Consider the following 576716-nt stretch of genomic DNA (forward strand, 5'->3'; position numbering starts at 1 on the left):
ACCGCTGTGCCACCAGGGGAGGCCCTTGGGGTGTTTTAACAAATATTGATAATATATAATAAGGATGCCACTCTGAGCATAGATTCTCATAAGTCAATGACATTAAAAATATTTGCAGAATAATTTATATATAAAAAAAGATATGATTAATACAACAGAGTTAACCTTTGGGTTAACAGATTTAACCCTTGACCTAAAAGAAAGTTTGGAAAAGGGGGCAGAAAAGAAATGCACAAAAAGCCCTTGGCTTATACCCATAAACACAAATCTTTCAAATGTGCTGAACAAAAGTTCCTTCTTATACACTGCTTGTATCTTTGAAATGATTGTGCAGTATTGTTATTTGTGAAGTAGTTAATTTTTAAAAATCAGAGACGACTTCATATTTAATCATACAGTAATAGAATAAAGGAATTTTAGAACTGGATGGAACTTCAGATTCTCTACCCTCGTCTATGGGGTGCATTCTGAGAGGAGTCAAGACAGAAGGATAATACCTATTTTTAAAGTTTTGGGGGCACAATAGGTTTAGGGGAAAAATAAATCCACTGCATGCTTATGGTGATGTGAGTTGGCCTGAAGCTTAAGCAAGAGCACAATTGCTGACTTCAAAGCACAATTTTCTGTTTTTATTTGAAGATGATGATGTTCCTATGTTTTAAGACAGGTTCTCTTTAGGACAGAGTTTTGTAAAACTCCAAATTAATTTTTTTCTTTCTTCTTCCTTCTCTCTAGCCTCAAGATAATTCAAACTTTGGACTCCTGCTCTTCCATTTCCCCTCCGAATAAGAGAATCAAACAAATGAACCAAACCCAATCGAACAAAACAGCTGATTACAGTTAACAGAATTATTAGTATATTTCACATGAATTTTAATTCTGGTTTGTTCTGGTTTTAATGGTCAGGAAAAATGTTTAATATCACTGTGTCCTTTTGAGGTTAACTAATTTTAGTTCCATATATATGGAACAAGAATTATATATATGTACATATAAATATATCATTACTTTATACTATTCATTTCAGATTGGATTAGGTAGACATGGAGAAAAACAGAGGACTGTTTTACTGTGGTTATAATTCATGCTAAGCTTATGTGTGTATTATGTTGTGGCACAGACCAAATTTAGAAAGAATGATTTCTGAAAGGATTCTTACCATGAGTAAACTCTGAAAAAATTGCCTTGAATACTGTACTCCTTCTGGATAATCACACTTTTGTTCTATCTCGGTAAGACTGATTGTGGCTGTGTTCTAGGAGTGCACTGTAGAGCAGGATAATACTTTAAACAGAAGAACGCATGAGAATCCTGGCCTTATTGTATTTCGTTCTTTCTAATGCTATTGATAGGAAAGGAGAAGGGTGAATTGTTCCCCTCCCCAAATATTATGTGATTAAAATGGGAGAGCTTTGGCAATCAGAAACAGTGATTACTTTTTTTTTTTTTTTTCAGTTGGCTTAGTTTACTTTTACTTGGCTTAGTGTCTTTTTTGATAGAGTACTATAGGAAATGAAGACTCCTGTAATGATACAAAAAATGACAGTTCACTGCTGTTTCGTATCCCAGGCCAAGTGTCTCATAGGCTCTGGTGAGAGTCGAGTGTCTGGGCAGAAGGTCTCAGGTCATTACCATAAAAAGCACTTTGGCACCCTGTGTCATAGAACAAAGTGTCAGTCCAGTTCCCATCACTAGGTGCCTGTGGTGCCTTTCTTAAATAATCAGTCCCATTCAGACAGAGATTAGGTCCTTGATCGTCTTTCTATTTCACAAGCAGTAATTTTTTAAGGCTAAATGGCACTAGAGGCAGAATGTTTTTGAAGTAAGGTTTTGAAAAGAACTTAGTATATCCCAAAGCTGGCTTGATTCTCCTTTTTCTCAAAGGTCACATGCAAGTTCAGTTCTGACAGCGTTGACTAGTGCATCTGGGCAGAGGCAGGCCACATTCACTCCTGGGAGGGCCTGAGAGTTCTTGTGCAAGTGTGGGTCAATTTATCTTGTGTCCTGAATCCTGGAGTGGAGAATCAGACAAAACTTCGATTGCCCTACTTCGACCCTTCAACTTCATTGAGGGGTTGCCCTAAAATATTATTTTTCTTTTTTAGACTTTTCAAGAGGCTGAAAAGCCTGGTAAGTGAAGATGGCCAAGATAACATTGCAACAACAACAAAATGTGTTTTTTTTCGAAAGTGCATTTTTGGAGTTCCAATTAGAAAATGTGTTTCTCTGCCTTACTCTGCATATGCCCCAATGAATTTCAAGAGGTCAGAGCAGGCAGAGTACAGCTTTTGAGATGAGAAGAGCTTGCTCTTTAAGGAGCTATTTTTACCCACAAGTCAGAGAGTGTGTAGGCATCAAAATGCTGGCAGGTTTGTCTTACAGTAGGATCTAAATGTGAGGCTTTTAGTTTCCAGGTGAAGGTCTCAGTGGGGCTCTTCCTGCCTGCTCTAGGAAAGTGTGGTTCTGTTGATTATCAGTGCTGTGTTGGAGGAGGAAGTGACCAGCCTTTCCCAGAGGACCTCTTGTGTAGTGTTCATTGTGTCTGGGCCTCCATCCACTAGAACAGAGACCAGTTTGAGGTATCTGGTAGCCATGGTACAAGAAAGGGTCCAGGATATTCATTAAAAATCATTCATTAAAAATTTGATGTCGTCGACTCTAGTTCCTGAAACAAATTTCATCCCAACTCTTAAAGATTCATATCGAATTGTCATCCTTCCGGGGGCGTCATTCAGAGCCAGATTGTGGCAAAATGCAGGCGTGGAGAGGTAATGGGCGAAGTAGGGCATAGGAAAATGCTCTCAGCGCTCTGGGCCTGGACTGTCCAGGCGCCCTGAAGAGGTGCTGGCAGTCTCATCAGTACCAGAAGGGCCTGGTCAGGAATCTCAGCTGCTAAGGGTGACTTCACCTGAAGGGCTGTGCTTAGGAGAGGATGAAGGAGGGGAGGTTTGAAGACAAGATTTGGGAGGGAACCGGAGAGTGAGGTAGAGACACAGATAGTGATGGAGAGGGTGAGAGATCCTAAAAGAAAGAGATAGAAAAATGCCAAAGAACATTAATTGAGCACAAGAAAGACTGAGGAGGGAAATAAAGACACGGAGAGGTGAACTCAAGAAGGGAGAGACCGAGGAAGACAGAGACGGCGAAAGCCAGTGCAAAGAGGCCAGGCCTGGGAGACGCTGGTTGAACAGGGGTGTCAGGAGCGAGGGAGATGACAAAGACTTGAAGCTTCCCCCCCACCCGCTTCTCACCTCTACCACCCTCCCTCCTCCAGCGTCTTTACTCTCTCCGCCCAGCCCGCGGCCAGGAGCGGAGCGCGCAAGGTCGCCCAGTCCTCTCCGCGGTGCGCGCTGAATGGCTGGCGGCCCGCAGCGCCCCCGCCTCCGGCCCGGCAGCTACAGGTCGGCGGCCCCCAGCGTCGGCGCCCGAGGGCCGGGGAGTCCTGCACCCTCCCGCGCCCATCCTAGCCCTCCGCGCCGCCCCAGTGCGCTCCCCGCCACAGCCCGAGCGGTCGCAGTCCTCTTAGGGCCCCCTGGAGAGGGGGCGCTGTGGCCACCAGAGGCCCCGAAGGAGTCACTTCTCACTGCGGGCCCGGCCCGCGCAGAGCCCGGGCGCGGCATCTGTTTACTCGGGGTGATAATTAGTCTCCGAGGGCTCGCCCAGCCACGTGCTGATGTAACGGCCGGTGTCGGGAAGACAGGCGCGCTCAGCTGCTGACCCAAGGAGCCCACACCACGGCCTCCGCGCGGGGAGCCCCAGCGCGCTCCAAAGCGTCCCCTAGCGGCCGGGCAGGTGGAAGGACAGCGCCCCAGACGCCTCTCCGGAGTGACTTCCCCGATTCCCAGGGTGGCGCGGAGAGGTGCCGCTGCTCCGTGCGCCAGAACCGACCACGTTCTCGCCACCCCACCCCGCCCTCAGAAACTCGGAGTGCCTCCGCTGCCCCTTGGCTGTTTTTTTCTTCTGAACGATCAGTGTCTTAGCTCTCAAGTTCAAGTCTCTGGACTTGCCCCGTCTCCTCTCCTTAAGTCATTTCCACCCTCCACGGCAGCCTGGGGAAGCTGGTGGTCCTGGACTGCTCGTCCCAGGGCCGGCGCTGGCAGTCCCAGGCTGTCCGGCTGAGCAGCAGCCCGAAGCACTAGCCTCTCCTTCCCTCTCCTCCCTCCCTTTCTCGCTTCCTTTTTTCCCTCCTCTACTTCCCCCCTCCTTCTCTTGCCTCTTAAGTTTCCTGCACGGTGAATCTAACTGTACCAAGCCTAGGCTCCCGCGGAACCGATACTGGGCGCGACCCGGACACCGGGACACCGACTCTGCCGAGGCTGGACGAAGCAGCGGGACCGGTCCGCGCCGGAGCATGGAGACGAAGCGCCAGGGAGGGCATGTCCGGGGCGCCGGAGACACCAGGCCCGAGTAGCTCCTCCATGGAGCCTGCCCAGAGCGGTCCCTGCTCTCCGGATTTGCCCCTGCTCGTGTGCGGTACGTACCCTTGGCTTCCACAGTCCGGGAGGGGATACCTAGGAGGGACGTGGTAGGGCATTAGGCAGGGGAGGCGGGGAGGGCCGCTGTCTGGGGGACAGGCTGCGCCTGGCAGGTGACCCTCACAAACCCGGGCAGGCTTTCGCTCTAGAAGTTAGCGACTGGCGGTACCCCTAGCCTCGGAAAAAAGTAATGTCAGAGATGTGTGTGTATACGCGTTTCTCTCTTTGTGCGGGGCGGGTGGGGCGGGGGTTCGAACCGGTAAACTGAGCCCGGCTCTCCTATATGCAAATTGCATGCCTCCCTGCCCCCCACGTGTGGAGACACCCAGCACCTAACCCTGGTCAGCTCTACCTACCCCTTCCTCTTCCCGCGCCCCCCTTACTCAGACTCTTGCTCGCTCGCTCTCTTTCTTTCCCTCTCCATCTCTGCTGGTGTGTACGTGTGTGAGCATTGCCAGGGCTGGCGAAGAACCAGCAACCGCCTTTAGTTCGAGCCGCCCGGCCATCAAACACTAGGGCAGGTCTCGCTGCCAGAGACGCCTGGGCTCCGAACCAACCTGCACGCGGCTCGGTGGCCCCACCAGCTCCAGTCTCCGGCGCCCGGGAACTCGCGCCGGAGGAGCGCCGGGCGGGCGCGAGACGCCCCTCATCCTCCCTCCCGCTGTCCCTCCCGCCTGCCTGCGGACCGCGCGCTCGCTGGTTTCAGGCGCTGAGTTTACTCACTGCTTTTCCATTTTTCCTCTCCCCGCCTCGGGTGTTTTTGGTCCACCCCTCCCCATCGAGACCCCGCGTGGTCGCCAAGCCTAACCTTGCTCGGCTGGTCATGGGATGTCTAATTTCATTTGTATCTAGGCTGCTGAGAGCGCTTCTTGCTCTGTAAAGTGGATGTCAGGTGGATCTATGTTTTTGAAGGAACAAAGACTCAGAGAAGGCACCGCCGAGGAAGTTTGAGACGCGGGAGGATGCAGGCTGCGTGCTGGTACGTCCTTCTCCTCCTGCAGCCCACCGTCTACTTGGTAAGTCGCTGCGGGTCTGGCGCCCCCGCAATCCCACCCTGGTCAAGAGGCCGGGCAACCTGGGCAGGTGCGGGAGGGTGAAGCCGCGGGTTCAGCCAAAGCAGCCTTCCTGGCGACTGTGTTGGAATAACTTTGGCAAGCTGGTCTGCGGATCCCTACGGGATTTTACGGGGTTCCCACTCTCGTTTCCCTTTCCAGTCCCCCCCTCTCCTGCGCATGATTCTGAACTGCAGCGTCTACCTGGACACCCAGAAATCGAGGAGATAGGTTTTATAGGGGAGAGGGCAAAGAGAAGGCGTGGAAGAGGTGGAAGGAACTCTGTTAAGTTCATCAACAGAGTTTAAATGAAAGGAAACAGAGGTGGAGAGTGGTGCAGGAATCCGTCCAGGTGTGTGACTTTGGAAAGGAATCCATTCACCTAACCCCGGTTTAGAGATGTGGCACAAAAAGAAGCGCGGGTAACTTTGTTCGACTTGTAGGGTTCCGACAGGACAAGTTTAACTATCCAACAGGAGCACGGCAAGCGGTCAGAGAGAGTTAGGTCAAGATGCTCCTGCCAACACGTAGCGGCGCCTCCTCTCTCTCCAAAGCCCTCTGTTCCACTAAATGACCCAACCTGAGTTCCAGTGTCGAGTGTTTTATTAGGGAATGGCAGGGCAGACCTTGCCGTCAGGGGAGGAATACTAAGCAAAGCATCAGTCCCAGACCTCCCGGAGACGAGTTTTCGGGCGTATGGACTTTGCATCCCTCTGGAACTCGCCGAGGAGACAGCAGAGAACCGCGTCATTGTGGTGGCGGGTGGTTTGGGAGTTGAGGGCGACGCGCCGAACCAGACTGAGAGTGCGATTTCTCTGGTCTGGCTTCAGGGAGAGCCAGGGACACGCAACCTGCTGGCGAAGTTGTGCTCAGTTCACCGAACCCAGCAGCCCATTCCTGGGCAGCGGGAGCGCACTGAGGGCTCCCTGTGTTTTCTCAGAGGCGAGGAGCACTGGGGCGGTGATAGGGCTGGATAAACCAGACTGGGGGCGGGGGCAGCGGGCGGTGTCGTTCCTCATTCCCAAGGGCTTCAGCACCCACACGCCTGGGAGCAAAAGGGTTGCTAGCCCTGCAGTTGAAAGCATTTCCTAACCGTTGCCCTCATGCATGTGACTGCAGGCCTGCTAGCTATGTGATCCCTGTGTATGTTATCGAGTGTGTACCTATGTGTCTGTGAATATGTGTGTGAGGGTGTGTGTAGTTAACGGTTTCAGCTTCAAGAACCCTCAATGTTGCCTGTCATTGCACCTTCACCGCCTGACCATGGCAGTCGCGGACGCCAGAGGGCGCTGCGCGCCAGTGTCTTCACCCGCAGGACACCTTGGGGTAAACAGGTGAAAGCCAGGGCAGCCAATCCAAAAGAACAGCCTTTCTAACTGTCAGCGAAGTCTGTGCCTTCCCCGGTTGGAACGCAGACGGAATGCAAAAAGTGTCCTTCATTCCCCATTTCAATCATTCTTGCCCCCACCTGTGTCCAGTAAACCCGCTGACATTGAGAGCCCAGAAACGGAGGGCAGAAAGTTTGGCCAGGGATAAGAAATTGTTTGAGAGAAGAGCGGAGGGACTGCAAAGCGAAAGCTGCACGGGGGAAATTGTAACAATTCCCTTGACCAGGGAAATCTGCCTGCCCTTCTTCTTTGCATACCTTTACGCATGACCTGAACCTCAGACCGGTTCTAACGTCCTTGGACTGTGCGCGCACACGGCAAAGGCTCGCGGTTGTGGTGCAGTTTATTGCTTGAAGCAAGTATTTCAATAGTCTGGAAAATAATCTATCAAATGAAGAAGTGAAATCAATACGTTGTGTTAAATTTTAAATGTGTTTGTTGGCAGTTAAACCGTTTTCCACTCATTACAACAACAGTGCTGGATTTATTCTAATGCGCAGCGTTCTCAACAACAAGCGCATTAATTCTCCTTTAATTGTAAACTGGGAGCATTTGAAAACCATTCAGTGTGCAAATTATGCTGATTCAATTACCGTTTAGTTACAGACTTCATTACCTGAATGCCTTTTGGCAATACAGGGAAAGGAGACAATTTTTCCAATTTCACTCAAAACAATACGAAATGTGAACAATAAAATAGAGAAGGCGATTTAGAAGTCCATTCTTTCCTCTCCTCTCTAAAGTTGTTTTGTGTGTCGGGATGATTAGAAACCACACGCAGCAGAAAAACAAAAGGCTGGTGGCTGTGACCCAAGGCAGTATTTCCAGGGATTGTAATCCCACAGTTAATATGCCAGGAGAATCGTAGCTGTTTTTTGTGGAGGAGCAGAAAGCTGACTTTTACCATGGAAATGTATGTAAAAGGGTGAATTGGTCAGGACAGGTTGGTTTAAGGAAAGTAAATAAGCGGACAGCCTTGATGAAAACTGTAGGGCAATGAGGCAGACCAAGAGGTAGCCAAAGATTCTTTCTCCATCTATTTTATTAAACACTAGACACAGTAACTAAAATTGTCATTTATAGTTGCACCCCAGAACATCCCAGAACTTTGAAAGAAACTGCAATAGATGTTTTGCAGGTTGTCAGGAGGTGCTTCAAGTTACACTTCACGAAGGCAGGAGTGGCAAAATAATTATTTTGCCTTATTTTCCCCCCTTTAAAGGGACATATGTTAGGGAGGAATTTAATAGCTATTTTTGTCTTTATGAGTTCATATCACAAGTGTATGGTCACTCTATTTAAGCATTGCTTTTTAATTGATATCACAATGCACCTTTCCCTTTAAGCCCCTGGAAACCCAATTATGTTCCCTGAAGAGTAATTGCTGTACTATATCTAGGGAGCAAAATTTGTAAAGGCATCTCCTACACTAAAACCTTTAGGCTCTGCTTATAGAGAAATACCTTAAGTACTCCCAAATTTGGGGAGATATTTTTTTAATGACAAACAGCTCTCTATCCAGCACATCAGTGGGACATACTTAAATCAATTTCCTACTGTGGTTTTCCACATTGGGTCAATGTTCTTAAAGTGTGTTTCTTGGTCCACTGTTGATTCTTTGCATACCTGTTCTAGGTTGTGTATTTTGAATATTTTTGTGTTTAGTGAGAGATGGGTCTGCCCTATTTCAAACTAGGAGTTTATTTTAGTACTGCAATGGGAAGTTAATTAGAAATGTGTCTGTAAAGTTACATTCTGAAACATATTAGCTAGAAAAAAAATCACCACAGGGCTAATTCCAGTCATAAATGCAGAAAGGTAGGGAACCATTTTTTTTAATTAAATAAAGACAGTGGACTCTTCTGGTAATTGAATGTTGATTGTAAATTTCAAAGTTTGAATTCAACAGGAAAGTGACCTATGACTTCACAATACTTGTTAAAAATAAAAATAAAATAAAATCTTTATTCTCCTATCAGTTCTGGGCTAGTTCCAGGATATTTTCAGTATGGTATAATAGGGTAACAGGACTACAACACTTTAATTGAATTGAAGCACATGGATAAATGAGAAAAATTTTGATTTCTGGTTTGAAAGAAAGGTGGTCCTGATTGAGTTATTCTCGAGGGATCAAGCTGACTGATAGGTCAGGGCATAGCAGAGAGCATCTCCCAGCAGAAAGCAGAGATGTCCTGTTTGGTGGTTTACCTATAGGCAAGTTCAGAGACAAGAATTGAGTTGAATGAGCATTCCCTGGGCCCATAAACCAAAAAATTACTTAGAAATTGAGTTCAGAGAATCTGACAAGGGGTTGGATGATGTTATTGCGAACAATCACACATCCACAGTACTATCTTAATGAGAAGATGCTCCTTGCTCTCTGATTTAGGTTAATAGAATAATAACAGCTCTGCTATATATTAAAATTGCTGACAATCTAGTTGCTTTTTCACTAATATGGGTAGGAATTGAAAATTCCCTCTAAACATTGTGCTTAAAAATCATTTGAATCATCTATTTCCTTAAATTTAGGGTATCCAATTACTTTAGATATTAAGATATACAGAGATATATAACCTCTGCACTGGTAGAAACCAGACAGCCTAGGTGAATTCCATTCATTATGAAGTGGTTATTAAGAAATATGGAAGATGAAGGAAAGGCAGCAGGAGAGAGATCACCAATGTCTACCCTTTGGACTAGGTATATGTACCTCCCATCCTTTGAAAATTAAGCCAGCTGCCCACTAAAATTTTTCATCATTTTGAGCTTTTTCCTGAAAAGAATAGCACATTAACTCCCTACCAATGCCTCTTATGTGTTCTCCATTAAGGCCAATTCTTAGAGGCAGTGCTATAAGTTCCCCAACCCCACTGCATTTCCTCATGAGTCTTCTACCTCAGATCAGCCCTCATGATTTAGGAGTAAGCCTAAATTATTGGAGGGGCCTATGTTCCAGCAGCACAGGTATTCATCAGTCCCAAGTTTATCACAGGGCTCTGTGAAGCAGAGTAGTTGCCACGATTCTAGGTATTTTCCTGAAATGTTCAAGTGTTCATTGACCAAGAAAGCAGCTCCCCAGGTGTGTGAGAAGCACCTGGGTTGGATGATCCTTCTGATCCACTTTCTGGAGGATCATGGACTATGTAGTCTGAGGCCTTCCAGCAATAGCCTCTGGGAAACTGTCTTTAGCATTAGGAAAGAATTGCTCCAACTCTCTCAGCGATATTACCCCTGAAAACCATTAAGTTCGTGGCTCTTCTTTGTGCAAAGTTGATTTCTATTTGGCTTTGAATTGTTGACGGCTATTTCCTCCTTAATGAAAGTGTAGTCTGGTTGAAAAGTATATCAGGTGGCAGACAAATTGGTTGATTTTTTTTGCACTTGGTGCCCAATGTCCTACTTTTCTGTCTGAGGAAAGATTTTCTGCAGGATACAGAAATTGACAGCATTGTCCGAGTAATAACCACAGTCAACAATATTTTCAAAAGGGCATTTGAGTGATGAAAGCATTTGGATATTGCTTTTTCAAATAAGCAATTTTCTGTCTTGGGCTTCTTTGATTTTATAGAGGGTGGGGGAGCAGGGGCCCCATATTGGCAAAGGCATGCCTTCTCAGTTTAGTCTAGTACTGAAATACCCAGGTGCTTGTTAGTTTCACTTGGAATTCTGGTGTTTGAAGAGCATTCCTGAATTTGGTTGGCAGGGTGTTGATATTAAGGGTTTAAAGGGAAGCCAGGGATTGAACATTAACACACTTTCACTCCTTCACTCACAATGAAAGTCAATGTAAACTCTAAAAGTTTCTCTGCTCTCAAGTGGCAAGTTAGGAAGTGTGCATTCTTTCTGATGTGTTTTAAAAAAGAAAATGCCTAGTTTTGTTTCCATTCGAGAAAGTTCCCTAAAGGCAGCGGGGTCTTTTTGGGTTTCAGATCTCATTCTAAGTCCTTAACAGTCTTTGGCATTTTAATTAATAGAGGGAGACAGGCGAATCTCCAGGCCAGGCGCCCTCAGGTCAGAGGCTTGCTGGAGCAACCCGGTAGGAAGCCGTTCTGTTCTCTAGCCTTTCCCTGCAATCTCCTAACCACCATTAGTCTGGTCCAGCCGATTGTTTACAGAAGTTGCGATCTTGATTTATTCACTAGTGAAGCTCCCGACCAGCTCTTTTTCCTCCGTGTCAGCACTAACCCCTCCCGGAGCTTGGTAAACACGGAGTGCGCATTTTTCTGCTGCCGATTGGCATGTTGACGACTCCGCTTGAAGGAATGTGACAATAAAGTGGGAAACCAAAGCTTGGCAAGCACTTAATCAAGGATAAAAAGGTTCCGCTGTAAGGATGTCACTCAATTTATTGTGAAAGTCGAATGAATTACGTTTAATGAAAGTGCTCCCCAGATGAATATTACCAGCAATTTCCTGAGTTGGCTCTGTCAGCTCGAGATGAGGAAATGCCAACACAGATCAGAAAAGAGCGTCCATCTCAATTACTATGCAAGCTTTCCAGGAGCGGATTTTTATTGAGATGATATATATTGGCGGCTTTTTCTTGGCCCTCCGCGCGCCCAGGAGCATATTCGCGCATTTTCCAAGTTTGCTGTTTGCCCTCACGGGTTGCTTGGCTGTTGTTTAAACTTCTGATGAGCGCGCCGAGTTTCTGCTGCAGGCTGAGAACCTAATTACCTCCTCTGTAAACAGCTTTCCCAAGTATATTTTGTTTACTACGAAGGTGGGGCCCGGTAGGAGGGTGAATAAGGGTGGGGCGGAGAGAATTCCCTAGCTCGGGTACCCGCTATTATTGCAAGTTCCTTCGGTGTCTAGTCCGGGGCTCCAGCTGATGGAAAGCTAAATGACTCCCAGAGCCAGGGATTTGGGATACTGTGCACAGTGGGGTTTGGGGGGCAGTAGAGCGCAGCACGTGCCTGTCGTTCTTCCACTCCTACTTCTTTTAAATTAACGAGGGTATTTTACTTTTTCAAGCCAGAAATACGGTGGGGAGATGGTTACAAAGGCCGCAGCCCGAGCGCATCGTCTCATTTGCATGAAAATGGAGAACCGAGAGGCTTTTCTTGAACTGTTTCTTTCTCCTACAATAAGACAAATTTCTGCTTAGAAAAACCGAGTGTTTCCTTAGAAACTGGTTCCTGGGGGCTCGGTGCGTCCCTGCTGAACCTGACTCCCGCCGGGCCTCACCCATTACCCCCGCACCCTTGGAAAGGATCCGAGTCAGCATCCCCCAAGGGCATAATGGGAGGCTGGGCACCTTGCTTCACTAGTGGGAGGGGGCATCCTCCTGACATAGCCCACCCGAAGTCTCAGACCACCCCCTCCCTTCCCAACTATTGATTTTGAAGGCCATTTGAAGTCTTATACTCTTAGAAGCAAGAAAAGTCTTTCGGGGGAGGCTTCATTTTATTCCCTTGACTCTAAAACTCAGTCCTCTGACCAAAACCGCGGAGAGTTTGGGCCGGGAGTTTCTCAGCAGGACCTGCCTCACCACAGCTGAGCGCTTTATTATCTGCTTTAGAGCTTTATTATCCAGTGACCTCGAGTCACCCGAACTGGTTTATGAAAACACAGGTGCAGCTCTCTCACGTCTAGACTCCAAGGTTTCACACAGAAGCTTTGCTTCTGGGGGAACTTTTCGTCGACGACGCCGAGTTTCGGTGCTCCTGGAAGCAGCAATCAGGACTCCAGCTGTTCTCCGGAGGAGGCCGCGGACACTGAGACTGAAGGCAGCTGTAACCCGGGGCTGGGCCAGGCCGGATCCGCAGCGCAATGCTTCAGAACCACGGACAGCGCCACAGACTCCGCCCCTGCAGAGTCCGCAGTCCCGCGGTCCTACCTTGCTGCAGCGCGGCTTGAGTCCCTCTTGAAGTCCAGTTGGCGCTTTCCGCAGACACCTCATTATCTCCCAGTTGCGACAGTAACGGCCTGCCTCCTTCTCCTAGTCATTCGGGAGCTCAGAGCTCCGATCGCTGGGTTCCCAACGAGTCTCGCGGTCAGAACCTCTTTTGCACCCCGTCCCCCGCCCCCTCCGCGGCTGCCGTGTCACGTGATCACCGGAGTTAATTCCGAAGGGAGGCGATTGCTTCTTTCCCTTTCTCTGCTCCCGGCCCTATTACCTAGCACGGCTCGTTAAATTTACCCTTCCTCCCTAACAGAAACAAGGCTCATGTAATGCAGGGCTGCACGTGTCTAATACAATCTGAAAGATTTGACAGATAAGGAAACTGAGGCATGGCGAGGGGATACAACTTACTCGCGAAAGTAAAACCAAGTGGGGAAAACTAATTCCTGCCTCATCTCCCACCTGTGGGTAACATGGCAGGAGGCACCAAAGCGCCCTCCAGGTCAAGCGCCTTTGAAAAGCTGCGCGTGCGAGAGTGCGGAGACCTAATTATTATGAATTTTTAAAGGAGCAATAATTATTCACGGGAAGCAGGACAAACCAAGTCCCGTGTGAAAGAATCGATATATTTGCTATCGAAAGTGCCTGACTCGCTTTTAATGCAGACGAATGGGGATACAGTCTCATTATTTTCCATGCTTACGCTTCCCGGAGTGGGACCTGATGCAGCGTGGAATCTATCATCATTAGACTCAGGATGTGGTGGTAGTGGCGGCATTTCTCTTTATTTACTTAGCGAAACAAACAGCCCCTCCCCATACACGCAAATCCACAACCACTGTCCGCTCTCCTTTCCCCTCCTCCGACCCCTTCTTCGGGCTGCAGTTTCCCTCCCTCTACCGGCCCCTTAACTTCCCCAGCACTCTAGAGAGGTCACTGGGGTCAATTAAAGTGTGCGCGTTTCCTCTTTGGAGGCAGTCACACGGTTGATTTCGTACAGAAATAAGCTGGAGAGTACCCTGCGTTGGCGCTAGGGGTTCTCGGTGTCAAAGACAAAGATTGGCAGGCAAGTTCTGTCTGTTTCTCTCGCTTTAGCGTGAAAATCAATCGTTTTAGGACGACCCGATTCTGCAGATTCCTGCGGTATTGAAGGGGCCTGAGGTCTGGCAGGTAATGTTCCATCAACCCGTGTTGAAATTCAGCTGGGAAAAAGACATGAGGCAAGAAGAGAACGATTCTGGAGGTAGAGAGATGTTGAGCTTTGAATAGGAAGGGAAAGGAAGGTTTAGGTGCAATATCTCCAGGGTATCCTCAAAGGCCCACGTGAGACAGGCTCTATTCCCTCTGGTGGCCAGATGTTGGCCTTTTGCTTTTGTGCCAGCCCCTGCAGTTTTAGAGGACTGGGAATGGGTCCCTGTCCATCCGCTGAAGTCGCTGAACTGTTCAGGGTCTTGCCTGCATTATTGCTCTGTGTTTCTTTTCTCTGTGACAGTATGAAGTTCCCTGACTGCCCTGGCAGGCCACAACTCAGATCAAACTTGTATTCCTGTGTGGTTGTCTTCACGGTTCCCTGCAATGCCATAGTTCTTATGGTCAAATGAGGTGTACCTGTGTATTTCTGAGTACTTGGCCTTCATATGGCCCCTCCTTTTTTACACCAGATCAATAGCTGCAGAGAAACTAGGGTGTGGCACTTTATAAAACCTAATTCCTCTTCCTTAATTGCAGGAAATTGTAATTATAGCATTTATAATAACATTTATGAGAACAAAATTAAAATTGTGCACTTCCAGGTACTAAAGTAATAATAGTACTCTCTTTCATCGGATTTTCTTTTCCTCTGAATCCAGTCTTCCATGATGTGTTGTAATTACCCGGGTGTCTGTATCGTTGCTATCGGAGACAGCGGGCCTATACAATACCAGGACTGTGTGATCTACTGGCATCATTTCCTCCTACCGTCTTCATTTTGAGAGGATTTATAATTAAACTCTGTGAGATATATGTAACATACATCCAGTGGAGAACCTTTGTATTTATATTTTTGTAGCATGCTGAGAAAGGAAAATTAAGAAAGGAAAATATAAGGAAGCTTATATTGAATAAGCTTACTTTGATATCAACGGAAATGTCCTTTTAATTTACTCTTCTCAAGTCCAAAAGACTATCTCTGTGAAACCAGATCCCACAGTCATGCCCTTTTAAGGAGAAATCCCAATTAAGTGAAAAAGACATTTATTAGCTTATACTCACTTAATAGAACAGACGGCTATACTAGCTATTCACTGGAAATGTATACCAGGTTTAGCATGGTGAAATTGCAATGTGATGCAGGAAGTTGAGCAGAAAGATATAGCTGGAAACAGCTGCAAGGTCCTATATTTTTCTATCTCTCCTTTACCCTAACTCATCACAACCCACAAATTTTCATATATTGTAACAGGGCCTTCCAGAGTCAGTACACAGACATCATTCTGCAAATCGGCAGGAACTTCAATAATATTAAAAGTCACAGACTATTGGAAGGGGGTATAGATTTCCTTCTCTAAAACAGGTTTTTGAGGAACAATTATGATAGAAAGACTTGGAAAAATTTACTTAGAGTACTTTTATTTATAGAGTCTCCCTCCCCCGCCACAGCGGGGAGCAAGACTTTGTATGCATCTCTACATCTATTCTCATGTACTCCTTGAAGGATTCCATGGCAATTGTGGGGAATTCTTTTTTTCTTTTTATTGAGGTAACTTTGGTTACATCACTGTTTGTGGTTTAGAGGTAGAGGAGCTCCCCTTCTCACCGAAAGAGCGTGGCCCACTACTATTGTTTAATGTGCTCTCTCCTCTTTGTGGGAATTCCTTTGTTTTCATATGTTATTTGGCTTCAAATTCCAGGTTGGTTTAACAGTAACAATGCCTTGATAAGAATCTTATATCTCACACTGCATTGTTATCCTGTTTATGGGGTATTTTTTGCTTCAGTTTTCAGAATTTTGGTTAAAGAGTAGTTCTGGGCATAGCATGATGGTTGGAATTCTAATTGTGTATGTATACTGCAACTTCTCCAACTGAACTTTAGAAAATGATTCTTCTGGTAACCTTGTAGCTGAATGTTATTAGAGGGGCATGAGTATATAAAACAGCTTATATAAAATTAATGGACTGCTTTACATTCACAATCTCTTACTTGTGAAGACCTTGTAAAATATCGCATCTACTTAAAATAGGAAGAATATAAAGTTAGGTTTGCTATGCAATCAATAGTCATAAATGGCTTGGGGAAATGCTTGATTGTTTTTAGTGAGTTTGACAATGTAATGGAAATTTATTGTCTGTCTTTGGGAACTGAAGTGCTAATCATAAGGCTACCTTTCATGAATTTGAGCAGTTTTGAAGCTGGTTGTAAGATTCCAAGGCAATATCTAAGTATATAATCAAAATTTTAAAAAAGATGTAATTATTGACTTCCCAGAATACAAGGAGATCTACAGCTACTATGAATCACAGATGAGAAACACCTCTCCATCATTGTTTTATTATTTTATTTTAAATGGCTAATGATATATTTATTTGGGGTGTAAACTTTAGATATTTTATATCTATTTTTGAATAAGAAAATGGATAGAGATTTTTAATTTTACCATCAAACTTCTTTGGAGCGAGACTTTCTGAGTATAGTGAAATTGTTAAGATTATTTCCATAGGTTTGGACAAAATTTGGAAAAACTAGAGTTCTTTATTCTTTCATGCCTCCAAACATATGTTAAATGCTATATTTTTCTATGTTCTTTTTATGTTGTTTATGAATCTCTAAGACATGCCATAAGCCCCACTGTGAGGTTCTTTTTATTACAATGCATATTCATTGGGAGAAATAAAACAACTTTTTTCTCTTGCCTCATTGTATTGAGAATTATGCATGAATGAAGTCACAGTGAAATTTTCAAATTTTCTCTCCATCATCATTTCACTCCACTTTTCCCTAGAATATTCATACTCTTTTTATTTCCTCCTTGCATAAAGGACCACTGGACTATTGTGTTGCCATCTTCTCTAAGTAAGAAATAATGTCTTAATTTGCCAAGAAGCTTCTTTCTAGAAGCTGCTCAATACTGGAAGAAAAATTCTTAAGAGCATAGACTGGATTACATGAGAACTATTATGCTTTCTATTTGAGAAGTTTTTAATGAAAATGCTATAATTAATCACCAGCTTTATTCTAAAACCTATTTACAGAATGATGAGTTGTGATTTGTGCTTGGAGCAGTTGTGGTGTTGGTGAAAAGGCTGACTACATGATATCTGAAATTGAAAATATAAAATACTTTTACTCACACATCTTTTCCAGTTATTTGTGAATAGTTTCTTGCATCAGGGCACCATCATTTTTGTTTAAACAGAATTAAATGCAGAGAAAGATGCAAACCTCTGCCTATGGAAAGAAGTTATTCATGTGTGGTCAGTGTCATATTTCTCTGGGTTTGATGTGTGAAGCTTAATTGCTATTGATGTGGAGATTTTGCAGAACGTGGCAGAGTTTTTGCCTCTTTTATAAGAAATATGTAATTGAATGAAGAGTGCCTCACATTAGATTTTCAACCTTATTTCTTTTGGTTTAACTAGGCAGAATTATGAACAGCTGCACGGAAGAGGCAGTCACAATCTCTGGCACTAGCGCATATGAGTTGAGCTACCATTTTTGGATAAGCAGCTTTGTACTCAGGCTGAAATATTCTGGAGTGTGGGGGAATGAAGAGTGAATGATTTGGCCTAAGATGTTTAATCCTGCCTTGCATTCTTGACTAAAACCCTTCACAATTAGAATGGGTCTAATTAATATGCAGTCAGATGCATTTGCACATTTCTCAGATTAATGGATTCTCACCCCACCCCCCATTGCCCCAAGTTCTTTGAACAAATAGTGAAAACAAGGAGATACCTAAAGGCAAATCAGCTTGCTGAAAAATGGTTGATAGCCCCCAAAGAGCACTATTGCTAGCTAGGTGGAAACCATTGTGGCATTTGTGCAAGTGTCAACACTGAATTCAGTGTACAAATACAAGAGTTATTATGATAAGAAAGACTTCTTGGACCCAATGAACATCTAGTCACCAGAGAGAGAAAGGTCCATTTTCTTTCTAGTCATACCTGGGTCCACTCTCTCCCCCTCACTGTCCTCATTTCTCACTTCAATTCTAAAGCGAAGCAGCATTGAAAAAGACTTGCTAGGAAGAAAAAGTGGAAGAGAATGGTGAAATATTTTCTTAATTCTGTGACTTTAGGGAATTTTTTAACCTCTTAGATCACAATTTCCTTCTCTGTAAAATAAGACTAAAAATGGGCCTCCCTGGTGGTGCAGGCGGTTGAGCGCAGTCCTGTGAAGCTGTCCGCAGCCTCTGCAGCGCCAGTTCAATCCCCGCCGGCCTCAGAGCAACCCACATGGTGAGCAGACCTCTCCTGTCTCACCCGCTGTTCCCCTCAGCAGACTGTATTTCAGACAGTCTGCCTGTTCTGTTCCTTTCTCTGCCACTGGTGAGTTCTCTCACCCTCCCGCGCCTCTGGCCTGTACCCCAGTTCTTGTATAAATAAAATAAATCTTTAAAAAAAAAAGACTAAAAATATTTCCTATACCATAGAGTTATTATTGAGGATTAACTGAGTTAATGCATTACAAAGAGTGAAGAAAGATGCCTGGTACATAGAAATTTTGAACTTGTTAAGAAAAAGGTCTTGTTCCTCTTTGTTTATTTCTTTTTGTGAATCATCCTTGGTGTTTTTAGAGATGAGTTTTTGGATCAGGTTTCCATGCTTCCAGTGTAGCTCTTACTGGGATGAAACACAAGGTCTAATTCTACCCTAGGCCCATCCTAACTTTTGTTTCCCACTTACAGCTGCTTGATTGTTGTACACTTGTCCAGTGCTGCCCAGAAAGCCATGTGTATTTAATGTGGATAATAACCATAGTGACTAAAGCAGGAAAAAAAGGCCATTCTACAACAATTAGCCAAGGGTTTGTAGAAATGAAGAGACAAGACACCAACAGATCTAATAACCAGATCGCACAGTTGAGATGAGAAGTCATGTGATGTTTTAATTTTAGGTGGAAAACACTATGGACATTTATGAAAATCTGATATAAAATACTGATTAATTTGTGAACTTTTTTTTTTTTGTGGGACCCTCGCCGGCGGCCGGGGAACGAACCTGGGCTGCAGAAGCTGCTTTTCTCCATTGAAGTTTATTGTAGCTGAATCATGGATGTAGCAATACCTTACTCCCCAACTCCAATAATTTGGTGGGATAAGAGGCAAAATACCCTTTATATGCTGCTCAAGTTTTCTCGTGTAGATCAGTATATACCTCCATCCAAAGCATTGTCTTGAGTACCCAAGAAGAGTTCCTACACAGAAACATTTTATATCTTGGATTTGACATGAGAGTGGGGTTGGTGTAGGAATGACTGTAAAGAATAAAATGTTCTACCTTCCTTCTTTTACCTGAGTCAGGCACTGTGCCAGAGTTTTATATAGCATGGATTTCTTTGCACTTAGTTCTCTTAATAATCCCATGAGATGATAGGTACTATTTAACTCCAGAGATGTCCTGTTGATAGATCAGCATATCAGTCCCAGTCGTATCGTTAATAACACCCCATTTTATGAATGAGGAAATTGAGGCACAGGGCATTTGGTGCAAGGTGGCACAATTCTATCCCCATCTAATTCTTGAGCCAGTACTTTATTTTTTCTTCTTATTGAGGCTAAGTTAATTTCCAATACTATATACGTTTCAGGCATATAGTTTCTCACTGCAACAACTGTGTGTATCACACTACACCCACCACACAAGGCTGTTCCTTTCCTCTTCCTTCCTCTCTGTTAACCAGCATTTTGTTATCAAGAATCTAAGGTTTTATGACTTTGTTTTGTTTGTTTCATTGTTTTTTTTCTTTAGATTTTACAAATGAGTGAAAGCATATGCTATTTGTCTTTATACTTCTGACTTATTTCACTTAGTATAATTCCCTCAAAAATTCATTCATGTTGTCATAAATGATAAGGTTTCCTATTATTTAATGACTGAGCAGTATTCCAGTATCTATATAAGCTACATCTTAATTCATTCATCTGTCCTTGAGCCCTTAACTTTGGTTCCACATCTTGGCTATTGTAAATAGTACTGCAGCGAGCATAGGGTGCCTACACCTTTGCAAATTAGTGTTTTCATATTCTCCAGGTAAATACCTAGAAGTGGGACGACTGGATCATTTGATACTCATATTTAAAAAAATCTTAAGGAATCTCCATACTGTTTTCCAAAGTGGCTGCACCAATTTACATTCCCATCAATAGTGCATGAGGACTCTTTTTTTCCCCATATCTTCACCAACACATTATTTCTTGACTTTTTGATAATCGCCATTCTAATCTGTGTAACATGAAATCTCATTGTGGTTTTGATATGCATTTCCCTAATGATAAGTGGTGAACCTCCTTTTCATCTGTCTATTGACCCTTTTTGTGTCTTCCCTGGTGAACTGCCTATTTAGATCCTCCTCTACTCATATTTTAATTGGAGTGTATATGTATGTGTGTGTGTACATGGACATGAGCACATATAATGAAAGGGGAGAATAAATTCCATTTTAAACATTTGAAAGAAGAAACTATGTTGCTTTCCACTTTTAATGAATATTTCTTCTACCTGCCTTCTCTGGGTTGACCTTATTTGAATAACTGGAGTGCACATAAAATTGCTGTTGGTGCTACTATAATTCAGTAGTTTTGTTATATATAGTTTTTATTCTTGAGAGGCTTCCCAGCAAGTAGGGGATGCAAGGGTAACAAAAGCAGGATTGTCTGTGACTCTAGCTTCTGCTGATGGCATGTAGGGCATATTTCTTTAGGAAAGCTGCTTCTGCTGACCTCAGTGATATGACAAATGATCCCTGGGCCTCAGGGTAAGTTAATAAGTGAGATGGGGCATAAAACACGGCCCCCACAGTCATCTGTGATGGAATTTAAAGTGATCCATAACATCTGTATCTTGTCTAACAATTACACACCTGGCTTTTTAATTACCTGCCATGTAGGGGCAGGAGGAGGGGTGAAAGGAGAGAATTTATTTGTAAGGGGATTATTGCATGTAAGTGATATAAACTCTAATTTTTCCCATGGTATTTGTTCCCATGAATCCTGTTTCTGACAACTCACCAGAAAGGAGAGAAGCAAATCTGTTTTCTTTTAGAGAAAATCTTTGCACAGTGATACAAAGATATTTAAAAAGAATCTGTATAGCTTAATACCTTGTAGTCAAAATAGTCCCCCAAATTCAACTTAGTTGACAGTAATTTTCAATGTGGTCTGGATATATTATTTAAGAATAAAATTAAAAAAAAATGTTCACAAAATGTGTTATGGAATTATTCAACTTATGTTGGATTTAGGATTTTTTCTATTTTTGAAGAATAAAAGTATGCCCAATTTACTCCCGCCCAGAGTAGAAGCCCTCTGGCATGATGTGAAGGGGAAGTCTGGCTTCATTTCAGTCTTGTCCTACATTTGACCTTGGGAGAGCTTAGTTATGCCTTGGGGCAAAAAATTAAATGTTCCATTTTGCAGCAGTATCATCTTTCACCTTTATGTGGATTTAAAAATGTAAATAAAATTGCTTTCTGTAAATGGTATACATGAAGGTCATATTCATATTCTCTGCAAGAATTCAAAATGCCATTTGACCCATCATTGGCTCAATAGATAATAATGTATTCTATTAGTTTCTAGTAATCTACTTTTTAAGCATTTTATGACCCAATATTTTTATGCCTTGTTCCCAGTTTGTGAAATAAGAAATCAGAAATAAACCTTTTAGCACTTCATTGTAGATTTATTTATAGAAGTGTGCTTTCAACTTTGAACTTTTAAAAATGCCAAGTCTTCCAGAATACATTTCCTTACTTATGAAAGTGGTCTGACTGAAAACCTGTCATGAGAGCCAAGTGAGCTTTTAAAAAAAATTGAGGGCTCCATCTTAATTCCAATTATCATTCATGTTCCTTTTGCTTATTATTTTCCTTGTAGATGAAGCTATGTTTTGGGAACCCTGAAAGCAGAGTGGAATTAAACCGTCCAGTAATTGCTCCTCTCATGGAGAGAGAGGGTGTTTGAATTCTCTTCACTGAAATTTGGATAATAAAACCCTGCTAGACCCTTGTGTTTAATTGTCATGGTTTTGATGCTTGGTGACTTTTGGTTGCCCCTTCTGGAGGCACCTGCCAGTCGTTTCTGAAGTACAGATGGCTTTATTAGCAGCAGAACTTTCTTTTTCTTACTAACCTTGATATGAACAAATTATTTAGGGAAAATGAACAAACCAGTGTTTGCTGTATGTACCAGTGCTGCACTGTGATAATTAGAAAAGCCTTCTAACATTATGTAATATCTGTTGGATATTTTTCCCCTCATAGATTTTTCTACTAATTTTATTGAGAAGTAATTGACATAATCATTGTCTAAATTTAAGGTATACATGGTGATGATTTGTATATTTATATATTGGGAAATGTTCACCACAATAGGTTAACACATCCCTCACGTCATTTAATTCCCATTTTATGGTTGTTGTTGTTGTTTTAATTTTTATATATTTTTGCATAGAAGTACTGGGGTATAGGCCAGAAGTGAGTGTGGGGTGTGTGTGTGTGTGTGTGAGGATTTACCAGAGACAGAGTGGGGAGCAGAAAAGGAGGATTTTACGGAAATACACTGCTAAGGGGACCAATGGGCGAGACAAGAGAGGTTTGCTGTGCCATGTGGGTTAGCTCTCAGGCAGGGGATTGAACTCCGGCCATAGTGGTGATAATGCTGAGATTTAGCCCCGAGGCCACCAGAGAGGCCTCCCATTTTGTTGTTGTTGTAGTGGCAATATTAAAGTTCCACTCTCAAGGCAACTTTCAAGAATAAAATGCATTACTATAGTCACCAACTGGACATTAGATGACCAGAACTTACTCATTTTATAGCTAGAAGTTTGTACCCTTTAACAAACATCTCCCCATTTCTCCCACCCCTGGGAATTACCATTCTACTCTATGTTTCTATGATTCTGATACTTTTATTTTCCATATCTATGATCTTATTGAAATCTGCAGTGTCTTTTTCTGTCTGATTTATTTCACTTAGCACAAAACCTTTCAAGTCCCTTCACAGTTCTCATAAAAGTGGCAGGATCTTCTTTGTTTTTATGGCTGAATAATACTTCCACTGTGTGTGTGTGTCTGTGTGTGTGTGTGATTTTCTTTATTCAGTTATTTGATAATGGGTGCTTAGCAGCACTGTGAACACTGCTGCTCTGATCATGGGAGTGCACATATTTCTTCAGAATGTTGATTCCATCTCCTTCAGATACATACGCTGAGGTAGGATTGCTGGGTCACCTGGTTGTTCTTCTTTTAATTATTTGAGAAACCTTCATAATTGTACAATTTACATTCCAACCAATAGTGCACCAGGGCTCCCTTTTGCCCACATCTTTGCTTCACTTGTTATCTCTCTCTCTTTTTTTTTTTTTTTGAAAATAGTCATTCTGGCAGGTGTGTGGTGATAGCTCACTGTGATTTTGAATGCAGTTCCCTGATGATTAGTGATGTTTAACATCTTTTCATGTACTTATGGCCATTTGTAGGTCTTCTTTGTGAAAACATCTATTCGAGTTCTTTGCCATATTTTCAGTCAGACTGGGTATATTTATTTTTATTTTTTGCTATTGAGACAATGCATTTCTCATGTATTTGAATATTAACACCCATTTAACATAAATGGTTTGCAAATATTTTCTCCCATTTTATAGGTTGCCTTTTCATTTTGCTGATTGCTTATTTTGTTGTATAGAGCCTATTAATTCAATGTATTTTCACTTGTTGATTTTTGCTTTTGTTGCTTCTGTTTTTGGTGTAATATCCTAAGAATCATTGTCAAGATCAATGTCAAGGAGCAAAGAAAGAATTAATATAACACATTAGAAATTTCACCCCAGTCTTAAACTAAAATGGGCTAAATGATAGGAGGGAGCTTTTTCCCAAATATATTTTATTTCTTTCTAAAGAATTAAGAAGAGAGGGAAAGAAGAGGGAGAAGAAAAAAGAGAGTAAGAGAAAAAATTCAGTATTGGCATTTATTCTGTATTTAGAATCTAACATTGTAAAAATTCTACCCTCTCCAATGAACTGAACAGTTCATTGAACATCTTGCCTTTTAGTCACTCAACATTTGAATGATTTTAAATATTTTAATCATCAGAAAATAGACCAAAGGGGGAAAAAAAAACCCAACCAACCAACAAGCAAGAGCCATGTGCAACTTCCAAAATTTTTATGGAAATGCCTCATTGGTTTTTAAGATTGCTGTATATTCCAAGCAGGGCATATTACAGTAGGTTAAACTGTTTTTCTATATTTAGTAAATGGGCAAACATACTTTTAATTATGAACTGTAAAGAATAATTTGCCTAAAGAAAATTCAGTGCTTTTATTTATTTAACTTTACTAGCTGAGGAATTTTTGAATTATATAGATTATGATTTTTCTGAGGACTATCTCCTTATTGGCACTAATGAATTCCAGAAGCAAATGACTTTTCTAATATATACCTTATACATATGTTTTTAAAGAAAAAGTTACAAGAGTACCTTTGGGACCTGGCAGATTGCCAATGAACATGACTGAAATAATAGATGGTTTTCTATGTCTTAGGCTTTTAGAACTTAAAGGGAATGGTCAATTTTAACCACCACAGTTTGGGACAAAACACTTCACTGCATTGTACAGGATACTTCTCTTACTATACAATTCTTCATCTTTTCCAAGCCCTTAGTTTTTTTCATATTTGGTTTCCAGTGACTGAGGAGGTGGTAGAATTAGGCTCATCCACAGAGAAGGATGTATAAGGCTGTCTAATGTAGCTTGATCTCTAGACTGCCTTTCTGACCCATGCTGTATCTCTCTTCCTTCTATCAATGATACCCTCTTAATTAAGTTTGTGTACAAAAGAACTCTATAAAATGAGATATGTGGTTCTACAGCAACACTACTGGTTCATCATAAAAATAGACAGGGTGAGTCAACTTACTTAACATAGGGCTCCAAAACAGAATCCAGAGTTTACATCTCTGTTGCACAATATAATACTTTGTAAATCATAAATTTTGTGATTATGGAGAATTATCACAGCTAGACAGTCATCTGTTCTAGGAGTCACTGTATTATGTTTATAGAAGTTGTGTTTCAGAGGGCCTCCCTGGTGGCGCAGAGGTTGAGCTCTGGGTTGCGAAGCTGTCCGCAGCCTCTGCAGTGCCAGTTCGATCCTTGGCTGCTCCCCGGCCACTGGAGGAGGGTCCCACATGGTGTGCAGACCTCTTCTGCTGCCCGCTGCTCCCCTCAGCAGTGTGCTTCGGTCCTTCTGCCTGCTCTGTTTCCCGCTCTGGCTCTGGTGAATTCTCTCACCCTCCTGCGCTTCTGACTGTACCCAGTGCTTGTATAAATAAATAAATAAATCTTAAAAAAAAAAAAAAAGAAGCTGTGTTTCAGAGATAGGAATTGGAGATAGAAAGTGATTGTGTAGAGGCCCCCTGCCCCCACCTGCTTTGGTAAATACAGAAGACAAAGACAATTTTTAAAACTAGAGTCTACTATTCTAATTTGTGCCACCAATTTCATCATTTGAGTGGTGATACACTATAGAGTGAATTGTGGGCCAGAAGGACGGAATGTTTGTATCCTAAATTATCAGAGGTAACTTGGCAACAGTATGCATGCCATTACTTCCCATTAAGATGCTAAACGAATCAATGAATTATCTCATGAAATATATTGTTACATCTCCTATACGTAAATTTAACAAAAAGGGACTAACACTGTGTTTTCGGAACTGCAGTGTAGGGTTGAAAAGAAAATGTATTAGCTTAAATTAAAGATCAACTTCTGGTCACTTTGAAAGACTAATCCTGAGGCTTTTATCAGCTGGCGTAATATTTCATGCATGAAGAAAATTGATGTACTTTATATTATGTTTTGGTGAGTAATCTCTAGTCCTATTTCCCTTTGTGGCGCCATTGAAAAAGGAAATGAGTGGATCTTTTAATGGAAATCAGGGCTGTTATAGCTTCAGCAGAAGGGTGAAAGGTAGAGCTTTATTTCTAAGCCAGGGCATTTCAACGCACAATGAGAACAGACGTCCCTCTCTCTATATGCCATCTGCACAGCCTTGTGGCTTGGGCAGCCATTACTGTCCAGAGAGAATGGCACTTCCCAGGAAAGATCAAAATTTGAGCAATGTTCCAGCCTGGAATTTTAACATTCAAAACCCATTTGTGAGAAAAAGTTGGGAGGAAATTGTCTGATTCTTATCAGCATCCACTTTTTGTCACTTTTTCTAGAAGAGTTGGGCCATTATTCAATATCACATGCTGTTGGAAGCCAACAACCTATAAAATATAAAGTGACTTTTCCAATGCATATTGGTGTGCTTGTCATTCATTCAAATCAAATATGAGGTGCAGGGTTTTCTTTCCTTATGTCCTACTGGCTGTTTCTTTGCCAATAATTTATTTGCTGACCCACACAGAAAAGAACAATTTTTTGGAGTGGTACACACCATTCCTGTGAAATTATCAGGTGCTTTTCTACATGTGACCTCCAATCCAAAATGGACAGGGAGGGAGGTAGGTGTTGATAAGTCATTTTATAAGTGATGAAGCAGTGGCATGAGGCAGTTAAGTGTCGCAAGTGGGTCATAGGTGTTGGAATTAAAACTCCAGACCACTGATTTCCATCTTGCCAGTAAGAGAAATTAAGCATTTTGTATTATGTTGCCGTTCTTTTTTACATAAGGGCAAAAGGCTAATATATTGACCAATGTTTGTGAAGGAGATAAAGCGTTTTGCTATATTCTGGTAGTAGTGGATTAACTCCTGGGCCCTGACTAGGAACTAACGCATAATGAATAATTATGGTAATTGTTTATTATTACTTCTGGATTCCAAGCTTACTGTAGTTTGAACAATTTCATGAAATAATCTGCCTATCTCTTTAGAATTCACAGAGACTGTGGGACCTTGAGTCTGGTCCAAGTGGCTATGTGTGCTCAGCATGTGACAAAAATGATGAATGGAGGTGCAGGTTCAAGGAAACAGAGGTCTTATTGGAATGACATCTGCTTCTCTTCCAGGCCAGACATGACATACCAGGGATCAGTGAATCATGGTGGAAACGATTTTGACAGGCTTGAAAACATGACTTTTTTTCCTGTTCTGTTTGATTTTGAGCAGAAAACACAATCTAAAACAGAGATAGTTGATTTTTTAATTCCCTAATTCTGTACATCCAAATCCATAAAGTGATATTAAATTAACTATAAAATAAAACAAATTTTTGGTTGTAAGAGAGATAATTTAAGCCATGGTTACCCTTTTATTTCTATTCAGTTTTAAGGTCCAGCTAGGTGAAAGCAGTAGTTTGCTTTTGATTTGTATTTTCAATTTATTTCCTTTCTAGTGATTTGTAACTTTCCATTTGCCCCTGTCTCCCTGCCACTGTCTAGATAAACTCTCCAACTTTATAACCATATTAAATTGTCAAAAATGGTGGCACATTATCCTTGGTACTTCCAGAAACTCTACCTTACATCTAGAATAGATAATATCTTATTTCCATAAGCTCAAATAAATATTCATGCTCAACAGGTGGACTCTAAAAAATACTTTGTGAGAGCTGAGGTTTTTTACATTAAAAAGTGACTTTGAAGAGATATTTTCAGATTCTGTAGTTGTAGAAGAGGCATTACTTTTTCACTTTCCCACCTAATTTCTGGTGGCATTATGCATTTTGCTCTGCAACTATTTTGCATCAGATGTAATTAAATAAATTTCTGTCTCTGGTCTAAGTAGTTAAATTTTCTCGGGAAGTTTCAGAACCTAAGTGGGGGAAGAAACAATTCATGATGTAATGTGTGACTAGGATAAACTATCAGAATTGGTACCCTGAGGGAGGAAATGTTTGTCAAACCCTGTAGCTAAGAATCAAGGTATCTGTGATAAGTAGGCCTGGAGGCCCACATTCTTAACACTGTTGAGAAACCATGGGTCTAGTCACAATCCATATTTTTCATTGGTAGGATGCTTTACATTGACTTGATTATTGCTGAGTTTTTTGTTTTTTCTAAAAATAAGTCTAGGAAACTTGGAGGGCAGGTAAGCCAATTTCATGGGTCCATTAGGCCTCATAGCTACTGGCATTCTCCCCTCATTCATATTTGGATTTTCTTACTATTCTTGGGTGGAGGGCTAACTAAAGATCCAACGTAAAGTGTGTATCTCTATCTTCTGCATCTCACCCTTCTGATAAAGACGAGGTGCTGGCTATATTCTCCTGTGTATCTGTCTGTCTCTTTGAAGAATAAAGTAAGCACTTCTATCTTTGTTGCCATTGATGGAAATAATTAATAAAATGTTAATTATTGACTGCTAAGCACAAATAAATTCCCCAAACTAAGAAGATAATTTGAGTCTAAAGAACTGAGAAGGCATGTCCGTTGATCACACTTAAAGTTTATAAAAAGGGCAGCTTAGGTGGACAGGACTTTGATCCAGGCAGGATTCACATTCAACCTCTACCCAAACAGAGGTCTTCTTTTACCCTGCTTAGTACAACCTTTCTTGTATAAGACTTATGATGCCAGCTGTCTGGGGGAATATGTCACATTCATCTTTGTTCTAATAAGAGCAATACAGTTTATAGATCATAGTACAGGTTAATACACATGAAAGAAACAATCAGGAAATTGACTATCTTCCCAGAGAAGGGTAATTATTGGCCATGGGCCTGTGATGGCATTGATACAAGATATACAAGATGGAGTCACTTTGGTTTTCCTACACAGCTACAAAAATTTAGAAATAATTTATATCAATTCCCTTACTATAAGAATCATAGTCCAGAGCAGTTCACTTGCTTAAGGTCAAACAGCAAGTCAAATACCTGAGCCAGGTTCTTAGAACAGTTTTTAATGATGTCATACTAAATATTTTCATTTAGTTCTTTGAGACCTATTTTATTTAAAGTAATAGGTTTTTAAAAGTTATCAAAATAAGTGCTAGCCACAAAAATAATATAGTGGTTCTAATGAATTGAGGTCTAATGTTATGACACATATTATGCTCTTTTTCCTTCGTATATTGTAGGACAGTGTTGATGAGAAATGATGAACAAAAGTGTTTGAGGAGAAGTGGAGGGTCCTTTATTTTAAGGATTATTGGTTTAAGCAGTGGAGATAGAAATGAATGAGTAATTGAAGACCTGTACCCTAATTCCAATTCTCTGAGTTTTGCATGTCTTAGAATTTGGAGCTAAAACACAACTTAGAGTTAATTTACACTATCCCTCATCTTACTGCTAAGGAAATTGAGCTGAAGAATGATGTGACTAATTCAGGAACACATAGCTAGTCCCAAGACGGATCAACAATAGAATCCTGGACCCCTGACTTCAAATCCTTTAGTATTTCTCCTATACTAAAGTCTCTCCAAGTCATTAAGCTTCTCTAAGTCTCCCTCTCTCTTTTTTTTATCTGAAAGTGATGGTTGTGATGTTTGATTAGCTATTTAATAATGTTGAAAAGAGTAACTTGCAATAAATGAAAAGGAAGAGTGTTGGTAGGAGGGTTGGGGGAAGATAGAGAGAGAGAGAGAGAGAGAGAGAGAGAGAGAGAAATTGCCTGGAATGGAGAAAAGCATTATAAGTGAAACAGTGCAAATTTAGCTGATTGAAATATTTTTAATAGAAAAGACCTTTACACAAGTATTTGAGAAGATGCTTTATAGCATGAAAATGGAATTTTTTGGCAATGATAAGGAGCAAATGACACCCTTCTTTTCTTAAGCTAAACTTTTAAATTGATTATGATCTTGGGGGCATTCTTATCCATAAACTTATAATTATATAAAACAGCACCTTTAACATATGGTCGATTTTTGATGCTGATCTATTAATGATTTTCCTTTGACTTTTCATTTAAACAGAAGGAGTTAACTTAATGAACATCTTGAATTGTCTCTGTGGTCTAATAATTTAATGCTTATCTTAGAATTTTAGTATTTTGCAGGCAGAATGGTTAATGAGGACATAAAATTATTAATTTTTTACCTGAATTCTAGATGAAATGATATGAGAGAAGAATAATTAATTTTATCATGTGGCGTCTTTACTGCACTTTGTGAATTAAAGGCACATACCCTTCACAAGAATTCTTGGAGATGCGACAAACCGATTTATATTCCATTAACTTAACTCTATTTAGGCAGAATCATGGACTTCTGTAATAGAACACAAAATTAATTAAATTGCCCAATAGTATAATTACAGTTTCATCAACAGTGAAAACAACTTTGAGTGCCAGAGTTTTGAAATGTTAAGCTGCATTTTCAGTTTAATTTGGGAAAATGTGTAATTGTGCATTGCCCTGACATCTTCTTACTCTAGAAATATTAACATAAATGCATGTACTACTTTCCCCTACGATAACTTCAGCTTTAATTCCAGCTTATTAAACTTGTCCACTGTGAGTCCTCAAGGCTGAAAGAAACTGCGAGGTTAGATAAAAGCATCGAATCGGAATGGAAAGGATAAGGGAAATTTAAGGGGACGAGCAAGGATGGGAGTAGATATAAATCCCATTATGAAGTCTGTGTGTCTGTGAAGAAAATGACAGAAAGCAATATAGTGCGAGATAGGCAATAAATATTTGTTGCATGAATGAATTCATGAATGAATGATATAGGGCTGAAGACCCCTTGAAAATGAAAGTGGCCATGAGGTACATAAAATATGGATGTCTAGCCAAACTGAGCTATCCCATGATAACCCACAAAGTTTAATAAAAGAAGTAGCTTTTCCTAGGATTACAGTTCAGTGTGTGCTATTTCTTGTTTTCATATAAGATCTTCTGTTAGTTTTGTTCAGATGACTAAATAAAAATTTTCTTAGCATGTAGGAGGAACTTAATAAATATTAGATTTACAAATATGAGAATGAGACATAATTTTTAGCCCAGAATTTCTGAAGTTAAACATTTATTTTATCAAAAAAATTGCCATTTACCAATTTTGCATCTTTGTTCTTTCACATTCATTTTTCCTAATGCCCCAGACTTTCCAAAGAAAGATGAAGGTAAAGGAAGGTGAAGGTAAACAAGGGCTCTCTTTACATCATCCATCTAGTTGTTATTTTGGCCTCGAATCTATGAAGAATATTCAGCAGTGTACAAATTTAGGTGTTTGAGCCTTGGTAGTAAAATTGGCTCCTCTCTGCACAGCACTTTGCTTAGGGGTTTTCCTGAACAGCTTTGTTTCATTAGTTGTAATGGGATCAATGAGAAGGTTCTCCCTGTGAAGGCTAAATTCCAAACTTTGCATTGACCATTGGACAAGTTGCAGATAAGTGGTAGGTTAGAAAAGAAGTTCACCAGGGACTGAATGGTTTTTGCTTCTTCCAGTCAAGGTTTTTGTCTCTTGGCATAATAAAAAGTGGAAAGTAAAACAGCATGAGCCTTGGCAGACATACTTAAGTCAGAGTCTCAGCATTCCTGAGTATTGGCTGCCTATCTTTGGCAAAATTACTTAACAACAGTCAAGTCTCAGTAGCCTTATCTGTAAATAGGGAGATTATAGTAACCATCTCCCAGGACTTTGTGAAGAGTGAATGAAATGATATGTGAAGGTATATGGCACATAGTAGAGATTCATCACATATCCTACTGTTTCCCTTTCTTCTGGTCTTCTTTATCTAGACTTTCTCAATGTTAGCTATCAAAAATGACTACCTTCTACTGCTGGCAGAGCACTGGATTTACTAAATATGGGTAGCTGTTATGTCTTTAGTGGGTTAGAAAAACACTTGAAAACCTGAGGACTGCTTGGAAGTGCCCTGGGTTACAGAGCAGGAGAACAGTTGGAGAGGGGACCCCTGTCCCCCCTACATTTGCTGTCCAAATTTCAATTTTTCATTCTCCATCCTCTCAGATTACACAACCAAGAAGTTATGCGACTTGGCTCAGTCCCCTTCTCATTCCCCCACCTCTCTCTCTTTGTTTAAAACACCAGTGGAGCAAAAACTAACTTCAGCTACTATGGGGTTGTAAAGATGAGGGGGGAAAAGGAGAAAAGGTGGGCCTCCCCTGGTGGCGTAGCGGTTGAGCTGCCCTCAGCCTCTGCAGCACTGGTTCAATCCCCGTTCGCCAGCCAAGGTCCCACATGGCACTCAGACCTCTCCTGCTGCCCGCTTCTCACCTCAGCAGTGTACTTTGTCAGTCTGCCTGCTCTGCTCTCCGCTCTGACCCTGGTGAATTCTCTCACCGCCCTGCGCTTCTGACCGTACCCAGTGCTTGTATAAATAAATAAATAAATCTTTAAAAAAAAAAAGAGGGGGGAAGGCAGGTGAAAATAATTATAGAGTCTGTAAATCAAGTGAAGACTTTATAGAGACTCTGGAGATGGTGTCTTAATTTGAAATAAGCAGTATCATTGAGATCACTGAATTTTCTCCAACAATAGCAAGCTATATTGTTTGCTTACTTTAAGAATACACACACACACACACACACACACTCACACTTTCAGGTGCAAATATTCCAATACTACAGATTCTTAGAAGTGGAACTGTTGTGTCAAAAAGTATACAGTTTAAAATTATGGAGAGATATTTGCAAGCTGTCCTCCAAAAGTTTTTCCCCAAATTATATCTTCACCGAAATATATGACAGAGCTATTTCCCACATCTTCACCAATGTTCTTTGACCATTATTATTTTCATAGATGAAACAACTTTATTATCTTCACTTTTTAATTTTGAGTAAATTTGAGTATCTTTCATGACAAAGTTTGTTGTTGCCTTTTTTTTTCTGTAGACTGTTCATGTCCTCTTTTGGGTTAGCAATTTAAGTTTTCTAAATTTCTGTTTCTTCTTGTATATACTTAAGAGTTTTCAAAATTAACAGGCAACTATCAACCAAAGACACTCTGCAGGGGAGAAGGAGGGAGAAGGATCAAAACAGGGGAGGGAAGAGCATAAGGGACTAGGGTGACAATCTGTGGGTGAATTGGTGGTGGGAATTTTATGGGGACTACACCTGAAAAGAGAAAGCATGCATTGTACAAAAAGGAAGAATGAGGTAAAATATATAGAAAATATTTAAAAAATATACTTATGAATTTTGAGGACAAAATTAGAATATACAATACCTAGTAGAAAGTACTCGATTAATATTAACTGCGGTTGTTTAATTCTGTCTACCACTCCATATTAGCATGTGTCTAATGTCATTTAGACATTTCTCTTAGTCCCAGATTACTATTTCTATGCCTTTCTTTTTGTTAAAACAATATGTTCCCAGGAATTTTTCTTCTTTTCTCTTTAATCATTCTCTGTTCTCAATTGTAGTATCTCCTATGAATCACGTTCAGCAATCTCAGAACTCTTTATTCCTCCATATTCCTCCTCCACTATGTCTAATCAGCTGACAATTCTTATCAATCCCACCTCAATAAATCAGTAACCCCCACTTAACCTTAGGGATACATTCCTTGACCCCAGTGAATGTCTGAAGCCATAGATAGTACCAAATTTACATATGCTATGCTTTTTCCTATATAAACTTACCTATGATAGAGTTTAATTTATAACTAAGACATAGTAGGAATTAATGATAATAATAGTAAACTAGAACAATTATAAGAACATATTATAATAAAAAGTTATATAAATGCGGTCTCTCTCTGAACATATCTTATCTGAGGTAATATTTTTAGACCACAGTCCACTTCTGGTCACTGAAACTGCAGAACGCAAAACAGGACTAGAGGGAACTACTGTATATTGTTTTAATCTCCATTTTTAACCTACGGGGTGGTGGGTGATGAGAGGATTCACCAGAGAGAGCGGGAAATAGAACAGGCAGATTGACTGAAACACACTGCTGAGGGGAGCAGAGGGCCAGACAGGAGAGGTCTGCTCGCCATGTGGGTCTCTCTCTGGCCAGCCAGGGATCGAACTCGTGCTGCAGAGGCTGTGGATTGCTTCATAGTGCGGTGCTTAACCCCTTGCACTATCAGGGAGGCCAGGTAAGTTTTCTTTCTAAGAGCACATGAACTTTATGCCCCTTCTTCACATTATTTGATAGTCACCTGCTGCCCACAGGGTAAAGTACAAACTCAGTCCTACCTTCAAAGCACTGTGCAATTTCAGTCCTGTCTTTTCTCCCACTATTTTAGTTTTCTCTATGATCCTAAAAGATCTTTTTGAAATTTAAACATCTAATTGCTCTGTTCTTTATTCTCTAAACTTTGCCACTACACACATATTATTTGCTTGTTCAAGACTTACTCATCCCTAAGGGACAATTCAAATGCTAGTTCTTTAAGTGATAACCTCATGTGTTTGTGGCCATAACTAATCCACTATTTTTTATAATTATTTTAAAGATTTATTTATTTATGCATAGAAGATGATGCAGGCCAGAGTGTGTGTGTATTGGGGTTGGGGGAGAGTAGGGAGGATTCCCCAGAAACAGAGTGGGGAGCAGAACAGGCTGATTTACTGAAATACTCTGCTTGGGAGAAGCTGGCGAGACAGGAGAGGTCTGCTGTGCTATAAGTAAGTTTGCTCCCTGGTGGGGGATGGAGTCCTTGTCCCATTAAGGTGACCTGGGAAAGTTTTTGAGATTAAATTTCCTCATCTATTGAAATCCAGGATAACAATGAAATGACAGTTGTCAAAGAGTTTAGCAAAGTAAGAGCCACATCATAGAAAAGTACAATTTTCTTTTCTTATCCCTGAAGACTGTCATTGACAACTCACCTGGAAGTATCCTGAGATTTCATGTAATGACTGTACTACTCCCAGGGCTGGTACTGTTTGTTGCTAAGGATTCATATACCGAGGAACTCCTTAAAGTTAACCTAAGTAGTTTGGAGTTTAGACTTTTGATGTTTTTAGAGTAAGGAAAGGATATGACCAAACTGTACTTTGAGAAATTAATCTGGCAGTTGTGAGTAGGTCAGAAGGAGCCATGGAGATCACTGAAAAGGTGAAGATAGATACTAGGACTGGGGTGGAGAGAGAGGAAGCTCTAACTAGGAATGGTGGCACTTATGCAGAGAGGACAACAGGCAAAGAGATAGCACCCGAGGTCTTCCCAAAATGTAAAAAGCTTTCAGTTAAAAAAAAAAAAAAAAAAAAGGAGGTTTTGGTATAATGGAAAAAGCTTGAGTGAAATCCAATTAAAACACCCAAAGGATTATCATGACATTCTTAAAGAAACACTTGGCTTCCCTTTAGAATTGCTGATATAGCCCCCTTTCAGTGTGATCTATATAAAGAATTTAGAATAGTGGAATTTCCCTCCTGCTTCTCTGTGCTCAGGTGACATTGAGGGTTGTGCTGCTAGGAGGATTAATTACCACAAAGGGCCTTTCACCTCTGAAAGGCTTCCTTTTAGGTCATGGTCCTGCTCAGCCTGGGTCAAGCTGGGTAGGCTTGGACGTGGAATGCCTGCAGTGCCTCTGACAAGTAGATAGATGAGCTCTCATTTCCCATATTGTGCTATTAGACGCCGGAGCTAGTGTAGTGCAGTATACCAAGAAAGCACTGCAAAGCAGGGGGCATTGTCACAGTCCCTTTCCAGCTGTTGGCTGTTAGCAACGACATCCATTCTGCTGTTGACACCCAGCTCTCCCCAGCGGCACTTATGCTTAGGAATTATTTAAACCACTTAAAGACAGTAGAATATTTAAAAGTCAAAACGCCGGCTTTCTAATTATTCCCCAGACCTCACTTAGCAATAGCTGGCTTCGTGTCATACAATGTGACTCTCTTGGGGGTTTCAGCAGCCCCCTGAGCAGAAGTGACCGCTTTGGAACACATTAACAGAACAGGAGCCTGGTCTGCCCCCAGGCTTGAAGAGGGCCAGAAACACCACTCCCTCTGCATCTACCCCAGTCTCTAATGGAGTGGACAGGGCAATTTCAATGGGCTGCTTTTAGGAGTTTGGGTGAATCTTGAGGCTGTTCCTTAACTTGCTTCAATTCACTCGGGTCATTCCTAATGAAATGAGCTGTGAAAAACGGGAAGCAGTGAAAAGGGGATTTGGTACTGTTGACCTCTGTTGCCACTCCCTGACTTTCTGAGCACCTTGAAAAGTGATTACAAAATACAAAAGAATTAATGAGTTAAAGGAAATCAAGACCAGACTATAATATTGTCAGGAAGTTTGTTCAAAAGCCTTTTGCACTTGCTTTGTTAAATCTTGAAAATGGCATTAAGCAGCTAATGGGGCTGATATATTAAATACAACCTTAGTCTGTACACAAATGGACACTAGCTAATCAGTGATTTGGTACATCAATTGATATGGGAAAGATGAGCTCTTTTTATTAGGTCAGCAGAACCAGTGATGTATGGCGGTACTAAAACGAAGGAACAGATTAGGCTGCTCTTTGCAATTTTAATTATGAATTTTTATGAACAGAAAAATAAAATGTGGACATCATTGACTGGAAGAATAAAGGTGTCTGCAACGTTTGCTGGAGTTCTGATCTATTCATGTTCCATTTTTCTTTAGCCTACATCTAGATAAAGATTTGAAGGAACATTATAAATTCACGTATTCTTAGTTTTTAATATATTATTAAGAAAGATGAGGTGTGAAGAATCTTTTTTATCTGATTTCCTGTGATATTACTCATAGTGCCCATTTAAACCAAAAAATTAAAGACACAGAACTGTGGACCATGAGGGGGAAAAAACTTCAGAGGTACTGAATCTTTGCCCTTTGTTCTCTGGTCCTGATAATACACTTTTCTTTCCATTCGTTTCTCTTGGTTGTGGTGTATGACGCAGGGTAGAGCAGCAGCATTGAGCCCATGATCTGGAGTCACAGGACTGACGTACAGATGGACTTGCCACTTGCTAGTCACACCTTAATCTTTCTAGACTTAGTAGTTTCTACATCTATAAAGTGGAGATAATAGCCTTTCGAGGACTGTTTTGAGGATGAATAATATACAAAAGAGAAATATAAAAAGCTGAGCAGATTGCCTAACATTGGTGGTTAGTAAATTTTTTTTTTATTATTCGGAAAGTGTCCTGAAAATTCTTCTCTTGAAAGTCTGTGACTACTTTAGGCCTCATAGAATGGCCAGGTTTAACTCAAATCTGGTTTAAAAGGTCAGTATGTTTTATAGTGTATAAGTAGCTAATTACTGCTAGATGAGGAATCAGGAAGCATCAGGTGATGAGGCCTTTTCTAGAAACTCCCTAAGGGCATATCATGCTCATTTGCATATAGCTGGCAAATGATTTACAGAAATTTCCTATCTGTTCTGAGATATTTTCAACTTAGGCTTCTATTATGGCTCCCCTTAGGACACTAATTTCCTGAGTTTTCCTAATCTTCTTGCAGACCTTCTTATATCTTACACACTTTATGTTAATTTTCTAAGAGCAGAGGCCTGAGAGAGCAAATATATAAGCTAAGTTAAAGGCAGAGTGGGGGGGTGGCATAAACCTCTGCCCCAGCATATTTTTTTTTTTTTTAGCCTTTGTACAAATGTGTTGAAATTTCATTCTACCATCCTTAGATCTGGCTGGTGCATCTTGAAAGTTCTGTGGTATCAAGCTGTAATTAGTATCAGTGGGTTAATATGGTGATCAGTAACAAGATAGCAACCATTCTCAATTTAGAACCTTTTGATATAAAATGAATAATAATGTACAGACATTTTCTTGGAAGCAAGGAGTTACTTGGGTATTCTGCCTATTTTCTTCTAGAAATTTATTACCACGCACTCCTATTTATTTTGAGGCAATTCCAAGTTTTTCAGGCATCTCATGCTATCAGTGTTATTGATTGCACTCTGTGGGGATGTCTGTAATTTGTATGCAGTTAATTAATAAAGTTTATTGAGCATTTAGTTGTGAAATAAATTACACAAAAATAAAAAAGAAAAAAGAAATCATGATCTCTCCATACTCATTTAAATAAAGTAGAAAAGAATGAAGAAGGAAAGTGTTTTGTATCACGTTTTAATGTGCTTTCACCAAAATTTCTACAACAAACATCAGGGTATAGGATAATTGATAAACATAAATCCTTTCAGAATATACGACATAGCATACTGTGTGAAATGAAATCCAGAGATTGGCACGAACATTCAAAACAAAGGAAAGTCAGACAAATGTCTGAGCAGATAGCCAAATCAGAATGATCTGTTCTTAGAGTTTCTTCTAACATGGGTGTGCAGGTGAGTTCAGAGAAGCTGAAGAGGATTGAAAATCAAATCGGAAGGGAATGTGGTGATGGATCATGGGTGCAAGGGTGGTGGGAGAACTGCAGGGCCTACTCTGGAGGGGAGAAATCAAATATCCAAAAATTAACCAAGATGTAAGAAAATAAATAAGATACAATAAATAAAATCAGATTAGAAATTTCAAGCTTATTGGCATTTTGTATTTAAAGACATCTTTGAAAATACTGCCCATTAGATAAAAGTCACACTGACCACAAATTTCATTTATTTTCATCATTATTTTTCTATGAGATTTAGTTCACAAATGGAGAGTGTTTCCTTGGTTGTTGATTTTGAACTTGTGCTATGCAACCACGTCCTGTGTCCTGCTCATCTGTTTTTCACCATTCTTCTGTTAATCAGGGAATATGGCCTGGAATGCTCTTCCACACCTAAAGTTGTGTACTTTCCTGGAAGACTCTGATCTAACACTAGCCTTAGATAGAATGTTCAAAGTTCTGGGTTAAGTTTCTGTGTTGCTTGTAGTTGATTTGTTGAAGATACTTTCTCTTTATTTATTTACAATTTTTTTCTCTAAGAGTTATGATGTCATGATACTTTTAGTTCTTAGATTTGTACTATAGTTCTAATCGTCTTAGTGTAAAAGTTACCTGAGATAAGATTCTGGAAAGGTGGTTTAATCTAGAAAAATTAACTCATTTCCTTCTATTTATAGGAAAACACATAAGATAATCAGTTTTTGCATTTTAGATAGTTACATTTTATCTGTGGTTTTAACACTATTTTTCTAACAAGGTATTGCTATAATCTTGTTTTCAATTAAATGTTTATGTTGAAATTCTTATTTTTGACTCATAAGATCAAAGTTCACCTAAAAGAAAATATTAAAGTCACATGGGTCTTTAAGATATAGAAAATGGAAATATTAAAATGCAGAAAAATCATGCCAATTTCTTTAGACTTCTATATCCTACAAACAAAAAGGTGAACACAGTAATTTTTTTTTTTTAATTAAAGCACTAGTGTGGATATTTGGGATCCTGCAGTCTGAAATTTTAAGACTTGGACTTTTCTAGACTTGTAAAATGAATTTATCTAGACTTTGAAAATTTGGAGTGATCCATGGACTCTTTGTGATAGTAGTAAAATGAACATACATATGATTTTTATTTTGTTAACACATTTTTATTGAGTACTTATCAGATGCCAGAGACAGTGCTGGGTGATTTACCTCTAGCTTGGGAACTCTTGATTCTATGAGGACAATTGTCTTCATGCTTTTAGCTATTTCTTTTCTGAGTCCTGGTTTTCTCCAGGAGTGACTCCCTCCCCCATTACCTTTTATGACACTGCTGGTCTTTTTCTTTTCCAATATATGGTCTCAGGAAACAATCAGAGTCAGGCGATCAGATAACCTATATCTTACTTTGAGTAAGTTAGCTCTGAATAAGTTCACTATGATGGCTCCCAGGGATTTTTACACTTCTATCTAGTTGAGGTTTGAAATGCACACTATGTTGATGGTAAAATATACACATTGCTTCTATATGCTGATTATGGAAGTCTACCATATGTGTAGTATTTCCCTTAGCCTAGCTATTATTTCAGGCATTTTGTATACGTTATCTCCAATTCATGGCACTTTGTGAAAGGTGACTATCATTGCTTTTATTTTTCATGAGGAAGCTGAACTTCAGTGATGTTGGACTTGTTCAAGTCCATGTAGCCTACGATTGGGAGACCTGCGATGTGATCCAAGTTTTGAGTGCTTTCAAATCCATGCCCTTCTTAGTCTGCTATTTGCCTCTGATTATATCTTAATGTTGAAAATATTAGACTGTGGATTGTTTGTGAATTTCAGATGTTATAGGAATCCAGCTCAGGTATAGTCAAATTGGTTGAAAGTACTTTTGGGCAGAGTTTAGCTTAAAAATTTAGATCTGGGCCTCCCTGGTGGTGCAGCAGGTCGAGCGCAGCGCTGTGAAGCCGTCCGCAGCCTCTGCAGCATGGGTTTGATTCCTGGCCAGCCAGAGAGATACCCACATAGCCGGCAGACCTCACCTGCCTCGCTGGCTGCTCCCCTCAGCAGTGTCTTCGGTCCATCTGCCTGTTCTGCTCCCCGCTCTGTCTCTGGTGAATCCACCCTCACCCTCCCATGCCTCTGGCCTGTACCCAAGTTCTTGTATAAAAAAATAAAAAAAAAAGAATTTAAAGCTGACCCACGCTTAATAGGCCAGGTTTACCGAAAAGACTCTCTTTGGCATTTATGCTGTAGTTACATTGCCTGGTAGATAATGCACTGATCTAAGATGGATGAACTGTAGATTCCACCTCTTTTTTAATTTTAACATTTATCATTTTTAAAACTTTTTTGGACAATATTTGCTTCCCCCACCCCCTCAGATTGAGTCCCCATAGAATTTCCTTCCCCAAGGCACCCGTGCACCATCACCACAGTCCCCTGTGCTCCTCCCTGCCTCCCTCTGATACCTCTCCCACCTCCTCCCCTGCAGTATGTCTCTGGTTTATAATTGTCCATTTTTGCTTTGTTGTGTTTTGTACTGCTATTTTTTTTTTACACTGATGTCTTATTTGGTTCCCCTATATTCCTGCTATAAGTGAAACCATCCGATATTTTTCTTTTTCCTTCTGGCTTATTTCACTGAGCCTAATACCTTCTAGCTTCATCCATGTTGCTGTGAATGGCATGAGTTTATCTTTTTGATTGCTGAATAATATTCCATTGTGTATATATACCACATCTTCTTGATCCAGTCATCAATTTTTGGGCATTTGGGTTGTTTCCAGGTTTTACCTATTGTAAATAGTGCTGCAATAAACACAGATGTACAGGTGCTCTTTTGAATCACTGTTTTTGTGTCCTTTGGGTAGATCCCTAGTAGTGGAATTGCCGGATTGTATGGTAGCTCCATTTTTAGTAGACTGAGGAACCTCCAGACAGCTTTCCACAGTGGTTGGACCAGTTTGCACTCTCATCAACAATGTAGGAGAGTTTCTTTTTCACCGCATCCTCCTTAACATTTGTTGTTGGATTCCAACCTTTTGATGCATGTATGAGTAGTATTAGTAAACATCACCTAAGACTGAAGGGGATTTAAGGAGTTGACATTTTTGATGTGTGGTTAAAAGTAACTGACTAACATTCTTAATAAATACTGAACCTGGAAATAGTTTTCCTACAAAGGGAAATATGCCACTTTATTCAAAGTGTGACTGCTTCCAAAATTCTCAGATAATTCATTCTTTGTTTAAAGTTGAACCACTTTTGAATTTTAGACCATTTGAGGCCTTCAGCTTTGTGGGGAAAAATGCAAAGTAGGAACAAAGATAGACCTCAGGGAAGAAGACCTTTTGTCTGGCTGGGCCAGTCGGGAACAGGCTGACTTCTGCTGGAGGTTGAGGAGGGGGTCCTTTAAGATCCTTGCTGATGCATGTCAGCTTTTTTCTTACATGGATTTTTATAATGGCTTTTATCAAGTTCTTTCAAATGTCCTGTCAACCACTTACTATTAAATTTTTGTTACAAGATTCTACTTTTGTGCAATGTGTTCAGGGCTGACTGTGAACTGTTCTTCCCGAACAGCTATACCTATGGAACAATGAAAAACAAAACAAAACAAAACAAAAAACCCTTTGTAATAGCAAAAAAATGGCAGGATGACCTAGACATGAGAATGGGGTCTTATACAATTCTCTGGTTCAGAAAGATAAATGCAGGTAGGGCAAAGGCAGAAAGGGAGGACTGTTTGGAACTTCTTGGGTTTGCTCTTTGAATAATCAGGCAGTAGATGCAAAATGATGGCATTAGGGTTTCCAGTGGATTTGGATCTGAAAATTAGAGCTACTTCAGCAGGACTGGTTTTATACAAATTGGAGCTGAATGATTTATGTAGGACTACTAAGTTTAGTGTCTCAGCATTTAGAGAACAACAAATAGGACATGGCCATCTTTGAATTTCACTCTTGAAGTTGGAGGTCAGGTCATTGAAGCAGCGCTCTACAATACAGGTTGCATATATGGGAATTTATAAGTAGAATGAGCCCTAATTCTGAGAGGAAGGATTGGTAAGGAGTGAAAACTCTGGGTCACAGTAATATTCACACAAAAGATATTTCTCATGAAACTGACCTTTTATTTGGAAAAAGGATGAAAGGACAAAAGGCTGAGTAGGAGGAACATTAAAAGTCACAATACCCAGTTTTGCTGCTTAGGAGAGGAGCTGCTGAGCCAGCAATTGCTTTGGAAATGGATTGTAAATACAATAGAAGTTGATTTCTCCTAGGACTCATTTTTTCACTTAATACAGAATGAAGTTTCACTTAGCATGGGACTTTAGAAGGATGGATTTTTCTTTGGTCTTCAACTAGTTGGAGAAACTACATTTTAACATTTTCACTCTTGAACTCTCTATATTCCTTTGTCCCTTTGGAAACAGATCAAAAATTTTATGGAGTATCCTTTACTCATGAATCCAAGCAACATACTACTCATTATTAACAGATGTCATTATTCTCATTATTAGCATTTCTCATTATTAACACATCAGGGATGGTATTTTGTTAGGAGACAGAGAATAATATTTTCAATTCTTATTCAAAGTATAAAATATGATAAAATATCATGCAAAACTTAATCCCATGGTAAATGGTGTCTACTTTAATAGTAAATACTGTTATTTTTCCTGAGAGTGAGATTATGTGTGATTTTAATTCATATATATATATATATTTTGCTGCACTATACAGTGACCATAAAAATTAAAAATTTAAATACTATTATTTTATCATATTTACAATATAATGACAATAAGCCATTTGTTATATATTCCAAACTTGGTGACCTTACTGATTATTTCCTCTAATTACTATAGGTGACGTATCTTTATTTTGAGCTAAAAGAAAGAAAAATAAGTAAATCATGTATTTGTAGTCACTTTGGAATTGTACTAATTTGTAACAATTGTGCTTTGACTTGTAGAGAAGCTCTGCTTCTGTTTGACATTAATCATGTCATTTAAGAGCTGGGGGACTCATTTCTCATCTAAATAATAAGGGACTGCACTGAATGATCCCTAAGGTCCTTCCAAAATTCCGTGAGTTTGTGAGTGAAAATTTTTCAAAGTACTTTCATATTCATGATTTTATTTGATTCCCCAACCGCCTGGTGAGGGAGATGAGACTGTCACTATTTTACAAAAGAGGGAGTGAGCCACAGATGGGTAGGATTTGTCCAAAGTCACCCTGACTCAGTACCAGAGCCTGCGTGAGGCTGTTGCTGTCACTCTCTGGGTCTGTGCCACTGTGGCTGGACTACCTGGCTTGTGGCTACCTGTGCTCTGGGAGGTTCTGGCTTCTGGAGATACTGTGGATGCCTTTCTCCATGGTGGGCCTCAGTGCTTGGTTGGAAAGAGAGTCTGACTGGGATACCATATCCAAAGAGTGCCCCTTGGAGAGCAGAGCAGAGGAGAGGAGATAGAGGTCATTACCAGGCCAAGGCAGAGGGACTGTTGACTGCAAATCCTACTTCTCAGCATAATAAGGAGTAAAAGTAGATTGTGGAAGGAACCAGCTCACTAGCCACAACAGATTCCTATTTGCCTAATGGAGGCAGAAGTCTTGAATACAAGGATCTGGACTAGAAAAGGGACACTTATTTGGTTTTAGCACCTAGTCCTGGCTTTCCCATAGGCTTCTAGAAGTTTGGAAAAGTCATTACTGTTCTGGTGTTCCCAGTCTCCTCATAGTTCAAAAACAGAACCAATCTACTACCTCACTGAAGCTTCTCTTTGTGGATCTACGTGGATGACTCTTAATGTTATGTGTTGCTCTCTGATTCTTCTAGAATGGTCTGTAGCCAAATGCCTCTTTTTCAGTGATGGTGCTAAAATGTGATGTAACTGATGGTCCTTCTCACTCTTTCTTACTATTTTCATACCTGGAGTTTTCAGGGAGCACTTTTGGGTTAATACTTGGATGTAGCATTGTTAAGCGCCTAGAAATACAAATGTTTCAGCGGTGCAGCTGTTTCCAAGCAAGGCTTGAAAATCACTGACCGAAGCAGGCTGCATCATCTAAGTTAGTTGTTTCAATACATTATACCCAGACTGTGTTATCCATCATAAATGTACAAGAAAGCCTTTTTCCCACTGCTATTGATTTTCACATTGTGACTATTTGTCTGCACTCTTGACAGGATGACAACTGGCTGACAACGCTAAGTTTGCATGTCCTTTTTTACCCCCTACAGATTAAAATTGGCATGTGGGTGGGACAATTCAGATTAAAACCCATTTAAATAATTGCTCTCTTACTGAATTCCCCCCACCCCATATCACTTATTACTGTGCTGTGCTATTCGTTCCAACATCTTGTCACCCTCCAACAAACCTCAGTCCTATTTGTTCAATGTTCCTTCTCCTTATTGCTGTGTTTTCTATATAAACAAGCTTATATTGTCATTTGTTAGATTCTAATGTCATTCTGAAGCAGCAGACAGTAACTTGAAGTAGATATCAGCATGCTATGCTTTTATAGGAGAGAGGCAAGTTGCCAAACCACAGCAATGATATACCTTCCGATTAGTTAACTTCTTGTTCAATTTGACTAGTCTAGATGAATCTACCCCCAAAGAAAAGGTGTTTTTGGCTTGGGCAGTATGTTATTTCCCCTTCATAGGCTATTCAGATTTCATTTTCCACTCAAACTGCTGCAGGTATCCTGAGCTCCCTTCAAATTACTGAGGGCCTTGATGAATAGCTGGACTGGCCCATGAGTGGACAGCTCATTAGCCAGTCTGCGAGGGCCTGCTGTGACTATTCTGAAAAAGCAGGGTTTCTAGAAGCAACATGGATGGAGCCTCATGAATTTTAACTATAACCTTGTCAGAAGTCTGGATTTGATATTCTCTTTCATAGATTGTTTATTTTCCTAATTGTAATTGGCAACATGGGCAGACATGGTTGGAATTAAGAATCAGGTATGTAAAGACAATTTTAGGATTGATAGAATTGAGATGCAAACTTTGTGGTTTTTTCCGCCCTTCTCTTCATTTGTTACAATTTTGGTCACAAGTTTCCATCGATATGTGCTGGGGGAAAGAGTACAGAAAAAAGTAGTAGCAAAGCTTTCTTGCTTTTATTATCTATTATATTATTGTATATATTGTATAAAACTGGAAAATATAGAGATTAAAAAAAGAAAATCACACATAGTGGCATCACAAGAAACACACTCACGTCTGCTTTGTTGTAAGCCTCCTCTCTACTTGGTCTTGGTATTTCACTTCCATGACTCACACTCATCCAGGGTCACATGTCCAGAGCGTACTAACCTCTGTGTTTACTGTTTACAAAATGAGTAGGTACTCTGAAAAATATTTTGTGACCTGCTTTTATAATGAATCATTACCTTGTGAACATTTCCCTCCAATCATTACTTATATTAGAAATAAGACTTTAATGGTTGTATAGTAGCTCAGTCTGCCTCAACCCAATTTTAAAATCATTCACTTTTCTATTTTAATTTCATTCATCCATATCCACACCTTTTCCTTTTTCTTTTTAAAGATTTATTTATTTATTATTTATACAAGCACTGGATACAGTCAGAAGCGTGGGAGGGTGAGAGAATTCACCAGAGCCAGAGCGGGGAACAGAACAGGCAGACTGACGAAATACACTGCTGAGGGGAGCAGCAGGCATGGCAGAAGAGGTCTGCACGCCATGTGGGACCCTTGCCGGGGACTGAACCGGCGCTGCAGAGGCTGCAGGCAGCTTTGCAGCCCAGCACTCAACTGCTGCGCCACCAGGGGAGGTCCTCCTTTTTTCTGACCTCATTTTCATGCACCTCTTTCTATCCTTAGTATGTCATTAGTCACCTCCTTGGGCTTCTTCTTCCCACTCAACTGGAGTTGAATACCTTACAGAATTGTGGCCACAATTGTTCTTCCAGGGTGAGGAGAATAAATGCAACTGAGGCCTGAGTAAAAGGGAGCTGGTGTGTGGGCAGGGATGTCACCAGTGAAGTCCTGGTTCTGGATCTTGCTACTTGCAGGAGGCCATGCTGATCTGGAGGGTGGTGAGGCCTGCCTTTCCTGCTGCACTTGTTCTCTTTACTTTTTCTTCCACTTTTTGACATTCCTTTGGAGATCCCTGGTCTTTACTTGTTTAAATCTTGTGTAGACATTACTGATTCCTATACAGGCCTGTCCTCACAGGCCCTACTTAAGCTCTGCTGCTTGACCTCCTTTAGAGGACATCCCAGGGACCGTCTGCCTCCTCCAATGTTTCCTTTTAGATGAGCCTTTCTGCTCCATAAACAAACTATAAACTTACACCATTTAGTTTTGGTCTAGAAGTAATGGACCATTTAGGAATAATTGGGATTAGCTATATGAAGGCAAATTTGGATGTGAGTTGCCATTATGTCACAGTTAACACAACCATTGAAAGGAAAACATTTATAAGAAATATCAATAGTTGTACTGAAAAACCAACTAGGTTAGAAAAATAACCTTTTGTGAATCAGCTGGACTTGGCAGACTTCTCTGCTGCCCAGAGCATGGTGATCAGGACTCATTGTAGGAGAATGTTAGTCTTTTCAGTATTTCTTCTTTGTGGGAAACTTTTCTTTCCTCTTTCAGGATCTCTCTTTTTTTTTTTTTTTTTAAAGATTTATTTATTTATACAAGCACTGTGTACAGTCAGAAGTGCAGGAGGGTGAGAGAATTCACCAGAGCCAGAGCAGGGAGCAGAACAGGCAGAAGGACCGAAGTACACTGCTGAGGGGAGCAGTGGGCGGCAGGAGAGGTCTGTGCGCCATGTGGGGCCCTCGCCTGGTGGCCGGGGATCGAACCGGCGCTGCAGAGACTGCGAGCAGTTTTGCAACCCAGCGCTCAACTGCTGCGCCACCGGGGAGGCCCTCCTCTTTCAGGATCTTAATTGTAGTGTTTTATAATATTTTCATCCTTTTCTATCTCCACCCCTCTTTTATCCCATTAAAATAAGGAAGATCTGATATCACCTGTTTGATTGCTGATTAGGGACTGCTGAAAATTTCCTTGAGTTAAAACATAGTCATATTAAAATGTTATCTCAAGCAAGCATTTGGATTCTATGGCCATTATCTCTCATTGTTTTTATTCCATCTAATACCCAGGTCCCCCACCCAGCCCAGCTTCTCCAATTTCCACTCCATTTCCTTGCCAACGGGGACGGGGGTCGGTGGAGGGGGGGTACACACACACACACACACACACATAAATAAAAAACTTTGTTTTTAGGGCAATGGAAGTAAGGGTGAAATAAAATTTTCTATTGATCCTGAAAGTAATCTAAGTTCTTCTTTAACAGTTTTCTTAAAATTATGAGGGTTACAGTCTTTTTTCTGAATATGAAAATATTTATGAATTTTCCACTGAAAGATATTTGTATTCTCTTCTCCCATTATTTATGTTTTTAAAAGAAACTCATGAATCCCTGATTATAGTACCTGTCTTTAGCATAAACATTTTGAGAGGTATCAGTGAGTGTGAGAAATCCCTCTTTTTTCTCTAACAGTTAATAACCTTTATTTTTCAATATGAGATTTTTTTTAAAGATTTATTTATTTATGCATACAAGAGCTAGGGTACGGGCCAGATATGTGTGTGTGTGGGGTGGGTGAGAGGATTCACCAGAGACAGAGTGGGGAGCAGGACAGGCAGACTGACTGAAACACACTGCTGAGGGGAGCAGCGGGCGAGTCAGGAGAGGTCTGCTGCACCATGTGGGTTGCTCCCTGGCTGGCTGGGGATTGAACTCGCGCTGTAGAGGCTGTGGATTGCTTCATAGTGAGGTGCTTAACCCCTTGTGCCACAAGGGAGACCCTGATAATCTTCTTCTCTCAACATTTCACCTACATTTCTAATCCTCTTATATTATTTGAGATCTTGTTTTCTGACTTCCTGTGCCCAGCACAGATATGCCTTTTGGCTTTCCCTCAATAGAACTCTCTTTATCCTTTATCATTTCCTGTCTGAAATCAGACTAAATTCATTTTCTTCCCTTTCTAGCATTATTCAAACTTAGCTTGTTTTCTTTCCCCACATGACTCTCAGATTAATATTTTGTTATTTGATACATATGAGGTGTTATTTAAATTTATATTTTTTATACAAAATTTCCTCTGATCTGCCATTTTTGGATACAATTCTATGTATTAGTTGTTTTATTTTCTACCTTGGTTATGAGGTAAGTTGACACAGGCATGCTTTTGTTGATAAAGATAGTAAATCATTGCATTTAAAATCTAACACCAAAGTTGAATGGTTTGCCAGGATTTACTTCAGAATCAGACTATGTCTGTCCCTCTCCTTATATTCTTCCCAAATTTATTTCAAGTTGAATATTGGTTGGGAAATTGCACTTAAAAGATGTCTGAGTTCAAAAGTGGGTACATTTTGTGATTCATAGGGCCTGTCTGTACATTAAGTAGTTCCCCAAAATATCTTGTGTCTGCATAGCTGGGAGGGTGAACAGATGAAAAATTCTTTCTCTTTTTCTTCTCTTTTCTAAAATGGGGAAAACAGTCTAAGGCACAACACTAAAAAGGTACTTCCCTGATAGATGACCTCAGCCAGCAAACTTCCACAGTTCTCATAAGCAATGAGAGAGAGAGAAAGAGAGAGACAGAGAGGGAGAGAGAGAGACAGAGAGAAACTGGTTTTCTGAGAGAATGTTATATTTCTCCACTTTGTGTTCCCCTCTTCTTCTTGTTTTTTTTTTTTTTTATAATTATGTTGCCAGAGGGCAGGTGACTGATGGCTATAGGTTATCACTTTAGCTGAATGAACATATTTCCATGAGGGAGAATGATTGGGAAAACAGCAGTAATTTTCATTCCTTCCTAGCTCTTTGCCTAGAAGTACATATTAATGTACTATAGGACAGAGTGAACTATATAATTAAAAAAGGAATATGCAAATGTGTCTAATTTTATCACAAGTATTTAGTGAGCCTCTTCTATAATTCTAGGTTAATGGCATTTTAGTGCTCGAGCTAGACCAATGATTCTCAATAGGAATCACCTCCTGCTGCAGGGGTGATGGTGGGAGGATGACTGTATCAGAATCATGTGGAGAACTGTTTGATGTGCTACCTTAAGGAAACATGTTTTCTGAGCTGAAAAATCATCTCTGCCTTGTGAGTCGTTTGCCTATTGCTGTTATACCCCTCAGTAGGCTATAGTATAAAAGGTTGAGGATCACAGACCTAGATTGTCTTCAAGGACCTCATTATAATTACCTGTTTGATTTTCTGACTCCCCTATTAGGTTGTAAATATGTAATGGTCCGGGCCATGTCTGTCTCATTAATCATTTATCTTATTAATCTTTAATAATATTGTTAAGAATTCATCCCCATTGCCACATGTATAGTAGGTGCTCAATAGACATTTGTGGAATGAATAAATGAATGAATTCATGATGTTTTGGGTGATATTGCACATAGAGATTTCTCTGTAATTTAAATTAAATTGTTTAGTAGGGAATTGGTTTGAAAGGGAACTTGCAAAAATTTACTACTTCCCTCCCCTCCTCCAAAAAGCTACCTGAGAAACATAATTAAGACATGAAATAAAAAATAAAATGTGTTATTTAAAAATAAACTGAACAATAAGAAAATGATTCAATACATGGATCAATCAAATCAAAATAAGAAATGTTTAGAATTGAGTGGTTTTAGTTCAGGAAAGAATCAGAAATGAAAGGAAAACCAGATCAGAAATAAAGACTGAATTAGAATAAACACAAATATGAATCAACACAACATATACAGGCCAGAGGTGTGGGAGGGTGAGAAGATTCACCAGAGACACAGCAGGGAACAGAACAGGCAGATCTACTGAAATACACTGCTAAGGGGAGCAGCAGGCAAGTCAGGAGACAAACAAACCCTGGAAATCTGACTGCTGAACTGGAGGATATGTGGTGGAAGCAAAGGCGGGAGGTGGGATCCAATGGATTATGGTCGAGGATCATTGGGGATTTAGTGGTGGATATGGTATAACATACATTCGGAAAGGTGTGAACTTAAAATTCTAAACAAATACAGTCTTATGAATCAATGTCACATCAATAAAAACAATGACAAGAAAATTTTTGATTTTCTTTTATGGAAGGTCATTTAAATATTACAATTTCAGGGCCTCCCCTGGTGGCACAGGTGGTTGAGTGCTGCACTGTGAAGCTGTCCGCAGTCTCTGCAGCACCAGTTCGATACCCGGCCAGCCGGCAAGGGTCCCACATGGCGAGTCAGACCTCTCCTGTCGTGCCCACTGCTCCCCTCAGCAGTGTATTTCGTCAGTCTGCCTGTTTTGTTCTCTAGTGAATCCTCTCACCCTCCCACGCATCTGGCCTGTACCCTGGTTCTTGTATAAAATAAATAAATAAATCTTTTAAAAAATAAAATAAATATTACAATTTCAGAGAATTTCTGTTAAAAAAACCTCATTCCCACTTGAGAGTTGTAAGAAGCATGGACAATGAAGTAAAACAGGAAGAAGTTGTGCAAAATTGTGTTCAAATTAAAATCTTTTTAAATTCTTTAAGTAAAGAATAGTATTTTCTTTTGGGAAAGGGTGATATTTGAAATATGAATGGTACACATGGAGAGGTTGGCATAAGTGACTGGCTGATGTCTGTATCTTAACTTAGGTGGTGATTACAGAACACCTGCCTTATAAAAACTCATTAAATATAATGAGTTATATACCTTTTGTCTGATTTTTCCGTTTTATTTACAATTAGAAGTTTAAAACAGAAAAGGTCTTTAAGATTTTATGGCATTTTTATTTCCTTTCCCAAGTAATTTCTGTGGTTCTTCCTGTGCTTATATCTGTGATCTGAAATCTCGTTAATGACTAGAGTTCAAAGATACTTAAATTAGAAGTCAAATTCATCTTTATATGAGAGTATGCTCCAATACTTGGAGAATTGGCTTGGACAACAGGCATGCCTTCCTTTTGGAATCCAGAATTTTTTCAGCATTTTATTTGCCTCCAGGGAAAACAACATGACTTTATAGGCTTGTCATTAGTGAGAATTTCTAACACTTGGGTGTCAGGCAGCTGGCAATAAATCTCAGTGGATTAGACCACGGCCTTAAGTGGCTTACTCATGCCTTGGCATTCTCTGAATAGCTGCTAACAATGACTGCAAGCTGTACTTTCCAGAAACTAGGGTTGATCTTTATTTAATCTATCCATCCATTGTGTGAACTTTGCCACCTGGGAATTGTAGGAAGAAAAATGAGTCACGGAGACTTGTACATTGTAGAAGGCAAAGACTTCCTCTCCACCCCAACCCCCGGCAGTCCTAGAAATTAAATCTTTTTTTCCTTAGCTATTCACTAAGTGTTTGCAATCACAGCCCACACATTTAGTCGTTGTCAAGATGGATGTTTCTAAAGGAATTATTTTTTCATTTCATGGTGAGATTCTTTTTATCTTCCAGACACTTCAATTACTGACAGAAACTGGACATGAGAGTCTCAAGTAGTGAGGTTTCATTTGTACACTGGTGCTCAGGGATGAGGATCACACATGTGCTGCTTGGTATCCAATATCTGATGAGCCACAGCAGCCTCTTTCATGGATACTGATGGAGATTTCTGAAACTCCATTCAGGGTCTACCTTTTCAGTCAACATCTTTAAAAAAAAACAAAAAAACAAAACAAAACAAAAAAACCAAATACCCAGTAATGATTATAACAGTCATCTCTTTTTCCTTCTTTGCAGAATTCTTATAGACTAAATTACCTCATAAATAATGCCAGAGAGATCAGAAAGGGGTGAAGCTGAATTATTTGCATTAGGCCATGGAAAGGAATTTATTTGCAAAGGTGCAGTTTATCTAGTTGCAATGGTGATCATGGTACAGAGACATCTTGGAGAGAAAAAAATTAATAAAAACATTTCTTGATGTTTGGGAAAAAGTTCTTAATTTGAGGTCTTGAAGACTGGGGAATGAAATTAATGAGGTGAAGTCAAACAGTGGTTAGAGGTGAAATGGTGAGCTGATTTGCATTGATTTTGGGTTTGTTTGTCACTTTCCTGGGGAGGATGTAAGCATTCAGAATAAACAATGTAATTTATAAAGTTGGAAAAAGCTCCACTACTATCAAAATGCTTTATCTTGCTTTAAAAACAGATTTTCAAAATGAATCTTGATGACTTTAGTTTCAGGAGCTCCCTGGAGCTGACCAGGCTGACCAGGACCCAGTGGCTCCTATGGACTGCTTCCTTTTGGCTTGCACCTAAGCACATGGAGGGATTCCTGTTGACTTTTTATGGAGCTCCCTCTAAGACGGGCTTGGGAGGCCCTGAGCATCTGGCCAATGTAGCAGAATCCGTGGGCTGGGACTCTGCAGAAGCTTTGGCCCAACAGAGTGTAACTGCTGAACTTCAGCATTTTCACCAGTTTGCTTCACTTTAAAGAGCAGCCTCAGCTTGAACAGCTGGGGCTAAATTGCAGGGGAGAGTGTTTCCATGAGCTTCACTGGCTTTCCCAAATGAGTGTGTGAAATCTGGCCCCTGTCAGCAGTGCCCAAACACAGCCCTCTGATTGTGCCTCAGTGAAGTGAGGGTGGTTTCATTTCCCTTTTTAAAGTCCATTTCCCACACAATCAAACCTCCTCTAGTCAGGCCCACTTACTTCTGTTTTTAGCAGAGAGCTGTTTAGGCCAGGGAAATATCTGGAAGCACTTACTGTTCATATGACTTTGGGGCACTGTTAGGTTCCCTTCTGGGCTTCTCAAACCTAAACTGTCAAATAATGTGACTTAACAAGTGAAAGCTAGTCTGGCCTAGCTCAGTATCCAATATCCGATTCTTAGTATTTCAGTCATTCTCTCTCTTCTAGACTTTTGACATTTAAAATCGAGAAAGACAATGACTGGGCACTTAGACCTCCTCTTCGCCATTCCTTTGCCAAAGGCTGACATTGTTCATGATCACTGACTCCTTTCTGCTCAGTCTGTACTCAGCCTCAGAATACTAATTGATATGGCCAATCAGTGAGTTATCCTATGTGTTGAATATTTCCTGTCCTTGTTAAGGGGTGCCTGTGTGACAGTAGAGTGGCCCAAACACCACTGGTAACCTATATTGACCAGTATTGTAATGAATGGAATCGTGAGTAAATGGTTAGAGCTGAGTTCTTGTCTCAGCCCTGCCATTTACTGGATAAATACAAGTACATTTGATCTGTATGAAACTTGGTTTTCCTCACCTGAATAATTAGACTGCCAGGTCTAAATATCATCCAGATTGTTGAAAATATACAGGGATATACAATAATAAGACGGATGTTGTTGCCTTTGGGAACCACCCAGTGTAACAGATAAAAGCTTTTAGTAACTCAATATAGTGCAAATTTCTGCTTCCCTACTTCCTAGACTTATAGGAACTATCAGGTAGTAGGCAAATACCTGAAATTCCCAGTATTAATAGCCCCATGGAAGAAGCACTAGATTGAAATTCAGCATATCTAGGTTTTTGTTTATATCCTGTGAGTGCTTGCTTGTAACACCTTAGGTGTTTGGGCCCTGTATCCATATTTGTAAAACTAAAAGTTTAAATTAGATGAGTGTTAAGCATTATACTTTAGCACTTGAAACCACATTTTAAAATTTTATTTATTTTTTATTATTTTTTAAATATTGTATATATTTACATCATTTTTCATTTTTGCACAATGTATGCATTTTCATCTTGGTTATAGTCCCCATACAATTCCCACCCACCCCCCTTCTTTTGATCCTGTAGTGTGTCCCTGGTTTATAGTTGCTTGTTGATTTTTGATTTTTACTTTATTATAATTAGTCTTTTTCCTGGTCCCTTATTTAGGTTTTCTAAATTACTACTATGAGTGAGACCATCTGGTATTTTTCTTTTTCTTTCTGGCTTATTTCGCTGAGCCTGATCCCTTCCAGCACCATCTATGCTGCAAATTGCATGAGTTTGTTTTTTTGGTTGCTGAGTAATATTCCATTGGGTGTATGTACCACATCATCCGGTCATCTGTTTTTGGGCATTTGGGTTTTTTCCATAGTTTAGCTATTGTAAATAGTGCTGCTATAAACATAGAAGTGCAGGTGCCCTTTTGAATTAATGTTTCTGTGTCCTTTGGGTAAATACTTAGGATTGGAATTGCTGGGTCATATGGAAGCTCCATCTTTATTTAGCAGGTTGAGGAATCTCTACACAGCTTTCCATAGTGGTTGACCAGTTTGCACTCCCACCAGCAGCAGTGATAGTGAAGACAAAGATAAAGAGCTGGGACTACATCAAATTAAAGAGCTTCTGTACAACAAAAGAGACAGTAATCAAAACAAAGAGACACCCCACCGACTGGGAGAAAATTTTTGCACACAACACTAATGATAAAGGACTGATCACAAAAATCTACAAAGAGCTTATAAGACTCAGCAAAAACAAAGTAAATAATCCAGTCAAAAAATGGGCAGAAGAGCTAAAAAGAAACTTCTCCAAAGAGGAAATGCAAATGGCCAACAGGCATATGAAAAAAGGTTCAACATCACTTGTAATCAGGGAAATGCAAATCAAAACTACAATGAGATACTACCATCTTACACCAGTGAGAATGGCACATATTAAAAAAACTGGCAACAACAAATGTTGACGAGGGTGTGGAGAAAAAAGAACTCTCCTGCACTGTTGGTGGGAGTGAAACCACATTTTTAATGAAATGAAACATGATACCCTAATACATATACTCAGACATACACATATATGAAACTCTGATATATAAATGACATATATAAAAGAAGTTGTGCTAAGTTATATAGAAATGGGGGTCCAGAGGCCTGCCTATTTGACCTCTTCTGCAAGTGTCCTAGAGTCATCCTTGTGGCACCCAGGGGTCCCTTGCAACACAATCTGAAACCGCTATACCAGATGTTCTCAAAGATCCATTCAGTTTTTAACATTCTGTGATTCTAAAAGAGCAAAGAAGTTTAATTTCTCAGTTCCTTGGTCAATGTTCTTATTATACCATAGAGACTACTGGAAATTTACAGCTTTGTCCATGCAGGCACAGCTAGCAGGTTAAGACAAAATGACACATTCTTTCCTTTGTTATTTTTTAAGAGGTGGACTGTAGAGGACATCAGAAATATCTCTTACAGTCTATAGAGTCATCTTGTCTATAGAGCCATCTGTTTAATGAAGATTTGAATCTTCTATACTCTCTCCTCACAATACATTTAGGACTACTGACATTTGTTTAGTGTCAGTTATGTGCCAGGCATGATCCTGCCTGGGGGATTTTGTAGCGGGGTTGCAAATGTCGTTAACAGCCCGGCATCAAGCATCTCACATAATCACAGTAGCTTTCAAACCGTGCTTTGCAAATTACAACTGGAACTTTATTCCTTAGATCTTATATATCAGGATCTTATTAGTTTTTTTTTTTTTTTAATAGGGGCATGCTTATTTATTTATTTATTTGTTTGTTTGTTTGTTTGTTTTTGTTTATACATGCACTGGGTACAGTCAGAAGCACGGGAGGGTGAGAGAATTCACCAGAGCCAGAGCGGGGAGCAGAGCAGGCAGAAGGACCGAAGTACACTGCTGAGGGGAGCAGCGGGCGGCAGGAGAGGTCTGCGCGCCATGTGGGACCCTCCTCCAGTGGCCGGGGAGCAGCCGGGGGATCGAACCAGCGCCGCAGACGCTGTGGGCAGCTTCGCCAGCTTCGCAACCCAGCGCTCAACCGCTGCGCCACCGGGGAGGCCCAGGATCTTATTAGTTTTTAAGTATTTGTACAATGAAACAGTTTCCTTATTGTACCTGAAATATTTGGTCTTTATTTGATGTAGTTCATGTGGGTCCATAGATTAACCAGGGAGAGGCCAGTACTTGTGATTCAGGGCCCACTAAAGGCAGCTGTCAAGGCATAGGTTTGCCCTTGTGTGAATTCTACAAAGCACTTGGAATTTTTTTAAAACAAAAATTAAAAAAGACTGAAAATATAAAAATACATTTTTAGATTTTAAAAATTAAAGCAATAGTGGAATGAACACTTCCCTTTTAAAATTGTATACAGAGGCCTCCCTGCTGGCGCAAGGGGTTAAGCACCGCACTATGAAGCAATCAGTAGCCTCTGCAGCATGAGTCAGTCCATGGCTGGCCAGGGAGCAACCCACATGGCACAGCAGACCTCTCCTGACTCACTCGCTGCTCCCCTCAGCAGTGTACTTTGGTCAATCTGCCTGTTCTGTTCCCCGCTCTATCTCTGGTGAATCCTCTCACCTCCCCATATCTCTGGCCTGTACCCCAGCTCTTGTATGCATAAATAAATAAATCTTAAAAAAAAGACCTAAAAAAACCCCATATACAATTAATTACTTTAGGGCTATTTATCCTGAACTGGTTAAGTATCACATGACTGAGCTTTTTAAAAACTGATGAAAAAATTTTTTATATAAATTATCATTTTTGGGGGGAGTAGTGATAGGAAAATGGGCATATGTACTGGTGTTTAATTTTCTCTTTTACTTCAGCAAAAATGGTATTTCTTCATCCAGGAGACCAGTTATATTATTTAGTAACAGACTTTTTTTACCTTTCAGAGTATATCCCAAATATAATCAAATTCTAACAACAACTTTTAGCATCTATCATTCTATACTAAGTTATAGAGACCATCACCTAAACAACTTACAAGATATGTAAACTTCTGATCAAAGCAAAAAAAGACAAGATGAGGTAATCACAAGCATGAGGTGAACTTATTAGAACAACTGCTTCCCCCCACCAAAAAAAAGTAAAAAAAATGACAGTATGTTATCTATTCCTCTACAGTGTTCTGCAGAAAATTCTGACAGGAACTGTTGACTTCTTACTATGCTCCTTTGCTCCACAGAAGAATGGTACAAACCCTACTCTGTTTTTCTCCAAGTTCCATGAGATCCATTTTCTTTTGACGTTAGGTGGTTGGGGTTGGAATTGGGGTCGTTTTTTGTTTAAGTCAGAACAGGGCTCAAAAGACTTAAATTCACATTTGGAAAACTTTTTTTGGTGGTTTAAATATATTATAAAAAAAAAGGAAAACTTTTCTACTTCAGGCCAACTCATTTCAAGAGATACACCAGAGAGAGAATTTGAGAGGCGATAAGTTATTTTTCTAAGAGAGTATTTTGGACATTTTATAGTTTCTGACATAGTAAGAGCTCAGTAAATAACAGCTAACACTATTGATTCTGATGTGCAATTGTCCATCATCTCTATCTTTTAGCAGCCTGCTGAACTTTAATAACTCTTCTCAGTTCTGTACTAAGTTTTTGTAACCTAACAATATTGCTTCTAATGGAGGGTCTTTAGACTCAAACCTTTCAGAAGCATTTTATTGAGTTCCTCACATTTGCAAATCATAACATATGGAGTTCAGAAGGATGGGGCATAGATACAGAATTCCTGTTTACAGGGATTTCAAGTGATTGGCAGCTTCATTATCAGAGGCTGAAATGTGATGGTAAAATCACAGTGACATCTGCCTCTCCATGTGCTATGGTAGATTTGGCCTGTCTGCTTTTGGTATGCTCCCCAAGTCCCTTAGTGCTCCATATGGGACCTTCTGGAAGGTGGGTGGCCTTTCCAGAAGATAGCTCTTCTGTGTCTGAGTTTCAAAGGCATCTGAGTTTTTATGATATCAGTGGTCATCTGTTCTAGTTCCAGAAAATTCTGGTGCCGTATGCCAGAGCATTAAACCACTACCCCATAATGAATGAAGAGAAAGAAACTAAAACTCACTGATTGTGTATGCTATGCCAGTTACTATACTGGGGGTGTATTAGAGCCATTCTCACATTTAATGCCTATAATAACCCTGGAGATCTGGTGAGGGCAATGGTTGAGTGGGTGTTGCTGTTACTATATTTCAATGGCTTGATTCATTCAGGAGTCCTGGGTAATGCACAGTGAATATTCTTTTAGCTAACAGTGGCCCCACTGAAATAGTTGTCTGTCAAATATTGGGAGATCCCAATTTAGGAAGAAAAGGTCACAGTTTCTCTGCAAATTCCAGTCTGCAAATTTACCGAGATTGGCGGCTTATACGTTTTATCATGGCTTGTTGAAAGGACCTGCATCAAAATACCCTGGATTCTCTAGCTCTATACTCAGTCTCCAGTCAGCTCTGCTCTAGGGCCCAGGATCAGTTCAATGGTTGGATAAGGAGGATTTCTCTGCATCTCAGTTGCTTTGCTGGATCTTGTTCTACCTTGATATGGGGTTCCGAATATTTGGGACTTCTCATTGGTAAAGCCAGAGAAGCACCCTTAGGAAGGGTGTCTTCTGCATTACTTATTGACTTCATCTTGCTTTTTAGAACCTCTATCTCAAGGAAAGTTCTTTTGGGAATTTAAATTTCAAAAAAAAACCTTTCCTGACTGTTACTTAGAAAGAAATTAACCAAATTACTCTGGCAGTATTTCAGATAAAGGCTAAATGAAAAAATAAATCAAGAGAAACAAAAGAACCTACAAACCATATTCTAATTAGTACAGAAATTGCTGGACAAACTTTTCAATTCATTTATCCCAATATTTTAGCAAGAGGCTGGGTTTGGGAATGTAACTGTCCTCACACATATCTGAGCTGGTTTTCTAACATGTTTAACTCACTGAATCCAGGATGGCAACCAAAATTTCTATTCAGTGCTGCATAGAAAGGGCCTTACTTTTCATTCTCGCTCAGCTTATGTGAGGGAGGGAATGTGGAAGCGATGATTCATTTTGTGTGGTGTTACACTTACAAATGGGGAGATCTTTGCTTCCTGTGAGGCAGATCAATTCCAACATTTGTGAGAACACTTTGACTGCCACTGTTTACTCATATAAAAATCTGTGTTACAAAATGTGAGAATCACTGTTTTCTAGGTAAAATGTCAATAGTTTTATAATAGCAATAAATATTTAAGGGAGGAAGAAGGCACAGTGTTTAACTTATTCTAAAGCTTGACATCCCGAGCTGTATAATTTAATCACAACAGCCCCACCCTTCAGTTCTTCAATATTTTACCAAATACATTTCATGAATAAATATTAGCCAAGTACTTCTGGAGTTTGTGATTAAATATTAACAGGGTTATTTTTACAAAATGCACAGGAACATTTCGCAGGCTTTTGTCTATGAATGTAAATAGTCCTACAGACATTTTGACAGAAGCCTGTGGTTCCTTTTAGCGACACCTGCTTTAGGTATTATTTATTATGAGAACCAGTTTTCTTTTTCTTTATTTGCTTCTTCTCCACTATAGTCTGTGGTCTATTATCCTTTGCAAGTATGATTTTACCAAGGCAATGAATAATAAAAAAACCTATAATTTATCTTAATAAACTTGAATGGGAATCCACTTGCTTTGGACATTTCCAGCCAGGCATAATTTATTCCCAGCCTTGGCTGTGAAACAGTGTGGATCTTCTTAACTGAGTCCCTGACAGATGGTTTCAGTTTTCCGGGACTCCATTTCCAATCATTTTGCCCATATTGCAAAATTGGCCTTGAAAAAGGGTAAAGAGCTGTTATGCTGCATTAACATCCCTTCAGAATTGCTTGCTGTGAAGGGCATGAAGAAATGAAGGAAATCAAGAGAAGAATGCTTGAAAAATATGCTCCTTGAAGTTAGAAATGTAGCGACATATTGATAGTATCAGATTACATCACAATCTCCATTTAATTTTGATTGTAAATTCCCAGGACACATTAAATGCAATAATAAAAACACAAATACTCAGTTAATATGGCTCATAAGCCACTCTAATGGTATCCATAATGTAGAAAGTTAGAAAGGGCTTGAGTTTAGGCTGACTTCCCGTCATCTTAAATCCTGCTGATAGGTACCACTACCGACTATTAGAGGAACAGAGATCTTCATAGCGCCTTTCAAGTCTTGCTACGGGCTTATAATGAAAGCACTCAAATATCTACATTCATTTTCTAAGAAACATGAATTGATCACATTCAGCATGCCAAATTTTCATTTTCTTTTGCAGCTTCAGCTGACTGACTTCTTCATCTAAAGTGCTGTTCTTTTCTTTTTGTCGCCTTTTAGTTTATGATCAAAATCAATGAGGACTGAAGCTTTCCACAGCCATCTATAAAATGCAATTACTGTATACAACACACAGTAAAACTCCTGTGGTGTATATGTTGAGACATAATTTATGCCACTTACCTCCAGAGAGGTATCGATCTTTTTCTGTGAATGTTTTACAAAAGGGTCTCTTGAGTGCATGGGCAAGGAAATATGTGGCTATTGGGGCTGATCTATAATTTGATTAATAATGACCAATCTCTTGAACTTGACTTCTGTCTGTACTCTTACCGTGATCTGACCTTAGATTTTTTTTTTTCACCCCTCTTGGCCATTTTTGTAGAGGCATAGTTACCCTTGTGTTTTGATATGCTATTCTTGTTTCTTGCCTTTTCCATGATGGATTGCTCATCAAATTTGTCAGTGCTATTGGGGCAGGGTGGGGGTGAGGGGATCAACACTACATGCAGAGTCAGGAGACCTTAGTTTGTCTTCTCTCTCAGTCACTTAATAGTTGTATTTCTTGGACATTCTATTTACTGCCCTGAGTGTCAATTTTAACCTCTGTGAAATGGAACCAATAATCTGCATCAGGAGACATTGTTTCCTGAGGATTAAATGAAATAATTTACTTATCCACTATTTGCCAACCAGGCATTTTGACAGACATGAAGGGAACATGAGGGTGAATAAGACAGACTTGATTCCTGCCCTCATGGAGCTTGCACAAGCCATGGTGTTAAATTAAAGGGCATACACTTAAACATGTTATTCATATGGGAGGTGACTCTATCATCCTGATAGTTGTTGTTGTCATGCCTGAGAGTAAAAAGCAAAATAATGCTGATGCTATTCCTGACAGTCAGTCCCATTGGTGGAGGGAGCAGTTAGAGCTAATGACATGGAAATTGTTCTGAAAGTGCACAATGAGCTTTCTTAATGCTCCAAAGCTTAGCATTTACTCGTTTATCCCCTTAAATTTGGCTGGAAGCTCTATTTATTGATTATTTCCCTTGTAGCCAGAGTGTTCTAAGTAAAAGAGACAGGAAGAAAAAGAAGGAGAGGCCTTATTCTTTATACTCTTCTAAAAAGTAATCTATCTGAGTCAATGAACTTGGGAAGTTCATTTTCAAAGAATAAATGTTCCTGATTCATCCACAATCCCTCAGGATCTTATCTTGAGTCACCATGTGTGTATGAATAATCCGACATCAGCTCAATTGTCTTTGTAAAGCTGGGATAATTTGTGATTAAAGGTTTATAGGTCTTTGGACTGAAAGATTTTAGTCATCACCAGGGTTATATTATGGGTTTTTATGTCCTCCAAATTATGTGGGGACCATGGTTAGCTTACGTGGAGGGATATCCCTTCTGGGACTTCTGTACCAACCAAGGAAGGGTGTTTTAAATGATTTGCAACTTTAACCCTACAATGCTGGCTATTTTCATACTGCTGAACAAGAAGTAGGGTTCAAGCCCAGTACTTTGCTGATATGAAAAGTGACAGCAGGTAGGCATATGATAAATCAGACCACCTTGTGTTTTGACTTTGCTAACTATTATTCCCAGAACCTCACATTTTCCTGGAATATTTGTCTGTGCCATGTGAAGAAAGAACATTTTATCCTGACAGAATGAGGGAATAGCTCAGGCTACTTTACCTTGAGCAGAAACCTAGAGGGTAGTATAAACTTTATTGTTATATGACTGCAATATATTTTCCTACCTTGACCTGGAGTAAGCATCCACTTTTGGGATTAGAGAAAAATTAAATGTCTACTTTCAGCTCACTAAGGTCAGCAACATAATAAAATGCATATATATGATGTATATGATACATATAAATATCTTATATAATGCAGTCAGAAAGATTATGTGGTCAAGGAAAATTTCCAGTGAGGTCAATGTTCATTTTTTGGCTTAAGAACAAAAACCTGGAAGAAGTCACTTCTAGTTAGATGAGATACTCATGAGTGCCCAAGAGTGAACTCTCTCACTCTCTTTTAAATTGAGTGAAATTGGTACAAGTTTGAGGTACCAGGAATACCATAGAAGTACTACTGGATAAGATCCACAATGGACATCAATTTTCTATCTATCTAGAAAGAAAGAGAAAATGCTAATATTAGTGACCATGGGTCTCTCCAGTAGAGCCCCTTCAAGCAACACAGAGACCCTGTGGCAAGAACCCAAGAGAGTGGACCTTAAATTTCCAGGGACTGGGGAAGGAATAGATGGTAACTGGTAAGACTAGAGATATATCAGCGGACTTTTAATATTGAGATTCTCCAAATAATCTGCTAAAGCACCATTAGAAAGTCTGCATCAAGGGCCTCCCGGGTGGCGCAGCAGTTGAGCGTTGGGTTGCGAAGCTGTCCGCAGCCTCTGCAGCGCCAGTTCGATCCCCGGCCACTGGGTGAGCGTCCCACATGGCACGCAGACCTCTCCTGCAGCCCGCTGCTCCCCTCAGCAGTGTATTTCATCTGTGTGCCTGTTCTGTTCTTCACTCTGGCTCTGGTGAATTCTCTAACCCTCCTGCGCTTCTGACTGTACCCAGTGCTTGTATAAATAAATAAATCTTTATTTTATTTTTTTAAAAAGATTTATTATTTTTTATTTATTTATACAAGCACTGGGTACAGTTCAGAAGCGCGGGAGGGTGAGAGAATTCACCAGAGCCAGAGCGGGGAGCAGAGCAGGCAGAAGGGCCGAAGTACACTGCTGAGGGGAGCAGTGGGCGGCAGGAGAGGTCTGCGCGCCATGTGGGACCCTCCTCTGGTGACCGGGGAGCAGCTGGGGATCGAACCGGCGCTGCAGAGGCTGCGGGCAGCTTCGCAACCCGGCGCTCAACCGCTGCACCACCGGGGAGGCCCTAAATAAATCTTTAAAAAAAAAAAAGAAAGTCTGCATCTCTGCATCAAGCTGCTTGACTGAGTATGCGATGTCTGTTACAATTGTACCAGTTACCTCTCATTTCTCTTCACCCCCCACAAGTTCCCCTCCACCAATTGGTATGTCTAGAGGAGGGCAGATAGAGGGCTGGGAAATCCAGAAGCAAGCCATGCCCCCCTCGCCTTGTCTTCTGGCCTGAGAAAGCACGAAGAGAAAGAGGGGAGAAAGTTGAACATTAAGTGCAGAATTTTAATTAGTATCATAAACTCGACACTGTACTTTTGAATTGGCACTGTGTTTATAATATAAAGCAACTCTATTTGCAGTTTAAAAGATCTCATAAGTAATTAGAAAACCTTAGGATCAGCTCAGGTTTTCATTTGGGGTCAGTGGGAAACAAAAAGAGAATCGTGTCTTGAGTACCTGACAAATGGTTCTCAAAGTATGGTCCCCAGAACCTCCGCATTTGTGTTGCATGAGAACATCTTAGAAATGCATGGCCCTGTCCACACCCCCCCCCCGTCCCCTGCCGCCCCCTCCAAATGAGAAACACCGGCAAGTGGGACTGAGCCGTCCCAAGCCCTTCATGCTAAACTGTGAGAATACTTGTCTTAGAGTGACATCTGAGAATAATAGCACAAGAAAAAAGTAGTGCCCTCCTTAATGTGCACAGATAAATCTATTTAATGACCAGTGCTTTTCTTAATACATATAAAGGAGAGATGTAAATAACAAAAGATTCACCCTGTTTCTTCACAGCAGTAACATTACAGCTGACATTTCCTCTTCTGTATGAGAATCATTCCTGCTCTGCTTATTATGTAAGAATATTGTATCAAATGAGTTAATATATTTGAAAATGCTTTTTAAACTCTGAAGCACCCTATGTACATGAGTTATTATCAACACAAGTGCCTTATTTATATACACATCAACTTCGTTTTGAAAGTGACATCCTTGGGGTTGGCTGATCATTTAACTTTCATTAACATACCTGCCAATGAGTTTCTACCACTAACCAATCAGGTAGCAAGCAGATGAGATAAACCAGATGGGAAAAAACTGGTCAAATCATGGCTGGATGCCTTAATTTTAGTGAGAAAAAAATAAAATTGATGGATTTTGTCAAGATAGATATTGGATATTCAGGGTAAATTAATGACCACACATCTATCAATCCCCACTCCACCTAACCCCACACGTACATACACATACTCTCAAAAATAATAGCATAAGACATAGTCTTGTAGACATAGTCTTGTGTGAAGTAAAGAACATGTGCAAACAAAAAGAATTTAAGAAAGAGAAAAATCATTTTTGGAATTTCCTTTGTGGAAAGCCCTTTCCATATTGAAAATAGTCTTTCATTTTGCTTGCTCTTACGGGAACATTTTTTTTTTCCAGTTATTGGAGAAATTAAAACTCAATGGGATTTTGTCTTTATTGATATGGATAATTGTGTGTTATGAACTTCAGCACTGCTGGCAGTCAATGAATGCGCTATTTTGAAGCACTATTATGTGCAAAGTCCTGGGGGAGATGTCAAGTGTGATATTGCTCCAAGTTATTTTCAGTTTAGTTAGACAGAGGGACAAGATTTAGAACCAGGGAAAGGAATTATGATGTCAGTCAAGAATGGTGTGTACAACAGTATCTAGGTTAGGGTTGGGTAGATAATGCATGGGTGTGGGTGGTTTATTTTTTAAGAATTTTGGATTTTGGCTCTCATCAATTGGTATATATTTTGTTTAACATGAGAGTAAATGTTTGGCAGTTGACATTCTGGCAGCTTGGTCCTGGAAATAGTACAAAGTAAACAGATTCTACACACAGTGTAAACCTCTTAACAGGCAAGAGATGAAGCAGTAATGCTAATGGGAACCCCCACTCCAGGTGCCTGGGTGATGAATAATGGTGTTAGATGGGATGTATCTTTGAACTGTGCCAATGAAGAATTCTTTTTCAGTTCCTGCATCAAGCAGGAAGAGACCAATCTTAAGGAAGGGGCTTAAGAACCCTACATCACCACTACAAAGGGAACAAGTTGTTTGAGCATAAGAATGCTCATTCCAGCTGAGACAACTCAGAGAATGCTCAGGAGATGCCCCCCTCCAGCACCCTCCACACACACCAGGCTAGTCTTATATAGCTACTCCTGGGGTTCATAGCAAACAGCTAGTACTCCAGTACTGTACTTTCATCATGTGCCCAAGCAAAGACCAAAACTCAGTAATAAGGACCCTGATGCAAGCAACAGAGATCCCAGCTAAGCTATGCCAGCCCACAAAGGCATGTTTGCGTTTGAAGATTAGCAAAAATGAGATTTGAATTCAGCTTAGGTTGCTTGCAATGTGGTTAACTATTGAGCTACTGAAACAAGCAGTGTAAAGATAAGGGTTCATTGAGTGAGGTGTACAGCATCCTCCTAGTGCCTCTCAGGTTCTGTACAAAGATAGATGACTTCAAGTTCTGTATTCAATATTAAATGCATGGTGCAAAGTAGGATAGAGCAGCCAAAGCTGGACTCCCTATAACGCTGGATTGGGGCAAGATCCCTACAGCCCTCAAAGGTCTATTTTGGGGGTCTTTACTCTTCATTCCACCTTTGTGCATTTCTGAGGGTTGGCCTGTTCTGCTGGCATGGCCATGCCTTCCCATGTGACTGTAGACTTCACAGGAGATTCTGTCTGTTGCCACATTAGATAAAAGTGATCTCAACTTTCCTTATGAGGATGAATTACAGAAAAACAGAAAACTCTCCATATCTTTCAGTTTTATTTCCTATGAATTCAATGAACTATGAAATAACAGGACTAATGTTTTTATAACAGAAAATGGGTTGAAAAACTCTTTTATTGTCATTTTCAAATACTTGTGAGTTAAAATACCATACCCAGACATTGCTGTGTCTAAACTTGGACTCTCAGAAGTTTGGTGACTGTCAGGGCCAAGATGCTGGAATCCCAACGGGGTAACAAGGCAAAGCTTGTTTGGAGTCTGGGTACGCAGGAACTTACAAAGATGCAAGTGTAGGTCAAAGTTGTGATCGCTTTTGCATCCTAAACCTCAAAGTCTCCCTTCAGTAACATCAATTCCCATTTGTTTAGTAGTTCCTGATGGTAACATCATTGGATCAGGTATTTGAATTTTTTGATTTATGGTTTCTCTGGAAAGTAGATGACTCATTTATTTGTGGTAACAATTCCTGACTGGCAATTTTTAAAAGTTTGGTAAACTAGGAAGAGGCAGGGTATATACCACTAAGGAAAAAGACATTAGGAATGGACTGCTTGAGTTTAAATTGCAGCCTGTCATTTCCTACCTGTGTGATCTTGGGCAGGTTGCTAATCTCTGTTCAATTCTGCCACTGCAAGATTGCATTTTGATCATTTATAAAAGTGACTGAAATGTAAGTGGTTGCTATTACTGTTTCCAAACTCAAATGCCTCTTCTCTTGTGAAGAGCACAATATTGTCTAGATTGCTTAGGGTTTGTCTACTGCTGCAATATAGAATTTTTAAAAGGAACTTGTTTCTTAACCTGACTGGTAAAAATGCTGTCTGTAACCATTGGAACCAGCTGATACATTATTCATAATGCTGACAGAAAAATAAAATTCAATATATTTTACTTTCTTAACCTCACCTTTCACAGAATCATATAATTTAAATACACAAATTCTCCAATTGGACTACTTCATTTAGACATCAGATTAAAGGGTCAATGAGTAGGCTGCAATTTCCTAGCTTTGTAGTTACAGGGTCAGAATTTGAGTACAATTATTTTCTATACTCTCAACTCTAAGAAGTGTCCAAGAAAACACAACGTTCAAAGGTAATAATATAGGTGAGGTGTCTATAACTCTAATATTGCATGGTCTGGCCTGTGATCATGAAAAGTGTCTTATTACAATTCTTTAATGTGCTTATTTCTAAGTTGGAATCTTCAGCATATGTTTTTTGGTTTTGCTTTTTGAGCTTTGAAAAATCTGTTAGCTATCACAGACGTGATTTCTGTCATATAGTTCTCCTAAGCACTAAGGATGTGTCATTTCTAAATTCATAATATAATGTGGCTATCAGTTCTCACCACTGAATTGAAGTTGGTCTTTTTATGTTCACAGTGCAAAAAATTGAAAGCTGTAATTTATTATTGAGTAATGAAATGGCAACTAATAATTTCCTGAAAGCTTTTAGCAGTTGTGCTATATGAGACAAGACAATAAAACAATAACCCAGGGTGTCTGGAAGCAGTGAGTCTCATACCCAGCCAAACAATCCCTGGCACCCAGGATCTTTGAAAATTTGGATTCCTGAGTTCTCTTAAGCCCCTTGGTATCAATATATCTAGCATATGGAATTAGTCATTAAAAAGTCCATGATGATTGAGGTGGACCACTTAATTAAATGACATATTAAAACAGTCTTGAAACCCTGGAGTCATATGTCAACTATGAGAATCAAAGCACCTGGGCACTGGTAGCAGTTAGTGCACAGTCCAGCCCAATGCTACATATTACTGATAAGTAAAGTAAGATTGGGAATAGTTTAGCAATTTTAGACTCATAACAGTCTAGAGGAGGAAGAGCGCTCATAGATGATTTTATCTATGGAGATATTTTATTATAGAGAATTTTATCAGGGTACAACCAGGAGACAGGAGCCACACAGTAATTTAAATAGTGAAAGTAAAATATGAAGTACTTACTGTAACAAGCATTTGGAGTAATAAGGGATTTTCTAGTAGCAAATGAAGAGAGGAAATGAAGAGAGGAAATCCTAAACAATAGGATTAACAAATATTGTTCCCAGACTGAGATAGAGATTCCAAGGAAGAAATAATACTGCAAGTGGGTCCCCTTTAACCAGAACTAAGATCCAGATCGTATGAGAGAAGGTGCAGTCATGGCCCACCGGATGACAGAGGAGATGCCAAGGTGCCTTACTGGACATCTGTCTGGGGGTGCTGAGGAAGCCTTTTATATTACCTCCCAACTTGCTGCAAAACTGCACAAGGAAGTGCTGAGTGGAGGAAGATTGCTGGGTGCTGGGAACTGGAAAACCTGTCCCGGCAGGAGCCTGATGCTGGGGACACCATATCCAGCAGGAGACTGCTGGGTCAGACACACCAGCCTTTGAGAGCAGACCCTTCCTGCTTGGGTGTCTCTCTTGTGGTCACTCGTGACAGAGTTTGGCATCCTTTCAGTGGGCCAAGGAGAGTCATTTAAAGGCCCATCTCCACTTGTGCAGTGGCAAAGGTTAGCTTTGGATATCTGAGGAAAAAAAATTGGTAACTGGAACACCCTTCAACAGCTCCTTGAGAAAGGTACTGTTGTCACCATTTATCAGACAAGGAAACCAAGACACAGAAAGCAACTTATCTAAAGAAGGTCACATGGGTAGTAAATGGCAGAGGGATTTGAATGGTGATTTGGCTCTGACCCTGCTCTGACTTACTGCCCTCACAGTGTTGTGTCTGTTTCCTCACGGGCAATGCAGGTTCAGCATTACCCTATGGCTTCATGTGCAAGTCTCACTCTAGTCCAACCTGAAGATTGGTTCCTACATTTACAGACACTTTATAAACTTCTTGAACTTTATCGCACTATTTACTGTTTTTTCCTCCTTTTTTTCTTTTTTCCTTGCTGACTATTCTGCTTGGTCTTCACGTTTTTTTTTTTTTTTTTTTTTTTTTTTTTTTTTCCAATTTTTTTTTTTTTTTCTAAAATCATATACCCCAACCAAACTTTAAACCTATTCCCTTTTAATATTTTTTCTGTTAAGTATATGGGAGAAACTGTGAAGGAGTGGCCTATGGATTCTCTTTCACCTCTGTATTTACTCTCTGCATTCCACCTACCTGCACTAGTTCAGACCTGTAGTAGCTCTTACTGGACTAGGAACACAGACTATCCACTGGGCTGTTTGCTGCCGATCAGAGGCCCAGTTCATCTTGAACACATCACCAGGTTGGCCTTTGTGAAGAGCAGCCCCATCCTGGCACCACTCTCTTCTGTTAGCCAGTGACTCTTCGGGCACTGCTCTGTTAAGGCACGCCCCTGTGCTTCTACCTGCAGAACCCCATATGTTTTGATCCTGACCAAACAGTTTTCCAGCCCTAACTCTCCTCTCTTTACTGGCACCTCTTTTCCTAGCTAAAACGACTAGTGAGTGTTCTCCGACTTTCTTTCCTGTCCCCATCCTTTGTTCAGGTGTATGTTTTTCCTGAAAGCTTTTCTGCTCACCTGCATATTTTCAGTCCTACCTCATCTCAGAATCCCTTGATGCAGAAACATTTCTCTTTTCAAATAATCTTTCTCTCTTTTGAAGCTCTAGAATGCTATCTTTTTCTCATCATAGCTTTTCAGGACAGCAATCCACACAAATACACACATACTATACACACAAGTTTACTTCTCTATTATTAGGTTATTAGATCACAAGTTTCATATTAGCAAACTAGAAGACGCATTATAGTGTATACTTATTTGCTTTCCAAAACTGAATTTCCAAAAAAACTTTTTGTAAAACTTGTACCTTTTTGTGCCCATTAGATTTCTCATGTGACTAACTGGAGACTTCAATTTGCATTAAGGTGTTGTATACTGTGAACATTCAATAGCTTTCGGTTGAATGTGTAAGCCACAGGATGTTTTTTCCCAATTGTCAGAAATTTCATTGTTAGCTGGAAAAATAACTTTGAAGAGCAGGCAGGTGTCTTTATAGAAGGCCTCCACTAGCTGATGAACCATTTTCTTGAGAAACTCTTGCCATTTTAAAGCAGTTTCGTAGCATACCTAAGAACCTTTTTCTATAAAAATTAAAACTTTACATTTCTGGGAATTCATTCCTAACTTTTTTAATTCAGTATGTCTGGAAATGGGACACAGACATCTACATATTTATAGTGTCTGGTGTCATTCTGTTACGTGTGCTGTGAGGCCAACCCAGTATTACAAAAACAATAAATAAATTAGTTTCTAGAGAAAGTGGTCAAATTTTTCTCATTTTTAGAGGGGCTTTCTGGTTTGAGCTCCAAGTTTCCAGTGAGGAATTTGTGATAGTATAATTTGTGATAGTATGATTTGTAAAGTATAATTGACATGCCATGTAAAATTCACCTGCTTTCATGGACAGTCCAATATTTTTTAGTACATTTGCTGAGTTGTGCATCTTTTGTGATGACTGTTACCTCCTCTCCTTTGCCCAAACTGATTTTCACTTGTGAGCCAGTTGGTGATAAGCCAGTTGGTGACAGCATCTGACGTTTCTTATTTGGAAGGCAGCCAAGTGTTTTGTGAGGATCAAAGAGTCAAAATACTCGAATGTGAACTTTGACTTCATGCCCAGTGCCCTGACATCTTAGGCAAGGGGCATGCCCTTCCTGAGTCTTAATTGCTTCATTTATAAAATGGAGATAATATTAATACTCCCTCTGAGAGCTCTTGTGAAAATTAAATGTGGAAAGGTGTTTGGGTGAAATTTTGTAAGATTATTTAGCGAAGGTATATCTACTTTTGTCCTCAGTTGCTGGTGTAGGAAGTGGAGCTACATTAATGAGCAAGACAGACACCATTCCTGCTCTCCCTGAGCTGATAGTAGGGCAAAGGAGCATGGGGATATACAACTATGAGGATATACAACTAAGAAAGTTTACCTGGTTGGGGAGACTTAGAGAAATGCCAGGAAATTTTACTCAAAAGGGCAATGTTACAGATGGGAACTGAGAGATAAATTGGCATTAATTAGGCAAGGGGTTGGGGTGATCATCATGCAAGTAGGTGGGGAACAGCGTGACAGAGGGTATTTGGCACATTTGAAAAAATATAAAGGAACTCGGGGGCCTCCCTGGTGGTGCAGGGGGTTGAGCACAACACTATGAAGCTATCTGCAGCCTCTGTAGCATGAGTTCTATCCCCAGCTGGCCAGGGAGGTCACCCACATGGCATAGCAGACCTCTCCTGTCTTGCCCTTTGCTCCCCTCAGCAGTGTATTTCAGTCAGTCTGCCTGTTCTGTTCCCCACTCTGTCTCTGGTGAATTCTCTCACCCCTCACATCTCTGGCCTGCACCCCAGCTCTTGTATGCATAAATAAATAAATCTAAAAAAAAAAACACACAAGAGAGGTCTGCTGTATGCATAAATAAATATTTTTTTTAAAAGAAACTTGGGGGCTTCCCTGGTGGCGCAGCGGTTGAGCGCTGGGTTGTGAGGCTGCCCGCAGCCTCTGCAGTGCCGGTTCGATTCCCCGCTGCTCCCCGGCCACTGGAGGAGGGTCCCACATGGTGCACGGACCTCTCCTGCCACCCGCTGCTCCCCTCAGCAGTGTACTTCAGTCCTTCTGCCTGCTCTGCTCCCTGCTCTGGCTCTGGTGAATTCTCTCACCTTCCTGTGCTTCTGACTGTACCCAGTGCTTGTATAAATAAATAAAATAAATCTTAAAAAAAAAAACTTAAAAAAAAACCTTGAAAAAAAAAAAGAAACTTGGACAACAGGTGGGCAAAGCTCAAGGGAAATGGTGATGCTAAGGAGTAGGTACCACTGTACATGCTCTGCGGGCATGTGAAGGTTTAGGGACTGATCCTTAAAGGGTTTTCAGTTCAAGGGCAGGTGTGTGTGTGACATGACTGGATTTTTGCATCACCAGTTCCTACTCCGGGAAGATGAATGGGGAATGTGGGAGGGAGGGTGGAGGATGCCAAAAGACTAGTTGGGCAGCTATGACAACAGATGAGTGCTATGGGCTAAGGTGGGTGTGGTAGACCTAGAGAGAGATGGGTACATTCAAAATAGTTTGGGGGATGAAATTGATTGGATTTAGCTCTGTGTTATACAGGGGGGCTGTGGAGAAAGTGATATCTAGGTTAGATTTCTGACTTATGTATTTGAATCGATGGTGGGTCACCCACTAGGCTAGGAAGCACTGTACAAGGACACAGAGTTTGGAGGTGAAGGAGAGATGGTGTGTAAAGCACATGTACAGCACTTAGAACAAAGCCTGCTGCTCAGTGAGTGGCCACGATGGCGGTGGTGATTTTAAGTTGCCCTCAAGGCATCCTAATGAATATCTTGAGCTGTAATGAGCTATACAGATGTTGGTTATTTTTATTATCTTGGTCATAAAACTTGGCAAGCAATATATTAATTCACGGTTTAATTTCTTTAACACATACTTCAAAATCACTTAGAACATTCATTTTCCTTCAACGGTAGAAAAGTAGGATTTTGCTATATTAAATAGGAGCCCGTGTTTCATAATCATCCAAGTTTATTGATTGAAGCTGAAAGCTTCCACTAGATCATTCCTCAGAGCTCCTCTAGGGAGTTTTACATTAGAAAGATAGCAGCAGGCTTGTAAATTAGTACAGTTTACCAACCCACAAACATTTGTCACACTCTTCCCTTCTCACAAGAGAGCAGAAGGAAAATAAGCAGTCTTTCCTCACTGCCTCCTGCCTCATGATTTGTTTGGCATAAATTGCTACCTGCCTTGTGGCTGGGCAGTTAGCTAATTTAAAGGCTGAATGAGAAAGCTCTGAAAATAGCCAGTGTTCTATTGAAGTAGATGGCCAGTCAACAGAGAAAAGAGGAATAAGCTGATTAATGATGAAATCAGGAACACCCTTTGAACAGAATCCTTATGCTTTGCCAAGCTGATTTAAGTGGCTCTCATATTCCTGGTCACCTGGTGCCCATCCACTGTTTCTGACGTCAACCTTAGGATTCTCAGGGCTGCATATCATTATTAAATTATGGTTGATATTTTTTCATTGCAACAATAATCAAATAATCATGACACAGCTTTTATTTTTTCCATTATAAATTTACTTGTCTCTCTACCTGTTAAAGTCACAATTAGATGAGTATTTGCATAATTACTGGTGTATTTCAACCCAAATGAAAATCTAGATGTTTTTGGATAGTCCATTTAGAGAGATTGCAAAGGGCATGTGGATTTAGTGGTTCTTTGGTGTGTGACTTACGTTAACATTCTGATTGCTTCATTAATTGTGTGACTTCGGCCACTTGAGTTACCTCCCTTACTTGATTTTTGCTTTTTTCATACGTAAATTAGAAATGATAATATTAACTCCTTCACTGGATAATTGTCAGGATTAAATGAAGTAAATATCTATTTTAAACATCTGCAAAATACTTTGAACAGTGCTTATCACATGATGTGTTTTAGTCTGTTTGAACTGTTATTTTTAATTTTTTTATTTTTTAAGCTATTATTTTATTTATACATACAAGAATTGGGGTACAGGCCAGAGTTGTGGGGGTGAGAGGATTCACCAGAGACAGAGTGGGGAGCAGAACAGGCAGATCGACTGAAACACATTGCTTAGGGGAAGCAGCGGGCAAGGCAGGAGAAGTCTGCTTCGCCATGTGGTTGGCTCCCTGGCTGGGGATCGAACTCATGCTGCAGTGGCTGCAGTAAGCTTCATAGGTTGTGTCTTAACCCCTTGTGCCACCAGGGAGGCCCTGTTTGAACTGTTATAATGGAATACTATAGACTGGGGGGACTTATAAGCAATAGAAATTTATTCCTCGTGTTTCTGGAGACCTCGTCCAAGATCTAGGTGCTGGCTGAATTGGTCTAATGCAGACCCACTTCCTGGTTCAGGGATGGCTGACTTCTCGCTATGCCCCCATATGATGGCAAGGGTGAGGGAACTCTCTGAGATGCTTTTTATTAAGGCACTTATCCCATTTATGAGGGCTTCACCCTCATGACTTAATCACCCCCCAAAGGCCCCACATCCAAACACTATCACATTGGGGATTAGGTTTCAGCATATGATCTAAATGTAAATCCTGGAGAGTAAATCCTCCATCTGTTCCTCTTTTAACCCAGTGTCTTGCCACATGCCCTGCAGAGGGTCAAACAATGTACACTGCGTAAATGAATACAGAGTTTTGTGATTCGTAGGCTTTTCATTGACACTCAAAACTCCATGAAAGGAAGAAGTCAGGGACTTTTGAAAAGGGAGGAATCAATCCGAGGCTGTTAATAACAGTCTCATGATCATGTGGGGAGGTGGGGGACATTAGAGAAAATGGGTCTAGATCCAAGGCAAAAGAGAAAGCTGAATCTTGCAACACAATTTCTTGTAACACAGTCTCAACAAATGATACTTGTAAAAACAATTCTCTATTTATGGACATTTCCTCTATTTATTTATTTTTGGCTTTGTTTTATTTTTAAAAAGAGATTGGGACCAGATGGATTACAGAATCAAAATTACGCCAATGTATAAATTTTTATAGTTAAGTGGTGCATAAATAATTCTCCTTGTTCTTTGTATTTCTTTTCTTAGAATTAGCCATTTTGACTAATAGCAACTCTAAATTATTATAACACTTCATAGAAAAGAGTAATCTGGTTAAGTTAAGCAAAGCAGACTGTGTTGTGATTCATGTGGCATTTGCAGCCCGTATTTTAAGAGGATGTTTGTATTTAGAAGAGAAACTCCCAATGACCTTTTAAAATTTTCCAACTTGATGATTATTCTATTGAAAAAGAACACTGCTTATATCTGTCATTGTCAATAAATGGCCACATTTAGCTCCTGATTTTGCTAAAATAACATGCATCTGCTGCATGTTTACATGGCCAGCATAATCTAAATAGACGACTGTACTTTCTCCCTTGTGATAAACATTCATTTCTTACACTCTTTTAAAAATTGAGATATACAATACTGTATATGACTTAGGGGATTTATTTCCCATTTTACATGAGTAGATTAGCCCAAAGTGGGGATGGAAAACAATGGAACAAAAATTCTACCACTTTTCATAATTTTGATATTTTTATTAAATGATATTATCCATTAGTGCATGACTGCTGAGTCTACTGTTTACCAGACTGAGATGAACTGCAAAACCTACTCACATATATTATTTAAAAATTAAAATGTTGATTCCACAGGGTTATTGCAAAATTTAAGTCATGCTGATTTAATATTGTAAGATGGAATTAATTTGGAAGGCATTTTGTATAATTTGAGTAGCTTAATTCCACATTAATAAATATGTTGCAGTGGCTAGGATAAACACCTTGGTTTGCAGCATGTTCATTTTCCAAAGACAGTGCTAACTTATGCCATATCATAAAGAATAATGTCATCCAGTGTAGAGTCTTTTTTTTTTTTTTCCTTCTCTTTTTCTCTTTTCTGTCTCTGAGGACAAACATCTTTTACTTAGGGTCTATAGTAATCAGTGTTACCCTGAGAAACTGATGTTGAGTCTGATTCTCCTTGCCTAACATTGTCCCTCCCCCCCATTTTTCTGTATGTGGGGGTCTGCTGTGGGCAGAAGCTTGTGTTTTTTTTAATTCTTTTTTTAATAACATTTATTTATCGATGCATACAAGAACTGGGGTACAGGCCAGAGGTATAGGGGGGGTGAGAGGATTCACCAGACGCAGAGTGGGGAACTGAACAGGCAGATTGACTGAAATATACTGCTGAGGGGAGCAGCGGGCAAGTCAGGAGAGGTCTGCTGTGCATGTGGGTAGCTCCCTGGCCAGAGATCGAACTCGTGATGCAGTGGCTGCTGGTAGCTTCATAGGTTGCGTCTTAACCCCTTGCGCCACCAGCATGGCCCAAAAACTTGTGTTTTATCTGAGGGAGAGGAGAGTAGTAATAGGTGCCTGGGGAAACTGGCTATGACATACCTACTCATTGTGACCCGAATCCATGTTGCTAACTGTGAATTTCACCAAAGCAGTGAAATAGTTAATGTATGTTCCAAAAAAGTAAAACCAAAGAGGAGACTTCTCATCAATGCCTTTGTGTGGCAAGGAACAGGAAGTATGAAGGACGACATTTTATCATGTAGCTGAGAATTAGCAATGATTATTTCTTCTGAAAGCATCTGCTTAATGATAGCTCTTTTAAACTTCATCAGGAAAGACTTAGTGAGAAAGCTGTAGTTATAAATCTTGCACTGAAGGGTTCTATTTAGATGTTTCCACTTTCAAAGTCACTAGCTCTGAGCTCGTCTCAAACTTCAGAATGCTTACTACAGACCCTGACATGGTATGCCTGTGTGCCAGGAGCCACTTGGGCAGTGCTCCCTCATATGGATGAGGGTGTCATTTATTATAAGGGAGGCCACGTAGGGCCAAGTGGAGTTGAAATCCACATGTGACATAAGGGTACAATGGAGAGTCAAAAAAAGGATAAACTTGACATTTTGTCCCTTTCTCACTCTGAAATGATTATTTATAGGTCAGTCCTGAATGTAATCACAGTCTATTTATTAGCCTAATATTTATTAGACTACTAATTATTTATTAGCATATTTATTACTGTGCACCAATAATCAAATGAGGTATGTTCACCAACATTACATCTTATAATTTGTGTGACTACTCTGTGAAACTATTACTAATCTCATTACACAGATGACAATATTGAGGCTCAGACAGGTTGAGACATTTGCCTGTGCAATAGTATAAATTGGGACTTGAATCCAGGAGTATTACCCCCCATATCCTCTAGATGTATAATTCTAATATTAGCTTTATTAAAAATATAGGGTCACAAGTTAAGTTGTATTTGGAAAGTTTTCAAATTCTGATACTTGCAGAAATAATACATTTTGAATTTAGCTAAGATAAGAAGTAAGGGGGGGGGTGAAATTGTATGGGGAATATAACCAAAATGAAAATGCATAAATTGTACAAAGACGGAAAATGATGTAAGAATTATATAAAATAAAATATTAAAAAATAAATAAATAGACATGTGAAACAAACAAAAAAATGGAATGACTGCTTATGTTCAGTCTTCAAATTCTTTCAAGGGTGGGGCCTGAGATGCTGAAAATATTAAAAATCTGAATGCACCTGTCAATGCAAATAAATGCCACAAATGTCAAAAAAAAAAAGAAGTATGGAAGTAAAAACATGGAAAGCCTGCTCCTTTGGAGAACTAGTGTGAATATGTACTCATATAAATTATAGGGGTATGCATCTTACACCAGTGAGAATGGCACATATTAAAAAACTAGCAACAACAAATGTTGGCGAGGGTGTGGAGAAAAAGGAACTCTTCTGCACTGTTGGTGGGAGTGCAAACTGGTCCAACCACTATGGAGAGCTGTGTGGAGATTTCTGGACCTACTAAACATAGAGCTTCCATATGATCCAGCAATTCCACTCCTAGGTATTTACCCAAAGGACACAGAAACATCAATTCCAAAGAGCACCTGCACCCCTATGTTTATAGCAGCACTATTTACAATAGCTAAGCTTTGGAAACAGCCCAGATGCCCAAAAATAGATGACTGGATCAAGAAGATGTGGTACATATATACCATGGAATATTACTCAGCATTTAAAAAAGATAAACACATGCAATTTGCAGCAACATGGATGGCGCTGGAAGGGATCATGCTCAGCGAAATAAGCCAGAAAGAAAAAGAAAAATACCGGATGGTCTCACTCATAGCAGGAATCTAGAAAACTTAAATAAGGGACCAGGAAATTGAATAACTATAAGAAAGTAAAAATCAACAAAAATTATGAAACAGGGACACTTTTTGTGGGGTGGGGGGAGGGAGGGGAGGGATTGGGGTCACAATGGAGGGGTTGAAATTGTATGGGGAATATAAAAATAAAATTTATTATTAAAAAATAAAAATAAAAAAATAAATTATAGGGGTATGTAACATCAAAAGTCCTTATAGATGCATAACTTCACGTGCCTATGTGTTGATGTGTATGTCTACCATTGATATTTATTTTAAATATTCTGTTATAAGATCAAGGTGAGGGAATAGTATAAATGTAAGGATTTGTTAGCTGGGCCTTAGTCTCTCTCAATAAAGACTTGCCATTTGGCTCCAATATATTTAAGTTTGAACTTCTGAACCCTTTGACTAGAAGTTTCTATTTATTATGTCACGGGATCTTAGGAAAGAAATACCTGATATTTCTGGTCTGCTCTTTACTTTCTTGACGTTGGATCAATAAGTGAGGCTATAGTAGATATTTTCAACTTTGCACACACACAAATAAAGTAGAACAGAGGTGCTTGGTTTAAACTGGAATCCAAAAAAGAATCAGACTTGAATTACATTGAATTAATAACAATGTAATAATTTACAATTGAACTATATGAATAAATAATGCACGGTGTAAAACATTAAAGAATAATTGCAAGTCTTAGGGACAACATGCAAAATGGGGCATTTATGAATACTTGCTGTGTTACCAAGTTTTATATTGGAGAATTTCTGGGTTAGTTTCTGTAGAGGCCACAACTCCTGTATCAGAAGCAGCCAACTGTGATTTCACATTCCTTCCTAAGTGTGGAAATTGCTTTGTCCATGACTATTGTCTTTTCATTTCAGATTTCTGCTGCAAGTGGCCTTGGGTACAATGGTATCTGGCACCCTTTTCTCAGATGTGAGGCCATTGTGTACAGTGTAGACTGCTCACTCATTTAACTAGTGACCTTGAATTCTCTCCTTCACTCTATAAAACCTGCAGATGAACAGCCTAGTAGTAAAATATAAGAAGCTGTACATTGTACCCACCCAAAGGATTTGAGGAAGACCTTTCCACCTCCACTCTGACCCTCTGGTGCCAGAGAACTGGTTGACTATAAACCACTGGCACCAACATAATACAGTTACTAACAGTTATTTCTGTTATGGTGCTGCATTAGATTCTTAGCTTCAAATCCACACACAGCAGGTTTGTAGATCCTGCTGAAGATTCTGGCACAATTTCAGTCCTAGTGCAGGTAGTTTCAGTAAGACACAGGTCAGGGGACTGAATTGAAGGCATACCTCCCTTTATCAAGGTTGACTGAATGAAAGTAGCCACCAGGAGTTCTGATGGTCCAGGAAAGGGTGACCCTGCCCTAGCAGCTCTGGCTCTTGGAGCACAGCCAGGGCAGACAGTAGAGATGACTCTCAGTATAGTTTCAGATGCCAAAGCTCAAGATGCATAATCCAGAGTTTGACAGCTGCCAAACTAGCCCCCCGAGTGCCCAAATGAGTTGGCTCTTCTCAAGGAGATGACAGGAAGGAACCAGGGGGATTGCTGTGGCTTCCTTCCAAATACAGCATTAAAGAAAAGCCAAGAGAATGTTGCAATTTCCTCTATATTTAAAAAAAGCACAAGGAATCATCCAATAATCTTAACCCAGTGTATCATTGCAATACCTGCAAGTGATTGCAAGCTAAATCTGTACATTTTGGTGGTCCTTTCAACTCTTAAAGCATTCATTCCTTTAACCAGTTGACAACATTTATTAAATGCCCAGTATATGGCAACAGTGAGAATACAATATAGTAAATATAGTGACTGACCTTTAGGGTAATGGTTCTCAAACTTTTTGAATACATCCCGCTTAGAAGAGGTTGAACACACTGTCGCTAACCAACCCTCCCTCTCTGCCCCTGCCTGGGGAGAAAAAGTTCAGAGTGTGATTATGATGAATTTACTTGAAAACTCATGATGTACCTGGTTCCCATTTGAATCACAATGTCTAGCCTAGTAATGTCAAACTAAGTCTAAACTAATTTTGATGCAAATACATATTTCTTCAGAGTACAGCATTAACCAAGTAACCTGAAGTAAATTAATGATGATGAAGTTAAATTAACAGCAATTTCTTACTAATTGTAACAAATGCAAACTACATCCCATTGGTAGTACTGATAATGTGCTAGTAATAGAGCACTTTTTCCTCCAGATGGTTAGATGCAGCATTCATCTATTTGCTATGTGTCTAGAGAAGGTGTTTTGCCCTGCTGACCGGCATTGGCATGGCAGTCAGACTTCTTAGTAAAAAACGGAATTAGAATTCCAAGTACACACTCAGAGACACTAATTTTCTTTTATAAATACTGTGAAACTTCTGTCATTTTACTGGCAAGTAACCTTTAGGGTTAGATTTAAATGTAGGTGTATAGTATTTACCTTCATTATCCCTCAGATTTGGAAAAAGGTATTCCTTTTGGAAGGGTATGCACGGTCAATTTGAGAAGTGCTAATATTGAAATATCTATGTAGAAGGGGTTAGAGAAGAAGAGGAGGAAACTGCCCAATTGCTTATGTAAAGAGGAAAATTTCTTGGGATTAATGCTCTTTTTATTTTATATATTTATTTTATATACGTTTTACATCATTTTTCATTTTTGTACAATATGTGCATTTTCATCTTTGTTATAGTCCCCGTAAAATTCCCACCACCCTTGTTTTGCTCCTACTGTTCTACATAGGAATTTTACAGGTGAATGAGGCTACCAGAAGGGTGTTCCAGGGAAGGAAGCAGATTATACAGGAATATAGACAAATTGTTAAAAAAGTTACATATTGTTCACTATGTGAACAATAGTGTTCACATATATGTATATAATTGCAGAAATGTAAATGTGTTGTAGGTCTACTATCATACTCTGCTGGGAGTTTTACATAATTGATGCAAAATGAACTATCTGGTTCTAGGGGTTTAAGTAAGGGATTGCACATTTCAGGCAGCTACAGTCATTTCATTAGGATTTGGGAAAACAGGACATTTGGAGGTATGGTGAAGGAGCTGATAAAAAAGGTAGTGAAGACTCATTTGAACCCCTTGACTTTGCCTTGAGCTCACCACTAACGCTTGCACAGCAAACTACATATGTTTGTACATGATTTGTTAGACTTGCCTGTTACCGTGTACTTGTTTCCTAGGGTTACTACTTACTGGGTGGCTTAAACAACAGAAATGTGTTGGCTCATATTTCTGGAGGTTAGAAGTCTGAAATCAAGTTGTTGATAGGATTAGCCCCTTAGAGGGCCTAGGAGTGATAATGTGTTTCAAGCCTCTCTTTTCAAATTGCTCATAACTACTCCACCCACCCCCAACCCCACCACCGGACTTTTCACTTTGTTTTCCCTCTCTATGTATCTCTTTGTCCAAAGTTCCCTTTTTAGTAAAGACATCATCTATATTAGACTTGGGTTCACCTAATGACTTCATCTTAACTAAGTACATCTATAAAGATATTATTTCCAAATAGTCACTTTCTGAGCTACTGGGGTTTAGAACTACAACATAATTTGAGGGCACACCCTTCAACCTATAACCTTTCACTTCTTGCCTGTTCTGAATTCCTTTGGTTTCTCATATTTCCAGCCTGAATATTTACATATTGCTTCTCCCTTGTAGTTTCTCTTCCTCTCTAATCATTTATTAAGCCTTTAAAATCTCCCAACATTATAAGTTAATTGTTATTATTCTCATTTCTAAGAATGACTCAGAGTGGTTCTGTAACATCTCTAAAATGATGCAGTAAATAACACATTTGGGATTCAGTTTTAGACTTTTTTTAAACCTCCATAGACAAAATTTAGGTTTTTCCCAATGATTTGGTAAATGGTAAATGATTATAATGATTAAAAAGGAACAATATATGCCTTCATGTTAATAGATAGAAACTCACCTTCACCATATGCTTTGTGCTTCATGACTGTGGACTCTCGAAAGTTGAAAGGTTAGTGTGTCAAACAAATAGTTGTCTATCTCTTTGATGTTTTATACTGTTGGCTCTGATCCAAATGGACACTCCACAAGGAAGCATATCAAGGTTTCCTATTCCACAGTGTTCTCTTTCACCAAGCAAATGTTCATCTCTATCTCCTACCCCTCACCTTCCCTGCTACAAGTGATTCCATTGAGATAACACAGAATATATACTCTGAAGGAAATTTACTATCTTTTCCCAAATGTTTCATGGTCAGTTTAATTCATGAGGTCCATATGTCCTCTGTCCCACACAAGGCAGCTGCAACCTTAGTGTCTCTCCTCCCTATCCAAAAAACATTAGACTGAATGCAGAATTGCAGGAGGAGAGTGTGTATACTTACATGCCCACATGTGTGCGATCACGCAAGCGCACACACACACAAATAATGAAAGCAAGAATAAGAAAGTAAAAAAAAACATGGTTTATAGTTTACAAAATTCTTGCCAGCTATAATGACATTTTTCACTAGTTTCTAATCTAACTGGGATGAAAATGTTTCCCATGGGGACTGATTTTGAGTGAAGCAAAAAGCCTGCATTTCTGGGCAGATGTGTGTCTAGGTGGGAGGTGGGATAAATAAGAGAACAATTCTGCAGAACTCCCTCTAGTCCTCTAGTCCATGTGATTTTGCTTCTTCATCATCAATTAATATTTATCGAGTGATAGATCATGGGGCACGTGGCACTGTATGCTGTTCCAAAAGGTAATATTTTATTTCCTGCCATGGAATCCTGGAGAGTTGCTACATTTCACAGCTGAATGGTGAATACTTGAACAGCTGGTTAAAGGGACTCATTCTCATATTGTTTATAAAATTACTTTATAGTTCTTAGTTCAAGACAAATCTTTTATGAGCACGTATAATTTTTAGCTGATTATCACAGAGAGGAAGAGGAATGTATAGATTATGGTAAAAACTGGCTTTTTTATTGTGCTAAGAATATAGCGATAACACAACTCATGAACTCCATATTACTGTTTACCCCAAGGTGTTCTAATAAACTTTAGATAAGACCTAATACATATTTGGAATTGCTGCCGGGAAGTGTGTTTATTGTCGGTGTTACCATCTTCCCCATTCAACAGTTGGGAGAACTGAGGTGCTGAGCATTTTAATGATATCAATAAACTCACATATGGAACATGAATCTAAACATGTAGGCCCTCCAAGTCAGAGCAAATTGAATATATTATAAATGTCTCTTCCTTGTGGCCCAAGGGTTACTTGTGACTCTGCAGTCAGTCTGTTTCCTTCTAAATATTCTCCTCTTTGCTTCCCCACTCTCCACCAGCCACTAATGCATACATGCACACACACCTGGTCCTCTTGTCAAGCTAGACTATTTACAACCTTCCGTCTTAGCCATATATTTTCCTGCCACCAAATCTTTGCTTTTATTGCCTTCTCATCTGTAATACCATATGCTATTGTCCAAATTCTGCTTGCTTAAATATTGGGCGTCTTTTAAGGAGCTGCTTATATTCCATCACCTTTTTTTTTTTTTAAGGCATCACTTTTAGATACTCCTTCTTTCCTCTTATTAATAAAAGCTCTTTTCCCCCCTTCTTCTGCCATTACATATCAGATGGCTCATCTACTATAACTCTTTCCCCACACCCCTCATTTTTCATGCTCTGCCTACTTGAGATTTTCTTATAAGTTGTTGCATTCTCAGGTCATTGATTGGGTGTTCCCTTGAACCTTAAAGCATTTGGATAATGAATCAATATGCCAGTCAGTAAATCAATTTGTCTATCCAGAGCCATATTTTCAGTTGTCAACTCTGAGGTTAAAAAAAAAATAGAGATCAAAAAGCATTACAGGGAATCTCAAGGACTATTTTGTATTGTTTTTGATAATTATGAGATTATTTTGTATGAAGTATCTTTTGAAATTCTTCAGATACTATCTGCAACTCAAAAGCATCTTGCTCATGCTGATGTTGATCAGTAAGAGTAATTTTTTTCCTCAACGAAAGTATTTGCCCATTGTCAATTCCTGATGAGGTTGTGGCTTGATCCAACTTATTCCTGCTTTTATATACTTGTCCAGTGGTCAGGAGGAGGTAGATCTCTAGAGTCTTGAGTTCAGAATTTTAGAGAGGGAGAAAGAGAATGAGTCTCTTGCCAATTATTTCTACTCAAATGGTCTGTGAAGCTCTTTATCAAAAAAAATCATGAATAACTGCAGAGAGGTCCAATACCTAAGCTATAGAAGGACAGGCAGAAAAGAAGGCAGATATTTTTCTATCATGATCCCAGGCTTGCTTGCTTGTTTTTTGATCCTTTAGGGTTAAATCTGATATGCTTCATCATTTAATATCTGAGCAAACAAGGATAAATTAATAAATTATAAACAAAGATTGATGCATTTTATTCAATTCACAAATATTTACGGAGCACTGACTGTGTGTGTGATTGAAGGTGCTGAGAATGCAATAGTGCTGGCCCTCGTTGAGCTCACAGACCTTTGTATATAATAGCAGTTTAGCAATAAGCAGCAGTGCTGTGTAACCAGGTAGTTAAAGGGGAAGAATAGGGTGCCCTGTGGGCATGGAAATCTACCTCACCCAGAGTGAGGGTTCAGAGGAAAGATCATCTATGAATCAAGAGGTGAAGACAATGTAGGAGTTAATTGGTCAGGATGAGAAGAAGGTGGCAAGCAGAAGGAATGACATGCAGGAAAATCTGGGGTGGAAGAGAACCCGGCATGTGTGAAGGTCAATGTGATTGCAGTACAGAGGTCAAGGGTCATGATTCAGTGCTGCCCAGAAGTGAAATTGGTTTCTGTGGATGTCACCTCCTGATAGGGAAGAGCATAGTGGGGTCTGGAGTGGTCCTTACATAGCAGTTTTAACATGTGTTGCTTGAGATCTGACTCTGAATTTGAAGTAGATGCTAACACAAAGACTAAAGAGTTGCTGTGATTGTTTCTTTTCAAAAAGAACATATGGCAGCAGAATACTGAACCCTCCCAGAAGAGAGCTCTACTCACATTTGTGCTTGGGCTTCTGTTTATAAGAACAGTAGAGTGGGACTTGGGGAGGGGGTAGAGGAATAACATTTATTTTTCTTTTACCCTATTAGGGACATTGGTATGGAAGCAGTTTCTGGCAATTCTTTGAGATAATGTAAAATATACACTGGGGAGAGGCATGGGGAGATGATCCTTGACATCTCCGAAGATCTGTTAGGAACAAACAGAACTGCCTGGGAGTATGGTTTGGTAAACAAAACAGCATTGAAAATTGAAAGTTTCACATATGTTTGATGCCCCGAAGCAGTTTCTTTCCATCATTGTAATATTTGTCAAACATGCAGATAAAGGTAAATAAAAATAGTAGTGCTTGGATGCTAAGCTTTAATAGCTGTATTTGAGTTACTTTGTAAGCCTGAGGCTTGCCATCCTCTAGATTAGAACATAGCACTTTGTGCATAGTAGGTGTGTAAAAGCTATTCAAGTTGACATTTGAAAATATCCCTAAAGACTTCAGATCAATATGGAATTGCAGAAAAATCCCAGACTGATTTTTTTTTCCACCTTAAGAACATTTTTCCTTTAACTTCTTTTGAATTATCCCTGGTACTCAGCTGAGTACTGTATGTGAAACATTTGTTGATATGTTGAAGGAGTGTATTCCTAATTAAAAGTAGCACAATAATGTCTGCTTCATCAACAACATAGTTATTATGATGCCTCACTTTTTTCCAATGTGCTTAAATATGTGCCTGTCTTAGGTCACAAAAATTATTAAAAAGAGGAAAGAATGTTGTTAATAAAAACACCTTGTAAAATACACATTTATATTCTAGCTCCAAGTAGCTCTATTAAATACATGGATCTTGGAGTCATACAAGCTGATGCCTAAACCTGACAGCTTTTCACTAGGAGGAAGCTGGGGTAAGTTCTTTTTTTTTTATTAAATAATAAATTTTATTTTTATATTCCCCCATACAACTGCACATGCCCCATTCTGACCCCAATCCCTCCCCTCCCGGTCCCCACCCCCCAAAAAGTGTCTCTGGTTCATAGTTTTTTGTTGATTTTGATTTTCACTTTCTTATAGTTATTCATTTTCCTGATCCCTTATTTAAGTTTTCTAGATTCCTGCTATGAGTGAGACCATCCGGTATTTTTCTTTTTCTTTTTGGCTTATTTCGCTGAGCATGATCCCTTCCAGCGCCATCCATGTTGCTGCAAATTGCATGTGTTTATCTTTTTTGAATGCTGAGTAATATTCCATGGTATATATATGTACCACATCTTCTTGATCCAGTCATCTATTTTTGGGCATCTGGGCTGTTTCCAAAGCTTAGCTATTGTAAATAGTGCTGCTATAAACATAGGGGTGCAGGTGCTCTTTGGAATTGATGTTTCTGTGTCCTTTGGGTAAATCCCTAGGAGTGGAATTGCTGGATCATATGGAAGCTCTATGTTTAGTAGGTCCAGAAATCTCCACACAGCTCTCCATAGTGGTTGGACCAGTTTGCAAAGTTCTTAAATTCCTTGTCTTAGTCCCCAGGTTTTCCCATCTCCTTATAACACTTTCTTTCAAAATGGGGGAATACAATTTTCATAGGATTGTTTGGCAAAAGCAGATGTGATGTGTGTTTTTATGTAAAGCAGGGAAGGGCCTGCACAGAGGAGCTGTTAAATTGCTATGTCTTCTATTTACATTGCCCTTTCCTTTGCTCTGAAGATCCTAGTTTCTGAGCAGAATAGTATGCTCATTAGTATGATCTAATTTTTCTGAACTTTCTATTAATTTGCCAAGGATTTTCAGAGGTTTACTTTTTTATACGTTAAGGGCAACTCTATGGGGAATATAACCAAGATGAAAATGCACATATTGTGCAAAAATGAAAAATGATGTTAGAAATATATATATATATATATATATATAAAAGAAATTGTAAAAACTCTCTACACTCAAAAAACACACATTATAATTTAATGAAGAAACAATAAGGTTATTAATTGAACTTGCCCCTTCATATGTAGATAGTTCCTTAAAGTGCTGCATATCCTGTAATTCATTTGTTCAAATGCAAGATGGTTTCCTAGTGTTGTTGATTTAGTACCATTTCCTGCAACCTTTCTCAGTATTACAAATGCTATCTTGTTTTTAGCAATGAACACTTTTAAGCTGAAAATACATCTGAACTAGGGGATTCCAAGGAGAAAAAAGGAGTAGACTATACAAAGAAAGTTATAATACAGAACAAGCACATTCACTGATTTCTTTTTTTTTGCTAAGAAATTGAATTGTCAATAATCCTCTCTTGATAAATTGCAAAGCAGCGTTCCTTTTCTTGTGCTTTCGTCTCCTTTCTACGCCGTACCCCTCCATCTTTTACCTTTTCACATTTGTGCACATTACTTGAAAAGCCAGGTAAAGGCTGAAGGATGTTGCAGTAAGAAAGATAAAAAAGGAAGCAAAAGCTTATTGCTTTTCATTGTTTATTAATGTGAAACAATGTGAGCAATGTATATGCTGGCTTATAAATTAACATATAAAGTTGAAATAGATAAGTTGATCAGAAATTGTCATCTAAAAAAACCCCAATGCCACAATACCAAGTAGCAGTGGATAAATATGCTGTGTTGTTCAACTATCCTCCTGATGTTGCTTATTAATAATTAGATATGTAAAGATATGCATATTAATCTTTTTTACTTATAAAAGATGGGACTGTGGACCCCAAATTTGAAATCCAGACTGAAAAGCTGCTTGACCATGGTGTCATGAGACTCTGGAATAATCTTCCAATCTTTCATGCTGACCTGGATGAGGCACTCAGAAAATCCATTGCAGTGATCTGTCCTCTCCTGACAGCAGCTAGACAACCTAAAAGAAAGAGTTTTTTTTGCAAGTCACTGTCTGATTTTTCCAGGCAATTCTATAATTTCTTTTTAAGGAAAAAAAGCAGCATTTGTTTTCGTTCAAAGCATTTTTGTTCTATGATTGTGATGACATGGTTTTTGGACTGCTCCCTGCTGGAGGAGAAGCCAGACTGAAGGCAGCTTTCGCTCAGCTTTGGCAATTATAACAAAGTCATAAAACCCCAGGTAAATGGGAACTCTTTAAACATTTGCAGATATAAATCCGACACAGTAGGAAAGTGACCCAAAGGGAAGTGCTTATTGATCCATTTTCCCCCAAAGCTGTCAGTGACGAATGAACATCATCTAATTTAATAGGAACAGCTTCAAGCCTGCAACCTTGCAGGTACTCTCCCTGGCTTTTCTGGGTGACTGTTTGACTATGATCAAGAAACTTAACCTCTTCAGTTATCACTTTCTCCATCTGTTAATGGGGATAACATTGCCTCACACCTGAGTCTGTCTGTAAGGCAGCTGAGGGGCAGTGTGCTGTTGCCTGGTATTGCATCAAAACATATTTCTTATCAGGTTTTGTAACTTAATTTTCTCCTCAGTAGGGTCTTGTCCATCACTGTTGATTTCATTCTGTCCTAGAGTGCAAAGCAACGAAGGGGGAAGTTTCAAAGTTTTGGCATTCCCATGTGGTGGATTGAGACAACCACAAGAAATTCTGATATCCCTGCCACATTCATTGTCTTGTAAACTGTACTTTCTCTGCAGCTAGAATGTGGGGCAAGAGTTATGGAAGAGACATAACTTGATCAGATATAATGTTTTCCCTGTCATTCTTCAGATTAAATCCATCAATAAATACTTTCTAAGGCAATTTATATATATACACATATATACACACACGTATATACACACACACACACATATGACACACACACAGTTCCAAGAACTCTAGCAGAATCCCAAAGATGAATGCCTTGCATGTAAGGACAAGCCAACACACTGCCAAGCAACCAAAGGGAAGACATGATGTAAGCTCACTATAGTAGAGAATACTAGCGTTCACCCATATCCAGTTCTCTTCTTTTTTTTTTTTAAGATTTATTTATTTATGCATACATGAACAGGGGTGTATGCCAGAGGTGGGGGGATTCACCAGAAACAGAATGGGGAGCAGAAGAGGCAGATTGAGTGACATACACTGCTGAGCGGAGCAGTGGGCAAGACAGGAGAGGTCTGCTGCACCATGTGGGTTAGTCCACTGGCCAGGGATTGAAGTCGTGCTGCAGTGGCTGCACATAGCTTCAAAGTGCTGAGACTTAACCCCTTGGGCCACCAGGGAGGCTGCTGGTTCTCTTCTTTTGAAATATGGGAATTCTATACTCCCCAGACTCTGTATTGGTAGATAGCCTGTGTGACTAGCCAGTTATGGTTTAGTGGGTGTGATATGTGTCACTTCAGTGCTGGGGCATTGGAGAACCGAGAAAGCTATCTCTGTGCTTTCTCTTCACCTATTCCGACCTCTTTGAGGGTCACTTGCAGAGATGGCAACATTCCAAGATGGAGGAAGCTTGGATCTCTGAGTCTTGAATGGTGATGAGAACCTAACAATCCTCATTGGATTTTCTTGTGAGTGAAAAATAAATACTTTTTAAAATAAGCACACAGTTAAAAGATATAAGTTTTTTTTTTTTTTAAAGATTTATTTATTTATTTATACAAGCACTGAGTACAGTCAGAAGCGCGGGAGGGAGGCCCGTTTTTATATATATATATATATATATATATATATATATATACCTCACAGAATAGTTTTGCCTGTTGTTCCTAATGGAATGTTAAACAAATTTATAAGAATTACATGGTAATAAAAGACAATGATAGTAATTGGCACCAGGAGGTATAAGAATAATCATCAAATGAGAAAGCAGGTCAATGAGTTTCATTTGTGTGAGGAAGGATGAGCTCTGTATGCATGAAAGGAGATGGAAGATTTGGATGGCAGGGGGAGAGATGTTTTAAGAAGGTGAAAGTACCAAGTTGTGCATGAAGACTTCCATGGCTGCACGGGAGAACCTGGAGTAGAACATTGGTATTGCTGCCTTAGAAGTCACAGAAACAAGGGTCCTCCCTGGTGGCACAGGTGGTTGAGCACAGCTCTGTGAAGTTGTCTGCAGCCTCTGCAGTGTGGGTTCCATTCTCGGCCAGCCAGGAAGATACCCACATGGTGTGGCAGACCTCTCCTGCCTCGCCCGCTGCTCCCCTCAGCAGTGCTTTCGGTTCATCTGCCTGTTCTGCCCCTACTCTATCTCTTGTGAATTTTCTCACCCTCCCGTGCCTCTGACCTGTACCCCAGTTCTTGTATAAATAAATCTTTTTTTTAAAAAAGAAGAGTAACTCAATTTAAAAAAAAGAAGTAACAGAACCAAGAAGTGAAAGGAAGCAAATGGTCTTATTAAATATTAAAAGCTATAAGCCTCTATGCATAAGGATATTGTTCTTAATTAAGAGGCAGTGTTTCAAAATTCTGGGCTGCCAAGCATTACTAACATTGAGGGCAGAGAATGTCAGTTTATTCTTTGGAAGAGAACAAGACACATTATAATTGAACACAGACAATAAGGATCTGTGGGCAATAGGCCTTCTTGTGAAATCAGTGAACCCAGCTAGTGTCAAACTCTATCCCTTAGTCTCATCTTCTGCGGGCTAGTTTTCCAGAGGTGTGCAGTTTAGAGAGCACAAATATATTCTCATTGCATAGCATTTGGTCTGTAAATCAGTTGGTTCATACAATTGAATGCGATGACTAATTATGCCACAACATTGTTAAAAGTCCCATAGAAAATAGATCTAATTTGTTTTATGCAGTTATTATTATTTTATTGAGTATGCATTATTGATTTTATAGAGTAGATTCTTTGAGAGATATGTTCATGAATTTGTATCAATTCCAACACCATTCTTTTAGGGCACAGAAGATGCTGGAGAGGGACTTAAAATTCAGATCTGCATTTTCTGATGGTTAATTTTATTTCATTGTCATTTAGATTAATTTCCTCATAGGATACAGAAAACTAACTTTCCTATTTAAAGACTGAATTGTCAACTCAAGCCTGTATCTTCCATAAATGACTAAAGCTGGAGCTCTGCAAAGTCTGCTGGGGCTCTGTAGGGCTTCCCCTTGGAGAAAGTTATCATGTGACACAAAGCATGTACTTCAGAGGCAGATGGACCTGCGTTTCCACCTCAGCCCTGTCATATGTTAGCTGCATGACTTTGGGTGAACCGAGTAACCTCTGTGTGCTTGAGTTTCCTTATCTGTGAAATGGGAATGATGCAGGGACAGTAGTTACGAGACTTACAGGGATTATGTGTTTTATGTTTGAAGATAGCAGGTAGTAAGTGTGATGATTGTATGAATTTAATTAATTAATTATTTATTTTTTAAAGATATATTTATTTATTTATTTATTTATACAAGCACTGGATACAGTCAGAAGCGCGGGAAGTTGAGAGAATTCACCAGAGCCAGAGTGGGGAGCAGAGCAGGCAGAAGGATCGAAGTACACTGCTGAAGGGAGCAGCGGGTGGCAGGAGAGGTCTGCGCGCCATGTGGGACCCTCCTCTGGTGGCTGGGGAGCAGCCGGGGATAGATCCGGCGCCGCAGAGGCTGCAGGCAGCTTCCCAACCCAGCGCTCAACATCTGCGCCACCAGGGAGGCTCGTATCAATGAATTTAACTGACAATACTGGCAGGTGCTAAGCCAGGACTTCCTTGGGCTATATATTGTCGGATTCTGTGTCTAGCCTCAGCCTACATCTTCTAGAGTTAAGGCAGGGGTTACACATTGTGTAACTGACTGTTTCTGACTGTTACACATTGTGCCTTAAAACAGGCCCATCATAAATCCCAAATATTGGGAGAAAATATTTGTTTAGCCTCTACTGGTAGCTATACTTTGAAGCCAGGCTCTCAATCAAATTACCCTTTGGTTCTTAGAGTAGATTTTGAAATCTCAGAATCACATGAAAAGGGCTGAAACATTTGGTAAAGATGAATGTACATTTGCCCTTCAATGAGAATCTTGTACAATTTGCTCTATACTGGCATTTACAAAATTGTGTCCTAGGGAATACAAATCTCTGACATGGTCTTAACAGAAAAAAAAAAATAGGATTCTAAGAATTAAATGTGTTTGGGAAAACTTGGTTAAACAGATTTTTTTTAATTCATTATTTCTCAGTGCTTTTTTATTCTAATTTGTACCATGGATCTCTAAGAGACCTGGTATAGTAGCCATGCAATAAATATTTGTTCCATGAGTGAATAAATAACTGAATGGCTGAATTAAAAATGAGATTGCCTTTCTTGATCCTGTTTTGAAGCCTCATTAGCATCCCTTAGCCCTTACTTTTTATTCCTTCCTTTCCATGGACCTGGAATCAAATTTTCTCTCCTCCAGGGCTTATATATTTTTGTAGAGCACATGTACCTGTCTCAATTCTCAGGCTATGAGCGAAAACATCAGAATTTCTGATATGCTAAGACTTAGAAAAGTGATTTCTATGTTAGTGAGTCTTTATAGTAGTAATGTGGTGACCCCAATAATTCTCAGTCAGTATCCTCTTAAGGCCTAGCTCTTCCCCTGGGACACTAAGCTCCTATAAAAGGCAGCACTTGACTGCAGCAGTCAGTGTGTAAGGTCAGCTTCAGAGCCTCAGCATTTTGTCCTTCACTTCCTTACTGACACAGGGCTGACATTTGCCATTCGGAAATCTCAGGGTGACTTGTTGGCTTATTCCCTTACTGTTTGTCCAAATAAGGATCCTCTGAGAAACGGTGTGCTGTCATTGATTTAGAGAGATAATGCAAAAGTGTTTCAGCAGAGGTAAGGGACAGGGAAATGCACCATTCTGCCTAGAAAATGTGGGCTATCACAGCTCTGGTAATTCCAGTCAGTATCTCTGATAATAAAGAACCTCATCACAAATTCCCATACAGTGATTTTCTGAAAGAAAGTGCATAGAATTCTCCTGTTACCTGAAATTCAACTAAAGCAGATCTAACAACCCTCTCCTCTCTCTTTAGGAGCTGGAGAAGTAAGTTATTGGGTAGGAGAAGGTGAGGTCACTTTGGGTGGCAGCTCCTTTTTATGCAGAATCTGGTTTGGGTCATTATCACCAAAGACTATAATAGTTACCTGTCATCTCACATGCAGAACTGCAGGGATAGAAAAGGTGATCCATGCAAGATGACCGGGAAGTAGACAGGGTGGAGGGGCTTCAGTGAAACTCAGGTAGTCTTTAAGTCGCCTGAGAATGCAACTGGTATTCCTGCTACATCTTGTCCTTTTATTTTTTTTTTTTTTTTTTTTTTTTATAGAGGCATGTTTTATTTATTTATTTATTTGTTTGTTCATTTGTTTTGTTTATACATGCACTGGGTACAGTCAGAAGCGCGGGAGGGTGAGAGAATTCACCAGAGCCAGAGCGGGGAGCAGAACAGGCAGAAGGACCGAAGTACACTGCTGAGGGGAGCAGCGGGTGGCAGGAGAGGTCTGCGCACCATGTGGGACCCTCCTCCGGTGGCCGGGGAGCAGCCGGGAATCGAACCGGCGCCGCAGAGGCTGCGGGCAGCTTCGCAACCCAGCGCTCTACCGCTGCGCCACCGGGGAGGCCCACATCTTGTCCTTTTAGATAAAAGTCACAAGTCTCCTCCTTGATAAGTGACAGCACACATGGGTCTGGCAAACCAATAAAGACAAGACAGACTACACAACTATGTCTTTGGTTGAAATCACCACTTATTCATTTATAAGTCTGCCATGAATTAGTACAGGTAGTCCATAGTTTTGAATGAGACTTCTCTAAGAGCTCTTAAATTAACTTATTTTCTGGTTGAGTCTCTGGTAAGGGAAGAAATGATCTTGTTGAACTAGCTGATGTTTGATATATCCTCAAAATAGCTCATTCATCTAGGAACCAACCCCAAATTCTTTGACAGACACTTTCCCTCTTTAAAGTGCCCAGCTAGTGATTTGACATGACAAATAGATATACACAACTCAGTGTACTTTTTTTTTTTTAAAGATTTATTTATGCATACTAGAATAGGGTAAAGGCCAGAGGTGTGGGGGGTGAGAGGATTCACCAGAGAGAGTGGGGAACAGAACAGGCAGAAATACACTGAAATACACTGCTGAGCGGGCGAGTCCAGGGAGGTCTGCTGCGCCATGTGGGTAGCTCCCTGGCTAGCTGGGCATTGAACTCGTGCTGCAGTGGCTGCGGATAGCTTCATAGGTTGTGTCTTAACTCCTTGAGCCACCAGGGAGGCCCTCAGTGTACTTTTTAATATGAGTTAAGGAAACAAAGAACATGGGATATAGAAATTGGATGGATTTTGATCCAGTGTTAATGATATGTTAATTATCTGTTTTTAACATATTGAAAAAGCGTTTTCTGGGGAAGAGTCTTCCATCTGTAGACTATTTTCTTTTGCTTTATTATTCACATTGTAAGATGATTTTTTGACCCAACTCCAAAAGCACAGTAACCAAGGCTTTGAATGAGAGAGGAGCTGTGGTGTAAGGGAGCAGTGTCATTTACAGAAAGCTGAGGCTAGAGGAAGGAAAGAAAGAAAAGCTCAACTTGCAGAAGATTCTTCCTTCCTTCAAGAGTGAGTTTGGAGGCCTGTTTGGTGCCCCCCACTGGTGGTGCCAACACAGATTGTGCCCTTCTCCTCAGTGTAGGGCTGCCTGCTGTGATGACAGCTCGGCAGGGAGCTTCAGTCGGCGGGAGCACCCACGCAGCCTGGGGCTGCCGGCTGGACACATTTCAGGAGGAATTGGTGGGATCTAGGCGTGAATTTGGGTTGCAGAAATGCTTTTGTTTTTCCAACAGATTGCATCCACAAGTAAACAACATGAACAGACACACGATTCGTTTTAACATGAAATCTGCACAGATGAAGTATAAGGCATGGACCATATTGAATCCGCTTTGTTTTAAGACTCTTTGTCTGGAATGATGCCTCATTTGCATATGATAAATATGTTCTTTTTCACAGTGGTCTGTTCCCCTTCATTTTTCTTTCAAGGAATAGCTCTAGTTTTTGACTGAGAAGCATGAAATTTTTATTCTGTCCAAAAGCAGAAAAAGTGAAAGGAGAGAGTCAGGAAGATTGCACAGATTTAATATTTTAAGTTTTATCTTAATGTTGAGCTACTTATATTTCTTATGTTAGGTAGACCTTGATAAAAAAAAGTAGAATGTTATAAGACAGAAGGGACTGTATAAGCTTTCTACTGCTGCCATAAAATATTACTACAAATTTGGCACTTTGAAACAACACCTTATGTTTTCTGTAGGTCAGAAGTTCAGTAGGGCATGGCTGGATTCTTTGGTTAGTCTCACGAGGCTGAAATCAAGGTGTCTGCTAGAGCTGCTGTTCTCATTGAGATTCAGGGTCCTCTTCCAAGTTCACAAGTTATTGGCAGAATTTTTCTCCTAATAATTGCAAAGCCAACTCTTGAAAATCCATTCAATTTTTATATCCCATGCTCTTTGTTTCCCTAACTCACACTAAAAATTACACTGAGTTGTGTCTCTTTGTCATGTCAAGAGTTGTCAGGTCATGTCATGCCCCCCTTCATCACCAAGTCCAAAGTTGTCATTAAAAAATTCTTATTCTTTGATTCTCTCTGGCTTCCCTTTCTGTCACATCTCTTTGACTTCCTCTTCTGCCCTTAGCCAAGAGAAAAACTCTGCTTTTAAGGGCTCATGGGATTACATTAGGTTTATCCAAATAAGCTACATCTCCCTATTTTAAGGTCATTAATTAGTAACTGTAGTTACATATGCAAAGTCCCTTAGGTCACCTAAGGTAATATATTCATGGGTGTGGCATACAGGGGCCAACATTCTGTCTAACTCTAAAGAGGAAGTGGGAGATTCAAGATAGAAGATACAGCTTCAGGGAAGGTGTGGGCATATTTATGGAAAGGTAAAAGGAGATATAATTAGTACTTCTAGTATTTTTTTTATATTTATTCATTTATTTATGCAAGAACCGGGGTATAGGACAGATGTGTGGGAGGGTGAGAGGATTCACCAAAGACAGAGCGGGGAACAGAACAGGCAGATTGACAAAATACACTGCTGAGGGGAGCAGTGGGTGCGACAGGAGAGTTCTGCCGCGCCATGTGGGACCCTTGGCGGCCGGCTGGGATCGAACTGGCGCTGCAGAGACTGCGGACAGCTTCACAGCGTGGCGCTCAACCACCTGTGCCACCAGGGAAGGCCCAGTACTTCTAGTATTTTTTCAATCATTGTTATGGTTATATTTTAGGAAGAGTAATAGAAATGAGGAGACTATTTAGGAGTTGTGATGGGGTTCTACTCTTGCCAACCCCCATTGTTCATACTGAAGCAAAAGGCTTCACTGCTGTCGCAGCATAGAGATAAGTGGGGACTGAATGATCACAGGACCTGCATTTAAGACTTGGCTTTGCCATTATTAAACTTGTTACTCTGGTCAGGAGATTGGATTCAGGTAAGTCTGCATTTTCTCACATGTATAATAGTGATAATAATAATACCTAGCTTATAGGATGCTGTGAAGATAAATGAGCTAGGAGATATCCTGGCACATAACGATCAAGAAATGTTTGTAATTTTTATTATCTCTTTCTTTCCCCGTTTCAAAAAAAAATGACTCTAGTAATTCATAGCAAGCTGAGAGTGGTTTGAATTTAGTTTCTGTTTTCTCTACCCTCAGTTAGCTGTGTGATCTTCCTTTCTTTGTGTCACAGTTTTGTCGCATTTAAAGTAAAGATGGTAGTAATTATGCTAATCATGTCAAAAGTAAGTTGCTGATATTAAAGCACTTTGAAATAAACCACTGGTTATTTATGAAATGTTTATAACTACCTAGAGGAAAACAATCTTGATTTCTTTTAGCTCAGTCCTTATCAGAGTCACTCTACAACTACTGGAAGAAATCCAGAAAATTTTCTGTGGGTCCATCATTCAATAAGATGCGGAGGCAACTAATTGTGAAAAGTAGGTTAGAATGAACTTACCCCATTAAGTACGACCAGTAGCTGGTGAGGGAAGGGACATGAAATGTGTCAAAAGTCACACTTCCGGGGCCTCCCCGATGGCGCAGTGGTTGAACTCTGGGTTGCAAAGCTGCTCACAGCCTCTGCAGCGCTGGTTTGATCCCCGGCTGCTCCCCGGCCACCGGAGGAGGGTCCCACATGGCGCGCAGACCTCTCCTGCCGCCTGCTGCTCCCCTCAGCAGTGTACTTCGGTCCTTCTGCCTGCCTGCTCTGCTCCCTGCTCTGGCTCTGGTGAATTCTCTCACCCTCCTGCGCTTCTGACTGTACCCAGTGCTTGTATGTATAAATAAATAAATAAATAAATAAATAAATAAATAAATAAATAAAATAAATCTTAAAAAAAAAAGTCACACTTCCCAAATCTCTTCAACCTGTAGCAGATGCCCCAAATACTAATATTAAAATATTTTCTCCACACATTAAAATCTAAAAAACAAGAGGTAGAGTACAAAGAAGGTTAGACTCAGAGCAGGGACTTTGCATTTAGTTTAGTTCTAGGACTAACTAACTATAAGTCATGTGTCCTGTCTGGATCTTATTTGTGAATGATTGCAAATGGTCTCCAAGGTGCTTTCCTTCTTTCATATTCTGTGAACCAGATTTCAGAGACAGAGTAGATTTGTAAAAGTTTTGCTCTCAGTGTGTAAAGTTGGACAAACATTCTGATGAGCAGCAAAATGTTCTAGGTGTTACTCCGAGAGGGCAGGCTGGATAGAGGGTCTGTGGGAAAGGAGTTTTTTGCCTGTTTTGTCTCTTGTTACTATTGTAAACTGTATTTGTTGAATAATATATGAGCCATAATAGGCACACCAAAAAGATAATGGATTAATATTTTGGCGGGATGCTTCAGCTGGGACGATGATTTCTTCAATGATCAAATCCTTTCTACTTTAACTGCCATTACTTGAAGTCTGTATTACATTTAGTTTTAAAGCAAAAGCAATAATTTTTCTGGATGTATGAAAACAGGAATCATTGCCTGTGGATAAATCTGCTTGTCTATGATGATTTGTCTGCTTAGGGACGGACAGCCAGGATAATTGCTTCCTCAGAGGCGTGGCCCTCAGTGCAGATGGCTGTAGAGGTGTCTTAAGTTAGGATCAACACCAGTAATTCTGCTCTATGCCCCATGAAAAATTAATGGCCATAAAAGTCAAATTGGCTTCCTTACTAGCAAATGAACTTTACTACCTGCTTTAGCTTCCAGACTCTTAGTAACCAATATGTAAAAAATACCAACCAGGGAAAGATATTTTCCTACTTTATAGGCTTTTAAAAAACCATTTAATTCAATCTGGCACCCAGACTGAATGTAAAATAACTGGAAAGCAGTATTGATGGTACAACACATGATATAATTAAATGTATGTATCAATCCATCAAGTGGAGGACAAAAATCAGCCACATGCAAACAGACACCTTCAAGCAGGAAAAAAGGCATACATTTGCTGTGGTCCCATTCCTGTGACACTTTGTCCTGTTGGTCTCTTGGAGGAATATTTTCACCTGCTGCAAGATCATCCTTCACTGTTTTGTGAGCACATATGGCTCTGAATAAAATTTAAGGGTTTTTGAGCTGACATTGAGGTTTTGAAGTGTTCTTTCTGGAAAAGTGAGAGAAAGTAACTTTCCCTTGTAGATCGTTGTGTAACAAAGAATCATGATCTGGAGCCTAAAATCCACCCAAGGAACTTGTTACACTTGCAGATTCTCAGGCTCCGTTATAGAAATTCTGATTATACTGACCGTCATCTCAACACCATTCTTTGAAAAAATATTGTCTCTTATACCCTGAAGCCCTGGGTTAGCATCCAGGTTCCATCACTCACCAATTGTATGGCCTCGGGCTAGATAATGAATCTTTTTCTAAACCTCAAGTTTCTCATTTGTAATTCAAGTTTATGGGTGATAAAGTGTTCTGGATGTGTTCTCATTTAATCCTACTTTATAGGGTAGTGTAAGAGTAAATGAGGCAATGTATCTAAAACATTTAGCTCAGAGTCTGATAAATATTGTACTCCTACTAATGCCTGCAGTTACGATGTTGTGAGTGCTTACTGCCTGAGGGGCTCTGTTCTAAGGATTTTATATGTATTCTCTCTTAAATCTCACAAAGGTACTGCTATTATGGCTGCTTTATACAGCTGAAAAAAACCAAGGCACCGAGAATTGAAGTAACCTGTTTTAGGTCAAATAGCAGTGAGGTGGTAAAGCAAAACAAGAATCCAGTTTTGTGGGATAACAGGCCCTACATACATTATCTGCTGTTATTATTTATTTTCAGGTAGAGCCTGCTTGGTTTTTCTTTTTTTTTTATCTTCTAACTTCATATCTAATTGTCATCTGTCCTGCATTGAAATCATCTTCCTCGTTAATCTGTTGTTCTTTCAACATGTTTTAATGCCAGTACATTTATTGATCGCATATATATTCGAAAATAAGAACCTCCCTCATGATCCTTAAGTAGTGCAAATCATCTGCTCTACCAAGATCTGTAAAATCAACATTAGATGACAAATCAGAAATATTAGTGTGGGGTTTTTTGATTCAAAGTAGTATGTACTCTACTACTTACTAATACTTAGTAAGAAAATATTTAAAAACCAAATAGAAAAATTAGTAATGTTTATGGCTAGCTATGGCTAGGGGGTTGTAGTAATTTGTTTACTATAGACTTTTGGCCTGTTTTGAACTTTGTACCACAATAAATTCATACTACTTTTGTAATCATAAAAGTTCTTTCTTCACATAAAAAGCAAATTAATTGCAGGTACAATCTCACAGCATTAGTCTTGTATTTCTTCAGGCTGTTGCTTACTCATAGGCATGCATCCTGGTCACCTCCATAGGACACCAAAAGTAAAGCTGATCAATATTTTGGTGCCAACGGGAAAAAGGAGGGACTGATGAGAAAGAGAATATTTTAAAACTGCGAGCTCTGTTAGAAGTATGCCTCAGTTCACTGACCTTGAAAATTAACCTAGGGTAACCAGAGGACTAAGCCCCAGAATCAACAAACAAGCAAGAAAATTCATTTCCAATTTTGAGCAAACATTAACAACATATTGTGATTTCACAATGGCAAAACTTATTAATTTAATGAAAAACAACATCAGTCAAGTCATTGGAAACACACAAAAATCAATATGGGCGTTGTTTTATAGATCAAGCTATCACTTTATAGATTTGAATTTCTCTACTGTTCACATGTTTCAGTTACCATTCGACAGAGTTAGAGGTTACACTGGATTCTGAACAAATACTGGTGCCTCTAAGAGAATAATTATGAAAATACCACATGGTGAAAGGAGATGTGATGAAAAAGTCTCCATAAAAGGACCATGGAAACATTCCATTTTTTAATAAAGTGATTGCTAAGCTTTTTTTGATAACACAATGCAATCCATTTACTACTAGATTGGAAATCTTTGGGTATCAAGAAATTGTGGCCTGTATGGAGCAATCCACCACACTAATAGTAATCTCCCAGCCACATTGAGGCATTAAGCTACTTTATAATAAGAGTTGCTCTGTAGTTAATGGGAAAGGAGGCTCTGGAACTAAGGTGTTTCATAATCTTTCATATAAAAGCAGAATTTCTAAAATAGGTTATTGTAAGTTCTTGAGAATGTGGAGAAGAAAAGTTTATTATTTGTATAAGTGAAAAAAGAGATGCCACACAATAATGATATCTTACATTTATTAATTATAATACTTTCAAATATTTATTATGTTTCAGGGCTATTTTATCACTCTATTCCTGTCACAGCTAAGTAGAAGGTAGATATTTTCACCTCCGATTGCTAAAGAGACTAAAGTATGGTTAAGTCTTTTGCTCAAAGTTACTGGCAGAGTAAAAGCTCTAATACTAGTACTAAGTTGGGGTTTGCATAGAGTCTATATTTTGTCTTTCTTGAGGATTTCTTGTCATAGCACAAATATATCTGTATGAAAAGTAGAAGTAAACAAACAAAATGGAAAAGCCCAGTTTCCTTTGTCTACATAACATTTAATAATAGCTAACATGCCCAAATCAATGTATATGAACTACAACGTTCCAAAAAGTTTGAGTAAATGGCTATTTTCCTTTTTTTAAAATATTTATTTATTTGTGCATACAAAAACTGGGTTATAGGCCAGAGGTGTGGGGGGTAAGAGGATTCATCAGAGACAGAGTGCGGAACAGAACAGGCAGATCGACTGACATACACTGCTGAGAGGAGTAGCGGGCGAGTCAGGAGAGGTCTTCTGCGTCATGCGGGTCACCTCCTGGCCAGGGATCGAACTTGTGCTGCAGTGGTTGCAGATAGCTTCATAGTGCTGACACTTAACCCCTGGCACCACGAGGGAGGTCCCTATTTTGCTTCTCATCCAGATGTTTTGATATCACTTAGGTCCAGCAGAAGTTGAGATATGGATAGACATAGAGATGCATAGCAAATATTACCTGGATCACATTATACATATTCTGTTTGTTGTGATTCAGGTTTGAGCAGGGCTAGATGTTTGTCAAATTTTGATTTTACCAAAAAAGCAATCAGTAGAAATAATGAAGATAAATTTAGAGATACATAATCAAATCTCATGCTTCACTTGGGATTTTTGGAAAAAATTATTAAAATGATTTTCCAGTTTTAGCCCTTGATGATATGTTACTAATTATACTTGGCTATTAATAGAAACAGAAATTAAAATCAAGTAACTGGGATTCTTATCATATGTATCTGATGTGGATATGTGCTGACACTGTCTTGGTGACAGGGATTGATGGGGAGAAAGCACAGAAAAAGCAAAAATAAGAACAAGTGGAGACCCTGCTAACATGGGGTTTAGAGCATAGTGAGAGAGGAGAGAAAAAAAAAAAGCATTAATAAATATGTGTCACTTTAGGGCCTCTCTGATGGCGCAAGGGGTTAAGACCCAACCTATGAAGCTATCCACAGCCTCTGTAGCACGAGTTCGATCCCCGGCCAGGGAGCTACCCACATGGTGCAGCAGACCTCTCCTGACTCACTTGCTGCTCCCCTCAGCAGTGTATTTCAGTCATTCTGCCTATTCTGTTCCCCACTCTGTCTCTGGTGAATCCTCTCACCCCCCACACCTCTGGCCTGTACCCCAGTTCTTGTATGCTTAAATAAATAAATCTTTTTTAAAAAAAGAAAATTAAAAATTAAAAAAAATACATGTGTCATTTCAGATAGCAGTAAGTACTACAATGGGAAGGAAATATAAAGCAAGGTAAGAGGAAGCATGGCAAGTGACTGAAGTTCTCTTTTAGAGAGAGTGGTCAGGGCAGGCTCTGCTTCCTTTTTTTGGGACACGATAAAATTTTAATAATACATCTCAGTCCATTTCTGGCTATATAAAGAGTTTGAACTTTCAAAAAATGTTATGTATGAAAGGATGAAGGCAATATATGATGTAAGAGTAACGTGATGTTACTAGCCTGTCATGCTGCTTTCTTGGATGGAAGTTCTTTTGCTCCCACATCCCCACAATCTGTTTCTATATCTCTTTTTTGGACTAAAATTGCAAAGTATTATATTTTTTTAAGATTTATTTATTTATGCATACAAGAACTGGGGTACAGGTCAGAGGTGTAGGGGGTGAGAGGATTCACCAGAGAAAGAATGGGGAACAGAACAGGCAGATTGACTGAAATACACTGCTGAGGGGAGCAGCAGGAGAGACAGGAGAGGTGTGCTGCGCCATGTGGGTAGCTCCACGGCTGGGTATTAAGCTCATGCTGCAGAGACTGGACAGCTTCACAGCGCTGTGCTCAACCCCTTGCGCTACCAGGGAGGCCTGCAAAGTATTGTATTTGCTATAATATAAATTTTTCTTTTCTCCTTCTCCTCCTCCTCATCTTCATCTTCCTCTTCCTCTACTTTCATCTTTTTCATTGGAATTCCTTCTAAAACAATAATGCTTTTGTACTCATTTTTGTATTCCTGGTATTTCTGGAGTTTTGCAATTAGATGAATTGAGTTAACAGGTGGTGGCAGGGACTTCTGTGTTGCTCACTCTATCTCTATGTCTTGCCTCTTTACTTTTCCCATTTACTGTGTGTGCTAACTCTCTTCTTTCCTCAGTTTAAGGAAAAGCACTGAGCTAGGAATCATCACTTTTGGGTATTAGCCTCTACTAGTTGTACAATCTGGAAACTCCAATATGTATTTTTCTGAGTTTTAGTTTCTTCATCTGAAAAATGAGACAATTAGAGGTGATCTCTACAGGTTTTCCCACTTTCAAAATTTGAATTTGAATTTTTTTTCTCTGACATGCAAATCCAATATGTGCTTATAAGTTTTACTTCATGAGTGATTCAAATACATTTTTTAAATAAAGGAACAGTTTAGAAATAATCAAGTCAACTCACTGAAGTGAATGGTAAAGGAAGTAATACCCTGTGATATGCTTCCCTACTTATGAGACTAAAAATGACAATAATAGTAACAATAATAACAGCAATAGTAATAAGAATACCACCTCATGAATTCTTTTTTTTAAAAAAGATTTATTTATCTATGCATGCAAGAACTGGGGTATAGGACAGAGGTGTCGGGGTTGAGAGGATTCATCAGAGACACAATGTGGAACAGAACAGGCGGATTGGCTAAAATACACTGCTGAAGGGAGCAGTGGGCAAGTTAGTAGAGGTCTGCTGCACCATGTGGGTCACCTACCTGGCTGTCTGGGGGTCAAACTTGTGCTGCAGTTGCTGTGGATAGCTTCATAGTGCTGTGTCTTAACCCCTTGTGCCACCAGAGTGGGCCTACATCAAGAGATTCTTGTGGGATTAAAATTAGAACTTGCAAAAGTGCCTAGCTAGGAGCAATTGCTCAGTAAGTGTTGGTTCTTACCATGATTACTATGTGATTTGCCCCAGAATGTCTGACCATGGAGTGGCACAGCTGGGACTAAAATGCTTCCTCAAGGAACACAAGCCTTCCATTTCTCCCCCAGTAATCTGACATATCCACTTGGAGATAGTCACTGAAATGTTTATGAACATATGTTAGGGAGTAAGGTAAAAACTGGGTTTGAAGTTGGTTCTGGTTTTCTTGATCTGGGTGACAATTGGTAATTACCAAAGGTTTCTGAATCTCAGTGTCCTCATCTGCAAAATGGGGATAATAATAATGAGTACCAACCTTGAGAAGCCATAGTAAGGAGAAATAATGTCATGTATATCAAGTATATGTCAAAGTTCATGGCATGAATAAGTTCAATAAATAGTACATATCCTAATTATCTGCCCCACCGTCTAACACAAGTGATATAAATTCTCACATTGCTTCCTTACTGCCTATACAGAAATTAGTACTTGTATTCTTTTTTTTATTTTATATATTTTTTACATCAATTTTCATTTTTGTACATTGTATGCATTTTCATCTTGGTTATAGTCTCATAAAATTCCCACTACCCTTGTTTTGATCCTACTCCCTTCTCTCCCTCCTCCCACACCCTCCCCTCCCCGCTGCAGTGTGTCTTTGGTTTATAGTTGCCTGTTAATTTTGATTTTTACTTTATTATAATTAGTCTTTTTCCTGATCCCTTATTTGGGTTTATTACTTGTATTTTTGAAGGAATGTCTGGATGCAGCCAGAAAACGCAGATAAAGATATCAATTCAGACATTGCCCTGAGGAATATTTTCAGAGCAGTTCAGTTTGGATGTTGGAGGATGATAGCAATGCTGCAGCCTAGACAGCAGTGGTATAGTTTGTATAGGAGAGGGAGGGATAGTGGAAGGAAACCCCCAAGAAAGAAATGAAGCTGATTGATTATCCAATGTGCTTGAATACTCGGCAAATATTATTATTATTACTATTATTTTTACTATTTTTATGATTTATTTACTTATGCATACAAGAGCTAGGGTATAGGCCAGATGTGTGGGGAGGTGAGCGGATTCACCAGAGACAGAATGGGGAGCAGAACAGGCGTATCTTGAAATCCACTGCTGAGGGGCGCAGTGGGCGAGACAGGAGAGGTCTGCTATGCCATGTGGGTCACACTGAACTGCAGTGGTTGCTGAAGCTTCACAGTGCTGAGACTTAACCCCTTGTGTCACCAGGGAGGCCCCCTTGAAAAATATTATTAATGGTGAACAGATCTGTGGAAACATTTAGAAAATACTTGATAGTTCTTAAGAATCTAAGTAAATGAAGCAAGTATCTTTATAAGGAAGTATGGATGGAAAGGGAAATGTCATCATTGTACATTATTTGATTCAACAAAGAACAAATTTATAGTCAAAATTATGTAAACTCTAATTGTGTGACCAAAATAATAACTTCACTGTGCTGGGAGATGGGTGGGTGGAGGAATGGATGGAGGGTGGCGGTGAACAGCTAAATTCTCATTTAAAATGAAAAGGAGTCAAAGGATAATATCTAAACTTAATAAATACAAAAATAGCATTTTTGCTTAGAAATATGGCAGGAAGTATGAGGAAAAATAGCTAATGGAGATGAAAATGGTGATAGCTGAAGAATAGGACTGGGGAGTGAGGCGTGGTAGGTGAGAACAAACTTGTCTTTTCTTATATGCACTTTTATACTGTATGACTTTTGAAATGATGAATACTTTGATTTAAAAAAGAGAAAAGAGATGCTATACTTGTCTTTTTTTGGTATCTTAGTGAGAATAAATGTTATCTATAAAGTCTGTATAAAGATTTCCCTTTTAAAATGCTTATTAAGTTTCTCACAGTGATTGCAGAAGTACAGCTCCACATATTATATATAAGGTTGTCTATAAATGCAGAATTTGGCAATAGATTTAGGCAATAGGATCTTTCTGACATTTAGATACAAACTTAAGACATTGTTAGTGTTGAAAATAAAATTTTTATTGCTTATCTTACCAATAAACTTATATTATTAATATTATCAAATATATGTCATCAAACAAAAATGTAGGTTAAATTTTTTATATAATCAGATATCACCAAATACAAGGTAATAGTTCTTAGTCTTCTATCATACTTTTAAGTTAGAGAGGACAATGAGTCTTTTTCAGTGTTGATAATTCTTAGAACCCAATATTAAATATACTAATTACAAATATTTCCATTACTGACTTCGATGTATGACATTTATTTTGAATTTCTGCAAGACAATGAACCTTTATATTTTATTTTAGACAATGGTTTACTTTGCCAAAAAGATTATTTTGATAGTTTTATTTCGTGATTTCATTCTTTCACAAAAATGTAGTATGCCATCACTTATTAATCTTATAATTAGTAGCAGATCCTATAATCTTTTTAAAAAAAAAATATATCGTGAGCCTCCCCGTTGGTGCAGCGGGTTGAGCGCAGCGCTGTGAAGCTGTCTGCAGCCTCTGCACGAGGGTTCGATTCCCAGTCAGCCAGGGAGGAACCCACAGGGCAAGCAGTCCTCTCCAGTCTCTCCTGCTGCTCCCCTCAGCAGTGTCCTTGGTCCGTCTGCCTGTTCTACTTCCTGCTCTGTTTCTGTTGAATTATCTCGCCCTCCTGACTGTACCCCCCAGTTCTTGTATAAATTTAAAAAAATATTATTTTTATTTTTTAAGTCATTGTTCATTTCTAAACAATATTTGCTTCCCCCCACCCCCTCAGGTGTAGTCCCCATAGAGTTTCCTTCCCCAATGCACCCCGTGCACCATCACCTCAGTCCCCTGTGCTCCTCCCTCCCTCCCTCTGATCCCTCTCCCTCCTCCTCCCCTGCAATATGTCTCTGATTTATAATTGTCTGTTTTTGCTTTGTTGTGTTTTGTACTGTTATTATTATTTTTTTACACTGATGTCTTATTTGGTTCCCGCTACCAGATGACCTGGCACTTCCACTCCTAGGGATCTACCCAAAGGACACAAAAACATTGATTCAAAAGAATACCTGTATCCCTATATTTATTGCAGCACTATTTACAATAGGTAAAACCTGGAAACAACCCAAATGCCCAAAAATAGATGACTGGATCAAGAAGATGTGGTATACATACATAATGGAATACTATTCAGCAATCAAAAAAGATAAACTCATGCCATTCGCAGCAACGTGGATGAAGCTAGAAGGTATTAGGCACAGTGAAATAAGCCAGAAGGAAAAAGAAAAATATCAGATGGTTTCACTTATAGATCCTATAATCTTAAAGAAAATATACTAACAAATCTTACTTTAGGAAGGAAATGAATGATGTCATACTGCTATCATAGAATCATTTGGGAAGTAATTTAAGAAATTAATTTATTTCCTACTTTTTATATTCAAAATATACACCCAATACCTGGGGGACTTAGAGGGTGGTTCTTGTAAGAATCTGGAATAAGAGCTATTTGCCAAAAAAAAAGGCATTTGCAAATATTCCTTAGGTTGATTCTCCTAAGACCTTACTGATAACTATTTTATACACACAATCTTTTATTTCCATGATTATAGTAAATGCTGACATTCCATAAAAGGCGTAAAAATAGCATTTATTTCTCCAGCTTGTTGTCTTGAGAATTTCCAGACAACAAGGCAGGGAAGGGGACTCTATGTGGAACCTAGTAGACTCACTGAGTAAGGATATAGGGATGTCAAGTTGGCTAGAATTCACAAAACAGGATCCTTGAAAGGAGAGAGCTACATATAGGAAGAACTCTAAAGATCTGCAGAGGGATGTTCTAGATTCACTGATTAATACTTGCATGAGAGGAAATTACCTAGCCTACAGTAAGAGTCAGCTGAAACAGTAGAGAGAACAGTGGCTAGCACCTATTTCTTCTAGCCAGGCTGCAATACTTTGTGACTCCTGGGCCACAAGTTTCTTATCTCTGAGGTGGAGAATAATTAACCTGAGACTGAACCCTGACTCAGATCTGCCTAATAAATCACAAAACCATGGCCAGAATGGATCAAATTATTTCCAAGTGACTTAACTATATGGAAATACCCAATGCCATCAAAAAAGATTTACAGTGTCTGGCATCTAATTACATCTAATCTATTACAATCTGTAATAATGGGGAAAATTTCAAACAATTGAAACATACCCGCACATGACAGATGTTTGAATTACTAGATATGGATACAATGCTGTTATTGTAACTGTATTATGTATTTTCAAAAAGTTTAGACATGAAAAATATTTAAAAAGACGTAAATCAAACTCCAGAGATAAAATATACAATCTGAGATGAGTAATACACAGGAAAAGATTAATGCCAAATTAGATATGACTGAAAAAATGATTAATAAACTTGAATACATGACAAGTCTTCAAGTGATTTCACAACCACTACTAGTAATTGATAGAATAAGTAAAGAAAATCAGTAAACTATATAGAATATTTTAATAAAAAGTCAACAAATTCGTCAAATTAACAGGTACAGAAATCAACCCAATAATGGCAAAATACATTCTTCTTTTCATATCCATGTAGTATCCTTACAAATATAGACCATATTTTAGACCATAAAACAATATCAGTACATTTAAAAAGATTCAAGTTACACAAAAAGCTTATTTTTTGGCCACGATAGAAATAAAATTGGTAATCTGTAAAGTAGTCTATTTAACAAATTAACAAATGGTGTCATACAACTATTCAAGTAAAAATATACTTGAATTTTACTAAAAAAGAAAACTCAATTCTCATCTTCACAAGGAAAAATCAAGTTAGAATGTATAAAAATGTTCATTGTGAGGATGTAACTTTATGTTTGGGTTTACACTGGCAAAATAGTGTGGCTACTAGAGGGAAATAAGACATATTTAGCAAATATACATATGCTTTTGAGAAGTGATATTAATAAAGAGACTATTGCCTGGAAAATTTTATTTTCTTTAATTGTACATACAATCAATCAAAAGACGGGTAAAGCACAGTTCAGTCAGACAATGTTTAAATTGTATTTAAACATCTTTGAAATTTTTTTTTCCCATGATGATGGTTGTCCTTGTGGGTGGGTAGAATCTAGATTTTTTTTGGAGCAGTTCTTCTGACATACACATAAGCTCACTCACCTTACTATTTCTGCTCAACGCAAACATTGCTTTCGTGGGACCCTTCACTGACTTCCAATTACATCTTATCTACTTCCACATCTGTGCCTTTGCTCATGTTGAAACTCTACATTCAATATCTTTCTTGACTCATTCCATCTTACTTTCCAAATCCCACATAATTAAGTTTCCATCTTATATGCTATAGACTTTCCTTCCTACCTGCCAGTAATGTTCCTTTCTCTGAATTCCTATAAAATTTTACATACAATGAAGTAAAAGGAAGTATAATTCAGATTATTTTATTCATTTATTCAGTGGTTTTAAGATATTGAATACATAATCATTACTTGGTCATGTAACAATGCAAGGTTTGGGCCAAATCCTCAGAATCTCTATGTACTAAGACAGGGAAATCAGGAATTTGTATTTATCGAAGTTCCCAGGATTTCCCAATGTCATTGTCTGCATATTTCACTTTGGAGAAAAAAGTGTCTCTTTATTGGATTTTAATAATTCAATCTAGTTCACTCATACAGATGCACAGTGTTGAATTCTTGTATAACAGTAAGTACAATGCTAAGCATAAAACTAGTGATCCATAAATGCTCACCAATTTATTGAAGCAGTGTGGTTACACACTTAATGTAGGCACTCTTTCAGTTTGTTATTTTTAATGATTTTATATCTGATATCTTAATTAAGTTTTTTCCCCCTAAACTTGTAATTTTTCTTCCCATTTGAAGAATAGAATTTCAGAGCTGGGAGGGATTTCTAGAATAAACTTAACTTGGTTGTCTCATTTTTCTTTTTTTTTTTTTAAGATTTATTTATTTATGCATACAAGAACTGGGGTACAGGCCAGAGGTGTAGGGGGTGAGAGGATTCACCAAAGAAAGAATGGGGAACACAACAGGCAGATTGACTGAAATACACTGTTGAGGGGAGCAGCGGAGGAGTCAGGAGAGGTCTGCTGTGCCATGTGGATAGCTCCCTGGCCTGGGATCGAACTTGAGCTGCAGTGGCTGCAGATAGCTTCATAGGTTACGTCTTAACCCCTTGCACCTACAGGGAGGTCTGGTTGTGTCATTTTTCAATGGATCAATTGGTATGAGAGATTAAGTGACTTACCCAAATTCATGTAGTTAATTATTGGGAGAGCTACATCTATGAAAGCCATGTCTGCTGGCACTCAAGCCTAGTGCTTACTGCTGCATTTATAGTTTCTCACTTAGAAATTTTCCTGGTAAATCTAGGTAGTGACATAAATGATAGTGTTTACACATGCATTTCTTAATAGTTAAGTAACTAAAAAATTTTCATGTCATGCTAAAAATCTTGCAGCAGTTGTTGCTTTAGCTTATTTGATATGCATAATTTTGGATCAGATAATTCTGTTTTGTGCCTATCCTGTGCATTGTAGAAATTTTAGCAAGACCACTTGCATCTAATCACTGATCACTGCTTTCCCCCAGTTACACCAATAAAAAGTATCTGTAGGCTTTGCCTAATGTCCCATGGGAAACAAAGTCACTAACAATTCAAAACCTCAGTTTTATATAGACAAGGACATAGAACTAAGGTTTTTGTAAAAAATATTCACAAAGGATCTTTCAAAAGCCTTTCAAGATAGAGATTTGTGTATGGCAGGATGCTTTGCATTTGAAACAATCACTATCCAAAGACACCAGGCACACTTGTTGTAAACAAAGGATAGTGATGTTAAGAGTGCAATTTAATGTTATAAAGCATAATGTACTATCGCATATGATGGTGTGACTTAGATGGATTTTCTTATGGCTTTCTTTATTTATATGAATTTTTATTATGTGCCTTTTTATTTTATTCCTCAGTACTAGTGTCTATTATTTCTTTTAAGTAGAACATTATATTATAGTACAAAGAGTGATTTTCATCATCCATAAACCAACGTATATATATTCTAGACATGGAGCATTTATCTTGTGGATTTTTTAAAAGTCAAGAAAAATTATATATATATATACACTTTGGAAATGTAAATACATAGATTGCTTTGTTATATGCAATGTATCTTATCTTTTCAACCCCCTTTCTTGAATGCAAAAGCTTAGAGAAGCATATTTGATACTTCCATCAAGCTTGACCTTAATGATATAATTTCTTAATTGATACCTGCTTGTCTTCGCTACTATATTGAAGGAAACAAGATTTCTGTTTTCACAGGATAGTAAATATGAACTGAAATTTAAGAGTTGAACAGCATATTATCAAAAGGCTTTCAGAGAACTATCTCTTTTTGTAATTAAAGATGCAAAATAAGGGAAAATATATAAAGGAAAATTTTATTCCATAGAGTTACTTTGGAAATACAAGCAGCATGGGGGAAGATGAAGGTTAAGTTTGAGTCCTGCCTCTGTCAGAAGGACACTCTGTGATCTTGGGAATGTTTTTATTTATCGGTAATGCTAGCGTTGGGCTAGGTGATCTTGTATACGCCTATAATGCACATCTATAGCACAAATTCTAATTATTTACATTGCACTGAATAAAATACATTTTAGTAGAAATATTATAAATAGCAGTAGAAAAATGCTGCAAGTAATAATACAACCTTCATCAGGAGAAATTGTCCTCCTGTAGATGAACATGGGGTTTTACCTAGAGACATACACACATAGAGACCTCAATACACAATGGCTCTAATGAAAATAAAAAAACCACTAAGCTCCAAAAGATTTTCTTTTCTATGGCTAAAACACAATACTGTATTTGCTCTTAGCAATATTCTGTTCAATTAGGCCAATTAATGGTTTAATATTTAAAGGAAATAGTACTCAGCAATTATAACATTGATGATTTTCATAATTAAAATATAGAAATTATAAATATCAACTGCTTAGATTTTAGTTAGCTTATTAACATGTAGTACAGAATACATACCTATATTATTGATACCATTTTTCTTATTCAGTACATAGTGACTAAACACAATCAGCCCTTAATACAAGTATGTCAAGACCTCATATGTTAGGTCCTGGCCAAAGTCTGAGGCAGTCAATATCTGGGCTTACTTATGTGGATGAACCAAAAAAAGACACTTTTTTTGTAGGCTTAATCTAACCATAGATACTTAGACCAGCTGTTGTACTTTTGATTTCACCCTAAAGATTGGAACAGAAGGTCATAGATCTTTTGATGTAAGCTCATTAAAATATCAATGCTTATGCAAACTTGATAAGCTTTTTCATGGACCAATATCTAAAGCAGAAATTTCTTTCTCCTGTGTGTGTGTGTGTGTATATATATATATATATATATATATATATATATAAAATGACTGCATTTTGGATAATGCTTTAGATGTATAAGTGCCAAGAAGACATATACATTGCCCTTTGCGGGAAGGCTCAGACAAACATTCCTTGAAGTTGTTTTTTATTTTACTCTTTTTTACAAAATACAGTACATTAATGCAATATGTGATACCCCTACTCCTGCCAAAGGGCAATTGAGTTTGGGAAGTAAAATTGCAACCATGTAGAAAAGTAGATTCCATCATGTCATTTTTGAAACTGGATTGGAATGTTCTTCTATAGTGTCATCAGGCCTATGGTAACTGTGGCTATTCTAGCTGAACTTACTAGATTGACTTTGTTAGAAATTTGTCTTCTTGGATCAGTTTGATCTTTGGACATCCCCCCTTAGAGTCACCCAATTTCTTAAAATGCATATTTGCTGGTATCCAATTTTGGAAACATGTATGGTGTTGATAATATGTTGCTGAACTACTTTGTGAACCTTCCCCTTGATGGGACTCAGGCATTTGAAGGACTCTAAAGTTCAATCTTCATTAGTTTCTCAATAGACTCACTTCTCCCCATATACATAGTTCAGTGAGAGACAACTTACAGATGCACAAAATAGCTATATGTTAAATAAATAAATGAATAATGGATGAATAGGAAAGGTATGAATCTCATTTTCTCAGCTATTCAGATGAGGAATTTAGCAATATTTTTGACACTATATAACTCAGTAAAGTGAAATTCATTAAAAAAAACAAGTTTCCTATATATGGACAGAGCTATATGCCTCAAAGATCAATCTTCTATTATAGTCCATTGTTGTTGGAGTACCAAGTTTAACATTACTCTGGTTTCAGAGAGAAAGCTGTGAAGTGATAGTCTCTTCAAGAAAATTTCCACCTGACTTAGAAATGAAGGAGTAGAAAAAGAAATGATGAAGAATGTGCTGATTATCTATCATGTTTTTTTTTCTAGATATCAAAACTCTGTGACCTAGTTAATTTGTGACTTCTTAAGAAAGATATTAAGTTGTATTACTGTTGGGAGATGAGGAAGAAAAGGATATGCATGTATTTTGGTGCTTTCCCCAGTACAGTACATGATATATCTCCAACGCTGCCTTTAAAATAAGAAACACTTTCATATCAGTTCATGAGCATCAATATCTATAAGGTTGGGAACAGTGTTCTGGAGTTGGAATTCCTGAGTTGTCAATGGAGTTCTACTGATTGGTGACCTTTGATCTATCACTTAATCCTATGGTGTCATTACATTTTTATAATCTGTTAAATGGAACTACTTTGAGGATTAAATGGGTTAACATGATGATTTGTAAGTACACAGTAAATACTAATTACTGTCATTATATTATATTTGGTCCTTATATTTGATCTTGTCTTTGCTGCTAACTAGCTTCTTGATACTGGCAAGCACATCATGATTGTGGGACTCAGTTTCCTCATTAGTAAAAGGAGTAGTTAAATGATAATTAAGATTCACAAAATTTTATGGTAAGAGTAATCTTGGTTTACCATATATCACGCTTAAAAATATTTTGAAGTTGAAGCTGTTGTAAAACTCCTTTGTTTAATAGTTAAAAGATAACTATATTTTAACATCTTAAAAAAGTGAATGAAAAAAAATCAAACAAGTTAGCCTCCTCCTTTCTCTTTGGAAACAAGTGTATTGAAGAGTTAGTCTTGTTGCCTAATGAACCAAGAACCCAAACGTTGGATTTCATTACTGTTATGATTGCAGATCCCACCAGAGTCTCTTATCAAATGTAGCCTCATTAAGTGCACAAAGCAATGCACTTCTCCATTAAATTGTGCTGAGGCTAACTTGTGGCTGACATGAGTCGAGATGAAATGTAATTGCTTTACTCTGTTCCTATTGGATTGTAGTTGCATCTCAGACAGATATCAGCACATGCAAAACTACTTAGGGATCCTCATTTATCCAGGCTCTATTCTGTGTAAGTAATTGAATATTAAACCCATTCAATGAGGTCTGTCAATAGTAAAATCTAAATACAAAACAACTCCAGTGTGTCATCATGTTTTGAGTAAGTTAACTCTAAAACCAACCCAATAGATTGGGCATTTTTTTCTTCTTTTATTGAAGCTAGAACTGTTTATAAACCAACTGTGCAAGATGTATCCTACCCTTTTTGGCAACCAGGAATTTTGTTAACATATTTATAATCTTGGAGAAAGAGGAGACACATTATTTTTAAATCATAATTATTAATAGTTGTTCTATAACAGAAATGGTGTTAGGTGCTGTATATATGTGTTAAGTAATTAATTCATTTAGTCTGTTTTTTACAGAACAGGATTAAGAAGTTGCATAGAAAGACTATGTAATTTACCCAAGACATATAGCTAGGGAGTGATAGAACTGAATTCATATCCAGGAAGTCCATTTAGAGTCTGTGGTTATAACCACTAAACTACTATTAGTTCTCAAATTCCCCCTAAATTATATCAGTTTCCTTAAGGCAAAGACACTAGGCACTGAAGAGTGAGAATTGAAACCACAGAATGCAGGTTTCTATCTAGTGATCTTTATGTCTTATTTTGTTTCTTACCAAGGAAGAAGTGCTAGCAAATGCAATCAAATTATGAAATAGGAGAACTGTAGTAGGTGGTTACAAAACTTGCCTGAGGTGATCTGGAGATGTCAGTGAAAACAGGAATAGGTACTAGCTTCTGACTGACCGTGTCTTGGCTGGAACCACTAGAGTATGTGTCTTTTCCCTGACAGCCATCAATGGCCGCAGGGGATAGAAATAACTAGGAGGCAATTAGTGATTCCAGAGGGAAGTGACAGAACATGAAATGCTTGGAGGAAAAAAGAGGGTTGCAGGGATATAGCTTATGGTAATAACTTCCGGGCAACCTCAACTTAAAATAAATTAATTATATATTTTAAAATGGCATTCCAAAAGGATCTTACTATTCAACATTTGACTTCTAAGCATTTACCTTATAGACTTAGATCAAATTTTTCATCCCTATAGTCCTTTTCTCAGAGGTAAGGACACAGGGACAAACCTATAAACTCTTTCCTGGATGTATTATGTATTTCATTGATTTTGAAAGCATAGTATTAATTTATATCAGAAACAACATTTCTTGAATGGATATATGCAAAACAAAGCTAAAACTGACACAGAGAAGAAAATAAAAATCATTTATATCCCACCATTCAGATGCTATCAGCTAATATTTTGTCCTATGCATTTTTATAGTTACAACAAATTTGGGATCACCCAAATTGTGTCTACAACTTTGATTCTTATATTTCACTTAATATGAATATATCTCCAGGTCATTACACTTTTTTTTAGTTTTGAATATGAAAACACCATTCAATGCATGAATAATAACCCATTGTACATTGTACCATACCTTATTTGACATGATTCTATTGTTGGATGATGAGAATATTTACAGATGTGTACTAGTTTGAATGCTAAATATTTTTATACATGACTCTTTTCTGAATATTTTATAGGTTTTTGGATATTTTTACACAGGACAGGCATTCATTTTCAAAGATTGTACAGTTTGAAATAAAACTTTTAAGATGTTTTATAAAATTGTTATAAAGAAATATCTTAGATTATTTGTTCAGTTATATAAAAGGATGTCTTTTTCACCAAATCCTCATAAATAATAAGGGTTATCATAAAAAAAATTCTTAGTTAATTTAATAGGCCAACCATCATATCCTATTCAGTTCTCATTTCTCAAAATACTTGTCATCTTTGTTCCCTCTTTTGCTAATGAATTATCTACTTACATCCTTTTCCTAAGATATAAAAGATTAAATATGTGTTTGCCACTATATGTTGTGATCAAAACATTGGAAAATCTGAACAAACTTGTTGAAAGAAAAATATGTTTAAAAATTTTCCTTTACCAATGTTCATCACGAATGTTTTTATGAGAAATGTGCAATGATTTATAGTAAGAACAAATAATGTGTTTTAATATCATGTAAAAAAGGTGGTAAATAATACCTAGGAAAGAATTATAGGTGACAGTTTTGGAAAAAGGGAAAAATGTTCTGTGTTCATACAGACATTATCTGTCTATGTATTTCTGAAGCATTATTTACCACTTTCAGTGTATAATTCATTACTACTGCATAATTACAATGCATTAGAACAACTTGGAAGAGATAAAAATGAACAAGAAAATAGAATTGTGTAAATATTGTGAAATATATTTTTCTCTTGTCCAACTCCTTTGGGTTAAACAGTCTAATAGATTCTTTGACACTATTCACCAAATTAGCCTTCAATTTGTTCAAGTAAATCTCCGGTTTTCAAGTTATGCATTTTGTTTGAATATTTTTGTCCCTTAACCATCTGGTTTCTCTCTCTCTCTCTCTCTCTCTCTCTCAATGTGAATCTTCCCAACTCTGAGAATAATAATTCCATTTGGTTTAACTCCAGTGTTCTTCAGAAAAAAACATAAAGCACAAAGTGTAAGGAGAGTAATGATTTGTAGAAACCTGCAGGAGGTCTTAGTCCTTGGACCAGGAGTATTACTGCTAACAATTACACAAATAATGTTCCTATGCAATTATCCCAGCAATAACTGATAGCAAGCAAAAATTATAGAGGCCTGATGCGATTTATGCCCAGAGATTTCTGTGTAATACTTTGTTTGAATCAAAATGGCTATCTTTATTTTTTTCTTTTCTTTAAAGAAAAGAATAAGTCAACTCCTTAGGAGAATATAATTTTCTTTCATCTAGTTTTAAATGGTATTAGCACAGCATCAGATGTCAAGGTGAAAGATAAACATATCTGCTCCTGGGTGCATAAATGGTGAAACTACCAAGCAATGTGGGCACCATTTCCCTGACTTTTGCATTTTCAATAGCATTAACCTTGTGCAGGGTAGAGTTATGATTTCTTAAACTGTTTTCTCTCTACAATGTGCAATCAGTTCCATGATTTAAAAATATACTATGTGCTCTCTAGTTTTTCTGTTGGATATAAATGAATAGAAAAAAAGCTCAATTTGTTTTTGCTTTTTCTTGTTACGATTAATAGATTGTATTTATTGCCACAATTTCTTCAATGTCATCATTCATTTATTCTTAATTGAAAACTGCATTGTTTACTCTTCTCTTGGGAGATTATATTTCAGGACATAATCAATTTCTTTTAAGCAAATCAGATTGAAGGGAAAAATTTCTTTTTGAAGACCCAGATTTTTTTTAATTTAAATTTTATTTTTTATATTCCCCATACAATTACAACCCCCTTATTTTGACCCCAAGCCCTCCCTTCCCCGCCCCCCACCAGCCATAGAGTGTCTCTGGTTCATAGTTGTTTGTTGATTTTGATATTTTCTTTCTTATAGTTATTCTTTTTCCTGGTCCCTTATTTAAGTTTTCTAGATTCCTGCTATGAGTGAAACCATCCGGTATTTTTCTCTTTCTTTCTGGCTTATTTTGCTGAGCATGATCCCTTCCAGCGCCATCCATGTTGCTGCAAATCGCATTTGTTTATCTTTTTTGAATGCTGAGTAATATTCCATGGTGTATATGTACCACATCTTCTTGATCCAGTCATCTATTTTTGGGCATTTGGGTTGTTTCCAAAGCTTAGCTATTGTAAATAGTGCTGCTGTAAACATAGGGGTGCAGGTGCTCTTTGGAATTGATGTTTCTGTGTCCTTTGGGTAAATACCTAGGAGTGGAATTGCTGGATCATATGGAAGCTCTATGTTTAGTAGGTCCAGAAATCTCCACACAGCTCTCCATAGTGGCTGGACCAGTTTGCACTCCCACCAGCAGTGCAAGAGAGTTCCTTTTTCTCCACAACCTCGCCAACATTTGTTGTTGCTAGTTTTTTTAATATGTGCCATTCTCACTGGTGTGAGATGGTAACTCATCGTAGTTTTGATTTGCATTTCCCTAATTACAAGTGATGTTGAACATTTTTTCATATACCTGTTGGCCATTTGCATTTCCTCTTCAGAGAAGTTTCTTTTTCACTCTTCTGCCCATTTTTTGACTGGATTATTTTCTTTGTTGTTGTTGAGTCTCATCAGCTCTTTGCAGATTTTTGTGATCAGTCCTTTATCATTAGTGTTGTGTGCAAAAATGTTCTCCCAGTTGGTGGGATTTGTCTTTGTTTTGGTTATTGTCTCTTTTGCTGTGCAGAAGTTCTTTAATTTGATGTAGTCCCAGGTGTTTATCTTTGCCTTCACTATCACTGCTTTGGATGATGTGTCTGTAAAAATGTCTTTGATGTGCATATCATGTAGTGTCTCGCCTATATTTCCTTCTATGTATTTTATGGTTTCAGGTCTTATGTCTAGTTCTTTAATCCATTTTGAGTTGTTTTTTGTGCATGGTGTTAGGTAGTAGTCAAGCTTCATTCTTTTGCATGTAGCAACCCAGTTTTCCCAGCACCATTTATTGAACAGACTTTCTTTGCTCCAATGCATATTCTTTGCTCCTTTGTCAAAGATTAGTTGACCATAAATCCGTGGGTTTATTTCTGGATTTTCTATTCAATTCCATTGGTCTGTGTGTCTGTTCTTGTTCCAATACCATGCAGTTTTGAAGATTATGGCTTTGTAGTATAGTCTGAAGTCTGGGAGTGTGATGCCTCCAATCCCTTCTTTTTTTTTTTTTTCAGGAGAGTTTTGGCTATTTGGGGTTTTTGGTGATTCCATATGAATTTCATCAATAATTGTTCTATTTCTTTGAAGAATGACATTGAAATTTTGATTGGAATAGCATTGAATCTGTATATTGCTTTTGGTAGGATGGCCATTTTAATAATGTTTATTCTTCCAATCCATGAGCAGGGGATTGAAGACAAGATATTAATGGTCATGTATGAAGTATGTTGAAAAATAATAACCTATGGCTACATTTAAGAACGCTGGCAGCCATTTTAACAAAAACTAAATTTATCTGTAAAAGGGAAGGTTGGACACCTGTTCACCAAATCATCCTCAAACAATTCCTTTTATCAACTATCACCAGAGACAAAGAGAAAGTGAAAGACAATTTTGGTGAAGTTCTCTTTGGAAATTGTGCAAACTCTGGCTGAAAAAGAAAAAGATAGAACTGGACAAACAAATCTCTCTTTCTAGTCTGTTGCACTGTTATCTCCTCAGTGAGATTCAAAAAGACAACTTTCCAAAGGATTGGAAATTCGGTAGCCTTTTGTACATTGTTTCACAGGTTATTTTTTTTTTTTCCTTGCAGAAGTTGATGGCCATTTTTTGCCTGTAGTATCTCTTATAAAACAAATAACATAATAGATTGTCTATATTTAAATGCCAGAGAGACTCCACCCATGTTATGGCAGAAGAGACAGTTTAGTTCACTTTCTCCCCTAAAAATAACTAGAAAAAAGTATTTGCTAAAAGGTAGGCTAGAAGTTCTCCAAAAGGGTCCCAGGACTTTGCCACAAAGGGTTTTTACTAAGCACTGTCCACAATTTCCAAGCCATGGATAGGTGTCTGTCTGCAGATGAATGGATAAAGAGATTGTGTTAATATATACTCAATGGAATACTACACAGCTATTAAAAAGACAAAATAGTGTCTTTTGGGACAAAATGGGTGGATCTTGAGGTGATTATGTTAAATGAAATAAGTCAGAAAGTGAAAGACAGATATAAGATAAGTTTCATCCATCTGTGGAATATCAATAACAAAAAAATACCTTGGTAAATTCAGCAAAACCAAATCTTGGACTTAATGGAAAAAAAAATTACTGGTTATCAAAGGGAATGGGGATGAGAGGAAGGAAGAGGAGATGGGGGAGGGAAGTAGATAGGGGGTTTGGTGGAGGGTGAGTAGAATGTGTGCAAATATAGAGGAGTAAAAATATAACCTCCCAAGTAAAATAATAATAAAAAAATGCTATAGCACAACTTTCTTGGTAAATGGTTTTTGCTAAATAAATGCTATTGGATTAAGTAATATTTTGCATACTCTTGGCTTGAAGCCTGCACCAATTTCATGACTAGTTGGCTTCTTGGGATTATACCCACATTTTTGTCCTGATCCAGGATGGTTCTTAAAGGGTTAGGAGCTGCTCATTACTTCCAGTGCTAATTTAGCAGCTATGTAGCAATCCTGCTCCAGGCTGATCTATTCACCAGATAATCTCTTTGTCCTACAATCTTGCGTATAGTCTATCTTTTTTCTCTTCTTTTTTTTTTTTTTTAAATTATAGTTACCCTAGCAGGTGTGAATTTCACTGTGGGTTTGACTTGCATTCATTTCCCTAATGATGTTAAACATCTTTATATGAACTTAGTGCCTACTGGTAATCTTTTTTTGAGCAATGTCTATTTAAGTCTGTTGACATTTTTTAGATTGAGATGTTTGATTTCTTGTTGAGTTCTTTATATATTCTGGCTATTAAAATCTTATCAGATGTTACTTTTTTTTAAAAGATATAATTATTTATTTATACAAGCACTGGGTACTGTCAGAAGCGCAGGAGGGTGAGAGAATTCACCAGAGCCAGAGCGGGGAACAGAACAGTCAGACTAACGAAATACACTGATGAGGGGAGCAGCGGATGCGGCAGGAGAGGTCTGCTGTGCCATGTGGGACCCTCGCTCGGCGGCAGGGGATCGAACTGGCACTGCAGAGGCTGCGGGCAGCTTCACAGCCCAGCGCTCAACCGCTGCGCCACCGGGGGAGGACCTCAGATGTTATGTTTTGCAAATATTTTCACCTTTTATGTAGGTTGCCTTGTCACCTTCGTGATAGTACAAATAGTTTATTTTTACAGATTTAATAAATTCCAATGAACTATCAGGTAACATGTTAAAAGAAGGGATGTTCATTTTGAGTCATGATCATCTTGATCATTTGTTCTATTTAATAAGGGCTGCAAAGTCTATAGATCCTCCCCGGTTGAGAGGTATTACTACTTCTATCTCATCACCTACTTCTCAGATTAGTGTTAGGATTTCCTATGGCATCAAGAAAACTTTTCAGCTATATTTATTTCCAAGTACATTTCTTGGAAAGAATTCTGTAGCTTAGCTTTGGAATTCAGTATTGAATCTCTAGAGAGCCAAAAAGGTTATGTCAATATCCAGGGAGTGATTTTAATCCACAAAGCCTTAAGATATACATACTGGTTAGAATAGAAGCTAGATTTGTTAAGAGCTAAAATCTTTGTTCCAACATGATGTGGGACCCAGGGAACTTATAAAATGAGGGAAGAAAACAAAAATGTGGAAAAGGAATGTAAATATTTGCTTAAGTGTTAGCCTTCTGACATTTAAGAAGGTACTGAAGTTGTCTAAAATTAAATTAGAGCCGGGGCGGTGCTTCAGTCTAATGAGACAGAAGTCATCCAAACTTGTAGATGAGACCGATTATCAGTAGAGGAGGGATGTGTACTATATGGTGTGAGATCAGCTCACATTTATCAGGATGAGCCTATTGGTGCTTATTTGGATTTGAAGCCTAGGGTATTGGGCTTACTGGGGTCACACATGATCACACATGTGTTGGTTGTGTGTGTGGATAGGTAAATGAGCAACAGTCCTTGGCATCCTGAATTATAATATAGAAATGCATTTAAAATATAGGGAATCTTATGTTGGTGTATGCTATTTATATTCACTCCATACTTCCACATCCTTTCTCAGTTTGCAAAATTTGAGAAGAGGCACTAGAGATACCTGTTTTAGATATTAAAAAATAATTGCTTAGATTCTTTAGATTTTTCATTTTCTTTTCTCGAAAATCTATTTGCTTGAATGTGGTATCCTGTCACTAGAACAATAGGAGTTGTGACAGTATGTGAAGGAGAATTTCAGGATTTAAAAAAAGAGAAAAATGGCAAGACCTAGAATTTTCTAATAGCAGTTTAAAAATTTACTTGATCCCAGTAGAGTTCTAGAGGGGAATCTCAAACTGGTGGAAAATTTCCTGATTTACATTGGTTTTCAGTTTCATCTGGATGAGGACACGTCTAGATGGTATTTTCTGTCATAGTTTGACAGTTGGAAAGGATCGCACTTGGATGGCAGGATAGTAGGGTCCTACAGTTTGACTCCATTTTTGATAAAAGGTAGGTCCTTGATAACAAGCATTGAATGAAAGGACAGCCTGTAACCCAGATATGCTGGTGTCAAGAACCTGTGGTTTGAATGGTCAGAAGTGAACTCAGTCCACTGGCTGGGGAAAACTGACACACAGCTGATAGCCTGAAGTCCAGGGGGAGTTATTCTCTGCTCAGCACTTCATTGGCAGCTGAATTTGTGAATCAGCCAAGAGCAGCTTTTATTGATATGGTCACTTTGCTTTTAGTTCCCATTTTGAAGTGTGTCTCTTTGATGGATGTGTAAGGAATCTGCTTAGACACCTCTGACAGAAGACACCAGGCAGAAGATACGAGTAGATTTTGAGCAATCCTGATTCTACAAAAGAGATGACACAGACTGCTGAGTAAAACACAGCAAGCCAGTTTGTAAAGAGACCCAGCATTATGTGACAGAAGCACCTAAGTCACTGTTCAGCCTGCTTGTCTTTAAGGGCTGGAGAGAAGGCTTCTGTCTGAAAGGAGAAAAGAAAAACTTTCCCAAGGCCAAAGCACATCAGGTTGTAAAAGCTTTATATGGAGATTTGTTGAACCCTTGTCTCCATCACCCCACCCTCATTTCTTTGTTCTTGGTAAAGACCCTCAGCTAGAATTCATGCAGTCTTAAGAATTAGTCTACTGCTAACTCATTACTAGTTTTGTCATTTCTAATTTACAGAATATACTTTCTTTCTGCCATTTGTGTATGCACACGGTATTCTCGATCTCCTTAACAAATCTGGCTTAAATCTAACTTTTAAGGAAGCATTTCATAACTAATCCACTCCTGGCTATGTACTCCCTGCTTAGCCTTTCAAGTGTGTTTGTAACACATGGAGCTACTTTGGGCTGCTATAATTTGTAACACCCTGGGATTAGATAGTCATAAGTACAGATCTTGGCTACATCTGCATATGAGCAGTTTATTCTGCCCAACTATATTGTCTCTGCCCAAGGGCAGAAACATATTTCCTAATGCAATATACTCTTTCCTCCTATCTCCATTCAAAGCATTCCAGTGATTGGCAAATAACAGGCACTGATCATAGGATCCTGAAATAAGAAATATGTTTATGATTGGCCCACTTAGAGAAAGTGAGCACCAGTAAACTGGGGGGAAACAGTGATTATGTGAAACACTGTGCTCTGGATATCTACTGCTGTGTAACAAGTATCCCAGATGCAGTGACTTGATACAGCAGTAATCTGCCATGTAGGCAGACTTTCAAAGCAACTGCTTAATTCTCTTCCATGTGGCGTGAGATGGGCTCTGGAGCCTGGAGGATCTACTTTGTGGATTGAATGCTCACTCATCTGGCAGGCAACTTGACTGTGGTTGCTGGCTGGGAGTTCAGCTCGAAGTGTAGGCTGGGGACCCTGGTTTCTCTTCATGTGGGCACCTCCAGGAAGTTACTCATGCTTTCTCACAGCATGGTGGTTGAGTTCCAGGAGAGAGTGTTCCAAAAAGGCTGGAAGTGAAAGCTAACAGACCATCTAAGGACTACATGTAGAACTGGTATAGACTGTATCAGAAACAAAGTCTACCTCTTTGTAGGACAGTGGCATGGCTGTATTGTAGAGGACCACTTGAGATGGGAGATGTTAACCATATTATGAAAACATAGTCTGTCACATGCTGCTTTATTAATGAAACTATTTTAACGTCACACCAAATGAGAAATCCTTTGCCAGTGAGCTCTTTTCCATATTAATGATGTTAGTTAACATTTATATATTTTTTATTCTATGTAAGGCACTGACCTAAAAGATTGATACATGATTGCTCATTTGAGTCTCTCCACTTATGAGTTGAACATTTATAATTTTCCTCATTTTACAGATGAAGAAGCAAGATACAAAGAGGTAATGTAATTTGCTTAACATTAAAACTGTTGAAATGACAAAGGCAGAATGTGAATTGAAGCAGTCTCATCCCAGAACTGACATGTTTCTCTCTCCTGTTGGGTGACTATGTAGAGTAAGACATTGTAAAATAGCATAGGGCCATGAGAACTTGGATGCTCTTGGGTTACTTGAAGTTTCTTGGTGTATTGCACAACATTGGTCATGTGTGTGTATCCTTTGCTTATATCACAGTCCTAAGAAGGTATGCATTGTAAAACCTTAACAGTTAAAAAGAAAGCAATGTGATTAGTCCACTTTTCCCCAAGGCAGCACTACTCTCAAATATCTTACAAGGTCAGTTAATGCTCCTTTTAAAACTTTCAGAAAGAGGCACGCATGGTACACTGGGGTAATATCTGCTTGTGGCCTGTAGCTTGGTCAAAATCCCAGCCACTCTTTTTCAGTTCTCACAGTCTTGGATGAATTAGCGACCTCTCCCCCAAGGTCCCAGTTTCTTGGTTTGTAGGATAGGGCTAATGACCTTTAAGTTTGAAAGTACAAAATAATGCACTCTGTAATAGGTTTTCATCTGTTGTTATTTCCTTTTAAAGTGTTTGAGTATTGCACAGAACTTGTCCAGTGAAAACATTTCCTTTTCAAGTAGCTGCTACCTTCTAAAGGCAGGACAGAATCCCCAAAGAAATCCATATACCCAGTTGCTACATGTGACTGCAAACATGGCCTAGCTCATGTTTTTGGTATGCTGGGCTCCAGATTTTGCTCCTTCTGAAAAAGCATTCTGCAGATTTAGTACCAAGGGAAGGGATACAGAAAATCAATTCAGGCGTTTGCTTCTTCATTTTCTGATCAGTTCTTCCCAGTTTATCCTCAACTTCAAATGCACGTAATCTCTTCTCTGTAGACCAGTAACTTCACCCTTCACCCCATCCTATCATGGAAAGAGATGCTCCAAGGGCTTCACACAAATAAAAAGATTTGTTATTAAAATTTCTCTCCTGCTTTCTCTTATTGGATATTTTCTTAATAAAGTCTGGGAGAGATTATCGTTTGAAATTTACATCTGCACAGCACTTTAATATTAAATTCTTATAATCACTTAGTTTTTTGATTGGGTTCTTTAATTTTGTCTTACATGAAGCAGAATTTTATCTCAGTATTTTAAGAACAAATATTAACATGTCATTGTGGGAAGTAGGAGCTCTGATATGTACTGGAGGTAGAATTGGTAATTTTTCCAAGAGTGCTTTTCTCAAGACACTTGGATATCCTTTTAGATTTGAAGAGTTAGAGTATCTGAGGTTTAAGGTAGATGGTTAATGAAAGATTAAGGATGAAATAGGCTTTTAATTTTACCTTGTCTTTTAAATGTCTGGAGGCAGGGAAGCCAATAAAAGTTGGTTACTATTTGGAATTATATTTATTGACAATGCTTCCAGTTTGGTCTCTTTTAGTTCTTGGGCTCTTTGCTTTTTTTTTTTTTTTAATAAAGATTTATTTATTTATGCATACAAGAACTGGGGAACAGGCCGGGGGTGGGGGAAGGTGAGAGGATTCACCAGAGACAGAGTAGGGAGCAGAACAGGCAGATTGACTGAAATACACTGCTGAGGGGAGCAGCAGGCGAGACAGGAGAGGTCTGCTGCGCCATGTAGATCACCTCCCTGGCTGGGGATCGAATTTATGCTGCAGTGGCTGCCAGTAGCTTCATAGTGCTGTGTCTTAATCCCTTGCACTACCAGGGAGGCCCTTTCTTGAGACCTCGTCTTACAGGTAGCCTCACTCTTCTGAAACTTTGAAGATGGCTCCAATCTGAATTGAATTCTTACATCTCACTGGCCCATGTCACCTATGATCCCAACCTTTTCCTTTTATGTAACTGTGACCAATACTTAATAACTATTTCATTTTTTTGCAAATGGCTAACAGCTATATGAAAAAATGTTCAACACCCATTGTAATCAGGGAAATGCAAATCAAAACCACAATAAGATACTACCTTATATAAATGAGAATAGCACATATTAAAAAAAAAAAAACAGCAATAACAAATGTTGGTGAGGATGTGGAGAAAAAGGAACTCTCCTACACTGCTGGTGGGAATGCAAACTCGTTCAACCACTATGGAAAGCTGTGCAGAGTTTCCTCAAACTACTAAAAATGGAGCTACCATATGATGCAGCAATTGCACTCCTAGGGATCTACCCAAAAGACACAAAAACATTAATTCAAAAGGATACCTGCACCCCTATATTTATTGTAGCACTATTTATAATAGGTAAGCTATGGAAACAACCCCAGTGCCCAAAAATAGATGACTGGATCAAGAAGATGTGGTACATATACACAATGGAATATTACTCAGCAATCAAAAAAAGATAAACAATAAACCATGCTGTAGCAATTTGCAGCAATGTGGATGGAGCTAGAAGGGGTTATGCTCAGTGAAATAAGCCAGAAGGAAAAAGAAAAACATCCAAATGTAGGGGAAGAATGTAGGGGAACCAAATAAGTGATCAGGAAAAAAATAATTAAAATCAATTAAAAAATAAAATAAGCAGGCGACTATAAATCAGAGACACTTTGTAGGGGAAGGGGAAGGAGAGGGATCAAAACAGGGGAGGGAAAAGCACAAGGGACTATGGTGATGGTGCACAGGTGAATTGGTGGTGGGAATTCTATGGGGACTACACCTGAGAGGAGAAAGCAAACATTGTACAAAAAATGAACAATGGTGTAAAACATATATAAATAAATTAATTATATTAAAAACAAAACCAAACCCAAACCACAATAGGGCAGTTCCTGAACATTAGAAACTAATTTATAAACTATCCTTGCATACTTCTGTGAAAACTCTGAACAGAGATGTTCACATTGCACAGCAAACCTCTCCTGTCTCACCTGCTGCTCTCCTTAGCAGTATATTTCAGTATATCTGACTGTTCTGCTCCCCACTCTGTCTGGTGAATCCTCTCACCCCCTGCACCTCTGGCCTATACCCCAGTTCTTCTATGCAATAAATAAATGATGATTTCGAAAAACAAATAAATAAATAAAAAACATTATTGTCACTAGGGATAAACAGAAATTTAGTTTCTGGCTACCATAGGAAAGAGGGAAGGAGATTTCACTTTCTTCCTTTTGTAATTGCTTTAACTGTAATGCTTTGAGCATATTCCTTATGCAATAAAATAATTAATGCTGAAAAATAACTATTTCATTTCTCCTTGCTTCTTCACTACATTTCATCAGCCTTCAGCAAAATTCAAGTTATTTTATAGTTAGAATTGATTGTTTAAAAGTACCTGACTTTCATCTTACTTTTCCTTTTCATTGTTTTGGAGGTGACTGCCACCCTTTATATTGAGTCTCTATTTTGCTACAGTTTTTTTGTTGTTTGTTTTTGGAGGTACCGTCAACCACATGAAAAAAACTTTGGTATACTGAGAGCATCCTAATGTTGGGATCTAATTTTAGAACAATGTGAACATAAAAGCATTTCCTTTGATTCCAAAAGCGTGATTTCTTTCTTCTCTCACCTCTGTTGTGGCTTTGGAGATTTGTATCCTATTTCTCTTTGATTAATGAGCCATGCTTTTGTCTTATGTGTTTTCATTGACGTTCACAAGACAAAATTATTATTTGGATCCCCAATTTTAATGAAAATATAAATGCTTTTGGTTTCCATTTTCTTCCTAATTCCTTAAGAAATAGTGTTTTCTTTATGCTGAGAATGCTCATCGTTGTCTGAGTTCCCCAAAACTTTCAGCATTTAGGGCCTCCCCGGTGGCACAGCGGTTGAGCGCTGGGCTGTGAAGCTGCCCGCAGCCTCTGTAGCGCCGGTTCGATCACCGGCCACCGGGCGATAGTTCCACATGGCGCGCAGACCTCTCCTGCCGCCCGCTGCTCCCCTCAGCAGTGTATTTCGTCGGTCTGCCTGTTCTGTTCTCCACTCTGGCTCTGGTGAATTCTCTCACCCTCCCGCGCTTCTGACTGTACCCAGTGCTTGTATAAATAAATCTTTTAAAAAAAACAAAAAAAAACTTTCAGCATTTAAGCCTGAAGATGCATGCATTTTTTTCCTCATTTAGATGTGAATCATCCAATCATTATTGATAGAGAGCCTGGGCTGGGTCAAGTGTACCGCCTATCAATTTGGGGCTGTAGATTTTATCTAATATTCTTCCTTCAAGGAAACTCTGCAAAGACATAGACTTCAATTACAGGAGCTCAAACATTTCCAAGAATCCAGGATGAGTCATTGTGATGTCACCAGTTTGAAGTGGGCATATGGAGCCAGTTAACAAGCTAGCTAACTCTGATCCATTTGTAGTGGTTGATGATATCCTTGGTGTTGTGAAATCGCAACAAGGTTGGCATCAGGAGTGCCAGCACTTACGATTTACGTTTTTCGTGGAGGGAAAAATGTTAATGGGAAGCTATCTAGTTGCCATCTTTATCCTAGGCATTCATTATTTATTAAGAAAAATGGAGAAGGGCTCCTTTTTATTTCATTTAGAAGCCTTAGCTATCCCTTGAATGGTGAAGGTAACTCATTTCAGAGCATTTTAAACACCCACTTAACTTTAATATATAGTCATATCTTATAAGAAAATGGCAGCATATATAGAAGTTTAACATTATCAACAGATTAGAAGTTGTGAGGTTTGATTTCTTAGATCCAACCTTCTCATTTTATGAAACTAAAGATAGTCACAGACCCACTTTACTCCTTGGCAGTAGATATCTCAAAGACTGCTGACATTTGAAAACCAGAGAAGCTGAACACTGCCTCTCTAAAGAACACACTCTAATTCTAGAAGGAAGGTGATCTGATCTGCAGGATTGTATTTGATGTGATAAACTGCAAGGGAGGATCCTCTGTGGTCACAGAGATGTTTTCATTTCAGAAGCAGCCACTTATTTGAACCCATATTTCTGTTGCACCCTCCAATGGTAGCTTGTTGGCAAGTATTTATTACCCTTTCTCCTGTGTGTAAGTTAAATTCCTTTTCCAAGTCAATGGGGCCCTGAGGGAATGTCACAGAAAGGGAGAGAGGGAGAGGAGTCTGGGATGAGATGTCTGGTTCTATAACTTCCTTCCAGGCCATTAGTTGATCTATTAGATCAGCTTCTCTCAACCTTTTGTGTGTAACTTTGCTGGCAGAGTTGTTGAATTATGTGCAGCCATTTTCAGCAAGCTGCTTAGGTCAGGGGGCTTTTCCTTGGCATTTAGCTCCCACGTACTTAAACAAAACCTCAATTTGCTAAGGTTTTTAACACTAGAAGCTGGTTCTCCTTATCCGTGTTTATTATTTCTTCCATGCATTGTTATTCATAACACATCTGGCTGCAGGTTATGGCATTTTGCCTGTGTTTCACCATGCTAACCTCTGTTACCTCTCCCAGGGCTTAGGAAACAGTCCCTCTGGATTGAAATATTAATGATCATAAGTACAACAGCAACCCCTCTGCTTTGCAAGTAATGCAATTCTAAGCCGAGGGGCAACAGTACCAATTATAACTATGGGAATCTTATATACTCTCCCAGTGGGATACACAGATGCGCTCACAGGGACTCAGCTGGGTTCTGATACTTGTAACTTGATGCTTCCTTGTGCTTTGGTGCTTTGAGACTCCATAAGAGAAAAATGATTCTAGCAAGGAGATTTGGTTGGTGAGGGAGAACCACTCACAACTGCTGAGCTAGCTGCCTAAGAAATTGCCAGTAGGAACATGGGAGGGCCTCCTCACCTCGCCTTTTAACACTCAATTGTGGAGATGAGGGAAGCCTGTATAAGTCCCTCTCTCCCTCTCTCAATTTGTTCTCATTCCTCTGGGCTGATTTTGGTAATTAGCATGATGTACCAGGGAATGTAGTCATAGATTTTATTTTCTGTTCAACTGCCATCTGAGATTCAGGCCTTCTGTGCCTGGAGACATCGGCCCCAGGGTGAAAACAAATGAGCCAAGTTTATAAAATGGTTTGGGTCACATGGTGTAGGGAGCCTGTTGGCAGAAACAGATCCTTGGACTGAATCTTTTGAGGCTGACTTTTCTGCTAGACTACCCCCGAACTCCAGGCTGGCAGTCAAAAGCTTTAGACTATTAGAGGGCATAATCAGGTCTTGTAAAGGTCCATGAGTTCTCAACAGGAAGAGAGGAGGGGAAAAATGTAGAGCAGAGTGCCAGGCAAGGAAGAATTGAGGTCTTTACATAAAAAAAGAGTTGCACTCAAAATAAAACCACAGAAAATGCAAAACCAAAAATAATTGTCAAGAAACAGCAAAACAAAACAATATGTGATTAAGTGACCAAATGAGAGTGACAGATGACACTTAGCATATTGATACCTACAGTGTTGTAAGGGCTTGATATATTGACTTAGGATCTCTATTCCCCTTTGAGGAAGGGAATATTATTATACCCACTTTATTTTTTTTAAAGATTTATTTATGCATACAAGAGCTGGGGCACAGGCCAGAGATGCAGGGAGTGAGAGGATTCACCAGGAACAGAGCGGGGAGCAGACCAGGCAGACTGACTGAAATACACTGCTGCGGGGAGCAGCGGGTGAGACAGGAGAGGTCCACTTCACCATGTGGGTAGCTCCGTGGGTGGCTGGGGATTGAACTCGTGCTGCAGAGGCTGCAGATTGCTTTGTAGTGCGGTGCTTAATCCCTTATGCCACCAGGGAGGCCCTATTATACCCACTTTACAGATAAAGGACCAGAAGCACAGAAAAATTTAAATATCTTCCTCAAGTTCAACATTATTTTCTCAACCATTATACTTCAACTTTCTCCTAAGACTTACAAGAGCCTTTCTAAGAAAAGTTTAGAGCAATAGATGGAAAAGACTGGTCCTCAAAAACTGAGATAGGTAGATGAATCATGTTAACAAATCATCATGTAGCAAAAGGGATGCTGCACAAAAGGGGACCCTGTAAAATCATGGATTTTAGTACTTGGCTCATTTTCATAAAGTAATTCCTTTGCTTCCATAACTTTGGATTCCACTACTGAGGACGGTGGCATCTGAGGGTCCTTGGTGTTTCTTGATTAAAGAGTTTCATGAAGCGGGCTCAGGAAAATTGGATAGCCGGACTAAGCAGTAAAGCAGTAGGTTTTGAAGGTTTTTTCCTTTTGGGGTGGAGAGGGGTCCCTCTTAATTATGCATACCCTGAACCAATCACCAATTACTCCTCCTATTTCTGAACTTCCCCTCTCTCTGTCTTTTTGAGTGTGTGTGTGTGTGTGTGTGTGTGTGTGTGTGTGAGAGAGAGAGAGAGAGAGAGAGAGAGAGAGAGAGAGAGAGAAACTGTAGTTAAAAGACTTCCCAGGCCTCCCAGATCTGCCAGACCTTATTTCGTCCTTGAAACAAAGCTGTAGCCCCAGCTGGGCTGTGGGATTGCAGAAATGCAGCTGTGCTTCTCTGGGGCAATGTGTGAGAGCCTTTTTCTACCCTTAACACAACAATGAATACAGTAAAATCAGGTTTTCCTATTTTTTTTTCTCAGCCATCAGTTTCTGAAATGTGATTTTTATGGTTACTCTTTAATAATTGGGGTTTGGGGCTCTTGAGGAATGTTAAAGAAAATTTAAACCCAATTTAAAATATTATTGGAATAATATTAGGATAGTCATTTAATATAATTGGGAGTGCTCATGGTTTACAAACAGTATGTCTGGTACAAACACAATTTTATTTGAAAATCTATATGCGTATGTGCATATGCTGTAAAAGACTTTAAAGATACACCTCCAGTTTCTCTGGGTGAGAACTTGAAAGGCTTACATATATTTTTAACTCTTTTGAATTTGCTAGTTTTAAAAATGACATGAATTACCTCTTTAAGTAAAAAAGATCCTATTAAAAGTGAAAACACAGTTCCAGTATCATGTTTTAGAAATAGCTCCAGTAGATACTTAAGCAAGTTATGAACCCTAACCACTCAGCATACATCTCTTTTTTATTTGAATTAAATCTTTTGACTTTAAAAGCCAGATAGAACATTGACTTCCAAAATAAGACTAGTCAAGCTTCAGAAGGTCAAAATGTAAACAATTCTCTATCATACATTGCAAAGAAAACAGTAAGCTCCCATTCTAAACTCTCTGAAGTCATTGAGAATTTTTTTTTTTTTTGCTGCCTTTTTAGTGTACTTATGGGAAGGAAACCAATGTGTATTAAAAAGAGAAGAAACTAGGGGCCTCGCCTGTGGCGCAGCGGTTGAGCACTGGGTTGCAAAGCTGCCTGCAGCTCTGAAGCGCTGGTTCGATCCCCAGTGCCGGTTCGATCCCCGGCCGCCCACGAGGGTCCCACATGGCGCGCAGACCTCCTCTGCCGCCCACTGCTCCCCTCAGCAGTGTGTTTCATCAGTCTGCCTGTTCTGCTGTCCACTCTGGCTCTGGTGAATTCTCTCACCCTCCCCTGCTTCTGATTGTACCCCAGTGCTTGTATAAATAAATCTTAAAAAAAAAGAGAGAGAGAGAGAAGAAACTATATCTCCAGGTGAAAATCAGCTTTATTTTATGTAGTTCTATTTAGCTATTGGATCTGCCTTTTCTGAACTCTTGGAGAGTGCCCACTATCAGGAATTCACATACCTGTGCTCCTGGTTAGCTTCCAGAATGGACAATGGGATTGCAGTAGAGCATCTGAAAACCGAAAAGCCAAACTTATGAAGTGTAATTTGTTGCTGTTATCATTTTCATTGCTGGCATAAGAGGAGAAGGAAGCAAAATGGACTGAGATGAGACTCTAAGAAGCACTTTCTGATGACTAACAATAAGGCATGAGAACCATGGAGATGCTGGAAGAAGACTGGTAAAGGGAAGAGATTTCAAGAGATGTGACAGTGCCTTGGGGTGATTCTGGCTCAGGAGAGGGTTGCCCTCTTGGAAATTTCTGCCCTTCTGCATCTCTTTACCTGGAATTCAAAGTCACTGTGCTCTCCTAGCAACAAACAGACATTTCTTAGGGGTGCTGCTTATCCTGTCCTGATTAACTGGCCAGCCCAAAATATAAGCCCTGGAGAGGACTTAGTTAAAAAATGAGGGGCAACTGAAATTAAATCAGCAAAACAAACAGCTACAAAACAAATGAATAAGTGATGCTTCTTCTGTTGGGTAATGCCAGAACTGCTTACTGCCAGTCAGAATTTGTGCAACAGATAGGGGAAATGTCAATTTTGGTTTGATTGCATGGTATTGAGGCCCCTCCCCCGCCCCCTTATCTTCCCTATGGCATCCAGAGCATATAGATTTCTCCTTTACTTTGTTCCTAACAGTTTGAGCCTTGGACAAGACTATTAATAACATTTCCAAACACTTTCTCTGATGGGGTAGTCCTTCCTTGTTCATTGTCAGCTCTTCTTCCTAATCTCTTTTAGCAAAAACAGATTAATGCCAACTGCAAAAAATAATAAAAAATATTTAAACCAGTGTAGCAATAAATTAATTTTATGCCTATTTAAAATGGTCCTATTAATAAAAATAGAACTCCTCTGGTGCTTGAGAATGAATGTACAGAAGATGTGACTGACCTGGCTTTCTGCTCAGGATGTGACATTGCTCACAGCTCTCCCCAACTGCTGCCAGAGGCTGCGTCAGTCATTGGTTATGGGTGCTTAACAGCCATCTGGAAGGAAAGTTGGCATCACCTAGTTGAAGGCATAGCTGGAATTGAGGGATTGTAGCTTCCATCTCAGTTAGTAAACACTGTAGCTTCCCCGCTGGATTGAATGTTTACTCCAAATTCCTGATGGGAGGAGAAAAATCAAGAAGGAGGTGAAAGCATAAATACCATCTCAGTGCTTTGCTGAGAGGGAATTCATTAAAGAAGGATATTTTTCTTTTATTCCAGAACTCAATCCAGGTGAAGTGTTAGCTATTCTATTTCTTAATCTTATTAGGTAGAGCTAGTCCATTGATCCTCCTGCTGAGAAAGAGTGTGCAGCCTGTGCTCTTTAGAAACCAGGGGGAGGGCCTTCCCTGGTGGGCAGCAGTTAAGTGCTGGGCTGCAAAGCTGCCCACAGCCTCTGCAGCGCTGGTTCGATCCCTGGCCCCCAGCAAGGGTCCCACATGGCGTGACAGACCTCTCCTACTGCGCCCACTGCTCCCCTCAGCAGTGTGTTTCGTCAGTCTGCCTGTTCTGTTCCCTGCTCTGACTCTGGTGAATTCTCTCACCCTCCCATGCTTCTGACTGTACACAGTTCTTGTATAAATATATAAATAAATCTTTAAAGAAAAGAAAAAAAAAAGGAAAGAAACCAAGGGGAAATAAATGAGGGAGAGGAGGCATAGTATTATTTTGTTCTTTGTTTACTGGACTCTTCAGTTACCAGTACCAGAAGCCAGGGGAAGTCATTCTACTGAATCTTCTATTATTTGCTGCAATGTGTCCTCTCAGGAAGAGGACTTCAAGTGCCCCCTGAAACTTTGGATCAGAGGTAGCAAGCAGTAGAGATAAAATAGGAAACTTTTGTTCAGAACTCTTTCTAGTCTGCTCACCCCTGGCTTATAAAATGATACCTCAAAGCAGATGTAACCTAGTGTATTTTTTTTTTCATGATTATTCTTGTAGTTTTCAGGGTCATTCTCAGAAACCTGGAGAGTGAAGATGGATAGATTCCAGCCCACTGTCACCATGGGGGGGTTCCTTTCAAAACAAGCAAAATGTGCTTTTGCTGTCATCAGAGAGTTCATTTCTTCTCTCTCAAGAGTATTTCCCGGGAAAATGGCTAGAACGAATTTGTCTTATTCCCATCTTTTAAGCACGCATTTGACATAGGAACATGCCATTTTCAAGTCCAAAACACCGAGATGGGCATAAGCCATTCAAAAAAAAAAAAAATTGAAATTCAGAGATTTGTTGCTTAAATCTGATTAAAAATCTCTGGAAAAACGGGTGTGTTTAGGTTCTCCCACCACAGATTTTGCAAAAAAAAAAAGGCTGATGTTATCTCTGGGCTCACTGTTTCATTTACCAATGTTTTGGAAAAAACTACTTTACAGTAGGTTTAGATTTCTAAGGTTGTAGGTTAGTAAATTGTAGGGGCACAATTAAAGTAACAAAACTGTCCTTTTTGTTCAGTCTGCTCCTATTTCACTAGAGTGCACCCCCTTCTTGAATTAAGGACTAAGAGTTCCTTGTGTGTTTTCAAATGCCAACAATTTCCTTGGAATTTCCTCTGACTTTGATCAAGCCTAACTAGGTGGGGCAATGACAGATAAGGCCTCCACTGGCAAGAGAACTCAGTCTTTGGCTCCTCGTCCACTTTGGTTTCCAGGGAAACACAACATTGTTTTCTGAGTATCCCACAGACACCAACAAAAGAGCTTTCATCTCTCCAGTTCATTGGCATCATCTCTCCTCTTGATGAGTATATGGAACCCTTGGAAGTATTTTGATGTGACTGCACTGTGATTCCCTATCTTGTATCATGTACTATAAGATTGTTACTAAAACTTTCTTAACTAAAATTGTACAGATAGAGACCATTATTATCAGACTGTTTCAAGCAAAAGGGTATTTTTAAAGAGACACATGGCCTGGAATTTCTGTGGGAATATTGTGAGAAATCGGGGCCTCCCTGCTGGCTAGCTGACTCCTTTGTCTCTCTCACATAGAGACATCTCTGATGGAAGGTTTGCTTTTCTTTTTCTCCCAACTATACCTTTCTATGAACCAATTTTATTTATTTATAGTTTGGCACTGTTCCTTCATTGTTTTAACTTACTCCAAGTCTTATGGTTCCAACTAGAAATATGATTTTAGCTCTCTCAAATAACTATTCCAAGTCTTTTGGGTTTTCCAGAAACCATTTCCTGAGAAGCCCTGTTTGATTTTAACAAACAGGTCTTTCCGTAGGCCAATTGCTAGGTTTGAATTATTTGCCTTTGGTCTCTCACAGGGATCTTAAATTAAATACTGTGCTAGAGAATTGTGAGGGGGACATTTCTCTATGGAAAAGGCTGCAGGCAGGATCTTCAATGACTGACACTTGTGTGCTTGATAGGCCATTCTTATAATGGGGCTATTTCTACAGGATTACTATTAGTATACATGTAGTTAAATATAAAGGAGGCAGGGTTTTATTATAACAATTTCATTTTATTCTAGCTCAAGGAATTTTATTTGCATTATATCTTGGAAGACTCTTCAGGAAAAAAAGGTGAAATTATGAAACAAGATATTGAAATTTTGTGATTTGCAACATATTTTTTTCAAACTCTATTCTCTTTGTCTGGAACATTCAGTGGCACTGAACTGAAGACAATATGTTTTGTTTGAACGCTACATAAATGGTAGTTTTCATAATACATCTAAATATAGGCTCAATTTAAATAGAATGATCTTTTGGTGTTGCTGAGGCATGATTTCATTGGACTAATTTCAATTGTGTACATTTTTTAAATGTAGCACTTAACAAAATCATAGATAGTTTGAGCTGGGAGTGACTTTACAATATCTGGTCCAATATTTTCATGCTTATGGGAAAGATTTGTCCAAAAACAAGTAATTAGTATGGATTGGGAAATTAGGAACTAAGTTTACTGACTGGTAGGGTGAGATTTATCCAATACCACATTCTATTCCAAGGATGGAAATATATGACTTTAAAATTGATATTTACCACTAGACCTCTAAATGCAGGTGAATAGAAGACAGCAGATTATGTAGATATTTACTAGTAGAGAACTCTATTACCTGTAACTGGCTCTGATCCAAGATGCTAGACTTTAATTTCCTCAAATGCTTTTAGCATTTAAAATTTCTCTTGGATATTTCTCTTTGATACTGAATTTCCTTTTCCTATGAATAGGCAAACAAGAAATAATATTGTACTTTCATTAGCTGCATTTTCCTTTCCGATGCTATGAATTTCCTTATCTAATGCTCTATGCAAGTGTTTCAGATAATAAGTTTTTGCTCAGTGCCCAGAAAAACAGCTTATTATGTAGATCCATAAAAAAAGCTATATTTTGTAAGGTAGACTATGTTAATGCAAAGGGGAAGTTTTTAAAATTTTATTGAAGTTTTTTTCACAGTGTGGCACTTTTTTTTTTTTTTGGTGTAGATCTTTAAACTTGATGTTTTGGTCAAACAGTAGTCATCAAATACCTCTTCCATAATGCATAAAAGAAAGTTCACTTTTTTAGTAAAACTCTAGTTTTAGCAGTTTATGGAATCAGAGCCAAAATATTCTGTGAGGAATCAAATACCTTCTTGATACTGAAGGCCTATGTCAGCTATAGTTTGATGAAGAACTTTTTTATTTATCCTGATATGGATAATAATTTCTAAGATGAGAGAACTTTATCTTTTCCAAGCCAACACTGAATTCGAAGTTTGACATCTTTGTGTTCATACCACAACCCATTTGCTGAGCATCCTGCCAAGGGACTAGTAATAACAATTCCAATTTACAAATGCAAAAAAGATGATGGAATTACAAAAAAAAATTATAAAAATTCTTAAAATACTGGCCTTGAACATGGAAATCAAAACAATTTGGGTAAAGTTCAGTGGTACACAGAGTAATTAATGGATCCGGCTGACAATTCTTGAACTCAAATTTGGGGCCACTGGACAATATGCACATTGTAATTGGTGCCATAGGATATATATATATATATATAGTGTCATTTATGAAGGTTTCTGCCAAAAACAATTAAACCTGAATTTAATTAAGCCCCTAGACATAGCTACCAGTTTTTCAACAAATAAGTGACATGACAGAAACAAAAAAAAGGGAGGGGGAGTCATTATAGATGAAAAGAAAAAAAATACATAATAATCATGTAATAGGTAAACATTACTAGGATCTTAATTCAAATGCCTGATATCAATGAGATTACCTTAAAATCAAGGGAAATTGAAAATAGGCTGATACTGGATTATATTAAGGAATATTTAACTTTTTTAAGTGTGATAGTTGTGGCTATTTTAATATTGGAGAGGTATACTCATTAATTAACAGGTTATATGATATTAAATTTGGAACTTTAAAGTAATTTAGTGATAAATAAAATGTGGTAGAGTAAATAAATTAACAATGATGTTAATGTTGATAGTTTTTGAATCTGGTGATGGATCCATAGGAGATTATTATGCTCCTGTCTCCATTTTTGTGTGTTTCAATTTTTTGAGAAACTACCAGATATACCTAAAGAGAGCTTTATTGTCTTCCTAGAATGTGCAAGACTTTTAATACCAGAATTCTGATTTTACTTGATAAGAAAGAGATATTCTTCATATCCCCACTGTTTTGAACACTGAAGGCTGGCAACTTCTCTCTTAGGGATGACCTGGTTTAGGTACTAATTTTCTGTTACTGGTCATGTGTCCATGGGCACTAACCTCTATGAGTTATAGAGTTGGCATCTGTATTATGAAAATAATAGTAGCCATAATACTTAGTTGTAATGAGTTTTAAATATCACAATGTGTGTGATAAACTTGGTATGACTCCCTGTGTGTGTTCACTCCTCAATAAATGGAGTTACTATCTTTTCTTCATTGAAAAAATATCAGGTAAGTGTCAGTATGTATCAGACTTGTGTTAATTCCAGGGACTTTATGGAGGAACAGATGTGCAAACTGCCTGTAAATAGTTCTTGATTTATTGAAAAAAATTGAGTTATAGTTTGAGTTATAGTTCAATCTGTTCACTGAAATGAGATAAGATCATAAGGATAGTCTTGTATGATGGTCAAGGTGATAGACTCTGATGTATCAGACTGGACTTGAAACGTGACATTGGCAGGTGACACTGACTCTGACAAACAAGCTCTGCGATCCTGGCCAGATGTCACCATCTTCTATCTTAGTTCATAATCTGTAAAATGGGGAGATAAATGAGGTTATTATGGGGTTTACACATAAAAATCATACAACAATACTTAGTATGTATCCTATTGTCATCAGTGCATGTACAAAGTGCCATGTGAAGCTACTCAGTTGTGGCAGGTACAGGTAATCATATTGTTCTGGGGACTGGTGCTGAGAGAAAGATAGAAAGTTTCATAGAGAAAGTGTGACATTAGAGTTTCACCTGGAAGGAGCTACGGTAAAGAAGATCCTCAAAGGGCATTTTTGGCAAAAGGACCTGCAATATACAAAAAGTTGGAGGTGGGAGAAGAGAGTTCGAGGAGTAGGAAGCAGTGTCGTAGACTTGAGTTCAGAATGTAAGTCCATGTGACGGATATTGGTAGTTTATCGAAGGCAGCAGGAGTCAAAAGAAAATTATATCCAGATGAATTAACAGCAATGTGATGAAACCCTAGACCCTTGCTATTCAAAATGTAACTTCTGGACCAGCAGTATTAGTATCACTAAAGAAGTGGTTAGAAATAGTAACCCCACTTACAGTAACAAACTTGAAATTTAACAAGATCCACTAGTGAGCCTTGAGCACATTAAAATTTGAAAAACATTTGTCTGGAGACAACCCGCATGGGTTCTGGGTTAAAGTAGAGACAGTGAGGATGGGAAGGAGAGAATGAAGACTAATAACATATTTAAGAGATGAAGCAAAAGATCTGACTGATAAGGCATGGGGATCGAAAAGGTAGTGGGTGAGGAGAATGCATTGAGAAGAAACTGTGATTTTTCTTCTTAGGATTTCTTTGAGGAAGAAATGAAAGGAAGAAACTTTGAGGAAGAAACTTTGAGGGGAGCAAAGTGAGAAAAAATTCCTTTTTAAAAAAATATATTATTTATTTATTTATACAAGCACGGGGTGCAGTAAGAAGCGTGGGAGGGTGAGAGAATTCACCAGAGCCAGAGTGGGAGCAGAACAGGCAGACTGATGAAATACACTGCTGAGGGGAGCAGCAGGTGCAGCAGGAGAGGTCTGCACACCATGTGGGGCCCTCGCTGGCGGCCAGGGATCGAATTGGTGCTGCAGAGGCTGTGGGCAGCTTCGCAGCCCAGCGTTCAACCGCTGCACCACCAGGGAAGGCCTGAGAAAAAATTCCTTTTATGGAATGTTGATTTTAAGCAGTCTATCGGGTATAGAAAATTCATTAAAAAAGGACCAAGGAGAGGGGCGGAGCAACATGGCGGCGAGGAGACGCTGCGAGTAAGATCTCCCATTAAAAAAAAGTGAATAGGGAGGAAAAGCGGCAGGTCCCAGTGAGAACTGGGACACGGAAGATAAACGGGTGACGCCAGCGAACTGCCCGAAGAAGAAAGTGGCCATAAAAGAGGACTAGAAGGGAGGGAAGCACAGAACCCTGCTCCCCTCCCCCGCCCACAGAGGCGGCACTCTCCGACCCCGCAGAGAGGAGGAAACAACAAACCAAAACGGCCCACAAGAACAAACGAGGCAGCAAGCGGGACTGGGAGCGGAAAGGAACTATTGCAGCCACCACACCCCGTGCACGGGAGCTGAGGCGAACCCTGCAGGATCCGCCGCGGCGGTGAGCGAACGGCTCCGGGCGCCATTAGAGAAGAACAAAGACTCCAGGAGACGCGCACACAGCCCGGGCTGCCGGTAAGCTGGCGCGGAAACGCGGCGCGCTCGGGGAGCTTGAAAAGCAAGTGCAGACCTGGATCGCGGCTGCCCAGGTCCCCGCGCCTGCGACCTAGGCTTGCGGGGAGACGCACGGAGGTCCTCACTGAGGTGAAGGTCCCTCCCTGAGTGAGCAGGAACCAGGCGTCCAGGCACGGGAGCCGGTGCAAAAGGCGCCATTCCCGCGCCACTGAACTGGGCTACAGCCCGCGTCCTGGAACTGAGGGCTTTGAACTGAGACCCGGGGCACGAAAATTCGGGGCGTGGTTTCTCCACGACGGTGGGGCACAAGGCAGACACAGCACCCCAAAGCTGTTGAGGTGTACCCTACCATTCCCGCTCTGTTCTCTGTCCCACGGGGTGGGGGGAGGCGAAAAACAGCCCCCCAAGGCCAATAGGAGAGATCTCTGGCGCCACCTAGCGACCAGGAAAAAAAAAAGTCACTAACACCCTATAAAACAGGACATTCTTAAGACTGCTTGAAAAGGGCAGAAGGTTTCTGGAGGACCCAGTGGCCAGCCGGGAAGTTATTCCACGCCAGGCCCCTTCCGACCAGCAGTCTGAGCCCACAGAGGGAGCAGGCACCCACGTCCGGGGCAGACCGGGGGCGCAGAAGAGTGTGCCTGAAACCGGAGGCGCAGGGACTGCATCCCGCTTCGCCATTTGAGAACAGGGACATTTCTTCAGTAAAAACTGCCTAAAACCAGCAGAAAGCTCCCCCAGAAGACAGAGATGGCTCCTGGAAGAGCCAGAGGGGAGCGGAGAAGTTCACCCAAGATGTCAGTCAGTCCGAGCAACACAGTATCCCAACGCATACGACAAATTAGAAAACAGACAGTAGGGAGTAGAAGAACCACACGCAACCTAACAACTCCTCAGGAAAGAAGCACACCACAAAAAGAAAACCACTCCCCAGATTGCAACGACAGCAACTTGGAAGAACTTCTGAGCCTTCCAGAAAGAGAATTTAAAATTGCCATGATTAAAAAAGTGATAGATCAGAAGAAGGAAATTGAGTCCCTAAAGAGGGAAGTAAGAGAAATGCAGGAGATCAAAGAATTAATGGAGGAACTAAAGAACTCTGGGAAAAGCAATGAAAGCAAATAGATGAAATGGAAGAACGAATAAGTAATCTTGAAGACACAGAAATAAAAAGAACCAAAACAGAAAAGGAAAGAGAAGTACGAAGGAAAAAGAATGAAGAAAGACTTCGGGAACTATCTGACTCCATGAGGAAAGGAAATATAAGAGTTATAGGAATTCCAGAAGGAGAGGAGAGAGATGTAGGAACAGAGAAAATATTCATGGATATAATTGAAGAGAACTTCCCAAATGAGAAGAAGGAGCTGAAAATTGATATACAAGAAGCAAGAAGAACACCAAACTTCCACGACGAAAGGAAAAACACAGCAAGACACATAATAGTAAAGCTCCCAAGAATCCAGGACAAGAAAAAAATGAAGCTGAGCGAGAGGGAAGAAACAGATAACATTCAAAGAAAACCAATCAGGCTGACATCAGACTTCTCTGAAGAAACACTACGGGCAAGGAGAGAGTGGAGGGACATAGTCAACAGACTCCAAGAAAACAGATGCCAACCAAGAATACTCTATCCCGCAAAGCTCTCTTTCCTCCATGAAGAAAGAATATGGACCTTCCCAGACAAAGAGAAACTCCAGAATTTCATTGCGACTAAACCCCACTCCAAAAAATACTACAAGGAATCCTAAAGCCAGAACCTCAGAGGGACGAATAACAGCGAAAGAAGACCAAAAAAAAAAAACAAAGTTATTAAAAGAATAAATAAATAAAATCAAAGGAAAGACAAACATAATGGCAAATACAGATGCTAACATATCAATATTAACTCTAAATGTAAATGGACTAAACTCTTCAATAAAAAGACACAGAGTTGCAGCCTGGATTAAGAAACAAAACCCAACCTTTTGCTGTCTCCAGGAAACACATTTAGCTACAAAAGATAAAAATAGGCTCAAAGTCAAAGGATGGAAAACAATCCAAAAAACAATCCAAAAAAGAAAGCAGGAACAGCTATACTTATATCAGATAAAACAGACTTCAAACTCAAAAAAATAAAAAGAGACCCCAATGGTCACTACATTATGATTAAGGGGACAATACTTCAAGAAGAAATAACACTCATTAACATATACTCACCAAACGAAAGAGCACCAAAATATATCAGACAACTGTTGTCCTCTCTGAAAACAGACATCAGAGAAAACACATATGTAGTGGGAGACTTCACACACACACTATCAACAATGGATAGATCAACAGACAAAAAATAAGTAAAGAAACTAAAGCTCTAAATAAGGACCTAGAGCATTTGGGCTTAACAGACATCTATAGAACACTAACCCAAAAAAAACGGAGTACACATTTTTCTCAAGCGCACACGGATCATTCTCCAGGATCGATCACATACTGGGGCACAAGAAAAACATCAACAGATACACCAAGATTGAAATCATACCAACCATCTTTTCTGACCCAAAGGCATCAAACTAGAAATAAATCATAAAAAGAAGGCAAGGAACTATCCTACCTCATGGAGATTAAAAGCCACACTACTGGAAGACCACTGGACTAACGAGGAGATCAAAGAAGAAATTTAAAAATTCTTTGAATTGAATGACAAGGAGGACACCAATATCCTAAATGTATGGGATGCAGCAAAAGCAGTAATAAGAGGAAAATATATAGCAATAGAAGCTCACATCAAAAAACAAGAAAGAACTCAAAGAAACAACCTAATCTCGAAGCTCAAAGATCTAGAAAAAGAACAACAAAAAAACCCCAGAACCAGTAGAAGAAAAGAAATAATAAAAACCAAAGCAGAAATAAATAAATGAAATTGAAACTAAAAAAAACAATCCAAAAAGATCAATGAAACCAAGAGCTGGTTCTTTGAAAAAATAAATAAAATAGACAAACCCCTAGCCAGGCTCACAAAGGAAAAAAGGGAGAAGACAAAGAAAGCACAATACACATAATCTAATGAAAGAGGAGAAATCACAACGGACACAGCAGAAATCAAAAGAATAATCAGTAACTACTATGAACAGTTATATGGAAACAAGTTCAACAATCTAGAGGAGATGGACAAATTCCTACAACTCTACAATCACACAAAGCTAGATAAAGAAGAAATAGAACACCTAAACAGACCAATTACAAGCAGCAAAATTGAAATGGTAATTAAAAACCTCCCCAAAAACAAAAGCCCAGGACCTGATGGATTTACAAATGAATTCTACCAAACATTCAGAGACGAATTAGTGCCTATCCTTCACAAACTCTTCCAAAAAATTGAGAAGGAAGGGACAATACCAAACATGTTCTATGAAGCCAATATTACACTAATACCAAAACCGAATAAGGACAACACAAAAAAAGGAAAACTATAGGCCAATCTCCCTAATGAACACTGATGCAAAAATCCTCAATAAAATTTTAGCTATCAGAATCCAACAATGTATCCATAAGATAATTCACCACGACCAAGTTGGATTCATTCCAGGGGCACAAGGATGGTTAACATCCGAAAATCAATCAACGTTATCCAACACATCAACAAAAAGAAATATAAAAACCATATGATAATATCAATAGATGCTGAGAAAGCTTTCGACAAAGTGCAACACCCATTCATGATAAAAGCCCTTGAAATTATTGGGATACAAGGAACATACCTCAACATCATAAAGGCCATCTATGACAAGCCAACAGCCAGTATCATTCTCAATGGTGAAAAGCTGAAAGCAATTCCATTAAGATCTGGAACAAGACAAGGATGTCCACTCTCACCACTGCTTTTCAATATAATACTGGAAGTCCTAGCCAGAGCAATAAGACAAGAGAAAGACATCCAAGAATCCACATAGGAAAAGAAGAAGTCAAACTATCACTATTTGCAGATGATATGATAATATACATAGAGAACCCCAAAATCTCCACAGAAAAACTAATTCAACTCATCAATCAATTCAGTAAAGTGGCAGGATACAAAATCAACACGCAAAAGTCAGTAGCCTTCCTATACACAAACAATAAATCTGAAGAAGAAGAAATCAAAAAAACCACCCCTTTTATTATCGAAACAAAAAAATCAAATATTTGGGAATAAATCTAACAAAAGAGGTAAAGGACCTATACAAAGAAAACTATAAAACACTGTTAAAAGAAATAGAAGAAGACACAAAGAAATGGAAAGACATCCCCTGCTCATGGATTGGAAGAATAAACATTATTAAAATGGCCATCCTACCAAAGCAATATACAGATTCAATGCTATTCCAATGAAAATCTCAATGGCATTCTTCAAAGAAATAGAACAATTATTGATGAAATTCATATGGAATCACCACCAAAAACCCGAATAGCCAAAGCTCTACTGAAAAAAAAAAAAAGAAGGAAATGGAGGCATCACATTCCCAGACTTCAAACTATACTACAAAGCCATAATCATCAAAACTGCATGGTTATGGAACAAGAACAGACATACAGACCAATGGAATCGAATAGAAAATCCAGAAATAAACCCACAGATTTATGGTCAACTAATCTTTGACAAAGGAGCGAAGACTATGCATTGGAGCAAAGAAAGTTTGTTCAATAAATGGTGCTGGGAAAACTGGGTCGCTACATGCAAAAGAATGAAGCTTGACCACTACCTCACACCATACACAAAAATCAACTCAAAATGGATTAAAGAACTAGACATAAGACCTGAAACCATAAAATACATAGAAGGAAATATAGGCGAAACACTACGGGATTTGCACATCAAAGACATCTTTACAGACACATCACCCAAAGCAGTGATAGTGAAGAGAAAGATAAACAGCTGGGACTACATCAAATTAAAGAGCTTCTGCACAGCAAAAGAGACAATAACAAAAAAAGAGAAAACCCCACCAACTGGGAGAACATTTTTGCACCCAACACTAATGATAAAGGACTGATCACAAAAATCTGCAAAGAGCTGATGAGACTCAGCAACAACAAAGAAAATAATCCAGTCAAAAAATGGGCAGAAGAGCTAAAAAGAAACTTCTCTGAAGAGGAAATGCAAATGGCCAACAGACATATGAAAAAATGTTCAACATCACTTGTAATCAGGGAAATGCAAATCAAAACTACCATGAGATACCATCTCACACCAGTGAGAATGGCACATATTAAAAAAACTAGCAACAACAAATGTTGGCGAGGATGTGGAGAAAAAGGAACTCTTGTGCACTGTTGGTGGGAGTGCAAACTGGTCCAACCACTATGGAGAGCTGTGTGGAGATTTCTGGACCTACTAAACATAGAGCTTCCATATGATCCAGCAATTCCACTCCAGGTATTTACCCAAAGGACACAGAAACATCAATTCCAAAAGAGCACCTGCACTCCTATGTTTATAGCAGCACTGTTTACAATAGCTAAGCTTTGGAAACAACCCAAATGCCCAAAAATAGATGACTGGATCAAGAAGATGTGGTACATATATACCATGGAATATTACTCAGCATTCAAAAAGATAAACACATGCAATTTGCAGCAACACAGGATGCACTGGAAGGGATCATGCTCAGCGAAATAAGCCAAAAAGAAAAAGAAAAATACCGGATGGTCTCACTCATACTCTTAGCAGGAATCTAGAAAACTTAAATAAGGGACCAGGAAAATGAATATAAGAAAGTGAAAATCAAAATCAACAAAAAACTATGAACCAGAGACACTTTTTGGGGGGTGGGGGGCGGGAGGGGAAGGATTGGGGTCAGAATGGGGCGTTTGCAATTGTATGGGGGAATATAAAAATAAAATTTAATATTTAAAAAAAATATTAAAAATATAAATAAAAATATTTTTTAAAAAAAGGAAAAAAAAAAAAAAAAAGGACCAAGGAAAAAGGTGTCACATTATTAAGAAGAAAATCTAAAGATGGTGTTTATCTTACTGTCAGAAAAGAATCCTACAGTACAAGTGCTACATGTATACCCTCTGCTGTTCTGTAAAGGAACAAGGACAAATTAGAGTTGGTTTTCTTGTGGGCATGAAATACTTAAAGAAATTTTGAGCTTGGAAAGGCAAATATTTATTTCCTCTGTTAAGTATAAATGCACAAATATAAACTGTAATATAGAACAGAACTTGATAATTTGTATGCAATTCTCCTGTAAAGGCTTGGCAAGAATTCAGGCTCGAATTTGGAGAGGTTAGGGAGCCCTGCTGATTCCTTGGCATCAACATTGGCAGATTTTTTTTTAAAAAACTTGGTTTGGAAGGTTGTGGGAAGTTCAGATTATCTCAGTTCACTCTCTACTGAGTTTAAATGAAATGCTACTGAGGGGTAGGATTGAGAGATTATCTACCCAGATTATAGAATCTCTAAATATGCAATCACTCCTCCACCCAGAGCTGCCAAACTTCACAAGTAAAAATACAGGACAGCCAGTTAAATGTGACTTTCAGATAAAAAATGAACAAATTTTTAGTATAAAATATTATAGCAAATATTGTGAAGGCTATCTATATACTAAAAAAAAAAATCACTATCTGAAATTCAAATTAAGTGTCATGTAATTTATCTGGCATCTCCCTCCAATGCAATATACATATAATATAAATGTAAATATATGCACACACATATACACAAAAACACACAACTCAAGGAGTGTGTTTATATAATAACAAATTATAGCAAATGTATACCTACATGCACACACACACATATATATGTGTATATGTATACACACATACAATTGCACAGAATAGGCTTGTTGGGAGAATTATGTCATGATTTTTCTTCCTGTGCTTATGATAAAATTGCTGACTTATTTTTTAACCCCTGCAAACGTTTTAGCACCTTGTTCCATAATGTTAGCTTAGCATTTAGTGTGAAGAAAGTCTATAATTAGGGCATAAGTTTTCAAACAAATTGCAGATGTGGAGCTGCAAGGGTAGGATGCTTAGTTTGTAAAGGAGTCTCTGATGTTAAACAGATGTGTTTCTATTGAAAAGGCAAGGTTGAAAATAAAATTTTATTACAGGTGGCATATACTATATATACATGTACCTCTGCAGCTGGGTCTACTTTAAGAAATTATATGACATGGTTTATATTAGGTCTTTTTTTTTTTTCAGTTAAATTCAACAAATATATCAGGCATAAAGTGTAATTAAAAATAATTTGGGAGTACTATGGAAATATTTGGAAGTACTAAGGAATTAATTTCATCAAAGGGTATTTGACAAAGTTTCACAGAGAATGGCAAATAAGCATCTTCTTAAAATATGGGATTTAAAAAAAACCTTTTCAATGTGCTATTTTTTTCTGATTATTAAGGTAATACATGCAGGGATTTTATAAAGCAGAGGAGAGCTTATAAAACTAGCAGAAAATAATAACCCCAAATCCCAAGACTTAGAAATATTAATATTATGCTGATATATTTCTTTCACTATTTTTGTGGGTTTTTTTACATAGTTAGGATTGTATTATGTACATGACATTTTCTATCTTGCTGTTTAACTTAGCATGTCTTAAATGTTTTTCTTTCATTAAAAATTCTCCGTTAACATCATTTCAACAGCTAGCCAGTAATACATTTATGGATAAATAATGGTTTTTAATATAATCCTCTAAACTTTGGGTTCTTAGATAACTTCCAGATTTTCTTTTTTCTTTCTTGCATTTTTTTGGTGCTATTGTAATATATTCTTATTGTTCATTAAAAAAATCTATTGCTCTTATTATTTTTAAGATTCAGAAGTGAAATTATTTGATTAGGGTTATAAAATAGCATCAATATTTTTGATACACATATTATCAAACTGCCTTCTAAATAGTCTCACTTCATACCTGAGGGCTCTACAGAAGGGTAGTAGGGAGCACTGGGGGACAGAAGTGGGAAAATGACATATGTTGTCAGCAACAAGGAATAGTTGGATTTGTTTGGAGCATAAGGCAGGAATGATGGATAGGTAAAATCAGGCCAAAAGGCTAGTATAGAACCAGATTATGGAAGATCTCAAATGCCAAACTATTGCAAACAGCTGTCCTTCTGCAGGGAGTTGTGAGCCACAGAAGGTTTCTGAGTAGGAGAATGCCATGACTTTAGAACTTTCTTCCAGTTAATTATAGGTTATTAAATGTTTCTGAACTTTTGGATCATGCCCAAATAATATTTAAGGTCATCAGCTATCAAAATTTGAATGTCTAGAAATAAATTATGCCATTGGATCATCATGTTTAAAGATATCATTGACATTTACCTTATTGAACATAAATTGATTTTTACACACTTCTGTCAGGGACTGCATAAAGCACCTGGAAAGGTAGAAAGTACTAGGTCAACTCTATGTCATGGCAACCTTTTAATGTGTACTCCGGTGGTATATAGAACCACGGGTGTTATAAAGATTTATTGAGGATTTAAGATGTTTCTAGGACCTTCTTGTTTAATGATGTGCCCTGTAACCATTGCTGGCTCAGAGCAGGACTAGAAGAACAAAATAGCTATGAAAAAGTCGATTCAGTTACATATTGTCTCTTTGAAATCAGGATTCACCACACTCTTTCTCCAAGTGCTTTTGTTTCTCTGACACATTTGCAAAGAAAAGTTAAAGAAATGCATTACTCAAACATCCAGATTTATTTTACATCTTATAGGTAAAACTGGATGATTTTATTTTCTTCCATCACACAGATTCTTTCATGGAGCAGAGTCACATTAATATTACACAGTCTAGTCAATGGAGATTGCCTCTTTCTGAAGGAAAAAGATGGAGCCAGTTAACTTACTTCATCTGAGTGCACATGAGTCTTTCACAAAGAGACTAAATGCTGTCTGGCTCTGACAATCACATGATTCTTACCCTGGGTTGTTTTCCTGGTATCGTCCTGTCACGTACACTCTGGGCTGGGAGAAAGCAAGCTTCCAAATTTGGAATCTATTTAAACACTGAAAGTTCTGAGTTTCAAATTCAACTTGATCTTTTCAGCCTTTGGATTCTGTCTCCTGCTGTCATAACATCACTTCTCGATTCAAAGGGGAAAAAAAAAGAGATTCATAGCACCTCAAATAGAGCTTCTCTGCCATGGACATGCATCAAGTGTAAATGAATCAGAAAACTGCGCATTAACTTTTACTTGAAATAGATAAGACTTTAAAAAATAGGGATAAAATTGCACTGATGGTTTGAAATAGCTATTCAAGTATTTTATGGCACCAGCCACCAGACATGCTTGGCTAAGAGCAGGAGGCTCTTCTTCCACGTGGGACCTGTCACTGGAGACATCTTGTTAAATCTAAAATGTAAATAGCCTCACCCTCTTATACTACATTTGACTCTGATTTTAATGCTGTATCATTTAAGTGACAAAAAGTGCATTTCTGACTCGGCTTTCTAATTTTGTCATAAAACTTTGCCCAGAATGAGTTTTTGCTTAAAAGGCCAACCATTTAACACATTTTCTTTTGGCCAATTTAAAGCAAATAAATCAGGTCAGTTCTTTTTATGACACAAAAGGGAAAAATGATAAGTTTTCTTACTTCACACTTTTATTTTTAAATTTCTACAACTGAAATGTCTCTTCTTTCTTTCCTTTAAGTACAAGTTGACAGGTCATTAATCCATAATGTAGATTTTACCTCTGCATATTTTGGGAAGAAAATTCATTAAAATTCTTTTGTTTTATATGTGACTATCCTAATAGAAATTTGGAGTTCATGTTTAGAGCTTGTAAAAAATGAATAGAAAGCATAGAAATCTTTTTTGAAAAGAGTTGAAGTGCAAGAAATTACTTCTACCCATAGTTAATGTTGTCGCTCTTTTCTTGAATGTGTAGGGCTAACTTTCTGCAGGAAAAACACAAGTTCTGTAAGCTCCATATTTTCCATCTGAATATATTTAGCCACTCTCTTTATCTGGGTAGGTCATTTGCACTTAATTTTCTACAGTGCTTTCCTATATATTTTGAGAAGCACTGGATATTTTTTCCTTTAATTCTACCCAAAGGTGAGGCATTGGATAATCAATCTGCTTTTGTTTTTCAGGAAGCTGGCTCTTACCTGGGGAATGCTAGCCAGTAGTGGTTTCTATGTAGGCAGTTGAGAATGTTTCATTGATTCTGATGAATCTGTACTCTGTTGCCACATAATGTTTTCCCCTTATTTTCCTCTCTTCTGTTGAATGCTGGAAGGTCTTATAAATGGGGGGCCCAAAACCTGCCATAAACAAACTTACATTTGAAACCTTGAAAGATTTAAACATCCATAAAAGCATCCTAACTAAAATTGGAAATGGGGATATCCTCTTCCCCTTATTGTCCAAAAAAATTTCTCATTGTATTCTGGCCATGACTGTAATGCAAGAATTCATCAAGAGAGACAGTATGCTTTTGCTTCTTTTACTTATGTAAGTTCACCAAATTATTCTATAGCCAAAGCAACATTCTAGGGATACATTTTAAATCAGCATTTATTTAATCCACACATTCATAGCAAGCATCAGCTCCGTGTTGAGCTAAGGTTGGGCATAAGAAGCACAATAATGAGCTCATGGTCACTGTCTGTGCCCTTGGGTGTGGGAAATAAGGGAAAAACAAATCAACATTATACGATTTCTTCCACAGGGAGTAAAAACTCCAGTTGTGATAGAGCTACCAAGGAGATACATAGTGTAATAAAGTGTTTAATAAGAAGTAATTTCCATTGAGTCGCTCCTCGTGAGGAAGTGACTTCTAAGAAAGGATTTAATGATGGACATTCTAGACATGGTAGCCCACAGAAGAAAGTGGTTAAATATTATGTATTCTAAAACTGAAAGAAGGCCAGGTCACAGAATGTCAGGATGTGGTCTTGTCAGGTGAAGTGGGAGGGTTTTATTTGGACCAGATCATGCATAATTTGTAACTCATGTTAACAATTTTATCTTTACTCCATAGTCAAGATGTGAAAAAAAAAATATAGACAAGCTTTGAAAAGGGGAGACCGTTATAGATCTTTAAAAGATCAGTCTGGTCGTTAAAGGGGAGTACAGATTAATTAGAGTTATGTGTGTTGTGATGGTCTAGGGTCATACTAGCTGTGAGCATTGTGCATTGAGGGGGTGTTGATGGATAAGGGAGGTGAGGGGAGGGAGATATTTGGGAAAACTGCCAAGTTTGTGACTTTTTCCCTATGTGCATGGTGGTTGCTCTTCCTTGAAATACTGTCTTATTCTTGAGTTCATTAGCTCATAAACACCTATAGGGTCAGAGCTATGTTTCTGGAGTGAACTAATAAGCTTGAATATTAAAGTAATCAATTCTGGTCTGCAATGTTCCCTTCTTTCTTGGAATGGCCTTTGCTGTTTCATGGTCACAATTTATAAATATTTACTCATGTATTAAGAAGTTTCCTCAAAAAGAAGTGTCAAAGAAATGCAAATAATGTTATTATTAGAACTTTGAAATGATAATTATAGTAATAATTGTATTAGTCAAGAATTCTAGAAGCTCAAATTCCCCTCTGTATTGTTTAATATATTTGCATAGCATTCATGAGGATAAATAAATTATGAATTTCCAAAACAAAAATAATGCCAAAAAATGGACTTTGGCAGTTTCTAAACATGTCATCATTAATTATTTTTATGTAAAATCCATTAGGAAGGAAAATGTTTGGCTTCAGAAGCTTGAGAATTCCTCTAGAGGAACATTTTCTTTCCCATTATAACTAACTTCTCTTATCTACCTCTTTCCAAAACAAAGAGTTATAATCTTTACTGTGGTGACTGAGGAGTATGAGTGCATAGTCTCATTAATTGCTTCAGTATTCCTTCTGGTTTTTCCATTGCTAGCATCAGAAGGTATATAACATCCATTCCTTGGCCCACCCTTAGAGCTATCCATCCATTATTCCAGCTATAAAACCCTTTTAACATTTATTTTGAAGGATACTGAACATTTTTTCATATGCCTGTTGGCCAAGTGCATTTCCACTTTGGAGAGGTTTCTTTTTAGTTCTTCTGCCCATTTTTTGACTGGATTATTTACTTTGTTTTTGTTGAGTCCCATCAGCTCTTTGTAGATTTTTGTGATCAGTCCTTTATCATTAGTGTTGTGTGAAAAATTTTCTCCTAATAGGTAGAGTGGCTCTTTGTGTTGGTTACTGTCTCTTTTGCTGTACAGAAACTCTTTAATTTGATGTTCAACATCACTTGTAATCAGAGAAATGCAAATCAAAACTACCATGAGATACCATCTTACACCAGTGAGAAAGGCACATATTAAAAAAAACTAGCAACAACAATTGTTGGCGAGGATGTGGAGAAAAAGGAACTCTCCTACACTGCTGGTGGGAGTGCAAACTGGTCCAACCACTATGGAGAACTGTGTGGAGGTTCCTCAACCTGCTAAAAATGGAGCTTCTATATGATTCAGCAATTCCACTCCTAGGTATTTGCCCAAAGGACACAGAAACATTCATTCAAAAGGGCACGTGCACTCCTATGTTTATAGCAGCACTATTTACAATAGCTAAGCTTTGGAAACAATCCAAATGCCCAAAAATAGATGGCTAGATCAAGAAGATGTAGTACATATACACAATGGAATATTACTCAGCAATCAAAAAAGATAAAGTCATGCAATTTGCAGCAGCATGGATGGAGCTGGAATTGATCATGCTCAGCGAAATAAGCCAGAAAGAAAAAAAAAAATACCAGATGGTCTCACTCATAGTAGGAATTTAGAAAACCTAAATAAGGGACCAGGAAAAAGACTAATTATAATGAAGTAAAAATCAAAATCAACAAGCAACTATAAACCAGGGACACACTACAGGATCAAAAGAAGGGGGTGGGTGGGAATTGTATGGGGACTATAGCCAAAATGAAAATGCATACATTGTGCAAAAATGAAAAATGATGTAAAAATATATATAAAAGAAAAAAAATTTCAAAAATTAGGGACATACTGTGCATGACGCATGAACCCTCAAGTTTGGGGTAATTTGTTATATTGCAAAATATTCTAATTCTGTTCTTGACTAGCAGTGCCAGTTGTAACCCTGGTGCAACATAGAAGGAATATTTTATTTCCTTCTATAACGAGAGTGTAGTGTTTACATCTCAGATTTGTTCCTGTCAATAATAATGAAAACTCAGTCATAGCTTCAGAATATAGCAGTTTAGTTACAATTTGAGGTTATTTGGAATTGGGAACATTTATAGATAATAGTAGTGACTTTGATTTTTGTAACAATTTGTAATTTACTCTTGCAGTTTACAAAGGGCTTTCACATAATATAACCATAGTCTTCTGAAAGCAGAGCAAATTTTAGAGATAAGGACTTAGTTACTAAATCTACATTGAGTATCTACCACATGCCAGTCAGTCTGCTATGCGCTGGGGCATAACAGAGATCAAAGCAGACAAAATTTCTGTTTTCACTGATGAGGGCAGAAGCACTTAAATGGTTCTAAGAGCCCTGCTTGCAGTCAAGGTTCAAGTACAAATTGCTATGAAAGCATAAAATAGAGGGAAGCAAAAGTAATAGGAGGGTCAAGAAAGACTTCTGTGAAAATCTTATATTATAGTTGATACATGGAAGATTAAGAGCATTACCCAAGGGAAAAAATGTGACAGGTGAAGGTGAGGCCTACTAGTCTAAACACAAAGACCTAAGTCGGAGTGGGGGTGCATACTCTGCTCGATAATCTGAAACAAGCCAGGTATGGATGGAGCAGGAAAAGGAAAGGGCTGACTGATGTTAGATGATGCTAGCCAGAAAAGTGGGCGGGGGCATTCTTTGACTTAGACCAAGTACTAACACATGCTTTTTTTTTTTTTCCATAGTTAAGGGGACTTACTTGAAATGAAGCATGAGATTGTGTGTGGTTGAACTAGAATTTGAACCCATGTTTTCTGGCCTCCTCTGTCATTTTATACCACTTAGTACTTGTTTATTGCAGTATCCTTAGCAGATAGAAAGTAGGAAGCTAAATACCTACTTTAAAGGTGAAGATGGAAACTAAGATACAGGCGAAAGCAAGGTTAAAACTTAGGTAAAATTAGAACTCATCCATGATGAAGGCAGGAACATGGATACTTGTTTTACACTTATGGAATTCAGGTTTTATGATTCAAAATTCAGAATGTAATAAATTTTATCTACTTGATTTTTTTTGAGCCACAGGATTGCCAAAAGCATGTTTAGTATGTTGCAGATGACAGACAATGGAGTGCTTATCCAAAAACTTGAGGGCTTGTCCAACTATAGCCGGCTCTGTCAACCTGCCTGGGGGCTTCTAGGGATCAGATGGAAGGGAGTTTGACTTTTGTCAGCTTTGAATTCCCACGACTTCAGTATTCACATAGAATGGAATCAAAATCTTGACATCAAGAAATGACCTCTATATTTGACATCAGGAGCAGGGAATAGAAATATTTAGGAAGAGTCTATACCATTTTACACATTTTTTTTTTTTTTTTTTTTTTTTTATAGAGGCATGTTTTTCTTTATTTGTTTGTTTGCTTGTTTGTTTGTTTTGTTTATACATGCACTGGGTACAGTCAGAAGTGCGGGAGGGTGAGAGAATTCACCAGAGCCAGAGCGGGGAGCAGAGCAGGCAGAAGGACCGAAGTACACTGCTGAGGGGAGCAGCGGGCGGCAGGAGAGGTCTGCGCGCCATGTGGGACCCTCCTCCGGTGGCCGGGGAGCAGCCGGGGATCGAACCGGCGCTGCAGAGGCCGCGGGCAGCTTCGCAACCCAGCGCTCTACCGCTGCGCCACCGGGGAGGCCCATTTTACACATTTTTTGACCAACATCTGCAAAGGGTCAAGTGGGAGGTGCCAGTTAAGATTACAAACTTGCTAAGGCTGAGTCTCTGTGGCCAGCTTCACTGAGGAGTGTTGGGGTATAGAATATGAACTGGACTTACAACCTTCTACCTAAGAGAACAGAAAGAAGATTCCTGAACACTGTAGAAAATGGAAATCAGAATGAATATTAAATTTAGAGGTGATAGTCACAAGTTGCTATTAATAAGAATTAGTTTTCATTCTCTTTGATACCTTGAGCAATTGAAAGGGCAGAGAAAGAGGGTTTTAACAAGACTCTTGCATTTAACTAACGTCCATTGATGTATTCATGGAAGAAAAAAAACATTGGAAAACCAAGGATTCTTGAATTTCTAACCAGAGACTGATTCCCTAGGCAAGGAGAAGTGATTATTTTATGTAGAGATTAGGGGACTGAGAATAAGAGAGAGGCTGATCCTTGGAAAATTGCAAAGCTGCTGAAGAGGCAGCAGCTGAACATATTTTCCCTTTATTTTTGAATGTTGCGATGTCTGAAGAAAAAGATATCAGTCATAGTACTGACTGGCAGTGATCCAGCCAAACCTCTGGATAGCTTAGAATTCTAGTGATTGGCATTTGAGTGAAGTTCCCTGACATCCAAGCTGAATCTGCTCTATTCATGCAGGCTGACTTGTGTTGGTCATTTTTTTTTTTTTTCCTTCTTATGGGGAGGGAGAAAAGACTGTCTCTGACACTAGACCCCATTAGATTTCTCAACAAATTAAATTCCTTTCATACCACTTAGGACACTTCCTTCCTTCAAGCTTCAGTCTTTCGATGAGTAAAAAAAAAAACAAAACTACTTTATACTCTGACACTCGGTGGGAGGAATTTTTCTAATTTACTTAACTTTATAACTGGCGGTTTTGTTTGTTTAACCTAATCATCAATCTATCCATCCTTCTGGGATTTCTGAATGTGTAAATCCCTGAAATGCTATATCCCTGAATAGGAAAAGAAGTTGTGTTCCAGGGTCAAGTGGAAGTCTATAGCATTCACCTTCTACCTCTGCAATTTTAGATATTTTTGGTCTAAAATCTTAGACTGCTCGAGGTTTATTGAAATTTTCTCTCCCAAGAGGTTAACATGGAAGAAAACAAAGCAGATATTTTACATTTTTCTTTTTCTCATTTCCTTTTTCTTTCCCTTTAATGGAGATTTGTTAAAGACATATCTATCAGGCAATGCGGGCAGCAATGATAAACAAGATATGCTAGAATCTTCAAAGAGCTTACAGTCTAGAAAGATGCCTTTCCAACCCAGCCATAATAGGAATTTGTACAGAGCTAGAGGACCAAATAATGACACCCAAATTCCTTTAGGGGAAGGAAGGGAGGCGGTCAAAACAGATTCCCAGAAATACATCTTTAAACTAAGAAACAGTCAGTGAGTCAGGTGAAATGGAGCTAGGCAGAGTGTTCTTTTTTTTTTTTTAAAGATACATTTATTTATTTATACAAGCACTGGGTAAAGTCAGACGCATGGGAGGGTGAGAGAATTCAACAGAGAGAGAGCGGAGAACAGAACAGGCAGACTGATGAAATACACTGCTGAGGGGAGCAGCGGGCACGGCAGGAGAGGTCTGTGTGCCATGTGGGACCTTGCTGGCGGTCGGGGATCTAACTGGCGCTGTAGAGGCTGTGGGCAGCTTCACAGACCAGCGCTCAACCGCTGCGCCACCAGGGGAGGCCTCTAGGCAGAGTGTTCTAAGCAGCGAGAACAGCAAGTTGAAAGACACAGAATAGAGAGATGGTGGAATCATGATACATTTTAAGGTGTGAAGAAGTTCATGTAGATGACTTTGCTGGCAGTCATGTCAGAGGGTGTTACTGAGGTTGGAGATGGAGATGCTGAGAAAAGGCACTGGGGGAGCCAAGTGGAGCCAATCCACGAGAGGCATGAAAGTCCTGTTTAGGAATCTGTTCGAGTATAGGTGAGAGGCTCTTTTATAATGCTGTAGTAAAGACTTCCATAAAGACATCTATACTGTCTGCCACTATCTAGATCCCTAAAACCTCAAAGACTTCATAGAGGCAGTATGGAGATATGGTATTTACAGAGCCAGGCATGGTTATAGATTACATGAGCCAGTGGTTATAGATTCTGGAACCAGTGTTGTTGAGTTTGAATCCTTGTGGCCTTGGTCATGTTCCATGACCTTTCCCTGTCTTGGTTTATTTTCTATATGTAAAGCTTGGGCACAGCAGACCTCTCCTGTCACGCCTGCTGCTCCCCTCAGCAGTGTATTTTGTCAGTCTGCCTGTTCTGTTCCCCGCTCTGTCTCTGGTGAATCTTCTCACCCTCCCGCACATCTGGTCTGTACCCTGGTTCTTGTGTAAAATAAGTAAAATAAATCTTAAAAAAAAAATAAAAAGCTTGGAAACTAATAGTATAGACAGTGTGTGAATTTTCAATGAAGTAAAGTCAATATCCAATAGATTCTAATTATTCAATACATGTTTGCTATTGTTGTTTTTGTTATTGTTACCCCATTTTACAGATGTAGAGAGACTTGGTTACAAAGGCTCTGAGTTGTTCTGTGCAGTACTAAGAATTGGGGTTTACATTACAATAGTAAAGGATGCTCACTTACCTTTTCCAGAAAAGAATGCTCTCATTGAGTCAAGAAGTAAAAGAGCCTGTCCTGGGGGAACTAGAGCAACAAGGGACAGCACAGGGGTTCACAGACATTTGTCAGATGGTCAGGATTTGAGGACTTGAGACCTGACAAGGGAGAGGGGGTTAGATATTCAGGTCTCTTTCCTCTCTATCTCTTGTTGGAGAGAAAGTTATTCATTGAGGTTATATAGCCTGACCTGGAGCTCCTGTGCAGAGATGGGAAAATGTAATGAAATGATCAAGATTCCAGTTGCTGAATGGCCTACAGTCAAGATAGAGTTATCCTGTGTGGTCTTGGAATTTAACACATCAGAACCCCCCTATTCTCCCCAAAAACTATTAATAAAATAACTTTTCTTCTGCTGTTACACTGTATCATATCAGGCACTGTTCCATGTACTGTACACACATTAACTCAATGAAGAGTCATAAATCTGTGGGGTAAATACTAGGTAACATCTCTTTCTATGTAAACGAAATGACTAAAGGCTGCTCTACATAGTAAGAAATATTATTGCTTTGCCTTTTTTGGATGACTTTTCTTTATCAGAGATGTCAGCGTGGAGTCTGGAGAATAGGTCTATGTATTGTTTTTGTAAATTACCTTTCATTGGGAAATATAAAAATCTGTGGAAATTGCTCTAAAATCATTCCATTTCTGCAACATCCATGTCTTTCTTTAAGGTCAGGCTGCTGGTGGGGGCCCATCTTCCCTTGTGGTGTCTAAGTGAGCTCCTTGTTCTGCTTAGGGAGGGAGAGTTCCCTTGGCTTTCTGATTCTCCTACAGACATTCCCTCATTAGCCATCTTGAACCAGGATTTCACGTAAAACAGAAATTATTACAAAGTAATTCAGTTACTTCAAAACTTTATATGGTCATCCATGGGTAAATCATAACCAACATTACTAACGACACACTCATGTTTAGTAGAGAAAGCATTAGGGAGGCAAGAGACCATGTCCCAGTCTTGCTCTCTTACATCTAAGTGTCTTATTCTAAAAAACTTTAAATTTTAAATCAGTTGTGTGAATCTATTTGCATCCTTGCCCTCAATCTGGCAATTTGATGTGTTTTGGCTGCACTGTATGTATTCAAGAAGCCTCTTTTGTGTTTTAAAAATAAAAGGATGAGTATGCACCACATATGTTGGAGCATTTGCAATTAGCTGGTGTTACTCTCCTAAGTGATTGGGCAGGGAAGGCAGACTGCCAGGCTTGGCAATCTTTTCAGATTCTTTTTCATGCCAATTTGCAATTTGTGACAGTGCCAGGTTTTTATCTGGAGTGTTTTATTGAACTTTAGAAATGACTACTTCTTGATCTGACTAGGTGGATTCTTGAAATGGATTCTTCTTCAAATATTTCTCCATGGGATTATTTGGAATTAAAATTCAGAAAGCTCAGTATGAAATAGAAATTGTTCCTTTACCAGTAATTATGGAGGGATTTGAATAGAGTTTGCTCTAGAGGTGGAGAAACAGTGAAATAGAAAGTTTTAATGATCTGATCATAGATGCCCCAGACCTTAGTTGACTAAATAAGAATAGATCTGGTTGACTAGAATTAAATAAAAATTTCCATCTCCAAACTGAGGAATTTGAAACAATTAAAATTATAATCCCAAATCATTTTGTTTAGGAAATTGCACTAGAACCCTAGATGGTAAGATTGGAAGGGAAGAGGGAGACTATGGTATACATGGCTTTAAGAATTGATTTCTGACTTCAAAGGGTAGATAGTTTAGTTTGGAATTCAGGATTGATTCATAAAAGTAGACTGTCATATGCTCATATTGCTGGAATGCAAGTAAATACTATGGAGTCTGCAAAGAAATGTTCTTGAGTACTCAAACGGAGAAGGTTGTAAAGAAATAGAAGTTTTGGGCCTCCCCGGTGGCGCAGCGGTTGAGCGCTGGGTTGCGAAGCTGCGCGCGGCCTCTGCGGCGCCGGTTCGATCCCCGGCTGCTCCCCGGCCACCGGAGGAGGGTCCCACATGGCGCGCAGACCTCTCCTGCCGCCCGCTGCTCCCCTCAGCAGTGTACTTCGGTCCTTCTGCCTGCTCTGCTCCGCGCTCTGGCTCTGGTGAATTCTCTCGCCCTCCCGCGCTTCTGACTGTACCCAGTGCATGTATAAACAAACAAAACAAACAAAGAAACCAGCAAACAAATAAATAAAGCATGCCTCTATAAAAAAAAAAAAAAAAGAAATAGAAGTTTTGTTCATTCTTGAAGGTTTGATAAAATCAGAAAGATGGAGCGCATAACCAAAAATTCCAGGGTAAGAAAAAATGTTAAGATATACATTGAATACATAAACATTGAATGAAAAACTTACATTCTATAAAATAAGTTAGAGCTTTGTTTTAGAATAAAAGAAATGGTTTTCAAAACTTTTTAACTTCATGAATTCCTGTTGGAGCAGCACCAAGTTCTTCCCTGGGTTGATTTTTTTCTCCCTTGCTTTTATGTATTCACACAGAAGCCATGTTTGCTATATCTAGGGTAAGGATTTTCAATTAATTAGAGCTGAGAATTTTAATTCAGAAGATTATGAAGAAAAAAATGAAATACCATGTAATGATATAGCTCTGAGGAAAAAGTCTGCTGTTGAAACTAAGACTATATTCCCAGTTATTCTCTATGATTATGTAAAGATGGGTGGATAGATAATTGATTATCAGAAGTAATTTCATAAAATTGGGAACACACTATGTATAGTTTAAAGATTCTATTCTTTATTATTTTTGGTGACAGTTCATTCAAAATATGATTAAACATTTACATTTTAGAGAACTCAAAATGACATTTCATTGCCTACGCAAATCTCAAGCACCACACTTTTCATAAACTTTTATGTGTATGTAACACTTACTTGAACATAGTTCCTTTAGGCTCCTCCAGTTCAAAATTTCTGGGGTTGTGTATGCAATTTCAATTCTTATCTACAATGATGCTTCAAGACTGGATTCTTTTTTCATTTGGATCTAGGTATTTGTATTTTTTATTTAAATATTTTATTTTATATAATTCTTACATCTTTTGACAATGTATGCATTTTCATTTTGGTTATATTCCCCATACAATTGCACCTCCCCCCTTATTTTGACTCTAGTTCTTCCTTTCCCCGCCCTTCCTCCCCAACCCCCATAGTGTGTCTCTGGTTTATAGTTGCTTGTTGAATTTGATTTTTACTTTATATTGATTAGTCTTTTTCCTGGTCTCTTATTTAGGTTTTCTAAATTCCTGCTATGAGTGAGACCATCTGGTATTTTTTTTTCTTTCTGACTTATTTCGCTGAGCGTGATTCCTTCTAGCTCCATCCATGTTGCTGCAAACTGCATGTGTTTATCTTTTTTGATTGCTGAATAATATTCCATTGTGTATATGTACCACATCTTCTTGATCCAGTCATCTATTTTTGAGCATCTGGGTTGTTTCCAAAGCTTAGCTATTGTAAATAGTGCTGCTATAAACATAGGGGTGCAGGTGCTCTTTGGAATTACTGTTTCTGTGTTTGGGTAAATAACTAGGAGTGGAATTGCTGGATCATACGGAAGCTCTATGTTTAGTAGGTCCAGAAATCTCCACACAGCTCTCCATAGTGGTTGGACCAGTTTGCACTCCCACCAGCAGTGCAGGAGAGTTCCTTTTTCTCCACAACCTCGCCAACATTTGTTGTTGCTAGTTTTTTTAATATGTGCCATTCTCACTGGTGTAAGATGGTTTCTCATTGTAGTTTTGATTTGCATTTCCCTGATTACAAGTGATGTAGAATATTTTTTCATATGCCTATTGGCCATTTGCATTTCTTCTTCAGAGAAGTTTCTTTTTAGCTCTTCTGCCCATTTTTTGACTGGACTATTTTCTTTGTTTTTGTTGAGTCTCATTAGCTCTTTGTACATTTTTGTGATCAGTCCTTTATCGTTAGTGTTGTGTGCAAAAATGTTCTCCCAGTCGGTGGGGTTTCTCTTTGTTTTGGTTGTTGGATCTAGGTATTTGTAGGACTGATTCATGGTTGTTCACATGGATTTCTTTTCAGTGTAATCCTGGGTAAAATTGACTATTTCTAAAATTCCACGTTGTGCTTCTTCTCAGATTCGTTTTGTTTTCTTGGACTGCATTTTTATATTATGTGTGTATTTTTCCCAGGATGAGAACCTGGGAGACAAACTTTGGATCCTTGCTTTTTTTCCTTTTTATTAAGCAGTCTCCAGGGCATAACCTCAATTTTTAACAAGATTGTGTCACAGTGAGGTCATAAGGTAAACAGAAAAATGGGGAGGAGAGAAAGGCGATGGCAGTGGGGGGGAGGGGATAACAGCAGTTTACTGAGCACAAACCCAGCTTCCCTGAGTCTGTTGCCAGTACCCCATAGTGTCACTGACCATGATCTTATTTTTTCTTTTCTTTTTTTTATGATTTATTTTATTTATTTATATATACAAAAACTGGGGTGTTGGCCAGAGGGTTGTGGGGTGGTGATAGGATTCATCAGAGACAGAGTGGGGAGAAGGACAGGCAGACTGACTGAAATACACTGCTGAGGGGAACAGCGGGCGAGACAGGAGAGGTCTGCTGTACCATGTGGGCAGCTCCCTGCCCAGGGATAGAACTCGTACTGCAGAGGCTGCATATAGCTTCATAGTGCTGACTTAAACCCTTGAGCCACCAGGGAGGCTCCTTATTCTTTTTTCTTAAAGGCACCTTGTTTAACTCAAATTAGTCAGGGTAAAGAAAATGGAAACATTATTAACTTTGATATATCTTTATTAATAAAATACTTTTCCCCTTTTTATTTTGGTAAAATATACATAACAGAAAATGTATGATTTTAATTTTTCTATGTTGTAGATATATAATAAAAATTAGTGTGTTTCTAATTTCATAAATGCTAGAGAGAACATCACCGTCAGGGAAAGCTATAAAAAATTATCGAGACACAACTCCCTTGATGTTTTTTCCATTGAAAAAAACTTTTGGATATTTTTCTTTTTTTTTTAAGATTTATTTATTTATACAAGCACTGGGTACAGTCAGAAGCACGGGAGGGTGAGAGAATTCACCAGAGCCAGAGCAGGGAGCAGAACAGGCAGTAGGACCGAAGTACACTGCTGAGGGGAGCAGCGGGCGGCAGGAGAGGTCTGCGCGCCATGCAGGACCCTCGCCCAGCGGCTGGGGATCGAACCAGTGCTGCAGAGGCTGCGGGCAGCTTCGCAACCCAGCGCTCAACCACTGCACCACCGAGGCGGCCCTGTATTGTTGACTTTCTCAGATTCAAATGGTAGAAATGTAACTTGAACTAACCCAGAAAGGAGCAAATTGACTGGAACTGTGCAGGGGCATCTAATAGGAGGACAGGGGAAGTTGGGCTCTGGGGCAGGGGAAATAAGAACAGAATCTCTGCCCCTCTCTGCACAGCAGACAGTCCATCCAACCATGGCCCCTGTGGGTGTTCCAGGTTCCCAGACATGATATCCCATTGCCCACCCCAGAATGATTGGCCCTTCCTTCCACTCCAGTCTGAAAGATTTTAGGGCAAGTCCATTTGGTTTGGTTTGGGTCAGGTACCCCATCAATTTTGAGTGGAGTTGCCTGGAGTTGGAGTTCTGTATAGTTGGCGTGTTCTGAGGTGAAGGAGCTGGGCATCCACCTGTCCCTAATTAGTTTCAAATATCCTTTATAAATCTACACTCAGCTTAAAATATAAGGAGGCCAGGAGGGGCAGTTAAAATGCTATTACAAAGATCATGAAATTTCATAACATTTTAACATTTAGTTGTTTACATTTATAAAATTAAATATGATAAATGTAGAATTTATTTAGATGCATACTACCATTTTTCTTTCTATCCCTTTGCATATTCACATTATATAGAAATTCATGGGAAAACATCTAGAATGTTCAACTTTATAATTTAAGAATGAAACTGTTGTTATTGGTGCAGAAAAAAAGATTCAAAGAGGTTTCTGGTGGAATAAAGTTTGCCTGCTTTCACACCTGGATAACTGACCTTTAAAACATAAAACTTAACTTCTAAAATATTTTTCCTCAGCTCTGGGCCGTGGAAAGCAGACTATAGATGAATAATCTAAAAAGGAAACTAATCTTAAAGTATAAGTTGAAAACAGACACCTAAAATAGAATTTGGGAATCAGAGTATTAGAGGGGAAGCTGAACTATCTTTGTTTGGCAGCCTGGACACTTCTATTATATTAATCGATAGGGTGTGAGAGCAGTTTCTGGAAATTATGATTTTCTATAGGTCCAATATTGATTCCTCAAGTGTCAGTATCTAAAGGGGGAAAACTGGTAGACAAGCTGTTTCTAAGGGAGAGTCCCCCAGAGGGGAGACCAGGGTCAGTCCAAATTCAAAAAAGATGAAGAAGAGACTGGTTTTGGACATGGGACTCCAGGGACAGGTGGCAGTAGTGGGGGGGGGCACATAAGCTAGATAAGTCAGCAAGTCAGAGAAAGAAAAAAAGAATAACCTGAAAAGAATTTGTGAATAAGTATTAAATCTTGAATCAACTGAGGTTGGCTGGTGGATGTCAAAGAGTATGTTCATGGGATGGGCATACAGATGGGATGGCAGGGTTTGTCTTCTGGCTGCGCTATCCAAGAAGTGGTCACTGGCACAGGAGTCTATCAAACTTGGTTAAAATCAAATCAAATAAATCAAATCAAAATTCAGCCCTGTTTCACTAGCCAAATTTCAAGTGTTCAGTAGCCATATGGGGCTAGAGGCTATTATATTGAATAGCACATTTACAGAACATTTCCGTCATAGCAGAAAGTTCTGTTGAATAGCTCTAAGATATTGAAGTGAGACTAAAGTGCCAATGAATCTGAAGACTTGACCCAACACCGTGGCTTCTCTTTTCCTTTAGTGGTTATTGGAGAAAAGACACATTTAAGAAAGAATAGAATGTGTCCTGTAAACAGACATTTTAGTCAACTAAGAGAAAGTGGTGGTTAAAGACATGGATTCTAAACCCACCACTTACTAGATCTGTGGGAGTATATCACCCTCTTGCCAAGCCTGAGAGTCTTGACTATGCTGGGAAATCTGCCAGGAGCCTAACACTAATTGGACATTTTAGGGCAACTAAAATTTTGTATCTAGAATCATTACAGACAGATACCAGAGTGAGTTTAGGTATAAAAATCTGCATTCAGAATCCTCTGCTTCTTTGTTTCCAAAAAGTCATCACCTTTGTAGTCCACCAAGCAAAGACTTGTAATAGATATGGTTAGCAAATCTCTAGAGCCAGTCGCTCAGCTTCTGGTCAAGAATGCTGCTAAATAGTGTAAGAAAATTGACTAATCAAGTTATTTTTAGATGTTACCCCACTTCCCAAAGAGAGAACGTCCCATGTCTGGGACTTAGTGGTAAACTGACGCCTGTCAGGTAGAATTCTTCCCAAGTCTCCTTCTGTATACAGACAACTCTTGTCTGATTTTAAGATTTTAGAAGCTTAACATCCTGTGACTATAAGCCATAGATTTTCTTGCCAAAACTTGATTTGTTAATGTGCAAAAAGATGTTAAATGTGGAATCTATTTTTTACCAACTGGAAACATTAATTATTGTATTTATTTGTTTTGACCCCAATCTTTCCTACCCTCATCAGTGGTTCTTTCTAAGGATATAAACCTCTTTTCACAGCAGTTTACTCCAATTTTGTTGAATTGGTAAGAAATTTGGACTTATATATTTATTTATTTATCACTAGATTTTGTTCTTTTAAAAAAAAAAAAGGGTGTTGAGGAAGAAGTTCTTTTTCCTACTCCCTGAATGTTCCTATTTTTAACTCAACATTAAAAAAAAATTGCAGTAGCTCTTTGAAGCTATTAGGCTACTATTCAATTAGGTGTTGCTTCTATATACACAATGACACCCCAAGAGCTTTAAAGTGCTCATAAAGTTTCAGAAAACGTAATTAGTTACCAGGGAATAGTTCAGTTCAGAATAGCACCAGAAAAGCAGAAAGCAGGATACTGTTTTTCACACCGGTGGTTACTAAGTGAAGATGGTAAAAACAATGAAAGCGAATACTTATTGAGCTCTTACCATGAGCTAATCATTGTGTTTTATCTTATTTGACCTTTACAAGGATGATTTGAGGTGGTTAATAATATTATTCCCATTTTGCTGAGAAGGACTCTCAGGCTTGGTGAGAGAGTGATTTACCCCACAGAGCTAGTAAGTGGTGGATTTAGAATCCACTAGAATCCATGTCTTCAAACACCACTTTTTCTTAGTTGACTAAAATGACTGTTTACAGGACACATTCTATTCTTTCTTCAATGTGTCTTTTCTCAAGCTTGACTTTACTAGTGTTGTGGTTTGAAGTTCTAACCTGATTTAAGATCCAGATTAAATCTGATATCCTCCAAGAATACTTACAATGTATCTGCACACAAAATTAACATTTTTCCTCCCTTAATCCTTGAACACTTTGTGCTTCCATTAATACCTCTAGCAAATCTGCCTTGTGTTAGAGTGTTGTGTTTGTCCTGTGAGCCTCTGAAGAGTCAACTCCAGCTTTTTAAAGCTGTATTTCCCCTGGTGCCTAGAATAGTGTCTTGAATATGGTTAGTACTCAGAATACTATTATTGTTGATTATTTTCAATGTCTGCTAAAAATTGAATGGACATTGTGTTTCTCTGATTCTGGGCTGAAACAAATGATGGGAGGGCTGAGTGATCTTTTTTTTTTTTTTCTCTTTTTATAATTTTTCTGAATTGTATTTTCAAATTTATTTGGGGGTGGATAGTACTTGTGTGATTACAAAATAAATTACATGACAGTCCCTTTGGATGTTCTTCATTATGTTTGAGGACAAGTTGTCTTTAACGGTGACCTCCAGGATTACAAACACTTATTCAATAGATACTAATCATCACCTTTCAGTCTTCTAGTTGTTGGGCATGTAATGGAGACAGAGATAGATGGTACCAGTCTTCCCTTCTGGGTTTAGAGCCTGATGGGGATGACAGATAATCATGAGCAAGTTGCTACCAAAACATATAAATGTGCTATGAAGGAAACAATGGAGTGATGGAGGGAGTGATTTTTTTTTTAATTTATTCATTTACATAAGAGCTGGGGTACAGGCCAGATGCATGGGAGGGTGAGAGGATTTACCAGAGGCAGAGCGGGGAACAGAACACAGAAAAGGCAGACTGACAAAATACACTGCTGAGGGGAGCAGTGGGCGAGACAGGAGAGGTCTGCCATGCCATGTGGGACCCTTGCCCCACCGGCCTGGATCGAACCGGTGCTGCAGAGGCTGCGGACAGCCCCACAGTGCGGTGCTCAATCGCCTGTGCCACCAGGGGAGGCCCAATTTTTTTTTTTTTTTAAGATTTTTTTTGCATACAAGAGCTGGGGAATAGGCCAGAGATGCAAGGGGTGAGAGGATTTACCAGAAACAGAGTGGGGAACTGAACAGGCAGACTGACTGAAATACACTGCTGAGGGGAGCAGTGGGCGAGTCAGGAGAGGTCTGCATGCCATGTGAGTTTCTCTCTGGCCGGCGATGGAACTCGCGCTGCCGAGGCTGCGGATTGCTTCATAGTGCGGTGCTTAACCCGTTGTGCCACCAGGGAGGCCCGTGATTTTTAAGTGGAGACTTACTGGGTGGAAGAAGGTAGCCCAGAGAAGAACAGAGGGAAGAGTATACTTAGCAGAGCCTCACATCATGTGTGAGGCCCCTGAGGTGGAAAAAAGCTTAATGACTCAAGTCATCATCCATTCAAATGTCATGGAGTTCATTGGACCACATGGTGATTACTTTCTGGTGGTCATTTCTTTAACAGGGGCAGGTGCTGTCTAATGTATGATTATAGTTTAGACACACGCCCAGAAACTCCACGTGTTTACCTACCTTGAGGTGCTTTGAACACTGTCATTTGGGTTTTTAAACAGGCTTCATCAATGATTGATGTAGAGTTTGGCCACTGGTGGTGTATTTAACCTTCAGACTTTCTCTTCCCAGGAGAGAAGGAAAGACTCTAGTCACAGTCAACCAGACTCCATCCTTACATGTGGTCCAAAAGTCATTTTGTTAATATAATATTGTCAATATAAATTGTTGCTCTCATCACTTAAGAAATTCTAAGAGTTTTAAGGGCTGTTTGTGCCAGAAACAGGGAGGAATTTGGAAAATATATTTCTTATTATAATCACAATATCTTATCTGTTATCCTCATTGTCCCCCATTTAACTGATTAGGAAACTGACCTCAATCACAAGTAATTTATAGCTAGAATTGAAACTCAGCTTTGATAAATTTCAAGGTCTGTGTCATTAGCTCAAATGCCTCACAGCATTAACAGTTCTGTTGTTTCATGAAATATTTCTTTTTTTTTTTTATAGAGGCATGTTTTATTTATTTGTTTGTTTGTTTGTTTGTTTTGTTTATACATGCACTGGGTACAGTCAGAAGCGCGGGAGGGTGAGAGAATTCACCAGAGCCAGAGCGGGGAGCAGAGCAGGCAGAAGGACTGAAGTACACTGCTGAGGGGAGCAGCGGGCGGCAGGAGAGGTCTGCGCGCCATGTGGGACCCTCCTCCGGTGGCCGGGGAGCAGCCGGGGATCGAACCGGCGCCGCAGAGGCCGCGGGCAGCCTCGCAACCCAGCGCTCAACCTCTGCGCCACCGGGGAGGCCCTGTTTCATGAAATATTTCTTAATTGTTTATCTTGTATAATTCCTATTCCCAAACCAGATTGCATTTTTGTCAGAGGAAGACTTTTTCTTCTGTTTGTCTTATTTTCCCCCAGAGCAATGATGGGCTTGCAGAATGCATTCAGATATGGTTTAAGTGCTCTTCAAATGGCTTTTTTGAAAGTGACTCCAAACTGTAAGATCTGGGGAGATACCAAGCAATCGTATTGCTGTTGCTACATAATTTAGCCTCCTAAAATGTGGCCTTGAAGAATGATTGAAACTATAGGGGCAACTCTCAAGTCAAGTAAAATTAGTGTCATGTCAGTTTTCACATGAAAATTTCTTAAAATACAAAAAAAAATGATGTTTCTTCTTTTGCAGAATAAATTGCCCCCTAGTCCCCTAAACCATGGGGTGTCTTTTATTTCTTCGAAATTGTGTTTGTGTGGTCAATCAAAGCCGAATATAAGAATTTTTGAAAACTAAAAAATGAATAAATAAATGGCAAATGTTTCAAATGATTCATAATCATTTAAAAAATTGTGGAAAGAGTCTGTCTCACTTTCCTATTATCCATCAATCTCTTCATCTTCCCTTCTATTACTGGAAGGCTCATTCCCTGTCAGGGAAAAAAAAATTGATACTGGGCAAAACTGAAGATTCCCGGGGATCCTAAACTGTTAAAGAGGAAAACTCATGTTACACATTCTATTATTAATTTTTTTTTTACTTTTTACATCAGTGTTCATTTTTAAACAATATTTGCTTTCCTCCCACCTCAGGTGTAGTCCCCATAGAGTTTCCTTCACCAATGCACCCGTGCACCATCACCTCAGTCCCCTATGTTCCTCCCTCCCTCCCTCTGATCCCTCTCTCTCATCCTCCCCTGCAGGATGTCTCTGGTTTATAATCGTCTGCCTTTGTTTTGTTGTGTTTTGCATTGTTATAATTTTTTACACTGATGTCTTGTTTGGTTCCCCTATATTCCTGCTATAAGTGAAATCATCCAATATTTTTCTTTTTCTTCTGACTTATTTTGCTGAGCATAATTCCTTCTAGCTCCATACACATTGCTGAGAATGGCATGAGTTTATCTTTTTTGATTAGTGAATAATTTTCCATTGTGTATATGTACCACATCTTCTTGATCCAGTCATCTATTTTTGGCCATTTGGGGTGTTTCCAGGTTTTACCTATTTTAAATAGTGCTGCAATAAGCATAGGGGTACAGGTGTTCTTTGAATCAATGTTTTTGTGTCCTTTGGGTAGAGTCAAAGCACCATAATCAGACTCTAGTGCGTGCAAAGATTTTTAATTGGTGAGAAGTTAAAAAGGCATAAAAGAGAGAGAAGAGAAAAGATTTCAATTAACAGACTCTCAGTCAAACTCCACAATAATCCATCACCTTCTAAGCAAATGTCTAGCAGATCAGGCAGGGTCCAGAGCTGAACTGCCAGGAGAATGAATTCAAGGCACCTCCCAATAGGGAAATACAAACAATATATCCAGCAGGGCTCAGAGGGCTGGGAGAAAAGAAAAGGCTCAAAATGTACTATCCAGGTGGATAATCCACCTTGAGGACTAGATGACAGGTACCACTGTCTCTAAAATACCTAGCTGCCAAAGTGCTAAAGCCACCAAAACCAAGGAACAGGAGCCGTCTCCACAATGTCTCAAATTCCTCTCTGTTCCCCACTTCCTCCTCCTTCCTTCCCAGCAGTCCTCTCTTATTTTGGAACTCTGCTTCATGGCATGCTAGGAATTGTAATTCAAAGTGGCTGAGATGTCCATTGCATGGAAGTGGGGATGGGGAAAATGGCGCCTGTTCCAGTGTCGCATCTCTTGTTACCTTAGAATTAAAATTCAGGTAGATTTAAAATCCCTGGAGAATTAAAATCCCTGGAGATTCATGAGTTAAATTCTCAATGCTATCAAGTTATTGCCTGCCACTGTAGCATGAGTTCCATCCCCAGCCAGGGAGCTGAGCCACATGGTGCAGCAGACCTCTCCTGTTTTGCCAGCTGCTCCCCTCTGCAGCGTATTTCAGTAGATTAGCCTGTTCTGCTCCCTAGTCTGTCTCTGACGAATCCTCTCACCTACTGTACCTCTGGCCTACAACCCAGTTCTTGTATGCATAAATAAATAAAAATAAATCCTAAAAAAAATCCCAGAAAGTGAAATTCAGATATGAGGAAGTTTTACAAGGTTGTATTAACATCCAGAAAGTGACCTATTGTTTTAACAGCAAGAACGAGTTTTGTTATGACAGATCTTTTCTATAAATTGAAAGACCTAAAGTATATAGTACTGAGTTAATGGTAAAAAGTGTACTTAAAATAGATAAGATATATAATATGTCATTATATGCCAGAATACATGTTTTACTAACTTTTCAACTTATTATAAAATTTTAAGGTCAACTTAAAAAATTGTGAATGAGTATAATGCTTCAAAATTCTTCTGGAGATGACAGGAATAAAATTTGAAAGCAACCTATGTAGGGAATTTTTAAAAAATGGTTTATCTGACAGCTGGACTTCTTCAAGATCCCTACTAATTATCTGCCTGTAAAGGTTTATGTTTAAATGACAAATGTAAGCATAGAAGGATGGAGATGAAATGATGTGCATACAAGCTACAGTAGCTTTGAAATTAGTCACTTTTATTTTCTAGTATTTTCAGGAAGGGGAAGTGTTTTGCTATTTACTTTGGATAGAACAAGAAAAGTCTGTTTTGAAGTTTCATGTATTTCAGACATGCAGAAGTATGTGATTGCTGAAAATGGTAAACAGCTGGAGGAGGTAATGGCCTAGAACATCTGGAGAAGGGAGTTAATATTACCCTGTTTTGAACTTGGAAACAGAGAAAGCATATTTTCTTAACTACAGTGTACATCAGCAGAGATGCTAGTCAGTGTCCCTATAAAGCAGCCATTCAAGCTTAAAAATATATTCCTCTATGCTTGTTTGTGGGACAAGTCTTGAAAAAAAATAAGTGGTGCTAACTTCAGTAGCTACCCCCCCTAAAATGGTAGCGAGGGCTGAAAGGAAGAAAAGTGAGGTTTGGCGTCAGTGGATTCTTCTCGAGGGACAATCGGTGGCTGGTTATATATCTTTGGAAGTCAACTTTACTGTGGTTCAGTGAAGAAAGATTGCACTTAATAGAGCCCTGGTGTCCCCCAAAGGATCAGTGCTACTTACAATTGGCACTTTCAAATTTAAACAAATCATTGTCTTCTGGAGGCTCAACTTTTCCATTAGATTTTCACAGGGAATAAACTTCCTGCATTTTCCTCAGGCCGAGAAAATGTGTATTTCCATTAATTAGACAAGCAGGAAGCAAATAATTCGAAACAGCCAGCCTAAGTTGGTAAGACTCAAGAGTTCTTGAATCAAAAAGCTACCTTGGCTGACAAAAAATGTATCACTTCTACAGTGTTAAGTAGAAACCCAAGTTTGCTCAGGTGAATTATTTGGCCTTAATTTCTCATTGCAGCAGCATCACAATTTTTTTGAAAACACATTTTTTTTTGTCTTTATTTTGAAGATGAAGTTTTCTGTGGGATCAATAGAGTGTAACTAAATTATATATATATATATATATATATATATATATATATATATATATATATATATATATAAAACATTTGGCTTCAAGAATGTAGGCTTAGGAGCCTCCCTGGTAGCGCAAGGGGTTAAGCACAGCACTGTGAAGCTATCCGCAGCCAAGTTCGATCCCCTGCCAGGGAGCTACCCATATGGCACAGCAGACCACTCCTGACTCTCCTGCTGCTCCCCTCAGCAGCGTATTTCAGTCAGTCTGCCTGTTCTATTCCCCACTCTGTGTCTGGTGAATCTTTTCACCTCCCCCCACAACTCTGGCCTGTACCCCAGTTCTTGTATGCATAACTAAATAAATCTTTAAAAAAATAATGTAGGCTTATCATATTTTAAGCAACTGCTATATAAGAAATTATGAACTAGAGACAACAAATATGCATTTAAAGAAATCATGAAACAAATTTTAATACATTTAAAATGAGATTGTATTTACAAATAATTATTCTTGCTTAGGAAAAAATGAATGTTCAAATTATGTTTAACACACATTGAGAAGCTAAAAAGTGACCATCACATGAAAATTATTTTGTGAAATTATATTAAAATTCAAAATGTGTAAGAGCAATGTGTAAGAGCAAATTTAATAATTTAGTCTTTATTGTGTAAATCCATCAAACACTGAGAGCTTAAATTAGTAATAGGGAATTTGATATTGAGTTAATGTGCTCAGTATTTGTTTCAAAGGTGTTTGATAAAATTCAGTTTCTAATCTTGCAACTTCCAAAAATTTGTGACTAGTGGAAGTTCTTACTTCTACATATTCCAGAGAATTTTAGTTAAGTTTATTTTTTATTTGTACTCTGTGGGGGCTGTTTTCTATTGAGTTTTGAAGTCTCATTTCTAGTGAAAGAAGCATTTGCACAAAGGCCATCCTTCACTCACTATTAATGAGTTCTATGCTCTTTTAGGGCTCAAGTTTACAACTTGTTGCCCATTATATTTTTATTATGAGACAGAGAAATGATAGATTCATTGATTTTGAAGTTATTCAGATGAATTAATTTATAAATTAAAGCTGTATTGACACACACAAAACTTAAAAACAGTATAAAAAGTATAAAAAAAAGAGCTCATTGGCTCTTTCTCTCTTACCTGGGGAGGTTCTGTTCAGGACAGGCATGACAGTATCAGTACTGAAATAAAATTCTAGCAAAGATGAGTATACTTGAGAATCAAAGCTTGAAATGACACAGAATGACATTACTGTACGGAGTAAATGAAGACACTTAGGTATTAGTTTTGTGTCACCTACAAAATCTAGCATCAGTCACTGCCAGAGTGTTTCTATTCGAAGGAACTTTATTATTATCTTTTAGTCTGCTCCCATCATCCAGTTCCATCATCATGTTTAGGCCTTTCCCACTTGTCTACTGGAGATTAAATATGAATTCTATTGACTTTCAACCTGATAAATGACATTCATAAACATTTACTACATTTTACAAAAATTAGATTTTCTATCCTAACAATAGCGCCCTAATGGTACATGTTACCATGAGCCTCATTTTATATTTGAGGGCATGGAGTCACAGACAGGTTAGGTAACTTGCCCAAGATCACACAATAAGAAGTGGTGCTAGGATTTGAATCCAGAGAGCTCCAGAGCTCATGTTCTTCATTGCTGCTTTACTTCAGAAGAAGCACTGGGCTAGCTCATCATCTAGTGGGGCTGAATAGGAAACACATAGTTTTAATATGGAAGGATAAATGCAAAAAACTAGGTACAGGATACAGGAATACTACAAAGAAGTGACTATTTAGTTAATATTTTCTTATGGGGGAGTCCTTTGGAAGGAATTTATATAGTCAGTGATAGATAGACAAAGTATTTAGAATGAGTAGAAGATTCCCAGGGCCTCCCTGATGTCACAAGGGGTTAAGACTCAAGCTATGAGGCTTGTCGCAGCCACTGAAGCACGAGTTTGATCCCCAGCCAGGGAGCTACCCACATGGCGCAGCAGACCTCTCCTGTCTCACCCCACTGCTCCCCTCAGCAGTGTATTTTTGGCAGTCTGCCTATTCTGATCCCCACTGTGTCTCTGGTGAATCCTTTCACCCCCCACAACTCTAGCCTGTACCCTAGTTCTTGTATGTATAAATAAATAAATCTTTTTTTTTTTAAAAAGAGAAGATTTCCACATGGTCAAAGTGGGAGTGGCCATTTATATCTGAGGGCAGAATATTTACAAAGTGCAGGAGGCCTGGCATTTCATCATGACTTTGTGTAATTACAAGTAATTTGGCAATGATGAATGTTTAATATGAGGGTTAGGAAAGGGGGTAGAGTTTCTGGGAGATGAGACTAAAGAGATTGGCAACATCAGGAGAGGTGGGTCTCTTTAGTTGGGGTTAAAGGAGATTTAGCCATTAAAAGATCAGATTTGTTAATTAACTGCATTGCTTTAGTAGATGTATTTATTGTGGGCAGATGAGATGGGTAGGACACTGGTTGGTGGCCAGTGCAGGAATCTAAGTTCAATTCCAGCTCTGGGGTGAATAGGTGGACTAGGAGCATATGTGTTGGAGGACACAGGAGCAGCTTGGGGAGGACAGTGAGTTAGAATCAAGGTTGTACTATTACTGCATGAATCATCTGGAAATATTTTGTAGTTCCCTTTTGTCTAGGATTTCCTTTAATGGGCATATGAATGTGCAGGTGTTCTAAATATTGACCCTGGATGATCTGTTTTGTGGGGACAGATACTCAAGGGACCTGATGTGAAAAACCAAACAGCCACCTTCTATTTGCTTATCCAGACTTCAGAATTGTCTAAAGAAGAATTTAGACAAATGCCTCCAGTTCTGCTCACACAGTCAAAGCCAAGGTATGAGAGGAGGGGTAGGGAGGGGTGAGCAGCAGCTCTAACCTTTATGTTTGGCAACATGCCTTCCTACTCTGAAGACCAGTCATTCTTTAGCTGTTGTTAATGTTGATTATACAGAAAATTGCACAACACTTCACTTTGATTTGGCCAATTGAAATGCCCTTTTAGGAAACAAGTGGCATTACCAAATTGGTCAATTCCTGGATCAATGCAAATTCGAGTTCTTTTGCTGCAGACAGTGGTCCTATCATTTCATTGCAGTCAATTAGCAGAGGTGATATGAAAACCTCCAGCTCTGCTATAGAAAGCAAATAGACTTTGGATGATTATTATGCAGTTTTTCATGTGTTCCTTCCTTGATGGAGTTAAAGGCATTAGGATTTGAATCCTGCCCACGCTCACTGTATAGAGCATATGTCATTCTCTCCATCTTTATTGCTATTCATATTGAGGTCAATTATGAGCTGCTATTTAATGTCACCATGAAATTGTTCAATTATTTTCTCTCAGCATCTAAGCAGCTATACTCAAAGGGATTTAAGAAGAGTGTTATTCATATTAAGGAGTTCTTAGGAAGCCAGTAGCTCCTAAGAGGCTCTCCTTTTGTGTTTCACCCTTCATCAATTATTAGATACAATATGCCTGATAGGTTGTTAATAAATAACTTAGTATCCAATTTTCTCTTGGGTTACTATTGGAGAAAATAGCCATAATTCCTTTCCTTGGTGTGGAGTTCTAATAAAGGAGAAAAGCTGTTATCTTTCCCACTTTCCCTCTCTCCTTCATAACTAGGATCTTCTGGTGCCCAAAGGGCTTGTATTTATCCCTAACTGCAACACCATAAGGGTGAGTTTTCTTTTTCACTTCAATGTTGGAATGGAGAGTAGTGGGAGAGGTAAAACCAGTTTTTTTTTTTTTCTGTGAATCACAAGTATCTTTGTACAATGCCAATATTTACCTGTTTGCAGTGTACAAATAAAATGCCCTTGGATCTCTCTTACTTTTGTCATGGTTTGCAAGAAGATGCACATAGAAGTATTTCTGTGCCAAAACAAATACCAATGCTTACCTGGAAATACGTGATGTTCCAGTTACTCCTTTTTTCCCCTCTGTAGAGTGGCTTGGGTTTTCTGAAATTAATGTGAAGGCCCTTCATCAATTTATACCTTTGCTTGGCTTGGAATTTTGTTATCCCTAAAGCAATGCATAATCTAAAGTATTTCTTTGAGGCATTCCATTTTCATTATTTATTCATCCCAGGTATCGTGTGCAAGGTACTGTGCTCCATCTTTTTGGGTGAAAGCGAGTACCTGCATGAGTCAGCCAAGGGCTGGCCCTCTTTTAAGGAGTTTATGGCATCATGGAGGCAGTGCACCTGTAAACAGTTAACTATAATGACAGTAGTATACATTACCTATTTTAAGAGGTGCAAACAAAAGATTGTGGGAGGCAAAGAAGCAATTCTCATGACGACTTCATGGAAGACGAAACATTGATGACTTCCATGATGACTTCATGCAAGAAGAAACATTGAACTGAACCTTGGGAGAGTGGATTGCTAGAGGTAGCCATGGGGTTGAGCATTTAGACTGCTGGTCTCCCAGAGCAGACACAAATATCTTTACACTATGATATCATCTTCTTTTTTAAATTTTTATTTTATATATTTTTTACATCATTTTTCATTTTTGTGCAAGGTATGCATTTTCATCTTGGTTATAGTCCCCATAATGAATGAATCCAATTTTCATGAAGACTAAGCTCATCAAGATACACATTCCCTTAGGAAGGGATTTGTGGATATTGGAAAATACCCTCTACTATGCCACCTCCTCCCCTTCTCTGAAGGCTCCCTTCAGATATTTCTTGTACCTCCCTCCACATTTTTTTCATTTCTTAAGCCTTTCTTCTAAATTAGCCTATTGAGGTAAGCTCATAATTATCACATCATTATGGAGACTATGATGTCATCTTCTTAACCATTTCTCATTCCTGCTTTTGTTCTGGTATTCCTGGTTCTTCTCTTTCCTATTATTGTACCTGTATTCCAGTCTCATTCTGTTTTAAGTCTCATAAAAAAGAAAGACTAAGACTCCTGTCTTGATATAACATCCCATGAGCTTCTAGGTGCTATGTTTGTCTTTTTGTGTCTTTCTGGACTCTTAACTCAGGATACCTGTTTGATAAGCATAAATTTGTACTTATTTGTCTTTCTGTTTTTGATACATTTATTTCTCTCTCATCTGCCTGTCAAACACTGAGTTCAGTTGCTTTCATTTCTGCTGTTTACTGGTTTACTGGTTTACTCAGTACTGAAGGCTAGTGTGAAGTGGAGCAGGTAAACAGCACCACGCAGAGTGCTATTTAGACAGTCTTATTCATATCTAGTTGAGCCCATGCTGTCCTCATATAGTAGGATTTTTTTTTTTGAGGGAAGGGATTATTGTTAATTTATTAGTAAATAGAATGTTATTTTTTCACATTTATTTGTATCTTAGTCATATGATTATTATGAGGTTACCTCAATATGCTAATTTAGAAGAAAGAGTTTTAAGAAATGAAAAAAATGTGGGGAGAGGCACAAGAAATATCTGAAGGAAACCTTCAGAGGAGGAGAGGAGGTGGCATGGTGGAGGGTGCTTTCCAGTATCCACAAATCCCTTCTTTAGGGAATGTGTATCTTTATGAGCTTAGTCTTCATGAAAAATTTGATTCATTCATTCATTCATTCATTCAATAATTATTGCTGAAAGACTAGATGCAAGATGCTAGTTATATGCTTGATTTGGGGCCTCTGTCTATTCCCCCCCTCCCCGCCCCGTGTTGACTCTTTCAATGGATACTGGTAAATCACCCATGCCATTGATTGGGAGGAACTATGTAAAAAGCTAGTTTGGAAACCTGGAATCCATTCAGGGGATTTTGCTAGTCTCAGGTCATTTCCTTTTTATGCTTCAGCTCACTCAGTGCTTGACCCACTTGGCTTCTTGAGGTGTTGGCTCTCCTTTCTCATCTATTTAGAACTTGGTTACTGGGCTTCAGATTTCATTCTGTGCCATTCACGTAATAAGTAAGATGTCCTTTGTTCTGACCCAGACTCAGTTCACAGACCAGGCTGTCTGGACCTGCAGCCATTTCTAGTTCCTTTCTGCACAGGAGTGGGGATGATTAGACACAGATGTCCAGAGCAGAATTGTGGGTTATGTAGTATGAGCAGCCAGTTGTAAGTCCAGAAATTTAAGCCAGTTGCTTTTATTAAAACTTCTCTCTATTCAAGTAACAGTTTGGCTTAAGAAGAATATTTTAAAAATTTTCAATTTTGTTGCATAATATAAATGTATCACTTTGTTATCATCAGGAGACTCCATACAAATGCAGTATGTCCATTTTTAAAAGTATGTATATATAAGTCTATACATGCTATATATTTCTTCTTATTTGATGATCATGAGATTCTTTCCTGAACTTCTGTAATTAGTTAGCATTAGTATTTTTTTTTTTGAATCTTTCTTTAAAAATTAATCACACTTCAGGCCTCCCCTGGTGGCGCAGCGGTTGAGTGATGGCCTGCAAGGCTTCCTGCAGCCTCTGCAGCACCGGTTTGTTCCCCGGCCACCGGCGAGGGTCCCACCAAAAAAAAAAAAAAAAAAAGTAATCACACTTCCTTTTTTCAACCTATGAATTTTAATCTACATGCTGTTGGCTCTTAAGAGAACCAGACTAAGGAAATGAACAGGAAGAATTGTTTTTCTTCCAAAATAATTTCTTAATACCTTACATGAAAAGAAATATAGCAAAGCCAACAAAATGGTGTAGTTCGCGGCCTGAGGTTACTGATGTTCTCAGTGTGTTCCACTTGTTCTTCACGACAGTGCCACCCAGAAGTCCTTTCATGATTTTCTTTTTCCCTCCATCTGGAGAGCAAGTAATATTGTACCAGGAGAGACAGTGATGCTACTCTTTGTCTTCCCCAATCTAATGCCTTGGCTGCATTTTATTATAAATGGGTATTGAGCTTTTCAAAGGGACATCTCGTCACCTTGCAATATATTATGCAAGAACCTGATTCCCTAAAACACAGGAAATCAGTGGACCCTTGTGCTTATTTAGTGCCTTCCTGCACTGTGATGAGAAACTCCTTCACTTCCCAGATTTGTGATCCAACTGGTTCTTCTTCCTGTAACTCAAGGAGTCACAGTGCTATTCTAGGAGCAGACTGCAGGATCTTCGGGAAAGTGCCATCATTTGCTGGCTGTGGAAATATTTGGCTTTAAATCAATTTCAATAAAAGTCCTGACCAAACACCATTGACTGCATTTTGGCTTAATCAATACTGAAAGTTAAACACTTGTATGACTTTTTTTTTTGCCTTCAACTTCTTATCTTTATGTAATATTTATGATAAATAGTACAGTATAATTACTGTTTGATGGATACAGTATATCAGAAAAGTATATAACTTGATTTTTAAAGTGCAAATATCATTCACTCATCCATGTTCCTGGTAAAACTTTTAGAACATTTCATAGCAGAGAAATTACTTGTTATCATTCCAAATGACACTTTTGTGATTATTTTGGTGCTTATTCTTTTAGTTCTTTTTCTCTGTATTTAAAATAGCTTTGTGAATGGTTCACAAATGCTTACCAAAGTTTCTTTCTGAACCAGTTTTTTGATCACAATATTACTTAAGTCAGAAATCTTTACTTGCCTTCCCTTGCTTATAGAATAAATTCAGGTTCCTTGGGCTGACTTTTAAAAATGCCCCTTATGACTTTCTTCCTCTCTCCCTTAAACCTTTTGATCCATCATCAGATCTCTGTCATTTGAATAGCTGCTGCTTTAGTTACTTGGTTTCTTTGTCCCAAGTGCCCTTCCCCCATCATTATCCATCTCTCTAAGCCTTTTCAAATCCTTCTTTCAGACTGTCCTCAGCTAAAATTAATGCTTTGCTTCACTCTGTTGCACAACTCATTTCTCTCTATTAAGCATATTTCTCAGTCATACTTACCTTAGTTTTATGTTTGCATGCCTGCTTTTCCCACTAGATTTTAAGTCTGGAGGGAGGAATTATCATTCTCTTAATACTTTGTGATGGCTTGTTTAATGTTACTTTCTCCTACTCCTTTATAATCCAAATAAAGACAGGCACTATCTTCATATCTCTGATGACATATTCCTGTTGGTTGGGGATATAGTAGTACAGACTCAACAATATTTGAGTCCCAGGGCCTCCCTGGTTGTGCAGCGGGTTGAGCGCAGCAATTTGAAGCTGTCCACAGCCTCTGCAGCACGGGTTCGATTCCCGGTCCACTAGGGAGATACCCACATGGTGCGGCAGACCTCTCCTGCTTCACCCACTGCTCTCCTCAGCAGTGTTTTTGATTGTTCTGCCTGTTCTGCTCCTTGCTCTGTTTCTGGTGAATTCTCTCACCCTTCCTTGCCTCTGTCCTGTACCCCAGTTCTTTTTTTTTAAAGATTTATCTATTTATCTATTTATCTATTTATTTATTTGTTTGTTTGTTTATTTATACAAGCACTGGGTACAGTCAGAAGCACAGGAGGGTGAGAGAATTCACCAGAGCTAGAGCGGGGTACAGAACAGACAGATTGACCAAAGTACACTGCTGAGGGGATCAGCGGGTGGCAGGAGAGGTCTGCGCGCCATGTGGGACCCTCGCCAGTGGCCGGGGATCGAACCGGCGCTGCAGAGGCTGCAGGCAGCTTCGCAGCAGCCCAGCGCTCAACTGCTCTGCCACGGGGAGGCCCCCCCAGTTCTTGTATAAATAAATAAACCTTTAAAAAAAATTTGAGTCCCATATACCATGTCATCAGCAGCTCCTAGAATAGTACCTAGAACATGACAATGCCTAAAAGACACAAGTTGCAATCAATTATTTGTTATTGCCCACAAGTAAGGAACATGTGTGTTCCAACACTGAAGGGCTGTGAAATATCCAGATTCTTTGGAACATTTTCAAAAGTAAACTCATTACTTTCCAAGTTATTCAGGAATACAAAAACATTTGCCATAGAAATACAGTAAGTAAATATTATTCCAGGCAGCAGTGGATGTCTTAGTCACCTCAATAGCCACTATAAGCTTCTGAGACATTATTGCTCTATTTTTTTTTTTTTTTTTGTTCAGCTGGCTACGTCATCATTAAGGTTAGATCAATAATTGTGTCATCAGCCATATTCCAGACAGAACATCACCCATTTACTTAAGAAGCCCACTCAATTCTGACTTCATTATTTTGGGTTTTATTGGTCATCATTGTCATTTGCTTAGCTCTTCTACAATTCATTCCTCTCCCCTCCCAGATTTTACTTATTAAGGTTAGAATTATATTCCTCAGACTACTTTTGTAGAGAAAATGATTTTACTTTTTGGTTGCTCTCTAAGTGACATTGAAAGGTATACTTAATTTTCTCAATCTTTCTAGGATTCTAAAGAAAATAGTACCTTTTATTTTCTCTCCTGCTGTGCAGTCTCCTCAGTCCCTTTTTTTTTGGTTGGTTTTTCTTTTATTAAAAAATATATACCTGGTTATGCTTTACTGTATTCATTATTGTTCCCTCATTTACTTTCTTGCAAAATAATTGAGAAAAATTACTCTTCAATTCTTTTTTAAAAATCACAGTTCTCATTGGAATCTATTCTTTTGTATCTTGTAAAAGAAATGCCCCAAATCATTGTTTTCTTATGGGACAAATTCAGTGACAATAGAGTGTTAACTATGTTGTATTAACAACAGTGCAAATATTGACATAAAAATCAAGAGTGTAGGTAATTCTTACCCTTCTGAATACTGAGCTGATGGTAGTCTTCAATGTTGGTGGCATTTTTTGCGTCAGTAATGTGCTACTTGATTGATTCTCATTTTATTTAATAATTAATGATTTATTATAAAGCACCATGCATTTTATTTTATTTTTTCTCTTTCTATAATAAGCAGTCATTTATTCTTGTTGCTTGTTATCACTATTATTCTTTCATTTTTTTAAATTAATAAATTTATTTTTTACTGAGGTAATACTGGGGTACCCCCATGAGGTATTACCACTGTAGTGTACCCACCACCAACTCACCTTAAGGCACCATGCCTTTAAAAAAAGGCTGTTAACATTCTCTACAACCATTTTTAATGTAGCATGGTCCTTAAAATTCCAGTTATCTTTCATAAGTATTTCTGGAGTACTTACAATATACTCAAATTGACATGGATTCTGTCAGAGGGGTACAAATGGAGTATAAGATGTTGCAATTAGAGAAAACACTACATTTGTTATTTTCATTGTCCCTTTAGTTTCTCTGTTCCTGCTTTCTTACTGTATGATTTCCTTTATCCTTTCTATAGTAGATTGCTTTTCTCCCTCAGTTTTTGGTTAAAATTGACTGGCATAAAAGGAACTCTGAAACCAACAATATTAGAAATTAAATTTTTTAGTTCACATTTGATCTTCATGTTTATAATTTTTCTTTTGCATTTTGGAGTCTCCCAAATTTTATCACATAATATATACCCTAATTTTGATTTGGAATTTATATTGGATACTGTTCTAAAACAAAGTTTATAGTGAGTATGTCACAGTAGTATTTTATCAGATTAGTACTGAAAAATAGTGTAGTCAAACGTTAGTCTTTGAATTATGAATACAAATTCTTTACAAAGTTGTTTCTGGTTAAAAAGTTGACATTATGATTAATTGCAGCCTAAAGTAAACGTGACCTTACTTATTCATTTAATATAAGTGATATATAGGATTTTCTCAATAATTTATATCACATGGAAACCAAAACATGCCTGCCATTTTTTACTATTTTAGATTGATGCCTAAATGTCACATTACTATATATCACTGCTAATTCTTGGAACTTTGTACCATAAGCCATATTTGCTTTTAAGCCTTTCTACTTATACATTAAAATTTGAACTAACATCAAGTGAGTTCAATCAGATTCGTTTTTAATTACTATAGTCTAGTAGGACTGCTTAAGAAACACCTTATCTTTGGTGTCTGGGAAATGAAAGGTAATTTTAAAAAAGTGCAGTATCGTGGGGTAGCTTCTATGCAATTTTGGCTTACTGGAATGCCAGTTGGGGAATGGCAAAGGCTAATACTCAACAGATGGCAAAGTCCTACAACCTATAATAATGGTTGCAGTTATTTTCATTACTGTCATTTGATGACACACACAATAGTGTGAAAAGGCTTGAACTGGCTAATCACAGTAAATATACTCAAAGGGACCAGATGCATTTCAAACAATCAAAACGGTGATGGATATTCAGGCTGAGTGCCACTTCTGCACATATTCTAGGTGCATTTATTGCTAGGAATTAGAGGCAACATTAGTTGTCACAGAGAGGCGCTCCATTTCCCATTTTAGTAATAACAAGCAACAAAAATTGACATCTGTTGTAACACAGACAGATTATTTCACATCCTTTATGATTGTGTATCATTATCATGCATGTAAATTTAGTTCGCAGATGTTCAACGTCAGAGATCAAAATATCAATTTTGCGTACAAAGGAGTTGCAATGGATACTGAAAACCTAAGCACTTCTGAAAATAGATAAGTTAAATCTTTTAGCATGGGGACAATGAAAGTCAAATGAGATTAGGAAGAAAACATCAAAAGGCATCGTGAGGTGACATGGATAGTTTCAGAAGAGATTAATATTTTTATTTCCAGCTTTGTAAAAGCGCCCATTCTTGATTTTAATTTCCAGAGTCTGTGGTTTGAAATTTCTTTGTAATTTTCTTCAATACAATGAATAAAATACCAATATTTTTTTCCTTGAAAGACAGAATCTGTCATTCGAAAACATTAATTAGACTGGATGTGAATATTCATAATTTTTCCTGTGTATAATATGTAAAAATAGTTTTGATGATTGCCTGTGGGAGGTGGGTAATGATGACCTTCAATGATGCTATTAAATGTGGTACAAAAGAAATGTCTACCTTCTGAGGTGTTCAGTACTCAATTTAACATCATTGTTCAATGTCTATTTTGTTTTCTTAATTTCAGAAAGTGTGGCTAGAAGATGAGAAGGGAAGATTTATGATTTGTGATAACATAAAACACCTAAAAATACAATAGTAAATTTGTCTTATGGAAAACTACCCCCCAAACACACCTCCAAGCAACCCAAACCACAAATAACTTCAACCAAAGAAAAGGAACCCCAACTCCTTATTTTCAATTGTGTGTCTGCTTTAAAGACACTGTTAACAATGTGGATATATTTTGCATTTGCCTCTGGGGATTTAACACTCAATATTGAAACATTTCCCACTGTGATGTTTTTTAAAACTGTCTCTTTCCTCTGCTAAGCTAACAATGTAAAGGGGGCCAAGAAAACCATCTCGAGCAAGCACAGCATAAAATCCCTGCCAGGCACTGGAAACTCAGACTTGGTTTTTGACCTTCCTTTTGTAATGGGCAAAGGTATAGGACTGCTGTTCTCTCAGACTTTTTTTTTTTTTTTCAAAAAGTTGTTTAATGAGTTGGATTTGTTACACTGTAAATTTGAAATATTTACACAGGTCCTTAGTTGAAATCTAAGTATATTTTCTATTTAGATCAGTGATTGTGTATCAAACACTACATGTAAATCAAAAGTGATAATGATGACAATATTTCAAACCCCTAAGGGACATAGAATTGATCAGAAGCTGTGATTGAAAAAGGAAAGAATGTAGATTCCTCCAAATATTGAAAAAAATCTTTGTTTTCTTTTTCCTAGATATTTCTATATCTTGGGAAGTTGACCACTAAGTTTAATGATTATATATTTTCTGAGCTCAAAGCTATTTTTCATAAATTTGATAATTCAAGGACATATTTTATTGAGCAGTTTTACTTGGAACCTTGATTCTGGTTTATCCTCGAACCAGAAAGTTTAAGGAAATGGTAAATATTAATAATTTTTAATTCAAAGAAGTTTGAACCTCAGCAATATGAAATCACATTGGATTATTTTAAATTTAGCAACAAAAATTGCTCTATTCATAATTAATAGAGTACTTATATATATTATTGCTTAAATAGGTATTTAAATTTTACATGCTCTGGATAATTTTAGCTAAATGAGTTCAAAGCGCAATTTAATTAAGACCAATGAGATGCTGAGAGAATGCATTTTGCTTTAGACTTTGCCTGGATCCTGTTTCTCTATACAGTACTCATTTACCAGTAGCAAATAAAAAAGTCAATAAATCCCTGTTTCCATCAACTAGACTAATGAAGTTCATTAGTTGATCATGTTATCAGTATAATTACTACAGACTACATTTTGCCCTTGGTTATTAATTCAACAGTCTTCTGCAACTTATTCTTAGGAGAACTGCCTAAGAAGAGAAGAAATCAGTTTAGCTTTAGAAATAACCTTGGTTCTTCTCTTTCTCAACTCATTATTAAATCCTTGACTATACATAGAATATTCCATATACCCAGTTGTAATGATTTCAGCATTCCACTGGGGAATATTTGGCATGATTGGATTTTGTTGCTGTTATTGTGATAGCATTATGCTTTTCCATCCCTTTATGGGATTATGTTCACCAAAGTTTGAGTCCTGCACGGTGGGTACTGTGAATGTTATTTGGAAATAGGGTCTTTGCAGATTAAGACAAGACACAAGCCTTACCAGGGTAGTGCCCTTCTAAGAGAAGAAACAGGGAGAATGTCACATAATGACAGAAGCAGAAATCAGACTGTTGCTGCTTCAAGTGAAGAAGTGATAGTGATCACTAGTAGCTAGGAAGAAGGAAAGATTCTACCCTGAGTCTCAAAGGGAGCAAGGTCCTGCCAATTTGATTTCAGACTTCTATCTTCCATAATTGTGAGAGAGTTCTGTTGTTTAAAACCACCGAGTATGTTAACTTATTACAGTAGCCCAAGGAAACTAATACAGATTTCTTTCTTGAATTGTTAGCATGATGGAACAACTATGCAGCTAATGATAAAGATATGATCAGTTCTCAGGGGTAAATGTGAGGTTCAGATATCAAGGTGTTCCTGAGGGTTAACTCTCAAAATCAGATTTTTAACAAAGGGAAAGGAATGAAGTTGGTGGCAAGGAAGAAACAAGAAATGGGGAGAGAAAAGACAACCAAAATACAGAAATTGTAGACTGGGATTGTAACTCTGAAGTACTTTGAGATACTTTTAGAAGAACTTAGGGACAAAAACGTTTCTTGGTAAAAAGTACGTTGTCATTGGTAACTGTTTTTGGACAGTTATCTTTGAACTAATATTGCAAAGGAAAATCCTTACCCCCTGGGTAATCTTCCATTATATACCTGGATTTTAGTGGTTTCATGACTTTATGTGAGCAAAGAATGATCTCAACATGATACAATTTTAATATACATATATACGTTTTTGCCAAGCCCTTGAAGCTATTTTTCCCATTTATTTTATCATAACAGAGACTGTAGTTTTCTGATTCTGCATTTCTAAGGGAGAGCTATGTTTGTCTTTTACATTGTGCGAGGTGAAAGAAAAATGTTTTTGCAGTTACAATAAATGAGGATGATTTTTTGTCATTCAGTCTTTCAAATTGCTTGGTGAAGAGATTATTTCATTGTTAAAATTTACCTTTTTGATTTAGAAGTCCTACGTTGGACAAGGTTAGAGTTTTGAACTTTAATTTTGATTTATTTGCTTGCTAGAGTGATAGCTTTGAAGAATTTCATAATATTTTAAGTGGATAATTGCTAATAAACAACTGTTCTTTACATTCTTTCAAAGGCAGTTTGGTTGCAATTTCACATTTGACTATCAACATTAAGAAAGATGATTTCAGGTGAAGGGAAGTAGCAAATATTTTCCTTTGAACTTTCTGAAAAAAACACTGAGGGGTGTAGCAACCAAAGTATAACTTGACTTATATAGCTGCATATAATCTAAGCACTCTCCATAGGACAGCAAGAAGGTTGAATTAGCCAGGAATTAACATATCAATGCCATTTTATACAACTGCCAACATTCTCCCTGCTTGTTTTCATTTCGATACTATTGTCATATTTATTTCCAATTGTCATATTTATGATTATATTTATGTCATACTTCCAATTGTCATATTTTTGATTATAACATTCTTGACATATTAAGAGTAGAAAGCACTATAGGGCCTCCCTGGTCGCACAGGGGTTAAAGACAGCACTATCAAGCTATTGGCAGCCACTGCAGCACGAGTTTGATCCCCAGTCGGCCAGGGAGCAACACACATGGCACAGCAGACCTCTCCTGTCTCACCCACTGCTGCCCTCAACAGTGTATTTTGGTAGATCTGACTGTTCTGCTCCCCATTGTCTCTGGTGAACCCTCTCACCCACCCCCCACACCTCTGGCCTATACCCCAGTTCTTGTATGCATAAGTAAATAGATCTTAAAAAAAGGCACTATAGCTTAGTAATTTTTTTAAATTAATGATGTACCACACTTTTACATCCTTGTTTTTTTCCCCCAAAATACAGCTTTTCTCTTCTCAGGTGTGGTCACGATCGTCCATTATGCTCTCCATATGCTCACCATAGTCCATTATGCTCTCCTCTCCCCTAGCTTATGAATTTTTAATTAAATATCAGGCAACTATCTACATGATATAATTAGATGGAGTCTGTGAAGACCTTCTTATCTCAAATCTCTCTACCAGCTAAATATAGTTGCTTGTAGTTACACCCATTAAATCACTGTGGGTTAAATCACTGTGTCTTCAGGAAGTATCTTAGAATATAAATGTGCTACATGGGAAAGGCAATCATTTTATACAGATCTTCTGCCAGTGGTCAAATCTCTAAAAAAAGGGGTGTCAAATAAGAATCTTGAGAAAGGAAAGGGGCAGAATGGTTCGGACTGTGGATCACTGTCTGGTGAAGTAACCATGATAAAGGGTTCGAAGCCACCAGCATTTAGTGAGAGTCCTAAACGCTTGCTGTGAAAATGTGAAGGAAGTCACTAGAAAAGGGAAAGTAAAATTTAGAGTGTGTTCTTTGCAGTGAAACCTTGTGGCACATTAAACAAATGTGTTTTCAATAATTTCAAGTGATTTTTTGGTATGTTGTAAATTTTTTTTTTTTTGCCAAATTTGAATCAAGTTTGTGGTGAAGTGATGATTACAGCCTTAGTTTGCTGGTAGATAAAGCTAATGAATCACTCAGCATCTGCTCCTTAGTGGAATTTTGTTGTTTGTTATTAGTACTAAGTCTTCAGTAACATGCTTTTTCAGAGTAATCTCATCAATGAAACTTTAGGCAGTTATTTCAGAACAGACCAGGTACATTTATAAGATTATGAATTTCTTGAAGTTTTCAAGATAATAAAGAAGATCAAGAATTGACTCCCTGGAAATCTAAAATCAAGAGTGTTACAGAAAGTAACTGAAGTGTGTGAAGCTAATTTTATATGTATGTTCAGTGTTTGAGTTTCTTTTCTCTCTTTTTTTCTTCCTCTTTCCTTAATTTTGCTTTTCTTCCTCCCTCCTCCTTTACTTCTTTTCTATTTTCCTTTTCTGTCTTCTTTCCTTTTGAATCTTGATATAGTCAACCAGTGGGTTTGGAGGGACTTTTGGAGCTGACTAGATTTTAGATTTTTAAAATCTAATTTAAGATTTTTTTTGGGTCAACTTCTGCTCTTCTCATCTCTTGTTGCGAAGAGCAGAGTCAGTAAAGGCTTGTAGGAAAACTGAAGAGAAACCTGACTTGCACTGTAATTTTATAAGCATTCCAATGCTATCACATTAGATCTATAAAAGTATCGACTTGGCCAATTTTGCCAAGAGTGAATTAGCAGGCATTTATTTCCCTAAGGTTGTAAGGGAACCTAATCAGTTCTGAGGCCTTATAGTGTCTCTTGATTCCACTCATGTATAGTTCAAAGTGAATATTTAAAAGACTCTATATTCTGATTTTTTTATACTAAAGCACTACTTATTTTGTTAGCATTCTGTCTTCACACTATGTCTTATTCATTTTTCAAATCCTTTTTCCAGCCTCATGTCATTAACTTTGCTTTGTAGATAAAGAGACACAGAGGTCAATAATTTTGGCAAGTGTTTTGTCCACTCACTGCTATTGCTGATATTAGATAAAAGTATTGAAAAAAAAAAATGCAGCCTTTTTTCCTTGTTTACCTTACATAAAGCTAGGTCCCAATTATGTACTAGGGAGTTATATGCTGCAGCGAAACCGTATAAGCCAAGTAAACCATAATAGTGATAGTCAGCATGTTGCCAAATTACAGAGACATATATATTTTTACCTATAATATGTACATAGATGTCTAAATTTATATAATCATATGTACGTGCTACTACTTACTACCTTCTATGTCTTCCAGTGGTTAAGATGATCTTAGGTCTTCCTTATAATATAGGTTTCATAGGATTTCTCATCAATAACTCCATTGCTTTTAAGTAGCTAATATTAATTATTATAGTCATGTTTTAAGATATGTGCACATTTTTTGTCCTGCTAGATAAGTTCCATTTAAAATATTAGCAAACCCAGTAACTCAAAGCTTTCAAACAGTCTATTGTCCAGGGCTTTCATGGTGCTTTTCAACAAAGAGAATTTCTGTGCTCACTCAATTTGCAAACATCTGGAGGAAAATAATGTGATAATTAGGAGGCAACATGGGTTCATCAAAAACAAATCATGCCAAACTAACTTAATTTCTTTCTTTGATTCCTTAACAAGCTGAGTGGGAACACAGTGGGTATTTTTATTATAGAAAGACATTTGGTATAGCTTCTAAACATTCTTAGAAAACATAGGGAAAAAGAAGATTAGGTAAAATGATTGTTGAATGTAGGCTATCTTTGGAAAAAGAAATAAGTAGTGATTATTTATTATGGTTCAATATATAAATAGGAGAAATTTAGGATAAAATTTAAAAAATTATATCTTATTAAATATCTTAAGATTTTGAGCTTGGCTATATATATATATTATTTCTCATAGTTTTATTTAAAGCAACCTGAGTGAAGAGAATTCAATTCTTAAAATTAGCATTGGTTGTTTTCTTTTTAAAAAGAAAAAAAAAACAGTGACCAATTTTTTTCATTGTAAAATTGTGGCAATCATAATCATGCATAGACATATGTATACATATATATCACAGATGTGCGTTATAAAATCACATGTGTCTATATGCATATATCTTATGAATTTTGTATATGACTCATAATCCCAGTTTACATATGCAATTAATACAATTTTGAGAGTTCTTTAAACTGCCTATAATATGTATGTTTTTACAAAAGCAATCCTGCTTATATCTAAACCTATTTAAATAAAAGTATAAATACAATTAAATAAAAATGTATCCTACTTATTATTTAAAATTATTTGCTTTAACTTAGTAATAATATACTGTTGTGTATAGTTCCAAGTCAACAAATGTAAAGAATTACATTTCTAATGGCTGCATAGTATTCTATTACCTGCATGTACCAGAATTTATTGACTAATTTCCTATTTTTGATAGATTATATTTTTGCTATTGATACTATAAATCATATCAGGATAACTGTGTGTGTAGTTTGTCTTTCTGCATTATCTTAAGATAAATGCTTATGTATTATATTAGTGTAACACAAACATAATGTTTTAAGAATTTTATATATACTCCCTAATTGCCTTCCAAAAGTTTGAACCAGTTTATTTTCCTGCCAGCTGTTTGCCAGAGGAAGCTATATGTGTGTATTAATATCTATAGACAAATACATCTCCTTTACATGTGTATGTATATACACACAAATATGTATCTACACACATATACATTTTTTAAGAGAATAGGAAGATTCCTCCTTGGGAAAATTGAAATTCACTGAAAATATTTAAATAATGAAAGTTTCCATAAATATTTTAGAAACTCTATATTTCATTATGCAACTCCAATAAAAGAATTCTAAAATATAGGCTGAAAATGACTTTCTCTTATTTCTCTCTAAAGATTTGTCAAAAGGAGAGCTTCGTTTTTGTGGCAGTTATTGTTCTTATTGAACATCCTGAAATAAGAATTATTCCATGGCTCAAAGTGACATTAAATTATATTTTGGTTGATATATTAACTAAACTAAAGCCTTTTAAATGGTGTTTGAGATTAAAGATTCTGTTTTGTGTTTTAAGACTGCAGCAAATACAGTTTCTGAGATCCAACTGTTAGGCGGCTCTAATTTTCCATTCTTTTCTCTTCCTCCTTTTTACTTGTTGTGCCTCATTAAAATTTTAAATGAAACTGTATGATACTGATTGGAATTGTTTCTGTTGGAGGGAAATGTACAAACTAGATGTGCAGCAGAAATTCATCTGCATTTGAACCCCGCTATTTGTTTGACACAATGGATTTTCAGAAATGGGATCTCAGGAGCTAAATCTTTAATAAAAATGCTACCAACTGTGCCTGCAGGAGGCGGTGTACAAGGTGGCAAAACACATTAGAACCCTCAGCTCTGCACCATATAGGCTGTGTAACTTACCTAAGTATGTTTACTCATCTGAAAATGTAATAATACAATCTCCTTAAGACTGTGAGAGGATTCGAGATAATTTAAATCAAGTACTGAGACCTAGTAAACTCTCAAATAATGTTAGTTTTTGCTGTATCTCTTGGTGATACTTCCTTTGGCCAGTAGGACACAATCTTTCCTATATGTTTTGCAAAAACTCCTACTCTCTATGCTCCATATGATCACATCATTTTGGAGCAGGTGTAGCAGAATAGGTAAAATAACCCTTTTGTCAGTATGTATCAAGGTTCCAAGGCAGGCAGAAACATGCCAGCTAGGAGAAGCTGTGGGAAAGATGTTGCTACTGTTGAACAGAGTGAACAAGAAAGACTGTGGTGCCATGGAGGCTAAAAAGAAAAGGACTGGACCGTAAAGTCTTCTTTTTTTCTTTCTTTTTTTTTTTAAAGATTTATTTATGTTTGCATACAAGAGCTGGGGTACAGGCCAGAGTTGCGGAAGGGTGAGAGAATTCACCAGAGACAGAGTGGGGAACAGAACAGGCAGACTGACTGAAATACACTGCTGAGGGGAGCAGCAGGTGAGTCAGGAGAGGTCTGCTTCGCCATGTGGGTTGCTCCCTGGCCGGCCGGGGATCGAATTCATGCTGCAGAGGTTGTGGACTACTTCATAGTGCGGTGCTTAACCCCTTGTGCCACCAGGGAGGCCCCTGGACCATAAAGTCTTTATGACTTTTCCCTAAAAGCAAATGGAAACTATTAGTATTTTTAAGTAGGAGATGGGGTGGCCTGATCAAGTTTATGATAAAGTAGCAATACTAACTGAAATGGTGGATTGTGTTTGTATTTTACGATTGGGATGTGAACATTTCGAGATACATTTTTGATGTGGCATGGAGGTTAGGAATGACAACATTTGGTTTGATATTTTACTAAACAAACTGGTGTCGAGACACTGATTATGGTCACATAATGGATAGGTGTGATAGAATCAAACAAATTCTTACAGCAGACTTGATCAATCAAAACAGTCATTGAGGGACCTCCTGGTGGTGCAAGGGGTTAAGAAATGCACTGTGAAGCAATCTGCATCCTCCAGCATGAGTTCAATCCCCGACTGGCCAGGGAGCAACCTACATGGCACAGCAGAACACTTCTGTCTTGTCCGCTGCTCCCCTCAGCAGTGTATTTCAGTCAGTCTGCCTGTTCTGTTCCCCACTCTGTCTCTGGTGAATTCTCTCACCCCCCGCCACATCTCTGGCCTGTACCCCAGCTCTTGTATGCATAAATAAATCAATCTTAAAAAAAAAAACAGTCATTGAATCTATCTTTTGAGAATATGAACACTCTATTAACCAAGGTCGGATGGTGTTACTGACAGATTTGGATGTCCAGCTAATAAGTGGCTATGTAAAGGTAATTAAATATTTTATTAACTTCCTCTAAAAGAGTCCAAAGTACTTTCACATACATTTTCCTTCATACTCTTTATGTCCTTGTATTGACAGGAAGAGGACAAATTAGCAGCATTGTGTTGTGGAGCAAACTTTGAGGCACAGATATTCATGAGACATAAATTTCACTTGCAAAACTAGGAGAAGATCTGGAAACAAGTAGTCAGGATTTAACTCTTACTACCGGGTATTGTTTTTCCAAGAAGTGTAATCATTGCATCACTCTTACATTTGAGGGCCTCCTGAGATTATGTGAGATACTCATGCAAGATATTTGATCCAGCATTTTCATATGGTGCATCTGTATAGGAAAAACTTATTATTTCTATGTACTTTTTTTTGTTGTTTGTTTGTTTGAACGCACTATACAGCATTCCAGTGGTGCCTAAATATGTGGGCCTCAACTGAAGTGATCAGTTCCTTCTCCTTTTCCTCTGCATATTTCATAGCAGGAATCTGCTAGAAAAGGAATTAAAATCTTCACATTATTTATATGTGACTTTTTTTAAGCAGAAAATGTTTAGCAAGAACTAAAGTGGTGGGATTAGTGAATCCTGTGGCCTCAAGTGGATGATTGTTCCCCTGTGCAAAGGAAGTTGAGAACTTGAGCTTTATTTTAGGAATGTGTTCATGATATAGTTGTGAGGCAGCATGTGCGCATGATATAGTTGTGAGGTAGCATGCGTTTTTGAGGACATTAATTTCCCTTGGGAAGAAATCAGGCCCTCTGTCCAGTCCACAGTTAGTTCCTTATCTCCTTTTTCAGATTGACCTCTAATTCTCCCCACCTCTCTTTGCTTCTGTGTTCCTTTTAACATTTATTCCTGAGTAGGGAGTGAAGCTTATTATATGCCCGTTGCCCACATTTTACTATGGTTTTGGTTAATCCTTGATTATTTCCTTTACACTAGCTTAGACATGTGATGCTCAGTGTTTTTTAGATATCCTTAAAGTAATGGGATTGATAATTTCATATTTCATAAGTATATATATTCTGGCCAACCACATTTGCCATCATGTATCCATGGTGTTAGTTGTTTCTACATTGAGCAGTCTCATTCACCCCTGTGGATTCACTCTGCTATGAAGCAAAATTAGATAAAATATATATTCATAGAGTCAGTGTAAAGAAGAATTATAGAGCTCTTCTATCTCCCAAAGTATTTTTCAAATGGGAACCAAGTCCCAGCAAAAAGGCATAATGCCTCACATTTGTATAATACTCTGTAGTTTGCAAAATACACTGATATTTCCTTCCTTCCTTCCTCTCTTCCTTCCTTCCTCCCTCTCTTCCTTCTTTCTTTCCTTTTCTTTCTGTGATTCTGTTGGAGAGGCCAGGCAGGTATTATTATTGCTACTTTTCAATAAGAAAACTAAGACACCAAAAAATTGAGACTTGCTTCAACTACTTACAGGAAGGAATGGGGTGATTCTAGCTGCAAAAGCTAGGTCTTGATTAGGTGGCCTTTCCGGGGTAGCAGGCTGCCTGCTGGGAAAGCGTTTCCACCAGTGTGCTGTTGTGTTGAGCTACGACCTCAGAGCGCTTATGGAGACTGCCACAGACAATGACCTCTGACTATAAGCAAACTTCTCTCCTCAGTGTATTATAGGAAGGTGACTGTTTTTTTCCTGCATACCCAGACATGAAAGAACTTTGAAGAATAGTCTTAGCATATAATGAAAATGTCACTGAATGAGTTGATTGAAAGATTACCGGTTGCATAACAGTCTGTGCGTCCTGGAAACATTTTCCCAGTGTGGATTCACCCACTCTCTGAGACCCATAAAACTTCCCTTGCAAGGAATCACTTCTGACCCCCCTCACTCCGTGTGGTCTCTGGAAGCCAACTAACACCACTCTGAGCCAGGGTGGAGGTGTTGGCCTCAGCTGGTATGTGTGCAGTCTCCTTTTGGCCCAAAAGTAGTCATGGGATTCAACCAGAGTTAAGTGGATCTCATGACACTTTTGGGAAAGAGGATACTGCAACCCGTTTGGAGCTGAACAAGGAAGCCTGTAGGCTGGAGCTGCTGCTACTATCTTGACTTCTTTTGAAGCTAATACTGGAACTAGGAGAACTGAGACATAAACTGAGCCCTGCTGATGTTATCTGATGATAAGCTGAACAAAAAGCTCAAACCAATTCTGTACTTTTGCATTATATGAGCCTATACTTAAAATAATTGGAATAGGTTCTTATCATTTGAAGCCATGAGGATATCTATTTCTGGCCAAACAAAAAAAAAGTCCTCTGTACTTTTTCACAAACGGTTAATAATTTTGATTTGTTACTTTAAAGACCTTGTGGAGACAGGAGAGATTTAGAAATGAATGTTCCAATTTGATCTGATCTCTTCCAGCTTAAGTGTGTTTTTCTTCTGTCTTTGGAAAGATGATTCATCACCTGTGAATAGCTATCACTATATAAAGTTTCATATAATCTATGAGTTTCCAGAAGTGCTTTGGTCATGGTCAGTTACCTATATTAATTCAACGAATTATTATTATGACACTGTACTAGCAAGACATCATCCTTGCCTTCATAATTTGTAACTTGGTTGGTAAAAAGATACATTTAAATTGTAGAAAGGGAAGTAAATATGTCAATATATATAACAGCATATGATATGAGTGCTACTGGGGAAGTCAAATGAGGACAAGGCCATAACAAATTGAAAAATGACAATCTCCATGAAAAGTTATATCTTTAGGATTTGGGCAGGTGAAGAGGAAGAATTTGCTGCAGGAGTTCAAGCAGGCAAGGACTTGGAGACAGGAGAGAAGAATAATTGAAGAAAGCAGTGACTCAACAGGATGGGTTGCAGCAAAGGCAATGGGGGAGGGGAAATAGCTTGGACATGTCCATTTACTACTTTTGAGAGTAACTTTGGAGCAAAGCTCTTTGCTTAATGCTTGTAATGAGAAACAACGACACTATTAATCGTTAATGAACATTTACTATATAGAAGGTATTAGGTTAAACATTCACATGGGTTGTGTCACTTAATAACAGTACCTTTGAATTAGATACTATTGTTGTCTGTATATTCCAAAGAGTTGTACATGTTCACCCAGCCTCTAAGTGGTTAATGCAGAATCAACCAAAGTCAATCTGCCTCTGAAACCTACACAGTTGCTCTGGTCAGAAAATATATTCTCCTCTCCACAATGAACAGAGAGTAGTCACTTCGCACATGCAAATTCATAACAGTGCTCTGTATGAATATGTTTTTGGCAAGTTTAATATTTAGAGTTATTACTTGAATATTCTGAGAATGACTGGATTTCAAATTTAACATGAGGGTCATTGTTTTTTCTGGACTTCAAACAAGAGACTGAAATTTCATTGATTAGACTGAACTGACTTGTTGAGAACATTGCAACAGCTGGGGGTTGAATTAATGTACTAATATCATTATTGTTTCATACACACCTCCCCCAACAAAATGGGAAGGTATCATTATTCTCATTAGCAGATAATGAAACTAAGATGTTAAAGTATTTAAATCACTTAAGTAAAGACATATAATTAGGCTATGAATGGAGCTATACCCACACTAGAAATGGTCAAAGTAATCACTGTATATAGTGACAATTTGGCAGAGATTAAGCCTTTCTCAGCTGTTAGTTTGGATTTCTCCTTGTCTGGTTATTTTTCTCTCATCAATAAATCAAATAATAAATATTTATTGAAATCTAATTATTAGCTATAATTATGCATCAAAGTAAAAAGAGCTTTGCATAAACCCTACACTATTGGAACTTAAAATAGTGTTGAGGGACAAGGTGAAAAGTCATATAGAAGTACATAAAAAAGCTATGTAGTACAAGTGATGAAGCATCTATGAGAAAATTTCAACAACTGTATTGAGGTGATCCATAACTAATTGCAATGTGAATGGTATCATATGGCAACTAAGGACTATGATTCAGAAGAAAAAAGTAATGTAGGCGCTGAAGATATCTGGAGAAGATTCATGAAGTGTTTGAACATAGTCTTGAATATAGGAATTAACAAGATGAGAATGTCCTGAAATGAGGAAGAACAAAGGCAAAGAAGTAAGGAAGTGCATGATGAGTCCCAGAGAGAGAGATTTGTCTGAATGGGAGAATAGTTAGGGATAAAACCACAGAAGTGGGTCAGGGCCAGTTTAAGGAAGGCATAAAAGGAAAACTAAGGAAGCTGGATTCTATGATACAGGAGAAATGGCGATTGGGAGGGGGATGATACAAATGGGTGAGGAAGATTTTTAGGGGAGGATATTAGGGGAGGAATTAAAATAGGAAGAGAGAGGAGATAAAGGTTTATTTGACATATAAAGTATTAGGGAAATTAGCTAAAATAAACACTAATTAGAAAGTATTTGGGTTAGGTTAAGCCTCTACAATTATAGGAGAAAGGGGGAAAAGATAAATGGCATTTCAAGAAAACAAACAGACAAATTAAAGTTTTCTGACATTCTGTTAGGCAACAGCCATGAAAAATCAGCAGGAGGTTGGTAGGTAAAAGGGAGGTCAAAGCAAAATCATTAGCCACTGGGGGAACTAATGTGAATAGATAATAAATAACATTATTGGATTGTTGTTAATTTTTAGTTGTCATAATGATATTGTGGTAATGTAGGAGATGAGTGACATATGCTGAGGAGTCCTGTGATATATGCCCCTGACCTTCAAGTTGTTTGACAAAATATATGTATGTATATATCTGTCTCCAAATTATATCTGTATTTATACATACATCTTGTGTCCTCATCTTGTCTATGTCTATGTCTTTACTTATATCTATGTTTCACCTATACCCAGACCCATACTCATGCCAATCTCTATCCCTATAGCTCAATCCAGATATAAATATAGAAAATAAATGAAATAATTTTATAATTTACTGAGTTGCTTGTGGGTATTCAGATGAGCATTGCACTAGTCTTTCAGTTTTTCTGTATGTTGAAGATTTTTATAAAATGTCATTGAGTTAGAGTGAAGGGAAAGAAATAGGTCAGGCCTTGGAGCCTAAAGCAGAAGCAGTATGAGTTGAAAAGATGGAGCAGATGTGTTGGGATAATTGGCAGCACTGAGGATTTGTTTAACTCAAAACATCCGAGGATCCCTTAAACATGAGTCTTGGCATCAAGGTTTTGCTGACTGGATGTTGTCATATTTTGTATTGGGACAGGGATGTCTTCGGGGATATAGGCTGGGGAAAGAGTATCTATTCAGTTTCAGAAGAGCTTAGTTTCAAGTGAATCTGAAAACACTTGAACACTCAGTTGGAGGAATGTGGTCCCAGCTCTGAAGAGATCTGAGCTTGAGATGTCACTTTTCATTCAGTCATAGAGAGTGATAGCTGAAATCATGGAATAGGATGAAAGTGATGAATAAAGAAATATACAAAAGGAAAATCCAGAAAAACACAAAAATGTCTGTATTTAGGTGGTGGGAAGAAAAAGTGGTGCTGGGCCTCCCCTGGTGGCACAGATGGTTGAGCGCTGTGCTGTGAAGCTGTCCTCAGCCTCTGCAGCACCGGTTCGATCCCCAGCCACTGGCGAGGGTCCCACGTGGCATGGCAGACCTCTCCTGTCACGCCCACTGCTCCCCTCAGCAGTGTATTTCATCAGTCTGCCTGTTCTGTTCCCCGCTCTGTCTCTGGTGAATCCTCTCAACCTCCCGCGAATCTGGCCTGTACCCCAGTTCTTGTATCAATCAATAAATAAATCTTTAAATAAAAATAAAAATAAAAAAAAGAAAAGAAAAAGTGGTCCCCACAAAGCAGATAGAGCAGTCAATTTGGAAAGAAATAGGTCATAGCATGTGGAGAAATCAAGGGAGGACATAGTCCATTAGTAGAAACTTCATTCATTTTTTTTAACAAATGAATGGTGTGTTTTACAGGGGAATGAAGATCATCAAAATAAGATCCAGAGTAGTCAAGAAAATTAGGGAGCTTAAAAAAGGACATTCAGGGTTGGAGGTAAAGAGGTTGAAAACATTATTTTTTTTCATTTTATCAAGGTAAAGTTGTTTTACAGCACTCTATGTGATTCAGAGGTATAGAGGATCACACATTTCACAGGTTATTTTTAACTCAGCTTACAGGTTTATGAGGGAAAGTTGCAGTAGTCCATTGGGGAAGCACAAGAGCATCAGGAAGAGAAGAAATGAGTTGAAGTTTCCTCAGCTTAGAGATACAGAGGCCTGAATTTTAGAGTCTTAACTAAAAAGACTTCCCTGGACTTCAGTTTTATTTACCTAAAAATGCAGTTGAATTTGGTTTATCCAATATTTCTTCCAATACTCAATTTCTATTGACACTTCTATTAAAAAAATTAGATGACTCTGTCCTTGGATACTTATGTTGTTTCCATAACTTGGCTATTATAAATAGTGCTGAACTGAGCATAGCAGTGCATATATCCTTTAGTGCCTTTGAATTAAAAATATGTGGTATATATACACAATAGAATACTACTCAGAGCTAATAAATATAAATTCTTGCCATTTGTGATAACCTGGATGGAAGTGAAGGGTATAATGTTGAGCAAATTAAGTTAATAGGAGAAAGACAAATACTGGGTGTTTTCACTTCTATCTGAAATACAGAGAAATAAAACAAAAGATTAGATTAAACCAAACCAATTGTAAACTCTTGAAATCAGACTGTGAACTCAAGGCTACAAGAGGGGAAGGGGACACAGTGGGCTATGGTGGAGATGTGTGTGTGTGTGTTGGTGTTGGACATGCATCTGAGGAGATGTCATCCTATGCCTCTGAATCACATACAATGTTGTAAATCAATATTGCCTTAAAAAAAACAGTAAGGGCCTCCCCTGGTGGCGCAGCAGTTGAGTGCTGGGCTGCGAAGCTGCCTGCAGCCTCTGCATCGCTGGTTAGATCCACGGCCGCCAGCGAGTGTCCCACATGGCGAGAGGACCTCTCCTGCCGCCCGCTGCTCCCCTCAGCAGTGTATTTCGTCAGTCTGCCTGTTCTGTTCCCTGCTCTGGCTCTGGTGAATTCTCTCATCCTCTCGCGCTTCTAACTGCACCCAGTGCTTGTATAAATAAATAAATAAATCTTTAAAAATATATAAAATAAACAGTAAAATACATTTTAAATCAATGGCAACAAAACATTTAGATGACTCTTTTAAGTTCTATTATAGAGATATTTTGAGAATCCTGTGTGTTCACCATTGAGACCATATTAGAAATATTTCATTATCATTGTGCACTCTCATTGATTTATAATCACTTATCAGAATGATTTATTCCAAATATGTGAACACAGCATTTGGAAAATGCTGACTTAACCAAATTGTGACTTGGTTAAATAGCAAGATGATGCTTTAATTTTTAAATTTCTAATATTTGAAACAGTTTCAATAGCTAAGAAAAAGTCATAATAGGTTGTTATTCATTACTATTTCTAGTAAGATCTTAGGGGGGCAACCTACTCAAAATTCTGTACCTTTTCCCTACTCCATTATAAACTTTTCTACATCCTATTAAGTCCAAATATGCAGAAAAGAATTATGCAGACAATACCATTCTGCTTAAATGACAAACCTGGAATGATAAATGCCTTCCCTGGTCAATTAACCTCTGCCAGAGCTCTCAGTGACTAAAAGAAATGCTGTGGAACACAGTCTCAAGTAGACTATAAAATATCTGAATTACAGATTTTCTGAAGAGCATAATGTTGTATTAGAAATCTACCAGCTCCTTTTAATTCTACCATTCCCTATTTGTCAGGACATTTACAAGAGACCTGAGCAGAAACTGGCTCATCGCCCTTCTTTTTTTTAAACAAAGCTTTCAAATCTTTGTTATCACAAAAAAGAGATAAAAAGTCTGAAATTTTCCTAATGATTCTGGCATCATCTATTATCACAGATCAATGTCAGGCTAAAGATTTTTGGGAAAGATTTTGACAAAGTGCAATTGTAGATTAACACACAGCATTCCATTAGATAAATGACATAATGGGGGGTTTTAAACAATAAGGCAGAGACATGGTCTTTGATCTTGAGATGACTGATTTTCTCTATGACCTTCAATTAGTTGCCTAATCTTTTGGTCTGCCTAATCAGTTATCTTTTGTGTAATGTCTGAACAGTTGTTCTGCTTGTTGGTTTAAGAGTATAGGAAATGCAAGGTGCTGTTATTTCTCGTGTTTTGGTGGGATCCATTCCTTACATTTCTGTTGAGAGGTCTTTTTTCTCTTTAAGTACCAGATGTCTGTTGCTGGCAAACAAAGAATATGTTAAGCTGACAAGGAAAGGCAATCTGGAAAAGAGGGAGACTACTCCGATAAGGAAGTTGCTGGCATCCACATCATATTGGCTGTGGTACAGCATAGCTGGACATGCATAATGGGTTATACATCTTTAGGCCTTAGTCTCTATTGCAAACTATAACTTTGTTGAATTTCATGGACCATGAATTTGACATTTCAAAAGGATATAATCGTTGTCATGCAGTTTGCTTTCTTCTTAGCAACTTTTAATACCTCCACTATTTTGAATCCTAGGGCAAGTTAGGGAGAATTAGGCAGCCTCAAGGACAGTGCAGGTGAGGACCTCTGGAGAGTTAAGGAAGACTCCAGAGATAAGAGCAACAAGAGGAATGTAACTAATTCTGCTGGGAATAATAAACATCCCAGGACTAAGGTCACCGTTGTCACCAAATGCCGGCCTCAGTTTCCCTCAGCCAATAAAGGGAGGTGAAGTTTGGGGAAAAGGAGAGTGGTTTAAGTTATTGACTAATGAGGAGGGCAGCAGACTCATGTCTGAAAGACCACCGTCCTGCCCTTTGACAGAGTACAGGGATATTTATGCAAGGGAGAGATGGGAACCAGCCTGAGACTGGTGGGCACCAGCCTGTTTTTCTTCAATAGCTGATGTTTGACTTTCTCTTCCCTAAAATTCAGGGATGCTCATTTGGGAGACTGGGTCATAAAGGTAAATCTATCAAACAAGGGGGAAGATGCAACAAATGGTTCCCCATTTGTTGGGAACAAACCTGTTACATAAGGAATGTGAAGATAACCCCTCAACCCCCCAACCCCCCCAACCCCCCATTCCCCCCCCATCCCAGTAGCAGATTAAGTGAGACTGCTGAGAACTAACCAATCACAAAGAGACTGGTGGAGCTTTAGAATAATTAGGGAAAGCAGGGATATATTCCCTGAGACACGACTCCACTTTGGCTTCCTTGCCCCTCCCTGGCCTGGTTTCATGGCCTGGGAGTCCCACTTTATTTCTGTTCCTTTTCTCTGCGACAAACTTTTTCTTTCTCTAAACAAACCTGCCTCTTCTTGCTTGCTTGCCTGAGCTTCTGTGAAGTTCCTGCTGCGGCTTCATGAGACACCAACCCGCGGTGGTCTAGTGCCTGGGACTCAGCGCTGCCACTGCACCCCGGGATCCATTCCTGTCTGGGAGACTAGGCCTGAAAACCTACAATTCTGGTGTCAATTTCAGATCCTTTTTCCTACTGAGGATAAGTTGTCACCCTGCTTAGGCCCTTTGACTTCTCACTACACTGGAAAACCCCTACAAAGCATTTGAGTTTCAATCTATTTCTTTTAAGTGGTTCTTTATGATGACTGACAGAAACAGGCTTCATTAGCACATTTTGCCAGCACTTTGTGCTATTACATTCAAGTTTGAGGTTTTGGATTGTACAAAACCAAAATGTTCTTTATCTATTTTGCAAGTTCAAAATGTTGCATATGGTACTTCATGATTTGGTGAAAGACAATGTCTTCCATTTTCATACTGGCATCCTCCACTCAGATTTCATGCTTGAACAATTGTGAAATATTGTAGTAGATCCCTAGATGCAATGTAGTGTTTATCACCCCTAAGCCATTTGTGCTTCTGCCTATGTAGTTCCTGTTTGACCTATATACCCTTGTGCAGGCTGTCTCTTTTCCAGTTTCTCTTTCCCGACCTATTCAACTGGGCAAAGGATCTAATAGCACTTTCTCTTACTATCCTGTAATTCCTCTAAAGGTACACCACCCATTTTATTTATATTTCTGTTTATATATGCTATGCTCCTTAAACAATGATCTCCCTGAGAACAGGACTAGAGTTTTCTTAATCACTGTATTTTAATACCTGGCTCAGTGCGTGGTGTAAGGCAAATAATTAATACATGTTTGCTTGAATTGACCTACTTGGAAAGAGGAATAAAATTGCAGATTTATGTAAATTTCTATGTATGGTTGTTCTCTTAACAACTATTATTTGGGTAGCAAGGTACCCGTGTGTGACCTTGGGCAAGGTAACAAGGGAATGTCCACTGAATAAATGAAGCATTATATGAAACCATTTGTTAGTCTAGAAATAAAGACCACATGTAGGTAGACAAATTTGTAAGGGAGGAAAAATGAACCAAGGCAAGCTGGCAATGAAATAAACTTCTTAACTATGCAATGTACATTCTTCAGCTAATATCTCATAAAAAGTAAATGAAAGACTTCCAGGACTTCAGTCCTCCAAACTGCCATCCAGCAGGACCATCATTCTTGGCTCTTTGAGTAGGAGGATTGCAGGGAAGCATTGCCTGACACTAGTAGGCAGATTGCCAAGGGGCTGGGAGAGGTTACCCAAGCATTTTATTACTGACACTGAAGAAATGATTATAGATCTCGAAGCAGGAGAATCTACCATACCGTGGCAATGAGATTCATTGGTTTCCAGAGAGTTGCATTTTGACTTTTAAAAGGAGATTCTAAAAAATGATAGTCAAATGCACTTCAATGGATTAAAAAGAATAACCATTTTAAAAGCAGATGTGGAGAAGCTGCTATAGAGTGTATTCAAATCCATGCTTCTTAGGAACCAGATCAGATTTCACCCATAAAAGAAAGCTGGAGCTATAATAATAATAATAATAATAAAAGCTTCTTTGGTTTTCTAGAGCCCATAAGAGCATGTTAGAGAAAAAAAAAAAAACACTTTGAGATCTTTAGATGAAAGACATGGCATGGGTATAAAGTATTTTTATAAAAAAAAAAAAAGGACAAGGAAGAAGAGATGTATAGACTGGATAAGTTATCTTAGGTACATATAAGCATAATTGCTGAAGTCAAAATGAGAGAAAATTCTGACAACTAGAGTCATTAGGGTGTTCAGAAGTTATTATTAATATTTTTTATCATAATGGATACATTTTTCTGCAAAATCAAAGTAAAGGAAATGTAAGAGGAAAATAAATGGGTGACTTGAAAATGTTTCCTCAAAAGGTTTTCAGACTGAAGAAAGATGAAAAGGTGCAAATAAGAACATCAGTAATGTGTTATACTTAGATGTCATCTGTCTTCAGACAAAGTTTCAATGCAATTCTACACAAGTGCTTGGTTCTTAGTGATTCAAATCAGCAAGGCACTTTGCAGCACCTATTCATAGTTCCTTGATTACTTCAGGTCAGAAGAGTCAACATATTCAAAAGAGAACCCCTCCCCCCAAAACAAACAAACAAGTAAACTGCAAACCTAACAGCAAACAAGCTTTTAAAATCGGGAAAGTCAGTAGCAAGAATATGATTTCTGATGAGGGGACTGAAAAAAATTTACTAGTTAAACCAGAACTTTTATTTCCTCTGAATTAAATGAGGCCATTTTTTTTTTTTTGTGTGTATGTGTAAAGAAAGAGAACTACGGATGTGAAAGAAATTATTCTATTCATATACCGAAAACAATGCATAGATTATCTTCAGGAAGATTCAAGTATGCTCTTGAGTGGTATACAAGAAGATTGATGTATTTGAAAGAAAAGAAATGCAAATCAAAGTTTTCTGGGTAAACAAAGAACCTAAGTTTGGAACTAAAATGTGTAAATTTAGCAGAGATCTGATGCCTTGGCTTGAACAGACTGTGGTGCAGTTGTTATCTGCTGAGGTTATTTAGTGATGGCTGCATTTTCCCTTGGAGCCAGACCCCATATGGGTGGGATGACAAAAGCCTCATATATCTCACTATCATTAGGCTAATGAGATTGGTCAAGGCCACATGCATTCTAATTCTTGGCAAAATTTAAGATAAATCTAGTAAACCTTTCTAATAGCTTCGTGCTGTTTTGGAAAGTAAGAGTAAAAGAACCAAGGAATAAATATAAAACAAATCTTCACGTTTATGGGATCTATTTCAGAAGTAGTCTTGTGCTATCAAAATGATCCTGTGAAAGATTGCATTTATCTATTTTTTTTTAAGATTCATTTATTTATTTATACGAGCACTGAGTACAGTCAGAAGCGCGGGAGAGTGACAGAATTCACCAGAGCCAGAGCCAGGAGCAGAGCAGGCAGAAGGACCAAAGTACACTGCTGAGGGGAGCAGAGGGCGGCAGGAGAGGTCTGCGCGCCATGTGGGACCTCCTCTGGTGGCCGGGGAGCAGCCAGGGATAGAACCAGCGCTGCAGAGGCTGCAGGCAGCTTCGCAACCCAGCGTTCAACCACTGCACCACCAGGGAGGCCCCATTTATCTATGTTATAGAATTTTATGGTCCAGAAAAATGTTCACCAAATATTTAGGAAAATCCAATATAAAAACACAAAACATTATACAGCAGCCGTTTCTTGAGCATTCCTTAATACACACTTTACCAGTTTTTAAAATTAAGAGTTTTGGAAATTATGGTGCATGAATATTAAAAATAAGTTCACATGGTTCTACAGTTTATTCTGAACTCAGACAAAAGTTTGTAAATTATGGTCTATTAATAATTGCAAAAAACGTTGATTTGGTAGAAGTCTTTTTTTTTAAAGATTTATTTATTTATGCATACAGGAACTGGGGTACAGGCCAGAGGTGTGTGTGTGTGTGTTGGGGGGCGGAAATGAAAGACAGAGTAGGTACCACAACAGGCAGATTGAGTGAAATACACTGCTGAGGGGAGCAGCTGGCGAGTCAGGCGAGGTTTGCTGTGCCATGTGGGTAGCTCTCTGTCCAGGTATCGAACTTGCGCTGTAGTGGCTGCGCATAGCCTCATAGGTTGTCTTAATCCCTTGTACCATCAGGGTGGCCCAGTAGAAGCCTTTCTGATAGAAGGCACATAATGACTTATGGGCAATTGGGGGATATATAGTATCATTTAAAAATCTTTGGATAATTTTTCATAGCTAAATATAATGCAAACTCATTTTTAACTTTGGCATGTTAAATAACATTACAAGCTGTTATATGGATAATTCATTGAAATTACTGAAATTGTTCATTATATTGGTAGGTAATAATTACATAGTATTGTTTGTAAAGTTGAGGCTACTGGTGAAAAATGTTCAACTTACTGTTCAAAGCCTTAAGTTATGAGAGAGTGCAGAGCATCACCCAGTAATAAATGGAAGCAACATCTGTAGTAAATTACAAGTGAGTCATTTGAATGCCAAGTGTGGGACTCTGACATAATTGGAGCGACACAAAGTAAAGTGGGAAGTTTAGAAATTATCTTGCACATTTATCAATTTAGATAGACACCTTGCATAATTTAGACCCTAAACACTTCTCTCTGAGAAACAGATAATCTTGACCTGAATCTACTAAATAATAACTTTAAATTATTTAACTTTTCACCTGATTTTTTTGTACTGTTCTAAAAATCCAAGATGGGTGGATTGGTGAATATTTCTGTCCCCAACATTTCACCATTAGGTCACAGAGAAAAAAAGATCTGTTAACTTTGCCAGAAGACTCATATTATAAGGCTTACTGATGGTAGGGAGCAGCATCACATTGACATAATATTATTAGATTTTATTAGAGAATGACATTATAGAGCCTTGTTCTATGCTCATTAAGAGACTTCATATAGAAATTATTTCCTAAAAAATTTTCTAAAATTATAAGGATGAGTTAACTTCAATCCAATTGTGAGTGAACAACCAACTGAAGCATTAAAATTATACAGTGTGTTGTAATTACTATTCGTGAGACATAAAGTGGGGCATTCTTGCCTAGTAATGGATGTCTCTCCAAAGACAGTTTCTGCTGAGTGCTCCAAGATTGGCCAAAGGTAAACAACAAACAAATATTTTAAAGAAGTAATGCTGCATATCTATGGGGCCTTCCTTGGTGTTCTATTTCTTTCTAAATGTTTTCCTAATAGAACCAAGTTATAATTGTTGTCAGGGTATGAAGATGGAAATCATAATTCTAATTTTTTAAAAGATTTATTCTTATTTATTTAAGCATACAAAAACAGGGGTTTAGGCCAGAGTGGGTGAGAGGATTCACCAGATACAGAGTGGGAAGGTGAACAGGCAGATGCACTGAAATACACTACTGAGGGGCGCAGCCGGTGAGATGGGAGAGGTCTGCTGCACCATGTGGGTTAGCTCCCTGGCTGGGAATCGAACTCATGTCGCAGTGCCTGGTGATAGCTTGATAGTACTGATACTAACCCCTGTGCCACCAGGGAGACCCCATAAATCTAATTTTAATGTGTTTCTATGTTATTTCAAATGTATTTGATTGAAAAGGATATTGCACCTTTCATAATACAAATGTCCTCAGTGCCCTGGTCTGACAGAGTAAGTTGTTAATACTTGTGTAGGTTTTATAGTATTCTTTAATGCACCCTGAGATATCTACAATACATATTGATAAAGAGATACACATGTAAATTATGTCTGCCATTCAGGGAGCTTCCATCAGATAGCTGTGGCAATTTGAAAATTGGATTTCCTCTCCAGGGACTGGTAACTAGGGAGTAGGGATTTATTCATAATTGAAAATTTCTGTCTTCTAATTAATCTCTTTATTTAAAAATATATTAAATTAGGAAAATCTCTTTGGCTAAGCAAAGAATTTTAGCTTGAAATGAACTTTAATATGTAAAACATCTCATGACTTGCCCAATAATGTTTTCTGGCAGTGTTAGTTCTATGTTGATGTTGTTGATTCTGTTTAATTCTATCTATAATGCTGACTTTGGGTCTTTTTTCTGGAAGTCTTACTTCTGGCTAATGGAGGTTTGCTAAAGGTGAGTGGGATAGCAGCCATTTTATGTGTTAGTCTTTTGTTTTTCTCACTTAACACAACACTGATCTTTCTTTTTCTCCAGTTTTGGTGGCTTGAACTGGAATCTTTCAGTTCTTGATTCCTCATGATACTTTTGAACTAGAATATACTCTTTCAAAGATGGTAGCTGTGTGACTAGCCATCACTTTGTAAGTTAACACCATGTAATCTCAACTCAATCCTGAATTTCCTTTTACAATGAGAAGAATTTTTGTGGGGTAGAGTAGGAATTCTGAAGTAGGGTTCTGAAGTTTCTAAGAAATTGTCCATATTTTTTTAGACACAATCTATTTAGATGAACATTCTAAAAGATCAAATATTAGTGATGAAAAGAAAGCATACCAAATATATTTTGGGGAGATTATATACATTCTTTATTGCTCTGTGCAATATGGAATCATTTTGGCCATGGAAGTTTGGATATTTCTTTTTCAAAATGCAATGGAGGGCCTCCCCAGTGGCACAGCAGGTTGAGCGCCATGCTGTGAAGCTGTCTAAAGCCTCTGTCAGAGCAAGTTCGTTTCCTGGCCATCCAGGGAGATACTCACGTGGTGCCACAGACCTTTCCTGCCTCACCCGCTGCTCCCCTCAGCAGTGTCTTCAGTCCGTCTGCCTGTTCTGTTCCCCACTCTGTCTCTGGTGAATTCTCTCACCCTCCCGCGCCTCTGGCCTGTACCCCAGTTCTTGTCTAAATAAATAAATCTTAAAAAAAAAGCAAAACCTGCAATGGAGTCATGTATGTAGTATGTGAAAGACTAGTTAATATAATTTTGCAGACATGAATTCAGTGGTGAATTTATTGGCAAATTTATGCACTTCCACATACAACTGAACACTCCCCACAAACCTGGTTAATAATAAAGTTAATATAACCATAATATACTATTCAAATAAGAATAATAGCAAGTGAAAGCTGCAGCAGCTCAAGACATGCTTACTGATGAACTGACAACAAATCTTCCTTCCCTAAAATCATGAGAATGTGAAAGCGCACATACATTGATTTCCAGGGTTGTGTGACAACCAAATCTCTTAGAAAGTACTCAATTTCAGCATCAATAAGTTCTAATGACCCAATATTTGTTTATGAACCCCAAACATAAGCAGCTAATAAACCATCCAATAGGATATTTTGTAACCTTCAATAAGTTGTAAAAATAAATTTCTAGGGCCTTCCCAGTGGCGCAGCGGTTGAGCGCTGGGTTGCGAAGCTGCCCACAGCCTCTGCAGCACCGGTTCAATCCCCAGCCGCCGGCGAGGGTCCCACATGGCGCATAGACCTCTCCTGCCGCCCGCTGCTCCCCTCAGCAGTGTACTTCGGTCCTTCTGCCTGCTCTGCTCCCCGCTCTGGCTCTGGTGAATTCTCTCACCCTCCCGTGCTTCTGACTGTGCCCAGTGCTTGTATAAATAAATAAATTAAAAAAAAAAATAAAATAAATTTCTAACAAATGACCCATAATAACTGAGGAAAGGGCTTGTAATTTTTTTAAAAAGATTTTTATTTATGTATTTACACAAGAACCGGGGTACAGGCCAGATGCGCGGGAGGGTGAGAGGATTCACCAGAGGCAGAGCGGGGAGCAGAACAGGCAGACTGACAAATTACACTGCTGAGGGGAGCAGCGGGAGAGACAGAAAAGGACTGCGCACCATGTGGGATTCTTGCTGGCCGGCCAGGATCGAACCTGCACTGCAGAGGCTGTGGACAGCTTCACAGCACTGCACTCAACTGCCTGCGCCACCAGGGGAGGTCCTTGTAATTTTTGTACAGCTTATGACTCATCAAGTTGGCCCTGTGGGAACTGACAACAATGCACATATTTGACAATCACTATTTCAGTTGAACGCTTATTTTGGAGATGAACAAAAAATTGAGGCAAACAGGGAAATAGCTTGTCAAATCGTACTAAAGAACAATATTTTTGTTTTATTTTGTAAAGTGTTTCTTAAAAATCTAAATTTCTAGGCTATATTCTGGGTTGTTTCCTTATTTATTAAAATGTCTTTGCTTAAGAGTATCTGTAAATAGAGATTTCTTCCTCTTCATGGAACCATTTATTCCATGATAGGGTGATTCTGATTGCTTGAACATTGAGTTTGATGTAAGACTGAAATCCATATTATGGTAACTTCTGTTTATTTTTTCATATCCTGTGTAATGATAAGGCTTGTTTCATTTTGTTATCACACTTGTCTGAATGTTTCAGGCCCATGGTAAGGCTATCTTTGTATTAATTTACAAAGTAATAGAAATGATATTCTTTGGAGTGAAATCTTTCTTCTGCAGTTATCTGCATTAAAGAGATTGCCCAGGAGATTTCTTTCCAATGAAAGCCTGTCTCCACTTCACTATGTGATTTGCTTTGAGATGAAAATGGCTCAAAAAATGATAGGGTTTATATTTATTTGCTTACCTAATAGGAAAGCGAGTGGACACAATGAGTTCATCTCTCACCCAAATCTCTGATAATTTTTCCAAGGGCAAGAATTCTTCACCAGACAGTTTTGAAGTACTTCGATAGCTATTAATTTCTACATAACTTTCTAACATATATAGAAATGACTCTCTAGCTTCCTACAATCAACATATTACTGGTAGCACAAACAATACCTTGAGGATATAGGTATGTACAGTGTTGAGTATTTGTTGAAATAGTGATCTGTAATCATTTTTTGTCAAAAGCATTCTAAAAGTCTTATCTCTCCAAAGCAGTCAACCAATAGGCAGTTTTGTATGATGTGACCTGAAGTGTTGAATTAGACCTGCAAACAGAAAAAAATGCTATGTCACTGAGATAGAGGTAAACTTGGAGACCAAATGTTACATGTATTTTTTCAGAGGTTATGGGAATGACAGCTATTAGCAGGCTGAAGGTACAATTCTTTAAGAACTAATACACAGCAGTCTTTGCTGCCTTTTGCCCTAAAATCTCACATCACATTCTGTTTTGCTAGTCAGCTATTGAACTCAAAGTAATTTTAGAGGTTCTTCCAAGTTTCTTTTTTCTACCTTTTTCTTTTTGGTGTTATATGTACATTGAATCTTTTGGGCATCATTTGAATTTTTCTTTAAATTCTGCAAGATCATAGTAATTGGTTTCTAGGTTTTTCCCTTACTATCAAGACTAATGTTAAATCTTAGGGGAAATGCCATTGTCACAGGAAAAAGAAAATCAAGACATGTCAAGATAGATAATTTGGATAAAGAACCATTGCTCAATTATATACAGAATGTTGTTAAGAGACTGTGGCAACATCAAGTCAAAACACATTTGTAGTATTTAAACAAGTTAGAGAAAATATTAAAACAACAATAATATTCTGTGGAAAACATATTTCATCCTACTGAAATAGTAATTGCAAGTAATTGCCTTATGTCTTTAACCAATGGAAAGATAGAATGAATATTTTTCAATTAAAAAAAGAATAGTTCAGGGCCTTTACAGTGGCGCAGCGGGTTGAGCGCCGCGCTGTGAAGCTGCCCGCAGCCTCTGCAGTGCTGGTTCGATCCCAGCTGGCCGGCGAGGGTCCCACATGGCACGGCAAACCTCTCCTGTCTCACCCACTGTTCCCCTCACCAGTGTATTTCTGTCGTCTGCCTGTTCTGCTCCCCACTCTGCATCTGGTGACTCCCCTCACTCCTCTCCACCTCCCGCGCCTCTGGCCTGTACCCCAATTCTTGTATAAAAATTCATAAATCTTAAAAAAAAAGAAAAAAGAAAAGCTCAGGGGCCTCCCTGATGGCACAGGGGTTAGGACTCAACCTGTGAAGCTGTCCGCAGCCTCCGCATCCTCTGCAGCACAAGTTGAATTCCCCAGCTGGCCAGGGAGCAACCCACATGGCGCAGCAGACCTCTCCTGTCTCGCCCACTGCTTCTTTCAGCAGTGTATTTCAGTTAATTCGCCTGTTCTGCTCCCTACTCTGTCTCTGGTGAATCTTCTCACCCTCCCACCCCCAACACACACCTCTAACCTGTACCCCAGCTCTTGTATGCATAAATAAATAAATCTTAAAAAAAAAAGATAGTTCAACCCAGTTCAGAATATATACAATTGCAACTGACCATGTTCCCAATTGTAGTAGAATTTCTAAATGTGTATCAATTTTGCTTCCTTCTTATTAAAGAAAGGTGTTTCAGAGAGAAAAGAGAAGAGAGAATGAGAATTCATTACTGAAAGTAGTGTTTCTTTCTTATACACACTGAAGGTCACTTTCTCTACCCAAGGAGAAGGCTTTTCTTTCTCTCTTTTATTTGTTATTGAAGTTGGACTACAGCCTGCATAGACTTTCTTTTTCCTTTAAAGATATCGTTTTCTGCCTAATTGTGTCCAGCTTCATTTACACCCTGAAAAGGATTGTGTTTGAGTTTTCAGACTCAGGAGACTCTTTCTCTCAATAGCCAAACTCCAACCACAGCCCTTTGGGATATCTGAGTAAATGTAAGTGAAAGCTCCCTGTGTTTGCCTCTGTGTTCCCTTTAAACAAAAGTTTAACTCAGGACACTATGGGAATATTTAAAGGAATTTATCTGTAGAGCTGTCTTCCAGATAAGATCCAAAAAATACTTTTTGGCCTGAAAAAGTGATCATCAGTCAGCAGAATTTCCAATAGTGCTTCTGATCTTTTCAAGCTACCTTCTCTCCATATTAATAGGTAATGGAACTACATCTGCCTATAGCAGATAATGACATTCCTTTAAAATTTTCCATAAAATCTTAACAACAAAGGATTAAAAAGGAAAGGGCAAATCAAGAGCAACACATTGATTTCACTTCCAATGGAATGGCAATTGTAATCAATCATTGATTGTGGTGTTAAGTACAAGGTAAGGAGGACTATGAGAATGCATCTGCTTTTAGTGGGAAAGCACGTTGTGATTGATTTTTTTTAAAAAGATTTATTTATTTATTTATGCAAGCACTGGGTACAGTCAGAAGTGCGGGAGGGTGAGAGTATTCACCAGAGTCAGAGCGGGGAGCAGAACAGGCAGACTGATGAAGAACACTGCTGAGGGGAGCAGCGGGTGGGGCAGGAGAGGTCTGCGCACCATGTGGGACCCTCGCTGGTGGCCGGGGATCGAACTGGCACTGCAGAGGCTTTGGGCAGCTTCACAGCCCAGCACTCAACCGCTGCGCCACTGGGGAGGGCCCGCGATTGATTTTTAATGTCTGTCATGGGAACTAGAGCACAGGCCTCATATCTAAACATATGTTGATGTATTCCACCTTTACCTTAAATCCTCAACATCCAGTTTATATAGACCTACAACTAATGTGTCTCTGTCTCTCTGTCTATCTCTGTGCCTGTCTCTGTCTCTATCTCTGTCTCTCTCTATTTACATCGTATGCCTTCTCTTCCTGCTCTTAATTTGGGCTTAGTTTTGGCTTCTTAGGCACCACCATACATTCAATTCATCAGGCTCTAAGGCCATTGTACTCCTACAATAACTGAAGTATTAGAAACTGACTATAATTAAAGAGTCAAGAATAGGTCAGCTTCTAGAACTGCTGTGCACTTTGATTTTATGACCAGAACCCATGATTTTGTGTTGTAGTTCTAATTGAACAGCTTGGTTTCCAGTCCCCAGGAACCTGGTGTTTGGTAGGGACTCCAGTGGTTTTGTGTACTATTACTCCTTTCAGGAAGTAGAACCTTATAACAGACAAGAGACATAGAGTCATATTGCACACATGAACCAAGAACTGCTAAGATCTGTGTCTTTTGTGCATCTAGGATCCCTTAAAGCTACATTGCTCACAACTCATGTCCTTCATCTTGCCTACTACTGGGACTGACTCTGATGTCAGTGAGGTTGTACCAGCCCTAGTTAGCCTGTTTTCACCACAGACTGATCTGTCATAACAGCTTCTTTTGATTAGATGTTATGTCACTTTTAGACTTCTAGCTGCTCTAGCCTTGTTAATTTGTGGAGGGAACTCACAGTGTGTTGCATGTTCTTCACTTTCATTGAATTTGTTGGTAATATAGAGATTGGCATTTCCATTAGATGCGTGCATAAAACAGTAAAAAAATAAATTATCCAACTGGGTAAAATATTAACGGGAGTGCGTCTAGTGACACTATAAGACAAATCAAAGGAATTTATTTTAAGTGTAGCATTGGGTAAAAAAAATGCATTGAACAAATTCAGTCTGTGCATGGAATAGAAATGTAATTCTTGACTATCAAATTAAATAAGATAAACTTTTCCCCAAAATGAAAAGTCTGTTCAAGAAAATTGGAGAACAGAACATAAAATTGGATAAGGTGCAGGTGGCCATTACTTTGAAAAGAAAATACTCCAACTTGTAGTGACGGGGATGAAGACCTGGGAAAGAGAATGCTGATCTAGTGAAGCAGATGTCCCAAACAAACATGAGCTAAGAAAACAAAGCAGGTTTTTTTAATATGTGCCATTCTCACTGGTGTGAGATGGTATCTCATGGTAGTTTTGATTTGCATTTCCCTGATTACAAGTGATGTTGAACATTTTTTCATATGTCTGTTGGCCATTTGCATTTCCTCTTCAGAGAAGTTTCTTTTTAGCTCTTCTTGCAATTTGCAGCAACATGGATGGCACTGGAAGGGATCATGCTCAGCGAAATAAGCCAAAAAGAAAAAGAAAAATACCGGATGGTCTCACTCATAGCAGGAATCTAGAAAACTTAAATAAGGGACCAGGAAAATGAATATAAGAAAGTGAAAATCAAAATCAACAAAAAAACTATGAACCAGAGACACTTTTTGGGGGGTGGGGGGCGGGAGGGGAAGGATTGGGGTCAGAATGGGGCGTTTGCAATTGTATGGGGGAATATAAAAATAAAAGTTAATATTTAAAAAAAAAAAATAAATAAATAAAAAAAAAAAAAAAAAAAAAAAAAAGAAAACAAAGCAGGAAATCTGGGAGGAGAGCCAACATCTACAATTGACTAATAAAAGTGAACAAACACCTCAGCAACCATATCAGGCAGCTAGGAACCCGGACTGGCACTACTCAGCTCATTGTCTGGGACATATCAGAAAAAGCAGAGGGACCACCTGTCTGTAGTCATTCACATTCACTGTGGTCCAGCAATCACTGGATAGAATAAAAGTCCTCCTGGTGCCAGAAAATCTCTTGAGATTTACATCTTAGCGCCTTTGATGGTGCTATTCTTATTTAAGGATATAGAAAACCAAGGAATTATGTAAGATATTAGGTAGCTTTAATACATAGCAGAAATCTTTAAGAGAGTAGAGAGAATGAATAAATGCCTTATTTAGGCATCTGTTATTTTGTCATATTTTTCATAGTTACATTTTTAGATGGATGACACTTGGAGGATTTAAGAGAAAGAGAGAGGAGCAGAGTAAAAACTCCCTTGCTTGTCTGTATAGCTCTGCATGTTAATTCAGTGAATGATCCAAAAATGTTTCAATAGTGTGATTTTAACAATGAATCTTGTGGTTAATTTCATAGAACAAAATTTCACAATATGCCCAATCTTGACTGCATTATTCTTTACTTTTGGCAATTTATTTATTGCTTATGGCTTATAATCATCAACCATAACAGAGTTTGGATTCTTGGAGACAGTCGGATCTGGGTTTGAATTACCTATTTTGCAGATATGGGTTTGAATTACCTTGGATCAGTTACTTAACATCTTCCAACTTTATCTCTTCAATATATACCATATCTCTGCAATACATACCTCTTAGCATGGTTTCTGGCATGGAGCTGTAGTCAATAATTTATAGCTATTAACATTTATATTCTGTTAGTGCTAAATATATGTAAACATCAAATAATTCATAGACTAAAAATGAAAAAAAATGATGAAAATAATATTTTGAGAATTTGACTCTCTTAATATGCCATTATTAAATTTTAGACCTCTTTAAAACTGATTTAATTTGGAAAAAAGAATAGCCTGATAGGTGCATCTATGTGAGCCAAAGGAGATACAAGGAATTTTTTGGTGAATTAGACTTGTGTGTCATTAAATAGACTTTCCACCTTAAGCCTCAGACACTATGACAAAAAGCATGACAATTTATTTTATTTTTCCTCCAATTATGTTTTTTGAGGTAAATTTGTACTTATTTTATGGATAACAGGCTTACACTTCTGCAAATGTATGTCTTTAAACTATGTCCACTACCAAAACCCCAATAATCTTCTACCATGATGAGCACTTATTTTAGATACTGTTAAAGGTCCTCCAAAAGACTGGGCTAATTTTTATTATTGCAAGCTCTAAAAAAAAAAGAGATTCTTTCTCTCCATTCTCTAAAATTTTGTCAGTTAGGTGGTTAAAACATTACATCTTATCATTGTTTTATTGATATTTTCTTAATTATTAGTGAAGTTGAATATTGTTTTTATAGGTTATTGGCTCTTTGTCTACCTTTTGTGAATTGTTTTATTTATGCTTTGACCATTATTCTATTCAATTACTTGTGTTCTTATTGATTTATAGGAACTCTTTATATAGATATTGATTCACAATGTATATAATAAATCCTTATTCCCAATGTTATTTGCCTTTTAATTTTTGATGCTACATTTTAGTCCATAGAAATCATTATGTTTATGTAAGTGTAAATCATTTTCTTTAAGGTCTCTGGGTCTTATGTCTAACTTAGGAGGAGCTGCTCAACTTAAAATTTAAAGAAAAAGCTATATATATATTTTTAAATTTTATTTTTATATTCCCCATACAATTGCAACCCCCTTATTTTGACCCCAAACCCTCCTTTCCCCGCCCCTCCCCACAGTGTGTCTCTGGTTCATAGTTGTGTGTTGATTTTGATTTTTTCTTTCTTATAGTTATTCTTTTTCCTGGTCCCTTATTTAGGTTTTCTAGATTCCCACTATGAGTGAGACCATCCGGTATTTTTCTGAAAAAGCTATATTTTAAATGCCTTTGAAGTTTTTAAAAATGTTTATATGTTTATCTGAAATTGATTTTCTAATGTTTTAAGAAATAGAAATCTAAATTTAAAATTAAGCATAGTAATTTCTTTATAAGAATATGTGGTAGTCTTTGTTAGTTATTGTAAGTACGTATTTTTTCTCTTTTTTTGCTTTCTCCCATTGATTTAATTGTATATTTATGTGCCCTGGGCCAATATCATAATCTTTAAATAAATATGATTTTATAGTATACTTTAGTATATACCATGGCAAGTGTTTACTCTTTATTAGCACTCTTTTGAAAGGATAATCTCATTCTTACTCTTTTGGATTAAATTTAGAATCAGTTTATAAAATTTTATTTAAAAATCTAGTTAGGTTAGGTTGAACTTTTAATTAACAAAAAATTAAATTGTGAAACTTTGGCATTTGAATTGCATGGAAACTTCCATATAAGAACAGTCTCTTGGCATTTAAAACAGTATCCATAATTACATTTTCTAATTTTCTTTATATGGGTCTTCAACATTTTCAATTGTATCTAGCCCTAGGTATTTTAAATTTAAAAAAATTAAAATAATGGGTTCATTATTATTATATTTCTTCTTTATTATAAGCTATCATTATCAACAGCATGTGCTCAAGAAAGGCACTTTTAGGTTTGACATGCAGCAGTACACTGGAAGTCTTTGCTCTGGGGTGGAGAAGTTTGGTCTGTTTTACTTCTTGACCTCTTATACCACTTAGTTAACTCCTTGTCCTTTCTTAAAATTTATTTTTTTTCTTTGTCCTGGATATCTAGTCTAAGAGCCTTTTCTGGGAAGTTTCTCTTTGAAAAGTAATTCTTTTTTTTTTTTTTTCAATATATCCCCACATATTTATGTACTATTTATTTTATAACTGAAAGTTTATTCCTTTTGAGACGCTTCATACATTTAACACAACCCCCAATACCCTCTCATGGGAGCCACCAATCTGACTTTGTATCTATGAGCTTTTTATTTTTTAGATTCAACGTATAAGTAAGAACATGGAGTTTAATTCTTGAGGTCTCAGTCTGAGAAACAAATGCCCTTTTTTCCAGATGCTTTTTTATTTTTTCTTAGAGAAGGATGGTCAATATTGGCAGAACAGCTGCTGTTTGACTGATGGTATTTTAATTAATTGTTCTGACAATTGTCCAGCTCTTTGAATTTGCTGACTCTGAACTTGAAGTTTCTCTGGAGCTCCTTTGGGAGGAAAGGTCTCACTTTGGCATTGGCCTTCTCTCAGGCCATTTGGGTTGAATTTTTCTCTCTGGTTTCTTTCAGTTTGATCCATTTTTAGTCTTTCTTCTAAAATCCTTCTGTATTTCTGGTGTGTTCATGGAATCCTTTCTACTCAGTGACTATAACTATTATTGAATTCTTTCCTTAAGGATCTGTATTTTTTTTTCCTGCCATATTGGGATTTCAAGAACATTTGTGTTCAATCTGCTCTCTTCAATTGATCTTTGTAACTTGCATAAAGACTCAGATTTTAAAAATGAATGTTATTTAAGTTTTTTCAATATAAGAAATAATACAATTGCCTCCCAGAGCTTATGATGGCTATTAATCTTACTGTGTGTTACTACTCATACACCTCCCTCCTCTCCAAATGGTGACTTCAGTCTTAAATATTGTGCAAATCATTCCCTTCTTTTAGCAATGGTTTTACTCTGTATATTTATAACTCTAAAAACTGCCAAGTTTTGCATATTTTTGGGCTTTACATGAAAGGAAGATCTTCGATAGCTTATGATTTTACTTAACACACTGTGAGATTCATCCCAGTTGATAAATGCATTTCAAATTCATTTGATATTTTTGCAAATGTAGAGTATTCCACTGATTAAAATAGCACTCATTCTCTTGTTTGTGAACATCTGAGTAGTTTCTAAGACTTATATATTTTATTAGAAACAATATTGCTGTGATTTTCTTAATATTGCAAATGTACATGTAGGAAAATTCTCATAATGTCTTTGGATAGGATTAGAATGAGTGGATAATGAGATACACACCTTTAATTTGTTAGAAATTATTCCTCCCCAAGAGCTGTATACATTCCCACATGTTCTATGTAAGAGTTTGTAAGTTTCCACATTGTGTCCTCAGCAAAATTTTCAAGCTTTTATTTCTGCAAATATTGGTATATTAGGTTGTATTTTATTGTGTTTTTAATATTCAGTTTCTTGATTACTAGTGAGGTGGAACAACTTTTCATGTTTATGGATATTCAAATTCCTTATATGAAATACTTCATACAATTTGTGCATTTTATTGACTTTTGTCTTTTTAATTCTCTTGTAGGAATTAAATATCAATTTTCCTAATACATGTAATGAAGATCACATGGACAACTAATATAGTCCCTCTAGTTTTTGGTTACTTTTTAAATTCTTTAACCTTTTTCTTCATGGTTTGTGCTTTTCATATCTCCTATGGAAATCTTTCTCTATCTTGATATTCTCCTTTATTTATTTTGAAAAGATTCTATTTTTGTTTCTTATATTTAGTGCTTTCTCCAACTGGAATTGAGTTTGTAGTATATTGTGAGAAAGTGACACAATTTTATGGATTTCTTCCCTTATGGAATTCCATAATTTGATAAACAATTCCACCTGTTATATATCAAGTTTAAATATACTTGTGAGTCCAATTTTTTCTGTTTGTCTCTGTCAGATTTTTTTCTGATTCTATGAGTGTCCACAGGGAAAGTATGTCACCTTATTTGTATCTATTGTAGTATCATCTTTGAAAATCCTGTAGGTATTATGATTTTGATATGTATTAAATCAATTCATTTAGAAAAATTGACTTCTTTTAACTACAATCATCCTATACATGATTGTGATCACTTTCTCCATTTTGTATAATTTCTTCTCAAGCATATGTATTTACAATTACCTATATGGGGCCTCCCCGGTGGCGCAGAGGTTGAGCGCTGGGTTGCGAAGCTGACAGCAGCCTCTGCAGCGCCGTTTCCATCTCCGGCCGCGGGGCGAGGGTCCTACATTGCGCACAGACCTCTCTTGCCGCCCGCTGCTCCCCTCAGCAGTGTACTTCCCTCAGTCTGCCTATTCTGATCTTTGCTCTGCCTCTGGTGAATTCTCTCACCACCCCGTGCCTCTGACTGATCCCAATGCTTGTATAAATAAATAAATAAATAAATCTTAAAATAAAAATAAAATAAAATTACCTACATGTGGGTTGTGGTTGTTATCTTGTTATTGAGTTCTCTCAGTTTCATTATCTTCACAGTAAGCATGTGGTCTCCCTGAAGCTGTGGAAACCTGAGCTATGCCTTTTTGCTGTAAATTTACATAAATTTTTCATGTGATTGAGAAGAAAGTTTGTTCTCAGACTTCTTTCTATGTTAATTACATCAAGTATGTTAATTGCCTTGGAAACATCTGAACCCAACTCATTTCTTTCCTTTTTTCTCTTTTGCTTAATCTATTGATAATTGAGAAAGGACCCTATTTAAAAAGCCAATACGATAGTGGATTTATCAATTTCTTGTTAGATTTATATTAATTTTTGCTTTGTATATAATTGAAACTGTTGATAAATACAAACAAGTTTCAAATGACTACATTCTTAGACTAAAACATTATTATCATGAGAAAACTTTCAACACCATGCATCTCGCTTTAAAATCTGTTTTGTGTGCTGTATTTATACCCTTTTTTTTTTTTATGGGTACTACTTGATAAATATTTTATTCTCCTTTAAACCATTTTAGGTATCTCTTCAACCCAACACTGGATTAAATATTAAATTTCTCTCTGAATATCATTGTCTTTCTAACTGGACAATTTAATCTGTTTACATTCTTTGCGATTATCAACATATTGATATTTGAATTTAGTTTTTTTAAATCTATTTTGTGCTGTTTGTCAAGTGATTTTTACATCTGAAAAGTTATTTTCTTCCTTTTTTTTTAAGATTTATTTATTTATGCAAGAACCAGGGTACAGATCAGATGCGCAGGAGGGTGAGAGGATTCACCAGAGGCAGAGCGGGGAACAAAACAGGCCATTGACTGAAATACACTGAGGAGGGAAGCAGCGGGCGAGACAGGAGAGGTCTGTCACGCTGTGTGAGATTCTCGCAGGCCGGCAGGGATCGAACCCGCACTGCAGAGGCTGCAGACAACTTCACAGTGTGGGCTCAACCGCCTGCGCCACCAGGGAGGCCCCTGTTTTCCTCCTTTTTTAGTACTCATTATTTTTCTTGTTTTACTTTTCCCCCTTTATTTTAGAACTTACATTCACCTCACTTATTTCAACCAGAAAAAAACACATTCTTCCTTAGACCTGTGATGTGCCAATGTGCATGCACACACGCACACACATGCACACATACGCAGAAACATGTCCAGGAAAAGCATTTCCTTACCATCTCGCCAAGGAGGGTGTTTTTTTTTTTTTTTAAATATTTATTTATTTATTTATACAAGCACTGGGTACAGTCAGAAGCGTGGGAGGGTGAGAGAATTCACCAGAGACAGAGGGGGAGCAGAACAGGCAGACTGACGAAACACACTGCTGAGGAGAGCAGCAGGCACGGCAGGAGAGGTCTGCGCACCATGTGGGACCCTTGCCGGCGGCCAGGGATTGAACCAGTGCTGCAGAGGCTCCGGGCAGCTTCACAGCCCAGCACTTAACTGCTGCACCACCGTGGAGGCTCTGGAGGGTGTATTTTTTTTTCAGATTGATTCCACTGATGTATAGCTTTTTATGTGTCCACATTCAAAGTCTATTGCAAGTGAACCAAAGCCTTGTTTCTTTCCAGAATCTGGCTATTATTAGAAATAAATTTCTTGGATTAGCAGATACCTTTGTAATAGCCTAGGCTTAAATTATTGCTTAGAATTTTCTACTTTATACTTACTTTATTATTTTCTTATGAGTATTTCTTTTACTTCACAGAATTAGTTATATATAAAAAGATTATTTTTAATTTTATTTTTTTTAAATCCAATATTTTTGGTATTTGCTAGTAGGAAATTTTAGGGCCTATCTTATATTCACCCTGCCAGAAACATAAGCCCTAAATGCTGTTCTGTATACAGATAAACAGGAGGGATAGAGAAATTGACATATAATGAGTGATCTGGATATCGGAAAATAATACTTAGTGAAACCCATCCACTTAGGAGTCTTTCTTCATCACTCAGGTGTTGTGTGGCTAGCATTTGCGATAGCTATACAAATAGGATGCAGTGAAAATTTTTTTTTATTTTAAGTTCTTTTTATTTAAAGAAGAAAACAACACAGTTTTTGAGTAATATAGAAACGTTTTATCCATTGTCTTTTGTTCTTAATGTTTTATCTGCAAGATTTGAGATGAAAATTAATTGGAAAATCTGTCTGCTTTTATTTTCCTTTTCCTCAGGAAATTATTACCCCAAAATATGATAAATTAAGAGATTTCTTAATGAAATATTAAAGCTTAGTAGGTGATTTTTCATCTACCTAAAAAGGACAGATTCCATTAAGGGGGCCTCTATTACATGATTTCGATAAATTTAAAGGGTATCTTGTGATCTAAAATCAGCCTCTTTGTACCCTAATCAGGAAGATAGTAAGGCTGAGCTTTATTATTGTCTTGGTGGCTAATACAAGAGAATGGTTAATTCTGTGTGCCAGTATTGTCTTCTACCAATACCTGTCTAACATCATGACAGGAGGTGTGACAACATTGTTCGGTTCTTACAGTCTCGTCTTTTATGTTTAGCTGTCAAAATACTTGCCTGTCTATACATTGCAATACAGTTTTCTTTCTTTGCCATTTAATCAATATTGTACTTGACACATGGCAATATTCTCTTTCAACCTTAGTTCACTTTAACAGAATGCTTGCTGTTATTTATTAGTGCATAGAAAATGATTAAGAAAAGAAAAATGACAATGCTGTTGTGACAAAGGTGGAAGTTATTAAGATGGAACAAAGGCAATATTTAGTCATCAAACACTCATACTGATTATGAATTGAATTGCAAAGAAAATGAACAGAATTAAAATTCTTGGATAAAATGCTGGAAACATATCATTGAAGATTTATCCAAAAGATGAATTTGGGACATTGTAATTTTAAGTGTCAAAAAGAGTTCTTCTGTGCCTGTACCATTTCACCATTTGGATGACTCCCTTTAAAATGCTTAACCTTGGTCCATCAATTTAAGTTCATATTTTGTCTTTATCATATGTTACATATTTCAAAACAGCTATGTCAGGGTATCATCACATCATCAACTCTGATCATTATCAGCATGATAGAAGTATTTTTCAGTACATTTTCTGCAAATGGCTATATTGGATAACTCATTTAAAATATTCATCCCTCTTTTTTACATTGTTTACAAATTATTGTAACATAGTTTACATATATATATATATATATATATATAAAGTTTCTGTCCCTTGAATTTTTTTGTAATTTTTTTTTGCACACAAAATAATAGAATCATTTATACTTATACCCTTACTCTGTTCCCTACTGTTTTTCTCTCTTGTGTAAATCCAGAAAGGTTTTAAATTATTTCATATATTTTTTAAGCTTTTACCATTCTTTGAAAGAGCTCCAGAGAGTGAAAAAGTCCTTCAGACTCAGCCTATATTTTACCAAATATGGCTTCCATGTAAGCATACATTGGGCCAAGCTTCCTTTTAAAAACAACTTTAAGATTCCACAAACAATAAAATATTATTATAAACATAATAATAATATTATTATAAACATTAAACTTGAGAAAAAAGCTATAACAAAATTGCCTACAGACCTCACTACCTTGAAATAACCAATGCTACATTTTGATATGTGCTCCTCAAAGTATTTGTATTTATATGTGAATCTGGACATTATTTTATCTGACCTGTATGAATGAATACTAGACTTTGTTTTATAATGCTTTAGACTTGGTTTTATAATGCTTTCTTTTTTTAAATGATTTAGTATTGAAAACAACCTATATAAGGATATATTTCCAAAACAATACAATATTGTTAAAATTTATAGTTTTTTCTGTCCAAATTCAATTACATGCATTTACCAAGATTTATTCAACTATGCCTCAATTACTAGAAATTCAGGAGGTTTCCATACATTCTGCTCACCTACTATGATCCTGGTCCTATTCTAGGCACTGGGGTTTAGCAATTATCAAGACAGGGAAGTTGCTGCCCATATGGAACTTATTTTTGGCAAGTTGCATCCAATTATTATCTCTTTTGGGTGAGCTACTGTCCTTCATGATCATATAGGTACCTTTATTTGTAGGGTACAGATGATCCTTTCTATACAACTTAAAGACAGAAATGTCTTAGGGGTACTGCCCCATCTCTCTATCCATTAATTACTTGGTAATTTGTAGATTTCTGCCTTTTTGCTGAGATTCTGATGGTTCATAAAAATGATTGACTGTTCTTGTAGAAACCTAAACACATATGATTATTAGTATTTATTGACCCCAGAATCATCTTTTAATGATACTTATTAAAAATAAATGCTCTCATTGAACACATTTTAGTATATGTTAATCATGGTATAATTTTATCTGAATTTCTTGTAGATGATTTGCATCTTAGTAGTTGTTTTGGTGGTGGAATATTGAAAAGTCACTTTCTGTTCTAGTGTTGCTCTGTGTGGCATTGATTCCCATCCTCACATATACAATGAAGATTGGGTCTAGATGTTTTTATACTGCTTGTAAGTACTGGACAGGGAGGTATTGCACTTTCATAAAACAAGTCTTAAGACTTTGGCTTAATGATTTCAAATCACATCCATGAATCTCTCATCTTCTGGCCCTTATTCCCTTAAACTGTTAAATTCTCTTTTTCAATCATAGGAATGAGAAGATTGACAATTAAGTGCTGGGTATTCCAACAACCTATACTTAACTTTGACTTTTCTCAATTCTGGGGAATATTTGCCCTTCAAATGTAAGAGGGGAGCCCATCTTCCTCTTAAGGGAATTTTTTAAACTCTTTTACGTTGGCTCACAAGCTGATCAAAGAACTTTTCAGAAAAGTTTTCATTTTATCAGAAAGATGATGTACCATGACCCCAATGGGGTCACATACATTTTGTTATTCTTGTTTCTTATAATGAATTGGTTAATATTTATGTTTACACATACTTGTGCATAGCCATGATAGACTGTCATCATTAGAAAAATGTAGATTAAAAGTGGTACTATTAACATAATAGTTAAAATTGTTTGGATTCAATGTGTGGAATTTCAGAGATGAAGATTTAAATAGATTTTCATTGCACTTTTTTCCCTTGTCTCTTGATGTATAAATATATTTTTGGTGGATGGACAGCCAGTAGGATAGTAGAAATTAAAGATTTCTATGGCCTTTAACTCTTGTCAGATACTTCAAGTTGCTCTTGAATGTTTTCAATTTCACCTGGGTGAATTCGTAATTAGTTGTCAAGATTTTTTTTTCTTTTTGGCAAAAACAAACTCTTATATTCTATAAAGTAAGTCACTTACTTGAGGTTTTATAAGGTCAGGTCTCAACTAATATTTACATTTTTAATTGAAATTCAATAAGGAATTTTAGTTGGACTTGAAGACAAAGAGAATAGGGGAAGGCACTTACAATAGCTCATTTGTTTTCTTGAAAATAATCTTATATTTAAGACTACAAATGAATATGATTTCTTATTTTTCCTAACCTGAATTTATACTATTCAAACCACATTCCATTGAAGGAACTTATGATACAAATTCATTACCATATGGAGTTACAATGAGTCAGGTGCAAAGAAAAAATTAACCCCTTTGCAAATCAGTCTATCCTTAACCGTTGATAAAATAATTTGTTGGGCCATTTTTGAGTGACCCATAAAAAACTCCCATGATGCATATAGCAATAGTAGTTTCATCACCTCCAATGTTTTCATATCCACTTAAATCACCCCTTTCTTTAGCCAAGAACTTTATGTTTGGGAAACATGTTGTAGGTGTGATATGTCTGTCTGCCCCAAACTTTTCCAAGTGACACACATGGTAATTCTGTTCTGTCTCTTTGTGCTGTGTTAGTGTTGGGAACAGGAAAGAACAGGTTTGGGGCCATATCAGCCTGATGATTTTATAAGATTCTTCTTGAAGGAATAGAATAGGTGAGTCTAGTAATCCAAGGAGAACAAAATGAAAAGAGCTGTATGGAAGATCCAAGGGAAAAGAAACATAATTATCCAGATTGTTTATTGCACAGTGAGAACAACTGTGCTATTGAGAGAGATGAAACTCTACTGTGTCTTTTTTTCCTGGAAATCGACCAATTTCTGTGTACATGAAAAGAAGTAGAGAAGATGGTAGCATCCTATCTGTTATTATCAAAAAGGTTTTCTTCAAAAGATGCTGCCCTTCCGTGAAATAAATAACTATCCAGAGAAGAGTGCCATAGGCATTTCAAGAAAAGGTGTTCATATGGCAACTATGTAAAATCAGGTCTTTTGTTCACACTCTATCCTTTGCCTAGAATTCTCTATTCATGTTCTATACATGGAAAATGTGACTCACTCTTCCAGGATTCTTTCAGAAATTTGTTTAAGAAATTTTCCTGAATCTCCAACAAGTATCATCAGTTGCACCAATATACATACTAGGCATTTTAAATATTAATTTTAATTAATTATAACTTAATTATAATTTTAATATTATTTATAATTTAATTATAAACACAGTTGTGTTTTAGACTATTATATTTAGTTGTTCATGAGCCTTTCTCCTCTGTTACATTAAACTACATATGACTATGACTTCATTTATTTTGTCTCTCTAGGACATGAGGACTCAAATTAGATGTAAGGTCAAATTTTATTGAAAGAATAGTCTTCATCTAAATTATATGTATTATTGACTTTAGTTTAAGTTTACATTTTCGTGCTTATACAAGGTATATATGGACCGGAAATGTAACTGAGACTCTTCTAATTCACTAGACTCTTCTAATTCAAATATGAGTAATTGGGATGCTTAATAGTGTGTATCTAAATATTATTTATCTTTGTATTACAAAAATACACAGATACCTTATAAACCATAGAACTATTATTTAAAGTGAGGTCTATCTTACTCCCTTTCTCCCTATGTCCTGAGCTACTATACAGGTTGCTCAAAAATTTACATCCTCATTAATGGATGTTTAAAATTTTGGTCCTCCTTGGTTATGTATGGCAGAGTAAGTATTGAGTTTCCACAGTTGGTATTTTTTCGATTCAATAAATGTTTATTGAGTTTTTATGTACACGATGTTGTCCTAGCTACAATAGGATAGAAGGTCTTAGCTAATCAAGGGAAGGAATTGTGTTTCACTCATTTCTTATTCTTACAGTGTGTAACTAGCATGGCACTTTTCTTGTAACAGTATACAAACATTTAATATGCAATTTCAAATTAGAAGAGCAAAACAGTACCATAAATTCCATAAGGTAGTATAAATGCCAAAGAAATGCTGTAAGCAAAATGAGGTATGGATTCAGAAGTGACGAGAAATCATTGTAGATAGGAATAGTCCAAAGAGTAGGATTTGATAACTTTGTAGATTATTTGAAACTTCCTCACTTAGGTTGTATTCATAGTTGCTATCTGTTCTTCAGCAATGACCTGCAGGAACTTCCTTTCATGAAAAATATCTGTGCATTTGGAAACAGCAAGAAAGGCAGCGAATAGAGGCAGGAAGGAAGAATAGTGGGACAGGACCACTCCAAATCAGAGATGAGTTTGTGGCAGCTGAATGGGAAGGGGGACAGCAAGCAAAAGTATATGATTTAAGTATCATTTATGATCAGCAGTATAATAGCAAGAGACACCAAGGACAACTCCAATATCATCAGCTTCAAAAAGTTTTGTTTTGTTTTGTTTTGTTTTTTTAAGATTTATTTATTTATTTATTCATACAAGCACTGGGTATAGTCAGAATCTCAGGAGGGTGAGAGAATTCACCAGAGACAGAGTGGAGAGCAGAGCAGGCAGACTGATGAAATACACTGGTGAGGGGAGCAGCGGGAGCAGCAGGAGTGGTCTGCATGTCATGTGGGACACTCGCCGGTGGCCAGGGATCTAACTGGTGCTGCAGAGGCTGCAAGCAACTCTGCAGCCCAGCCCTCAACCTCTGTGCCACCAGGGGAGCCCCCCCCCAAAAAAATGATTTGTTTTCTAACATATCTTGTGATATTTGAATTTCAAAGCCATTACTTGTTGAATGCATGTAGAATGATTTGGATTCACAAACTTGTTAGTTTCATAAATTTCCAAAACCTAAAAAAAAAACCCAAAAAACAAAAGTTGAGCCTCTAGGCCTATATAAAATGTGAATGTTGATGAAGCAGTTGTTTCTTGAAGGGAGCTATGCTCACCAGTGTACCACCATGATAAAAGCAGTTGCTTTTTGAAGGAGAAAATATATTCAGTAAAATGCAACAATTCAAAATTGATTCACCCTACATACTTGTCTTCTACAAGTATTTGATGACTTTGGAGATGTAGTGTTTCTGGTAGACATATTTATGTATGCTTCCTATATAAATCTGGAATCAAAATAATCCCAATAATTATGTGGTCAAACATGATGTAAGTGCCTACATGATGGGTTCTTAGTGATTAGTTTTATTCACCTTTTGATCTTTGGTATTTATCATAGTGTCTAGTTTATAGTAACTACTCAATGAGCCTTTGATTATTGAACAAATTTCCATTTAATATATTAGCAATGTTAAGTATTTGATGGCTTCTTTCTTGAGTTTCATTTTGTTTATTCTGTCAGGACACATTGCAACCACAGCTGCAATGAAACTAATTTGATATAAAACACAAGGTGCTGAGACAACTTTGTTTTATCCTGATTGCTTCAAACAGTCATTCAAAGTCCGTGCTGGTCCCTACATCATCACTTATTAGTTAAAACAATATCCAGAGCTCACTAAGAATTCTATTATTTTATAATATTAAATATGGTTCTAATATCCAGGGTTCTCACATTCTGATAGAGAAAAAGGTCAAACAATTTAGGTCACATAGGAGAAAATAAAATAGAATAATATATCTATAATGCATGCAATAGTGTGAGATAGAAGAATTTGAATATATAAGAATTTTTAACACTTTTTAAAAAATATTTATTTATGCAAGTACTGGGGTACAGGCCAGAGGCGCAGGAGCGTGAGAGAATTCACCAGAGACGGGGTGGGGAGCAGAACAGGCAGACGACCAAAAACACTGCTGAGGGGAGCAGCGGGCGAGACTGGAGAGATCTGCCGCGCCATGTGGGTATCTCCCTGGTGGGCTGGGAATTGAACCCATGCTGCAGAGGCTGCAGACAGCTTCACAGGGCTGCACTCAACCTGCTGCACCACCGGGGAGGCCCTACATCAGATTCTTAATATTTAAATTCTGTGACTCAGAAGAATGGTAAAGAGAAAGTTGGCAGGAAAAAAATGTTTTTTGGCTGAAATAGAAAGTTTGAACTGGATAAACAGTTTGTTTCATGGTTAGGAGCCAAATGGCAGGTGGCTTTGTGTGACTAAGGAATTATACATATGTGATGGGTTGTAGGAAAACCCTGGAAATTTTGAAGGCTAACTAGCATAGTTAAAAAGGCTCTGTCGACATAGTAACATACAAGTCTAGAACTCTTTAAGGCTGACACTAATAGCTCATCATTCCAACATTAAAAGTTATACCTTGACAAGTATAGTATTGGTTATCAGTGATTTGTTTTGGTGATCTACTATAGTTAATAATACTGTCAAAGATACTTGAAAGTTGCTAAGAAATAAGATCTTAAAAGTTCTCATCACCAAAAAAAAATGTAACTGTGAGATAATGTAATGAGTGTGTTAACTAACTAAATGTGGCAATCACTTTGTAATATAGACATATATCAAGTGATTCTATTGTACCCTTTAAATTTATATAATCTTATGTCAATTATATCTCAATAAAGCTATAATATATATTTATATATGTAAAAGAAAGATTACCAGTGTTTCTAATGAAAACTAAAGCAGAAATAAAAAGGAACTTAAATAGATTTATTAATCCAGGAAACATTAGTATTTAGAAAAATTTGACTGCTCTCAGTACTAAAGGTTATTGTTTTTTATACCCTCTATTAAGAGCTATCAGAAGGAAATAGCCTTTAGGAAGAATATATTAATATAATTTAGTGACAAATATATTGATTTACTTATTCAATTATTGTTTATTGTGGAGTTGCCCGAGAACACACAGCAAGCAAGATGCTCAGCTGGAGGAAACTCCTCCAGGGCTAGGTACATGTGGGTGGCCGCAAAGACAAGCAATGCAGGGGCATTTCGTAGCCCAAAGAGAAGTGCAGGAAAGGATTGGTGTAGGGTTTTGGGGAACAAATGAGTGGCATCATCCTACTTGAAAAAAAAAAAACTCAATGTGACTCTCTTCATCTGGTAATATTACTTTAAATTGAATTAAATTGCTAATGATAATGATAAAAAACAGAACATGTATCCAGCATCTTACACACCAGCACTATGAAAATATTTTACGTGCCTTATCTCACTTTAATCCTCAAAACTACCCTACCAGATAGGCACTAATTTGTTTCATTGTTGTTGCTGTTTTTTAGTAAGGAAAGTGAGACTTAAAGGCTTGCGTAACGTTCTGGTGGTCATATAAGAAGGATGAGGGGCTCGCATTAAACTTCACTTTACCTTTCATTAACCCAAGTGACATTTCTGAATGGAATGTGTGCACACGGGCAGGCACAACTAAGGATCAACATGAGAAACAACCCCTCCTCTAGACAAGAAACCACACATTTTTAAATTTAACATGCTAACTTGTTGAACTTTTTAGATCAATAAGACTCAAATGCAAAGCTTACTCTTTGGCATATGAAGACAGGAAATGTAAATTTAATATGAATTGGGCAGCACTGAAGCTACTCACTGTAGCAGAAATCCTTTTCAATAATAATTGAAGGCTTCCTTGGCACAAGAATAATTGTAAAATATTTATATATGATTGAAGCCTCCATCTCAGACAAGAAAAGATTTATAACTCTTCCAATAATAGGTTTGGAAATAAGCAAACACATTTTTAATGCAGTTGAGGAACAAATTTAGGATTAGTTTTGAAGGTTAAACATTTGAATTTTACTTTTCCTATTTTGTTCCTGTATATGAAGAATTTCCAGCTAAAAAATGGTTAATGTTAGAAAATGAAGAGAAACACCAATTACATGAAATCAGAGAACATGATTTTATATATCATTCCCTTATTTAAAAAAAGTGACTAACACCATTATACATAACATAGCCTTCGATGGAATGATCTTTTCCTCAGGTAATCTCTTTTGATTAAGAAGCTGCTCAGTGGCATAGGAAAGGACAGCAGAGTGATTGCTTCGTCTCCAAATCATGTCTGAATAATAAGTAGTCAGAGCAAGAATAACTTGGAATATTGAGGTGTCTTCATTTTCTAACCTCAGAACATTTCATCACTTATTTTATCCTCAAAATATAGATTGGACACCTTTAGTCATCTTAAAGTTACAGTGTATGAAAGAATATTGATGGATAACAGATGGAACTGAGGATGCACTGTAACAAATCATCTTTTCATCCTGAGTAAAGCCAGTATCAAAGTGATCATCTCCTGTACCTACTGATTCTTAAATAACAACTTGGCTCATCAAAAGAATTCAATCTACCTGGATATAAAACTGCCTAGAACAATAATTAATATATGGGTGGGGGATTGGAAAGATCCTATAAGACAAAGAAAAAACAAAATGGGTATAATTTGGTCTCATTATACCCCAAATATGTAGTAATCACAAGACATAATCAGGTCCAGATCAAATTTTCAAATGTAAAGGTGTTGTTAAGAAATTTTCTTAATAATGAGAAGCTCTAGGTCCTCTATAATGTAAAATAATCCACTGGACTTGATTCCAAATAATGAACTACCAAGTGTGACTAATGCATAGATTAGATACAGATATTTATGTATACCAAATATAAAAATAATAATTTAATGATGTAAATTTAAAAAGCATGGTAATTAAATAAAAATATAAATGACATTTCCAGGTAAAGTCCAACCAAATACCTGTTCAGGGAGCTTGGACATGTCTTCATAAATGCCTTAAGCCGGGACTCATATTTCTGGTTTTAATGATTATTGCATATTTTGAGATAATGTATATGATTATATACTTCTATTATTCTTTATATTATATAACATTTATATGTGTGTGCATATGTGTGTGTTTGTACCTATATATAAAGGGGCCTTGCATAGTTTATATTTGTTTTCATTTTGATTCACCATTGCTGTATAAACTTGTAGCCGATACTAAAAGACATTGATAAGTTGTGGTTTCCATAAATAAGAAAGACAGAAAAGACAGTTGTTTGTCATTTAATTCAGTTTATAACATAACAGTTTCCCTCAAACTCTGGAAGTAACTAGTTTAAATACTAGGACTTATTCATGAGTTTATTTAACTAGAGTGAGAAAGTGTATTCTGACAACTGCAAACATAATTGGGATTCTATTTCTTAAGTGAAAACTATACAAATTAAACATTTTACCTACAAACATTTTACCTACTTGTAAATTTTTGTGGAGGAAAGGCTTTTATTTCGTTATCAACTCTGCATGATAGATCATTGTTACTGCATTGCCTTTTGCAAATGAGAAAATTGGGAGATGAAGTTATGTGCCTAATGTCAGACAGAAGTTAAGTGTGTTTCAGAGTTGGGACTTAAACCACAGTTATTTGACTTCAGATTCAATACTTTTTCCAATAAACCACAACTAATGTTTTAAATCTTTTCATTATTGTAGTGTTATCTGTATTCCATTATTGTGATGCTGGTGCAGCATTACTACCTACATATACATAAATATATGTAATTATTAAATATTTGGATGCAACTAAAAATGCTATATTTTTCCATTTTCGTTGGGATATAATTGACAAATAAATTAGCACATATTTAAAGTGTACAATGTAAGTGGTTTGAGATATATATGGTGAAGTGATTACACACAATCAAGCTAATTAACATATCCATCACCTCACATAGTAATTTTGTGTGTATATGTTTTAAGGGCAATTAAGACCTATTCTCTTAGCATATTTCAAGTACATAATACAAAATTCTTAAAGATTTATTTTTTATTTATTTATGCATAGAACTGGGTTTTAGGCCAGAAGTGCGGGGGGTGAGAAGATTCATTAGAGACAGAGTTGGAAGCCGAACAGGCAGATCTTGTGAAATACACTGCTGAGGGGAGCAGCGGGCAAGACAGGAGAGGTATGCTGCACCATGTGGCTTAGCAACCTGGCCAGGGATCAAACTCATGCTGCAGTGGCTGGCAGTAGCTTGATAGCACTGAGAATTTAACCCCTGCGCCACCAGGGAAGCCCATAATACAATATTCTTAACTGCAATCACCATGCTGTACATTAAATCATCAGAATTTATTAATCTTATAACTGAAAGTTTATACCCTTTGATCAATATTTCCACATTTTCCTTATACCCTAATGAGTGTAATTGCTCTCTGTTTCTGTGAATTTGGCATTTTTAGTTTCTACATATAAATGAAATCATACAATATTCGTCTTTCTTTGCCTGGATTATTTTACTTAGCATCATTGCTTTAGGCTTGATCCATGTTGTTGCAAGTGGCAGGATTTTCTTCTTTTTATGCCTGAATAATATTCCATTGTCTATTTCTATCACATTTTCTTTATCCATTTATCAGCAGATGGATACTTAAGTTGTTACCATATCTTGGATAGTATTCATAACATGAATAATGCTTCAATAAATTTGAGAGTACAGATATGTCTTTAAGACACTGATTCTATTTCCTTTAAATATATATCTGTCTGTGGGGTTGCTGGATCATAAGGTAATTTAATTTTTTTGAGGAACCTCCATGCAGGTTATGATTTTTTAACAATTGAAAGGATTTCTAAGTAAGATAAAAATAACTTTTTTTTTTTAACAATTGAAGGCATTTCTAGATAAGATCTGTTTTTACCATTATCAATATGTTCAGGTGTTATATAAGACATGCTAAAGAATGGAAGGTTTGGGAACAATAATCCATTCTGATATAGATGCAGTATTTTTGTGTATTGCAAGATAGAAGGGTGACAACAAGGCCAGAGAACATTAAGCTGAGGTATCACAGAAAGTTCTGGGCTACAACTGACTCTGGTGGAGGATTATAGTTTGGTATGGTGGTGGGTGTGGTTTGGTAACATACATTTGAAAGTGTGGTCCTATGCATTTTGAATCATATACAGTGTTTAAAGTCAATGTTACTTCAATAACAACAACAAAAAGTACTACCCTGGAAAAACAATGAATGTCCTAGGTTAGACTTTTGGGGTGTGGGTGTTATTTAATATATGTGGAGTCACTTTATATATGTGAGAATCAAATGTTACTTTTGGAAATGAGTTGTGATCAAGTTTCCTCATTGTGAGTGCTGGCAGATTCTGCCTCTTCACTTTGGTTGATATGATGCATCCAATTTTCCTTTTATAAATTTCTTTAGGAGGAACATGTACTTGACATTTCACCGCAAGTTCCATCACTCTCTCTACAACTAAAACTTTGTCTGATTCCCAAATTCATTACTTGTCTGGCCTCTATGTAGATAAATTATAAAGTTTTTCCTACTCAGAAACGCTGTGGCTTTTTAATCAATGATTTCTTGATTGTATGTATTACAAATAGTATTTAAGTTCTGCTTCAGTTCCAGACCATGCCCTTTGAAGTCTAAAAGATCTGTTATTGAAATTGTCCCAGGTTTCTCAATTGCAAAAATAAATAATTAAATAAATAAAGGTATCCCTCACAAAATTAACATTAACCTAATATTCTAATTTATGGAAATTCTTAAGCACATTAATTACTTAACTCATCAGGGAGCCAAAGTAACTTTCTCAGACCTAACTGAGCTGAAGAGAATCTAATCTTGTGATTCACAGAAATAATCAATTTTCCAATGTCTTGATTGGTGAAAAAAGCTACTTTCTCTTGTTATCCTGGTGATATCTAGTTATCTGCTTCTATTATCTCCTCATCCTAATTCTGATTTCCTTTTAAAGGGAGGTATCACTGTCTTTTACTGAGTTTGGGACACCCTGTATGATGCTTTAAGCTTCCAGCCCTAACACATTCTCTCTACCTTAGTTTTTGGTATGTTTACTGATTCGCTTTTTGTTTTTCAAGATGGTGAGTAGACAAAGTCAATTTAGGTATTTCACAGATATTTGCCATTTAGGTCTAGTAAGTGATGTACAATTTTTCGATTTCCTGATTATAATGGCAAGAATTGCTCTGTAGGAATATGCTAAATAAATAACATATATTACTTTTGTGTGTTGTGGAACTTAGTACTTTGATTTCTATGTAATAAAGAAAAAAATAAGAATGCTATTAAAGGAATTTACTCCTCCTGTGGAGAGACCATATGTTTGACTAAGGATTTTATCATATCATGCACCCTGCTGTCTTTGGCCATTGAAGCTCTCTTGGACAGATACGTGTCTAAGCATTCTCAAGGCACTTTTCTGATTGCCAATATAAAGTTTGGCTTCACGAACTATCATATATTTGCCAGAAAGAATGAAAATACTGATGCCTTTGCTCAGTTTCAATGAGAGAAACATTTCAGAGCACTGAAATGAGGTGCAGTGGAAGGTTGTATAATTACCTCCCATTAAGGCCTTTAAAAACAGAATGGCTATTTATATTTCTGGAGTTCTTAATGAGGCCCTTTTTCTACAGTGGAGAAGTGATTCCATGATGGTTTCTGAGGTCATTCCAGGTCTCCTTTTGAATAATTCTAATGTCTTAGATAAATTTGGTTCAGGAAAGCACTCTTGTTCAGAAGAATTGGATCTGGTACTGGCATTATCATAAAGTTATTGTGTAAATCTTAATTCATTTACTTTTTCTGAAGAGGGATTTTAAGGATACATGAAATAATAAATGTCAATATTCTATTGTTTCTTTAGAAAAACTTGATTTAGTCAACATTACCTTGTCCAATGGCTTTCTAATGCCACAGCTGTGAGGGTTGAGGCAGTCAACAAAGGAGGTTTGCATTTTGAAGAAATAAATAGGGAGGACCAAAGTCAAGAGGGAAATATTGTTTCATAGAGGAGACCTATGTGGTTTCAATTCATACCAACATCATTTGCTAACTGCTGTGGGTGACAAGTGGGGTCTGTTCTCCCTTTTCCAACTTTGAAGGGTTTGTCCCTTTCTTTTCCCTGGTCCATCTTGCCATCTCTTTTTACCTCATTTTTTCAGAGCAGCAAGATCTGTTTTCCCCCCGTGTGGTGTTAAGGGACGAGGTTGGGTAGCAGAGAGCAAAGCACATGGATTTTGTATCAGACAGACTGGGTTTGAACTTACTTTGTCACTTAGCTTCAGTATTGACTTAATCAAGTTATGTATCCTATTATGAAAACACTGAAATAATATCTACCTGTCCAAGCTGGTGCAAAATGAGATGATGATATCTGAAAAACATCTTTTACAGCTGCTGACACATAATAAATTGTCACTAATTATTAGAAATTATTGTTCTATTTTCACATGTCATATCAAAATACCATTGCCTGATTTAAATATAATTATCTTGAGACTGATGAAAGGAATACAAATAGTAGATAAAAGGAGTGTGTAATAAGTAAAAGCAAAAGGTACTTGAAAAGAGATAGCCCAAAAAATTTTTAAGTGAACATTATTAATATAGCATCAGTCGAGATATATGCTTTTAAATCAAAGAAAAACAGAATAGTATTAGGTTCTCAAGTATAATTTGAATTTGGATGTCTCTGGTAACCTTCCTAAATTAAAAGCCATCAAGGAGAAAAACATTTTGGATATATTCTTAAAAATGCAAGTGTGGATTAAGGCTGTGTGTTTGTGAACGCCAAGTCTGTTTTGTATGGGTATTTTCCAAGTTAAGAAGCTGGTAGTGTGGGTTCTGGAGCTGATTACTAGAGTTTGTGTTCCAGGTTCATCAGTTAGTAGCTCTATTACTTTGGACATATTACTAACTACTTTGTGCCCCATGCTTTCATGTTTAAATTTGGTATAATAATAGTTTTGTGCAATATAGTTCGTGCTTATGTGATAATTATCTGAGTTAGAAATGCAGAGATTACAATGGTGCTTGGCAAATAATAATGTTCTATATTTATTAGATGCTATTATTATCATTAGTAGTAGTAGCTACAGGGAGATAGTGCATCTTAGAAATAAATATGTTTGGTAATTTTCCTAGAATTATTTTTTGACTACCATTGATTAAGCATTGAGTATCTTATAAGACTCAAAGAGGATAAAATTTGAGGCTAAAATAAGAAGGTAAATATCAGTGTTTTATTAATTCTTTGATAGTTAAAAAGAACTTCAGTTCTGAAAACTATTGCATATTGAAAAGGTAAGGATCTATCATATATTTACAAATAACAGTCTTGTGCCTAAAATACAGTTTTTTTTTCAAGAGGTATAAATCTTTTGTGAAGACGTGATTTGCTCATATATTTTATTGTAAGATGTAACTCTAAATTCCTCGCAAATACACACACACACATTGCAATTTTTGCTTCAAATATGCATGACAAGTATTGATATTTTGATCAAATGAATGGGAAAAGTGGAGATCGGAAAGATTTTGTGGTTTGCCCAGGTCACACACTGAGTTAGGAGGGATTTCTTGACTATTGTGTCATTTTTGTCTCTCTGAAAATATATTCACTTTCTGAATGTATTACTATGATGCCACCCTGTGTGTCTTTGCTATATTTTGTTATAGACAGAAAATGCATCATATTTAAAAACACATTTCATTATTGTAATTCTATTTCTACTAAGAAACAAGGGTGCATTTAGATGGAGAGCCACTGAAGGTCTGAGGCTTCACAAGTAAGTCTCTGGAGGCAGAAAAGGAACTAAATTCACTCCAAAAGAATTAGGGCTCTGGGTGTTCATAAAAGCAGAATTGCCAGCAATGAGAAGCACGGGAGACAAACTGGAAAAATGTGACCATGGCGACAGAGAGGTGGGATTTAGCCACATTAATGAAGCAGGTTCTTGTCAATTTTGGGTGAATCATGCTGACAGCCAGCAGCCCGCACCAAAGAGTAAATCAAGCTCTCTTGAGGCCTATCACAGAAGGGATGCAACTAATGACATTCCATGCATCACTCTGATGAGGCATGAATGAACGCTCATCAGGAACAATTGACCTAGAAACTGAGGCCAGTATTTCAAGGGGTCTCTGTAGCCAAGCCCCTACCATGTAGGCAGCTCCAAATGAAAGATGTGATTTTTCTAAGCCAACTTAGTGACAGAGCATTCCTGACTTTTTCCTACTATTGCTGACGGGGCTTTTTGGATACAGTGTGAATGGGTTGAGTCCCAAAATAGAACAAAACAAAGGTAGGCTAAATCTTCCAAGTCTTGTGTGTAAGGGAGAGAATAGGAACTCTGGAGTAAAAGAGACCTACATCTAAATTCCATCTCTATATTTATATGGTATAAATTGGGTAAGGTCACTTACTGTTTTGGTATAAATTTTTTTTAAGATTTGTTTATTTGTGCATACAAGAACTGGGGTACAGGCCAGAGGTGCGGGGGTGTGAGAGGGTTCACCAGAGACAGAGTGGGGAGTAGAACAGGCAGATTGACTGAAATACACTGCTGAGGGGAGCAGCGGGTGAGACAGGAGAGTCTGCTGTGCCATGCGGGCAGCACCCTAGCCAGCCGGGCATCAAACTCGTGATACAGAGGCTGCGGATAGCTTCACAGGGCTGTGCTTAACCCCTTGCACCACCAGGGAGGCCCTGGTATAAATTTTTGCATCTTTAAAAATGTTTCAAGGAATATTTACTTCCAAAGTACCTTTCTAACATATATAAATCCTTGGCGCAAAACATGAAGCTAATAGGCATTTGTTCTATCACTGTCCTTCTATTTAGACACAAGAATTGATATTCAGTGTATTGCCTGCATTCTCATGATTATAATTCCTTGTACTCTTGCTCTTTTCTTAAACTTAACCATTTATTCATTCATTTACTCAATAAGCAGATATTGAACATTTATAATGTGCCAGCAATATTTATAGTGGACCAGGCACTGAGATTATAGAAATAGGGGACACAGTTGCTCACAGATCAACTGCAGAGTTAATGTATAATTTCAGTAAAACATGACCAGTATACGGAGTTAAGGGAGTACCTAGAATAGGTAGATGATGAGTCATCTCCAAGACCTTCTGAAGTAAGAGTCTATGTTATCTGGGTATGTGAAGGTGAGGGTAATGGTATATTCTCTGAACAGCGTTTCCTATATGAGGATATGAAGCCCAAGCATGGGTCTCTTTCAGGTATTTTAATGATCTTTTATAAGGTTTAAATGGCTACCAATAAATTAGTCAATTCAACCCTAGCCAAGCACACACATTTCCATTTAGTCTCCACTTTTGCCACTTATTACCACCCACCCTTGGCTTCATCGATATTTAATGTCCAAAAGAGTTTTGTTTGGTTTGGCCTTGTAGGCTAACCAATCTCCAGGGTAAAGCCCTGGAATCAGAAGTCACAGTCTTAGATTTTTTTTTTATTTTATTAAAAAAAAACAAAAAAACAAAAAAACAATGTAACTACTGTGGCCAGTGCCATAGAAAAATGTGTAATTTAAAAAAAGCAGGAACGTTTTATTGGGTATTAACATTTCAGTGCAGTTGCTTCCACACTTTACACATAGCATTGAAAAAGACTATTACAAATTTCATAACCAAAAAGGATTATAACTTCCTATTCTTAAAATGTGTGTTATCCTAAGCTTCTTTTGTGTGCCAGAACTATTGATAGCATATCTTATGAATCACATAAAGTGTTCTAAAACAATATTATCTCAATAAAAAATATGAGAACAAAAGATAGATTTCTGAACTCTGTATCTTAGTTGAGTCGTGTGAGCTACAGTAAGTAGCAATAAGCTCAAGTCATTGGCATAAAGCTGTACCTGACTGTCCCAAATCAGTCCTCAATTTACATCTTTATTTTACTTGGGAGGAAAAAAAATGTTCAAAAAGATCTTTAGGACAAAATTTCTACTTGTTTGTGTATTACTGGAAAACATTTCTACAAAATATTACTTTGACAATATCTAAGTATAGGGAAAGGTATGGTTATATAGAGAAAATTCTGAATATGTACATTTACATTACTAGAAAAGAAAAAAAGTGATGGCTGGGGACTAAAATTTCAAGGTGTTCTTACTTATTTATTCAGAGCTTGGCTGATTGTGTAGCTCCCAGTACGTCTGACATATATGTAAGAGTAACAATTAAAATAAATCTGATACTTCATGATATGGGACTTAAAGGTGAGGAGAGAATATAATGATGGAACCTGTAGCTTTTATATTGTGTTGTTTTGAATCTCATTATTGATGGAGAACAGGAAAAAGCCCACTAACATGATTAAAGTGGGAAAATGTTTTGAACCAAATATAAGTTTACTTGTCATTCTAAAGCATGGGTCAGTGAAGAAAAGCTAACACTATTATATACTTATGTTCTTGAATAAATATTGGGTATATATATTTTGTTTATTTCAAGAGTCTCATTTAACTTGTAGTCTTTGAAAGAGAGCATCAGATTGAAAGTAGCCATCTGTTATGTCCTCTCCGATAGATCAGTGTTTTCTTTACTACAGAACAGAAATTTACAGATTATTTCTTCCTAATTGGTGTTGACACTTAAGGAAAGTGAGGGAACTATTATGAAGGCATTTTTTAGAAGAAATTTCCCAGGCAACATTTAACCAGATTGAGAACGGCAGAATTGGGAATAAAACTAAAGCTGAACATTTCCTAAAGTTATATTCATATTAGAATTCTGACTATTTTAGAGAGTAAATGTATTAGTTGGATTACATTTAAGTAAAAAGCTATAATGCAAGGATGTTTAGAAGTATATTTAAGAAATGACGAACTAAAGAGAAAGTGCTACTTTGTTAATAGGATCAGTGGATATTAAATGAAATATTTGCTAAGACATTTATGGGAAAAGCAAGGGACAGATGCCAGAAACAGACATGAACTTCCCCAGAGGGGAGAAGAGGAGCTATGATAGCACAGAACCAGATGATCAAGGTATTAGGATGTGAAGTCTGACAAAAGCTCTGACCATATGGACCTCATAACATAATTGTCAAATGGAAAAAAAAGAAGAGATAAACCTTTCTCCCCATGCTTGGTTTCCAAAGAAACACGACTTCATGTTGAAAGAAAACACAAATGTATTTTATTTAGAACAAGAAAACCAAAGGTCAATTTAGTTTTGAAAACAATATAATTTTGTTGATAATAAAACTTACATGATTCCAGGCTGTAAATTAATTTGGGCTTATTTGAAACTTGTAGCATGAACTGGTAAACTATGTTCTCCATGCATCTTACTCTGTTATTGATGTGATTATTGTACAAAACATTTTCCCAAAGAATTAATGCATAACAGATAGATTATATTAGGTTACAAAATAATTCTTAACATCAGAAAATATAAACAGCTCGTTTTTTTGTAAGGTACTAATGAAAAATGAAGCATAATTAGAGAGAATGAATTGAAGTGTGATGGAGCTAGAGGAAACTTGTGAGAAAATTTCAACAGAACAAGAGGGACAAATTCACCCTTATTTATAATAATTCCAAAGAAGGTAATTTCCTAGGTTTCTTAGATTGCTAGCTCTATTGATTCTTTTGGCCAGTAGCTCAAGGGTCTATGAGACTCACTAATATGTGGGAGTGGAAGAAAGTTAGGCTGGCATTAGTCCAGATAACCCCCACCACTCAATAACCCCACCCCTGTGCACTTGGTCTAATTGCCAGTATATAGATATAAATTTTCCATGAGTAGAGAAATTTCCTTTTCCTGTATTGTGCTAAGGATTTCAAACTTTGTCTTTTGAAGCTCTGAGGTACCCTCCCCAATTCCAGAATATCTCCTGAGTCTGTAGGAGTTTCTCACAAATTGTCTCTGAATTTTCAGTGTGGTTTCTCTCCAGCCACATCCAACTTCTGTTGGCTGTTGTGAACTGAAACCTGCACTGGAGGTGGCTGCACCAATGAGCAGCACTGTTTTTGTTCTGGAATGAGGAAGCCTCCCCTGGACTCCCATCTTTTGTTGCTCTTGCCCCATTGTTCTGAACCAAATCACAGACTTTCACAGAACCCATGAAGCCTCATATAGGTAACGGGTCACTTTGTACTGGTTGCTGCTCCTGTCTTTCGCAACTCCTGCTCTCACCACAACCTCCAGGTTTAGATCAGTACGTGAATGGCTTTTGTACTGAGCAGTTCACATCATTTTCCCTTTTTGTTGTCATTTTGTTTATTTAGTGTGGATTCACAGCATAAGAACTCTGGTACTTTAAATGTAATTCGCTAAAAATTTATGGACTTTATGGACTAGATAAATAACTCCTCAATGTACTATATATATATATATATATATATATATATATATATATATATATTAAGATTTATTTATTTATGCATGCAAGAGCTGGGGTACAGGCCAGAGAAGCGGGGGGTGGTGAGAGGATTCACCAGAGACAGTGGGGAACAGAACAGGCAGGACTGAAATACACTGTTGAGGGGAGCAGCAGGTGAGATAGGAGAAGTCTGCCGTGCCATGTGGGTTGCTCCCTGGCTGGCCGGGGATAGAACTCGTGCTGCAGAGGCTGCGGATTGCTTCATAGTGCTTTGCTTAACCCCTTGCACCACCAAGGAGGCCCCTGTACTAGGTATTTTTTTTTCTGAAATAAAACCCACATTTTATCTGTCTGTTTATCTCACATATTGGCCAGAATTATCTTAATCACTTATGTGTTTAATTGAAAGAGAAAAAGTGAAAATTAAGAGCTACTCCAATCACAGAAGAATTGTTAGTAGTTAAAATCTTATTTTTTAAGTTTCTCTTAATTTCAATAATTTTTTTTTGTTTTTGTTTGTAGTGTTATTCGAAAAGCTTCTGCTAATAATGAATATTGCATCAAATGTGTCTGAATTGAATGAGGAATCATTTCCTGGTGGATATAATCACACAGGTCTACTTGTTACAATCTCTTCATTAAGATTTAAACTAAGTCAATCTTTAAAAATCAATTATTTTTTTCAGCCATGGGGTTGTATTCATTCCTAGACATGGGATTGTATTCATTCACAGTAACCATACTATCACCAGCATCAGAAACCTTTTATTCATTGTCATTTGTGGGCTTGTCTATATGAATAATGGTACAACGTAGATAAATGCATTACAAACACTTCATTTGCAAGTTACCCTGACAGACTCTGGGGATATGGAGATGCTCTCGTGGTAAGGATATGCTGGTGGTGAGGAGGGGAAAAAATAGAGTGCAGGAAGTGCGGAGTGTAGAAAATACATGAGCTGTGTGATGTTGGATGAATGGGCAGCCACAGCTAGTTATAATGATAGGAAGTCAGTTCTTCCAAGAATTATAAGCTTGTAGATTGCACTGAGCAAAACAAACCTCATGTCTTATATTATTTCTCCAAATGATTCAAAATTCTAGATAGTATACGCAGATGCTTACGTAAAACTCATTCGATGACTGGAACACATTTAAAAATAAATCAAAAGCAAAGACATGTCCCTGGTAAAATTAGGAAGATGGTGTAGGTATGTTTCAAAAAGTGAAGTACTTTGTCAAGAGACTTAGTAGTGATTGAGGAAAATCATAGAATTATCATGCAATAATCAAAGGGGGAATTTACATAATACAAGAGATCATTGTAAGAGTTATTGAAATGAAGGTAACACCTGGAGCTGACGAGTGTAATGAGATAGATTCAGTCAAAAATACCTGGTATCAGCATCTTTTATAAGCAAAGAAATGCTAAAACATTTCCCACATAACCCAAGAGGAAAATTTCTATTAGCAAAATTTAGATCTAGGATCATCATGATCTGAAGTTATCAGAAACCTTCCAAATACTTCAACTGGGGCAGCCTTAAGAGAATAGCAAGTAAAATCCCTTGGTTTATGGATGAGCAAACTGAGGTTCTGAGAGGTAATATGAGTTGCTGAAGTCACAGAGCTCTTTATTGTCGGAGCAAGTACTAATGTCCAGTAGAGTGCTCTTCTCATAGATTTTGCTGCCTCTGTACAGTCCTTTTATATTAGTAAAAGAAAAAATATTTTTCTGTACTCAGCACTTTTGACACCAAATGTGTGGCTGCATATTGCAAGTACTGATAGTAACTACCTAAATTCCACAGGTTAAGGACTCAGTTCTAGGAGGCTGACTCCTACTTCAGATGCCATTCATAAGCCCCAGACAATTCTGGTCAATAGGATATAAATCTGGAGTCCTCACAAACCCTCCTGAGTTTGGATACATTGTTAGAATGATTCACAGAACATAGGAAACCCAGCACCTCCATGTACTCACCAACCTGATAACTTTCTGAACCCCTTTATTAGGGTTTTTATGGAGGTTAAATGACATAGTCATGATTGACTGAATCATTGGCTGTTGGCGGCTGAATTTAATCTCCCATCCTTCTCCCCTCCTTGGCAGTTGGGGATGGGGCTGAAAGTTCCAACTCACTAATCACTAGCAAGTGGTTGCTACCTCTGGCAGCCAGCCTGCATCCTCCAGGAGTCACCTCCTCGACAGAAGCCCAGGTATGGTTGAAAAACATCTTGTTAGGAATAAGAAAAGACATCCTTATCACCTCTATCATTCCAGAAATTTCAAGGCCTAGAAATTCTATGCCAGGAGCCAGGGACAAAAATTAAATATTAATTTATTGTATTACATTGGGAGCTCAGCATCTGGAACAAGGGACAAAGATCCAATATATAGTTCTTATTACATCACATATTAGGTTGTTAGATAAATAGATATTTGTGGGAGAATTAAATGACCTTTACTAGTCATTTAGTTTTAAAGCTGTAATAGTAATAAAACCCAGCTCTTTTACATTTGAGAGCTTTCTACCATATCACACCACCTTTTGTGAATGAGTATTTATTTTATGAGCAAGGTGATACATGTATCATCATAATGCAGATATGCCAAATATCAACTGGAATTAATTTTTGTTTCATTCTGTGAAAGTTTAGTGATATTTGAGATAATTTTATCAGTAATGTGGATTTCTTTAACACCCAGGGACCAAGAGGCATTATACTTATTAAACTATATTTTTATGACATGACTTAATATATAATTTATTTATTTATTTTTAAAAATATTTATTTATTTATTTATACAAGCACTGGGTACAGTCAGAAGTGTGGGAGGGTGAGAGAATTCACCAGAGCCAGAGCGGGGAAGAGAACTGGCAGACTGACGAAGCACACTGCTAAGGGGAGCAGCGGGCGGCAGGAGAGGTCTGCACGCCTTAGTATATAATTTAATGAAACTTCTTAGAAGGGAAAAGTCCATTAGGTGGGATCGTGGCACTGTCCTCTCCTCCACTGGACCCACGGAATGTGTTTCTCCATGATTAGATAGTGAGATTACAGGACTTCTAAGAGAGATGTGACTTGTGAGGGGCAGTTACACTAGGTGAGGTGTTTCTTTAGCACTAACAGTCATTTCTAAGGATTTTGATTTCATTACGTATTTGGAACCACAGAATTTAATTACTATATTACATTAAGACGTTTGTTGTTATTGCACTCCTCGAGAAACATCTGCACCTGATCAGGCTAGCTTCTAGATGGTTTATATACATCATCAGTTTTGCCCTCCTAATCTATTTTTGCTCAGCCTTCCCCTACTACTGGGAGGCTGGAAGAGCTCCTTCAGCTCTCAACCTCATTGCAGTGAGGTTGGTAGAGATTGTGCCTCTTTTCTGAAAAATCTAAAAGTTGAGATTCAAAGCTAGGAGAGGCTGAGGGCAGTTATCAGGGGCAGAAAGAAGTGAGAAAGAGTAGGGGGCCTCACTGCTGGCCTAGGGATTAGTCTCAGCGCTATCACTGCTACGGCCAGGGAGCTACCCACATGGCACTGCAGACCTCTCCTGTCTCACCTGCTGCTCCTCTCAGCAGTGTATTTCAGTAGAACCTCCTGTTCTGCTCCCCACACTGTCTCTGGTGAATCTTCTCACCCCCCATACCTCTGGCCTGCACCCCAGTTCTTCTATGCAAAAATAAATACAATCTTTAAAAAAAAAAAAGAATGGGAAAGAGTAGATGGGAAGGCTGAGCAGCCAGCTGAAGAGTGGTCTGGATGAACCCAGGCATGGGGCAGTTGAGTACCTTCAGCTGTTCATGTGGGTGAGCCTGCTCAGTGAAAGGATCAGTAAAGTGAGCTGGTGATGAGGATGGGATGTGGTTGTTGCAGGTCCTGCTCAGATCAAAGACAAGGAGCTTAATCAAACACAGAAACATAAAAATCCTCTGGAATTCTTTGGGTGAGGATGGTAGAGTAAAATGCATAGCTTGTGCAACAACAGCAACATCTGAGTACATATGCCCAGGTAGGAAGAGAATTTGGATTTTATAAGGGGAGCAGGACTTTGTTATATTAATCCCCCAACTTAACTTCATAAGAAGCTCTTAGTGGTCAGATTTTGAGGGCAGGGTTAGGAGATGTATTCTGACTATTTACATCATGGTTGGGATCAGGAATCTGTTTAAAGAAGGCATCCTAAAAGATTCAAAAACATACCTGGATTAGGGATATATTCCACCAGAAATTCTTTTTAGGACTAGCAAAATGATTACATTTGATGTTTCATGAAATCTCTGGGTGCTTACAGAGGATACCTTCACTTTATCAAATTTCTTTGTTTCACTTAAAGGTCATAAGACTGAGAGATAAGACTTTTCTCTCTTGCTCATGCTGCCAGAAAAAAAAAAATGTCACTGGAAATAAGCATCAGTGTGATCAACATACAAACAAAATTGACCCTAGTGTCATGTCCCCAGTGGTCTATGAAAATGAGTACCGCTGACTAGACTCTGGGCATGAATAAATAGTATTGACCACTAGTCAGAAGAAATCATTGTAGCATTTTATAAGAGATGAGTGATGTCTCTTTAGAAATGTAGCACAAAATACACCATTTGAAAGAATGCACACACTATTAACCTTTTTATAGTTCAAGTCATTAAATTGTGATGTTGAATATTTTTAGACATCAGGAAGATGGATTTACCACCAGGCAGCTTGTTCGAGCAAAAAAAGAGTCCTTGATTTCAATTTAAGAAATCTGGGATCTCCCCCTCATGTAGCTACTGACCCAGTGTCCCAGAAGAAGGGTACACAGTAGCCCACATCACCGAAGTTTCCAGAGATCTAATATTCTATGATACTTGTCATTGTAATATAGGCTTCTCTGACAGAAGTGGGTCAGATGATAGCAGTACTATAGTGGTGGGCAGCAAAAAAAAAAAAAAAAAAAAGGAAAGAAAAGAAAAAACATCAATAAGGCTTAGATTCTTCTAGTAAGAGGCTGTAACTGACAAGATCATTTCTGGATTTGCCATTTATACTCTCTAAATCCTCAAAGCTCTTTAAAAATTTTTTTTTAAATGACAACCTGTTATTTTTCCTGACTCCTTGATCTATTTTCCTTTTATAGACTGTTCTGACTTGTCATTCATTCTTTTCTTCACACATATTAGGTTCAGGACAGCGATACCTACTATGAAAAATCTACTCCCCCAAATTTAAAGATTAATAGAGTTGATAAAATATGCAATACTCCCCAAAACAGAAGCAATATGTTAGAAAATGATTGTTACAGAATTCAGACTTGGAGAGCTTATTTCTGGTGTGATTCAGATTATACAGATGGCATGTGAGTTATATTCTAAAGTTCAGGTGGGATTTGGAAGTAGAAATTTGGTAAGGAGATATGAAAGAACTGCAGAGATATAAAAGAACTGCAGCTTATTTAGGGAACAGTGAATAATTTAGCTTGGGTACAGAACATGTCAACAAGATACCTAGGAAATCAGCTGAAAAGATGGTTGGATTAGCAGTGGTGAAGTGCCTGTAGTGAGGCTCACGGCTTTGACTTTTCAGGAAGTGATTTTCTATGGATCAGGTTATTTCTGGGCTTGTTAATTCCTTATTTCTGCCTTCAAGGCACCTTTGCCTTTAGCTGTGTTCCCTCACGATATTTCCTCACACCGGGGCTTATTTTCAGGAAGACATTTGACTTGTATCCTGGCTTTGAAACTTGGCCTTTGATATGTGATACTGAGCTGCTGAAGGCTATGTTTCGTCTTTCTACTTTCTTGACTGTTTCTTCTCAGGCCATACTCTGATTTTATTCATTCTTAATCTTATCCCTTCAGTATGTTTCAAGATAGTATGTATGTTGGAAAGACAGTCTGTTTCCTGAAATGAAAGAGAAAATCTAGGCTGCCTGGTATCAAGCACTAGAGATTCTCGTTGTTTAAAGCTTTGTTGCTATCTTAACAACAACCCAGGTGACACAACCAGATACTTCCAGATACTTCTGTGACTATGAGAAGAGAGGATATGTGTTTGAAGAAACTAAAGAATAAACCAGAAATAATTATTAATCATTTCCTAAAACAAACTTTGGTCACCATAAGAAGAAAATTTCAAATTATTTCGTGTAATTTCCACTGTGTTCCATGCTGTTTATCAGATTCCACTGGTAACCATTTTACCTTACATGTTTAAACTTATTACTTTTACTTTTTCAGTGACATTTTGAATCCTCCATGGGATATATTTGTGCTATTAATTGTTGAAATATCTTTCAACAAAAATAATATGTGGGTTTGATTTGAAGTGTGGCTAATCTAGAATGTGAGTTTTAAAAGATGTAAATTCACTATGTTGCTTTGTCTAATTTCACTAGGTATATTTGGGGCTAGTTGTGGGCAAAATTGAAAGTAGAGGAATTTTATCTTCTGGTTCCTTTGTTTTCTCTCCTTGCCCCTCCCTTCTGTTGCCAGTGGTTTAACTTCATTCTCAGGAGTACCTTCTGGCCTCTTCCTGTCAAAAGTCTGTCCTTCAGTAACATTCCCTTAAATGCACTCACACAAAGCTTTAGTAAACTGGTAACACTCAATGGGTCTTCTTTACCATATTTGCTGTTAGCAGCTTATAATACCCTAAGCCAAAAGTAGTTATTTTCTAATTGTGTATGTTTGAGGTAGAGAGGGATTTGGATTTCTAGCTTCTTAAAATAAATAATGGATTATTTACCCTCCCATCTCAAACAAAAAGAGACATTTTTGGATTAAGAATTTGATTAGATAATTTGAAGCTCTTTGTTAGGTATGACCTTAAGTTTAGCAAATGTGCCTGATATTTTATACCTACAATCTTCCTGTTTCTAGTTTGCATTTAGAATATGTTTTATCCCTCAAGAAGTACTTGGTGTTCTCTATTTAAATTTAATGAAAATGCTGTACTGCTGTCAACATTCAAAAAGCACAGTTATCATTTCACTGTGGTAATTCAAGAAAATTTATATTAGATTTGTATGCTTCAAAATCATAAGTCTGTTTAAGCTTAAGCAAATTACATGCAAATACAGAAAATATCAGGTGTGTTTGTTACACTTGGATATGACCTTTGGGAAAATAGTATTGGAAAGTGCTTGGTTATATTGCAGGACCAGTGGAGAGATCTGACAGATAGAAGGTTGCATGCACACAGAGAAACTATAGTTTCTTTATGCAATTGGTCATTTGAGAAATTATATTCCTTCTCTGAAGGGAATGGTGAAACCAATGAAGGTTAACCCAACGAATATACTAAAGACAAAGGGACAAGTGACATTATTTCACCTGATAATCTTACTAAATTGAGGAAGAGAAGTGAGTAATGCTAAAAATATTATGTCAGGAATACCACATGCAACTCAAAGTTAAATTCCTTGAAATTAGCTCAGTTTTATGATATATTTAACCTGATGCAATTCATACCATTATTGCACTTGTGGCTGTGAATGCTTCATTTTCTTATATAACTTAACATTATGGTAAACAAATGATTATTTTGCTGTGACAGACAGCAAAGAGGTGTGATCCTATACTTCTGAGTCACATACAGTGTTATAAATATATGTTACCTCTAAAAAAGGTTGTTTCAATTTAAAAAAAGAGCAAGAAAGAAGTTGCATTGTTTGGCCAAATGGGCTAAATCACTGTTAATATTATAGAGTTTAGGAGATGCTAAGAAATCTCACTCAATTTCAAAAACAGCTGTACTCTAAGTAAAAATTACAATATGTCAAAGTTATTTCTCATTCTATTACTTCTGTTTGTAGATTTCATATGATGTGATCCACTAGTGCTCAGGTTTGGAGGATACCATGGAAGTCAGCTATTGAGAGGTTGGGGCTGGTGCTGTAGTGTTGGGATCATAAGGTTAGATGAATTCTAGAGGACTTGGCACTGCCAGGGCAGTGAGCTAAGAGGGAAAACAAAACAAACAAACAAACAAAAAACCATGAAATAAAGGGACTCCAAGTACTAAAATGTGGAGACAGGGAATCTAAATCTCATCAAATCTTTCTTGATATTAAGGAAGACTCATTTGGAATCTAATGTTATTCATTTTTCCTCCACAATTGTTATTAACTTGCAAAAAATCAACATGAACACATTAATTTGTGAATATGTACTTCAACATTATTTAACCTCACTTTTCTGACCATAGAAACATGGTTCTTTCTTTTAAATTTATGTCTCTAGATGTTTCTTTCCCTCAAAATGCTTGGACACAGAATCTGAGATAATGGGTTTGAAAATTAGCATTGCTACTTAAGAGCAATGTGATCTTGGGCAAGTGAAATAAGTACACTGACCATTCTCATTTGTGAAATAGAGTCAATAATCTTGATATTTGATGGCATCTGTGTCATCTGATTGAGTGTTTGTATGTTAATGTTCAATATTAGCTAGTATCACTACTATTTTTTTTTTAAAGATTTATTTATTTATTTATACAAGCACTGGGTACAGTGAGAAGCGCAGGAGGGTGAGAGAATTCGCCAGAGCCAGAGCAGGGAGCAGAACGACCGAAGTACACTGGTGAGGGGAGCAGCGGGCGGCAGGAGAGGTCAGCGCGCCATGTGGGACCTTCGCCTGGTGATCGAACTGGCGCTGCAGAGGCTGCTGGCAGCTACGCAGCCTAGCGCTCAACCGCTGTGCCACCAGGGAGGCCCTAGTGTCAATACTATTGACACAGCTATTTTACCACTGACACATTCTGAAAATATTTCTTGCTGGAAATAAGGCTTTTGATCAGACTTAACACATATAAAAGAAATTTCATTTCTGTATATGTTTAAATCAAAGACACTGGGTTATGTCACCTTTCTTCTTCCACACCCGCCTCCCCCCCCCCCAAATGGAACAAATGTATGCCAAGCTAATTGGCATTAAATACCAAACGTGACAAGAGTTATGTTTAATTTTTTTTATGTCAAGAAGTTTAAAGATTCTGTAATACAAACATGTTTGTTCAAACATCTCATGAAATGAGCCTTATGGACATCTTGGATATGGACCCTTGTTTATTTTGGCAGAATTTTGTGTATAAAAGAATATCCTAAAAAGTTGAGCAGAATGCACTGATGGATACTCTGGGATCTGTTATTCTCAGTATTGTTATTATTCAGAAACTTGATAAATAGAAATAACACCTTTGAAAATAGTGTTTTTTTAAATAATACTAATATAATTCATGGAACTGATTCATTATACTTCATGTATTTCTTGTATATCTTGTGGCTAATGCTACTTTTTAAAATATTTTTTAAGATTTATTTATTTATACAAGAACTGGGGTACAAGTCAGAGGTGTGGGAGGGTGAGAGAATTTACCAGAGAGAGCGGGGAGCAGAACAGGCAGATGGACCAAAGACACTGCTGAGGGGAGCAGTGGGTGAGACAGTAGAGGACTGCCACACCATGTGGGTTTCTCCCTGGCGGGCTGGGAATCAAACCTGCGCTGCAGAGGCTGCAGACAGCTTCACAGTGCAGCACTCAACTCGCTGCACCACCAGGGAGGCCCCTAATGCTACTTTTTCAATAAGTGTATTGTAAGCTATTTAATGTTCTATAGTATGTATCTTGGGAAAAAAAAAGTTTATTTTTTTCTGATTACCGTTATATCTATCTTACATTGCTTCTTCTGTTCTTATTTTGCCTGTCCTCCTCATTTTAGTCCATACCAATATACAAATTTCTTAAATCCAAAATCTGTGTAACAGAAAGGAAATATAATTAAGGAAGCATTGAATCACAGCTCAATGATATGGGCATGGCAGGTGAAAGACATGGCAAAAAGTAAATGATGTTTGAATTTAGTGTGTTATGTTCAAGTTATCTTCTTTTGATTTTAAGACTTTGAGACTCATTAAGAGACCATAACGGTGGGCCTCCCTGGTGGCGCAGGCGGTTGAGTGCCACACTGTGAAGCTGTCCGCAGCCTCTGCAGCGCGGGTTCGATCCCGGCCGGCTGGCGAGAATCCCATATGGCGCGGCAGACCTCTCCTGTCTTGCCCGCTACTCCCCTCAGCAGTGTATTTCATCAGTCTGCCTGTTTTGTACCCCACTCTGTCTCTGGTGAATCGTCGCACCCTCCAGCACATCTGGCCTGTACCCGGTTCTTGTATAAAAATAAATAAATCTTAAAAAAAAAAGAGACCATCATGGTTATGATGAAGTAGCCCATGATAGAGCAGGGGAACAACGGGTCCTGTTCTTATCCCACTCACCAACTGATAGTTTTATTGAGAAACTTACTCTGAGATTGAAAATATATTTTCATTGTTAGGACACAGCTAACAATCAGAATTTTAATTTATGAGAATATAGTCAATAAATGTTACAGATCTGGGTTATTATTGTTTCAAGCACATCCTTCTTAAGATCTTTTTGGGAACAGATTATTGATTACCAGAGGGGAAAAGGGTTGGAGGTTGAGTGAAATATATAAAGGGGTAAATTGTGATGGATGGGAACTTGACTTTTGGCATTGATCATGGTGATACTGTATACAGCTGTTGACTTATAATGCTGTATACCGGAAACTTAGATAATGTTATAAACCAAAGCTACTTCACTAAAAATTAGTGAAAAATTAAAGTAAACAAAGATGATTTTTGTGCCACTGCATTGTCATATTTTGAAGTGATATCCATTGATGTTTAATGTTACTTTTGTTTTCTATGATACCTTGCTTTCCCAATTATTGCATTACCGAGTTTTACAGGTCACTGGCTCAAAAAATATTTGTTGAATGAATGTCTGTTAATATAGTGCTGAAACTTCAAAGTGTTCATGTGTCCTTCATTAGCTAATACAATAAGATAATCTATCAATTGACTAACTTGATATAGTGGGTAAATCATAGATTTCAGAATCGGAAGCATCCAGATTTGAATCTCCTGGGTTTCTGTGTAGGTGATGTGAAAAAAAATTCTCTCAGCCAGCTTCCCCAATGGAAATAAGAAAATATAGGGTATACTCAGTTGGAAAATTGAGGATAAATACAATTTTATAAAAGTATGGGTAAGGTTAAAGGATATCTACAGGATGATATGAAACATTTGGGGATAATAACATTGGGGAACCATTGCTATGCCTAGATCTGGAGGAGCAAGGGGAGTGAACAATTAGTATTGTGTTTGTAAGAGAGAGCCATCTGGAACTATGGCCAACATGTATAGGGATGCAGCTAGATCTTCACCAGGTCAAAGGTGAGACCAGGTAATAAATAACCTGATCTTATAATTCTCACACTCCTATTTTCTGCTAGTGCTTCTGACTGATCAAACACACCCAGAACCCAGTGATATAATGCCTTCAGATCAGTTTCAGAAGAAAAAAGTGGGGTGCATAAAGAAAATAATTTCTCTCTCTCTTTGTATGTGTGTGTGTGTGATTCATCGTAAGTAAAGTTCTTGCTACCAAAAAATCTGACAGCTGTACGATTTATTGTGTACATTGCAACATTTTTGAGAATTAAAGGGTATGCTATTACTAATATCTACACTGGAATAGCAGGTATAGCATAGAACTGTGCTAGGCAACTCAAGGCTTATTGTCACCTTACAAACATAACATAATAAGCCTAGGTAAATGTGAATTTTCATCCCTTCCTTTACCACTTTTCTCAGATTCTTTACTTCTATAATAGAATGATATATTTTTTTTTTTTTATTTTATTTTATAGAGGCATGTTTTATTTATTTATTTTGTTTGTTTGTTTGTTTTGTTTATACATGCACTGGGTACAGTCAGAAGCACGGGAGGGTGAGAGAATTCACCAGAGCCAGAGCGGGGAGCAGAGCAGGCAGAAGGACCGAAGTACACTGCTGAGGGGAGCAGCGGGTGGCAGGAGAGGTCTGCGCACCATGTGGGATCCTCCGCCGGTGGCCGGGGAGCAGCCGGGGATCGAACCGGCGCCGCAGAGGCCGCGGGCAGCTTCGCAACCCAGCGCTCAACCGCTGCGCCACCGGGGAGGCCCTAGAATGATATATTTTTAAAAGGAAGTTTGGATTATTTTAATAAGGCAGTCTAGACTTATCCCCCGTGGCATACGTTCCAAAGTTGGTAATTATTACCAAGTCCCTTGCTAAATCTGCCAGAAGAATGTCCAGGATTTAGGTTATTCTTTAAACCTAAGACCTGATTATCTTGTTTAGTACTCTCCTTCTGCTTAGAAACCTCACTTGAACACTGAAGATATTAGAGGCAACAGAGAATCTACTACTCTATTAATGGAATGTACCTGTTATGTACATGGAAATTTGGTTGACATATTATTTTTTCTTTTCTGGTTGTGTCTTTTTATCTTATTTATATCTTAAAACCAGTTACTGCATATGTGGATTACTTTGATTTGAAAGCAGCTGTGATTAATATTTTTAGTCTGGGTAAATATAGGTGATTGTCCAGGAGTGGTTTTTAATATATTTATATGTAACATTGAACAAAAAAAGGGAAAATACTAATAAATTCAAGGAATTATGGCGATCAGAAAACATTTTAGCATATTCTTAAAAAGTTCAAAGATAAACATAATTTTAGTTAAGCAAAGAAATTTCAAAATGATCAAATGTGACAGAGTGGATTTATAACAAATGTTTAATTATGAAATTGTGCATGGTTTAACCTCCTGCACATGTATTGCCTGCAATTTTTGGCCACATAATTGGGAAATAAATAACATTGGTTATTCCTGCTTATCAATACCTCAGCTTTTATATTTATATTCTGTCTGTTTATGACAACCCTATCAACATCAGTGACCTATTGCTTTCCTTTGAGGTTTCTGGAGATCACGGGTAGCCTGGGTTTGAATCCCTCTCCAGTGTTTTTGCTTCTGACCTGCAAATTTTCTTGAAACTTGCCCAGTATGAGTGAGTCTCTAAGTTCACAGGCTCTTGCTTTCCTTCTTTGCTGCTCATGCAAATTTGCATAAGGGCTCCTCAAGGAGCCACTTACTTCTTTCCTCCAGAGACTTCCTTTTAGTTAACATTTGAGAAAGTCACTTGAATATGACTCTAAGTGGTTGGGGTGACATATGGCTCACCCAGATCAAGTGTTTTTTAAACCTGTTGGAAGCTAAGGTATATTCTTTAAGGTATATTCTTCCAATGATTTTTTTTTCCTTTTTTGTTAATTAGCGAACATTTTATTGGTAAGTAACTATTCAACCTGTTCTATGCAGTCAATAAAGTTATAATCTCTAGAGTTAAAATGCCTGATCATCAAACATTATATGTAAAACTAGTTGGAGCAGATATAACAACATTGTAGAGGTCGGATTTTATATTTCTTAATTGATGTCATGCTTTTGGAAAGCTTCCTAAACCAATATTGGTCACAGTCCCAACTAAGGCTCAAGTCTTCCTTAAGGAACAGATTGCAGGTCTCACCAAATTTTTATAATATGCTTATGCAGTAGTACAGATTTGGTGACTTTTTTCTGAAGTTTTCAAGGAATTTACAAAATTTGACATTGGTGAACATTTATAAAAAGTCATTTGTAGTTATATAGAAAGATTTTTGCTATCAAATATAAGTTTTTTAATTGGAAAGTGGGAATTGAAAAATGTTATCCATCATAGTTATTATACAAAGGCAAAGCAAATATTCATCAACAAATTGGTTGACTATTTGTTCACCAAGTGCTTTCTAATTCCTATTATGCACCAGATGTTATCTTAGACATAAGGGTTACAATAATGACTAAGATGTAAATGTTCTCTAATCTGGTGGAGTTTACATTTTCAGTAGGATAGACGGGAAATAAACAACTACAAAGCAAAAGATAAACCATCAGAGACTAATAAGTGCTATGTGGAGATTATTATGTTATGGAATGATGGAGTACTTCCCCATTAGACTAAGGAAGGTCTTTTGGAGGAGGTAACTTTCCAGCTTAGGTTTGAGTGATAAAGGGTAACAGCCAAGCAACCATCTGGGGAAATGCAATTTCAATCAGCACAAATGGTGAGTGCACAGTCCCTGGGTCCAGAACCAGTCTGGTAAATTCCAGGTACTGGAAGCTCAAGGAGGCTGGAGTTGGCAAGGAGGAGAACACTTTAGGAAAGCTTAAAATATTTTGTTGGCATTATAAGCAGGATAAGTAGTTTAGATTTTATTTCTAAACAGTATACAGGTATAATTGAAGGGTATTACATAAAGAAGTGATCTGAACTAATGAACATATTTGAAAGAAACTCTGGCTATTGGGTGGATAACTAGCTATAAGGAAGTAAGAATGGAAACCTGGAGACCAGGTTGAAAAGCTTTGCACCAAACTGGTCCAACCACTATGGAGAGCTGTGTGGAATTTTTCTTGACCTATTAAACATAGAGCTTCCGTATGATACAGCAATTCCACTCCTAGGTATTTACCCAAATGACACAGAAACAGTAATTCCAAAGGGCACCTGCACCCCTATGTTTATAGCAGCACTATTTACAATTGCCAAGATATGGAAGCAACCAAATGCCCAAAAATAGATGACTGGATCAAGAAGATGTGGTACATATACACCATGGAATATTACTCAGCAATCAAAAAAGATAAACACATGCAGTTTGCAGCAACATGGATGGAGCTAGAAGGGATCATGCTCAGCGAAATAAGTCAGAAAGAAAAAGAAAAATACCGGATGGCCTCACTCATAGCAGGAATTTAGGAAACCTAAATAAGAGACAAGGAAAAAGACTAATCAATGCAAAGTAATAATCAAAATCAACAAGCAACTATAAACCAGAGACATACTACTACTGGGCGGGGGGGATTAGGGAGGGCCAGGGAGAGGAAGAACTAAAGTCAAAATAAGGGGGGGATGCAATTATATGAGGAATATAACCAAAATGAAAATGCATACATTGTACAAAGATGAAAAATGATGTAAGAATTATATAAAATAAAATATTAAAAAAAAAGCTTTGCACCTCCCTCCCTCTGGCCCCTCCCCCTCCTCCTCCCCTGCACAGGGGACTGAGGTGATGGTGCATGGGTGCATCAGTGAAGGGAATTCTATGGGGACTACACCAAGGGGGGGATGCAATATTGTTTAAAAATGAACAGTGATGTAAAAAATAAATAAAAATCTAATAATTCTGAAAAAAAAATAAGAAAAGCTTTGCACCATCAGTGAGAGATGGGAATGACTTCCATTAGAATGCTGGTAACAGATGGAGAGAAATAGGAAGAATGAGGAAAATTCTTCCTTACAGATTTGACTTTAGAATTTAGTCTTCATGAATATAATAGTCACTGACTAGCATCAGATGTTTGTTTCTTAAAATTAACAGAAGATTTTCTTCCAAGAACCCAAGAGGGAATTATATGTGTCTTTGCTATACTTCCTTTTCCATTATTAGTTTTTGTTTTGTTCTGTTTTGCCTCTGGAATAGTGCTACTTTACTTTTCTCATAATGCAGTGAGAAAATTCCCCCATAGTTATCTCTGAATCTGCTCAGATTAACAGTGTTTTGCAGTAATCGAAGTCCTGTGTGTGTATATAGTTTATAAATTTTCATGCTGTCAGAAAAGGATGATAATCTCTCATATCAAGTTAAAAGAAGGACAAGTATGACAGAAAGTGATGCTGTGGATAGTTGATTTGTAGGATGAAATGACCCAGTCTGAATGAATTCGATAAGAAAGTCTGAGCTTTGAACAAACCAACCTTGAACAAAACACAGCCTGTAAGTGATATGAGGGATAAATTACTGAGGCTCCTTACTAGTAAGCTAAGGTTTCAGACAGGTTCAGTCCTGACAACTCTATTAAATATTTAGAGGTGCCTTAAGGAAAAGAGGAAAAAAAAAAAGAGACCAGTGAGAGGAAACAGATAGAAAAGTTTATCGTGAAAATGGAGCTTAAGCAGAACAAAAGCTAGAAGTTCATTTCCCATCTCTTCAAGTCAGGTTTCTTCCGTACCAAAAGCAACCAGCCAAACAAAAGCTCAGTTTCTGAACAATGCTCAATATCATGGTAGAAAACAAACAAAACAAAAAACACCGACTTTAGAGCCAGACAGACCCTGAGTTAGAAATGATATTCTGTCTTCTAGGTGAATCCTTAAACAGTACACAGTCATTGGATGTAATCATAGTGCCATTGGTAAAAATTTAATGAATTGGCACAGTATTTGAAGTTCCATCTTTTTTTTAAAAGATTTATTTATACAAGAACTGGGGTACAGTCAGAGGCGCAAGAGGGTGAGAGAATTCACCAGAAACAGAGAAGGGAGCAGAACAGGCAGATGGACCGAAGACACTGCTGAGGGGAGCAGTGGGCGAGACAGGAGAGATCTGCCATGCCATGTGCAGACAGCTTTACAGCACAGTGCTTAACCCGCTGCACCACCAGGGAGGCCCTGAAGTTGTATCTTCTTACCTACGTGTCTCTGGCACTTTTTAAACTTTGGTTTCCTTATCTGTAAAACAGGACTGATATGTGTCACAGATGACTGTCCAATACCTTATCACTACTACGCATAGTAGTGTTGGTATTTTTATTGTTTAAAAGGTTAACCCAAAGAGGCAATCAATAAATATTATTTTCTTTCCTTCAACACTTCTATCACATTACTCCTCTTTTACAGAAAATCTCTCCCTGCCACCCAATGTTCAAGTTTTTGTCTTTCACTTTGCATAAATGTATATGTTTGTTTTAAACTATTTTTCTCCTAAGATAACTTTTTGATTTCTTCCTCTCTATTTGATTTAAATGTTAGTAGTTTTTCTTTTTACTGTCAAAAGTGTTCTGGTTTGTGAAACAAATTATATGGTTCCCCCACTTATGATTCCTGAATTATTACTCAGGTAATCATTTAACATGTGATTAGAAATGTATGTCTTTGGAAAATTTAGTGTTCTATGAAGAATGGTTCAAGTGAATATTGCATTTATTTAATTTTTTTGTTGAGGTAACACTGGTTTATAATACTGTTTATGATTTAGGGTGATAGTTCACAGCTTTCAGATGCATGTTATCATACCCCCCACCAAAGCACCCATAAACGTTCACCATCGAAAATTTAGCTGCTTCCCCCCATTGTTACCCTATCTGACCCTCCCCCTCTAGTAACCTCAGTTCTGCAGTAATATTTCTAGTGTTTGTTTTGGTTAATTTTATCTGTTCCTTTGTTTTTCTTTATTCTGCATATGAGTGAGGTTATTCTGACTTATGCCACTTAGTGTAATTCCCTGCAGTTCCATCCATATTGTCACAGACAGCAAGATTTCATCTCTTTTTATAGCTGCATAGTATTCTACTATCTCCCTACTATCACCATGGTCTCTTTGACTATCACTATTATCTTTCTAATGTAATCATCTTTCATTTCCATAGTTTGGCTTGTAAATAGTGCGGCAATGAATGAAATATTTCTGCATTCTTTGGATAAATACCAAAGAGTGAAATTGCTAAATCATGTGGTCTATTTTTAATATTTTGAGAAACTACCATATTATTTTTCATAAGGGATTGGCCAGTCTACATTCCCATCAACTGCATATGAGGGTTTTTTTTCTCCATATCCTCATCAACTCTTATTTCTGTATTTATTTCTGTATTTCTGTATTTATTTTTTTATATGGCAGTAATCCTGGAGGGAGATGGTATCTCATAGTGACTTTGATGTACATTTCCACTTGATAAGTGATGCTGAATATTTTTTCATGTGTTTCTTGGCCATCTGTCTATCTTCTTTGGAAAAGTGTCTAGGTTTTTAGTCCCTTTTTTTATTTTTTTAAAGTTTTTTTTATTTTTATTTCATTTATTTATACAAGCACTGGGTATAGTCAGAAACGCGAGAGGGTGAGAGAATTCACCAGAGCCAGAGCGGGAAACAGAACAAACAGACTGATGAAATACACTGCTGAGGGGAGCAGTGGGCGCGGCAGGAGAGTCTGTGTGCCATGGGACCCTTGCCTGCGGCCGGGGATCGAACCAGTGCTGCAGAGGCTGTGGGCAGCTTCACAGCCCAGCACTCAACCGCTGCGCCACCAGGAGAAGCCCGGTTTTTAGTCCTTTTTTTGATGGGGTTATTTGTTTATTTTTTGTTCAGTTGTATGAGTTCTTTGTAGATTTTGGATATTAGTGCCTTCTGGATGTATGATGTGCAAACATTTTCTCCCATTTGAGATGTTGTCTTTATTTTAATGATAGTCTCTTTGACAATGCAGAAGCTTTTTAGCTTGATGTAGTCCCATTTGTTTGTTTTTTACTTTTGTTTTCTTTGTCATTGAAATCAAGTCCCAAAGCATATCACTAAAGCCAGTGTTGTAAGATGTTTTGCCTGTGTTTTTTCCCTATGTGTTTTATGGCATCAGGTCTTATATCCAAGTCTTTTATCTATTTTTGTGTATGGTATGATAGAGTGTCTAGTTTCATTCTTCTGCATGTGGCTGACCAGTTTTCCCAGTACCATTTGTTGAAGAGACTTCCTATTCTCCACTGTGTAGTCTTGGTTCATTTGTTGTATATGAACTGTCTATATAAGTGTAAGTTTACTTTAGGGCTCTCAATTCTATTCTGTTGCTCTATCAAATTTTTATTTATAATCTTCTGAAATTTCTGAAAAAAGCAGTGTCTTATTCACCAAACACACTGTGTCATATACACAAAAGAGCAATTTTTGATTTATGGGACACTCATGATGACTAATCACTCTTGGCGACATTCTGGTATAAACCAGATGCACTTCTGTGCTCCCACTATTAGAAAACATCCGTGGCTCCCCTCTCTTCCAAACCTGGAAGGAGGACTATCTCTGATTCAGGTGGTGTCATGTGAATGTGGGGAACAGTTGAATTTTCCACTGCTTCTGTGTCATGTAAGCTTGTCAAAGGACCACAGCACCCTTTGGGAAAAAATGTGCTTTTTGTGTTTCAATAAAGACGCAGCAGGATGGTTCTTGGGAAACCACTGGCTGACATTTTCCTGAGATAGTGGTTTCATTTCTCAACTTGTCCATAGATTGGAGTATTATGCCAGATTGGAGGAACTATAGAACTTTCAAATCCTGAAGATTTATTTTCTACTTAATTTGGTTATAATAATATTTATCTATTTTCTTCAAAGGGTAATATATGATTCATGGTTCAATTGATTATTGTATATTCTACCAGGAAAGGAGAATAGGATTTCATAATGTTATATTAACAAATGTTAGGCAGTTTTAACATTCATCTCACTCCTCTACATATACACCCATTCCCTACAATATGCATCTAGAAATCATATGACGCAGTCACAAAAAATAGCCTTTGTCTACAGGTAGCTTACTACTGAGAGATATACATGGGAAAAATTGTAGAAAATGAGAATATAAATAAAATAGGTGCTAAAGTTAAAGATGGAAGGTTTAGAAGAATATTTGCATTTCTATTGATTACCCACCTAGAAAAATCTTGAATACATTATTTCTTTTAAGCTAAATATTAGATGATTAGAATTTTTAAAAGCACTGGGTATGATTTTGGATGTCTGGCAGAACTAGGGTTTAAACTTTTATTAAAACTTTCTTTTAGAAAAACCATGAAATATTCATTGCTAATTTTAAATGAAATTTCCTTTTATATTAAATCTGGAATTATAATATGATAATTTTAATTTTTGGAGCAGTGGGTACATTATCCTATAACAATAATAGCTGCAATTTAAGGACTTGATGGGTGCTAGGTCTGTGATGTATATTGTCTTATGTAAGTCCTCCCAATGTCTTTAAGAGGTGTTATCATCTGTATCATGGGAGGTGAAACTGAGGTTAGTAACTTGGTCAAAGTCACAGTAATTATTGACAGAGACAGTTTTCAATTATGTTATAGAATGTAGTTTGTTTACCAGGATTATTATCATCACTATGATGTCATCAGTATTTTGTGGATGTCACAATTTACTGCTGATCTAAATTCTTGTAGACCACTATTTTTTCATTAATTATTGGATTGTCATCATAGTACTTTACTGTAATGCTATTTCTATAACTCTTACCTCTTAGTTTCCCAAAGGATAAGTAGATAAAAGGCCACTTTGGCTTTCCTTGTTATGGAATTTTGGATATCTCTTGGTCTGGATTGTCTAGCTTCACTTCTAGTACCCAAATAGTTGGTGACACCATAAATGTTTATTGCCAGTAACAGGAACTAATAGCACTCAAAGCTTTCTGTAAAGAAAGATAAAAGCCCTTATTAGTGTTGAGATTTAAAACCTTGGAAATCACCCAACATTGCTGATCTCTCTTGTGATATTTTAAAATAAACATTTGACATCAGTCTTAACTATTTGCTCCAATTAATGTTCACAAACATTCATTTGTTTTTAATTTTTTTTGCAGGCATGTACTCCTTAAAACTTAGGAGAATAATGACATACGCAAAGTATTTGGAAGCATAGTCTAAAGCAACTGTTAAATTCAGGATAACATCAGGAAGTTTCACAGAAATTTTGTTCATATAAGTAGTATATAAGTTCATATAAGTCGTATATTCTAATTCATTGTATTATCCTATTTTGATATAAGTATATGTTTTACAAATAATTTTACATAACTATGTTTCAGGAAGATATGCCATTTTGTCCTGGGGTTTGAACATTTTGGCAGGTTAGTTCTTTTTTTCTGGTGATGCACATACTCTAGTTTGAAGATTATGACTCTAAAGAATGTTCTATATGAAGATCCTATTGGAAAACTAAGCCACCCTTTCATTTATTCATTCAACAAATATTTTTCAGTGTCCACTCTGAATATTGAATGAGTATTCTATTCAATATATAGACTTATAGATAATTTCATCAAGATTCTTGCTTTCATGGATCTTGCATTTAAGGTGAGGCACCAAGAACATGCAGCTAAGCCCCCCAAAGTCATGAATTAGTCACTTCTATGATGAAAGTAAAGGAGGATATTGTGAGAGGGAATACATGGGTAATTCTTCAGTCATGTTGATAAACTTCTCTCTGGGGATGTGACATTTTAAATTGACACTGAATGATAGAAGAAATCAGTTATCCACATAAATACATATAAATGTTGCAGTAATTTCCAGACATTCAGTTGTGGGATAGTGCAAATGCCCTAGAGTGGGAATAAATTTAACTTGTTCTTTTATCAAAAAGAAGGCAAGTTTCATAGACAGTTGAAGAAAGGTGAATGATGAGGCAACTGATAAAAGCAGGCAGTTTCATAGAATTAGACCTGGGAATCTCTTAGGTTAATGTGATTTGTCCACAAATACATAGCTAATAATCATGATTGCTAGTTCTGAACCCAGTGCAGACTGTCCACATTGATTGCATCATAATGTTTAACTTTCAGATGTAAATTTATTAGAATATCCTCTTTAAATCCTTGGCCTAAGGAAGGTATTTTAAAGCTGTGTCTCTACTGGGAATAAGATAAAGTTGATTGATTCAGCAATTTAATGATTAAAATAATAAAACTTAGAATAGATGCAATAACTGCTTGGTCCATTATATGAAGTGCCTATCCTGATTGTGATTCTTTTTTTAATTTTTATTTTATTTAGATCTAGTTTTAGAGATGTCTTGTAGAAAGGGCTAGCTTTTGTCATTGATTCTAATTCATACTTGAAAATATATTACTATTTCTTTTTAATTATCTGCCTTTTATCACAAGCTGCTTTCTTACTTGGCTAGGTAAATGCTACATGACTATAAAAAATAAAGAATATGTACATTTTTACTTGAAGATTTAAAAATGAATACTTGTTTTTAGAAAAGCTGGTCACTATTTAGCTCTGATTTTCCTTTTGTAAAATTCCACCTGGTAAAATGTTCTTTTTAGTATCAATGCTTTATCTCAGGAAGTACCAGTAACATTATTGTTCCCAAGAAGAATAACAGAGGGAATTAACTTGGCAACAATTCTCATGTAACAAAAGTAATCTTAAACAGAAATGACAGTTTTGTGAGCCACAGTGCTAGAGACTATTACCAAAGCATTTTAATTTTATTCATGTAAGAATTCGCAACATTTAAGAAAAATAGTTGCTAGGGAATATCTCAACAATACTTTGTTACTGTTTCAAAGGATTCTTGATAGAGTTTTGACAACCAGGAAATATAAGTTAAAATACTAAATGTGTCTTTTTCTGCTTGGGCCACTTTGCATGGAAATAGACAAAGTATTAAGATAGATTTCTAACATTTCACTTTTATTGTAATGCAATGAATAGCTGGGATCCACAACATCATAGGAGATTTCTTAATCTTCATGTTGCACCTTGCTCTTCATGGTGATTTGTGTCTGGCATTGTCTTATGGATAGAAGAGGAAGATCTACTCACTGTGTTGAAGATATAAAAGAAATTAATTACACTGCCCGTGGTTACTATCTGCACAGAATCAAATTACTTGGTTTAGAAGATATTTCATCTGTTAAAAATCCAGTGTGAACCAGGGATACTGCAACTCAACCAAATAAATGGTGAAGCCTCAAGATAAATTTACTTTTCATTACTCTGCCTATAAAAGGCAGGACAGCAGGTGTCCATAAAGCTCTCCAGTGAGGCTCTTGAGAAACTGTCATCCTTTCTTTTCCAAATTGAATTGTGAACTCTTCCTATTTAGGATAGCATATGAGTGGTTTGAATGTTATTGAACAAGCATAATGTTGTGGAGTAGTGTTACATGTTGCCTAAGGAGGAGGTTTCTATGACTTATAATTATCTTTTGCATCAGTGTTTGGCAGGTAACAAATGGAATTCCTTTCCTAAAATTAAATCCAGCATCATTTCTGTCTTTCAACTATAATGGATGAAACATTATTGGCTTCTTGGACAGTTCTTGTACTCTATCATCTTTCATTACTTTTATAAATTCTGTCATAAATGCTTTAGCTCTTTGGCCTTGGCTTCTAACTGCCTATTATGGAGATAAGTGTCTGGGTTTGATAATATAAAATCCTCAATTGTTGCTTTACCTGCAATTAAAAAGTACTTTAGAAGCAGCATTAGGGTACAATATCATCTTTCATTTCTCTACTGTGTTTGCGTTTTCACATAGTTTTGGTTCTTTATGACCATGAAAGAGCATTTGGGAGAGCTCCCTTTTCTAGCTTCAGCACTGAACACCTGTCTCCTGGACATGTTTACTTGGATTTTCCACAGCCCCTTATACATTGAGGATGCTGTTCCTGTGATGCTTTCTCTGTTGTAGAGGTTGCCAAATTATGTTCTTCAGTACAGATCTTGTCCATCACCTGTTTTTGCATGGTATGTGAGATGAGAATAGTGTTTATATCTTTATATCTTTTTATTTATTAAATATATTTACATTCTTATATCATTATTATTTTTTGTACAATATTTGATTTCTCCCCTCAGGGATAGTCCCAATAGATCTCCCACAACCAGAGCACCTGCGATCTATCACCACAGTCCTTGTGCTCTTCCCTCCCCTGTTTTGATCCCTCTCTACCCTTCCCCTGCTGTATGCCTCAGATCGATGGTGGGCTTGCTAGTTGTCTTTTTCCTGATCTTTTGTTCAATTTCTTTATATTCCTCATATAAGTGAAATCATCCAATATTCATCTTTTTACATTTTCCCTTCCAGCTCCTTCCATGTTGCCATAAATGGCATGGTCTTATCTTTTTTGATTGCTGAGCTGTATTCCATTATGGACATATGCCACATTTTCTTGATCCAGAATAGTGTTTATATCTTTATGCAGTCAAAAGAAAATGAAAGAAGTAAAATTTTGTGACCTGAAAATCAGAAGAAATATGTTTCAGTGTCCCTAAAAAGTGTTTTATTGAAATACAGACACAATTATTTGTTTATATACTGCTGATAAGTGCTTTCATGTTACAATAGCAGAACTGATGAAGGTACTCTGACTCTCAAACCTTTAAAATAACCTAAGCTCTCTAACCCTTTACAGAAAAGTTTGCTGACTCCTGTTCTGTTTCAAAAGGAGAGTTTACCACTCTTTCAATTCTTAATCTTCCAATATCAACTCCTCGGAATTATATTCTGAGCTTTGCTCTTATTCAAGTGTATATCCCATTGATGCACATAAGGACCATCTGCAGAGCAGACTCCTCTACCCTCACTTCTACAACCTTATCACCAGCTCCATACCATCTGTTGCCTGGACAACATAATTCTTTTCTGCCCCTGTTTTTGTCCAGTAAAATTAATATTCTATATATTAGTATCAATGCTATCATGGGAAGATTAATAAACTAGATCATCTCATTGCCTATTAAAGATGTGATTGGAATTCTGCTTCCCACATAATCAAATGTAAACTCCTTAGTGTTTTAACAAATCCCTTCATTCATTGGCCTTGATTTCTTCTCCAGTTTTAGCTCCTTTGACTGCCTGTCCTCTTAGCTCTTCACCCGTTGCATTTCTAATTCCCCAACACAGTACATCTTATTGTCTCCTTAATATGTTGGTGCCTTTCAGGACTCTGCCTTTGCCATGCAGCTGCCTTTTTCTTTACTGCCCTTTTACTACTTTATAAATAGCAAACTTGATTTAGGTTTTTGAGATTCAGCTTAAATGTCACATTGGAGAATCCTTTCCAAGAGCCTTCAGGTAAAGTTAATTGTTCTCCAACCGCCTCTGAGCACTTACTTGCCATGTCATCATCTGTGTAGAAATCAGAGCTCTTTCTCACTTTTGTGGCCTCAGAACCTAGTATTTGTCACAAAGAAGATATGTAAATGCTTGTTGTCTGAATGAATACATGCTTATATAATTTTAAGGAGATACTTCCGTTTGATTCCACAAAGCTGAACTTCTAAAATAATACCAATCAAGTCTGTTCATTCTGTCTGGACTGGAATGAAATGCTGTGGCTTTGTGAGTGATTACCCAAAAATCTTTGACAGACATCTCTAAATACTGTAGTCTTTCTTCATTACTTAATTTTGTGGTTCCCAAACTTGTGAAGATTTTCATGACTTCAATGTTAAAAACGCAGCTCTTTTTATTTAAAATTTTGTTTTTTGTTTTACGTTGACCTACTGTTTATTTAGATTAGTTCTACAGGCAATAGTTAAATGTCCAGTTTTAGTTTTCAAGAGGAGCCGATTATGTATAGAGAATATATGGCAATGTTCCAGTTATTCAAAACTGGCCGTTCATTTGGAGAATTAGCTAAGATCCTGATATCCTGTCATTTTCCCCCGGCGCTGTCCTTGGATTCACATTCTTGCCTTTTAGCATCTATAAGCCTCGACATGCACTTACTGAGCTATTTTGCTTGTGCCCTGCAAAGATTGGTTGGATGGGAAAGAATATAAAACCGTCTAAAAGAAGATTTTAAGATTATCTATGAGTTTCATTCATCTATTATTTTCTTGGCTCCATTTAGTATGGATAATAATAGTGAGGCAAGCTTATGATTATATAGTACTCTATACTTATTTAAAGTGCTTTCACCTACATTATGCCTCCTGCAAGGAAGGCATGGGTGGGATTGTTATAGCGATTTTTTTCCAAGTGAAAGTGATGTTCAGAAAGATGAAATTACCTGCTAGAATTCTTATAGCTCATTAGAGATGTGACTGAGACTAAAACCTAGTTCCTGACCTCATGTAATTTTTCTGTCATTTCGTTTTCTTCATATGAAACATATAGTAGTTATCAAACAATTTGCCTTTAGGCTCTAACACTCCCCTTGCACACTCTGATTTTGGGTATAGGGGCTAGGTCTCTGCAAAATTCTCATTTCCCATTTGTTTCCCGTTAAGTTTTTTCTAAAGGGGACACTGAATATTAGTGTGGGGAGAGAAGGAACATTTTCCTTCCATTTTTGCTTATTGTTCTTATCAGCATATTCCTAGCAACAGAAGTTGACTAAAAACTTCTATTCACATTCACAGAACCCTCCTCCTCATACCCCCTCAGAACCACCAGCATGAGCAGGGCCAGGCCTCTGCTCAGGGGTCAGAGCCCCAGTCCTTCTATTGGTTTCTGGATTTTGATAACCACGATCCCTCCCCTCTGTTTCTCTAAACACTTTAGGTGGTAGCTTCTTCCTATATTTATACCTATATTATTTCAGTGTTGCCTTTCTGTTTCTTTTTTAGTCCTCAATTTTCATGAAACCACTTCCCTATGCCATCTGCTGTCTATTGAAATATGTGGTTTGGTTTTAGTTTTCCAGTATATTTAGTATCAGGTGTTCTCCCTACCCACATGCTCAAAGATGGCATTTTAGCATTGGTTAGATTATATATTTTTCTAGTGCTGACTTCCTCACTTGTGGTATGTAATCACACACAGTTAAATTATCTGCAGTTGATAGAAATGATATATTCTACTGAAGCAGATATAGACAAATGGGTGATGAACTTGACTTATATGACATAGAGAATGGTTGCAAAACTATTGGGTGGGTGACTTTTTAAGATCGTACTAGGCTTTTAAATGAGAAAAAAAGAACAAAATCATAACTTTAAAACCATGTTTCATATCACTGCCAGAGAACTTCGATAGTAACCCTAAAAGATTCCCTTATTTCTTGTTGCTTCAGAGTCAAACGTAATAAAAACAGACACAGAGTTATGCTAGGTTCTCTATGCTTGATATTCTTATAATTTAATTTAGGGTACTTGCTATATAAGGAGATGTCTATTCTCCCCAAGAGTCATTCCAAAAACCTCATGTTGTCTCTATATCCTTAAATAGAATTAAATCTCAGAACACTCTAGGTAAACAAGCATAAAATCTGGCCCAGAATGAGAGAGCTTATATTCCAGAATAATTGCAAGATTATGCTCATTTATATTGAATAGTTTATAAGAGCTTTAAAACCAAAAGAAGAGGGCCTCCCCTGGTGGCTCAGGAGGTTGAGCACAGTCCTGTGAAGCTGTCTGCAGCCTCTGCAGCGCTGGTTTGATCCCAGCCAGCCGGCGAGGGTCCCACATATTATGGCAGACCTCTCCTGTCTTGCCCACTGCTCCCCTCAGCAGTGTACTTTGTCAATCTGCCTGTTCTGTTCCCCACTGTCTCCAGTGAATCCTCCCACACTCCCACGCATCTGGCCTGTACCCAGGTTCTTGTATAAATAAATAAATCTTTTTTTTTTAAATCTTTATAAATCTTTAAAAATCTTTATAAATAAATAATTTATACATGCACTGGGTACAGTCAGAAGCGCGGAGGGTGCAAGAATTCACCAGAGCCAGAGCAGGGAGCAGAACAGGCAGATGGACAAAGTACACTGGTGAGGGGAGCAGCAAGCGGCAGGAGAGGTCTGAGCACCATGTGGGACCCTCACCCAGCGGCCGGGGATCGAACCGGTGCTGCAGAGGCTGCAGGCGGCTTTTCAACGCAGCACTCAATCGCTGCGCCACCAGGGAGGCCCAATAAATAAATCTTAAAAAAAAAAAACAAAGACAAGCTGGACAAGATCAGACTTATTGATATGATAAAACTTGATAGAAATTTCTGATTTAATGTTTCAGTTTGTGCACTTGAAAGTGGTTCTACAGTTTTGCCTGGAGAGTGACTGAAACTTTAACTTTTAATGGTGACCTATATTCAATGAGATTGAAATTTCAAAACTACTGTCACATAATATTGAAGATAGAATTAAAAGCCTAAGGAAGGAGATGTTTTGCGGTAGATTATTCTGTGTGACCTTCACAATCAACTCTCCTCATCCATCATCACGACTATCAACCACCACTCTTGCGTGCTATATTCCCAGAGAAAGCCCAAAGGACATTGATTTAGGCATTGGGACTATATTAACAAGGAGAATACCCCTGAGATCACTGCCTTTATAGGCCAGAGATGATTATGGGAGATGCTAATTTTGAGATAGGCTCCCCAAAATTCACTGGGAATGTTGAATTCTAGAGGGTCAAAGTCCAAGTTGCAGTGACTATAAAGATGAGAGAATTAGTAGAAAGCTACAAGTATGGATAAATATTGAGTATTTTTTTTTGTATGTCTAGAATTTTCCATTGTAGATCTTTTAATAGCCTTACTAAAAGCTCCTGTGGACAACTTATTAAAATATCACTTAAACTGTAAGGACACAAAATTCTAGGTCTACTGCCCAGACACCTGACATGTCACCACTATGGAGGATCCTGGTCTATCAACAAGATTCCAGACTAAGCTAGGTTATAATCTGCAGGTTATATTCTCCTGAAGCATTGCAACAGGCATACATTAAATCTTCCATCAAGTTTTCCCCAAAGGAACCTGCAACCACTAACTAGGGCAACTTTGTGCCGGGGAGAGGGAAATATCCAGAATTTTTAACGATTACTAAACATCATAATTTTCTAACTTAATGCTAATTTATAGGAACCCAAAAATATATTGTAAACCATCAAAATGGGTGATTATGATGGAGATCAATAACATGTGGAAAAAGGTCAAGAAGTTAGGTACTTAGGATTCAATATTTTAGGATGCACTCATAGCTTTATGAAAGTGCTGACCTATATGAAGAAGTCTTAATCTTAAAGTAACTAATGGAGCTTGGGTAAAGTTATCCCCTCAGTGGATTCACAGAACCCTGTGGTTTTCACCCTGGTGTCTGTATATGTAATTGTAACACAGTTATATGGAAACCGTCATGTTCTATGCCTTGACCCCTGACTCATCAAATGAAGGTTATTCTGTCAGGAAGGGTACGTGTAAACTTCTGGAACTTCCCATCCCTGCCAGGATTGTTAAGGAGTACTGCAGCCCTAGGAAAAGTGCAGATTAGTGCCACTAACAAAAACTTGAAATATGCAGGGGGTGGTGATTTCGATTATATCCTCATTTAATTCCTGGTAGAAACCTGAAAAAGATGGATAATCTTCAAGAATTATTGTGGTTTATTTTAAATATAATCAAGCAGTGATTCCACTTGCAGCTGAGGTTCCAGATGTGGTTTCTTTAGTGAAGCAAATCATCAACACAGCCTCTTGAACCTCGTGCACAGTTATTGATTTGTAAAATGCTTTTGTTTCTATAAGAACTTGCAAAGATCACCGGCAGCTTTTACCTAACAGGCTCAACTGTGCCTCTTTACAGTCTTGCTTTATGATTGTGTCAATACTCCTACTCTCTTAGTTCCCAAAGATTATGGTCCTACAAATCTTGGTTACTTATTTGAATTTAGGAGACAGCATGTGCCATATTGGAGTGTGCTGTATTCCCATATTTATGGAGTAACTCAAAGCATAGCAAGAAAAGATTCTGCAGTAGTAATATCGCAGTGCAAACTGCTCTTTTACTTGAACTTGACTCATCAGGTTCAATAATATTTGATCTATCTGGAAACAGAGATGCTGTGCAACATCTGACAAAGACTCATAGCAGAATCATAGTTATGATCTCTGGGGTTTCGGGCAAAGCTATGTCTATGTCTGGAGATATGCTTTAGGGGAAAAAAAAATCTTGGTATGTTGGAATGTCCCATCATAGGTGATCAAACAACTGGAATTTAGCTATCATCCTGCACAGGGTATCTGGTTAAGCTTGCATAGCAGCAATTTATCACTAATAGAAAAACATGCTTGAGATGAGGCATTGAGATTAGAAGATCCAAAAGGCATAAACAAGTGCCTCAGACTTTTACTACAGACATTTTCATTATGTCTCTTACCTCAAAGCATAACTAACTTGTGATGGACTTTCTTATGACTAGTTGCATGCTAAAAAGTGCTCAACTTGTTTGAGATAAATAACTGATCCTCTTGAAATTGTCAGAGTGTGAAGATGTTTGCATTCCATGTGGATGATCCACAAAGGACATTTAACAGAGATTTGGCTCTGAAAAATCATGTGGACAACATGACCTACGCTGTGATAGCCAGATTGTGTCTTTCCTCAACCTTGCTTATTCCTGTTCAGAGGGTCCATGGGCAGAGAGTCCATGATTCTTGGGCTCAACAACATATATGTCCTTTTACCAAAACTAGCCTGACTACTGCCAATCCTGAGTGACTAACCTGAGAAAACCACAAAAATCAATTCTGTGTCTTTCATATGGCACCAGACCACTTGGGGAAGGGAACGTGTCACCTGGGGGTAAGTTGACTGCATTAGACAGATATATTATAATTATCTGGAACATAAGTCTTAATATATTTTAGTAAATATTGATTCTATTATGTTAACTCTTACTGTTTCAGATAGAAACCTGTATGTATCTTTGATTATCATCTCTCTGTTAATTTCTTGGTCTGTCTTGCTCTTCACTCCCCCTCCAACATTTCTTATATTTAAAAGGAACTTTGGCATTCTGAACATTATGTTTTTCTTCACCCTTTTGGTTCTGGAAGATTCAGCCTCTCTATTCTACTGAGCCAAAATATTTTCAATGTTCAAATATCACCTCTTTTAATTGTTGACAGCACTTTGCATATATTGTCTCATAGTACTTCTCAGGCTATAGCTTAAGGGCATAATATAAGTGCATGTCTTCCTCTACTAACTGTGTGTCCCTTGAGATGTTGGCAATGAAATCCATTAATGGATGCTGCCTTTCTGTTCCCAAGTCAATGACTATCTATCCCCAATATATATTCAGTGAGTGAAAGATATATTCCTCCTTCCACTTTTTCTATTTTTAAAACTATCTTGAATTACAATAATTTGGGGGTCTGTAAGTCAATTTGAAAATGATAGCAAAGTACTGTGACATTAAAGACAAACTGATCTTAGAGTTAAATACCTAACCCCCAGATCTTAAGCTGTGTGACTTTGAGAAAGTCATTTAACCTCCCTGATTCTCAATTCTGTCTTTTCTAAAAGGAGCTTTCTTTCACTTTGTAATTCTACTGTTTCAAGATTTACTACAAAAGGGAAATAAATTAAAATATAGAAACAATTAACTTTAAAAATTTTCCCTTTTTATTCTTTATTTTTATAGAGTTTAGAGTAATTGCTTCAATATTGCAGATAAAAGCCTTTTTTTTTCCTTCTGAAGATGATCAATGTTTGAAACCTTGCTTGAATAGAAAACATAAATCTTTAAATAATTTAATGCACATTCATATATATGAATATGCAAATTTTATATTGGATTAATTTGAAACTGAAAATATTTATAACTTGTTATTACAAAGGATTCATCCTACATTTTGAATCACATAGTGACAAAGAACCCAATCATAGTCCATAAAAAAATTTTAATTGTTTTTACAATCAGAAAAATCATCAGCTGTGAGGAAATTGAGGTCTATTAGTTCATTCATTTAGCTGACATGAAGGTAGAGATGTGTGCCCTTTGCTTGTGTGGTTGTTTTCAGTTTTGCCTTTGGGTCAAAGTAGATATCAAGAGATATGTGTGGCTAGAATGCATGTTTTCATACTCGCACCTCATAAAATTACTTTTACAAAATTTCCCTTACTGAACTGATATAATGTCATCAGCAACCGTGAGGAATGCTATAGGAAAATTAAGTTTATTACTGGTGCGTTGTCATCAAGAACATCTTTGCTGTTCTCTGCATACATCTCCTCAACGTAGTGTTCACAGACCATTGGAACTGGCATGACCCAAGAGTTTTTTTGAATTCAGAATCACAGGTTCCACTTCCAGACGTACTGAGTTGGAATCTGCCTTTTAATCAGCTCCTCAGTTTATCCTTATTCACACTGTAAATGTGAGATGCTCTGGACACCATCACTGAGTTAAAATGAGATTCCTCATAAAATTATTTTGTCATAAAATGTGTACACACCATCAAAAGTGGGGCCTCCCCTGTTGGTGCAGGCGGTTGAGCACATCGGTGTGAAGCTGTCTGCAGCCTCTGCAGCGCAGGCTCCATCCTGGCCAGCCAGGGAGATACCCAAATGGTGCAGCAGAACTCTGCTGTCTCGCCTGATGCTCCCCTCAGCAGTGTATTTCATGTTTCCTGCTCTGTCTCTGGTGAATCCTCTCACCCTCCCACACGTCTGATCTGTATCCTGGTTCTTGAATGTATGAATAAATAAAAAAATCTTAAAAAAAAAAATCTGTGCTTTTCTAAAACAAAGGTTTTTTGTTACAGCTTTTTAAAATCTTTTGCATATTGAATTTTGTGGTTGATCTTGGCTGTGTTACATGTATTGAGTAATCTATGGCAGGTCTTTTTGAAAGTACCTTTCTTCTCCTTTTGTTTATTCATTTGTATGTCATCTGCATTTTGCCATCGCCCCCTTATTGTCAATTAAAAAAAAAAAAAGATTAAAGGCCATTCTCACAGGGGTGAGGTGATATCTTCTTGTGTTTTTTTTTTTTTTATATTTCACCATCATTTTTCTTTTAAAGATTTATTTATTTATTTATACAAGCACTGGGTACAGTCAGAAGTGTGGGATGGTGAGAGAATTCACCAGAACCAGAGTGGGGAACAGAACAGGCAGAATGACGAAATACACTGCTGAGGGGAGAGCGAGCACAGCAGGAGAGGTCTGCGTGCCATGTGGGACACTCGCTGGTGGCCGGGGATCAAATCAGCGCTGCAGAGGCTGAGGGCAGCTTTGCAGCATAGCACTAAACTGCTTGCGCCAGGAGGGGAGGCCCTCTTCTTGTGGTTTTGCTATGCATTTCTCTTATAATAAGTGACGCTGAACAATTTTTCATGTGCCTGTAGATCATTTAAATGTTTTCATTAGAAAAGTATTTATTTAGATCCTTTGTTCACTTTTTGGTTATTTTGTATGTTGTAAAAAGACTTGCACACTCCTATGTTTATGGTAGCACTGTCCATAATTGCCAAGTTATGGAACCAACCTAAATGCCCAATGACAGATCATTAGATGAAGAAATTGTGGAATAACTGGTCAATGGAACACTACTCAGCTGTTAAGAAAGATGCAGTAGTGCCATTGGGGACAAAATGGATGGACCTTGAGGTGATTATGCTATTTGAAATAGTTGAAAGTGAAAGCCAGATATTGTATAGTTTCACTCCTCTGTGGAATAAAAATAACCAAAAAAACATGTTGACAAAGCACAACAAAAACGATGTTTGGAGTTTGTGAAAATTGTACTGGTTTCCAAAGAAACAGTGAGAAAGGGGAAGAAGACTGTGGAAGGAAGAGGAGAGGGCATTGGCAGTGAGGTTCAGTGGAGGGTGAGTGAAGCATGTAGGCATATGGAGGAATAAAAATATAATCCTGAAGGTGTACAGACATGAAAACAACAGACAAGTTAATAATAATAATAATAATAATAATAATAATAATAATAATAATAAAAACTCTTACTGGCTGCTTCAAATCCCTTGTGGAATGAAGTGAAATATCAACAAAATAAGCAAACAAAAAAACAAAAATAAATAGATTAAATACTTCCAGGATTTGTTATATGATCTGAGCATGGCAAACCTAGTCCCTCCCTCTTGCCATGTACCCTCAGAGCATCATAATTAATGTTCAGTGTGAAGATCCTGAGGTACTCTGGGGGTTGCAGTTATCAGAGAAGTATTAATTATACTCAGCACACTCTACTGTACTTACTGAGCCAGAAACATGAACTAATGTATTTTATAAAGATCTTAAACAAGAGGAGAAAACCCAAAAGATTTCTGACTAAATCAGAACATTCCCTTCAATTAAAACATCCTATATCATGAGAACACTGGTGAATATCAGTATTTAAGTCTTTTATAGGCAAATTATTTTACTACTCCATTTTTTTAAACTAGCTACAGTGATTTTCCTAGGAATTAAAAATCATTTACTTCAAACGTGTACTGATAAAACAGGTAGCAGGTATATTGGGAGCTAATGTCAGGCTATATATCTTTACCAGCAGGCAGCCACATACTTGAACTTACTGCCTCAGGAGGCCATTGAAGGAACTATGGTGGCTGAATAATTTTATGACCAGCAAAAAGGCTCACACGTTATACATGCTAAGAGCCAGGTAATCAAATCTTATGCTTCAGGGCATAAATTAATCACTACGGGGGTCAGAAAAGAATCTCCTCTGCCCTTTGAGCAGAATTGAATAATTAGGCAGTGACTGTATTGATATTTTTTTAATACCTTCTTAAGGATCAGCATTGGTTGTAAGAACAATCCTGAGACATCGTGGGGGTGTTTGAGCTCTTGATTAGAAGAGGGGGGATGCTGAAGTTGAGCAGTTTATTCTGGCAGACAGACGGGTTGGGCAGCTTCCTGATACCACACTGTTCAACCTGATTTTCATTAAAAGCTAGAAGTGCCTGCTGTTAAAATGTCTCCAGGCTGCTGGGGCAAATGGACCTGCTTGTCTATCTGGAAATCTTGTGGATTTTCATCTTTTAATCAAGTCTCCTTTCAAGGGGGGAGGCTGGTTTACTAATGTGTGAAGTTCATTTTCTTTCTTCTACAATTCACATTTTACATTTAAAAAGGCACATTTTCTTAGGACTGGGGAATTAAACCTTGAGTTCTTTTTAGTAAGATAGGCTCAAGGGGAAACCTGTTAGTCAAATGGCATTGAAGGCCAAGTGTGATCAACGCCAACACATAAATCTTTTCAGGTTGGCCTATGTGGTCATTGAAGGAAGCATGTCAAAGGTGGTTTTGCAATAATGCAAGCATCCCGCATTCCATAGAAAGCCAATTTTATTTCCTACATCCTTCTGCTATACCTCCATATTCAGCAATTTTAAATTTAGATAAAGTACAGTAAATTTCAAGTTATACCCCAGGAGTGTTCAAGTAAAAGGAAAACAAAGAAGAAATTCATTTTTAGATAATCATAAGAATAACCTAGATTCTCAGTACTCCTAGAGACAACAAAACTTGATTGACATAACTGTTTATCCCAGATGCTTGTATATTTTGTTTTCTTTACATTTTTTCTGTTTTCAGTTTGAAGTCAATCAAATATTATTGTGAGGCTAGTCCAACAGAAGGTTAGGCATATTTACTCATTGTGAAAATGGCAGGATTTTTCAACAAAACGGTAGGGTTTAATGTATCCTTCCTGTGATCTTAGTACTGAGGTAGCATAGAAGTTGAAATGAGGGCAGCAACTTTTTCCTTTAGAAGCTCATAATCTGGTTGGGTACACAGGATATACCCACCCACATATGGCAAAGTCATCTTACAAGCAGTGTCGGCCAGACCTATGCATACATGTTCAGAAGAAAGAAGATCAATATGGTCTGGTATGATTAATGGTAGGGGGAAAACTCATGAATCCTTTGGTAGGGGTATGGGGGTAAGGATATTGTGTATGGGTAGAAGTATATATAGTCGGGGGGGGGCAAGCAAATGGTGGGGATGCAAAATTGTTGAAGAATGAGCAAAAACTTGACTTCAAGGAAAAGTTGAGAATGAACTGGGAATGGGTAGAAGGTAGTATTAATGATAGGAAATGGTCTTACGTAGATGGCAGCCTGATCCTTGAGAAACCTGAATACCAAGCTGTATAATATCTTATGAAAAATTAGGAAGCCATTGTTTGTTTATTTATTAAGAAGTCAGTTAGCTTGTTGGAAATATACTGGAAGAATATCATTATAATATGAACAATGGAAGGGAGAAAAGAAAGGTTAAAGTCAGGGATACTGGTTTGAATGCCATCCAATTGTGACAAAATTAAGTTTAAATTATCAATCATTCACTTTCTCATTTCACAACCAGAAATTCCACTTGACTGCAGTTTTGTTGTTTTTTTTTTTCCCTCCCCCTTTTGGAAGCTTGAGGTTGTTTTTCATCCAAAGAGAAATAGAAGGTGGGATTTGATTTACTGTGACTAACATGATTTACTGGGACTAATGTAACTCAAGCCCTGGTATTGCTTATTGAGTACAGTATTCAAGTATTTCTATGTTTATATTGACAGTAAACATAATTAAATATGTGTCCCTTAAATCAGTGTTGAGTTCAGTATGCTTAATATCAAGATCAATTCTCACTCTTCTTCCTGTACCACCCCCAAGCCCTAGCAAAAGATCCAACATTTTTACAAGTCTGTTTTCCTGAATTAAGTATACATTAAATATCTACCTAGTAAATCTTTGTGTCATCAACTCTCATATTTTCACCAGATTTCATATTGCTATATTTTTGTGACACCCTAAGATAGCAAAATAAATCAAGTACTCAGACACATGAGCAGTTTAAACTCCTTATGAAAGCCAGTCAATGTTGGGAGAGTGCCCACAGAATGAAGAATTCTCCCCTCTGTACCTTGGAAAGATAGAAGGAATTAGATGACTAGCCTGCCCTTGGTAAGATTGCAAGAGGGTGGGGCCTCCCTGGTGGTGCAAGGGGTTAAGACTCAACCTATGGGACCTCCCCGGTGGCGCAGCGGTTGAGCGCTAGGTTGCAAAGCTGGCCGCAGCCTCTGAGTCGCTGGTTCAATCCCCGGCTGCTCCCCGGCCATGGAAGGAGGGTCCCACATGGCGCACAGACCTCTCCTGCTGCCCACAGCTCCCCTCAGCAGTGTGCTTCGGTCCTTCTGCCTGCTCTGCTCCCCGCTCTGGCTCTGGTGAACTCTCTCACCCTCCCATGCTTCTGACTGTACCCAGTACTTGTATAAATAAATAAATAAATCTTTAAAAAAAAATAAAAAGACTCAACCTATGAAACTATCCAAAGCCACTGCAGCACATGTTCGATCCCTGGCCAGGGAGCTGACCCACATGGAACTGCAGACCTCTCTTCTCTTGCCCACTGCTCCCTTCAGCAGTGTATTTCAGTCAATCTGCCTGTTCTGCTCCCCACTGTCTCTGGTGAATCTTCTCACCCCCTCCCCGTACCTCTGGCTTATACCCCAGTTCTTGTATGCATAAATAAATAAATCTTTAAAAAAAAGATTGTAATAGGATGAAGAAAGGAGAAAAAGTACAAATTAAAAATTAAAGAAAATGCTAAAATGGCCTTTAAACAGTTTCAGACCTGAGTTGAAAATTTTCTGTTTTAGACACTTCACAAACATTATCTCACTTACTTCCTCTCTCAGCCCTATGGATTATACTATTAACCTCTCTAATTTTGGTCACATCATTAGTCAATGGCAGAGTCAGAATTTGACTTCATGACTCTTTAACATTTGAGCCAGGTTTCCTTTCAGGTCACTATAATTAATTATGAAAAGGCATAAGTACCAAAGTTAGTGTTTTTTTTTTTTAATTCAAATAAAATGATAAGGGAAGGTTATACAGTTTTGAAACAGAAAGTAACACAGGTTAGGTCAGACTCTTCAGGAGAACATTCCAGGTCAGGAAAATGGCAAGTTTATAATGAAAATACAATAGACTACAGGCATAGGACGAGAATAGTCACTGGAGATGTGAATGAAAGGAGATGTACCCCCAAATTAGGCACATTATTAATACTTGAAATCCTGATTAGAAAAGTTAGTGCTGGACACTTGCAATGTGTTCGGCATGTGATGTTGAGAGGGTGGTGCTCTGTGGTGCTGAGCACTAGCAGGGGTTTCATGCCATGCAGTCAACAAGCAAAGGGCAGGCAACAGGAAGAGAGAAGGATCAGACATTTCTAGGTGTTAAAAAACAAAAAAAACCCTCACAGTATTCTTTAAAATTTTAATGTTAATAGTAGTAAAATAATAGTAAAGCCATGTGGACATAGGGTGGATTTCAGCTTCTTTTTTTCCATAACACCTATTCCTCCTCCCCCCCACCCAAAAAAAAAGAAAAAAAAAAAAAAAAAAAAAAAACACATCAGAAGCACTTTCATGTCATTTACCCTTCAAGATGTCCCTGAATAGCTTTTATTCAGAATTCTTTGTGTGAAGCTTTGTATGAAGTGCTAAGAAGTTAGGTGAGCCAACATACTTTTTCTAAATACTGGACTCTAGGATTATGATTAATGGATGCAGAAAAAAAACAAAAAACACCAGTATTATTTCACAACCTCATGCATAGGCCACTTTATTTTTTTTTTGAAGATTTTTTATACAAGCACTGGGTACAGTCAGAAGTGCGGGAGGGCGAGAGAACTCACCAGAGCCAGAGTGGGGAACAGAACAGGCAGACTGATGAAGTACATTGCTGAGGGGAGCAGTGGGAGGCAGGAGAGGTCTGCGCGCCATGTGGGACCCTTGCCCGGCAGCCACGGATCAAACCGGCGCTGCAGAGGCTGTGGGCAGTTTCCAGCCCAACGCTCAACCACTGTGCCACCGGGAAGGCCCGAGGCCACTTTAAAAATAACATTTGCTTAGAAAATTTATTATTAAATTTATAATTAAGTACAGCAGATTTTATCCAATTTATTGGATCAGATAATAATAACTCAAGAAGAATACCTGTATATCACAGAAGAGTAAATATCAAAAATTAAGGCTTTCTAAATGTATGAACAGTGTGTTTCTGTGTTTTCTCTTTTAGCCATTCTAAATTGCTCAGTTTGGGGAATTAAAGGGGTGTTATTGATATATATATATATTTGTGATTTAGGCTGATTTGGGTGACATGTATTGATGATAAAATAGTTGGCTATTCAGCTAGTATGCACTAATATAAACATAGCTAAATTCTGAATGTACTAATCAGTCAATAGCTACTGGCCTGAGCTATTGGAGTGGCCTCACTCCAGCCCACTTCAACCCCCACTCTGCTTCTATACTGGTCACTGGCCCGTCCCCCAGAACAAGTCCTCACCTTCCTAAGGATTAAAGAGGTTGACTAGCACAGCCGGAGGCTCCAGGACTCTGCCTCCAGCCCTAGCATAAGTCTTCCCCACATTTTGTACAGTTGTTAACCATTTTTTTTTTAAGATTTATTTATTTGGTAGAAGAACTGGAGTGTTGGCCAGAGGAACAGGGGTTAATATTCACCAGAAACAGAGTGGGAAGCAGAACAAGCAGATTTACTGAAATACACTGCTGAGGGGAGCAGTGGGCAAGACAGGAGAGGTCTGTTGTGTCATATGTGGGTTAGCTCCCTGGCCTGGGTCAAACTTAGACCTTAGTGGTGATTGGGTGATTGGCACAGAGTCTTAACCCCTCGGCCACCAGAGAGGCCCTGTTAACCATTTTGAATTGTATAAAACATGCCAAAGTTATTGGCTGAATGTGATTGAAAATGAATGAAGCGTTTTTTCTCTTATTCAAGTTGTCCTGATCCCACATCTTTCTCCTTCTCCTTTCCTTCCAAAAGGAGTATAAAAGCATGCCTTTGAGCATGATGTATCCTTTCTCATGAATTAAGGATGCCTTATCTTCTGGCCCTGATTTTTGGAAATAAATATCAAAAATCACAGAAGTAGTTGGTTAGTGGGTTATGAAAGAAACAAGTGGGCTAAAAAATGGAAGATTTATAAATAGTGCTGCTATGAATATAGTGCTGCTATGAATAGTGCTGCGATGAATGGAGGTTTCCTTTCTAATTAGTGCCTTTTGTATTTTGGAGGTAGATAGCTAGGAGTAGAATTGCTGGGTCATACAGCAGGTCTGTTTTTAGTCTTTAGAAAAATTGCCATGCAGCTTTCCATAGGAACTGGACCAGTCTACATTTCTACCAACAGTGTAAGAGGGTTCCTTTTTCTCTGTATATTTGCCAACACTTGTAGTCATACCTAATTGGGAGAGTTCTAATGTTACCACAGTTAAAATAAAAAGTTATTTTTTTTTAAAAGGAGGATTTAATTTTTTTTCCTACTTTATTTATTTATTTATTTATACAAGCACTGGGTACAGTCAGAAGTGTGGGAGGGTGAGAGAATTCACCAGAGCCAGAGCGGGGAGCAGAGCAGGCAGACTGACGAAATACACTGCTGAGGGGAGAAGCAGGCACGACAGGAGGGGTCTGCGCACCATGTGGGACCCTCGCCAGTGGCCGGGGATTGAACTGGCACTGCAGAGGCTGTGGGCAGCCTCACAACCCAGCGCTCAACCGCTGCGCCACCGGGGAGGCCCCTTTTTTCCTACTTTAGAGTAGTTCTTGGATTGATAAAAGCTTCTAACAAATTGTCCAGTATTCAGTGAGTCCAACTTTGCAAAAAAGATTTTAAGATTCAATTTAAATAGTGTGTAAACTTTCAAAAAATATCTTGGGTGTATCTGGTAAGATTTCTGAAGCTCCATTGTTGAATTAATCAACAATTTGAATTATTAGTTAATAATTACCCTCTAACTTCCCTTTCTGACTTTTGGATTATTCCCTTGAAGGTCCAGAATACAAAGGCCCTATGACTTGGGGGCCACAAGGTATTAGAGGGGAGTCTGTTTGAGTACCAATCATATTCCTAGCTAAGAGGTACTGGCGCCCTTCTTGTACATATGTAATAAACTTAGTTTTGCTCTCACTTGTGAATATGATTTAATAATACACACATCTTTAGTTATAGCATTCATGTCTTGTTTAAAATGGCTTTGAGAGTTGTGGATTCTAGGTTGTCCTAATAAATATTAATGCATAAAATTGAAAATTAGATCACATATGTATCCATGTGTTTGCATATACTTACACATACAAACCTATTAATTTTTCTGTCTACTCACTACACATATATGCTTATATGTTCATTTTGTATTGATAGCTCAAGGTTTAAAAAATCATAACTATTAGTAATGAATCGATGTTATTCCTAGCACAATATTTCTTTAGGTGCTGTAACATTCCTATGCTATGGCAATGTTCTTTTCTTGCATTTCTCCTTGATGTGCATCTGTCCTCTTTCAAAGTAGAGTATGCTGTTATTCTTAATGTGAAAAAGGGAACTTTTTGCACATATTATATGTAAAGTAGGCTTGAACTCAGCTTTTGATTAAAATGTTGTTGTATGGCCTTCTAGCTCAGCTTTAATTGCATTTAAAATTCCTTTCTGCACCTGTGCTGAAGACAGCAAACCAATATTAATAAAATAGGCTTAGAGCAGTGCAGCACCTGAGCAATAGATTCTTGACAAAAGTTATTTACCTAACTAGAGTTTCATTTCAAAGTTAACATGTCTCTGTACTGCTTGAATAAAGCACTCAGCTGAAAACTGTTAGACATTTTAACCCAATTTAATTTATTCCCTGAAAGTTTAATCCCCTGCTGAAAAGAGTAGTGGCAAATTTTCCAGAGTCACAATCCACCGAAGTGAAAAATGTTTAATGACATCATAGTACTGAGCTTCAAGAGTTTAGTTAAAAATCTTCTTCAAAATGTAAAACAGGGGGCAAGAGTTAATAGGATATTTTATATAGTTATATTTCAATCCTATTCCAAATCTTTCTAAAGTCACTGCATCTCTAACATTAAAGCTGTATGAAATGAGTTACTTAGAGATCTCCAGGGAGTGGGGAAAAAACACTTAAATTTTAAGCTATAAAAGCAAATCTCTTCTGAGCTTTGACATTTAAGTGGCTCATTCAGTCATTTTACATTTTATAAAATTCTCTGTGTAATCACATCAACCAAACAAAGCAAATATAAGGTCTGACCATCCACAGCATTCTACTGAACTGTAGAAGAAAGCAGCCCACAGCTGCTTTGGCACCCATGTAACAGTGCAGAAAGGTTGGCATCCATGTAACAGCAACCCAAACTTGGTTTCATACAGCAAATTGTACAACAGAAGTCCATTTATCTGTTTTTGAAATATTTTTGGTCTAATGACCAGAGAAGAGGATAAAAACAGGGGAGGAGAGAAAATAAAATTCAAATTGACTTTGTTTTTGGCACACTAGACAGCATTTTGGTCCTTTTTATAGTCTCCTAAAAATGTAATTATTCATCTGGCAGATACACCTCTATAGTGCAACTGGATAGTTCTTTTAAAATATGCAAATCACAGAATTCAGATTTAATAGGAGACAATGACCACTTTATAGCCTGTCAGGTCATGGCCTGTTTGGCCTAGTTACAGAGATATTGCTTCTTGGTTCAGTGCTCGGAGAGCTGATGATGGCTCCAGGCCCATGAAGGTGTCGTTGACTTAATAGAAAGTAAGGGTTTCTCTGGAACTCTAATAGGATGCTCTGTAAAGAATAGATCCAAAATGCCATGGCTTGGATAGTACAACCCTGATGGGGACACAGGGTGGTATTTTTCTCTCCTGTATTGTTAAAAAATAAGGAAAGAAAACAAATACAAAAATCTGTGGTTTGACAGACAATTATAAATCAGAGACATACTGCAGGGGAGGAGGAAGGAGAGGGATTAGAGGGAGGGAGGGAGGCGCACAGGGGACTGAGGTGATGGTGCACAGGTGCATTGGTGAAGGAAACTCTATGGGGACTACACCTGAGGGATTTGGGGGGACAAATATTGTTTAAAAATGAACAATGATGTAAAAAATAAAATGATAGTAAAAAAAAAATAAAAAGTCTATGGTTTGAATCAGATTTCATTGTAAAGTCACAATTTCACAGTGTAAAACTGGAATCATAAGTGAAAATCATATTATGTTTGCAGTATTACTACTTCAAAAAGATAAGAGTGCTCTGGTTGCCAGAATGACTTGGAAAGTCACTATTTAGGCAATTCCAATGGACAAGGGCTTCTGCCTTAAGAGCTGGGATGGAAGCCCATGGCCCAGCTCCAGAGTCCACACTCTTGCACTATGCCAAGCTAGCTAAAATATGCAATTTTTTTCTATCAAAAAAATTGCAATTCCATAATGAATTTAAATTATGCAAATAAGATTGTTTCAAATAAGTTAACTATGTGGCTCAATAAAATCATCTTGATGAGTAAAAATAAAACAGAGCAAGTATTGTTAGTATCTACCACATAGTGAGAAGAAGCATTCACATTCATTGTCTCTGATTCCCAAAGTAATGCTGGCATAAGCAGATTAATATCTTTAATTTAAGAAATGAAAATTGCAGTTTAAGAGTTTATGGCTTTGAAGTTAATTGTCATTTGGCCATGAAACACTTCTGGATCTATTGTTTGAGGGTCTATTTACCTAAACACATGATGTAGAATGAACAGTGAGATCTACTAGTAAGCTGTTTGGGGGATGAGGTGGGAATGATGCTTCTGGTTAAGCCTGAAATTGAAGTTATACATCCAGGGGTGAAAGATGAGGCTAGCTCTACTTGGTCCAGGTCAATTGGTTCATGCCAGTTCAAGGAACAGAATACCAAATATACTCTGGCTAAATAGCAGTAGATAGTACAAAAATCCTTCTTTTGTAAGGGTAGAACAGTCCTGGTAATGGCATCAGAAACTGAATATTACTTCCTGGGTGTGCATGATTCTAATAAATATGTCTCTGCTAGCGGGCTACAATTTCCTCTACTCTATCATTGGGCTTTTGGTATCTACATCCCAGGGAGGTTGTTGGAGGCTGATCCACTCACATAATGTGCAAATATATGATGGAATTAATAAATGCTATGCAAATATTACTGTAAAAAATTCTTCTGATTAAAGCAAAAGAACATCAGCCTCAGACTGCTAAGTTTAGTGAATCCAAGAAATAGATTTTTTAAAACATTAGTTTCATTTAAACAAAATGTGAAATGAAAGAGGAAAATGACAAAATTTAATGACTTTATTATCAAAAATAGCAAAACAATTATATATAATGTGAATTAATTACCTGTAAAATTATATTAAATGGTCTCAATGCCTCACGAGGCTATGCCTTAGCACAGCACAATGGATTATTCCCTCTGAAAGTGCTCAAAACATTGCTTCATATGCTTTCAAATCAAGGAATACTCTTTTCCCATGGTCAATATTTATCAATCCAGACTTTAGAGCTTTATAATAAAATGATTTTCAGTGTGCGTAAGACAAACCCAAATCAAAGAGTATTTTACAAATTAATTAACCTATAATCTTTACATTTTATAAAAATGTAAAGGACAAGAAACAGCAAGAAAAATGTCTGAAGGGTTTGACAACTGAATGCAATGCATTTGAACAAGAAATATTAGTTAAGTATAAAAGATACATTGTGACAATTGATTGTATTTGATATTGATTATAGGTTAAATTAGTGTGTCAAAGTTCTATTTCCTGATTTTAATCTCTGTCTTATGACTGCAGAGAATAGGAACTACTCCAAAACATCTTTAAGAGTAAATGGACATTTACTTTAACCTAGAAATTTTAGCTTACTCTGAAAATGGCTCAGAAAAAAAACAAAACAATTATCCACACACATATTCATCTCTATATCTACATATATACACAAACATATGTATACATGAGAGAGCAATAAAACATGTGATTTAATGGAATTAATTGCTGAATCTGAGTAAAGAGCATATGTAAGTTTTTGTAATAAGTTGGAAATTATATCAAAATTAAATATTAGAAAATTACAGACCAAATACTATTTTCTGTGCATATTTTATTTAACCTGAATCATTTCTGCATTCTGTCTAAAGAACCATGATTAGTTATCAAAAGAATTCACTTATAAATGCATTTCTTGATTGTTTAAAACTAACCTCCATTTTGAGAAAACATAAATACCACACCTTACTTTAATAATTTGTCAGATTTTTTTATTCATTTGTTTGTTTTTTAAAGATTTATTTATTTATTATTTATATAAGCACTGGGTACAGTCAGAATTGTGGGAGGGTGAGAGAATTCACCAGAGCCAGAACAGGGAACAGAACAGGCAGACTGACGAAATACACTGCTGAGGGGAGCAGCGGGCGTGGCAGGAGAGGTCTGCGCACCATGTGGGACCCTCACTGGTGGCTGGGGATTGAACTGGTGCTGCAGAGGCTGCGGGCAGCTTCGCAGCCCAATGCTCAACCGTGCGCCCCTGGGAGGTCCATTTGTCAGATGTTTTGACAAAAAAAACAAAAATATTTTGACAAAACAGCAAATCAATGATATATTTGGTATATGCTACTTTTCACTGCACATATTATTGATATGACCCTCAGCATGTATTACATGTTACTTTGACTTTCCTTTAAGACTACTTGTTGAGAATCATCGACTCATCACAGGAAAGGACTCCAAAATAATAGGACTTTAATCCATTAGAGAGTAAAAAGTACTAATGTAAATTATCTAGAGAGAAAAGATGGCTTTGAAAAGAGTAAGATTGCTTTCCTGAGATAATTTTTGAAAATTACAAAATTTATAGTTAATTGACAAATGATTCCCAGTAGATTTATAGAAGAGAAATTCTGACAAACTTTTGCTTTAATTTATGTAGGTTTTTTAAAAAGTGAATCTGAAAAGCAGGACTAACAAGATTTTGGAAATAAATATAAGCACTTTCTCCTTTAGAGACTGAAAGATAATTCCCTCTATGTTATAATTTGCTTAACTGAAAACTTGTGGCTATGGTTTCCTCATTTTATTCTTTCTTCCCTTGGAGAAGTCACTGTTCAGACTTAAGGCTTAGAAGGTTTGCGAATAGATAGGTTTGTGTACATAGTAAACCCAGGGATCCCAAGTTATCGCTATACACAAATTAGTGACTATATTAGTGTTCACAAACAATGCCAGACTTGGAAAGAATTTCTTCCTTCTACAAATCAAGATATTTCCATATTTGGAGGTTGACATGATGAATTCCAAATTTTTGGCTCATGTGAAGGAGATGTAAAATGCCATTTATCAATAAAAGGAAACTTTAAGACACTAGAAGCATGAATTGGATGCCAGGAAACCTTGACTATGGTTTTAACTCCATAACCCCGCTGGAAACTTCACACAAGTGGCTTCAGTTCTATAAGACACAGCTCCCTAAATTTAAAATAATTTCCAAGGCCAAAGCTTCAAATGTTTTGCAATTCTGACTCTCAGCAGTCATGGATTTTCCTGACACAGCCACAAAACAGAAGTGCCACAGTCATACTGTGTTTATTTACACTCTATCAACTGTAGAGTAAAGCCAAAAATGCCTTTGAGACTCAAATTTGTAATAACATTTTAATTTGTACTGTTAATGTACTCTTTTACAGCTCAAATTTGAGTCATTACAAACATATCCATAAAACAGAAAATTTTTTTGGATTACTTCGCACTTATAAAACTGTACTGCATTTCCCAAGCAAATGGATATTTATGCAATGATATCCACATGCTTAACTGCCTGTGTCAAAACAATTATTATTTGTCAATACAAATGTCCACTTGAATTGCACAAAGAAATTCACCCCTAAGTTTGACAGACTCTTGTCTGCTTTAGAATTCCTCTCACATTTCTTTTCATTTTTGTCTTATGGTCAAATTTCTGGAAATTCAAGAAAGAAAATCCAAAAGACGGCCATTTCTTGTCACCCAGGAGACCACACTCATTGTTCCATTAAGCTTTCCTAACTTCCTAAACCATTCCTTAACCATAGTCACAAGTTTTCAGTCAAGCATAGAGGGAATTATCTTTTTAGTTTCTAAAGGAGAAAGTGCTTTATATTTATTTCCAAAGGGTATGAAGTTGGAAGAAAGCACATGGAAAACTTTTCCAAATACAGTTATGTTTGTCTAGGCATTTTTGTTCTGATTTACTCTGCCCTTTTAGCTTAAATGAAACTACATTTATTTGGAGATTTTTTATTTAACATTCCTGATTGGCTCTAATGGTTGTGTAGCAGTCACTCACTTTTATTTTCCTAGGAAAGTGTTACCTTTTCTCTTGCATCACTTGCATGTTTACAGAAGTATACAAAGGCTCCATGAAGATTTACAATATACAAACATATTTATCTATGCCAGAAAATGAGTTGTTTATCTGCTTATGGGGCAACTCATCCGCAAAAGGATGGCGTTTCGAGTGGGCAGGCACACAGGCATGTATTCCTTCAGTGAATATTTGTGGAGCACCTACATGAAACTTGGCACTTTGTAGAGTGTAGTAAAAAGTAACCAGGAGATAGCATGGAGATACCAGTTCAAGAAGAGAGTTTATAGACAGGTAAGTGGATAGACAGAAAGATGGATAAAGACAGAATTTCTTTTATGAAGGGATATGTAGGGTGTTGTGAGCAGATAAACAATTCCTATGAAAATTATTTTTAAAATAGGCTGGAGAAAAGTTATCAGGAATTGGCTAAGCAAGTAGGAAGGAGTAAAGAATTCCAGGATGGAGAAGCAGCCCATGGAAAGCAAGAAAGAGAGAGAGAGCACACGAAAAATCTCAATGTGTTCATAACTCTGTGGCCGTAGGGAATTCTAGCTAAGGGCTGGAAATGTACAGACATGTTGTATTGATTGAGACTATCGTCCAAAAAATAGAAATACCTTATCTCTGAGCACTGTGTCAAGAATCAAGGCTCACAACAACCTTTTTAGTTAGTGATGACTTCTGTAGGAGTTCCTTGAGCAACAGCAGCTCCTTTCTGGTCTCTGCAGCTCACAGAAGAATTGACTCCCAGAGGCAGCATTTGTCAGCAGTTACCACAAAGTTCCCTGATCCATCTTTTTCAAAGACCCTGAGACCCTTACCTACCCGATTCTTCAGATTTGAGCACCAGGAAAAAAGACAGCTGTCAGCTGTCCTAGTTGCGCCCTCTAGTGGCAGCTGGAGTGTTACCCAGCTTTTTGGAAAAGGGTAATTAAACCACCTGAGAGTTTAGAAAGGAGTGGAGGGACATAGCAGAGGACACAATTCTACCCTGACAACCTGTCCTTCTTTCAGATCTCCTATGATACCTTCTACCTACAGTGTTCATGGCAGCACTGACTACTAAAGCTGCGAGGACGTCATTTTAAACTACATTAAAGGTCAAGGGGACCTCAGAGCTCTGACTACACATACATTTTCATCCAACCTGTCTATTGTTTGACAGTATCCTCAGTCAGTTCGGGGCTCTGTTTGTTCAATTTCCTTCATGACCCATCTCCTTCTAGACCGTAATCTTTGGTTGAACATCTTTCTTTGATTTAGTGAAACTGTTTACTTAATACTCTTGCTAGCAAAAAGAGCCAAGTTTCATTTTTTACTCCCCTTTCAGGATTCCAGTATATTTCTCTCTCAGCATCAATTTGGTGTGAGACTCCACATGTCATGCTTTAAGAAACTAGGGATCTGAGAAACAAATGATGCAAAACCAAAGTGAAATATAGTTCAGACTCATGGACAACAGTTGCATCTAGCATAAGATATCTGGGGGGTGGAGGTAGTGTGGATACCCAATGCTAGGAAAGTTGCAAGGAAGAAACAGAAGTTCAAAGGATGGATGCTAACATCTTTTTATGGGACAGGTATTAGGGGAGTAAAAAACCAGACTGATTTAAGAGCTTTCAGGAACACTGTTTCCTCATGGATAGACTGGTCTGGGAAGTTCCCTCAGCGCAAGAATATGTCTTCCCTGAGCTATGCTTCAGAGCTCTTGTGTCGTCTGGTGCTCTAGGTTGGATGTGCTTTTGTCACATCTTGCTCTGATGAAGACAAGATCCAAAATTATTTATTTATTTAATCTCAAGAGTGCTGACAAAACCAACTCCAGTATCACAAACCTTTTTAGGATAATATACACCAACATTTTAACAGATGTCACCTCTGGAGTGAGAGATGAGATCGCAAGAGAGAAGGGGTTGATGGTGCAGGCAAGCTTTTACTTTTTACTTCAGACATCCAATAATTGAATATTTTGATAAACATTTGAATTGCATGAATAAATTGGTTTTAAGAAATAAAGGGCATACTCTGTAACAATCAAGAAGTAATTCTTTTAGTTATTAGTAGTAACTTTGGATAAGGTCCTTTGAGCTTCCATATCCTATCCCCACCTGTAAGCTGAAAGTAATATTAACCTTCAAATTTTTTAGTGTATTGTTTGCATAAAATACAATGTTATATGAAAAAGGTTGATTACAATGTTTGGAATAAAGTGTGCCCTTAGATGATAGAAGATAATAGTATGCAACATATATTCAACATAGCAAATCATAAAACTGTCAAAATAAAGTTGTAATCATAGAGCAAGGCCATTTTGTTGATTAGTTATTCACTGATGAGAGCTATTGCTTAAGTAACATGTTGTTAAAATTTTTGTTTGGCTTAAGTATTCATACATTTGATGAAATAAATATAGGATTTTCAAAGTAATCTTGAGATAATTTATATTGAACAGTAATAGATCAACAGTAAAATGTGCAGGTTGTTGGAAATTAAAAGGCATCCTATTGCTCTTTTATAAAAGGAGGCATGCAAACATCTGGAGACACCTGTGGTTGGAGATAGTGAATGAGATAGTGAGATTTTTATATAAAATCTCATAAGGCCAGCAGCATAATTAAAATGGCAGCAAAGTTGAGAAATGATTTTATTTCCAAATTGGTGTCTTTCAATAATATTTTTAAAAGAAAATATATGGACATTATGATTAGATATTAGGGAAACCAAGGTGAAATATGACCTTAAGACTTACAAAGAAGCTAGACCAAAATGTCAAAATGTGACATCTATTTGTGCTTACACTGCTACCACCCAACAGAAGGTAGATTTTTCTCCCCAGTCCCAGTACATGGGTCTTTCCCTAGACTTTCTCCCTTCATATCAGACTCAGGAGAAAGCAAATGAACCACTCTTTACACTCACCCTTGAATGCTCTCAAAAGAAAATGATAGCTTAAAGAACATACATTAATCTTGTTAAGAAACATTACCATTCTGTTTCTAAAACAATGAGACAAACAAAGCATATATTTTGTGGAAATGGTTTCCCTGGGCCAATGAGCCTGGGTTTTTGGAATGTACATTGGTCATCCTTGACATGGAAAATTATATTCAGTTAGGATGCATGTGTGCTATTTTCATTGTTATATTATAGAAAAATATTATCATTTGTAGAAAAAATGTTTATGATGATTTGATTTTTGGAATTGAGTTAGTTAGAAGTTGTTGGGGTTTTCTTTTGTAGTCATCTGTATGCTGTTGTCCTCACCATTCCTGTTATCACTCAAAGGATCTTGATGTGACAAAAAACAAACCCTTGCTTTGTTTGGAAAACCCATGGCCGAGGGTGTTTTGGATATAAGGTTTTCTTTTTTAATGATGCTGTTTCAAAGTCTATTTTAATTTTGTGAGTATATTTATGTGCTTTGAAAATGAAAGGTTAAGATGTAAGACAGTGTAATGGAATGAAAGCCAATGATTCCTGACTGAAATCTGGGAGTAAATATAGGAAGTTAGTTGCATTATCTCTTCACCACTATTGAAAGTGGTTTTAACAAAATCACTAGTTTTGGGTTTCAAAAGTTAAGGTCTCCTTTGTTTTCTTTTTAAAGTTTTATTTCTTTATGCATACAAGAGCTGGGAAGTAGGCCAGAGGTATGGTGAGGTGGGAGGATTCACCAGAGACAGAGTGGGGAGCAGAACAGGCAGATCTACTGAAATACACTACTGATGAGAACAGCAGGCAAGACAGGAGAGGTCTGCTGCGCCATGTGGGTTTGCTCCCTGTCTGGGGATCGAACTTGAATTTGTGTTGCAGTGGCTGCAGATTGCTTCATAGTTGTGAGACTTAATCCCTTGCGCCACCAGGGAGACTCTGTCAAGGCTTTTTTTTTTTTTTTTTTTTTTTTTTTGATAGTTTAACTATTAAACTTCTACTTGGAGTTTGAATCTTTCCCATGTTGCCTTTCTGGCCCTCCTCCTTGATTTCCAATTTTCTTTCTAATAACCTCTTTTGTCTCTGCTCAGCCTGGATCTTCTTTTGCCTTTCCTCAAAGCATTTCTTAGGTAGTGTCCATAGTTTTTTCATCACCAGGCTCTAAATACATAATACTATCTACTCATACTACAAAATCAATATTACCATTCACTGCATTTCCCCAGGCATTCAGACTCAGGTTGTTAACTTGCTTTAGGTTAGCATCAGAAGAAGAAAAACCTTTAACCACCCATTTGATTTTCAGTTAACTTGTTACTTCTCTATTTCTTACAGATGCAAGCAAACTCACACGTTCTCTCAATTTTTTCTTACTACTGACTAGCCAATAAATCCTCAAGTTTAATTAATTCACTTAGCTATCTCTTATATTCATTTATTTCTCCCTCTTTTTCCCTGCCACTGCCTTGGTTCAGGCTCATTTACTTTCTCAAATGAAGTATTGCAATTATTTCTTTAACTCGTCATTCATTCTTCCTTCAAGGTCTCTCCCTAACAATCCACCCTTAAATTCTCAGTCAGTGATTCTTCAAAAGCTCACATCACCTCATTAAAAACAATACTGAACAAAATTTAGTGATTTCCTCATTACCTATAAGATTACGTTTTAGTGCCTTATCAGGACCTTTACAACCATCCCAACTTGACCACACCCTACTTTCTTCAAGTTCTACTGGTTTCTTACAAGTTTGTCCTCTGTTTCTCCATCCTGTCATTGCTCCCTGGGATTCAGCAGAAAGGAGCTATTTTCCATTCTGACATTTGAAATTTCCCTTCTCTGCACTTTTTCATGTATGTTCCTTATGCTTAGAAGAGCTCCTCTTGTTATTCTCTATCTGTTGAACTCCTAAACCTCTTTTATCTCCCAGATCTAAGGATCATCCCTGCTGTAATCTTTTAACATTGGCTGTAACTTCTATAACTGTAATCTTTTAACATTGGCTGTAACTTCTATAGTTATTGGCTATAACTTCTATGTTGTATACTGTGTTACTCACATCACACTATGTTGATCAGTTATTCACAGATGAGAGATATTGTTTAAGTATCAGGTGGTTTGAAGCTTTTGTAATGTTGCTTTAAGATTCTTCCACTAGACTGTGAACTTCTTGAGGGCAAGAACTGTACAGTGTTTATTTTTTTATCCCTACTATTTAACTCAGTAGCAGCAGAGTCTCACTATATAATAATTGAATTAATAATATAAAATAAGTTAGGGTTGTTTATACTGAATAGGTCTAGCAATTTTCCTAAGGGCCCGTTCTGATTTTTCGTGATACTGAAAAATCTCTGTCAGATATTGCATTGCTGTTCTCTTAATCTAAGTGGAAGGGGAAGGGAAGAAAAAAAGAAATATTCAAGAGAGTGTTGATGACAATTGCCACAGAAAACTGCCATGATTCTGTCCCTAACCTCAAATATTTCAGAGAGCTTTCTAGACTGTAAGCACTCAAAACTTGTCATGTCACACAATTGAAGGCAAATACCTTTAATGCATTTGGTAGCTGAACAGCTTAATAGCTAAAATTATGGTCATTCGTGGTTAAATTGAATTTTACCTGTCGATTGACTCAACCTGCTGATTTTTTAGTTTATCACGGCAGCACTTTCATAAGTGTATGCTTTCTTTTTAAATTGTTTGCTTTAGGTTTTGTTAAAGGGCTATTCTCTTATAAAATACTGCTGCTCTCAAATCCTACAGTAAATTCTTCATGTATGTAAACTATTACCCAGTGGGATTCAGAGGTAAAAATATGATAAGAGGTAACAGTAACATCAAACACTCATGACAGTACTTAGTGCTTTAAAAGGAATGTCTTCTTTAATTCTCACATCAGCCTTGTGAAGGAGATGGACTCCTATTCTCTGGAAAAGAATATTCTCTGGAGGAGAAAAACAGACATGAAAACAAGTAAAACAACTTGCCCACATCATACAGCTGTTAAAGCACTGCTTGGACTGGGATTCAATCTGATCCCAGCGTTCACACTCAGTCCTACAAGCTGTGGGAAGTATAATTAGGAACTAAATTTCTATCCTACCTGAATATCAGAGATTTGTTTGCCTGTTAGAATCTAGCATCCTTTTGAAGAGATTGGTTCTTCATCCTTGAAGTCTTATCTCCCACTTCCACATTTATTTTCTTTCACTCACATATGCCACTGGTAAATTTCACTCTAAGTGCCTTTTCACTTCCTTCTTTGGGACAATTCCATTACTGCTTCATGAGCCAGTGCACCATGGAGCCAACTTGTTACAGCCCCTCTGTTTGATCAACTGTCTCGATGCTGAGATACAAGTACCAAGTCTATACCCAATGCATGACAGTGTTTATTCTTATCGACAATTCAAAGAGTGGGGAATAATCTACATAATGCTAGGCAAAAACCAGAGAATTGGATATGCATTTATTCCTTTTATACTGAGGTATAAATGCATAGGTTGTGATAAGAACAATTTTTACATAATCACAAAAGTACCAGATTTGGATGTTTGACTTACAGATTTCATTGAAACAAAACAAACAAGGCACACACACACACACACACACAGAGACACACACACATAAGCCTGCCAAACCCAAAAGATCTGTACTACTCTTGGTAATTAATGCTTATTTGTAACTTTATTTTATAACTACTCTGTATTACGGAAAAGTAGTATACTCTGACATTCACTTCCTTCAGTGAATGAGTAGGGGACCTTTTGTGGTTTCCATTAGTTTTGTCTTTATCATGATAAAATATTAATTATGGAACTACCAAGGATTAGACGTTTCATATTAGAGTGGTCTTATGGAGGACTAGTGTCAATAACATGTAGATAGGATAAGTGGGTTGTTTCATGTTTTCCCCTTAAGAAGAGACATACAGGGCCTCCCCTGGTGGCGCAGGTGGTTGAGGGCCGCGCTGTGAAGCTGAAGCTGTCCACAGCCTCTGCAGCGCCGGTTTGATTCCCGGCTGGCTGCCTGGCGAGGGTCCCACATGACGCAGCAGACCTCTCCTGTCTCACCCGCTGCTCCCCTCAGCAGTGTATTTTGTCAGTCTGCCTGTTCTGTTTCCCAAACTGTCTCTGGTGAATCCTCTCACTCTCCCATGCATCTGGCCTGTACGCCGGTTCTTGTATAACTAAATAAATAAATCTTTAAAAAAAAAAGACATACATTACTTCCCATTATCCCCCTTCACAAAGAATATCTTCCTCTCCATTGTCTCTTTAAGGATAGGGGATGGGGCACCAAAGAGGTAGGAAGCCCAAGGGACCATGGACATTGTAATTTGTCTATTATTTCTGGGCCTTATCCCATCCCTAGGACTTGTTTCTTAATTGGTCAGTGTCTCTCTCTCATTTACTTCTGTGCACAATGGCCTCTGGATCATTCTATGAAGGCACCATTGTTGCCTGAGAGTCACAATGGAAGGAAAAGGACCAGGCTAGCAGCCTGAAATTGTTGACAGGGCTTTTCTGTTAACCTACCCAGGGCATCAGTCTTGCTCATGGATATAAAACCAGTATAGACCCTCATTTCTCTCAGGAGCAATGAGCGTGATTTGGGCTAAATGTGTGAGTTTTCTTAAGTTCAGCATTACTGGAAGAGCCCAACTTCCTTTGCAGTTTTTTTTTCCCAGTGGGAATAGTCCCATAGGACTCACATGGTTTAAGTTGAACTGGGCAGAGAAGAAACTACTTACTAGCTGATAGTGAAAAACTCACTGATCCTAAGGCATTGTGGAAAGGAAAGATTACAAAATCCAAGTGGCCTAGTTCTAGTTTCCATTACCAATGCCTCCTGCATTTATGTTTGTGGGAGAATGAACCCCATGCAAATTCCCAGTACTTGATTATGTGATCAGGGCTCAACGTCCATATATACCTTTTGATGGCCTCCTTTTTCTGTCTTCATATATCAGTTTGGAATTCATAATAATAGCTAAATTTATTTGAACTCTTCCCATGCGCCAACTGCTGTTATGAAGATTTTACATGTCTTAGGTCACTCAGTTCTCACAGCAAACTTATAGGGTTAGCATTACTTTCAGTTTACAGAGACAGAGAACTGAGGCAGACAGATGTTAAGTAGCCTGGTCCAGGGCATGCAGCTTGGTTGTCAGAGTTGACAGTAGTTCTTAAAGAAGTTACTGCTAAAATTTATGTACTTTCTCCCTAGAAATTGAGATAGTCCTCCTAGCACAAATAACAGAGTAGGAGATAATTCCCAAGCTAGGCTGTGTCATTGCAAGCTGCCTGCACTGCTAACTCTGTGGAGGGGTCTCTACAATGCAGCTCTTATTTCTAATGGCCCGGAATTAAAAGGTTCTTCAGGGGCCTCCCCAGTGGCTCAGCGGTTGAGTGCTGGGTTGCGAGGCTGCCCGCAGCCTCTGCAGCACTGGTTCGATCCCTGGCCGCCAGTGAGGGTCCCACGTGGCACACAGACCTCTCCTGCCGCCCACTACTCCCCTTACCAGTATACTTTGTCAGTCTGCCTGTTCTGCTACACGCTCTGGCTCTGGTGAATTCTCTCACCCTCCTGTACTTCTGACTGTACCTAGTGCTTGTCTAAATAAATAAATCTTTAAAAAAAATAAAGTTCTGCAGGAGTGACCTCTCATGTTGAGAATAGTTTTGAAGGAGAATAGAGGGTCCAATGAGGTTACTGAATGGTAGTAAGGCTCATTTCTAAGATAAGACTCAGAAATGGTTCTGGAGGGGTCTGGCAATAGAAATGTCTTGTGAAACATGGCTTTGTAGCAGGCAACTGGGAATTCCCTTCAGCAGCCTTAAAACAGTTAGTCTACATTTATTTTTATATTTTTAAAGATTTATTTATTTATGCATGCAAGAACTCGGGTACAGGCCAGAGATGCAGGGGTTGAGAGGATTCAGCAGAGACAGAGTGGGGAGCAGAACAGGCAGATTGACTGAAATACACTGCTGAGGGGAGCAGCGCGCATGTCAGAAGAGGTCTGCTAGCTCCCTGGCCAGTCAGGGATCAAACTCGTGCTGCAGTGGCTGCCAATAATTTCATAGGCTGCATCTTAAACCCTTGAGCCACCAGGGAGGCCCCAGTCTACATTTAAAAAGTTGGTCTGTATTAGCTGATTTGGTTCCTGTGTGGCTTTGAACCCTCTGAATCAAAATCAGATCACTGCTTTAACTTCAGACCATGAGACTGTTGTGGGTATGCATTTATTTCTTCTATATTTAGGCATAAATATAGGACTTGTGATAGGACAAAGCCTATGTAATTAGGCAAGTACAGATTCAGATGTTTCACCAATCAATTGGAAATCTAATTCTTCCCAAAGAGATAAGAATGGGTTCCTAGGAGAACAGTTTCTCCATCTTGAAGCAACCTCTGTCATTAACCATGCAGTTTTTGCTTCTCTAGATTGATAATTATTAATTATGAACTGATAATTATTAGATATTTTTATTTACATCCCTTTACTTAGACCACATTTTAAGCCTCTTAAGATTAAAAAAAAATTACATCTTAGCTGCCTCCCTGGTGGCCTAGGGATTAAGTCTCAGTCCTACTACCATGACTGCCCTCTACAGCTAAGCACCCTGAGTTCGATCCCCACCTAGGGGAGCTAACCCACATGGTGCAGCAGATATCCCCTGTTTCGCCTGCTGCTCCCCACTCTATTTCAATAGACCCTCCTGTTCTGCTCTCCACTCTGTCTGTGATGAATCCTCTTACCTCCTGCACCTCTGGCATACACCCCAGTTCTTCTATGTAGAAATAAATAAAAAAATTCCATCTTATGCAATATATTTTTTACATGCAATAAGTAATAATAAAAACAATACTTTGTTTTGACCAGTTGAGATATACTAGAGTCTCTTTGCAAAACTAACTTTTCTTATGACTGTGGCATGAGCTATCAAGAGTGTATAGGATGTCAAGAAACATACTTCAGATAATCATATAGTTTTAATTTGTTTCAAGTAGAAAAATAACAATGATTACAAATTTTATTTCAAATGTTCCCTATGCTTGGTACTAAAATAGCTACTTAGATTTGTGTTGGTATTCAGTCAGCCTTATGCATATTAGGTAGCTGTTTCCTCCTTAAAGTGATTTTTTATATAATTTTTCACTCTTTTGTATATGTATACCTCCTCTCTCTCATCATTATATAAAATTGAAAGTGGCATTTTGTCACATGTTAATTTAATTTGTCACATGTTCATTTATTTCTGAGCCTCTAAAAAAGGGCTTGGCTCTATGTGAGGGGTGTGCTCAGATACAGAGATGTAAACACCATTTTTTTGTTCCATTTTCAGGTCACATGTGCCAACTTAACAAATGGTGGAAAGTCAGAACTTCTAAAATCAGGAAGCAGCAAATCGACACTAAAGCACATATGGACAGAAAGCAGCAAAGACTTGTCTATCAGCCGACTCCTATCACAGACTTTTCGTGGCAAAGAAAACGATACAGATCTAGACCTGCGATATGACACCCCAGAACCTTATTCTGAGCAAGATCTCTGGGATTGGCTGAGGAACTCCACAGACCCTCAAGAGCCTCGGCCCAGGGCCAAGAGAAGGCCTATTGTTAAGACGGGCAAGTTTAAGAAAATGTTTGGATGGGGTGATTTTCATTCCAACATCAAAACAGTGAAGCTAAACCTATTGATAACTGGGAAAATTGTAGATCATGGCAATGGGACATTTAGTGTTTATTTCAGGCACAATTCCACTGGTCAAGGGAATGTATCGGTCAGCTTGGTGCCCCCTACGAAAATAGTGGAATTTGACTTGGCACAACAAACCGTGATTGATGCCAAAGATTCCAAGTCCTTTAACTGTCGCATTGAGTATGAAAAGGTTGACAAGGCTACCAAGAACACACTCTGCAACTATGACCCTTCAAAAACCTGTTACCAGGAGCAGACCCAAAGTCATGTGTCCTGGCTCTGCTCCAAGCCCTTTAAGGTGATCTGTATTTACATTTCCTTTTATAGTACAGATTATAAACTAGTACAGAAAGTGTGCCCCGACTACAACTACCATAGTGACACACCTTACTTCCCCTCCGGATGAGGATGAACATGGGGGTGAGACTGAAGCCTGAGGAATTAAAGGTCATATGATAGGGCTGTTACCTCAATGAAGAAGGTCACATCTGTTGCCTGGAATGTGTCTACACTGCTGCTCTTGTCAACTGGCTGCAAATACGCTAGTGGAAAACATTCTGATGTAATTTCTGCCCAGTCAGCTTCATCTCTCAGTATAGCTGCAAATCACCACATATTTTAAAGCTACACTTGAAGACATGCTCTCATACTTAGATGTACATGAACACACACACTCATACACATTTCAGCTTGCACCTGTCATGATTCCTGTCAGGAGGGCTTTCATTGTCTGACTCATAATGGTTCAGGATAAACTATCATCAAGAAAAGGATTAACTAAACAGAGAATGGTTTCTAACATTGATGCTATAGAAATCTCTTTTAAAGTCTTGAGTACATGCTAATTAATAATCCCCACTCATGCATTCCTACTGCTTGGAGTAGCTGTACTGGTAAATACTACTGTAGGAGTATATGCTTGTTAAAATGGAAAACAATGTGTCTTTAGAGCTCAGTATTCTTTATTTTACGAACACAACAAAGTGTAGTAACTTTTCCCCAGCATACAGTAGGCACATTCAAGGTGATACAAGATGGCTCTTTTTTTTTTTTTTTCTATGGAGGGAGCCTGTTCTTGGTAAAGATGAGCAAACATTTGGAATTTACATGTGGGCAGACACTGGATTACAGCTTTCATCACCAATCACTGGACTTTGGCAAAGTCAAGACCAGCTAAGGATGCTTAAAACAAGTTCTGATCATTATGTAAGAAGGGAATTGCCTGACAGACACCATGTAAGTGATAAGTGTCTGTCTTATCTTTACTACACATATTGTAACAAATTCAATATCCTAGTCTTCATTTGTATGAATGGTTTGTATTGTACATAGTTTAACCCGGTGTTATTTGAGCTGCTTATTAATATTAACTTGTACTTGTCTCTCTGCTTGTTATTGGTTAAAAAGAAAAAAAAAAAAGGATATGAGGAATCCATTTTATCAATGTAGCTGTGAACTCCATTAAAAGACAAACTTAATGTACAAAGCATTTATTCAGCTCAAGTATTGTTGAAAGCTATACATATACGGCATTACAGTCTGTCTGTATTTAGATATTTTATTTCTGGACAAAATGAAATGTACATAAAAATAAAATGCTTAAAGTTGAGTTTCAATATGTACTTGCGTAAGATGGTGATTTAAATGGTTCTGACATGAAGAATGTGCTGGAATACAGATATGGTTTTGAATCTCATGTCTCTAAATTTGTACAGAACTATCTAAATTGCTATTAGTTACCAGTCAAAACAACTTAAGAGTTTCAATCTCAAGCCTGGGAAACAGTTGTGGCATACAGCATTACACACATATTTGGTTTACTGTCATGCTACTTATTCAAGAATACCAAAAATCAATTGACACAAGAGATAATTGAGATATTCTAATTAGTTACAACTTGTTTTCACCCTTGCTATAGAATATTTAGCTGGAGAATTTAAGGGCAAGGTAATTTTTCTTTTCTAAAAAGAATGTCAAGATGTCTGAAGATTGGCTGACTTTCCCTGACTCTACTGTGATGACTCAACTCAACTGAGAAAGCTGCCATAGCAGCGGAGGCATCGGCGTTTGATTTACTTATACCAGATGGGATTAATTTGTCTTTACAGCGTTGTTTTGAACATTAAACTTTCCTTTAAAAAATTGCTGTGCAATCTTAGCAAAATAAGCAGAAAAAGGATAATGTAATGTGAACCATTTTTAAAGTCCTGAATTGGGAGCTGGGATATACAGTCTCAAAGGTCAACCAAAAAAGCCAAATTAAGAACATTAACCCATCCTCATCTTCCTCTCGTGTTGCATAGGGGTGAGTATGTTTTCATATAGGGAATAAAAAAACATACAACTGGCAAAACAAAACCAGTGTTCTAAAGTGAGAACTCAATAACTGATTTGACTAAATAATTTGACTACAAATTAAAGGCACATCATTCTGTTAAATATCTAGTTGTCAAAATTCTCCAATATATCTACACAGTCATTTATATCAATGTACTAGTTAATTGGCCATAGAGTTCAGAAACTAATGTTAGAGCAGACTCTCTCTGGTACAACAGACAGGAGCTTCATGAGTTCTAGTTGCAGAATGTATTTGCCACAGATAAATTTTGTTATTCTGGGGTTTATTTGTAAATGCAATTATTTAAATTAGTTTGCTATTAGTAAAAAGGGGATTAAGTTAGAAGAGGAATATCTTTTTTTAAGGATTTTATTGGTGAAACTGTGACTTTGATTATGTGTTCTAATGTCCTTTTATCACCCAAAATTCAAAATAAGAAATGAGATGAATATATACTTCAATCTCCACTCACCTATCAACTCTGCTATTCAATCTCCTCATGAAATGTTGCTTTTATATTTTTATAAACATGCAGAACATAGATAACTAGCATTTAATGAACTGAATTACTTCTCTGTAGTTTTCCATTAGAAGAAAATGACAGAGAAATGTAACAGACATCCAACAAGGATTTCAATTTTTAAAAATCCAAAATTTCAGGATTCTTTTCCTGGTCTGTGCACACTTATCCCTTTTGCCTACATCATCAAAACCTGCATCTGTAATATAGAAAAGTGAACAATATAGAACTTTGATTCAAAAGATAACTTATTTATATTCAATATATTCTTCCTGTATTAGACAATTAAGTGGGTGAAGGAAGCTTGTGAATATAAAGGTTCAAGGTTCAGAATAAAAACTATTAGATCTATTTGTTACTTCAACAAATTGGTTAAGTTCTAATCAGGCTACAAAAGCATTTATTATCTGGAAAAAATAAATTTGAAACTGCAGTAAGGCAATTACCTTCACTAGAATCTAAACAGTATTTCACACCTTTGCTAAGATACAGAAAAAACTTCAAAATGGAAATAGTAGCTGATGAAAATAGTAGTTTGTCATCACCTATTGTTCTTTTGAGAAGCATTTTAGTAAAAATTGAAATTATTATGAAGAAATGATTTTTGTAGTTTTGGTTTCATAGAAGAAAAAATATGCAATTGACTGGTTTATTTATCAGAACAATGGCTTTATAATCAAAACAATGGATTTATAATCAAAACAATGGATTGTCACAGTGTGTTTTCAATTGGGCATTTTGAGGTCCATGTCTCTTGTGAGAATTTCTCTGCATGAGTACCAGGGGGATAACTGTGAATAGTATGGTACTAAAATTATGGAAGTGAATATTCTGCAAGTAATTGAGATACTTGTTAAATTTAAGAATGTGGACTGGGAATCTTGAGATTCCGACATTTCAGCAATAAACTGTAAGCCATATTTTTGCACAGAATAGATTAAAAAATCATGAGAAGCCTGATAAAGTGTTTGTTTTTTACCTTTCCCCCACTGCTTTGCAGGTAAGAAGCAGCTTAAGCAATATAAACAACTTTTTGGAAAAGCAATTTGCATTCTTACCATCAACTTTGAATACCAAGTTTTAGCCTGAAGCAGATTGGAAGGACTGCCTTTAAAAACCTTTGAAAGACTTGCTTCATCTTCCAGCTTCAGATATTTATTGATCTATTCATTCAATTATCAATCTGTTTTAGATTTATTAATCTGTATGCTTTTATTTAAATAAAATACAAATCAGCAGATGTGTCAAAACTTAAAAAAAAAGAATATTAATTTGCATAAAATGATGACTATTTAGTTTGTAGGTGACAAAAATGGAATACCTTTATAGCCAGAATTTAATCCTGAAAAACTAATTGCAAGGTCAGGTTTTCTTCCATGTAATTGAAGAATGGTTTCAGGCATAGGGAACATAAAGAAAAGAACCTTTCTTGGTTTAAAATTGTAGTATATCCCTGAGTTTTATATGTAACAACAACCAGAAGATTTTTCAGTAGTAATTTAATAATTCTTATTTTTTTAACCAAGGCAGGAAAGGACAGAAATTTCATGAGTTTTAATTTGAGTTTGTTGATGTGAGCAAGGCCTAGAGAAGCAGCCTAAAATGAGAATACTGGTGCCCAGTAACTGCCAAGTGTCCCAAGTTTGATCAAAAACTCTTTAAAATTCATAATTCTGGGGCCTCCCTGGTGGTGCAAGGGGTTAAGCACCGCGCTGTGAAGCAGTCTGCAGCCTCTGCAGCACGAGTTCGATCCCTGGCTGGCCAGGGAGCAACCCACATGGCCAAAGCAGACCTCTCCTGTCTCACCCGCTGCTCCCCTCAGCAGTGTGTTTCAGTAGATCCCTGTTCTGTAGGTCCCTGTTCTGTTCCCCACTCTGTCTCTGGTGGATCCTCTCACCTCCCTATCCCCAAATCTCTGGCCTGTACCCCAGCTCTTACATGCATAAATAAATGAATCTTTAAAAAATGTTCATAATTCTGCATTTGCAAGCATATACCTCTTACATTGATGGATTGAAGGATGGCTGGCAAGGTCTAGAAGGGATGGGTGCTGAGGCTCAGACACTTTCTATTTGTAGCTGCAATGACTATTACCACTGAGGTACCATTGGAGGTGCCAGGCATTAATTTCCCCAAATTCTATCCATGAATTAGACATAGAGCACTCTGTTCGTGTTATCTTCACTTGCTAGGTCCTGGGTCCAGAGAAATAATGGCCAAAGTTTTTGATTTAAACACAAAAATAAACTTAGTCATTGAGTTTTCAATTTTTTGGTAGTTTATAAAACATTTCAATAAAAAAAACCATGGTCAATTGACTTATCCTGAACAGTCTAAAAAGATTTCACAGAATATTTTAAATTAAGCCCTAATTTTCACATAGGATTATATTGGTTTTAGGTTTATAATACATCGATTTAATATGTGTTTATATTATGAAATGATTACCACACTAGTCTAGTTAACATCAGTTACTTTACATGTTACTAGTTTTTTTTTCTTGTGATGAGAACTTTTATCATTTACTTAGCAGTTTCAAATGTGCAATGCAGTATTAACTATAATAACCATGCTGTGCATTACCTCCCAGGACTTGTTCATTTTATAACTGGAACTTTGCACCCTATGACCTCATCATCCATTTTGCCCTACCCCCTCCCCTCACCTACCAATCTATCCTTTTTCTGTGAACTTGGTTTACGTTTTCCTTAGGTTCCACATATAAGTGAGATGATGTGCTATTTCTCTTTCTGTGCTGACTTACTTCGCTTAGCACAATGCTCTCGAGTTCCATGCACATTTTCACAAATATTAAAGTCCTAGGGAGCCAGAAATGCTAACCCCTCTGGCAACCAGAGCCCATCAATCCAGGAACATCTCCACTTACTAACATCAGTCCATCAGACATAAAAGCTTAGGCACCGGACACATCTAGCAGCTACCTTCTGAGAGATACAACCTCTCTGGAGATGGCAGAAGGAGAGGATGGAGCTAGTGCCCACCATCTGAAGTTTCTGGAAAGATTTACAGCCCATGCTTGGATGTGGGTTTAATCAGAAGTCTATTCCTCAGGCTGCAGCTATGGTGTTAAGCTTAGAGGACCTTTTCACAGAAAGACTGTGGCCTGACAGTGGTAGTAACTCAGGAATGCTTTCTCCACTGGTAACAGTCCCACAGGACCCATGAGCTCAAACACTAATGGTCACCGGTGATACAGATGGAGAGGCCCCTGGCAGTAACTTCAAAAAATTAGGGTGCCCCTGGGTGTCATGGGTGTGAGTTCTGTGATTTTCAAAGCTAGATGTTTTGGAACTCATGTCTCAGCTGCTGGGTTTGAATGTTGGGATGTCCCATGCGGGACACAAACCCTTCTCTCCTCAGGGGATGCTCTGGATGTTGATTTCCTTCCTGGTCACCAGCCCCACAGTCACCACACCCGGGGTGCAGATTGTAGGGAGACTGTATCTTGGCCTTTCCTACCTGCTTCCATATGGGTTTTTTCTCATTTGCTCATGTGAAGTAGTGGCTCTGGTGATTTTCATGGATTTTTTTTTTTTTTCAGATCCATATATAGATGTGCGTGGTCATGGGGATAGGTGGAGTTTGGTATCTTCCTACAGTAAGGTCATCTGAACCAAAACTTCCTAACTAACTCTTTAAGTGGTCAACAGTTATTTTTCTCTGTTACTACTCCTTTTACCCCAAAAAGAAAGGGATGCAAATCCCTGATAATGGTTAATATTTATTGAACACTTCAGGATGGACCATTTACTGTGCAATGCAGTTTCCATTTGCTCCCCTGTTTAATCATCACAGCCTGAGGATGAAAATGCTTTATTACCCCCATCCCTGTTGCAATGAGGAGTCTGACACTTGGAGAAGAGAAATAACTTGAATAAATGCAGCAAAGTTCTTAAGTGATAGCCCTAGGAGTCAGATGCGTATCTATGACTCCAGAGTCTAAAACTGTTACTGATCTGTAGTATTCTTTTATTTTTCAAATTGCATTGAAAAACTTTTACACAAAATTAGCATACTTAATATATACATAGCAGAGTATCATTATATGGAAATGAGATGGATATATAATCCACTTGTTCTTCTTCAGCTGCTTGCTCTCTCTTATCTTCCAAACCCCTCCGGGGCCTGTGGCAAATTCAATCCTGATCCCTGCTCAGATAACCAGCTCTGCTGAGTTCACCCAGGACAATACACTGTTCCAGCAGCGGCAGGCAGCAAATGTTATTCTTCAGGTCACTTTTTGCGAAATTATTTTGATTTTAGGCCAGATGTGTTTTTGAGATTGATGAATATGAACGTTGTAGGTTGGGGATGACGACTAAAACGTGATCTTAAATTCCTCCGTCCTGCACTGGAATTTCATTTCAGGGAAAATCCTGTGTGTTTAGGTAAGTTCCAGCAACTTGGATTCAGTTTTTTTTCTCAAAGACAAGTCAAGTTGTTATAGAGCAGCCCGGGGCTGCTCTATAACAAAGTCATTTTAATATGATCCCAATTAATTCTTTTATGTCATTGTATAATGTGTCTGCCTGTCCTGCTATAGTCTTGGAATTGTTTTTATTTTATTTTTCACACAAAGGGAAAACAAATATCTATGATGGTATATTCTACATAAATTTAAGTGGGCAGATTCCTCTGGAAGTATTGCTCAATCTTCTTTCTCTCATGCTTCACTTTTCTTTTGCAAAGTCTTATTCTTAAAGCAAATAAACTTATAATTACTTTCTTGTTTTACGTTCTAAGGATTTTTAGAGACCCAGCCCTATGCACAAAAACTGGAATATTCTTTACTGTTTGCCTGTTGTGTCCTAACCCCTTGAATATAATAGTGATTAGACTTGTTCCTTTTTATCTTTTAACTCATGTTTTGCTCATGTTCAAAAATTAGCATTCTTTTTGTTTTTTTCCAAAAATAACATTCTTAAAGAGAAATCAGAGTGTGAAGGCACATTATACTCCACTGTTAACTAGAATCAGGCTCACGGTCTATCATGTTATAAATAATTCATGAGTTCTCCCATCTTTGTTAACTGAACCTGATCTCCACCTTTACCTTTTTACGGAGAGATTATGGAAAATTGAATTTGTCATTAAAAAAACACTTGCATTCAAGACTGAAATGTTTATAATTTCTTATTCTACATGTTGTAAGAAATGAAAGGATTAGTAGTATTCATTTTCTTTAGTTCAGAGGTTTTCTTTATAAATTTTTTGTTTTATTTACTTTTGCTTTTTGCTCAGGTATTTATCTGATACTACTCTTGTAGAACATTTTAAAGTACATGCTCCCAAGCCCTCCACATATACGTTTACTCTCTAACTATGTGGGCTCTCTCTGATGTAAGCAACCAGAACTTTCCATATTCAGGCCATAGCTGCTCCTGAAAATTCATTTTTGAAACTTTAGTAGAGCTAATGGTTTTGCCTAAAAAATGTTTGTCTTTTTTTTTTTTTGAGTTTGTTTTATATATATATATATATAGATATATATATATTATAAGAAGATCTTAGAGCATTAGGGTACTAATTCTATATCATATCTAACCTAGTTTGTTGGAAAAAATTAAGATCACACAGAGCCAGTCCTTCCTCACTCATTGCCCCACTCACAGTAGTTGTTCTTTATTCACAATATGAAGAAAAGGAATTGATAAGTAGAAGCAAGACTAAGAATGCTGGTGTGTCACTGGAGATTGCCTTGTGTTCTTGAGGTTTGGAAATCTGAGAACAGAGATATATGTGGGAACAAAATCTAGGATTCAGTGTAAAAATTGTCATGAGCACAGCAGAAAGTTTTCTATTGTATCCAAGAGTGGCATCAATTTGGTGACCTCAGTGTACCAATGAGGCTTGAGGTTAGGACAGGAATGCTGTTGTGGAGCAACCTACCAGATCTGACTTCAGAGCCCAGGTGGGTGTGTTGCTAGGGTGGCCATTGTGGGCAGATTATGAATGAGAATCGGATGTCATCTCCTGCCAATACCAAAGCATTATATATGCCCTGCGAAAGTTTTATGCAACCTTGGAAACAGGTTGGGAGAACACTAGATAGATTGAAATTGGCCTCAATTGGCTGAGATTTTAGTGTTCTCCATATGGTAGAATTTGAGCTTAGGGTAAAAATTAAGTTATAGAAAAATAAAATTACATTTATTCCACAATTGATTATGTGACTTGAAATTAACATCTGCTACTAGATAGTATTTCATTCATTCATTCATTTGAATTTGTTGATACCTCTTCTGTGAAAAGTGCAGTGCTAGCATACTGACTCTGAAACAGAGAAGTCAATATAGAGATACTTTTATTGAAGATAAAGTAATTTATTAAAATGCAGAGGGGATTTTGTGAACTTTATGATGTTTTCCATCTAATATAAATCCTTAATTTTATATTGGCTTAAATAACCTTTATAAATAATGGGTTTAGATTAAAGGGATAATTAGAGAGAGAGGAAAGAGCGAGATAGAGGGTAAATAATGTTTCAACTCACCTTTTCAGTAATTCTCTTTTCATCCCTTTTAAGTCACATCTTTGCAGTATGTGGGTAAATGTAGAACTTTGTGCCAAACACTGACACACTGACAGGAAACAGCATGTTAGGAAATCTTACAAGTTCTGCCAAAGGAAATACCTGGAGTGAGATTTGTACTCACCCCAACTTACCACGCTTCAAGTCAAACAATTTCCATTGCTCGCCAACTGTACTCTTCCTGCTCTTTTTGTGAACACCTACTTGTATATCTGTAAAATAGTGTTTATAGACTCGTGGTTTCTACAGGTATTCCTGGAATCTCAATATTTCCATGGAGGTGTCTCCTACACCCTTGGAATGGAATATGAAGAAGGCCACGGGGTGGGGGAAGCAGTGCTGAACAATTTAGGTAACTTTTCACCCATGTACTCACTCACCAATTTGACACATACATATGCATGTAGTGGTATAGGTCCTAAGGATACAGCAATGAACAATGTAGAAAAGTCCCTGCTCTCATGCAGTTTAGAAACTAGCAGGAGAAGCTAGCACTCACCAAATAAAAGCATTGCATGTCTGATGGTAGTAAGTGCTCTGAAGACAGATGAAGCAGAGACATTGTGTGCATTTTAAAAATATATTGGTGGTTTGGAATGGTGACGCTTATATAATGACATCAGAAGGATGTAAGGGAGCTAGCCATAAAGCTATCTAGATTAAAAAAAAATTCATGTTTTTAACATTTTATTTATATTTCCCTCATTTGTATTTTTGTTGCATTTATTTTGAATTTCTGTTATTAGGTACATATACATATAGGGTGCATGTCTTCCTGATAAATTATGACTTTTCATTATAAAATATCCTTCTTTATTACTGGTAATATTCCAGAATCTTAAGTATACTTTAAAATAGTAATAAAACCACTCTTTCATTGGATTAAGTGTTTTTCACAATGTACTTTATATGTCCTTTTATTAGTATTCTACTTATGCCTTTATCTTTACAGCCATATACTGGAGATAGTGCATCCTATATGTGTCACTCATATTCTTCTGTAAAAGACTTTCAAGGCCTTGCTTTTGTGAGTACTCTCAGTAGTTGGGCTATAGCTTTCAACTCCTTCATGAATTGTCTCTGCACCAGAAGTTTGCCTCATGATATCTCTTGAGAAATTATATTTCTGCCTTCTGTTGACATATTAAGGGAAGGTAGGCAAGTTTCAGTGTTTTGGTTCCTTATGGAATATAATACTAAGCTTCCTTTTGTAAGCAAATCAATGAAATGCAGTCTTTATATGACAGTCATGTTGCTTAGAGTTGGAAGTATCATGTCTGTTAATCTAAAAAGTCATATTTTCTGTAAAATATACCAATTCTTGTTTCTTCTTCTTTTTTTAAAGATTTATTTTATTTATACAAGAACCGAGGTACAGGCCAGATGTGTGGGAGGGTGAGAGGATTCACCAGAAACAGAGCGGGGAACAGAACAGGCAGACTGATGAAATACACTGCTGAGGGGAGCAGTGGGCGAGCCAGGAGAAGTCTGCTAGCCACGTGGGTTGCTCCGAGGCTGGTGGGGATCAAAAAGGCACTGCAGAAGCTGTGGTCAGCTTCACAGCGCTGTGCTCAACCACCTGCGCCACCAGGGAGGCCCTCTTATTTCTTCTTAAGGAATTGGTTTTAGATGAGCCAAAGTAGACTGACTGTGTGGCAAAATCTTCTGGTATATTCTCATCAACAGCCTTAAGAGATGCACATTTAATTTATTTTTTTATCTTCTGAAAGTGTTGTATAAAAATATTTATATAGTATAGATGAATTATTTCATTGGCAGTCAGTTTCCAATTTGATAGCTGAATGGAAAAGGTAGGAAGTGTTAATTGAAGGTATGTCAGGTCTTAATCACTATCCTAGGTGTTTTACATATGTTTATCTCATTTAATCTTAAAATAACACTATAAGATATATAGATGCAATTATTTGTGTTTTACGACGGTGAAACTGGAGTTTAGAGAGGTCAAACTTGACTGCAAACGGTGCTTGTTTCTCTCATGCTATTTCATTAAAAAAACTGTACATAATTAATCTCTGTTGGATGGATGGAACTGCAGGGGATGAGGCTAAGAGAAATAAGTCAGAAGGAGAAAAACCACAAGATTTCACTCATAGGTGGAACAACAAAGCAAAGGCACTGTTCAAAAGTAAACCAAAACAAAGTCTAGAAGTGACTGCAGAATTGAGGCCACAAGAGGAGAAGAGGAGTGGGAACAAAATTGTGATGGGGCTCAGGAGTATATGATAAAGGGAGATTGGTGCTCTGGGGTGGCTAAGGTGTGGTAATGTCCATCTGAGGAAGTGACTCCTCTGAATCACATACAGTGATGCAAACCAATGTTACTGAAAGCAAAGAAACAAACAAACAAACAAACAAATAAATAATCCATATGGATATAAACAGATGTTTAGGTACCAAATTCCTGAAAACCTAATATAAGTGTTGATATATCTCTGGTATGTATTTAATCTCATTAGTAAAGCTGTATAAAGAAATTTATAAATAGATAACCTCTGAATTTTTATTTAAATATGAAATTGCATTCAGATAATGTACATGAAATATTTAATTCTGGTGACCTAGATACATTATTGTTATATAGTAGTATTGAATTACTAGCATTTAAAGTTACATTGACTTTAAAAAATATATACCCTTTTCTAAATCAAGGGGCCATTACACAATACTTATACTAAATACCTAGTAACATTGTTAGAGATTTGATATAAATAGAGTTGTGACCTGATCATCTTTTTCTACCATGAGTATTTACTCTAGCATTAGGCTGTATATGAGAATAGGAGTGTGTACAAACCATGGTTTGCATTCATAGGGTACAATGTGAAAAATAACATAGCAAAATTTTATATTATGAAAATCAAAATATAAACTATTATTTTTAGTTTTTTTAATAAGTGAACAAAGTGCATGGAAAAACATTAAATAACACATGGATTTTCACATGAAAACAATTAGTTTATGATATGCCACAGATTTAACTGGTAAATCTAATGCATGATTATAATTTTGGCTTAATATTCTGTTTCCTAATCACTGCTTAACTTTATCCAGAATATATGCACCTCTTTCTTCTTTTCTTGCATATTAATGATTTCTCATTTTGCTAAAAGTATTTGAAGAAATTAAGTAATATTTCAAATCTTGGATTCTTTATTTCTTACATTTGTACTTAAAAGTTTTTAATTTGTTCTATTAAGACTCTTTTTTTTAGTGTATTTAAATTTTCACAAGTCTGAAGGGAAGGTACAGAGATTTCCCATACACCCTTTGTTTCACATGACAGCCTTCCCCATTTTCTGCATTCCTCATCGGAATGGTGCATTTGTTACACTGATGATCCTGCACTGACACATCAGAATCACCCATATTCCCTAGTTTGCATCGAGCTTCACTCTTGGTATTGTACATGGATTTGGACAAATATATAATGACATATATGCATTATTACAGTATCATGCACAAATTCTCATTACCATAAAAACCCTCTTTATTTTCCTATACATCACTTCATCCCCCTCAACACCAAACAACCACTAATATTTTTATACTATCATAGTCTTACCTTTTTACAAATTTAAAAAAAATTCCCTTAACAGGCAATTATTGAGCACTTACAATATTCCAGGTATCATAGCATGTTCTCAGAAAACCAAGATGAAGTTTTTAAAAAGCTGACACATTTAGATGGATGAAAAAAATTGATATTGCATGATAAATAATATAAGATATATGCTACAATGACAAATATAATATAATAATAACTTGATATAAGGTGCTTTGCTTTTGGTAATCCTGACGAGAATATAAAATACTTTGCTATAGAGAGCCTGGCAGGGTATTCTAGTTTATAGGCCCCCATTAGCAGACCCTACGACATAGGTTCAAATATAAATATTCATTTGTGAAGAAGAGAGTCTAGGAATGAAGGAGAGCCAATAAATGGTATTTTTAGGTAAACAGAAGTAACACATACATTTGGGACTGGAAACAACATTAAAATAAACTGAGCATTCTCTGACAGTCGTAACACTGACTGGAAACTTCAAAGCATCCAAACTTGGTACTAAGACAAAGAACAAAGAAACTGGGCTGGCAAACTGAATATATTCCTCTAGGGGAAATTTTTTTTTTTCGTGAGCTCTTTCCACATATATATGGAAAAAAATTTGTCCCCTATATAAGTATATATATATATATATATATATATATATATATATATATATGTATATATAAAAGTTTCCTAATCATTCCAAAGTACTTTGAAGGCTCAACCTGAAAATACCAAACTAGGGCCCCCTTGGTGGCTTAGGGGTTAAGTCTCAGTGTTAAAAACACTATTACCACTGAGGTCTGAGTTCAATCCCTGGCCAGGAAGCTAATCCACATATGGCTCAGTAGACCTCGCCTGTCTCACCCGCAGTTCTCTTCAGCAGTACATTTCAGTAGATCCTCCTTTTTTGCTCCCCACTCTGTCTCTGGTGAATCCTCTCACCCCTGTCCCCCAGACCTCTGGCCTACACCCCAGTTCTTCTATGCATGAATAAATAAATACATTTTTAAAAGAAAGAAAATAGCTAACTAGTGTGCAGTAGATCTTCTCTCCTCAGGTTGGCTTACATGTGGGCTTGTTGTGTACAGCAAGTGGGTAACTTTTATTCTTTTTTGCTAGGATGTGATGTGCATTTGTGAGACAGATTATTGATATTGTTCAGAAAGCTTCCCCAAACAGCAACAAACTTAAATGCTACACTCTTCACAATTTGAGAAATTAAAGGATACATTTGGAAGTAAAAGACCAACTTTTATTGATAGTGACTCTATATAAGACTCATTTATTGTAAGGACCAACGGGATGCAGAGTTAGGCTGCCTTAGCCAGTGCGCTTCTCCACGTAGACAGCCAGTCCAGGGAAGACTGAGCAAGGTAAAAAAATTGCTACTCGAAGGGTAAACTTATCCTGAAATAAGAAGAGTGGTGCTGAGTTAAACATGCCTCGTTATTCTTCTCACATTTACTTGTCATATACACCACTGTACTCCCCAGAGCCAAGAAAAGTGAAGAAGTAGGGATAGGCCAAGAGTAATTTTAGAACAGATGTTTATTATGGCAACTGAGATTTGCATTGGAGTGGTAGAAGGGGAGAGATGTTCCTACCATTACATTTTTGCTGTGTAAAAGATTAGAGAGGTTTAGAAAGATTAGAGAAGAGTTTGATCTATTATTGTTCCCATGAGGAGAAATATTTGGGGGTTGTTATAACAATGAGAAGAAATTCTTTACTTACACTGACTCATGGTGATGATGATCATATGGGGAAAATGGTCGAACTTTTCCTTAAACTGAAAATTTTCTATTTGCTTGAAATTTTGTGTCTACATTTTTGGGCATCACATTTGTTCTAATAAAAAGTTTAAAACATAATTTTAATAATAAAATTAAACATAAAAGTTTAAAACATAATTTTAATAATACATTTAACTGAAATTTAAATTTCAAATTAAGCCTATTTTAACAGTATTATGATACTTTTTATTTAGTATACTCTACAGCATATTTTAATTATATTTTTTGGCACATCTAGACAACAAAATGCTCGCAGTCAAAAAATAGCATGGCAGGGCCTCCCCAGTGGCACAGCAGTTGAGTTGAGAGCTGGGCTGCAAGGCTGCCCGCAGCCTCTACAGCACGGGTTCGATCCCCTGCCGGCGGGTGAGGGTCCCACATGGCGCGCAGACCTCTCCTGCCACCCGCTGCTCCCGTCAGCAGTGTACTTCAGTCCTTCTGCCTGCTCTGCTCTCTGGCTCTGGTGAATTCTCTCGCCCTCCTGTGCTTCTTACTGTACCCAGTGTTTGTATAAATTAAAAAAAAAAAAAAAAGCATGACAAAATTCGTTGGAGAAATACTGAGCTAAAAATTAAATTTTATATTTTTTTTACTATGACTATAGGAATTCTGAAAATATTTAAAATGTGTAATAATATAAACTGTAAATATAATATAATATAAACTATATTATAATATATAAACTTAAATGATGAATATAAACTGTAAATCTCTTAGAAATTTCAAGATTTACTTGACTTGCATTCTTTCTTTTACAGTCTAGACCACGAGGCCAATTCTTTTGGGATCATTTAAAAAAATTTTTTATCTTTGTTTCTTTGGGAAATAGTGATTTTCAATTTTCAAGCTCTTCCATTTATGTTATTGTATTTTGTTATCAAAGATGCCTTTCGCAATAGCTGTCTGATTGGCCCTAATACCAGAAAATGAGGGAGAAGTAAATTTTGTTAGGTTACATAACTGAATCAAGGCACAAGTGTGTAAAAAACTGGACTGTGAGCTTGAGGCTTCTGACTCCTCAGAAACTTTCCTGGCTTTCCATTGTGGTATTATTGCTTGTCAGTAACTATGCAAAGTCCATATATATGGGTCAGTACAGTCAAATGAAAAATGAAAGAAAAAAATTAAAAGCATCTAAATAATGATACTAACATGAGGAAATTTGCATAGTTTAAATTAAATATTTTTTTTATGTTTTCTCTTAATGGATTGCTGAGTCAGTTTAGAGTCATGTAGAAAGGATTGAATTATATTTTATGCCAAATGGGTTTCTTTGAGCCTATGCTCTTTTTTTTTTTTTTTTGACTTTGAGGTAAGATGCTGAAGTCGTATTGTTTTTTAGAAAAACTCTGATATGTGTATCAAAGAATGTTGCTCTCATAAATATTAGAAAATTTTCTCTTTTACTTGATATTTGGTGATATTTTCATTGATACATTTTTTCCCCCAGCAGATAAAGGCTACTATAGATGAGGGTCACCACTGAAGATTGTAAGTAAAATAAATATGAATCTGATACAGATTTTAGAAGAGATATTTCTTGTGAAACAGGAATAAGGTTTCTTGAATTCTCTAAAAGTGGTTTTAGAACTTCAGCGCTCAGGGCTTTCCTTGTGAGAGCTTCATCTTCTACTCATTTGCATGACATTTTATGGGTCAAACATCCCCTTTAGCTGAAGCTAGACTCGTAAAACTTTTAGCCTGGAGGAAAGATTTTTATTCTTAAACAAATTTTGTGGTATCAGCTAATAGTAAAGGATTCTACTATTTTGGCTCTTTTTTACTATTTTTTTTTTAAATGAGTGTTTTTTGCTCCAGGTTGCTATTTACTAGTAGCTGAAAATTATATGGAAATGCACGGGATTTAAGTCTTTCTCACATTATTTATGTGCAAGTAAATCCTGTAAACCATCACCCAAAGCATATTTATGGCTCCAAATATCTCTCTGTTTCCACTGCTCCTTAGCAAGCAGGAAACATCTCATTTTGGATTCAAGTCCTTGGAGAGGGAGAGAAAGTAGCTAATGTGAGTTTTTGAGGATATTTTCTTAGTGTTTGCTCCCTTACTGAAATATTTCTGAAATCAAAATGCAGACAATTGTGTCAGCACTCAATTCTCATTATTAGTTGGTTGAAGAGGACAGTCCCCACACTTAAAAATGTGTTGATTTGACCCCAGGAGAAGTAACTAGAAAGTTAGATTGGTTTTTGTTTGAGAAATGGAAGGTAGAATTGCAAAGTAGGGGGAGGGAGCTTGGGAAAGATGCTCTGTATGGATTTGCTTTTATGCTGTTTTGGTTTTACTTAGTGCTAATCATTTTACCTCTCTTGAGTCTCAGATTCCTAATCTGTGAAATAGATGTAATAATTCTTACCTCTGAGGGTTATAAGGCTTAAATAAGATAAAGCTTATAAAGTAATCTAGCCAGGTGCTTTACACATTGTGGACACTTCATGAATGCTACTGCTGTTATTGATTTTAGTACAGGATATCTTTTAACCTGAGACTTCAAATGAAATGTTAATAACAGCAAAAAATTGTTATGATTACCATGGAAGTGAGCAAATATGCTTCTGAAGGCCCTGGGGCCAAGGCTATTCATAAATGACTGTTCTCTTCTCTACCTATGTTATGTGCCCACAAATACACCTTTATTCTAAACCAGTAGTTCTCAATCACCTGCATACTAAATTTAAATACAGAGCTTTAAAAAAAATGCTGATATTCAGATCCCCACCTCACACCACTTAAATCATTATGTCATAGGTGAAAACCATGAATTAATCATTTTCAAAATTTCCACCAGTGAGGTGCATCTTGATGAGAACCTTTGTCCCATAGTCCATCTGTTTGAGCCTCCTGCATAATTTGCATAAACTATCTGCAAAACAAGAATCAACTTAGAGTAAAGAGATGAGTGACATCTTAGGATGCACTGCCTAAACTCTCTCTAAATCTTTAATTACCTAGATTATGGAAAAGATCAGAAACTTGTTAAAATCATGATTTAGAAAAATCTGCTCAATGGGTTGTTGGGAATTATAAATAAAACTATAGGTGGGGAATTTTGAATTGGAGCAAAACTGAAAATGGGTGTTATTGATTACTAATAAATCATCTGTTTTACCATTATTAGCCCAACTCTTAACTAAGTTTGACCGAAGAACTTTTCATAGGGAAGAATGAGCAGTTTTTAAATGACTGGCTGCTTTCTTTTATTATAAATCATCTACTTGGAGGCTGATTTGGGGCTTGGTCTACTTAGCCAGAGTGAGAACGGAAGGGTATGTTCTATTATCAGATCAATTTAGAATTGAGAGGTGTTCAAAGTGGATGATGCAGCCAAAGTTTATTTTGATCCTGAAACCCTGGATTTAATCAGTGTTTGTAGTCCTAGATCATATTAACATCTCCCCGTCAGCAGTCAGCCGTACAAATGCTCATTTAGGGCATTAATCTTGCTCCCTGAGTTGGAGTTGTAAATCTGAACTTTCATATGACTCTTGCAACAGTAATTTCAATGTCTGAAGAAGTGATTTTTGCCCTGGGTGACAGATAGCTGTTCTTTTGCATAAAACTGGTATATGCTTGATTGGCAGAACATGTTTTTCTTTGTAGCTACCTATATATTATAGTAAATCTACACAAAGGCACTTCTGGATAGTAAGAGTAGATGGTATGTATCTCTCTGCTCTTGTTAATGAATTTAATAGGTTATCATTCAGATATATCTCAAATAGACCAGGTACAAGTTTTGTCAGAGTAAGTGAACTTTCTTATCTGTAGATAATGGAAACAAAGGATGCATTTCTTCATAGAATGCCTGCTGGGTAAGGCCTGGAAAGGGAATAGAGGGTAAATATGGGTAAAAAGAGGAGTCCAGGGGAGTTCTTGGTGATTGCGTTGAAGGAATGTATTTAGGCTGTTACATCCTGAATGACCTCCACCCACTGATGTTTTCCGGACTCCACACCCATCTCCGTGCTAAAGAGGTCGTAGGCGCCGAGGACTACACCTCCCATCATGCCAGGAAGAAGCCATGGCTCTGACTGCCTGTAGAGGTTGCTGCTCCAAACTAAGGGTCGAGTTGCGCAGCCAGGTTTGGTGTGAAACTGAAGACGTGGGCTTGCAGGCTTTCCTGCTTCTTCTGCTTTCAGCTTGCACCGGGTTCTCAGGTTGGACTGCGTTACTGGTAGGATATATAGACCAATTATTCGTCTCTGTCTCCCTTCTCCTTTTTCTCATTCCCCTTGTAAACAAAACCACTGTTAACTTTGCAGGCCTGTTTTTGAGTCTTTCCCCAAATTCTTAAGTGCACTGGTGAGGACACACACCCTTTCCCCTTAGGTTCATCCCCTTTCCCCTTAGGTCTGTAACATTGTAATTGCCTTGTAACATTGGCTGTTGCTGGTGTTGGAAATTGCTTGTTGTGTGCTGGGCACCTAGAAGCACGCTCAGATGTAGTTCAAGCATCCTCTTATTTTGTGTGTCCTCAAAATGGCTGAACTCCTCCTGGAGGCAGAGATTCTGTTATAATAATGAGGTTGGTGTGCATTTTGGGTCACAAAGGAAAAAGCTATGCATGCTCTGGATATTTTATGGTCTGATTGTCGGTTTATACTGGGTAGGGATGGTTGGAACTGGTTATCAAAATTAACTGTTTTGGTTAGACATTTTGCCAAAGAGTAAATCCAATGGGATGATTTTATCAGAGATAGTGCCATCATTAAGAAAATCGTATGGGTACTTATATTGCCCTCAAAGAGTCAATTTAACATAAACTAGACACATAATACAACTTTCAGTAAATCAACCTAGCATCCTAACTACCCTGCTGTGAGTTGAAAATCGGTGGTCTTAATTCTTTGCTTCTCAGAATTCTGAGGTCCTAGAGTTATTTATCTTAGTATTTGTTTTCTGATCCTCCAAGGTGCTGGTTTGAGAACTTTCTAAAAGGCATATAGCTATAGTAAAATATGAACATCTTCCTTTTGCCTCTGTGAAGATTTTACATTGATCACAATAATAAGTGTGTGTGTGTGTGTGTGTGTATTGCTATTAATCATCTCTGAACTGGATAAAAAAGCCCCACAACTCTTTGCTTTGCCAAAATCCATCCAATAATTATTTTAATTTATAATATTTTGTCCAGTGAGAAATTAATATGCTAGCACCTATGTAACAGGGTGGTCCCCTGGAAAGGGGAGAATCCATACAGGTCTGGAAGGAAAATAACAAAATCAAAATCAAGATAAAAGAAAAGCTGCCATTGTTAACTTCCCCCTGGGTCTCTTACCCACATCTGTTTCAACCAGTCTAGGACCAAGAAGCAAGTACAGCTTCTTCACATGTCTCTCTGCTCCAGTGACTTCTCCAGGTCTTCTTCTTGCTCTCCATCCTTCTTCCTTCCTTCCCAAGTCTCCTCTCCAGTTTCTCTTCCTTCCTGCTCAGTTCCACCCCTTTCTTGGGTGAGGTAGAACCTCCTGTTTTCCTGGGGACCACCCTGTTACCCTAGCCGAAGGATGTGGCATCATCTGGATTTGCAGATAGATTGAGATGTGAATTACTATAAGGAGAATGATAAACATACAAATAAAAATTGTTCCCAAAATTATAAAACCGCTTCACTCCTGAATTGACAATCAGCCTTGAACTAAAACATCTGAATTACTTATTGTTTCCCTTATTCTTAATATTTGACTGAGTTCTTACATTTTTTGACATATGTTTAATTATTGTGTCCTTTGTTGTTTGTAAAGTCTTGCATAGCTAGACTGCATACTCCTAATGTCTTGTTATAACCTAGTAAAATCAACCATAATATTAAGAATATATCTCACGTGCTTAATGGATTTGGGTTGAATCAAATTATGTCTTCAAATTTGCTGTGATAAATAGTAGTCTCCTTGCTGTTAATTTATTTTAAAAGATATAGCATTATCCTATTAAAATATGTTTTCATATATAATTGTATCCTAGGGATGTTAAAAGTATTTCATACTTTTGAAGGCATAGTTATGTTGCTTATTAAAATGATCTGTATTAAGCAGCAACTTTTTTTCCATGAATTGTAAGATAGCTTAGTTTTTATCATATGAATTTTTTTGAGGAATTTTTTTTAAAAGATTTATTTATTTATTTATTTATTTATTTATACAAGCACTGGGCACAGTCAGAAGCACGGGAGGGTGAGAGAATTCACCAGAGCCAGAGCGGGGAGCAGAGCAGGCAGAAGGACCGAAGTACACTGCTGAGGGGAGCAGCGGGCGGCAGGAGAGGTCTATGCGCCATGTGGGACCCTCGCCGGCGGCTGGGGATTGAACCGGCGCTGCAGAGGCTGCGGGCAGCTTCACAACCCAGTGCTCAACTGCTGCACCACCGGGGAGGCCCTTTTTGAGGATATTTTTATGAAAAAAAAAAAATAGAAACACCTTGGAAGAAAGCCAGTGCACAGTATAAATTACTTATGCTATTTTTTCCAAAAAAAATATTTTATTTATTTATGTATATAAGAGCTGGGGTATAAGCCAGAGGTGTGGGGTGGGGGATGTTTAGAGGCTTCTCTAGAGTTAGAGTGGGCAGCAGAATAGGCAGATTGACTGAAATACACTGCTGAGGGGAGCAGTGGGCCAGAAAGGAGAGATCTGCTGTGCCTTGTGGGTAGCTCCCTAACTAGGGATTGAACTCAAGCTGTAGTGGCTGCAGATAGCTTCATAGGCCCAGACTTAACCCCTTGCACCACCAGGGAGTCCTCCTACTTATATTCTTAATGAATTTCAAAGCAAAACAAAAATGTGTGTATAAGGAAGCATCATTTGGTTTAGTTTTTTTTTTTTTAAGAATTAAAGAAATTATTCTTATTAGAAAGCCATTGCAAATTACTTCATGAACCATCAGTGAAAGTATTCAGAACCATATAAGTTTTTTTGTGTATTTTCTTATTTATTTATTTTTTAAATTTACTTATTTATTCATACAAGAACTGGGGTACAGGCCAGAGGTGTGGGGGTGAGAGGATTCACCAAAGACAGAGTGGGGAATAGAACAGATTGACTGAAATACACTGCTGTGTGGAGCAGTGGGAAAGACAGGAGAGGTCTGCTGTGCCATTTGGGTTAGCTCCCTGGTGGGGGATTGCATTCAGATGTAGTGGCTGGGATAGTTTGATAGTGCTGAGTTTTTAACCCTTGCAACACATGGAGGCCCACTCTGTGTAACTTTTTATAAGATAAAATAAACATGTCTAGAAAAGAAGATGGTGTTTCATCAACAAAAAGAATAATAGAAATCATGTGATCTCAATAAACTGGGAATGGAAGGAACATACCTCAACATCATAAAGGCCATTTGTGACAGAACCATAGCCTATATCATATTCAATGGAGAAAACTGAAAGCTTTTTTCTCTGATTAGGAACAAGCTAAGAATCTCTATTATCACCACTGCTATACAAGATAGAAAAGGAAGTCCTCATCAAAGGAACTAAGCAAGAAAAAGATAAAAGGAATTCAAATCGGAAAATAAGAAGTAAAACTATCATTATTTGCAGTTGATAAAACAATATACATAGAAAACCCTGTAGAGTCTACCAAAAATACCACTAGACGATAAGTAAATACAGAAAAGTTCAGGATACAAAATCAATTTACAAAATCTGTTGCAATTCTATGTGCAAAAAATGCATAGGAGTAAAGAGAAATTAAGAAAACAAACTCATTCACAATTGCAGTAAAAAGAAAAAAATCTTAGACTAAACTAAGCAAAGGATGGGAGGTACATATTCGTGGCGAACTACAAGATACTATTAAAATAAATAGAAGGGGAAACAAAGATAGAAATGTTTTCCATGTTCATGAACTGAAGGAATAAACATTGTTAAATGGATGTCCTAGCTAAAACAATTTACAGATATGACATAATCCCCATCAAAATCCCAATGGCATTTTTCACAGAACTAGAACAAACAATTCTAAAATTTGAATGGAACCACAAAAGGTCCCAAATAGCCTAAAGAAACCTGAGGGAAAAATAAAAAAGAAAATATGGTGGTGTCACTCTCCCTGACTACAAAGCAATAATTATCAAAACATTATAGCATTAGAACAAAAATATACATAGAGACCAATGGAACAGAACTGAGACCCCAGAAATAAATCCACATGTATATGGACAGTTAATTCTGGACAAGGGAGCCAAAAATATACATAGGAGAAAGGAAAGCTTTTTTAACAATTGATATTGGGAACACTATACAGTCATATGTTACAAAAGAAAAGAAAATAGACTACTATCTAAAACCATATACAAAAATTAATTCAGAATGGATTAAAGACCTAAAACCATAAAATACAAAATACATATAAGAAAACATAGGTGATACTTCTGGACATTTCCTCATGCATGTCTTTGGAGACTCAACTACCAATATCAAGGGAAATCAAAGTAAATATTAACAAATGGAACTATAGCAAGTTAAAAAGTTTTTGTACAACAGAAGGAACCACCACAAAAAAAATGGAAAGATAATATATTTTCACATCATATCTGACAAGGGATTATTATCCAAAATATAAGAAGAACAAATACAACTCAACAAAACAACAAGCAACCTAATCAAGAAATCCAAGTATCTGAACAGACACCTCTCTCTCTCTTTTTTTAAAAAGGTTTATTTATTTATTTATACAAGCACTGGATACAGTCAGAAGTGCGGGAGGGTGAAAGAATTCAACAGAGACAGAGGGGAGAGCAGAGCAGGCAGACTGACGAAGTGCATGCTGAGGGGAGCAGCAGGCAGCAGGAGAGGTCTGCGCGACATGCAGGACTCTCGCCCTGCAGCCAGGGATCGAACTGGCGCTGCAGAGGTTGTGCGCAGCTTTGCAGCCCAGCACTCAACCATTGCTCCACCAGGGAGGTCCTTACCAGACACATCTCTAAAGAAGACATACAGATGGCCTATAGGCCCATGGAAAAATGTTCAGTTTCACTTATTAGGGAGATACAGCTCAAGCCACAATAACCTATTACCTCACCTGTGAGAATGGCCTATATAGAAAAGTCTGAAAAAAGGTGTGTTGTTTAGGGTGTGGAGCAAAAGGAGCTCTTATTCACCATTAATGGGTCTGTAAATTGGTATAATCTCTATGGAAAATGATACAGAAATTCCTTATAAAAACTAAAAAGAGAAATATCACGATGCAGCAATATGACTCCACAAAAACTGACACACACTCTGAAAAATAAGATGGTTACCAGAGAGGAATGAGAAATGGAGGTGGAAGGAAAGGAAGATGGGGTTAATATGATAGTGTGAAGGGCACTAGAACTTTGCTGGTTGGTGTGGTGAGGAATAGACATATATATCAAAGTGTAAAAGTGTACTCCTAAATTTATATGTAAAAAGTGTACTCCTAAACTTATAAACCAATGGAAATCAATAAAATTTTGTTATAAAGCATGGTGTTGCAAATGTTTTTGGATGATTTGGGAACATTTAAATAGGACATTAAAAAATGTCCTTAAGTGTTCTATGACAATTTGACTATATCTCAGTTCTTCTGATTCTCCATACCCATCAATACCAAGGCAGAGAAAAATCCTTCTCCAAGGAAGACTCATTCTCTCTGCAGTCTGCCTCTGAATCTCATACAAGATTGTCTCAGCTAACCATTTATCTGAAGGTGGTATGGGAAGTGGTATGAGGAGGGTTTGGAATTTGACACCATAAAACATTAAGATATTAAGCCTGGAAGTGAGTTTGCTTGAAAAGTTTCATTTGAATTGGCACAGCCAACTTTGTTGAAAAAATGACTTCATTTTTCAGCAATTAACTCTCTACATAAGAAATGATTTGCAAAACAGTGAAGGATGAACTGAAAAGAGCATAGAGAAATCTGTTAAGAGAATGTCCAGTTGTACATTCCGTGTAATAGGGTAACAAAGGAAATTTAAAAGCTGAGATACATGATATTCAACTTTGTTTATTCTGCTATGATGTGAAATTCATCTATTGACTCTAATATCTAGTAAAAGTTCCTTGAAGATATAATTTCACATCAGTGAGGAATAGTTTGGGGAAGTGAAGGAATCAGAACACTTTCCAGTGTGGAGTGAAAGAAAAGGACAATTTGTATATGTGACAGCAAGATAAACAGAACTTAGTAAGAGGAAAGCAGTAATTGAAGCCAGTGACGACTGGGAGGGGGTGGTAAATCCCCAAGAATTCCAAGAGAGATTGAGGAACATACATCTTCACATTTGGTTGGAAAAATCCAATAGTTGTATTACAAAGGAAAAAGTGACATAAGTTGGTGTATGATTTAGAGTTAAAGGGCAGAGTTTATTATGTGAGCCTGGGAATTCAATAGTAATCCAACTAATGTTGAGTGAAGTCAGAAAAGCCAGTCCTCTTGCCTTAGACTTTTTCTATAATTTCAAATGAGAGAGTTCTAACATTACAGAGATAAGGGAATTTTTTTCTACAATTGATTCATTCACTCAACAATATTTTATACTATCTAGTAGGTGCCAAGCATTAAGGATGTAGCAATTATCCATACAATCATTCCATTCTTTTAAGTTTTATATCTAGTCTAATCTTAAAACCCCAAAGGTGGTGGGGCATGAGGGGAAAAACAAAACTCTGAATTACGGATAGCCAAGTTCATTGCATTTGAGTGCCCTTCCAGCCACACTGCAGAAGAGAGTAATTAGTTTGCAGTGATATTACAAGAATTTTGCCAAGTCTGGATATATGAGAACTTTAACTTTATGCAGCTTTGACTTAGGTTGGGTTCTTGTTACCAACTGGATGTTAGTTTAAAATCAGGAGTTCTAGAAGTTTAGGGCCAAAATAGAGGCCTATCAACTCTAATATCTTAACAATCTGCAGAGTGGCCAGCTTGAGAGTAATTATCTAGAAAAACTTATTCCATTCTGGCAGGGAAAATGGAAGCATAAGCAGGCAGTGAAAGTTCAGATCAGAATGGATGTCATGAAAATATGGTGTTTTCCTCCAGAAAAATTACTGATTTCATTTATTTGCAAGCTAAATGGTCAGACCATGTGGTTAGAGTTGCTTGACATTTCATTGGGAATCGATTTTCCCTGAATTACTGCTGTATTTTTTAATAGCAACTAAGTGAAACAAAACACAGAAACACAGTGGCAAAATCCAATGAAATATCATAAAGATTGTTTGTGTTTTTATTGCTATTTGGCCACAAATACTCGGTGAGGCTTTTATTAAGGAAATGTTGTAGAAGAGTGCTTTCTTGTGATCCTTCTTGAAAAAGGAGTCAATGATCTAATGAGGTTGGGAAACCATTCCCTTCAAGGAATTTCATGATGGGTTTAGTGTCTATAAACCATTTAACAATGAAGAGAACTTATGTTTCCATATTTAGAGTTTTCTGAAAAATTTTGACCATGAAATCTAACTTCTTTAATTTTGTATTTTAATATTTCCTTATTCTGACTAACATCATCATCCCATGAATATATTTGAAAATGCCAATCCAAAATGGTCTAAGTCTAGTGCTAAAAGGATAATTATGTTAAGGAAAGTATTTACTTGAAGTTCATGAATAGTTCATTGAAATATATTCTGTAGACATTGATAAACGTCAACAATATTTTTGAGGTCCTTGTGATTGTTTTTTACCTATTGAAAGCCAGAATGATTTGAAACTGGTAAGTAGGGTCCTAGACCATACATGGCTGATAGCAATTTGTTGCACAAATTTGCACTTTTAGATAATCGAATTTTTATCACTCATTTCAAGCTGATTACACTCTTTGAAGATGTTCTACTTTTTTCCGACTTTGCATCCCAGGCACACATTAGCTGGGCAATTACTTGTAGATTTTGTTTTCCGTTCTCTAGCTTTTAATGCCATTTGAAGATCCAAAAACTTTCAAGAAGCACCAAAGCAAGAAAGTACTACCCTGCTTGCTAAAAGAAAATAAAACCATTTTCAAGGTATATTTATTCCTCCAATTTCATGGATGCTAAAATCCATGAATGGGCTCCATCTCAGGGCCATCTTGAGTAGAATTCCACTCCTTTTCAGTAATGTTAGAGTTCTCCCCCTGGATGTCTTCTTCCTAGGAGAGCTTTTCTTATTAAAGATGAGCAGCAACATTTCCTAAGATTAACAAAATTATGTAATGACTTGAGTTTTAGACACCTGACAGGATCTGCTAATACAATAAAAACTGCCTCTCTCAAAGAGTAACAGCATCCTATGGGCAAAATAAAACCAGGCTGTGCCTTTTTATTTTTGCTATTAATGAAAATGTTATAATTATAAAGCTAATGAGTAGATTTCTTGCCCTGGATAGAACTGTTATCTTTCCTTATTAAAATATCATTAACATTGAAAAACTATTTATATTTCATTTGTGCAGAGAGACCAGTTGTTCTAGACTAAAGTTCAAATGAATGGCTGCATTGTGAAGGAAATTAATATCAATAATATACTTTGTTATCTTTAAAAGTAATCCAATAAAAGTCAGCTTCAAAGCAAGATCCAAATAGCTTTTAATCCTATTAAAGTCCAAAGTGAACTTACTTAGAAGTATCAGCTATGCAAACTAAATAGAAATTAATTAAATTAATATGCATCAAATTGACATATATTAATCTTATTTTAAGGGCTAAATATTATGATAGATGTTGAGAATATAGAAAACAAAGTCATAGTACCTTTCCTAAAGAGGATGTGGTCAAACAGAGGAGATAGCATAGTCAATAAGTAATTATGCCTAGTCCAATTTCAGAAAAGATGGATGGAATAAAATTTATGAGTAACTCAAGAGAAAGTATTTCTGAATTGAGTTTTTAAAGGTAACATAGTCAGGGATGGTGAGATGAAAGGGAGAGGATAGTTTAAGTAGAGTGTACATTATTTGCAATGGGTTGGGGTTCTGTCAATTAAGATGATTTAAACAAGGCCAGAGTGTAATAGAGTGAGGCTGGAGAAGTAGCAAGAGCTAGATTGCAAGGGATCTTTATGTCATGCTAAATAGTTGAGATTTTATCTTGTAGGTGAGAAGGCTTGTTGGTAAATGTTATTTAGGGATTTCATAGGTCAGGCCCTAACAGGAACATAGTTATGGTTAGAGGGGATAGCATTCAACACATCAGGTGATGGCGGTGGTGGTGATGGTGGTGGTGGTGTTGGTGGTGTGGGTGGGGTGTGTGTTTGTGTGTGTGTGACACCAAAAGAGAGAGAGAGAGAGAGAGAGAGAGAGAGAGAGAGAGAGAGAGAGAGAGAGAGAGAGGAGATTATAGAACTTAGGGTTGCAAGAATTTTGCAGATCTTGGCAGGGGCAGTGGTAGAGAGTGGATATTGGGGTGTGGTGGGCATACTGCAATGCAAGTAGATAATAGGTTGCATTCCTTTTAGTTATTAAGAATAATTTACCATTTGGGAGGGAAAAAAAAAGAATAATTCTCCATTTGGAGTCCAAAGTTTCTTCTGCTTATTCAAAGAATTAGTGGTGATACGCTTGTGGTAAGGCAAGAAGGTAGATGTCTCTGGGTGGTAAAGATATTTCTTTTCCTGTTCATGTAACTGTCCTCCTTGATTGACCTGTTTTAATTCCTCAAATCCTTTAATTCCTCAAATGCTTTATGTCTGTCACATTTTATTTCTTTCCATAATGCAATTTAAAATTTTCCCCAAGTGAAATGTTTAATTGATTATGAAATCAAAACTAAATTTATATTGTGCTAAGCTTTATTATCAAATTTATTAACTTATTAATCAAATGTTTAGACATTTCCTCCAATTCATCCCTCAGAGATATTAGATTCTTTCCTCTTAAAACCCTTTCTCAGTCCTACATATAGAATATATAGGATATATATATAGAATAAAATCATTAGTGACCCTTTAATTAATATATAATACAGTATCATTTCCTACCACGAGGCAGTAATTTATTTAAAGATATCATTAATACTGATACGTTTTCTTAGTATTCTTAGTTTTCTTAGTTTTCCAAGTTTTCCAAGTTTTCTTAGTATTCCAGTCATGACTTGTAAATACACAACAATCTTTAGAGATAAAGAACTCAACTTACTTAAAAAAGTAGAGAACTAAGGTGCAGGACTTGGTGAGAAAGGTTCAGGCGTCAGTCTCCCAACATTTATCAGCGTTATGGCAGATGCTGTTAGTTTGAAGAACTAGGAATTATAAAGTCAATTGTTACACTCTTTCCCCAGGCTGTATAGTGTCTTAGCCCTGCTCCTCTTCATGTACCTGCTTCAGTTTTCCTGTTTGTAAACACTAGTTCCATTTAGGTATGAAATGGAGGTCACAAACTGGACTGGTTTCAGAGTCTTCAGTCAAGATACCAATAAAAAAAAAAATAGCTAATGTGGCTGTGATACAATCTGAAGCCACAGGAAAGTGATAATTGGTTCACTTTGCGTCAACTTTTAATCCATTTCCATCATTTAAGGCCAGGGACTAGATCATGTGAACCAGTACCCACTCAGTGGGGGCGTAGAGTTCAGTGTCTAAGAAGAGAGAATGAGGAAGTTCTCCGAGGAAGGAATGTGGGGACAGGAAGAAGATAATTGGTACGTTTGAATCACCAGCTGAGCCTTATTCCTGAACCTTTTGCTATTCTCCAAACTTTTTTTCTTTTCAAATGATCTAACATATCCCAACTTAACCTGAGTTCTAACTCTCTAATTTAGATACTAATGAGCAGTGAAATGACCAAACCATGGACATGAATAAAGAAAAGGTAGAGAACAAAGGTCTAAGGGGAAACTCATGAGGAAAATAATGAACCCTTAAATAATCCAGCATTACCTGGCATATGTGTGACCTACTCTCTGTAGGGCAAGTAGACTCACTCTTCTCCCCAACTATTGGTGTGGTTACAGGGACCTGAATTTTCTCCTGTCAAAGTAGAACAAGCTGAATTAGCTCTGTGAATCTTTCCTAGAAACTGCTTGGTGCTTAACCTCTTCTCACCCTCTGCTAGCAATTCAGAAGTGGATATTCGTCTTGTTTCTATTTGTGCTGTTTTATTCTTCTCTGTTCACAAACTGCACATTTACTATATTACTTTGCTTCCTTAATAATGAGGATATAAATGTCCCACGAAGGCAATCATGTAAAATATAACGCTCCATGTTTTTGCATGGAGGGAAAGCTTTCTGGACTTTCTTTGGTATTTGTGTAAGGAAGAGGAGCTATAGATTCAAGAGTAAATTCTTTGCTCTGTGGGTGGTGCAAAATTGTAACTGGGGGTGAAATATAATTGTCTTCCTGTTCAAATCACTTCTAATTTTGGGTGAAGTAACAATAGATCTGGTAGTCAGAGACTACCATTTTGATGATGAAGTAGTGACTCAATAATGAAAATAATGCAAACTAGTTTTAAATAGATTTATATAATTCTGCTTGACATATGGTCTCATTTCAAGAGCTATTTCCTAAATGATGCTCCCTACAAGTTTACACTGGTAGAAAAATAAAATAATTTAATTTAAAAAAGACCATTCACTAAATTAAACCAATATTTTTTCAAACACTTGATGTTAGGAGTGCTACTGAGGCATGACTGATGCATTAGAAATACTGGAATGAGGCGATGTTATACATTAAACTAAAGAAGCTCCATAATCTTGAGGGTTTTATAATCTATATGGAAGGTAGGTCACTAACTTTCATTTGCCAATTTATTGACTTCCTCATTTCCGGTTATCTCCTTCCTTCTTGACCTCAACAACATACTTCTATAGTCAGATGTTGGCCTATAAGTTCTCTATTTCATAGCTGCTAATTCAAGAGTACTACTTTCTGACCCAAATCTCGTTTTCTTCAGCTTCCTTATTCAATTATTCTCATGCCTGTCCTTAGACCTTTTTTGCTCCTTCCTTCCATCCCTTCATTCTTCTCCCAGTTCATCAGCTTCCTCCTTTCTCCTCACTCCTACACCCACACCCATTTTAAATTCCAAGAGCTACCACATCAAAGAAATAAAATAAAATAAAAATCTATCACTAATGTCAAAGTCTCCTTCCCCATACCTTTTGACACACCTGTCACACCTGGTCCTGGAAGAACTCAGCTATCTCCTTTATTTGTACCTATGCTCAGCTAACACAAAGGTCAGAGAAAATATAATAAAACAGCCTCCTTTTATAAATTCATGACTTTCAACTTCAGATTGACTCTTAGTATTGTTCAGCAATGCTGGCTCATTTCTCTGGCCAACCCTGCCAACCTCCATATTGATATTTCAAAATTTCTTCACTCTTCTTAAATCTTTAATGTCCACTCCTAATTTCACTTCCTCTATGTCAGTCCCAATTTCACTCCCTCTGTGTCAATACAATATACTGTATTGCTTTTAATTTATGGATGCAAAAAAAAAAAAGAGATAGGAGCAGGCAAAAGAGAACTATTTCTCAAGTCTGTTGTCCTATCCATTGTCCTCTATTACAATCAAAGAGCTTACCCTCCAAGTCCTCCTGGCTAGGACTAAGGTAACTTCACATGACTTCTCAGAAAATATATTCACATTCTTATTTCTTTCTTTTACTTTTTTAAAATCCCCTCTAATGCCCCCCTCTCACTGGATTATTCTCTGTGGCAATTAAGTATGTTCAAATCACCACCTTTAAAACAGCAAACAATAAACAAAACAAACTTTTGCTGAATATCTGAAAGAAATGGTCCATATTCACTTCCCAATACTTAATGACTTTGAATAAATGAAGGAATTACTTGAAAATATTTGAATATTTAACAAAATATTTATTTTTGAGGATGATTATTACTGCATAAAAGCTTTAAAACCTCTGAATATTTATATAGGTCCTACTGTACTAAATGTTGGAGATATTAAATATGTAGCATAATCCTCTCTCTATTTTGATGGGCTTATAGTCTAATAGAGAAGATTGCTAAGTAAACACATAATAAAACATAATTTTACATATACTATAAAAGGCATATGTCTGGGATCATGGAAGCATATCTATGAGCAATTGAAAATTTTATTTGTTTTTAAAGATTTATTTATTTATTTATTTATACAAGCACTGGGTACAGTCAGAAAATGCAGGATGGTGATTGAATTCACCAGAGCCAGAGCAGGGAACAGAACAGGCAGACTGATGAAATACACTGCTGAGGGGAGCAGCGGGTGTGGCAGGAGAGGTCTGTCGCACCATGTGGGACCATCGCCGGTGGTGGGGCATCGAACTGGAGCTGCAGAGGCTGCAGGTAGCTTCACAGCCCAGCGCTCAACCACTGAGCCACCTGGGGAGGCCCAGCAATTGAAAATTTTAAATGGAAACAACATACTTTTCATGGCAGTAGGGTAAAATTAAGACAATTTTTAAAATGTAATATAGGCAAAAGTGCTAAGGAAACTCTAGTATAGTGTGTGTCCTTTCCATAAATTTTATATAAATTTCATTTTGTGCTGTCTTTTAGTTTGGGTCAAAAATTACACAGGGATTTTAATTGCAAGCAAAACTCTACTTTTATTTATTTATTTTTTTATCATTGGGCCGAAGTTCAGCCTAATTTGATGTACTTCTGATGTATTAATCCTTGGTCCTTGTGTAAATATCCTTAGTCATTAGATGTGTAAATATCTGCTCTCTGGGTGGATGCTTCTGAGTGCTTCTAGACTCTTATATGAGTGGCAAAAAAAAAAAAAATGTGTAGGATTTTGTCTTTATGGTTAAGAAGTGTAGCATAGGTAAGAAAGAAGGATTTTGGATGTTAAAAGGTATTCAGATATTAAAAACTCTACTTTTAAATCATCAATTGAGGGCCTTGCCTGGTGGCGCAGCAGTTGAGTGCTGGGCTGTGAAGTTGCCCGCAGCCTCTGCAGCGCCTGTTCAATCCCCGGCTGCTGGGCGAGGGTTCCACATGGCATGCAGACCTCTCCTGCCACCAGCTGCTCCCGTCAGCAGTGTATTTTGTCAGTCTGCCTGTTCTGTTCCTTGCTCTGGTTCTGGTGAATTCTCTCACCCTTCCGTACTTCTGACTGTACCCAGTGCTTGTATAAATAAATAAATCTTTAAAAAAAATCTTCGATTGATCATTACACCATTCTAATATTTTAATGAAGTATTTTTTTTTTTCAAGTTACTGATGTTACTTCCTTTTACAATGAGTTTCTGGTACCACCTCACATTCCATGCATCCCTTCTCAGTTCAGGTTTGTTGAGCATTTTGTAACACGACAAACTTCCCAGAAAAAATGATTAGTAACACAATACTGAAAAATAATTGACTTGAAGTCATTGGGAAATCTACCAGATCACTTAGGATTTATAATATCTGAGACTAAATACATAGTCAAAGTCAAATAAATATTGAATGATCAAAATAAAAATGATAATATCCTGTGGAGTTTACACATATACACTTACAGAGATGTGTTCATGTATTTGTCTATAAATTAATAACACTTAAACCTTAAACTTTCAATAATTGCATTAAGTATAAATGGATTAACTACAATAATGGATAAAATATCGTCAGGATAAATGAAAAGATTAAAAAGTTAATTAGATATTGCTTACAAAACAAGGAGCTGAATTTAAAAGTATGGAGAAGCTAAACTTTATATGTAAAAGATGCAAATTCAGAAAAGGGTATTAATAATTATATAATATCACAAAAAGATTTTATTTGATTTGATTTGAGATTTCATTTATTTATACATAGAAGAACTGGGGTGTCAGCCAGAGCTGTGGGGGGTGAGAGGATTCACCAGAGAGAGTGGGGAGCAGAACTGGTAGACCTACTGAAATACACCGCTAAGGGGAACAGTGGGTGAGACAGGAAAGGTCTGCTGAGCCATTTGGGTCAGTTCCCTAGCCCGCAGGGGATTGAACTCATGCTGGAGTGGCTGGTGATAGCTTGATAGTGCTGAGACTTTAACCCCTGTGCCACCAGGGAGGCCCCCACAAATAGATTTTAAAGTTAAAACACATTCTAGAGATATTTGGAAAATTTATTGTAAAAGAGACTTAATGAATTAAGAAGACATGATTCTATATCTGTGTGTATGTACAAAATATCATCAGCATATTAAGCAATAGCATGTAAGAGAGTTAAATCTTTATATTTGAATATATTTCTCAGTAAGTGATGCAATAAGCAGGAAAACAATAAATGTGTAAAGTATCTGAATATAATGAACAATTATTGTGTATATAAGTAAATGTGTGTATATGCATATGTTATATATCCCACAGGTGCAAAACAGACTTGGAAAATTTATCGAAAGTGGGTACATGCTGCAATATATAACAACCTTTAACAAATCTTTCAGAATAGTAGTGTGGGGGTTTGGTGGTGGGTGCTGTGTAGAAATAGCACCTGCAGGGGAGATCCTATACCTCTAAGTCATAAAAATTGTTGTAAATGCCACCCCAGTGAAATTTTAAAAAAGAATAATGAAATTAAAATTATTAGTTGTCGAATGACATAAATGCTATTGTGTCCATTGAAAAACATAAAAAGAAGAATTGTAAGACTTATTTCACACCATATAGAAAGTCAATTCCAAGATGACTGTAGGTTTAAATGTGTAACATCAAAAACAAACTTTTAAAAATAATTACAACAAAGTATCTTTATGGCCTTGGGTATGAAATGATTTCTTAAATAAAATATACACACACAACACAGAGAAACATTGAGGAAAATAAACATTGAGGAAAATAAAACTATACTACAATTTTAGAAAGCAAAGACATTTTTTCACCAGAAGTCAACTTTCAAGGTCATTACAATGTTATTTTTTTAAAAAGGAGCTCTAATACAGATATATATTTGTGTCCTATAATAGAATGAAAATAAAAAGATGGAAAAAGTAACAAAAAATTGCTCAAGATACTTGAACAGGTACGTAATTACAAAGGAGGTTATCGCAATAGCCAAAATAACATATGAATAGGGAGTAGACTTCTTTAGGTTGAATGTAATGTAATGAAATAAATGAGGTACAAGCACATATTTCCAGAATGACTATAATGACTGATATTACTTGGAACTTGCAAAGTTCCAGAGTAATTGAAACTCTCATGTATTGCTGATGGAAGTGAATATTAAAACAGCCACTTTAGTGAACTCTTTGATAGTAGTATCTGGTAAAACTGAAGCCATACTCTGTAAGTCAGTACTAACGTCTGTGTATGTACTACCAACAATGTGTACATGTGTTCATTCAAAAAATAAAATGTTTACAACATTAATAATAAAAAACCAAAACTGAATTGATCACAATGGTCACCAAAGGTAGAATGGATAGATTATGATATATTAAAATAGTAGAAAATGGTATAGTAATAAATATGAATGAATTATTTCTACATGTAATGCCAAGGACAAACCTCACAAACATAATGTTTAATGAAACAATGCTGATTGAAACATAAACAAACTATGCTATTCCATTTATAGAAATTTCAAATCCAGGTAGTATAAGTCACTTGTTAGTAGTTAGGACACTTGCTATTTTTTAAAAGATTTTATTTATGTATTTATTTATTTTTGTGTAGAAGAACTGGGGTGTAGGCCAGAGGTGCAGGGAGTGAGAGGATTCACCAAAGACAGAGTGGGGAGCAGAACAGGCAGATGTACTAAAACACACTGCAGATGGGAGCAGCAGGACAGACAGGACAGGTCTGCTGCACCGTGTAGGTTAGCTCCCTTGCAGGGGATGGAACTCAGGCTGTCACAGTGGGCCGTTTTGGTGGAGCCACTGAGCCTTAACTCCTAGGCCACCAGGGAGACCCAGGACACTTGTTATTGGTAAGAGGGGTGACATCTGACAAAGATGGACAGACACTAAGTGGTTTCTGAATTGGTAGTAGTGTTCTACTTATTGCTGGGTAGGGCAGGGCATATTCCCCTGGATGCATTCACGGAGTAGCACATTCTGATGTGTATGCTTTTCTATGTAAATGTTATACTGGAAAGTGAATCTTTAGAGTTACTGGGAATTAATGTGAAAAATACTAGAGTATTTAGAGTTACTGGGAATTAATGTGAAAAAAACCTTTTATTGTTCTTAGGGAACATCAAAAAGCAAGGTGGTGTAATTAAAGACCAGGAACTTTGGGATCAGGCAGTTTTTTTTTTTTTTTATTTTATTTTTATATTCCCCATACAATTGCAACCCCCTTATTCCTACCCCAATCCCTCCTTTCCCCATCCCCCACCCCCCATAGAGTGTCTCTGGTTCATAGTTGTTTGTTGATTTTGATTTTTACTTTCTTATAGTTATTCTTTTTCCTGGTCTCTTATTTAAGTTTTCTAGATTCCTGCTATGAGTGAGACCATCTGGTATTTTTCTTTTTCTTTCTGGCTTATTTCGCTGAGCATGATCCCTTCTAGTGCCATCCATGTTGCTGCAAATTGCATGTGTTTATCTTTTTTGAATGCTGAGTAATATTCCATGGTGTATATGTGCCACATCTTCTTGGGATCAGGCAGTTTTAAGTTTGAATCCTAAGTTACTGTTTCCTAACTTGATGGACTTCAATGCATTATTTAGTTTATTTAATTTTCAGTTTCCTTGTAATTGAGTCCCTAAAGAGGGAAGCCATTAAGGAAAACAACGCTTAGAAGAATGAAATTGAGTCCCTAAAAAGGGAAGTAAAAGAAATGCAGGAGATCACAGAATTAATGGAGGAACTAAAGAACTCTGAGAAAAGCAATGAAAGCAGAATAGATGAAATGGAAAAACGAATAAGTACTCTTGAAGACACAGAAATAAAAAGAACCAAAACAGAAAAGGAAAGAGAAGTACAAAGGAAAAAGACCGAAGAAAGACTTCGGGAACTATCTGACTCCGTGAAGAAAGGAAATATAAGAGTTATAGGGATCCCAGAAGGAGAGGAGAGAGATGTAGGAACAGAGAAAATATTCAAGGAAATAATTGAAGAGAACTTCCCAAACGAGAAGAAGGAGCTGAAAATTGATATATAAGAAGCAAGAACACCAAACTTCCATGATGAAAGGAAAAATACAGCAAGACACATAATAGTAAAGCTCCCAAGAATCCAAGACAAGGAAAAAATAGTGAAGCTGACAAGAGGGAAGAAACAGATAAAATTCAAAGGAAAACCAATCAGACTGACATCAGACTTCTCCGAAGAAACACTACGGGCAAGGAGAGAGTGGAGGGACATAGTCAACAGACTCCAAGAAAACAGATGCCAACCAAGAATACTCTATGCTGCAAAGCTCTCCTTCCTCTATGAAGAAAGAATAAGGACCTTCCCAGACAAACAGAAACTCTGGAATTTCATTACGACTAAACCCCCATTCCAAAAAATATTACAAGGAGTCCTAAAGCCAGAGTCTCAGAGGGACGAATAACAATGAAAGAAGGCCAAAAAATAAAAAGTTATTAAAAGAATAAATAAATAAAATCAAAGGAAAGACAAACACAATGGCAAATACAGATGCTAACATATCAATATTAAATCTAAATGTAAATGGACTAACTCTTCAATAAAAAGACACAGAGTCACAGGTTGGATCAAGAAACAAAACCCAACCTTTTGCTGTCTCCAGGAAATACATTTAGCTACAAAAGATAAAAATAGACTCAAAGTTAAAGGATGGAAAACAATCCTACAAGCAAATAGACCAAAAAAGAAAGCAGGAACAGCTATACTTATATCAGATAAAACAGATTTCAAACGCAAAAAGATAAAAAGAGACCCCAATGGTCACTACATTATGATCAAGGGGACAATACTTCAAGAAGAAATAACACTCATTAACATATACTCACCAATCGAAGGAGCACCAAAATATATCAGACAACTGTTGTCATCTCTGAAAACAGACATCAGGGAAAACACATATGTAGTGGGAGACTTCAACACACCACTATCAACAGTGGATAGATCAACAAGACAAAAAATAAGTAAAGAAACTAAAGCTCTAAATAAAGACCTAGAGCATTTGGGCTTAACAGACATCTATAGAACACTAAACTCCAAAAAAACGGAGTACACATTTTTCTCAAGCGCACATGGATCATTCTCCAGGATCGATTACATACTGGAGCACAAGACAAACATCAACAGATACACCAAGATTGAAATCATATCAACCATCTTTTCTGACCATGAAGGCATCAAACTAGAAATAAACCATAAAAAGAAGGCAAGGAACTTTCCTACCTCATGGAGATTAAAAACCACACTACTGGAAGACCACTGGACTAATGAGGAGATCAAAGAAGAAATTAAAAAATTCTTTGAATTGAAGGACAAGGAGGACACCAATATCCTAAATGTATGGGATGCAGCAAAAGCAGTAATAAGAGGAAAATATATAGCAATAGAGGCTCACATCAAGAAACAAGAAAGAACTCAAAGAAACAACCTAATCTCGAAGCTCAAAGATCTAGAAAATAACAACAAAAAAACCCCAAAACCAGAAGAAGAAATAATAAAAACCAAAGCAGAAATAAATCAAATTGAAACTAAAAAAACAATCCAAAAGATCAATGAAGCCAAGAGCTGGTTCTTTGAAAAAATCAATAAAATAGACAAACCCCTAGCCAGGCTCACAAAGGAAAAAAGGGAGAAAGCACAAATAAACAGGATCATAAATGAAAGAGGATAAATCACAATGGACACAGCAGAAATCAAAAGAATAATCAGTAACTACTATGAACAGTTATGTGGAAACAAGTTCAATAATCTAGAGGAGATAAGACAAATTCCTACAACTCTACAATCACCCAAAGCTAGATAAAGAAGAAATAGAATACCTAAACAGACCAGTTACAAGCAGCGAAATTGAAATGGTAATCAAAAACCTCCCCAAAAACAAAAGCCCAGGACCTGATGGATTTACAAAGGAATTCTACCAAACATTCAGAGATGAATTAGTGCCTATCCTTCACAAACTCTTCCAAAAAATTGAGAACAAAGGGACACTACCAAACACGTTCTATGAAGCCAGCATTACACTAATACCAAAACCAAACAAGGACAACACAAAAAAGGAAAACTACAGGCCAATCTCCCTAATGAACACTGATGCAAAAATCCTCAATAAAATTTTAGCTATCAGAATCCAACAATGTATCCATAAGATAATTCACCACGACCAAGTAGGATTCATTCCAGGGACACAAGGATGGTTCAACATCTGAAAATCAATCAACGTTATACACCACATCAACAAAAAGAAATATAAAAACCATATGATTATATCAATAGATGCTGAGAAAGCTTTCGACAAAGTGCAACACCCATTCATGATAAAAGCCCTTGAAATTCTTGGGATATAAGGAACATACCTCAACATCATAAAGGCCATCTATGACAAGCCAACAGCCAGTATCATCCTCAATGTTGAAAAGCTGAAAGCAATTCCATTAAGATCTGGAACAAGACAAGGATGTCCACTCTCACCACTGCTTTTCAATATAATACTGGAAGTCCTAGCCAGAGCAATAAGACAAGAGAAAGACATCCAAGGAATCCACATAGGAAAAGAAGAAGTCAAACTATCACTATTTGCAGATGATATGATAATATACATAGAGAACCCCAAAATCTCCACAGAAAAACTAATTCAACTCATCAATCAATTCAGTAAAGTGGCAGGATACAAAATCAACACACAAAAGTCAGTAGCCTCCCTATACACAAACAATAAATCTGAAGAAGAAATAAAAAAAAATCCCTTTTATTAACAAAACAAAATAAAATCAAATATTTGGGAATAAATCTAACAAAAGAGGTAAAGGACCTATACAAAGAAAACTATAAAACACTGTTAAAAGAAATAGAAGACACAAAGAAATGGAAAGACATTCCCTGCTCATGGATTGGAAGAATAAACATTATTAAAATGGCCATCCTACCAAAAGCAATCTACAGATTCAATGCTATTCCAATCAAAATTTCAATGTCATTCTTCAAAGAAATAGAACAATTATTGATGAAATTCATATGCAATCACCAAAAACCCCGAACAGCCAAAGCTCTCCTGAAAAAAAAAGAAGGGAATGGAGGCATCACACTCCCAGACTTCAAATTGTACTACAAAGGCATAATTATCAAAACTGCATGGTATTGGAACAAAAACAGACATACAGACCAATGGAATCGAAAAGAAAATCCAGAAATAAACCCACAGATTTATGGTCAACTAATCTTTGACAAAGGAGCAAAGACTATGCTTTGGAGCAAAGAAAGTTTGTTCAATCAATGGTGCTAGGAAAACTGGGTCGCTACATGCAAAAGAATGAAGCTTGACCACTACCTCACACCATACACAAAAATCAACTCAAAATAGATTAAAGAACTAGACATAAGACCTGAAACCATAAAATACATAGAAGGAAATATAGGCGAAACACTACGTGATATTCACATCAAAGACATCTTTACAGACACATCCCCCAAAGCAGTGATAGTGAAGGCAAAGATAAACAGCTGGGACTACATCAAATTAAAGAGCTTCTGCAAAACAAAAAGAGACAATAACAAAAACAAAGAGAAACCCCACTGACTGGGAGAACATTTTTGCACACAACACTAATGATAAAGGACTGATCACAAAAATCTGCAAAGAGCTGATGAGACTCAGCAACAACAAAGAAAATAATCCAGTCCAAAAATGGTCAGAAGAGCTAAAAAGAAACTTCTGTGAAGAGGAAATGCAAATGGCCAACAGGCATATGAAAAAATGTTCAACATCACTTGTAATCAGGGAAATGCAAATCAAAACTACCATGAGATACCATCTTACAACAGTGAGAATGGCATATATTAAAAAAACTAGCAACACCAAATGTTGGCGAGGGTGTGGAGAAAAAGGAACTCTCCTGTACTGTTGGTGGGAGTGCAAACTGGTCCAACCACTATGGAGAGCTGTGTGGAGATTTCTGGACCTACTAAACACAGAGCTTCCATATGATCCAGCAATTCCACTCCTAGGGATTTACCCAAAGGACACAGAAACATCAATTCCAAAGAACACCTGCACCCCTATGTTTATAGCAGCACCATTTACAATAGCTAAGCTTTGGAAACAACCCAAATGCCCAAAAATAGATGACTGGATCAAGAAGATGTGGTACATATACACCATGGAATATTACTCAGCATTCAAAAAAGATAAACACATGCAATTTGCAGCAACATGGATGGCGCTGGAAGGGATCATGCTCAGCGAAATAAGCCAGAAAGAAAAAGAAAAATACCGGATGGTCTCACTCATAGCAGGAATCTAGAAAACTTAAATAAGGGACCAGGAATAAGAATAACTGTAAGAAAGAAAATATCAAAATCAACAATTAACTATGAACAAGAGACTCTCTATGGGGGATGGGGGGCAGGGAAAGGAGGTCTTGGTGTAAAAATAAGGGGGTTGTAATTGTATGGGGAATATAAAAATAAAATTTAAATTAAAAAAATAATTTTCAGTTTCTTAAAAAAAATCATTAAGAAATATGTCAGCAGGCCAGAAATCTTTCTTTCTAACTAGCATTTTTTGGTGTTCAGCACTGTTTGAAGAATGAATCCACGATAACTTATCAATAGATGTAACTTTGTTGGTTACTATATATTTGCCTTACTCATATGGATAAACTCAATTTAGAATACTGAAGGTCCTTTTTAAATGCAAGCCATATTTGCTTTGCTTTCCAGTCCTTGCTCTTTCATGGGTAGTTCCTTGGTGGTTCAAAAGATAGCAGCAATAAGCTGTCTAATCATTTTCTTATATGTAAGCCTCAGCATAGCTCATCTGTTCCAAAAGCAAATATCTTCACAGTCTTCCCTGCTTTGCCTTTTAGGTGACTCTGAACATCTGGTTGCCAATTGCTACTGACAATAATTAGCTTTCAATTATCACCAGTTATATTTTCACTTGCTCAATTTGCAAATTTCTGAACTTTTTGGCTTGTCTATGAAGAAGCTCTGGTCTCTTCCGTCTTAGGTATACCTGATGTGAAAGTGGGAAATTGGTTCTCCCAATGGGTAATTCTCCCTTCATCTGCTATTCTGTCTATTTTGATCCATTTGGTGTTAGATGGGTATTTATTCCATGAAGAAATATTTGGAAGAACCCAGGTTCTTAGTCCCAGTGTCTTATGTTCACAGACCTGTTTTGCTTTCCTGGAAGTATTTCTATGACTTTTCTCTTTGCTCAAAAATAGCCAAATAATCCTTTATTTCTGTAAATTAACTTTTTTTAAATTTTTTTAAATTTATTTACTTATTTATTTATACAAGCACTGGGTACAGTCAGAAGCGCGGGAGGGTGAGAGAATTCACCAGAGCCAGAGCAGGGAGCAGAGCAGGCAGAGGGACCGAAGTACACTGCTGAGGGGAGCAGCGGGGGGCAGGAGAGGTCTGCACACCATGTGGGACCCTCCTCCTTTGGCCGGGGAGCAGCCGGGGATCGAACCAGCGCCGCAGAGGCCGCGGGCAGCTTCGCAACCTAGCGTTCAACTGCTGCGCCACCAGGGGAGGCCCTTAACTTTTTTTTAAAAAAAGATTCACTCATTTTTACATAAGAGCTGAGGTATAAGCCAGAGGCTTGGGAGGGTGAGAGGATTCACCAGAGACAGAATGGGGAGCAGACCAGGCAGACCAAGTGAAATACACCGCTGAGGGAGAGACAGGAGAGGTCTGCTGTGCCATGTGGGAATCTCCCTTGCTGGCCGGGAATTGAACCGGTGCCCAAAGGCTGCGTACAGCTTCATAGTGCTGCACTCAACCTGCTGAGCCACAGGAGAGGCCCACATTAACTTTCTTTTTAAATTTATTTTTTAAAATAATCAATTTATTTTAAATGGGGCCTTCTTTAAGAGATAACCAAATGACAGCCAGAAAGTAGAAGAATGTGTGAGCTTCTAAGGATGGGGGTGTCCCAAGTTCAATATTGAATTAAGATTCAATAAACCAGAAATGAGATAAGGCTAAAGGAGATAATGTGATAAAACTTGAATTTTATTAAAATATTGAATTTTATTAAAGGCCTATCAGTTAAACAATAGCATCATCAAGTGTATGACAGGTGGTCTTGAAATAAACATAAATTACTTCTCTAGATATACAAGGCAGTATCACAGTATAGAATAATAATAAGCCATGTACTCAGTGTACAAATGACATTGATTTAAGCATTAAACAATGTGAATATAGCTCTTATATGTAAAGAATTTAAACATAAGACATAACAGAACTGATTTACCTACATCATATAATTTCTTGAATTTCTATTTAAAAATTGTTACTTAACTTACAAAACAGTAACAAACCCATGACATTAAAAAAATAAAAAAAAATGTATAACACCTTTCTGTAACATTTTAAGTATTTATTTTGCACATTTTTCATCTTTGTCCACACATTTTCTGTCACTGTAAACATAGTTTATTATATTTTTAATTTAACAGTGTATATAATATTCATCTATAATTTTATTACATTAAAGAATGCATGTTACCAAAATTATATATTATAATCTGCACTTTGGGGCACACATCCTTCACTTTGGGGCATTTGTTTTACATGTATTCTTTAAATTATTTTAACTCTGCAACAGGCATTCTTTGGTTTTTATGACCTTTAAATATTTGTGGGAAAATATTTGTCAGAAGGTTTGAACCAATTCTTATGTGTCTTGATCTGTTGCCAAATTGCCTTCCCAAATATTATTGATCAACTCCAAATCTGCATTAACACAATGGTAATTTTTATAACTCATTTGCTTCTTTTGTCAGAAAGAATTTATTTTTTCCTTTTTAAAATAATAAAATAATTCATGCTTAATGAAGGAAATCTATACAATTAGTAAATTATATAGAAAAGCAAAAGCAGAATTACCATGAAAATTTATTCAGAAAATCCCTTAATATTTTGGAATATATTGTTTCAGATTTTATAAGTAAATATTTTAAAACTGCATTAAAGTTTTGTATATTAGCACAATGAACAACATCCACTTCATTGTCTAGTTTCCTAAGTTACATTTTGATTATTTTAGGCATAAAAATAATGCCCTGTATTTACTATGAATATATACAATGTAAGTCATATTTCTGTCTTATGAAAGATATTCAAATTCTTGAAAAATGTTAAAATTCATTGTTTTCTTAGCAGTAGGCAGGGTTGAAATATAATGTTATATTTTGACCTTTTAGGCAGGTTTAAAAACACATATCCAAGTTATTTCCTGTTATATTTTATAGAGACACCATGATGCTTTACAAAAATCAAACTTCATTTTCTTAGCCCAGAACATTTGTTCCTTTAACCTTGTTAAAACATTATCAATTTTTATAACAACTAAATGGCAGCATTGATTTGCAACTGAAATGTAAACAAGTTTTATTTCATTTAGCAAAATAATAAAATGTTTAGTAAAATCGTCTATTTAGATATCCTAAACCCAGTATCACGTGTTTCCAGAAAATCATCTATAGAGAACATATTTTAGTTCATTTCACACTATGTTAATTGTGTAACACACTGTAACCATTACTTTTTACTAACTACAATTACTCTTCTAATGAAAACTGATGAATTTAACAAGAAATTATTGGATCTGTTTGATCTAAGCATGAACAAGAGGTTGATGGGAAATGCTTCCTAATGAATATTTTATTTCCTTTACCAATCCTTCCTTCAATTTTATAATTGAATTACATGCCTTAATTTAGTTAAATAAAGAAATAATAACTTAAAACATTTAGTGTACAAAATACCATAATATTTAACATTAGCTGTGAAGAATCATTTCTCTATTTCAGACCAGAGAGATGTTGCCTTCCAGATGGCTTCTACCTTTTGCTCTTTATTCAAGCAGTATATGAAGGCAAATATTTGCGTGCTTTGTCTTTAATTTTTCTTTTATTTCCACACTTCTCTGCCTCTCACTATCTTGGACATACATTGATAGAATGGATATTCAAATCAAAAGCATAATAAGCTCTCACCTCACACATGTGAGAATGGTTATTATCATAAGGACTGGAAACACATGATGAGGGTGTGGAGAAAAAGGAGCCACTCTTTCCCTGTTAGTGGTAATGTAAATTGGTGCAACCCTATGGAAAATGCTATGTAGATTCCTTACAAAAGTGAAAATAGAAATACAATATGATCCTGTAATACCACCCTTACGTACCATTATTGATACTTGTTTTGTGTCACATCATGTGATTTATCCTTCAGAATGCCCTGTGAGTATTTGAAAGGAATGCAATTGTGGAGTTTTGGGTGGAAAGTTTGGTAAAAATCTAGTAAGTCTACCTCCTCTTATTTGTCACTTAACAACATTATTTCTTTGGTGAATTTCTGTTTAGATTATTTGTCCATTGCTGTAAGTTGTGTGTCAAAGTCCCATACCATTATTGTGTTGCTGTTAGTGTCTCCCTTTAGTTCTCTTAATACTTGCTTTATGTATTTTGGAGCTGCTTTATTGAGTGCATGTATACTGCTCAAGGAACTGAATGCACCAGTCCATAATGCTATGTTTTCATGTCATTTTAATCCATTTATCATTACATAATATCCATCCTTGTTTCTTGCTATCATTTTTTGATCAGATATCTTTTTTATCTACTATAAATGTAGCAGTTCCTGTCTCTTTAAATTTTCCTTTAACTTGGAGCACCATTTTGCACCCCTTAACCTTATGTCTGTGTCTTATAAGCTCAAATGAGTCTCTTGTAAGCACCATGAAGTTGGTTTGCTTTTATTTTTTAATACAATTTTATTTTATTTTTTAAAGATTTATTTATACAAGAACTGGGGTATAGTCAGAGGCATGGGATGGTGAGAGAATTCACTGGAGACAGAGCTGGGAGCAGAACAGGCAGACGGACCGAAGACACTGCCGAGGGGAGCAGCTGGTGAGGTAGGAGAGGTCTGCCGTGCCATGTGGGTTTCTCCCTGGCAGGCGGGAATCCAAATCGCACTGCAGAGTCTGCGGACAGATTCACAGCATGGCGCTCAACATGCTGTGCCACCGGGGAGGCCCTGGTTTTGCTTTTAAATCCATATTGTAACTGCCTTTTAATTAGTGATCAGCTTATTCACATTGAGAGTGATTATTGATATATAAGGGGTTGCTATTGCCACTTGAGCTTCAGTTTTCTGGTTCTATTTATACCTTGTTCATTTATTTTTTGTGGATTTTCTTCTCTTCAATTTAGGTAAGCTATTTTCAAGTAAACTCCTTCAGCTTTTCTTTGTTTGAGAAAATCTTTATTTCTCCCTCTTTTTTTTTTTTTTTTTTTTTTAAAGATTTATTTATGCAAGCACTGGGTACAGTCAGGAGCACGGGAGGGTGAGAGAACTCACCAGAGCCAGAGCGGGGAACAGAACAGACAGACTAGCGAAATATACTGCTGAGGGGAGCAGCGGGTGTGGCAGGAGAGGTCTGTGCGTCATGTGGGACCCTTGCCGGCGGCCAGGGCCTGAACCAGTACTGCAGAGGCCTCAGGCAGCCCCTTAGCCCAGTGCTCAACTGCTGCGCCACCAGGGGAGGCCCTATTTCTCCCTCTTATCTGAGAGTCTTGGATATAGTGTTGCTGATTGGCCTTTTACTATGTCATTCCGTTCTCTCCTTTCCAGTAGATTTTTGTGCTCAAAATTTGATGAAAACCCAATGTGAGTGCCTTTATAACTGCTTTCCCTCCTGTCCTACTTGCTCATCCCCCCACCCAATTATCTTTAATATTCTTTCTTTGTCTTGAAATCTCGATATTTTCGCTAATGTATCATGGGTGCAGATATCATAGAATTTTTTTTGAAGATTTATTTATTTATTTATGCAAGAACCAGGGTACAGGCCAGATGCACAGGAGGGTGAGAGGATTCACCAGAGCCAGAGTGGGAAACAGAACAGGCAGATTGATGAAATACACTGCTGAGGGGAGCAGCAGGCATGGCAGGAGAGGTCTGCTGCGCCATGTGGGACCCTCGCCGGCCAGCTGGGATCGAACCGGCGCTGCAGAGGCTGCAGGCAGCTTCACAGTGCTGCACTCAACCGCCTGCGCTACCAGGGGAGGCCCGATCTCATAGAATTTGATAACCAGGTGTTCTGTTCGCTTTATGGATTGGTGTATTGCTCAGTTTCCTATGTTATTTCATTCATTATCTTCTCTTTTCCCTCCCCTGTTCCCCTTCTAAGATACCCATTATTCTTATTTTGTCTTTCCTAATGGAGTGAGATAGTTCTTGAAGTGCTGCTTCATTTTGTTTTATTTTACTTTTGCATTTTATTTCTCTCTGTTCTTATATGTGAGTCCTTTGTGCATTTATGTTTTGCAATCACTGACTTGATCCTCCATAGCTTTCTATAGATCTCGTGCTAGATCTCATTCATTGAGTTCTTTATATCCTGCCTGTTATTTTCTTCTTTAATTCATTGATTTCACTTTCTGTAATTTTGTTTCTAAGCTCATTCATTTTCTGTGTTTTCGTTTTTTTTTAGCTTTTCTGAGTTCTTTCACTTTGTCTCACATTCTTCAATTTTCTTCTATCTTTTGAGTTCCTTTTTCATAGCAATTTTGAACCGTCTGTCTGGTAGTCAGATATAACCTATGTTTATGTGGTTGAATTCTGAAAAGTTGTTCCCTCCTTGTGATGTCATATTTCCTTGTGGTCTTGAGTTGCCATGTGTTGTGTATTTTTTGTATGCCTATTTACTACTTTAAATTTCTCTATTTAAAAAAAAAATACCTATAGCCATAACTTAGAGAGTTAAATTAATTTTACTTTTCCTGCAGATAGTGCTGTGGTTTGATTTGATTTGATTTTTTCGCCTTTGGTAACTTCTGTAGGTCCTGAGACTGTTTCTTCAGTTGTTGAATTAAGAGGGTGTGGGGAAGTGTTGATGTGTGTGTGGAAAAAATAGCGACTGTCATACTATGTCAATATAAATTGGTACAACTTCAATGGAAAGCAATTTGGTGATCTCTAATGAAAATTAGGGAGCAGATAATATGCAATCCAGTAATTCTACCTATAATCACACATTCTAGAGAAACTTAAAACATCTTGGCAAACACCAATACACAAATAGGTCTAATTGAAGGTCCACTCATATTTATCTGAGGTCAGACAAATCAACTCTGACTAGAAGAATTGATAAATATGGTTTCAAGTTATTAAAGTTTGGAGTAATTTGCTTCACATAAAAATGGTTTATATTAATATATGTCTGTTATTAATTCAATTATATTAATGTGGAATAATATAGAATAAATACAAATGCAGTGAAAATTAAAATAGAATCATCTTAACATTATGGTATAATAATATAAAATATTTTTCTCATATGGGGCAAAAATTTGTTTTGTTAATTTCTCTTTGGCTAGAGAAAATTAGAAAAATTAGTAAAAGAATGAAGTATATCGCTCTTCCTTTCCAAAAAGTAGTTTAGTCTTTTGTGTCCTAAATCTGGGCTCTCCTGCCTTACATGATCTGTGGGGAAACTCAGCATTTTGTAGTCACAAAGAGAATTTTTCTTTGTCTTCATCTATTGACAGGATAGTTCTTCAAGTTGAAGTGGTTCAAGTGCCCAGATCTAAAAGGAAAAGAAAATTGTGTCAGTTTAGGTTATCCCAGAAGCAGACACTGAGAAAAGGATTTGTGTGTCAGGTTCATTTGGGAAGTGTAGGAAAAAAACCAAGAGAAATGCAGCAGGGAAGGAAGAAGACAAATAAAATTTCATTAATCAGCCTCTTTCCATAGGGACAACTGGAGATTGTTCTTGTACAGAAACCAAGAAATGGTATAAACACTTGACTCAAAATTTTCTCACCCCCTTCTCTTTTCTCATCTGTTTTGTCATATCTGGGATGTGTAGACTGCTAGTTTTTTGGTGGCAGGAAGGTTTCACCTACTACTCAGGTTAAATACATATAACTACAATTTGAATTTATTGTGAAGGGATCCATGTACTGATAATATAATCATGTATTCAATTGACAATAAAAGAGGAAGGTAAGGAACCTCTTAGAGAGTTTGGAGATTGGCTAGAGTGGGCAGGACCCGGTCAGGAGATTTCCTGTGTCCATCTGTAGAAGACTTCAGGACTATGGGCATTGAGTGATTTCATAAGCATCTCAAATTGTCCCAAGTTTGGTCCCCATATTTGATCACATTTTACAGGTCTATCATGATGATCACCTATTAATTTGTTTTTAGGAGGGTCCTCTCAGCACAGCCAGATACTCATTTGTTCTTGACTTTTACAAGCCAGTTTGTCATTTTCTTCCTAAATAAGTAGGTTTTTAACTGATAACTAAAATTGCTTTATCTTAAGTGCCCCCACCTCTCTGAAAGGGCCATTTCAATGTCATATTACATATACATCAGTCAGGATCATTACAATATCAATATGTAAGAACATTCTCCCCAGAAGGAGAGGGAGCTGGAGTATTTTCACACCAACTCCCATGCATTGAGGCCTGTTCTGGTGAGAGGACTTGTTAATTTTCTGTGATGTCCAGAGAAAGACCTTTTCTAACTCTAAAAAAGAAAAGAAAAGAAATAAATCAAAAACCTATCCACAGGCACAGAGTAGTCAGCTCATCAGTGAACAATGAAAGGTCCACGAGATATAGGTGGGACATAATGGTGTCTGCTCTTGGAAGCTTCCCCATAATTGGGAAAAGAAGGCCAGGTGGTTTGCAAATTTCAGAGGCTAGCTTACTTGACTAGAGATTGGGAAGTAGGGACTAGATTGGCTTACGATGCCAAGTTTATTCTGAATCAAGACCTTGAAGGAGATGTAGACTAATGCTGGCTCAGCTTTGCTGGCTCCAGAGACTACCAGGTCTCCAGGATTTGCATGATGCAAAGCTTAGACCTTGGAAAAGCAAGATATCACAGAAGGATGCATGTGTCTGTTAACCTCCAAACCCGTGTGTATAAAGTTGGACATCCTCTCGTCAAATAGGATATAGTAAGGTTTTGCCTCATTGGTAATTGTGGCTTAGAACCATATATGGTTTTCTGTTTCTAAGTGATATGGAATAAATAAATACCTGCAATGCATAATATTTTATTATTATGCAATATCAATGTAGGCTAGTTTTTGTATTCCATTATAAGGATATATCATAATTTATTTAACCAAATTCCTATTATTGGACTTTAATGTATTATGAATAATTTGAGATGATTATCACTGAGTTTTATCTTTGTGAGGCTGTCTGGGAATTTCTTCAGGAAAAAAATCTCTGAATGTGGAATTCTGGATGAAAAGGTATGCATAGTTTGAGTAGCAGGCCTCAAAATTGTTCTTCAGAATGGACATATTGATTTGTAGGTAATTCAATAATGGATTTGGGTCTTGAATGAACATAGTTACATTTGAAAGTATTTATTTTTTAACTATATGCAGCTATTCCTAGATTCCCTATCTTGATCTGCTCTTATTTCACAAAATAGAAAGTCATGAGTTAGTAGCACAAATGATACCAAGTTATTCTTAATTAGACAAGTTGATATTCTTCCCACTTTTGAGATATTTCTGGAAAGTTAAAAAAATTCTCTTTGATATTTAAATTATTGAAACTCATTTGCTAAATTTGCCTTTTTTCTCTACTATTAAATTTATGTTTGATTTAATGTCATGCAGTTACTAGAATTCTATTATGTGACTCAATGTTCCCAGTTTTGTTCATTATCTTATTTATTTCGTTTGCATGATAGAGAACTGATAAACAAAATTCCATGTACATTGCAAATACCACTTGGTTGATTTATAACACTTGAAGTTCCTAATAAATAAAAGGAAAATAAGAGAGATTGTATCTCTGATGCGATTAGTGTCTCATCAGCAAGTAATATTAAAATTGCCTTTCAGAATATGATCAAGCATTTGTCCAGTTATCTTTAATTCATCTGCTATAAAAATAAGAGTGAAAATTGTAGATGAAATTGCAGTGCATTACAAATCAAAGGAGAGGATAAAATAAAGCAATGAAATAAGACAGCCTTTTTTTTTTTTTTTTTTTTTTTACCTGACCACCTATGGACAACTTAGTATTTTTTTTTTTTAATAATTTTTTTTTTTTAATGGAGGCATGTTATTTATTTATTTATTTGTTTGTTTGTTTATACATGCACTGGGTACAGTCAGAAGCACGGGAGGGTGAGAGAACTCACCAGAGCCAGAGCGGGGAGAAGAGCAGAGGCAGAAGGACCGAAGTACACTGCTGAGGGGAGCAGCGGGCGGCAGGAGAGGTCTGCGCCCCATGTGGGACCCTCCTCCAGTGGCCGGGGAGCAGCCGGGGATCAAACCGGCGCTGCAGAGGCCGCGGGCAGCTTCGCAACCCAGCGCTCAACCGCTGCGCCACCAGGGAGGCCCTTAGTATTTTTTAACATTGTTAGTGAGGGGAAAAAGCTCAAGAGCATAGGATTTAATTTTACTATAAATGACTTTTAAAGATAAATTCCAAAAGATATTTAAAAAAATATTATGAGTAGAATGGAATTTCTCTTATGTTTATTGAGAGGGGATTCTAAGATTTATTTGTGATTCTTAAAAGTTGGTGCTATTGTCCAGAAACTTAGTACGCAAATATTTGAATACTAACACAACATTTATGAACTTAAAATAGTCCAATACTTTTCAAAACTGGTTAATGATCAAAGCACCCTGTTTTTTTTTAAAGATTCATGTATTTATGCGTACAAGAACTGGGGTAAGGCCAGAAGTGTGGAGGGTGAGAGTATTCATCAGAGACAGAGTGGGGAACAGAACAGGCAGACTGACTGAAATACACTGCTGAGGGGAGCAGCAAGTGAGTCCTGAGAGGTCTGCTGCACCATGTAGGTAGCTCCCTGGCTGGGGATCGAACTCATGCTGCAGTGGCTGCGGATAGCTTCATAGGTTGTCTTAACCCCTTGTGCCACCAGGGAAGCCCAAAACCCCCTGGTTTTGATACAAAGAACTTAATAAGACTTGAGGTTCCATCCCACACCTTAATTAGAGTTCCCAGATGGTTATCTGTATGATAGGAAGCACTTCTGGTGGTCAGGCTGATATACAATTGCTGCTATATTTGAAGATAAGATTTTAGAAATGTTATACACTTAGTAAAATATAGTAAATACATTACCCCCTCTTTTATGTCACAATATTGTGCTAGACTTGAAGACTGATTTTTAGAAATACTATAAACATTTTTCCTTTTACTCTTTTAACTGTGTAGCACTGAGAGTTATTCTAGTCTAGTGAATTCCATTTGAAATGATCCTGATACTCTCAACTCATTCAACCTCAGAACTATATCACTCTATAGTGTATCTCATTTAGCTCACCAGAATCCCACCTCTTGGAACTAAAACATGCCTCCTCTTTGTTACATTCACAGAAATTTGGGGAGACACTTCTCTGATGTGCTTCTGTGTTTACATGTAGTGTTATTTATAAATCAACAGTTTACACAAAATGCTGGGAAATAAAATGCACCTGTGATGTGTGGGAGTAGGATGTGAGAGAAGTTCAATTGCTTTTTTATTCATAGATGTTTCTTCATCCAACCTGTTTCGCTGTGGGGAAAATTGGGTTGTAGGCTTGAAGTTTGGGGGTGAAAAAATTCACCAGAGACAGTGGAGAACAGAAACTATGGATTTATTGAGATATCCTACAGTGGAGGAGGGGTGAGAAGCGAGAGGTCTTCTGTCATGGAAGAGGGTCTTCAGCCTCCTTTTATACTCTGCGCATCAGTGATTGGCTGGGGTAGCTGGCTTTGGGCATGTGCTGACTCCTGATCCAGATTATTGTTTTAACAGTCTGGTTTTCATGGCAGCCCCATCCATTCCCCTTATTCATTCAAGCATCCTACATGTTCCTGTTGGACAAGGAGTTGGTGCTTAGTTTTTAATCTTAGTAAATGGTACCCTCACATGTTCTATTGTTCTCTCTCCAGACCAGATTTGCAAAATGAAGCCCCTAGGAAGACCTAGCAGATAGGATATATAAGCAAGTCAGGTGAAGACAATAGCAAAATAGTGTCGTTAGTTGTCTAAGTTGAATTATTTCTATGTCACTTTATTTGTAGTTATCTATCTAGTGGTAATCTTTACTTCTCAGAAAGTAAAGATTTCTTGAAAGCTCTGGTCCTCTTGGTGGAGTTTTATTTTTAAATTTTGATGGCGAGATGAGTACAACCAATATTTCATTTTTCTCTTAACTCTACTTTAAGAAAACCAGCTGTGCAGTTGTCATGATAAATGGCAGATGACACCAGCCTTCAGTATCTGGAGACAACAGGAGTAGTGAGGATGATGATGAATAGAAGAATTCATTTAGTATCTCAGGAGAACAGCCATTTCTTAGCTCAATGTAGCAGTGTAAGAATAAAGACTCAATGTTTCTTATCTGATATCTTTTTTTTCAAAAGGTCTCCATACTTTCAAGAAATGAAATTTAATATAAAATGAAAAACATGTAGTTAGTTTACATGGTTCAGGACAATCAAAACACATTTGTAGGACAATATATTGTCCATCTTGTACTTTCCAGTAACCACCATTCTAGACCTTTAATTATGTCAAACATAAAAATATCTTGAATCCTTGGCATTAATCCATAGTTTTGTCACGCAGAATTTTTCTGTTTAATTAAAATAAGATTTCATTTTGAATTCTGTGTATTCATTCACCCTAATATAGAATCACAGAACGTCAATTGAAATTGTCAGAAAATTTTTATCTTTCATTTTGCAGATGAAGTTGTGAGGCACATGCATTTACTAAGGTCATGAATTTAATAACTGGTAAGAGTCAGGATTTGAACCTAGAATTCCTAAGTATCACTCCAGTATTGGCTCTGCAATTCTGCTGTTGTGTCTTCAATTTGTTAGTTCCTTTATTATAAGGCCTGGGAATTAAGATTCAGTAAACATAATTTCTTTATGGAAACATTTCACTGCTATAGTCATAGGATGGGACACCCCCCTATTTTGGCATTTTAGAGTTTAGCAAAATTAAAAATGATCTCCTAAGTGTATTTTGTCTTATGACATTTCAACTTAAATTAGTAGCTGATGTACACTTGCCAAACTGTTGCCTTGTTGTTGTTACTAAATAGCTAGCTTTCTACTTAACTGATCATATTGACCAAATTTTTAAGCATTGGACATATAAAATCTGAGGAATTGGGAAGGCATACTGTGCTACCTTTATCATTTTAAATTTTTTCTGGAATATTCATGAAGGCTGAGCTTTCCTTGAATCTTGTTTAGTGTCTCCATTTTGTCTTTGTTCAGAACATACATAACTACAGTTAATGCCAGATCATCTTCCGATAAAATTCAGATCTTTAAACTGAACCATATTAAGAAATAGCGGGTGATAATGTAGCTATTTAGTTTTGCTTCAGAATCTACTATTTCTTGGTGCTGATGCAGTCCAAATCCCATTTGCAGTGTTTATTACCTCTCAGAATCTGTGAGCAAGCATCTTTCCTGGTCCTTTTACTTGTCTGTCTTGTCTATTGGCTATCCATTTTCCATTGTTGTCCCAGGTTGGCTGCCAATGGTACATTTCTCAGCCACTTAATAACTTTACTTAGACAGATTTATAAGAATCCAAGTGCTGTCAAGTCCGTGAGATGTATAGATTGAGGCTTTTTCCCTCTCCTCCACCCCTTCCAACTTTACAGTATGTCTGTCTCCTTAATAGCACTTTAGTCTTAATAGAGTGTGTCTCTCAGGATCTGGCATCAGCTGCATTGTTGGAGCATGGCTATGCTCATCTCTTCTGAGCTGGACTGCAGTTAAATAGGAGCAATTTATTTCTGCTGTTGTCAATATCACATTTCATGAACCTGAAACTCATTACATTTTTTTTTTTTCAAATTACCTTGCTTGGCTTTGTAAGGGCATTTTGTATTTGCCACAGATCATTCCTTCAGATTTGGAAAGAACTGAAACTTTTTGTTACATTTCGGATTGGTTTAACAGGGTACCTTTTAGGCTAAGGGTGGGCAGGAGAAGAAAAGCAGAACTTTTGACTCTAGCAACTGCTCTTGTCATGCTCAGTCACAAAACACAGTAGTTGTGGACCTTATAGCCCATGATGCAAAGGGAGGGCATAAAGATCTTTAAGAAACTTATAGCAATTCATCATAAAGGCTGGAGAAATTTTTTCAAAAAGAATTTAAGAAAACGTATCTGAGGAAATGCTATGAGTTTTATCAAGGATTATTTTAATACTGGACACAAAAATAGTTTTTTTAATGCACATTTTGTATTGCAGTTTCACCCTTTACCATTTTTATTTGTATGTCAACTGCAAACACACCTGCTTATGTATAGTTCATGGACTAGGAATTATTTTAAAGTTTTTGAATGCTTGAAAAAAATCTAAAGGTAATCTTTTATACCTTATGAAACTTGCATGGAATATAAATGTCAATATCTATATGTTTTACTTTTTTTACATCCAAAAGGGAAGATTTATTATAAAAATGGAGAGAAGAATTAATGACACTTGCAGAGGCACAAGCAGGCAGAAGCGTTGCTGCTCAGATTCTATAAATTTTTATTGGAGTCAGGCACAATTTGCTTATTTATTAGATATTAGATCAGTGGTTGTTTTTGTGACACACAACATCAGTGTTAAGTAGTTGCAGCAGAGACTGTTTAACCCTTGACTCCTAAAATATTCACACTCTGGTTGTTTACAGCCAGCACTGTTTTAAGGCACAGTGCTAGGCGACCCGGCATACTTTTTTTCTTTTATTCTCCCCATACTGCTGTTGAGAGGAAATTCTGATGAAAGGAGTTACAAAGTCAGGTCTGGCTCCCTGCCCAGATGGAGTTGTGTAAATGAAATGATTTAAGGATACAGCACAATTTCCTCTGCCCACCGATATCTCACTCAGTGTTCAGTGAGAAACAGCTCTTCTATTCTTGTCTGATCTGAGTCATTCCTTGAGTTTGACAACCAAAAGTTGGTGAGAATGGTCATTATTTATAGACGACTAAAGAAAAATATTTTAGAGTGGAAAGTTGTAGACAGACACTCAAGAGACTTGGGAGATCTAATTAGGATGCACCAATGAATGACTCAGCTACATGCATCTGAACAAGGTGTCTTAGTTTTCTGCATTTTATCATCTGGAAGGATGACGAAGACCATACCTTTTAAGATCTGTTTTAATTTGGGACTTCTTATTCTGTGTTAGAGGGAAGGCTAGCAAATTATCTGGGCTTCTCTCATTGCTATAGTTAGTTTACTACATAAATGAATTGGTACGATGAAAAGATAAAGCTGTTTTGTCTCTTACTGCATATTATTTACCACCCTATCGCCAGCGCCTTACACAAGGAGATACTTCATCATCAGCTTTGAATTAATGGATAAATGAATGCATGAACGAAATAACCTAATCATAACATGGTAACCTATCTGGCATCATGACCCTAAAACTTTAGAATTCTCTTTTTAATTGGATTCTATTTTTGTGATTTATCTTCATTTTGTTACCCACACTTGTGAACTGGCAATGAACCCTTTTGCTATCCTCACGATCTTGACTGAGATGCTCAGATGTCCTCATGGAGGATGAACAAAGCTCGCCAAAAACTAAAAAATAAAACAACCCCAGCAAATTCAGCTAATAGACCCTTGGCAGAACACTTCCTCCTTTGTGGGCTGAATCCTGCAAGTGGCAGTTAGAAACCTTCGGAGACTGAGAAGTAATTGTAGGACAGCAAGTCAACAAAGAATACATCTAAATTTTTGGATTAAGCCCAACAACTGGAGGTCTGTTGGCCATAGTCTTTCATACTTCTCCAGTTTGCTTAGAAATTTCATAACTTTCTCCATAACATTTTGTAAGGGCAGGAATGGGCACAGTGCAGGTTTTCTGATCCCATGCAGACCGGGTAAAGGAGGAGTCAGAGTCTTCAGTAGTTTTGCAGGTTTTTTATTGGGGTTCAGCAGGTACGTGGCAGGCAGGGGTGCTGGGGGGCCGGGAGGCTGGCAGTCCTCCCAGCCCCCAGCAAGTCTTCACTCTATCTGGGCTCTCTAGCGTTCGTTCTGCTGCTTTTCGGCTTCTCTTTCGGCTTCTGCTGCTGCTGCTCGCCTCCCCGTGACGCCGCCCTTAAAAGCACAGTCTTAGCTCAGCTGAATCCCATCTACCTATGCCCACACCCTATTCCAGGTGCCCGCCATCAGACATGCATTCAGGATAAGGATCCATCATCTATCCTGATGGTGGAAGGGCAGAAAAGCCTGATATTTTCTTTACCCTACACATTTCTATACCAGTTATCATTGAACAACATTTTCTCTTTCCACATTTAAAGGTTCTGCTTCTTTACCTACTTCAAGTGCCTATAACAAAGGTAGTGTAAAATAGCATGGTGATGACTTAATTTTGACATCACCATGTTGATATTGACATCATCTGACACCACTGTGAGGGATAAATAAGAAAACCTGACCAATGAACATGAGACTATATTAATGGCTAGTATTGAGAACTTTGTTATTCCACAAATACTTTTAGGTAATTTGTAAATTAATACATTTATTTTCAAAATAATCCTGTGATGTATAGATATGCTCACCTTTCTTGTTTTATAGATATTTTACAGATAAGAAAGCTGAGTGTTTTAGTCAGCTTGCCAAAGTGACACAGCCAAGTAAGTGATAGAGCCAGAATTCAATGCCAGGCATTTTAATGTCAAAGCTCACTTGTCACCTAAGTAATTTCTCTATAGACACATTTCTGAACTGCATTTGTCACACAAATGTTATTAATTTATTAAATTCAGTTTCCATAGCTGCATTTTCCCAAAATCTGTTCCCTGGATCAGAAGTTCCATGAAGTAGTAACTCATACATGGAACTCCTTCACTGAATACGTTTGGAAAGTGATGGGTTAAATAAGCAGATCAGTTTCTCTTATATGAGGATACAGCATTTCCCCCTCCTGATCACAGTTTGGGAAATACTGTCATAGAAATGTTAGTCTATAGACCTGTATCATTTAATTTGATAGCCACTAGCTAAAAGTGACTATTAAAATTAAATTAAATATTCAGTAACTCAGTTGCATTAGTTACATGTAAGTATTTAATAACCAAATATGGCTAATGGCTGCTACATTATACAGTGCAATGAAAGAACATTCTCATCCTCACAGATACTCCTTTTAGATAGTACTGCTTTGACTTTTGTGCCTACATTTCTGGCTAGATAGAAAAAATGTTTTGTTAAGTTACTAAACTGCAGAGGCAGATGCTTGTGGCGGTGTATTGAATACAGAAATAAAAACAATGTCCTTTGATTGACTTCATTATTTTTTCTATTGAAAATGAATCTTTTGATTATAATGTAATTGTAGTATTTATGAAATCATTAATTCCCTCCAACTATAGCAAAATTTAAAGGATTTGTTAAGATCTGCAGTACAAGATTTAAGTAAATATAAGTAGCAAAATAAAACAGAGGGATGCATTGAAGAAAGAATGGATTAATAATTAATCTTGAGAGCAAGAATCTGGATACAGGGATTCCCTTTCTGTGTGCTAGATACATAAATCAAATGGAACTGTAAGATGAGACTGGCATATTTGTGTCTCAAACTCGAAAAATATAATTGTGATACCTATCTTGATAAAGTTAATGATACACAATGGACCCACCAATCCAAGTGACATTAATGGGGGTGATAGGTAATCAGGGAGAACCAGGGTTACTTTTAATACATAGCCAGGAATTCAGAAAGCGATGATCATTAGTGATTAGGTAAGATAAATGCATGAAAAGAAAGGGAACATACATAGAACAGGGTTTGATTGGGCAGGGGGTGTGCATTGGGGTTGGGAATAATACAACAACGACTTCTTCCTAAATCAGTATTCTGATGCTGGCTGCTAATTTGTGACATCTGAACACTAACTTCTCTATATTAAAAGGAAATTAATATCCAAATAGTCATTAAAGTAAATAAGGAAAGGAATACTGTTCAAACTTACCGTGAGAAGTGATTTTGCAAAGAAATAAAACACTAATTAAATAAAAAAAAATAAATAAGGATACTACTTTAAGTTAGCAGAAAATGTATGTACTTAGATTACTTTACCTGGATAATTAGGAAGCAAGACTGGAGGTAACTGCTCTTTATTGAAAGAATTACAACTCAGAGATAAAGTAAGTTTCTGAAATTAATTATGTGGATACCTGGAAAAATTTATAAAAATTGGTGGTGTTAAATGTTTTTTGCATTAATAACTTTAAAATGATGTAAAAAATTTCAGCTATATAAGCAAAATTTGATCCACTTGAGAGCAGGAAATATTTTATGCATTTTTTTATTCATGTGAGAGAAAATTTTATTCTTTAGTGTATGCCCTTCTGAAGAAATACATTATTTTCTCCCCTAAAGTAAGTTAAAAGATATTTGACCTGCTGCCTGTGGCCAGGTTGGGGCTTAGTTGTGAGAGGAGGTGTGAAAACTTGGGTTCCACTGGCTAGGAATTAAGGCAGGGAGGGTGCTGGACCCACCCGCTCCTTAACACCACATGGTGAGGCCTGCTCAGCACCCTAAGATGATAAATCATTTTATCAACAATAAAGGGACCTCTTCAAAAACTAGTTCTGGTTGCTTCATACATGTATATTCTAAAGATAGCTATAGGAATGTGAACGTTCTTAACAAAATTCTTATACTGAGCACAATAATGTCAGGTGTAAAATCTAACAGTTTTAACAATTAAATTGTGGATTTAATTTTTAGCATCTATTTGGAATCAAATGCGTGAAATATTTTTGATATATCCCACAAATTCCAATTTTTAAGTGAAGGAGATTGAAATTGGGGTTGGATTTCTTTCTTTCTTTTTTAAAGATTTATTTATTTATGTGTACGAGAGCTGGGGTACAGGCCAGAGGTGCCGGGGGTGAGAGGATTCACCAGAGACAGAGTGGGGCAGAGTCAGGCAGATTGACTGAAATACACTGCTGAGGGGAGTAGCAGGCAAGTCAGGAGAGGACTGCCACACCATATGGGTTACTCCCTGGCCCGCCAGGGATGGAACTTGTGCTGCAGTGGTTGTAGATTGCTTCATAGGTTGTATCTTAACCCCTTGTGCCACCAGGGAGGCCCCCAGGGGTTAGATTTCTTTTTTTTTTCACATTTCATTTGCATTTTTTTCATTTTTTTATTTTAACATTTATCATTTTTTAAATTTTTGCTTCCCCCCACCCCCTCAGATTGAGTCCCCATAGAATTTCCTTCCCCAAGGCACACATGCACCAGCACCACAGTCCACTGTGCTCCTCTCTCCCTCCCTCTGATGCCCCTCCCTCTCCTCCCCTGCAGTATGTTTCTGGTTTATAATTGTATGTTTTTGCTTTGTTGTGTTTTGTACTGTTATTATTATTTTTTTATACTGATGTCTTACTTGGTTCCCCTATATTCCTGTTATAAGTGAAACCATCTGATATTTTCCTTTTTCCTTCTGGCTTATTTCGCTGATCATAATTCCTTCTAGCTCCATCCAAGTTGCTGTGAATGGCATGAGTTTATCTTTTTTGATGGCTGAATAATACTCCATTGTGTATATGTACCACATTTTCTTGATCCAGTCATCTATTTTTGGGCATTTGGGTTGTTTCCTGGTTTTACCTATTGTAAATAGTGCTCAATGTCCCTTATAATCAGGGAAATGCAAATCAAAACCACACTGAGATACCACTTACACCAGTAAGAATGGCACATATCAAAAAAACAAGCAACAACAAATGTTGGTGAGGATGTGGTGAAAAAGGAACTCTCCTACATTGCTGGTGGGAGTGCAAAATGGTCTAGCCATGGTGGAAAGCTGTCTGAAGTTTCCTCAGTCAACTAAAAATGGAGCTAACATACTATCTGACAATTCCATTACTAGGGATCTACCCAAAGGACACAAAAACAGTGATTCAAAAGAGCACCTGTACATCTATGTTTATTGCAGCACTATTTACAATAGGGGTTGGATTTCTTAAGCCAAGAATCCATGAGCCATTTTCATGCAATGATGTGTGTTGTGTAGTTGTGTGCATTTCTTAAACTCCAGAGTCTTCAGGGGGTCTTTTGTAAGCATGGAGATGCAGTATGGGGACTACTCTTATTTATATCAAAGTAAAATATATATATGACCTATAAAGGAAAATACATATTTGCTACAGTTATTAATATTTCTAACCCCCCTTCCCAAATTTGACTTTATATGGGTAAATAATATGCTTCTGCTCGTATTTCTTATCCATCAGTTTTAGATGTTAAATTGACTTCATATTAGAGAAGATAAAGATAACCCTTTTTTCCCCCTCCAGTTGTTTAAATCAATATTCAAAATTCACATTATTATCACTGTGTGAGTATTGTTTCCTGCTCAAATACATAGTATAGATTGCTGCATTTCTGGTTTTTGTTTAGTTTTTTTTTTTTTTTTGCTAATAAATAATTGTCCTTTTTTGCTTAAGTTTCTGTTATCATTTATTTAACCAAATTTTCCATCAAAATTATAAAATATGCAAATTCAAATATATTAATCTTCTCCCTCTTTTAAGTCCTTGCTCTGGAATTCCTCACTTTCTGCTTCAGTCTAGACTGGTTTTTCTCCATTTCTCTGGAAAAGCTATCATTTAGGAATTTCTCTACCCTGTTGTTCTAGCTGGGGCTCCTGCGTTTTATGTCTGTATTCACTGTTTTCCTCTTGGCTGCTATGTATGCTCACTGAGTATCAGCTACATATATTTCTGTCGTTTTCAGGGAATAAGGGTTTTTGTGTATCTAAGAGATCTTTATTACCCACTTAACAATTTTGACTGAGTGAACAATTCTAAATCAGCTATGATTTAATGGGTTGCTATTGAGAAAACAATACTATTTTACTTAAATCTGGCATATCATTTTCTTTCTTTGAAATCCTTTACACTTTTCTCTTTATCATACGTCTTCTGAAATTTTACAGTGATGGGGCCTGGAGTACCTTATTTTCATTTATTGTGCTAAATGCTAGCTAAGAATTCTTGAAAAATTTCCTTCACTTCTGGAAACTATTATTATTAAAAAAAAATTCTTAGTGATTTTCATCTGTTCTCCTGTTACTTTTCAATTTTCTGGAAGATTTTATCCATTTTATTTGCAGCAATTTTAATATTTTATATTTAAAATTTGTGAATACTACCAAAGAATTTTCCTTTTCTTTTTTCAGTCATATTCATTCATTCATTTATTTATTTTTAGTTGTATCAATTTATTGCGGTTACACTGGTTAACAACCCTGTATATCATTTAGGGGGGCAGGTTCACATCTCTTTGGATGTGTGTTACTACACCACCCCTACCATCAAGGCACTCACAGTCTTCCAGCAGAGTATACCTGGCACCCTCCAAACTGTGCTTTGCACTCCCTCGCTCCCCTTCTATAGCTTCAGTTCTGATACAACATGGATGGAACAAGAGGGCATTATACACAGAGAAATAAGTCTGAAGGAGAAAGCCATCATCAAATGATTTCACATGTGAAAAAACAAAGTAAAGGCTTTGGCTTAGATAACACTAAGCCAAAAGAGTTATTCAAAGTGATTGTACAAGTTCCCATTCGCATCAGCAGTGTATGAGTGTTTCAAGCACTCCACATCATTTCAAACAGGAAGTACTGGCAATTTTTTTAAATTGTGCTATCTTACAGTGTTCTGAAATTTTCATATCTCATTAAATACATCTTATTTTTACATTTGATTAACAAAATTGAGAACTTATACATATATTGATTGAACATTTGGATATCTTCTCTCTTGAAATAGTTACTAAATTTTTAACTCTTTCCAATTCTACTGCATTGCCTATTTTTATTGACAGTTAACACTTTGTATATTCTCAGTCTTTCACCCATTATATATGTTGTAATTATCTGCTCTCATTTTGATTTGCTTTTATTCTTAGTGAAGTATTTGTTTGACTAAATTATTTTAAGGCAGTTCAAATTATCATCTTTTTCTATAAATTTCAGGGCTACTTTGTATCTTTAAAAAAATTTTAACTACCCCAAATTCATGAAGACATTTCTTCTGTCATCTTCAAGGTTTCTTGTTTTATATTTCCTATATTGAGTAATAACAGTTCACCTGGAATTGACTTTTGTATAAGGTGTGAGTTAGCAGCCAAGTTTCATTTTCCTTATTTCATAAATAATTGTTGAATGACTAACCTACCTCATTTATTATAAAAATATCCATTCTGCACTGCAGTACAGTACCGGTTTTATAATCAATTATATGTGGGACTTTTCTAGACTCTCTTAATTCCTTTCTTCTTTCCTTACATAATTACATAATTACTTACATTAATTACAGTAGGAAATTTTGTCTACCTAAATTTTAAAACTTTTTTTTTTCTAAAATCCTGGGAATATGATTGTGATTATTTTGACTGCATACATTAATTTGAGGAGAATTAAAATATATAATTGCCCAATCCATAAATATCTATATTCTCCCATTAATTGAGAATTTCTTTTCCTAATGTTTTACAGTTTTACTCTGTTGAGATCTTGCCCATCATTTATGAGACTCTTTGCTTTGTTTTTAATGGTATGTTTATTAAAATTTCACTTTCTCAATGTTTCTTGCCAGTATTCAGAGATAGAATTGACTTTCAAATGTTGAGGTTCATCTTCTGCACTGTTGGTAGGAGTGCAAACTGGTCCAACCACTATGGAGAGCTGTGTGGAGATTTCTGGACCTACTAAACATAGAGCTTCCATATGATCCAGCAATTCCACTCCTAGGTATTTACCCAAAGGACACAGAAACATCAATTCCAAAGAACACCTGCACCCCTATGTTTATAGCAGCACTATTTACAATAGCTAAGCTTTGGAAACAACCCAAATGCCCAAGAATAGATGACTGGATCAAGAAGATGTGGTACATATACAACATGGAATATTACTCAACATTCAAAAAAGATAAACACATGCAATTTGCAGCAACATGGATGACGCTGGAAGGGATCATGCTCAGCGAAATAAGCCAAAAAGAAAAAGAAAAATACCGGATGGTCTCACTCATAGCAGGAATCTAGAAAACTTAAATAAGGGACCAGGAAAATGAATAACTATAAGAAAGTGAAAATCAGAATCAACAAAAAACTATGAAACAGAGACACTTTTGGGGGGGTGGGGGGCGGGAGGGGAGGGATTGGGATCAGAATGGGGGGGTTGCAATTGTATGGGGAATATAAAAATAAAATTTATTATTTAAAAAAAATATCTTGAGGAAAAATGAAAATGAGGACACAAGCTTCCAGTATCCCTGGGATGCAGAAAAAAAAAAAAAGTTGAGGTTCAATCAATGGTCTTTTGAAATTTACTTATTAAGGGTAGTAATTATCTAGAATTTGGAGGGGGTTGAAATATATTTTGTATTATTTGTGGATAGTAACTATTTTATTTCTTTCTTTACAATTCTTCAAAATTGTGCTTCTTAATTTTTGTCTTAATACACCATTTAGAACTTCCTGTGTAATAAAGAATAGAGCTAGTGATAGTGTGTATATTGTCTCATTTCTGATTTCAAAGAGGAAGTGTTTTATAATTCTCTAATAAGTGATGTTTACTGTAGGCTTAAATTTGGAATTAACACTATGGGATCTTTAGGTTACTATTTTTTTTTAATCACTGAATTACAACTGATGATTTACCTAGGATATTCTTCAAATAAGTGAATTGACCTGCTAGTTATTATGAGTAAGGCAGACATGATGATATCATGCAATAGAATGTCAATTTCATGTATTAAAGTCTAGTATAAAAGATCTTTTTACTTAGATATAACAAAATTACAACACTTATCTCCATCCTGAATTGTATACAATTGTTATCTTGCTTTGTAATTCAATATATAATTTAGACACAATAATACGTTATTGTTACTAAATACATAGTCAAGGCATTTTGATTTACCCATAGATTTTATCTTTGTTTTGTTTTTTATATTAGCATTTTGGGACTTATTTTACTTATTCATAAAAATATACTTAAACATTTTTACAATGATAATGATTATTTCAGTTTTTGCCTATATGAAAATAGTTTTATTTGTCTTCATTTTAAAAAGCTTATTATGGCCAACTATAGAGTTCTCATTAGGTTTTGCTCATTTGTTTTATATTTTTTGATTCCCAATACATTTTAATATCATTATGTTGTCATCTGAGTTCTATTGTTTCTATGTTGTCATCTTAGTTCTATTGTCTCTACTAAGAAATTGTCTTTACTGTATTTTTTTTTCCTTTGAAGACTTGCTTTCTTTTTCTCTGGTTCTCTTCATAGATTTTTTTTTCCCATATCTTTTGCTTCAGCAGTTTTACTGTGGCATGTTTAGATGTTTTAACTTTGTTTTAAAAAGCTAATTTGAACTTAAAACTTTTTTATTATTTAAATGTTTTGTTTTGCTCATATAAACATCATAGAAATTCTTGAATCTAATTGTTTTATATTAATATAAGCATTGGGGTAGTCTCTGCATTTGTCTCTTTAAATATTGCTTCTGTTTTTCTCTCTTTTCTTTCTGGTATTTCAGTCACACAGATGTTAGAACATTTTACTGAAGCCTATGTATCTTTTAAGGATTTTTATTTCTTTCTTTTCCATTCTTTTGTTAATCTGGGATAGATTTTTTTTTTCCAGAACTACTTTCCAACCTTCAAATTCTCTCCAAAGTTGTCATCAGTCTGATTTCTGATATGGTTTTTAATTCTAGAATTTCCATTTAATTCTTCTTTTTTTTTGAGATTTATTTATTCATACTTACAAGAACTGGGATACAGGTCAGACATGCGGGAGAATGAGAGGATTCATCAGAGACAGAGTGGGGAACAGAACAGGCAGATCGACTAAAGTACACTGCTGAGGGGAGCAGCGGTCAAGACAGGAGAGGTCTGCAGCGCCATGTGGGATTCTCGCCAGCTGGCTGGAATTGAACTGCATTGCAGAGGCTGCCTATAGCTTCACAGCGCTGCGCTTAACAGCCTACATCACCAGGGGAGGCCCTCCATTTGATTCTTTTACCTTTTATAATTTTCTCAAAATTATTTGTATTTTCTCCTAATTCTTTGAATATATGAATCATAGATTTATTTGAAATATGTATCATAAAAGTTTATTATTCCTTTGGTTTTCAGTCGATTATGATTATGCTATGTGCCTAATTATGTTTATATATGCATAGGCATATGTTACATCCCTATGAAAAGTCATAGAGCTATTTTGAAGATCTTCATAAGATTGTCTCATTTTGAGAGCATTTTCTTTTGTTTCTGGAAGACAGCCAGCCATGGACCATGTAATCACAGATTACATCAGTGCAATCATGGGTTGAGATCATTGGAAACTGGAGCTGAGTGTCTCATAGTGCCCCGAAAATTTTTGGTTCCCATTAATTTCACCCATCGTGGCCACAATTCAAAGTGTCGTCTACATATTAGTTCCTTCCTCTTTTGGCAGATGCTTACTCTCATTTTCCTTCCTATTCTTGTCAGTCTTTGACAACAGAGAATTCTCAGCATCTCATTTGCTGTTTTGACTTGGCAAATTCCTGAAAGTGAAAGAATTTCCAGGCTCAAAAATAAGGTTTCCCTTTCTCTCTTGCTTCTTTGTTGGGAATACAAATTTGTGCTATGTTGGAAGTCTTCTGATGAGTGAAATTAGAGTGAAATATAGAGTGAAAGTAAAAAAAAAAGTCCTTTTTTAAGTGTTCTAGTGAGGTAACTTGTCCAAAACAATCTAGTCTGCCTTGTCAAAAGTGGAGATCTCTTAACTATGTGTGTTTTGTATACTTAATATATTCCTTATACTTCCCCATTTTTTTTAGATTTTTTTAATTTTTAAGTTCAATTGCCTTTTTTTTTTCATTTAATATCTTCTCTACATTTGAAAATACATAAATTGCTTTTTTAATTCATTTTAGAGTTTTCTTCTCTCTTTGCATTGGTTCTGTTTCATGCTCATTTTGAGTACCCATATTTTTTCCCTTTTGATCTCTGTCTTTCATCCTTTTAAAAAAATGTATAGTGATTTATGATGATAACCCATACTGAAAAGTGATATACCATATTCTATTAATAACCCTTACTTACGGGATTGTGGTTTTAGAACAGCTTGCTTTATTAAAGCACTATCAGCTGTTCTATTGGAGGACTTCCGTGACCAGTGTATATAATGCTTTCCTTTGGGGTCTGGAGAAAATCCTCAGATATACAACCTTTTGTGAATCTGATGGGTTGTTCATATTTATGGAACCATGCATTGCCAATGTATCTTAGATTTTATCACTCAACTTACTGATTTTCACTTTATCTCCCCTTTTAATAAAATAGTTATTCCCTACACTACCCTATCTTCAGGTAGTCCTGGTATTCCCAGATCTTTAAATTCTCTAAGTTTCTCAAAAAAAGCCTCTATTTTACTGATGGTAAAGAGAGATATTAGCATGGCTTCTAACTAAGTGAGGAGGTGACAGGGGCCCATTAGGTCCTTATAAAAATTTTCAACCAGTCCTCTCATTTTCAATTATATGCTACACCAATCCACTGGGTTTTTAGTGTTCCAAACATGAATTAGCTGCTTTGTTCAGTGGTAGTATGGGGAAGACAGAGACAAATTACTGTGTTTAGTGCAACACATTTCTAGCCCAGTGCCTGCAATGGGCAGCAGGGTGATTTTGTTGATTAAATGACTCCTTGGAAAATTTGAAGGTATTTTTTCAAATTGTTTTTAAATATTTTAAATCAGAATAATTTTAAGAATTAAAAGTATGTATTTGAATAATATACATACTTGTATATCATTCTATAACAAATACTCTCAGGTTAATTTTTGGAGCTTTTTAAGTTAAAATTATTACACTGGATATTATATTACTTTTTGCTCCAGGCTAGCTCCAGATTCCTCTGTCTAAAACACTACCTAACCAGGGCCTCCCCTGTGGCGCAACGGTTGAGCGTTGGGTTACGAAGCTGCCCGCAGCCTCTGCAGCGCCAGTTCGATCCCCGGCTGCTCCCCGGCCACCGGAGGAAGGTCCCACATGGCGCGCAGACCTCTCCTGCCACCCGCTGCTCCCCTCAGCAGTGTACTTCGGTCCTTCTGCCTGCTCTGCTCCCTGCTCTGGCTCTGGTGAATTCTCTCACCCTCCCACTGCTTCTGACTATACCCAGTGCTTGTATAAATAAATCAATAAATCTTTAAAAAATAATAATAAAATAAAAAAAGCCATATGAGAAATAACATGTTTCAAAAAAATAAATAAATAAATAAAACACTACCTAACCAGTAATTTCCAAGCTGGACTTTGGGGAGGCATTGCACTGAGAAAGAAAGAACAGGGGCTCAGAAATCAGGTTGACTTGTATTCAAACTCTGCATCTCTCACTAGTTTTATGATCTTAGCCATTGTAGTTTAGCATTGAAATGGAATAATGATAACTATTTCAGAACAAGAAATAAAGTTTGAAAAATCAACCTAATACTTAAAGTTAGCAGCTATGATATTAATCCTGCTTTTCACTTTACTTCCCCTTTTGCCTCTTTGTTTACTGTTAATTTACTCTTTTGCTTTACAGGATCCTAAAATTTCATCAGTATTTCTTCACCTGTGGGTTGTTTTTCCTCTCACTTCATGTAAATGTGCCTGGTGAAATTCTGCTATTCTTTAAGGTCTCAACATAGATACCAATTTTCTCTGAGAGCCTTCCCTAAACTTCCCCATTAGGTTCAATGCCCCTTTTCTGCATGTTTTCACAGAAACTAATCAAGTACTTACTACACTGCAATAAAAAATTCTCAGTTTACCCACATACCTTTCTTACTACACTGTAAGGGGATAGAGACTGTATCCTTTTTATTGTTTATTATTTATCCCCTGTCTGCTGTAAAGAAGGTATTCTATGAAACTTATTGAGAAAACAACTGAATATTCATCCATAAACAGTACACAGCAGATAAATAGGATTTTATGCTTAATGGACATAGCATTCCAGAGATAGGAGAAAACATTACATAAGTAATTACATAAAGGCTCATTGAATTACAATTATTATTGGTGATACAAAGAAAATTAATATGAATAGAAACTTGTAAGGGGATCTTGGCCAAATTGTGATGGGAGAATTGCCATTTGTAAGGGTTAATCTTAACTTGTCATTGCGGTCATTGTACCCAAATATTTGATCAAATACTAATATAGATGTTGCTTTGAAAGTATTCTTTAGATGAGCATGACATTTAAATAAATAAACTCCACGAAGGAGGAGGTCTCATCCAACAAGTTGAAGGTTGCAAGAGAAAAAGACTGGACCTTAAAAAAGTGAATTTTGTCTCCAGATTGTCTTTGAATTCAGAACCACAATATCATCTTTTCCATGGTGCCAACCGCTGGCTTGCCTTGCAGATTTTGAACCTGACAGCCCCCAACTATTGTGGGGGACAATTCTTTATACTAAAACTTTCCTCTGTTTAGATATCTTTTTGGTTCTCTTTCTCTGGACAACACTGAGAAAGTGATATTTGGTTTGAGCTTTGAAAGAGGAGTTAACATGTATGTGAGAAAGGAGTAGGAACAACATGCCAGCAGGAAAAATAAACACACCCAAGAGCCTACAGGTGGGAACACATTGCCTCTTCAGAAATGAATGCAAAAAAGAGAAATGAATGCAAAGAGAACTAATAGGAGTGTCTCATCAGGTGTGTTAAGGAAGGCAGGCAAGTCAGACTGAATACAACATGGCCGCTTTATTTGAAGAAAATTCACAGAAGACCATGATTATTTACACTTGACTATAATCATTATACTACTTTACAAAATCACATCTATATAGCATAGTGATTAGCCGTAATTTAAATTGTACCCTTTTCTTCTCTCCATTAATGCTGTTTACTACCCAAGCTCAGGCACATTCAGGGAAAAGTAATGGGAACAAATCTCATGTGCTTCAAATAAATGTTTGAAAATGTGAGAAAAGATCAAATATCTGCTACATTGAATCAAAACATCAGTAAAACATTAGCAGAGCTTGAGTGAACCTGACTAAAGTTCACAAAACAATTCACTGGAGATAATGAGAAGGAAGTTCAAGTGTGAGGCAGGCAGAACAAAATTCAGATTATTTAATATTCCTTAGTTATTGTACTTAAAAAATGCAATTTGGCCTTCTGCTAAAATGTCAGTGCACATTTTTGTAAATTTCACTGCACATCTATTCATTGCATAGCTTCTTTAAGACCTTTTAATGCTTTTGTGCACGTTCCCAGGGTTGTCAAATATTTCCGAGACTGTACATTAGAAGTGCTAAAAATTGAGGAAACAGTGAAAGCTTAAAAGAAAAATATAAACAGCAGTGAATTTGAAATGATTTCATTATAGATACTTTATAATCAAATTTTAAAAATATGTATAGATTTTAAAGGAAGAGATATGATAAGACATGAAATGTCAGAGTTTTCCTCTTCCTTAGGTCAGTGTTTCATAATTAAAAAGTTGGTGGAGGGCCTCCCTGGTGGTGCAGCGGTTGAGCACTGGGTTGCGAAGCTGCCCGCAGCCTCTGCAGCGCCAGTTCAATCCCCAGATGCGGGGCGAGGGTCACACATGGTGTGCAGACCTCTCCTGCCGCCCGCTTCTCCCCTTACTCTGCCTGTTCTACTCTCCGCTCTGGCTCTGGTGAATTCTCTCACCTTCCCGTGCTTCTAACTGTACCCAGTGCTTGTGTAAATAAATAATTAAATCTTTAAAAAAAAAAAAAGTTGGTTGATAGGTGTAACATAACAACACATGAAATGTGAGACCTGTATGTCTGAAAAACAAGCTACCTTGTATACCAGTGTTACTTAAATTAAAAAAAAAATACATACAAAAATTAAAATGAAATTCCTTTTAATATTTTCATGTTTTAAAAGTTGCTGCCATGGTGGGAGAATAAAGATAGTCTCTTTAAGATATAAGCTGTATGTGTGATAACTGTAACTGTTTTCTAAGAGGTTAGTGAATAGCATATAGGAAGTACATTAATTTATGCATAGTTTGGAAGGATCTGAACAGGTTGAAGTAAAAGTAATGAGCACAGAGTGGTGATGACCAGAAATTGCCATTAATCAAGGAGTGAATGTCTAGTGAGCAGGTCTAACTGACCAAATCTGGTGGTAAATCAACTGAGTGCAATAAATGGTGTGTCAATTTTCAGTCCATTGTACATTGAGTCATGAGGTTAATTTAAAGATACTCATTCTTTTCCAAATTTGTTGACATTTAATTGGCAGATGACTTGATAGAGATGATTACCATAATAACGTTAGCTACAACATGGATTATCTCATAGTAATGTGTGTGTGTGTTGAAAATACTTAAAATCTACTTCTTTTTCAGTATATGTGCTGCCAAGTGAGCACAAAATCTACTTTTTTTTTAGTATTTTTAAGGCAACAATAAAATATTACAAAGTATAGCCACTATTATGTATACTAGCTTGCCCAAACATACTAATATTCTACTTGAAAGTTTGTATCCCTTGACTGTTATTTCCCCATTTTCCTTACCCTGGACTGGAAATCACCAGTCTATGAGTTTGGCTTTTATAGATTATACATATAAATTAAATCATTAAATTATTCAGTATTTGTCTTTCTCTCTCTGACATATTTCACTTACTGTTATGCCCGCAAATTTACATGTGTTGTTACAAATGAAGAATTTCCTTTTAAATATTGATCAATAGTCATTATATATATTCTTTTGCATGTTGTGGATATCTAATTTTCCCAACACCATTTATTGAAGAGACATTCCTGTGTTAGTGCCCGTTTCAAATATTAGATTATAATCTCTATCATAAAATTATATTATGAAATTATGATAGAGATTATACTACTTTGGGTACTATAAATAGCTTAATAATATTAATATTTCAGATCCACAAACTTGGTATATTTTCCTACTTATTTGTGTCTTCTTTGGTTTCCTCTATCATTGTTTCAGTGTACTAGTCTTTCACCTCCTCTGCTAATTGTTTTCCTAAGTATTTTATGGTTTTGATGTTATTGTAAATAGAACAGTTTTCTTTATTTTGTTTTCAGATAGTTGACTGTTAATATATAGAATGTAACTGATTTCTGTATGTTGATCTTGTTTCCTGAAACTACTGGATTTGGTCATTACTTCTAGCTATTTTTGGTCGTTGTTAGGATTTTCTGTATATAAGATCATGTCAGTAGCAAACAACAATACTTTTGTTTCTTCCTTTTTTATTTGAATACCTTTCATTTACTTTTCTTAATAATTCTGGTTAGGATTTTCTTAATTACTGCAGAACTATGCTGAATACAGTGACACAGTTCGTCTTGTTCTTGTTTAGTGTTTGTCTTAACTTTGAACAACAGACCACCTTCTGTCAGGAGAATGTAAAACTTCTTCAGATTTTATCTGTTCTATTCCTTACATCATCAATACCATAGTAACCATATATTTACTTTCAACTAAAATCAAGATTCATAAAAAAAAGAAAAAAAAATCAAGATTCGTAGCCTCTAGCCTGGTCATCCTATTATTTCACACTGTGTCTCCTATCTTTGAGGTGAGAACAAGGGACTAAGAGGCAATTTGAATAGGACTCATCAATATAAATCATTACCTCTTTTATTTACCTCCTTTTGCCAGCAGCTTGGGGAATTAGTGACATGAGCTTTAGTATTGGACTTTCTTGCTAGATGTGTTTGCCTTGCAACTGTATGAAAGTACTGAACATTTGTTTTCTTACTAAAATTCCTTTATTGAAAAATGAATAAATTGCAACTACTGATTAATTACATGAATGAAAGAAACAATTACGAAGAAACAATTTGGTTTTAAAAATTTAAGCTATTGGAGTAGGAGAAATTTTGGTTAAATCTCATGAAATAATGTTCAGATGCAATATCCAGGCAGAACAGGGCTAATTTTTCCCTCCCTGGTGGCACAAGGGATTAAGCACCCCACTATTAAGCAATCTGCAGCCTCTGCAGCATGAGTTTGATCCCTGGCCAGCCAGGGAGAAACCCACATGGCACAGCATACATGTCTCACCTGCTGCTTCCCTCAGCAGTGTATTTCAGTCAGTCTGCCTGTTCTGTTCCCCACTCTGTCTCTGATGGATCCTCTCACCTGCCACGTCTCTGGCCTGTACCCCAGCTCTTGTATGCATAAATAAATAAATCTTTAAAAAAAAAAGAACAGGGCAAATTTTTGTTTTTCTTGTGCAGTCAGTCATTGGTATTGTAAACAAGATGTTAAACTTACAGATCAGTGAATGAGAATTTAAAAATTATAGTAGTTCTTTGCCACATGAGGAAAGTTTTTAGAAATTTTTTTTGTTGTTTAAAAATCATGGTTACCTGAAAATGACAAAAATGAAAGAACTATCTATCCCTTAGTTTCAAGCAGTATTATCTCAGCAACAATAGTTCAATGACTTTGTTCTTCTATGTAATGACCTGAGCCAGGGGCAAGTGATTGATAATGTTTGATTCACATTCATCAGTACAATCTTATCATGAAATGATCTCTTCATTTTTTATGATAAATTACTTTGAATAAAATCATATTTAGGTAATATCCAATATTTACCAGCTTTATATAGGCATCTCTATATTGTAATCTAGTAGACTCATCTAGCTCCAAATTGTAGGAGACATTTATTTTTCTTTTTTCTCATAGCCCTTCATAGCATTTTTTTCCCCCTTCCCCCTCAGATAGTAATGGTTTGTGATTCTAGGGATAGTGATGTCATCATAACATGTCAATTATTTTTCCATGACCCAATCAAGCTCTAGAAAGCAGATGTGAAATAGAATTTTGCTGTAGTACATAATAATTTTATTAATTTAAACAAACATATTTATATGGCCATATTTATTATAATTAATGTCTACACAGTTGAAAGTGATTTTGAAATCCTATTTATATTATAGGCTTAGAGTACTGTAGTTTCTCTTAGCATTTAACTTTTAAATATAAATTTATGAACTAAAGCAAAATAAAACTTAGTTGAAGCTTTTCTATCTTAAATCTGAAATTCATGTTCTCTATATTAAGTTTCATAGGATTTGAAGCTGTGCTGTGTTGACATAAATTAATTGCACTTTTATTTTTTATTTTTTTCTATGTATTATTGGATTGTAATGTTGTATATGATTTAGATATATAGGCTCACACATGTGGTAACATATACCAACTTAATTTTAAATAAAATTTATGTTGTATTTATCCTAAATCATTTTAATAGATTTAATAGAATGCAATGTATAAAATAAGGCTTTTGGAGTCTCAGTTTTTTTGACAGTTTCTTAACAAAGTGATTTCTGAGTAGCTTTGTTAACAAGGTATAGTTTATCATATATTTAAGAGGTTAGTTGTTTTCAGGTTAGTTGGATATTTATTAATATTCAATAAATGAGTTTTATGAAGCCAGGCCTTTGTTTTGTTTTTGAACGCACAGAACTTTGAGCACCTTACCAAATCTAGAAGCACTCACCTAGTATAATAAACTTAGACACAGATTTTATTTATATCAATAAAGATTTACAATTATAGAGAATGTCACTTTGAAATACTCCATAAAGAGACTGTAAAATTCTTTTCTGCAAAAGAAATTAAAAACTAAAGAGAGAACCATATACAAAACTAAGAGGACATTAAAAAATTGAGATGATTCGGTCAAGCCCTTAGCCTTGGCTCGAGCACAGACTAGTATGTGGTCAAAAAAACATTATTGCTGCTTTGTAATGTGCTTTATAACTCTTTATACTTTACAACCTCTCAGCACCTCAAAGCTATGAGCTGTTTTACATGATTTACACACTACCCAATGGTCCAGGGTAGAAGTGGGGAGGGTGTCATTTACATACTTACTTTGGTACAAGCTTGTTTATTTTTTCTTTCTTTGGGTAATTTCTTTGTGGAGGGATGTCACCAAGCATGGAATGAGAAGAAGGAAAAGAATAAAAAGAAGAAGAAAACCAATGTAGACAAAGCAAATATTCATAAGCAAATTGAATTAATTAGGAAGAAAACAAACTTTATCCCTTGCTCTAGGGTTTATCATGAATTTGAGAGTATATAATCTCTGTAAGAACAATTTGGAAAATAAGAGAATGGTATTCTAGTTTGAATGTATAAAAAAGATTAAGTGTTCTGAACATAATAATAATAAACTCAGAAAAATAATGAAATTCACTCTAATGCTAATATGCAAGCACCAGGGGGGCTCTGGAAAAATATAACAATAAAATAAAGTTTCACATTAATTATGCCATTTGACAAGCTGAACATTGAGTTGCTTATGTCCAACAGCATTTATATAGGCAAGATCACAGACATAGTCTGAGATGTTAAAATTCTAGAAATGAGTCTTCCCAGGAAGATTTTTGCCAATTAGTTTGGGACTAAAGAATCCTGCCAGGCATGAGACTGCCCAGCAAGGTGGAGGATCAGAAATAGTAAAAAAAAAGAAATATTTTACAAGAGAGAGCTAAAAAATCAGCATCTCAGCTGGCAGCACAAAACTGCTTGAAAGCAACTTTGGGATTGGGGAACTTTCATAATAGATTGCATTATAATTTTAGAGGCCTGTTTGGGGAGATTTACTACGTTTCTGGCATGACAATGTTGTATAAAATTGTACGATGTGCTTATTCATTAAGATACCCTGCACCTAATGAAGAATTGTATCATGACTAAGCATAAGCTATAGAGAAATTGATGGGACTGTGATGGACCTATTTTGTCACTTTAAAATGAAGGAAATATTCCTGGATATTTAGACATCTATAGCAATTGATTAGATCAATGCTCATTTTCTCAGTGTTTATTTGGAGACTCATCACAATATGTGGGGAAAAATTCTACTTAGTAAAATCTAAATATATATTCTAATAATTGAACAACTCTATCACATGGAACAAACCAGGGTATGAACTTTTTTTCCCTTATGATCCTGAATTAGCTGTGTGACGTCTAAAGAAAAAGGGTACTATATTCTCTGTTCATTCACTTTTCATCCTTTTATTTCTAAACTCTTTAGGCATGATTTTATTCTGAAATATCAAAAACTCTCTGCTTGTGGGTAGAGAATGGCATTCTAACTTCTCTAAAAACCTGCAAGAGTTTGCTTGCCTTCGTTAGGCCTTTTATCCATTTCCAATTTGTGTGTAATGATACAATTAAATATTATTAAATGGCAGGAGGAGTGACCTAGTGACAAGGGTGGGAGAATTTAGTCATCATGAATTCACTCTGCAATCATAACTGAACTAAAAATATAGGATGCATTTCTTTTCTCAATGTTTTCTAATGGGGATGTTCTACTTCCTTGATTTAGGTAGTACCATAATCTTCAGTCTTCCTATTTCTTTTTGGGGTAAGATGCAGATAACATACTCAGTATAATCTAAAAATTATTCAGGATATTGCTAATATGCATATTACTTATTGGGTCATTAGAAAATTGCAGTGAGGTGGCCAGACGAACATTAATTAAGCAACAAAATCTCTTTTAGAAGGAAGTTTTTTTTTTTTGTATTTTTTTTTTTAAGATTTATTTATTTATGCAAGCACTGGGCACAGTCAGAAGTGCAGGAGGGTGAGAGAATTCACCAGAGCCAGAGCAGGGAACAGAACAGGAGACGGACGGAGTACACTGCTGAGGGGAGCAGCGGGTGCAGCAGGAGGGGTCTGCGCGCCATGTGGGACCCTCGCGGCGGCTGGGGATCGAACCGGCGCTGCAGAGGCTGCGGGCAGCTTCACAACCCAGCGTTCAACCGCTGCACCACCAGAGAGGCCCTAGAAAGAAGTTTTTCTTACTAAAGAGATGACATTTATGAAACTAAGCCCCAAAACATTTAAATATTTGGGCATGTATTTCACCATCAAGTATAATTCTAGCTCTAGTTTTTCCATAGATGCCTTTTATAAATAAATTGAAGAAACTTCATTGTAGTCCTGCTTCGCTAAGAGTTTCTGTCATGAGAGTTTTAAATATCATTAAACGTTAATTTTATTTCTTTTTTTCCCTATTAACGTGGTTATTTATATTGATTGATTTTCAAATTGTGTTTTAAACTTGCAATCTGGGGATAAGCCTACTGGATTGTGATATATTATCCATTTATATACACCCCTGTGTATATTTTGTTGAGGTCTTTTAAATTTATAGTTTTGAGGTATATTGATCTACATTTTTATGTAAAGTTTTGTCAAGTTTTGGTATCAGTTGCATTCTGATTTCAAATAATGATCTAGGAAGTGCTCCTTTATTAGCTTCTTAAAAAGTTTCTGAAAATTGGTATTCTTTTTTTAATGCTTAATAGAACTCATTAATAAAAACATGGGGGGGACTGGAGTTTTCTTTTTGGGAAATTTAAGATCTTTTCATTTTTAAATGGGTTTAGATCTATAGAAGAGCTGCAAGAGTATAACAGAAGGTTCCTGCATATCTTTCACCCAGCTTCCCCTAATGATAGCAGGGTAGCTTTATCAAATTGAAGAAATTAACATTGGTATAATACTTTAAATTACAAAGTTCATTAAGATTTCAAGAATTTTTAAAACGTTTTCTATTTTTTTATTGTTATTTTACATCTCTGCTAATATTTGGACAGACAGGATTCTGTCTCCCCCTCATGCAGTCACCATATGCTTCCTCCACCAAAGCACCTCTTGTCCTCCGCTGTAATCCTTAGTGTATCTCCACCCATCCCCTGTTTTCAGCCCTCTCTCTCCAAAAAAGGTTGACTTCAATGATCAGTTTTCAGGGTTTGGTTTTAAAGTTTGTCTTTGTCTGATCCTTCATTTGGTTTTTCTATATTTCACATATAAGTGGCACCATCCTGTATTTGTCTATCTCTTTCACCAGTTTTTTAGCAATGTCCTATTTCTTTTCATGACTTCAGTTCTGATGTCACACAGTTAAGCACCATAGCTCCTTAATCTCTTCCAACCTGTGACACAATCTCAGTCTTTCCTTATTTTTAATAACCTTGACCTTTTCAAACTTTGTAAGTCATGTACAGTCAGGTGTCCCTTAATTTGGGCTTTTCAGAAGTTTTCTAAGATTAGACTTGGGTTTTGAGTTTTGGGTAAGGTATTACAGAAGTGAATTACCCTTCTCATTTCATCTTACAGGAGATTCTTGTTATCAAAGTGCCTTATTAGTGATGATGTTAACCTTTATCAGTCAGTTAAGGTCACGTTTTCCAGATTCATTCACTGCAAACTTGCTAATTTCCCACTTTTTTGTGACATTCATATTTTCTACTTTTGTTGTGAATTACTTTTGGGAAATTGTATTTTACAAAGAATTTGTTGATTTTATGTTATCAAATTTATTGGCTTACATTTATTCGTAATAGCTTCTTATCCTTTTAATATTGGAGGCTCTATAGTAATATTCTAAATTTTTCTCCTTGTGTTGATAATTGCAATTATTAATTGATGCACTTCCCTCCCCCTCATTTAATTTTGCCTCATTTAGTTAGGCTTGTCATTTCTATTCCTTTTCAAGAAAATCAAATTTGGGCTTAGTAATTTTCTCTATGTCTCTTTCTATTTTATCAAGTCCTTGTCTTTTTATTATGTTTTTCAATTTACTTTGATTTAATTTGCTCTAATTCTCACATCTTGAGGTTGAAATGTAGATATTTCAGACATTTAATGCTATAAATTTCTATCTATATGGTGGTCTAGTTTTTGTATATTGTGCATTGTATTTTTTATTATTATTCAGTTTTTAAAAAGTAAGTTTTTCTTGAGATTTTTTCTTTGACCTTTAGTAATTTAGAATTATCTTTTTAAGTCTCTACATATTTAGAAACTTCTTAGCTACCAAATATCGATTCATTTCTTCTTCATTTCATTGTGATCAGAGAAAGGTTCTGTAAGGCATTAATTATTTGACCGATTTTTGAGACCTATTTTATGAATAAGCAGGTGGTCTATCTTTGTGACTGATAACATATGCATTGAAAAAAGTAACTTTATTGCAGTTGTGTTTTTTAGCAGTTGCTTGGTGGTGTGCATTTTAAGTGTTAATTTCGTTAATTTTTTTTTGAGGTGACAATAGTTTACAACACTGTGTATGAATTAGAGATGTAGGCTCACACCCTTCAGATGTATGTTATCACAACACAACCTCCACCAAGACATCCATATCCCTCTGTCATAGCTATTGTATTCTTTTTCCTCTTTATTAATTTTATGCTTTGTTATTAAATGTATATACATTTAGGACAGTTGTTCCTTTTAATATTATGTAATGTCCTTTATACTTTCTTAAGAATTTCTTTGTCTTGAAATCTACATTGTATAATACTCATTTAAGCATGACAGTTTTCTTACGGTTACTGTTTGTATGTTATAATCTTTCCCATATTGCTTTAAACCATTGTTCTCTTTATATTTAACATGATTTTTTTGTAGATAAGCACAAAGCTTTCTAATAAACTGACTTTCTAAGAAATTTGGAATCTAGACTCGAAGATAAAGAGCTTGCTGTAAACCCACATATGGGTTTTCATTGATCAATATGCAGAAACAAACATATATTCATGCTGCTAAGTAGTTTCCCTTGTTGCCATTAGTTGACAGGTGGGTAACACCTTGGAAAAAAATAAAGTAATTGATATGACAGAAAGCACTGTGGATGAAAAGACATATTTTAGAGGTATTTGCCTATGTTGGATTGAAGATCAGGGAATTGGAATACTTAACGTCTCAATCAAAGACATTAAAAATCAAAATGAAGAAAAACCTTGCTCTACTCTATAGCCAAAATTCAAAACTATTTTGGAGAGTGTGATCCATCTGTTTAAAAAGTGTGATCCATCTGTTATTTGAGTTGCTATTATTTTTAATAGGTTTATAGACACATTTGGATCACAGTTGGTTGAAATACCTTTAATATATGTGGATATTTTTTATTATAATTACTTAAATATGAATTTCAGAGAATTTTATATAAAGGAATACCAATTCAGGATCAACCTGGAATAAGAATCCCTCATTAAAATGTACAGTGTTTAGGTCTGTAATAAAGTGAATATAAAAGCGGTATTTGTAGACTCTTGGGAGATACATACATGTGAAATGAATAATTCTTTCAACTCAAATATTCAATTTTTTTCATAAAAATATATAAAAGAAGGAATCAGATCTCCACTTCTTGCAAATCCCATATGGTATTATAGCAATAGATAAGCAAACTTTGTGAAACTCAATTTTGCTCTTTTTAATACCTTTAGAAATCTTATTACAAAGTATAGCTATTTAATTCTTATATCTAGTTTTTATCATTTTGTCCAATGAACATGTGTTTAGGACAGTTGTTCCTTTTAATATTATATAATGTCCTTTATACTTTCTCCTTATTATTCTCCTTATTATTAAATAATTATTTAATAATTAAATATTTAAGAATTAAATAATTCTCCTTATTATTTCTGAAATGAGACTGTTTTACATTGGTATAACCCAACATAAATATGTAAAGATATAAATATTGGGCAGTTTTGGAAAAAGTATATAACCAGTTATTACTTGGTTAATTTTAAAGCAGGTATATTACTCACAAATTAGTGTTGTAAGATGGGCCCACTCCTTCCTTCCATTTAATTGCATACTGGATGACATTTCAGTTGAGTCCTATATTTATGTTCCCTTTTTATTTTAATTTTTTGCCGTATAATATTTTTAGTTTAATCAAAAGTCAACTTAGAAAGGCCATTCTGCCTAAGGGATATTTTTCCATTAAGTATTATGACATATTGGTGGCCTTGAGGGATTATTGGTTTTTGAAGAAATATTAACAGCTGGAAATTTGCATTTTAATACAGTTCTCCTCAGCTACTCAAGCAATTTTATTTTTAAGACCTGTGACAGTTTTCAAAGCTTTCATTCTAAAGCAATCTAGTCAAGTAGAGCAAACATAATTTTATTACAAATAACTAAGTTTCTAATAGTTTTCTTTACCTGAAAATTTTAGTTTGAGATGTCAAGGAAATCAACACCCAAATTTTATAGCTGCACTAAAACCAGACTTGATAATTGGAACAAGTGAGGAAGAGTTCTTTTTAAGTCTCTTCTTTCAAAATCTGAGGACTAAGAAAATAGCACATCTAATTAGGTTTCTCTGATTAGTAGTTAAAAATGAAGTTGATGCAAAACAATCTTTGATAACAATTGTTTCAGTCTATCTAGGTAGCTGTCTCTCGGGGAAATGATTGCTGGGATAGCAAAAGAAGATTCTGTGAAATGAGAACAGAATCCATCCCCCTTGATCCTGGTATTAAATACATACTCAGAATTGCTGTTGAAATTAATTGAGGATTTTGAGTTAGGATCAAGCGACTTATCTCTAAAATGGTGGCGGGGAATAGAATTGAATGGTAGCCTTCACAATTACAAATGGATTTTTCTTCTAAAAGTCACTAAGTGGCTAAATACCTTAGGATGGTATAGTAAGGAACACTGTATTACCTTTTCATTTCATTTCTGAAAAGGAAACTTGATAAATTCATGAAATCCAGACATTTGACATGACAGCCTGCATGAACAATTACTCATTTATTAATGACCAAATCAAATCACTATAGTGTATATATGTGTGTGTGTATACATATTGTGTGTATATATATATATGTGTGTGTGTGTATATATATATACATGTATATATGTATATATATGTGTACATACACATACATACATACATACACACAAAATCTAATGCCATCCTGGGGTGAGTAGAAATATAAAATATAAAGTAGAAAAATTAAGAAAAGAAAACTTGGATTTCTAGAAGGTGGATATGAGCAGTTTTTTCAATATTTTTACAATATTTAATATCGTTATCACTATTACACATGTTTTATGAGAATTCCTGCTTTGCAAATATTGTCACATAATCAATGAATTTCAATACTACTAACATTTTAAGTTCACCCATATTTCATAATTTTCTTTAATATCTAACTGTATATAAGACAAGAGATATATATTTATAAACACACTCACACACAGAGAGTATATATATGTATGTATAAGAGCCCTGGTTAAACTAAGAGGTTTTCTTCTTTGGATAACCTTGGTTTCTTGTAATCTTCATGCATTCTTTCTTTGCGTGTTTATTAAAACCATAAGTCAAATGAGTAAGAATAGTTTGTGATGTTTTTAGTGGTGCCTACAGTATTGCTTTTGCTAGGTGATATTTAAAAAGATATAACAAATTGGTAGAATCCTATTTAAAAACACAAAGTGGGGCTTCCCTGGTGGCACAAGGGGTTAGGGCACAACCTATGAGGCTGTCTGCAGCCAATGCAGCACGAGTTCAATCCCTGGCCAGGGAGCTACCCACATGGTGCAGCAGACCTCTCCTAACTTGCCCGCTGCTCCCCTCAGCAGTGTATTTCAGTCAGTCTGCCTGTTCTGTTCTCCACTCTGTCTCTGGTGAATCCTCTCACCACCCCAACACCTCTGGCCTATACCCCAGTATTTACCACAACACCTCTGGCCTATACCCCAGTTCTTATATGCATAAATAAATCTTTAAAAAATAAAAAAAAAAATAAAAACACAAAGTGATTGAAATAGATCACTATTTTCTGGATATAGAGAAAAATTATTTTTTCAGTATACCACAAGCCAGAGTGGTTTTGTGGGTTTTTAGGTCTAAATTATATTACTACCTGTCTCTATTACCTAAATTTTATTCTTTTAAGGGTCTGTCCAGTGATATTGGTTGATGATAGAGTTTTCATGAACAGTGTCAAATTCTAAAATGGAAATCAACCTATGACAAAAATTTATTTTGATGGGAAATTTACTTAGAATATTTGACTCATAGGAGACACATAATCTGTGGTGTTAAGTTTTGTAGCATGCCTTTGAGTAACTTAACAGGATTTTAGTGTTTTAGAAAAAGCATTTACTTTGGAATTACATCTAAAAAGTTTTATATCCTGTTTATATATTTATAGATAAATAATTTAATTTCTGAGCCTCAGTTAGCCTCAGCTCTAGAATGATTATTATTCCTGCTCTTCATTCCAGGGAATGAGCAAGATAGAGATTGAACTAGTTAAACAAAATGTAGTACTTTATCATTTTGTACATAAAAAGAAAAAATATGCTGAATAAATACTGGTTGCCCATCTCTATTTCTACAGGAAATATACCTTTATTTTTTCTATAGCTCCCCAAAGACAAAGTACATATACATAGTACTATTTAGCCATGAAAACACTAGGTAAAAGGTCTGATTCTCTATTAGGAGACAAGTACAGTTTGTTCTAAGGAAATTACAGGCGTATTAAAAAACAGAAGTCTATGAGTGCCTTGCACTTTTTTTAAAAGATTTATTTATTTATGCATACAAGAGCTGGGGTACAGGCCAGAGATGTGGGGAGTGAGAGGATTCACCAGAGACAGAGTGGGGAACAGAATAGGCAGACTGACTGAAATACACTGCTGAGGGGAGCAGTGGGTTAGACAAGAGAGGTCTGCTGCATGCACCATGTGGATTTCTCTCTGACTGGCTGGGGATCAAACTCGTGTTGCATAGGCTGCAGATTGCTTCATAGTGGGATGTTTACCCCTTTGTGCCACCAGGGAGGCCTATATGAGTGCCTTTTAATTTAAACTTCTGTAACTATTCTGGCATCCTCTGCCCTTAGTCAAAGACATGAGCATAAAAGTGACTCCTCAACCCCTGGTTTCTCACAAATTTTCTTTATTTTAGGGTTTTCTACATTTATTTTTACTTGCTTGGTCATGGCAAGAAAGGAACCCAGAAGTCTTATTAGTGCTGGTTCAGCATTTGGTAGGAAAGGAAGAAAGAACCAAATCATAGTGCTACTTGTATCAGGTGATTGCTAGATGCTGGTTATAAGGAAGTGACTGGATAAGACTAATACTTTAGAGCTTTGTATCTCAGTAGAGGGACATATTTTAAACACATAAACATGCAAATAGATATGCCACTGTTGAGAAAAGCTTCATATAGTTTGAGAGTAAGTCCTAGTCAGTTAAGAATTGAGAGATTCATATGAACTAGCCAGGTAAAATGGTTTCTTGGTTGGGGCTTTAAGCACATGGCATGACAGAACATAGCAGGTGGGAGGCAAGAGTTTGCATAAGGAATTCATGGTAGGGAAGATCTTGGCTTATTCAAGGATCACAATGATAGCCACTGTGGCTAAAACACAAAACATGCTTATAAGAATAGTGACTTGTTGTCTTTTTTGCTATTATACTGCCAATGGTTAGAACAGGCTACATAAATGACCTTGAGAAATATTTGTTGAATAAGTGAATTCATAGTTAGTGGTCTTTGAGGTATTTTAACAGACACTTGCTTAGGATTCATTTCTCCTTGCATTTATCAGTGCTTACACTTCTGAGTATTTGGGGAACTATCTGCCTTTGCATTAGCATTAGGACAAGCATATTTTTCCTGTGTATATGTCTAAAAGTTCCAACCTGAAGTATTTTATTTATTATTATTTTTTAAATATGTGTGGCTCTTCAAGGGCCTTTTTAAAAAGATTTATTTATACAAGAACTGGGGTACATGCCAGATGTGCGGGAGGGTGAGAGGATTCACCGGAGACAGAGTGGGGAACAGAACAGACAGACTGATGAAATACACTGCTGAGGGGAGCAGCGGGAGAGACAGGAGAGGTCTGCAGCACCATGTGGGCCCCTTGCCGGCCGGCTGGGATCGAACCGGCGCTGCAGAGGCTGCGGACAGCTTCACAGCGCTGTGCTCAACCGCCTGTGCCACCAGGTTAGGCCCCCAACCTGAAGTATTTTAAAGAGTCACTAATAGGTTATTTTTTTAAGTTTGTGTAAGTAAAATGACTGATGAGAAAGACAGAAATATGGCTTTTATCCATTGAGCAAGAAAAAGAATACTAGGTGAGAGTCAGGAGGAGTTGAGGTTAGCCTCTGCTTTGAAAGTAGTAGATCTAGGTGAAATACTTAACCCTTTCTGTGGGTCAACTTACTTGCCTACATACTAAGTCAAAAAACAAGAAGTAGTCAATAAAAGGTTGAATGAATCTAACTAAGACAGGTCAAAAACGTTCAGTTAGATAAGACACCTATATAAGGGTTATAAAGTCTATCCCAAGAAGCTTAAGGAAGGCTCATACGGTCATTTGAATCCTGGGGGAACCCATGTGTTTTCCATGTACATACCAAACTAGACATAAGAGTGACAAATGTTGCTGTCGATACATATATAATGTGACAACAGAGACAGGAGAGAAACAGTGTTTGCAAACAAATATAGGCCCTCAGAAAGAAAAATAGTCTGGGGATAGCTGAAATAGTGAGGGAAAGTGACCCATGTATTTGCATAGACTTCAAGAAGAGTCAGGTATAGCACCATAATAAAATATATAACGAGAGCACTAGCCATACAATAACAAATCAGCGTAAAAATAGAAAAGCTTTCTGTCTGCCAGGAGTTCACATTTTTGTGGATGAAAAAAATATTTAGAAATTTTCCTAGGAACTTGAGATATTTTTGTGTTCATGTGAACAAAGAGAATGGGGAAGAAAGTGTTTCATGTTAGAGAGCTCAGATAAGGCTTCTGGGGCAGGTGGCATTTGTGGCAGAATGGAAGTGTGTCCTCACCTGATAGGCTCTGAGAGATCATCTTTGCTATACCTAGAAACTCCTCAACTATGATTTGTTTATTCAGCTAAGTTACGTAAGTGTGGCCTAAAATGTCTTACTTTCATTTATCTGTTTGAACCATTATAATCTCTAAATTCCTATGGGACAGTAAAGCATTTGCGAAATATGCTTAGAATATTTGGACTAAAACTCACTTAAGAAAGGAAAATATGCCATAATAAAATTATTCTTTTATGTTTCTTCTATTCCTTTTATTTGCTTTTCAATGACCTCAGCCAAATTACTTTGTTGTTGAGAAAAGAGAACTTGCTGTCACTGTGAAGATCAAAGGAAATGCGCTCTTGCATACATTCTTGTTTTCTCTCTGAATTTTTAAGTTAAAAAACAAAATGAAATAAAGTTGGCATCAAAGTACTAGCTCTTTTGCAAATTGTTATAAATATATTAGACTGATTGAAGAAGCAATGTCATCTGTGTCAAAATCTTTTCTTTAAAGTGAGTCAAGAGGATTTTCCATAGTCAGATGTGACACCAGTTCATTATTTATTTAACAGCAGATCCACATTAGCAGATGAATGGAGGAGAATAGAGGGGCCTTGAGACATGGGACTGGACTTCCAGGAGAAGTAAAATAAAAAGAATCATGAAATTTATAATACACCTCTTATTCTGTACCTTATGAGCACAGAACACAGAGGTATTAACCAGTCTCATACTGGTCTTAGGTCCTGCTTTGTGAAAAGACAGAAAGTCCAAGTTTTGTTTTATGTATAACTATAGGATCAAGGTGCATTTGAGCTTATACGTTAAGAATAAATGCTTTCATGCATCTTATCTCTATTTTAATTCCCAACAGTCTCGTTAAATAGAGTTTAGATTCTCTTTCTAGATGAGGTCACTGAATCTTAGAGTTCAGTGGCTGTAGTTCATCCAGAGCCATGGGTGTTTGCCACTATTACTGTGAGGGAAGTGAACATTGTCTGTGTTCTTGTGGAGCTTATTTGAGTGTGTTCCTATGATGAAGGGAAAAATCAACAAATGAATAAACAAGGGAATTTCATATAGTGATAAATGTTATGACAGGGAGGGCCAAAGCCTAATTAAGTGGTCAGAGACTCCTCTCTTAGGAAGAGACATTGAACTTGGGACTGTATAATGGGAACCTGACAGCCATTTTCTGGGCATAAATGTTCCAGGTGGAAATTTAAAAGAAGAGATACTGCAGCATTATTTTATACAAGTAGCTCATGACATAGAGACAAGACTTTGAGGTCTCCTTAGCACATAGCTGCTTTTGAATGTTTGGTGTAGGCACTGCCTTTTAAAAATGTTTTTATACAGTTATCTTCTATATACCTGCTCTTTAGTATTCAATAACGTGTTTGGAACTCTGGTAATCATTCTAAGGGCAAGTTTAGGTCCAGGCGGTGCTTTCTTTCTTTAAAAAATTCTCATATTCTCTGGCAGCTATAATACACCATGAATATTAAATTAAAATCAATTGCACACTTACTTATCCTACTCTAGGGATAAAAAGCATAAGCTAACTCAGAATTAACTTCCACTTTAAAAACATGACTTCATTTCTAAAGCTTAGGGTACTTTCTGAGAAAGTTTGATATCCTCATGTCTCTTTATCAGAACTCTTTGGCTGCTGGTTTGGGTGGAAATGGGAAAAAGGAATAGTATTAAAATGTAGACCAGTCAGACATGGAAATAACTCAGCTTTTTTTCCTCTGGATATTTTAACACCTTCAAAGTGTGTAGTAGTTGATAGGAATCAGTCTCCAAGTATGTGTGTTCTCCTACTGCCACTGATTAAGCAACCATGTTTTAAACTAGGGAGAATCTTAATACTGGCCTAGTTAATGATCACTTCAGCAGTTTGCTGCTACAATGAGGGTGTGCTTCGGAAGTTCCAGAAGGGTTTTACACTTGACTAGGCAAGATCTCTGGGCTGTAGTGCAGAGGCGCAGGAGCTCAGTATTTTCCATGGAGTGGTCAGGTCTGCCCTCATTTGAGCACAGAGAAATAAATCCAAGATTATTTATGATTGTGATGAAGTGTTACTTACAATGTAATCTGTGATTGCATAGAAATGTAGGTGAAAAGGGAACTATAAACCAGGTCCTTTGAAGGTCAAAATGAAAAGAAAGTTCATTTTATCAAGAGCAAAAAAAGGGAGGGCAAAATAATTCACAAAGAAAACTGGTTGGATATATATGATTTTGTAAATCAGGATGGATATGTGAGATGTAGATAGATGGTAAGTGATCATTAGCAAATGGGTGGCTTTGAAGCCTGTGGGTGATTGGTATTATTTAGGAAGAAGATATGAAGTGAGAAGGAGTTATAGCGCCATGTGTTAACTACTTTCAATATTTAAAGATAAGATAAAAGGAAAGATCTAAGTAAAACATACATGAAAAAAGTCAGAGTTGTAAAAATAATCCTGGGATATTTTCATGCTATGGAATTCAAGGAGAATGTTTTAAGAAGTAAGAGGTCAGTTATGTTTCATCAATGATGAAATATAAGAATGAGAAGAGAAAAGCCTCTCTCAAAATAGAATCCATTAAGTTTAGTATTGTTGATCTTCCTTGAAACAGTTCGGGGGAATAAAGAGCTATAGTGGAATAGATGTAGGATTGAATGGGAGGTAAAAATCTGGGACACACTGTGCAATCAAGGAGCTTTTCCAGGGAGCTGGGATGTGAATCTGAAAGGGAAAATATTTCACAGTAGTTAGAGTCAACGCATGTTTTGTTTGGGAGATGGGAGAAAGTACCTATTTCAGAACGTTTTAACAGTCTTTTTTTTTTTGAAAAAAAAATTTTTTAAAGATTATTTATTTATTTATTTATACAACCACTAGGTACAGTCAGAAGCGCGGGAGGGTGAGAGAATTCACCAGAGTCAGAGTGGGGAGCAGAGCAGGCAGAAGTACCAAAGTACACTGCTGAGGGGAGCAGCGGGCGGCAGGAGAGGTCTGCGCGCCATGTGGGACCCTCTTCCGTTGGCCGGGGAGCAGCCAGGGATCGAACCGGCGCTGCAGAGGCTGTTGGCGGATTCGCAACCCAGCGCTCAACCACTGCGCCACTGGGGAGGCCCTGTTTTAACAGTCTTGTGTCAAATCCACAGAGAGTGAAAAAATACAGGAGGAGAAAAAGGTGAAAGGATTGATGTTTAATGTGAGGCAAACTAACTACTCCTAATTGGGTTGAAGGAAAATATGATAAAGATGCTAGAACACAAATGACAAGAATTTGAGACATTTCCCTTTTCTGAAATAGAGGAGGGGTAGAAAGCTTTTAAGCACCGGGAGCTATACGATACAGCATTTACAGCCATCAGATTTCTACTCTGTGGCATCTCCAACAACACCCATCTAAGTCTGAGTCACACTCCATTTATTGACTATATGTCCAGAATATAGTAATTTCAAGCAGGTCACAGTTAGGCTAGAACGGATATTCTTTCTTTCTGCTATCTAGGGAATGTGAAGGTTTTTAAGGCATTACAAATTGGGCCAAGTAAAAACATGTAACGAGAAAAAGACCCTACTAGATACTGAATATAATTTTTATCAACCATGTTTATTTTCAGTATAGGCATTAAGGAAATGCCTATATTTCCTTTTCTAAATGGGTATTAAGGAAATAACTAAAATTCATATATATGGTTAGAAGCATCTTACAACCCCTTTGCATTCTGGAGAAGGATGATGTCAATCAACGAAAATGACTTTGTTTTCCAAGTTATAGCAAAATGCATACTGCTTCACAGCTCTGAAAACTTGGTGTCTCTGCTAGATTTTTTAAAACATTACTTTCCTGGACAAATGATTTGAAAATACCCCTTGCAAAGATTTTTGCTCACATTTAGAATTTTCCTGTTGTAATACACATCCCTTTACAAAGGATATTTCAGTTAAGAAATGTTTAAACATCTAAGTACTAACAAGCATAGATGAATAATAGATGAAGGTGAATCATTTTGGTACATCAATATTGAGAATAATATTTTAAAACAACCTGATTCAAAGTTATTAAGAAACAATGATCAAATATCTGCTCGCACCCAAGTTACCCATAGACACATACCAGTGCCCTCTTTAAATGAGTGAACTGTCTAAAAAAGGCATTAGTAAGTATGGTTTTTATATGTAGATGCCAACCGTGTTGCTTGGCATTGGGTAAACATGCAGTTAATATTGACTTTTTGAACAAATGAGCTAATGAAAATAAAATGTAGCGCTTTTAGTAACTACCCTAGCTAAGTAATGCACATCACATCCCTGGAATGGATGCTCACTTAGTGAGATGTGTGCTCTGAAACATTTGTTTCATCCATGCTGAAGTCATCATTTGATCATGATTTTATTTATGCAACTTCTGTAGCATTTATTCTTGAATGTGTCTTGACAAAATAAAGTCACTTTGGTTACAACTTAAATCAAATCGATAAAAGGCTTCCAATACAGGCAAAGGAAAGTCTATAAGCGAAGTCTACCATTTTTCAACTTTTACTTCAAGTCAAGTATGAATGATGCATAACAGTTCCATATCTGTGACATTTTCATTATTAAGTTTATTTAATTATCAGTATTATGCCTGCTTCTATTAAGAAAACCATATTTTACATTAACTATTCCTTGTAAATGGAGTTATCAATGTCATTCAATCCACTTGAGCCTGAACATTGGTTCCATTTAGCTGATGGAATTTCCTATTGACAGGTTAAATGGAATACATTTTCCCAGGATTTTGGCAACTTTTTCAATTGAACTCTTTTGTGCTCATAATAGAGTATATACAAAATGCATTTCTTGTTGTTTCCCATTTATTTCTTTCAGGGCTGGAATGCTGATAAATTCAATGACAGTGCCCACTCCATACTTATTTTTTTTAAGATTAATTTATTTTGCTGATATTTGATTATAAATGCATGATAAAGAGTACAGTAATCACTGCTTGTAAATTAACAGCTAAATACATAGACTAACCACATTTATTATTTTCTGTTAATGTTGCTTGTTTCCAGTTTGGCAAAGTACATTAAAAACATATTATGATATTATGTGAATACTAAAATTAACATATTTTAATATATACACTTATTTTTGTCTTCCATCCTAGATTGAAATCCATTACTAAGACTGATGTTTTATTCCTCTTGTGCTTGAAATTGAATTCTTCATCAGAATAGATAGTAACTATTCATACGAGAAAAATTAGACTTCCTCCAAACAGAAGAGGATTTCCCCTCCTAGTCTAGTTGGTTTTCATGCTCAGATTGTATATTTTGCTTTGGCATTATTTCCAATTGTTTTTGATTTAAAAAATACATACCATGCCATTGAATTATTATAAGTAACATAACAAAATAAAGTCTTAAGATTTCCTTTCTTTGCTAATTGCATTCCAGGAAGCAAATTTTCATCCTCACTATCTTCTTTGGTAACCGATAAGCTGGCACAGATTTTTATTACCAAGGAGTGGTTTTCTTAATACTTCTTAGAACTCATATTCATTTTTGAATTACCAGGACAACATGTATTCTATATATTTTATCAGCCACAGTAAAACTTTTATTTCGATGTATCTTCAAGGGAGATACTGGTATGTCCTTCTCTTGTGTGTGAAAGATGTGACAGAATGAAAATCAGAAATCAACCCAGCTTTCTTATCTGAGATAGCACCCGAAAACAATATCAAAATCATATTAATACAATCACATTTTTTCCAAACAGCACATATTCCTTCTAGGAAAACTTCAAATAATATAGATTAGATTTTCTTCCTACTACCAGGATATTATCTATTTATTGGGGAAGAGAATGTAAGAATATGGTACATGTACTAGTACAAGCTATATTCACTCATATATTACATGAGAATACACATTAATAATAGAATAACTATTAGCATAATAATTAATCAGGACCATATTTGTATTTATGTTGTCATGAAAATATATCTGTATTCTAATTTAGTTCTTCCTGTTATATTAGTCTCATTACTAACTCTCAGAGAGTGATAATCAGCTTGAAATTTATGTGACTATATGAATAATAAAGTATTGCATTTGGAAGAAGGGTCTCATTCTGGTCAATAGCTTACGACATAACACTTCATCATAATAGGGTTGCATTTATATTATTAGAGAATTATGTATTACAGTATAATTATTGGTTAGAGAAAAAAAAGTGATGAACTGTGCTTATATATTTTCATGTATTTGCATTTATGTTTTTTTTGTTAACCAAGAAAATGACATGCAGATATAATCATATATAAAATAAATGTGTATACTCACACTGAGAAAGCAAAGGTGATCTTAAAACTAAGTCTATAGATTTATAGCAGCCTGTGCAAACTAAAGAATATCTCACAAGACAAATTTTGCAAAGGGAAATAAGGAGTAGAATGAGTACTTCCAGTGATTGGATGGAAAATGTAAGGGGCATATATGTAGGAGACAACTAGAAAGAATGGTTATTTATCTAATGTTCTATATAGCTCAGCATGCCTTTATGTTGAACTTCTTGGAAATATAGCAGTAACATGGATGGCCCATATTTTTATCTCATAAATATGCATTTAATAATTATATCCTCATAGTTTTCTAATTAAATTTCTTTTTCATAGTGACTAATCAGCAATTACAAATTTTGGCCTCTTGATAATGAATTCAGGAAACATCGCTGGTTTACTTCATAATATTAAAGGTAAAATTTTACTGGTTTGATCTTTTATCATGTATAGAAAAAAGAGAAACGAGTTCAGCATATCATCCAGCACATAAATGCTTGTTGAACTGAAATATTCAGCAGAAAAGCAAGGCTGATTTGATGGTGAATCTAAGCTCCCAGAAGGGATTAGAGTTCATCATTTTGAGGAAGATCCACTCTGTTAGAGCAAATGTGAAGATGGGTTTGCTTATTCAGCAGAGTATACAATGTTAACCAACTGTTTTTGCTTCAATACACATATTCTTATTGAAGCTTCAATTATTGCAGAGAGCTGTTTTTTGATTAATGTTGCTATTTTTATTTGATGGCTTTGCCTCAAGGTTCTAACTGTTTTGTGGGCATAATGCAACTTAAGCTTGTTAGATCGATCAATTCTTATAGCAGACAATCACAAACATTTATAAATATCTTCTAATCTCAATGTTACATAATATATTTCAGTGATTCTTTAGTTTAACTCATACTAACCAGCCACCCATGTATCTGAAGTAGTTAATTTTTTTTTAAGATTTATTTATTTATACAAGCACTGGGTGCAGTTAGAAGCGCGGGAGGATGAGAGAATTCACCAGAGCCAGAGCTGGTACAGAACAGGCAGACTGATGAAACACACTGCTGAGGGGAGCAGCGGGCGGCAAGAGAGGTCTGCGCACCATTTGGGACCCTCCTCCGGTGGCCAGGGAGCAGCCAGAGATCGAACTGGTGCTGCAGAGGCTGCGGGCAGCTTCGCAACACAGCGCTCAACTGCTGCGCCACTGGGGAGGCCCTGAAGTAGTTAATTTTTATAAAGATATTTGAATATAAAAATGATTGGGCAATATATAGCATGCTGAAAAAATTACATGGTTGATGACTGTGTATTATTGAATTCTATATGAAACCTTTCATGAATTTTAAGGAGATAGTGAATAGCTACATAGTGATCAAAAAGGTGATCATCTTGTGGTGCTATATATGATATATAATACATGATGTTGGAGTCCAAAGATAAATATAAACTCAATCAAAAACAGACAACTAAAGGTCATTTGAAACCTATATATATTTACACTATTAGTGTTTTTTTGAACCAGAAGGGGAACTAATGGTTGGAAAGATACATTTTGGTGTCCAAGCAACTAAGCAACTAAACTTTTCAGATGGGTGACTTCATTTGGCTCATGGCTGAGGAAGATGTCAGAGATCCAAAGGGGAGCTTTGAGTACTATTGATACTGGCTTATATAAATCACTATAAATACCTTGTGATTAATGCAAAAAATTGACTGATAAAAATAAGAAAGTAGCTGAATACAAATGATCAGCTATGCTTACCTAGAAGTTTTGTCAGTATATGCAGTACTTATTGTAGCATATTAATCAAGCAAGTCAGATTGCCAATAAATAAAGGATTACCATATTTCACAAAGGATATAAAAGATGGATCTAAGATTTTACATCATCCAGAGGGAAAAAGCAAGACAAAAGTATAATATGCTGTCTGGGTGCGGAACTTTTCTTGACTTGTGGAAATCAGTATCATTATTATTTTCTGTCAGTGTCCCATGGTTTAATTGGTAGTATTGTTAAATAGCAAAGAAAAAGATACTTTTGGAAGATCCACATGACTCGACAGAATAATAGTCCTGTTGATTCTAACTATTACTGGCTATTTCCACACACAATTGTTATTTTGAAAATATCTGAACTAAACAATGCAAAACTCTATAAGGGCTCGATTGATGGTTTGGATCAATCAAAGCTCTTTGATTCTTTGTCCATAACACACAAAATAACACTCTTCAGGGAAGAAGAAGTGGATATACAATGTAGCTAGAGTGGGAAGATGAGAATCTGGGCATGTCTTATTTCATAATTATCTTTTGTATGAAATGCAAGGAAGTAACTTAAAAAATTGATTCTTTTCATAATGTCTGATAATAGAAAATATAATAAAGTGGCAGACATACTAGTTTTCATAATTTGTACTCCATTCAAACTATGTTTCTTTCTTTCCTTAAGATAATTGACATATAGTAAAAGTGCAGTGTGATTCAAGGTGGGGAGACAGGCCACATTAAATGTAGTAAAGTTGTCACTTATTACTCATATTTGTATATATGAATACACACCTAAATTATGCATTTTTATTTTCACATTTGAGAACACATACAATATTCATACTTATATGGCCCCAAAGTTAATGATCTTTAAATGCTGACAATGTTTAATGTTTAAAAATTCACCAATCCTTTTGACATAACTTTGAGATTATCACTATTTTCAAAATGAAGTACTGCTTTAAGTAGGGAGTCATAATTTAGGAAGTCTGACAAGATGGCAGCAAAATGAAGATATAAGGCTGGCCTTTTTCGCATATCTATAACCAAATCACAACAAAAAATTGTCAACAAATTCTGTAACATAAATGGACCATTATTAAATACATCAGGAGAAATGGTGCAGCAGAAAGGTATAGGAAAAGCTATTACCAGACTATATTTAGAGCAACACTGGGACTGTGCAATCCACAAGAGGGAGGTGCCCTCTGCTATTGTTGACTCAGGAGCACTCACCCACATTAGACACTGATCTGGAGAAAAAAGGAGCATAGAGTTGGCATCAGAATAGAGGGTGCCCCACAGGAGAACTGTTGTCAAGAAGGTGAAATGTGATGAGTGCAGACTTGAGCTTAAGATTCTTAAACTAGAACTGTTGGAGATCAAACCAGTGGGGGAGACAGATAAGATCATAGCAGAGGGTATTATTTGTAGCCCCTTCTGACTGTAATATGGAAAACACTTCCTGTGTCCCAGTCCAGGGCAAAGAGGGAGACAACTGAGTGCTCCTACCAAACAGACCTTAACACATGTACATCAGGATTAGGTTCCATACTTGAAGAGGATAATTCTCAACTTATGACCCTGATTCAACTACACTCCTTAACTAATTCTACAACCATTGTTCAATCATATCTTAGAGATTGAGGCTGACATGAGGTTGTATGAGACATTTTGACCAAGGAGTTTTCTTAGTGGCCACCAGAATTTTCTCAGTGGATCCCCACTATACAACTTGATTATCTACAGCACTGTAGGAAGCATGAACCCCTGATGCAAACTGAAAGTGACATTTTAGGACTGTACTGCCCTATTTCCTTTCTATTACTCATTACAGGTGACACTATCGAGGTACAAAGACACTGTAAAATAACAGGTAGCTAAAATTCTGGAGTAAAAAACTAGTGTTATATTCAACTTCTTACAGAAAGAGTATAAAAGCAATCCATTAAGGAAGGGAAACTCCATATTATAGAACTGTGTTTACATATAAATATTTTGTATGTGTTTGTGTTACCATGCTCATTGTATCATTTATAGGAGGCAATTAAATACATTTATTATATGATATTCATAAGGAATATAAATATATTATTGCTTCATCTACTACACAACTCTTGAATTTTAAATTTATCTAATTATGTTCATTTTTATTTTAGAATAACTTTTTATAGGATAATTGAGATGCCACCGATCTTTTTTAAACAAAATTAGAGCTATTACTCCTTTTCCCTTTTGAGATCTTTTTTTCAGAAAAACAAAGTAATTCAAGTCATCCAACTGACCACAAAAAATAATTGTTGTATATACAAAAATTGTAGTTGATGATTATATTATTTCTTCCACTGTGAATTAGAAAAGTAAGATTGTAAACATCATTTAGCTCTCTTATTTTCTTCCTCCTGAGAGGACACCATGCTACAGGTGTGTCTATTCGCAAGCAATGCTGCAAAGACTCCATGGTACTGTTAAATTACTCTCTCAGTTTTTATTGAGTTGGTAGGACAGGAGCATTTCACACCTCATTGGAAAGCCAAGGAAACTCTTTCCAGATCATTATCACAAACTGAAGGATTGCTCATAGAATTGCTTGCTTACCATTAGTGTTATCTTCCTTGAGAGGGCTTCGCTGACTACCTTAATGTTAATCTCACCTAAGCATCCTTGAGTAATTGCCCCTCTGGGTTAGTGTGACTCTCTGTAGTTGTCTATTGACATTTCATAGTTTATACTAGTTATAGCACAATCCCGCATTTATTGATACATAAAATACTCTCACTGGCTATATATCAATGATATGATAGGTATGAATAAATTAACATATTATCATAACGGGGCCTCCCAGGTGGCGCAGCGGTTGAGTGCTGGGCTGCGAAGCTGCTCGCAGCCTCTGCAGTGCCTGTTCAATTCCCGGCCACTGGTGAGGGTACCAAATGGCATGATGGACCTCTCCTGCCATGCCCGCTGCTCCCCTCAGCAGTGTATTTTGTCGGTCTGCCTGTTCTGTTCCCCACTCTGGCTCTGGTGAATTCTCTCACCCTCCCGCGCTTCTGACTGTACCCAGTGCTTGTATAAATACATAAATAAATAAGTAAATCTTTAAAAAAAGAAAAGAAATTCATTTGCTTGACTGCATTTAAAAAAACATTATCATGGAAAAACAAATTTTGTTTCTATGTTTTAAAATATATTTCTAAAACACTTTTTATACTGTTTTACTTAAAATTCCCAGAAGTGTTTATAAAATTCTGCAAAAGTATTTATAAAGAGAAAAGGAGTTCATATCATTGGATATCAGGACTTTGAACAATTTAGTTGTATTAAGTATTTAGCTAGGATTGGCTAAACTGACAAACAACCTAAGCAGGACTTCTACAAAAGAGGGATTTGTGAAGCTCTTGGATTTTGTAAAGAGATATGTATTAAACCTCAATATTTCTATCCAATTAAAACAATAACTTATTTTGTTTTTACTAGAACTAGCGACTTTCTGTAACTATACACTGTGTGTACAAAAGAGGGTATTTACAAACTTTTATTTGCCTACTTCACTTTTACTTTGTAGTGTTGATCAAACTCTAATTCCAGTTCTAAGAAAACACATTAGGAAAGAAGTAGAGCTGGCAAGTGGGGGAATATGGACCTGGCATGTTTCTTGCACAACTGGCTTAGTGTATACATTTGCCTTCTCCTTTATGATTACATGCAGCTCAGCACTATAAAAAGAAAAGCAACCTACCGTTTAAAATGCATTTAGGGGGCTATGAAGGTCACAATTGAAGTATGAATTTATTTTAGTTGGCTTGAGTTTCAATTCTAAATGCTTCACTTTACTGTGTAAAATCTTTCTCTCTTGCTGTTTTGAAAATTGCACCTGTACAGAGAAAGGTCTCATTTAATTCAATATTACTTTCCTTTTATATATAGTCTGTTCTTTAAAATCATGTTCCAAAAGGCTGAGTTAAATAATACTGCTTCAAAATTAAAATTAAAAGTAAAGTCAGAGAGAGGAAAAGCGAGTGTCCACCAAGATGGTGAAATGCTAAAAATGGATAATTTTAACATCATTATTCACATAGACATGTCTTCTGGTAAAGCTTTCTTGTTTAGTCAGTACAGAAAGATCTATATCTAATGAAGTATTTGTACTACTTATAGAGCTTCTTTCCACTATAGTTTCCCCAAACTTTCAGTCTTCTTTAGAGTTGCCATATTTAGCAAATAAAAATACATAATGCCAAGTTTATTTGAATTTTAGATACACTGTGATGCTTTTTTTCTTTATTAATATGTACCATGCAGTATTTGAGATATAATTAAATTTAAAAATATGCTTATTTAACTTAACCTGATATCCCTGTATTCCATGACATCCTACTTTTTTTCACACTGAGATATTCAGCAATGTGGTAGTACTTCTGATGATAAAGGACTAGAAGAGAGACCAATGTGGAATTTTGGTTAAGACCCTGGCCTTAAATAGGATTCATGGACTCATTATGACTTGGCTAAAAGACGATGAGTAAATATATTAGGGCAATTACATTCTAGAACCTTCTTTAACAATTTTCTAGAGGGATATTTCAATGATGCCCAGTAAGATTATTATTGGCCCATGTGCATATTTACCATTAACTGTCTAGGGACTTCCAACATTCTAGGGACTTCCAAAAGCCTAACTCTGTTATACTGACCTGACTCATTGTACACTTTCTTTAATTTTGCAGATTACAAGCTCCTCTGTCAGCCACAAGGTCCAATTCCCAAAACCTTTACTCATCCCATAAAACTCCATATGTATTCTCTTTCATGAAACTCAATAGCATCATCAACATTGTTATTTTTTTTTCTATAAGTGTACTTCTTTTCAGACATTTTTAAAATAAAAGAATTCCCATGACCAATATATTACACTGGGATTTTTGAAAAATATTCTCTTTAGTGAAACATCATACTAAAATTGATGATAAGGTATCATATTTTTACAGGCTGATGATACTTTCTTCTTTCATATGGGGTGATTAATTTAATAGAGAATATACTTCCCTTAACAAGTAGGCTTATCATCCAAGACAGATTTATCCTTCCTATTAGGGGATTAATGGTACTCTGAATATATCAGGGACTCAAAATGCAGACTTTTCTCTAGAATACTTTATCTACTCTTGATAAACACTACTTAATTTTACTGTATTCCATACTTTTTTATTTACCTTATAACAGGGTTTAATCTCCAAATATATTACAAAATTTTATCTTGTGAATTTATTTACCATTGAGAAGGATCAAAACAATATATATGGTAATGACATTTGCAAAAACTGATATTTCCCCAAATCTTGTGTCAGTTCATAGATAGCTGTGCGGAAGAAAAACTCCAAATCCCACAGAATACAATTAAAGCAATCAGAAGCTTTACAATTAAGAATAAAGGAATGAATGCATGTGTAATCATCCTTAATATTGGTATGTGGCAAGCAAGCTTTTCAGGATTCACTAAAGAGTTTCACTGATACTCTGTAATAGGATGTGAATAATAGGATTAATACAGCTATGGGCAGTGTTAGGTCAGCTGGCAATAGATCAATCCAAAAAGTAGAGCATATTAAAAGGACTATAGATTAGCAATTAGATCACTTCACAAACAAGGAATAATTCCTTGAATATCTTTAAAGGTTAACTTATAAAGAAAGTCATTTTTTTTTCAGGTTATAATCCAGTAGTTGCTGAAGATGAGAGAAGATATTTAGGCTATGATCATAGCTGACATAATAAAAAAAAGTGATCCTTTTGGAGTCAGCATCTGGATTTCAAAGGGAAGAGATCTTAAAATAAGGTGAAGGAAACACTCGTGATATAATAATGGAGTATCTGGAAGGACAAAGGTACAGATGCTAACAATTCTGAGAGACAGGTCTTAATTTTTGAAGATCTTATATTTTCCATTGAGCTTCCAAGTATTTGTGAAGACCTATGTAGATATAAGTGAATTCTCAATTTCTGTGGATAAAATCTCTGCTGTGTATTATGACTGCCATGTTCTGTTGGAATTTTAGCTTGACACTTTAGATTTGTCAATAATCTATAACTCTGTGAGTTTCTGCCTGCTTTATTATTTTCTAAGCAGTGATATTATATGGCTTCTGTTTTTTTTTCCTGTGGGGGTGTTGGTACATTTATTAATAAAGTACTTTTGTCTGTTTTATATAGGAAGGTATCATGTAAAATTATCTCATAAATTTGAAAACCACTGGTGTGTTACAAAGAGTAGGGGTGATGGAATGAGAATGAAAATGAGTCAAATTCTGGACACTTCCTAACTATGCAATCCTGGTCATGTTATGTTCCCTCTAGGGACATATAAACGAAAGTAGGGTATAAAGAAAGTCTGGTATAAGAACCTGCATATTTAAAATTTGACTATTGATGATTTACAAGTTCACGACTAAGGATTTTGTCCCAAAAAAGGATAATAAGTAAACTGTTTCTGGGAAACTTTATTTAAAATACCCTCATATAATGATATAAAATATATACTACTATTTAGTAGTGTAGAATACATATCACTATTTAGTTGGTTTAACTATCTGTGTGAAAGCTGGGGAAATATGTTTCTGTATCACATTAAACATGATTGTGTGGAATGGGCATCAGCTTTCTGGCATGTTAACCCCTTTATTCTCACCTCCCTGACTAGATAATTTGGTGCAGTAAAGAGAAACGTTTAGTATTTAAGAGCCAAGTTTATATACTGCTGCTCTCTTCATGTTTAAGCTTCTCTGTGGCCTTCTGTGATCTACTCATCAAACTCACTGTAATTGAGCTGACAGATTTCCATTGACAGCTGACTTGAGTGGTCAGGTGCATAGTTCTCTTGTCTGGTTTACACATCTAATTGATAAAGGTATGCAACATATGGGTACGTCAGTCATGAAAACATAAAAGTTTATATTCATAGTGATCTATTTCAAGTGCATTCACCCATTACTAATATATTGAGTCAACCTTTGTCAAAATTGGCATTTTTGTCTTCATGTTCAGTGATGCCAATATAAACCTTATGTTAAGCAATTATTTGAGATTCTGAAATTATCTGAACATTATGTGCTCATTTTGAGAGAATGACTTCTGCAGAATCTTGATGAGGACCTTTGCTAAGAAAATGTTTGGCTTTCCAAAATGAAACATGAGTGACTGTGGGCTTCTTGAACTCAAAAGTTTCAGGACCCATTCCCATATGCATGATGTTAGATATCTGTCACCCAAGACTTTTCTGATACACTGATAGTACAAACATTAAATGGGGCTCCATCATTCTATAATGTCTAAAAATAATGAGTGACTGAATGAATGAACAAACATATAACATTCAAAATGGTTGGTTATTTTAAAGTTCGGTAACATGGAGATTGCATGGCTTACATACTTGTCATATTTGCAGACGTAAACTCATGTTTTGGAGTCCAGAAGACATTTAACACTCAGACAGTTGTGTGCCAGCATAACTGGGAGTAGGGGAAGAAGTTGCCAATGTGTGATTTCAGATAGAAAAACAAAATTGAAAGTCAGATGTTCCAATGGAAGACCTGGGTTTGCTATTAAGTTATTTTTTATCTGGACTTTTGAGTGTGTGTGTGTGTGTGTGTGTGTGTGTGTGTATAAGAATGTCAGGCAAGGTAATTTGCACTATACAAGCATTTACTCTACACTATAGGGCTTGTTATTAGTTATTTTTTATTTCTGAAAGTTCATGAAATATGAAAATAATGTTTTTTTTTTAATTCCTCGAAATTGTTTGGATGAGTTTCTAAGTCACTTAGAAATATATAATTTCTTGTTACTTTCAGGTGCACTTTTCTTTGACTAATTATCTTTGAAAATTTTACATGAATAACTTAGATTTCATAGAGATTATCAGAGTTAGAGTTACAATTAATATATCTTAATATACCTTGGTCATTTTAAAACAATTCACTTTATTGTTTTTTATTTCACAATTTATAATTTTAGAAATAAATTCTTAATTACCTGATTTCATTTTATCTTGTATTTATTGTTTTGTTTTTGAGATATTATGTGTATGATTGATTTTTAGAAAGAATGTAATTGAACTTTTTAGTCTAATACATTTAAAATGTAGAGTCTAAATTTCAATTATTTTATTTCTATGTGGTTCTGTATTATATTCTTTTTTTTTTAAAGAGGGAGAAACTACTTTTTTTTTTTTAAAAGATTTATTTATTTATTTATACAAGCACTGGGTACAGTCAGAGCGAGGGAGGGTGAGAGAATTCACCAGAGCCAGAGCCGGGAGCAGAGCAGGCAGAAAGACGGAAGTACACTGCTGAGGGGAGCAGCGGGTGGCAGGAGAGGTCTGCGCGCCATGTGGGACCCTCGCTGGTGGCTGGGGAGCAGCCGGGGATCGAACCGGCGCTGCAGAGGCTGCGGGCAGCTTCGCAACCCAGCACTCAACCACTGCGCCACCAGGGAGGCCCTCTGTATTATATTCTTGGTTCAACATTTAAATTATTTTTAACCAGGATAGTTTTTAAAAATATCAGTGATGGTTTTTGCTCATATTCTGAAATAATGTCTAGTTTTATTGTATTATGTGAGAGAATATAAACCACATAAATATATTAATTTAATTTTAAGGTTTTCTTTAACAGGATGATAAGTTAATGATAAAAGGTTGTTTTTGCTTCTCACATTTACCTTATCAGCATTAGTATCAGTTTAGAAGTGTTACAAATATAGCTTTTACTCTAAATCAGTGAGCAAATTACAAAAGGAATTTCAAGGAAGTCATTTAAAATTCACCAAAATTTCAGCTTATTTAATATGACTAGAATGGCATAAAATGTTTCCCAGAGGAGAAATTTCGTAATTAAATTGTACAGGGTGAATTGATTTAGTCAGCACCAGGGCAGGGAAATACAGACCTGACAATGAAAGAACAGGTGAAAAGCAGTCAGACTAGAGAAGGGTTAGTGTCTTTGTACTGGGTGACAGACTGAAAGGTGATGCTATTTATCCAGATGTAAATCAGGTAGATTGGGAGAAGATATTAAGTGTAGTATTGGCATGTGGCCACACAATCATACCATTATTTGCATTGTTCAAAACAATTTCCATGTAAGATCCCATTTGTCCTCACAACAAAATAGTGCAAGAAATTAGGCAGTATCTCCACCTTATAGCTGGGGAGAGTAATTAAATAAATTATTTGTTGAAGGTCATAGAGCACCTCAAGGGAGACTCAGGCATCAAATTCTGGTTTTTAATGCACAAATCCAAGTTTTTTTCTGTTCTACTAGAGATCTACATTGTAACTATTTAACATTTCCTTAGGAATATGACTATATACATAATGTTGAAATGACAGGCACTCATTCTATCCTTTAAGATAGATACTCATGTCTATCTGTCTGTCTGTGTATCCATCTATCAGAGAGAAAAGAGTTGACTCCTGACATAATGATGTTAATTATATTACTTCTTTTTATAGATTTCTAATGTATCAAAAATTTGTTTTAAACTCCAGGAAAGAATGCAAATAATATGAAAAAGAAGTAAAGTTTTTGCATCAGGACTCTAGTTCTGGAGCAAAATTATTTCTAAAGGCAAGATTTAGGGCCTCCCCGGTGGCACAGCGGTTGAGTGCTGGGCTACAAAGCTGCCTGCAGCTTCTGCAGCGCTGGTTCGATAACCCTGGCCACCAGGCGAGGGTCCCACGTGGCGCGCAGACCTCTACTGCGGCCCGTTGCTCCCCTCAGCAATGTACTTTGTCAGTCTGCCTGCTCTGCTCTCCCCTCTGGCTCTGGTGAATTCTCTCACCCTCCCACGCTTCTGACTGTACCCAGTGCTTGTATAATTAAATAAATAAATCTTTAAAAAAAAATAAGGCAAGATTTATCTTAACAGGTAAAGTGTAATCCTATCTCTTTAATTACAAATAGTGAAAATCCGTAGTCTCATAATTCCTTCCCAGCCATGAACTTCAAAGCCTTCCCAGAGTTATCCTGGAACAGGATTCTCATTTTCCATTTGAACTTTTTAATTGATCTTCTACACTACCTACTACTCATGCTTTGGAAGGTAAAGGAAATGTGAATCTGACTTTTAGCTGAATCAGACATAAACACAAAGTAGGTTCTAGAATGAAATCTGCCAGTCTATCCAGCTCCTTTTAATCTAATCGTAAAACACTTTCTGGGCTCTCCTTAATAATCAAGCAGATTGAATTAGTTAAAGTTAGTACTTTAGTAATGTGTTTATTTTTGGAAAAACAGTAACAATTTCATAAGGAACACAAGAAGATAGGTAGTAGATAGATGCACTCCATGCATTAACTCCACTGAAGCAGCCTCCATGTGATTTCAAGACAGTAAGAACTTTCTTAGAACCCAGTTCTTTGTTGTAGTTTGTGTTCACTTTCATGGGGAGCAGTGCATGGGAATTAAGTCTGCAAAGCAGGCAGAAAGTGGCACAGGGTAAATAAAATTGTGTAATAGTTGGGGGGAGGCAGAGAGTATTTTTTAAAAAATTGGCTAGAGTAGTATTTCTGGTCCTACATATTCTTCTAGAATGTTGTCAAAATGAGTCAATATTTTTTCCCTTTGAACCTGGGTGGGGCTTTGTGACTGACTTAATGAATAGAACGTGGTGGAATTGACACTGCCTGATTATTTTAAGGCTATGTCATAAAAAGGGGGACTGAGCTTTCACCTTTCCCTCCATCCCTTCCTCCTTCCTCTGGGGATCTCTAAGAATGTGTATAAGAGATCTCCAGCTGCCAAGCTGGAGTTAGAAGTCCAAGAGAGATAAGCAGAGATGCCTGAAGGCCCCCTGCTGTTAAAAGTCCCAGCTATTTGAGTGGACTTGTATCAGCTGCTGATATATGAGGAAGCAAGCACCCCTAGTGTTCAAACTTTCCCAGTTATCACAGTGTGGGACAGAGACAAGCTACCCCCACTAAACCTTGCCCAAATTGCAGATTTGTGAGGAAACTATTGCTGTTGTGCCACTAAATTTTGAAGCAGTTTGCTACATAGCATTTGACAAAAAAAAAAAAATGTTATGTACACTTGAAACTGTGTAGTATCAATAAATTTGATCCTTGATTATTTAGGAAATAGTATCAGTTTATGATTTAGGCAATTTTAGTGTTCATATTTCTTCTGCACATATCTTGACTATTGTATTAATGCCCTTCTGGGAATGTAAAAAATGAAAGTAATACTAAGTGTTATGGTTGTGCTCGGATTTTTTAAAAAGCAATAGCTGGGGCAAGAGGATGGGGAGAAAATTTTGCACTAATATGATGAAATAATTTATAGGCATAGTTTTATTTTCCATGGGGGTCAGTATTAACTTTAGACAGAAAAATGCGTGCTAAGTGACTCTGATAATGTGATTAACTACACATTATCTTCAAAATCTCTCCCCCTGTAAGATATATTTTTTAAGTCAGTGCCTACCCACTTGGACTACCATCTGTTATTTTTTTCTTTGTTAGGTTGTACCTCTAATTAGACTGAATAATTCTCCATGTTCCATGAAAGTCTTAAACAAGCCCATGTGAGGGAGGATCGATTAGTCAACAACGTACATAGAGTGAATTGGACTTTGGAGCACAGTTTGGGCACTGCTAGAGACCACTGAGCCACAGCAATGCTTTCAGATTTTCATGCTGATGGGACAGAGAGCCTATCCTTCACAGCCTCAGTGATGCTACCTCCTCCAAAGTCAGTGGTTTCTTCAGGGGTTGCATCGGCTGTCTTTGGAATCTGTTGGCTCTTTCCATGCCTTTGCTAATTGACAAGGATTGGGCTTCAGAACACAGGTGTACTCCTTTAAAAACAAAGTCTTCAGGCTTCCCTGGAGGCTCAAGGGGTTAGGCTTCAGCACTATGAAGCTATCCACAGCCACTGCAGCACAAGTTAGATCCTAGCCAGGGAGCTACCCACATGGCGCAGCAGACCCCTCCTGCCGCCCGCTGCTCCCCTCAGCAGTTTATTTCAGTCAATCTGCCTGTTCTGCTCCCCACTCTGTCTCTGGTGAATCCTCTCACCTCCTCCCACACCTCTGGTCTGTACCCCAATTCTTATATGCATAAATAAGTAAATCTTTAAAAAAAATAGAAACAAAGTCTTCATTTTATCCCTGCTAGGGCAATTACTCTCTAATTATCATTATCAAGTACTTTCACTGACTTCCAACCACATATTTCCCTATCAAGGCTATCTGTGTGGTTTTTCACTGTCACTCTGGCATACACGTAAGAATTCAAGACCCCTCTTATCTCCACTCCTCCCAACACACACATGGTACTTTTTACAAGGTTCTAACTCTTTGGCAGAAGCATAGATTACATTTATAAAAATGCTCAAGAGCACAAGGGATAGGGTGGCTTGAGAAGGAGGTAAACTTCAGCGTTCTCAAGTTGAGACTATATATAACCTTGAGAAGAAAACAAATGAGACCATGATACTATGTAATTATACACCTTACTGTTTTATTCCAGAGTCACTAAATCACTAAGAAATGCACTGTTTAGAGAAATTGTAATGTTGATATTTTATTTCTCAGGCCTACTTTATGCCAAGTTGCAAATTCTCTATAAAGAAAATGCAAATGGCTATTAATGTGTGAAAAAAAGCAGTCAATCTTACTGAAATAGAAATAAGAAATCAAAAACTGGCAAACAAGTGGAGAAAGGGTCATGTTAATGCATGTTGCTGGTAAACAAATAGTTGATACCACAGTCTTGAATGTTGTATTATTTTTCTATAACAACTATAACAATGTAGCTAAAACCTGGGTGACTCTGAACAGCATAAATTTGTCTTTCACAATTCTGAAGGCAAGAAGTCCAAAATCAAGGTGTTGGTAGGACCAAGCTCTTTCAGGAGGCAATAGAGAAGGCTGCATTGTAGGTCTTCTAGTTTTGTTTTTTTTTTAAGATTTATTTATTTATATAAGAACTGGGGTACAGGTCAGAAGCACAGGAGGTTGGGAGAATTCACCAGAGATAGAGTGGGGAGCAGAACAGGCAGACGGACGAAATACACTGCTGAGGGGAGCAGCGGGACAGACAGGAGAGGTCTGCGGTACCATGTGGGACTCTCCCCTGCCGGCCGGCCGGGTTCAAACTGGTGCAGCAGAGGCTGTGGACAGCTTCACAGCACGGCACTCAACTGCTTGCACCATCAGGGGAGGTCCTGTATGAGTACATTTTTATGACTGTGTGTACACACACACACATTTATAACATCATATTTGCAATATTTTTCAGGTTCTCTCATCAAAATATGGTGTCTGTTTCTCTTCCATTTTAATCTGGGCTGATTCTGTGATTAGCTTTAAACCAACAGCAAGTATAGGGTACAAAAGACTTTGTATCTTCTGTTTTTGCCCTCTTGTTGTCCTGAGACCACCACATGAAAAGTGGCCTTGAATTTTTTGAAAAGAGAGAATACATAGAAAGAGAGACTAGCTGAACTGCTAGCATCAATGCCCAGAAATGAAAATGAGGACATATGCAACCTTTAAATCTCTTTTGAGTTCCTGATGACAGCAGCCATTTGAGTGATCCAAAAGACATCAGCAGAAAAAGCACAAAGTTATACCATCAAGGTGATATAGCTCAGCACAAATTGCTAAAGCCCAAAATTTTTGAGCCAAAAAAGTTGTTATTTTAAGTTACTAATTGATGGATGTTAAATAATAGTTAATAATATTAGCCAATACACATAAAACATAAATGGGTATATATAAATGTATAAATGTGCGCACACACGTACACACATATATTTGAAAATCACACACATATATTTGTACATAAATAGAATATTTCTGGTTGGAAATGCAGGAAAAATTCATAATAGTGACCAGATTTTGGAAAGGAAAATAGGTATCTATAGGATGGAGGAGGAGTGAGACCTATGATATTATTTAATTTGTAATCTCCTTAATATCATTTGTGTCATTCACATATATTATCTAGTCATAAATAAAATAGTTAAAAGAGTACTTTATTGAGATATCATGCAATGTGATAATATTGGCTGTTTATTTGTACAATCTAGTCCATGCCACTCTCAAGAAAATTTCAGAAGGAACACTGCATAGTGAATACTGTAGAGTAACTTTGGAGTGGAAATTGTAGTGCTTGATTCTGATGTCTTTAATCCTAAAAATTTATAGAATCTTATCAGAAAGCCAGTCAGCAGTGAGGCTTGTTAATGAAGACCCAAGCAGTTTCCACAGAATACTCAGTGATATTTTGTGGATGTACTGATAATTAAAGTGGATGAAAAATGTTAAAACATCTTACACAGTTTTTCACCAATGTAGGAAAATCAAAGTGACTCCATCTTGTATTGAAACAATGTTAGGCCCAGTAAGTCCCTATCCTGTGAGGACAGTTTTCTCATTGATTCTTCCATGTGTCATCTGTAGTCATGATCTATATACAACCCTATTGATTTTAGTAGCACAAAGGCATGTCTGACATGTCCCTCAAGATACACAGCATCGTTAGTCTCACACAAGAAAGATCACACATACTAAGTGGGGTGTAAGAACCTCTGTAAAGGGAAAGATAAGGGTCTTGTTTTTACAGAAGTCCTGCCCAGGGACTTCAGTGTTGAGGATACCTTTATGAAAGTTTTCATGAATAATCTTTATGTGTGATTAATGGATGTGTCTGCTTTCTTACAAGGAACATTTCTTAATCAAGCATACTATTAAATGTATATAGTATCTGTCCCTATATTAGTCTCCATCACAGTTAACAGTAGGTAATTTAATCTTCATGGTGCTTTTTACAAATGCGTTTCTTTTTTTGTTTATTTATGCACATCTTCCATACACAAGTAAAATATCACTCAAATTTAAACAGAAAATAAAAACATTTTCAAATGAACAAAAACTAAGAGTATTTATCCTGAGATAATACTAAAAAATTGAAAATTATTAAAAAATATGTACTTAAAATAATTTGGGAGGGGCCTCCGGGCGGCACAAGGGGTTAAGATGCAACACTATGAAGCTATTCACAGCCACTGCAGCAAGAGTTCGATCCCCCCGTCAGGGAGCTACCCACATGGTAGACCTCTCCTGTCTAGCCTGCTGCTCCCCTCTGCCTGTTTTGCTCCCCATTCTGTCTCTGGTGACTACTCTCAGCCCCCACAATTCTGGCCTGCACCCCAGCTCTTGTATGCATACATAAATAAATCTTTAAAAAAATTGTCAGTTATACCTCAAAACTGAGATTTTTAAAACTGGAATGACCTCTGTATTTATGCATCAGTTTCTTTGAAAACACAGATGGAATGGATAATTTCCCCAGGAACGGGGGGAACAACCCAGCTCGATAAGTAATATAGATCCAAATAGAACTGTCAAAGGTATATAATTTAAAGTGGCATTGAACTATTTCTTATTCCAAAAGACTCCCAGATAGCACATGACACAATTTTTTCAAGAAAGATACATCACAGTGCTAAGTGCAGGTGCGAATGAGAGGGGGAATCCTCATAGTACATCTGCTAATACTGAAAATTAGTTCAACTCTATAAAGGGCACTTGAGGAACATTGGGTAGTTCCTGAAAATACACACATGCTGTAATTAGGAGTCCTTTTTCTAATTATAAGTCACCCGTTCAACTCAGAAGGAGGTCATTGGATGCAGGGCGGCATCTAAAAATGTGTGGAAATGCAACCTCTCGAGATCTACTCCTGACATAGGGCTTAACAATATCCCTTTGTTTCTATGGACATTAAAATTTAAGAAGCACTGCCCTAAAGAACCTGTCACATGCCTTTAAAGAAATATGTATGAAAAACGTTTACTTATTCCTGAGGAGAAATAGAAAATCAACATGTGTCAATTGCTGGAAAATGTGAAGATAATGAAATGTACTCATATAATGAAATATGTAACAATTATAATGCATGAGCCAGATCTACAATCTCAACACTATTTTTAAAAAATATATAATATTCAGTAAAAAATCAAGTTATGGGACAATAAATACCATATGACAATACTCATATGTTAAAAATAAAAGCATTATAGGACATAAAAGTAGAAATATATAGATAGAAAATATACACTCAAATATGTGTCTGAATTTGTGTCTAGGAATGTAGGAATAAAAGGAAAATGGAAACATGGAGAAATTTAGAAATGCAACTTATGGAGTGCCGCTTTTATTTCTTAAAAATAAGGAAATATTAAAATATGTGCATTCATGTCTTGTTTACTGGGAGAAGTATTAAAGTATTTTTATAGTGTATTTCCACTTTTTAAGATACATTTTAATTTAAAAGTGTAGAAAATTTGAACAAAGAATCTTAGACAATTGACAGAAAAAGAAAATGAAAACTGCTATGGGTATAAAATCTGCTCCTCCCTAATTAAAGAAATATCAAACCATGAAGTAGATTTTTTTCATTAAATATAGAATTGCCAATAAAAGAAAAAAATTGATAGTTTCAGTACTTTAATGTAGAAAGACTGTATGTAGTGTTGTAAATTTGTAAGTTTTAAGTTTGCTTTATATCTATCAATATTTCTTTTTTTTTTTTTTTTCATAGACTAATTGGGTATAGGCCAAGGCAGGGGTGAGAAGGGAGACAGAGGAGGGAGCAGAACAGGTGGGTTTACTGAAATACACTGCTGAGGGTAGCAATGGGTGAGATAGGAGAGGTCTGCTGATGGAACTCAGGCCTGAGAGGTGGTAACACTGAGAATTAACTACTAGGCCACCCGGCAGGCCCTCTCTATCATGATTTCTTCATGTGAGGTCCTCATTGACTCAGCAATTCTAATTCCACAAATTCATTGTTTAGAAACTAACACTTGCATGCAAAGATTTGTGTTCAGTACTATTATTTATAACATTTCTAATAGTAGGAAAAAATAAAAGGATAAAAATCTGGAGTAAAACATGTTGATGTATATCACAGATTAGTTAAAAATATGATAGATACATCAATTCTTAGGTGTTTAGGATGATCAAAGGTTATGGGAGCTTAAATTTTTACTTTATGAACTTCTGCTTTTTTCAACAAGAAACTTTTTTTTTGCTTTTGAATTCAGCAAAATTAATTTGTCAAAGTATTTATAGACCTTTTCATTTCTTCTTGAATAATATAAATAATATTTTCTTAACATACTTCTTTGAAGTCAGTGCATCACTCTCTCATTTCTTCTTAGTGTCTGTTATCACAGACAAATAACATTTAAAAGGATTTTTTTATTCATTAGACTGAGAGTGTACTTAAATAAAAATTCTACTATATCTATATGGTTCTCTCCACTCAAATTCAAATATATAAAATCATTGTGGATATTGCAAGTTCTTCACAGTATATAGTAAAGAAAATGAAAACATGACCAGGAGCAATTTCACGTAGGGCATGGACTTTGGTATTGTTTTATAAGAAAGTATAGTCATTATATTAAAGAATTAAATAGTTTATACATTTTCAATCATCATTAATAATTAAGTTTTGTGATTTATTTAACTTTTGAATTCTCATTAATAGTTAAGCATTATGATTTATTTAAATTGATAATATTTCATTAGTTTTAATAATTTAACATTAATCAAATTCAATTTAGATCATTAAATCCAGGGTTATTGGAGAAGGATCATGAAGTGTCAGGAAGATAAAGAATGAAAGAGTACAGTGGCATCTATACTATTATTTTCTACAATAAGAGTACTGACTATAGCATTATTTTATGTAAGTATAGTGGAAAATACCAATTTGTAGAAGGCAGAGGTCACGTTTGGTTGCTTATGTTTATCTGCAACTATACTAAAATTTTATGGTAGGACATGGTACATGCTTAATACATCAGTTTATTAATTTTAAATGATTTTGTTGATGACAACTAAATTTAGGTAAAGTATCATACATATATACACACAGATATAAATATAAAATTGTCTTTCAAAAAATGTTATGATATAATCTTGCTATTTATATATCTAAGCTATATGTTATCATTGACTTATTTTATGTTCCTTAAAGACTGCATAATTATAGTTGTATAGTCAGATTCTTTTCTTTTGCAAGGTAGAGAATGAAAAGAAACACTGTGGCATATTTCCCATCTTATTCTAGTTTCCTGACAAGTAAATAGAAAGTGTTATCAACTTCAGTTTCAGGTTCTTAGTTATGATGATTTCTCTTCCTATAATAAAATATCGTTTTCATGAGTTTATCTCTTTTATTCTGAAGTCACAGAACTTCCAGAGATGTCATTACCACACTAGAGAAGTGGCATTTTCTGTGCCAAGATGTCATTCCTAATAATACAGTGTCTGAGGAAGTGAAATTGGAAGACATAGGTAGCAGAGTGGTGAAGGACAGGTTTGCCTCATTCTGTAAATAACAGTGATTTGTGAGATTACTTCATTTACAAGGCTTCTCTCCTCCCCCTCATTAGGATATTCCACTATCCTGGGTGAGGCTGTGAAGGACCTTGATGGAACCTGGGAGTGATGAGGGTTCCTTGTTATTTCACATTTTTAAAATCTTCCATGAATGTACTCTAGCTCTCTCCATTGCAAGGCAGAGTTCGGGTTATGATGGAATTCTTACCTCTTTTTGCTGCTAAGTACAATTCTTCTCTGCGCCAACATTCAGCTTATTGTATAATTCAAGCTACAACTTTTTGAGGGGTAGGGTTAGAGAATGGTGGGCGAGTCAGGAAAGAGTTTAGTAATGTGCGCTCTGGTTGCTATAGCCAAGCTCTGTGGACAGTTTCCTTAACCACTGAACCAGAAAGAAATGAATGAGTTCATTTAAGTTTTCTCCAGGCAAAACTGTAAGGGATAGTGTCCTTGCTCCTCTGAATCACATTGTATAGAACCTGCCATGACACTACACCCGTGATTACATAACATTTTCTGAAGAGATGAAATTGTTTGTGAGAATATATTTTAAAAGCAAGAGTCCATTATAGACCGAAGAAAAGGGACCTAGTTAAATAAAAGCAACTTCTAGCAGGGCCCAGAATGTGTGATTTTGGGACATAAGGGTCGAGGGTAAAATAGGCCCACCACATAGTCATTTCTATGGTTCTGATTAGAAAAAAATTCAGCATGAAATACAGGCTCTTTGCCAAGGTACATGTGGCCAATAAAAGGTAGTTTTTATTTTTCTTTTATCTCTGACAATTGAGATATTTTCATCTTCTCCTTAGAAAATTAATGTCACTCAATAGCTTCTACATGCAATAATAATATTTCCTCCAAATTCTTTGTCCATGTTTTTTTTTTTTATTTGAACAGTTAAAGAAACCAGAGAGGTTAAATAACTTGCTTCTTAATTGACAGACTTAGGACTTGAATTCAGTTCTATTTAGAGTCAAAGTGATGCTTTTTGTTAACACTACTATACAGCCCTTCATCCTTTTGATATAAAACATCCTGTTGACAAAAACTCCAAACTAGATTAGATTAGACAACAAGGGTATTTTTCATACTTAAAAAAACTCAAAACTCTAATCCAATACAGGTTCCCCCCACTTTTTGAAAGTAGAATGTTCTTATTTGATTTTGCAGGTTATTTTTTGAGTCTGGGAACACATTATCATTAATTTATATGGAGTTCTTTGATTATTCCCCCAAATATCCTACCCAATTATACAAACCAGGAATATTCTACATTCACATAAAAACCTTATGAAATCAGTACTAAGGGCTTGCATCATCAGTATTTCACAAATGAAGAAAGTGGGACAATGAAAGAGTGATTTCCTTTTAAAGACCGAGCCAAGATTTGAATCTATACTTAATCATCATATAATTTTTTAGAGATTTATTTATTTATTTATACAAGCACTGGGTATAGTCAGAAGTGCGGGAGATAAGAGAATTTACCAGAGCAAGAGCGGGGAGCAGAACAGGCAGACTGACGAAATACACTGCTGAGGGGAGCAGCGGGTGCAGCAGGAGAGGTCTGTGCGTCATGGGGATCGAACTGGTTCTGCAGAGGCTGTGGGCAGCTCTGCAGCCCAGTACTCAACCGCTGCGCCACTAGGGGAGGCCCACCACCATATAATTTTATCGAAGGATGGGTTTTATTAAAAGGTTTAAAGATTGCTTGTCCAACTTGTAAAAACCAAAATGGTAAAATAAGACTGAAAGTAATTCTAAAGCCATTTCATAAGGAAATGGGACAAGAGGACTTGGTGTGGACATGATAAAGAGAAAATTTCATGTGGATATGTTTACTGTCTTCAGGTATTATGCAGGCTGTCAAAAAAGAGAGGGATTAACTTATCTTGAATAGCTACAAAGACTAGAATTAGAAGCATAAGGCACATATTTTCACCTAACTACAAAATAGCTATTTCTACCTGTCAGAACTGTCTAAAAATATTGTCAAAAAAAAAAAAAAGAAAAAAAAACAACTTTTGTGAGCGAGAATTATTTCCCATACCTGGAAGTTTCCCTACATGAGGTTGGTTGACATCTTCTGGCCAGAATTTTATTGGTGGGATTTAAATATCAGGAACTAGTTAAAACACACATGTTATAAGGGTCAAAACAGCCTATGAATTCTCAAAAAATTGTTCCTTGTGGTTGCTGAAACTGACGATTTACTGCCATCCGTGAATAGAAAACAAAGAACCAGAGTAGGGAGATAGAAATTAGAAAGGGAAATGAAGGTAGGTGGGTGATACCTTAAGTTGAGTAAAAAAGATAAACCATGTCATCTAGATCTGCGCCAAGTGAGTGCCCGCTGGGCAGAACAGCTAAGGCAGAGAAAGTGGAGCCACCAGCTAGCCTTTCTCTGACCTTTCAAATGTTCACACATTTAATGGTGGTTTAGGGTTGTTTTAGCTCAGTTGTTATTTTTTCCTCTGAGACAGCTTTTTCCTCTTTAGTTAGGAAGGCAGAGCTCTGACTGTTTTGGAGAAAAAGCTATTAAAAGGAAATTGTGGTATATAAAATGGAGACACTTTTTTGATCATATTTCAAAGGATTTGAAGGGAAAGACAAGAAAATCAATAAATGCATGGATTCCTTTACACTTAAAAAGACAATTCTTTCCTTTCTAAAGTCTGTTTCTGGGTGTTCCTGCTGTGAAATCAGTCCATAACACCCAGATTTAATGGAAATTTACTTGGTAAAAGGATAAAATAGTAAACAGAATAGCGAAGAATTTAGCTGTTTCCCTCCCTTCTCCCTTTCTACCTTTTGGCAAGTGATCATATCTGTAATGAACCCATATAATTTTCAACCTGATTATCTATCTATCTATCTATCTATCTATCTATCTATCTATCTATCTATCTATCTATCTATCCTGTGAGCAGAAGATTGGCATTCATTTGAATTCCAAAGTGTAGGATCAAGTCTATATTATTTATCACAATACCTATTAATATTCTGCAGATTCAGACTCTGAATAACACTGGAACTTTTTTTTTTTTATCATTGCTACACTGGCTACCAAAATCATAAAACAAAATGTTATGTGTGATACTTTAGCAAAGAGAACACAATAGCAATAACATATATGACAATTTGTGAGGAAGGACAGATCTCCATTTTATAATCTTGCTGGGTTATTCTAAGAAGCAATGCATCTTAAAAATAAAGAATCTTCTCTACTTGTGGGGATTGGATTTATCCAAACAATATCCTTTCCAAATCTCCATATCTTCAGCAAGTATAAAAATGAGAGCTCTGCTTGCTATCATCACTGTAACTATTGTAAATTTTGCCCTAGTTCATCTATGTCTTTTGATTCTTGCTGAGAATAGTAGTGTTTACTATTCTCTCTCTGTCTTCTTCCCCCTTCATCTCTCCTTCCTTTCTACCACTTTCTTTTCTCTCTATGGGGTTCATATCTAGTTTTAATTAAAATTTTTTGAGATATCATGGATTTACAGGCACATCTAAAACATAGAGTAAACCATTGAACCTTTTACTCAGTTTATTTCAATAGTAGCATTTTGCAAAACTGTAATACAATATCCAGGATAATAGCATTGATGGGGTCAAAATAGAAACATTTTCCTTATCACAACAATCACTCAGGTTGTCATTTTATAGACATACCCACTAGTCTATTGCCTTCATCCTTCTGTAAGTCCTGATAACCATTAATCAGTTCTCCATTTCTATAATTTTGTCTTTACAAGAATGTTACATAAATGAAATTAAGCAGTGCCTTAGTTTGTTTGTACTGCCATGCCAAAATACAATAGACTGGGTGGCTTAAACAGCAAAAATTTATTTTCTCACAGTTCCGCGGAGCCTGGAAAAGTTCAAAATCAAGGTGTTGACATTTGGTTCATGGTGAAACTCTGTGGAGATGGTTGCCTTCTGGCAGGGTTTTCACAATATGGAGACAAAGTGTAAGAAAAATCTCTGGCATCTCTTCTTGTAAGGAATTATTCCCATCATTAAATTACCACCTTTATAACCTCATCTAATCCTAATTAGTTCCCAAATACCTCATCTCCAAATATCATAACATTGTGGGATTAAGGTTTCAACGCAAGAGTTTTACAGGGACACCATCTTTCTTTCTGTAAAATGGATCCTTTGGAGATTGCTTTTTTCCCAGTCATCATAAATTTTTATCCTTCCAATTGTTTGTAGCAATAGTTTGTTACTTTTTATTGTTAAGTGATATATCATGGTCTGTTGAAGCATTCATCTGGCTATTGGCTATTACAAATAGACTTCTAGAAATGTGTCTGTGTGTGTGTGTGTGTGTGTTTCAATGTAACTATTTATCCTCTGGAATAAATGTCCGGGAGTGCAATTGCTGGGTCATATGGTAATTGCATGTTTTATTTTTAAAGAAACCATCAACCTATTTTGCAGAAATTCTCTACCTTTTTTGCACTTATGAGTGCCTTTCCCATTTTCTAATTGCATCTTTGTTATTGTTGAGTTGGCAGGGTTCTATATTCTATATTTTCATCCTTTGTCAGCTATGTGATTTGCAAATGTTTTCTTCCACTCTGTATCTTGTGTTTACATGGTTTTAACTGGGCCTTTAACAAAGCAGAAGTTGATAAAGTTATTGGTGTCTAACTTACCAGATTTTCATTATATGGATCATGTTTTGCATCAGAGATAAGAACTCTTGACCTAAATCTAAGTTCCTAAAATTTTTCTCTGTTTTTCTTTCTTAAAGTTTTAACTTTTTTATATTAGAATGTGATCTATTCTGAGTTATGTTAGCTCAAAACCTGCATTTTAGTTTTAGGTTTTTTTTTTTTTTTTTTTTTTTTTTTTTTTTTTTTTGCCTGTGGATATACAATTTCTTCATTACCATTTGTTGAAAAGCCTCAGCCCTTGATTTGCATGGGTTTTTAAAAGAGAATGAAACACAGAGATTAGCACCTCATTCCAAGCTAAAGATTTTATTCAAACTCTTCCCACACTTCACTTGCCATTATATGCTTTTGAAATCAGACAAAATGCAGGACACAAAATTAATGAAAGTTCTCTTATTTTTCCAATTTCTTGACTTCTCGCTTGTCTTATTAAGAAGGACATCAACAATTCTCCCCTTTAAACTTTCACGTATCTTTTACATTGTCAAAGAACCAGAATAATTTACACAGTTAACTGGGGTCATTTCCACTCTTCCAAGCCAATGGGTATGTGATTAGTTTATTACTATTGTTTAATCTTACTGAAAAACAAAAGTACATTTGGAGACCACATGACTGATGAAGACTGTGTCCTGTTGAAATGCCATTTCGAAGCTTTGGATCATTGCAAAGTCTGAAGTATTCTTTAAGGGAGCATGGCATTCCTTTTACAATGCCAACTAATGAACAAATCTCCTTGCCAAGGATAATTTCAATTACTGTACCAGATCCCTCGCCTTTGTACATGCTGATCGTATGAATACTAAATCAGGCCTTATCTGGGCATCTGCTACCTATTGTTTTCATAAACACTTTTTCTTGTATTCATTCAACCCACTCCTTCTGTAAGTTCACCCAAGGTGTTTATAAACTATCCTTGAATCTCTGAAAACACAAAGTCTTCAGAAACCTTTTCCTGCTCACTCTCAATCCATTTTTCTGAAGAAGGATACTCATACTGATACCAAGATAACTTATTTCTAATCAAAATGCAGTTCATGACCCTGTTCTCATCAAGAAAAATTATTTTGACATATTTTAAATGAATACTGTTAATCTCTAAGAAAGGTAGAAAAGAGATAAGTATACTTATTTGATTTTAAAATCAACTCTCACAGTATCTCTGAGCTAATATATATAATTAATAAATGTAAAAATTTTATTTTGCTAAAGCTTAATTTAAAGGAGAAAAGTGATTTCTAAAACAAAAGAATGCGTAATTAGGAAGGTAAAATGATTCTTGCAAGTTTGTTCCAAAAGTTCTGGTCCAAGAATACAATTTATCTTTTAATAGTCTCACAGAAAGGGACCTGAAAAATGTCAACTACATTCCCAGAGTTGTTATTCCAGTTGAAAGCTTTAAGGAGAATCATAAATTTATTATCTCTTAGATTCATGTTCAAAAATTTATTTGTAGAATAGTAAAAGAAAATATGTACCTGTGTATCACAAATTTACAATATATACAATCTTTTGTCCTTAAAGTGTGCCTTTATTTTCAAGGTCACTTGCTTTCCTTGTGAATTAGATTTGCTTCCTCTTAATCCTGAAATTAATGTCATTGTAGAAACTCAATAATCTTGAGAATGAAACAGGGGCAGAAAAGTTATAAAGGGATAACGTGCTACATTTTTTGTGGCAGGCATCTGAGGTGGCATTTAGTGGGACAAAAATGAATGCCTTTTGCTTCATTAGAATGGCAAGTTAGTGTCATAATAGTATTACCAACTCTATGAATTGTTCCTTTTTCAAAGTCACATCTTCAAAAAACAATCTCAAGGAAGGCTAAAGCAAAACTGTTTTTTTGGCAAAAAAATATATTAATATTCTAGTCTGAAATTCTGACTGTTATCTGTATAATTACTGGTTTGACTTAACATCAGTATACAGGGAATTCTTTAAAATAGTTTTTATGTTAAATTGTGACAGTTGCTTTGATTTTGACAGACATCCAGTGAAGTGTTTCCCATGCAATATGACAGTGCCAGCCATGACATTAATTGCATCTTTTGTTGGAAAATGTCACATGTAACATTTCAAACAGAATCCAAACACGAGGATGAGTATTCATTTATTTCACTTTGCAACAGAACTCTGAAATACTAGCCTTCATTTTGTCTTCCTTGGTTTTATAATTGACTATTTCAAACTGTATGCACTCATCACATTAGCCAGCACTATCAGTTAACTAGACAGTCTAATCAAGTATGTCTGTTACCAACATGTACAACATATTATACTCAATTCACTTACAAAGAAGGTGTAAATTGTGCAAAAGTTGCAGAGTTACAAATTTTATTTTACTTTAAGGGTAAAATTAATTTGAGTAACAAACGAGTCAGTATCTCTTTTCCTGGAAAGTCATAAAATGTGATCTATAACTTCTAGTGGAGACATTGATGTGAATGTGCCTAACTGTTAGGGGGAAAAGGATGTCCTAAAGCTAATTCCATACAGGCTTTGTGGACTCCACCCCCATCCCAGGCCAAAGCCAAAGACACTGGGAACTCCAAATCCCATCACCACCAAAGGGAAGGTGGCTGGGACCTGAGGGTGGGGTTAAGCAGCCAGGTTGATATAAAAGGCAGACACGTGGGCTTTGGGGGTTCCCCATTTTGGCTCCCCGCCAGCTCGCAGCATCCGGCCAGCTCTGAGAGTGACTTTGGGTTTCCAGGTAGGACACATTAATGACTTTATTTCCCTATTTTCTCCCTGAGTTGTACATTTTCCTTATTTCCTTTTCCCTTGTAAATAAACCTTTTATTAACCTTTTGTGTGTGCCTGTAGTGGAGTATTATTAATAAGTCCCTTTTTTAAGCGTGCGGGTGAGGCAGCCAGGAATCCCGTTCAATATCGGGGCTGCTTTATAACAGGTTGGCGCCCAACGTGCCTTGCAAGCTTCACTCATGGTTGACCAGCCCAAAGTAATTTCTCTTGCGTTGGTCACCATAAAACGCATCATAACAAGTGTAAGTCATTTCAACTGGAATTGGAGTTTCTTGGGTTCTCTGTTGCCTTTTTTTTTTTTTTTTTTGATAGGAATGTCTTTCTTAGCATGAGTATATTAGTGCTATGGCTAATGATTGCATTGTATGCATTCATGTATTTATTCATTCATAAGCTGGTCTAATAAGTATTACAAAATCTGTTTAGTGCCAGGCACAGTAGTGAGCAAAACATTGAGTTGCTGCTTTTGTGAGTATTGCATTATATCAAATATTACTTTCAGGTAATGCATATTATCATTCAGTGACTCATGTTTTCTTACACCTGTAATCAGCTTTACCATTTGAGATATAACCAATTGTCTATCATAGAAGATTCAAGTTATGCTTTGTAGCAAAATTTGTACCATAATTTTTATTATACTTTGTTTTTCCATGACTTCACAATTGTGCTTCTTACCTACTAATGTCTTGAAAGTTATTATTTTTTTAACCCATATCCAAGACCACAATACCAATCTCAGGACATTAAAATATCCCTGTCCATATTCTTATTGGTCATATTCATGGTAGCACAAAAAAATAAAATAATGGACATGACAATAATTTAGTCTGACCTTAGGTACCGCTTTCACTGAACTTGATCATTGTCTTTTGAGTTTGGTAATTATGATCAACTGCTATTTTATAATAGTTACTTCTACAACAATAATGTCAGTGCATTTAACAACTTTATATTCATATTGTTGTGATTTTTAAAAGTTTACAACCAGCAATAGATATCATCAGATATCCTTGGAAGCATTAGCCAAAATATTAAAGTTCAATCTCAATTATTGATGAGGCCATTTGAGAAAGAGGCATTTAGAAATGACTAAAGCATATTGATTATCAGATGTTATTAAGATATTGAAGGGACCAATGTCTTCAATATGTTATTTAAAATCTGAGGACTTTAATCAGTATTGATTCAGATGATGCATTATTCACTTGATTACATAAGATGTTACCACAGGCTTTTCAGTGAGAACTGGAGCATTTTTCAGCCCTGACCCATTACTTAAAAAGAAGTGATATTCAAGGTTCTCTCACAATCTCTCTCATATTTTATCTTTATACTTACCTTAACTGAATTATCTTTATACTTACTTTAACATGTACTCACCACCCCACCACAAAGTGCCTAGTCATTATCACTAACCAAATAATGCCTTCTACTCATTTTCTCCCTACTCCTTTCCCTCTGGTTACCCCATTCTGTTGTCACAGGCCAAAGGTTTTTTTTTTTTAATTTGTTTTCTTAAAGTTTTAAAATGAGTAAAATTAAATGGCATTTATATTTCTACTTATGACTAATTACACTTAGCATAATCCCCTCAAGTTCCATCTATGTTGTCACAGATGGCAAGACTTCACTGTTTTTTATGACTGAGTAGCATTCTTTATTCATTTATCATTAGGCACTTGGGTTATTTCCATACCTTGGTTTTTGTGGATAGTACTACAAAAAACATGTATTTTGGCTATCTGTATATTTTTTGGTGAAATGTCTATTTAGATCCTCTCTGCCCAATTTTTAAATTGGGTTTCATGTTTTTCCTTGTTGCTGAGTTGTGCAAGTTGTTGATATATTTTGAATGCTAATTCTTCTTCTGATATATTGTTTGCACATATATTTTCCCATTCAATATGTTGCCTTTTGGTTTTAATGATGGTTTCTTTCCTGTGCAGAAGCATTTAAAAAAAAAAATGTAATCCTGGGCCTCCCATGGTGGCTCAGCGGTTGAGCACTGGGCTGCGAGGCTACCCGCAGCCTCTGCAGCACCGGTTCGTTCCCCGGCCTCTGGCGAGGGTCCCACCAAAAAAAAAAAAGTAATCCTATTTGTTAATATTTTCTTTAGTTTCTTCCTGTTTTTTCACTGTCACAAAGACATCAATAAACTATGTCAAAGAGTTTCTACCTATGTTTCCTTCTATGTGTTTTATGATTTTTGATCTTATATTCATGTCTTTGATCCATTTAGTGCTGATTTTAGTATATTATATAAAGCTGTGGTCTAGTTTCATTCTGTTACATGTGGTTGTCCAGGTTTCCCAGCAGCATTTATTGAAGATGCTTTCCTTTCTTATATGTTCTTGGGTCCTTTGTCATTTCCCACTTTTAAAATTTTTTGAAATAGCTTCAGAAGTGTGGGTATTAGATTCAGTGGCACAATCATTTAGTGCATAGTACTTGTAACATCTTTGAATGTTTGGTAGAATTAATCAGTGAAGCCATCTGGTCCTGGGCTTTTGTTTTAGAGGATTTTTCATTGGTAGCTGTTTCAATATCTTTTTTTTTTTTTTTTTTTGGTCATAGGTCTGTTCAGTTTTCTGTTTTATCATGGAAGTTTGCATGATTCAAGGAATTTATCAATTTCCTATAGGTTGTTCAATTTGTTAGATGCAGATGTTAATAGTAATGATTCGTGATCTTTTATATATCTATGGTATCTGTTATAATGTATCCTCTTTCATTTCTGATTTTATTTAAGAGGTTTTTTTTTTTTTTTTGCTTAACATTAACTAAAAGTGTATTGATTTTGTTGTCTGAAAAAATAATTCTTTGCTTCATTGCTTTCTTTTTTCTCTATTTCTGTTCTGATTTTTATTTCCCTCTTTCTACTGATTTTGGGCTTTTTTGTTCTTCCATCCCCTAACGTAAGGGTTGTGTTTGATATGTTACTGACAAATTGCCTACCTTCACAGATTTTATTTGTGTCACTCTATGCCTTCTTATTATGTTCTGGAAACATTGTCTTTGCTAATCAAGAGAAGATGGTTAAAAAGAAATTTTTTTAAGGACTAACTGGGATGGCAGAGAAAATAATATGCCTTGCCAACTTAAAAAGGGGAAAGCAGAGAATTACATGGAGAATAATTGCTATAATTCACTTCACATTACCACTAATGAAGCAAACCAAAGCAGTCTTTATCACTAAGAATTTTCATTAGCATACTTCTATTGTATCATAGAATTCTGAAATGGCTGAGTGGTGATTTTGTGATTTTTGACATAATTCTTGATTTCGTATGGATGGATAGATGTAAATTATACAACTTCACTCATATGAACACAGTCAAGCTGAAGGCTGAATTATACTGGCTGTCTCTGTACTCAGAGTGAGTTCTTTATTTTTTTTTAATTTTTTTTTTTATAGAGGCATGCTTTTATTTGTTTGTTTGTTTGTTTGTTTTGCTTATTCATGCACTGGGTACAGTCAGAAGCGCTGGAGGGTGAGAGAATTCACCAGAGCCAGAGCAGGGAGCAGAGCAGGCAGAAGGACCGAAGCACACTGCTGAGGGGAGCAGCGGGCGGCAGGAGAGGTCTGCGCGCCATGTGGGACCCTCCTCCGGTGGCCGGGGAGCATCCGGGGATCGAACCGGCGCCGCAGAGGCTGCGGGCAGCTTCGCAACCCAGCGCTCAACTGCTGCGCCACCGGGGAGGCCCTCTTTATTTATTTATTTATTTATTTTAAAAAAAAAAAAAAAAAAAGTCTTTTCATAATTTTAGCAGATTTTAAAAGTCAACTTAACATTTTTATAGTCTTAGTTGATTTTAAAATTGTTAACCTACTCAAGTCATCGTCAGTGCTTTTTTCTTAATATTACTTTTGTTCTGTCTCATTATCATCAGGACACCAGTCTCATTGCATTATATTTACTGACACAATTCTTATTTTCATAATTTATCATCTACTGAAAGACTTCTTCATGTGCAAATAACTGTGTACTACTTGCAAGACCAGAAGATGAACAAACAAGTTTGAGTTACTGCAGTCTGGTTAGGAGACCCCAAGAACATCAGTTGCTGCTTTCTCTTGTATACTCATATTCTTCTCTTAACTCACTTTCGCTGTTTCCTTCTCCTCCCAAAACTGGAATATTCATATGAGGTCTTCCAATGAGCTGAAATACAGTAAAATCAGAGACAGTAGGTTCTGGAGATAGATTGAATTAGAGACTTGCAGAAAATATTTATGCAGGAAGTGTTGATTTCTAAGAAGTTTTTGCTGCATTTCTTCTTTGTGTGTGTGTGTTTTCTTAACTGTCAGCTGTTCCAAAATATCTGTGCCTTAAATAGATTTAGTAGATGGTTTATTATTTTTATGTGAGTCAGCATCAGACATTAAAGGCCTGGCAGCTCATATCCTAATATATTAATGAAGGTTATATAGAATAATCTCCATTTGTACACAGATTAATGAGTTGTCATATCATGATATAATATTATTTTAAAATGAATTTAAATATTAAAGAAACATCTCTTTGGATTATATCATTGACCAGAATTTACTAGATTTTGTAAGTAAATTGTCAAATGGCAGTTTGTATAATTTATGGGAAAATTGTCAACTTTATGTAAAAATTGAATTTGGAATTTGTCAATATGTAATTGTATTTCATTTCAAATAATATATTTAAGTACAGATTCATATTTGAAGACTTTTCTTCAGGAAATTATATAATCATTCCCTTAAATTATATAGGATCAGCTCCTCTAAATTTCAAAATACTCTACCTGTTCATTTTCATAATGAAAATACTGAAAATTTTATATGAAGCTGTCTATTTTTTCACTCGTGAGCTGTGTTTATGGATGGGCTAGGGACAAAGAATTAAATTTGCATGAAATCATCACATTTCCCTAGATGTCACTGTGAAATTGGTACTTTCCCCTGAAAATTTCCATGAAATTACAAAAATTATTGCATCTTTGTCTCTGGATATCTTTCTTAGAAATATAAAGGAGACTAAGTTTATACGCTTGTATCTCATTTCCTGGTATAGCTAATTATCCATGAAACTGCTAATTAAACATTAGGAGAAGAATATATATGCTTTATATAAGAAAATGCTATAAGGTGAGTATTATTAAATGTCTTACTTCAATGAACAAAGACCCCTAATGTCTGTCCATTTATAATGAATGACCGACTTTGGTATACGTAAATTTCCATTTTTGCTAGCTATACATTTAATGGTTATTGCTTGTCAGATAATTCATTTAATAATAAATGTTATCATCAAGTTTGACTAAATGGATGGATTAACCAAAATGAAGCATAATCTTATTTACTCTATAGGGAAATGCCTTTTCTTTTTTAAAAAAGGTTTATTCATTTATGCATACAAGAACTGGGTTAAGGCTGGAGGTGTGGAGGGTGAGAAGATTCACCAGAGACAGAGTGGGGAACAGAACAGGCAGACTGACTGAAACACACTGCTGAGGGGTGCAGTGGGCGAGACAGGAGAGGTCTGTTTTGCCATGTGGGTTGCTCCCTGGCTGGGGATCAAACTCGTGCTGCAGTGGCTGTGGCTAGCTTCATAGTGCTGTGCTTAACCCCTTGCGCCACCAGGGATGCTCTGGAAATGACCTTTTCAAGTATTATTTAAAATAAATACTAAAGGGCCTCCCCGGTGGCACAGCGGTTGAGCGCGGGGTTTCGAAGCTGCCCGCAGCCTCTGCAGCGCCGGTTTGAGCCCCACTTGCTCCCCGGCCACCGGAGGACGGTCCCACATGGCTCTCAGACCTCTCCTGCCACCCGCTGCTCCCCTCAGCAGTGTACTTCGGTCCTTCTGCCTGCTCTGCTCCCCACTCTGGCTCTGGTGAATTCTCTCACCCTCCCGCGCTTCTAACTGTACCCAGTGCTTTTATAAATAAATAAATAAAAAATAAAAAATAAAAATAAAAAAAGGGTTCACTTTAAAAAAAAATAAAATAAAATAGATACTAAGAGAACACGCGCGCACACACACACGCACGTACATACATGCATACCTCTTTCTGTTTTCACATTTATCCAACAATTTTCAAGTTGGTATAGGAGATCTTTAAGTATAATTTTGCTCTCTCTATATTGGAATTTTACATTTCCTTACTTTTAAACTATATTATTTGGACATGTTATATGTATTGCCCCTCTTCCAAAGATAATTATATTTTCTTGCTGCACGGACACCATCCTTAAAATATGAATGTTTTTTGATCAATGGAATGTGAGTAAAGGAAGTTCTTATATTTAAGTACATACTTTAAGAACAACTGTATGGTTCTGCCATAATGTCTGCCTTCTCCCCTAAAACTTGCAATTATCTAGATTGGGGCTGCTCCTTCCAGATTCCCTGAGTCTTGGAATAAAAGAAACTAAATTTTAGCTAAACCATAGTGACTATCCTTTATGAGAGAGAAGAGAATATCTCTTAAAGTAAATTCACTGAAAATGTGGATTTTTTATTGCAGGGATATATCAAATCTTTAGCTTTATACATGTTGTGAAAAATGAATGAAAGCCATGATAAATAATAACCTCCATTTACTAACGGGAGTAAAGAATTGTCCTGGTCTTTAATTATTTATTTAATTCCCCATTCTTGAACTATCAGAATTTCATTTAGCAGACTGAATTTTGAAAAAGACGTCCTTCTTTGAATAAAAGTAAGGAATTGATGCTGCTGATGTATAATTTATTTAATCAAGATATAAAATAACTTGATGACCTAATAGAATTGTGAATATTTATATGTAATAATTTTAAAGCAAAGCTTTCCAAATAACATTTTTTGGCAAAACTTAAGATCTGCATAATACAATTAAATTTCCTAATTTTAATTGTAAAAAAGACATTACCAGGTTCTTTAACTCAATTTTAATTTCTCTGATAATTACTAATATTTATCGGGCCTTATCAACCCCTCCATACCCTTCTTACTAACTTGCAACTAATGTATAGAATAACATTAACATTTAAAAATTTAAATTCAAGGAATAATCAAACACTAAAAAAAAAAACAAAAAACTTCAAATAGTATATTCTTTTGGGGAAGATAGAGAATGTCAGTGTTTTACTGCCAGGAGAAATATTTATGCAGATTTTGTGAATTTTTAAATCATTGAAATTTAGATTAAAACTCCCTATTTTAAAATAGCCTTTGAAACATGAAATAACCTTTTGTTTCCTGAAATGGAGATTTCTAATGAAACCAAGTTACGAATAGTCCTAGTAGCTAGAGCTTGATTTCTAACATCAGTTTTTAATTAATGGTACCAAGTCTCAGGAAAATGGCTGACTCTAGGAAGGGGTAAGACATATGCAGGATTCACCTCAAATATAGTTTTAATATTAGAAATTAAGGAAGTGCACTTCCCCTCAGAAAATAAAAGAAAAAAAAATCTGCAATAAGTTATGTGTCAAAAGGACATGAGAATAAACTGAAACAGCTGCCAATTGCCAAAACTGAAATAAGTCAATCAACAAAATAATGTAGTATTAATCTGTAACATAAGTAATAAAAACATCTAAGAGTACATATAAACATACATAAATGATTTAAAAATAAATAAGTGGGGGCCTTTCCTGGTGGTGCAGGTGGATGATCCCAGCCAGCTGGCGAGAATCCCACATGGCGCGGCAGACCTCTCCTGTCTCATCAGCTGCTCCCCTGAGCAGTGTATTTCGTCAGTCTGCCTGTTCTGTTCCCTGCTCTGGCTCTGGTGAATCCTCTCACCCTTCTACGCATCTGGCCTGTACCCCGGTTCTTGTATAAAAAATAAATAAATCTTTAAATAAATAAACAAATCTTTAAATAAATAAATAAGTGGGCGGGGGCATATCTCCAGTGCAGAAGAACAAGTAATTTATTTACTTACTTGATCTCTAGGAGGTGGAATGTGTATTGTAACCTCCTTCCAAAGGGTAAAGTTTAGAAAAGGGGAGGGAAAACAGCAATTTTATTGTGGGGAAACCTGACAACACTATCTCAGGTTAGACGGATCCAGGTTAATATCAGCAGTACAAAATCGGACTGATAGTATGAGCCCTTGATATGACCATGGGACTGAAACTGTACCTCTGTAATCTTGCCACACCCCCCCCACCCCAGTCAATTGACCCCAGTCTCATCATGAGAAAAAATATGCTAACTGATCAGGGCTACTCAAGACTATCAAGTTCACCAAAACACAATTTTAAAAAAATCTGTGAGACACTGTCATAACTAAGAAAATTCTAGGGGAATCTAACAAATGTAATGCAGTGTCCTGTATGGTATCCTGAAACAGGAAAATAGCATTAAGTAAAATTTGAGAAGATCTGAACACAGTATGGACATTAGTTAACTGTCATTTATTAATACTGGCTAATTAATTATACCACATTAATGTAAGAGACTAATAATAGCGGTAACTGGGTATGAGAAATTCAGAAACTCTACTAGCTAACCAATAATTTGATAAAGCTAAACTATTCCAAAATAACAGGAATTTAATAAATACCTAGTGGTTTGCTTATTCTTTTCAGAAATTCTGAAAAGATTGAGCTCTGTTGAGTTACTGCCCATGAGTGATAAAATTTGGACATTAAAAAATATTTTCTATATAAGATTATGGAGAGACTGGTGACTGTATTTGAATATAGACATTGAACATACCCTATCACCAAATATCCACAAGAATTCACATACAAATTAATAACTCTTTTTTCCATATATTTTTCAATATATTTAATGTATTTTCAATATAATGGATAACTCTTCTTTTTCCTATATTTTATTTTTCTTGTATGTGGAGGAAATTTGCCTTCAAAGGAAACTATTCAATGGGACCATTATAGCTAAAGTTATGCCTTGTCTTCTTCACTAATTCACGTGTCACCACAGTGTGACTTGCCTTATAGAGGTAGGAATTATCTTTTAATTTAATTGAAAAGACTTAAGTAGTTATACTCCCTTCTGAAGCAATTATATTGTGGGCTATAGGTAATATGTTTTTAGTACTTAAAAGGCACAATAAAAAATTCCATTAAAATAAATAAACCATGTAATATTGGTAACAGAATCTCTTGATACAGTGATATTAAGACAAGCCTTTAAATCAAATCCACCTCTTAATATAGTTGTAAAAAATTTAAGCCAAATCCTCACCTTGGGATAAACGATATGTTTTGAAAGTAACATCCCATCACTCTTCTGTATTCTACTTGTTAGACATGAGTTAATAAATCCAGCTTGTACCCATAGACAAGAACTACAAAGGGCATATAGGGACCATGAAGTGGGGATAATTGAGGGCCACTTTTGAAATCTGCCTACTGTGACCTTTTAGCAGGAAATCTCTCACTCTACCTTTTCCTTTATGTGCCACATGCATTTGGTCACTAAGCCTTTCCATGCATTTTCACTCTGTCACCATTCCCTTTTCAACATATTTTTTCATCGTTAAGATAAAAATTATTGGACCTTCCCGGTGGCGCAGTGGTTGAGCGATGGGCTGCGAAGCTGCCCACAGCCTCTGCAGTGCCAGTTCGATCCCTGGCTGCCTGCGAGGGTCCCACATGGCGTGCAGACCTCCCCTGCCGCACCCGCTGCTCCCCTCAGCAGTGTATTTCGTCAGTCTGCCTGTTCTGTTCCCCACTCTGGCTCTGGTGAATTCTCTCACCCTCCCATGCTTCTGACTGTACCCAGTGCTTGTATAAATAAATAAATCTTAAAAAAAAAAAAGATAAAAATCATCTTTCAGTAATGTTATCTTTTCTTACCTAAAAGTTTATCACCAAATAAAAAGATATAAGAGATCATCCACTGAAACTTGAGAGCTTAAGATAGCATCTATCTTTTTTGTTGTTTGTTTTCACAGGTACCAAGTAGGTCAATCGACTTTCCCAATGTTATATAATAATCTAGACGAGAAACTTAGTTCATGGTCCTGAAATCTTTCTGTCAATCTTACTGCTTCTCTAAAGCTAAGTGATGCTCATTTGTGATCTGTAAACTCATCAAATGAAGCTTAATCCAGTCAAAAAATGGGCAGAAGAGCTAAAAAGAAACTTCTGTGAAGAGGAAATGCAAATGGCCAACAGGCATATGAAAAAATGTTCAACATCACTTGTAATCAGGGAAATGCAAATCAAAACTACCATGAGATACCATCTTACAACAGTGAGAATGGCACATATTAAAAAAACTAGCAACAACAAATGTTGGCGAGGGTGTGGAGAAAAAGGAACTCTTCTGCACTGTTGGTGGGAGTGCAAACTGGTCCAACCACTATGGAGAGCTGTGTGGAGATTTCTGGACCTACTGAACGTAGAGCTTCCATATGATCCAGCAATTCCACTCCTAGGTATCTACCCAAAGGACACAGAAACATCAATTCCAAAGAACACCTGCACCCCTATGTTTATAGCAGCACTGTTTACAATAGCTAAGCTTTGGAAACAACCCAAATGCCCCAAAATAGATGACTGGATCAAGAAGATGTGGTACATATACACCATGGAATATTACTCAGCATTCAAAAAAGATAAACACATGCAATTTGCAGCAACATGGATGGTGCTGGAAGGGATCATGCTCAGCGAAATAAGCCAGAAAGAAAAAGAAAAATACCGGATTGTCTCACTCATAGCAGGAATCTGGAAAACTTAAATAAGGGACCAGGAAAAAGAATAACTATAAGAAAGTGAAAATCAAAATCAACAAAAAACTATGAACCAGAGACACTTTATGGGGGTAGGGGGCGGGAGGGGAGGGATTGGGGTCAAAATAAGGGGGTTGCAATTGTATGGGGCATATAAAAATAAAATTTAAAAAAATAAATAAATAAAAATAAAGTAAAATAAAAAAATAAAAATATTCTTATCTGTAAAAAAAAAATTCATAGTATTGTCTTTCTTTCTCCCTGAATGATAGTCATTTCTGTACAAATGCTAGTGAATATTTCACTTGAAGTCAATGTGGCAGGTATATAAACAGAGCCTTTTCCCCATAGGTAACAGAGAATATTTTCGTAGTGCAGAATTTTAAGAATGGCAAATTGACTATTTTTAGATCATTCATTATAGAAAAAATGTGCTAATTTACAGAGTTAAACTTACGGAATGTGAAACAAGTTAGCAATCCTTATGAGGGAGTGAAGTATTAAAGAAAAAGGCCAGTTTAAATTCAGAGTACATTTCCTTTTATCTCCTCCATATCATTTAGTTTAAATTGATTAATTTAAAATATTTCTTTCAGATGCACATTGCTATGAGCATTTCATGTGAGTATGTGTATTATATAAAGTTTATGAACATACACACATATACATAGATACATGGCATCTGGGAGAACATATAGAAAATAATTGAAGATAGTAGACTCATCCAATAACCCACTGCTAACTGATCCTGTTGCTCAAGTAAGAACAGATAACCTTTAGAGTTTGAAGTTTTAAGTTACATAATAAGATGATCCAAAGGATATTGAATTCTCCATTTACAAATAAAATAACAAACATCAGGTGCTCTGCTTGACTGGTGATAACAAAATGAATTCAGGGGCATAGTTGCCTTTGTGGTTATAGTTTGTTTGTTTGTTTATTTTAATTTTAACCAACAGAATTTAAATAAAATTAAATTTATTTAATTTTAACCAACTTTAGCACCAAGTTTTTTCTCTCGCATGGTATCCAAATATGGTTGATCACAAAGTCATTTTCCACAAAATAAAAAAAAATGAAAATAATATCATAATGGCTAATTATTATGCATTATGAGATCATTTTAAAACTGATCTTTGGGTGCTTCCAAAGAGATTAATGTTGGAACTACCATCTTTCATTGAATTTAGTTTGGGAAGATTGTTATGTGCTATCACTTAGCAGTTGACAGATAAAAGGAACCTAAGTGACTACACCATGGTTAGAGCGTGAATGCCATGAAATACAGCCCATTCTCCATTGTGTCAGCCATTGTTATGTAGAAGTAGAACTATTTGAACTACAAATATGAACTCAATTACTTAAATTATGATGAAAAATGTCACAGCTCATGTGAGGTAGTGGATGGTGATAATGAGCCAAGATTTGTAGCCCATCTGAGCTGGCTGCCTGATTTGTCCTGATGGACTTGCTCTTCCGTGCCTGGAGGCTTAGCATTAGTATTTGACAGCATCTCCATTAAACCGTACTTTGCAAAGATCTAGGACCTGGAAACCATTCACATCTCTTGTGTTTATGTGATGTGTGACTGTAGGAACTCCTACTATCTTGGGAAGTGCCAGGGACACCACGTAAAGCACATGCTCCTGAGAAAACAGCCAAACAAGAAAGCATGACCACCTCCACTCAAAAATAAGAATTTTTTTTTAATAAAAAAAAGTGTCATTATTAAACTCAGCATGGAAGACAATCTGAACCAGGATCTTCATCAATCAGATTAACTACTTTCCAAGATGAAAACAGACGAGGCACAGTGTGAGGCTGAGCAGATATTTATCAAAAGCCATATTAATAACCACTTTCAGCTTTTTCCTGACAGTTTCATCTGAGGTTCCATGTTTAACATTTGAGTATCATATGTTTTTGTCAGAATGAGGCTGCTAAGAGCATCAATTAATTAATTCTTTTGAAGTACGGTTCAGAAAGGTAATAAAGTAACTGTCCCTAAGGCCACAACATGTAATGGTAAGCAACATTCTGGAACAAGACAATTTGTTACTTCAGAGAGAAATTAAAAGCAAAATGTCTTCCTGTGCCCACTAAGGAATAAACTCAGATATAGTTTTGCAAACTGGCAACAAGGCGTACATGCATTTATATATGAATAGCCACAAATACATATTCAGTATGCATAATTGCCTACCTTGCTGAGACATTTCTCATTTACATGCTAGCATACGCGTAGCCCACGCATGCGTGCACGTGCTCACACACAAGAATAGCCTCTTTAATTTGCTTTATCTAAATGGGCTGTAAATAGGACAAAATTAAACTTGGAAAAATAATGAGGAGAGTTTTATATTATTAAGATTATCAACTGCACTTTAGTGTTTGAGAAAATTAATTTAGTGGTTTAAAAATATTCTCAGCTCAAGAAAATTAACACTTCAAGCAATGCAACTCAGAAGTGTAGAAGAAATTTGTACCTTGTCACAGCCAGATGTAGTCTACATACATTCAGGGACATATTCTGCCACCTCCACTTTATGCAGGGCACATCAAAGGCATGGCTAATGTACTTCTCATTTCAATGATGAAATATCAGCAATTGGCAATCAACCAAACCACAGTAATCTCAGAGAGACTTTGTATGTGTAAGGTGTCAAGCCAAAGTGGGAAATAAAAATAAGGCAGGTGTGTGCTGATGTGAGTTCATCTCACGTGGGATGTTTCTTCAGTCTGGAGGCATATTTCCTATGAATAATTTAGAATGAGCTCGCTCTGTTACTTGAAGCTTCACATTACCCCTGTCAGCTTACTGTGATCCAAATTTATGACAAAATCTGTCTCATAATTTCCTGGATGAGATGGTTTACTTTGTAAAATTAGCAAACATAGGAGCTAACAGGAGGTGGCATGAATTAGGGGAGTGGAAGGAGGTTGAGAATTAAGAGGTTAGTCAAGGTGCTATATGTAAGGTGATTCTCTTATAACCAATGAGTGACATATCTCAATCGTTACCTCACTCCTGCTCTACCAGCTTGCAAGGTAACTTCCTTGCTAATATTGTGTGGGTTCATATATTTTATTTCCTATTTTCTCCACGGTAATTTATTATTATTTTTTTCAATTGACTGGGTAAAAAATAAAGAACACACACACGTAGGCAACAGTAAGGATTAATCAATTTACATATAGTCTTCCCTTTAAAGGAGTATTAGTAGTTTTGTGATCTTATTATCCTTTTTTCTTGTCAGCTGGGATTTCAGAGGTCCTTGAACTACTTCTCTCTTTGCAAAATCTAGGCATCCCAGTTCTCCAGATACTTGCAAGTGGAATAATGATAATACTTTGCTATGGAACAAATGTTGAAGTTAAACATTAGCTGTAAGTCATAGGAGTTTGAGTCATTAACCATAACCTTTTCAAACCTCAATGTTCAGGTGCTTTTTGAATCATCCTTTTTAAATAGATATTTGTAAAGTTAAAATATTCTATTGCTTTGTGCTTTTAAACGTGCATTCACAAATAGCATCCAATTTCCTTCTCATAATAAACCCAGACAGCACATTTTTTAAATATATGAGGGAGGAGGTTATTACAGTGGAAGGTGAGCCTGGGGAGGAACTGGACTGTCTGTGCCATCTGCAAGTGACACAAGTGACCCTATTTTAATTATGTAGCCACCACACCTGTGATCACAATATGAGCTGAACGAACAAGTCATGGGAAAGATAGGTGAGGGCTGGGAAAGTAGGTGAGATTTTCCATCTTTTCTAGGAGTGGACTTTCCAAAACACAGGACATTTAAATAATAAAACTACCTCGTTGTAATTTAATGGGTGATTGACGCCAACAGATTCCTCCTTTCCCCACCTCCCTTCTCTCTTTGTGGTATGTTTATTAAATTACCATTTGGAGTTTCTGTTATAAATACTTGGCTTATGTTAACTTGAAATTGTTATGTCATTCTACTGCCTTGATTTGTGTTTGTTTTTTAGAGTTCCTTTAAAAACTGTCTTGTCATTTGCTTCATGTGTTTACTTCCTTGAAAATTATTTCTCTTTGAGTCCTATTTATTCTTATGGTTTATTCTATTTTTCTTTACTTCTTTTTTTAAGGTTTATTTATGCATACAAGAGCTGGGGTACATGCCAGAGGTGTGGGAGGTGAAAGGAGTCACCAGAGACAGAGTGGGGAACAGAACAGGCAGATTGACCAAAGTACACTGCTGAGGGGAGCAGCAGGTGAGTCAGAAGAGGTCTGCTGTGCCATGTGGATAGCCCCCTAGCCTACTGGGGGTTCGAACTTGTGCTGCAAAGGCTGTGGAAGCTTCATAGGATGTGTCTTAACCCCTTGTGCCACCAGGGAGGCCCTATTTTTCTTTACTACTTAAACATAAACACGGGGCCTCCCTAGAGGCGCAAGGGCTTAAGCTCAGCACAGTGAAGCTATCTGCAGCCACTGCAGCAGGAGTTCAGTCCCTACCAGGGAGCTACCTGCATGGTGCAACAGATCTCTCCTGTCTTGCCTGCTGCTCCCCTCAGATGTGTATTTCAGTCAGTCTGCCTGTTCTGCTCCCCACTTTGTCTCTGGTGAATCCTCTTACCTCCCACACCTCTGGTCTGTACCCCAGTTCCTGTATGCATAAATAAATCTTTAAAAAAACATAAACATGGCTTAAATTAATTACTTGATGTTATTAAAATAAGAACTGTTTATACTTATTGAACATTTACCATATACTAGGGATGATCCATTAATAATTATGAATTAGGTTCAATTTAGAACCACCTCTAAGCTGCTATTCTGGCATATTTGTTATTGTAAGTGTGAGATTATATGTTGTTTCTGATGCTCTCACCATTTGCACTTTTTTACTGTATTTTCTTTTCATGTGTGATGCCAATTGAGGTGTTATTTAACATTACTTTTAAAAGAACCCTGTAATTATGTCTATTATTACATATATCAAATTTTTGCCTTCAGAATCAGTATTAACTCAATATAATATGGCAGTCATTGTACTGATTTTACAAATATTTTCCTATATAGTTGTCTTTTATTTATTTATTAAAGATTTATTTTATTTATTTATACATTCAAGAGCTGGGGTGTAGACCAGAGGTATGGGGGATAAGAGGATTTACCAGAGACAGAGTGGGGAGCAGAGCAGTCAGATTTACTGAAGCACACTGCTGACAGGAGCAGCAGGTGAGATAGGAGTAATCTGTTATGCCATGTGTGTTAGCTCCCTGGCCAGGGATTGAACTCGTGCAACAGGGGCTGCAGATAACTTCATAGTGCTGAGACTTAACCCCTTGTGCCACCAGGGAGGCCCATATGTAGTTTTCTTAATAACACTGCTAAATTGCTTTGTGACCCCTATTCTGGGGTGGAATGAAGCAAAGTGGTGAGAAACTTAGATAATTTGTAGAAAGTCACATAGCTAGTAATAGATAGCTTCAAATATGTTTATATAAATTTCAAACCAATGTGCCTAACTACATTTTATGCTGTCTCCCTATCTATGCTGCAATTATTTCCACTAGGCTTTTACTTTTAACTTTGTTGACAGTTGCTTTTGCCATAAAATTTATTTAATGTTTATGTAGTCAGATTCATCTATATTTTCCTTTAGGGTGTGTGATTTTGCTGTTAAGCTTAGATAGTCTTGAACTGCTTCAATATTATATAAATATCACTTGCATGTTACCCTAGTTTAATTTTCTAAATTTAGAATCATTTTAATTACAGATACTTTCATAAAGCTTGTGAAAGATGAACCCTTCCACTCACAGAAAATTTGACCTACCAATTCAGTTTATGGAATCTCAGAAACCTGTGTATTGAGGTCAAAAGGGTCTTTTAGGTTTAGTTCTATTCAAGATATTCATTAATTTAAAAATATATTTAAAATGAGTATGATGAATCAACTTGTGTACCTCCTGTAATTTATATGTTGAAGTTCTAGCTACCAAGTATTTTATAATGTAACTGCTTTGGAGTTATGATCTTTTAAAGAAATGACTCAGATAGAATAGTTTTACATTTTTATTTTTTCAATTTATTTTTTATATATCTTATTTATTTATTTTTGCATAGGAAAACTGGGGTATAGACCAGAGGTGTGTGGGCAAGGGGATTTACCATAGACAGACTGGGGAGCAGAACAGGTGGATGTACTGAAATACAACTAAGGGGACTAGAGTGTAAGACAGGAGAGGTCTTCTGTGCCATGTGGTTTAGCTCTCTAGTGGGGGATCTAACTCAGGCCTAGAGGTGACAGTGCTGAGACTTAACCCCTAGACCACCAGGGAGGTCCCAGTTTTACCTTTTTAAAACTGAAGTTGCTACTTAAAAACATCTCTCTTACAAGGTATTCTTCCCTCACTTAATGACACAAAAGACCTTTTATTCCATCTTCTAGTCTCTTGCATGAGATCAAACAAGAGTTTGGGGCCTCTCTTGTGGTGCAGGGATTAAAGACAGTGCTATCAAGCTACTGCCAGCCACTGCAGGATGAGTTCGATCCCTGGCCGGCCAGGGAGTAACCACACGGTGCAGCAGACCTCTCCTGCCTTGCCAGCTGCTCCCCTTAGCAATGTATTTCAGTAGATCTGCCTCTTCTGCTCCCTACTTTCTCTGGTGAATTCTCTCACTCCCCTATACCTCTGACTTACACCCCAGTTCTTGTATGCATAAATAAGTCTTAAAAAAAAAACAAACAAGAGTTTTGAAAGACTGTGAAGAGAATGGTATTGGTTACAAGCAAAGGAGAAACAACACACAATTTGACTATGTGGGTGAGAATATGGAGAAACGGTATAAAATAAGTTTTGGATTATTAAGAATGAATTGTTCAGAAGACTTCAGCGGGTTGGTAGCTGTAAATAAAAATGTTAAGTTTAGGAAAATGGGACTAATTCTCATTTTTGTGTTTTTCCTCATTTTCTTAAAAACTGTAAATTCACAAAGTTTTCCATTTGAATGTTGATAATATTTCCTCAATTTCTTTCTTTCTTTATGCCCACTCATGTTGCCTTGCGACTATTATATAGAAACTTTTTCAACTTCATTTCTTCCTTCTTTAAAGCCCTCTCCAGACTTGGATGAATATATTTGCTTGTCACAAAATCTTGCTGTAAATTGTTTGTAGAAGAAAGTCTATGCTTTTTTAGCAATAACAGAAGCTTGCTTAATCTTTTTCCTTTGCAGATGTTAATTAGGCTCATATGATGTACCAGACTGTCCTAGGTTTGCAGGTATGAATTAGACAGTCTCTCCCCACAAGTCATCCATAGATAGTGGCAATATCAGAAATGTTAATGAAGCTACCATTGCAGTCCAATAACCTAAGGAACCTCACTTTCAGCCTCATGCAGCAGATATAGTTTATAGGCAGCCTTTGTACTTTCCAGAGCACAGGGCTCCTTATCTTTGCAAATGCTCTGCTTTGGCTGTAATGTCCTGTTTTCTTCTAATATAAAGTATCACAGTGTGCTGACAAATGTTTATCAAATAAATGTTATCAAAACTCGTAATAGACTTTCAACTGATTTCTTTTAAAGGCTGCATAGCCCAGCAGTCCAGTTTGTAAGTCCGACCCTGGCCGCCGGCAAGGGTCCCACATGGCGTGCAGACCTCTCCTGCCGCACCTGCTGCTCCCCTCAGCAGTGTACTTGGGTCCTTCTGCCTGCTCTGCTCCCCGCTCTGGCTCTGGTGAATTCTCTCACCCTCCTGTGCTTCTGACTGTACCCAATGCTTACATAAATAAATAGATAAATCTTTAAAGAAATAAAATAAAATATCTATGTCACAATACACTTTTATCGAGAAAAATGCTTGTAGATATAGATGCAGAATAGACAGAAACAATGAAATGTTAAATAAAGTCATATTTCCTAATTGTCATTCTGCCACAGTCTTTATTGAGATAAAGGTCAATATCACACAGTTGCTAGCTAATTACCCATGAGGTGAGCTGACCAGTCAGACACACCAGGGAGGTTGGCTATCTTCCATGAACCTTGTGAAATTCCTTTTTTAAATTTTTTTTTTTTAGCATAGAAGATCTGGGGTATAGACCAGAGATGTGGTAGTGGTGAGAGGATTCACCAGAGACAGAGTGGGAAGCAGAACAGGTGAATTTCCTGAAATACACTGCTGAGGGGAGCAATGGGCAAGACAGGAGAAGTCTGCTGTGCCATATGTGGGCCAGCTCCCTTGCCCGGGGTCAACCTCAGGCTGTAGGAGTGTTAGTGCTGAGACTTAACCCAGAAGTCACCAGGGAGGCCCCAACCTTGTTAAACTTCTATGAGGGAGAGTAGAGCAAACAAATGTGGAAAAAGTGCTAACGTAAGTAAATGGCCTTATTTATTTGATTTTCTTAGAATTTGAACTTTCTGAGTATTGGCTGGAAGAGATCATTCTTTGACTATTAAATGTCATTCCCTCCCTGGGAAATGCAAATCTGTAAAACTTCCAGTGATAACAGCACTATTTTTCCCACCATCTCTAAGGGTCCCCTTCAGAAAACTCACCCTTTGCCTCGACTAATCTGCATGCTATAAAATTCTAGATCTGCATTTTTCTGGAAAAGTTAATAAAGTTAGTCTTTCAGGATTCCTGGCCTTTGGCTAGAATATATTAATTAGGCATGACTTGTGTGAAAGCAGTAGGTCTTCAACTGGAAGGCAGGACTTTCATCAGTTTAAAGAATTAATGGAAACCACTGCTGAGCTTTGTAGAAGTGATAGATATGACTGCAGGTATTTCCTGAAGGAAGGTGCTGTTCATGTCTCATTCTCTGCCATGTGTTGGTCCAGAGTTAAAAACTAGTGGGCCAGGAGGTTATTTGGTAGTGGCAATATCTATCATACAGACTAAGAATCATTTTGTCATTTATGATTTCAGGTGTCTGCTTTTTTATTTTGAGCAACAACAGCAGAAACAGTAGTAATATATTTAATAACATTTTCTTAGGGCTGATTAAGTAAATAAAATTCTTAGAACAAATCTGTTAGAAGAATAATTACAAATTATCTCGGCGAGGGAAGTTTTTGGTTTTATGAATATAATAAAAGGGTCACAAGTAGGTTAAGATATGCTTAAGTAGGGAGGATGCTCCCAAAAAATGGGTGGAGCAGTTTTGACAGAGCTGGGGTGGTCAGATGATGTATCATTCTTATCTTTTGTTTCAAGGTGAAGGACATAACCCCAGAGTCTTGTGGCCTGAGGCAGGAGTGACACTGATTGATTATTGCAAGCTATACTGACATTGATACAATCTAAACAGGAGAACATATTTTTGCATTTTTCTAAACATGTAACATAATTAGATAATTTTATGTTTCTATTTGTTATAATTGTGCTGCATTCCATTAGGCCTCAGGGCATAGTAAAATTTGAAAATGCCAATAATTAAGTGTTTTAAAATCACTTAAAATCTGCAAAAACCAAAGTCACACTCTTGCTACTAATGCACTATCAACAATTTACATTTAGACTATTGAAGAAATATGTGAAACTGGTCAAGCTTATAGGAAAACATAATTTTGAAAACATTAGAAAGCACTGTACTGCTAATAACCTGATATACAAATTAGACAAGTGCAAGCTAAAGTAGGTTAGTCAATTCATAGTACCATAAATCATATCCAGGCCTATAAAAATTCAGCATTTGTCATCTGACTCAACTCTTTCCCCTAAGATAGAGGATTTGAGTTAGATCTTTAGCTCATCTGTGGTCCAGAATTCACTATGACAGTAAGACCCAGGGAAATCAAATAAAAAAATCTCTGTCTTGTGGCATATTTTAAAACTAATAGATATCTTCATACTTGATACATTTCATATCCATTAAAACATATTTAATATTTTGAGAATTTCCATTTCAGTAAGTATATGTGATATTCGTTTTTTTAATCTATACAATGTTTCATTGCATGGAGATATTATAGTTATTATTTATTCCCTGGTGCTGGAAACTTATATAAATGTTTGCTTTTATAAAGAATTATGGAACAAACATCTTGTTCATTAAATCTATGAACTTATGATGATTTGTTTAGGACAGGTTGCTAGAAATGGATTATTAAATTCAAAAATAACAATTTTTTTGTCACTGAACAATAACATACATTTTAAAATTGTATTTATATTGCTAGACAGGACAATATGAAATTGAGATGTCATTAAATGTTTTCTCAAATGTTCTCATGGAGCAAAAATACCTAAATCAGAAATGAATGTGGGGAGATTTTTTCCAGTGTTACAAAAATAAAAAGAACTATAAGAAAATTTTATGAATATTAGGTAAGCAAATTAGATTCCTTAGATGATATTGAGAAGATCTTTGGAAAACAAATAAAACTGACAAATTAAATCTAAACTAATTCAAGAGAAATAGAAAATCTCAACAAAACTATAACTAGAGTTTTAATTAGTAATAAAATGTGTCCTAAAAAAAGTCCAGGAGCAGATGGCTTCATTGGTGAATTCTTCCAAATATTTAAAAAATTAATATGAATCCTTCTAATTTTTTTCCAAAATAACAAAAACAGACAATAAATTAGGAATAAAAGAGAACTTTGGGAATTTCTTTGACATGATAACATTAATGGAAAGCCTACAGTTAACATTATATCTAATTTTGAAATACTAAAAAAATACCCTGATTAGGAAAAACCTATTTTTGTGTATAATGGAAAAGCTAATTTTCAAATTATATGGACTTGCGAGGAGCCCTAAAAAAAAAAACAATATTTAAAAAAAAATAGTTGGTAGACTCACACTTCCCAATTTCAAAGTTCACTGCAAAACTACAGTTACGAAAATATTATGACAAGTATTTACATCTATATATGTCCACATATTCATCTATATATTCATTATCTAGATCAATGGAACAGAACTGAGCGTAGAGAAATAAACCCATATATTTATGATGAATTGTTTTTTGACAAAGGTACTAAGTGTTGGAATGATGAAAAAAACAGTCTCATCAACAAATGATTCTGTTACTAGAATAAAGAATAAATTTGATCTCTACACTGTGTACAAAAATGAACTCAAAATGGATCAATGAATTACATTCTAAACTCTTAGAAGAATACACAGTCCTTGAATTTGAAAATGGGCTAAGATATGTGCTGTCCAGCATAATCAACGTAAGAAAAAAAATAGAAAAATTGGACTTCACTAAAATTGAAAGCTTTTGTGCATTAAAGGAGATTATTAGTAAAGTAAGAAGTCAACCTACAGAATGAAAGTATTTTCAAGTTATATATGCCTGTTAAAGGCTGATTATTCAATATCTATAATAGATGTATTGTAAAAATTGCTACAAATCCACAATAGTTTTAAAAATGAACAAAAGACTTGAATAGATATTTCTCCAAAGAAGATATGCAGATGGCTTAAAACACATGAAAAGATGCTCAACATCACTATCACTGGAGAAATGAAAATCAATATTTAGTATGATGACTATAATAAAAAATATGAAAAAAAAAATAAAAAAATAAAAAATATGGAATATAACATGTATTCATGAAAAGGTGAGGATATTGAAAATCTGTGGGAATGATTTTGCTTGTGGGAATGTAAAATGGTACAGTCATAATATAGGGCAGTTTGATGATTCCTGAAAACTAAATATAGAATTAACATATGTGCCAACAATTCCACACGTAAGTATATACTTAAAATAATTGGAAACCGAGACTCAAGAGATACCATGATTTACAATAGACAGAAGGTGAAAACAACCCACCAAGAGTCAATCAGCAGATTAATGGATAAATTAGAGTATAAGCATACAATGGAATATTATTCAGCCATAAAAAATAATGAAATTCTGATATATACAATACCACATATTGATCTTTAAGATATTATGGGAAATAAAACAAATGGAAAATAGACAAATGCTACATTAGTCTACTTAAATAAAATATAAAGAATAGGCAAATTTATAGAGACAAAAAGTAGAATAGAAATTACCAGTGGCTAGGTGGAGGAGAAGGATTGGAGAATTATTGCTTAATGGTTACAGACCCTCTGTTTGGGGTGAAGTAAAATTTTTAGAAATAGATATTGGTGACAATTACACAACACTGTGAACCTAATTATGACATTACATTGGATAAAATGGTTAAAATGGCACAATAAAAAATGGTAAAAATTTACCAGAATGTAAATTTTTTTAAAGATTTATTTATTTATTTATTGCATACAAGAGCTGGGGTACAGGCCAGAGATGTGGGGGGATGAGAGGATTCACCAGAGACAGAATGGGGAACAGAACAGGCAGACTGACTGAAATACACTGCTGATGGGAGCAGCGGGCGAGACAGGAGAGGTCTGCTGTGCCATGTGGGTTGCTCCCTGGCCGGCCAGGGATCAAATGCAGGCTGCAGAGGCTGCAGATTGCTTCATAGTGTGGTGCTTAACCCCATGTGCCACCAGGGAGGCCCCAAAATAGAAAAAAAAAATTAAAGTGCTTGTGGGTCTTCAGAAGACAACCTATAGTTACAGATACAACAATAGTTAACATTTATCTAAAATTTACTGTGTTCCAATTTTGTTCTGAGCACTTTGTGACAATTAATTCTATGTATGTTTACAATAAACTTATGAGGAAAGTACTTTTGATATATACATGTTATAAATGAGGAAAGTTAGACCCAAAGATGTTGATTGATTGTCCTGAGTCCACACAGTTATTTGTGGAAGATCCAAGATTAAAAATCAGGAAGTTTGGCTGCTAGTGACACACTTATCCACCACACTGTTTTCAGCCACCATATTCTCTAGTCAGAAATTTTCAGACTATATTTAGTGTAATATTTCTAATATTTTACACAGAAACACTCCCCTTATGTTATGTTTCATTGGATAGCATATGGGGTTAAAGAGTGTAATTCAAAGATTCATGCCATCTCAGATTTGTGAATGTGACCTTTGTAGAGAACAGGGATTTACAGATGTAATCAGGTTAAACTGAATCATGTGCTAGATTAGGATGGACATCAAATCCAGTGACTGGCATCCTTCTATAAAAAGGGGAGTTTGGCTAAAGACACGGAATTGAAGACCAAGTGACTACTGAGTCCAAGATTGTAATGATGAGCTGCAAGTGAAGCAGCAAAGAGGCATGAAAGGCTCCCACACACAGCCTGTAGAGGGACAAGGCTCTGGAGACAGTTCATTTTGGACTTCTAGTCTCCAGAAATGTGAGAAAATAATTTTTTCTTGTTTTATGCCATTCAAGTTCATGGTAATTTTTAACATCAGTCCAAGGAAATCAATAGAAATAGCATATATTATTATGTTTGTACATGTACTATTTCAGATATTTGGAAAATTATTTGCAGATGTTTCACTGAGCTTTAACCTCCTCTTCACTGATGTTTCATTGCTTGTGTCTATTTATAAGGAAAGAAAACCTGCTTGTAACTTTAAATGAACAGCTATATGTTATAAATGTAAAAATCTGGTGGTACTAATGTTGGCATTATATTTTAATGATAATAAGCTTTTGTTCTATAGCTTTGCCCTAGCAGGTGGTGGATGGCATAAAGAATAATCTGATAAAAAGAGTTCTATTATTAAAATTCATTTGAAGGAAAAGAAGGTCAGCCATGAAGAATTCATAATTACATATTGAAAACAATAAAAGTAAGCAACAAATTGCACAGTAATCTTTGTGAAGTATCTGTGTTGAATACATTTAATAACCATCAGTTCTCCTTTTCCCCAGTAGGGGTAAACTCAGGCTCAGTTTGCCTGAAATAAACTCTGAAAATACTATCACATTCAGCATTTATTTCAATTGCTAAAATTTATGATTAAAAAAGAATCAAGCCAAATATAGACACATAATTACAGAAAACCTGAGTAGATATTTGAAAATAAGTTATTTGTGTGAATGGAACTTAGACAAACATTAGGTACAAGTGTAATTTCATGGATCTGTTTTGTAGGCAAAAAGTATCTAAACATTTAAGTAAAACAAGCAATACCGGAGAGTATATATATATTTTTACTGACATTTAAAAACATGTTGTAAAAACACATACAGTATTTCTTCTTTGAAATTAGGTTTCTTTCTGGACAATGATATCTTAGATTAATTTTTAAATTTCATTTATGACTATTGTTCTTAAGATTTATCTTCCCTTGGGCCTCCCTGGTGGTGCAGGCATTTGAGCGCAGCACTGTGAACCTGTCCGCAGCCTCCACAGTGCTGGTTAGATCCCCGTCGGCTGTGGAGATACCCACATGGCGGGGCAGGACTCTCCCGTCTTGCACGCTGCTCCCCTCAGCAGTGTATTTTGATCAGTCTGCCTGTCCTGTTCCCTGCTCTGTCTCAGGTGAATCCTCTCACCCTCCCACACATCTGGCCTGTACCCCAGTTCTTGCATAAAAATAAATAAAATAAATGTTAAAAAAATTTATCTTTCCTATTAAATATGACAAACAAGTTGATTAGTCAGAAAATCTAATCAAGGCTGTTCATTCTATTTTAAGTGTTGGTTTTTACATTGGCTATTGAACTAATTTATTACCAAGAAATTATTAAAATTCAGTTTACCATCACTGTTACTTGAAGTGTTCAGTACAACATAACTTAAAATATGATTTTTCAAATATTTTAATCTTTATTGAAAATAGATTCAATCTTTACTAATTTTGAGTCTCTGTTGGGGCTGCAGAGAAGAATAGTAAACAAACATACTTGCCTAAATGAAGTTTAGCAGGATATATAAACATTGAGAAAATACTTATACATCATTTTATTATACAATAACAATTTTATTATATAAATAATTGAATGATGAAATAATTATTTAATTACAATTGTAATAAATGTAATGAAAAATAGTGTGAATAGTCAGATTCTCAATTGTTAAGTCATAGAAACCCAACTCAAATTATTTGAACAACAGCAGGAATTCATTGACATGTCTCCCTGAGGAGTCCAGGGATATTCTGTCTTCAGGGATAGAGGAATTTGGGTGTTCAAACAAAGTAAATTTCTTTCTATAATTTAACTTTGATTTCTTTTGTTTGTCTTATTCTGAGGCAGAATAGTGGCAGAATTAAGTTCACCACCAGCAGTTCTAGGCTTATATTCTACTTGTTTAATGACACAAACATAAAGAGAATGCTGCTTATCCAAACGTTGCAGCAAAAGCCTAAGGGTTGACTTTCCTTAGTATATTCTGTTCATCTGTGAGCTGATTGTAGTCAAGTTCATGGTCTAATTCCTGTTTACTCTGTTAGGTAAATTCATATCCATGCAGTGACTGGGATCAACTTGTTGTAGACTCAATGGACCAAAAGAAGAAAATAGTTCATTTTATAGAGAAAATTGAGATGTCACCAAAATCAACAAATAAGCAAAGAATGCAGGAGAAGGAATACTAAAAAGCAAAAAAGAAATAGGTCTGCATGACAGGTGAATTATCTTTTCACTGTCTTCCCGACATGTAGTTGCAATTCTTGGATCCAATATAAAATTTAGGAGTAAACTTATTGCATGATATTGCCTTTAGATTTTGTAAGGTAGAATAAGGCCATGAAATACCAAGAGCACATATTTTCTACATGGTTCCCAAGACTCTTTGGCAAAAGATTCTTTGGATTGAAGGAACCCTAATTTTAATTGGCAAGATAGGTTTAACTTCACTGTCGGAATATTGTTGAATATTAAATATGACTCTAAGTTGTATGTCGCTTAGGATTAAAAAAAGTGATGCCTTTGTACTGAATAGTCTAAAAACATGATTTGAACATATTTTTTATGTGCTGCCTATACAAAATACCAAAATATATACATCTCTTCCTCCTCTATTCCTAACTCATAGTGCTTAAGTCATGGATGCAACTTCATCATCTATTTTCATTAGATATATATACATATATCTTTTAAAAACTAAAATATTATTGCACTGCAGGTCATGGGCATGTAGACTGATAAGTTTTCAGAATGATGAATAAACATTGATGTATAAATTAATGGTAGATAATGGAGAACACAGTATACTAAGTAATGGTATAGGGAATTGATTCTCAGAAAAACAAAAGATTTTTTTTAAAGATTTATTTATTTTTATACAAGAACCAGGGTACAGACCAGATGCCTGGGAGGGTGAGAGCATTCACCAGAGACAGAGCGGGAAACAGAACAGGCAGACTGACCGAAATACACTGCTGAGGGGAGCAGCAAGTGAGACAGGAGAGTTCTGCTATGCCATGTGGGTTGCTCCGAGGCTGGTGGGGATTGAACTGGCACTGCAGAGGCTGCAGACAGCTTCACAGTGTGGCACTCAACCACTTGCACCACCAGGGAGGCCCAAAACAAAAGATTTTTTAACAAGAAATTAAGAAGCCATCTACAGTTATTGTCAGTAATGTGCAAACCAAAAGGAGATGGATGGATTGTGAGTTGGTGAGTGCTATAGAAATGGAAGCATGTGAAATTGAGTGAGAGTATAGGAAAGAAGAGTGTGAGATTAATGAAAGATATGTTTTAGCAGTAAAAATCAATAGAACTGATAAACCAGTTTGATAGAAGAAAATGTGATAAAACTTTTCAAATGAGTCTGAGGTTTTGACTGTAGTATCCAAGGAGGTGAGTAGGATCATCAATAAAAAGAAACATGGTCAACAATTGTCTAAGAATAAATCCTTGAAGGAAACTAAATATTGCAACCAATCAGAAGTCAGTAAAGTATGAGAAGCCAAGAAAGTTTATTATTTATAACAGAAGACACCAAGAAGGAAAACAAGAAATAATGTTTTATTTTTGGAAGCAGGCTATCACTAGCATTTTTGGAAGCAGGCCTTAGAGAAAACCTTTTTGTTATTGCAATGAGATGGAAGTCCTATATAAGAAGATGCAAAGGTGTTTTGCTCATATTTGTCATCAGTGTTCATTCATTCTTACCTACTTCAATCCTTGGCATTATGCTCAGTGCATCGCTCTTTTTACCACACTCCATATCCAATCCATACACTCTACTTATTTAACTTACCAAATGTCTCTCAAATCTATCTGCCTCTCTCCATTCCCATTCCCATAAAAGCTTTTCCAGTTTGGGTTTACCAGTGCCTCTTTCCTTAAGCACTGCAATAATATTATTCACTCCACTCTCTGCACAGCATCAAAAATGATTGTTTATAACACACATCTGATTTGGTAGTATGCAGTTGAATAGCCTTTATAGTCACTCTATTTCCCTTAAGATAACGACCAAACTCTACAATAAAACAATAGCATTTTTCCAGTCTCATTTAGCGTTATTCCCCAGACATTACAATCTAGTCAAACTGACTGTCTTTGAATGTTTCAAATATATTTCTCTGTGTTACCTGTTGGATTGAAATGTCTATGGCAAGAAGAGCCATCATTTGCACTGTTTCCTTATGTCTATGCTGACTCAGGGACCATAGTAAGGTAGTATGTTTTTATTTATTTTTTTAAGATTTATTTATTTATTTATTCATGCATACAAGAGTTGGGGTACAGGCCAGAGATGCAGGGAGGGGGTGAGAGGATTCATCAGAGGCTGAGTGGGGAGCGGAACAGACAGATTGACCAAAGTACGCTGCTGAGGGGAGCAGCGGGCGAGACAGGAAGTCTGCTACACCTTCTGGCAGACTGTGGGATTGAACTCATGCTGCAGAGGCTGCAGATTGCTTCATAATGTGGTGCTTAACCCCTTGCGCCACCAGGGAGGGCCCTGGTAGTATGTTTTTAATAAATCCTTGTGGCAAAAGTATACTTAACACGGTACAGTTCCTCTCACAATGGGGGTAGAACCCTGTATCATAGAACAATAGTTTTGAAAGGCATTCAAGCTTAGTAAGACCTGCTTTCAAAGTATCATTCATGAACAGGATGTCCTTTCAGGTAATAAAAGTTAACAGGAAAACTGCTGATGTTTAGCTATTAAAACATAGACCTGCCTGTTCAGAAGCATAATATGAATCTAGGTCTTATCTGAAGAGGTTTACTTCCCTCAATAAGTTTAAAAATCACTTAGTAGCTCATACTACCTCTTAACCTACAATGTTTATGTTTAAATTTCGCTGTTAGTTCTGTTTATAATTTATAAGGCAAACATTTGTCTCATCAACTTGCATGGAATTTGGTGCTATTGTGTACATAAATATACATTGTCATTGGAATAATTTAAAATGCTTGTTAAAATGCATTTCTGGAAACTTTAAGACATACAGATTTTAATTCAACATAATTTAACAAATGAACTACTAGTTATAATCCAGTAACAATATTCTCCTCAATAAGTTAATGTATATCCTTTTTTAATGTCTATTGCTATTTAAAGAACTCTTATTTAATATACATTGTTGATTTTTCAGCACTGAACTCAGGCCTAAACATAGCTTATCTGACACATGTACTATTTTCATAAGCCAAATAGCCTTCTTACATTTAGGAACACTAGACAATGTTTTGGAATCATTCTTGGGAATCAATTTTAAAATAAAATCACAAAAAAGGGGGAAATGTGCAAATAATTTGGTGTAAATGTATCACTAAATGGACATTTGCTTACAATGTGAGGGCTGACTAGCAAGGCAGTGTTTTCTGTTTCCCCCACAGCTCAGGTGAAAGTTGGGCTACTCTAGTTTTTCACCATTCAGGGCTTGTCCACAAACAACTATGAAAATACTAAATATTGATTTTTGGGAGCTACAAATAAATTTTGGCAAATAGGCAATTTTGCAAATATGGAATTCTTGAATAATGAGAAATGACTATGTCTGTGCAAGACAGAATTTCATTTTCTTTCAAGGAAGAGTATCTTTGACCAGTGTTGAGATGATTCTAACATCTCAGTTATAGGGAGACACTCTTATTGGGTACACTTTAAACTCCAATTTTTGTCTCACTGACTCAGTAATATTTCCAAAATGTCTTTTGAACTTCTTAGTAGCTGTCTTTTAAACACTTACCAGTGCATATGCATCTTTGAAATTTCCAAATGCCTTTAGAGGAAACTGTAAAATATTGGAATCTTTATTGTCTCCTTATCTTTTGCTCCTACCTTCCTTCTTGCTTTATTGGAGTTACAAATGCCAATATTTAACTTCCTAACTCAGGAGGACGTCTGTATCCTCCAAGCCACTGTGTTCTGTTTGAACTTTAAGCTCTGTAATGAAAATTAGGGGAGGGAAAGCCTTGAGGGACAAGCAGAGTTGTTTATAGGCTCTTTCAACTCATTTTTTTTTTCTTCTCAAATCCTGAGAGACTTCCAAAGGAATGGTTTTCTATTTTCAAAAGTGTATTTTTGCTATTAGTGTGAAGATTAGTTTGATGCTATCTTTTCCTTTTTCTTTGGCTCATAATGAAATCTGATATTTTATTATATAAACAGTAAAAATAATTTGGTTCACTTATCAAGTGGTTTAATGACTATTATTTAAACATGTATTGAACACCTACTGTATGTCAAACATTTGAGATATAGCATTGAATAAAATGCATGTAATTAAGTTTCTCAGGGAACTTAACTTTTAATGAAGAATATAGAAAAAAATAACATTGTGTTATATTGGGAGGTAAAAAATTCATTTGGCTGTGTAAATATATATGAGCAGGTCTTTTTTTTTTTAGATTTATTTATTTATTTATACAAGCACTGAGTGCAGTCAGAGGTGCAGGAGGGTGATAGAATTCACCAGAGACAGAGCCAGGAGCAGAACAGGCAGACTGACGAAATACACTGCTGAGGGGAGCAGCGGACATGGCAGGAGAGGTCTGCATGCCATGTGGGAATCACCCTGGTGGCTGGGTATCGAACTGGCGCTGCAGAGGCTGCAGGCAGCTTCACAGCCCAGTGCTCAAACGCTGGGCCACCAGGGGAGGCCCTATATGAACACGTCTTAATCAGGATCTATAAATTCATCGAAGAAATAACATTTAACTATGAAGATGAAATGAAATTGTAAGGTAGGAGAATTGGGGAGAAAAGAGAAAGGAAATCGTAACATGAAAAAATTGTTCATTAACTATCATAGAGAACAGAACTGGCCTTTAAAAGAACTAAAGAGATGATTGACAAAAGAATGATAATAGATGAGGTTAAAGAGGGAAAAAAAGCTAAGTAGTCTGTAAGTGCTGTTAAGAGAGCTGAAAATCTATCCAAATATCAAGCCAACTCACTTAGAAGTGTAAGCCTGAGCAATAATATATATCTTTTGCATTTTAAAATAATCATACTGCTTGCATTATTAAGAATATTTTAGAAGAGGTGATTAAAGATAGGAGACCACAGAAGTTTATAACAGTAACACAGATGCATGAGGAAAGTGGATTGAAATATCTATTTTACATAAAATATACAAAATACATATATATGAAGACTTATGTAACTTGATTTTTTTTACCATATATGATAGTAACCTATGTCCCCATATGTCAACTCAATGGAGTTTTTCACATGAGTTCTCATGATTCCATAACTTTGCCATAATTAATTTAGCCAATAACTTCTTAGTGACTGCTTGTGTTTTCTATTTAGAATAATTCTGATCTATACTCCTAAATAGCACTCTTGGAAGAAAATTGTTTTGCACAGTCATGCTTAATTCCAAATGTACATGTGTGGTAATCATGAGATATGTTGTATTTATTTGAAGATTTTGTTATGTTTTGTAAATTTGACAGTCAGAGGATCTTTACCAAGTTGTGTTTCCCAGAGATCTTTGAGAGTGTTGACATTATGGACATTATTGTCTGGGCAGTATGCTGTAGTCAAAAAGCCACAGTAGTGAAAAGCATTTCCTTCTGGAGGCAGTAAAGCTGCTTCAGAGGCAATTTGTACTGTCTGCTTTCCTTTTGAGTTACTGCATCTTTTTTTCTTTTTTTTCAGCTGGTGCATTTTGATAAAGACTTGCTGTTTTGGTTCTTACAATGCTAACGTGGCCTGTGACAAGATATTTTATTGCTTGCTTTGAATATTCTGATTCTTTATTCACCTAGCATTATTAACAGTATTTTAGTTTTCATGGGTTTAAGCAATCTTCATACCTTCTTGGCTAATCAAGGAAAATATCACTTTCCTATAATGACTTGGAGTCACATCTTGGCCTAGAAACAGCTTTTTATTCCAATAAAGTTCCTCTCAATAGTGAACTTATTATATTGGGACTATAATTCAGAATTAGCTTATGAATTTGTATTTACAAGCTCAATACCAAAAGATATAGTAGATAGTTGTAATTATAAAAAGTAACATCACTTTCTTAAATTGCTGGTAATAATGTAAAGCACTTATATGAAACATGTATAATATAAAGCTGGCAAACTGTTAGTATTAAACATTTGATTAAAAATACAATTTTCTTACTACATATATAAGGATTTGCAAATATTTAGCTTAATGATTCAACTTTTGTACCTATAGAGTTACCTATTTTTTAGATAATTTAAAATTTTGCTCTTAGAGAACTAGATGAGATAATAAATTCTACTCAATATTAAAAAGAGGTAATTTCTAGGGACTGTGTTCATTATTGGTATTTGGTGTGTGTGCTTGACATAAACTTGACAATTTATTATTTTTAAGTCAGTATTTCATAATACCCTTTTACTAAAGAAATGCATTGCCTCAATTAAAATAATTTATTAGTTTATGAAACACAAAGAGAATTTGTCAAAAAGTAATTAAGTTATAGTGAGAACGTATAATCATTCCTATTGGGAAGTCATCTACTGTTAGATAGTGAGCAGCTCTTGACCTTACAACTTCCTTTCCTTTCTTTTTTTTTAATTTAGATTTCACATTTTTAATGTTCTGTACGTTTTTATTCAGGAAGCACAATGAGCTTTTTTAAAGATTCAAACTACAAGCAAATTTGTTCATTACCTAGAAAAGTTTTGCCTACACTATAGCCTCAATAAAATAACTATATTACACCTGACTTAGCTTTATAGTACAGTATTTCCCCTCAAGATTTGAAGTATACTGTTCTGATTTTCCAAAAGGGTTAACATTAAGTTCTTTTTCAACTATGCTTGAGCAACATCTTGTAGTCACTAACAAGACTAAAGGCCAATGAGCCCAAGAAGGCAGGTATTCTTTTTGGATGCAGCATCTCTCACTGATTAAAGATATCTGCTTAGTATGCATTAACTTCCATGCAATACTTGCATCTCTCTGAGAATATCTCAACTTCCTTTTCTTTAACATGGATGGCCTCATAATCTGAAAGAATTGGCATGGAACACAGAACTCCATTTGAAACAGTATTAAGTATTAAAACTTATTGAAATATTTAATAAACCATGACTGGAAATTATGTCAGAATTAATTTGAACAAGGATGGCAAATAAGCTTACTAAAAACAAAGTTTAAGCATTGAAATTTTTTCACAAATCATGCCACTATGTCTTCAGTGCCTAGCACAATACTTTACCCATAGCATGTATTTAAAAATGATTATGATTAGATAGCTATCCCACATCTGCATTTAACTAATGATTTCTTTTTGACCATCATAATAATCGTCTTTCATTTTTCAGGAGGAAAATTGGTATTATTTACAAATTATAATTTATCAAATTCTCATTTAAGTAAAAATAAAAACTACTATATGAAATGTGGTTAGTAGAAGGAGTAGATAATGTATATTTTATGCTTATTACATACTGGGAATTGTTCTAAGTTTTTGAAATTGATCTTTGTGCCAACTCTAAGATACACTACTTATTTAGACTTATGAATTAATATTTTAACTATTTCACATACATACACATATATTATAATACATATTTTTATTATAGTGTCAAGATACTGATTATTTAAGTTATGACCTATATTTATCCTTTATGGAGTATTAATCTTGCAGTCACATGTATTTAAAATACATGTGACGCAGCGGTTGCACGCTGGGCTGTGAAGCTGCCTGCAGCCTTTGCAGTGCCAGTTCGATCCCCGGCCGCAGGCGAGGGTCCCACATGGCACGCAGACCTCTCCTGCCGCCCGCTGCTCCCCTCAGCAGTGTACTTCGGTCCTTCTGCCTGCTCTGTTCCCCGCTCTGGCTCTGGTGAATTCTCTCACCCTCCCGCGCTTCTGACTGTCCCCAGTGCTTGTATAAATAAATAAATCTTTTAAAAAAATAAAATAAAATGTGTTCACCAAAATCTCTATTTTTAGACCAATTTAATTTATTTTCTACTCTGTTTATCAGCAGATATAATTTTCGTATATGCTATATTCCTTGTCTAAGGTTGCTATAAATGCCTCTTTGTTACTATATTTTTTGAAAGACAAATTACCTACATGTAAATTTCTTTTTTTGAAGGTTGATTTTTTTGTATCCTTTCTCTCACAATTTTTATATATTAATCTAGTGTATTCTGAATTTAAGTGTCGTTATGGAAGAGGCTACATTAGGCATTTGTAAAGAAAATTTTATATTTGATTTATCATTTTCTTTTAAGTACTCAAGTTCAGTTCTTTAGTTTCATAAAATTTCAATTATATTTTAAAATTATTTTGTTCCATTTCTTTCATCTTTATATATTTCTCCTCAGAATCACCCATTACGTACTTGTCTTCCATTTAAAATATATTTTTTGTAATATTTTTATAAATGTATCCTGCAGGTTATATTGAGTTGGATAACTAAGGACAATTTGTAGATGAACTTCAATAAATGGTCTAATTCAGTGTTCCTACATAAATAGATATTATTGGTTGAGTCAACATCTATTACTTTTAAAGAATCAGGTATAGGTTCTTAATGGCATGAACCAAATTGAGAACATTTGTCTATTTCTTGTATTTTGCCTTGTTTCGTTGTTTGGTTCTTTTTTTAATAAAAACATATCAAATTAAAAAGAATAGTATCATAAGAATGGTGATAGAGGTCGGAGTTAGTCTATTTCAGCCATACTCAGTATGAATTGAGGGTTAGAAGAAAATCATAGAATATTCATCCATTTTTGTGACCTCTGCTTATTTTAGCACTATTTCTATGGGATAAATCTTTTCTCTTTATCTTCCATCTTGTGCTTCCAATGATATAAACAATGGATTATTTTATAGCAATTCAGTTAAGGGATATCTGTTTTCTCATCCTTCTGCCATAAATCTTTGCAATATCTTAATATTATCTGGTAATCTCTAGCAAATTCCAATTTTAGTAGTATTTCCATTCTCTATACAACTCAATTTCTAAGAGATTAAACTCTCCAGAGCCGCTCTGATTTCTGTTCTTAGAGCTGAAAGCTAAACTGTCTTCAGTACTGTGAACAATATAGTACTCTACAAATTGTTTCTTTTTTTTTTTTTGGTTGGTTTTATTGTTTGCACTCAAACAGCCATTTGTAATTAAAAGAATAAAATGAGGGCCTCCACTGGTGGCGCAGGAGATTGAGCACAGCATTGTGAAGTTGTCCACAGCCTCTGCAGCGCAGGTTCGATTCCGGCTGGCCAGTGAGGGTCCCACATGGCAGGGCAGACCTCTCCTGTCGCGCCCGCTGCTCCCCTCAGCAGTGTATTTTGTCAGTCTGCCTATTCTGTTCCCCGCTCTGTCTCTGGTGAATCTTCTTACCCTCTTGCGAATCTGGCCTGTACCCTGGTTCTTGTATAAATAAATAAATAAATAAATAAATAAATAAATAAATAAATAAATCTTTTTTTTTTTTTTAAAGAGAGAATAAAATGATTCTCTCTACCTTTCAAAAAATCCCTAATCTCTGATGCAAAAACCTGGATGTTTAAACAAAACACCCAAGTATTTTCTAATTAGCTGTGTTCAGAAGAGGAAAACCACTTAATAAGACTAAATCACATCAAGACACAGGACATGGTCACCTGAAAATATTCCTTTTATAGACTAAGTGGTACCCACCCAAGTTCATGTGCTGAAATTCCAATCCTCAGTACCACTGAACTTGGAGATAGGACCTTTAAAGAGGTAACTAGGTTGAATGGGAATATATGGATGGCCCTAATCCATGTGACTGTATTTGGAGAAAGGACATTCAAAAAGTGATTAAGATGAGACCAGTAGAGTATGGTCCTAAGCCAATATGGATGTAGTCCTTTGAAGAAGAGAGAGAACCAGAAACTGTGCATCCAGAGAAAAGGTCATGTGAGATCCTGGCCATCTGCAAGTTAAGGAAAGAGGTCTCACAAAGAAAAGTAATCTGCTAACACTTTGATCTTTGACTTCCTGCTTCCAAAACAGGGAGAAATAAAGTTTTGTTGTTTAGTCACTTCACCTGTGGTATTTTTTTTATGGCAACCCTAGCAAGTAAATATAATTCCCTAGTTTCCAACTTTTCCCTTTCATGATGGTATATTTTAATACCCTCTTTGTATGAACTAGATCATTGTTTTCTTCATGCGTAAACCAGAGTACAACTAACCCACTACTTATGATGTAATTTTCAAACTTCAGTGTCCAGTGCAACACAGGCATCCTGCTAATCAAGTTCATGCAGTAGCTTAACTATTGCTGTGTTCTTTAAGGGTCCAGTCCTTAGTTATATAGAATATGCTTTGATTACTTTGGTATGATAAAAATTCATGTGCACCCTGTTGAAATTTTCTCAGCAGCAGAGAACTAATATAGTAAAAGAAAAATATTTCACTGAATTAAATTCATGGTGTTTATACAGCCTGAGAACATACACTGAAATATTTCAATAATATATTAATCTGTTTTAGTGGGCTACATAGTTTCCTAGTATGAACTTTTGACTGAATCTTTCTTAAGTTTATGTTGACCAAAAATATCAGTTGAATACTGTGTCCTCCTAGTGCAATGAAATGAAAGACAGGTGTCTAATATTGAAAGATAACTGAATCCAGTCTTGGAGGATTTGCCTTCATATTTATCCACTCTATCAGATTTTGATTTGAGACTACTGTTGTCCACTGAAAATTTACAAGTACTTTGCACTTCTAAAATCTGTTTTCCATTGCTATAGCTCTTGGCTATTGCTCTAAGATGAAAAATCTATGGTCAAGATAAAAGTCTAGTAATCATTTACTGTTTGCAATTAAGGATTCAAATTAAGGAGTTGAATTCTTAGCATATGCTACACATAGAATTAAGGATTGGAAGCTTAACACTAATAGCTAAGTGACTGCATTCATTAGACTTAATTTCAAATATATTTTCATATATAGAGCCAAACATAATCAAAAGGTAATATCATCTTGATTGCCAGCTACCTTTTGTAGCAGTTCTCCCCATTACTGGGCTGGTCTATTCTTAAATATGTAAATTGACTTGGACTGAATGGAAGTAACTAAATACTATAGTTGTCACTGCTTTTAGAAAGATACACAGAATCTATGAGACAAGCATGTGAAAAGGATAAAGGAAGTCACAATGTGGAGTATCTTACTTTAACCAGACACTTTGTATAACATCACATTAATCCTTTCCAGGGACCCCTAAAACATATATTTCTATCTCCAATTTAGAAAAGAACCAGAGGCTTACATTAGTCTAAACTATTTATCAAATGGATATCTAGTGCAATCTCAAAATCAGTTCCTTTAAAACCATGTTAGATAAACTGAGTCATCTATCTGTCTCTTGTAAAAACTGTGCTTGCATTGTTCCTGGTGACATTTGAGGTCACTGTGAGCACTGAGATGTAACATTTTCAACTCCAAGTGGCCATACCAAAGTAGATATTTCTTATATAATGAAGCATTTGGCCAGAAAAACAGTGTCAGATGGACCATGAGTCAGCACAGTTTTTTCCCCACCACATAATCTGAATCTACTCAATTGTGTTCCTCTATTAAAATTCTTTGTGTCCTGACTGACTTTCTTCCCTCACTTCTAAGTAAAAACATTTGTGTTACGCAATGGTTTTACTTCTGAAGTAAAATCTGGCCTTAATACATTGGAGAAATGCTTATGTTATGGTTTGGGATTTTTAACACTATTTATTTAGAACCCTTTTGCTAGGCACTATGCTAAATTACTTCACACATGTTAGGGTGGAAAGGCAGAATAGCTTAAGCTGTTTATTTGAAACAAATCCTGTATGAGTGGATGATCATTAATATGTAAATTCACTGTATTATTGCCTTACTGGCACATTCCTTTCTTATTTGTCCCTTTCACAACTCAAAAGAGAATCATTCAAGACTGGGTTCCTTGTCATTCCTTTTTGACTAGACAAAAAAGCAAAGAAAGAAATGAAGGAAGGCATTTGCTGGTGCTAAGAAAACCTCCTTTAGGAAGCTGAAAGGGGCTGTAATTAGTTCTAAAATACCATCTTATATCCACTGTGCATATATTTTTCACACAAAAAAATGAACATTGGAGACCAAAGGGCCTGGAATGTAAAATGATACAGCTAAACTCCATTTAGAAAGAGTTGTAATGAAATTCCCAGTCACCGGATTGATTTGATCTTCTTACCTTGGGAAGAAATTGAACCTTGAAATATCAACGATATTTTCTAACTCCTCTCTGATTATTGTTATAAATCGACAGTGATTGATTTTGAATAATTATCCTGTTAAAATGAATTAGATTTAAAAATCATCTTTCTGATTTATATTGGCTTAAGTCCATTTTGGTAACTAGTCTGTTATTTAGAAAGAATGATGATATCACTATTACTAACACATTGGATTTCTTACACACTGTTTGATTTGAAAAAAATTTGTTAGAGATTAAATTTTTAGTAAAATCCTAATTATGGGTTAAATTCTTCTAGAAGGAAACAACATATATAATTACACTAGCCAGGAAGTCAGAAGAGGGGACCTGAAATACGTTCTTGGATTAGGCACCAGTTAGCTTTGTGAATCCAGATGACTTCTGTATGTCAGATTTTCTGCATCTGTAAAATGAAGGAGTTCAATGAGATGCTCTCCAATCTCTTCTAACTTTCTGTTTTTATACACTATGTAATTTCATATTTAAATTAATGGTCCATTTTTCAGTTGGAGCACTGAAATAGCGTTGGAGAGTGATTAAGAAAAAGTGTAAAGAAAGCTAGTTAATAGGGGAAATAATAGTTCTGTTATGTTTCATTGGTTATAGGAAGATGTTCTAAAGAGTAGTGCTTCTTAAACTTTAATTTGCATTTAAATCACCCAGGATCTTGTTAAAATGCAGACTAGAATTCAGTAGGTTTGAGGAGAGGCCTGAGAATATGCATGATCACCAGTGTATCCCCAAATGATGTCCTTGCAGCTGGTTCCAGAACATACTATGAATAGCACAGTTCCAATTGTAAAACTGAAATGTATATAAGAATCTAAGAAAAGGTTAGAGATTCAGATTCCAGGATTAACTTTAGAGATTCAGGGACTTTGAATTCTAACAAACATCCTGTATGATACTGATGCCCATGGCTCAGAAGCAAGCATTAAATATTTGAGAATTACTATCATAGAGTCTTGAAAGGGATTTATCGGCTGACTTGCCTCTATTTTGCCCAGGTTTCCCGTTCAAACCCAACCACTGATGAATTTAGTACTGTATTTTATAAAAAAAAAAAAGGCAAAACACCTTGTCAAACCAGTTCCAGGGTTCTTTTCATTTCATGAATCACTTATATCTAATTCAGATAGCAGTTGAGTTTGTAGAACTTTCTGTTTGTCTTTGTCATTTAAAGTCCAAGAATCTTTCCAACTGTTTAACAAGCATTTGTGAAGTTACTGGGGGAGAAATGCTGTAGTGGAATGATCATACTGTTAGGGGGAAAAGATGTCCTAAAGCTAATTCCATACAGGCTTTGTGGACTCCACCCCCACCCCAGGCCAAAGCCAAAGACACTGGGAACTCCAAATCCCATCACCACCAAAGGGAAGGTGGCTGGAACTTGAGGGTGGGGTTAAGCAACCAGGTTGGTATAAAGCCAGACACGTGGGCTTTGGAGGGGATTCCCCCATTTTGACTCTCTGCCAGCTCGCAGCATCCGGCCAGCTCAGATCCGGTAGGACGCATTAAAGACTTCATTTCCCTATTTTCTCCCTGAGTTGTACATTTTCCTTATTTCCTTTTCCCTTGTAAAGAAACCTTTTATTAACCTTTTGTGTATGCCTGTAGTGGAGTATTAATAAGTCCCTTGTAAGCGCGCGGGTGAGGACCCACAGCCAGGCAACCCGTTCAATATTGGGGCTGCCCTATAACAATACTAGAAGAATTGGAGTCCTGATTCTAGCCTGCCAGTTGTTCCTACCTTCATTACTTCATTTGTTTTTGTTTTTTGTTTTGTCCTTCTCTCATACTTGAATCGGGGAATTCTGGATATTAATAATTAAATTAGTTATTAAACTCTAGTTAAATTAGACATAATCATCAAGATTATGTGGGAATCAGTGACTATGGAAATAATTAGCATTTAAAAGGATAAGTGCTTTAGTGCACAGAATACTTTCAAATACTTTCAAAGAGTATACTTTCACAGAATACTTTTGGTCTTAAATATCTAACCTATTTCATTATAGGAATTTAGGAATTGGATTACACATTTAAGGAGACCAAAAGTCCCAGAGTGTTTTGTCTACAAGCTGGAAAAGGTAGAAAGTCTGTGGTTTAATTCAGTCCAAGTCGGAAAAACCTGAGAGCTGGCACACCAAATATGTATGTCCTAGTGTTGGGGACAGCAAAGAATTGAGAGTTCTGGGTGTCTTTTGAGAAAATAAGTTCATAAAGCACCAGAATAAGCCTGCAAAGTTTACCAGAGTGAACCTGCAGGGAGCTGGCCAGGGAGATGGTGTCTCAGCAGGACACAGCCCTAAGGCTCCAGGGAAACAGATTCTTCTGGTTTCTTCTTTCTGGATGGGAGGGGTCTCCTGGTTAATTATGCATACCTGTTCTCATCACTCCTCCCAATTCTCAGAATTTGAATTTCCCCTTCCTTTCTCTTTATGAGTTCCTGGGGAAACTGCCATGTTGGAGGTGGAGGCAGTTTGGAGTGGTCAAAACCATGAGATTTATTTGTAGTTAGATGTAGTTGAAAGTGGTGAAAAGGGTATCTGTAGCAGTCCATGACAGACCAGGGCTGTTAAGTATATGAAGATTTTCCCCAGACTTTCTGGACCAGCCAGCTTTCACCTGATGCTTAAGATGGGGTGTTGGAATATAATACTGGAAGTCCTAGCCAGAGCAATAAGACAAGAGAAAGACATACAAGGAATCCAAATAGGAAAAGAAGAAGTCAAACTATCACTATTTGCAGATGATATGATAATATACATAGAGAACCCCAAAAACTCCACAGAAAAACTAATTCAACTCATCAATCAGTTCAGTAAAGTGGCAGGATACAAAATCAACACACAAAAGTAAGTAGCCTTCCTATACACAAACAATAAATCTGAAGAAGAAGAAATCAAGAAAACCATCCCTTTTATTATTGAAACAAAAAAAAATCAAATACTTGGGAATAAACCTAACAAAAGAGGTAAAGGACCTATACAAAGAAAACTATAAAACACTGTTAAAAGAAATAGAAGAAGACACAAAGAAATGGAAAGACATCCCCTGCTCATGGATTGAAAGAATAAACATTATTAAAATAGCCATCCTACCAAAAGCAATCTACAGATTCAATGCTATTCCAATCAAAATTTCAATGTCATTCTTCAAAGAAATAGAACAATTATTGATGAAATTCATATGGAATCACAACAAACCCCGAAAGCCAAAGCTCTCCTGAAAAAAAAAAAAAAAGAAGGGAATGGAGGCATCACACTCCCAGACTTCAAACTATACTACAAAGCCATAATCATCAAAACTGCATGGTATTGGAACAAGAACAGACATACAGACCAATGGAATCGAATAGAAAATCCAGAAATAAACCCACAGATTTATGGTCAACTAATCTTTGACAAAAGAGCAAAGACTATGCATTGGAGCAAAGAAAGTTTGTTCAATAAATGGTGCTGGGAAAACTGGGTCACTACATGCAAAAGAATGAAGCTTGACCACTACCTCACACCATACACAAAAATCAACTCAAAATAGATTAAAGAACTAGACATAAGACCTGAAACCATAAAATATATAGAAGGAAATATAGGCAAAACACTACGTGATATGCACATCAAAGGCATCTTTACAGACACATCCCCCAAAGCAGTCATAGTGAAGGCAAAGATAAACAACTGGGACTACATCAAATTAAAGAGCTTCTGCACAGCAAAAGAGACAATAACAAAAACAAAGAGAAACCCCACCAACTGGGAGAACATTTTTGCACACAACACTAATGATAAAAGACTGATCACAAAAAATCTGCAAAGAGCTGATGAGACTCAACAACAACAAAGAAAATAATCCAGTCCAAAAATGGTCAGAAGAGCTAAAAAGAAACTTCTCTGAAGAGGAAATGCAAATGGCCAACAGGCATATGAAAAAATGTTCATCATCACTTGTAATCAGGGAAATGCAAATCAAAACTACCATGAGATACCATCTCACACCAGTTAGAATGGCACATATTAAAAAAACTAGCAACAACAAATGTTGGCGAGGGTGTGGAGAAAAAGGAACTCTCCTGCACTGTTGGTGGGAGTGCAAACTCGTTCAACCACTATGGAGAGCTTTGTGGAGATTTCTGGACCTACTAAACGTAGAACTTCCATATGATTCAGCAATTCCACTCCTAGGTATTTACTCAAAGGACACAGAAACATCAATTCCAAAGAGCACCTGCACCCCTATGTTTATAGCAGCACTATTTACAATAGCTAAGCTTTGGAAACAACCCAAATGCCCAAGAATAGATGACTGGATCAAGAAGATGTGGTACATATACAACATGGAATATTACTCAGCATTCAAAAAAGATAAACACATGTGATTTGCAGCAACATGGATGGCGCTGGAAGGGATCATGCTCAGCGAAATAAGCCAGAAAGAAAAAGAAAAATACCGGATGGTCTCACTCATAGCAGGAATCTAGAAAACTTAAATAAGGGACCAAGAAAATGAATAACTATAAAAAAATGAAAATCAAAATCAACAAAAAGCTATGAACCAGAGACACTCTATGGGGGGTAGAGGGTGGGAGGGGAGGGATTGGGGTCAAAATAAGGGAGTTTTGATTGTATGGGGAATATAAAAATAAAATTTATTAATAAAAAAAGGAAAAAAAAGAAAATTAAACCTGATAATCTTCAGAAAATTAAAAAAAAAAGATGGGGTGTTGGCACCTGCTGAAATTTGTAATGTAGGACCACAGCTTGTATTCCCCTGGGGAGTGTATGACATCACCTTTCTTTCTCCTCCATGTACACATTGTTCTCTCCCAATTTATCCTCACTCTACTCCTTCTCTTCTCTTGGTCTTAAAGTCCAAAAAGTTTATTTTGGTTTTGTTTAATCATCTTCGTTTGTTTGCTCTATCTACTATATGTGAGTGAAATCATGAAGTATTTGTCTTTTTCTCTCTGTCTTATTTCACTACACAAAATACCCTCTAAGTCAATCCATATTTTACCAATGGAAGAATATATATCTTATTTTTTATACATGAATAATATTCCATTGTGTATATTTACCACATATTCTTTTTTTTTTTTTTAATTTTTTTTTAATGCATTTTTTTTTTAAAGATTTATTTTATTTATTTATACAAGCACTGGGTACAGTCAGAAGCACGGGAGGGTGAGAGAATTCACCAGAGCCAGAGCGGGGAGCAGAGCAGGCAGAAGGACCGAAGTACACTGCTGAGGGGAGCAGCGGGCGGCAGAGGAGGTCTGCGCCATGTGGGACCCTCCTCCGGTGGCCGGGGAGCAGCCGGGGAGCAGCCAGGGAGCAGCCGGGGATCGAACCGGCGCCGCAGAGGCCGCGGGCAGCTTCGCAACCCAACGTTCAACCGCTGCGCCACCGGGGAGGCCTTACCACATATTCTTAATCCATTTCTGGGTCAATAGACACACAACTAGTATGCAGTTCTTAAATATTGTAAATAATCCTGTAATTAGAGTTTTTATATTTTTTCAGGTACATTGCCAGAAGTCAGATAACTGGATATGTAAATTCTATTTATAAATGTTTGATGATATTCTCTACTGCTAGTTCCAAATAAATTTCATGTTTTTTTAAATCTATTTCTGTGAAGAATGCAATTGAGATTTTGATATGCACTGCATTGAATCTGCACAATATTTTAGGTCATAAAACCAGTTTATGTTAATTCTTCTGATCCATAGGAACAGATTACCTCTCCATCTCTTTGTGTCTTATTTATCTTCCAGAAATTATTGTAGTTTTCTGTGTACAGGTCTTTCACTTCTTTGGTTGAATTTATTCCAAGACATTTAGTTCTGTTTGATGTGATTGTCAATGGAATTGTTTTCTGATTTCTCTTTCTGCTAATCTGTTATTTGCATATAGAAATACAACAGATTTTTGTGTATTAATTTTTTAGCCTGCCACTTTACTATATATATTGTTCTAGTAGTTTTTCAATGGAGTCTTTGGGATTTTCTATGTACAGCATGTCGTTGCTAATAGCAATAGTTTTACTGCTTCCTTCCCAATTTTAATACCTTTTCTATTTTTTTCTAGAAAGATTGTTCTCGCTAAGACTTCCAACATTATATTGAATAGTAGTTGGGAGAGAGGCTATCTTTGTCCTGTTCCTGATCTAAGAAGAAAAGCTTTCAGTTCTTTCTTACCCATTTTGTAAGGGTTTATATCATATATCATTCATTATATCAATGAATGTTGAATCTTTTCAAATGATTTTCTGCCTCCATTGAGATAGTTAAATAATTTTATTTTTCTCTTTTTGTTGATATGGTCTATCATGTTCATTGTTTTGCATATATTGAACCCTTCTAGCATCCCTGGAATAAATCTCTCCTGATCATATTGTATGTCTTGTGGATGTCTGTTTGCTAGTATTTTGTTGAGAAGTTTTGCATCTAAGTTCATCAGAGATATTGGTCTTTAGCTTTCATTTTTTGTGATGTCCTTGTCTAGTTTTGGAATCAGGGTAATGTCAGCTTCATAGAATATTTTTGGAAGATTTTCCTCCTTTTCAATATTGAAAAAGTGTTTCATAAGGTATAATTCATCTTTGAAAGTGTGGTAGAATGGTAGAACTCATTAGTGAATTCACCATCTGGCCTTTGGTTTTTGTTTTTTTGGCAGACTTTTTATTTCTGATTAAATTTTGTATTTCAGGATTTCTATTTCTTCATGATTCAGTCTTGGAATGTAAAAGTGACTATTTCCTGTAGGATATACAATATTTTGCTACATAATTTTTCACAACACTCTCTTAAAATACATTTTATATCTGAGCTATCAAGACCAATAATAGATGTTTACATAGCAGGCAATTTGACAAAGCAAACATAATTGCAAAAACTAGTAGACACACATTAAAGAAATGAGACTATTAAGAAGGAAGAGGTAGTGGAAAGGGTCAAAGATGATAAGATAAAAAGAAATAAAAGGTATATTTGTTGTGAAATCTTTTTCTTTTCTAATTTTATTTACATGTGTTTTCTTTCTCTTATTTTTGAGCCTGGCTACTTGTTTTATCGATGTTCTAAAAGAGTAATATTTTGATTTTTTGTTCTCTTGTATTCCCTTTGTGATCTCTATTTCATTAATTTATGTTCTAAATTTTATTTTTACTTTCACCTGTTGACTTTGGTTTTACTTTTTCTTCTTTTTTCTAGTGCCTTTAAGTGTAAGCTTACATTTCTTATTTCTTATGTTTCTTATTTCCTAGGCAAGCCTGTAATGCTGTAGACTTTCCCCTTAATACTGCTTTGCGGAGTCCCATGGGTTCTGATAAGTTATGTCATTATTTTTTTCATATCCAGGTTTTTTTTTTTATCTCTTATTTCTTCATTGATCCAATAGTTTTTCAGTATGATGTTGTTTATTCTCCACAAATCTGTGGTTGATTGATTTCTAGTTTCACACAATTAATGATCCTAAAAGAAACTTGATATGATTTCAATCTTCAAAAATATATTGAAACTTGTTTTGTGTTACAACATAGGGTCTATCCTTGAGAATGTTCTGTGAGCACTTAAAAAGAATATGCATTCTAGTATTTTGGGGGTGAGATGTTCTATAAGTATGTATTAAGTCCATCTTGTCCAATTTATCATTTAAGAACACTGTTTCCTTGGTTAATTTCTGTGTGGATGATTTCCCCATTGCTATAAGTGGAGTGTTAAAATTCACTAAATAATTATTATTATTTTTTATCATTGTCTCCATTTAGGTCTGTTGCTTTATATATTTTGGTGCTGCTATTTGGATGTACATATATTAAAAATTGCTAAATATTCTTGCTTTATTGATTCCTTTATCATTACATAATATTCATGTTTGTCTGTTACTATAGTTTTTGACTGAAAGTCTATTTTTGCTGGGAGTTTATAATGGCTCCTGCCTTTTAAAATTTTCTATTATCTTGGAGCACCTGTTTCTATTTCTTCACTTTAATCTATGTTTGCATGTATAGCTTAAGTAAATGACTTATAAGCCACATATAGGATTTTGCTTTGTAAACTATCCAGCCACTCTACATTTTGATTGATGGGTTCAAACCATTTACATTAAGGATTATTCTTGATATATGAGGGATTGCAACTGCCATTTTGTCTTTACTTTTCTGCTTCTATGATTTGTTTTCTTATTCAGCTATTTGTGAACTTCCTTTTTTGATTTAGATAAGATAAGAATGCTCTTTTCAATATTTCTTATAGGGGAGGTCTAATGTTGATACACTGCTTCAGTTTTTGTTTGTTTGGAAAGGCTTTTATTTTTCCATCATACCTGAAAGAAAGTATTGCAGGATATAGTATTCTTGCCTGGCAGGTTTTATCTTTGAGTGTTTTGAATAGATGATTTCATTCTCTCCTGGCCTATAGAATTTCTGCAGAACAATGTGATGAAACCTTGATGGAATACCTTTATAAACTTCCAGGATTTTTTCCCCTAGTCAACTTCAATATTCTCTTTTTTTTTTGTCTTGAACACTATATAATTAACTAGTTTATTAGTTTAATTTATTTGCATATGGATAACCAGGGTTTTTTGTTTGTTTACCTTCATGGACTCATATATTTAGTTCACAGATTTGGGAATTTCTGCTATTGTGTCCTTAATATTATGTCTATTACCTCTTTTCTATTATTTTAATAAGCTCTCTTTCTCCTTCTCACTCTCTTTCTCTCTTCTGGGATACCCAGTATCTTCATATTGCCTGTCCTATTGGAGTTGGACAGTGCATCATTTTTTGTTTACATTTTATTTCTCTATCTTCTTCCACCTGATTAATTTATACATTATTATCTTCATGCTCACTGATTTGATCTTCCATTTCATATAGTGTGTTTCTAGTTTTCTCTAATATACTTAATCTCATTTATTAAGTTCTTTATATCCTCACTCATTCTTATTTTCTTATTTAAAAGTTCCATTTCTATACTCTGATTATTATTTCTGAGTTCATTAATTTGTTTTTTGGTGTTTTATTGTATCTAAATTTTCTGATTTCTCTATGCCACTTTGACATGCTTTTATCATTTTTATTCTGTCTCGGAGTTCCTTTACTATAGAAATTTTGAACACTCCATCTTATGGAGGTATAATATCTCATGTCTTTGTGGTTTCATTCTGAAACAAATGTGGAGAGTTGTTTTCTCCTGTGATGTCATATTCCCTTGAAGTTTCAAGGTGTCATGTTTTCTATTATTTTGCTCATTTTGCTACTTTAAATGTCCCCCTTTTTATTATTTAATACTGATTCACCTGTCAGTGATTTAGAAATTCATATGATATTTGCTTTTTTGGCAGGTGACACTATAGCTTGATTTGATTATTTTTTGGCCTGAGTATATACTGAGACCTGTTTTTGTAGCTGTGTCAGTAGGCTATTGATGGGGGCGGGGGGAGTAAAGGTGTACAGCTGCTCTTATGAATGTACTGGCAGGGGAGGTTTTATATTTGTGGTTTCTTCCTAGAGTCCAAGATCCTTGAGATTCAGCAGTTTTTGTGCTGTCAGTGCAAAGTATGAATTAAGTACCCCTCCCAGGGTATAGTAAATGCCCAAGGCACGGGGGAGAGTGTATATAGTTTAGAGTGCCTTCTTTGCTATCTTCCTTACTGTTGTCACAGCCTGTATGAAGCACCACAGCTCCTCTGTATGGGCTTTCACCTGGATCAAGGACGTGTCCTGGCACATTTCTACTCTCCCCTCCCTAGGGCCCATGACTGGGATGGCAGTCTCTGGCCATATGTGTCTCCTCCCTCGATTGCAGTGACCAGCTAGATCACTCCCCACCCTGTGTCTAATAAATTGTTAATTTCTTTCATGTCCCCTCCAGTGCATTCTGTGTTGGGCAGGGGTGCTTCAGTATCAGCCTAAGACTTAGGACTCTCTTGGTTTAGTGTCTTTCTGGTTCGTAGTTCACTACTCTCTTGGAAATGAAGCAAAGTATCTCCTCTGTCACCACCTTGGTGCCAAACCTTTACTTTTCATTTTTTAATAATGGTACCATCACTTGCTCAAGTTAAGAATGATCCTTAATTCCTTTCGTTTCTTTGAGCTACATTTTCTCATTGAACATGATTAATAGGTCTACTTCTAAAATGCTTGTCTACTCAATCCAATCTTTTTTTGGTCTCTCCTGCCACTCCCCAGTGCCATTTTCCCCTAGGCTGTATTGCTACAATAGCCTTCTAATTAATCTGAATGTCTTCCTATTTCTTCCTTCTTATTCCTTCACAAAATATTTTTCAAAGATCATTCAATACATACATATCACTTCCGTGTTTAATACCTTTTGATGGTTTTCTGTTGTGCTAGAATAAAACTGAAACTTCTTATCCTGATCAACATGATACCATATGATTTGGCGCCAGTCTAAATTTCACCCTATCATACTCTTTATATATTTTGTCTCTACTTTAACCTCTATCTGGGTCACTTTTTCATGGTCCTTAGTATTTAATCTCAAGTGATATATCACTGACTCATAGAGGTTTTTCTTGACTATCCCATCTGAAATAGATTTTCCACTTTGAACTTCTGTTTTCTTTATCATAACATATGCTTATTACTCCTGTGATACCTACCAGAACCTTTTGGTATCTTGTTTGCCCATGTGTTTTATTGCTTGTTTTCTGTCTCACCAGTTTTGTTTTGTTTTGTTTTTTTTAAGATTTATTTATTTATCCAAGAACAGGGATACAGGCCAGATGTGTGGGAGGGTGAGAGGATTTATCAGAGATAGAGTGGGGAACAGAACAGGAAGTCTGATGAAGTACACTGCTGAGGGGAGCAGCGGGCAAGACAGGAGAGGTCTGCCACACCATGTGGGATTCTCTCAGGTCTGCTAGGATTGAACCCGTGCTACAGAGGCTGCAGACAGCTTCACAGTGTGGTGCTCAACCACCTGCGCCACCAGGGAGGCCCCTCACCAGTTTTTCATAGTTCATCACTGACACTCCAGTGCCTGTCACGTATCACATTTAATAAATAATACTTGATTCATTTCAAATAGCAGTTTCATTCCTTGTAGAAGCTTCAGTTTACTTTCATAATTTATAAATCTATTAGGTTCCACATGCAATTGATATTTAGGTTACAGGTGATAATTACCTTCTTAACACTTCTCTATTCCCCACTTTTAGCATGAAAGGATTGTGTTTTAGTCAATTTCTAGAGCCCTTGGTATATCAAACTTCTAAATCTTTATTTTTTTTTTGTCTTCCTTTCCCCTGAATAATTCCAGTGGATATTTATAGGGAACCCGTTTAACTGAATACCCCCAGCTGTTTCTCATTTTCACTCAAGTCCTTACCTCTGGGTAGATGCTTTTCCTATTTTAACCACCTCTGGACAACTTTAACATGGCACAAATCAAAATGCAAATTTATGAAGCAAAAGAGCTTTCTTTATTCTACTTCCACCATTTGCACAGACTGCCTACATAAATTTGTAGAAGGTAGTAAAGATAACACAAAAATGAGTTTGAGCCAGGTGGAAAGGACTTAATCCAAAAACTCTCATCTCAAGTGACTGAAATCACAGCATGAGTCAGTACATTTATTAAGATACTGAATAACCAGCTGAAAGAGATTGTAGTACTTTTATATCATCAGCCATGTCTTTGGCAAATAAACATGACCACAGCCAATCAGTTTCAATTTTAGAGTTGCCATTTCCAAACTTTCAGTGATGTTCAAAACAAATTCCAAAATCCTACAGAAAGACATAATTAGAAAACACATCATACCTCAAACTTCTGCAATAGAAATTGTTAAAATGAAATTGGAGATCTAGTAAAATTATGCATAACACATTTACTTGGTTATCATTTTGTACTGTAGGGTAAGGTAAAAAAATCAGGCTTTTCTGCCCTCCCACCATCGGGATGGATGACGGATCCTTGTGGTCCTGAATGCATGCCTGATAGCGGGCACCTGGAGTAGGGTATGGGCCTATGTAGATGGGATTCACCTGGGCTGAGACTGGGTTTTTAAGGGCAGCGTCACGGGGACGCCAGTAGAAGCCAAGAATGAACAGAAGCCGAGAGAAGAAAAGCAGAGAGAACGCCAGAGAGCCCAGATAGAGTGAAGACTTGCTGGGGGCTGGGAGGCCTGCCAGCCTCCCGGCCCCCCAGCACCCCTACCTGCCATGTACCAGGTAAATCCCGATAAAGCCTGCAAAAGCCACTGAGGGCTCCAGGACTCTGACTCCTCCCTTACCCGGTCTGCTGGATTGTAGAAAACCTGCTCAGTGTCATTCCTGCCACTAAAGTACCATGGAGAGAACCAGCAATGTTTCCTTTCAGATTCTGCCCTAAAATCCAAAGGACCAAATGGACAGACTCGGGACCCACTATTATTAGTCAATATGTGGGCCCATATTTCCCCACAGATAGACGGTATGTATGCTTTAACTATCTCATTTGCCATTTTTATCCACTGATAGACATTTAAATACCTGTGAATCTTTTACTAGCTAGAGATCTCCTGAGAATTACAATCAATTACATATCTATGTTTACATTGATATCCATTTCTATGTCATATATTTACTATGATGAATTTGCTCATCTATTTCTGGAGGCTGAAGGGTCCATTAACTTGTCTGTACTCTGGAGACTCAGGGAAACTAGTGGTGTAATTTAGTCCAAGTCTGAAGGTCTGAGCATCATGGGAGATGATGATGTAGAGCTCAGATTGAAGACTGTAGGAGATGAAATGAGAACTTCTATTCAAAATTGAGGCAGGAAGGAGATGAATTCTTTCTTTCTCCACCTTTTGTTTTAAGTAAGCCCTCAGTGAAATGGATGATACCCAGCCAAATCGGGGAGGGTAATGTTGCTTCACTGAGTCCATAGCTTCGAATGTCAATCACATGTGGAAATATCCTCACAGATACTGTCATAAATAATGTTTGCTATAAGCACCTATGTCCCATTCAAGTTGATATAAAAAATTAACCCTCATAGACATAATAGCAGGGAGAGGGTGGTAAACCAGACAGATAGGAGATATGGTAACTTTCTCGTTCAATTATGCTTTATAGAGGCTGATAAATACAGAAGGACAGAAATATCACAAAAAATACTAGCCACCAACGGGAAGTCTGAGATACCTACAATGGTATCTATCTTATTGGTGGATGGGAATTGATGATTACTTGGGGTAAAGAAAATGAGTTATATAAGGGAGTCAAAGTAATTTTGGGGGAAAAAAAGTCAACATGGCTTAAAATCAGTCCATAGGTGAAATGTAACTATGAAGACGCAAGAGAAAAGAATGAAGCCTTGATCATGTAGGGTTTGTCCATAGGAAAAGGACAAGTCACAGACAGTGTAATAAGGATTATAATATTTTAAATAGTATTTAGTAGTTTCCTCTGTATTTATATGTACATATATATTTTTCTCATTGAAAAAAATACAAATCTTGGTCCCAGGAAAGGGAAAAGCAAGTTGTAATTTCAAGAAATAAAAAATGAAAGTAGGTATTGTTATTGCCAGAAGAGAGCTGGCTAGGAAAACACAGAAAGTAGAGGATAAAACCTTCCTCAAACCTCCCCTTTTCTTCTGCTCAGTCAAAATAATTCCAGCAATAGAAACATCCAGATAAAGTTTTAGGAGTTTGCTTCTCACTTTTGTAACTGCATTTAGAAAAATATCAAAGTAACAAATGCAGAATTCCAAGGCAACATGTGACACCCCCCACCCCCCAAGTAGCATAACCAGTTGAGAAAGGTCAAAGGCTATTTCCCATGTTCTGCAGGATTTTAGATTTTTTTTTAAAGATTTTATATATTTTTGCATAGAATAACTAGGATGCAGGCCAGAGATGTGGGTGCAGGGGGGTGTTTGAGAGAATTCACTCTGTCTGAAAGAGTAGGGAGCAGAACAGGCATATCCAATGAAATACATTACTAAGGAGAGCAGCAGGCACAACAGGAGAGGTCTGTTGTGGCATGTGGGTTAGCCTCCTGGCTGGGATCAAACTCAGGCCACTGAGGTGGTCCTTTGTAGTGGTAGCACTGAGATTTAATCCTTAGGCCACCAGGGAGGACCTAAATTTTCTTTTAAGACTAGAGAAGGAGACAGCAGATAGCTGGAATGTGGTCTGGCTTGTCACCTCACACCAAAGTCTATCTAGTTGAGTAAAAAAGCTCTAAGAGAAGAAGAGAGAAGTAGAGCAGTCATGTCTCTGCAGTATCCACAATGTCCTGAGACTGCAGAGAGGGAGCCAGCTGGTTGTCTGAGCATGATTGGCTATACCATATGGCAGCATAGTAGCCTACTTTGCTAGACTAGGTGATGACAGAATTAGTCTGGAAAAATCAAGAAACAGGGCCTCCCCTGGTGGCGCAGGAGGTTGAGCGCCACACTGTGAAGCTGTCCGCAGCCTCTGCAGTGCCGGTTCGATCCTGGCCAGCTGTCATGGGTCCCACATGGTGCAGCAGACCTCTCCTTCTGCGCCTGCTACTCCCCTCAGCAGTGTATTTCATCAGTCTGCCTGTTCTGCTCCTCACTCTATCTCTGGTGAATCCTCTCACCCTCCCTTGCATCTGACCTGTACCTTGGTTCTTGTATAAACAAACAAACAAACAAACAAACAAATAAATCTTTTAAAAAAAATCAAGAAATAGCCCATAGGTGTCTCTTGTCATGGATATCAGCAACTGAGAGCCTTGGGAAAAAGATGTTACCTGGGAGCCTGGGATACTTCACAAGAACCTATTTATAAGGAAATTGAAGTCCAAATTTTGGGGCCCAGAGTGCAGCATGCCCAGAATATCTGGAGGGACTTTAGTGCACAAAAGAATTCATGTTGGAGTCAAAGTAGGTGGGATATAAGGAAAGCTTTACTAAAGGCGAGTGTTCACACTCAAGAGTATATGTGGGGCCTCCCTGGTGGTGCAAGGTGTTAAGACGCAACCTATGAAGCTATCCACAGCCTCTGCAGCATGTGTTCAATCCCCGGCCAGCCAGGGAGCTACCTACATGGCACAGCAGACCTCTCCTGTCTCACCCGCTGCTCTCCTCAGCAGTGTATTTCAATAGATCTGCCTGTTCTGTTCCCAACTCTGTCTCTGGTTAATCCTCTCACCACCCCATGCCTCTGGCCTGTACTTTAGCTCTTGTATGCATAAATAAATCTTTAAAAAAAGAGAACATGTGGGACAATTCAAGAGAGAATTGTGCGGTGACTTGCATTATATATAACTAACTATAGTCCTTTGAATAAATTTTACAATGAATGGTAAAGAAATCCGGTAATTCTTGGAGAAGAAAGTGGAGAAGACAATGTTGTTTTTGTTTGTTAAATCATTTATTTGGTTTAAGGAAGACTCCAGAGCATATTTTCTTATTTGGGTAAAGGAAGCAGAACATAGGGGGATTAGATAATACTCTGAGATATGCAGGAAAGACATCATAGCCTTTAATTTGCAAATAAGAAAACCTGTAGTTAGATATCTGACTTGACGAAGGTCACAGAAATGGATAATTTATAGGAACAAGAAAGAAGGCCTTTTTTTATTCAGAGTCCTTTATTCTTCAAATTAATGTCTTCGTATGCATCAGGATATTGCATGCAGACTGAGAGGTATCCTGAGCCTCCCAAACTTGCATGCTTTAATAAGAATCTGCTATTTGTTGCATAAAGACAAAGTGAATGCTTTTACTGTGAAAGAACTTTAATAGAATTTTGTGCATCAAGAAGGAAGAAGAGAAAGGATATAGTTTCCCAGTGAAACACCTAGTTAGCTATTCCCTCGTGGGTAAATGCCTAGCCAGACAGGCTTGACCCAAAGCAGGGATGCTGAGACTCTAAAAGAGTATCACAAGTCTAAGGCACCTTCTGGCAGAGAACCATAGGAAAGGGGAAGAAGGGGCCAGGCGAGTCTGGGACGAAAGGAGCAAAGTCAAAGTACAAAGCAAAGTAAAGGCTACCATTATCAGCCTTCCATAGGTCTCTCACCTACGGGTCTTTCACTCACAACTATTCCAAGTGTTTCTACATGTTTGATTCTACGTGTCTCATTCTGTATCCCTCAGATCTCTGATGCAAGTCGTGCTTCTTTCTCACACGTCTCTCCGCTCCATGTGCCCACTCTAGTCTTATTTTCCAACTATTCTCCCACGTGTCCTCTTCACTGCTCACTTCCACCCCATGTTAGGTGGGGCAGGGAGCATGGGGCATGGAGCCTCTCCTTTTTATGGCGATCCTCTGTAGCAAGAATACTTGTAGATGCTGTGACTATTAAATGACTTTGAATATCACATTGAACTTGCACTGAATTCAACCATTAGGCAATTTCGAGTCTCAATGATAAACACCTGAGGACTTTATAATCTTTCCCTATAATCATGACATAAGACAGTCATGATTCCTTTGGTGTTTTTGAATTTCTCAGTGTTGCTTACTCCCAGCACAGAGGGCTAGTGATTGTCCCTTTCCAGTTCAGAGGAAGAGGACTTCTAAATGTGCATTATAGGCATCCATTTTTAATAAAAATGGCTAATAATAGCCATTTTTTGAGATCTAGCCATGTGTCAGGCTCCCAAATATCTCCTTGAATCCTTGCAATTTTCTGAGGTAAGATATATTTTCTCTATATTAGTACTTGATATTCTAAGTACTCCTCATAAACTGTATGACTTTTAGTAAATTTAACCTCTCATGCCTGAATATCCTTACACGTGACATATGAGTGATAATGCAAGTCCTTGAGTGATAACAATAAAACTTATTTCTTTGGGTTGTTATAAGGAGCAAATGACTCCATATTTACAAAATATTTAGTGTCTCACAATGACCAATGTCTATTTAATTGTAAAAGAAAATAAATACATCTGATTTCAGAGCATATATTACTCCCACACTACAAACCCAAAATTACTCTTAAGTTCTGAACTCTCTGTTGGAACTGGTAATACTTTTTATCAGAGAAAAACTAGCAATTATAGTTCTTGTAATAATATATTTCCAATAAATTGTACTCATTGGAATTTTGTGGGCTGTCTAAGGATATAATGGTCGTACGTTAGAGTCTGGAATGTATTATAGAAGCAAAACAAGTATCAAAGAAACATATTTTGTGGAAGGGTTGAAGATTGCCTTTGATTAAGTGCTGAAAATGGAAAAATGACATTCAGTGATGGGGTGCTCCGTTTCTATTCACCTGGCTCAGTTTAATTGGAAATTAGTAGTTGGAAATATGCCTAGGAACCATAGCAGAACAGTACCTGAATTTCCAGGTGAGAGAGCAGAGGTGATTTTCTACCCCCTGTGGAATTTTGCCCTCTGGTCTTCACTAAATTGTAGGAACAGGAGGTGGTTTCTAAGTAATTAAATTCACTTGAATTTGTATTAAAATATCAAAGTTTTTTTTTTTTTTCTTTTTCCCTTTTGAACTGCTGACATCTGTTTTTCACAAAAACCAGAGATTCTACCACCTTGGCCAAGTTTTGTGTCTTTTGCTATTCATGTTTTCCTTGTCAGTTGCATTCTTACATGTGCAAATACACTGAAAAAAAAAGCATAATAAAACATAATTATGTTTTTATTACCATGTTGTTATATTCTATGTTTAAGAACTCTGCTGGGCTATAAGAGGTGATGAATTTATTCTGAATTACTCTGAAAGTAAAAGTCAACTTGAGAAATTACCTAGCCTTGAAAAATAGAATGGTTTTCTTGCATCTGAAATATATGTTTAGATTGATAATACTATGAAGGTCAAAAGAAGAGACTCATTAAGATAAGTACAAACTTAAATGAATCTCTTGGAAATATCTCAAATTTCCAACACATGTTCAATAATTCCTAATAAAAACCCTTACATGTCTGATTTGATAGTATAGAGATGAGAAAAACATACATCATTTTAATTGATATACTTAATAGAATAATTTCATTAAAATAAATTTCATGATATATAAACTTTATGCAGCATTACCCAAGTATAAGAAAACATTTATCAACTTTAAATGGATTAGTCATAATCATGAATTATTATCCAAAATATGTACATTTTAAAGTTCTGCACATATGTGTTCTCTCTAAACAAAATATAGTAAGTTCTTTTTTTTTTTTTTATGGAGGCATGTTTTATTTATTTGTTTGTTTGTTTTGTTTATACATGCACTGGGTACAGTCAGAAGCGCGGGAGGGTGAGAGAACTCACCAGAGCCAGAGCGGGGAGCAGAGCAGGCAGAAGGACCGAAGTACACTGCTGAGGGGAGCAGCGGGCAGCAGGAGAGGTCTGCGCGCCATGTGGGACCCTCTTCCGGTGGCCGGGGAGCAGCCAGGGATCGAACCAGTGCTGCAGAGGCTGCGGGCAGCTTTGCAACCCAGCGCTCAACCGCTGCACCACCGGGGGGCCCGAAACAAAATATAGTAAGTTCTTAACCATTTAATATATATTAGTATACTTTGGGTAAGTTAGGATGATATTTCTGTTTCTGTTTACAATTTACTTTCTACCCTATTCTGTTTCTAAGTATCTAACCTAATAGACCACAACAAAGTGTTTCCTTACCTTCTGGTGTCTAACTGAATTTGGTCAACAGACACCACCAAAAGGTGATCAGAGGGTGGGAGGAGAGTGATTTAGCAGTACCTTTCATCCTCAGTGTCTCTGTTGATTTGTGGTCAGCTGGCAGTGTCCCTCTAGAAAAGGCTATGACTTCAGTCAGGAGACCTTCTCCATTTAGCTGTCTTTTTTAGGTTCTGGTAATAGTTTGTTTTCCTTTACCCCTTTAGGCCAAGATTGCGCTACTTTTTCCTTGTTATCACTACCCTCAATGTATTATACTATATCTATTGTAAGTTGCTAAATCTTGGCCCACCCTTAAGAATTAACCTCTTTAGTAAAATCTCAAGTTATTCTAGTTGAGTGAGCCATCTGTTTTGTGACTGATCTGATAATGTCACTTCGTAGTGGTTTTTCCAGAGTATTAAATTTTGGGGTAATGATCTCCTCCATGCTCATGTTATCTCATGCCAGTTTTGTTGTAATAGCTTCTATTGATCTCCCATCTTCTAACCTTGTTCCACTAAAGTCTGTCTTTAACACGGCAACCAGAGTGAAGTTATATAAATATAAATAATTTCAGATCATTTCTCTGCTCAAATCTCGGGGGACTTCAAATTTAAAAGTCTCCATGGCCTTAAGAATCTAAAAATCTGCCCCAGTCTAAGGCTCCCTTATTTCCCTGTGCTCATCTCCTGTATAGTAAACTCTCATATCTTCTATAGCTGGAGATATTTTTCTGTTCTTGAGCATACCAGCTGGTTTTCCAAGTAATATTCTTCTTCATGGCTTCTCAACTCACCAATTTCAGGCCATTTTTCAATTTTAGCTTTTAAATTTGGATTTCTTCTGAACACCTTAGTTAAACGAAACCCCATCCCATTTTATACTTAAATTCACCATGCTTTAATTTTTTTCTCCAAAGTAATTATCACCAACTAACAATTACTGTATGCCATCATTCTCTAAAAGTTATTTTCATTGTATAAAAATTGGTTTATTTTTGTATTAATGTCTGTATCCTGAATGACTAGAATAATGCCTAGCATTTAGTAGATACTTTCTACACAGGGATTAAATGAATCAATGAATACAAGTTACTCACTGGTATTCATATCACAGTGTCTTTAATTTCAGTGTAGCACTGATATTACTATTTAACTCAATCACCTAAGAAGTTATTGAAAATAACAGTTCTATGCTGAACATTTCATTGTTCTCATATATTTGCATCTTTTTAGTATATACAAACAAACAAATTACAAATCTTAAATTATACTTAAATCAATGGTTGAGAACAAGTTAAGTGAATCAAAAAAGCTCATATTTTGAAATACCTCTACTAGCCACTTATAATGCATAATCTAAGACAAAATCACTTTAATTATTCCATGTTCCAGTCTCTTAAGCTGTTAAATTAGGGAGAACATTAGACAATTCCTAAGGTTCATTCTTCCTCTGAAATTCTGAGAGGTGGTTGACATATAAAACTTTTTTTTAAAGATTTATTATTTTTATATAAGAACTGGGGTACAGGCCAGATAAGTGGGAGGGTGAGAGGATTCACCAGAGACAGAGCGGGAAACAGAACAGGCAGACTGACAAAATACACTGCTGAGGGGAGCAGCAGGCAAGACAGGAGAGGTCTGCTGCACAATGTGGGATTCTCGCGGGCTGGCAGGGATTGAACCCGAGCTGCAGAGGCGGCGGACAGCTTCACAGTGCAGCGCTCAACCACCTGCGCCACCAGGGAGGCCCTAAAATAATTTTTGAATATGTTTTCATGTTTTAAAATGTCATTTAAGGGCCTCTCTGGTGGCACAGTGGTTGAGCGCTGGGTTGGGAAGCTGCCCGCAGCCTCTGCAGCGCCGGTTGGATCTCCGGCCACCAGGCGAAGGTCCCACATGGCCGCAGACCTCTCCTGCCGCCCGCTGCTCCCCTCAGCAGTGTATTTCATCAATCTGTCTGCTCTACTTCTGCTCTGGCTCTGGTTAATTCTCTCATCGTCCCGCGCCTCTGACTGTACCCAGTGCTTGTATAAATAAGTAAATAAATCTTAAAAAAAAAAAAAAATGTTTAAGAAAAAATACAAAAAATAAAATGTCATTTAAAATTGCAGTGTTATCTTATTTACAATAGCCAAGATAGGGAAACATAGCTCGGAATGCCCCCCAAACAGATGAATGGATCAAAAATGTTTTATGTATATAATGTTGTGTGCATATAATATATAATATGATACATGTTATATCTATATAATATATAATGTTGTAATGTATGTATAGTTGTTATACGCACACACATATCCACACACAATGGAATACTACTCAGAGATCAAAAAAGATAAACTCATGCCCTTTGTGGCAACATGGACAGGGCTGGAACGGAAGGGTTGATGCTAAGTGAAATAATTTCAGAAGGAAAAAGATAACTATTGGATGGTTTCACTTATATGTAGAATATAGAAAAAAACAAAGGGTCAGACAAAGACAGACCTTGAAAGCTCACCATAGTTATGAGATATCTGTGAGGGGAGGGGAGGGAAAGGTGAGAAAGGGGTGGGGAAAAGCGCACAAGGGAATATGGTGATGGGCTATGGGTTCTTGGTCGTGGTAGAACAACAGTGATCACACCTGAGGGGAGAAATCATGTATTACCCACGAGGTAAATAAACAAAATTATTGTACTATCAATGACAATTATCACTGGAAGTGACGCCTATAGGAAGCACGTAGAATCTATCATCTTTTAGCTCTTCATCTTTTTTGCTAACAATATGTCACTCTCTCTGGAGTGTAAGAATAGACAAAATAATCAGAAGACTAATGATCACAGAAAACCTATTGATTGGGTCCAGAGGTGTAATGTTGGGTTAACTGTTTCTCACAAATATATTGACTACATACTGAAATATGTATGAAATGTGTCATGACAGGTAGAATAAAAATTTTAGGTTACATTGCTATACATATTTTTGTATTTGAAGTTCTAGAAATTTATTGTGCACAATCTTGTAAACTTCCAAATTCAAGCAAAGACTTTAAATTATCTCAGATGAGTACTTCAAATTGAGGATTTATATTTAATTTTTGACATATTTTTCACCTTTAGGATTCAAACTTGACTCCTGAAAAATTCATGTAAAATTCATAGAAGTCTCCAGGTGGTTCTCTTTACCTATTTATGGATCTGGAAATAAGAAGCCACAAATTTCTATTTTTTTTCCTCAGTGCCTATATTGTGCCAGCACAGCAAAAATCAGATGCTATTTATCACTTTTGAATTTTCACCACCAGAAATGTCATTAATTTTAATGATAAAATCCTGTTATACCTAGTATGGAATTGACCTTTTGAGCTCTCAGACAAAATGTACCCTATAACTACAAAGCAGTGTTATTGTTATTTGCAAATGAAATAGAATTTCTTTTCCTTTCATAATAGCAGGACAGACACTCATTCACATCTCCTATAATTTCCTTGTGCAAAGTATTTAGTACAATATATTCATTTGGAAGATAAATATTTCTATCTATATGTACATTTTCTTTGAAATTACTAGAAAGTCAAAAATAAATATACACAATTATTTATATACTTCACTAGGTAGCTAGAAAGCATGCTTTTTTTTTATACATTTATTGTTTTTTCCTCCTCAATTGTTTTCAATAAAATACAAAGTATAATCATTAGTTATTAATATACCCAACCTCAAAGTATAATCATTAGTTATTAATATACTTTTACCCCCCTACAAAATTATTTTCTTATCCTGCATCGATTTATCTTGATTATGAAACTGAAGCAAATTTTCAACTGAGTAAAAGATTCAGTGTCTGCTTGTCAGACATTTGGACAGTGGAAAATTCTTTTGTTTGGAAAACAAAGAACTCACAATTTCTTGCCTCTTATAGCTTGATGATATTTGTTTCCATCATGCCGTTTTACTTATTGTACAATACAGAGGAGAATGCTTTCTACTGGTTTCAAACACAGTCTTATAACAGCCATCGTTCAAAGAAAAGGCTCTGTACATGCATCACAATTTCTTCTTTACTGCTGCCGTTTCGGATACACTTAGGTGATACATCTATCCTCATTAGGAACCACTCTTCCTTACGGACAGACTATTCCCAGCAATCAACCAAGCCGGTTCTTCTAGTGGATTTAAAATATCCTCAAAACATTCATTCTCACTGCTTTTTGTTCTGTGGTCCCCAATTAGTATCATTTTTTTTTAAAAGAAAAAATATCTCCTACATTTATTTGCCAATATAATATAATGGAGTTAATGGGTAGGAAGACACAAGTAATACAAAGGGAACATTAAGAGAGGTCATGACCAAGTACTGGATTTAAAAATGAGTGGAATCCCCAAAGAACCACTTTTAAAAAGCATATTGAATCGTTGCTAGAAGATGAAAACATTGTTATTTTAAAGTTCTAGTTACCTGTCACTTCAGACACACTCCTGAGTTTCATGAAGCTTATATATTCTGTGACTAATATTTCTATAATTTTACAAATGCTCTCTCAAGGAAAGTATATTCCAAGTTAAAAAAAATTACCTGATATGGAAAAGGGAACGATGTCACATGTATTTGAGAGATTGTGTGATATAGTGGTGTCGGTCAGTTAAATATTATTAAGTAAACCTTTATTTTACAGTTTGCAAAAAAGTAAGAGATTGAAGATATGATTGTATTTCTGTGTCTGTCACTTGCTGCATTTGTCACAGAGTGGATTCTACCATTCCTGTTTTTTACTTTTTCCATTTGGAGAGAAAGAAACCTGTCTTTTCTAGCCTTTAGGCTATTTGAGAATTTGTTGATTATATGTATGAAAGCACTTTCAAAGCTAAAATATTTAAAAATAAATGTTTAAATGTTATTTAAAACCTTCCCATATGCCACCACAGAATTAACCTCACTTATGAGATTGCATACATCTAATTGTCCTGGGTTCCCATTATTGCAACCATCTAGTAATAATTCCACTGGATTTAATTAAAATTAGATTTTTCTGTATATTTTGATAATTTATATTATAAATTTCTAAATCAAATTCCATCTCTAAATCTTGACCAACGTCACTTTTTCTCTTCCAAGTAGTTTACAGTCATTAGTTCTCTTGATCTATCATCTGAAACTGAGCTAATCAATGATAGCACCTTTTTTTGGACCATATCCTTACAAGAATATTTTTTCCTATTGCAAACCTTTAACAGCATTTCACTCTACGATATTATACCTAGGTCTGAATATGCTTTAGCACTTCTAGCTGTGTAACCATAGACATTAAGTTTCTCTAAATATTGACTTGCCTTCAAATGAGAATATTAAAATAACTCACCTGATGTAATTGTTTAGTAAATGGAAAAATGTTTAGTGCACGAGAAGATGTTTTGTCAAAGAGTGTTTGTTCCATGTTTGGGATTTCATCAAAGGCAGTTATCACCATAATGTAGCATACATTCTGCTTTCTCATGCAGCCATTTCTGACTTTGAAAAATCTATTCCAGATACTCTTTTCCATAACTCTGTGTTCCCTCCACAATTCCAGGCTCTTTCTTTCCTTTTATCTATTCATTTTTGCTTTTGTCAGCTTTTTTAGCCAGCTGTCTCATGACACTTTAAAATATTCTTAAATGGCAGCATCACCAACAAATAATAATAACAAAACTCTACATCAAGGCACATCCTATTCCATTATATCTTAACACAAATTTGTCTTAAAATGACACTTTCTGAAGCTTGTGATCCACCAGGGCTTAACTTCAATGCTCATTCCCATGCAACAATATTTTTTCTTTCTTTTTCATTCAAACTATCATTGGATAGGCCAGTTCCTTCCTTTAAATAACTTCAATTTTCATGATCATAAAATTTTGATCATATCACTTTTTGTTTACTGGACAACAGAATCAGCTTCTGCTACCACCACTGCTGTTACTTACCACTCAGTACCTTATTTCCTGTATCAAAAAAAAGGAAAGCACAGTAGATTATGGTAGACAACAATGGGTGCTTTGGTGGTGGGTGAACTATAGGAACTACACCTACAAGGAAAGATCCTGTATTCCAAAATACTAACAATGATGTAAACCAGTGCTACTTCAAATTTAAAAAATGGAAAAAAAAAAAAAAAAGGCTGGTAGTAATGGTATGTAAAAAATTTAAGTTTTTTTAAAGTTCATTTTACTTTTAGCTATTAGGTAAAAAATAATGTAATACAAATTCCTTGAAGAAAGGAACCCTATATTTGGTATTTCATGTATATTTTTATATTCTTCATAATATTTAACTCTAGTTTCCTGCCCATGTACATAGCATTTATCATTTGAACACAATGAGTGCCAGATAGCTAGCAAATTCTTGTGTGTTCCTAAATATATGGGTTTATATGTAGGTATATGTTTTTTTCAATTTCATACTTTTTAGTGCTTAAGAGAACTACTTAAAAGAACTCTGGAAGACAGATGTTATAATCTTTATTTCACAGATGAAGAGACTGTGGCTTTATTCAGCGAGTTTACCCCAGTGTTTACTGAGCCAAAAAGATGTTCATTGAGAATGCAAAAATCCCTTCATTTATGTTTAAATGTATTTTTTAAAAAATAGGTGAAACCCTATTATCTTATTGTATTGTGGCATAAAACTGTCATCAGATATAGAAGTTGTACAACATGACAACAAATGAATTAAAAATTTTAGTGAACCGGTTGGTTCCTCTGACCCATGAAACTCTTGAGTATTTTGGAAGTGTTTCTCTAGATTATGCATAAAATAAATTACTGAACTAAATAGTGTCATGATTTCATAGATATTTCTGAAGTATAATGTTTCTCAAGTACAAAATTATTGCATTCTTGTCTACCCCTTTCTGAAACAGGTTACTCACCTTAATCCTATAAATCTAATGCTCTGAAGTGAATTTACTTCAAATGAAAAACACTTTTCTTTAAACATCCATGTGTATCATTTTTGTTCTTTGTTGAGTCTGACTTTATTGCTCTAAGCAAATATTCCTTGATTTCACTTGTAAAATATTTCTGAAGAAACAAAGATGGCTTTGAACATATTTTCATTTCCCCCCTCTTACTGAGATTATGATGCCTTTGAACAGTCCTCAGATAAATTTCACCTTTCTTTTTTGTCTATTTCAAAGAAAGGGAGCCTTTGAAGGACATTTTTAAAAATATATCTAAAGCTTCTCTTACACACAAATGAAATTTCCATTTAATACTTTAGGTTTTCACAGAGGATAGGCTATGCCCACTGGAGACAGAGGAAAACAAACCTATTTGTAACTATTCCTGTTCTCCATGAAGATCCAAGCCCCATCACTTGCTACTCGTGCTAAGCTGCACACACAGGGACACAGCAGAGTCCAATTGAAGTCCACGTGGCATGGGCGTGAGGACTGAATGTGTATAAATCTGGTGCAATGGGACCTTCATTTTCGTGAGTCATGGGTTCATGAAGGAAGTACCATGGGGAAAGGACACAGAGACACAATAACCCAAAATTCTGCTTCCCTGCCTCCAGTGCCCATCAGAACATACAGAAAAAATTGCATCACTTATTTTTTTTGAAGATTTATTTTATTCATTTATGCATGCAAGACCTGGGGTGCAGGCCAGAGGTGGGGAGGGTGAGAAGATTCACCAGAGACAGTGGGGAGCAGAACTGGCAGATCTAGTGAAATGCACTGATGAGGGGATCAGTGGGTGAGACAGGCGAGGTCTGCTGCACCATGTGGGTAGCTTCCTGGCCTGGGATCGAACTCTGTGCTGCAGTGGCTGGTGATAGTTTGACAGTGCTGAGACTTGATCCCTTGTGCCACCAGGGAGGGCCCAAGAACTATTTTTTGCATGCAATAGTCATGTTAAAGTTACCGTATACTTTCTGGGACTAGCTTTCTGAAGAGTTCTTTAAGACATTGTTTTATTGAAGTGGTGTCCCGTGGTGTGAGTTTTCGCTCAGTGACATTTCTACATAAGATGCTTATGTTTCAGCAGAATATACAAACCATGTTTTGATTTAGAAAAAAAAAAATATGATGTGCTGTTGATTTTTATCTTAAAAAAGGAATTAGATTAGAATGTGCAAAGGAAAATACCTTATAAAGAAGATGCTTGGCATAGTTTCAGGAGACCTACTAATTAATTTTAAAATTTGGTGGAATAATGACAATAATTCACATAAATACTGGCTAGAGACAGGAGAAAAAAATGAGGACATTTTAAAATTATGTGCCAGGCAGTGATAGCTTTCTACTCCCATCCATTCTTCTTGCTACCTCTTATCAAATGAGTAATAAAAATAATCTAATTATATATCTTCTTGCCAGCAAAACTTTGTGTCTCTCTATTTATGGTGAAAAATTAATCCCAACATTTTCTTTAGATAATAAATAATTCTGGATCATGCATGACTGCTTAACCTTTTTAATAAATTTGGCTTATTTCCTTTTTTTTTTTTTTTTTTTTTTTTTGGGACCCTCGCTGGTGGCTGGGGATCTAACTGGCACTGCAGAAGCTGCGGGCAGCCTCGCAACCGAGCGCTCAACCACTGCGCCACCAGGGGAAGCCCAATAAATTTGGCTTATTTCAAAAAAATATTCTAGTATCAACAAATTTTGTTATTCTCCACTATGTTCCTTTCACTTCAGCTTTGCTTATGCCAGAAATGCAATACCTTAATGCATACTTCTGTTCAACATAAGGCCCCTTGCCCCATAGTCTCAAAACCCACTATCTTTTTCAAGTATATTTCAAACTCAAATCCAAGCATAAAGCCTTCCTGCTCAACTTGCCCAGTTCATTCTTCTTAATACTTGTTATGAACCACTTCTGGTACTTATCCAATACTACCTAATATGTTTCAATTTATATATTTATTCAATTATTACACTTTTAATTCTAGGGAAGGGACCACTGAAATTTTACATCTTTGAATTCCCCAATACTTCAGGGAACACTGAAATTTTAACATCTTTGAATTCTCCCATACTTCAGGTAATGCCCTCTAAAAAAAGATGTGGATGAAAGAGTAGAATTACTCTTGAATTGCTCTGAATAGCTTGATTTGACTAATTATAAATGAAAGACAATGTCACTATTTCATAGTTTATAATTTTACATACCATTTTTTTTTTTTTTGCTTCATCTGTGAAGACAAGTTTTAGAGAAACCTCAGTTCACCAAAAGGAGGAAAATCTCTCCTATCTCTCTCTTTTTTTAAATTTTATTTATTTATTTATTTATTTATTTATTTTTTAATAATAAATTTTATTTTTATATTCCCCCATACAATTGCAAACCCCCCATTCTGACCCCAATCCCTCCCCTCCCAGCCCCCACCCCCCAAAAAGTGTCTCTGGTTCATAGTTTTTTGTTGATTTTGATTTTCATTTTCTTATAGTTATTCATTTTCCTGGTCCCTTATTTAAGTTTTCTAGATTTCTGCTATGAGTGAGACCATCCGGTATTTTTCTTTTTCTTTCTGGCTTATTTCGCTGAGCATGATCCCTTCCAGCGCCATCCATGTTGCTGCAAATTGCATGTGTTTATCTTTTTTGAATGCTGAGTAATATTCCATGGTATATATGTACCACATCTTCTTGATCCAGTCATCTATTTTTGGACATTTGGGCTGTTTCCAAAGCTTAGCTATTGTAAATAGTGGTGCTATAAACATAGGGGTGCAGGTGTTCTTTGGAATTGATGTTTCTGTGTCCTTTGGGTAAATACCTAGGAGTGGAATTGCTGGATCATATGGAAGCTCTATGTTTAGTAGGTCCAGAAATCTCCACACAGCTCTCCATACCATTTTTTAAAGATTTATTTATGCATATAAGAACTGGGGTATAGGCCAGAGGTGCTGGGGGTGAGAAGATTCATCAGAGACAGTGGGGAACAGAATGGGCAGACTGACTGAAATACACTGTTGAGGGGAGCAGTGGGCAAGACAAGAGAGGTCTGCTGTGCCATGTGGGTAGCTCCCTGGCCATGTAGGGATCAAACTCATACTGCAGAAGCTGCAGACAGCTTCACAGTGCTGTACAAAACCCCTTGTACCACCAAGGAGGCCGTTTAATTTTACATATTATTAAACACATCTACTGTATATTAATTTTACTGAATTCCTGTCTCCCTTAGTCTGTATCTTCACTTACACTTCACACCACCTTTATCTATATTTTAATGATTCTTTGCCACCTCACTTCATTTCTCTAATAATAAATCTTGAATAGATTCCTGTGTTTTCAAGACAGTGTCCAGATACCTGAAATTACTCTTTTAGCAATATGATTATTCTCATATAGCTTTCTTTCTCCTCCTTCTTCTTGTCTAGTTGGCCTCTTCATCTATACAATGTGTTATTTTTATAATATATTTCCCATTAAAACAGAATAAGATAAAAATGTTCTTGAACCAAAGAACAGAAAATGTTCTTTAAAAAATACTAAATGCATTAGTATTACTTGAGCTCAGCTAATGTAATTAGAGAGAGAAAAAGGAGGCAGAAATTAAAGAACTTGGTGTAAAATAATCATTATCTGCAAATAATATTGCTATTTATCTCAAAAACCATAAAATAATCAACTAATTTTTTTATGAAAAACAGAGAGAATTAGGTAAGGTTGAAACAGTATATTATGAATTACCTTCATATAAATTGCTTTCATATTGAAACTAGAAACATTAAGATATAACAAAGAAGCATTTTTTTGCAGTAACAAAGAAAAAATGAAAATAAAAAGACTGATTCAGACCTAGGTGAAGCAAACTTTAAAATACTGTAAAATATCACAAAAGGATATTTTAACAAGTGGAAAGAGTACCATGTTCTTTTCAAAAAAGACAGGAAGCCATAAAGAACTCTATTCACCATAAAGTAAATCTATATATTTAATGTGATCCCAGTAAAAACACCAGTAGAATCAGCAGCTCCACTACAGGAATCTATCTGAAGAATATGAAAACCTAATTTAAAAATATATAGGCATTCACTGCAGCAATATTTCACAATAGCCAAGATATAGAAATAACCTATATACCCATTAACAGGTCAATGGATTCAGAAGATGTGGTATATATACACAATTTACTACTACTCAGCTATGACAAAAGATGAAATCTTGCCATTTGCAACAACATGGATGGATCTTGAAGGTATTATGCTAAGTGAAATAATTTCACTCATATACAGAATATTAAAAAAAAGTGAACAAAACTACAGATCCTTAGACTCTGACAACAGAATGGTAGTTACCTGTGGGAAAGTAGGGGTGGTGGTGGAACAGGGAGATGGGGTAGATTGGATAGTAGTGAATGGTAGACAGACATTTTGATGGTTGGTGTGATGTGGCACATACAGTTGACAAGATGTGAGGTTGTACTCCTAAAACCTTCAGTGTTGTAAATCAATGTTAGCTTAACAAGAATAAAGCTAAAATAAACCATAAGTAGGATGAATTTATGAAATTAAAAAGACTGATTTTAAAATGTATGTTGGAAAAGGAAATGCTTTTCCCCAGTTCACTCTTGTGCTATTGTTTATATTATAGTCTCATACAAGCAAAATTAATTTCTGTAGAACCCAGTACAGACTCCATCTCCTTTAGGAAATGTTATAGCCTCCACCTGTTATTCCCATCTTATAGAACACTGATCGATTCCAATGCTCTTTTTTGTACTCTATACTTTTGGTTATCATTAAACATCTTTTTGTGTAACTGTCTTTCAATTCCCTACCTAAATATTAAGTTGCAGTACATTGTTGTTTGTGTGTCTATGTATCTCAAAATGTCTATCTTGGCATCTGACAGTATTCACAATTTGGAGTGGGAACGTTTATCCTACTTAATATTTAGTTGTTTCTTGATTTTATTTATTTATTACAGAATTTTTAAATTTTTTTTACATCATTGTTCATTTTTAAACAATGTTTGCTTCCCCCCACCCCCTCAGCTGTAGTCCCCATAGAGTTTCCTTCACCAATGCACCCGTGCACCATCACCTCAGTCCCCTGTGCTCCTCCCTCCCCCCCTCTAATCCCACTCCCACCTCCTCCCCAACAGATGTCTCTGATTTATAATTGTCTGTTTTTGCTTTGTTGTGTTTTATACTGTTATTTTTTTATACTGATGTCTTATTTGGTTCCCTTATATTCCTGCTATAAGTGAAACCATCTGATATTTTTCTTTTTCCTTCTGGCTTATTTCACTGAGCATAATTCCTTCTAGCTCCATCCATGTTGCTGCGAATGGCATGATTTTATCTTTTTTTGATTGATGAATAATATTCCATTGTGTATACCACATCTTCTTGATCCAGTCATCTATTTTGGGGCATTTGGGTTGTTTCCAGGTTTTACCTATTGTAAATAGTGCTGCAATCAACATAGGGGTACATGTGGTCTTTTGAATCAATGTTTTTGTGTCCTTTGGGTTGATTTTATTTTTTTAAATGTCTTTATATACACAATGGAATATGACTCATCTATTTAAAAAAGGAACTCTTGTCATTCATGACAACATGGATGAAACTGGAGGGTATTATTCTAAGCAAAATAAGCCAGAAGGATGGTATCATTCATATGTGGAATATAAAAACATAAAACAAAAGTTCAGACAAAACAAGCTCTAGAAGCCTGACTATAAAATTGAGAATTCCAGAGGGGGTGAAGAGGTTAATAACACAGGGTAGAAAGGGCTAAATGGACTATGGTGGAGGATTATGGTTGCCTTGGTGGTGGGTGTGGTCTGGTATCATACTCAGAAGAGTTGTGAAGCTATATCCCTAAGTCCTATACAGTATTGCAAACCGATGTTGCCTCACTTAAAAAACAAGTGTTTCACACACACTGGAAGAGTTGATTCTAACCAAACTAAGTCTATATTGACTCGTGATCACTTTTTCCAGGTATTCTCAAATTCTGTGCTGGGTAAAATTAGTCTAGGAAGTTGAGCATATTGTATATAAGTCTATAGATCAAACAAGCTTGTGCATTCCATGGATTATTATTTCCATCATAATCAGATGCAAAATATAGATTCCTTGATAAATCAGTCTTAAGAGGCACCATTTTGCCTGTGCAGTCTAGAAGTGAAAAGATGAGGAGAGGAAATAGAAGCTGAATTGAGTAAGATATGTGAAATATAGCTGCTGGTAAGGGCAAACCCCCAAAAATAGAGATAAGGAGTCTGAGTTGCATTCTTCTAGAATTGGGGTTGAAGGCATCTCAGTCTCCCATTTAGATTATGAATCAATTGAGCACAGAAGCAAAGAGCAATTTGTTTGTTATGTCCTGTCTGGTTTAGTCTTGACGATTCCTATAAATACCTTTTCCTGTTGTCATTGTTATTTTTTACTTAATCTGGAGGATTTAAAACACTTTAGTCCTATGATCTAAATGTGATCTACTGAGGAAGAAGTATTAGTGAGTGGTGATTTTAGGGCCTGGTTTTTGTGAAATTAGCAGACTCTGATTTGAATTCTGCCTTTGCAACTAGCTGACTGTGTGACTGTGAGCAGTTTACTTAACCTCTCTCTGTCTCATTGTCCCATTTAATAAAAGAAAGGCATTATCTCACTGTGAGAATTAAAGGAACATAGAATCTATTTATGAAAATGCCAAACACCTTGCTTTACTCATCATATATTCAATAAATGTTAGTTTAAAAATATACCTATGTTTCTCCAAAGTTCAAAGAATTCTAGTTCTATTAAAATAACTAATTCCTGATGGAAAGTTGTAAAATTGGGTACCTAGTTTTTACTTCACCAAAAGCCTGTCCTTGCTGAGAGTATTAAGTGAAGCAGTAAATTTACTTGAAGGTAGAATAAATTTAATATCCCACTATGTAATTAGAATATTCACCACAATTGAAATTTGTGTTATTTCAACTTCTAAATTCAGAAGCAGATTGAAATGTTGTCATCGGATAATGACAAACAATTTTTCAGAGTGATACCTGAAACAAGATAAATACAAGATAACTATAAACAAGATAACCATAAAATTGTCCTTCCTTTCAAAAAGTGTATGATTCTTAGTAGGTTGCAAATCATTCTCTAGGCTTCTCAGTTACAGTCCAAATATTCTATGAATGTAGTTCCTGGGAGAAGTCAGGCATGTTTCTGAAACCCATGCTGTACATTTCACAAAAGGGAATAATCACTACTATCAGCCTGCTGAAGTATGGTAGGGATATATTGAGTATTTGTAAAAACCTTTAAAGATACAAAATGCTGTGTTATTCTTTGCTTGTTAAAGTAGTCACAAAATGTGGGGATTTTGCAAGAAAAGTAAGCTATTGAAATATAATTATATAATTTCAAGATATGGAATATTCACATTTTTATTATAGAATTCTTGATAAAAATAGTACCTATTTTAATTAGAAAATGGAGAAGAGGTTGAAATCAAGTGTGCATTGATATTAATGTTCATTATAGCAGAGGTGCATGTAATGAAATTTTTTGCAAATTGGGAATGAACAATCCATGTATATTTTAGCATCCTATTTATCATTGCAAAAGAATTTTGAGTTCTGGAAAAAAAAAAACTGGTTATTCTTTTCATTCAGTTCTAACTGGTGATATGCTATTTCTAACACTACTTTTTTTTTGTAACATCTTATCAATTATCACTAAATTAAAAATATTTAGCAGGTTTAATCATTTGCTTTCCCAGTCCGTACAGAACTTCTCAGAAACAAGTTCCATGAGGACAAAAGAAAGATTATTTGATGGGATGAGAGGTAAAAAAAGACAGAGTATTCCTATGGTAGCCAAAACCTAAACATAGATATGCCTGTGAATAGTTCCTCTCTTGTTTTATTAAGACAGTGAGTCCCTAATTAACCAAGCAAAAATCTGAGGGAGCAAGTATGTGTGTTGCACCCATACATGTGTTGATGTTAACATGCAACTTAGGGTTACCCAAGATCTCTAAACTTTTCAGGGATATATGCTCTACAAGGGTTTTGGCCATATGCTTGCACACAGGCATAGGAAGTTTGCCTTTGTGGACTCTTAGTGTGACACGTTTTAATAGAATTAGAGTGCATAGAGAAAGAGAAGAAAAGATTTCAAATAATAGTTTTCCAATAAAACTACAAAATTTCCCATTCATTCATTGGTAAATGCTTAGCTAAACAAGCTTGGCCCAAGTAGGACTACTGAGACTCAAAAACTTGCCACAAATCTAAGGTACTTCCTGGCAAAGAACCACAAGAAAAGGAGTAGGAAGGTCCCAGAGAGCTGGGACAGGAGGAGACTCTCAAAATCCAAATGTATCACGTGAAGATAACAGCTGGCATTGTCCCTGCCATGGACCAGGAGCAGCCTCCAAACATGTCTGTCACCCATGTTTCTCTTCCAAGTGTCTACATGTCTCTTCTCCACATGTCTCCTTTGTTCTGGCTACTTCCCGTAGTGCCAGGGTGAAAGTTGAAACTAGAAAATCAAGAGTGCAAGAGCAGTCATCTCTCTTGCTTGCCTTTGACTATGCAGATCTTTCTCTTCACCAACATTCTCCCTTTGCAAAGCAACAGAGGCAGCTCTCCTCCCAAGAATGCTTGTGACTACAGAAGCATCTTTTATCAAACCTGTCCCTTTCAAGGTCAGCTTTCTGCCCATTTATGTCTATGCAAGCATCTTTTACTTACCTTCCCTTTTTATAATAAACCTGCCCTTATATATATATATATATATATATATCCAAAATATATATATATCCAATATATGTATTTATATATATATACACATATATACATTATATACACACACACAGTGCAAAAGCACATGTATTCAGTTATAAATCAAGCATGGCTGCTTAAATCTGTCCCTAGTTCCCAGTGACCCCTTCCCACCCCACCCCATTCAGGAAGTCAGATTAGGGCATGCTGAGAGTTGTAATCCTTGGTGACTGACATATCTTCAGTGTGGAGATAAGTATGGAGTTTGCAATAACATCAGGGGGTGGAGTTCATATAGAAAATCATTCATGGCTCAAAGTTTGCTCCTCTTGTTCTTGCAGCACTGAGGCAAGCATTGTGAGTTAATCATGGAGAGTATTCTTGGTGCCATGGAAAACAAGCATTGCATAATTAAATATTTGGGTTTGAATAGTTGGTTTGACTTTATAGCTCAGATCCACCATTTCTGTAGTTTAGTGACCAAATGTATTTTGTGTGTAAAATAGATATAAATGGAATATATATTATATAGATTATTTGTTAGAAAGTCTTGTGTTAATATATGTTAAAATGCTACCCGGGGTGTCTAATAAACTCAGAGTAAAAGCTCAGTAAACATTAGCTATTATTATGTCTCTTTGTTAGCACACCATTTCTAGAGATAGTCCTGAAAATGAGATGATTAATTATATTTGGGCACCATAGAACAAAATTCACATTTGACATGCCCTTCCCATCCTCACTACACAATTCTCTAACCAGTTAAATCAGTGATTTTTTTTTAAGATTTATTTATTTATTTCTACAAGTACTGGGTACAGTCAGAAGCACGGGAGGGTGAGAGAATTCATCAGAGCCAGAGCGGAGAGCAGAACAGACAGACTGACAAAATAAACTGCTGAGGGGAGCAGCGGGCGGGGCAGGAGAGGTCTGCACACCATATGAGACCCTTGCCGGAGGTCAGGGATCGAACCAGCGCTGCAGAGGCTGTGGGCAGCTTCACAACCCAGCACTCAACCGCTGCACCACCAGGGAGGCCCTAAATCAGTGATTTTTAACTTTATTTCAAGCCTAAAACCAGTGGGATAGTGTACACCATTCAATAAGTGGACTCAAATAGCACTAGGGGAAGAATTCTAGGTGGTATGTAGGAGGAAGAGAAGTGGGCAATGGTGTCCTATGTAGTGAGAAGAACATTCTTAGGGTCTCTGATATACATTCATCCCTCTGGCAAAAATCTCTAACCACAATGCAAAATGAGGGCTTTGGGAGAGTAAGAAATAATTTCAAAACTAAACCCAAGATCAAGTTCTTAAAAAGTATTTTGATAATTCTTTTTCAACTTTGGACATTTTTCAATTATCATATCTCCTTATCGTTGTTTTACATGATAATATGTCAGAAAAGTCATGATGTATTTTTGCTTGGAAAACAGAAAAAGTACGTTATGACTTTTGCAACAACCCAATACATATGCAAAATAAAATATATCCTAGAATTATTGACTAGAATACATTTCTAGATTCAACATCCATTTTCAGGATCTTGAATTCCATAAGCCTAGGTTAAGAAAAGACTGGCCCTGGAGCCAGAAACCCTCTTCAAAACCAACTTTTGGCCCTTACTGATTTGGGTCCTTGAGCAGGAAATTACTTAATCTCTGGTGCCTAAGTTTGTTCATTGTGAAACAAAGGTAAAAATAGCTATATGTTCCTTCATAGAATTTTGTATGAATGAGAGTTATCTCTTTTTTTTTAGGATTTATTTTTATTTATTTATGAATACAAGAATTGGGGTTTAGGCCAGAGGTGCAGGAGAGGTGAGAGGATTCACCAGAGACAGAGTGGGGAGCAGAACAGGCAGATATACTGAAATAGACTGCTGAGGGGAGGAAGCAGTGGGTGAGACAGGGGAGGTCTGCTGTGCCATGTGGGTCAGTTCCCTGGTGGGGAATCGAACTCAGGCCTCAATGGCTGGTGATAGCTTGATAGAGCTGAGACTTAACCCCTGCATCACCAGGGAGGCCCTTGTATGGGATTTAAAAAAAAAAAAAGAAAGATAGGATGGTTTTAGGCTCACAATAACTGTTCAGAAAAGTAAGTTGTTGCTATTGTTATTATTATTATTGTTATATTGTCATCTGGTATATGTATACTCAATGATTAACAGCCAGTTAATTGAATAAAGACACTCTATACATTTAAGAGCTATCTCCATTTTTTATGTCACATATACTTGTGAAAGGGAAACTAGAATGAAAGTTTTGGTTGTGCTTAGTGGAGAAATCAGTGACTTCTTTAGCAGTCATATGTCACATTTCTTTAATTTCTTTAGGGTTTTACAGATTATGCATTTCTATGCATCATGCTTGGCAAAATTTATCAAAAGCATCACAGTTTTGGTGTCATTTATCCCTAATGACAATCAAGCAGCTCTGGTCATTTTCACTTAAAAAACAAAAATGAGGCTGAAAGTAGTTAAGCTATGCAATGTTACTCTACACTAATGTCAGCTAATATAAATCTAACGAAACAAGCAAAAAGAGTCATAAACCAGTTTGCTGCTCTTTTCTCCTCTCCCCCCTTCTCCTCAGCCTCCTACCCACAGTTTTCCCTTGTCCCCTCCCTGCTTCCCTCCCTCCTTTAACCCATCCTACCTCTTTTCCCATCTTTCTTTTATTCCTCCCTTCCAAAATATAGACAGAACCCAAGCACATGCCGTACAGCATGCCAGGGACCAGTCGTGGAGCCTTGAAATGCAGACGTGATCTGTTTTTTTGTAGATAACTTTCTGGTGTCAGAGCAAACAAGTAAGCAAGAGGCAAATACGGATTCATAGTGACTGTAGGTTTTGCTACTATAAAGATGTGATAAAAAAAGGAAATTGGGGAGTTGGGGCTGCTCTAGCCAGGATGGTCAAGAGACACTTTCTAGATCTGCTTGTTCTCCTTTACACTCTGCCTCTGGTGAATCCTGTCACCTTCCCGCACCTCTGGTCTGCACCCCAGCTCTTGTATGCATAAATTAACAAATCTTTTAAAAAATACAAAATAAATTAAAAAAAAAGATATACTTTTCTGAGGAAGCAGAACTCCTGAGAACTGAAATAAAGGAGAGCCCCTCAAGTGAGGAAGCTGCTGAGGCATGGACGTGTGTTATAGGCAAGGGAGCTTCCTTGTTTAGGTCTCCTGATGTCTTGAAGGTTGAAAATTAGAAATGAATCTATAACACAGACTCTCCAGTAAGCTGAGAAAATTTCAGGGTTATACTCATCAGTCTTACACAGAATGCCTGCTAAATACTTTGTCACGTAGTTCTAGAAGGGCTACCACAAGATAGCTATTCTGGAGACATTACCTGCTATGACCAATGGGGCTTACTCTCTATTAATTCACTCATCCTCAAATATACCGTCAAAGACTCTTTCTGTACTGATATATCCAAGGAATATTTCAAATGTTTCCTAATGTTTGTTATAGAAGATTTTTTTTTATTTTATTATTGTATCATTATTCTTTGCTTCTTTAATCACTATAGTTTTTTGTTGAACCATCATATAGATTCTAACTCATAATGTCAGCACTGAAATCTGGAATCTTCATTCTGGTTTTGTGTAAGAGAAAGAAATATTTCAAAACATAATGCTGATCTAGACAGAATTAAAAGAAATTTTATCCACAAAAGGATGTACTGTAAATAGAACAGTGTATGACCAGCCATCAGAGAAAAATCTCTGGCTTTATTCTCACCTCCCACTTCCAAGAGTGTAGTGAGCAGGTCATCTCAGTTTATATCTGCCAGGGACACTAATAATATGCTAAATGAAAACACCTTTAAAATATCTGTACCTGTTAATAAATCCTCAGACGTATAAATCGAGTGGAGGATATGCACACTGTCATTAGCTGACTGACCCTGATTATTTATTTTGCATCCTTAAGCCAAGTTCTTTAGCATCAGATGCTAAATGCCAAAAGATGCTAATATATTAGATATAAAGTTTCTTGCAGTATCATTGGCATTTCCCATGAGACACCATCATGTATGTAGCTTTGAATTCAGAGTGATGTAATAAAGTAGGATAAAATATGGCTGCAGAATACAGTGATGGCACCATGACAGGCCTCTTTAGCTTTTTTCATATTGAAAATTCAGCTGGACTATTAAAGTGTAATGGCATAGAACATCTTGTTAAAAAAAAGAAGTCACAACCCGGTATGGTATTCTAGTTTATGGATGATATTTATCGCTTTTGTATTCTTATTGTGTGCTTTCGAAGTCAATTGAAATGCAAGGTCTAATGAAACCTCCACCATAACACATTTATTCTTCCCTACCCCAAATGAGTCTACAAGATGTAAATGACTTACATATATCAACTGCTCAGCTTTTATTGTTTTGGGTTAATTTATTCACTGTAATATTCTTAATGAAAGTAATGACTCTTACACTAGTTTGTATATTCACATACTCTAGTTTTATTAAATCATGCTGAGAAAGTTCACAATGAAGGCCCTAAAATATAGTTTCCTGTTCAGTCAAATACGTAAATGTAATCTGGTTACCAGATAACAACATTGTATGTTTTGCTATTGCTTCTTGATTTTGGTTCATCAAAATTTTAAATGTAGGGCCTCCCCAGTGGCACAGTGGTTGAGCGCTGGGTTGTGAAGCTGCCCGCAGCCTCTGCAGCGCTGGTTCAATCCCTGGCTGCTCCCTGGCACCGGAGGAGGATCCCGCATGGTGCGCAGACCTCTCCTGCCGCCCGCTGCTCCCCTCAGCAGTGTACTTCAGTCCTTCTGCCTGCTCTGCTCCCTGCTCTGGCTCTGGTGAATTCTCTCACCCTCCCGCGCTTCTGACTGTACCCAGTGCTCGTATGAATGAATGAATAAATAAATAAATAAATAAATAAATATTAAAAAAAAATTAAATGTAGTACACTCTGGTATCTAATATAATAGTTATATTTCCCTATTGCATATTTAAAAATACTTATCAGAATTATCAACTTCTGCTTAGCATCCAAAGTTCAGTTTACCTTTTACTAATTATGAAATCATAAAACAGTCATTTGCAATTTCTATCTTCAGTGTTCATTTTTCTGTGAATATTAAACATTAGGAAAAACCAAGCAGTTTTATAAAATTATTGGAACTCTAGATTGGGTCACTACAGAAACTTTCAAGTGTAATTAATTTCAAAATATACACTGAAATGTTATCAGTAGAACATCAATAAAGGGAATTATTGGATGGCATAGTTTGGGCAAAGTGACCTAAAATATATTTCTTTTTTTTTTTTAAAGATTATTTATTTATTCAAGCACTGGGTACAGTCAGAAGCGTGGGAGGATGAGAGAATTCACCAGAGCCAGAGCAGGGAGCATACAACAGGCAGACTGACAAAATACACTGCTGAGGGGAGCAGTGGGAGAGGCAGGAGAGGTCTGTGCGCCATGCGGGACCCTCACCCGCAGTCGGGGATCGAACTGGCGCTGCATAGGCTGCGGGCAGCTTCACAGCCCAGAGCTCAACTGCTGTGCCACCGGAGAGGCCCTAAAATATATTACTTTATGTCTATTCCTTTCATATACCTGGTGCCTGGCACTGGTAAAACATTAGGAGGTGCTCCCAAGAGTTTGCTGAATGAGTAAATAGCCTATTAATACTTAACCTCTTACTGTCATTAATCTTAATCTGTTCAAAACCTGGGTCTGTTATTCCTACTTTCTTCTGTAATTATTTATTAAAAGATATTACTTTTATTGCATCAACTCATCTTAAATTTTCGAATAATCTTCAGATTGTTCTCACTATAAGACAAAGTTCTGTTAATTATGCTCATAAAGGCCATTTCCAAATTCCCTTCCTCACTTCTTGCTTCTTAGTTTTGCATGTTCTCTACAGCAAATAGTCTTTAAATTGTCCTGATTGATCCCTGAATAGTCTGTCTTCCTAAGCTTTAACTCTTTTAATTTCAGGCAGAAGGCTCCTTAAAAACCAAAGACTCCTTAAAAACCAAATTTGTAACCTAGCAAATAAATCTAAACTATAATGCTATCAGCGTTCCAGATATTTCCAGTTATTTCTCCACATTTATCTTATACTATAACTGGTTTTAAATTTCAGCATTCTCAGAATCCCTTGCCTTTGATCATTGTTCCCACTTAGTTTGCCTTCTTGACTCTTGAGGTCCACTCCTATAGCTAGGACTCTATTCAGCTTTTTTTGATAAATCTTTGAAAAATAGTTTATTGTCCCACAACACCCACCCCTCGCCCAGCAATGATCTGTCTTAAACACCTTTAGATCCATTCAAGCATTAATAGCAAACTGTAAATCATTTATGTACTTTTATATATTTGCCTTCTACATTAAAGCCTCTTGAAGATAAAATTCTTGTTTGTTTCTTCCTCATATTTCTTCACGATGCCTAGCACAAAGTTGTACAAATGTTTGGTTTAACAAATATTTCTTGAATTAAATGGATTCAGCCAGAAAATACTTTACACTTTTGAAAACTACAATTCTCCTTTCTCTGCAAAATAACCGCTAACACCTTTAATCTCTATTCAAAGCCTTGTTTTCTAACTCACAAGTTATTTTAATTGCTCTTTCTTGAAGCAGGAGAAAAAGGGAAGTGGAGAGATGAAGGAAAGAAACACATGATGTTGGTACTGTGCAGGCACGCAGTAAAATTAAATCTTGCATGTGATCTGAAGAAAAATAATCTGAGAGCTGCAGGTCTCAGAAGGCTTGTGCAAGCTTCCTGAAGTAGAGAGTGGTTTTATCCATATATAAAAAGCACTTATCACATGGTCAGCCTTTCCATTGTAAAGAAAATATGTTTTCTGAGTTTACAAAGGCACTTTCTTACTGGTACTGATTTTCCATCCATGTGGCTGCAATTTTAAGTTCATCTCTGAGTGACAGCTAATGTTGCATCAGTGAGAGCGAGTGAAAGATGCTTCCAAAGAAACAGCCAAGAAACCCTTCAAGGTATCAAAAAGCTTTTGGTGAATAATCTGTTTTTGATATAGAACCTTGTATGAAAAGAGCTTTTTAAAGATGTCATGAGTCTTCACCATCTTTTTCCCTCTCTATCCCCTATTCAACCTGGGGTATTTATAGCACAGTAATGGCTGCATTCTTCCTGCTCAGGGCAGAAGATATTCATTTCTTTATAAAATTAATCATTCATATCATACAAAGAATTTTCTTAAGTCAGCCTTCACATTTTTATCTTCTCCTTAGTTTGACAATGACATTTGTTTTTGTTTCTGTTTTCTAGATGGCAGTGTGAGAACTGATGGAAATTTTTTTTTGCAAACTCAATGCACCCAAGAGAGTCTGGGATGACTGCCAATTACAGAAATGCAGGTAGGAGGTTATCTTTAAGTATGAAGTTTTAGCTCTCGATTTTAGTGTCCTGAAGTGTTTAATTGTCCCCATGATAGAAAAACACTTCCTTATGTTCAACGGGATCCTCTTTGGAGTAGCAGTGTGAATCTATTTTTATCTGATACTCTATGGAATTGAACTCAGACTTTTTTTTTTTAATAACAGTTAATATTTATTTAATGTTTATATGTATAGTAAGTAGCTTACAGAAATATATATTGTTATTCTGACTTACACATGAAAACATTTAGATTAAGTAAGTTGTTTTAAGATACATGGGAAGAACTTTGGTTTGAATTAAGGTTTATTTGTTTATTTGATATCAAAACCCTTGCTTTTAGGTACTTTTTTGTGCTGACTCACAGTAAAAAAATTCAAGTATTTAAACCATGATGATGTAATCTACTTTCTTTTCCCATTCTTTACTTTTGCCTCTGGAAACATTAGCTGTTATTCGTTAATGGGATATGAAATTGATTTTTTCCAATACCATTTGTTAACTATTGGGTTTGTACTTGATAGTCACAGTTAACTGGACCTACAATCTACATTATAGCCATGCAAACTTCACCAGTACAAGGTTTTCATCTTGTTTTTCCCCAAGATTCCTTTCCAATTTGGATTTTATTTTCAAGACTTATTTTTCCCTTAGACTTCCACTTTCGATAACAGACCAGGATTATTCATTTTTAATGAAGTGCTCTGTGATGTGAAAACTAGGAAGGGTGGAGATTTTGCATGATGGCAAGTCTTGTTTCAAAATGCTTGAATTTGGCATTAACACATTTCCTTTTTCTAGGTTAGTTTTATTATCTGTTCACACTGCTATCTACTTACCTACAAGAGTGTTTTTATTTTATCTGGTTCCCACTCTATTACTTTTAGGGGAATCTCTCTGTAATTTTGGAGACATGAATGTAAGTCCATGTCAGGAATATAAGAAGCTACCGTATTCTTTATAAAATCAGAATTTATTTATGTGGTATATACTATATGCAATCAGTGGTGACTAAACATATGAACTTAGTTTGAATTTTACAACAGCAGATAGAAATTTGCTTGATTATTTTATTAAAGGTGAACATAATAAACTTTCCTAAAATATGTTACTTTGGCATGTGGATTGTTTTGAGATGAAGGCAGTCAAGATCCGACTGACTCAAGGAAAACATTTACCTCTGCTTTAAACTCCTAAAGAATTTTGATAGAGTCCTGTACTAGAAAAAGAGCTTTTGCTAGAAATACTTTATTTTTTTTCAATGTAAATGACCTAGCTATATGGCAGGACAAGCATCTAATTACCAAACACGTTCTTATCTCCTGTGAATTGCCCTTCTTCCCTTTGAAGCCACAGGCCCTATACTGTCCCTTACCTCGCGATGGCTTATAAGTTCAGTTGCCCAACTTGTCCTTGGGTTTCATATCTTTTGGTCTCAATTTATATGAAATTATTTTTTTTCCTTCTGTTAATCCTCTATGTCAATTGGATTACTAGACTGGCCAAGGAATCTAGAAGAGAACAAAGGACAGTTCTTCCCGCCCTACATATGAGTAGAATATAGAGAGAGCAATACAAGAGTTACAAAAATAGGTTGTGGAATTACAGAGAAATAAGAAATTAATTCTGCCCAAGAAATTGCTGGAAAATTCCTTCGACTAGGAGGCATAATATTATATAGTTTTTTTTTTCCTATTTTAATTCTCATGAAAATATACTAAATGTATAATTACCATAAATCTGTTTTTTAGAATATAGCAGGTAGCACTTTTAGAATATAGCAGAAGTTGTTAAAAGGCATCAAGGTAGAGAGTATATATGTAGAGAGTATATATCCTACACATCTTAAATACAAAATGTAACTTTACCTTGAAAAATTAAATACCTGGGCTTTGCTACTGACTTCTTTAACATTATGATAAATGAAAAAGCAGGGAAAATAAAATGGTAGAGAGAAAAGATTTAAAAATAGTGGGAAATGTCTTGGGTAATCAACCACAAATATAAAATTTAAGTTTATATTTGAATACTTCTCCTGGTTGATAATTCTTTCAAATATGTGTACCTCATCCTTCCCTTCAATAAGACAGAGTCAGGAAATTTTCTTTCCAAGTAGTTCTTGGTCATTTAACTCTTAATGTGCTCCATTCCAAAGGACAATGTAATCCTTATTCCAGGCAATATTAACTTGCTCTCAGGTGTCTAACAATTTTCTATGAACTACTTCTATCATTTCATAGTACTGTTTTGTGCAAATGATAGTTAGCTTATAAATGACAAGTAGTAACATTATATAGTGTTTTCAATGCTATTCAGATTATGAACAGCCAGAAATACCTTAGAGCTAGTTTGCTATTGAAATAGTAAAATAAATATTTTTTATTGAAATGTATTACATGTTTGGGGAATCATACAATGAAATAAAATAGAAAAGGAGTGCTTTCTCAGAGATAAATTTGACAGGGGAATCTCAGAGCTACTTCCTCCATAATCACAGTACAGGGAATGATAAACCCTGTGATGAAATTTCTGACAATGGTTTAAGATTAAATGACTATAATGAAGTATGGGGACTGAGCATTTTATCAATTATTGAAGGATACTTGATGTTGTTTGGGCTATCTAGATAGAATTCAGGCTCTTCAATTACAAATTGACTCAACCAAATCCCAAAACTCTGAAAATATAAAGGGGAGTTCCCTTTTCCTCTGCTGACCCAGCAAGTAAATGTACAAAGATGGAGCACACATTTACTGCAGCTAGTTTGGGGCAGGGGCAGTGGGGTGAGGACCATGGTTGTAGGCCTAGATTTCATTGTAGATGTGGGTAGGAAGCAAAAATAAAGAAAAGGAGGTCAAAGTATAAAAAGAATCCAACACATACTTTTGGATTTTTTTTTTTTTTTTTAGATTTATTTTATTTAAAGAGTCAGGGTACAGGCCTGATGTGCGGGAGGGTGAGAGGATTCACCAGAGACAGAGTGGGAAGCAGAACAGGCAGACGGACAAAGTACACTGCAGAGGGGAGCAGCGGGTGAGACAGGAGAGGTCTGCTCGCCATGTGGGTTGCTCCAAACTGGCACTGCAGAGGCTGTGGACAGCTTCGCAGCACTGCGCTCAACCGCCTGCACCACCAGGGAGGCCCTGGATTTCTTTTTAATAGAGAATGTTGTTTGTCCTGAAACAAGAAGGTGAATTCAAATTTATAAGATCCTTTTGCACAGGAAACAATGACAATATGTAGTTATTATTCAGACATTGTATATTTATTAAAACTATGATAAATAATGTTATTGCTGGGTTCTATATTGTTGTGGGTGAAGAGTAGTAAAAATGCAAGCTTGTTGACTATTTATTCTGTCTATAAACAGAGAATGAAGATAAATCCTAGTAGAGGCTAGAGAGTCATGACAAATACTAGGATTATTTTCAGTTTTGCGAAAAGTGAAAGTTTAGTATGTTTGGAAATACTTGTTGAAAGCTTCAAACAAAATGCAAACAGGAAATCTACCAAAATTCAACTAGGAAAATATTGACATTATTACCTCATGGAGACATAGGGTCATCACATCCTAAAAAAAAGGATTTTGAATTTTGGAGGGAGAGTACCAACCTCCAAAGACCTTTAAACTGTTTAATAATAATTAAAAAAAAAAGATTCAGTGATTTTAAACGAGCATTTAGTGGATTAATTGTTTTTAAATGTAAAAAAAGTCATATGTCCTTACTGGGCTAAAAACCATAAAACTTTGCTGCAGTGATCTTTGCAAAACTATTTCACATTTGATAGTACACATACCCAGTTGAGGTGGCATCATGGAATATTCAGACTTTATCATATCCCAGACAAGGAAAGGAAGACACCTGGAGGAAATTCATTTGTTTCTTTAAACTAACATCATTTGTTCCTTTCCATGCTAGTTTTAAACTATATTTTCAGCTTCATTACTTACTACAAACTGCCATGGAATTCATGTCTCAACTACACTGATTATTAACCATTCCATCAAAACATAAGCTCTTTCAGCCTTCATGCTATGCCTTTACTTTTTGCTCCTCTGTTTTTAAAATTCTTTCTCAGTATTTGTGCTAAGTATGGACTCTCACTGGTCCACTATTAATCCCGACACAGTTGCCATAACAACTATATCAAAGATGAGCACATGATTTAAGATGACCTACAATGAAGGAAGTTTTTTTTTTTGCTTAGAAAGCTGAGAAGTAGGTAAGCTTTATCCTCTGTTAGATAGGATAAATAATAAATGTTAGGTTATTGCAGATAGCTCCCTTGGAGTAATGAAGGCATTTCTAAAGTCAGTTTGAGGCTGTTTTTTTGTTATACGCAGTGAAATATTTTAAATAGTTATGATGAGGGAAGTATGAGCTGGAAATATAAAACTACAAATTGTGGAGATAGCAAAAAGATTAGGAGTTGCCAGAGGTTTATGGGAGTTACTAAATAGGTGGAATACTGAGGATGTTTAGGGCAGTGGAATGATTTTGTATTATTGTTATACTACAATGGTGAATAGATGTCATTTCACATTTGTCCAAATCCACAGGATATACAAAATCAAGAGTGAAATCTATTATGAATGATAGACTGTGGGTGATAATGGTATATTGATAGGAGAGGTTATATATATGTGGTGACAGAGCATATATGGGAATTTGTACTTTCAACTAGGTTTTGCTGTGAGTCTTAAACTGATCTAGAAACAATTTATTAATTCAAAAATTAGGCATCAACAACAAAAACAAATCGTATAAGCACACACACAATTGTATTGAATTTCATATGGAAGATTAAGAATACCAATCAATATTCTCAAAACAGTTTTGAATAGTTAATATTTAAAATATGTAATTGTACAAAGCTGAATATTTATTAGTTTTCATTTTGCAGGGGATTATATTTCTCAGCTATTTTGAGAGCACAGAATTATCAGTTTATTTGTGTGACAACTACTCTTGTCCAAAATCTTAAGAAAGTCCCTCCATTTTGAATAAGTGTCATGGTAAATGGAATCAACTATTGATAGTATGTGTGGTCAGGTAGGTGTAATTGTGATCCATCCTTATAAATATTATATGAGGCTCAGTGATTTCACAGGTGATATTTAATATAACATTCTATCTTTTGGGGTGACATAAAAGAACAGGATTATACTTTCTCTGATACTGTGGGAAATTAATAAATTAGGATGTAGTATAATGGAGAAAACTTAGATATAAATATTTCTAATACTTCTAAAATATTGAACTGTAAATACACTATAATATACAATATTATCATCTTCACCTTATATTTTGTGTAAGGACATAGCAACTGTTCAGGTCAATCCTATAAATTTATCAAGTTTCTGAGTGTCATTTATTTATTCTTATTCTTTCAGAAAACACAAAATAATTATAATAAAATCAAACACCAAGGGTTCCTAAAAATCATCTATTCACTCCTACTCCCAGGCTCCTCAAATCACTAAAAAATATTTGAGGACTCTGTTACCCATTTTAAAATTGCTCGTCATGTCATCTAGCACAATAACAGTAAATACTAATTATATAGCCTTCCTACAATTAACAAGATCAGAATTTAAGAAAAAAAAAAAGTTCCAAGCACCTTGGTGTTTTCCTGTTAAATGGGGGAAAAAAGGTTAAAATGAATTCAAATGAAGGAATTGGAAGGTGAAAATAAACAATTACTAACATTGGCTTTTTGCTTTTTCTTATTTTCTTTTCAGTTAATAAAGTCTATTTTGACTTCCTTTTGCCTTAGGAGTTAGAGGAGGATAATGAAAATATTTTACTACCTATTTTCAAATTATAAACTGTTGTTTCAAAAAAAAATCAAAACTCATGTATATTATTGCATTATTTTTCTCAGGAGACTACAGTCACCATAGTGATTGTAATTACACGGCTTCATTAACTTTATACATTCTACCTGTTTAGGGGGGGGTCACATTAAGAAAATTTGCATATGTGGGAAATGAATGTCATTTGCAGGGAACTAATGTCATTAAACATTTAGGCAGTCTCTATCAGGCAAAGGGGTTTCCACTGGGATATGCTTTTCAGCATGCCCTTGTAGTCATTGTGGGGGCGGGAATCTATTTCTAAACCAAAGTACAATCTCCCTCAGGAAAGAATATTGGGGAGCAACAGCTATTTTAACAAAGTGTACTGTGATTTCAAATTATTGACACGAAGATTATTAGAACAGACAAGCAAGGTTAATATAGTTCTGAAAAATGCAAGCTCTTTAAATGTTTTGGTTCTTTTGCATAGTTTTGTATATGAGCACATGTATGTATGTTTAAGTTGAAGATTGAGTGACCTGTATTTTAAAATGCATGTTGTTATAGATTGGTACTATTTTATTGACCCTTTGAATGTATTATCTATTTTTTAATTCTAATTTAATTTCACGTGAAGAAATAACAAACAATAGGAAGAGAAAGGAAAAACAATTGAAGGGATGTGAACCTTGTATATAACAAATTCAAACTTACATAACTCCTACTATGAATTTATTTAAGATATGGAGGAGAGGATAATACAAAATGAAGCATCTACCTTTTTTTTTTTTTTTTTGAGTAGATGTTCTTGACCCTTTGGTTCTGCCAAAGTTCTAGTAGTCTAGAGAAGAAATCTGCAAGATGGATGGGAGCAGGTGAGGAATGGTGTTCATGCCCTCTTAACGCATGTGGCAGCCTCCTTCAAACCAGCTCAGAAGCTCTTGTCTCTCGAGGATATGAGGATAAAAATAAACTACTAAAAACACTGCTATTTACAACAGTAAAAGGATCATTGGTCCTACAGGGAAATGGGGCAGTATTTGGCATATGGCAAGGCTGTAAGTAACTCCTAGAGAGTCATCTTCCAAATAAGATTCAAAACAACTCATGATTTTTTTAAAAGATTTATTTATTTATGACTACATGAGCTGGGGTACAGGCCAGAGGTGCAGGGGGTGAGAGGATTCACAGAGCGAGGAACAGAACAGGCAGATAGACTGAAATACATTGCTGAGGGGAGCAGTGGGCGAATCAGGAGAGGTCTGCTGTGCCATGTGGGTATCTCCTTGGCTGGGGATTGAACTCGTGCTGCAGTGGCTGAGGATAGCTTCATAGGTTGCGTCTTAAGCCCTTGCGCCACCAGGGAGGCCCAACTCATGATTTTTTTTAAGGCTGTTAAAATTCAGATTAGATAATAGGGAAATTACCCATTTTCTGATACACTCTAGGGGATTGCATTAAACATGTAAATTGCGGTGGGTTCTTTACAATGTGTGCCTTTTTGGGTTAATTAATTCTTCAAGAGAGGTGATATATGTCACTACTGAATGAAAAAAAAATCACTTTATACAATTCACAAAGACCTCTACAATAGGGTCGAAAGCAACTGAGTTAACAAGGGCATAGTTTGGAGGTAACTTAGAAAAATCATTTTTTTCCATCAAGTTATTCTTACCTCTTCTGAAATTTTCTGTATCTGTTAAAAAGTTTACAAAATTATTATTAAATATTTTAAAAGACTACATTGAGGAAATGAATTAAATTTTTCCTTTTCCATTCTCCAGACAATTTTGATCACCTTTTTTATGGTTTTTCTAGGATAAAGGTAATCACTTTTTGAATCAACACTGCAATAGTTTTGTTGTCATAACATCATCTAAATTAATATATGCTGCTTCTAAATGAAAAAGACCCCAAATCAATTAGTTTTGCTGACCTCAAACAAAAAGCAACCAGTTATTTCACCAATAAAATAAATTTATTTGGGAACGATAATAAAAAATGCAATTTGGGAGGTGCAGACTCATGGTGAGACTGTGTAATTCTCAGATTGCAAACCAGCGCTTTCTTAAATATAGCCTTTGAAGGGGGTCACTGCCTGGCAAAGAGGATCCTCCTTCTTCCTCTCAAGTGGGGAAACAATATCAATTTCCATTGGAGATGCAAGGCATGTTATATCCTGTAGTTTGCTGACTACACGTGTATGGAAACTTTCGTCTGTCTAGCCTCATAAATAGGGTCCTGTAAATTAATTTTCAGTCTTTTATTAAATGGATAATATAGCTGATATTAATTTTGGATACAGTAGTCACTGTCACTGTAAATATATTGGGAAGAAAACCCAGACTTTTCTAGATCTTTTTTCTAAAAATCATAATTTTTGTCAAGTCTGTCAATGATAACTCATTGTATACTTTGTAAACAAGGCAACTCTTTAAATATCAATATTTTATTTTTTACTGTCACTACTGAAAAATATTTATTAGTTTATTCAACAAATCTTTTTGAGCCATCTCTGTTTTTACTCCACTGCTTAAGCAAGATTGACTATATCATGGGTCATGCAGGAAAACAGATCTGGTGATCATTGTGTAATATATATGTATATGGTGAGGTTATTGCCACAGTCAAGGAAATTAACACGTACATCACCTTGCATTATTAACACTTTATTTTTTTTGTGTATGTGTGGAATGAACATTTAAGATGTATCTCTTAGCAAATTTCAAGGATAAATTACAATATTAACTATAGTCATATTGGAGTACAATATATCTGCAGAATTTATTCATCTGTACAAATTAACTGTGTACCTATTGACCAACATCTCTTGGTCATTCTTATTCCCCTTTCCTTAGTCCCTGGCAACTACTAAACTTCTCTCTGCTTCTATAAGTTTGACTTATGTTAGAGATCTCTTAAAAGTAGAATCATGCAACATTTGTCTTTCTATATCTGGCTTATTCTGTTAGTGTTCAGACTGAACAGTGCCCTGGTACCTCCAAACTTACGTGCTCTAAAAAGGTTCTGTCCTTATGGGTAAATGTCCAGCCAAACTAGGTTGGCCCAAAATGGGCTCACTGAAACTTGAAAACTTACCACAAGTCTAAGGTACCTTCTGGCAGGGAACCAAATGGAACTCAGTGGAGATACAGTGCTGAGAGTTTTAAATTTGTGAACTGGGAACATATCATTGCTATTTAAAAACCACCAAACTAAATATTAATTCTAATAGAGAGTTTGTAAATAGAGAAAAGAAGAGACCTGCTTACTAAATATGTAAAACACCTTGAGAATAAAGTGAGGAAAATCAGCCAACAAGGAGATGGCCAAAGGATAGTTAGGAGGTAAACCAACAACCAGGAAAATGTGGTCTTCCAAAAGATTAGAGAGGAAATGCATTTTTTTAAGGGGATGACCGACCATATACAAAGCTAATCTTTTTAAGTACATATTAAAGAGTGCCATTTTAATCTTGCAATATGAACGTCAATTGTGACCTTGTAATTTTGATCTGTTAAAAGTCATAAAACCCATAGTGTTGTGGGTGTGATTAAACAGGAAGTGAGTAAATGGAGACAGCAGCTGTACTATACCTTTTTGAGAATTTGACTGTTAATAGTAAAGAATTAGTCACAACCATTAGGCTACGCATGCAGCTCCTTTTAGATAAACTAGGAAACCCATTCTTGGTAGATAAATTATTAAAATGCCCTGTATGGTCAGATACAGCTACAGGCAGATGTATAAGACAGGGAAATACAGATTTCAGGCCCCGTGTCTCTCTTCAGTTGTGTAGCTTTAAGTAGTCCTATATTCTTAATTTTCCAAGGTTCAGCACAGTAAATTTATCTTGGGCATACTCAAGACAGGAGGCCGGGTTGCTTGTGTCTACCAGAAAGAAAAGATCAGGTTGTAATACAATCAGTTAGGAAATGTTTATTGAAAATTAAGAATCATGATTCAGTTGTACTACCAAGGGTTAAGGGGAAGGACAGTGAGAGGATGGTAGAACAGTTTCAGAACCCTGGTAATGTGCAGTGCATTAAAGCATGAACTCAGACACTGAGGGAAAAGTTAGGAAACTACTAAGAGCCTGACTATGGTCAAGATGGACTTAACTCTTGCTTGCAAATCCGTTGATCTGGGGTAGGATTCACAGCATTGCAGGGCCTAGGAGGTTGGTAGGAGCTAAGGGGAACATAATCTGACATGCCACTGTATGTGCATATCCTCTGCTATAGTGTCCTGTCGTTTTCTTCACCATATTGCTTAATTTAATGTACACAAAATAACCCTGCATTTTCATCTTACTTCAATATTTTTTTTCTTTTTCAGGAAAAGATAATTCCTACAATTGGGTATTATGTAATATTTAGGTATATTTAGTATTGTTTATTTCTACTTTTTTAGTACAGTGTTACCAAATTAACAAGTCTTTAGAAAGTACTCTAGGAGTCATGTTAACTCGTTCATATCAGGCAGATAAATTTAACTATTCTAAATTAAGAAATAAATGGTGTAAAAATGTAGCCACGTTATCTTTAAAAGAATTTAGCTCTTTGGAATATGCTTAACCTATAGGTGATTTAATTTTGAATATAGAATATGCATTTTGCAGAGACACTATAACCACTTTTGTAACTTTCCTGCAACACTTGGTCGCTGCCAATTTGATTGGTTCAAGATACTTTGTGGAATCTATACCTTTACATTTTATGATAAAGCTCCTGTCGATTGACTTGATGCATTGAAGAGAACTGCGTGGGCAATCTCCTTTTATTACTTTCAATAGTCTAAGACACAGCATAACTTAAAATCATTTTTTTTTTTTTTTAGAAATGCTACTCTAGAGGAAGATGCACTAATAGGACATGGTTAGATATATTTTCTCTCTCTTTGACAGACAAATGCAGCTCTTAAGGAAAATTAATTAATTTTATATGAATGTTGTCAATAATCAAATGATCCTATGTGATTTGTACTCCATATCGTTCCTTATAATAAGTGGTTCTCTTAGCACCTCGAACTGAGAGTGGTCGAACCCCAGGAACCTACACCCAGAGCCAGAATCTGTTCTGATGAATTTAGTTCCTATACAATACCTTCTCCTTATTAGCATTAATTATATGGCAAGGAAATTGGATGATTCATAAAAGCAGAAAGCATTTGGCTTGACCACATTATACAGCAGTGCAAATAAGAATTCTTAATGCTGTTTAACAAATGACTTTTTCACTCTTCATTAAAGCCCCTTGTTGCCATCCAATCTTGATTTTAGAAATTAAAGCTAACAACCAGATTGAGAGAATCAGGAAAATGACAGCATGGGGCAAAGTCTCAAAGCCACAACTAACAGCGTGAAGCAAAGTGAACCTCAAGCTATTGCTGCTCTCAGAGAAGGATGGGGAGGGGAGGGAAGCATTTGCAGGGAAACTCAATTATAGCAACCCTCAGCTATAGGAAAGTACTTGTGAATGTTGACACGAAAGCTTTTTTTCCGTAATGTTTTAATTAAATACCTAGAAGCCAACGCTCCTTCTCAGTTAGTGTCAGAACACTGCTTCTTGGTGGATAAATGTTTACAGCAAAATCTCAGTTGAGGGTTTCTACAAACATCACTCTAAGAACTGAGAAGGCTTTTGCTGAGGCATTTGAGATCAAGAAGGCAGTAGTGATTATTAACTAGCAGTACAATAGCAAGATGGTTTAATCCACCCAAATGTCAGTCATTGGTTTGCAAGTTGGCAATTCCACCGTCATCTTCAGACAAAAGGGCACTGGTTAGTCATCTGTTTAATTCTCTAGCTTCAGTGTGTCATTTGGATGTTGAAGGAAAATCCCTTGATTCAGTCTGCCATTTCTGACAGCCTCCCTCTAGACCCCATTAATAAGCCTTTTAGAGAACAGAATGCAAAGTAGGCAGCAGGCAGTCGACAATCAAAATGGAGATAGAATAGAGAGCAGAAACATCTTCCTTCTGTATAGATGGTGTTTAGGTGACCTTTATTGAAGAGAATTTTTTTTCATCTAAAAACTGTGTCTTTCAAGATATTAAAGCAACATTTGTAGTGTGGTAGATTTGGGAGGTCATTTGGAATTTGGGAGTTTATGGTTAGGATATAGAAAAACTCAAGTGATATTTACAAAATGTGCAAACAATGGCACAGACAGGAAGCCAGCCTGGCTTTGAGCATGCCTGGGGAATATCCTTCAGAAAACAAATATGCCACTCTTTAATGTTGGTTAGAATCTCATTATGAAATCGCAAGTGAAATGAGACACACTTTGCCTCTGAAACAGTGATTCCAGAAGCAAAGCAACTGTTCTCTAATAAAGCAGTCCTGTTAAGATTTGTAGGATTTTAATGTGCTTTGAAAGCACATCATTTGTTATAATGGATTCTTTCTATTGAAACCTATTTTCCATTTTAGATGCATTAATAATTTCTAGTTGACGTGTGTGTGTGTGTGTGTACACATTCTGAACAGGATTGCTTAATATGTCACATGCAGATTGATATATCAGGTCTCTAGAGAAGTTTCAGTCCAAATAACCTTTCACCAGGCATCACCTGGTCCAAGAGGACATTCCAAAATGCACGATTTCCAGAGACGTAAGTTCAACCAGGAATGGAGAACTTTAAAAGGAACAGAACAACTAAGAGATCTCCTTATCTAAGCTTCCCATTAAATATGCAAGGTATTTAGAGATAGAGGGATGATGGACCAAAATATGTGTTATGCTGATTGCAATGCAATACCAAGTGTTTTGTTGTAATCAAAGACTGAGAAGCAAGGCCACAAAAGAAGCAGAGAGATCATTTATTACCAAGGAGATCACTTTTATTTATAGAGTAGCACCAGGGAAGTCACTTATTTTTTATGCATCTAGTCCCTTAATAAAATACTAATAAAGCTTTTATGTACTTTTATATCTCAGTAAACCATTCAGGCATGCCTTTTAAAATATACAAAGGCAAAAAATAGCTGTTCTGCTAGGAATTTGTTTATATGCTGTCTTTTTATTAGATATACATTAACCTGAGTTTTCTTAAGTAAAATAGCAAGAGCATGTTTTCCAAGAGTACAGCAAAATGTACACACACACAATGGGTACTTCAATGTGTTATGGCATGTGTAAATTCTTAGGGGAGGTTATATAATTTATATAAAAATAAGAGATTAATTACATACACATGCACATACAGAAAAATCAATTTATTTTTAAAAGAAATAAATTAGAAGATTTATAGCTTTAGGCTCACCCAGGTTTCTATGGTTGCTTGGTTTCACACTACCTGTTTCCACTCTCATGAACCAATGGTAGTAATTAGTGTGTTTGTTTTGGGTGTTCTCTGAAAACTGTGTTTCTTGAAGCATCTGTTCATTCTAAAATGATGTTTAAGCTAATAAGACTGGGAACATCTACTCATGTTCTATCACATTGTCCTGGTAGAGTTTACCAAAGCATATTGCTAGTAACTCTAGTGATAATGTTTATTTTTACTTATTTTTTAAAAAATTTATTTATTTATATATACAAGAGCTGGGGTGCAGGCTAGAGGTGTGGGGGTGGGGGTGAGAGGATTCATCAGAGACAGTGAGGAGCAGACCAGGCAGATTGACTGAGATACACTCCTGTGGGGAGCAGTGGGGGAGACAGGAGAGGTCTGCTCTGCCATGTGGGTTTTCTCCCTGGCTGGGCTCAAACTCATGCTTCAGTGGCTACAGGCAGCTTCATATTGCTGACACGTAACCTCTTTCTCCACCAAGGAGGCCCATATTTTTCCTTATATTTTTTATTTACATTCGTGTCTTTAGGATTTGAAAAGTTCACTTCACTAGAAGAGGGTCCACAGGAAATGTTCAGAGGAGAGTTAGCTGCTATCTCAAATTTAATTGACTTCAAGAAAATTCTGCATTCTTTTTGCAATGTTATTCAGTGTTATCTCACTTGAATGAAAACTGATTTATTAATTTTAAGACTGTTATTAATTTTAAGAAATAAATGATAATTTGTATGACACTTAATAAAAAATTACTACATTTTCAGTGATATCCTTTGTAGAAAAAAAATTTAAAATCTAATTTCATTTTGCATTTGAACGTCTATATAAAAGGTGGAAAATCACATACCTCTTTGGAGTTAAATATTTATTCAAAGTAATACCTCAATGACCCCTTCTATGCGAGCCTGTTATTGTTATATATGGAGAATTTGGGAGTCTTAGAGCATTGATATTCGGATTGGGGTATTTCAACTTCACTTTTGGTAGAGGACCTGAGCGAAGATAGAACTGGAGGGTTCTTACACTTTATTAGACAAAAACTGCTTTTAGGGTAAATTGCTCTTTCCTGCTCATGTTTCTGATTTTATTTCTTGGTGCTTGCCACCATGAATTAATTCATAACCTCTGAGAATCAGGCACAACAGTGAGATTATCTGTGCAAGAGTGAAAAACAATTGTGAAGAAAAACTGGGCACAGAACCAGATGAGTCTAGGAGACCGTCAACCAGGATGCAAGCTAAACCCAGAGGAAGTAAGAGGAAAAGAAGGAATATCTGGAGTGGAAAAAAGGATTAGACTGTGGCACAAATCTAAGAAAGTTTTGGCAAAAGCAGTGGTGAGACCTCAAGCCAGATGAGTTCTTATTGGAGCTCACAGTCTCCAAATCTACATTACCCTAGTGTCTGGCCAGGAAAGCCAGCCATAGGAAAATGCAGCTGATCATGAACTGTATGAGCAATTTCCAAGCACAAAATCTGGAGTTGTGGGTCAATTACGCTTCCTACTATTTGTCATTAAAAACCATATTTTCATGGCAGTCATACTTTATAACAACAAAATGTTGTCGTCTTTTTTTAAAGATTTATATTTTTTTATTTATGCATACAAAAACCGGAGTGTAGGCCAGAGGTGTGGGGTGGGGGATTGAGAGGATTCACCAGAGACAGAGTGGGGAGCAGGACAGGTGGATCTATTGAAATACACTGCTGAGGGGAGCAGAGGCCGAGACAGGAGAGATCTACTGTGCCATATGGATTAACTCCCTGGCCTGGGATGGAACTCAGGCCACAGTGGCTAGATAGCTTAATAGGGTTAGACTTAACCCCTACACCACAAGGAAGACCCAAATGTCAACCCTTTTCTAAAATAATATCTGAACTGAGTGTTAATATGTTTATTCATTTTACTCTACTTTTTATATCTTGTTTCAAAGGTCCCTCACAATCTCAAAGAAAAAAAAATTCACTATTTTCTTTCTAATAGTTTTAATAGAACTTAATTTTGGTTTCCATATATTAAGCTTGGAAATATTGGCAAAAGGAGGGAAAACATAAAGACATAATTATACTTTATTTTCTTATGAAAGAGCAATTTCTTGATAGCATGTATTGAATAGACTCACCTTGCTCCTCTGATTTTAAGGGTTACCCATCATATATCAAAGTCTCATATATACTGTTTTTTAAAAAGATTTATTTATTTATGTATACCAGAACTGGAGTACAGGCCAGAAATGTGGGGGTGAGAGGATTCACCAGAGACAGAGTGGGGAGCAGAATGGGCAGATGTACTAAAACACACTGCTGAGGGGAGCAGCAGGCAAGACAGGAGAGGTCTGCTGCACCATGTGGGTAGCTCCCTGGCTGGGAATCGAACTTGTGCTGCAGTTCTTGCTGTTAGCTTCATTGGCTGCATCTTAAACCTTTGTGCCACCAGGATGCCCTATGCTGTTTTTGAATAATTTATTCCTTTAATCTTTTTGTCTCTCTGAAAATACCCTGGTGTCTTTTAATTACTATGACCTTAAAGTCATAGTAATAACTTTTTTTAAAAAATAAAAGAATCTTCTTTTTTTCTTCTTTTTTCAGTCATCTTCACTATTATTGCATCTTAATTATCTCATATGGGTTTTAGGGTCCCTATGTTGTTGGTTTTTTTTTCTTTCAAATCTTATTGGGAATTAGAGCAAAATTGCATTGTATCCTAGCTTATAGAAAATCTATGTATTTTCTTTTTTTAAAGATTTATTTATTTATACATACAAGAACTTGGGTACAGGCAGAGATGCAGGGGTGAGAGGATTCACCAGAGACAGAGTGGGGAACAGAACAAGCAGATTGACTGAAATACACTGCTGAGGGGAGCAGTAGACCTGATAGGAGAGGTCTGCTGTGCCATGTGGATAGCTCTCTGGCCAGCTGGGGATTGAACCCATGCTGCAGAGGTATCAGACAGCTTCATAGTGCTGTGCTTAACCCCTTGTGCCACCAGGGAGGCCTGAAAATCTACATATTTTCTAATGTAGAATCTTACAAAACACAAAGATGGTAAATTCTAATATTTTGAAGTTTTTTTTGTGCTTCAATAATGCTTCATAATTTTCTCTGTAACTGTCTTACATAATTGTATTAGATGTGTTTCTATAGAACTTATCAGTTTTTGTTATTTTTAAATTTGTTTTTGCTGGAGTGTGGAAATATTTGCATGCCAATCTCCTAAACCCAAAATTTATTAGACTCTCTTATTATTTCCAAAATACTTTCTATAGATGATCTTGAATGTTTTATGAGATAAAATATTCAAATGGTGGCAGTTTTACCCAATTATTTTCAATCTTTAATCATTGTATTACTTTTATCTGTATAGTTACACTGCTTAGGAATTATAAGATATTTTTTGATGTTAGTTTTTTTTTTTTTTCTTCTGAATTCACCTTTCTTGTTTCTAATGTTTTATCACTATGTTCAGTGTTTGTAGATACTCCTTTCCAGGTTAAGGAAGTTATTTCCTGCATCATTACTAGTTGATCATGAAACTAATTAACCCTCTTGGATCCCTAGTTTTTGGTGGGTAGAAGAAGGAGGTTCCAGAGAATCTGTTACACTCCCTATCTGGAGAGGGCTCTAGACTTTGCCTCCAGCCCTCTTTATTCCTAGAGGCTGTGAACACTGAAAAAAGACCCTTTGCTTAAGCAATATCCCAATTTTACTTTTCCATTGAACATTTCTCTGAGGTCCTCCTTTCTCTTAGTTTTCTATGATTTTTGACAGGCTCATTTATGCTTACAGCTTAAAATTATTTTTATTTTCATTTTTATCTAGAATAATATAGGTATAATAACCAATCCACCATACTGGTAAAAACAAAAATTATTTTTGAATAATTTTCCACTAATCCTAAAAGTTGTCATTAAAATGGCTGCTTGCACTGCATTTTGGGTGTATTTTCCTAGATTAGTTGGTGGGAACTTGCACAGGATTAGGTTGACATCCCCAAACAATAAAATGGGTGTTACCAATATACATATTGCATAATATCTAATTGTTTACTAACCTATTGAGATTTATCTAGAGAAATGGAGGGTCATTTTAGAATTTTCTAAAGGAAGATATTTTTAATTAATCATTTCATAGCATCATAGAAAACAAGGTTTTAAAGTAAAATTAATTCTGGTAGGTTTTACACAAGAGAACTTACCTTTAGTAAATGTATATTATGAAGACATTGCTAGGGGTAATATGTAAGAAAGAAAAGTGGTAATTAAAAATAATCACAACAAAATCTAGGAGCTGATATCAACTCCTAATATTAACCTATTCAAAGTCCTGCATTTGGTTTAAGTCTGCAGTATATTTTAATATGGCCTTATGTTTCCTTTTTGCTGACACTTTAAGAGATGACATCTGGCTAATAAAGCACTGCAGGAAAACAGAAAACCATTGGAGTGATTGTGAAACATGAAATGTCATTTAGTGTATAAGAATTGACAGTTCTTTCCTAATGAAATGTTCTTCATGACTAGTTTCTACTGGATAATTTATTGTATCCACTCAAAATAAACAGGGATTTTAAAATAAGATATGTTATCTTTAGTAAAACAGAAAAAGAAGGTCAAGACTAAGAAAATGAAATAAATAATCTTGATAATCTGCATAATTCAAGCTTTGGCTGATTTTGAGGGTCAGGCAAGGTGTGGTTTGGTAACATACATCTGAGAAGGTGTGATACTATACCTCTGAATTATATACATAGTTGTAAACCAATATTACCTCAATGAAAAAAAAAAGAATTTCTTTAAATTGAAAGTGAAGTATAATAGTTGAAACTTTGGAATATTGGGAACTAAAAAGATCACATGGCACAAAATATGGACAAATTCAATAAACTTTCCTTTTCCTCTTGAATTTTCTAAATTAAGAAGAAAACAGAAAACAAAAAGTAAAGTGGTAAACTTAAGCCCAAATGTCAATAGGTACATTAAAGTCAATAATCTTAAAGCACCAATCAAAAGGCAATTATTGCCAGAATAGATTAAAATACATGATCCAATTAAGTGATGTTTTCTAAAAACTCAATTCCAATATAACAGTTTAGGAAAGCTAGAAGTAATAATTTAATAATGTATAACATGTAAACATTAAAGGAAAAAATGAGTAGTTACATGAATATCCATTAATGTAGACTTCAAAATAAAGAAAATAACAGGAGATATAAAGTAAAATGACATAATAATTGGCGTTCAGTTCACCAGGAAGGAACAGCAGTCTTAATGTGTATGCATGAAACAGTATTGCTGCAAAATGTGTGAAGCAAAAACTGGTAAAACTGAAATAAGTAATATACATATTTTCCATAATAATTGCAGATTTCAACTTCCCACTCTAAACAATTGATAGAATTTAAGCAGAACATCAGCAAGAACTCAATACTGTCATCAAGCAACAAAACCTAATCAACATTTATAGCACATCCTATCCAGCAGCAGCAGGATACATATTCTTTTCAAAACAATCAAATGAGAAATCAATAGCAAGATTTAGGATATTAATTATCAGATACATAGATGTAAATTATTTTCTACCATTCTGCAGACACCTTTTCACTTCGTTCTTTGCTCTGCAGAACCTGTTTAGTTTGATATAGTGCTGTTTATTTTTTGCTTTTGTTATCTGGCTTTTGGTATCATCCAAGAAATCATTGCCAGACCAAGAATATTTCCCCTTACTTTTTCTTCTAGAAGTTTTATTATTTTAGGTCTTATGTTTATATTTTTTAATCCATTTTAAGTTGATTTTTTTGGATGATATTAGATAAGCCTTCAAATTCATTGAGTTTCACTCTTTTGCATGTGAAGATCTAGTTTTGCTAATAGCATGCTGTTTCTTTACTTGGATATTGTAAGTAATGCAGTTGTGAACATGGGCGTATATATATATATATCTTTTTGAACTAGAATTTTCATATTCTTTGGATTAATACCCAGAAGTGGAATTATGGGGCCATGGTGGTAGTTTTCTTTTTGCTATTTTTGGGGAATTTCCACACTGTTTTCCACAGTGGCCGCACCAATTTACCTTCCTAACAATGGTGCACAAGGGTACTTATTAAAAATAATGTGCCAAATTCTAGCCAGTAAAATAAGACAAGGAAAGGAAAATTGAGACATAAATATTAAAAATGTAGAAATCTTTTCTATTTGCATGGCACTCATTGTCTATGTACAGATTCTCCAAGTATTTTAGTCATAGATTTAATAACTGAGGTCAGTAAGATTATAGGTTACAAAATTAATATATAAAATTGAGCTTTTCCTTATATATAATAATAATGAAATCATAAATATGGGGACATTAGTTATAATTACAATATCAAAACCTTTACAATTGATCAGTATGTTGAAAACAGGTAAAAATCTGATATAACTTGTGGACTAGTAAGTTGAAAAACTGCAAAATGTTGATGAAAGAATAAAGATCTAAATAAACCTTTTATTTATTTATAAAACATTTATAAATAAATATTTATATTTTATTTATTTATAAAATAATGATTTAAATTGACTTCAAATTGATATAAATATTTTAACATAATTCCCATCAAAATCTCAGGAAAACATGTACTAGGCTTTGACACAATTATTCTAAAATTTTTATTTTTATTTTATTTATTTATTTATTTATTAAAGATTTATTTATTTATTTATGCAGGCACTGGGTACAGTCAGAAGCACAGGAGGGTGAGAGCATTCACCAGAGCCAGAGCGGGGAACAGAACAGGCAGACTGACGAAATACACTGCTGAGGGGAGCAGCGGGCATGACAGGAGAGGTCTGCACACCATGTGGGACCCTCGCCAGTGGCCGGGGATCGAACTGGCACTGCAGAGGCTGCAGGCATCTTCGCAGCTCAGTGCTCAGTGCTCAACCGCTGCGCCACGAGGGGAGGCCCTATTCTAAAATTTTTAGAGAAAAGCAAAGGAATAAAGTTAAGATATTTTGAAAATTAACAATTAAGTGGGTGAATTCAATTGGTATGATTTTAAGAATTATTAATAACTATACCGATCAAGATATATGCTATAGGTGGAGGAGTCGATACATTGATCAATAAAACAGAATGGAGAACTCAGAAATAGATTCATATAAATATGCCCAATTGATTTTTAACAAAGTTAAAAGCTTATTTACACAACCTGGTCTATTCACACCATTGAATTGTACTAAGTGAAAAAAAAAGAAGACAATATTGAGAAGTACAACTAGAATAAATCTTCAGAGAATTACACTGAATGAAGACTGTTAGTCCCCAAAGGGTCCATGCTGTATGATTCCATTCTTGAAATTATAAAATCATAAAAGCAGAGTGAAGATTAGTGATTGTCATCAGTTAAAGGAGGTGGGACAATGGGATATGGGTATTGTGATACTCATCATGAGGGAGCTGTTCTGGAATTTCACTGTATTAATGTCTACATCCTGGCTGTGCCCTGTGATTCACCAGTGGGAGCCACCAAAGATATGTAGGATCTTTGTGTATTATTCTTACAATATCCTGTGAGCCTACAACTAACTCTTAAAAGTTTAATTTTAAAAGTGGCTTAAATACTAAATACTAAATAGCTCACCTTCTATTGTTTGATTTTTTTTTTTTTAATTTACTTCAGTTCTATCTAGTTGCAGGTAGGGATGGGTGAGTTGTTCATACATTTTTACAGTAAAATCATCCAAATATTTAAAAAGATAAAATAATTCTTATTTTGTCTAATCCTAAGGAACCAAAAAGCCTACATATTACTTGGAAGAAAGTAAAAATCTATGAATCTTCAACAGCTTTGGACATGATTACTATGATTTAAAATTGTTTAAAACAAGTGATTCATGTAATAGAATTTAATTACTACTATTAATAAGATAGCTGTAGTGTGTAATTCTTTGAGTCAAATGCACATGCATTTTTTATTTGGTCCCTTTTTAACCTCAAACTTATTTATGGAGCAGGTTGTCCCATTTAATTGTAGGTTCTTTTTTGATTATTTTGACCTACCTACATACAGAGTTTAGACTTAGCATATTGTAGGTAATCCCCTGTCCCCTTCCTATTTTCTCAGCACAGTAAAGCTGTGTGGTTTCATTCCATTTGTGCTTAGCTCTTGGCTGATTCACAGCCATAGCCTCTTTTTCAAAGCCAACATGAATTATAGGTCCTTTGGCAACTACAATAGAGACTACACATGCTTTAGGGAATGTTTACCATAATACTAGCATTGTATTATAAGGAATTGTATTTAGACTTCTAAGGAAAACATTTGTAACATTATTTACAATAACTGCTTCTATGCCCTTGACATTATAAAACTGTTTCCTTCTACACAGACCTTTCCACTTCTCCTGGATGCATTTGGAGCACTGACAAACTATGCTAACTACCACTATCACATAATGTTTTGTGTCCAAAACATAAATCTCAGTTTTCAATAAGTGAACTATGTTTTGGATAAATAAATATATGAAAGGACAAGGCGATCAAATAAGTTATATTTAATATTGCTTAAAAATATGTCAGGGAACACATCATTGCTAAACAAAATAAACTGAATGTAAGTTGCTGCAGAAAATGTTGAGGTAACCATGAAGAAATTTTTCTTGACTTAAGGATTTGTAAAGAAACTGAAATCTCTACTAAAGATGATAAATTTCTTTAACTAAAATTTTAACATATTGATACAATAGCAGAAAATTCTAAATTTTAAAGCCATCTTGCCTTAGAATAGGGTTTCTCAATTTTGACACTACTGAGTGTTAGGGTCAGATAAATCTCAGTTGAGGTCAGAAGGCATCTTAATCAATGAATGACATTTTATAGCATCCCCGATTTCTACCATTTCTACCCAGTAGTTGTCCCAGTGATGACAACAAAATGTCTCCAGACATTACCAAATGTCTCCTGTGGGGAAAGGGACAAGATCCCAGTGAGGACTACTGCCTCGGATCATTGGCTTATCAAACATAAAAATGTAAAAGTCAGAGTCTAAGATTTGAAGTACCTCTTTTTACATCATCAGCAATGACTATTTTTTATTTTTAGATAGAAGAACTGGGGTGTAGGCCAGGGGTCTTGGGGATAAGAGGATTCCCCAGAGACAGAGTGTGGAGCAGAAAGGCAGATCTACTGAAATACACTGCTGAAGGGAGCAGCAGGTGAGACGGGAGAGGTCTGCTGTGCCATGTGGGTTAGCTCCTGGGCCAGGGATTGAACTTAGGCTGTAGGGGCGATAATGCTGATACTTAACGTCTAGAGGCTTAGAATCATATTGAATTATATCTGCATGTTCTGCTTCACATATTGCCTTTGCTAGGAATCTCAGAAACTTATAATATCTTTGGTATTAATCTCAAATTTCCAATGAGTTTCTCTCTCTCACGCTCATGCACACACACACACACACACACACACACACACGCCCCTTTCCTCTCTTTGAAAAGTTTAACATAAGGGTAGAGTTTATAGTGGGATTTTATAAAATCAAGAGGGAACTTGAAAAGGATGCCTTATTGCTTGCAGTTCTGCTCTTCCCCCTTTCAATTAAATACAACCAAGCATTTAAGCCTATCATTGTGATTGTGATGGCAATTCATGTGATTGTATTGGCAATTCGTTGGCATGATCAAGTGAGACTGCTGTCTTGGTCTATATTGTTAATATAGTTGTTTAACTTGCACCCGTCATATATTAGTGGTAATGACTGAGTAGGTGGCCTCAGAATGTGTGTTCCTTGGCCGAGTTAACTCTAGAACAGGGAGAGACTTAGACTTAAGATAAATATGAAGATTCTTGGTGCTTTTGTTTATGATTGCTTGGGGCTTTAATGTAATTTAGTGGTAAAAGATGCTTGATGTTATATATAGTTATTAGTTTGTAATTTACTTGAAAGTGTATTTCTTCTCTAATCAATATTGAGTGAAAGTGAATCCACTGATAATGTGAGCTCTGAGAACTCTGCATGTTCCAGATCCTAGTCGTTGACTCTAATGTGCATTGAAGTCTCCTAGGGAACTTTAAAAATAGCAAATAAATTAAAAAATAGGAAGGCCTATTTCCATTGATTTACTTGCTTCTAAATGGGATTTTAAGTGTCTCAAGGTAATTTAATGTGTAACCAGAGTTGAGAATATTTCACAAGGAGTGGTTCAGGAGCACCTCCATCATACAGACGCACAGTATAACTCCAAATCTTCTGAATCAGAAAGGGTGGGGCCACAGATTACTCCTATTTCCAATGAAGCTGGAGAGTCACTGCTTTAGCTAGACTTAGTTATATTTACCTTAAGTTAACTGATAATAGTGATATGGTTTTGTTTTTATTGCATCACATAGATGTTCAACTTCTGCCTTATTTATATTACATCTAGATTTACATAGATGAACCCACACAATGCCTACAACTTTGACCTGTATCTTATATAACTGGAAATCACTGCAGTCTGAGACCACAGGCATTTTTTTTTCCTGAGAGCTAAATACAGAAGTGAACTGTAAAGGCAAACCCAAGGGGAAAAAAAAAAAAAACAACAAAGTATGAGACAATATCAGTAAACTACACCATTTATTTTAGTTTAATGAACTGAACTTAATTGGACTGGCATTATTTACCCCATAGTCCAGTAGTAATTCATATTTCTGACTTGTGTCATCCGGCAGCTGAAATTTATGGGAATTTACATTTTGCATGAATTGGGCCAGTGGGAAATTGTATGTAATCAGGAAAGGCAAAGTCTAATCTGTCTGAAAGAATGAGAGTAGAGCCAGCACATATTTCTCTGGAAATATATCATCCTTAGGGCAGGGCTCATTAACTCATTGCCATCCTCCTGGCTACTGTTCTTTATCATGCATTCCTTTAATCTAGTAGTGTTTGTCTCTGAACTAGTAGTGTTTGTAAGTCAAATACATATTAAAAGCACTGGAGAAATGAAAGGGAAATGTGGACCCCTGAGATTCATCGCTGCAGATTCTGATTTAACTATTATTAGGGGCCTGAGCATCTCTGCCTTTTAAAAAGTTCCATAGGTGTTTTTTCTTGTGCCGACAAAACTGAGAATCATTGAGTGAAAGAAAAACTCTTGCATGATCGAGGAAATGCTTTTGTTTTGTAACAAAAGAACAACTGAACATATCTCATTTCAGTTATTATAGCAAAGTGCTTTAAATATACCCACCTATGAAGATGAGAAACAATGGATATATTTGGAATAGATATTTAGATATATATATTGCCCTTCCCTCACACTGAGACTTTCCTTTCTTGGTAAAATGTTAGACATACATAAAATCTCATTTGAAGTTCACAATTATTCTTTGTAGTGTTAAAAGTGAAAATATGCATTTTTAAAGTGTCAAATTAACTAATAAAAAAGCTAGAAACTGTAGTAAAGATATTTAAAAAAATATGAGGTGGTTTTTACCCTTGAGGAGAAACATCTATTTAAAAATTCCACATGGCAACATAAGATAGTATAATAGCAAATAATATTTATTCCATATAATAATATTTACAAATACTTTTATTATATAAAGTTCATATATATTAATATTATATTAATATGATTATAAAAATATTAAGCTCATAGTATTAGCTTTCCGAAGAGAAGACTTGGGACATGTTGAATGCATGTACAGAATGAAAACACTTTGTAGACTAGAATAGTCTATGGATGTTGAATAAGCATGTTCATTACAAAAGGAAGTCTTTGTATGACTATTACCAGGTTTGGAATGTTCTCCTTGTGCAGAAGACAGGGAGCAAGAAGTAGCAGCTGAAAGAGAAGCCATGTAAAAATAAGTGCAAAATATAGGAAATGTCAGGGACACTCTGGAAAATATGAACTAGAAATAATAGAGAATGTAACTTGGGATTTGTTTGAAACTTCTTGGAGTCAGGTTAGAGAAATCTTTACATATTAGCCAAAGAGATTGAAAATTACTTTTAATTAAAGGGAAAATTTTACAGCTGTTAGAAAGTCAAATATAGAAAGAAACAACTGAAGTCTCGTTTTGATCCTATTCCTTGTAGTCATCCATACTTCTTTTCACTGATGAACTAAACCATGAATTCTGGAAGCATAAACCCTCTAAAAATTATATCAAAACTGAATGTCTGGTTTATTGTCAATCTAAAGAAAATGTTATTATATTGTATATTTAAAGGTCATAAAATTCTGTTGATGACATTCGTGGTTTTGTGTTTTCAGATAAATGTGGGTATGGAAGCAATATGCAGGCAGATGTTTAATATAACATACCCTTCACATTTCAGGATAAACAACATATGGAACAAGTAGCCATTTTACTTGATGTGCTGAAGTTGAAAATGATATAAAACAGATCTGCTTTGATTTAGTTTATCTTTATCATTGCACAATGCCAACCAAGATGTTTCAACAGATAATGGTTAATATGGGGGCATATTGTCAATTTCTTTAACTTTAAAGCTGCTTTTTAACTATCCTACTTTGTTAAATGATATGACAATGAGAGATATATTCACAGCTAGTGGAACTAAAAAAAATTCTAATTGGTAAAGTGATATGTGGAACTTATATTATGAATAAAAAGAGGAACATATTCTAACCTGGGAAATGCAAGAATCAGAAAATATTGTAAGTAAGATTGATGTCTTTAATTGTGCAGATCTTGTCCAGCGAAGTAAATTGAGCTCAACTAATCCATTTTGTTCCTTTTTAGCATAGTTATGGAAAATCAGGCAATTAAAAGATGAAAGAGAGAAAACAACTGATGAATGCATTTTATGGTCACATACTTTATTATTAGATAGAATTTCTAGTGTCATTTTATTGCAAAAAAACAAGCATTTCATAGCATCTAAAGGAAATTTAACATTGAAGTTGCATGTTAAAAATAAAATATACTGTTTACCCTCAATTCACATTCACTAGATTTAGAACAAAAATGCTAAGTATATAAAGTAGACATTTGACAGAGACTTGATGGGTATCATGTATTGGAATATATTTATATTCAAATTCTGTTTTTCTTACCCATTCCACTTCTTTACCAAAAATAAAAAGATCATGAAAATAAAATTTAAAATTACTTAATCTGAGAGACTGATGGTACCAGAATCTAGCTAATAAAAATCTAGTTTCTAAAGTACTTCTGATAGATAGTCACCTAACCTCTCTTTTTTTTTTTAAGAATTATTTATTTATTTATACAAGCACTGGTACAGTCAGAAGCACGGGAGGGTGAGAGAATTCACCAGAGCCAGAGCCAGGAGCAGAACAGGCAGACTGATGAAATACACTGCTGAGGGGAGGAGCGGGCTTGGCGGGAGAGGTCTGCGCGCCATGTGAGACCCTGCCCTGCACTGCAGAGGCTGCGGGCAGCCTTGCAACCCAGCACTCAACCGCTGCGCCACCGGGGAGGCCCGCTTTTATAAACATCTGGGAACAGACTGCTGAATATCTCTCTAGACCACTTTTATTATTATTCAAAAATCCTAATTTAGCTGTTTCACAAATATGGCAGAAGAAAAATACATGTCCTTATGTGTTTTTCCAGCCAAATAGAAAACCAGATTTCTAAGTCAGGATAGGAAAGTTCCATTTCCCTCCTTTTTTTGTCCATTCCTTGTCTAGCTCCCTTGTGTAAAGTATAGCTGGTGTTCTGGACAACATTTTAGGGATCATATGCTTTCTTAAATTATCCAGGCAGAGGCTTTGCACACTCATGAACAATTTTTATCTTTCCCTCTAACTACTTAGAAGAATGAAAATTAGAGGTATTATCCAAAATTAAGATCTTTACTAGAAATAGCCTTTCTATGTGAGAACTCTATGCATAATCTTCCCAGAGGTAGCAACAGTTCTGTAGTCTGTCTGAATTCTACAAAATTCTGGGAATTTCTAAGTCAGTCAATATCAAGGACTAGCTTTTTACACATAGCCTATAGGGTAAGTAGCCTTCTGAGAGAAAAAGTAGGGGCTTCCTTGCCAAATAGTTGACAATTCAAATCTGCCTCTCACACTTTGGGATTTTTAGGAATGCACTTGTATTATATCCACTTTCAACACCAGTTTTCTTGTGGGGAATAGCAAATGCATTGTAAAGTGTAATGGTTCCATCCCTGATAGATTTTGTTGCTACATTTCTATACTTATGCTCAATCACAATTCAGGTATTCTGAATAGAATGACTCTACCATTATTTCAGAATTATCTATCCACAGTTTGTTTATATGTATATAAAACCTGCGTCTCCTAGGATATTTAGTTTAGAACAGGCTTCCCAGGTCATGCCACACTGGCATGTGGAATATTTTATGTTGTGGTCAACCAAAGCCCTGCACACTCATGAGCAACTTTTATCATTCCTTGAGCTACCTAGAAGAATGAAAATTAGAGGTATTACCCCAAATTAAGATCTTTACAAGAAATAACCTTTTTATAGGAGAAATCTATCTATATGGCAGGACAAACATCTAATTACAGAACATCTGGTCTTGGTCATATGAGTCACCCTCTCCTCACCATGTGAGTTTCCCTCCTTTCTCCTTGAAACTCTAGACCCCTCTCCCAAAGTTGCTTAGTTCAGAATATAAACCCCATATTTTGCCTCATAATCTTTGAAATCCCCACGCATATGTAATTAAATTTGTTTTTCTATGAATCTGCTTGATACTAATTTGATTGTTCACTTAACTTGAAAAGAACCTAAAGGAGTGGTGGGGGGAGCAGTGGGGTATGTGTGTAAGGGAGTGTTTCTCTCCTTCCTAACACATGCATCAATTTCCCATCACATTACTTGTTTCCTAAAATGTGCTTCATACTAGTTTTAGAAAACACAAATAAATGCCATAAAAATAAATGTTTGTGACAGACGTATTTTTCAGTTAATAAATTATTAATTTTTTGCAAGAGCTGTAACTGTAACAAAATCTATGTTTTTAGGTCTTTTGTAAAAAAATAATTTTATTAACATACTTAATTCAGAATATCTATACAGAGATATACAGATATAAAACAAAACAAAAACAAGAATAATCTAAACAATTTAGGGACAATCTTATAGTTTCCAAGAGGCAAGAGGATTAAGATGTGACTGCTCAATAGTCTCAAACTGACCAAACCTGCAGTATTTAAATTGTATTGTCATAAATAAATGATTTACATCCAACCAATTTATTATCCATTCTAGAAAAAGAATTAAATGTAGTTCTAAGGGCCTCCCCAGTGGCGCAGCAGTTGAGCGCTGGGCTGTGAAGCTGCCTGCAGCCTCTGCAGGGCTGGTTTGATCCCGACCACTGGCGAGGGTCCCACATGGCGCACAGACCTCTCCTGCCATGCCCGCTGCTCCCCTCAGCAGTGTACTTCATCAGTCTGCCTGTTTTGCTCCCCGCTCTGGGCTCTGGTGAATTCTCTTACCCTCCCGTGCTTCTGACTGTACCCAGTGCTTGTATAAATAAATAATCTTAAAAAAATGTTTAAAAAAAAACACACAAAAAAAATAAATATAGTTCTAAGATTAGTCCACTGATTTGGCGAGTGAAGTTTAGATGGCTATACAGATGTAAAAATAGTTGATTATGATTACAGTAACTTTGTAGTATAGTTTGAAGTCTGGGAGTGTGGTATTGGAACAAAAATAGACACACAAATGGAATTGAATTGTGAACCCAAGAAATAAATCCAATTATATATGATAGTTAATTCATGATAAAGGAATCAAGAGTATACAATGGAAAACTGAAAATCTTTTCAACATATGTTGATGGGAAAGCTGATCAGCCACATGCAAAAGAATGAAGTTAGACCACTATTATACATAAAGGCAAAAATTAATTCAAAATGTATTGAAGGATTTGATGTAAAACCTGAAACCATAAAATATGTAATGAACACTTGGAAGCAGAACAATCGAAGACATTGGCTTTTAGTAATATCTCTGGTGCCTCAACTACAATGGCAAGTAAAAAATAAACAAATGGGACTACTTCTGCTCATTGAAAAATAGTCTCATTAAAACTAAAAGATACCCTTGTGAATGGGAGAAAATATATGTAAATCACACATTCAGCAAGGAGTTAATATCCAAGGTCTACAAAGAACTCACACAACTCAATAAAAAGAAAGAAATAACACAAACAAAAAATGGACAGAAGATCAAAACAAGTATTTCTACAAAGAATTCATAGAAATGACCAACAGGTACATGGAAAAAAATGCTCATTGTCACTTATCAGGGAAGAGCAATTCAAGAACACATTGAAATACTACCTCATTCCTGTGAGAATGGCCCATCAAGAGGACCAGAAAAAATAAGTGTTCGCAAGGGTCTAGAGAAAAACCCTCATACACTGTTGGTGGGAAGGTAAGCCGGTCTAGTCCATATAGAAAACAGAATGGAGTTTTCTCAAAATATTACAAATAGATCTACCATATGTGATTCAACAATTCTATTACTAGGCATCTATCCAAAGAATACAAAAGAAATACTCTAAAGGGATATATGAATTGTGTTCATTGCAACACCATTTACAATAGACAAGGTCTGGAAACAACCAAAGTGACTAAATACAGATGAGAGATTAAAGAAGATGTAGTACATATACATAATGGAATACCACTCAGCTATTAAAAAAAAAAAAATGAGAGCCTCCCTAGTGGCACAAGGGGTTAAGCACAACACTGTGAAGCTATTCGCAGCCTCTGCAGCATGAGTTCGATCCCTGGCCAGGGAGCTACCCACATGGTGCAGCAGACCACTCCTGTGTGCCCCTCGACAGTGCTTTTCAGTCAATCTACGTATTCTGTTCCCCACTCTTTCTCTGGTGGATCCTCTCACCCCACGCACCTCTGGCCTGTATCCCAGTTGTTGTATGCATAAATTAAAAAAATCTTAAAAAAAAAAAAAAAAGGAAATCTTGTCATTTGCAACAACATGGAAAAACCTAGTCCTACCCAGGGATTTCACTAAGCAAAATAAGTCAAAAGGAGAAAAACTGGATGATTTTAATCATGTGAAATATAAATAAATAAAACAATGGAAAAATCAAGACAAAAGTAAACCAAAACAAACCCTAGAAATCTGACTGCAAAATTGAGGCTACCAGATGGCACAAGGGGTTAAGACTATCCACAGCCACTGCAGCATGAGTTCTATCCCTGGCCAGGGAGTTGACCCACATGTCACAGCAGACGTCTCCCGCCTTGCCTGCTGCTCCCCTCAGCAGTGTATGTCAGTCAATCTGCCTGTTCTGCTCCCTACTCTGTCTCTGGTGAATCCTCTCACCCCCGCACCTCTGGCCTGTACTCCAGTTTTTGTATGCATAAATAAATAAAATCTTTAAAAAAAATTGAGGCTACCAGAAGGGAAGGGATGGGTGGGACTAGCAAAGTGAGGAGGGATACAGTGGACCAAAGGACTATGGTGGAGGATTATGGTTGCTTTGGTGGTGGTGTAGTGTGGTAATAAACATCTAATAAGATGTGAATTTATACTCCTAAATTATATACAGTCTTGTAAACCAGTGTTACATCAATAAGAAGTATATCATTTAGAAAAATGAATACAAATATAAACACATAAATGATGATTAGTTGATTTTTAATGTTCCTGCATTTATTTTTATTGAAATATTCTGAATTATTTCTTCTCTCTTTCTCACGTTCTCTCTTAGCATAAATTTTAAATCCACTTTTTTCTGTACCCTCATTCCAGAATTATTTTCTTGATATAACTCTAACTAAAAAATGAAGTACAGAAATATATATTTCAGACATGGTCAGATTTTTTTTTTCATTAAAGTCTTATCAAATATATAACATAAATTTCAGTAAAATTCGGGGAACTGTTTTTGTAGCTATTTGGTATTTAAATTTTATGTTTACAGGTTTTAGATAAAGACTATGAAATTCATTTCTAAGAAAGATGTGACATTCAAGTATAATGAAATGTTATGTATCATACAGTTTCTGTTCTGTAGAGTCCTTTGAGTAACTACACATGAAATTTTAAAAAATAGAACATGGGATTATCAAAATAACTTTAAGAGATAAAATGCTAGAATCAGTAATATGCAAAGAATTATTTTTAGTCAACCTTTATTACCAGTCAAAATTGCTTTTGCATTATGGGTGAGTTTAATTAAGCAAGGTTCATATACATACATTATAAAATATTAGGACTTGAAACAGCCTCAGAAATTTCCTTGATAAGACAAAGTACCAATGTGTTTGGAGGCACTTATATAATAAAACTGTTCTGTGTTGCATGGTATCCATCCTGTAGTGGGTGCTTAATATATTTTGGCTTGAATTTTCAGCAAGAAATGACTTCTCTGATAATACAGGAAGCCAGTGTTATGTTCCATACCATGTTGAGCCTGTAGCTTCTAGGTCAATTTTATTCATGGCAGCATACTAGTTATATTTCATGGAAACTCTCAAAAGTTAGTCAGGGTTTAGGACACAATGGGAAAAATAATACAAACATAGGGAGATGTTCACAATTCACTCACTTTGATATTAATCACATATTACTGAAATATTGGTAGGTAGTTCAATTATACAAGTTTGCATATCCTCTGTTGTATGTTTGAAGACAAAACAGTAATACTAATGGATAAATTTAGATCAACATTAAGGCTCTTCGTTGCCCTAACTCAATGACTAACTATGTTACCTCAATAAAATTTCTGGATTTCTGCTTCTGCATCTGGTAATGTGGTATATTGGGATAATTAAAGTCTTTAACATAGAAAAACAGTAGTTTTTATTTCTAGCATTCCTATTTATTTAGTTACAAGATCTGTGCAGCTATTTCTGTGAAGTTTGTTTTCTTCACTTATAAAATTGAAATTGCAATAATAACTACTCTAGTGTATTTCTCACCCTTCATAAATCAACTAAATTGTCACTTCTCTGTGCATTGTTACTCAACTGCCACTCTGCCCACCACCCAGCTAAAAGTAAGGATCTGTTAATGCTTCTTAATAGGATTTACCCATTGGTTTATAATTATTTTTATTCCTTTTTTTATCTTCCTCTATATAGTGAAATGGGAAGAGGGGAAGATGATTTTGTTAGTGTTATAATAGTATATAACATATAATATATAGTATAAGCTCTATAAATGTTGACTGATGAATGAATGAATCCTCCTTGTATTCATTCAACACTGAATAAATATTTACTTCATATATATTTGCTTCCAAATATTTAGATTTTATTTTATATTCATGATGAAGTGAATCAATGACTGATTTTCACTAAGATAAACAAAATTGGCTTAGTAGAATATCTTCAATACAGCTTACTTCATTAGAATAAAAAATAAGTGATGCAAAAGATAGGGTTTTAGAAATGTTTTTGCTTTTTATATCACCTTATATTCTATAATTAATGCATTTGTTGTGATGGAGTGATAAATTTTCCCTATAATTGAATTTCTCATTTTGATAGGTCAATGTAATCATTTATATCCTAAAATAATATATAAATGATTTTTTCTACTTATGTTTTAAATATTGTATTTAATCAAGAGTTCTATAGTATGTACTAAATTCTAAGTTATCCTTTTTTTGCACAGAATTGAAGAATTTACTGCAGTCATCAAGGTGATTATAGCAACAAATAGTAGGAGAAATGTTTTAAATAAAATACATAAAAAATGATGATACCTATACTTAGAAACTTGTTTACACCTTTGTGCAGCTTGTCTTTTGCCTAATCATTATAAATTGAGAAGTTTTTATGTGGGAATAGAAAAAAAATCTCAAAACCTATTTTGAAATATTAAAAGTAGTCATGTCTGGTATGATATTGGGTGACTTTTTGTTATTTTTCTTTCTTTTTTTTTAAATTTATTTTATTTATACAAGAACCAGGATAAAGCCCAGATGCGCGGGAGGTTGTAAGGATTCACCAGAGACAGAGCGGGGAACAGAACAGGCAGAGTGACCGAAATACTCTTCTAAGGGGATCGGCAGGTGAGGCAGGAGAGGTCTGCTGCACCATGTGGGTTGCTCCGCAGCAGGTGGGGATCGAACCAGCACTGTAGAGGCTGTGGACAGCTTCACAGAGCTGGCTCAACCGCCTGCGCCACCAGGGAGGCCCTTGTTATTTTTCTTAAGCTCTTTATTTACTTCATGAATTATTTTTATGGTAAACATATATTACTTATCTAATAAGTGAAGCAACAGTTGTTTTTCTTTTATAAAAATAAAACATTATGGGTGGTACAAAAATTAAAATTAGAGACTGGTGAATCAGAATAGGGAATTCACAAATAGACTTATCTTTACATAATAAATTTTTGAATAATTGTTATGTAAAAGATGATTACCAAAATTTATTGAATATAAATTCAGTTATTAAATTTTTCATCAAAATTGTGTTCTCATGGTCCTTACCTTAGGCCTTGCAGTCTCTAAATAAACAGAATTTGTCACAATTCAGGACAGAATAAGGTGTGGGCAGGGCTTTCCCAACTTTTGACCAGATAACTTTATTGTTTTAGCTTGTTTGACTATGTAATTTCTTCTGCTCACAATCAGTACTCCCTCCACCATCTGCAAGCCATCCAGCTGATTTTAAATGTACTAAATGACTTCCTTCCCCTTAATTGCTGCCCAGTGTTCTTCCCTTTTAAATTGTAGATCAAGTCCACTTCCTTGATTTAATACCACTAATTTTCTAAACCTACCATTTAATTCTTGATTCATCACATCGAGTACACACTCAAATTTCTGTAGACATATTTATTTGGGTTTTATATTTATCAGTCTTAGACTCATTGAAGACACTGACCTTTGAGTCAGACCAAATCCTAAGTCCATCACCTGTCTGAAAAGTGAGCAGAAGTAGGTTATATAATTATGTAAACCTCAATGTCCTCAAAAAAAAAAAGAGAGTTCATTTAGAAATGGTTAAGTGCCTTGACTAAGCTATTGAGGCAATAGTTTGTTCATGCAGGATAACTATTGTTATTTTATGATTCTGGTATGAAACTTGTTTAAGGTCAGCTTTACTCCAATATATCTGCTAGATATTTCTTTTTCTTCTTTTTCTTTTTCTTTAATAACCAAATTAAATTTTATTCAAAACATCCCTGAGATTGTTCTTTTTTCATTAGACTAAAAATGTTTATATTTCCAGAGTCTCTTACCCTTTCCATATAGTCAGCTGAATACTTTTTAATTCCTACTTTCAGGATTTACATGTCAAATTTATGATCTTTGGACATCTTGCTTTGATTGTTGTTCCCCATCTTTGACTTCAAAGATTTTTCTTTTCAAATTAGATTTTATGGTAACTTCCATCCCAAAAATCTTGAATGCTGTCCTTAACCATATTTAGACTCTAACATCAAATTATCCATTCTTTTGCTCCAGTCCTGCTGCAAACTGAAATTCTGTTTTGTCCTCATTAAAATCCCAGACCTCCACCAGCTCTGAGACCTCCTCTTCCCTACAGTGTCATTGTGGGGGGAAAAATGGAAGTTTTCTAATGGGTTTTTCTCAAAGGGGTTGGTTGAGCAACAAATTGAAATTGGACAAATTCATAGCAGAAAAGAACACATTTAATCACATGTATCTGGAGAGATCACATATATGTGGGTTCTAAAGCCAATGAGGTAAAATGAGTGTATAGCTCTTGAGTTAAGGAATGGTATAGGGATCAGGGCTTCAAGGAGAAAGGGGGAGGACACATGTAGTGAGGTGAAGGTAATTCATATGACCAAAATCAGATGTTCTGTAGTTAGAAGTTTGCCCTGCCCTAACATTAGATTTTTCTGACAGAAAAATTATTTCTGGTAAAAATCCTAATAGGGGGTAATATCCCTAATTTTCATTCTTCTAGGTAGATAAGGGACTGATAAAATGAGCTCATGAGTCTGCCAGGCTTTGATTGACCTCAACTAAAAATAACCCATATGCCAGAGTGACAGCTTGTTCTGAACATCTTAGGGAGGCTAACCCATCAGTCTTTCTCATGTCTCTGCCTTAGATTATTTGGTACTGATTGCAAGACCACAAAACCTCAAGATAAAACATTGTCTTTTTCATGAACACTGATTAGGATATACTTTACCTTAATTGGTCTTTACTTTCTCTAAATATCTAGGTCTGAACTCCTAAACCCCAATTTCAGGACATCACTTCTTTGTGAGGAATCTCAGTCTCTTTCCCTGTCTGCTTCTCTTTACTCCAAGGCAAACCCCTCAACATAAAGAAGTATACTTTATACATTTGTTTCTACCCACTGCATCTGCCACACTTTCCAGTTTAGTCAATAGGTCTTCAGAATTTCCAGTTCATAATGTATGAGGAAGAAAACAATTTAGAGTACATCAAGCATTATTTTATGGCTGAAGAAACTAAGAGTTTATTTCACTATTTCAAAGAGTCATTTGGTAGCCTAGTTAATAGTAGAACTGCAGTCTTATTTTTAAGTGGTTAATAGCATGTATTTTAACTACATATTTTATATTCATTGTGGATGATTAATTAATATTTGTTGATTAATAATTTGTCAATATGTGGCCTCCCTGGTGGTGCAGGAGTTAAAGTCTCAGCACTATGAAGCTATCACCAGCCACTGCAGCACTAGTTCCATTCCCCAGCTGGGGAGCTAACCCACATGGCGCAGCAGACCTCTCCTGTCTCACCTGTTGCTTCCCTCAGCAGTGTATTTCAGTAGATCTGCCTGTTCTGCTCCCTACTTTGTCTCTGGCAAATCCTCTCACACCCCACACCTGGCCTACACCTCATTCCTTGTGTGCATAAACAAAGAAAAATAAATCTTTTAAAAAATAATTGGTCAATATATAAGTGAAGATTTTTATATTTTAGGACAAAGGAATTATTTCATATCTCTCAAATTATTAAACACACACATATACTTCACAATTTTTTCTGAGATATATTTATGATATTATAATTTATTTTATCTTGGTTCCTATATTTCACTAACATAACTATGTATACTCTCTCTTCAAGACCTTTGCTCATGCTAATATTCTACTTATAATGCTCTTCCTCAAAATTTCTCCCATTGTTGATATTCAGTTCTACCCTTTGATGCTGCTTTGATGATGCTTACTGTGACCCCCTCTATTTGAAAGTCCATCTCTTTCTTCCAACACTTAGTATACCTGTCCCTAGCCTTATTCTTCCACATAAAATTAATACCATTTGGCATGCTATCTATTTTGTAAATTTATCTGTTTGTTGCTCCTCCCATCTTGAATATAAATTCTGGAAGGTCAAAGATTCTCTGTTAAACTTGGTATAAAAGGAGTTTGCACATGTGTGTTGTAACCAAGACAGAGTTCTAGTCCGTATATGTCATTTACTTTTATGCCTTTAAGTGTCTTTTTGTTTCTTTAAATGAAAAAAAAAATATTTCTTATTTTAGAAACATTGTCTTCTGAAATTTAAGACATTTCCTTTGTCATGTGTGCTGGCCCATATATTAAGTGAAAGACCACCAAATATGACAATGTGAATACAGGTCTAGAGAAAGTGAACCCACTTAATTAAAAATTGAGCTTTCTGATTTTGTCTGGCTTGGTATGAAAGTTTGAGTTGAACTTGATTCATTAAAAAGGCATTTTCTTGAGAAACCTCTGGCAAATCATTTATGTGAAAACTCAAACTCAAGTTGGTATCAATGTCCTATGACTTACTGCAAAGTTAGTTGGAGGAAGACATAATGTTTTTATAGTGCATTTACATTCCAAGTCCCTGTAAGCAAATTAAATACACCAAATCGTTAATATTTTAATTTTAAAACATACTTTGGGAGAGAAGCAATGGTCATGTGATCGATTCCTTAACTATGCGTTTAATACCCCTGTCCTATGTAACACCATATGCTCAAATGCATTTCATGAACATTTGTAATTCTAGTAGGGACAAACATTTTGCATTCAGAAGACAACTAGAAGAATTTTAAAATTTCAAAGCATATGTTTTCTATTCTTTCCTAACTCCTATAGTGATACAACCTAAAAATGTCATATTTATGAACATGGTTGGCATTTGTATTTATGGAAGAATATGCCTCCTTGGCTGCACAAATAGTTGGCATGAAAATTGAAAATTTCATCTTTTTAAAATATGTGATGCTTCTTTCACCTTTCAGACTAATATCAAATTAAATTGCAATAATTAATTTAATGATTTCCCTTTAGAATAACACTGCAATTGGAAATATATATATATATATTCAAGTAAACATATGTGTACACACATATTCAAATTATTATTATTCAAAGGTAAGGAAAAGTAAAAAAGTGCAACCAGCCCATGCGTGGTTTCTTAAAAATTTTTGTCTAAGTATGTTGTATCTCTGCAGATATTTTTCCCAGTCTTTTGTTGATGCTTTGAGGGGGTTAAAGGACACACTAAAAATGTGCTTCCTTTCCCTGACTGTATATTCCTCAGCTAAAGAATACATAGACATTTATAAATTTGTTGGCTTGAATTTTTTCTTCCTAATCCATTCAACAAATATTTATTCAAATATTCTGAGCAAGACATTGGAGTAGGTTTCAGGAAAATGAAATAGAAAGTTACTGTTTTTTTTTGCTCTCAACATAATTAGGAAGATAGATAGAGAAACAAGCACAATGTTGCCATAAAGGTTCTAAAGGCACATTCAAGTGCTATAGACACAGAAATGAGGTGGTTGATTTTTCTTTTCTGAGATGGTCAAAAGAGGATTGCTCTGGCACGTAGCATTTCAATTGACCCAGAATCAAGAGTAAAAAGGTAACCTAATAAGTACAAAAAAGAAAGAATAGTCTAGAAAAACATATATAAAGGCAGGATTGTGCTATGGCAGGCAGAAAAAATCTGAAGTAGTTTCAAATGGTGGGAGCTCAGGCTGTGTGGGGTAGAGATAGGGCTTGTGCTTTAGGAGATGTGATTGTAAACTTGGCAGATCATTAAAGGCCTTTATCTCATGCTAATTAGTAGGAATGTTATTTGGTAAATGACACGGTTTTATTGCTTTATAGAAAACAGAATAAAGCAAAGTGATAAGTTTCTAGAGATAAGCAAAAATTATTCAGCATGTCTATAGTACTTTTGGAGCAAGCAGTATTAGATAGAAGCACCATAACTACTTACGCTCTACTTTGTCATGCCTATAACTAAGAAATAAATGAAAAATTCAATACTGAGTAATGCAAGGAAATTTAATTTTCAAGTTCTGGGATTATTTTGTTAACAATGTGTACTAAAGGAAATCAGGGGGGAAGTAATCTTGTAATCTGTTAACTGAAATTTAATCAACTTTGTTGATCAGATGTCTTATTTAAGATATTTAAATATTCTGTACATTTATAGGAATTATCACATGCATGAATTTTATTTTATAACATATTTAAAAGAAATTATTTCCCAAATCTTGTTTTAGTTGCAGAAGAAATGATTTCACTTGAGATGAGAAGGCAATCCTTAGTCTGATCCTGTTTCACTAAAGATTGTGGGGTTTTGAAAAGAAAGCTTGTATTGTTTACTTGTTAACTCTTTGAGATGCTATCCCCCCTAGTGGTTTGGATGATTATGAAATATATCAACTCCAAAAAATTCATTGAAAGACAAACTTTTGATCCACTTCAAGGCAGAAATCTTCCATTTTTCATGAATTCAGCTTCACCAAATTATTTGGTATAAACTATCCTAAAAGTACTTATATATTTTGATCTATCTAAATAGTTCAAATAAAGAGTATCTGTTCCTAAAAATATTATCTTATTACTGATTAGTACCTTGGCCTATTACTATTTCTTTATCTGTTTTCTTAGAACTATATTAGGTAGGCCTAACTTTACAAAGCAGACAGTTTAATTCTATAATTGGCTCACTTTTGACACGTATTTGAAGATATTTGGTGTGCTGTGAATTAAATGCTAAGATCTTGAATGACTTCTATTACTGTCCTTTAACCTCAGAAGTGAGTAAAAGTTATAGTTTTGTGATCATTACTAAGTTAAAATTCATGTAATTCATGTGCCATATAAGTCACCTAATTAAAGCATGCAATTCCATGGCTTTTAGTACACTCACAGAGATACGCACCATTGTTACTATCTAATTTTAGAACAATATCATCACTCCCACATTCATTAACACCACTTCTAATTCTCCTTCCTGCCCTGTTCCTGGCAGTTATTCATGTATTTTCATCCTTAACTATTTCCTGATTATGGATATTTTAAGTAAATGGAATCATACAATAGGTGATATTTTGTGGCAATTCTTTCAATTACTGTAATGTTTTCAAAAACCATCTATATTCTAGTATCCATTCATGTATTAGTGACATCTTCCTTCTGATGGTTGAATAATATTACATTGTATAGACAAAATACATTTTTCTTATTCATTCCTCATATGACAGGCAGATTGTTTCAAATTCTAGCATAAATAATGCTATTATGAAGACATTTATTTACATATTTTTGATTAAGCATATGTTTCCTTTTGTTTTTGGATATGTACCTAAGGAATTCAATTTCTGAATCCATGTTCAACATTTTTGAGAAACTACCGAACTGTTTTCAATGTGCTCACACCATTGTTCTGTAATCACATCAGCTATGTGTGAGAATTCTGATTTCTGTCTATCTTCAATACTTGCTATTCTCTTCATTTTCTATTATAGCCATCCTAATGAGTATTAATTATCTTGTGGTTTTGATTTGTATTTTCTTGATGACCAATAATATTAAGTACTTTTTCATTTACTTATTGATGATTTGTATATATTAATTAGTGACATGTTCATTCAGATCCTTTGCCTTTTAAAAATTGTTTTCTTGTCTTTTTTTGTCATTGAAGTATGTTACCTATATATAGTCTAGATATGACTTTTATCAAATATATGATTTGCACACAAATTATAAGAATTTTAACTCAATTATATATATATACGTTCTTTCATTATGTGGGTGTTAATTTCATCTTAATGATGATGTACTTTAAAGTGCAAGAGTTTTTAATTTAGGACATGTGCATTTTAATTGGTTTTTAAACCCTTGCCTAATCTATTGATATGCACACACTTTTGTTTCCTTCCAAAAGTTTTATAGTTTTAATTTTTTAACTCATTTGTCCATTTTAAGTTAATTATTGGTCTGTGATGTGAGATGAGTCTAACTTTTGTCTTTATATGTGGATTCTTTCACCATTCATTCAATCATCTCCATATCATTGTCTAAACAATTAACTATAGTGTGTGAAGGCTTCGTTATTTTTCTTTTGTTGTTTCTGGTTTTGGGATTAGCATAATTCTGACTTCTTAGTATGAGTTGAAAAGTGTTTTCTGTTATTTGGAAGTATTTTTGAAGGCTTTTTTCCCCATAAATATTGATTTGAATTAACAAGTAAATTCACCTGGGCTTTTCTGTAAAGAAAGTTTTTAACTTACTAATTCAATGACTCTATTTGTTTAAATCTAGTCAGATTTTTTCTTATGCCCTTTGAGTCATTTTCAGTAGGTTGAGTCTTTCTAGGAATTATAGATTATATAATCCCTAATTTGTTGGAAAGCAGTTATTCATAGTACTCACCTGTAATTCTTTGTATTTCCATCTTTCAGTTCTGGTTTGCATATGTTAAGCATACTGTCTGTAAAGGCAGGATTGTATACAGTGCAAGTTTTCTGATCCCATGCAAACCGGGTAAAGGAGGAGTCAGAGTCCTCAGTAGTTTTGCAGGTTTTTTATTTGGGGTTCACCAGGCATATGGCAGGCAGGGGTGCTGGCTGGGGGGCTGGGAGGCTGGCAGACCTCCCAGCCCCCAGCAAGTCTTCACTCTATCGGGGTTCTCTGGCGTTCTCTGCTTCTGCTTCGGCTTCTCCTTCAGATTCTGCTGCTGCTGGCGTCCCCCCGTGACGCCGCCCTTAAAAGCACAGTCTTAGCTCAGCTGAATCCCATCTACCTATGCCCACACCCTATTCCAGGTGCCCACCATCAGGCATGCATTCAGGACAAGGATCCATCATCTATCCTGATGGCGGAAGGGCAGAAAAGCCTGATATTTTCTTTACCCTACAGTCCACCCCCTCAGGGTTTTCTGCCATACAGTCTATACATATATATACAATTTTCTAAGCAAACAAACAATGCAGCCATGGCCCACAAAAGCAAATACATCAAATAGAACAAAATACAACAGAACACAAGTCCAGGCAGGGCACCAACCTAGTGCAAAAGACAATTATTGGTACCAGCAGATGAGCCACCAAATCTGCTGCCAAAGGCACTGCTCATATGAGGGAGGGGAATTACTCACGGCATCTACTATATCATACCAGGAGCCGTCAGGCTTCCTGGCCTTCTCTGGCTGTAGTCTCGGCTACAAGGCACATACAGCATCCACCCCCAGGATGCACTAGCTCTGGGATTGGCAATTTTATTCTGTTGGGGGTAATCGCCAACCCTCAGGGTTTCTGTCTGTAGTCGCTCCAACACTCGGCTTCACAGCAATGCGACTCACAGACCCCTGCACTCAGGCCAACCCACTGCACAATCACATGGGTCGGGGATCAAAACTCTACATTTGGCTTGGGCTCCACCCCAAGCCACGTTCCCCACCCGTCCCCCAAGGACAGGTTCCTCAGCTCCTCACCCTCACTCAAGAATGAGCAGGGCATCACCCACAGGTGATTTTACGAGACTCATAGTTCTTCAGCATACCCAGGCTGCTTAACAGCCGCTTAGGGCTTCTCAACTTATCAGTACCAGCTTTTGCCTTCTTAGTTGGCTTTTCTCCCCCACCTGGCTGCTGGGCATGCACAGGCTGCTTTTGGCCATCTAGGCCCACTGGCCACCCCCAGATTCCCATCTCCTGGGGTTTACAAACAAAACTGTTCCACCCCTAGGGTCCCAAAACATATCAACCTGCAAGGTCTTCCGCCTTCTGGCGGGATTGTCAGTCCTAGTCCATCAGTCCATCAGTTCAAGTCCATTGGCCTCTCCCTGCTTCAGCAACGGCCTGCTGCTTCAGGGGTCATTGGCTGGTCCTTTCCGGTGTCGTTGCCTGGTCCTATCCGGTGTCATTGGCTGGTTCTCTCGGGCGTCTCCTTCACGCCAGGTCTCGTCCTGTAGCTCGTGGACGTTGTCCACCTTCTGTGCCGCCATTGCACCTCCAGCGTCATCACAGGCAATCTGTTCTCCTTAGTCCCTCCAAGTCTTCAGAGGGCTCCAATACCCGTGTACATGGATCCTGCCGACTTACGCCAATTGTAAAGGCAGGACTGGATACAGTGCACGTTTTCTGATCCCATGCAGACCGGGTAAAGGAGGAGTCAGAGTCCTCAGTAGTTTTGCAGGTTTTTTATTTGGGGTTCACCAGGCATATGGCAGGCAGGGGTGCTGGCTGGGGGGCTGGGAGGCTGGCAGACCTCCCAGCCCCCAGCAAGTCTTCACTCTATCTGGGTTCTCTGGCGTTCTCTGCTTCTGCTTCGGCTTCTCCTTCAGATTCTGCTGCTGCTGGCTGGGGCTGCTACTGCTGCTTCTGGCGTCCCCCCGTGACGCCGCCCTTAAAAGCACAGTCTTAGCTCAGCTGAATCCCATCTACCTATGCCCACACCCTATTCCAGGTGCCCACCATCAGGCATGCATTCAGGACAAGGATCCATCATCTATCCTGATGGCGGAAGGGCAGAAAAGCCTGATATTTTCTTTACCCTACACTGTCTTTTTTTCCTCGACACTTACAAAGATTTGTCAATTTTATTGATCTTAAAGAGAAACAACTTTTGGTTTCATTCATTTTATCTAATGATTTTGTACACTATTTAAATTTATTTCCATTGCAATTTTTCTTATGTCTTCCCTTCTTTCTTGGGGTTTAGTTTGTTCTCTTTTTTCTAGTTTATTAAGGGAGAAAATTAGTCATTATTCCTTATTTTTTTATTGTGATGAAAACACAAAATATGAAATATTATTCTTAACAATTTTTTACAGGTACACATGGTATTCATCGCTTAAGCACAAGGTTGCACAGCAGATATCTAGAAATATTTCATCCTGCATAACTGAATCTCCATATTAATTAAACAACAAATCTTACTTTGCCCCTTCTTTTAGGTCCTGAACTATATGATTGTGTTTTCTGTTCCATATATTTGAATGAATTAGGTACAACATAAAAAGTAGAATTTGCAGCAATTATCCTTTTGTGAGAAGCTTTTATCAATTAGAATATTGCCCTCAAAGTTTATCAAAAAAATTTTTTTATGAACATGTGTTTGTACACAGTCCTGTGCTTTTATGTGTCCATCTGGATCTCCAGAAACATGTCAGTACTTTGCAAAACCCCCTCTGAAGGTTTCATTCTCTAGAATATCCTTTTAAATTTCTTGTCAACCTCGTTTTCCCAGCTGATTTCACTATCACAGGCATCTGTATTGTTAAACAATTGTCTCTGATTTATTTTCAACAATTACATTGATATGCCTTTTCTTACAGAGTGACTCTGAATCAAATCAGAAAAGACAAGCTTTTCCAGGAGGTGCCATATATGTCAAATAGTGAAAAATTTTCTGAGTTAGCAGTTTTTGGCGAGTTCCAAACACATTATGTCTCCTCTAGGCATGGGGAAATACTAGCTGCTAGATTGCTATTATTCACAGATGCTGTGGTTGCACTGCTATTGATTGTGAAAGTGACTGTGGAGTTCAGGAGAGAGTAATAGAAATAAGACAAGTGAAAATACCAAGCTTTGTTGTTTCTGAGGTGCAGTTTTTTTCCTTGCATCTATCTCACTGAATTATTTTAAGACTTCAGTTAGTTTCCAGAGTTTGAAAAAGTTTATGTAGACAATGGTTGCAGACATTTTTTTGTTGATTTTTATGGAGAAGCAGATTTTTGGAGGTGCTTACTCCAGCATTATGAAGGCATTTATCAAGTACTTTTTAAACTTTAACAAAATCCTCCAGCTAATATGTCGTTCAACTCAATTTTAGATATAAATGCTGTGATTTCTGTATGATAACTGACATATATGTTGTTTTCCTTTTAAGTCAAATTATTCCATACCATTATATCGATAATGATATATGTTGTAATAAAGTCAGACTAGACATAAATCATTGATGTTCTATGAATTCCATGTTAAAACTCAGAGATACCAACAATATTTCATTGGTTTGAATATTTCAGCTCTTCAACAATAAAGAAGGTTGCTAATGTTAAACAATTGTCTGTATCTTCTCTCAGAAAGGCACATTATTTTTTTTTTTCAAGTGCTCCAAATAGAAAACAATGCTCTTCAAAGAGGGCATTGTGAAAATAAAATAAGAGTCATATTTCCATGCTAGACTTAATAGCATCTGAGGAAAATGCATGTTTGTAAAAAGAAGGAATGGAAGAAGAACACATAATGAGAGTTGAGGACACTGAATACTCCATCAATCTTTGGGCTTGGTGCCAGAAAAAACAATTTCGTTATTTGTGGCAACTATGTACACCTGTATTGTTTCACTCTGTATCACTGCCCAGCCACCTTAGAAAAACTTTCAATATTTAACCAGAGAGACAATATCCAATTTATCCATTCTGTCTCCTAATTACTTTCACCCTTAATAAATGGTACAGAAAATGCCCTAAGGCTAAGAATTTGTAAGCTTTAAATGCTGTAGTAATTCTGCATAACCTAATGAACTGGGCAGTGACTGCATTAAGAAATAGGAAACAGATTAAGGCACAAATAGGAGGGGTTTATATCTATGTCTACTGCATAATTATCAAATATTCTACTCCAGAGAACTTCAAGAGACTTGTAGGAATTAAGAAACTGAAGTTTAGTTGCTTCAGGGTAGGTATAATATAATGGTTAAAGCTGAGGATGGAAAGAAAGTCTGAAACAAGGGACTTATCTCCCATATGACTATGGGCAAATCAGCGTTATATATATTTTTTAAAGATAAAGTGTGTACTTTTTTAAAAAAAAGATTTATTTATTTATACAAGCACTGGGGTATAGGCCAGAGGTGTGGGAGGGTGAGAGGATTCACCAGACACAGAGCAGGGAGCAGAACAGGAAGCAGGACCAAAGTACACTGCTGACTGGAGCAGTGGGCGACACAGGAGAGGTCTGCCTCACCATGTGGGAATCTCCCTGGCCAGTCAGGAATTGAGCCAGTGCTGCTGAGGCTGTGGACAGCTTCACAGTGCTGAGCTCAACCCGCCGCACCACCGGGGAGGTCCCAGAATTATCTTTTATCTTATGATGGCATTTAGAAGAATAAATTGCAAATTTATTTATTGCAATTGGCATGTGGAGTAAGTTTTGGCTTAATGTCAATGACTTTAATACTGTAACTGACCTGAAATGATGCTACATAGGCAAAAGAATAATAAAAGACTCTTTCAAAAATATTTACTAAATATCTGTCATGGGCAAGGTGAAGGAATGTGGCATAATTTCTATTTTGGAAGAGATTAGAATGTAATAGAATATATGAAGCATTGTCACTTCAATGAAGTCCTTTGTTTTGGGACACTGGACTGATACAATGTTTGCTTTAAAGATTTATTTTATTTATTTATGCATACAAGAGGATTTATTTTATGTATTTATGCATACAAGAGGTGGTGCGTAAGCCAGCGGTGGGGGAGAGGTGAGAGGATTTACCAGACATAGCGTGGGGAGCAGAACAAGGAGGATTGATGCAAATACACTGCTGAGAGGATCAGTGGGTGAGATAGAAGAGGCACCATGTGGGTCAGCTCCCTTGCCAGGGGTAGAACTGGTGCTGCAGTGGCTGCAGATAGCTTCATAGTGCTGAGACTTAACACCTTGCACCACCAGGGAGGCCCTGATACAATGTTTATGTGCACAACCCAATTACCTTCCTTCCTCCTTAAATGTTCCAACTAAGACTTGCTACCACTCCATTTGTTCTAGGGATGATCATAGGCATCACCATAAACTACTTTAAAATAAGGAAATGAGTATGTATATGTAGTTTTAAGCATCAACAAAAGTACAGAATAAAAAGACATAACTTTGGGTCTCCCTGGTGGCGTGGGCGGTTGAGCGCCGCACTGTGAAGCTGTCCGCAGCTTCTGCAGCATGGGTTCGATCCCCTTCGGACAGCAAGAATCCCACATGGTGCAGCAGACCTCTCCTGTCTCACCCGCTGCTCCCCTTAGCAGTGTATTTCGTCAGTCTGCCTGTTCTGTTCCCCGCTCTGTCTCTGGTGAATCTTCTCAGCCTCCTGCACATCTGGCCTGTATACCAGCTCCTATATAAATAAAATAAATCTTAAAAAAATTAAAAAACATAAAAAGACATAACTTTGATAAAACAATTTCACAAAAATTGTGAAAGATGTTAAATTGCATTTAGTTAAGAAGGGTGTGAATTTGAAAAACAGTCTAAAAAACATATAAACATGATTGTTTTAGTAATGGAAAGAAAAAATCATTTCATAAAGTTGAGTAAAGGAGAGACAACTTGAATAATAGGCAGATGAATAAAAGACAAGTAGGCTGTTAAGACTATTAAAAGTGTTGTGATGTGCCAGTCATAAAATAAGTCTTCAAGAAATGGTAGATATGTTTGTTAATATTGGCTGCTATGAGTTAAAATATAATAAATATTTTAAATTGCTATATAGTGAATAATTAAGTCAATAGATGGTGATCATTAAAAAACATTCTTGAATCTATTCTTATGTTAGCTTGAACTATTCAAACTATTTAAGAATTTAGTGTCACAATGTGAAAAAAGATATTGACTTTAGAAGGAGATGAGATGAACCCAGTATCAGGTCATGATGCAGTGTCTTACTAAATTCATTATACCTTTGGGTAAGTAATACAATCTTTCTGGGACTCAGATTTATCATTTATTAAATAAAGATCATTTAGAATTTCAGTTATTATAACACATGTGAAATCTCTTAGCAAATTTAGGGGCATATGGTGAGTAATTGATAAATATAGACAATTGATACTATGTCTCTTGCAAAACAGAGAGATCTTCACTGAATGTACTGTGAAACTGTTAAGATTATTGGAGAAGTTAAGATGGATAACTTAAATGTGTGCTTCAAGCTTTAAACTCTTATGACCCTTTAATGAAGCGTCTGGCATTGACATTGGAAAAAGATAGTAAGAATTGAAATTAGAATTAAAATTACTGATTCTGAATGCATGTTCTACTCAAGTCATATCTAAGTTGTACAGAAAGATATTGCTGATAGCAGATGTGATGTCTTTCAACAAAAATCTATTAGTAGCTTAATTATTAGCAAAGAGAAAGTCATTGTACTTGAAACGACATTTTTATTGAATCCAATCTCCTTTCCTCTTGTTTGGGCACAATTTTCTGAAATTCAACGTGAAAAATATCTCCAGCTTCATATTATTTTTTAAATGCCTATTTCCTTTTCTGGGAAGTGGGAATCACTAGATATATAATTATTTCCAAATATTTTTTTTAGTTAGCCATTTATTAATTTGAAAGAAAATATAATTGTTAAATTAAGGATTTAGCACAAGAAAACATGTTTAAGAACATGTTAAAAGCATGCATGCTTTGTTCCCAATTTCTTCCTGCATGATACACACTTACATGAGTGTTAAATTTATTGTTAAAATGTTATTGTTTCCAAAATTTGCAAGTCAAAAAGTTATGATAATCCTTAGATATTTAATGACCTCTAGGTCCTTTTGTTATTGAGTGTAATAAGACATCTTTATCCCCAGGATGATGTCTCATGTTAAATGGCTTTGAAGCATTATCAACTGTTTGGAGATTTTTTGAATTTTATCCAAAAAGTAAATTTAGGGCTTTCACCTAATAAAAATCAAATATGAAATCATACTTAATGTTCAGGGAAGGAGTTTTAAAATGCAAATACCTCACAGTAGTGGGCTATTCTAAAAATGCCCTGCTCTGCGTGTTTGAATCCTTCTGCAGAGGCAGCTTTTACTTTGAGGACTTTGATGCTTATCTTTCAACCACAGAAACTACAACCACTTGCTATTAGCGGCATCGAGGTTTCAGTTGTGAGTTAAGGATGGATGTCATTAAATAAGGAACCCAAATGGATTGAAAAAAATTGAAGGCTCATGATAAAATCACTGACATTCAGATGTTTGGTAAAGAAAGAGAACAAAAGAGAACAAAATGGCCAGAGGGAAACATGAAGAGATTTTTAATAAGCTAAAAGTGAACAGATGTAGTAAATGTTCATGAAAATCATACTGGAGCAGAATTGAAATGGGAAAGTAGATTTTATTTTTGTGGTATTGGGAATTGAAAGCTGATTTGAAATTAGGCATGAAGACTGAATGTTGGTTAAGGGAATAAAGAGATCCTGTTAAATAAATAATTAGTCCAAGAAATGTGGCTAAAAAATCTTGTAGAAGTAAGATAGAAAAATGATGCAGATTTAAAGAGGGCTTTGTTTTGTTTTGAAAATGGCTATGGTAAAAACACATTTAAATAAAGATGGAAAGTATTTCACTTATAGAGACAGTGGAGATTGGACAAAGAAAGTATGTAAATTGATGGAACTAGAGTCTTGAGAATGAGGGAAGAGAAAAACATTGGCTGCATAATACAGAGGTAGTTATTGAGAGTGGAAGGGATCTTCCATCCCTCTTACAAAGACAGGAGAATATGAGCGGTGCAGATGCAGGTGAACTTGAACATGGATGGCAGGAAACCAATTACATGGCATTGTTTTTTTTTCTGTGAGTTATGAAATGATGACAATGAGAATGAAGAGAGACTTTGAAGACAAGAGGAGCATAGCAAAGATATGGGAAGCTGATAGGACTCTGAGAGAGTCTGTTGTCTAGAAACACCTAGTAAGGTGGCCTGGCAGGTTTGTGGATTCATTTGTGCTGGGTGATAATAAATTTACAGTGTAAACAAATATGGCTCATTGTAATTTCTCAGTCAACAGTCAAATTGGGATTTCATAATGGATTTGTGGGGATGGACCTATAGGTATCAGAAAGACAAGGATGTCTGGAAAAGAGTGACAATGGTGATGAGCTATGGAATGTGTGATGAATAACGAAGATAATAAATCCATGAATAGGCTATATGATTCAATAACTGGGTGAGGAGTGATCAGTATAAATCCAAGGTCTTAATAAGTTTTGATAAGTTTGCTTGAGTGGAGTTAGGATGTGATAATTTTTGAATGAAGCAGAGTGCATGAGAATGGCATTGAAGATGAATAGGCAGAATTGTTGATAGTGAAGCCTTTAGAAAATTCAAGTTCCTGAGGATAATAAAGATATTATGGCAGATACTATAGAAAAGAAAATGAATAATGTGAAGATCAATACAGAATAACATTGGAAAAAGAGGAGAAGGTGATAAAATGGAATAGTATAGACCTTGAAGGAAATGTGGAGTTTTTTTCATCTCTTTATTTTATTTTTAATATGGGAAACAGTTTTCTCATAGGTGTCTTTGGGAGTGAGCAAAGCACTGACTTTACCAATTGATCATGAAGTGTATGAGATAAATGGGTGTATTTGAAACTTGAAAGACAGATTTATGAAGGGCATTGCTGATTCTAGGAGGATACTGAATTGAAGATGGTTATCAGTGTGGGGTAGATAAATGCAGAGTCACAGATATGCCTTAAATTCCCCATTAAACTCCTCTGTTACTATTGTAGCCATTAAGTATTTATCACTTATTGAGCACTTCTTGTGTGCCAGGCATGCAGATATTGTTTTATCCTCACAGCAGTATTTGTAAGTCATTATATACGTGTGTGTGTGTGTGTGTGTATAGAATAACTGGGGTGTAGACCAGAGGTGGAGGGGGTGAGAGTATTCACCAGAGACATAGTAGGGGGCAAAACAGGGAGATTTACTGAAATACACTGCTGAGAGGAGCAGTGGGTAAGACAGGAGAGTTCTGCTGTGCCATGTGAGTTCGCTCAGGCCGAAGCTGTGATAGTGCTGAGACTTAATCCCTAGGATACCAGAAAGACATGCAGGTCAATATTTTTATTTCACATTACAGAAAAGGAGAATTTAGTTTGTTTCCCCAGAGTTACCCAGCAAATATATGTTACTGTTAAGGTTCAAACTTCAGTATATTGAACAGAGTTCGATCTCAAGTCAGCTTACCTGGTCTGAGAGTTGATTTCCTTATCTGTAAACTTGAACAATGTTAACACTTGCCTGAGAAAGTGAGCTAAACATGCAAACAATTGAGGACTCTGAGAGGTGTACATTTAATGGTGGCAGCATTTTAGCAAAAGTAAACTGCCTCTATCCATTTCTTATTTGTGTTTGGCTATGTAGACATTAGCAAAGACTCTTATTTCAGAAGTATATAATACAATACACCACCTAGAGGAGATTATTTTGTAAAATAAAACATATATGTTAATGTAGACAGTATAATGTTTTGATACATGTATGCCCTAGGAATTACTACAATCAAGCTAGTTAACATACCCATCATCTCACATAGTTATCTTTGTATGTATGTGTGTGTGTGTGCGTGTGTGTGTGTGTGTGTGTGGTGAGAACACTTAAAATTTACTCTCTATTATTTGAAACAACATGAATGAACCTGGATAACATTATGCTAAGTATAAAAAATAGACATAGAAAAACAAATGCTGTATAATCTGGCTTATACGGATTCTAAAAAAGTCAATCTCATAAAAGCATGATGTAGAATGGCCATGGGGTGGGCAGGAGAGGAAATGGGAAGATGTTGGTCAATGGGTATACATTTCATTTATGCATATGTAAGTTTTGGAGATCTATCATACATAGTGGCACTCTAGTTACCAAAGCTGTATAGTATACTCGAGATTCCCTATTTCCTTCATTTTTTTAAAAGATTTATTTTATTTATGCACCTAAGAACTGGGGTTTAGGACAGAGATGTGGGTGTGTGAGATCTACTGAAATACATTGCTGAGGGGCGCAGCGGGTGAGACAGGAGAGGTCTGCTCTGCCATGTGAGTTAGCTTGCTGGCTGGGAATCAAACTAGTGCTGCAGTGGCTGCCTATAGCTTCATTATGCTGAAACTTAACTCCTTGTGCCACCAGGAAAGCCCCTTGAGATTCCTTATTTCTATTAACTGGGAAGGTGGTTTTAAAACAGCAGCTATGTCAAGAGAAAGTGAATATAACACTTTCCACACAAATTTCTTTGGAAACATTTCCTTTGAAAAAATTAAATACATAATTTGATCCTTTATGATGGAACACTCTCACACTGTTCAAAAATCTGAAATTTGAAGGTTCCTCATGAATGAAAATAACTTAGCCATCTGTGCAAAATAAAAAAAAAAAATGACCGGCATTAATGGCATCCTTGCTACATTTTTGTGAAGGTAGTAGGACAAGAGCAAAAATGGGTGGACCAGGCTGACAGTGATTAAGTAAAGTGCTGGCATAATAGAGTATGATGGAGTATGAGCACAGTGAAGCACTATGCCTGAATAGACTTTCATATTACTGGTGAGGACAAGGTACACTTTGACGTAGATGAGAGCTGACTGCCTTTGGGAGAAAAGGAACACGCCTCACATGACACTGTCACAGTAATTGTGCGCCAATAAATGGTTAGAAGAGACTAACACTGGAGGAGCCATTAACTAGGTTGTACTTAATAAAAATAAGTAATTCTGCATGGAGCAATCATTTTCTGTTAATATAGATCCCATTGCTTAAATTTATTTTTTTTTTCCCCTGGAGGCAATACAATTGTTTTGGAACCATGGAATTTTCTCCAAATTTCTGATGCTTTTAGGAGTCCAGGGGTACCAGTGAGCTGAGGTCATGTTGAGAGGTGTGCATGCCCTAGTTAATCTTACATGACACTTGTTATTTTATTACTGTTTCATAGACTTTGTTGTAGACTGGCAATATAGCCACTTTTGCTTCAAGTGTCAAATAATGCCCTGCCTTTTTACACGCAACAGGCTGCCTGTCATAAAGTCAGAGCTCTGAGTGTGTGGGAAACAGAAAAGTCTAGCAAAATTCCTGCAATCCCCAGATAATCGTTTAAAACTAACTGAGTACTTGAGAATTTGAGCCTAAGTAAGGTGGGCGGTACCAGAAAGTAGGTTGACCTCTTTTCTCTTGCCACCACGCACCCTCTTTTCTTCACCATTGAAGAGAAATTGAACAAGAGCAGACCAGATAGAGGAAAAGGTGGGTAGATGTAGGTGAAGCAGAGCTAGCCAAGGCCACTTCAGTTGTAACTTCTTATGTGCAGTGATAACCTAAGAAATTGTAAGCTATTTAGAACCAAGAAAATACTTTCTGTTCCTCCAATGATTATGCTTTTCAACTATCTAATATCAATTTCTCTATTTCATGATCAAATAGAAAAATATCCATCCCCTGAGTTCTTTTGATGTCTTTTTTTCCTCTGTCAAATTTTGGAAAAATTAAACTGAGAAAATTGCCTTCTTTTCTGGGTTAGATTTGACTAGGAAAGAGCTTGATTCCATCCTCCCTTACAGTCTAGGCACCAAGTTGTTGACAAAGAAAATCCCTTTGTGACCTCAGTTACAGTTACACTAATTGACACAATGTTTAAACAAAAGTTTAAGGCACATAGCCTGAAAACTATGCCTTATGAGAAAGGGGTAAGAAAATAGAAATTGGAACTGTCTTGGAATATCATTTGCTTATTCTACATACAAAGATTTAAAGTTACAAAAATAAAATTTATCTTCTTTTTTTTTGAAAGCAGCTGATCAGGATCTCTCTGAAGTTGATTTTTAACCATCTTTTCAAATATTTTACACTAAAAATTATGACATGCTGTAACTATAAAGCTCCACTTGTTAGATGATGTGATGACAGATATATATGGAAATTATTGTAAATATGAGACTAGAAGACACAATTTATAGAAAAAAAATCTCTCTCTTTTATGCACTGTGACCTTGTTTCCAAAAGCTACAAAGATGTCACTTATCTTAAAAAAACAATAGGCTAAAAAGAGACAAATATGTGAAAATTCCTCTAGAGAGAACCACACTTGTTTTGTCTCAGTTACAAGACTTAACTCAAATGCTTAATGACACTTTTTTTTATGAGACATTTATTACAAATGACCTCAGAAGTGAAGTCTCATGTAAAAAGATGACAGGAATTATCATGAAGGGAGATGTCAGTATTTATGGATTGCTTATGGAAAAAATATAAAATATCAGTGTGTTATGAAGTAATTGAGAGTGCTCAGGAAAACATAAAATCGTTGTTAGTAAGAAAGATTTATTTGGAGTTGTTTAAGGGTGTCTTTTAAAAATAAACATAAATCATAACAATGAGACAGTTGGTCAATGAAATCTAAATTTGCAGTTGTAGGTAAAGGAAATTACAAAGGAAAATCTAATTTCAGAAAAGCAGAATGCATGGTAGAGTATATGAGTGTGTTTGTGTGTGTGTATGTGTGTGTGTAATTACATGCAACTTTTTAATACATGAGGAGATATGGAATGATCAAAATGGGAACACTACTTGCTTTTATTATTTCACCCTGTCACTGTCCTTTATTAAAAGCTGGCATCTATTTGCTATTGGACCCATTGTGTTATTAATAAGGAAATCACTTAAAGTGAGAAATCATTAGAAATAGTGATCTTAATTTTTTGAGTTATATATTAAGAAACCAAAGCCAATACCCTTCTAAATTCCTATTTTTTATTGAAGCATTGATGATTTTAATTTATTTACTCTTTTCTGTAAACAACATTCATTATGATAATAGTTAATTTAAACAAGTCTACGCCAAACGTTTAAAAACACTTTATATGAATTTATTCATTTTGTTCTCTTTATATCCCTCTAATTTAGATGCTATTGTTATACCCATTTTATAGATGTACAATCTGATGCTTAGAGAGGCTATTTTTCTGAGACTTCATAGCCACTCAAGTATGTGAATCCAAAGCTCATGTTTTTCAATCATCATGAATATTTTCTCCTGAACAAAATGGACAATAAAAGTTCTTTTGCTGTTTGTTTCCATGTGTTAAGCAGACCTTTCCTTTCACTACTGTTAGGTCATGGTTGAAAACCAAGTCAACCTATCTATTCCAAAGGGAGGATTTACATTTGAGATGTTACTCTGTTTTCCATGAAGCTGCTTGTTTTCTTCTAAAAGCTTGTTTTCACACACAAAAAAAAGGAATAGGGGGCTTTCTCAATTACTGTCAACAAGCACTGTGCATGGGAAGAAATATTTATTCCTTCTTATGGAAATACAGTTAAGGTTTCCCCTATAAGATTAATTAGCTTATTATTTTTACTCTTATGCCTTCAGTTTTTCAAATCCTCTGAGAGTCATTGCTGGCTTTTGAGAACAGGTAACTCCCATGGATTTTGTTTGAGTGTGGGAGCTAATGTTCCAGAACATTTTGGTGTGTCCTTGTACTGTCTTTTACCTGCTATAGTGCAAGAACCATTGCCACAGAGAGACAAATAATTTTTTCCATGATGGCATTTTTCTTGGCAGCCACAATGAACACCCATCTCACATATGCTGATGGCTGTGTCAGTTTCTGCAATTTAGTCAGTGACCATTAGGAATCTTCAGTCATTTTTTCAGTCAACAGAAAACTCCTAGGGAGGCTGATTTGAACTGTGGAGTCATCCAACAGTTCATGATTTAGAGAAACATTTTATGTTTCTTATGAGAGATAGGTTAGAAACAAGTAAATCTGCTAAAATGTCATTGTACTTTAGTTTTCTACCCTTTATTATTGACCCTTACAACTCAATATAATTTAGAGGCTTGATAATAGTTCTCTCTACCTTGGGAAAAGAGGGAATTTAGAAATATTTTATCATATTCTATTTAAATTTAAATATAGTAAGTCAGTCACAGAGAATTACAACTTACCTATTCTCCTAACTGAAATTGTCACCTATAGTCAGGATTTTGAAGTTTCCATAGAGCCCTGCAATTTTTTCTTGCACAGTATATACTGCCAATATCTTAGTTCTAATTAATCTAGAAAATTTTAAATGCTTAAGGCTATAGATTTTACAAAATCAGAAAAAGCCTTATCCTATAGATATCTTTTGTATGAGCATACACATATAAGCACAGTCACACATGTATGTCCTTTTGTGTATAGGCATGTAATAGACATACATATATAAAAATATAAAGACACATTTGGTAGCACATGGAATTATATGTTCCTCCTCTTTATCTTGTTTCCCTCTCATTTAGAGATGAAAGTTCAATAATGCAGGGTCTTTAGAAAGTGATCAACTCAATTTTCATATTTGTTATTCCGTTTGGGGGGTTTTAAAATATACTGTTAGTCAATACAAAATATATGTGCATTGGAGTAACTTTGTAATTAAATAAATTGCGATGCATGTAATCTATACAATAAGTCATGTTTTCCAGTCTGTGGTACCTTTTCAATTCTCTGCATGATATTCCTGTCTAAAAGGCATTAATAGAGACATTCTGATCTTGAAAAGAAAAGTGAGGAAAATCAACATCTAAAACTCTGAAAAGTCCTGGGTAGTAAAAGGTCTTTGTTCTGCAGAGTGTTCTCCCACAGAGGAACAGAATTTTCTTTTAGCTTTTACATTTGACTCCCAGGCTCTGAAATATAATAATCAAAGCTCTTTCTTACCTTATGTTGAATCTCCTGCACATGAAATCTTTTTATTTAGCAAGAAATGGAATTCTTGCCCCAAATAATTTGATGAAAGCTTGAACATTTGCCAGTTAAAAATATCTTTTTTATTATGATGTTACAAGAAACTCCCGGTAGGCTACTGGGATAATTAGAGATGGCTGAAGGATATTTAATGAGTCTTCCAGGGTGCATTTGAGAATGTATCATACATTATCACGTGTTCCTGATAATTTTATCTCTCTCTCTCTCTCTCTCTCTCTCTCTCTCTCTAGATGTCAAGGTATCCTAGTGCTGGAATGCTTAAATTAGAGATCCAAAATAATATTGAAACCTAGAAAAGTCTAACTTTTATTCAGACTTTTGGTAGGGAAATGTGAGGCTTTATCTTCTATCTGTATCTCTGAGCTTTATATTCTTACTCATGGGCAAATTAGTATGAACCAATCAATTATTCATTCAGTGGAAGATGTGTTACCCTTTTGGTAATTGAAACTGCCATTGCATTGTGGCTAAATGAAAAGAAAAGGAACATAATTAATGCCCTTGGAAATTGTCCTGTATTTATTGTGTGCCTTGATGGGCTGCCCTAAATTCTGTGAGGTTGGGTGCAATAATGTCTAGCAATATCTCTCAGGCTAGATTCCGCTCATGTAGATCCCTGCACAACTAAGAGGAAACTGAGTAAGTGATACTGTCCAGCAAAAGCACTGACATGAAATCTGCGGAGTGAAGTCCATGGGAAGATGCTGAGTTAGGAGTAAGAACAATGGGAAAAATAAGGGAAAACATTGGTGTTGGATTCTACCCTATCACTGATAGTGAAAAGAGAAGGTAGATTTTGTTCCTTAATTCTTAAAAAGATAGTGAGGACAAAAACAAAAGCATTACAATCTAAAAAGTGGTCTGCTATGGAAACTGAGGTCTAGAGGTATTTGAACATTTGGATGGGATTTCAATCAAAAGATGATCAGAGCAGAGTAAGAAACATGGACTGGAAGTCAGGTGAAAATGAATACACAGAATTGTATTAATTCTCTATAACTCATGAAAGGGCCACTTGCTTAGAAACAGCAGCCTAGGTAAAGTGGCATCATCCATGTCCACTTGTTTTAATGCCATGGAAGTAAAAAGCAATCATGGATATCACACTGTTAAAATAGTAGCAGAGAGAGTATGATGTGCAAGGCTTAAAATATTTATTATTGGTTCTTCACAGAGGAGTTTACAGATGCCTGCCGTGGTAGTCAAGTTAAATACTCTGATATATCAGGCAAGTTACAAGCAATCCCCACACTGATTCCCACATTTTACATTTCTTGCACTTTCAACAGCTTTATAAAGGTATAATTTCCACAACATAAAATTGAGCCAATTCAAAGCATACAATTCAGTGTATTTTTGTGCATTTACACAATTATGCAAACCTCACCCCAATCTAGTTTTAGAACATTTCTGTCAGCCCCCACCCCATCCCAAATAAACCTTGCCTCCCCATTGACAGTCACTTCCAAATCTTCCTCAATCCTAGGCAACCATTGTCTTTTTCTAGAACTATTTTCCTGCAATTTGTGTGGTCTGAACAACTTTTGAAAGTCCAATTCATAAAAAGACAACCAAGACCTTCAGTGTTGACACCTGTTGCATATTTGGGGAGGATTTTCTGTGTAGTGCACATATTAGAGGATCAGATCACAAAGGAAACCCACAGTTTTTAAAATGTCAGGAAAAAACTTGCAATTTTCCTTGGTCTTTAAATTGCTAAAGTGGGTGTTTTATACTGGCTATAATAGTCAGCTCAAAAAGATGTTGGTATTTTGAATTAAAAACAATTTACAAGTTGATAAGTTATGTTTTCAATTTTATATTAAAATGTGATATTTCATTTATTGGAAAAATACTCTATTAATACTAAAAACTGTTATTCATAAAAATATTGGCTGAAACTGACAATTGACATAAAAAAAAATGAGTTCCTCTTCCTATGGCAGCTATCTCCTACATGTTAAATTTATTGTATATATACTGGGTTCTGTGTGATAAATGGTTGATTTCTGTGCCTGGTATTCATGGGTGTTTGGGCTCAGTCTCTGGTTGATTTTTCTTATTGAATTCCCCAAGTTCTACATAGAATGAAAAAAAAAAGTTTATATCGACAGCTCTGAATATCTCCTAAAGAGTAAGGGAATGCTGGAGCAGTGAGCAGAGTTGAAGGAGGAAAAAAAAAAAAATCATTAAAAGCAACTCAGTCAATTTGGTGGTCCTTTAAAAAGTATAAACACTTATATAAAAGGAAGTAACATATCCTAAAATGTTCCTGCTTTAGTGAAAATAATACAATAAAAACAAAAAGCAGCAGTCATGCAAGCTATGGAGTTTGCTAAAATGTGGCAACAGGTACAATGCCATAATTTGTAAATTGCTGAAATCAATCAAGGAAGTGAAATGTGAAGTCTGAATTTTTAATGAATTATGCTATTTACCTCTACACAAGTGGCATAATTAAGGTAAATTAAATAGAGGGAATGAACAACTGAACAGCTAAATCATGTATTACTCAGTGTTCAGTTTTCTTTACCATGATTCCAGAATTTTTTTTTAACTCTTGATTGATAGAAGTTGGATTCTCTATTTAATAGAGGCTGTGATTCATTTTAGCTAATAGATTATGATATTCTCTTATGGATGTAGATTTTCATGACAAAAGCAGAAATTATATACTTTTAAAATAAAAAAAAATATTAACACATGAAAATAATTGTATTTGTGGGTAGAATTCTTACTGTAGGCTGAAATCCTGAGAATAGAAAGAAATATTTTCTGAAATTTTATTCAGAACCCTTCACAACTGAAATTATTTTACTCAAGAATATAAAAAGTAGAGAAAGTAAAATATATCTCAAAATGTTTTGTACAAATAGCATTTTTTTAGCTTCAATATATAATTAAGAGATATTTGAAAGCCCACACACAAAGCCAAAATTGCACTAATAAGGAAGACATACACAAGTGGACATGTTTTAAGAACTATGTAATGATTTCCATTTCCCACTACTTTGAGAATTTTCTAATGAGCCATAAAACTAAATCATATAAAACAAAAATTAATGTAGAGTTGTAGGCCAAAGCAAGCAAACATTAATTTCAGGGGAAATACAAACAATAAAAAAAAACTAGTGCAATACTTAATTTCCTTTGTTTACAAATAAAAATTAAAAACAACACTTTAAAAATAGACGACTGAATAAATTCTGAAAAATCACTTAAAATCTAATACCAGTTGTTGGAGTAAATGTCATGAAATGGAAATTATCACACTGATTACACTTAACTAACTGGTTGAAGCTTTAAAAAATATATTGTTTTATTGAAGAAATATTGGTTTACAAAACTGCATGTGGTTTGGGGGTGAGTTTCTAATCTCTTCAGATGTATATTACCATGCCACACCCACCACCAATATACTCATAATCCTCCACTATAGCCCATCAGTCCCCTCCCACTTTGATCCCTACTCCCCACCCTCCCCTTTGGTAGCCTTGATTATGCAGTCAGATTTCAAGGGTTTGTTTGGTTTACTTTTGTCTTTTTCATTGCTTTGTTTATATTCCACATGTGACTGAAAACATCTGGTATTTGTCTTTTTTCTTCTGACTTATTTCCACCTATCGTAATCCCATCTAGTTCCATTCATGTCATTGCAATGGCAAGATTTCATTTTATTTTATAGTATTCCAATGTGTATAAATACCACATCTCAATCTTTCTTTGGGCACTTAGGTATTTTCCATAAGTTGGCTATTGTTAAAAGTGTTTCCATTAACATAGGAGTGCCTATATCTGATTCCATCCATCCATATGGACATAAAGATATTCACAGTAGTCTAATGATCCTCTGCATTTCTGAGATCTCTGTTGTTTCTGATTCACTTATAAGAAATTTCTCCCCATTTTTTTCTTAATGGGCATAGCTAGAGGTTTATCTACTTTATCTTTTCAAAGAATCAGCTTTTCATTTCATTCATCTCTTGTGATGTCTTTTATTTCTATTTCATTTATTTCTAATTTTTAATTTTTCCTTCCTTGTGCTGCTTTTGGCTTGTTCTTTTTCTAGTTCCTTAAGGTATAAGATTGGAACATTTACTTCAGCTCTGCCTTGTTTCTTCATATGTGCCTGTGTTATATATTCATCTCTCAATGCTGTTTTTGTTACATTCTGTAGCTGCATGTAACCCCTGTCTTCATTGTCATTTTTCTTCTGATATTTTTATTTTTGTTTTCTGTTAACCTTATAGTCATGTAGTAGCATGTGATTTAGTCTCCATATATTTTACATTTTTCTTACTTTTTCTTTGTGGCTTCTAGTTTGACACCATTGTGATCAGAAAAGATATTTGATGATTTCAGACTTCATATATTTATCGACACTTGTTTTATAGCCCAACATGTGGTGTATCCTTTTGGATGGTTCATGTATAATTGAGGAAACTTCAAACTCAGCTTCTTTGGGTGAAGTGCCTATTAAATGTCTATCAAGGACATGTGTTCTAATTCCTCATTTAAGATTATTATTTCTTTTTTGGTTTTCTTTTTGGTTACCTGTCTACTAATAAGAGAGTGTGGAAATTTCCTTCCACTGTTGTTTAGCTTTCAGTCTGTTTTAGGTTTAGTAATAGTTACTTTATATATTTTGATGCTCCTTCTTTTGTTGCATATGTTGATGAGCATTATGTCCTGATGAACTGATCCCTTAATAATTATATAATATCCATGCATCTCTTTTGTTAGAATTGTTTGCTTGTAGAATTGTTTCTTAATCTTTTACTCTAAGTTTAGGTTTATCTTCAAAACTCAAATGTGTCTCCTGGACACATAATACAACCAGAGTTTTTCACTAGACAAAGGGCTAGATAATTTATCCTTTTTCCTCTCTCCGTATATATGAATATATAAATTTTAGGCAATTTCAATTTAATTTAATATTTGCTCATTTTATGATTGTTGCTAACTTTTTATTCCCAGTTGAAGTTTAGGTACATTTTGTTTTAGCTGTTATGTCTATTTAAAATATTTTATCCTAGAGCATCCCTGGTGGCCTAGGAGTTAAGTCTCAGGAATACCACCGTGGAGGCTTGAGTTTGATCTCCTGTGAGGGAGTTAATTCACATATGGCACAGAAGGCCCTCCCTGGCTTGCCTGCTGCTCCCCTTAGCAGTGTATTTCAGTAAACCTGCCTTCTGCTCCCCACCTCTGTCTCTGGTAAATCCTCTCACCCCCCTCACCTCTGGCCTACACTCCAGTTCTTCTATGCAAAAATAAGTAAATAAATTCTTAAAAAAATAAAAATAAAATGTTATCTTATATCTCCTTAGATAGACACCCTTTATCTCTCGGTATTTAGTAGGTTTGCTTTTTAATTCTCTAATGAATTGAGGCATGACTTTGTGATTTGTCGTGGGCTTTTAAGTGCAAGTAGAGCAATAGTGTGATATATAATGCTAAAGGATACCAATTAATAAATAAGCTAGAAAAATAACAGGTAAAATTAACACACTAAAATGTATGCATTTGTAAAGACTCCAAAAATGTAGAGCAAGACTATTCTTGAAGTACTAATGAAATTGTCATGTAATCAATGTTCTGAATTTTTTTTTGTATTGAATCATTTATTTTTTCTGCATAATGATTATATAAATTTCCTGTCTTTGGGACTAAAGGTTTATAGTCCTATATTACAGAGGTTTTGTGCCTCCAAGAAGCTGAATATATGGCACATCACACTAATTCACTTTGTCATTTTGCTTCTCATGTGCTTTTCTTTTTCATCTCTACAAAATTCCCCAAACATGTTGATCCCCATGTTTCAGATGTCAGTCAATATGAAAAACAATCCCTGGAGGATATAGCTTTGAACTTACATAAAGGCTTTGTCTCATCAGGCTTAAGTTGTCCCTGCATCAATGACCTTAAAGGCTGTGACTCACTGTATGTTGCAAAGCTCTCCTCCTGCATGTCACTCCCAGGTAAAGGAAGCATCCTGTCAGTTCTGTGATAGAGTAATGCCTCCTATAACTCTTCTTGGGAATAATTTATCTTCTAGAGTCTTCTAAGCTTTTAACATTATTTACCTCAAAAACAATTTAAGTGTAGTTCTGAAGATCAGGACATGAGGTCATCACAGATAAAAAAAGAAAAAGCTGTATCATCACTGCTTTCAGTACCAATTATCTCTCTACAAAGAGAGGGTTTATTATTTAGGGCACCATAGATGCCCATAATACACATAGGCACCTGGTCACATATTTGCAGCTCTTAATTTAAAAAGATTTACTAATCAACGATTCTAGCTCTTAAGTATATGCTTTTTCCCCCAGGATAAAAGCCCTGTTCTCATGTCTTATTTTGCAAAAATCAATTATCTGTATGTGAAATGTACAACAACCAGTCAGCAGTATGATTTCAAAGTGTAAATTTTTAAGTTATCGCTTCCTTTCCATTGTGTTATTTGGGGTAACTCAACCCTCTCTGCTACAACCCTCACCACCATTTGCTACTACAATTTTTGAACTTCTCTTTACATTAGCAAACATGTTTACCACAGTTGTTTATAATACCACTCTTTACTAATTTTTGAGACTGTATGGCAGTAAATTATATTTGTCCCAAGAAACAGAATTTATGGAAGGGTAGTTTGATGATCTAGCAATACAGTGAGAACTATATTTCTGACATTACTTTGAATTTAAATGAGAATAATTAAGTAATGTCAATATTTATTAATAAGAAGCATTAATAGAGTAATTAGTAATAGAATACCAAGAAACTAATTAAGAAAGAAAGGTTAAGAATCATCCTTTTTGTTTGTTATTCTCTTATTCTTATTTCAAATATTTAAAATCCTAAAATCTTCAATGCCTTTTTCATTATAACACAGATGTGGCTGCCTATGCATTTCACAAGTATCATAGTCCTGGATTATATGTTTGACTTGATTAATTAGAAAGTATGGTGATCTTGTGTATTCATAGGTTTTCCATGTGGATGCTTTAAACACGAATGGATGACTCCAAGACAGTGCAATAACTAATACTGATACACTTAACATATAGTTGCTGAAAAGAGAATAAGTAAATGAATGAATAACTGGAGTTTATGTGAGGGCTGAGGGGAGTTCTAAAAAAATTTTTAGACAGGGCACTATCTATATCTCTATTTATCTATCTATCTATCTATCTATCTATCTATCTATCTATCTAGCAGAGTAGCACTCAACAAGCACCTCATTTCAATTTTGGCTAGCTCCCATGACATCCTTGATAACAGAAATTTTAAATTGTACCCATAACTGACAGATACAAAAACAACATTTTAGCTTCAAGGATCATGGACTTGGCTTTGTTTGACAATGTTAGAACAAAAACCAGATGCCTTCCTTCCTTTCTTCCTATCACCAGGGACTCAGACTCCTTTCAGCTCATTGTTCAACATTTTCCAGGGGGTTATCATGCTGCTCATTATACAGTATTATTGGTAAATGTAGCTGATTTTCACCTTCAAATTTCTGGCAGGTAGATAGAAAAAGGGCAGAGAGGAGCACATTTTATCATTTTTTTCAATTTAAGATTTGTTTATTTCTGCATACAAGAGCTGGGGTACAGGCCAGTGGTGTGGGGTGGGGTGGGGTGAGAGGATTCACCAGAGACAGAGTGGGGAACAGAACTGGCAAATTCATTGAAGTACACTGCTGAGGGGAGCAGGGGCGAGTCAGGAGAGGTCTGCTGCGCCATGTGGGTAGCTCCTTGGCTATCTGGGGGATTGAACTCATGCTGCAGAGGCTGTGGACAGCTTCATAGGTTGTGTCTTAAACCCTTGCAACACTAGGGAGGCCCTGCATTCTTTCCTTTAAATATCACACCTTCAAAGAATCATACGTCATTACAATTTCCATATAAATGACCAGATATCACCATGGGTAGCTGCAAGGGAGGCTGGAAATTATAGTCTTAGGATGAACAGCAATGCATAGATGGACAATTTCACCTCCTAAACATATCTAAAATTTTAAAACAACACAGAAATAAATTTCTTAATTTTTAAAATAATTTTAAAATAATTTTCTTAATTTACTTTTAGAAAAGATATGAAGTTATGGCAAGATGTGAACAAGTTTTTTAATTATTAGTGTGTAGCCAGGTTAAAAATTTAATTTGAATTGTATTTTATAGTTATAGGAGACACCTTACTGGATATACTCTTCTGATACCTTATTTCTATGCATTTTCTATACTGTAGAGATTATAATATTTTTAAAAAATAGAATTACTTTATTGCTAAAGTTGTTGATACAAGTTTGATTTCTCAATGTTAGATGTGTTTCCAAATCTAACTTGGAAAGGGGAGGTGTTGTAGATACATCTTTCTGAATTTTGTCAGATAGTTAATTTATCTCATTTATTTCTTCCACAGTGCTCATTAAACTTCTCTCCTTTTTTTCTAACTTCCTCCAATGTGCATGGATGCATGCATGTTGTACACACACACACACACACACACACACACACACACACACAGACATTAGGCTCTTGATGTGGTGCCCTGTTGATTCCGTGATAAAAGAATGAGGTCAACTGTCTATGAAATGGTTATTTAAACAAAAGAGACAACCAGACAGTCCTTAATCACACAGTCATTTATTCACCATCTTGTTCCAGGTACTTTTGAGTTGATGAGCAGTTTCAATGGGAGTTCTAATCTCTAGGTTGCCGTTTGAGAAAAGATTTTAAAAATTAAGTCTTGTGTTTGCCTTCCTCCCACTCTAACATTTTATTATTTGACTCTCTGAAATAAATTTATCTTTTTATAAACATAATTGCATACTGAAGTAATTTTTAAAAGCATACTTAAGGTTTAGAATAGAATACAGAAAAAATATTTCCTCTTCAAAGACGAAAAAGTGTCTAAATATTACTCTCTCAAAAATAGTTCATTAAGTAATCTCCACATTTTTACTTCAACTTACCTATTCCTTTTTTCATTTAGGAAGGGATTAGAAACACCTCTCCTCTCCTTCTCTCTCCACCCTCAACCCACACATTCTTTACTTCCTCATTTGCTGAATGCATATTATGAATCACACACTGTGCTAGGTACTTTAGACACAAAGAAACATAAGATTCCCACCATAAAGGAGCTCAAATTTAATGGGAATGCAGTTTTGTAAGTGGATTAATTTTAATATTACATGTTAGGAGTTAAATGGAGATACTAGTAAATCATATGAATGCCATAAAGGATTAAGGGTCCAACTCTCCCTGGGGAATCATAGGGAATCAAATATATATAGTTTTCACTTTTTAAAGTGTTTACTGAGAAAGGATAAAATGAGGATAGTAATAAAGTGAACAAAATTGCTGGTCTACTGGATGACATTAAAGTCAGGAAAGCAGAAGCCACAATAAGTATGAGATTAGACAGAGAGAGAGAGAGAGAGAGAGAGAGAGAGAGAGAGAGAGAGAGAGAGAGAGAATGAATATGAGATTTCAAATATATTAGAAGGGTTATAAGAATATGAAGGAAAAAGTATAATCACCAGTCTTTAAGATGGTGCCCATCTTAGTTTTTATGTCCTTAAGTGGTGTTTTCCACATTGAATCTTGATGATTGATCTGTGTGACCAACAAATAATTGCAAAAATGATGTTACTTTTGGGTTACAATATAAAAATCTCTCTCTCTCTCTCTCTCTCTCTCTCTCTCTCTCTCTCTCTCTCTCTCCCCCTCCCCCCACCGCCTTATTTGTTCTGGGCGAAGTCTGCTACAATGCTATGTTGCTACCCAGGCAGCCTTGTGGCTCATATGATAAGGAAATGACACATTCTTTCCAACAGTCAGAAAGAAACTGAGAGCCTTGAGAAGGGAATCATCATGGATGTGGGCTCAACCTCAGTGAAGTCTTCACCCTGCCCATCAACTTGACTATAGTCTCATGAGAGACAATGATGCAGAAATACTCCATAGCTAAATTACTTCCATATTTTTAGTTTCTTCAAAACTATGTGATATATTTTTTTTCTGGTTTTAATTTCTAAAAATAGTAAGTAAAGGAACTCTGCAAATGTGTTGTTAGTTCCATTTTATAGATGTAAATTATATGTCTCAGAGTATGAAGAACTTGTCCAAGTTTTCACAGGGAAAAGAAGCATCTTTCTATAACCCCTTTCTATGAATGAGTTCAAATAGTGAGCAGGCAGAGCATGAAGGGTAAAATTTATTATCTTTATTTATCATACAACTTTGTCTCAGACACATCTTGACCTCCAGAACCATATGGGGAGGAACTGGAATCAGAAGGCATCTCCTTTACCATGTCATCCATGAACTGTTTTCTATTACCTTGAACTCATTTATAGGGCGTTTTACAGACACAACATATTCCCTGGAAAAGGATATATTGCCATTCAGAGAAGAGCCTCCATCTAAGGAGTAGGCAATTTATTCTCCACTCCACCAGAAATAAACTATGTGACTATTAAAGCATGACGAAGAAATGAGAGAAAACAAGGAGGAGCTTTTCTTTGTCTTTTATAATAAAAGAGGGAAAATACGGTATCTTGAACATCTTTTTACCAGTTGAAAATAGCCTGTTTGCAATCTAGTTGGTTCTTTCAATAAAATTCAGGCTGGTTACTCTTCTCTTTACAGAGGAAATTGTAAAATAGAGGAAATTGTCCATACGTGCCCTATAGCTATTAGTAGAATGAACAGGCAGGGTAAAACTCACAGTGGAATTGTGCTAGTGTTTCCTCTATAATTAACCCAATACTTAGGCAGCCTTTAAAGTGGAAGGAGCCTTACAGAGATGGAGACACAGGAGTTAATTACATATTTTCAGTAAATGTTGGAAAGCTCACAATTTCCTTTGGGAAAAACAATCTCTAAAAGAACCTGTATTGTCACTTCCATTCTATTTATTATATTAACAAATTGTATAGTCTGCAGAAGAACTTTAGTCTCCAAAATGGTGAATGTATATTCAAGCAATTCTTTAAATCAAAGCATAGGGGGAGAACAATTTCAAGTTCTTAGATAATCTGGTTACCTATTTGGATTCTTTATTAGCTTAAGCCTGAAAGAAATAGTGCCTCAGTGTTATTGTGTGTGATCCTATAGTTCTGAAATTCCCATTGTGCCACCTCCAGGAAAAGGGGTCAGCAAGTTGTACATGACAGGCCAAATCTGACCTGCCACTCACTTTATAAATGAAATTTTACTGAAATATAGCCACACCTATCTAATGAGTTTGCTGATCCGTGCTCTAGAATATCACTTTGCCTGCTTGATTGATAAAAGAACAAATTACAAAAGTTCCTTATCTTAAATTTTAATTTGGTCCTTAAATGGTCTCAGCATAAGATCTACAATTATTTATGTATACGTCTTTTCATAATACTATAGTTTTTTTTTTTTTAAACCTTTTCTTTTCTTATTTATTTATTTGTTTGTTTATACATGCACTGGGTACAGTCAGAAGCGCGGGAGGGTGAGAGAATTCACCAGAGCCAGAGCGAGGAGCAGAGCAGGAATAAGGACCGAGGTACACTGCGGAGGGGAGCAGCGGGCGGCAGGAGAGGTCTGAGTGCCATGCAGGACCCTCCTCCGGTTGCGGTTGCCGGGGAGCAGCCGGGGATCTAACCGGCGCTGCAGAGGTTGCCGGCAGCTGCGCAACCTAACGCTCAACCGCTGCGCCACTGGGGAGGCCCCATAATACTATAGTTTTGAAATCGATTCTTAGTGGCCCTGAGTTTCAGATTGCTTTTGCACTATTTAGGAATTTGCATGCTTCTAATAGTTACTAAATGCATAGATGAAGCAAAATAAGGAGAAATGCTTTAATTAATTAATGAAACAACCACTTTACATTGAGAATCTACTGTTTCTCTTGTTTCTATATATACATACAAATATAGTATGAAATGCAATGTAAGATATATGTCACTATGTTATATATAGTATAAAATGTAATACTATGTATACATATTAATATAATGAATATATGAGATGACATATTAAATATATTTAAGAAAAATCATAAATAAAGCAAGTCTTTATTACTTGGTGCTTATATTACCCATAGGAGATAATCATACTTAAAAAATATATATATACTTGTTGACAGGAGGTTAATTTTAGAGAAAAAAATTTAATTCAAATTCAACTTTAACTCTTTTAATTTAGATTTTAGATTTTAAGTGGTTAGATTCACATATAACCCTGAAGTAAAACAATAAACAGATAGCTTTTATCAGATTTTCAGTTGGAACATCAGCTGTGAAACTTTGTCGTTTAACTGATCTGATTTCTGTTTCCTAAATTTGTTAAATGGGATTGAATAATCTCTATATTAAGGAACTGTGTCAGGATTAAGTGAGACCACATATGTAACCCTGGCCTATAGAGGTTATATAATGACTAATTAATGTGACTATTATTTTTACATTTATTCAATTTCTTTTTTGTTCCAACTTATGTAGAGTGGTTAGTAAATTAGTAATGGAAAAACACTGGAACCCTATTCTCCCTTGCTTGTTCTTTGCAAGGGATTGTTTTGCATAGGGTTCCCTGGGAAGTTCATTCTGAGTCAGAGATTAACATGGAGAAAGTGAATTAGAAAGTGCACTTGGAATTAGTGTTTAAAGAAGGAAAGCTCTGTAATCAACAATGTGGAAAGAAAACTGGGCCACGATATAGTCTCAACGAAGCCTCAGTTTTTCCCCTGGGGACTCTGAAGCTTGACATACCTTTAGAGTGGTTTGGTATTGTGGGAAGGTTGGACTTTTAAGCTCTCCATCAGCTGTCACTAGATGTAGTGTGTTCCTGGAAAGAGCTTGACTTTAGGCAATTTCCAGAAAGGACAGACAACTGCTGGCTGCCACCACACAGTCCAGGAGAGACTGTAGTTACCATTAACACTTATGGGATCAACAGAAATAGAAGAAAATAAGGTGAAAATACATTTAGAGTAGATTCAGTAAATGACATTTACTCAAGTTTTTTGATATCTGGTGCCCTAAAACATGCAGTTTATTTTTTTTTCAAATCAATTCTTTCATTAATACCATGATTAAAAACAAAAAAATAAATATTCTATCTCTGCATAGACATTCTGAATATTTGGTGAGAGAGTGGTATGACTTGACACCAGCCCCTCCAAGTCATGGTGAGAAATGTAGCAGCAAGCACACCCTTTGATATCACTGGAGACCAACATCATTTCTACCGCAGATCCTAAAATGACCATCCTAACTTGGCTTCAGGGCCTCACAGTCAAGGTCAAGGGACAGTCTTGCCCACTAGGGTACCTGGCAGGCGCACCATCCATGGTATCAAGTCTGAAATCTGTGGACCTAACTGTGGACTATGAAGCAGAATGTTGTCTTAGGACCAGTCTTACAGAGCAAGGTCCTGAGAGCAGTTCCATCCACCCAGTGACCAAACAAGATTCACATCTACCCGAGTCCTTGGTAACAGACCTGCTAACCACATACTCCATTACTGATCTAGCAAGAATGAGATAATGTTACCCCAACCCAGCTCAAGCAAAATTCCAGAGGAAAATCCATCAGCCCAGGAAACTGATGAGAAAAAATCCGTTCCTCTCAAAACCATCCTGAGAAGACTGGGAAAGGTGTTTGCTCATTCAAACATACAGACACCAGTGAAAGGCTACATGAATCATGAAAAGACAGTATACATGGTACCAACAAAGAAAACAAGGAAAGCCCCAGTAATTGAATCTAAACAAATGAAAATCCATAAATTACTTGACAAAAAAACTTCAAATAATAATCAAGAGGTAAATTCTAAAATAATCTATGAATTTTGGGTGATTATTATATATAAGAATAAATTCATCAATTATAATACATATATTACTTTTTGACTATGTTGAGTATGAGAGACCCTATGCATGTAAGGGCCAGAATGTGTGGAAATCTCTGTAACTTCCCCTCAGTTTTGCTGGAAAGCAAAACTTATTTTTTTAAATTATTTTACAAATATTTGGCAGTTGAAACCGCTCACTTGAGAATATTTCTCCCCCTCCTATTTTGAAATAGCATTTTATCAGTATTTCTTTAAATCATATGTTCTTTACAGGATACATTTTCTAGTTGCAATACTATGGACTTCTTTTCCTTTTCCTCCTGCCAATAGCAGAGCTTTGTAATCCATGAAGAAACTGCTGTCAATTCTGGATTTACAAATAATTAACAATATGGGCAACTTATTTAACCACTTTGCACTTCAGATTCAGCGTTTCTGTATTGGTATAACAAAAAGCAAAACATTTGCTCTGTTAAAACAGGAGTTTTAAACAATCTTGATCACTCTTTAGCAAAGTACCTAAAACAATGACTGACTCAAAATGAAAGCTCAATAAATGTGTTATAGTTGATTTTTAATATATGTGAAAAACTTGGCAGATTATCCAAGTTACCAGAGGGAGTACTACTAAATATTGATTGTACATTTTACTCACTCTCCTTTCTTTTCTTTAGAAACTACATTCTATTTTTCACAATATTTGAAAAAGTTAATTCAAAAGATGAAACACTTAATTCAAAGACACAGATTAAAGAATAGACCTATTTTTGCATAGGATTTTTTTTTCAAGAATATCTATTTGCTCTCTCAAGAGATTCTTCCAGAAATGTCATGTCTTTCATGACAGTTTGTTGTGCAAGAAAAAGTTCCACTCACATGGAGCCAAAAGTGGATTGGAACCATAGTGTCTACCAATTTATTTAGATTTATTTAGCTGTGTGTCTTTAGACAGACCATTGCCTTACCTGAGGAGTGTGTTTTTCTTTTTATTAATGACCTAAAGAACCACTCATAAAAGGATTTCAGACAATTCATTTAAATGTACCCAGTGCATTGAACAAAACAAAACCAATAGTTGTTGGAATTTCTTATTAAGCTATTAATAATTATTCTAACTATTGCCCTTTGAACAATTGTTGTAATTTTCACTATTGATGATTATAATTTACTAGAAGACTCATATATGCTTAAAAAACTGATATGGGAAAATGATATATGACAAAAAGAAAAGTTACTTTCATATTGATGGTTCTCTTATCATATTTGTAGAGTCTAGCCAACTGAAACTGTGTTCTGTGTCCAAGCACTCATTTGTTCAGAGCTTCTTATTCTCAAGTAAATTTCAGCTCATGATGGACTGGTAAATGTTTGAAAATCTACTATTGAGAACATAAACAAGCATGAAAACTACAACAAGATGAAACAATGCTTGATTGATAGTGTGTCTTTTTCCATGTGTAAATAGTTGACATCATTGAATGTGAAATTGGGAAGAGACACATGTGCATGCATGTGCATGTGCATACACGCGTTCACGCGCGCGCACACACACACACACACACTCTTCATTTCATATAGGCTCCAGCACACTGCTTGTAATTCTAATGTTCTATGACTCATTCAAGTAGCCTGATTGTATTTTCGTTTATTCTTTTTTCAAAAAGATTTATCTATTTATGCATACAAGAACTGGGGTGTAAGCCAGAGGTGCGGGGAGTGAGAGGATTCACCAGAGTGAGTGAGGGGCAGAATAGGCAGATCTACTGAAATACACTGCTGAGGTGCTGAGAGGAGCAGCAGGCTTGACAGCAGAGGTCTGCTGCACCATGTGGGTTAGCTCCCTGCCTGGCCAGGGCTAGAACTTGTGCTGCAGTGGCTGGTAATAGCTTGATAGCATGGTCTTTTTAATCCCTATAGCACCAGGGAGGCCCCTATTTTCATTATTTCTATCGCTGCATTAAATTAGCAAAGAATTTCAAGCTTTGCATACTTTCATTGCTGCCAGCTGACAAAACCTGTAAATCATGGGTGGAACATAGCTTCATCTCAAGAACCAATTCTGATTTATTGATAATGAGTGCCTGAGATTCTGTGCCGAGAATGGTTCTGAGGCCACATGCAAGCTTGATAAACAAGAGAATTGCTTGTTCTATTTGTTGTGTCTATGAGAGTATAGCCCATTGTTTAGTATTTGAAGCCATGCAGAAATAAACCTGTCATCCTGAGATGACTTAAAGGCAATTCCACCCTTCTTAGGTTTCATAAACACTTCAACCAGTGGATTCTTCTATGTTATTGTGAAACAAAATGTTGACCAGTTTTGAAATCAGGTTGAATAGGAAAGAAAGCAGCACCATGGTGGATAGGCAACCAGTCTTAGGCTAATCCAGCCTATATTATTTAAACAACTTGATGAAGCCAATTCTCTCCTTCAAATATAGCAGCAAACACTTATGCCTTGCAACTTGGAGCAAGATTTCCCAGTCAGGCTAGGTTCTTACCCTCCCACAAAACCTGGAAATGAAGGATGTTATCTCCCTTGCTTATTACATTTCATGGAGATGATATCTAGGTCTTTGAAAAAGACATGTCTGGTTCTTAAATCCGGCAAGAGGCATATTTAGCTTTTGAAAATTTTACATTCATTTCAAGGAGATAGAGGAAAGATTTGCAAGTAACCATTTTCCAAAGTAAATACTCTAAGAAAAGCAAGGGTGGGGGAGTCCTCCCTTTATTTTAACAGTGAGATTTAAGCTTCTAGTATTTCTAATTTGTTCTTCCCTTACAATCTCACAGAGATAATGTTTCTTCACTACACTCATATGCACAAGTAACTGTATCTGAAATAAAAGAAGTAATAAAAAATGAAAATATGGTTTGCAAAGTTCCTACTGTAGGTTAGAATTTTTAGGAAATAAGTTCTGAAATTTTCACCTAAGAGTTTATTGAAGAATGTTCTGGAGAACCGTATCTTTGAGAAGTGAGAGAAGCAGAATTAAATAGAGAGGGATTAAAAAGCCATGGAAGTACACACAGGCCTCAGTAGATCCCAGGGAGAACTCAGGGGCCAGGAAAGCCTTTAGAATTGTCCCAGATGAGGCATAGACCCTCTCCCACCCCGTGCACAAAACATTTAATGTAGGCTATACCCAGGGAGAAGACGTGATATTGGGAAAAGAAGCTTCTGTAGGAGGAGAAAAATTTCTGGAGTGGGACTCAGCTATGAGCTACTGAACACCAACACTGCAGGGAGTAGAGGGAATGAATGCTTCATCTTGCACAGAGAACAAGGAGGCACTCCTCAATGTCCAGCCTATGATCTTATTCATCTTTTAAATAAAATAGCACTGTAAACACTTATTGACTAATTGATAAGCATCTGATATTTCCTTTTGAGAGAATCAGAGGAAAATGATAATTATAGAAGATTAAGGAAGTGACTTCTCAAATAGAGTAGGAAACAAAAAGAATTATTAAATTATTAAATTATTCAAATCCTATTTGTCAACAGCTGTTTTTTTTTTTTTGTTTGTTTGTTTGTTTGTTTGTTTTAACCAGCACACTTCATTAAGTGATGTTTCAGCAATTTAGACCAGGTGCCCCTGTTTCATCCTACTCTGCTTTTGTGTCTTTTGGTGTTTACCATTAGTTGGTATGATATATTTGGACTTACTTTTTTTAACATGCCTTGCCCTTTTTTATTTGCTTCCTTTTATGGCATTACTTGTATTTGAAAACTTTTAAATCGACAACACAGTAATGACTATAAAATGGCAGTAAGTTTGGGCTTCCCGGTGGCGCAGCAGTTGCACGCTGAGCTGCAAAGCTGCCCACAGCCTCTGCAGCACCGGTTCAATCCCTGGCCGCTGGCCGAGGGTCCCACATGGCGCGCAGACCTCTCCTGCTGCCTGCTGCTCCCCTCAGCAGTGTACTTCGGTCCTTCTGCCTGTTCTGCTCCCTGTTCTGGCTCTGGTGAATTCTCTCACCCTCCCACGCTTCTGACTGTACCCAGTGCTTGTATAAATAAATAAATAAATCTAAAAAAAATTAAAAAAATAAAATGGCAGTAAGTTTAATGATGATGAGGAGGAGAAAAATTGGATATGGAGGATTTACTACATCCCAAATTGGACAAAGCAGTTAATAACCATTATGGCATGACAATTCCTGTAATGCACCTCATAACCCCCATTATTATAAAGAAAAAAAAGATACAGAAAGATTAAATATTTATTTAATAGCAATATAAATTATTTAATATCACAGAACAGATAAAGAACGGAACAGAACTTGAATAAATATGAGTTGACTCAAATCTGCTGTCTGCTGTCTCAGACAATTTGTATATTACCTCTGCGCTTCCTTACTCACCTCTTGCCTCACTCCCACTTCACTTCCACCTCCCTTATTATCGTTCTGTGTCACCATCTTGCTAACCATCCTGGCTAAGAGCATAAATCATTAAATGAAATTGTGATTCCTCACAAATACTGTTTGAAGCTGGTGTGAGTAGGCAACTTATTTAACTGAAACTGTGTTCTGTGTCCAAGCACTCATTTGTTCAGAGCTTCTTATTCTCAAGTAAATTTCAGCTCATGATGGATTGGTAAATGTTTGAAAATCTACTATTGAGAACATAAACAAGCATGAAAACTACAAGATGAAAACAACACTTGATTGATAGTGTGTCTTTTCCCATGTGTAAATAGTTGACATCATTGAATGTGAAATTGGGAAGAGACACATGTGCATGTGTGTGTGTGCGCACACGCACACACTCACACACACACACACACACACACACAGTCTTCATTTCATATAGGCTCCAGCACACTGCTTGTAATTCTAATGTTCTATGACTCATTCAAGTAGTCTGACTGTATTTTCATTCATTCTGTTTTTTTTTCTCTGAGCCAGTTTCCACCTTTGAAAAACATGATGACAATAAAAGCTAGCACATAGAAAGTAGCTGTAAATTTTCTGTAAATTTATATAATGGACAACCAATAAATAAATCATAGCTATTGCTATCAATAAATTATTGATAATTATTTTGTATAAAGTAACTGAACTGTTATCACTAAAACCTGAAGACATGTATTCACATGGAAATTATTTCCGGAATCATGGTAAATAGAATCTTGGGGCTGAAACACTTAGAAAAGATAGCAGCTATGGAATTTAGAGTCTATAGAGTTGAACTATTTTAAAAAATCCAGATGCATGATTTTTTTTAATGGAGGGGAAAAAAGTTCTACAGAACAAAATTGTTATAACCAAATAAAGAAATTGAGCCCAGGGTGAAAAATCATCTTTGAACTTAGGTGTTTGCAATTAAATTTATCCAGATGTTAAGTTCATTCCTTAAATTTATCTGTAGGAAGTAGTCATAACTATAAAATAATTTTTAAATCCTAGGGTTTCTAATTTTTTTAATAATATCAAGAGAAACAAACTAAATGTATAAGCACATATATGAAAAACATATATTATTTCCCCAATATATATAGAAAAAAAATTAATGAAAATATCAGTGATTTTTTTTCTCATGAAAGAACCAGGGACAGTTTTTCTTGTGTGTGTGTGTGTGTGTGTGTGTGTGTGTGTGTGAGAGAGAGAGAGAGAGAGAGAGAGAGAGAGAGAGAGAGAGAGAGAGAGAGAGAAATGTCCTAAATTTCTGTCAGGAGCAAGTAATTCAAAACCAAAAATTTTCTGCATTTAGAAAAAAATCTGCCTTATATTGATGTGCTTCTTCTGTTTCTATTTTCCCTCATAAGATCAGCTAATGTTTATCACAGCAGCACAAGGGATGCAAATATTTACTTCTTAAACAGTAGGAATGCTTTCAAGACACTAACAGTTGTAGGCACTCTTTCAGTTAGCTGATTATGATTTGTGCACCCATAAAAAGTATAGAGATTAAAGGAGTAGACTGAAAATATATTCATAATTAGAGAGGGGACCAGAGTTGTGTTTGGGACATGATTAACTGGTAATCAGTAAAAAACAAACTGATTATTAGCTGTTCAATTCTTGTTGGTCTTAGGGGATTCCACTCAGTGGCCTAATTAAACTGAGCTTGAAGTCTTCACATCTCCATTCAGTGGCAATTTCATTATAATATTCAGTTCTTTGCATGAGATTTGCCTTCCCCCTCTTTAATCATATGTTTTGCATTTGTGTAACACCTTCCTTGATTAGTTTCTCTACAGGATTAGCTCTTGATAACTGCTGGGTTTATGAAAGTAAATGTCACATATAAGACAATCTGGATATTAGGTTTATTGTCAGTCTTGGAATTTTTCAAAAGAGAAAAACAAAACGCACACACTTTTTTAATTAAAATGACGAATCTAGAAAACTTAAATAAGGGACCAGGAAAACGAATAACTATAAGAAAGTGAAAATCAAAATCAACAAAAAACTATGAACCAGAGACACTTTTAGGGGGGTGGGGGGGAGGGGAGGGATTGGGTCAGAATGGGGGGCTGCAATTGTATGGGAATACAACAATAAAATTTATTATTAAAAAAAAAAATAAATAAATAAAACTTAAAAAATAAATAAAAAAAAAAAAAAAAAATGACTTTCTTTGCTTTCTGAAATGTTTATTTGGATCTGAATATTTTGGAGAAATAAGATTTGAGAAAGAAAAATGCCTCAGTGATTCAAGAATAAAAGAAAAGTATATTATATTTTCAACTCAAACTCAAGGGAATCTTTTTAATTGCATTATCCCCACTGTGTAGGTCACCCTTTAGGACAGTAAGTGTTCCTGGCTCTTAGATGAGAAATGCTTTCAGAGCTTTGAAATATGCAGAAGAGGGGCTATGAATGTGTGTCTTTGTAGCTCAAAACAAAGTAGTGATTAAGCCATTACCCAATTTATTTGATCAATGTTGGCTGCTAAACTGGGACTGAATTTGAATAATGCAGCCCTTCACTTGAATTTTTGGTAACAAAGCATCAGGGTTGGCCATAAAACTCATTGACAACCGAACTCAAGTACCAAATCTCAATTTCATACTGTCAAACACAACTCAGATAGCCCAAGTTATATTGTTCTAAACATGTAGACAGAGAACGATTTCAAAATATGGCTTATAATAATAGAGATAAACATGCCTGTTATATACTTTGAATACCATTAAGTGCTCTTTTTTGTTTGATTATAATAAATGCAATTATCCCGTAATATTTTTCTATGCCACATCATTAGATTTAAGTCACAATTTTATACTTATATCAGCATTAAATGTTCAAAAAATAATGTATGTTAATAAAGATCTTTATAAACTGACAGGTAGACCATTATATTTAAAACTCAGAATAACTTTCAAAGCTATTTTCATTTGTAAATATAACAGTACATATGTGGAATTGGTCCGTTAAAACTGATATTTAATATCTATACAATGCACTCTTCAAAATAGTTTTTTAAAATAGTTTTGTTGCTAGATTGTACTTTTTTATTCAAGGAAATTTGGTTAGAAATGAATTCTTATTTACATGGAATAAACAATAGTGGAAAATGAGGGGGGGTAGGGTATATGTCAAAAATTTATGTTAAAGACTGTAATTTCAGTATAAGGTATTTACAAAGAAGTGTTGATGATATATATTATTGCATATTTCACTTTAGTTTGTATGATATGTATTATAATTGTAGAAAAGCATTCAAACAATTCAAGTTGCTGTAACAGGGCTTGTTTTCATAGATTCTGAATCAATTGAAGTTTATAGCAATTAGCCAGCTATAGGGCAAAACTAATAAATTCTTTTTTCAAAAATTTACTTATATAAGAAATGGGGTACAGTCAGAGGCGCAAGAGGGTGAGAGAATTCACCAGAGACAGAGTGAGGAGCAGAACAGACAGATGGACCGAAGATACTGTTGAGGGGAGCAGTGGAGGGAGGAGAGGTCTGCCACGCCATGTGGGTTTCTCCCGGGCCAGCCGGGAATTGAACTCGCTGTAGAGCCTGCGGACAGCTTCACAGCGCAGTGCTCAACCTGCTGGGCAGCTGGGGAGGCCCCTTAATAAATTCTTTATTAAAATGGATCTTAAGTGATATAGCAGTTACAAGAACAAGACTATTTCTTTCATGAAGTCAAGGACCTAGCCAGTCTTGCTCATGCTTGTGTTACTAGTACCTGGTAGTGTGATTGTATATATTAGACATTTGTGCAGGCTTTATATTCTGAAGGATAGTCAAAGATGTTTGAGATTTTTCTTGCTAATTTAATTCAAGCATTGGCTCCTAGCTGGGAGAATAACTCCTGTCTGTGTCCAGTCTCTTAGGAATATTTTTACTAACTGAGCCAC

General features: G+C 36.6%; 1 protein-coding gene across 1 annotated transcript; it reads left to right on the plus strand.

Annotated features, from left to right (window-relative positions):
• The first annotated feature begins 3330 nt into the window (after positions 1-3330).
• NXPH1 (neurexophilin 1) lies at positions 3331-301092 on the plus strand. The gene is made up of 3 exons (XM_037508245.1): positions 3331-4473; positions 5328-5491; positions 299125-301092. Exons 2-3 carry the CDS (start codon positions 5438-5440, stop codon positions 299884-299886), a joined length of 816 nt encoding a protein of 271 aa, XP_037364142.1. The 5' UTR covers positions 3331-4473; positions 5328-5437; the 3' UTR covers positions 299887-301092.
• The last annotated feature ends 275624 nt before the right edge of the window (positions 301093-576716 follow it).

This window comes from Talpa occidentalis, unplaced genomic scaffold, assembly GCF_014898055.3.
Source record: "Talpa occidentalis isolate TD23 unplaced genomic scaffold, MPIMG_talOcc4v2.1, whole genome shotgun sequence".
Lineage (NCBI taxonomy): Eukaryota > Metazoa > Chordata > Mammalia > Eulipotyphla > Talpidae > Talpa > Talpa occidentalis.

What these genes read in the sequence shown, in the direction of transcription:
- NXPH1 (XM_037508245.1), top strand. Translation starts at nt 5,438, where the DNA reads ATGCAGGCTGCGTGCTGGTACGTCCTTCTCCTCCTGCAGCCCACCGTC. An exon ending in TGCAGCCCACCGTCTACTTG is followed by an intron (nt 5,492 to 299,124) that starts GTAAGTCGCTGC and finishes TTCCATTTTCAG; the next exon opens with GTCACATGTGCCAACTTAAC.